This window comes from Myotis yumanensis, unplaced genomic scaffold (assembly GCF_028538775.1).
Source record: "Myotis yumanensis isolate MYYU_CA2020_CCGP unplaced genomic scaffold, mMyoYum1.0.hap1 SCAF_2, whole genome shotgun sequence".
NCBI lineage: Eukaryota > Metazoa > Chordata > Mammalia > Chiroptera > Vespertilionidae > Myotis > Myotis yumanensis.
Window position 1 is genome coordinate 149,954,286 of NW_027223753.1, and position 553,330 is coordinate 150,507,615.

At 40.8% G+C, this 553,330-nt stretch overlaps 9 protein-coding genes and 1 pseudogene across 20 annotated transcripts; 7 read left to right on the forward strand and 3 right to left on the reverse strand.

The window, feature by feature from the left end:
• Window positions 1-3,148: 3,148 nt before the first annotated feature.
• On the forward strand, window positions 3,149-244,051 carry PHLDB2 (pleckstrin homology like domain family B member 2). 7 transcript variants are annotated; one of them, XM_070406164.1, is made up of 22 exons: window positions 3,149-3,358; window positions 129,325-129,439; window positions 158,710-160,061; window positions 180,513-180,896; window positions 186,723-186,866; window positions 188,121-188,258; window positions 199,323-199,451; window positions 204,935-205,090; window positions 206,035-206,145; window positions 207,930-208,019; window positions 211,251-211,394; window positions 212,253-212,438; window positions 214,180-214,320; window positions 215,524-215,623; window positions 219,069-219,083; window positions 220,111-220,131; window positions 224,285-224,492; window positions 234,366-234,456; window positions 235,386-235,532; window positions 237,552-237,771; window positions 241,308-241,393; window positions 242,011-244,051. In XM_070406164.1, the coding sequence occupies exons 2-22, from the start codon at window positions 129,373-129,375 to the stop codon at window positions 242,149-242,151; spliced, it is 4,071 nt and encodes a 1,356-aa protein (XP_070262265.1). In that variant the 5' UTR covers window positions 3,149-3,358; window positions 129,325-129,372; the 3' UTR covers window positions 242,152-244,051. The 7 variants fall into 7 exon arrangements, with proteins under 7 accessions (XP_070262265.1, XP_070262266.1, XP_070262267.1 ...); XM_070406163.1 differs by lacking the exons at window positions 3,149-3,358; window positions 129,325-129,439 and adding exons at window positions 140,687-140,717; window positions 216,818-216,925; XM_070406162.1 differs by lacking the exons at window positions 3,149-3,358; window positions 129,325-129,439 and adding exons at window positions 140,834-141,160; window positions 216,818-216,925.
• Window positions 244,052-247,581: 3,530 nt separating this feature from the next.
• Window positions 247,582-262,474, forward strand: ABHD10 (abhydrolase domain containing 10, depalmitoylase). Its single transcript, XM_070406168.1, has 5 exons — window positions 247,582-247,760; window positions 249,491-249,674; window positions 256,883-256,994; window positions 257,379-257,516; window positions 261,483-262,474. The coding sequence occupies exons 1-5, from the start codon at window positions 247,619-247,621 to the stop codon at window positions 261,825-261,827; spliced, it is 921 nt and encodes a 306-aa protein (XP_070262269.1). The 5' UTR covers window positions 247,582-247,618; the 3' UTR covers window positions 261,828-262,474.
• An 8,730-nt stretch (window positions 262,475-271,204) lies between these two features.
• Window positions 271,205-284,925, forward strand: TAGLN3 (transgelin 3). Its single transcript, XM_070403546.1, has 4 exons — window positions 271,205-271,617; window positions 272,758-272,932; window positions 282,901-283,003; window positions 284,466-284,925. Exons 1-4 carry the CDS (start codon window positions 271,438-271,440, stop codon window positions 284,605-284,607), a joined length of 600 nt encoding a protein of 199 aa, XP_070259647.1. The 5' UTR covers window positions 271,205-271,437; the 3' UTR covers window positions 284,608-284,925.
• A 14,127-nt stretch (window positions 284,926-299,052) lies between these two features.
• TMPRSS7 (transmembrane serine protease 7) lies at window positions 299,053-339,728 on the forward strand. Of its 2 annotated transcripts, XM_070403548.1 has the most exons (19): window positions 299,053-299,100; window positions 301,622-301,665; window positions 301,702-301,865; window positions 305,282-305,412; window positions 308,409-308,476; window positions 309,584-309,777; window positions 310,718-310,756; window positions 311,993-312,221; window positions 313,459-313,589; window positions 315,657-315,769; window positions 320,898-321,004; window positions 325,245-325,381; window positions 327,972-328,079; window positions 331,577-331,687; window positions 332,720-332,836; window positions 333,735-333,906; window positions 335,692-335,960; window positions 337,642-337,778; window positions 339,521-339,728. In XM_070403548.1, exons 1-19 carry the CDS (start codon window positions 299,053-299,055, stop codon window positions 339,686-339,688), a joined length of 2,487 nt encoding a protein of 828 aa, XP_070259649.1. In that variant the 3' UTR covers window positions 339,689-339,728. The 2 variants fall into 2 exon arrangements, with proteins under 2 accessions (XP_070259649.1, XP_070259648.1); XM_070403547.1 differs by having other exon boundaries at window positions 301,622-301,865.
• Window positions 339,729-349,665: 9,937 nt separating this feature from the next.
• Window positions 349,666-381,275, forward strand: CUNH3orf52 (chromosome unknown C3orf52 homolog). Of its 2 annotated transcripts, none has more exons than XM_070406170.1 (6): window positions 349,666-349,890; window positions 358,437-358,566; window positions 365,722-365,849; window positions 369,963-370,033; window positions 374,795-374,976; window positions 379,843-381,275. In XM_070406170.1, exons 1-6 carry the CDS (start codon window positions 349,753-349,755, stop codon window positions 379,845-379,847), a joined length of 654 nt encoding a protein of 217 aa, XP_070262271.1. In that variant the 5' UTR covers window positions 349,666-349,752; the 3' UTR covers window positions 379,848-381,275. The 2 variants fall into 2 exon arrangements, with proteins under 2 accessions (XP_070262271.1, XP_070262270.1); XM_070406169.1 differs by lacking the exon at window positions 379,843-381,275 and adding an exon at window positions 375,392-375,451.
• A 2,417-nt stretch (window positions 381,276-383,692) lies between these two features.
• GCSAM (germinal center associated signaling and motility) lies at window positions 383,693-394,105 on the reverse strand. 3 transcript variants are annotated; one of them, XM_070403551.1, is made up of 7 exons: window positions 393,997-394,105; window positions 392,002-392,070; window positions 389,506-389,550; window positions 388,461-388,507; window positions 386,760-386,788; window positions 385,684-385,900; window positions 383,693-384,123 (listed from the first exon to the last, which is right to left on the reverse strand). In XM_070403551.1, the coding sequence occupies exons 1-7, from the start codon at window positions 394,023-394,025 to the stop codon at window positions 384,101-384,103; spliced, it is 459 nt and encodes a 152-aa protein (XP_070259652.1). In that variant the 5' UTR covers window positions 394,026-394,105; the 3' UTR covers window positions 383,693-384,100. The 3 variants fall into 3 exon arrangements, with proteins under 3 accessions (XP_070259652.1, XP_070259651.1, XP_070259650.1); XM_070403550.1 differs by having other exon boundaries at window positions 383,693-384,126; XM_070403549.1 differs by lacking the exon at window positions 383,693-384,123 and having other exon boundaries at window positions 385,561-385,900.
• Window positions 394,106-398,176: 4,071 nt separating this feature from the next.
• Window positions 398,177-398,656, reverse strand: LOC139002152 (cytochrome c oxidase subunit 7B, mitochondrial-like). Its single transcript, XM_070403552.1, has 2 exons — window positions 398,492-398,656; window positions 398,177-398,378 (listed from the first exon to the last, which is right to left on the reverse strand). Exons 1-2 carry the CDS (start codon window positions 398,654-398,656, stop codon window positions 398,304-398,306), a joined length of 240 nt encoding a protein of 79 aa, XP_070259653.1. The 3' UTR covers window positions 398,177-398,303.
• Window positions 398,657-408,739: 10,083 nt separating this feature from the next.
• Window positions 408,740-501,645, reverse strand: SLC9C1 (solute carrier family 9 member C1). Its single transcript, XM_070403773.1, has 27 exons — window positions 501,501-501,645; window positions 500,091-500,191; window positions 493,915-494,043; window positions 489,059-489,224; window positions 478,579-478,704; window positions 477,160-477,321; window positions 472,709-472,808; window positions 466,831-466,974; window positions 465,224-465,398; window positions 464,031-464,112; window positions 462,016-462,182; window positions 461,246-461,371; window positions 455,363-455,457; window positions 451,426-451,545; window positions 444,532-444,727; window positions 440,850-441,035; window positions 437,141-437,290; window positions 435,744-435,795; window positions 434,417-434,565; window positions 432,958-433,083; window positions 425,158-425,256; window positions 424,451-424,624; window positions 417,468-417,599; window positions 417,146-417,331; window positions 415,217-415,343; window positions 409,819-409,868; window positions 408,740-408,817 (listed from the first exon to the last, which is right to left on the reverse strand). The coding sequence occupies exons 1-27, from the start codon at window positions 501,643-501,645 to the stop codon at window positions 408,740-408,742; spliced, it is 3,543 nt and encodes a 1,180-aa protein (XP_070259874.1).
• On the forward strand, window positions 495,146-496,444 carry LOC139004431 (Y-box-binding protein 1 pseudogene; annotated as a pseudogene).
• A 15,548-nt stretch (window positions 501,646-517,193) lies between the features above and the next one.
• LOC139003831 (OX-2 membrane glycoprotein-like) lies at window positions 517,194-551,110 on the forward strand. Of its 2 annotated transcripts, XR_011470304.1 has the most exons (5): window positions 517,194-517,491; window positions 530,976-531,314; window positions 533,667-533,966; window positions 541,036-541,322; window positions 550,924-551,110. XR_011470304.1 is itself a non-coding variant. In XM_070406171.1 (4 exons), exons 1-4 carry the CDS (start codon window positions 517,428-517,430, stop codon window positions 550,959-550,961), a joined length of 741 nt encoding a protein of 246 aa, XP_070262272.1. In that variant the 5' UTR covers window positions 517,194-517,427; the 3' UTR covers window positions 550,962-551,110. The 2 variants fall into 2 exon arrangements, 1 of the variants encoding a protein (XP_070262272.1); XM_070406171.1 differs by lacking the exon at window positions 541,036-541,322.
• Window positions 551,111-553,330: the final 2,220 nt, after the last annotated feature.

Sequence of the window (553,330 nt, forward strand, 5' to 3'; positions counted from 1 at the left end):
GCTCTTTAAATACATGAACTGCTATTCAGGATAGAAAGTTACCTAGTTTTTCATAAGGGAACTTTCTTCATGTTTCCTGTAGAAGTCCACACTCAGATCATCCTCTCTCCATATCTTCCTGTGTTGCAGTTTAAACAGGGGAAGGGGAAAAAGTTGTGGAGTCACTCAGTCTCATAGACTGTTTTTGAGGTTCCCATAGAATACAGAGAGCAAACCCTGTTTTTTCCACTTGGAAAGTGATTCCTTTTCTGTGAATCCCTGAGGTGAAGATGCCTGAGTATTCTGGATTTTTGTTGTTGCTTTTTTCCCCCAAAGGAATTCTTCTTACTCAGCGGTATGTCTCTTTGTTTACACCTCTGCATATCTGCTCACTGTGACCAGAGGAGTGATATTATTGTAAGACATGAAACCTTTCCTTCTCAGAGAGGGACAGTGGCCAAAGTCCATGTGCCTCAGCCTCACCCAGGATGGCCTGATTGAGTGCCAGTAAAACAGACATGCTAGTCAGCCCAGCGTGTTTGCACAGCTGGGTAGTGTTTGGGGATAGCTTTGGCGGGATGGGGGGGAGGGGGGGTGAGTGGAGAGTGTTAGCCTCTGTCCAGCAGCATCATGCAATCCAGAGAAGCCTTAGGCAAGCAGATGGCTTTAATGTAAGGGTCCTGGTGTCTAAAGAATAGGTTCATTCTATGGAGAAAAGCTCTAAGAAGCAGAGCTCTTGTTGCGAAAAGAGGCCACTGAAAGCTGTTCTTTGTTTAACCTGAGAACTTCTCTGCTTTTTTGGCCTGAATACTCTCCTGCCCTGATCCTCACTGGGTATTTGCCCAATTCAGGGCTCAGGGAATCCTCTCTAGGCCTCCATGAATTATAAGGGGATCTGGACAAAGATAGAGTGCCTTGCTGGATTGCCTTTTGCACAAGCTTCTCCCACCAACAAACTTATGGGTATAGAACTAATTTGCCACACATCATAGGGGTTGGTGGACCATTTCAGGGGGACCAGAATGCTCTGAAATAACACACAACATTTTAGATATATGTGCACTTTTTTTCTGGTAGAGGATCCATAGCTTTCATTAGATTCTCAAAGAAATCTATGATCTTTAAAAGTTGCGAACCACTGCCTTTCAAGTGCCTATGAGAATGACCATTCAGATGTTGGCACATGAGCTAATTTAGACTAGCACCACAATGCCATGGTCCTTCCTGTTACAAGCAAACATTAAATTAAGACATTTATTGACTATAGAGCTCTCTTTTAAGAAGCAAGGTTGGATAGAATAAGATAAAAGGGAACTGACTAAGTAAGTCCAAAGGATCCTAAGGGAGCATGACAAGGGCTCAAGCAAGAGAGGGTGGTAGCAGAGCCAGAGAAACCGGGCACGCTGGTGGCCACGGAGGGATGGCCGGGTCCCATGCACAGATTGCAGAGGAAATTGATACATTGGAGCCTTCTTCCAGAAGGGCAACTAGGAGAATGAAAAGTCCAGAAGTTATATCACATGAGAAACTGGGGATGTTGAGCTTGCAAAAGATTGAGAGAAAAGTGACGGGAATATCTTCAAATATTTTCAAATTGTTACATGACTGAGATTTTAGAATCTTATGATTTTAGATGTGGAAGTGACCAAAGAACATTTGTCCAGGGGCTGTTATAGGAGAGAAAATGGAAAGCCAGACTGTGTGGCAAAATGCAGAGCTGGGACTAGAATTTGGGCTCTGAGTCCATTCCCAGTGTGGGTTTTTTTCTCATCATTTTCCAGCTGCCTCCCGAGTGCCTGATGTGCAGGGGAGAGCTAGAACCCACGAGTTGCCATTACAAAAAGGGGAGCTTGGTTTAATAAAGAGTATTCTTATGTGGAATGGATGCTAAGTGAGAGAGTGAGCTCACCATCACAAAGAATATTTCTGGGAGTGTGTGTATCAGTTTGCTTTTGCTGATATAACAAATTATCATAAATTTTGTTACTTACAATAACACAAATGTATTACCTTTCAAGTCTGGAGTCAGAAGTCTACACTGGGCTGGCACTATGTTCCTTCTGGAGGCTCTAGAAGAACATCCATTTCCTTGCCTTTTCAAGTTCTAGAAGCCACCTTCCTTGGCTCATGGTTCCTTACTCCATCATTAAAGCCAGCAGCGTGACATCTTCAATCTCCCTGTGACTCTGCTTCTCTTATCACATCTTCTTTGACTCTGACCTCTTAAGAGGCCTTTTAGTATACACTGGGCCCACCTGGATAATCCAGGATAGTCTCCCATCTCAAAATCCTTAATTGCATTTGCAAAGTCCCTTTTATGATGTAAAATGACATCTCATGTTCTGGGGATTACGACATGGACATCTTTGGGGACTTCTATGCAGCCAACCACAGAGTGAATCATAGAAAGTGCTTTGACACTGGTACTGATTTTTAAGCAGACTTGAGTTCAAATCCTGGCTTCAGCACCTACTCATTTCATGACCATTATCCATTTGAGCCTCTGTTCCCTTAACCATAAAATAGGAACAAAATCTCAAGGTAATTATGAGAGTTTGTGGTAATCCATATAAAATACCTAACATATATAGTGTCCTATCGATAAATGGCAGCCCTATTTGATCAAGGAACTTTCAGATGATTCTCACATGACAGGAATTCAATAGAAGAAACTCCATTATTAAATGAGAGATTTGATAAAGTGACCTCCAAATTCCCTTCTGATATTGCTAACATTAAAAGGGGTGAAATAGCCCAGCCAGCATGGCTCAGTGGTTGATGAACCAGGAGATAACAGTTTGATCCCCAGTGTGGAGCATGCAGGGGGCAGCCGATCAATGATTCTCTCTCATCATTGATGTTTCTATCTCTCTTCTTCCCTCTTCCTCTCTGAAATCAATAAAAATATTTTTTTTTAAAAGGAGTGAAATAAAAGGTATTTTCTTCCTGTATACTTCACAGATCCAATTGCAAGGAAATTGCTTTTCTGGGCAGTCCGTAGCTAACAGACCCTCCCACAGTTCTGCTATCTATTTTTGTCACCAAGATCTCTGGTCAGGTTTGAGCAGGACTAAGCCTGGCCTGGTGTGTAATGATTGGCCAGACCAGGCAGCTGAGACCAGTACGGCCTCCCTCCTTCACATCTGTCAACATACCTGGCTGCAAGCAAGTTACAGCCCGTGACCACTGTCTGCAGGAGCCAGAGAGAGTGGGGTAGGAAACAGAGGAGAACTCCTCAATTTGGGGGGAAAGTGGAAGCCCAATGCAGGTGCTTCTTCCCAACATCTGAGACTCTTCAGCAAGGATTGGCACAATCGTGGTTATCACTGCAAAGTCAAGAAGGAAGCTGAGAAAAGACTAATTTAATTCCGCAATCAAGGTAGGTGATCTATGGTCACAGCCCCTTCTCTCAAGATCACAGAACAAGCATTTTGCCCAGTCTTGTAGCCAGAGCGTCCCGTGGTGGTCCACTGAGGTTGATGTGGTAGAAGTGGATGTGTTTCCAGAGAATTCAGTCATTTGTTCAAACCTGTCCTGGAAGTGGGTTGTAGTTATCTTCCATCTTCTCTCTCCTTTGAAAATTGTTGTTCCTCTACAAAATTGCTGTTCGAAACTTTGGAAAGTTTTTTATCGTTCTTTATAAAAAAAATCATATTATTTATTTATTGAAATTCTTCCATCATTCAGTTCTGCAAACGTGGTTTTGTTCCAGAATTTTGCTTGTATGAATTCTTTCCAATTTCAATATATACCAGAAATTTTATACATAATTCTGAGGAACGAGCTGTTCCTGCACAGGGCTGTCAACCTCAGATGATAGAATCTCCCAGGAAGGTATGTGCATTTTTCTGCTTTGGAGCCCAGGGAGTTAAAATCTTGAAACTGCTGTAGCAAATCAAGCCTGTTTGCCTAAGCTTATCAGCCAGGGCAGCCGGGTCAATCATTTACTGACGCAGGGCTGTTTCCTACCTTTGATGGAGGACCACTCAAGCCTTGCCTGACAGAGTCTCTCTATAGAACAGACACAAGGCAGCATTGATTGAAGATGCCCTTCTCTGACGCTATAGCTCATATTCTTCTCTGGCCAGAGCACAGTTTTATCTGAGGAGTAGTAAATACCACAGGGCCCTTCCCATCTCCACAATAAACAAACGTGAATGAGACTCAAGCACAAATCAGAGACCTACTATCGCCTCAGGCACAAGAGCTTGTGGCTTAGGAGGAGCTTCCTCTGCCATTGGAAGTCAATGGGAAGAAACGGACTAACTGTAGGATAAGTTACTAAGGGATTTTTGAAGAAGAAAAAGATTAATCATAAAAAAACATGAACTTTCCCCTTCAAGTCTACACTTTCTAAAAATATGTTATTTTTTAAGGAACATGATCCATTCTTCCTTAGGTCTGCATATAACTCTTCTTGAATGGTTGTCACATTGTCACCATGTATATTTGTTGGGTCTAAGCAATGGTTTCTGGCTCGTTTAATGATTAGAGGCCTGGTGGTAGGGAGGCCCTATTTTTCTGAACTCCCTTTAGGGAAGGAGTTGGCCCGTGTATTAGTGGAGGTAAAGTTTGACACTATTTTTGTCAATCATTTATGAAACTGAAGTGCATCCCCTCTGGTGAGGTTTGTGGCAGGAATTTTTATGTGGCTCATGCAGTTAACTAGAGGCAGGAAGTGAGGCCACTGCAGAGTGTGGCGCAGGCACAAACCCCATGCGAGATCTGGAGTGAGTCTGTGGCTAACTCCCAGGAATGTGGTGGAGAATCATGGAAAACTGGTAGATTTCTGTGGAGATATTAAGTCCTGTCTGGCCAGTCTCTAGAGGATGTTTGTAGATAAGGCAAGTGATGGAGCAGTTTTGAAGAGGGGGAAGGGCGCCGGGGCATTCAAATACATTGGCCAGAGTTTCCCACTATATTGCAGGCTGCCTTAGGGACAGACAGACACTCAGGTCTGACCTGGTCATTCAGTGCAGCATCTGGCTCAAGGCCAAAACACGGGTGGCTCCTGAGAATATATCCAGTTTTTCTTCCCATTTCATGCAAAGTGGCTATTAAGTGGGGGAAGGGGAGATTATTTTTTAGTTTGACTAGACTACAGAGATATTATTCCTTTTACTTGTTAGGAGGTTAGAAACCAGAAGTCAATTAATTTGCCCAAGTTTGCAGTTAGAGGCTGAGCCAGGATTTTACTCAGCTCTGCCTCACTCTCATTGCTGCTTTCCCTTGTGGTTATGGAGTTAAGCGCACCCAGGAGCATGCACTGGGGTGGGGATTCTCCACGGGTCCTTGATGTACCGTACCCAGGCTAGCTGGTTACTGCTGTAGACAAAAGGCTAGCATTGGACTAGACTTACCTTCTTTGAGATGAGGTAAGGGGAGGGACCGGTGTAGAACAAAGGGAAAAATTCCTGGTAGTGGCAGTCACTGGAGTCTCCCTAAGTAATTAGGAATATTTTTCTAAGTAAACCCAGGCAATTCTCAGGCTACATCCCTGCCTCTTTATATTCCAGAGACTCAAATCCATGAGCCAAACTAAAGTGCATCTGAACTATTTCCAGGGAAAGAAATGACACCATCCCAAGCCTTATCTGGGAACTCAAGAATTTAATTGCTACGTCCTTTCACTTCAGTTAATACCGACTCCACTAAATCCAAGGGATTTGGGCAGAATGAGGCTTCAAGTATAGGAACCGTCAACAGTCTATCAGATCACAGCTCGCAGTACCTGAAACCCAAAGAGACCCGTGTCAGCTTAGAGTCCAAACGGCTTGTTGGTGCCATCTAAGAGGTAAATGAGTAATGTGCAGAAACAAGCCTTCCTCTGCTCCCCACCCCCATTTCATTTTTGTTCTGATGCATCAAAAAATCCCTGAAATTTCTGGCAGAAATTTCAAAGCAGCCACAATTCCTGAGCATTTACAAAACCAAGATAAAGAAATGCCATCATGAAATGTGGTTGGCTAAACATTTTTGAACAAAGGGTTCCTTTTTTTTTCACTGACATGCCTCATGCATACCTAAGAGTGTGCTAGCAAAGGCGTGATAAATAGGGGTTGCATCACCAAGTCCAAGAGTCCCCTTTTCTAATACTGCTGACCCTGCCAGAACTCGACGCACGTGCTATCCTTTCTGTTGACTAAAACATTAGAATAAAGAGAAAAAAATGAAGCTGAAATACAAGGACTCATAACATCATTCTACCTTTATCCAGTGCTTAGAATGACCAGGAAATGAACCACTGCCTTTTTACCTACATTTTTTTAATTTAACTCCTAGAACAAATGTATACAATTTGCCCAAATCATGAGCTAGTAAGAAGAGGTGAAGTTTGACTTGGAGTCTGTTGGACTCCAAAGCCCATGTTTTTTGCACTCTCTTCTGGGAAAACTTACCACCCAATGGTAGCTATACTATTTGTATTCTAAATGTAAAAGAGTAAGGAGTCCTTTCTAAATTGTTTGCTTGGATCTTGAAAGCATACATTTTTTACCTCCTCTGCAGGTGTTCTTGATCCTGTACCAGCATAAAACTCAACACTAATATTTGTCTCGTCCAGGAAAGGAACCCCAAAACACACACACACACACACACACACACGCATGCATACTCATGCACACATGCACGCACACACTAACAATTCCCCACAAGTCAGTATTTTGATCCCTTTCCGAAGCTATGAGGGAATATTGTTCTTATCTTCTAGTTTATAAACATTGTTTTGTTTATTTGATTTTAATGCAACATAGAAACAAATATCTTATATATTACTAGAGGCCCGATGCACAAAATTCTTGCAAGAGTAGGGCGTTCCTTCCCCCAGCTACTGGCACTGGCTATCCTCCAACACCCCGGACTCAGACTTCCTTCACAGCCCCAGCTTCGTCTGGAAGGTCGTCTGGTCTAATTAGCATATTATGCTTTTATTATTATAGATACCAGGATTTTAAGTTTATTTTTGCTGTCAAATTTCTATCTTTGAGAAGGCTGAATATGCCAAAATGTTTCTGTATGGTTTTATTTAATCTTTATAACAGTCCTGTAAGGAGGGTGTCATTTTCAGATGGTAGTTTTTCAGAACTTGAGACTTGATAAAGCTGAGTGCCCTTCTCAACATCACTCAGCTAACAAGTCCCATATCTTGGGACTCCAAATTATTTTCTCTTTTTTCTAACACATAAGAAGGTCTCTGGATTCCTAAGACTGGGAAATGGTGGATATGGGCACAAAGCAATTTTCAGGAATTAAAATGACAAATGTCTACACAGTCTGTTCTCGGACTACAAAGACTTACTGAAATATTAATTGCTTTGCTTAGGTATTATATCAAGTCATTGTGGGAAATGGTGTTACTCTATTTTCATTGAGTAATGAAAGTGAAGACACTAATTCTTAATAAAAACTACTTAGAAGGCAAAACTCAAACTCATGTGCCCACGAGCTAAGTAAGATATCAAAGGAATTATTGCTGGGAGAATGCTGAGAAACCACTGTCCTCTAATATGTTGCATGCCTGTGGGACAGGATACATGGGTTGGAGTCAAGACACCCATGGAGTCTCTTGATAGACACAAACCCTCTATTGGTTAACTCTATAACCAGATAGATGTCTTGTGGCTCAATCAGTTACCAAATGGTAGAGAACCTAAAGAATTCCTCCTACAGGTTGGGTATCCACCATGGGTATAGGTGCGATCCCTGTAGAAACTAACTAAAGTGACAGGAGGAATTCTTGTGCCCTATGAGTCCCATTTCTGTCCTACAGACAGCACTCTGAGCAGTCACAGAGCCCAGCATCAGCTGTGCCTCTAGAGTGCACTGAGTGTTTTCTTATTCCTAATGCTTCACTGGGAACTGCTCCTGGCTGCCTGGATCTCCATCCACCTGACATTCTTGTTGTCTGCATCCTTACTTTAGGGTGCACCCATTTCTGTGACCTCAGAGGCTCTAAGGATCCTGGTACAGGAGAACCATAAGCATTGGGCAATAAGCAAACAGAGACAAAAAACTGTGCCCCTGCCCCACATCAAATTAAAAATTATTCCCCTTTTCTCTACAGTTCTAAGGTCAAGTTTCCCTTGGGAGCAGTTAAGGAACTGAAGGTCACAAAAAGCTGGCAACTCACTGTGCCTTGGAGGGGTTCCCAGAAGCAAAATGAAAATGAGATTGCTTTTACATAAGACCTCTGAATTTGGAGGACAGGGTTCAAGCAGTCTGAGTTTTCAGTTTCACTGTGGGCTTAGGTAACCTCCATAAAGCTTAGTAATTTATTTTTGTATAATTACAGCAATATCAAAAATACTTCCTGCAGAGAATTCTGGACAACTCTTTTTTGTCATTGTTGCACTGAGGTTTCAAGGTTCATTTCTACAAGAGAAGCCTTGCATAGTGCATCCAGCTAGAGGCCTTATGTATTTCTGTGTAATGATGACTTTCGCCCAGGGAGCCTGCTTTGTGGTGATCTCATTAGATTTCACAAGGTAAGAGGCTGGAAACTTGTAGTTAGTACCTGAGCAGGTTGCAAGAGAAGAGAAAACTCAGAGGCCAACCAGAGATGGTTCAGTGAATGAGCAGGTGGCAGGCTTCTCTGTGACCCAAGGAAAAGCAGTATCTCAATCTGATTCTACCAATTCAAGTATATATATATATATATATATATATATATATATATATACTGACATTCAAGTATATAAATATATATATATTTACCACCCCATCAGTACTTCATTGACACTTCCAAAAATACTGAATATTGAAAACTTCCTAAGCAAATACTTGCAAGGTTTTATTATTATTTGCATAACTAATTCATCTCATTATACTGATGGGGTGATACTAATCTGGCCGGTTATAATAATCTTGCCACTCAATATATATATATCCACAAAAGTTAGCTCTGCTTCCCAGATAGTAATCTTGAGTAGAGGCAAGAACCAATAGCTAGACTTCCCAAAACCTGACTATTCTCTACCAAAATTCATCTCATTTTGTTTCTCTTTGCAAAATGGAAATTCCCCTGATAAGAAATAATGTTATAGCATGTAGTTTTGTTGATAATTTGCAACCCAACAAACAAAACATGAAGCACAGCCCAAAACAGCCATCCTAGTCTTGACTCTGCCATTGTCTTGATCTATGAGTTAGTGGCAATTTTTAAAATTCTTAGTGGTGACTCATTTTCAAGAAAGAATGCATCCTCGCCGTGAATGACCACAAACATTTATCGATGGGTCATCCTCAGTTCTGCATGTTTCTTTCCCAGAAACATGTTAGACACTGTTTTTGAAACAGTGTTAAATAATCTTGAAGGTTTTAAGCTTACTAAGTGAACTAAATCACAGCCTCTTTAGAGTTCCGTGTGTGTGTGTGTGTGCGTACTTTTAATTATTTATGCAATATCCTGAAGATTAAGAGTTCTCAGTAAATATTCACTGGTGGTATTAATTGGTATTTGATATAAATATAGTAGAGAAAGTGATTTTAAAAATTGCCAGGGATGACTAAAGCAACTAGAGGCCTTAACCTGTAATGCAGAAGGAATGGTGCATGAGGGTTACTTGTTCTTCTGCCATCAGTAACAGAATGGCACAGAACGTGTGCAATCCCAGTCATGTTTGATTCTGCTACCATTGCATGTTAACTGTGTAACACTGAGCGAGTCGCTTCTGCTTTCTTGGCCTTAATTTTCTCTTTTTAAAAATGGAGACGAGGTGGCTTTATTATTTTTAAGTTCTACTCTGGTTTTAATATCCTATCTTCCATAAAAAAAAAAAAAAAAAAAAACAACTAGAAAGGTTAAGATCAGGAAGTTCTTTTAAAAATTAAACACAGATGCTGAAACCAGTTTGGCTCAGTGGGTAGAGCGTCGGCCTGCGGACTGAAAGGTCCCAGGTTTGATTCTGGTCAAGGGCATGTACCTTGGTTGGGGGCACATCCCCAGTAGGAGATGTGCAGGAGGCAGCTGATCAATGTTTCTCTCTCATCGATGTTTCTAACTCTCTATCTCTCTCCCTTCCTCTCTGTAAAAAATCAATGAGATATATTTTTAAAAAAATAAACACAGAAATAGTTTTATCTCTGGAGCCATGATCCTTATCTCTTAGGTAAATGACCTTGGGGGAATAGAAAGCTGCTAAGGCGATCTCAGGAATATAACCTCGGATGGTGATAAACTAGAAATGCTGGGCATTGATCTTTTTTAGGGAAGGAGCCCACTCAGCTGGGAAAATGCAGGGAAAACTGCCTCCCAGATTTCTCTCCAGCTGCAGTCCTGCACTGACATTCAGCTTTGCCACACCTGCATGTCACTAATTCGAGCTCCAGTGGGCAGGCAGTCATGACTATTACCCTCCTTTACAAATAAACAGAGCCCTTCGAGGTGACGTGACTTGCCCAAGGTTACAGAAGCATGGCAGTGAGTCAGAGGGAACAGTGTGTGTTTGGAGGAGAGGGGGTGGGTGGGAGGGTTAAGTGGCATAATCAAAAGTGGAAGGATTAGGGACAGATCCGCACTTGCTCTGAAGTTCACACAACAGTGGTCAAGGTCTGTAGACGAGCTTGAAGTGTGTTTTGGATCCTGAGAGCATCCCTGTCCTCCCGCTCTTCCCTAAGCCCCCTCATGTGCCCCACCCAGGGTTACTCACCCAGGCTGCTGCTAATTGGGTGCCTGTTCTCATGTCCTGTCTTGTAAGCTTCATGAAAGCTACTTGTAATGAAGAGGAGGTATAAAGAGGAAGGAGAATGCATCAAGGATCTTCCCTGAGGCCCTGAACTGAAAGGGTAGCTGTCTTTGATTCCCCTGACTGCCCTCTTGTATTCTGCTGAAATGAGTGGTCATCAGGATGACTGACAGAATTATGAAGTTCCATTCCAAGCAGTGAATATATATATATATATATATATATATATATATATATATATATATATTGCCTCTGGAATTATTTTATTCCTCTCTGCTCTACTTCTCCCATAAAGAAAGGAAAGACCAATTCTCACTCACTGCGTATGAAAGAAAGCAGCCCAGAGCAATACTGTTCAAAGGAACCTGTTAGTTGCACCAAGCACCAAGGCATGACTGAAAGGTCTAGTTAGAAGTGTAGCACCATGGCCCACACTGGATTACTTGATCACCCCAGGCCCTTGCCAAGGGAGCTCTAGGGCTCTGAAGAATGACTCTCACAAGTCACTGCAAGGAATCTCTAATCCAACAAGAAAAATACTGAACGAAATTGGGCATAAATGGTCTTCTGTAGCATTCCAACACTGCATCACCTTGCTGCCCACTTTTGTCCCTTTTTAAAGATGAGAGAAAGACAACTAATTTTGTCACCAAGGGGTATCTGGTCATTTTCTGGGTGACAGGGGAACGCCATGCATTCTTTAAGAAGAGGCCTGTTTGGCTCAGTAGATGGAGCATCAGCCCACAGACTGAACGGTCCAGTGTTCTTTTCTGGTCAAGGGCAGGTACCTCGGTTGCAGGCTCTATCCCTGGCCCTGGTCCGGAGAGGCAACCAATTGATGAGTCTCACATCAATGTTTCTCTCTCTGTCTCTCCCCCTCCCTTCCACTCTAACAATCAATGGAAAAATATCCTCGGGTGAGGATTAAAAGCAACAACAAAAGAGGCTGCATTCCTGGCAGGGTCCCCAAGTGACTTTCTGTTGTACTCAACAAAAACATTGCACTTCTCAGTTTTGATTTCCTAATATCTCAAAGACGCATTAGGTAATCTCTTGGAGAGGGATGACAACACAGTAAACAATGCTTAGTTGATACTGTCCACAACTACATTGGCTACACTCCCTTTCTAGAAGCCACAAAACAAAAAAAACAGCAAAAGTCACCCTTGGGTTGCCCATCATATATATTCAGTTAAGGTGGGATAGGATGAGGATAGGCTTATGTTTCAACCACGTAGTGCCTCTTAATGAGACCAGAGAACCAAAATGACCCATGATTCCAACAGTCATTATCAATGTCAAACTTAACTCAAATACAGATCTCAATGTTTGTTTGTTTGATATGACACAATCTCATGCATACTCTAATGCTAATGACCAAATGACCAAGCACCAGTTGCCTCCGTCACGGCTTCTTCTACAGGTTCAGTGAGCACACTGTTGTTTCTTGAGTTAAACTGAATTTCTAATATTAGACTGGATTCTTTAGCTTGCCAGTTTTCTAGCAGGAAAAAGCATTTCAGGGCATGAGGCAAAACTGAAGTCAGTATTTCTACTTTCATAAAGCTATCTGGATATATATATACACCTTCCCATGGTCTTCCCTCTGCCAACTAATAGTAAATGGAGTTGGAGTCCATAAGTATCCCATCTGTGGCCAACAACTGCCAGGCAGTGAAGGTAAGGAGAGGTATATCAGTCCAGGCTTCAGAAGATGCAGGACTGTCCCTGATAAACCTACTTTTTGCTGCCCACTAAGCCAAAGGCAGCATTTGGAACAGAGGAGCTTTTATGCCATAAATCTTCAGGATTTGGGGTGAATGTTTTGCTGTAATTGCAGCAGAAGTAAAATAATTTACAAGCTGTGTGTGTGTGTGTGTGTGTGTGTGTACAATTCATAGAAATAATTTTGATATGAGAAAAGCATTAGATCAATTTTGTTTTAAAACCCACAGTCGGACATCCCTCTCACAAACTGGGACTGCTGGCTCCTAACCTCTCACCTGCATGCCTGCCTGATTGCCCCTAACCACTCTGCCTGCCGGCTGGCTCGCCCCTAACTGCCCCCCTCACCAGCCTGCTCACCGCCAACTGCTCTCCCCTCTTGGTCTGATCGTCCCTAACCACCTCTGGCTCGGCCCCACCACCATGGCTTTGTCTGGAAGGGCGTCCAGAGGTCTCCCAAAAGGTCTCCTGGTCTAATTAGCATATTACCCTTTTATTAGTATAGATAATCTTATCTGTAAGATTAACCAAAGAAATTCGAATAAACTGATCAATGGATACAGAGGCCTGACATTATTTGGTTACATTGTGAGTTTAGCCCACTCTCCAAACTGACTTTTTTCACCTATTCTGCAGACACCCACTCTGACCATATATGGTTATGTTTAATCTTTGGCTATTCTCCTAAGGGGATTATCTGAGAGTCACCATTTTCCTCTTTGAGCTACTATCTGATATGCCTCCAACTGGGACATTACTATTTTTCACATGCATTTATATCAGAAGCTATTAATTCCCACTTGCTTCAAGCCAAAACCATAACGGCATGTTGGAATGAAATATTTTCCATTGTTCTAACAGAAAGCAATAAAAAGACATTTATAGAGCCTCATATATGCTTGACACTGTGCTAAGTGCTACAAAGATGAGTAACTCACAGTTCTGCCCAGAGGAAGACCAACATCTCTAAGAGCAGAAGGACCAGTAAAGGAGCCAAGGCAGCACCGTGTGAGGCTGTAAGGGCAGCGGCGACTGACACAACACAGAAAGTTTCGGATGGACGCTCAGGAAGACTTTCAGAGGAATTGAGATCCAAGTGGTGTTGTTTAAAAAAGGGAATTAGGATTTGCATCCTTCCTTTTTTAAGAATTCAGACTTTGAAGAGAAAGCTGCTTCCTTTTAAGAATGTGTCTGAATATCCTAAGGAGGTGAGAGTACCAGAGAAGAGACAGTAGTGGTAGGCATGGCTGAGAATGATTTGATTGCCTGGAGAAGGCAAGTAACAGAGGAGCCAAAGAGATCCTTCAAGTGAATAGGTAGGAAATAGCTTCCCTGATGTGGCTCTGGTTGAGCATCAGCCTATGAAGGAAGAAGTCACTGATTCGATTCCCAGTCATGGCACATGCCCAGGTTGCAGGCTCAATCCCCAGTGTGTGTGTGTGGGGGGGGGGGGGGGGGGGAGGGGGTGCAGTAGGCAGGCAGCCAATTGATGATTCTCTCTCATTGGTGATTCTTTCTCTCTCTTCTTCTCTGTTCCTCTCTCTGAAATCAATAAAAAATATATATTAAAAAAATTTTTTAAGGTAGAAGAGAAAGAACTAGAACTTTACCCCAAATCAGAACCTGTGCCTAAGTTTAGAGCCATTCTCTGCAGTCCAGGCCTTACAAGCTTTCCCAAACCCTGGTGAAATTTGCCTGGTGGACTTGGCTGCTCAGTTATGAGTTACATTTATCCAGGGAACAACTTTAAACAGAAATAAAGAACAAAGAAGAAAATGCTAAAGAAAAGAATGTAAGGTGTTCTGATGTCAGTACCTGATACCACTGAGGAAATTCAAGGTTAAAGATTAGAGCTGACCTACCTAGCACTCATCCCAACAGCTTCCATTAACATCCAAATCCAACTCTGTCTTTAATGCCACACATTTCAAGTGGGCTGGGAGCCAGAAGGACAAGCTGAATAGCTTTTGACCTAGTATGGTTGGAAATCCTCCTTAAGTTGGTTTAGGTAAATGTTTAGGGTGTAAGTGAATCTGTCACCATCTTAAAAAACTCCCATTTCCTGAAGTTAGGCCTCAAAATTGTTGAACTCATAATGGATTAAGTTTCATATTGGGTTGATATTTTTCATCCACTGAAAGAAAAATTATAGGTGAAAGTGAACTGAATAGATTTGACTACATACATACTTAAAACTTCATTTACAAATATTATAAGCAAAGGTAAAAATAGAAATAGTGACCTGGGAAAGTATATTTTCAACATGAATAATACACAAAATATTATTAGCCTTGGAGAGTATTTACAAATTCATACTCGCTAAAAGCAATACCCCAGGAGAAAGCTGGGCAGAAAATGAGCTGAAAATTCACAAAAGAAGAATATTAAATTACCTATAATCAAATGAAGAGCTGATTAGCCACAATAAAAATAAAAGCAGATTTAAACTGTGAGATAACACTTCATTTTTTTATTTTTCAATTAGTTTGCATTCAATATTATTTTTATTAGTTTCAGGTGTACAGCATAGTGGCTAGATAATCATATACTTTACACAGTGGCCCCCCGATATTTCCAGTGCCCACCTGACCCCATACATAGTTATTACAATTTTATTGACTATATTCCTTATGTTGCACTCTACATCACTATTTTTGTAACTACCAATTTGTACTTAATGTCTTCATCTCTTTCATCCAGCTCCTCAGCCACCTTGCCCCCACCACCTCTCTGGCAACTATCAGTCTGATCTCTGTATCTATTACTTTGCTTCTATTTTGTTTGTTTGTTTGTTTTGTTCTTTAGATTCCATGAAAGCATATAGTATTTATCTTTCTCTGTCAGACTTATTTCACTTCATGTAATATCCTCTAGGTCCTTCCATGGTAAGAATTCATTATTTTATATAGCCAAGAAATATTATATTGTATATATTTACCAGCTCTTTATCCACTCATATATTGATGGACACTTGGGTTGCTTCCATTTCATGGCTGTTGTAAATAATGCTGCAATGAATGAATGTGGGGGTGCATATATTCTTTTGAAATAGTGTTTTGGGTTTCTTCAAATGTAGACCCAAAAGTGGAATCCTGAGGAATAAGGCGGTTCCATTTAAAAATGTTTGAGGAACCGCCATAGAGTTTTCCATACTGTCTGCACCAGCCTGCATTCCCACCAACGGTGCATGAGGATTCCCTTTTCTCCACATCCTTGCCAACAATTGTAGTTTATTTATTTATTTATTGACAATAGTCATTTTGACTAGTATGAGGTAATATCTCATTGTGGTTTCAATGTGCGTTTCTCTAATGATTAGTGATGTTCAGCATCTTTTCATGTCTATTTGCCACTTGTATATTCTCTTTTTGAGAAGTGTCTGTTCCGGTCCTCTGCACATTTTCAATTGGATTATTGATTTTGTTTTGTTTTGTTTTTGATGCTGAGTTGTATGAGTTACTTATAAATTTTGAATATTAACCCCTTATCAGATGTATCATTGGCTAATATGTTCTCCCATTCAATAAGTTGTCTTTTTGTTTTGTTGATGGTTGCCTTTGCTGTGCAAAAAATAAGTTAGCATGCTGTAGTCTCATTTGTTTATTTTCACTTTGGTTTCTTTTGCCCAAAAAGATATATCAGAAAAAAATATTGCTAAGTGAAATGTCAGAAAGTTTACTGCTTATGTTTTCTTCTAGGAGTTTTATGGTTTTAAGTCTTACATTAAATCTTTAATCCATTTTTAGTTTATTCTAGTATATTGTGTAAGAAGATGGTCTAGTTTTGTGTGGTTTTTTTTTCATTTATCTGTCCAATTTTCCCAACACCCTGTATTGAAGAGACTGTCTTTACCATTGTATGTGCTTGCCTATTTATCATATATTAATTGACCATGTAGGCCTTGGTTTATTTCTGGACTCTCTATTCTGTTCCATTGATCTATATGTCTTTTTATCCCAATACCATGCTGTTTTGATTACCATAGCCCAGTAATATCGTTTGATATCAGGAAATGTGATTCCTCCAACTGTTCTTTTTTCTCAAGATTGTTGTGGCTATTTGGCTTGGCGGGGGGGGGGGGGGGGGGGCGGAGTGGCAGGGGAGGGCTTTTGTGGTACAATATACATTTTAGAATTATTTGTTCTAGTTCTGTGAAAAAATGCCATTGGTACTTTGATAGAATTACACTGAATACATAGATTGTTTTAATGTTTTAATGATGTTACGTTTCCCTATTTATGAGCACATACTAGTATATGCTTCTATTCATTTGTATCTTTTTCATATCTTCCTTCAGTGTCCCATCATTTTTCAAGCACAAGTCTTTTACCTCCTTGGTTAAATTTATTTCTAATGATTTCATTTTTTGATGCAATTGTAAATGGGATTGTTTGCTTATTTTTTTTCTCTGATAGTTCATTATCTGCACTAATAAAAGACAAACATACAAATTGACCATACCTTCACTACACCTTAAGCCACGCCCACCAGCCAATCAGAGTGACCATATGCAAATTAACCCAACCAAGATGACCGCTGGCAGCCATGGAGCTAGAGCAAGCAGGAGGCTTGGTTGTCCCAATGATGGAGGAAGCCAAGCTTCCCGCCTTCCGCGGCCCACTCTGAGCTCCACTCAAAGCAACAAAGTTTCAATAATAAAAGATAAATAAACCCCAGATACCTGCTTTCAGCCGGCCGTGGCCATGGAGCTGGAGCGAGCAGGAGGCTGGGTTCCCCCTGGTGATGGAGGAAGCCAAGCTTCCCTCCTGCCCACCCTGGCCAGCTCTGAGCTCCTCTCAAGGCTACAAAGTTTCCATTATAGAAGGTAAATAAATCCCAGAATAAAAATAAATGAAAAAAAGGAGAGGCTGGAAGGTTCCGTTGCCAGGGGGGGTTGGCCAGCCTGAAAATGGCCCTCAGCCCCTCACCCAGACTGGCCAGGTACCCCAGTGGGGACACCCCACCCTAAAAGGGATGTGGCCAGCCTGCAAACAGCCATCAGCCCCTCACTCAGGCTGGCCAGGCACCCTTGTGGGGACCCCCACCCTGAAGGGGGTGTGACCAGCCTACAAACACCCATCAGCTCCTCACCCAGGCTGGCCAGGTACCCCAGTGGGGACACCCCACCCTAAAAGGGATGTGGCCATTCTGAAAACAGCCATCCGCCCCTCACCCAGACTGGCCAACCTCCATGGGGTGAGGGTCCCCTCTGGGGAGGGGGGGGTTGATCAGCCTGCAAACAGCCATCAGCCCCTCACGCAGGCTGGCCAGGCACCCCAGTGGGGACCCCCACCCTGAAGGGGGTGTGACCAGATGCAAACAGCCATCAGCCCCTCACCCAGGCTGGCCAGGCACCCCAGCGGGACCCCCACCTTGATCCGGGACACCCTTCAGGGCAAACCAGCCAGCCCCCACCCATGCACCAGGCCTCCATCCTATATAATAAAAGGGTAATATGCAAACTGACCCTAACAGCAGAACGACTGGGAATGACTGGTCACTATGACACACATGACCACCAGGGGGCAGATGCTCAATGCAGGAGCTGCCCCCTGGTGGTCAGTGTGCTCCCACAGGGGGAGCTCTGCTCAGCCACAAGCCAGACTGACAGCTGCCAGTACAGCAGTGGTGGTGGGAGCCTCTCCCACCTCCTAAGCAGCACTAAGGATGTCCGACTGAAGCTTAGGCCTGCTCCCTGCTGGCAAGTGGACATCCCCTGAGGGCTGCCGGGCTGCCAGAGGGATATCTGACTGCCATCTTGGGCCCGATCCCCCAGGGAGCAGACCTAAGCCAGCAGGTAGACATCCTCTGAGTGGTCCCAGACTGCAAAAGGGCATAGGCTGGGCTGAGGGACCCCCCCCGAGTGCACAAATTTTTGTGCACTGGGCCTCTAGTTGGTGTATAAAAATGCAACTTATTTCTGACTATTAATTTTGTATCTTGCTACTTTACTGAATTCCTTTATCAGTTCTAGTAGTGTTTGGTAGAACCATTGGGGTTCTCTATATACACACAGCATCATGTCATCTGCAAATAATGAAAGTTTTACTTCTTCCTTTCCAATTTGAATGCCTTTTACTTTTTCTTCTTGTCTAATTGGTGTGGCTAGGAATTCCAGTACAATGTTGAATAAAAGTGGTAAAAGTGAACATCTCTGTCTTGTTCCTGATCTTAAGTTAAATACTTTTAATTTTTTACCACTGGGCATGTTAGCTGTGAGTTTGTCATATATGGCCTTTATTATGTTGAAGTATGTTCCCTCTACTCCCACTTTGCTAAGAGTTTTTATCATAAATAGGTGCTAGATTTTGTCAACTGCTTTTTATGTATCTATGATATAATCATATTATTTTTATCCTTCATTTTGTTTCTGTGGTGTATCATGTTAATTGATCTGCAGTTATTGTACCAATCTTGCATCCCAGGAATAATTTCCATTTGATCATGGTGTATGATGTTTTCAATGTTTTTCTAAATTCTGTTTCTAATATTTTGTTGAGGATTTTTGCATGTATGTTAATATGAAATATTGGCCTATAATTTTCTTTCTTTGTAGTGTCTTTATCTGGTTTTGGAATTAGGATAAGGCTAGCCTTGTAAAATGAGCTTGAGAGCTTGGGAGTCTTCCCTCCTCTTGAATTTTTTTTGAATAATTTGAGATGAATAGTTGTTATTTCTTTGAATGTTTAGTAAAACCTATGAAGTTATACAGTGTAGGGCTTTTGCTTGTTGGGAGTATTTTTTATTACTGTTTCAATTTCATTGTTTCTAATCTATCTGTTCAGATTTTCTGTTTTGACTTGATTCAGACAGAAAGATTGTGTGTTTCTAGAAGTTTATCCATTTTTCTATATTGTCCAGTTTGTTGGCATATAGTTTTGTAATATATTCTTATAATCCTTTTTATTTCTGTGGTCAGTTGTTACTTCTCTTTCATTTCTGATTTTACTCATTTGGGTCTATTCTCTTATTTTCTTGATGAATCTGGTTAAAGGTTTGTCAATCTTATTTATCTTTTCAAAGAACCAGCTCTTGGTTTCATTGATTTTAGTATTTTTTTAGATTCTATTTCATTTTTTTTCACTCTGCTTTTTATTATTTCCTTCCTTCTACTCACTTGGGGCTTTGTTTGTTGTTCTTTTTTTAATTTCTTTAGGAGCAAGGTTAGATTGTTTATTTGAGAAGTTTCTTATTTTAGAATTTATCTTTCTTGTTGAAAGTATTACAGATGTCCCCTTCCCCCCATCCCATTGACCCCCTCCTCCCCACTCGTGACCCCTCCCCAGGCCTTCACTACTGTCTGTGTCCATTGGTTATGCATATATGCATATAAATTCTTTGGTTAATCTCTTCCCCGCTCCCCCTACCCCGCTCCCTCTGAGAATCTTCAGTATGTTGCATGCTTCCATGTTTCTGGATCTATTTTGTTTGTCAGTTTATTTTGTTCATTAGATTCCACATATAAGTGAGATCATGTGATACTCGTCTTTCTCTGACTGGATTATTTCACTTAACATAATACTTTCCAGGTCCCTCCATGTTATCTCAAAGGGTAAGAGATCCTACTTTTGTTTATTTGAGAAGTTTCTTTTTTCTTGAGGTAGGCTTGTATTGCTATGAATTTTTTCTGTTAGGACTGTTTTCTCTGTGTTCCATAGATTTAGGGTTGTTGTGTTCCATGAAAATGTTCCATGTGTAAATAGAATATGTATTCTGCTGCTTTGGGGTGAAGTGCTCTGAAGATAGCAATTAAATCCATCTGGTCTAGTGTGTCATTTAAGGCTGCCATTTCCTTGTTGATTTTCTGTCCAGATGATCTATACATTGATGTTAATAGGTTGTTAAAATCTCCTAATATCCCTGTCAATCTTTTCCTTTATATCCATCAGTATTTGCTTTATATATGTAGGTGCTCCTATACTGGATGCATAATAATTTGCAAGCTTTATATTCTCTTATTGGATTGATGTCTTTATCATTTAATGTCCTCTTTTGTCTTATTACAGCCTTTTTTAGAAAAGTCTCTTTTATCTGATATAAGTATTGCTATCCCGTTTCTTTTTCATTTCCATTGTCATGAAATATTTTTTCCATCCCTTTACTTTTTGTCTATGTGTGTATTTTGATCTAAAGTAGGTCTCTTGTAGACAACATACATATGGGTCTTGTTTTCTTACCCATTCAGCTACCTCATATCTTTTGATTAGAGAATTTAATCCATTTACATTTAAAGTGATTATTGCCATTTTGTTATACATATTTATATTCCACTTCTTAAATTTCTTCTTCTTAAAGAAGTTTGTTTAACATTTATTATAATATTGGTTGTGTGGTAATGAACTGCTATAGCTTTTTCTTGTTCAGGAAGCTCTTTATTTCTCCTTCAATTTTAAAATGATAGCCTTGCTGGGTAGAGTAGTCTTGGTTGTAGGTCCTAGATTTTCATCACTTTGAATATTTCATACCAATCTCTTCTGGCCTGAAATGTATCTGTTGAGAAATAAGCTGACAGTCTTAAGGGAGTTCCCTTGTAGGTAACTGTCTCTCTCTTGCTGCTTTTAAAAATCTCTCTTTGTCTTTAACCTTTGCCATTTTAATTATGATGTGTCTTGGTGTGGGCCTCTTTGGGTTCATCTTGTTTGGGACTCTGTACTTTCTGGATTTGTGTGTCTTCTTCCTTCACCAGATTAAGGAAGTTTTCAGTCATTATTCGTTCAAGTATGTTCTCAATTCCTTGCTCTCTCTCTTCTCCATCTGGTACCTGAATGAAGCTGATTGAGAACCTGGAGGGATATATCAAGTACAAAGGTCTCCCATGAAGAGTGGTGGTTCTTAACTTCATGCTGGACTCCAAGCCTGGAACACAAGAATTGGGAGGACGAGTCTACATAACATCAGGCTGTAAAAAAATCAGCACAAATTCCTTTTGTCAGGGAGACATGAGAGTCTGCTAAAAACCCAGGCATCCTCTAAAAGGGCCATTGCACAAAATCATGTTCACAAGCATTCACCCTGGGCTCTGGAAGAGGGACAGTGGCTCAGAGTGGACTAGAGTCATAAGGGAGAGATTGGGTTGTGTGGCTTTGGGGAGATGTCTGGAGGGACAACTGTCAGTGTCTCTGTGCTGAGGCTCTCTCCCCACACCCACAGGTACCATCTTTCCTGGGTCAAGCAGGGCCAGCCCTTACTGCATCTCTGCCCTTCCTACCTATCTCAATGTGGCTTCTTCTGTATGTCTTTAATTATAAGACTTCTGTCCACTTAGTCTTTAATTGGTTATTCAAGGGATTGTCTTACAAATTAGTTATAATTTTGATTTAGTCCAGGGAGGAGGTGAGGGTAACTTCCATCTACTCCACCACCATCTTTGATCCTTGATATCAACATTTCATTTTTATGAGATTGGCAAAAATTAAGTAATAGCAGATATTGGTTTACATATGAGGAATAGGCACTTTTACACACTGTGATGATGGAAACATCAATTGCTGCAACCTCTTTTCTAAAGGCAATTTGTCAAACCATATAAAAATGTTTTATTGTGGGTAACTTTTGACTTAGAAAATCCACTTCTAGGAATTATTTTTAACAATTAAAAGAGTGCATTAAAATTTTCTCATAGTATACAGATATACGAATAAGGTTTGTTTATGGCAGCACATTTTAAAAACAGTCTAAGTGTTCATAAGTGAAGGATTGGATGATGAACACACACACAAACAAGGATACTGTGAAGTTATTTACAATGATGATATCCATCTAGCAGTAGTGGTTCAGAGCTTAAACTCTGTCACCAATATGTCTGTGTTTAAATTTTAGTTTTACATGACTAGCTACGTGATTTGGGGTAAGTCATTTAACCCCTATAAGCCCCAGTTATCTTATCTTTAAAAATGTAATAATACTAGTATCTATGTCTTAAGATTGAGGTTAACTAGATAAGGGTATGAAAGTAAAGCTCTAAGCATACAATCTGACACAAAGAGAGAATAACTAAATAGTTGGGACCTAGCCTTTTGATTCAGTAATGTCAGCTTCTATGAAAAATGGCAAACTAAGCCCAAGATTTTGCCTCTTGATTTTTTAAGGCCTTAGTGAAATAAAAGTATTATTTTAAAAAAGAATGAACTTATAACAGAAAATAGGACACTATAAAAAAGTCTAAATAAGAATGTTTCCCACATGATTAAAATTATTATTGTTATAAAATCGAATAGAAAGTAATCTTGAAGAAACTTTTCAAAATTTAGAGCAAAATGGCATTGGTGCAAATGTAATTTTAGGAGATAATTAAATGTAGTAATAAAAATTAGAATAGCCAACATATACCAGAAAGTACTTCAATATGTGCCAGGTGCTGATTTACATACATTACATGCATTATTTCAATCAGTTTTCCCAGAAAACTTATGAGATAGCTAGTAGTATTTTTTTCCTCTTTACAGTTAGAGAGGTTAAGGCTTTAAGAAATTTTCCTGAGGCCACATGGCCATAGGTGGTAGATTTGGGGTATGCACTCATCCCGTGTGGCTCTGTGCTGGGTTGTCTGTCACTGTGGCATCTCTCCCACACTGAAAGGACAAAAAAGCAGGAACTGCCCCTTTCAGAGTACCCTCCCTCAAGGTTTCGGGTTAAAGCCTAGACATCTGATTTAAAAGATAGAAGAGAAGAGGTCATTATTCTCCAGAATAATGGGGACAGTTCCAGACAGATGCATGGGCAGAGGTGCATGTGAGGTCTGAAGCAGCTTCAAGGTGCACATGTAGGAATCATGCACATTGGGATGGCAGACTGAGCTAGTCAGTAACAGTTGAAGAAACCTCCCAAGGCGTATTCTGTGTATGAAACCACTTCCTACTGAGAACACACAGAAAGGCTTTTATTTTACTACCTCAGACTGATATAGGCTCCAACCATTGAGACCCAATTCAGGAAGTCCCATTTTTCTAATAGGTGTCTCAGAAAAAGCACAGAAAATGGAAGGGAAGAAGTTGTCAAAAAGAACTGGAGCATTCAAAAGGCACAATGTTTAGATTAAAATGGCTAATGTCTAGCCAATTAAATTTAAAAGAAAAACAACTAGTAATCTTATGATATTTTAGAATGCCAAAGATTAAAAGAACATAAGAACTTTCAAAGAGAAAAAAAGGAATCTGTGAAGAAGGTAAATTAAACTGGCTTCTGACTTCTTATCAACATGATTGTATGATGTTAGAAGTTATTGGGAAAACACCTTCAAAGATCTGAGGAGACATGACTTCAACATAGAATTTTATACCCAGCCAAACTATAAGTCATGAATTAGAGCAAAACAGACATTTTCTGGTAGATAAAGGCTCCAAAAATTAACTTCTATGCATAATTTTTAAAAGAACAAAATTGTAGTTCAGTTGATAAACTTTCTGCAGAATGTAAGATGATCTATAACTACTTTAATACGATTTTATTTCCATAAGTATTTAAAATATGTAGCATAGCAAGATTTTACATTCACGTACATTATTTAGAACAAAGGTATTGGAAGTATTTAGGCATAAAAAAGAAATGGAACAGATGTATGTGACTATAGCAAGATTGTGAAGTTAGTATATACATGACTGAAGTCTGGGAAACACTTTGCTGAAGTAAATGATTTAATGTATTTATCTTTCAAAAGAAATGTAAAAGGACACTGCAGAGCCAAATGCAGAAACTCATCGACCACAGCAATGCCTGGGCAGAGGAGCCCAGGGACTGTTTCTTGGTGGCCACACATGAGAATAGTGGAGTTTTCTTTGCTAAGACTCCATATCCAGCATGCCCACCCCCAGCAGAATTCCTGACTGTTTTGGCTTCCGAGGAAGCCTCTCCTTCAGGAAAAAGGATGTGAGGACCCTTGAACTGAGTATTCTCATTTGCCTCCAAGTTCCATTTCTGATTATAAAGTAATACATTTAGTAAACTGTCTTGTGCACCAATACCTTTATTTCCTCCTATTATCCTCTTTTAATTTTCCATTTTGTTGGATTGTATCTTTCTATGTAATCTCAAATCTTATTTGGAGTGAGGAGAATTTTATGTAAATAATATTAGTGACACTAATGTCGACTTCTTGTGAGATGTGCAGCCCCCAGAGCCTGATCACTTGTGAACATGCAGACAACTGGAGATTTTGATCCTAAAGATCTGGGAGTTAAACCTCAGTGTTGTAGTCAGTCAGGGGTTATGGTTCCACAAACAAACACTAGCTCCGAAGCTTTTAGCAGAAAGGAAATTTATTGGATAACTGAAACGGCTGGAGAGAAACACTTCTAAATGAATTTGGACAAAGCGGAGGAGTCTCTCCTGTTAAGTTCTATTGGGACATAAGTTTCAGATCACCTGTGAGCCTTTTTCATTAAAAAAAAAATATATCTATTTGAGGATGAGTTCAAAGAGACTGAGTGTCCTATTGTGATTAACCATGAACAATGTAAGATGCCTATTTCATAAATTCTTGACAGAGATAGTGATAATGCAAAAACACTGATCTTCTAAACTCAAAAATAGGTGTTTCTGGTAAACAAAATAATCTGGGGGAGGGGGAACAAAGACATCAGTAAGAAAGATGATGTAGGTACATGTTTTAAACAATATCAACTGTTGGTTGATGTTCTTTGCATTCAATTATATTCATAAACAAGATTACTATGTTTTATTGGATCTGACTTTACACTGTCCTATTACAATAACTTTTCCATATTTGTTTTAGTCTCCTTTACATTTATAACATCCTGGTGGGTGGTGGTGTTAGATTTAATTTGTCAACCTACGTTTAATTTTATAAGAATCCAGATCAAACTGCTGTGTAAACAGAAACTGCCTTGCAGAGGCTTTTTGGTGATTGGTCTGGAGAAGTCACAGATGAATTAGAAAATATGCTGCCAGGGATATTTTTTTTCATTTTTCCCTTCTATAATTTTAATGGCTCAAATGAAAGAACAATAGTATCCTTGTTACAGTACTTTAAGGAGCTGTTCCACTGCACTGAAACAGTCTAATTAAACCATGAGTATAACAAACATACCAACAGTATCTAAATCCAAAGAATACAGTTCCATCCCATGGTAGAAGTTAAAGGAGAATTTTTCAGTGTGTATTTTGATTTCCAGTTTGGGGCACTAGACATTTCTTTGCAAAAAATGTCAGCAATCTGTGAGACTTATTACAATGAGATATTATTTTCCTCAACAAAGGCTGTTATTGAAACTGCATATTATCAAGACAGCTGTTCGATTAAGTTTTTATAAAGGATTAGGGGTTATTTGAGTACCTAACAGCTGCACCAGCTAGGATAAAACTAAGGTTCCTAAATCGTATGCCTCCTGGTACATGGGATAAAATGATATATTCTCTATCCAGGCAGAAAAATATTAATATTTAAAGGGAAAATTAAATTAGAAACAAAACCTCATTTATCTGAGTTGAAAGCATTGTCTGAGCACAAATGAAGAATAAAAAGAAAGCTATAAAACTTTGCACCTCCTCTCGGGGACTCAGTAGGCATGATGAAAACTTTCAAAACATCACATAAAGTTAAAATTTTAAATAAAAATCTGCAGCATTGAAGAAATTCTGCAAATTTGTGCAGGGTAACTGCTGAATAACGCAGATAGCTGCTTTGGAAGTTCAGGAATCAGGAACACTTCAGAGCCAGGGGTTAAAGAAGAGAGTTGATGTAATTTATCAAGTAAGACCTCTGAGAAAGTCAGCAGGATTGTCTGCAGTGTTCTGGAAGTGACATCGGAGGTCATTCCCTATTCCAGTGTTCCCTAAACTTATCTCTGGAAAAGGATCATATAAGAAACCCCTAAAAATAAAATTCCTCACCCCTTTCTCAGCCCTATTGAATCATATATACCAGGGAATATATGGTCCCTCTTTTATTTATATTTAAATAACTTTCAACTGGCTTAGAGGCCCAAGAAATTATATATTTTTTTTAAATCTCAGGTGATTATTTTCAACTGGGAAGTGTGGGAAAACCTGTTCTGAGTCAACCTTGTGATTTCAGAAAATAAAACATTAAACAAGTACCAAATGTTGAAAAAAAAAAAAGGAAAAAAGAAGATGGAGACAAAGATGTGTATGTGTTGTGTGTTTATGTGTGTGTGTGTGTGTGTGTGTGTGTGTGTGTGTGTGTTAAATAGTAATCACCTGGGGGTACAGCAAGGAGAGAAAACTCAAGCAAGCTCCAGGGCCAAAGAGCTATTGCCGTTATCCTTCACATAACAGACTCTCAAGAAATACCGTGCTGACTGAATTAGAAATAAAGCGAAGAACAATACAAGCTGTAACTCTCGAGCATTTGATGACCTATTTATTATCATCTTATGTTCAATTCATGTTGTAAACCTCTTAAAGACACAAACCATGAATCTTAAAGACTCTCTTGTGGATTGTGTAGCAAGACTGAGTCAAAACACTCAGTGCCTGGAAAAAATTTGAACACCAAGGAGATAAGGAGATTTTGCTGCAGTGAGGTAAAACGCTGAAATTTAAGAAAAGGGGACTCTAAGCTGCTTCTCAGAGATCATATCCAGATGCTTATTAGATTGTGGTAGATTTTGCTAAAGCATGTGATGGAATGAATAGTTCACAAAATAATTTTAAACTGGCTTGGAGGACCTTGAAGAAAATTACTTAAAACTAGCCCACGTCTTCTGCAAACCACAGAAACATAAACTGCCATATGGCATAATCTCACTGTGGCAGGGTGGAACCCATGACCTCATGCGTTTCTGCACCAGCCCCCACCATTCATGCACTGGTTCTCTCTGCATTCCTCCAGTCAGTGGGAGTTTTGAAGTGTGTGTGTGTGTGTGTGTGTTTTCATGTGCATTTTTTATGAAAGAAATGCCTATACTCGTATCCTACTACATTCTAAAATTCTACCATCCTCTTTTCTCACAGACTCCCCACTTTTTTAATATTGAATTTGTGATGCACTTTAATAATAAATTGATTTACAAAACAGGTAGAAATAATAATGTTTTGACCTTAATAGTTTATTTCTTGACTTTTTTCTATATCTATATCTATTTTAAATACCAGAATCAGAGTTCACTAGACACATTAAGTTGTCATTAAAACTGTTCCAAATGGATTTTTTCCCCTTGGGTATAGTTTGAAGAATCCGTGGCTTGACATTGTAGGACTGAATCCATGGGAGAGGTGAGCCAACAACTATGAGGAAACCATGAAAGCGGTTTTATAATCTACTAGACCTGGGACAGAATGATGCGACAAGCTGTATAACAAGTCCTATCATTGTGGAGTCCAGGCCATCTTTACTATGAGCATCACTCGGGATGCCAGGAATCAGTCTGTAGAGTTCTCTGTGGAGTTTAAAGAAAGAAAGAAAAGAGAAAACTTACTGCTTTCTGGAGCTGATTAACGTAAAACGATGTAAATACATACATATATATATATATATATATATATATATATATATATATCCATATATTATATCTCTAATATGGGCAGTGGGGAATATTTGCTGTAGCATGTAAATTTACTGTTTGCACCAGTTGAGTTTTAAGATGGCTCCCAAACACAGTAGTAACAGTTATTAAAATCCAGCATTGGACATTACCCAGATCAGTCTTTATAGCAGCCCTATGGGTTGATTACTTTAATCCCCAATTTATAGGTGAGGGAACAGGTCTTGGAGAGTTTAAATAACTTGTCCAAGGGCACACAGCTAGTAAGAGATAGAGTCAGATTTTGGACTCAGGTTTGTCTCCTTCCAAAATTTCTATTCAAAATTTTACATTGAGATAAAATATGTATTGTTGGCCAGGATCTTTAGGGGCAGAGAACTTGGTGTATCTGTCTAATAGGGAAGGCCAAGTGAAATCCCAGTTTCGTCACGCTCCCTTATTGGATTTAGGCTGTGGCCATGACACTTCTGCAAAGCATCTCAGGAAAGACATTGCTAGACAGAGCCTCCCCTCCTGCTAGGTCAGGGTTCAATACCCACAGCACAACTTGCCTTCACTTTGGTGTTGTCACCCACGCTCATGACTGATACTCTTTCAGTCAGTCTGCAGTGAGTTAAAGACCAGACAGCAACACCAAGTGCTCAGCAAAACTCTCCTGAAAGTCAAAAACAGTTTCCAGCAACAGAAACCACTTTTGCATTTTTGAAATTCTCCTTTTACCTTATTTGGAGATGTAAGTTGCACTCCAGAGACCCCTCAAACCAGAACTTAATGCCAGTGAGTCTGTGTTGAGATGAAAGACAATGTCCTTCTACCCAAGGATGCTAAAGGAGGCTCACATCAATAACCATTGCTTCCATTTTCTGGCAAAGTGAAATAAAATTCCCCACTATTTTCTAATTAAGAAACGCACGCCGCATCTCAGAAGACAGGCTTTTGTAACAAACCAGCAAACCTGGAGTAAATGTTATTGAAAGTGATGTCGGCACGGTTATTAAAAGACAGATTTGTGTTGAAGGGGAACCCACTTTACACGGGTCTCTGGAGAAGGAACTAGACAGAGGGAAGAAAATGTGCGTTGTTTTCATTTTCCTGCTGAGAGACATGTGGGATCAGTGAGCCCGAGATGTGGACAAAGCTCAAGTCAAATCTTATTTTAAAAACTGGAGCAGTGAGCTCTCCATTTTCAGCTTTAGTGGCTTCACCCTCTGTCATGGATTGTAGAGGGAACGGAAGGGGGGAGGGAGACAAGGTGTCTTGCTCCTGCAGAGCTCTGTTCAGAGCCTTTACAACTGAGCCCATTTGTAGCGCTAACCCCAATTCTGCAATTGTTGAATTCAACTTGGAACCACAGTTTTATTAAACCTTGCTTTTCTCTTCTGGCATGAAGGATAACTTGAAGCTAGTCATTCCGACTGGAAAGTGAGCCTGTGGTTCCAAAAACAGAAGTGGGCTCTGCACACACACGGGAGTGGATAAATCCCAACGTCCCTGTGCACATCGATTCAGAAAGGAACGACACTGTTGGTGGAATTTATCACACAGGATGGGTCGCGAGCAAATCCTTCATCCTAAAAAGGACAGAAACCCAGAAAGGAATGACTGGGGTAAATGAGTCACTGGCAGCTGTTAGGAATCATAGCCCTCGATTCCTGATTTAACTCTCTCCTAAGTCTACCCCAGAGCCTATGGTTCTCAAACTTGAGCTGCATCCGGATCAGCTCCAGAGCTGCTTTGAAATAAGGATGGCTGGGCGTCCTCCTGCCCCACCCCCACCCCCAGAGTATCCGATTCAGTCCATCTGAATGGGACCAGAGAACTTGCCTTTCTCCCAAGTTCCCTGGGAGAAATGCTGAGGCTGCTGCTCAGGGATACTGACCTTAGAGACCACTGCTCCAGGTAATACCGGTTTCAGAATTGAGCCTGGGGGACCAAGACCAGTGTATTTACCTGGAAGCTCAGTATTTATTTAAAATAGATGCTTCTATGATAACTGGAAAGGGGCACGGCTAAAAGAGAGGATGAAGGGCCAAAGTAACACATTGTCAGATAAACGATGTCTCCTCTCCCCCACACCAGATTCAGCCCAGGACCAGAGCCGGGTGGGCCAGGATCGGTCTGTCCTTGGGGAGGCAGGGTAAGGTATCAGTTCATGGATGCCAGACCGGACTTAAATTGGAGACCCGAGTCTACCACTTAAGGTTATAAACTTGTGCCAGTCCCTTAGCTTTTCTAAACTGCAGTTCCCTCACATATAAAATCCGAAAAAGAATACCACTGATCTCATCGAGTTGTTGTGAGGATTAAATGAGGTAATGTTTAGAAAGCTTCAAGGCAGTGCCTCATGAATGGTCAGGCTTGAACAAATGCTAGCTATAAGTTTCGTTTAATAATAATCTAACTAGCATTATCATACCATTTTACATAGTCATATGTATGAGATTTTTACTACTCTCAACAAATATTGAGGTGTTTGTCTCATCGTCATATTGGAAACTCAGGTCCCAAGAAGTTAAGGTTCTTGCCAAGGGCATCCTAGGGAGCTCTCTGAGGTTTTGCCCTGTGATGCTGCTATTGTCATCATACTAATCCCAGACGTCTGAGTGATCCGATCCAGACCTCTGGACAGCCCTCCCCAGAACCTGGCTGCACTCCTCGGGATTAAAGGAGGAGGAATTATTTCTTCAGGCCTCCTGGAGTGTCTCTCAGCCTTTTTTGGCTCACTCACTGCTGTATGTATTTTGTGTCTGAAATGGAAAATTTCTGTAACACAATACCCAGCTCTGATCCCCACAGACTCTCAAGTCTCTTTCTCTCTATTTTTCTCTTTTTTGGTTTGGGTTAAAATATGACTTCATGTGCCTCATGAAGCCTCCTTTCCCAGTGCTCTCAGCAAATTCATAAACATTACAGATTCAAATCCCTCAGGTTCCTAAGAAATCCAAAGAATCAATTTCACTTTTCTGAAAAAGGAGAGCAATAGCCAAGAGGTGAGAAGAGAAATGGAAAAATTAAAACTACCTGTCTGTGTGATGCAGGGTGGACATTCCCTTCTCCTGAGCCCCTGCCCAACACTGACTGCTTCCCATGCCCCACAGGCACCTCGAGGAAAGACAGGAAGCACAGCTGCCCTCAGCTTTATGACCCTGCCTGCAGCTGGGTGTTTGGCCAGTCAGGCAATGGAAAACAAGGACTTAGAGGTTCAACTCTTAGGCTCACCAGGATTCTTCTTCCCTAGAGCGTGAATACTTCATAAACTGTGTCAAATGTGGCCGGGACCAGACTGCACAGTACAGTGGGTTTTCAGGCTCCAGAGCCCAGTTGTCTGGTGTTGATTCCCAGTTCCACCTCTTCCTACCTAGCTGGGTGACTTCAGGCCAGTTTCTCAATCTCACCATGCCTTAGTCCCCTCAACCAGAAATGGGGCTCAACCCTTTGGTGTAAGATGTTACAAGGAATAAGTTATTGAAAACATTATAAAGTGTTTGGGACAGTTCCTGGCACATAGTCAAGTCCATGTGCGATGATCATTATTATCACTCCTTCTATTCCAGTGCAGGGAAAGAAGCAGTTAAGGCTATATTTGCTCAAGAAAACATAATGCCATGATAGAAAGGAAGCAGTCCTGGTAAAGTCATGACCTTGAAATCAGACAGATCTGAATTTGACCCTTGACACTGCTATTTAAATTGTGTGACCTTGGGCAAGTTATGAATCTCTTGAAATCCAGTTTTCTGTTTATAGTGATAATAACACTACCTCATAGGGTTACTGGGAGGATCCGATGAAGTCATGCTTGGGGAACACCCAACCCTTGGTGGCAGCCAGGGAATGGTGGTTATTCTATGGTAAAGTGAGCACATGAACAAATAAACCCATTAAACTCCTGAAAGCACTTAACACACACACACACACACACACATTTTCAAAAAGTGAAGAGTTTGTACATTTTTCTGTCTTGCATGCTCAACTTGGTCTGCTGGCTGGATTTATAAAGTACTCAACTCCCTAGCCTACCCAAGCCTCCCTTCTCTATCAATCACATTTCTGTCCCAGCATATGTGTGTTGATATGGCGTTTTGCAGGTTTCCCAAGAGAACTATGATGAAAGTCCTTCCCAGACTTTCAGATGTCAACCTCCAGATGATATGAAATTGTGTGAGGTAAGGAAGGCTGAAGCACTGCTCAGTTTCAGGTGCGCTGTTTCTAACCAATTGTATTAAAACTGCTCTCCACGGTGCCTTTAACAAGGAGTGCAATAGAATGGGCAGTGCAGGGAATGCAGTTGTGTAACAGAATACCTCTGATGCCAAAGCACAGGAAATAAGGCCCACTTACTTAGATTTGGACTCTCACCCCCCTTCTTTTGCATGAGTCAGACTCTGTCTTCCAAGCCTTAATTTGTACTTGCTGAGTGAGAAAGTGCTAATCCCCCCATGATATAATCATGAAGAAAAAATTGCTGAGTCACCAATTCTGAGAGTTGGAAGACCTGCACAGGTCATCCGGCCAACTCTCTCCAGAGCCTTAGGAGCAGCATGTCCAGCAGTTCCGATTTGTCTTTTGTCAACAGCAAAAAATAGCCTTGGGCAAGGAGTGTTAGAGTTCACCAATCTGTCCTCCCAGAGGAGGGGGAGGAAACAGGCAGACAGGAAGCACCCTTTCCTCTCGGCTCACTCCTACAGCACCGATGTTCTAAGTGCAGTAGTGTGACTAGTGGGTTTCCTGATGAGGGGAGAGAAAGGATGATCCTGGCACTCAAGGTGTGACAAAAAAAAACGGGTAAACCCAAACACCAGTGGAGGAAGATCATGGAAAGTAATGACTCCAGGAACCATAACCCACTGGCTGTTCTTTCGCTTTTATACTGTCCCTTTCCCTCACACCACTTTTTTCTTCCACAATATAAAAAGCACTTTAGAGCTAATGCCGTCCACACATTATCTTGTCCTAAGGCCCTTGGGTTTCAGATGAGGAAATGGCTCCCAAATCTTTGTTGCTACCAAGCATCCAAGAAAGACGAGGGATCCAGAAATCAAGTATGTTTTCAACTGCCTTTAAAAAGAGAGAGAAATGTATTCAGGTTAGAGTAAGTGGTATTTGTAACTTTATACAGATAAAGTAAGGTTCAAATAAATGGCAATGCATCTTCTTCCAAGTTCTTATACTACTCTGCTGGGTTGCAAAATCTGTGGAGGGATCAGGGTTTGAGCTGAAAGCAGCTCCCTGAGGATAGAAGCTAATAGGTGGATAAAAGACATGGTCCCATTCTATGCATCTTGAGGAGGATAAAAAGCCAATCACTAATCAGTCACGTAGATGGAAAAAATAAAATAAAATACATTTTTAAAAAGAATCCTCTTTAACATTTCATTGTTGTCATTTCTTCCTCTGCAAACACACACACACACACACACACACACACACACGCACACACTGCAAATGGGAAGAAGAGAAGAACAGAACACCAGGCTTTTTAAAAAAAAACAATTATCTTTCAATAATAGTTGACGTTCAATATTATATTAGTTTCAGATGTACAGCATAATGGTTAGATATTCATATAACTTAAAGATGATCTCCCAATAAATTTAGTACCCTTGACCCCATACATAGTTATTAGAACATTATTGACTACTAGAGGTCTGATGCATGAAATTCGTGCAAGAGTAGGCCTTCCTTCCCTCGGCCGCTGGCACCAGCTTCCCTCTGGCATCCTGGACCCGGGCTTCCCTTGCAGCCCCGGCTTCATCCAGAAGTATGTCCAGTCTAATTAGCATATTGTGCTTTTATTATTATAGATAGTCCCTATGCTGTACTTTACATCCTCATGCCTATTTTGTAACTACCAATTTGTACTTCTTAATCCCTTCACTTTTCTCACCCAGTCCCCCAATACCCTCCCATCTGGCAACTTTCAGCTGTTCTCTGCATCTGTGAGTTTGTTTCAGTTTTGTTAATTTTGTTTCTGATGTTTCACAAATAAGTGAAATCATATGATATTTGTCTTTCTCTGACTGACTCATTTCACTTATACCCTCTATCCATCCATGTTGTTGCAAAAGTACAATTTCATTCTTTTTATGGCTGAGTAATATTCCATTGTGTGTGTATATATATTATATATATATATATATATATATCCACTGTTTTATCCACTTGTCTATTGATGTGCAGTTGGATTGCTTCTATATATTGGCTATTGTAAATAATGCTGTAGTAAATGTGGGGGTGCATGTATCCTTTTAAATTGGTGTTTTGGATTTCTTTGGATTAGTACCCAGAAGTAGGATTGTGAGTTATATGACAATTCTATTTTTAATTTTTTGAGGAACCCCCATACTGTTTCCATAGAAGCTGCACCAATTTACAATCCCACAGGGTTACCTTTTCTCCCCATCCTAACCAACACCTGCTGTTTGTTGGTCTTTTTTATGATAGCCACTCTCACAGGTGTGAGGTGATATCTCATTTGTGGTTTTAATTTGCATTCTCTGATGATTAGTGATATTGAGCATCTTTTCATTGGCCATCTGTATGTCTTCTTTGGAGATATGTCTATTCAGGTCCTCTGTCTATTTTTTAAATCAGATTATCTTTTTGGTGTTAAGTTACATGAGTTCCTTATTTATTTGAATATTAACCCTTTATTGGATGTGTCATTGGCAAATATTTTCTCCCAATTCAGTAGGTGTCTTTTCATTTTGTTGATAGTTTTCCTTTGCTATGCAAATACTATTTAGTACAATGTAGACCTGTTTGTTTATTGTTTATTTTGTTTTGCTTGCCTGAGGAGAAATATCCAAAAATATATTACTAAGAGCAATGTCAGAGTGTTTACTGCCTATGTTTTTTTCTAGGAGACTTACATTTAAGCCTTGAATCAATTTTGAGCTTATTTTTGTATATGGTATAAAAAATTGGTCTAGTTTTATTTTTTTTGCATGTATCTATCTAGTTTCCCCAATACCATTTATTGAATAGATTACCTTTACCCTATTGTCTGTTCTTGTCTCCTTTGTCATAAATTAATTAACCGTATATTCATGGGCTTATTTCTGGTCTCTCTATTTTGTTCTATGTGTTTATTTTTATGCCACTACCCTGTTGTTTTGATTACTATAGACTTGTAGTATAGTTTTTTATTAGGTAGCTTGATACATCCAACTTTGTCCTTTCTCAAGATTGCTTTGGCTATTTGGGGTCTTTCGTGGTTACATATACATTTTTTTAGTTATTTCTTCTAATTCTTTGTTATTTTGATAGGGATTGCATGGAATCTATAGATTGCTTTGGGTAGTATAGACATTTAACAACGTTAATTCTGCTTATCCATGAGCACAGCATATACTTCCATTTATTAGTGTCTCTTCAATTTCTTTATTCAATGTCTTATAAGTTTCCAAGTACAGGTCTTTTACCTCCTTAGTTAAATTTATTCCTAGGTATTTTATGCAATTGTGAATGGGATTGTTTTCTTAGTTTACCATTATCATAGTTCATTATTGGTGTATAAAAATGCAACCGATTTCTGAATATAAATTTTTTACCTTGCTACTTTACTGACTTTATTTATCAGTTCTAATAGTTTTTTGGTGGACTCTTTAGGTTCCTCTCTATATAGTATCATGTCATCTGCAAATAATGACAGTTTCATTTCTTCCTTTCCAACTTGGATGCCTTTCTACTTCTTCCTTTCCAACTTGGATGCCTTTTATTTCTTTTTCTTGTCTGATTGGTGTTTGCCAGGTTATTGGAGACTTAGCTAAGGTGCCAGCCTGCACCTGCTATCTTTGTATGTTGGGGGACAAGGGGCGCTTAAAAAACAAGTAAAATGATAGAGCGAGCTGCTCCTCCAGCCCTTGCCCTGAAGCCAGATGGTTGGCTTCCTTTCTGTATGTCACTGGCACCTTTTGAGCTGTGCCCAGCACTGGAGCTCAGAGCAAGTGCGTCTCTCAGCAGGTAAGGCCCTTTAAGAGGAAAGGCTGGGACTCCAGCAGGCTCATCTCACCTGGCAGAATCCCTGCTGGTTTTCACAGCCCTGTGTTGTGGAGATTCCTCTTCCTGGCAGTAGTAGTCCTGGTTGGGGAGCTGGGTGTGGGGTGGTACCCCTTGCTCCTCAGGGAGGACCTCCACAGCCTAGATACCCCTCCCAATTCTTGACCATCACAGGTGAGTGTGGGACCGGCCCATTTTGTGTCTCCACCCCTCCTAACAGTTTCCATGTGGCTTCTTATGTATATACTTGATTACAAGAGTTCTGCCCGGCTAGTTTTCAGGTGGTTCTCAAGTACGGTTGTTCTATAATTTAGTTGTAATTTTGATCACCAGGCTTTTTTATTTAATACCTGTGCCATCTTTCTCAGTTTCACATGTTGTTCTTCTGTAAATAAGGGATCATCATAATATCTTTCACATAGCGTTGTTGTACAAATCTAACAAAATAATGAAGTGTAGCTGCTCTGTAAACCACAAAAAAGTGATTCTTAAATAATTTGGTTGAATAAACTTCTTAACAATTTGATGAATGCTAAAGATCCTCCCTAGACTCCTCGCATGTGGATATGAAATTTTGCACATAATTTCAAAAGGTTCACACACCTTCTGAAGACCTCAATTTAACACCTGCTCAAAAAGCGCTTCCCAAATGTCGAATATTTCAGCCTGGACAAATGCATAATTTTCATAACTTGGCAAAAATTAGGATGAGTTATTAATTTATTTAATAAACCCTTACTGGGCCCTTAGTAGGTACTGAGAGTTACAGGGGCACAGATAACCTTCAAGTTTTAAAGCAAAGAGTCCCTTGGGTTCTCTCCACTAAGAAGGCCACCAAACTATGGCATCTGGCCTCAAAGTTCCTGTCTGGTTACTCTGATCAGATAGAGGGCAGAGTGGTCACCTCTGATTTGAGACAGGAAACAGGTGTACAAAAAGTGAAGGGACTTTTCCCAAGTCTACAAAGGTATGCTTTCCTCCAGGGCCTCAGACACTGCAGGATGTGGGTGTAGACAAGCAGAGGAAAGCGGTGTTCAGCTTTGGGTGAAGCACAGCTCCTCACAGGCCTGGGCTCTCCCGCTAAGAGCCCCTCATGCCAGTGAAAGGGCATTTGTCATTCTCCTACATTCCACTAAGAAGATCGTGAAGATTGTTGCTGCCAAACTAGGGAATCAAATATTTCTAGTAAAATAAATCAGAATTGGAAAAAAAGATTTTCACTATAAGTAGAGGTGTTTTCTGTGTGTGTATTCTTTTTAATTCCTACAATCCAATATTTAAATTTCTGTGCCCCTTTCTAGTTTGAGAAAGCATAAATGCACATTTTCTTTATCTGAAAATGAGGATAATGTTCATGACATCTGCTTTTAGTTGCTGTGTGATTAAATAAGATATTACATATAAGTGCTCAGAATTGTGCCTGCACTTAGTGAAAACTCAACAAATGGTCACAATTATAATTATCATTGATTCCATTCTCAGCAGCAACATCCTCAGCTATTGTCAGAGGCCCACTGATTTTACCAGCAATAGGAAATGCGTTTTTTGTAGTTGCTATTCTCCAAAATGTCATTTAAAAAATGTTGCTACTAAATTAGTCTGTAGAGATAATGATTTTTATAATGACTTAGACTTGATTTTCTAAGTTCCGATTGAGTAGCATATGAATTGGTTGTATAGGGGAAGCAGGTGGAATTTGGGAGGAGCTAGTGGGATGTGCTAAGGGTGAGGCTTGGAAGATAAATTAGAGAAGAGGAATCAAAAAGTGAGATGATTGATCTTGATTGGGAGCAGCCAAATGAAAATTAGGAAGAGGCAGAGTAGAGAGTAGCAAATGAGTGCCCTCCCCCCTATTAGGGAACTAAATGCGTAGCTAATCTGAGTAATGTTCAGGCCAATTATCTCATTTAGGTTTAATTAATTTTGACTGGAAACTGGGTTGTAGCAATAAAATAAAATTTCTGTATGAAGCAGTATTAGGTAGTGGTGATATATATTCAGAACAATGAACAAAATTTAACATAAAATTTTGTTGATTCAACCTGAGTACCTGGCTGAGTTACCTACATATATATAGTTTGTAACAAACATCTTTCCATTGAAGTAAGGTTATTATTTTCTGTAAACGGCAGACTAAGTTACTGTGCATTTGTAGAAGAAGAGAATGAAAGAAGGCAGTTGTTGAGAGCTATGGTGCTAAAAACATGACCTAAAGGGAACCCTTTCCTCTCTCAGACCAAGCCCTAACCCATGAATGAAAACAATGGAAGTGGTCAGCCACAAGAATTCAGGGACTGCTGGGGAGTTCTGCATGTCCACCCTTCAGCTAGCCAGCCAGTCCCCCACCCACACCCTCTGATTTGGCCACAAATTCATGGATCACTGCCATGGCCATGTCAATAATGGGCCCATGCTGAGTAAAAGTCCATTCACTGCCAGGAATCTAAATGTCTTCTTGCCCACTCTCATCACCCAAAGCCTCTGGTTTCCCAGAGGGGCCTCTGCCTGGCCAGCTCACTTTGCGTTGTCTAGCTGGGCCTATGTGCAGAGGTCTTCTGAGAAAATACTGAGACTCATGTTTGGAATGCTTTAACATGCATACCATTAAAACAACTCCCACTCTCATTTTTTCCCGAGGAAGAGATTCACAAATGCCCAAGGAGCCCTCTGGCCACAGATAAGCAATTTCTTGAGTCTTTACATATGAGCCAATGAAAACAATACCTTTCATGAACTTCTGCCTCCCTTTCACCTCTGACCCGTGGCCAGGCACGTGACTGTGAGTGTTGCCAGATGGACATTGTCAGTGAATAGCTACATTTAATGGAACTTTTATTTATGACCTAAGAGCAGCACTCATCAGTTATGCGTGGGCTGGAGCTGTGCTTAATACATACATAAGTGACCTCAATCTTGTGTGTGAAATCCTGTGTTTGGATGAGGCTCAGACTACAGAAGGGAGAAAAATGTGTCATTTTACCAGGAACCAGGACGATGAGGAAGCCAGTCCAAATTATTAGGGCCTAAAGGTCCGGAAGGGAGCCCAATGCCCAGATAAACATGTTCTCTTGGAACCCTGGCTCAGCAGCACTGTCAGACATCATCCTCTCCCCATATGTTGACATCCCAGAGATTATAAAGACAGGCTCTTTTTATTTCACAAGTCTCTGCCCACTGAGTATTCATCAGCTGCCTTTCCCCAATCTAAATACTTTGTGGCTCTACATCAAGCTTTTGTTGGAGTCTTGTCAATATATTCCTGAATAACGAAGCATAGGACTCGGGTGTTGGTAGCATACATAAGTGTGTTCAACCTCGAGGGAGAGGGATATTAGAGAACTGGGTTTCCTCATCTCCAGGCTGTTCTGTCAAGTCCCTGTGTTTTGTTCCATCTCTAAACTGTATGATCTTTAGCTTCTCTGTTCAGTAAGTGTTTGGGCAGAAGGATACAAATTGATGGGACACATATGGTTTGGATAGAGATTAAGAACCCTCCTGGGTTGGATGCATTTGATGAGTGATTGCCACAAGCGTCTGAGCAGTTTAGAAGATAATGATAATTTAACCCAGAGAATCTATTGTTAAATTTTAGCTTTTTATATAATTTCACAAATTTTACTTTACTTTCCGGTGTTCCTATGCAGTATTTTAGAGGAAGGAGCAGAATCATCAATTCATAAACAGAGACCTGCGGTAATGAGAAAGACAGCCAGAGCCACGCAGCTGAGAACCATCGGCGGCATCCAGAGGCCTGTTTTCCTTCATAGAAGGTGCTTCCTCTGGGAAAAGTTCTCATTACATCATCAGTATATTTTTCCAGATACCAGGCTCCCCTGGGAAATAGAAACTCTGTCTGGGAAACATTTGTCATCCCTAAGCAAGTATTTAGATCTTTGTTCCCTCATTACTTTTTCTCCTATTTTCCTGGTGTGTATATATATACAAGGTGGAGCAGAAGTAGGTTTATAGTTGTTCATTTGGAAAATGATACAATAATTGATAAATAATGATAAAAGAATAAACTCTGTGTTTCATGTACTCACAACTATAACCCTACTTTTGCCCCACCCTGTATGTATGTGTTACCCTTTTTCTTAAAGATTACCAATTCACAAAAGACTTGGTGAATTAAGTTTGACATTTAATTCCTTTGTTACTATTTTTAATGCAAATGTTAAGTGGTGTCCTCTGAGGATCTGTGACTTTTATGCTATTTATTTATTCCAAAACAACAATTCTTTTGGCCCTGGCGCACACACACACACACACACACACACACACACACACCAGGTTATAAGAGTATAGAAACACATTTGAGAAAATTCTTGACAGTATATAAAACACTTTCACTTATGTTATTACAGGAATACTATGAGAGGGCTCATATTACTGAACCATTTCACAAATGGAAAAACTTAGTCAAAGACATGAAGTGATTTGTGTCAATATTGCATGGTTCTTAGATCACAAAAATGGAATTAGAAACCAAAAGTAAGAATCTGACTTCTCAACCCAGGAACTTGCCAATCTATGCTCTAAGGTTCCTCTTGAAAAGTGAGCAAAGGGAGGCAATGATAAAAATCCTAGCCCTTTACATAAAAGTCAATTTTTCCCATTAGATTTTTATTAATTTCTGCATTTTAACAAAAGACCCTTTGAATTTAGTATAGAATACCCTCACCCATCCTTTTATTAAAGTAGCAGGCTACCATCATTATAAGAATTTATTACTTCTCTCTTACTTGAACTACGAACCTCTATGCATTCACATTACAAAGAACAAAAATTTTAAAAAAAAAGGGAAAAAAGAACAAAAATATAGTTATAATTGTTCAAAATCTATTATTATTGTTATTATTAAAAAGAATACCCTGTTCAGAGAAAAATATTTTCCAAAACAATATGAGAAAAATTTTACAATTTGTATGTTCTAAGGATTTAATTTTATATTTCTGGTTTTTTTAATAAATTATTTTTATATTTCTTATAGTAAGAGAAAGATTTAAAAATATTAACAACAGGGAGCAGGAGGAATAAGAGGAAGGAAAAAAGATGAAGAAGAGTACTAGTAAACCCATGAAAGGATGGAGCATAGAAGTGACTAAGGCAACAGGTTTCTGTGACTGTGGGTTCACCCCAAAGATGGGGAGGTTTTTTTATAAGCTCTGTCCACTGTTGAGTCTCTGGACTCAGAAATGCCTGGATCCATCCTGTTCTAGGTAGACACAGGGAATACAACATGCTTCTTATGAAGCAGTTTGTGTCAGGGACATAGCCAAGTGTAAACTCAAATTTTTATTTCCCTTAGAATTTTTGTTGGTTCAAATTCATAGGTAAAAGTAACCACAGAAGAACATTCCTCGGAGCTTATCTGTTTGCCCTGCACGTCCCCATGCCTCAGGGAAAGACAAGATTTCATAAAGAAAACACCTCCCACAGTGCCTCCCTGCAAGCTTTCTTCAGAGGCCTGCAGGCCTGAGGAAGGCTGGGGGAGCTGAGGAATGCAGCTGGGACTTTTTCCGCAGAGATGAGAACCCCTCCTCTAGCCACTCCCACTCACATGCAAATCAGGCACTCTGATTCCCGCACACCTTTCCTGGGTATAAGCATAGAAACACATAACCCCACTAAGTAGACAGTAGCTACTCTTTTGCTCCTAGGATTGAATTTGAAGGAGACAAGCAGGAAATTCAATGCTCTGACAAGAGTTACTCCAAGTGTAGTCTGAGAACCACTTGTAGCAGAATCACCTGAGAAAGCTTGTTCAAAAAAGTGAACGAAGTTTCACAGGCTCTGCTCCAACCAATATCATCAGAAATTCTTGGAGTGGGGACTCGGGAGTCTCGTTGTTATCAAGTTTCCCAGATGTCTCCAATGCACATGAAGATCTGAGAGTCTGCATGACCCAGATGTATGTAGGACAACCAAGGGTTATCAAGGGATATGAGAAATGGATTCCAACATGTACTGGGGGTCCCTTGATGACAGAGAAATTCATTTCCTACCTTTTTGTGATCTCTCCAGAACCTCACATGTCACCTATGCTGTTGGCTTATTGTGATCGATTGGCCTGAATTTTTGTTGCCGGCAGAGACAATGGCTTATATTGTTATGTCTTAGAAAATCCTTTTCCTGGCAGAGTCCTGCTTAATAAACTTGCTGATTAAATAAACATAATTGCTTTACTCAGCAGGAACTTAGCCAAGAGTTTATGCTTGTTCTTAGTTAACTATTGAGACTTATTAAAACACAGGTCACAATTACTACATTGGTTGGAACTTTACCTTTATTCTAACATCCTGCAAACAGTAGAGTTTCATCACAAATGCTGCCACACCATCTCTTGAATTAGAAACTTGTTCTTGCTCCTCATTGGAAAAGCTGTGTTGACTGCAGGGAACAGGAAAGAGGCAAGCTGGCCTAATAGGAGAGAAAGTTGCATATGGTGTTTAGTTGATAGTATATTAAGTACTAAAGTGACCTCTCCATTTAGCCAAAGTCTAGGAACACTTATCAATGGCATGATGAGGGTTCAGCCCTGTGTATATTAGTGTTCCATGTACACAGGACCTACAGGCTCTGCAGAGAAGAGAAAGTCAGGGCCTGGGAGAGCACCTTCATTGTTTTTGTTGTTGCTGTTGTTTTTCTTTAATTATAGTTGACATACAACATTATGTTAATTTCAGGTGTACAACATAGGGATTAGACATTTATATACCTTACAAAATGATAACCATGATAAATGTAGTAACCACTGGTCACCATACATAGTTATTACAGTATCATTGCATTACATCCTGGTAACTAATTTTATAACTGGAAGTTGTACTTTTTTGTTGTTGTTGTTGTTAGTCCTCAACCTAGGATATTTTTTCCATTTATTTTTTAATACATTTTTATTGGATTTTTTACAGAGAGGAAAGGAGGGGGATAGAGAATTAGAAACATTAATGAGAGAGAAACATCGATCAGCTGCCTCCTGCACACCCCCTACAGGGGATCATGCCTGCAACCAAGGTACATGCCCTTGACCAGAATGGAACCTGAGACCCTTCTGTCCGTGGGCCAATACTCTATCCACTGACCCAAACTGGTTAGGGATCCATTGATTTTTAGAGAGAGTGGAAGAAAGGAAGGGAGGGAAATAGAGAGAGAGAGAAACATCAATGTGAAAGAGAGACATCAATTGGTGGCCTCCCGTACACGGATGGAACCTGCAACCCGCAACCCAGGTACATGCCCTTGAATCAAATCTTCAGTGTGTGGGCTGCTGCTCTAATCACTGAGCAACACAAGCCAGGGCTGGAAGTTGTACTCTTTTCACCTAGCTTCCCCCTCCATTTTGCAATCATCATTTTGTTCTTTGGATCTGTAGGTTTCTTTCTGTTTTGTTTTGTTTGTTCATTTTTTTTTTTTTTTTTAGATTCCACATATGAACGAAATCATACAGTATTTGTCTGTCTTTGTCTGACTTGTTTCACTTAGCATAATACCCTTTAGGCCCATCCATGTTGTCTCAAGTGGCAGGATTTCATTTATATGGCTGAATAATATTTCAATGTATATGTATGTATGAGCTCTATATCACATCTTCTTTATCCAGTCGTCCATCAGTGGTCACAGCGCTGCTTCCTTGTTGACTGCCCTCCCTGCGGAGCCCTCAGGTTAGGTCTGTGAGAGGCCATGAGAAGCCTCTGGGCGACGTGCTGCGGCAACATTTCACAGCCTGTATATTTTGGAACTTGTTCTTAGGCTACCGGTCTAGGAACTTGCCCTTTGACCAGTGACCTTTCAGTGATGTTTTAGTGGTTTAGGAAATTAATAAAGTCAGAAAGAAACAAACAAATTTCGTCATAAATCCTGGTGCCTATGAACAATCTGTCTCCAGGAAATAGATGGTGATCAGACAGAAAAATGCTAGGGACGGGAGTCCGAGTGGCTTGGCCCCTCTGGTTTAAGATGTGCTGACTGAAGAGGTGCCAGCACCAGAAATGAGAGAAGATATGCAGGGCCCTGGGAAAGGGCACTGCCGCCTGGGCTTGGGCTGCTTTTCATGTGTGTGTGTTTTCTGTTTTTTGGGGTTTTTTTTTTAAAAAGCTGCAATAGAGCTGACTTCAAATCATTTCAGTCGTGTATATCCTAACTCTGGCACATTCTTTGTCATGTTAACTTCTTTTTATTTCAAAGAACAATGTCAGTTTACTAGGTCCAAACTTCATGGTGTTTTTAATTTACACGGAGGGCTTTGCCAAACCTAGCCCAAAGAGAAATATTTTTATTATCCAGCTCTTTTATCAACTCCACAGCTCGGGTGTGGTTCACTCCTCAGTGCAGCATCCCTCTGTGCTGCTGAGAAACCAAACACAATGGCCATGAAATGTGAGAATACTCTTGATGCATTGGCGGCTGCCTGCATCTGAAATGAGAGACACACCATAGGGAATGAGTGGCAGAAATAGGGGAGCCAAACTAAAATTTATATCACATATAACACTGCTAACACTCCCCAAAACTATTATTAGTATTATCATCATCGTCATTCATAAATAAAACAGAAGAGTAGACAGAGCAAAGGGAGATGACTTGGCTTATCACTTTGCCAGATGCCTGGTGGGTCCACACCCTTAGAAAACAAACCTCAAGATTCCAGTTTTAATCTATTCAGTCGAGATGATTTCCCCTGATAGATTAAAAAGTTGAGTAACCAGGGAAGAACATAACATGGAAGGGCATGTAGATGATAGTTTAGAAAGGCCAGTGAGTTAAGATGCAGAGTATGGGTGCTGAAGGTGGGATGTGAATTTGATTGTAGCCCAGAACACTCCGAAAGCAGAAAATGAGTTAGGAAGGGGGCTTGGAAGCTCTAACAATAGTGGCTACTACAGATTTGTGGCAGCATCTCCCAGACCACCTCCTACTTTTACATTTTTTAAGTGTCATTCAATTTATGTTTATGGATTACAGTTTCTTTTGAAGGTTAAATAAAAATAAGAGTAGAAAGACCAAAGAATCATTATAGAACTGGCAATAATGAAATTTTGGCTTGAAATCTGACCCAAAGAATTATTATTTGAGATATGTTTTCCTCTAGTAAACAAATTAGCAAAATTCTTATATTTTTCTACAATTACATTTATATAAATGGGTTTAGGAACTCATTTATATCTTGTTAAATAAATGAGATCCCAGAATTTTTATTGACTTAATGGAAATGGGCACTCATTTCTCAAATAAGGGGTTTAAATATGCCTCATTGCTTTGCTGTAAAATTAGCCCTGAAGAAGTCTCAGAGCTGTTAGTGCAAGCTTTACAACATATTTTGCTTTTTTTCAGAGATAGTTAGCTCCCTTAGAGCAATGCCAAAGGCAGGAGATACTTACAAATAGTGTTAGAGCAAGCTTCTGAGCTGATGTTTATGAAAAACTAAAAAGAGAAACAGTGATAACTGCTATTTGAGGAGACACTCATGAAAACCAGATCTTACTTATTTTGTTTTAAAATTTTCATTGTTGTGACTTTTTTTGTTTTTATTTTTTTATCTTTATTGTTGAAAGTATTACATAAGTCCTCCTTCCCCTCCCCCCATTAACCTCTTCCAGCCTGCTGCTGTCCTCCTGCCTCCCCTCCCCCATCACAGGCCCTCACCACTCCATTGTCTGTGTCCATGGGTTATGCATATATGCATACAAGGTCATTGGTTGATCTCTCCCCACCCTTCCTCCCCAGTCTTCCCTCTGAAGAACAGACCTAATTTAAATGTGGACTGGGGAATGACCTATATAACTGGAGTATAAATGCATCTGGGCAATAATCCCACTTATTATATGAACTTTTCTGAATTTTACTTTAAGTCCCTCTTTGCCAATTGAGTAGGACTAGTAAAACCTTTCTTTAGTATAGTACATAGGGCAACATTTCAATTTATGGAAAGTCCCTTTCTATTCTTATATTTCCAAAGTATTTATGATTTATGGGCTTTGGTATCTATTTTATAGGCCAAATATTAATTTACTATCTGAGCCCACATTCCTACAATTATGCCTCATCCTTCAAATTAATTCTTTTGGGATGTCCCATAAGCATCCTGGAAAGTCCAGCTTCTTGAGAATAAATCTTTCCCTGCCAAAACACTGAATCATCAACTGTACCCTGTCTTAGAAAACTGGAATATATGAAGGAAGGGACTAATAATGATTTATACACCTGGATGTAGAACTCAAGAATTTAGGCCAGCATAAGAGTATAAAGTATTCACAGTTCACCCTTGATGTTGCCTATAAACACCCCCCCACCTTCCCTGAGTCATGGGAAATTTAATAATATGCATTTCCTTGAGATTTGACAATTGGCCCTGGAGCCAATGGTAATTACTATGCTTGCTCCATTCTAATCTTTCTCAGGTAGAGAACATAGAAATACATTCTGTCCAAAGATTCTTAGGCTGAAGATATTCAAGTATATCGCTAAGCAAATAGAAGGTAGATTCTAGCCTTAAAGAGCTTATGGTCAACTTACAAAAATTTGGAAAGTGTGTGTAGTTTAGGAGCCAAAAGAAGAAAAGCCACCAAACAGCATTAAAAAAAAGAGAGAGAGAAAAAGAGAGAGAAGACAGGAAGGTAAGCCAAGAGGCAGTCACATGCAATGACACAGAAAGCCAAACAGAAGGGCTTTGATGGGAAGGCAGTATCATTTGCCACAGAAAGTTCTGAGAAAATGCATTCTCTCCAAAGATAGTGGTTCTTGTGAGTGAACAATATCTCCACTATATAACAGTAATAAGGAATTAATTATTAAAATTGAACCATTAAAATTTCCTAAATAAGGATTTATGCTTTCTTTTCTTTCTCTTTCCTTCCTTTCTTCTTTTCTTTCTTTCTTTCTTTCTTTCTTTCTTTCTTTCTTTCTTTCTTTCTTTCTTTCTTTCCTTACTTATTTTTTTATTTCTAAAACATACAAAATATAATTTGAAATTAATACCCAGTTCTAAAATTTAGGCTCAGAATTTATGGTATTTATTTTCTCTTGTTTTCTAACAAAGGGACATTTAGTATGGTATCATAAATCAGACCCATCCTCTCTCCGATGTGAATACTTAGAAGGACACAAAGGTCAAAGGCACTTTGGTTCCAGAGTAGTAGAAACAGCTCTTTCATTCTCTGTTCATCTTTATGTAATTTACTTCAATTACGTGCCACATTTTTTTCCTTCAAAAGGACGCTAGCTTGTCGTAACCCTCTTATGCATCATATTCTCAACTTGTTGTTTGATGCCATCTGTTTCACACAATAGAAAAAAATTAGCAGTCCTATCACATCAGCTGAGTTCATCTGATCCCCCTCCAAATACATATATGGCACTATTGTACTGGGCAACTATCATGGGTGCTAAATCCTCCAACTAGTTTCATATTTGAAATGTGTTTTATTCCTATATTGATGTTGCATGTTCTTCTACAGCATTGCCCTCCTTTTGTCCTGGTAAATGGACTGGCTTCTGGCAAACCAGACAACTTGAGAAGCCCTAGAAAAATATTTTTTATAAGCTTAAGAGTCAGCAGAATCCTGTGGAGAGCTCTGGGCTTGCATGCCATTACACAACCATTCTGCTTCCTGAGGGAGTCATATAACTTCTCATTTTGAAAATAGGTATACTGTTACAGGTTGAATTATGTCCTCCCCCTACCCCCAAATTCATATGTTGAAGTCTTAATGCACAGTACTTCTAAATGTGACCTTATTTTAAGGTAGGATTTTAACAAAAGTAACCAAGTTAAAATGAGGTCAATATGACTGACATCCTTATAGAATGGGGAGATTTAAATACAGACATGCCTACAGAGAAAACACCATGTGGACATGAAGATAACCATCTGTGAGCCAAAGGAGATTGAACAGATCCTTCCCTCACAGCCCTAAGAAGGAACCAACTTTTCCAACACCTTGATTTCATACTTATAGCTTCCAGATTCCCAGAATCTATATTCTTAAAGGGCTCTGACCCAGACCCTCTTTTTGCCTTAGCTATGTACTATGAACTATGAGAGAATAAATTTCTGTTATGTAAGCCACCTACTTTGTCACTTTGTTATGGGAGCTCTAGTAAAATAATACAGATCTATTGGAGATGCACCTCACTGGGCTGTATTGAAGAGCACAGAAAATATGTTGTGTCCAGCCCAGAGTCAGGGCTGAAACTGCCCTTCCTAGAACACTGCACTTGTCTACAGTTTCAGTGAATTTGGAAGACAACTCATGCTCTCATGTGAAATGTAATTCAGCTCTCATTGAAGTATCTATGGCCTTACAGTACCTTGTACCAAGCATCTCTATTTATTCCCCAGGGCTCAAGACAGGCCAATTTGGGTCTAAGGAAACTAAGATCCATTCTGACTCCGTAAAGAAGACATGGCAGTGTTGTGTAGACATACCTGGGCAAAAAATTGGAACTGAGGGATCTATGAAGATCATGTTTTCTCTCCAGTTTTCTTCTGTCTTCTGAGCCATTCTCCTCTACCTACAATTTTCTATTGCTCATACAGAGTTCCTTAGTGATGCACTTTAGCTTTCAAATTGTTCATTAGGCCACTAATGCAGTCTTTCTGTCTACTCTTACAGGAGTGGTTCTCAAACTTTAGCAGCATCAGAATTACCTAGAGGGCTTGTAAAATTCAGATTGCTGATCCCTACTCCCAGAGTTTCTAAATTTAGTAGGTCTGGGCGAGTAGTATCAAGTTTCTAGGTGATGCTGTGACTGCTCATTTGGAGAACACACTTTGAGAATCACTGTTATATATATGACATTTCCTCTTCAGTTTTCACTGATTACTGATCTACAACCTTTCCAATTCACAAAATCTATATTTTTAAAGGGCTCTGACCCAGATCCTTTTTTTTGCTTTAGCTATGTAAGTCCCTGACAGTAGCCCAAAATTAGCTGTGGTAATGAAGGATTGGGTTATGTGGGCCCACATTTTGCTACTTGTCACCCAATGCCTTCTGTAGATTTTATAAGTGGAGCCATGAATCAAGAACATTGACATGTGTCTAGTTTACAAAATGTGGGTCAAAAGTTTATTTATGAGTCAGATATTTGTTGCAGTGAGTTCTCAAATGTTAACTTCATATTACACATTATTAAAAAGTGTAACATCTAAGAATCATGTTAAAGAGTGTCATGCTAAGGGGAAAGCACATTTATAGTTCTGACTCAGGTGGCCCAGAAACTCTCATCTCATAGAGATTCTTCAGGTAACATCATGATGGGCCTTGGCAAGCTTGTAGCTTTGATGGCAAGGGAGTGGACCCCATTATAGTAATGGCATTAGAAGTAGAGACAAAATCTAAAAGCGATGTTGAGAGTTGTTTTTATATGTGGGTGTATTGATTGAGTGTTTACCAAGAGTTATCTGTGTGTCTTCACAAGTAGATTGTCTGTTGCTTACAGCATACTGAGTCTTGGGGTTTCCCCCGGGCCAACCAGAGCTATACACATAGTGGATGCTGAGTGTTTGATCAATGAATAAATGGCCATCATCCTTTATATTTGTGTAGTTACTTAGAATATTTCCACTGGCATTATTTCTGTCACCATCATAATGTATAAAACTTTCCCTGAAGTCGTTTTTCAGTTTTTATAATTCAAGTTGACATCCCTGTGGCCCAGTGACAGTAATAACACAATTAAAGAAAAGTTAAATTTATAAAAATATTTCAAAATATAACTTCTTTACTTGCTTCTGAAGAACTATGAAAGAGATATATTGACCATGAAGATCATGTCTTTAAAATTTTCTCCTCTTCCCACCTGATCTTCTCATACTCAAACCTATTTTGAGACTTGCAAAAACTCCTTCCCCACAGCTCTAGCCCACATGCTCTCATCCTTTTGTATTTTTCTCTATTTTCTCCTATTTTAGTAACAAATTCTGCATCAAGGGTCCTCCTAAGGCAAGGTTGCCAGGAAAGTTTGGAATACACACGCTGTGCCTCAGTACTGAGCTTACTTTGAGAGTCTTACCAGGATCTCCCCAATAACAATGACCTCATCCCAAGAGCCCATTCTTTTAGAATCCTTTGCTTCTACTTTCTAAGTATTTTTATCAAATAACAATAGAATCTCTCCTTTGTGTGCATTCATAAAAAGATTGGGCTCAAATAGATGTCAGAAATGATCATTAGTTATCTAAATATGGTTCAATTTTAAAGTAAGAATTTTCTTCAGCCTTCTGCTATGCAGATGCATTCTTTTCTCCCCACACTCTCAACTCTCAAATTCTTAAGCACAAAAGTGGTTGTTTTTTTTAAATCTAGAAAAGAATCCAGAGAACTATGCAAATTTTTCTCAAGTGGTTCAAATATTCCCCTTTGTGAAAATGAAATACAGTCCTCGGTATTTGGAGTATGAGGTAGTAGCTGTAGACAGAAGCAGCATTGCTTCTAGCACCAAAGTACCCAGTCAACCTGCCTATTTTGAATTTATCAAGCAAGGAAAGAATGACTTAGCTCAATATCCCTCAGGCAAAAACTCTGTTTACTCATATAGTATCTCAGGAATGGGACAGGATCCAAAGATGAGAGTCAAGATACGGTGAAAGGATGTGAAGGAAAGAGAAAAACTATAAAAGCAACTGTCACTATTTGAAACAAATGATAATAATAATAGAATGTAATGATAGGCAATACCTGTCCTTGCATTCAGAGAAAATGTTCAGATTTCTACTGAAAATGACCTTAGGTAAATATGGAACTCCTATTCCAAGTTAAATAGTCAGTTTGGGGAAGGACATTAATTTCCCAACAACTAGGTTAAACTTTGAACTTGTTTCATAGCTCATGCTCCCCCCTTGAAAAATGAAAAGTGAGAATGGGAAAGAAGATAGATTCTCTGAGCCTGGCAAACTCCCAGAAATGTTGATGCTCTTTGAGCTCCAGTTTAAGCTTTTATAGTTCATTGATTTTAAATTTTTGTTCCTGTTATTCTTATTATTCTTCAGTCTGGAATGCTCTCCACCCTCCTCTTCACTGTCCCAAATTCTTGCTTATCTTTTTTATTTCAGTGTACACATCATTCATGCCAGACAGCCTGTCCTGACCATCTCTACTTCTCTTTAAATTAGATGAACTCCTGCTAGAGCTTCCTTAGCAATAAGTAGTAGTGATCCCAGCAGACTATTTACCATTCTTCTGTTCCTGCTTAGAGACTGCCTGTCTTTCTAACCAATGGTAAATCCTGTAAAGGCAATGACCCTCTCTACTTCCTGCCCTATTTTGAACAAGTGCTTAGCACATAGGAGGTGCCTTATAGAGCTTTGTTTTTGTTCTCAGCCTATGCAGAAAGAAGAGAAATTTTGAATATTTTTGTACATAGTGTCTATTTTTTAGGGTTATCTATATAATTTTGCATGTTATTGTACGGTTCCAATTAGTCTTTACATACTAATCTTATATCACATAGTATTTTGTCTTACTTCCAGTTTTATTTTGTTTCTCTTCTTAGTCCCCCTCTGTTTTCCCTTCCTCTGTCCCCAGTGGCTACTCCAAGGCAGCACTTTCTAAAATTCCAAACCTCTTTGTGCTTCAACATTTTGAAAAGCCTTACTTTACATTTTTATTTCTATAAACTGTGCTTGCAGGAGCTCTGAGGTCTGTGGCTTCAGCCTCAAGGTCATGAGAAAATCTTTGCTGTTCAGAAGGAGGCTCCAGGAGCCCTCCAGTGAGTCTGTGCAAACCCTCTATTGGGTAATAGTATTACCTTTGCTTAGAATACTTCTCTCTGAAAAGGGTGCCTCAACAGCCAGTTACATCTAAAATATCCACTTTCCTTTGGAATTTACCTCTGTTTTTCTTAGTAGTGATAAGTTCTTTAAATGACTAGACTAGAACCAGCATTGCTAGAAATGAACTGAAGCATGAGCAAGGTTAGGAGATGAGACAAAAATCACTCCTTTAAGTGTATTCAATCTCCAGACTCAGATTATCCAGGTCAGTGAGGGAACTCCCAGAGAGAGGAGCATCTTTGAGAGAAACATGTGTAACTATAAATGTACCTGCACTCCCAAGACATTAATCCCTGATTTCGGGATTAATAAATTCGCTGTTGATCCTTAGCAAGATTCTAGAATTAAACATTAAATAGCCAATTTGTGGGCAGTTGGGTCAGAATATCTTGCCTTCATGCCAAAAAAACTTTGTTAAAATCAAGTTTTGTCAAACTTAAAACAGTATGTCAGATAAATACCAAAAAGGAATTCAATCTTGATTTCAGTAAGTATCTTGACAAAGTTTGTTGTAATACCATTAAGAACCAGATGGTAAACAGCTCAATATGAAAACAGTGGGTATGGATTTCAAGTCATTTAAACAAACATATTAAAGAAAATTGTTTAGTAGATCAATGTCCTTTGGAAGGACTAATGTCTCTACATGTGGTAGTGTTCACCCTACATTTTTTCAAAACTTCCAATAAGCACCAAACTGGGAGAAAAAATAAGCTTAATAAAATCAAGATCAAGATTGAGAAATATTTTAACAGACAATGAATATACTAGCCAACATTCCACCAGTTTATTATTAAGGACACATGTCTTAACAGTAATTTTTATTAATCAAATATTCCATATGTTGATTTAGAAAAAGCAGAAAATATAAACAAACAAATAGGAGAAAAATAAAACTGTCAATGAGGTCATCACTAGGACTGTCTGCAGAAATAGCAGTTTTCCTAACAAGCTCATTGTAAGTTTCCACTTTCTTACTCCCTTTGAAGTGAGACATGGCCTTGTGATTTTTCTTAATGATAAAATAAAAGAAGTGTCATGCAGTGTGTGCAAGTTGTCCCATCCTTTATTCCTGCCTCAGTGATGATGGAAGCTTCTGGAGCCACCATTTATCCATATCTTTGAATGGGCGTAAGGAGAGGCCCCCTCTATCGCAGCCTGCCTTGGGATGTAACAGAAGCAAAAACTAATCTTTTGTTATAATAAGTCACTAAGATTTGTGGATTATTTGTTACTGCAGCAAAACTTAACCTACTTTGACTTATAAAATTAGTATTTCTGAACACAGGGATAAGAAGAAATGTGTTTGTGTAGTGTTAATTCCCAGATTTTTAGTATGTGTGTATCATGTACACATAAATTATTAAAATGTCACCACTATCTTTTGTACATATGGTTCACTTCATTATATTGTGAAGTAAATATATTTTTATATCAATTTTATAAATTCACAATAATAATAGTTAATCATCTATAATAATAAAAGCATGATATGCTAATTAGACCAGATGTCCTTCCAGATGTCCTACTGGACAGCCTTCCAGATGAAGCCAGGGGAGGGATCCAGGCAGCCACTGTGGCTGTGAAGGCCTTTTCTTGCACGAATTTCGTGCATCGGGCCTCTAGTTAGTAATAAATGCAATCTACCAATCCCCTATTGTTGGGAATTTATTGTTCCTATTATAATTACTGCCATGATGACAATTTTTGCACACATCTTTAATATTTTACTTAGGATAAATTTAGAAAAGTGGTATTGTAGAAAGAAATATTATTGCTTTCTTGAGCTTTTATTCCACATATGGACTATTTGATTAATAAACCACAAATAACCTTCACAAATCCCCCCTGACAATATATATATTTCCAAATTATCCTAAAACAAGTAATAGAAATATATATAATCCCATCAGTTGTGTGTGAGAAATCCTGTTTTGCCCAATACTTTTCTACACCATATATTAACTATATTCATTTTTACAAATCTAATTTTGCCAGCACCTTTGGTGACTAGTTTGTTTGAACATTTCATTACATCCTTGTGGACCATTTTATTTATTTGCCACTCAAACATCTATGGCTTTTCCTTTGGTCTATTTTAGTTAATTTACAAGAGCAATTAAACTCTATCACATATTTTGAAAACATGTTTCCCAGTTTTCTATTTTTAAATTTTATGATTTTAATATTATTATTTTTTCCATACTGAAATTCTAAATTTCAATTAACAAAATATATCAGTCTTTCCTTTGTGACATATTTTTGGATGTCATACATAGAGTATCTTCACAAATCTCCAAATAAAATATAATATTTTCCCCTAGTACTCATTTTTTACATATACATTTTAATTTACCTGGAATTTATGTATTTATTTATGAATATTGAATATAATAAGAATCTTTTCTTCCCCCTCAAAGGAAGACCTAGAGTGTTTAGCTGACCTAAAATACAAGAAGCAGCTGTGAGTAGAAAAACATATTAATGCAATTTTAAACTTCCTTAACAAAAATCTAGGACCCATGAAAAAGGAAGTAAATTCTATTGCATTCTTTATTCATTAGACCACATCTAAAATATTTGGTTTTGTGTTTACCTTTAAATTGGGATATTGGTAAGTTAAAGGCTAGTCCAACAAGGGCAACCAAAGTGGTGGTGGTTCTGGAAATCCTATCTTTTGAAGAACAATCCAAGGAATGTTTGCTTGGAGAAGAGATTAATGTTGATGATGAAAATTATATTTAGATTGAGGAACAATTGTCATGATGAAGAACTATATTCATTTTGTGTAGTTCTAGATGTCAGCATTTGGTACATTAAAATGTGTAGTAGTGCTTCTTTCATTTAAATAAAGGAAAGAATTTTGTGTCAACTAGAACTGCTTAAAAATAAGATATTGACAATCCCATTCCTGGAGGAGCTCAAACAAAGACAAAGTGCCATTCTGTCTGGAAGTCTGTACAGGAGATCCTTGTCTGAGTTGGACTGTTGGACCAATGCTCTCCAAGGCCCCTTCCAAAGTCTGAGGTTTTATGATTCAGGACTATGTACGACCTGCCTGAAGAAAATGGCCTAATTAATAACCCTTGTTTCTTCCAAAAATTTAGGCCTGAGAAAAATGGCTTCAGTTAAGAGGATAAGACAGGGCATCAGGCAGGAGCACTAACTTAGGGCCTTAGTACATTAGCCCAGGACCTACCACCCAGTAATAAGCAGTAGAACCTTAGGGAAATCACTTATCTTTCCTGGGCTATAATTTGTTATTCTAAAATGAGAGGAGTGAACTAAAATATTATTATTATAAATAATCTAAGGGTACCACCAAAATCTAAGATACTAATGTTTTGTGTTTAATAAATAGGTGGAATAAACTACATAAGCAGGTTTCTATAAACCCTGATCATTTCAATGCTTTATCTTGTTGAAGCCTCTAGAAGCAAAGCCAGAGGTTAAAAATTTAAGAACCTGTTTTGCACCAGGCACTATGCTAGGTACCAGAGATTCTAAGGTGATGAAAATGAAGTCTGCGCTCTCAAAGATCTCACAGGTTAGTAGTGATGACAGCCTAGCAGACTAACATGATAATTGTATTGAGTGTCTGTACCTGCTGTAGGTTCAGAGACAGGCATCTTCTATTCAAGTCTCAAGTCTCTACACAGTAGGTCAGATGATACCTAAAGACTCTTGCAGCTCTACATCTCGCACATGTTTCTAAATAGAGGAGACTAGCCCACCAGACCCACCTCACCAGGGTTAACCAATAGTTATATAAAGACAAATGCTGAGTAGAGCCCCCAAGGCTCAAGTCAGAGACTCAATCACAACTGCCTGTTTAAGATTAAAGACACCCCTGGAGTCTCAATCAAGCAAACCACAAATAACCTTCACAAATCCCTCCTGACAATTATCTTCTGTGGACTTTTTCCATGGCGCTGGCTCATCTAAGATTTCCTAGTATGTGGTATAAATGAAACTAGGGGAGACAGCCTTCTCATGCTTTAGTAACCTGCTCAATAAAGGCACATTTTGTTTTAGGGAAGGGTCCAATGACACATCTAGATGACTGACAAATGACTATGTTTTAGTGTGTGATTGTAATGGTGTCCTGATCCAAGTGATGGCTGGGAGGTGATTCATCTAGTATCTAAAGTTGGCCTTTGCAGTGTTAGTTATATGATCTGCCTCTTACAGCCTGTAAACTATTGGGGCAGGTTTCTCACATTATACTTTGTATCGCACTAAGCCCTCAGATTCTCACATTATGAAACTCTAGCTTTTATTTCATTAGGAATAACCTGGCAGTACCTTATCAAGAACAGAGGAAAATAAAATACATTAGCTGACAGAACATTTCCACAGGACCCTGACACATGTAATTGTTTCTCCCACTACTAGATTTCAATAAAAACACATCCCCAGGTATACAGCAGCCCAAGAGAGAAAAATATGTCCTAGAATAATGGTCTCAGAATCACCTGGAGGGGCCTGTTAAAACATGGAGTGCTGACCCACACCTCAGAGTTTCTGTTTCATGTAGGTCTGGGGTGGTACCTAAGCATTTGTCTTTCTAGCAAGTTCCCAGGTGATGCTGTTGCTGCTGGTATTGGTACCAAACTTTGAGAACCACTAAAGGTCTCCCTAGAGAGTTCTCTCAGAAATGAAATAAAGAAAAATTTGGAAATAAATATCATTAGGAGTTCACCTGAAGCCAGAAGAAATGATATATAGAGAACACTGACCTCTGAAGTATGGTGTAACTAAATAGCACCAACAGTAGATGGAACCAGTGACCTGATGTGAATAGGCACGGGGAAGACGAGGACACCATCCATCAGGGTATCATACTTCTGACTATGGCTGTTTCTAGCATTCTTCAGGAATATCCTGGTTCTTCTGTGTGTGGGGGGAGGGATTTTTTTTGGCGGGGGGAGTTGCATTTATGATGTCTAGTGGAGCTGAGCTACTTGGCCTTCAGGTGCTCCATACAGAACCTGAGAACATCCAGCTTATAATCCTTATCCTCATGACTTCAAGTTACTCAAGATGAATTTGTTCTCTATTTAAGCAGCTCAATAATTCACCATTTGGGGGTATTCACTGAATTCTCTATAGTGTGCTATGCTATCAGAATTTATTTAGAGAGCAGTTAATTTAAAATCAAATGGTCCTCATAAGTGAAAGATCCTTCTTCCTCTTAGGATATTTTTTCGCACTTGGGTTTCAAAGGCTGGAAGTGAGGGCTCTCTCCATTGTGTCATCTACAGACTTTTTCCCTGACTTTTTCTGATATATGACTGTGGCCAAACACCTGCTACAGATTAGAGGTGCCTATTCCTTTCAAGCCGGAATTGCAGTGCTCGATTTTGCTTCTACCCATTTCCAACGCCATGGCTGGTGGTCCATGCTGACACTGAGCTTTCTCTCTCTTGATCTCTGGGGCTCTGCTTATGACCCTGCCATTTCCCTTCTGCTCCACCTTATGCCAAAGAAGACATAGGCCCCCATGGGAAAAAAGGAGACATTCCACAGCCACAGCCAAAAAGAAAGGACCACCCCAGGGTAGAGCTGCTGGCAGCCCACCCAGGCTATTCTAGGGTGGATCCAACCCTATTGCATATTTCCCTAAAATAAAACAAGTTGAGGATGCACCAAATAGTTTTTTCTACAGTCTTTAAACAAACATAGACATTGTAGGCCCCCTAAAATAAACCTTTGAGAATAAAGCAATATTTTTCCAGTAAATATATTATAAATAGGTGGTAAAGAATCCTTCAATCTGGCAAAGACTAGAATAGGAACATGAATGGGAAATAGGCCAAGACTCTGGGTCACAAATAGACTTCTCACTTTAATCAGTATGATTACCTTATGCATTCTGACCTGAGAAGATCACAAGCTTCTAGGAAGAGAATTGATGGGATATTTCAGCCCTAAATATGGTTAAAGTACAAGAGAAAGGAACGCAGACAAAGGAACTAGCAGGTGAAAAGAATTATTATGCCTTTTTCCTTTAAGATCATTTCAAAGTGGTAATTTGGGTAGGTGTTACTTTGTGTCTTATGAATGCCAGTGGGTATATGGCCATGGTCACCCTCCTCTGACAGAAACTAAGATGGACATGGTGATGGACTCAGTGCAGGTCAGAAGTAAAACCTGGAATTCATGGGCATTGGTCCTGCTATTTAATGTCAAGACCTTCTTCTTCTAAAGGCAGAAAAGTCCAAGAAGGGAATCGATATGCCAATATTACTTTAAATGACATAACTTGAAACTCCCTAAATGAAAAAGCCCCCTCTGAAACATTTCCTTGACTCTTCTTTTATCTACTTCTCCAATCTATGCACCTTTGATTCTTTCTCTCTGAAAAAAAGACTGTGGTGAAGTGGGCAAATTGGAATGGATAAACCTACCACAGAGGGATGCTTTAACGATTAAAAGGGAACTATATGGGAAAGCCCCCAGAAGACACATAGAAGTTGCTCAATAAAGAAATACCTCCTCCTTCTCTTGTTGCCAGAGGGAAAGCCTTGTGACTGGGCAGAGAAGTGTCATTATGAGAGCTACATTAGGTTCTTTCTTTTGTTGGAGTCAAATTGGTAATAAAGGAATAGCAAGGCTCACACCAAATCCCTTCATAACTCTTTCAAACTGAGCTTTATTCTTCCCAATCATCACAGCAGGTTTTGGAACAATGCGCTGGACAAAGTAGTGCTCCTCACATCCAAAGAGGGTTCTGCTAAGCAACAAATTATGCATGTAGTTCAAGGTTCTATCAGACTTCTGGCATCAGATTAGGAGTTCCTTTGAAAAAAGATTGTTGTCTTCAATAGAACTTCTTAGTAGAACCTTTCTTAGAAGGGGTAATAATATACTTTCCATGGGAACTGAGTAGTTATTTTGTCAACCAATAATTAAGGAAACACCATTCATATTTGGCTATACATTTATCATATATCTTCCTGTCTAGATGATATTAGAGGCTATAAGAACAAAAGAGTTTTGTTGTAAGTACATATAATTATATTCTTCATTTAGAAAAGAGAAAGAATCAAATGTTCTGTCATATACCTGGGGGGAGCCAGATATTATAGTGCATGAAAGTATAGCTTTGCGCTCAGATGGTTCTGAGTTCAAGTTTATTTACTAGGTTTCTGGACTTGGAAAATTTAACTTTTCTAAGATATGGTTTTTAGTTTCTATAGTATCTGACCCTATAGGTAATGGATTAATAAACAGTGGTTAATATAGTGGTAATGATTACCAACTGTGCCAAGATTGGCCACGCTATGTGCCTTGAGCATTTTTTGTTGACCCTTATCTTTCAGCCAACTGAACAATGCAAAACAAAGTTCCTAAAGAATCTTGAGCCCTACCTGGTTTGGCTCAATGGATAGAGCATCGACCAGCAGACTAAAGTGTCCCAGGTTTGATTCCGGTCAAGGGCATATGCCAGGTTGTGAGCTTGATCCCCAGTGGGGAGCATGCAGGAGGCAGCCAATCAATGATTCTCTCTCATCATTGATGTTTCTGTCTTTCTCTTCCTCTTCCTTCCTCTCTGAAATTAATAAAAATATATTTTAAAATAAATAAATAAATCTTGGAAGCAGTGACCATATTGTGAAGTACATGATCTGATCAATCAGAGTCTGTCCAAGGCCACCTCAGAACTTTGGAATGGAGTTCCATTACTGGAATGACTGCTTATACTGTTTCCATGAGTTTGAGGCGCTTAATGGGGTGGGAGGTCAGGAGGCTTCAAACTGCCATAGATCTTACCATCATCTCAGGGGTGTTTCAGCTCAATCAGCAACCAGTAGGTGGAAGCCTCCTCTCCTAATAATGTTTGTTCCTACTCAGAATGGGCCATAGCCTTGGTTTTCATGACTCTGATGACCTCACCACATCGCCCCAAATATTTAGCTTCCCTTATGAGAAATAAAGGCCATTCTCCATTCAAAGACTGGCCGGGAGAGAGACTCCTGCTATTGTAGCAATAAGGGGACTCGTTCTGTTGCCCTTTGACTCCAAGGCTCCAAATGCCTCCTTTTTGCCCGCTAAAGCAGATTTACTCAAACTCCTCAGGTAAATGTCTCTCCTCTGATAGGAAACCAAGCTCCAAAGACCCAAAGTTTAGTATTTACCTTCCAGAAGTTTCCAGTTCTATAATTAGTACTCTCTTCACACTCTCTTCACAGCACTTAAGGCATTAGGACTCTCTCAGTAGGTTGCTAAGTGATTGCAATTAAGAAGCCGGACTATGACAGTGAACCAACTAATGTCTGTGGCCACCTACATAGTGTTTTGACAAGGGAGATAATTTTTCATGAATGCAGTGGACATTTTGTTTGGTGAGTTGAGCATAGTGTAGGAAAGCTGCTGTCCAGGCACTCTGGACATAAAATGACACATTACGGGGACAACAATAACAGAACAGCTTCTAGCCAAAATTTATAATCAATAGCATTTGGTTTTCTTCTTTTTACTTGTAAAAAATGCAAAATTATCATAGGGAAGATAATAATATAGGGAAGCAAATTAAAAAGTAAATGTTTCTCAGAAATCCACCATTATCTACTAATGCTGTAAAATGCATCCTTCTAGTCTCTTTTTAATGTGAATATTCATTTTTTAAAACAGTGTCATGATGAGCATACTGATTTGTAATCTGCTTTTTCCTCAACATATTATGAACATTTCCCACAAAGATTCCTCTGTAACAGCATCTTAACTGACTGCCTAATGAGCCATTTATGAATGTACCACCACCATTTAACCAAGCCTGAATTGTCAATATTTGGATACTTTCCAGATTTTTCAGTATTATAAAAATACTTTGATGAATAACAGTAAATAAATGTTTACTTATCTAGTATAATTTCCTTACAATGAATTCCTAGATGATCACGTGAAGATGGTTGCTCTGAACATTCCTACACAGGATTACTTTTGTGCAGATACAACAGTCTCCTGGGAGTGGACTTCCTGAGTTTTGGATATATGACCATATGACTTATTTTTCCCAAGTCAGTCCCAGTAATCCCTACTGACCCAGGAACTCACTCTATTAGTGCTACTTTTTATTCTCAGACATGTCTTGGTTTAGGCCATGTATTGTCATCCTAGTCAGAGGGTAGAGGGATACTCTCCTTTAAGAGATGATGGAAAACAGTTTTCCAAAATTGTTGCACCAACTCAATCTCACCCAGGAATGCATAAGTGATGCTGTGGATCTACAGCCTCTGACACCTGATGTCAGACTCTATTGGGATGTTTGGGTTAAGCCAGCAAAACCTGAACACAGCCTAAGTGCCTATGGAAAGAAGAGAGCATAAACGGGCTGTACTGTATAAAACGTTATATGATTCAGGAGTCAAAGTAAGTGAATCAGAGTAACATGCAACACTATGGGTATCTTAGCAATATATTATTAATTAAAAATATATGTCCATAAAGTTTAAAACAAAATATATTACTAAATAAAAACACAAGTCCATAAAGATTAAAACACACAGCCACATCTATGTGTGTAAATGCATACAGAAAACAAAAATAAAATTTTAGAAATACTAATGTTACAAAAATCTATATTAAATAGAAAGCATGGGGTCATAAATATGAGAGTCAGGTTACCTCAGGTAGGAGGGAATAAGAATGAAATTCAGAGACGTTTATGGTTAGATGTCGGTTATCACCAAGATCTGAGCATTTGTTTTAGGTGGTGAATGTGATATTCTAAGGATTTACTACAAATAAATAAGCAAGCAAGTACAAAAAAAAAAGCCAAACAGATAGAGAAAACCATCTATACTAATAAAAGGGTAATATGCTAATTAGACCGGGTTGATCGGCTATCTTCCAGACGTCGGACTTCCTTCCGGACAAAGCCATGGTGGTGGGGGCTGAGGCAGAGGCAGTTAGGGGTGATCAGACCAGCAGGGGAGGGCAGTTGGGGGCAACCAGGCCAGCAGGGGAGGGCAGTTGGGGGCGATCAGGCAGGCAGGCAGAGGGGTTAGGGGCAATCAGGCAGGCAGGCAGAGGCAGTTAGGGGTGATCAGGCAGGCAGGCAGGTGAGCGGTTAGGAGCCAGCAGACCCAGATTGCAAGAGGGATGTCCCCAATTGGAGAGGGTGCAGGCCAGGTTGAGGGGTTAAGGGAACCCCCCTCCCATGCACAAATTCTGTGCACTGTGCCACTAGTGTGTATATAATGAATCAAAGCTATGATTAATTCATTTCCTATGAGGATAGGGGAGGAAATGCACACTTTAACGTTTTTTATAGATATCACCAGATCTAACTTCAAGAAAGATTGAACAATTTATGAGTTCCTATTTTCCTACATCCTGAATTATTCTGTAAAGTGACTGGATTGGATTTACCTGGGCCATGATATTCAAAATGAAACAGGAACCTTTGTCCCTGATTCATGAATGACAAGGCCATTCTCATCTTTGCTGAAGATCTGCCTGTTTTGGAAGGTGGCTACATAGCATTTGGTTGAGGGTGGAGCCATATGGAATGCCTCTATTACCATTGCTTTTCATAGCTCCCAGATGTGAGGAGAACCACATGCTCTCCAGCTGTTTCCATGTTTACCCCAGCCACAGTCTTCTTTTCAGTAACAGTTTCTCAAAATTTATTTGCCAATGCTATTCTAAAAACTGCCTGCTACCTATCACTGTCATCATGAACAGTAACAACCAATGTCTGCTTTCTGTTTAAGGTGCCATGAGTATCAGGCAAGCATATAAATAAGACTAGCTCCTCGACCCTCACACATCTTCAAGTCTTGGGAAATCCCACTCTCTTTCCCACCCACATCGCCTCCTCCACCCTTGGGGCTCCTCCCCATCTTATCTGGATGATCCTTCAGTGTGCCTCACTGTGCCCTGCTTTTATAAGACCTGTTTTATTGAAGGGAAGTGGAAAAATACCTTTCCACCTTTCCAGAGTTTTCTAAAGTAGTAGACAAAGTAAACTAATATCTTTTTTTAAGATCCCAGAGGTGTTAAGACCTGGTACTTGTGATTCTGCCCTCAAAATATGTTAAAAATCTATCCACTTCTCTCCAGCTCCTTTGCTGTCACTTAATTCAATCTACCACTATCCTCATGTTGACTATTATAATATAGCAAATCTAAACAAATCTCCCCAAATCCACAATTGCTCACTTCTAATGGATTATCCACAGAGCAGCCAGTGGAAGATTTTGAATACACAAATCTGATAGGGTTACATCCCTAACCAGTAAGATTCAAAACATTAAGAAAAATCAGGTATTCAAATTAAAAGTCCTTATCAAGATCCACAAGGCCAACAGCCTCCCAGCTGTATACTCTGCTTCTCTTCTCTGGGTGCTGGCACAACCAGTTTTGTTTGTTTGTTTGCTTGCTTGTTTTTAAACTCTCCCTAGCTTTTCACTTTCTCAAGCTTAGTCTATTGCTCTGCCTAAAATCTTTCCTAACTACCTCCTGCTCATGCATCATGTCTTAGCTACTTCCTCCTCAGAGTTTCATTTATTGATTGTATCATCTAAATGTGTCCCTGTTTTTGTTTCTCATTATACCCTTTATTGTCCTGCTTAGCATTGTCACAATTCATTGTTATCTATGTGTTGGTATGATTATTTATTCAATATCTGTTCCCCTACTGACCACCTATCCCCTACTGCCTAACAAATAGCAGACACTCAAGAAATTAATGAATAAAGAGAAATATATGGAACCTCGAAATGGGTTAAGTTTTATTGAGGCAGATACATATACACGTACAAACACAGGCATGCACAGTAGTCATTGTGGATTATTGAATAGCCCCACTCTTTCCTAATTCTCTGCTCAGACACTGGGTAACTAGAGGCCCAGCCATTGCCACAGCATTTCTGTTTCTTATTATTGTTGACTGCCATACTTGAAAACAATTCAATCCATGTGTAAAGATTCCATGAGACAGTCTATCTTGAGACAAAGGCAAAAATGTATTGGTTCTATATTTGCTAAATCTGTGCCTTTTTATATCCACTTGATATGTGGCATTTTTGATGGTTGGGAGACCTCTTTGAATCTGGCAAATATGTTTATAAGCTGAAATAATAGGAATATATTGCAAGAATAAATATATATTTACTTCTAAGCATAAACTGAGAAATATTTGTTCTTTAATGAATTCTAAGAAGAATTAACCTCCTGAGGAACATCCCATAATCTTTCCTCTTTCATCATGTGTCCTTTGCAACACCTGTAACACCTCTCTACTCTTACCACAACCTTGGGGTCATACCATTTTTAGCACTGAAATGGATATTCAAGGTTATTTTAGCTTTATATAGGACAGAACTAAGGCTCTGCAAGATAAAGTGATTTGCCCAAGGCCATTCAACTCTTATGACACAATTACAGAGGAATGGAAAACAAGGTAACAAGGTGACCTTTTAAAAGCATGGTCTAAATAATTGGCTCCCAACTTTTCTATTTTAAAAAAAAAAAAAGAAGGAGAAGAAGCAAGGAACATTCTAAGTCTGAGAGCATTCTGATTTTTAAAGGATTTTTTAAAGTTAGTTGTTACTATCAAGATCAAGAAATCGCCCTGACCGGTTTGGCTTAGTGGATAGAGCATCAGCCTGCGAACTCAGGGGTCCTGGGTTCGATTCTGGTCGGGGGCACATCCCCAGTGGGGGGCGTGCAGGAGGCAGCTGATCAATGATGTTTCTAACTCTCTACCCCTCTCCCCTCCTCCCTGTAAAAAATCAATAAAATATATATTTTTTTAAAAGATGAAGAAACCAAGGGAGTGAGGTCTGAAAACATTTAAAAATCTAATCATTCTTTGCAGGAAAATCTTCACATGCTCTAGGCTTGTTTGCATTTACTTTTTGTATTGCTTCCTAAGTTAGAGTAGGTAAAAATTACCTGGACCACAACTTTGCAATGAACTCATTAAACATTTATTTATAATATTATATTATATTTATTTAAAATATTATATATATATGAACAATTCTATGATCTGACATTTTTTGTTCCCAATACAAATAATCAATTATAAAACTTTTACTCAATTACTTTTATGCAAAGGAGAGTTTATTGGACCTCATGAGGGTCAGAAAGGTGAGCTAAAGTGGAGTCAGGCCTGAGGGAACTCACTCTCCGTTTGATTAGAGATAATTTATATAGAGAAAACTTACCCCCAAATCAACGATGTTGTCAGCACAATTTGAAAAAGAATTTGTCCTATATAATAAAAGCCTAATATGCTAAGTGTCTAGTCAGCCACTGTTCAACCAATCAAAGAATAATCTACACTAATAAAAGACAAAGATGCTAATTGACCATACCTTTGCTATGCCCCAAGCCACGCCCACCAGCCAATCAGAGCGACTATATGCGAATTAACCCAACCAAGATGGCGGCCTGCAGCCACAGAGCTGGAGCAAGCAGGAGGCTTGGTTGCCCCAGCGATGGAGGAAACCAAGCTTCCCACCTGCCCTGAGCCGGCTGTGGCCTCTGCTCATGGCAACAAAGTTTCAATTATAGAAGACAAATAAATCCCAGATACCTGCTTCCAGCCAGCCTCCACTGGGAGCTTGGGTAGCTGTGGGTCATGGCCAGCCTGCAAAAAGCCATCAGCCCCTCACCCAGGATGGCCACACACTCATGGGGTGAGGGTCCCCGCTGGGGGTCTTAGCCAGCCTGAAAACGGCCCTCAGCCCCTCACCCAGACTGGCCAAGAACCCCAGCAAGACCCCCCACCCTGAAGGGGCTGTGGCCAGCCTGCAAACAGCCATCAGCCCTCACCCAGGCTGGCCAGGCACTCCTATATAATAAAAGGGTAATATGCAAATTGACCCTAACAGCAGAACAACTGGAAATAACTGGTCTCTATGACACACACTGACCACCAGGGGGCAGATGCTTATGCAGGAGCTGCCCCCTGGTGGTCAGTGTGCTCCCACAGGGGGAGCTCTGCTAAGCCGCAAGCCAGGCTGATGGCTGCCAATACAGCGGTGGTTGTGGGAGCTTCTTCAGCCTCCTCAGCAGTGCTAAGGATGTCCAACTGCAGCTTAGGCCTGCTCCCCGCTGACAAGTGGACATCCCCCGAGGGCTGCCGGGCTGCCAGAGGGATGTCTGATTGCCAGGTTAGGCCCAATCTCCCAGGGAGTGGGTCTAAGCCAGCAGGTGGTCATCCCCTGAGGGGTCCCATACTGCAAGAGGGCACAGGCTGGGCAGAGCGACCGCCCCTGGGTGCACAAATTTTTGTGCACCAGGCCTCTAGTTTGCTAATAATATGCTAAGGTCACTTACTTGCTCCCTATGATGTGCACTGACCACCAGAGGGAAGAAGCTCCTACTGGTAGGTGAGCTTGCTGCTAGGGTTTGGCCAATCAGGACTGAGCAAGAAGGGCCAGACATACCCCAGATCCCTCCTATGGTCCCTCCCCAGCTGGCCAACCTCCTATATCTCTCCTTGGCCCAATTGTGCCCCTGCCTGATCATGTGCTGGCTCAATTATGCATCAGTGGGGTCCCTTAGCCTCTCACAATACGGGACCCCTCGGGGGATCTCAGAGAGCCAGTTTCAACCCAATCCCACAGGCCAGGCCAAGGAACCCCACTGGTTCATGAATTCGTGCACTGGGCCTCTAGTATAAATATAAGTAATAGTAGTCTCTGATTTTATATCTGCAAAAAATTATTAAAAATGAACATTAATCCTACTCCAAGTGTTCACATTGGTGAAACAGAAAGTTTTAGTCTGTCGTTTAAAGTATAGACTGATTTTTTAGAAATTATTTTTGGGAGCCAGTAATTACTTTGAAAAATAATGTCACACCAATTGTAAAATCTTTCTAAAAGCAGTTGGAGAACAAGAATAAACAAATATATTTAAAGTTGTCTCTATGTCATTAAGTTGAGTACTGAATTCGTTCTTTCCTTCATACAAATCATAGAAACTTCAAGCAGTTTCATTGCTGGATATATAGTTCGATGTGGAGTTCTTCACTGTGATTTTTTTTATTCTCTCCAAATGGAAAACAGCATTAATATTCCTCAGAAAGGGTTGATTTAATTAACAATGTTCAAGCTGGGTGGTAGAAGAGCATTCATTCCTGAAAAAGAATAAAAGGGATCTATGAGTGCCAACATGGGAGAAGGTCTAAGAAATATTACTAAATTAAAAGGCAAAGAATAAACTATGTGTAAATAGAACGCTATTTTTACAAAAGCAAGACTATATAAATATACTATTCATAAAGCATTTCCAGAAGGACACTCAAGAAACTTATTGGAGAATATCTTTGGGAAATGAGAGTGTGGTTTAGGGTGAAGAGAACTCTTACTTTTTAATTTTATACCCTTCTGTACCTTTTGATTATTTTTTCAACATGAATAGATACTGCTTTTTGTTTATTTAGATTTCTATACTGTTATACATACATCATTTTAAAGCTATAGTGCTTTTAAATTGAAGTTACTTGGGAAAATGTCCTTACTCCTTTTCTCATTGCATGTCTTCAGTTCTATATCCCAGTGACTCTGTTTTGGGCTATGCATTTGCCTTAGGATTGTCCCATCTTTAATAACATCAACCACTGACAACTCTGAATTTTTGTTTCTGCTAATAAACTGTTTAATCTTATTTATTTTAAGAAGCACTTCTCAGTTTCCTCACAGAAGTCTGTTAAAATAGTGTGGTTTAAAGTTTCTGCTAAAACAAAATAGCATTTTGTAAGTTATAAAATACCTGATTTTAGGGAGCATAAACTGCAGTAGGAGAGACAGAAAGCAGTTTTACTCTATACCCAGTTCACACACACAAAAAAAAGCTCTTGTCATGCAAAGGGGACATGCAGACCCAGAAGAAATGTTACTAAGTGAGACTGGATAAAGGAAGGAAGATTTCCAGGAAAACATAACAATTAAGATGAACCTTGAAAAAGAAGAAATAATTGGTACAACAATATTGCCTTCACAAGAACATTTTACATGACCTAGAATTAGAGAATTTTAGACTTGCAAGTGTGTGACCTTAAAGAATATGAAGTCTAATCCTCTTATTTTAAAATTGATTTTTAGAGAGAGGAGAGAGGAGAGAGAGTGAGAGAGAGAGAGAAACATTGATGTGAGAGAGAAACCTCCATTAGCTGCCTCCTGTAGGGCCCCAAACCCACCACCCTTCCATGCATAGGACGAGTTCCAACCAACTGAACCACACAAGCCAGGGCCAATCCTGCAATTTTAAAAATAAAGAAACATTACTCTTTAAAACAAGGCTCTGAGGGGTCAAATGAAGTAGCAGGTAAAGAGTAGACACTGAACAAATGTCTGTTCTCTCCAGGACAAGCTACGTAATTTACAAGACCCCTTTTTCACAAAGTATTAAAAATTTCAAGACAGCTGCAGCAGAGCATTAAACCAAGCATGGGCCTCCGGAGCATGGGGCATGGGGCCCTGTGCAACTACCACAGTCTCTGGCCCATGAAGCAAGCCTCCCTCCTGCCTTCTGCCTAAGTTCCTACAGCTTCCTTGAGGCAGAATCTAAACAAGAACCCAGGATCATTCCTGCAGTACTCAGATTTAGAAGTAACAACCAACAATAATTGGCAATGGCAAAACCATGTATAGAAGCTAACGTTTTTTAATGTTTCCTACATACAATTGTACAATTGTGTTAAGAAACATGTACAAAAATCACATTGTGCCTATTGCTCAAATAGCTGAATAACCCAGGCCTTCAAGCAGTTGGGTGGGTCATGAATTCTGCCTTTCTTTTTTTTAGTTTTGAATAATATGAAAAAAGACAAATTTATAATGACATTTAAAAATGATTATAATTTAAAAGCCCTGCAGAATACAGAAAAGCATGTTTCAAACAAAGCTGGTGGTATACACAGCTCTTCTTTTATCTATACAAAGACTTTTCAAAATTAAAAGTCATAAATAATCCATTAACCTAATTTTTTAACTGAGGGATTTAGAAGATCTCATAATTATTTTTATGTATTTACTAATAAATGTGTGCCTGAATTTATTCATGTAATAAATATGAATCAATGTGTCCCAAGAGCCTAGGACAAGGCTGGTTCATAACAGATGATCAGTGTAAAATGAGTGGATGGATGGAAGGATGGATGGGTGGATGAATGAATGACTAGATATAGAACCACAGCTGAAATATTATTTGGCCATTAAAAGTAATGAAATTTTGCTCTGGCTTAAAAGGTACCAGGTTCTATTCTTAGTCAGGGCACATATCCAGGTTATGGGTTTGATTCCTAGTCAGGGCAGCTGATCAATAATTCTCTCTCACAGGTCTCTCTCTTTCTCTCTCTCTCTCTCTCTCAAATCAATTTTTAAAAAAATAATGAAATTTTGCTACACATCTCAACATGGATGACCTTGAAAACATGTGCTAAGTGATAGAAGCCAGAACATGCATTGCATGTTCCATTTACATGAAATGTCCAGAACAGGCAACTCTGCAGAGCTGCAGAGGCAGAAAGTAAATTAGTGGTTGCCAGAGCCTGGGAGGAGGGAGGAATGCAGAGTGACTACTAGTGGGTATGAGTGTTTTGGTTTTATTCAAGTCATTAAAAGGTTCTGGAATTTGAAAGTGTTGATAGTTGTGCAACTTTTGAATATACTAACAACCATTGAATTATATACTCTGAAGAGGGTGAATATTACAGTATGTGAATTATACCTCCATTTTAAAACCTTTTTCAAATAAGTACACCAAGTTTGAGAGAGTTGAGTAATGTGCAAAAGTTCAAATGTCTAGAGAGTGGAATTTTGAGATCAACACTAAGACTTTTGGTTTCTAGTTAAAGCTTTTTCCAATCTCTCAAGCTACTGCCCAGAAATGTTCAGAGCACCACCAGCTCTCTCTAACGCTTCACAGTGCTCTGTACTTCCACACAGGAAACCACCTGGACGAAAGTGTTAACCCAGCAGTTACAGCACTCTGCCTCCCTAGACTCTGGCCTGCAAGAAGTGAGGCATTAACAGGGGAGAGAGCAAAGGCAGAGCACCTTCCCGGATGTGGCTCATGTTCTCTTTGTTGTCCTACATGCCACCCAAGTGGCCCTTATACCTCAGGTCTTCCTTGAGGATTAAAAATAACTAGCAATCTCCCCACTGAGCCTCTCCGGTATTACATAGTACCTTGGAATATGTATTTCCTGTTTTCTATGTCTAATTTATTTGCAGACTAGCATAGAGCAAGATGACCCATAACCTCTTGTGAAATGCTTGCTATTTGTCCTTCAGGATAGATCTTAGGCCTATTAATTTGGCTAGAAAATAAAATAACAGCCGTTGAGTGTCAACTCAGGAACCAGAAGGTCACCAGTTCTATTCCTGGTCAGGGCACATGCCCGGTTTGCAGGCTCAATCCCCATTAGGGGGCATGCAGGCAGCAGCCTATTGATGATGTTTCTCTCTTATCGATATTTCTACCTCTCTATCCCTCTTCCTTCCTCTCTCTTTAAAAACATACTAAAAAAGAAAAGAACAATCACAGCTGTCCTTGCTTATGAGCGATATGCAAATGTTTCCTGAGGTTTCTTTCATTTTGTGCACACGGGTTTGTCACAGCAGAGCGAGGCAAGCATCATGCATTACATCTCTTTTACAGAAAAAAAAAAAATGAACATGGCACTAAAGCCATTTCCTCTTCTGACTTTGAGCTTAGTATCCTCTCTTCTTCCCTGCCAAGGGACAAGCAGTCTTTCTTGCACTTAATTTTTCTTTGCTTGGAGATTGGGATGAAGTATAAGGGAGAGGGGTGATAGGAACATGTGGTTTTTGTCCTCTCAGGAGAAGTTAAAGGTTAAGGTTCTACTCCCAAAAGTAGATAATCAATCACAGTTACAATGACAACCTGTCTCTGGAAAAGGAAAAGAAAGGCAGAAATAGAAAATAAAGCAGGTATGTAATGTCAGGTAGCACCAAAAGATTAAAGATTTAACTCTAAATGTGTGTATGAGATTTTACACAAAAAGTTTTACAGCCCTGGCCGGTGTGGCTCCGTTGATTGAGCATCATCCCATGCACCGGGAGGTCTTGGGTGCAATTCCCAGTCAGGGCACATAACCAGGTTGTGGACTCGATCCCCAGAAAGGGTGTGCAGGAGGCAGCCCATCAGTGTTTCTCTCTCTCCCTTTTCCTCTCCCTTCTTCTCTCTGTCTCTCTAAAATCAATAAAAAACATATTTTTTAAAAAAATTAAAAGTTGCATACTAATCTCTAGGCATAAAACAAAAAGCAGAAATGTCTGCATGTTCATTTTTTAATTTTGAAATCAGCAGCCATTCCTTGAAGCATAGGTTACTTGGTAGTGAAATATGGGAGATCACGGAGAATAAAAGGTCCACCTTTTGCTGTGAATCAGAGTAAATAGGCAACTAGCCAAAACTGATTCTTCAACTTTTGGTCGGGATTAGAGTGCCCCTCCCTCACCGACCAACATGGATTGGAATGTAAGCTTGTGACTAATGGACACTCTGCGGTCCTGAGATTGGTGCTCTTTTAGCTAAAACTCTTAGTTTCCTGTTAGCTCCAGACTGTTGAGACTCCCGAAGGATTTCCCCAACTCTACTGCACTCCCACCCCAACTCCTCGGATATCTCAGTGACAGCCCCACCCCCACCGGCTAGTCATTCCTGGAATTTGAACTGTGAAAACACATCAAATCTGACTCAGGCACTTGAATCACTTTCCAGTGAACTCAGGGTAATTGAATGGGACACCATCCCACCAACCAACAATCATATCATATGAGGTGGAGGAAACCATGGGTTTTGAAATCAAACAAACCTGGAATCTTATCTCAATTCTACCTTGTATTTTTGTAGAACTGGAAAGTGTTCATACCATTGAGCCTCTGTTCCGTCATTCATAAAAACAGAGATGTCAATATCTTTCTTTGCAAGTGTTGTTTTAGAAGAAAATGAGATGAAGAATGAAAGTTTCAATTTATAAGTATTTCTTAACAAATCTTAGATTTCTTCCTTCCTTTTCCAAAGCTAATGACTTTAGGCCAAGCAGTATCATGAGACTGAGGAGGTTCTGAGGGATCAATCCCAGACTTAATGCATGTAGTGCTTAGCAGACATCTCACTTAAATAGTCACCTGGAACTCTGCAAGGCCTTTCTTGTTCTTTGTCTATTCCAGTATTTCAAAACGCTTTTTCATTATTATACCTCTACAGAGCCTTTAGAGACATTTTTTTCTATCTCCTTTTCCCCCATGAAATTTAATACCACAGATATACTATTAGACATGATTATATAGTGTATGCATATCTGTGCTTTATACATTTTTTAAAAAGACCAAAAATTTTTTGCCCCCTCCCCCAAGAATTAAATTTCACCACTTTGGGAGTGATCTTGCCTCCATTGAGAATGTGTGGTCTATTCTGTAGATGTTGAAAGAATTTATGAGGAGATATGTTTTGAAGGCAGTAGACATTATGGCCTTCTATTTCAGAACATTCTTTCCATCATCATGTCATTACTATTAGAGGTAGAAGAGAGGTAGCCAAGTTTTAATTATTATTTTTTCCTAAGGTCCAGGTCAACATGTCAGGAATAGAGGAAGAAGTTTGGGATGAAGAAATTAAATTACTCTGGCCCCAACACTCAAATGTGTCTTTCCCAACTCAGGACATTATGACATATCATCTGTGGCAGCAATACACAAATAATGAGCCTAACCCTACAAAAAGTAGTCCCATGTCTATTGACTAATTGGTTTCTACCATACTTTATAAAGATGTCCAGATTTTTCCCAATTAAACCTTTATTTCTCACTTAAAATTACAGCTGGTGCCTTTTTCAACTTAGTGCATATAATTGAAATTTTTATGAGAGAATTTTGCTAAATTGCAGTATTTATTTGAATTTTTCATTAACTCTGATGACAATCAATAGGGCTTCACTTGCATAATGAGTTTCAAAAAGTCAGCCATATGTCTTATTACTTTGAGAAAACCTCAAAATTTTGTAGTAACAAATTTCATTGAGAAAAAAACTTTGTTTATATAAATAATAAAATAATATCAGATTATCAGTAATAATATAAAAATAGAATAACACTAAGTAATAATACTAAGTGCTGGGGAGAATGTGGAGCAACCGAAACTTTCATACACTGTTGAAATTGAAATGGTACAACCACTTTGGAAAAGTTTGCCATTTTCTTAACAAGTTAAATATATACTTACCATGTTATCCAGCAAATCCACTCCTAGTTATAGGTATTTGCCCAAGATAATTGAAAACATAAGCCCACAAAATATTTGTACAAAATGTTTATAGCATCATTATTTATAATAGCAAAAGACAAATTGTGATATAGCGATACAATGTAATCCTACTCAGCAATAAAAAGAAGCAATTACTGATCTATACCACAACATAGATGGATCTCAGAAATAATATGCTTAGTGAAAGAAGCCAGACACAAAGAATACACATTGTTTGAATCCATTTTTATGGAACTCTGGTAAAGAGAAATGTAATCTATGGTGACAAAAAGCAGGTCTGCAGCGCCTGGGGTCAGGGACAGTAAGTAGTGGGTTGATTGGGAAGGTTAGGGAACTTTTGGGGTGGTGAAGGTGTCCTATACCTTAATTATAGTGATGGTTACACAGATGTATACATTGTCAATAGTTACCGACTTAAAATGTATGAATAAAAAGCAGTTCAAAATGTTGTTAAAGATGCAACTGGGTAAGTTACTTATTGTGAAAATGCCACAAATAGCCTTTATAGAGTCAATACAGCAATCATCTTATAGTAAAAGTCCCAATACCATTTCTTACAGCTTCATTGAGGTGTAGTTTACAAACCATAAAATTCTCCCATTGCAAGTGTGTAGTCAGATGACTTTTAGTAAATTATACAGTTATGCAACCATCACCACAATTCAGTTAAGAACTCTCCCATCACCCCAGAAAGTTCCCTCGTGCCTATTGCCCAGTCAATCCCCTCACCAACCCTCAGCCTTAGGCAACCACCAAACAACTCTCCATCTCTGTACCTTTGCCTTTTCTAGAAATTTATATAAATGGAATTTTATATAATACAAAATGTAGTTTTCTATCACTAGATTTCTTTACATGTTCTTTTGTGATTTGCTTGTTTGTTTTTCTCTCTCTTCTTTTTTTCTTGAGGTGAAGAAATTCAAGTCCAGTTGGATGTGGGACTTGTCTGAGATCACAGGCTAGTGGCAGAGCCAGGACTAGAGCACAAGAACTGATGCTAGTCCAGGGCTTTCCCACACGCCGTGCTACTGTCAGAATGTGGAAGGCCAGGACAGAAAAACCCGTGGTTCAGGGCATCAGATCTGCTGTCATCTCTGGCTGTGTAGTCGAGGCAACTGCATCAGCTGCCCTGAGGCTAAATTTTCCCTTCTATAAAATGAGGATAACAGTACCTAACGCATAATTCTGTTGTGAGGAATAAATTAAGTGTACAAAATGCATAAGACAGGGCGAGGCTAACATTAGGAATTTCAAAAAGACAGTTATTGTTGACTGGAAAATCATTTAAAGCAGATCCCGTCTTGAGACAAAGGACATAGGGAGGGAGAGTAACACATGTTGGTCATTGAAGACTGGAGTTTAAACATTGACTTATTTAAACTTTTTTAAAATTCCAAAGACAGAGCCAACAAAATTGGGAATAATTGTTAAATGTAATGACTGAGACATTGCTTTTATTTCCTTGGCAGGAAGAACATTTTAGGAAATTTGTTTTTGCTTGATTTTATGCCTAACTCAGTAGTTCTCGGTCTTGGCTGCATACCTGAGGAGTGTTAAAATATTACCAATACCTTGGCCCCAACCCAGAAACTGATTTCATTGGTCTGGGCATTAGGGCTTTCGAAGGTTTCCCTGGCAATGTTAATGTGTAGCCATTGTGAAAAAGTTGTGGCCAAAATAAGAACTTAATTTGTTTCCTGTGTTTTAGGGAATGGCTCCAAATTGATCACTAAACTGTCTTGAGCATATATCGCTTCTGACACCTTAGGAAGAGACAAACCGCAGAGCCCGCCTGTCTCCACCCAGATGTTTCAGACGCAGATGATCTTTTCTCAGTTTTTTAAATAATGTTGAGTGTTTATGCAATCAAGCGTGAGGCTTTGCATGAATGATGTTACCTACTTCTGCTCAGAAAGGGTAGGCTGCCCTCCAGCTGCACATCCTACACTGAAGCTTTTCACTCCTCAGTCAGGATTGGTGTCTAAACCACACTCTTAGGCAATAAGTGCATTTCACCTGAGTAACGATTTTAAGGAGACAAATAAAACCAGCATGGACTATTGCACTAAAGCTTGCAAATACCCAGCAGGCCTGAAGTCTTCTCCCTCTCTGGTCTTCAAAGATTTAATTCATAAAATTAATGGAGTTCATTTTATGAACTCTATGGTATTTTCCAGTTACAAGGATTCAATAGTTATAATTCTCATGACTAATATAATAATGAGCAAATTCTTTATTTAAAGTCCCATTTACAACTCTATTACTAGTACTCAGCAACTCCAAAAGTGAGGGTTTAGATCTCTGTTAAAAACATTAGCACATACACATAAATGATATATTTTATCTTTGAGCAATATATTTAGAGGCCCAGTGCACGAAATTTATGCATGGGGGGGGGGGTTCCCTCAGCCCAGCCTGCACCCACTCCAATCAGCAATCAGGGACCCCTAGGGGGATAATCAGTGGTCGGACGCCCCTCTCACAATCTGGGTCCGCTGGCTCCTAATCACTCATCTGCCTGCCTGCCTTATTACTGCTACCTGCCTCTGCCTGCTGGCCTAATCACCCCTAACCTCTCTGCGTGCCTGCCTGATCACCCCTAACTGCCCTCCCCTGCTGGCCAATTTGGTTCTGATTGGTCAGTTTCTATTCCAGTCAGCGTCAAAAGCTCTGCCTCCTAGGCAGCCATTGGCACCTTACATTCACCCAGATTTGGTTCTGATTGGTCAGTTTCTATGCCAGTCAGCATCTCTGGGCCTATCAACGGGTCTGATCAGAAAGGCAGTGCTGATCAGCAGCCCCGGTGGAGGCCTGGAGAGAAATGGAGGTGCGGCTGTTGGCCAGGCCGGGAGAGAAAGAGAGGGAAGTTCTGACCAACAACTGCCACAGAAGCTATGGATCAGACCCTGCCTCTCTCTCTGCAGGCCTCTCTCCAGGCCTGATCTGCAGCCCCCTAAGCAGTCAGTGCTAGGTCGCCACTGCGGAAACCCAGCACTGACTTCCGGTCTGGTCGAGCCTGTAGTGGTAACAGTCCTTACGACCTTGGCTCTTTATTATATAGACTAGAGGCCCAATGCATGAAATTTGTGCACAGGGGAGGGAGTCCCCTCAGCCCAGCCTGCACTCTCTCCAATCCAGTACCCCTCAGGGGATGTCCAACTTCCAGTTTAGGCCCGATCCTCAGGATCGGGCCTAAACTGGCATTCAGACATCCCTCTCACAATCCAGGACCACTGGCTCCTAACTGCTCATCTGCCTGCCTGCCTGATCGCCCCTAACTGGCCCCCCTTCTGGCCTGGTCACCCCCAACTGCCCCCCCTGCCAGCCTAGTCGCCCCTAACTGCCCCCCCCACCAGTCTGGTTGCCCCTTACTGTCCCCCCTCTGCCGGCCTGGTCGCCTCTAACTGTCTCCCTGCCAGCCTGGTTACCCCTTACTGCACCCCCTGCCAGCCTGGTTGCCCCGAACTGCCCCTCCCCCACACAGGTCTGGTCACCACTAACTGCACCCCCTGCCGGCCTGGTCACTCCCAACTGCCCCCGCTGCAAGTCTGGTTGCCCCATGCAGCCTGCTGCTCAGTCATTTGGTCCCCTCACTAACCCCCCTACTGGCCTGGTCGCCCCATGTAGCCTGTTCGATCATCCATTCGGTTGTGATGGTCACTTAGGCTTTTATATATATAGATTATATTTTCCAAGAAAGGCAATGCCTCCGTCTATAATTTCCAGAAGGAACTAACAAGCTGTCAAGAGGAAAAACTGTATTAATAAATTATAATCCTTTACAGATATGGCAATGACAGAACCCTAATTGGTCAGCTATGGCATCGCCAAGTTGTGGCATGACATTCCCGGTGAAATGGCTGGGAGACTGTGTGTGAGGCTGCGGCTTCCTGGGAAATTCACAAATAAATCCACAGAAACCAGAGGTGCCAGAAGAAAGCTCTGGCTATGGAATTGAAGGAGAGTTTGTTTAGAGAAAGGAAAACAACTCTAAATAGTAAAATAAATATTTTCCTCTGCCTCTGGGTGACCTTATGCTCAACCTCTTCCCTCTGAGAATGCCATCTCCCAGCCTGTGGTTTTGTGGCATGTCAGTAATTCCTGAGAGCCAAGCCTTAGTCTGGCCGTGGTCCGCCTGCTAGTCATATAAGCCTGATATCCTCCTCATTTTTCCACAAAAACCTAAAGAGTCACCAGCTCCCTCGTTTCTTAAGATACATTCTCTTTGTCTCTTTTTTCAATGCCAATTTATAATTATATGTCAGGTCTTTGACCCTGATACATTGTTAATAAAGTTCCTTTTCTTGTTTCTAAGGCATGGCCTGGCAGGTCTACCAGTTACATAGAAGCTCTCCTTTCTAGAGATGCTAAGGTTGGAAGAAAGGCTTTTTGAAAGAGAATATAATAAGGCAGAACTCAGAGCATCATGTCATTGCTGACGGTCCCAAGGACACCTCAGTGGAGTGTCACTGTCCGGTGGAATTGCCTGAGGGACACTGGAGGCTAAAAGGCCAAAGACAGATTCCTCACACAGAGGCCATGCACACTAACCAGAGAGAGGGACTGAGATGGGAAATATGTCCCAGGAAGGCATCTGTCTGGGGCCAGACTACTGTGTGTTTTCATGTACATTTCTGAAACCAGGCTGTCTCTTCATGATTCCCTTAGTCTGCTTGGTCTGCCATAAAAAGCACCATGAACTGGGTGGCTCACACAACAGAAATTCACTTCTCACGGTTCTGGAGGCTCAGCTTGATGTTAGGGTGTCAATATGGCTAGTTTCTGGCAAGAGTCCTCTTTCTACCTTGCGGACAGCTTGCCTCCTTGCTCATATTGCATTTTCACAGTGTATGCACAAGGAGTGTGTGTGTGGGGGGGGGGGGGTGGGGGAGAGGAGGGTGGACAGGGGGGTCTGGCTTTCGTCCTCTTCTTATAAGGCCACCAATCCTATCAGAGTAGGACTCTTACCAATATGGCCTCAGTTAACCTCAATTACCTCTGAAAGCCGTTTTTCCCAATACAGCCACATTAGTGGATAAGGCTTCAGCATACGGATTTAGGGGGAATGCAATTCAGTCCATAACAATGACCCATCAACCAACACACAAAATCCCCAAAGCAGAAGTCAGCTTTACTCTTTAAAACAACATTTTACAAATGCCTTGTTTTTTGGTATTTTTTTAATCCTCATCCAAGGATTACTTTTACTTGATTTTAGAGAGAGAGGAAGGAAGAGAGAGAGTGAAACATCTATGTGGTAAGATAGTCAATATACAGTATGAAAATAAATGAGAGACTAAAGAAATAAATTGGGAGATGAGGTGGGAAAATGTGTTAGTCTGTGTGTGGCAGTGGACCGTTGCTGCTGCACCTGACCAGCTCTATGAGAAAACAGCAGATTTCCAAGGGTTGCCATCCTGGGCCAATGGTTTGAGTACATGCTCCATGCAACCTTCAGAGGAAACATCTTTGCTATCACACAGGAGAATTTGTAAGAGCAGCTGTACCTCGTGGTTACCATGGAACAGAGTGGAGCCAAACACAATCCTGGCTGCAAGAAGAGACTCAACCAAAGGGTGTCTCATCCTGACTCATCGGGGTATTTCTCAGGGCAATTTAAGCAACTGGTCTTACAAGTTAAAGCCCTTTGAAAGAATGTACGCCCTTTAGTATATTACTGATAAAATCAAAGTATTTGTAAAACTGGAAGCCTTTCTAACAGGATTTAATCATCACCATAGAGTAGTACAAGTCTCTTCATCAAAGCACAAAGAAAATGTATTGGACTGGGGTCTGGACAACTCTCTTCACATCCATATTTTGCCACCAGTTTGCTTTACTGGAGGAGTGGCCGTCTCCTCATCAGCGAATGAAAAGGTGAATTAAGCCAGTACGTCTCAAAATTTAATATATGTAAAAATTAGCTGGGCAGCTTATTTAAAATGTAGATTTTCAGACCTGTAGCTTCCCCAAATTTTGATTAAGTTGTTCTATAGCAAGACCCAGGAATTTTCTACTGGCAGCCTGCTAATGTTTACAAGCAGTAAACAGCATACTGCCCCCTCCCCTACATACACATAGGCACTTTAAAAAACATTGATGATCTTTACAGCCCTTCTGCCTTTAAGATTTGGTGTCTATATTTCTCAGATTCACCCAAGTAAAGTGTGATATTAGGCCTATATTCCTGACCTTCTATCTACAGTAGAATTATTAAACAGGAGCATTTTTTGCTTACTCTCAGCACATTGGACTATACCACTATGATCAAGTCCAGGAGAGAGGAAATAAAGATGCCTTAGTAGTATGCATTTTTCTGACCTTCGTCCTGTGTGGCCTGGTGATTTTCCATTTCCAGTTTGCATGTTTAAAATGATGCCCCAAGGTGAGAGACTTGAAATATTCCTTTAGCACTTCATTCCCTTCTTCATGCTGCCACCAACCATGCATGTCCCTGTCAGGTCCCTGAACCTGAATTCTATGACTCAGATAAGAAACTAGAGCCTCCCTGCTGCCTAGTATATCCAACTCCATTTCCAAGGTCACTAATGTCTTCAGGCCAGAGAATGGTGGTGGTGGTGGTGGTGGTGGTGGTGGTGGTTTCTTGTCTTCATTTAGAACCTCATCTGTATGTCCAAGCCATCTTTCAGTGACCACTATTTGTTTTCATGAATGGAACTTAAGACAGCCTAAGTGGGGAGATGCTGTACATGGATTGTGTCTTTATGAAAAGTTAGTGAACACAAAAGCTGGTACTTTGTAAGAACAATGCTCAGGAAGGGGAATGCAGGAGGACAGCATAAAAACACGGTTGTCTGAGTTGTTTAATATGGGGCGCTGCTACAGTGTTATGGCCAGGTTCAAGCCTCAGACTAATGAAAGGACAGGGTCCTCTCATTGCCACATGCAAGTCCCAGCTGGAAGGCAGGGCCCTCCCAGCACAATCATAGCCAACTGCTGTGGTAGTAAGCTTGAACCTATGGTCCAAACATGTAGCCCCACGTGCCTTGTGGTAGAGTTCAGGTGCATATAGTTGAGTGAGGTTGGAACTCATGAGAATGCTGTAAACAACGTGATCACGCCCCTACTTTGCCTAGTGGCATCTGCTATAAAATAAAGACACGGCTTGTGGGCGCTGTCGTTGTCTCCTCATCAGGGAGGCAGCGTCCCACCTAGACCCAGCTGTTATTCTCTTGTCTGTCTTTTCCTTAATCCTTTCACCCCCCCACTCAGTTTACCTTTGGCCGCAACAGTTTAATAAAGTCCATATTTATGCAGTGAAAGATCCAGTGGGAGAAACAGGGAACTGATTATTTTTTTCATAGTCCAAAGTTTAATGATGTAGCTACTCAACTTTGAAAGGAATCAATTAAAGAAGGAAGAATCCTGGCCTCACTAGGTCGTTATTCTCAGTTAGCCTCTTCAACTCCAGGAGGTCATCTTCAGGCTTAGGGTCACTTACTATGGGTCACTCTAGGACAGTCACTTGCTGCCTGATTTCACCTCACTGTTCCAAGCAACTTCCTGGAGACAGGTCCCTGAGGGAGGGATTAGATTGGGGCTCCATCAAATACCACTTGCCTTTGACTTTCTGGAGAGAAAGTTAATGAATGTAGCTTGGAGTTAGACAAATTAATTTTTTACATTTTCTGTTTGTTTTTAAATTTGTTCCGAAAGCTTTGAGCAAAGGAGAACAGTTGGGCAACCTTCACAGCCATAATCCAGGTGAAAAGTAATGTGACCCTAAAAAATAGATAAAGGTGGGAAGAACAATTACAAAGACTGACAGAATGCTTCTCCAATAGCCTGATCACATTGCTTTGTGATGCTTACATATATAACTATCGCTCGTGAGACTGTAGCTTTTCTAAAGGAGAGTTCTAGACTTCAATCATCTGAAATCTCGCAGAATACTTTAGCATATAGTTTTTAGCAGATTTGAGTGAAAGAACACCTGCTGAATGAAACTTTACATTTAAGTATAAAAATAAGTGTACAATACTTTCTTTGGAGTTTTGGTGTCAGAAATTTTTGAAAAGAGAGAAAGGAAGTGGCATATTCAATATATTTGGGTTTCCTGTCATTTTTGTCTTTAGTTAATCTTACACAAATGTAAAATAATTAAGTGAGAGGGAAAATATTTATGGCTAAGACTCAAGCAAACTTATCTGGACTTACGTTTTATATTCTGCCAGAATATAAATGTTTTGATTGAAAGTTCAAAACATAGTATGTTCTACAAAATTGGAAATCATACAAAGATGTGTAAAGAGCAGCTAAAGGAAAGTAAAGTGACAGAGCACCAGAAATTGCTAATAACAATTAAACCAATTGGAAAAACTATAAAGCATATTTGAGGCCCAAACCTGGTTTGGACTTTCTCTTCTTTGCCATCAGCTTCTCAACTGAATAAAGAAGTAATGTATTCTGAAGGCTATGATTCATCATTAAAGTGTGGTATTTAAGCCACATAATTAGGGTAGATATATGTTTTATCATCCAAACTGGGGCGCTGATGCAAGTGAAAGGGGGCACTAAAGCAGGTCTGACTCAGACATCCCAATACATATGTTTGCTCCACTCCACCCACTCAGGGGACTTCTTTTTATTCTGTACATTTTGTTCAAAATTTCCATGTTTTTTCAAAGGGGGATATTAATTAGATTTCTGGAGTGTGCCAGCCTGAAGTGAACATAGTTGCTTCAAACACACTCAATTATCCAATTGCAGCCCAGCAATGAGGACATGGCTCAGACCAGTGCTGATTTGTGCTCAAAAAGGACAAAGGACACTGCACAAAATAGCATCTCATCACAGCAAGGAGAAAGTTGTATTTAAATGCTGAGTTATCTTTATCATCTCTCTAGCAGTTATTAATCTCTCATTGTGACACATAACCAACCCCCAGCTCACGGTCAGGATTTAATGTAACTGAAATCAATAGCATTACTTTGTTTTCATTGCATTTATTTTTAGATGATCTATTTATTGTGATAGGAGTTTTTCATTTATAATGTTATTTTCTTTAAAAATGAATTTAAGCATAAGGAAGAACCAATTAAATAATGCTAGACCTAGATGGTTTTGCTCAGTAGTTAGAACATCATCCAGCAGACTGAAGGTTGGTGGGTTCAATTCCAGTCAGGGACACATACCTGGCATGCAGGCTCAATCCCCCAACCCTGATTGGGGTGAATGTGGGAGCCAATCAATTGATGTATCTCTCTCACATCGATGTTTCTCTCTCTCTCTTTCTCTCTCTCTCTCTCTCTCTCTCTCTCTGGCTCTCTTTCTCTGGCTCTCTCTCTCTGTCTGTCTGTCTCTCCCCCTTCCTCCCTTCCACTCTCTCTAAAAAAAATCAGTGGAAAAAAATATTCTCTGGTGAGGATTAACAAAAATAAATAAATGAATGAATGAATAAATAAATAAATAAATAATATTATAGGTGATATGTCGATATGAGCAAAATAAATCATTTTTAAAAATCTTCAAGACAAAACCCCTAGCCAAAACGGTATAAGAAGTGGGAGTTCTGACACAGCACACATTTGTTCCTGATCCAAGGGATCTGGAGGCCAGGGTGGTACAAGATTTCACCCATGTATAAGGTGTTGTGTTGTTGTTTTTTTGTTCTGAAAACCAAAAACATAAGTTAGGAAGGAATAGTTTCTGGATCCCTAAATGAAAAGGGAAGAGCCTGAGAACTTGTTAAAGTAGGGCACATTGTCTGAATATACCAAGACAATGAACCAAGAAGAAAATTTGGTTAAGAATAAGCAGAGGTTTAAAATCAAGGGAGATTGACCCCCTGGTTTAGCCATATATAGTTAGACCATATGTGAAGCAGAAGGGAAAGGAAAGAGCATTTCTAGCATTCCAAAATCTATGATTAGAAATGAATCACCTCTTGAAGGAGATGCTTAAGGGATGAGCATGAATGGCTTCAGAAACTAAATCCCATTCAACAAGGTTGACTAGGGCAAAATGGGGGCCAAACCTTTGCCACTTACCTTTCCACCCAGATGTTCCCCATCCAACTCACAACTTACAATTACCTAGTGTCCTACCCCTAGTCCTGTGTTAGATAAAGATTAATGTATAAGCAAAGATTCCTATTGAGGAAGTTCAGAGTCCCAATTTGTGACACTTGGGCATGCGAATTATTTTGAGCTAAAGGCAATCAAAACCCTGTGTGTTCATGAGTAACTTTTACGTTTTTCTGAAAGAATTTAAATTAAGGAGCCTGGTCCATAGTAAGAGTTATCATCGGAAATAACTTTTAATGGCCTATCTACAGGGTAGCACAAACTTCTAATTACTGAATTCTGCTCTTTTTAGCATCTTGCTAATGATCTTCCTCACCTCGGAAGCTCCAAGATGCCTTACCTCATCCTTAAATCAGAATGTCATGTATACCTCATTGTCCCTTTCTGACACTGAACCTCTCATATATGTGAAGTCTCTGACTTTCTTATGTATGTGGGGTTCTCATACATGCATATGTAATTAAATTTGGTTATTTCCTCTTGTTAATCTTTCTCATACAAATTTAATTATTATACCAGTAGAAAAAAATTTGAAGGGTAGAGGAAAGTTACTTCCTCCCCCACATTATAAATATCTTTCGATGTTTAAATGTGATAAAAGACATATGAGCTGGAAATGGTGTTTTGGGAACTTGTCACCATATTGGTGATGACTGAAATAATGACAATGGGTAAAAATTACACTCTATGCCTCCCTCACAGATACCATGTCCTTGCTATTTTTGTCTACAAGGGACATTTTCCTCCTATATACCTTCCCTTGGTCTGGCTAACTTTCACTACTCATTGTATAGATCTCAGCTTAAACTCCCTTTCATTTCCAGCCATGCCTTTGGTGTACCAGTATGTTCCCATAGCCTACTCAATCACATAATACCATTGTTATTATTTATTTAATATTTCCTTTTAGACTGTAAACTCCCTGAGGTCAGAAATGGGGTTCTCTGTAATATCACCATCATCTGATTTAGTCTGGTATAACTAGCAGTCAATAAATGAATGAAGAAGAGAATGAATGAATGAATTATGAGAAGCACATTGACCTGGCCTTTGGACAGGCAGGAAGAAGAGGTAAGAACTAGAGAGAATGTCAAATTAACTGCAACTCAGATCAGGAGAAAAGCACAGCAGGATTAAGCACCTCTGAGAACACGTGGAAGAAGGAGGTGAAGTTCAGTTCTTCTGTCCAAAGGGACCCTTAAAATGGTTGGGCTTGGTCATGACTGGTGTAGGAAGTGGGCGAGATGGGCCTCAAGTTCGGAGACATTGCTGCTGAACAGGACAACACAGGGATGCCTGCCCATTTTATTTATAAGAGTTATCAACTCACTTGCTTCTTTATTTCCTGTTTGAAAGCCCATCTATAGCCTGGAGAAAATTGTTAAATCACAACAATGATTTAACATTGGTTGGAAAGTAGTTCATCTCATAACTGAGATGAGAGGAAGCTAAGCTAAGCCTACTTTCCCTGCCCAATTATGCTCCTTCTATTAAAAAATAGAATGATTTATTCAAATGGTTACCTAAATAAGTTAATCACTAAGAAAATGTTTTCTCAGGTAATCATAAAGGGAGGCAGCTATGTAACTTTGGACAAGTTACTTGACCTCTCTGAATCTCAGTTTCCTTACCTATAGAAGTGGAATTGCAGCACTTACCTTTCAAGAAGTATGTGAGGCTCAGATACATAAAGTACCAAACACAAAGATTGTCATTATTCATAGCAATTTATGGTAAAAATTTAAGTAAATACAATACTTCAGCATAAGGTGATAATCCTCTCACTAAACATTAACTCTTTTACTCCAAACCTCAATCTAAACTGTGTTTCCCTTCAGATTTCAGAATATAACCTGAACATTTTTTTTTTATTCTAGAAGCCTTACAGATTGGTAATCATTGATATACAAGTCCCTAGAGGCGCTGCTTTTTAGCCTTATTTCTTCTCACTCTAGTAGGAGAGCATTTTTGAAGCCCACTTAAAAGGCAAGGCTATATTTGTGTAGGACTCCACCTCTTGATTCCTGTTTATTTCTTCCCCTGAGGCATCCCCTTACACTCAGAATGCCAGCTCCAACTCTTCCACCTGACTCTCTCCTCCACCAGCTCCCAAATTGGAATGTACTTTTCCCTTCTCCCAAGGTTTTCAGCATGTCATTCTTCTACCTTTTACATCAGAATCATCAGATGCCTCACTGCATACCTTCCAAATCAGACTCTGTGGGAGTGAAGTTGGGAATTCATGTTTTCACAAGCTTCTTAGATGATTCTTAGGCACACAGCAGCATGAGAATCCTGGTCTTAAACCAGGGGCAGCATTTATGTGGGCAGACACAAGTGCCTGGACCTTTTAGAGCAGGCCTCTACTTTTAATACCTTTCAAGCTCCATTCGAGCATTTATGCCTCTTTTCCCATTGCCTGGAAAATACCCTAACTAGATCAGCTTTAAGCCTGCTTTGCACTTTGAAGGACCTAGTGCGGAAATTGGTACCTAGTCAAGTGTAACTACAGAAATTTGTGATGAATTTATAGCTTAAGTAACTAATACTCCAAGTTAATAGGTAATAGGCTCACATCAATGATTCCCAAAAGTTAACGTGCTCACTGTTAACGGTGGAAGAGATGATTTTAAAAGGCACATCCATGCAGAATGAAATAACAATGAGTCACAAAGTGAGGGCCTTTTCAATTATATTTCCATCTTTCTCATTACTTCAAGGAGTAAGTCACAGAATGGTGCTATATGTCTTCTACCACCTTAATAAAACTTGTTTTATTTTTCAATTATAGTTTATGTTCAATATTATTATGTGTGAATTTCAGGTATACAGTATAGTGTTCAGACAATCATCTAACTTTCAAAGTGGTCCCCTGATATTTCAAGTACCCACCTGGCATCATACATAGTGATTACAATATTATTGACTGTATTCCCTATGCTATCCTTTACATCTCCATGACTTTCTGTAACTACCAATTTGTACTTCTTAATCCCTTTACCTTTTTTACCCATTCACCTCAACTACCCTCCCTTCTGGCAACCATGAGTCTATTTCCTGTTTCTATGAGTCTATTTCAATTTTGTTTGTTTATTTGTTTTGCTCTTTAGATTCCATGTGTAAGTGAAATCATATGGAATTTATCTTTCTCTGACTGACTTATTTTACTTAGCATAATTCCCTCTAGGTTCATCAATTCTGTCACAAATGGTAAGATTGCTTATGGCTGAGTATTATTCTATTGTATATATGTACCACAGCATTTTTTTAAATAGAGAGAATAGGCTTCAGGCTACGACTTTCTCAAGCAACAATATTTAGCTAGAATGGAATAAATAGTGTGATTTTCTATGTATTTATTTTTATTGTTTCCTTCTATTTATTTTATAGTAGTGATATAAAATTTACTTTTATTAATTTATATTAAACAGTGATATTATTTAAAGAAAAATAAATGGTCCAGGTAATAAAGGGTATGGCAAAAGTCATGAAGAGTGCAAATGAATAACAAAAGTTTGGGGAAAACTATCTGGTAGATTAAGGACTACAAGCCTGTTAGAGCAGTCCTCAAAATAAGGTTAGAAAACAGATTTCTGTATTGTAGCCCATGTTAAGTTTTGTATATTGATATCATATGTTATTTTATGCACAAAGGAAACAATTCATTTCACATTTCTTGGATGTGAGATGTGGACAAGGTTCCATACTGGCTGCCTTATCATCCTTTATAATAAAAGGCTAATATGCAAATCGACCAAACAGCAGAACAACCAGTCACTATGACATGCACTGACCACTAGGGACAGATGCTCAATGCAAGAACTGTTCCCTGGTGATCAGTGTGCTCCCACAGGGGGAGCACTGCTCAGACAGAGCATAGCAGTGGTGGTGGGAGCCTCTCCTGCCTCTGCAGCAGTGCTAAGGATGTCTGACTGCCAGCTTAGGCCCAATCCCCGCGAGCCCCCGGAATGCAAGAGGGCACAAGCCAGGCTGAGGGATCCCCTCCCCTCCCCCCCCCCCCCCCGAGTGCACAAATTCATGCACTGGGTCTCTAGCATACATATAGGGGTCAGGGGGCAGAAATCCTCTTCCTCTTTCTATGGATCATATGCAAAATTGCAAAATCCAAGAGTTGTTTATTGGTTAAGGGCACTGCTGATTTTACTGCTTATTAGTTTAGGACAATTATATATATACTAGAGGCCCGGTGGACAAAAATTTGTGCACTCGGGGGGGTGGGGGGTCCCTCAGCCTGGCCTGTGCCCTCTCACAGTCTGGGACCCCTTGGGAGATAACGACCTGCTGGCTTAAGCCTGCTCCCGGGTAGCAAAGGGCAGGCTTAATCCCTAGGTGCAGCCCCTGGTCGGGCTCAGAGCAGGGCTGATTGGGGAGTTGGGGCACAGCCCCCTGTCATGCACAGAGCAGGGCAGATCGGGAGGTTGCGATGCCACCCCTAGTCACGCTCAGGGTAGAGCCGATTAGGGGGTTGGGGCACCGCCCTCTGTCACACTCAAGGCAGGGTCGATGGGGAGGTTGCGGCGCCACCCCCTGTCATGCACAGAGCAGGGCCGATCAGGGGGTTGGGGCGCTGCCCCCTGTCTCACACAGAGTAGGGCTGATAGGGGAGTTGGGGCACCGCCCCCTGTCACACACAGAGCAGGGCGGATCAGGGGGTTGGGGCACCACAACTGTCACACTCAGGGCAGGGCTGATGGGGAGGTTATGGCTCTACCCCGTCACACACAGAGCAGGGCCGATCAGGGGGGCTGCGGCTCCGTACCCTGTCAGGCACAGAGCAGGGTTGATCAGGGGATTTGGGGAGCTCCCCCCTGTCACGCACAGAGCAGGGCCGATCAGGGGGTTGAGGAGCTCCCCCCTGTCTCACACAGAGTAGGGCTGATAGGGGAGTTGGGGCACCGCCCCCTGTCACACACAGAGCAGGGCGGATCAGGGGGTTGGGGCACCACAACTGTCACACTCAGGGCAGGGCTGATGGGGAGGTCATGGCTCTACCCCGTCACACACAGAGCAGGGCCGATCAGGGGGTTAGGGCACTGCACCCTGTCACACACAGAGCCACAGGGAGAACAGGGGGTTGGGGAGCTCCCCCCTATCAGGCACAGAGCAGGGCTGATCAGGGGGTTGGGGCACCTTCCCCTGTCACGAACAGAGCAGGGCCGATAGGGAGGTTTTGGCCCCTCCCCCTGTCACACACAGAGCCGCAGGGCGATCAGGGGGTTTGGTCGCTGCCCCCTGTCATCCTGATCCTGGTGCCGGGAGGCATATTACCCTTTAACTATATAGGATAAAGGCCTGGTGCACAGGTGGGGGCCAGCTGGTTTGCCGTGAAGGGTGTCTTGGATCAGGGTTGGGGTCCCCACTGGGGTGCCTGGCCAGCCTGGATGAGGGGCTGATGGCTGTTTGCAGCTGGTCACACCCCCTTCAGGGTGGGGGTCCCCAGTGGGGTGCCTAGCCAGTCTGGGTGAGGGGCTGAGGGCTGTTTTCAGGCTGGCGGGTGACTGAAGCTCCCAACCGCTCCTTTTTTTCTTTTTTCTTTTTTATTCTGGGCCAGCTTTAGCTCTGAGGCTTGGCTCCAGCTCTGAGACCTCGGCTACTGAAAGCAGGTATCTGGTTTGTTTGGGTTCTATACTCAAAACACTGTTTCAACTCCAGCTCTGAGATCCTGGCTGGCTGAAAGGAGGTTTCTGGGGTTTTGTTTAGCTTCTATATTTGTAACAATGTTTCAAACTGCAAGCTCAGGGGCCGGCTGCCTTAGGCAGGGAACGTTGGCTTTCTCCATCACTGAAGCAAGCAAGCCTCCTGTTAGCTTCAAGCTGCCTGGATGCCGGCAGCCATCTTGGCTGGCAGTTAATTTGCATATCATCCTGATTCGCCAATGGGAAGGGTAGTAGAGGTATGGCTAATTACCATCTTTCTCTTTTATTAGATAGGATTAGAGGCCCGTGCAAGAATTCGTGCATGGTGGGGTCCAGTTGGCCCACCTGGGCTGAGGGGGGGGCAGGGGACATGGAAGGTCAGCCGGTCCCATCCCTGATCGGGGTGGGAGGGGCTGATCAGGGGCAGGGCCAGTTGGGGAAAGGGGCCGAGGGTGGTTGGGAGGGCCAATCAGGGCCTGATCAGGCTGGTTGATCACCACAGTGCACATTATAGCGACAGGTTGTTCTGGCCATTCCGGCATTCCAGCATTCCGTTCACTTTTATATATATAAAAGCCAAGTGACCGGAATGAGCATAGCAGTGGTGGTGGGTACTGTGCTTATTTGTAAACTAAGCACAGTACCTAAAGCATAGAAAGCACTTAATAAAGGCTTAGTATTCCATTGTTATTTAAAGTTAGCACAGCTGCTGCTTTCATCATTTCTTAGTAATAGAAGTGAATCATTATAAGTTTCCTCTCTGAGGACGCCCCATTTAAACCCTTTATAACTCTCAGCTTTTAATTCCTTACTCTAAATTAGGCTGTACAAGAATTTGGATTCCTAACAAAATTATTTTCCCATATTTTCTAGTTTTTTCATTGTATCTTTTCAGACTCTTACCTCATACCCAAGACTATTAGGACTATGGTTTTCCAGGTTAATGTAGCCCAGCATATGAAAAGGGGCTCAGAATGTCTGGACTACAAGGGACCACATGACTTATCAGATATTACAGACACATCTATACTAATAAAAGAGTAATATGCTAATTAGACTGGGAGACCTTCCGGACATCCTTCTAGACCAGGGGTGGGCAAACTTTTTGACTCGAGGGCCACAATGGGTTCTTAAACTGGACCGGAGGGCCGGAACAAAAGCATGGATGGAGTGTTTGTGTGAACTAATATAAATTCAAAGTAAACATCATTACATAAAAGGGTACGGTCTTTTTTTTTTTAGTTTTATTCATTTCAAACGGGCCAGATGCGGCCCGTGGGCCATAGTTTTCCCACGGCTGTTCTAGACAAAGCCATGGTGGCGGGGCTGAGGCAGAGGCAGTTAGGGGTGATCAGGCCAGGAGGGGAGGGCAGTTGGGGGTGATCAGGCTGCCGGGGGGGGGGGGCAGTTGGGGGTGAGCAGACTGGTGGGGAGGCAGTTGGGGGTGATCAGGCCAGCATGGGGGAGGGGCAGTTGGAGTGAGAAGGCTGGCAGGGGGGGCAGTTGAAGGTGATCAGACCAGCAGGCAGAGTGGTTAGGGGTAATCAAGCAGGCAGGAAGGGAGCGGTTAGGAGCCAGCAGTCCTGGATTGTAAGAGGGATGGCCCAGATTGGAAAGGGTGCAGGCCGGGCTGAGGGATACCCCTCATGCATGAATTTCGTACACTGGCCACTAATTAATAATAACAGTGCTTAGCTGACTGAGTTATAAGAATTGCTTCAGAATGAAAAGAAAGGATCTTGAATTTTGTCCACTTTATTAATAATGTATCTCTTGGGAGAGAAGATAGGCTGGCAATAGATTATTTACATTAATAAATACAAGACAAACTAAATTTTGTAGACTATTAGTCCTTTATTTCTACTTGGATGAGTTCTGGTACCTTTTTTTATTTGGTAATGTTCCTGTCATTTCTTTATACACTAATGCTCATTTCTAAGATTAATCTCTTGTAGAAGACTTTGACAGAAAGTTGTGGTGTCTGTTAAATGTAAGTTGACTCATAGAAATGGGTTTGGGGAAGCCAGTCTCACTTAAAAGAAATAACAAAAATTAACTGTGTATATGTTTGTGTTCTATTCAGTAAAGTATCAGAGGGAAATGCAGTGGTCTTGCAGATGGAAATATGGGGCCCTTGTCTGAGACCAGGAGAGTGAGATTTCTTGGAGACAACATGTGGAATGAATGATACAATCTACTTCCTAAACCAGTGATGGCGAACCTATGACAAGCGTGTCAGAGGTGACACGCGAACTCATTTTTTTGGTTGATTTTTCTTTGTTAAATGGCATTTAAATATATAAAATAAATATCAAAAATATAAATCTTTGTTTTACTATGGTTGCAAATATAAAAAAATTTCTATATGTGACACAGCACCAGAGTTAAGTTAGGGTTTTCAAAATGCTGACACGCCGAGCTCAAAAGGTTCACCATCACTGTCCTAAACTGAGTTCAAATATGCTCACAAAATATGGTCCCATAGTTGTTATTTTTCTTTTGTTACTTAATTTACCCTCTCCCCAACATGTGCTATTAGTACTGAGTCCAGTTTCTCCCATTGGGATATACTCTCAAGTCTCCTACTTAACTGCATTAGCCAAGAACTCTAGGAATTGACATTATCCCAAGTGAACTATTCCTGCTTCCACTCTCTATAGTAAGGATCTGATTGGATCATGGTGGCCATGTGTTCTCAACATCACACACTGTCACTATTAAAGATGAGTCCTACAAAGTCTGTCACCTCTTTGCAGTAATGCCTTTTCTGGATTTAGCCTTGCTACAGGTACAGTGGTATCCAGTAGTAAGGCTCCAAAATTGTAGCTTTCTCATGTCATTTTCCAAAAGGCTGACACCAGTCCAGACTAGCTGAATTCTGAGGAAATTATGCATCAGCCATATGCTTTGCCATAATCCTTCCTATACATCTTGAACTCTGGTGACTATTCCTGATGCTTCCTTTGCTCAAAGTTAGTTTTATTTCATAGATCCTGTTGCTTTCCCCTTCTAATATTCAGATCTATTCTAGTTGACAAAGGTACATTTTCTTAACTTTAAAGATGTAGGATTCTAACCAATTTTTTTGCCTGAGTGTCTGTAAAAACAAACAAACAACAACAATCAAACCAACAACCAAGGGAGATAATCCACCTGAATTCAATGCCACTTAGTCTCTTTCATGTTTATTATCTGCAGTGGAAGGCCGATCTGCATCTTCAATACATGGCATAGCCAGGGCTATTCCACTGCAGTGACTACTTCCCACCTGGGGACATTGGGTAGAAGAAAGCTTTATTTTATATTCTTATTTGTTTGTTTGTTTGTTCTTTTTTTTTTGGAGAATTTATATATCAGGGAATTTTGAGAAGATGCTCAAAATGTCAAAAAAAAAACCAAAACCACAAAACAAACAAACAAACAAAAAACAGCAACAACAACAAAGTGTATATCCTAGAAATATCATTAGTACATTCTTTATGGATATACTATATTTCAGAGGAAACAAACCCACTATTTTCTCAACCCTGATGCTGTTTATCCTTTAGAAGATAGATAGCATACCATGGCTCATTCTGATCTTTTTATCTGTATACCCTAAAGATAAACAAACCTCAATGGGGTCTGAAAATTTAGTTCTCAAGATACATCCACATTTATCAAATAAATTTTTGAGCTGGAAAACCTAACAAGATTGGCGAGGGTTGTCAGACCTCTTTTAGCAACCACATCTGGCATGGAATAAAGTGTCTCTTAGGCATTAGTGGTCATAAAAATTCGAAGGAAAGTAGTGTTCAAGTAGAAAGTCTAACCAAAAGGAAACTTGGACTTAGGTCAAACCATCCTTGCCCTAGTGGCTTGAGATTGTTACTCTGTTTTTCTTGAGCTCTTTAGAGAGAGTCTGACCATATTCTTCTGTCTCTAGCTACTACATGTGGAATCAGAGTTGGCAGGGGACTCAGCAATCTGTTAATCTAAACCTTTATTTGAGTCACAAATTCCTTCAATATTATGATTGACACAGATGGTCAAGAGTAAAAATATGCTATGTCTAAACATTTAAAAGTTACAAACAAAGTTAAAAATGGTTAAGTAAATATGTTCTGCCTCCCAACCTTGATAAAAATATCTAAAATATCTTTATAATTATTTGGAAATAAAATTTTAATTTACAATTTTCAGACCCCTTAGATTTTCATTCTAGAACATAGCAATGCAGGGAGAGCTAGCCCTGGCCCAGTTTGAGATTATTCTCTTTTTAATCTCAGATCCACTTAACATGATGTTGTGCCTCACCTATAAATTAACCCACATTACTCACAAACAGTTGTCCCATGGCCACCCCTCCGTCCTGGAGATATATATATATATATATATATATCTTTAAAAGAACAGATCTTACAGGCCATGAACAAACAATTTGGGCATGGAATTCCAAGATCTGTAGTACCTACTTTGTTATCAAAAATGGAAGGAAGAAGAAGAGTAAATCCAAAAGGGAAAGGCTGGAGGGGCATGGCCAGAATGGGGTTCTTTAAAATACTGGGGCCAGAACAGGGGTCTCTTTGCTCAAGTACAAGAATGGATCTATAGTTTACCAGTACCAGCTGTCCAAAATATTAGTTCACTTTAAAATTAAGATAGCAACATAACATTAGAATAAATTCCAGAGTCAGACAAGATTCTGTCTTCAGACCTCAGCAGCCAAAACGTGCTAGTGGAGAGAATACATTTCTGGAACCAGAGTTAGTTCTAAGATAGTCCATTCCCTGGATACTTCAGGAAATGTCTCCTTTTAGATCTCACATGGGTCCCTTTTTAGGATACAAATGATCCTGAGCTTGCAGTGTGAATTCTGACCTGAATTGGCCTGCCTTCGGCAAATCTTTCAAAATAGGATCCAAAGAAACAGATATCTTTCCACCCTGATGGATTTTTCATGCCTTTCCTGAGCCAGACTAGACTTGGTTCTTCTATAACCCATGACACTGGGCCAGGGAGCTCAAGACCTTGGATCTTTTGTGGTTCCAAGGGGAGAGTATATAAAGGCTCTGTATTAGGGGTCTCCAGAGAAATAGAACTTTTGGAGATTTATATATATTCCCAAAAAAATGTATACGGATACTTTGAATAATTATAAAGGCGGTTTTTATTAAAATACATTTCATTTTCAAGATTGAGCTATCAGCTGTCAAAGTGTGTATACATTTGGGGGCGGGGGGACACCCTGTATATGTGTATACATGGGCCACAAGCCTCTCTCTACCCTGCCTCCCAGAATAGCTGGCGTGAGAACACCCACAATAAGGCCCTCTCAGGAAACATGTACTATGAAGAGTCCCTCGGTGAGGAGTGTCACAGGCCCAGAAAGCGGCCCCTTGGACAAGAGGTAGAATTGAGCACCTATGTTACCAATGGCCATGTCACTAGCCAGGTGGGCAGAGTACAATGAAGGAGCAGCCACTGGCTTCAGAGGAGCAGTAGCCAGGCCTCCAGCTCGGAGTTGGCTGATGGGTCATCAGGAAGGGGTTCAACATAAATATATAGGATTTATTAAATATATACATGGTTTATCTTATCACTGCATAAATAAATATATGTGATTTACTTTAAAGAATTGGCTCACATTACTATAGAAGCTGGCAATTTCAGAATCTGCAGGGTAGGCCAGCAGACTGAAGACCCAGGGAAGAATTGATGTTGCAGCTCAAGTTCAAAGGCAATCTACTGGCCAAATTCCCTCTTCTTGGGAGGGAGGTCTTTCTTTTTTCTTTTAAGGCCTCCAACTGTTTGGAGGAGGCCCATGCAGATTATGGAGGGTAAGCTGTTTTACTCAAAGGCCCTCTCTTCTACACGTTACTCTCTTCTAAAAAATACCTTCCCATCAATGTCCAGACTAGTGTTTGACTAAATATCTTGATACTAAAGCCTAAAGTTGACACAAAATTAACCATCACAGGCTCCATGACAGGGAATTTGTCCTTAAGTACAACAGCAATAATGGTGCTAAAAATAAGACTTTGTTTGCCAATTGCTATCACATTTTATAAAGTTGTATTTGAACATGTTCTTCTTACTACTCTCCCTAGAAAAACATCATTAACCAGGAGGTGGAGGTGGGGCAATAGATTGTCTAATGGTTAGGAACTCTAGATTTTATTTCCATTCCAGACTGCTGGCAGGCAAAAGTGTTAGTACTGAAAAGACATACATCTTGAATGGGATAACAGCTTTACTGAGCTGAAGAGTTTGAATTTCAGTTATCAGAGAATCCTATATTTGACAAGTTTTGACAATACATAAAGCCCCATATAAGAGCATTATAGCTATACTGATTACCTTTCCAGTCCTCTTCTTGAAGCCAGAACCTTAGATAGTAAAGTTAGGTATTAGTATATCTTATGAAGTTTTTCTCTATTTCCTTTTTACTTTTCATCAAAGGGGATAAAGGGGGTGGGGGAGAAAAGGGGTGGAGTTGTTCAACCTTGCAGTCTTACCTGTCTCTTTAGGTGACTTGGTCTCAGCTTGGATTACTCACAAAAATGCTCTGTCTTTCAGAGCCCTGTTTCAGCCCCTGTTGATCTCCAAGATGGCATCTGCGTGTAGATGTGTAGTTGAAAGGAGGCATGGCTCTGGGACTCATACTGTGCTGCCTGGGTATTTGTTGGTCCCTTTGTGGAGTGGCTGATCCCAGCTGCTCCCTTGACTGACCATTATGTTGGCATCTACTACTGAAGGCCGCAGCTGGTGTAATTTGAAATTTATGGTCTGTTCTCTCAGCTCATGTGGGCCCAGGAATTTCTCCTGATGACTCAATCCTTCCACAGCCCCCAGTGGTGCTGTGCATCCCACCTGAGGTCTGACTGTTCTGTCCTGGAGGTTACCAGGTCAGGTGTTTGGTTCTATAACCCCCAGTTCTAGAGCCACTTGAACCTTACCTGGTGACCTGCAGCAAACTTTCACCACCCCTCCCCGGGCAAGTGGGAATTTTTGAGTCTGTCTATGCCACTTGGAAACAAACTAAAATCCAGGTCTGTCTTTATCTAAACCATATCACTTTTACTTTCATGTGGCCACCTGCTAAGGGTTGAACTGTGTCCTACAAAAGATATTTGAACTCCTAACCCCTGGGACCTCAGAATGTGACCTTGTTTGGAAATAGGGGCATTGCAGATATAATTAGTTAAGCTAAGATGAGGTCATACAGGACTAGAGTATGCCCTTAATCTAATGTGACTATTGAACTTATAAGAAGAAAACAGACACAGACACACAAACGCATGTGGGGAGAATGTCATGTGACAGGACAGGCAGAGGTTGAAGTTCTGTAGCTGCAAGCCAAAGACCTACAAGAGCCACCAGAAGCTAGAAGAGGTAAGAAAGGATTCTCATTTGTAGGTCTCAGAGGGAGCACGGCCCTGCTGACACCTTGACTTTGGACTTGTGGCCTCCATAATGACACAATAAGTTGCTGTTGTTTTAAGTTTGTAATACTTTGGTGTAGTAGCCCCAGAAACTAATACACCACCCCATGTCCTGTGATGAGACCTCCTTCCAGCATCCCAAGCAGGAAGCATGGCAGACCCTGTGGCTTCTCCTCCATCTAATTCTGCCCTGCCCCAACCCTACCTCCATACCTTGCAACCCATGGAGGTCGGGGCACAAGGCTGGCTGCCTGATTTTCATATGTTTGTCTCCTTCTCCTGGCAATCCAGCAAGACCTACAGGGTGAAGCTTTCCTAGCTTCATTTTTTCTATCTGACTCAGACACCCCTTTTCTAAAACTATGATTAAATTCACCAGGTTTTACCACTTGGTGTATTAAAGGAATTTTTAAAAAAAGAAATTTAGAAATACTTTTCCTCTTTAAAAATATGGCTTTTGAGTCTCTTGCTTTGCTGCAGACACAAATCTCTCATTTGGGATGCCAAAAGCTAGCTCTTGAAGGTCTCATGGTCTTGACAATTCTAAGTCCCATGCACATGGAAGGATCATCACATGTAGCTGTGATGCAAAAAGCTTGGGCACAAAGGATATTTGAGAGTTGAGTGGTCAGTCACAGAATCACTGCTCTGTTAGTTTTCCATTTGCAGATAACTCGTAACCATGCTCTCTGCTCTCCTTGAGAAGTAAAGAAATCCTTAGCCATCCCTTCTCATTCTCCAACCCATTTGCAAGCTTCCCTCTGGCCCTCGGAATCAGGGTAGTACTTCGCCTTATAAATATATCTTTTATCTGATTCATTTGGCAGCTTCCACTGCCCAATCTTCCTGTGTATTGATGGTCATGTTGGTTTTATGCTTACAGTATACCCATGTTCTTCCCAGGAACTCTGGAATGGACGTAACTGGTAGTCTACAGCATTCATTGTCCTTTCCTCCTTTCCAGCAGATCTGTTATATTGTTTAGGTATCCACCCCTTTCTGACACAGCCTATGTCCCTCAATGGCCTGATAGTCAAAGGGTTACCCCATAACTTTTTTCTATGATTGGTTCTGGAGTGGAGCAAGGGCCCAAATCACACTGACAGGGCTCAAAGAGCTTCTGCTAGATATTTCCAGGGGAAAAGCTTTCTTGTCCTTAGGGGATGCAAGTCACCTTTACCCTGAAAGTAGAAGAAAAAAGTAAGTAATTCTGTTTGCAGCTGGCAACTATCTTGCAATTATGAGGAAAACTGTTCTTAGGATGAAGCTTGTGTCCAGTAGAGCTCAGAGATGAAACACATCTGGATCAATGAACTGAGGCCCAGTGAATCCATGACATTCATGATATGACTCAGAGATTTTAATGCAGTTTAAACTGACTTAATGGACTTGTAATTGAGAGTATCCTAACAGATACACATTTTATTGGCCATTTTAGAGTATGTACAATGCTAAAAAAAAAAAAAAGCTGCAGATTAGTTTAGCCTTTTTAGTCATAGATGCATAAAAAATTCATGCTACCTGGGTGTTCTTAAAACCATGGAAGATTTATTCCTTGTATTTCTACTTTTAGACTCTTTACTTTTTTGTAGCATCTCTTGGTAGCCTCATCTACTCATTCTAAGAACATTAGAAATTTATTTAATCTATAAATTCAAAGAATGGCTATTCCATGGTATACTCTCAAGGAGAAGTTTTTAAGCATTATCAATAATGCATAGGTGAGGAAATAGAAATACTGATAAGACTTGCATAAGCCAAATAATTTTCATAATCTAGGTAAGTGACACAAACACAGATCAGTATAGAACAATTCAACAAATATATAGAAGTCTGAGATGTTCTCTGATAAGCTAGATCCAGATCCTTAACTCAGGACATTTCCGCTTGGGTAATATATAAAGATTGTTACACCATCAAAAGGAGACATCTGTAGGAAGACATTAACATTTTAGTTTCAAAATATTCTCATCTTCTTACACTCTTAATGAAGCCAAGTGTAGTGGGAAATGCTTGAAGTAGTGTAAGATAAACAGGCACTTTCCATTGGAAGGATACACAAACCACACTTCCTTTTAAGTAGCTCCTAAGTGCTTCGTTATTATGAAGGTTTATTTCTCTTAAATGTTCTTAATTTTTGCCTCACAAATTATTCATTTGTAAGGGAGCTAAAAAAGGAAAGAAAAGCTGAAATACAATCAAGTAGTGTCTGTTTGGTTCTTTTAAGACACTTCATTTGGGAAATAATTTTCTGGGTTATCTTTAAATTCATCTTTGTCATCTCTCCTTAATATGTTTATTATTATTAATATTAATACAATATAAAACTAAATATTTGATTATCTTATCAAATAATCTTTTAAATAAAGCCTCAAAAATGTGTCAGACAGGTAAAACTTGTTCCATATGGTACTTGCTGGAATTATCCAATTATTCACAAGAATAAACCTGGCACATTGGGGATGAGTTTACCCACATACTATTTATTTATATCTAGAAGGTGTTGTTTCTGAGGCATATGAGTAACATTAAATACTTTCGCCAATTTTAGTTTTCCTTTGTCTAAGCACTGGGGAATCTTGGAAGCTAAAACAAGAATTAAACCCTACAATTACTCTCAAATAAGTAGAGTCAGGAGACAAGAAGACATGAGAACAAAGGGAAAATCCTTAAAGCCCAACAGCCATGCCGTAATGTAGTTCCGTGGCCAAGAAAGGAATGCAGGAACACTGCCCTCCCACACTAGTTTGTCAATTCTGTCCAGAGAGGTATGATCCTATGGTGAGGGGTGTGAGTGGGGCAGGAAGTGAAGATCAGATGAACCAGAACCATCTGGGAGAGAGAGGCTATGTCTATAATTTCTCATGGTAGCACTGATTCCAGCCAGGACTTGCTGTGTGGTTTGGGATCACCCATCATCATTAACTCCTTCACTTAAAACAAGCCCGTCTATGCACTGAGAATGACAATTTGTTCATTATGGCACTTTAGAGTTTCTATTTGTAACTGGAGGTTTGGAATGAGTCATGCTCATACAAACATTGAAGCACTCCCCATGCTGGGTAAATGGATATCCATCTTATTTATCTAAACTAATGTTAAGTCCATGTAAAGCAGCACAGTCCTCTTTACCTTATTAACACAGATGGGAAGGCTAATCTAAAAATTTACAAAAAATAAAAGTAGCAAATTTAAGGTAGTGCAATGATTTAAACTCATCAATTTAATTTATGTCCTTCCTTTGCTTTCTTTCACTGGCATTATTTGTTCTGATAGCCCATATTAAGGACCTCTGTACGATGGAATTGAGCTAGGCTCCTTATGATATAGCAAACCTAAACAAGTTATTGGTTATTGCCTTCCATAGTCTTAGAAAGAATAGTGCATAACACATACTGAATGCCTAGTCGGTATTTGTTGAGTGTTGAATAAATAATCCATAGCAAAAGAAAGACTGCAAGTCACTTATCTTGTTTTATTTTAATTACACTTTAAAGTATAGTTAGTTAATTATTTAAAGTTAACATTAAAATGTATCCTGTATGTATCTGTTTGATGGCAAGGCGAAGACATTAGACTATTAAAATATGGCCAAGAAGGCACTAAACTGATACTTTATGCACAAATAATAAGCAATACATTTTGTGATTTCAAAATGTATCACAAACTATTTTCATGAGCACATGATTCTATTAAATGAGAACAAATAACTCTGTTTAGAATTAATTTAATGTTTACCTAGGATCCTGTTAACACTCTAGTAAGACATTGTGTAAGAAAGTGCTATGAAGATTTTTTACAAAGCACAGTTAGTTATCAGAATGGAAGCTGAAGTCAGACAGGCTGGAGTTTAAGCTCTAGGTCTGCAGTTTGCTGGCTTTATCCCCTTGGGCAAGTTATCTTACCCCTGCAAGCCTTCGTTTTTTCATACATAAAACGGAAAAAGAATACTACTACCTACCTCACGCACGAAACATTTCAGCCTAGTGGCAGTTCATACCAAGAACTCAATAAATGTTAGCCCTCATCTTTTTTTTCTCATCATTATCATCATCACCACAGGTGGGTTTACAAAATGTCAGGATTACCGAGAGAGAAACTTTTATAATCTCTTACCTAGAACAATCAGCTAACTTGTCACCTCAGTCTTGTCCTCTTTGGCTTGATCCTTCAAGTTATCAAAATGACCTGTTTAGGACAGAAACCTGACCATATCATTCCTCTAACCAAGCCGTGGGCAAACGTGAATAAAACTAAAAAAAAAAAAAAGACCGTACCCTTTTATGTAATGATGTTTACTTTGAATTTATATTAGTTCACACAAACACTCCATCCATGCTTTTGTTCCGGCCCTCCGGTCCAGTTTAAGAACCCATTGTGGCCCTCGAGTCAAAAAGTTTGCCCACCCCTGCACCTCTTACCCAGTTACCCAGAGTCTGGAGCCTTTAGTCTGGCTTTTCGGTAGGATCTTTCAGAATTGAGCCCCTGCCTGCCCCGTCAGCCTGCCCTGTGCACCTCAGCTCGATTAGATAGACCAGATTAGTTCGTGACTCAGTTAAGAAAACACCAAAACACTGAACAGCTCGGCTCATAGTCTTTTACCTCCTGGGAAGCTATGTGCTTACTGACTTGTCAAATTGCTTTATAAACATACTACACTGTGAACTTTTTATGGGTAGGGCACCAGCACTTCCCATAATGCCTGGCATATTTTAGGAGCTCAAGAACTATTTCCAAATGAATTGCTAAATGAATAAATGAATGCCAGGATAATCAGATTTAACTATATAGAGTTGCTGGAGCCCAGTTCTCTTATAGGGCTTGAGGCAAACCAAAAATAATAATAATAATAGTAACATTCTTTTCCCAATCCAGTTTGTAAACAATGAAAAGATAGATATGGAAGTTTGGCAGAAGAAGTTAAAAATGTGAACCTCACTACAGATAAAGCTGATAAAAGACAACATGGCTTAGGTGAATGACAACAGTGGATTTCCTAAATCTGCACTTCAGAAGTCGGTAAACTTACCCACAAGTCACTGCACAGCTCCCCACAAAGGGACTTGCTTCTGCACTGCCTGGAGCATGAAGGAGCAGGCCAGCATGTGTAGCTCCTAAGTTCAGCTGGCTTCCAACTAGGCAGAGCCAGTTTATTTCCTGAATGTGCCAATAGGGGAGTCCCCCTTCTCCTCTGGGGCAAAGTGATTCAAGTCGGGGAGAGAGGCCAAAAGGGTTTGAGCAACTGATGTAACGTGGACTTGTAAGCACGGAGCCAGAGGAAGTTGCTTTGCTCCCTTACCCCAATGTCCTCATGTGCGCTGACTGGTTTAGATGTTGATGATATTTACAAATGACAGGTAAAAATGCATCACAACGATACCCCCAATTTATATATCCATCAATAAATTATCTTTTGACTTCCCCTCTCGAATTCCACCTTTTCAGGTGATCTATGAACAAAGATTCAATGACATGCTTCAATAATCTCACCAAGATTTTAAAATTATTTTGGCTTCTAAAAGACTTTATCTCCCTTTTTAATCAGTTAATTCAATGAACCCTGCTTAATATTTATTAAGACTCTGCCAAGTGCCAAACACTGTAGGATATCATAGTGATCCTTGGGAGCTTACAACCCAGTCACCATCTCCTGGATTTGTTTTCTTAGAAAGAGAAAAGGGAACAAGAATACTTGTGAGATCAAAGAGAATAGAGACAAATAGTTACAATGTTTTTTTTCTAATTTTCAAATGTTTTTCTCAGTAGTTGAGTGACTGTTCACCAAAATTTAAGACTTTTGGTTTTTCCTATCACCAGCATTAAACAGAACAAAGATACTAAAAATAAAGGTCATGGAAACCTCTAAAGAAACATTTATCTTTTTCATTTCCATCAGTAAAGAGAGGAACTAGATGAAAAGGTTTGGATGGATTGTTCAAATCTATCACCACACTGAAAAACAATTCAAACTAGCAGATGGATTATTTCACCTCCCTGTATGAAGGCATCATACTTACTCCTCTCCTGTCCTGGATTCCTGGATCATTCACCATTCTTTTGTAAAAATAAATAAAAAATAAAAATCATGCATTTTATATTTCTAATAATTCTATTTGTTTATTATTTAACTAGATTTGGGGAGATTATTCACATTATTTCACTGGATTTTAATCTCACAATTTTGTTTTGTTTTGTTTCACCTCATTTCATCTTATATCTTCTCTTTATGAAACTGATAGAATTATTCAAAAGAAACAAGAGAGTAGATATAATTCTAAATCCTAAGATATTTAGATTTCATGTCTATTCCCAACTTCAACTTTTTAGCCAAACCATTATGAAACTGTTTTGTTCCCCCAACAGTGCTAAAAGATGTACTAACATTTGTAACAGGCTTCCCCGTTCTCAGCGTTGTTCCTGATTGCCAGAAAGGCAGCTTCTCTTCTTCCCCCCACTTCTATTAGATTAATAGCAAAAGTATGAAGTAATTATTTTCACTTTGGAATAGTTTTCCAGCATATACTATATAAGGACAAGCTGAGAAACTGAGGCTGCCATATCTGTTTGGGGAGGAAAAGGAGATTGAGTTGAAGCCATCTAAAAATGCAATATTTCTCCTATTAACTTAGGAGATAACATATGAATTCATAGCAGAGATAAAAGTAAATATATATAGTTTCTGGGTATGTATAAATCCTTTGTTTTTAAATATCATGGATAAAGAAAATGACAAGAAGAGACAACACATCCCAGAGTCTAAAAATATCATTGCTAGCATGAAGGGCTGTGGGATCTTAAGCAACTAACTGTATTTCCATGCCTTTTCCCTAGTTTTGAAAGAAAAAATGAAAAGAAAGGCATCATCATGTGATTTTTTTTGTTGCCCTATATTTGTTCAGAATCTATAGGAGGTAAGGTTAAAAAAGGAAACTAAAGACGGTAGAATTACAAATATTGTGGGGGCCTCAGCAAATCACTTTTCATATGCATATTTTAACATTTCCTGTATCATTTAATATTTATCCAATGCAATGTGTATTAAATATTGAACAGATTTTAAAAGAGACTTTTCATGTGTTAAAAAAAATCATCACCGGGTTTGGAGACAGTATTTGCTTCGTAGTACACAGTGTTGCTTTTGCCTAAAGCATTTTATTTATTTATTTATTTATTTATTTATTTATTTATATTTATTGTCTAAAGTTTTACATATGTCTCCTTTTTCTCCAATTGACCTCCCCCCCAGCCATTCCCACCCTGGGCAAGCCCCCACTACCCCAGTGTCTATGTCCATTGGTTATGCTAATATGCATGCCTAAAGCATTTTGAAGCCAGGAAGGGAAAAAGGAACCTCCCAGGATCTGTGATGAGCACATTTCTAAGGTCAATATGCTAGAAGAGGGCCCTTTGCAAAAATTTTCTTAGAGCCATCAATTTAAACCCATCTGAAGGAATGATCAGATTTATTAAGACTCTGCCAATTCATAGTGAATGTGAATGTGCCAATGTAATAAAACCTTGGCTCCATAGCATGCCACTATAATACCCCCTGTGAAATTCATTTTTATAATATGTTTAATCTGTGTTTAATATGTCCCAATACTCAGTATTGTTAAAGGCTAAATGTGAATAAATGCTAATTGTTTCATATGAGAATATGCAAACAGGGGTATCTATCTTTATCTGTCCATCTATCTAGATCTACATATAGATGACATAGATGCCATGAATATAGATATAAATATAGATATATGTATATCCCAGGTTAAAAATATACATAAGTTCAAGGCAGGGACAGATAAATTTATGAAGACTAGTTCCACTAGTAGTGTGTTATACTACCTACCAATGATTGCATAGGTTGGGAGGCCCAGAATTAATTATTAGGGAACCACATACGTGACATGAGCTATCTGAGGGTAAACAGGCTGCGTCAGAGAGAGTTATTTCCCCAATCCTAGGACCAGGCAGAAGTAGAAAAGATCTGTGATGCTGCTTCCCAGAGGCTGGCCCAGGAGTCTTGCCTTTGACCTTGTAGTGTTAGCTGCAGGCTTTACCCAGATGGGCCATATCTCTTCTGAACCTACCTGCCCAGAACCTATAAGGCCTTCCCGGACACATGCCGCCAACAGCTACCACGTGCCACCACAATTCAACCGTTTATACAAATACATATTGACATTGAAGCATCATCTTTTCCCTGAATTCAATGATCTTTTCAGACTTTACTGCTTCTGTTTCAGACCATGCTTGTAATGGTACGAAATGTGCAAACTTAAAATGTTTTATTAAAGAAAAACAAACACCAAAAGGTCAAATTATTCAAATTATTCAACATAAGTATTATATTGAATACACTCATCAGAGAAAAGCAGCATTAATTTTAGTGTCTTTCTTTTCTGACACTTAAGCTTTCCTTGGCTTTTAACTAAAATGAGGTGATGTTATATATTTGACAATCTAAGGGAAAAGAGGTCAGTGCCCTTGACTAAATAGTCAGGTATTACATATTTTAAAAATTCTTGAGGTACACTGATGTGCCACAGCACACCAGCTGAAAATTGCTGCTATGGACTAAGTCTGAACACTTGGCTTTAATGTCTGTAATAACTGTGCATTTTCTTAGATTTATCTACTTAACCTCTGTTCATCAGTATTCAGTTATAACATTTTTTATAATAATAAAACCCACTAAGAGGATATACAAATGGCCAAAAGACATGAAAAAATGTTCAAAGTCACTAATCATCAGAGAAATGCAAATTAAAACCACAATGAGATATCACCTCACACCTGTCAGAATGTCTATCATTAAAAAATCAACAAACAAGTGCTGGTGAGGATGCAGAAAAAAGGGAACACTAGTTCACTGCTGGTGGGAATAAAGATTGGTGCAGCCACTATTGCAAACAGTATGGAGTTTCCTCAAAAAATTAAAAATGGAACTTCTGTTTGAACCAGTTATCGCACTACTGGGAATAAAACCTAAAAACCCTGAAACACTATCAGAAAGAATATATGCACTCCTATGTTCATAGCAACATTATTTACAACTAGAGTCCTGGTGCACAAAATTTGTGCACTGGAGGGGGGTTGTCCCTCAGCCCAGCCTGAACCCTCTCCAATCTGGGACCCCTCGGGGGATGTCCAACTGCCAGCTGGACATCCCTCTCACAATCCGGGACTGCTGGCTCCCAACTGCTCGCCTGCCTGCTTGCCCCTAACTGCTTCTTCCTGCCAGCCTAATCACCCCCTAACCACTCCCCTGCCAGCCTGATCAACACCTAACTGCTCCCCTGCCGGCCCGATCGCCCCTAACTGCCCTCCCCTGCTGGCCTGGTTGCCCCCAACTGCCCTCCCTTGCCGGCCATCTTGTGGCTGTGGGCACCACCATCTTTGAGGATGGTGCAGTCAATTAGCATATTCCGTCCTTATTGGCTGTAGGCGCCACCATCTTTGAGGGTGGGGCAGTCAATTAGCATATTCCCTCCTTATTGGCTGTGGGCGCCACCATCTTTGCGATGGTGTGAGGGTCAATTAGCATATCCCCTATTTATTAGATAGGATAGCTAAGTGTCTATCAGTAGATGAGTGGATAAAAAAGCTGTGGGACATTTACACCATGGAATACTATGTAGCTGAAAAAAAGAGGAATCTCTTACCCTTTAGGATAGCATGGATGGACCTGGAGACTATTATGCTAAATGAAATAAGCCAATCTGAGAAAGAAAATTATCACATGACCTCACTTATTTATGGAATCTAGTGAACAGAATACATTGACCAACAAAATAAGACCTGAAGCATGGAGGCATGGAACAGACTGACATACCTTGGTGTGGGAATTGGGAAGACAAGAAGAGATAAACTAAAGAACTTATATACTTACTAAAGGCCCAGTGCATGTATTCATGCACCAGTGGGGTCCCTTGGCCTGGCCTTCGAGGATTGGGCCAAAACCGATTTTCCAACATCCCAGAGTGGTTCTGGATTGTGAGAGGATGGTTCTTAGGGGACATGCCCTGGAATCGGGCTCCCTTCTCTCTGGTTCTGGGTGTGTCACCAGAGAACTGCAGCTGCCAAGTCACTGCAGCTTGGCATCTCCTATGTTAGGCATCTGTTCCCTGGTGGTCAGTGAGCATCATAGCTACTGGTCGGAGCATCTGCCCCCTGGTGGTCATCGCATGTGATAGCTACTGTTCAGACAGTGGAACAGCTTAGGCTTTTATATATATAGATATGCATAGCCCATGGACAGGGCAATAGTGGGGTGAAGACCTGGGGGGGGGGTGGGTAGGGGCTGGATAAGGGAGGGGAAATGGGAGACATCTGTAATACTATCAACAATAAAAAATATATTTTAAAAAAAGTAATAATAATAATAAAACTACTTAGAGGACCATGAGTTAATGCCTTCAAAGTACTTAGAAGAGAGCCTGGCTCATAGTAAGCAACCAGTGCGTACAAATTACACAACTATTGTCAGAATTTTTAACATCTAATATTTAGGAGTAAGCAGAGGAAGAGCCAAAGAATAATATTGGGCACAAAGGCCTTATGAAACCTGTGTAATTGTCCTGATGAATAGCTGTGGTTATGTTCATTACTGAGTTAACAAACATTAAAGAGTTGCTGACTCTGTTAATGAAGTGGAGTGACAGGGGAAGTCATATTTTCTAAGCCAATACTTCACAAAGTCTGTGTTTTGGGGTGTGCAATAGTAATATGTGTTTTGTCAACAACAAAAAAAGGTATGTGTTATACACAAATAAATTTGGGAAATGCTAGATTATACAGAATTAAATAGATGTTTCCATAAAAGCTTTCAAAGAAGGGGACATAGACAGCATCATTTCCAAAGCTTTTTTAAGTTAGTTTTTAGTGATTATTCTGCTAAATATACAGGGAGAACACAGCTTCTCAGTGCTAGTCAAGGAAGAATCACTTGGGAAACTTCTTAAAAATACATGTTATTGGATCCTCCTCCAAAGATTCTGATTAGAACGTCTGGAGTGAGGTTAAGGAATCTGTATTTTAAAAAGCTCCCTCCTGTGCCTTGTCTCCAGGTAACCCAGAAGTGAAATTTGATCCTTCCCATAATCCCTCTCTCTCTTAACCAACCTGTTCTGAGAAAAATGATTCCTGAAAATAAAGGTAGAAAAAAAGGGAATGGGGTGGGAGGAGGGGAGAGAGCGAGATGGTGATTATTCTGCCACCAAAGAGGTGACTAGAAAATAGAATGTCTACATTCATAAACTCTTTTCCATTGAGTGGGCTTCAAGAAGCATGGATCCCTGGTGTTCAAGGAAATCTAGAATTTGCTGTTAAAAAACTTGGAAGTCTCAATGTGATCATTTAAACTGGTTCAAGAAAGCTGTCTTGGCTCTTGGAATAAGGAATATCCAGTAATGTGCCTAGGTAGGATTCCTAGAAAACACAATGAGGACAGATATTTATCACCAAAGAAGCACAGCATGAGTTACCTATGTATGTACCTGTTATGCTTTTAAAACCTTTTGGATAGTCAACATGGGTGAAAGGTAATGATTTGATTATCATAAAAGTATAGTGAGGGGAAAGACATTCAGATTACTGCCCCATGGAATTAGTGGTAATCTGAAAGATTTTTGAGAATTCCCAACAGTACTTTGAGGCAGAGTCAAATGAGTTTTTATTTACTTACTTAGAACTCTCATCTAACACAATGGGAATGGTTGTGCTCTTTGTGTGTTGATTTAAAACTTCGCCTAAGAACAGGCTCCTTAACTGAGAGTTACTTGGAAACAATCAGACTGGATCATATACTTATCTAACAGATGTACTGTTAAATCTAAAGTAAGAGAGACTGTCTTAAAACTTTTTGGAAATGAGGCAATTTTCTCTTGTGAACATTCTATCCAGGAAGAATTCAGTAAAGAATGAATGGCTTAACATATTTCTATTTTTACTGGCTGCTTTAAAACTTTTATGATAAAAATAAAAGATAAAAGCATGACATCATTTCCAGGCTTCTCTCGACACACTCAAGCAATTATTCATTTTAGATGTCTGGCAGGATGGGTTTTGGTTGAGGTTAATCTCTGCCTTTTCCATCACCCCTGGTACAGAGGGGGTGGGAGTGAGGGTAAATTAGTCTTTGAGATGCCACCCACACTGCACTCTTCCAGATTGAAAAAAGACCAAAGAGACATTATCCTAGCTAATCTATATATATAAAAGCCTAATATGCTAATTGTCCCTCTGAGCGTTCTTTCGACTGTTCGACCAGTTGCTATGACACGCATTGATCACCAGGAGCAGACACTCTGACTGGTAGGTTAGCTTGCTCTTGAGGTCTGGCCAATCGGGACTGGGTGAGATAGGCTGGACAAGCCCTGCAGCCAATCTCCTGCAGTCCCTCCCCGGCCTCTAAAATATTTCTTCTAATTAATTTCCTTTCAATGTGCACAAATCTGTGCACCATGCCTCTAGTATCCTATAAAAAATGTTATTGGGATAATTGTTGAAACTTGAAAGGAGAAAGTGAATTCCATGTTAGTAAGTGTCAATGATAACTTCCTGATTTTGGTCCTTATATTTTGGTTATCTAGGGAATGTCCTTGTCTGAAGGGTTACATACTAACCCAGCCGTGGGCAAACTACAGCCCGCGGGCCGGATCCGGCCCGTTTGAAATGAATAAAACTAAAAAAAAAAAAGACCGTACCCTTTTATGTAATGATGTTTACTTTGAATTTATATTAGTTCACACAAACATTCCATCCATGCTTTTGTTCTGGCCCTCCGGTCCAGTTTAAGAACCCATTGTGGCCCTCGAGTCAAAAAGTTTGCCCACCCCTGCACTAACCTATTCAGGGATGATGGGCACCATGTTCAAAACTTACTCTCAAATTATTTCAGAAAAAAAAAAAAAGTTCTTTGTTCTATTCATGAAGCTTTACTGAAGTTTTTTATTATTTTAAAATTAACATTATCTTTAGCACTTAAAAGTAAATATTTATTTTATTGTTTGTATTGATTTTCTCAGGTTCTCTAGGTAAACTCTCATGCCATCTCAAAATAGCTTTATATCTTTTCCAATTTCCGTGTCTCTTATTTTTTCTCTGTTTTAAATGGCACTGACTAATCACTCTAGAATAAGGTTCAAAAGTAGCAGATATAGTGAGCATTCTTGTATCTCCTAATCTTAGTAGAACTGTCCCATTTCCCCAGTAAGCACAATGCTGTCTTAGGGACTGAGGTATTCTGTTTAGGAAATATACATCAACTCCTATTTTCTTGAGTATTCTGATTAGGATGCTTTAAAATAAAGCTTTGTTTTATTTTCTTTTATTATTTTTTGCATCCAAAGGATAATCATATGATTATTTCCCTTATATCTGGTGTTTATACTAATAGATTTCCAAATACTGAATCATCCTTGCATTCCAGAAACGAATCCCACTTGCTCATGGTATATTTTCTTAATATGGTATTGGGTTCTGTTTTTTAATATTGAATCTAGTATTTTTGCATTGATACTGGGTGATTGCTGAACATATATTTACATGTTAGAATCACATTCTTTGTACTGTGTTTAGAAGAACAACCTCCAAAAGGAGCTTGGTAACAAAAAAGGAAGCAGTGTAGTGGGCACATGGAGAGACCTGACCTTAGAGTCATATAGACCTCCTGGAGATGGCTGGCTCCTCCCCTACTGACTGAGTGACCTCAGTGATGTTATTCCTCCTCTTCACCCTCTATTTTCGCACCTGCCAGAGAAGAGGACCTACCACAATAGGTTGTGTAAGGGTTTAATGTTAAACATTTCTATAAAGACTTCAGTACAATATCTGGCACAACATAAACACAATGTACAATGTTTGGCACATAAATATTGGGATATTTTATTATAAAGAAGTATGTTTCTTCTGCTGCTGTATTTGGTCTCTTCTTTTACAGTCACCCCATTCTAGACTAGAGGTTTCAATAGAGAGAGTAAGCTCTGTGCCAAGTGGCGATAGGAGGAGGGAATTTGAAAGGAATGGAAAGGGAAGATAAAATTTATTGATACTTACTGCATGCCAGGAACTAATTTAGGAATTTCTACAGTTAGAACCATCTTGAAAGGGGGGTGGATGTGAAGATTTTTTTCTCAACTATCTAATAGTTGAGATTAGCTGTTGTTCTTTTGTTCTCACCTCATAACGTCTTCAAATAGGGGAGAATGAAGGGATGTGTTGTCTCTGGTTGAGGTCCTGGCTACTTTATCTCGTAGTGTTCAGAACTTCGGGAAATCACTGTACACCCAGTAGTGCTGCTAGGACTCCTGAGTGTGGAGGAGGTAAGGAGAGTGCTCATTTACTGATGGATTTATTCTACAACTCTTCATGGTTGATATATTTATTCTATTGCCCTTATTAGGACTGCAGAGATGCCAGTTTACCACTCCATTAACCAAGAAAATGCCATTTACCACTGCGAGATTGGTAGACACACAACATTGCAGGAGTGCTGGCGGAAAGAGATTGGCTTAAAGATGTTGATTATTTGTGATGAACCTAGAAAGTTGGAGTTAAAAGCAAAACTCATGGGAGGCAGTACAGGGAAGGTATTAAGAAACACGCTCCACACTGACATAGGCATACATCTATAGTTTGTCTATCTCTTTCTTGCTGTTGAACTTGGACAAGTTCTTTATGTTTTGTGAGCTTTTGTTGTATTGCCTGTGAAATTATTTGGATTTTTGGTTTGAAGATTATAGGAGAAAATGTTTGTAAAACATTCAGCACAGTGCTTGGCATATGACTCCTCAGAGATAATGGCTATTATTATTATTACTAGAGGCCCAGTGCACAAAAATTTGTGCACTCATGGGGGAAAAGGGGTCTCTCAGCCCGGCCTGTGCCCTCTTGCAGTCTGGGACCGCTCGGGAGATAATGACCTGCTGGCTTAGGCCTGCTCCCGGGTGGCAGAGGGCAGGCCCAATCCCTAGGTACAGACCCTGGTCGGGCTCAGAATAGGGTCGATTGGGAAGTTGGGGCGCCGCCCCCAGTCACACTCAAGGCAGGGTCAATGGGGAGGTTGTGGCGCCACCCCCTGTCATGCACAGAGCAGGGCCGATCAGGGGGGTTGGGGCTCTGTACCCTGTCACGCACAGAGCAGGGCCGATCAGGGGGTTGAGGAGCTCCCCCCTGTCACTCACAGAGTAGGGCCGATAGGGGAGTTGGGGCACTGCCCCCTGTCACACACAGAGCAGGGCGGATCAGGGGTTTGGGGTGCCTCCACTGTCACACTCAGGGAAGGGCCAATGGGGGGGGGGGTTGGGGCGCCGCACCCTGTCACACACAGAGCCGCAGGGCGATCAGGGAGTTGGGGAGCTCCCCCCTGTTACACACAGAGCAGGGCCGATAAGGGGGTTGAGGGGCTCCCCCCCTGTCACGAACAGAGCAGGGCGGATAGGGAGGTTGTGGCCCCGCCCCGTCACACACAGAGCCGCAGGGCGATCAGAGGGTTTGGTCGCTGCCCCCTGTCATGCTGATCCCGGTGCCGGGAGGCCTCGCTGCTCTGCTGATTCCGGTGCTGGGAGGCATATTACCCTTTTACTATATAGGATAGAAGCCTGGTGCACGGGTGGGGGCCAGCTGGTTTGCCCTGAAGGGTGTCCTGGATCAGGGTGGAGGTCCCTCTTGGGTGCCTGGCCAGCCTGGATGAGGGGATGATGGCTGTTTGCAGCTGGTCACACACCCTTCAGGGTGGAGGTCCCCACTGGGGTGCCTGGCCAGCCTAGGTGAGGGGCTGAGGGCTGTTTTCAGGCTCGTAGGTGACTGAAGCTCCCAACCTGTCCTTTTTTCCTTTTTTTTTTATTCTGGGCCAGCTTTAGCTCTGAGGCTTGGCTCCAGCTATGAGACCTCCGCTGCTGAAAGCAGGTTTCTGGCCTTTGTTTACCTTCTGTATTTGAAACAATGTTGCGGTCCTGCTGGCTGAAGCCTGGGGTTTTGTTTAGCTTCTATATTTGTTACAATGTTGCTTAGAGTGCAGCTGAGAGGCCGGCAAGGCAGGCGGGGAAGCTTGGCTTCCTCCGTCACTGAAGCAAGCAAGCCTCCCTGTTCGCATCAGCTGCCTGGCTGCTGGCCGCCATCTTGGTTGGCAGTTAATTTGCATATCTCACTGATTAGCCAATGGGAAGGGTAGCGGTTGTATGGCTAATTACCATGTTTCTCTTTTATTAGATAGGATATGGTCTTTAGCAGCGTTCTTTAGTTCTTGCCTCTGTCAATAATCTTTGCCTCAGTCCTCAAGCTTCTTTTTTTAAAACAGCTTACTGAGGTATAGTTCCAATACCATACAATTTATCCATTTAAAGGATATAGCTTAATGGTTAACATAGGCACAGAGTTCTCTGCAATCCAATTTTAGGGCATTTTTATCAACTCCAAAAAAGAAATCCAATACATATTAGCAGTTACTTTCTATCTCTCCTCCACCACTGCCCCACAACCAGCACTAACTAGCCACCAATCTACTTTGTCTCTAAATACTTCCTTATTCTAGGTATTTCATATAAATGGAATGATGCAATATGTGAGCTTTTGTAATTGGCTTATTTTACCTAGCACTAAGTTTTTAAGGTTCATCTATGATGGAGAATGTGTTAGAACTTCCTTTATTTTATGGCCAAATAATATCCATTGTATAGATATATAACATTTTATTTATCCTTTTACCTGTTTAAGGATATCTGAGTTGTTTCCACTTTTTGACTATTATGAATAACTAGAGCCCTGGTGCACGACATTTGTGCACTGGGGAAGGGGGGTCCCTCAGCCCAGTCTGCACCCTCTCACAGTCCACAGTCCAGGACCCCTCAGGGGATGTCTGCCTGCCGAGTTAGGCCCACTCCCTGTGGCAGTGGGACATCCCCCGAGAGGTCCTTAGCGCTGCAGCGGAGGTGGGAGAGGCCATCGCTGCTGTGCTCACCAACCGTGAGCCCAGCTTCTGGCTGAGTGGCGCTCCACCTGTAAAAGCACACTGACAATCAGGGGGCAGCTCCTGTGTTGGGCATCTACACCCTGGTGGTCAGTGCACATCATAGCGACCAGTCATTCCACTGTTCGGTCAATTTGCATATTAAGGTTTTATCATATAGGATGATAATAAGAAAATGTGTTTTAAAGTTATGTGTGAATATATGTTTTCATTACTTTTGGATATACACCTACTAGTGGAATTGCTGAGTTTCATGGCAGCTCTATGTTTAATCTTTTGAGAAACATTCAGATTGTCTTCCAAAGTGTTAGTTTACATTTCCACAAGCACCATATGAGTGTCCTCTCCATTATTATCTGTCTTTTTCATTATAACCATCCTAGTGGGTGGAAAGTGGTATCACATTGCGATATTGATGTGCTTTTCCCTAATGCCTAACAGCATTTTCACCTGTTTATTGGTCATTTGTACATCTTTTTTGGAGAAATATCTATTCAGATCCTGTAATCATTTTCAGGTTGGAGAAATGTCTATTCAGATCCCATGATCATTGTGGGGTTTTTTTCATGTTTCAAAAGTTGTCTTTTTTAATTTTACTTTTTAATTAGAATATTTCAGGTATACAACATATGGGCCAATCATATACTTTACAAAGTGATTCCCTTGATATTTAAGGTTCCCACCTGGCACCATAAATAGTTATTGCAATATTATAAACTGTATTCCATATTCTGGGCTTTTCTATCCCCCTGACTATTTTTTAACTGCCAATTGGTACTTCTGAATCCCTTCATCTTTTTCACCTAGCCCCCCAACCTCCCTCCCCTCTGGAAACCATCAGTGTGAACTCCGTATTTATGAAACTGTTTCTATTTTGTTTATGAATTTATTTAATTCTTTAGATTACACTTATAAGTAAAATCATATGGTATTTGTCTTTGTCTGAGTTATTTCACTTAGCATAATACCCTCTAGGTCCATCCATTCCCTTGCAAATGGTAAGAGTTCTCTTTCTATAGCCAAGTAATATTTCAATGTATATATGTACCATCTCTTCTATATCCACTCATCTATTGTTGGGCATTTGGGCTGCTTCCATATCTTGGCTATCTTACCTAATAATAGACAAACATGCAAATCGACCGTACCTTTGCTATCCCTTAAGCCACGCCCATCACCAGCCCATCAGAGCGACTATATGCAAATTAACCCAACCAAGATGGCAGCCAGCAGACATGGAGCTGGAGCGAGCAGGAGGCTTGGTTGCCCCAATGATGGAGGAAGCCAAGCTTCCTGGCTGGCTCTGAGCTCCACTCAAAGCAACAAAGTTTCAATTATAGAAGATAAATAAACCCTAGATACCTGCTTCCAGCCGGCCACAAGCAGGAGGCTTGGTTGCCCTGGCGATGGAAGAAGCCAAGCTTCCGGGCAGGCTGCTGCCTCCTCTCAAGGCAACAAAGTTTCAATTATAGAAGGTAAATAAACCCCAGATACCTGCTTCCAGTCCCATGGCCATGGAGCTGGAGCGAATAAAAAAAAAACACAAAAAAAAGGAAAGGCTGAGAGCTTTGGTCTCCAGAAGGCTTGGTCAGTCTGAAAACAGCCATCAGCCCCTCACCCAGGCTGGCCAGGCACCCCAGTGGGGACCCCCACCCTAAAGGGGGTGTGGGCAGCCTGAAAACAACCCTCAGCCCCTCACCCAGGCTGGCCAGGCACCCCAGTGGAGACCCCCACCCTGAAGGGGGTTTGGGCAGCCTGAAAACAGCCATCAGCCCCTCACCCAGGCTGGCCAAACCCCCATGGAGTGTGGGTCCCCACTGGGGGGCTTAACCAGCCTACAAACAGCCATCAGCCCCTCACCCAGGCTGGCCAGGCACCCCAGCAGGACCCTCACCCTGATTTAGAACACCCTTCAGGGCAAACCAGTCGGCCCCGCCCATGCACCAGGCCTCTATCCTATATAATAAAAGGATAATATGCAAACTGACCCTAACAACAGAAAGACTGGGAATGACTGGTCACTATGACACACACTGACCACCAGGGGGCAGATGCTCAATGCAGGAGCTGTCCCCTGGTGGTCAGTGCATTCCCACAGGGGGAGCTCTGCTCAGCCACAAGCCAGGCTAATGGCTGCCAGCACAACGGTGGTGGCGGGAGCCTCTCCTGCCTCCTCAGCAGCACTAATGATGTCTGACTGCAGCTTAGGTCTGCTCCCTGCTGGCAAGTGGACATCCCCCGAGGGCTGCCACGCTGCCAGAGGGATGTCTGACTGCCAGCTTGGGCCCGATCCCCCAGGGAGTGGGCCTAAGCCAGCAGGTGGACATCCTCCAAGGGGTCCCAGACTGCAAGAGAGCATAGACCGGGTTGAGGTACCCCCTCCCACCCCCCAGTGCACAAATTTTTGTGCACCGGGCCTCTTGTTGTAAATAATGCTACAATCAACATAGGGGTACATATATCTTTTTGAATTAATGTTTGGATTTCTTTGAATATATACTTAGAGGTGGAATCACTGAGTCATAAGGCAGTTCCATTTTTAATTTTTTAAGTAACATCAATATTGTTTTTTATAATGGCTACATCAATCTGCATTCCCACCAACAGTACACAAGGGTTCCCTTTCCCCACAATCTCACCAATTGTTGGCTATTGATTTATTAATGATAGCCATCTGACAGGTGTGAGGTGATAACTCATTGTGGTTTTAATTTGCATTTCTCTGATGATTGGTGACACTGAGCATCTTTTCATATGTCTATTGGCCATGTGTATGCCCTCTTTAAAGAAGTGTCTATTCAGATCCTCTGCCCATTTTTCAATTGAATTGTTTCTTTGTTTGGTGTTGAGTTGTATGTGTTCTTTATAAATTTCAGGTATTAACCCCTTGTTGATTGGCTGCATCGGTAATGAATATCTTCTTCCATTTAGTAGATTGTCTTTTGGTTTTGTTGATTGATTCCCTTGCTGTGCAAAAACATTTTAGTTTGATGTGGTTTCATTTGTTTACTTTTTCTATTGTTTCCCTTACCCAAGGAGATATATCAGAAAAACATATTGCTAAGAGAAATGTCAGAGAGTTTACTGCCTACATTTTCTTCCAGGAGTTTTATGGTTTCAAGTCTTACATTTTAAGTCTTTAATTTATTTTGAATTTATTATTGTATACTAGAGGCCTGGTGCATGAAATTGTGTACTTAAGGGGTGGGGGGTGTCCCTCAGCCCAGATTGCGAGAGGGCTCAGTCCAGGACAAGGGACCCCACTGGTGCACAATCGGGGCTAGGGAGGGTCACAGGAGGTTGGCCAGCTGGGAAGGGACTGCAGGAGGGCTCCATGGCGTGTCAGGCCCATCACATTCCGTCTCAATTGGCTGGACCCCAGCAGCAAGCTAACCTATCGATCGGAGTGTCTACCCCCTGATGGTCAGTGCACGTCATAGCAACTGGTCGACCAGTTGACTGTCTGCCCCCTGGTGGTCAATGCACATCATAGCGAGCAGTTGAGCAGCCTAGCATATCGTTAGCATATTACACTTTGATTGGTTGAATGGACAACTGGACTACCGGACACATAGCATATTAGGCTTTTATTATATAGGATGGTGCAAGAAGGTGGTATACTTTTATTTATTTATTTTTGCATGTATCTGTCCAATTTTTCCAAACCATTTATTAAATAGACTGTCTTTATCCCATTGTATGCTCTTGCATCCTTTGTCAAATAATTGACCATGTAGGTGTGGGTTTATTTCTGGGCCCTCTATTCTTTTCCATTGATCTATGTGTCTGTTTCTATGGCAGTACCATGCTGTTTTGATTCTATAGCTTTGTGGTATAGTTTGATATTAGGTAGTGTGATACCTCCAACTTTGTTCTTTCTCAAGATTGCTTGGCTATTCGGGGCCTTTTGTGGTCCCATATAAATTTTTTGGATCCTTTGTTTTGCTGTCTAATCTGCTGTTGATTCCTTCTAGTGTGTTTTTCATTTCATTATTGTATTCATTATTTTTTACTCATTCTTATTTATGGTTTCTATATTCCTTTTGTGCTTTTGAAGTTCTCACTAATGCCAAGTTCCTTGAGCATTCGTATAACCATTGTTTTGAACTTTATATATGGTCGATTACTTGCCACCTTATCAGTTAGTTCTTTTTCTGGAAATTTCTCCTATTCTTTCACTCGGGGCATGCTTCTTCGTCTCCCCATTTTGTCTGCCTCTCTGTTGTTCCTATGTATTACATAAATCTGCTATGTCTCCCAGTCTTGGTAGGATGGCCTTATGCAATACATGTCCTGTGGGGCCCAGTGGCGCAGTCTCCCTGTTTACCTGAGGTGGGTGCTCCAGTGATGTCCTTTCTGGGGATCCTGAGCGCCCTCCTGTTGAAAGTGAGTTTTGATTGTTTTTGGTATGTCTGTGGATGAGATTGACTCTCAGGCTAACTGGGCTATGAGGATTGGCCATGACCACAGTGTATGTGTTGGGGATGACCCCTTAAAATGGGTTTTGCCCCAGCTGCGTGTGGTGCCTGCCAAGACTACCCTTTGGATGTGCTGCTTGTGGAGCTAATTAGGTTGTGCTCTGATGTGATCTGAATCCAGCCACCACAATCCAATTGTGTTGGTTCTGGGGCCTGTTGGGAGGGATCCTTATGCATGTCAATGTCAGACACTGCCTGTGACTGGTTCTGGGCTATCTGTTAGGAGCCACAAAGTAATTCATGTTTGGTAGCTGCCCATGCTGGGCCTAGGAATATGTGGGAGCAGTCAAGCTGTGTACCAAGGCCAGCTGCCACCAGTGGCCTGAGGTAGGTCAGCGAAAGGCCCAAGGTACCCTGAGACCCAATGCCATCTTCTGGCTGCTTATAAGGTGCAGCCACTGAACAAACCTCAGGTGATACACAAGTTGCATGAGTTAGGTTCTCTGGGAGTCACTAGGTAAGAGCAAGTGGTATTCACCAGATTAATGTAGGTTCAAGCTCAGTGCCAGTGATGGTCTTAGGCACTCAGCACATGCCTCAGGGTACACTGAGGCCACCTGCCACCCACCTTTGGCCTTTGGACCTTTGTGTCGGTGCAGGGTGTCTGGGAGTCATCAGGGTAGAGCAGTGGTTCTCAATCTTTCTAATGCCGCGACCCTTTAATACAGTTCTTGATGTTGTGGTGATCCCCAACCATAAAATTATTTTCATTGCTACTTCATAAGTGTAATTTTGCTACTGTTATGAATCATAATGTAAATATCTGATATACAGGATGTATTTTCATTGTTATAAATTGAACATAATTAAAGCATAGTGATTAATCACAAAACAATATGTAATTATATATGTGTTTTCTGATGGTCTTAGGCGACCCCTGTGAAAGGGTCATTCAACCCCCAAAGGGGTTGCGACCCATAGGTTGAGAACCGCTGGGGTAGAGCCAGTAAAGTTCATAAGGCTAGAGCACATTAAGCTTTGGCCATTGGAGGGAGAGCTCTGCACAGGAACAGTGGTACCCATAGGGCTTGAAAGAAGCTGGTATTCACCCTATACACACGGAACTAGTCTCTCCCTTTGCATCTCCAGCACCACCTTTAGCCCACTTGGAATTCTCCTAGAGTTTTTAAGAAAGGCAACGATTTGAGTGAAGATTGGTTGCCACCAGCAAAACCCACAGCTATGGGAGAACTGCTTAGGGTGGGACCTCAGGAAGACTTCATCATGGAGCTAGTGTAGCTCCCAAAGTTAATGTCATGTGGGGAGAGGGCTTCACACAGGATCAGTGGTGCATGTTGGGTGTTTGAGGAAAAGGGACCTTACTCTAAAGCCACACAACTCATTCTCTGCCTGTGTGTCTCTGGCACTCTCAAACTTGCCCGGAATTCCTCAAGAGTTTTTTAAGAAAGATTGAGATGCAGGCTTGGGTTGGCTGCTGCCAGCAGAGCCCACAGCCATGAACAAACTGGTTATGGCAGGGCCTCAGGGAGACTCCAGAGTGGATCCCAGGCCAATGGCTTGTTGGGTGAGTGGCAGACCAGTAAAGATGGTGTCAGCAGGTGGTGTTGGAAAGGGACTCGATATAGAGACACTGGTGGCATCTCTCCAGCTCTCTGAAGCCATACAATTCAGTCTCTCCCTATATGACTCCAGCACCAAGCCATCTTCTCTCTGTCCAGGGTGAGTGCCTTCGAGTAAGATTTTGTGTGCAGTCCCTGGGTTCCCATCAGCCTTCTGTCTTACAGCAGATATTATGTGGGCTCCTCTTTCCAGCACTGGTGCTCTGGGCTGGACAGCCCAGCTTAGGGTTGAGAGCCCTTGCTCCTCTGCAGCTGAAATATCCCTCCAGATTCTTAACCAAGGCACATGGGTGCAGAGCCAGCTAATTTCATACCTCTGCCCCTCCTACCAATCTCATCGTTGCTTCTTCTGCATATCCTTAGTCATAGGACTTCTGATTAGCTACTCTTCACATGGTTCTCTGTGTTGGTTTTTCTATAATTTAATTGTAATTTTTATGTGATTATGGGAGGAGGTGAGTCCAACTTCCACCTACTCCACCATCTTGGATTTTTAGAAGTTGTTTGTTTCAAATTTCTCAGCCTTCACAACACAGCTACTTCTCTTCTTTAGCACACTGCTCTTACATGAAGAACATATAAACCACTAACTTTGTCTTTATTTTCTGAGCATCAACCACAGGTTTAAATAAAACATTTAGTTCCTGGCATTCTTCTTCTCCTCAATGTATGTTGTGCCAGAGGAAATAGCTATACTGCCACTCCAGAAAAGCCCCATTTTCCATTTTAAGAGTTCTTCTTCTAGTTTAGATACAAGTCTTATCAGATATGTGATTTGCAATATTTTCTGACATTCTGTGAGTTGTCTTTTCACTTTCTTTTTTTTTTTTTTTTTTTTTTTTTTTTTTTTTTTTTTTAATGATGTTTACTTTGAATTTATATTAGTTCGCACAAACACTCCATCCATGCTTTTGTTCCGGCCCTCCGGTCCAGTTTAAGAACCCATTGTGGCCCTCGAGTCAAAAAGTTTGCCCACCCCTGGTATAGGCAGTAGTTCTCCAGTAGTTTCTTTTTTTTTTTTTTTTTTTTTTTTTTTTTTTTTTTTTTTTTTTTTTTTTTTTTTTTTTTTTTTTTTTTTTTTTTTTTCACTTAAAGTATTACAAAGGGTATTACATAAGTGTCCTTTTTTCCCCCCCCCGCCCTTGACAAACCCCTACGTTCCCTTACCCCCCAGTGTCTTATGTCCATTAGTTATGCTTATATGCATGCATACAAGTCCTTCGGTTGATCTCTTACTCCCCTCCCTCCTGCCCCCCAACTCTCTCTGGCCTTCCCACTGCAGTTTGACAATCAGTTTGAGGCAGCTCTGCCTCTGTATCTATTATTGTTCAAAAGTTTGTAATGGTCTTTATTATCCATGAATGAGTGAGATCATGTGGTATTTTTCCTTCATTGACTGGCTTGTTTCACTTAGCATTATGCTCTCCAGTTCCATCCATGATGTTGCAAATGGTAGGAGTTCCTTCTTTTTAACAGCAGCATAGTATTCCATCGTGTAGATGTACCACAGTTTTCTAATCCATTCATCTACTGATGGGCACTTAGGCTGTTTCCAGATCTTAGCTATGGTGAATTGTGCTGCTATGAACATCTGGTTACATATATCCTTTCTGATTGGTGTTTCTGGTTTCTTGGGATATATTCCTAGTAGTGGGATCACAGGGTCAAATGGGAGTTCCATTTCCAATTTTTTGAGGAACCTCCATACTGCCTTCCATAGTGGCTGCACCAGTCTGCATTCCCACCAGCAGTGCACAAGTGTTCCTTTTTCTCCACATCCTCTCCAGCACTTGTCGTTTGTTGATTTGTTGATGATGGCCATTCTGACAGGTGTGAGATGGTACCTCATTGTTGTTTTGATTTGCATCTCTCGGATGATTAGTGACTTTGAGCATGTTTTCATATGCCTCTTGGCTTTCTGAATGTCCTCTTTTGAAAGGTGTCTATTTAGATCCTTTGCCCATTTTTTGATTGGATTGTTTATCTTCTTTTTGTTAAGTTGTATGAGTTCCCTATAAATTTTGGAGATTAAGCCCTTATCAGATATGACGTTGGCAAATATGTTTTCCCAAGAGGTGGGTTTTCTTGTTGTTTTGTTGATGGTTTCTTTTGCTGTGCAGAAGCTTTTTATTTTGATGTAGTCCCATTTGTTCAGTTTCTCTTTAGTTTCAACTGCCCTAGGAGCTGTATCAGTGAAGAAATTGTTTTGGCATAAGTCTGAGATTTTGTTGCCTTTGTATTCTTCTAGACTTTTTATGGTTTCCTGTCGTACATTTAAGTCCTTTATCCATTTTGAGTTTATTCTTGTGTATGGTGTAAGTTGGTGGTCTAGTTTCATTTTCTTGCATATATCTATCCAATTTTCCCAACACCATTTATTGAAGAGACTATCTTGGCTCCATTGTATGTTCATGCCTCCTTTGTCAAAAATTAATTGAGCATATTGGTTCGGGCTAATTTCTGGACTCTCTATTCTATTCCACTGGTCTATATGTCTGTTCTTGTGCCAGTACCAGGCAGTTTTGAGAACAGTGGCTTTGTAATACAGTTTGATATCTGGCATTGAGATCCCACCTACTTTGTTCTTTCTCAGGATCGCTGCAGCTATTCGGGGTCTTTTTTTATTCCAGATGAATTTTTGGAGAGTTCGTTCTAGATCTTTGAAGAAGGCCATTGGTATTTTAATGGGAAGTGCGTTGAATGTATAGATTGCTTTGGGTAGTATGGACATTTTAATGATGTTGATTCTACCAATCCAAGAACATGGTATGTTCTTCCATCTGTTTATGTCTTCCTCTATCTCTTTTTTCAACGTCCTGTAGTTTTCTGAGTAGAGGTCTTTAACCTCTTTAGTTAAGTTTATTCCTAGGTATCTTAATTTTTTTGGTGCGGTGGTAAATGGGATTGTTTTTCTAATCTCTCTTTCTGAAAGTTCACTATTGGTGTATAGAAATGCCTCAGATTTCTTGGGGTTAATTTTGTATCCTGCTACATTGCCAAATTCATGTATTAAGTCTAGTAGCTTTTTGATGGAGTCTCTAGGGTTTTGTATGTATAATATCATGTCATCTGCAAATAAGGACAGTTTTACTTCCTCTTTTCCAATTTGGATGCCTTTTATTTCTTCTTCTTGCCTAATTGCAATGGCTAATACTTCCAGTACTATGTTGAACAGGAGTGGTGAGAGTGGGCATCCCTGTCTTGTTCCTGTTCTTAGGGGAAATGGTGTTAGTTTTTGTCCATTGAGTATGATGTTGGCTGTGGGCTTGTCATATATGGCTTTTATTATGTTGAGGTATGATCCTTCTATTCCCACCTTTCTGAGAGTTTTTATCAAAAATGGGTGTTGGATTTTGTCGAATGCTTTTTCTGCATCAATTGATATGACCATGTGGTTTTTTTCTTTCAATTTGTTTATGTGATGTATCACATTTATTGATTTACGGATGTTGTACCATCCTTGCATCTCTGGGATAAATCCTACTTGGTCATGGTGTATGATCCTTCTGATGTACTGCTGGATCCGATTTGCTAAGATTTTGTTGAGGATTTTGGCATCTATGTTCATGAGGGATATTGGCCTGTAATTCTCTTTCATTGTGATGTCTTTACCTGGTTTTGGTATTAGGGTGATGCTGGCTTCATAGAATGAGCTTGGAAGTGTTCCTTCCTCTTGAATTTTTTGTAGTAGTCTGAGGAGGGTAGGTTTTAGTTCTTCCTTGAATGTTTGGTAGAACTCCCCTGTGAAGCCGTCTGGCCCTGGGCTTTTGTTTGCTGGAAGCTTTCTGATGACTGCTTCAATTTCTTCCATAGTTATTGGCCTATTGAGGTTTTTAGATTCTTCCTGATTGAGTTTTGGAATGTTGTATTTTTCTAGGAATTTGTCCATTTCCTCCAGGTTGTCTAATTTGTTGGAGTAGAGTTGCCCGTAGTATTGTTTAACAATCATTTGTATTTCTGTGGGGTCTGTTGTTATTTCGCCTCTATCATTTCTGATTTGGTTTATTTGGGACCTTTCTCTTTGCTTCTTGGTGAGCCTGGCGAGGGGTTTGTCAATCTTGTTTATCCTTTCAAAGAACCAGCTCTTGGTTTCATTGATTTTCTGTATTGTTTTTTTGGTCTCTATGTCATTGATTTCTGCTCTAATCTTTATTATCTCCTTCCTTCTGCTCACTCTGGGGTTTTCTTGTTGCTCTCTTTCTAATTCTTTGAGTTGTAGAGTTAGATGATTAACTACCATTTTTTCTTGTTTTTTGAGATAGGCCTGTAGAGCTATAAACTTTCCTCTCAGGACTGCTTTCATTGTGTCCCAGAGGTTTTGGATTGTTGTGTTTTCATTGTCATTAGTGTCCAGGATGTTTTTAATTTCTTCTTTGATGTCATCGGTAACCCAATCAATATTTAATAACATGCTATTCAGCTTCCAAGTGTTTGAGTATTTTGGGTTGTTTTTTTTGTAGTTTATTTCTAACATTATGCCATCGTGGTCTGAGAAGATGCTTTTTATGATCTCAATCTTCTTGAATTTGTGGAGACTTTGCTTGTGACCCAATATGTGGTCTATTTTTGAATATGTCCCATGAGCACCTGAGAGGAATGTATATTCCGCAGCTGTGGGGTGTAGAGTTCTGAAGATGTCAATTAAGTCCATCTGATCTAGTGAGTCATTTAGGATTGCTGTTTCTTTGCTGATTGTTTGTCTAGCGGATTTATCCAGTGATGTCAGTGGTGTATTAAAGTCCCCTACTATGATTGTGTTATTGTCGATATCTCCCCTGATATCTTCCAGAAGTTTTCTTATGTATGTGGGTGCTCCTGCATTGGGTGCATATATGTTTACCAGGGTTATATCTTCTTGTTGTATTGATCCCTTTAGTATTATGAAGTGGCCTTCCTTATCTCTGGTTATGGCCTTCACTTTGAGATGTATTTTGTCAGATATAAGTATTGCTACCCCAGCTTTCTTTTCCTTTCCATTTGCGTGAAAGATATTTTTCCATCCCTTCACTTTCAGTCTGTGTGAGTCCTTTCCAATGAGGTGGGTCTCTTGTAGACAGCAGATGTATGGGTCATGTTTTTTTATCCATTCAGCCACTCGATGTCTTTTATTTGGAGCATTTAGTCCATTTACATTTAAAGTTATTATTGAAAGGTACTTGTTTGTAGCCATTTCTTTTTTTGTGTGTGTGTGTGGCTGATTTCTTTCTGAGCTTGATATTTCTTCTTTTACACCAGTCCCTTTAGCATTTCTTGCATGGCTGGCTTGGTGGTGATAAACTCCCTTAGCCCTTTTTTGTCTGTGAAGCTTCTTATTTCCCCTTCAATTTTGAATGATAGCCTTGCTGGATAGAGTATTCTTGGATTCAGTCCTTTGCTTTGCATCACTTTGTAGATTTCCGTCCATTCTTTTCTGGCCTGATGTGTTTCTGTTGAGAAATCATTTGATAATCGAATGGGAGATCCCTTGTATGTTACTTTCCGCCTCTCTCTTGCAGCCTGTAAGATTCTCTCTTTATCCTGAACATTTGCCATGGTAATTATGATGTGTCTTGGTGTGGGTCTTTTCGGGTTCACCTTGTTTGGGACTCTCTGGGCTTGTGTGACTTTTTTCTTCCCCACCTCAGGGAAGTTTTCTGATATTATTTCTTCGAATAGGTTTTCTAATCCATGTTCATCTTTCTGTTGTTCTGGCACCCCTATTATTCGTATGTTGCTTCGTTTCATGTTGTCCCAAAGTTCCCTTAGGCTCTCCTCCTGTCTTTTAATTTTTTTCTCCATTTGCAGTACAGTTTGAGTGTGTTTTGCTTCCTTGTCTTCTAATTCACTGATTCGGTCCTCCGCTTCTCCCAGTCTACTGTTGATACTTTCAATGGTGTTTTTTATTGCAGCTATGTCGCTCTTCATTTCTTCTTGGGACTTACTTAAGTTGTTGATTTTTTCATCTGTTTCTTCTAGCTTCTTGCATACGTAGTTGAGTTTTTCATCTGTTTCTTCTTGCTTCTTGAACATCCGGTGCATGTACTCTAGGAACCTTATTCTGAATTCTTTTTCCGTCATGTTGCATATCTCTGTCTCACTTAGCTGCTTTTCTGGCGAGTCCTCCTTTTCTTTCCTTTGGGGGTTTCTTTGTCTACCCATGTTTGATCTCACTGACATTACTTGTTGTTGAATCGTTCAGTGGCTGGACCCTGGGTGGCAGTGGCTGCTCCCTGGGTGGCAGTGGCTCCTCGGTCTGTGGTTGCTCCTTGGGCGGTTGTGGTAGCAGCGGCTCCTCTGTTGATAGCAGAGCCTCTGATGGGTGCTGTTCACAGTTGTGGTGGCTCTTCTGGCTGGTGGAGGGTGGCTTCAGACGCAGCAACTGTTCCCCAGGCAGAGCGTGTGGTGATCAGGAGGCCGCTGTTGCTTGAATCTGTTGCGTTGATTTAGAGGCACAAAATACAACACAACAAGGCACAACGTACCAGGCACTGAACACTATTGTATTTACGATATTACTAACCCCAAATAAAGGTGGCCACCCGAGCTAAGAGAGTTGGGAGGTAAGGGGGAAAGAAGAGAAAAAGATAGAAGAGAAAAAAGCAAGAAAGAAAAAAAGGAGTGCAAAAATGAGATTGGAAAAGGGAGGGGGAAAAAAAAAGAAAAAAAAAAAAAAAAAAAAAAAAAAAAAAAAAAAAAGAAGAGAGAAAAGAGAGTGAAGTGTAAAAGGGGGAGAGACTATTTATGTGAGGAGGAAACTCCTATAGGACCGCCACTAATACCAACAAATTGCAGCAACAGATTCCTGGAGATGAATACAAACTACAAACAACCAATAATATCAAGCGACGCAAGGGGACAGAGAAGCGCAGAAATAACCGGGGGGGGGGGGGGGGGGGGGCGGGGAGAGGGAGGGGCAGGAAAACAAAAAGAATAAGCAGTCTAACCTTACAAACAATCAAAAAAAGAAGAAGAAAAAAGAAAAAAAAAGAAAAACAATATACTCGTCAATCAGGCAAACAACGATAAAACAATAGAGAGAGAAAAGAAGAAGAAGAGAGAGAAAAAAAAATGGATAGTGAAGGAAGATAAGGGAAAGGTGTGTAAGGGTTTAGAACAGGGGATTGGACGTAGGATATTTAAGCAGGGTTAAATTTTGACAGAGGGTAAAAAGAATAGGGAAGATCTAAAGCTGGAGTAGGGTAAGAGAAACAGGACAGCAAAAGGGAAAAAGTGGGGAAGATTGTTTAGCACAGAGGCAAATTGAGGTAGAGAAAAATGTTGCTAAAGGAACGATGAAAATAGAATGGAGAACATTAGTCCCAAAATAAAATAAAGACAAGATAAGATGACACTTTAAAAACTGGTAAAATGGTAGCGGTAATAATACTAGTTAAAAATAAAAATGTAGTAGCTGAAAGGGCAAAATCAGGTGATGGAGAAAAAGAAAACTGAAAAAAAAAAAAAAAAAAAAAAAAGAAAAATGTTTTCTTAGTTAAAAGGAGAAAAAGTAATTTAAAAAAATAAAAATAAAAATTAGCATTAATGCAGGTGCTTCAGATCTTCTACTCTTCTTATTGGCACGCCCGGAATTCAGGAGAATGTTGACTTTCTCTCTGATACACTGCTCCTCCTTGTTGCAAGCCACAGTCCTTATTGCCTTATCTGTATTTACAGAGGAGTCAGTTCGTGGCTCTGCCTCTGGGTGGCAGTGTGTCTGGGTTGACCTCCGAGGTTATAATTTCTCTCCGAACAGTTCTCTATTGTACCTGAACCAGCTCCGCCCAGAGGTGGTTCCCTCGGCGCCACTCCCAGCTCTGTTTCCCAGGCTCCCCAAAAACAATCTTCCCCTACAAGCTCTGCTAGTGACCCCAACTGGGCACTCACATGCACTGGGCTCAACAATCAAACTCACAGAAGTAAGAGGAAGTGTGCAAACTAGAGCCTGGGAAGCTGTTCGAACTCGCAGGGTTCCACCCTCCAGAACCGCGCGGAGTGTCTGCGCGCGCTCAAGCCCCTGGCATCAACAAGTAGCCGGTTATCAGGGAAACTCTGAGGCAGCCCTCATGCATCCAGTCCAACTATGGGCTCATTTATAGTGTTACCTTCTGGCAGCAGCCCTGCGGGAGCCCTCCCCCTTTGCGAGACACGCTGGCCTCTATAGGCACGGATTTTGGAGAGCGCGGATTTTGGCGGACGCAGATTTCCCCCTGCGCCTGTGCGCGAGTTCCTCGCTCCAACCTGAACTGCGAACCGCACTTTTGAGGTAAGTCTAACCTTTCCGTGGAGGGGTGCAGGTCTCCCCTTGGCTCTTGCAGTCGCGCTGTTTGCGAATCGTTGCCTCCGGGTCAGTAGCCGATCTCTGGATGCCGGTGAACGCTGCCTGAGATGGCGCGGTCTCGCCGCTGCGCTGGCGCCCAGAGGGAGGTTTCAGCCTCAATCTCTAACCATCCGCATTTTTTAGGAGTTTTCTGTCTTTCCTGGCTGCAGACTCTCTCTCAGCTGAACCTCCCCAGCTTGATCGGGCCGATTGTTACCCGCTTCAGCTGCTCGCCCCTATCTGGTCCGGGACAAAGCACCAACACGTCTGTCTAAGCCTCCGCCATTTTTCAACCTCCGTCTTTTCACTTTCTTGATGGTAGTATTTGCAGCACAAAAGTTTTTCAAGCTTCTATTTAATATAACAATGCAAGTCTATATTTCAGCATTTTATTCTAAAATAATATTGACGTTGGTACTTTCAATGGAGGAGTTGGCCTTATAATTCATTGACAAAAGTGAGGCCCTCAGTATGGAATTCCTCTACTCTCAACCTCTCCTAACACACAGCTATTGATCTACATGGGCATCTATTCACATCTCCTTTCCCCAACCTATTCTCTTAGAATGAGGAGCACTTCATCTAGTCAAGGACAACCCTCCACTGGGTTCTTGACCCTATCCTCTCTTTCTTCTCCCACGATCTTCTTCAATCACTTGGTCCCCCTTTCTCCTAGATCTTTACCATTTACCTCTGTATCTTCATTCATATTATGAACCAGTTAGCTCACTGCCTCTCATTTTGAAGAAAAGCAAAACTTCTCACTATCTACATCTTCCAAATACATATCTTCAGCCATGATTTCTAACTTCACTTGGATGTTTTATGGATGTATTCTAATTCAACATGTCTAAAATTGAATTCCCCTTATAATTCCACATCTGCTCCACTCTCTATATCCATTCTTAAATAATAGCACCATCATCTACTACTTTACCCATATTTACACCATACTCTCCCCAGTACCCACCTCCCAGTACCAATAAATCATCTTGGCCTGATGACTTTTACCTCCCATATGTATCACAGTCTGGACCTTTTATCTTAAACAAATGCTTTAAATTAATTTCTTAGCATCTGTCCCCTCAAATATTGTAGATAGACCCATAACTGGTCTTTGTGCCTCTAGTTCTGCCACCATTAAAATCCATTCTCCTTAATACATCAAGAGTAATCTAAAATTGAATAGGGAATGGGCATTGTTATTTTACAAAGAGTTACAATACTGGTTATGTGACCTTTGATAACTTGTTTCTTTTTCTGGGCATGAGGGTTCTTATCTGTACAATGGAAATGATAGCACTTATTCTTAGAGTTATTGTGAAAATCAAATACACAGCAGGAACACAGCAAATAGGAGTCCTTGCATGACAGTGAGATCATATTATCGTGTAGGGCATCCCCTAGTCTGCATCCCTGAGTCTGCAGAAAAACAAAACAAAAACAAAAAAATTGGACATATAAGACCTGTAAGAAGCCTGACAAGTCAAGAGCTCCTTGGAGAGCTCTTTAGAACAAAGACATTAGCTAAACCTTTTCTATAATATGAAATTTTGTAAAAAGAAATAATAAATACAAAGTACCTAATAGGATACCTGGTAAATAAGCATGGGATGAAAAATTAGAAAATAAGCAACAATAAACCCCAAGTAGAAACAACTATGCTGATAAATGGACTCTTCTTACTGGCTAAGTGTTCTTCACTGCTTGTTTGCTGGCATATTTTGTTGCTGGTTTTGTGTGTTTTTTTCAAACCTTAATTATTCTATTCAAAAGTGCGCTTTCATTGATAATGATTGGTGGTGATGGTGTTTAAGTTTTGTCCTTCTAAAGGCTAGTCAGCAGTGAGATTATAGGATGACCCAGAATGTCTGTTTTTCAAAATCAAAGTAATTAGTGTTCCTCAGATGTTAATTCTGTTGACCGTCAGTTGTCAGAGATCACCGTGGCTTTCAGCTTCCCAATCATGATATTTCTCTTTTCTTGCTGCGTACAGGCTGGCACCCATCCCAGTTCCTCCTCTGAGATTCAGCAGAAGATCCCGATGGAGGAAGATAATACCCAGAAAGAGGAGCCCCAGGAGGATGGAGCTAGTGATGAGCAACACTTAGGTGAGAACTCCCTGGGTGTGCACTTCATGCTCAGAGATTTTCAGTAATGACTTTCGAGTATTTCCTGTCTTCCATACATATGGAATAACTGAGCATTGTTTAGCTAGCATAAACCTAGGAGCCCAGCAAGCAGCAGGAAGGCAGCCTAAGGTTGACTGCCCTCACTGAAGACATGCTGAGTTTGAACCAGATGCTGAATGGCATTCAGGCCAAAGCAGCTGGCATGGCAATATCCTTTCCAGGAACTCATCAGTCATTAAAAAAAATCAAAGCTCACACATAAAAAGAGTAGATGGAACAAACAGAGAAAGGCATCATGGTTTTCATCTCTCTAGAAGAGAAGCTGATCCTGCAGTCTCCTTTCAGAAGGGACGAGGCTGCAACCCAATCACTCCCAATTCACAGGGCTTGTGCTGGTTGAGTCTTTATAATGTGTTTCCAGCATTCAAAACTGAATAAATAGGCTCATAAAATTTATATTTTCCTCATTATTTTTTATTATGCCTCAGATGGTCAAGTAATCGGGGTTGGGGCGGAGGTGCTCAGGGATATGCTGGGAACCTGGTGTCAGGTAACCTCATTAGTATTTCCCTAAAACCAGCGCCTTGTCTCTGCACTGCAAAGTCCTCTTTATTAAGGGAGAATGATTTCAAGCTAGATTAAAATTTTTACTTAATTATTGTGCTAGGTTCTAGACACAGAAACAAAAATAGTTAAAATAGAAATCTCCTGTATTAGTATTAGTAAGGGTTCTCCAGAGAAACAGAATCAATAGAATACACACACACACACACACACACACTGAATGGGGCAAAAGTAGGTCTACAGTTGTTTGTATGGAAAATAGTACAATAATTCATAAATGTTAATAAAGAATAAGCTGTTTCATGCACTCACAATCCTAAACCTACTTTTGCCCCACCTGGAAGGAGAGAGATGAAGATTTATTCTAAGGCATTAAACGATTGTCTCACATGGTTGTCAGGGCTGGAAATCTGAAATCTGTAGGGTAGGCCCCCAGGCTGGAAGTTCAAGTAAGAGTCAATGTTGCAGTCTTGACTATGGATTCTGCAAGGCAGCAGACTGGAAATTCAAGGAGCATTTCTATGTGGTAGTGATGATTCCCTCTTTGTAAAACTTTAGTCTTTGCTTTTAAGGCCTAACTATTGGATGAGGACCACTCACATGATAGAAGGTAATTCACTTTTCTCAAAATCTACTGATTTAAATGTTAATCACATCTAAAAAATATCTTCACAAGAACTTCTAGACTGGTGTTTGACCAAACAGCTGGGCACCATAGCCTAAGAAAGTTGACACAAATTAACCATCATAGCTCCCTTACCTAAGGGAGTTTATGTCTTGAGCAGAGATGGAAGACAAAATAGAAAAATTTGCAATCCAGTAATATGAAATATTTTGGCACTTAACCAAGACTGGGGTTGAAATAGGGAAAAGCTTTCTGGAGAGCATGACTCCTGAACTGACTGCTGCTGGTTATGAGGGGAGAAGTGAATGAACATGATACAATAACTACAAGAAGTGTATCATGATTGACACTTCCCCTCCTTTCAGGAAGAGGAGAGAGGAAATGGTAAGCCACTAGGTAGAAACATAACCTGGAGAAACCAAATGATTTATTTTTTGTTTATTTGTTAACTAGAGGTCTGGTGCACGAAATTTGTACAATTTGTACATGGATGGGGTCCCTTGGCCTGGCCAGCGATCAGGGCAGATCAGTTTTCCTGCCTCCCCGCCTCCTCCTTCCCTTGTGGCCTGCACGCTGCCACCACGCAGTTCCCTGCCTCCCCACCTCCTCCCTTCCTCCTTTCCTTGCTGCCCGCATCCACCACCACCCACCCCCAGTCCCTGTCCTAGCCTGGGGCCCAGCCCCGATCAGGTGATTGAGACCTGCCGGCCAGGAGGAGGGACTCAGGAGTTTGGCTCCCAGCCCAGAGGAGGGAGCCAGCTCTCAAATCCCCTGGAAAAGGGGCCATGTTCGCTGACACCCACCCCCGGTTCCCCATTTCAGCCCGAGGGCCCGGCCCCGATTGGGCGATCAGGGCCTGCTGGTCGTGGGGAGGCACCGGGAGGTTGGCTGGCAGGCCCCATCAGTGATCAAAGCCTGCAGGCTAGGGGCAGCTCCTGCATTGAGTGTCTACTCCCTGGTGGCCAGTGTGTGTCATAGCCACTGGACATTCCAGTCGTTCTGGTCGTTCCGTGATAATGGTTAATGGTCGCTTAGGCTTTTATATATATATATATATATATATATATAGATGCTAAACTGAGGATTCTGGATTTATATCATCCTGAAGTCATGGAAGAGTCACTGAAGAATTCTTAAGATTGAAGTGACAAGATTAAATTTTCAATATTCAAGACCAATTCACATATTCAACAAATATTTTATAGTATCTGCCATGTATGAAAATCTGTGGGAGGCTCTGGGGATATAATGGTCCCTGACCTCACAAAGCTTAGAACTTAGTGGGGAGATAAGAAAAAAAAGACAAATATAATAATTACAAACTTTAATTAGTGCTATTGAGACACAGACCTAATTTAGAAGCTTTATAATTCCAGTGTCTACCTACTGCTGACCTACTGGCCATCACATCCCTACCATAAGTGCAAGCTTCAAATACTGAGTAATCACTCAGCAACTGCCCAAACCCCATTACCCTGTGGGCCAAATACACAGGGTCTTAGATTTGATACTCCTTGACTCTCTTTCATGAAAGTGTGAATCTTACCTTTCCCTTTAGGCCCTTCCATCTTCCATTGCCTTGAGTGAGCCTTGCCTATCACACACCCAGTGTTCCTTCAGCCCCAGGCCTAGTGAAACTTCATCTCCCCCGACACCCAGGCTTGGTCCAGGCCCTCTCTAGGAGTGGGAATTAAGAATACAACCAGGTGATAAATGAAGGTAAAGGGGATGGAGAGAAGAGTACTATTGACAGGTGTTTAAGAGGTAAAAATGATATGATTTGGGGACGGATTAGTAATAGAGGTTGAGAAAAAATAAGAGACTGAGGACCTTTTCCAAATTGGAGGGTTGGAAGACTAAATATAAGAAGTGACCTTTATTTAGTTATGGAATATAACAAAGAAGGAGGGTTAAGAGGTTCCAGTGGGGGAAGATGATGATTTGGATTTGCTTGATCTGTGGTGCCCAGGAGCCATCCCTGTGAAGGTGCACAGTATGTAACCACCTTCTTCCATCTGTACCTCTCAACACTCCTTCTTTGTTATACTGAGGATTGTGGCAGTTGTAATTAAAGACAAGAGATTGATATTTCCAATAGGATCAAAACATTAAACTATTTACAAAGTTATAGAGAATTTAACATGACATTCTAATAGCCCATGAGAGATGAAACTTTCTTTGGATGACAAATTACCACTGAATTATTCATTAAGAGTAATGTTGCCCTCCAACCATTTGCGTCCTTCAAAATTGCCTGTGTAAGAAATTTTCCACCTGCAGGGTCACTTTGATAAACTTCAGGAATCAGATAGGATAAGAGCTTGTGCAACAGGAAAATAATCAAACACATCAGGAATTGTCTTGATTGCATTGTCTATCAATGTTCAACAGACCAGAGGAATGAAAAGCAGTGAGGTGATCCCCCACCCCTACCATAGCACTCCAGTTGTTAGAGGTCCTCGACTTCACCTGGGCTTTTTGGAGAGGAAACAGGAGGAGAGCCACAGAAAGCTCTGCTAGCAGGCATCAGGGGGCGGGAGGGAAACACACCCTTTCACCATACCCACATTTGCCTTCCTATCTCGCAAATTCATTCAATATAGGTAACTCCCCCCTTGTGCATTGTTGGGTTGCTAAGCTAAGCCTTTTGTAACACTAACTTTAGTATTAACATTAAAGGTGTGGGATATCCATACATCTACCCGTGTTGAAGTTCTGGAAGTTCTTATATCAATCTCATAATTATAATACAAATATCCTGGGCAGCAACCTCTTTAAATGAACAAGAGGAGGACCTTTTAAATAGACTTTCTTTTTGTTCCTTTTGGAGAAACACAGTGAATGAATTGCAATCATCTTCTTTAGGCATGTTTTTAATTCACAGAAACTCTCCTGGTTCCTGAGAACAGCCAGAAATTCCAATGAGTCTAAAAGAACTATACTACTTATAAATATCACTCTCTGTATCTCAGAAACGAGTGCTGCAGACAATCATTGAGGACCTCGTGAGTGCTGATAAATCTCTAGTCAGAGCTGGGTGCTATATAATAATTTTTTATTAGCTCTCTTAACAACTTCCCTGAGAGAAACAATGCACTTAATATCCCCATAATGTGAAACATCAAAGGGGTCAAGCAAGTAGCTCCCAGCACCTAGTGACACAGCCAGTACATTGGAATTTTAAGTCACTGAATTTCTAGTCCAACACATGACTCAACAGCCAAAAGGTACCTGTTTCATGCTTATTTAAATGAGAACCTTTGGATCTGTGACTATGGCATCATCATAAGGTGAAAAAAAGGACAGCAGTTAAGAATTGACAGGGAGATTTGGGATCTTAACTGGGACCTTATATAATTCAGTTGAGCCCCTTGACTTGCATGGATACTTTTGTCTAACATACAGTATTAGGAAATAGAATTCATGGTGCTTTTTTGGAGTTAACTCTAAACTCAGTTGCTGGAGCTCATCTTTCTCTTTCTTCCTAGCCCTATATAATCAATTTCCACTTCCTACACAGCTGTTGCCTTTTCCTGTATTAGTCAGGCAAGGGGGAGCCAGTGCAAGTGTAGAGCAAGGAAATGACATAATTAAAATGGTATTAGACATGAAATCTTAAATTCAAAGCCCCATCACTCCCCTGCCCCCAAATCTGGTCCTGACTCCCTGGGTTCCATCTCCCACGCCCCACTCCATGCACTGTGGACTCAGGCCAGCTGCTTTAGTCCCTAGCCTTCCTTGGCTTTACTGTGGCCCTGCCTTGTTCATGTTATCTCCTCTGCAAAGACTCATTGGCCATAGATACCTTTTTTTACAGTATCCTATATAATAAAAGCATAATATGCAAATCGACCAAACGGCAGAACGACCAGTCACTATGACGCACACTGACCACCATGGGGCAAACTCTCAATGCAGGAGATGCCACCTGGTGGTCAGTGTGCTCCCACAGAGGGAGCACCACTCAGCCAGAAGCTGGGTTGACAGCTGGTGAGCACAGCGGCGGTGGTGGGAGCCTCTCCTACTTGCAGTGGTAAGAAGTGAGGGATCCCAGACAGCAAGAACCTTGGACTGTGAGCGGGATGTCAGACTGCCGGCTTAGGCCCGATCTCCTTGGGCCTAAGCCAGCAGGTGGACATCTCCCAAGTGGTCTTGGACTGCGAGAGGGTGCAGGCTGGGCTGAGGGACTCACCCCAGTGCATGAATCTCATGCACCGGGCCTCTAGTAATTTTTTACATTACACTAGAGGCCTGGTGCACAAATTTGTGTATGGGTGGGGTCCCTTGGCCTGGTCAGCAATTGAGGCCTATCAGGGGACCGGCTGGCCAGAGGGAGGGACCCCGGGAGGTTGGCTGGTTGGTTGGGGGCTGGCCAGCTTGGGGTAGGGACCACGGCAGGTTGGCCTGCTGGCCCCCCCCCTGATTGGGGCCCGGGGAAGGGACCGTGGAGGCTGGCCAGCCAGAGGAAGGTGATGTGGGAGATTGGCTGTGGGAGCACACTGACCACCAGGGGGCAGCTCCTGCATTGAGCGTCTTCCCCCTGGTGGTCAGTGCATGTCATGGTGACTGGTCGACCAGCCATTCTGGTCGTTTTGGTAGTTTGGTTGTAATGGTTGCTTAGGCTTTTATATATATAGATTACAGTTATATGCTAGCCAGTAAATTCCTTATTAGAGATACATTACAAATGTCTTATTTTATCTTCATCTCCCATCCATCTAGGCACACCATATGGAACAGAAGCCTAATAAATTTGCCTTTGTATTTAACATTCCCCATGTTATGAATCCTGCTCCCTGCTCTGAGTTGTCAGACGTCTCTATTGCAGTGAGGTCTGCTTATATTTGGCACATCCATTAGTGCACTTATCCCTGCCCAATGTGGCTAAAAAAAATATACGTATATTATATTAAAGGAGAATTTGAAATTAAGGTATGAAACAAATTGTAGGGATGGTGAAAGTCATATGGGAACAAAATAATGAAAAGCAACAGAGAGGAGAAGCTGAGTTTCTTACAATATCAAGGAGTACTACTGAGAGAGTACTGTTTCTGTGATGAACAGATAAGCTACAAAGAAAACTCCTTGTTTTAAGTCTGCCATGCAGGAAAAGTAGACCAATTCAGGGTCCTCAAGTGATTGAAAAGTGGGCCACACAAATGCAGCCAGGATAGGTTAATCCAAAGGGGACACACACACACACACACACACACACATCACTGAATCCTTTTCCTGCCTGATTCCAATACAGACTAACAGAAAAGGTTGGGGGCTGGGCAAAAAGAAACATTTTGATGCAGAAATTTTAATCACATGTCCCAAATATATTTAGATTATTCTCATAACTGAAGAACTAATCTCTTAATATTGTGAATATAAATCAGCATTTAGGGTAAATTTTCACTTTAATTTTGGTTAATTTTCTGGTGTTAATTTGAAGAGCTAATGTTTTATGTATATTTATTTCATATTTTTAAATATATATTTGAGAACATATAGTAAAATTCAAATATCTATTAAGGTTTTTGGAATAAAGATGCATAGAAGACATAAACAAAAAAAAGGAATAGAAAGCAAAATCTTTATTACCAAAGTACAACAATTTAACAGTAAATTTCACACTGAGCTTCCTGGCAACCAGGATACGATGGGAAACATTGGTTTACATAGTTCTTCTTAATAATGATTGCATATCTAGTGTGAAAATACATGAAGATACCTTTTATAATTAATTAAAGTACACTGATTTTGTAAAAGAGAAAATTCTAAAAGTACTAAATTCTAAAAGGTGTTTATGATGAGGAACTAAATTTATATAGGACAGTCCAACACAATGATTTATATCATTGACAACAGCTCCAAAGAAAAAGAGCAGGTGTGGCTGGAAACTACTCTTTTGATGCCCTGTGAAATAAGCCAGATACAGAACAACAACAACAAAAACTGCATGATCTCACTTAGATGTGGAATTTAAAAAAATCAAATACATGGAAGCGGAGAGTAGAAAGTTGATCAGCAGATGCAGTGAGGTGGGGGAAATGGGAAGATGTTGGTTAAAGGGTATAGAGTTGCAGTTAGGTAAGATAAATAAGTCTAGAGAGCTAATGTACAGAATGACGACTATAGTTAACAATACTGCACTGAACATTGGAATTTGGATAAGAGAGTAGATTTCAGGTGTTTTCATCATACACACACACACACACACAGAGGTAATAATGTGAGATATGTTAAATCATTTGAATGTAGTAATAATTTCACTATATGTATGTCCATCATCAAATCATGTTTTGCCCCTTAAATATATGTCATATTTATTTTTTTATTTAAAAAAACTACATCGGGAGTGCTCCCAGTGTGCTATAGTGCCCCTGTCCAAAGCATGGTGCCTATATTATCAAATTGGTTCATAAAAATATGAGTTTGAGGTTATTAGTCCCAATTTTCAAAATAGAAGTTTACTTCTCAGTGAAGGTAAATAATGTTCAAATTACTTGGCTAGTAAAGGGGCTGAATTAGGGTTTAAATTCAGGTCCACCTGACTCCAAAATCATGATCTTTTCATTGCACTCTGTAAATGAAAACTTCTTGATTCTCTGCTAGGCTATCATTGCAAACACAGAAAAAATGTACAGAGTTAGGACATAAGAGATAATCAAGTCCAACCAGTCTTTGCTAATGAAAGGGTACAACAGCAAAATTAATTCCAAGTGAAATAATTCATATATCACTGTGTGCAGCACTTCACCTTTCCTCAACTGAGAGGGTGAGGATACAGAAAAGTAAGATCAGGCACTTCAATCTTTGCAGATCCTGGAGAAAGGAAAAGGGAAGCAATTTCTGCTGTGTAGTTTACCACACAATATGCCCAAGTGCACAAAAGGAAATGGCAGACAGAGGGAGGTGTAGCTCTGGTCTGTGATTAAATAGGGGACTTTGTTTTAAAGAACCCAGGAAATGGAAAATGTAGAAGGAAAGAGCTCATTTCTTTTTTCTTTCTATTTTTAAAAATGTCACAATTAAGCCCTGGCTGGTTGGCTCAGTTGGTTGGGCATCATCCCCAGCACCAAAAGATTGCCAGTTTGATTGCTGGTCAGGTCACACGCCTGGGTTGTGGGCTCAGTGGTAGGAGGCATCAATGTTGCACTCTCACATCAATGTTTTTCTCTCTCCCGTTCCTTTCCTCTCTCTCTAATAATCAATAAAAATATAAAAAAATTTAAATGTCACAACTAAAAGAAAGTCTAGTAATAATGATTATTACAAAAACAATAGCTGTTAAATTTTGAGTGCATTCTACACATTTTAAGATGCTGGGATCTGCGCTTCACATTTAATTTAACTTTTATTTATTTATCCTATATTCTGGTCACTATGGCATTATGAAAGCTATTGAAGACCCATACTAACTCATCGGGAGTTAGATGGTTCACTGAATTTAGTCATTTAAAAAAGTTCCATTAAATCAATACCCTTTGAGCCCTTTCCATGTATCTATCAAGTCTTGGATATGGTTTACACAAACATGAAAAATGATCCATCTAGCTTTCAAGGAGCTTGGCTACAGTAAAAGAGACAGAGATATCAACAGATTTTCTTTTTAAAAGGCAGTGCGGGGAGGCTGATAAGGATTGTTTTTTGTATAGTGGTTCGGAATTATTTATTATGCAGAAATTTCCCCTGTCATCCCTACTTAAAGAAGAGGTGGAGGAGAGCATCCAAGAGGCATGTAATCTAGAATCATGTTGTCTGTGTTCAAATTCTGCCTCTATAGATTTATTAACTGAATGATCATGGACTTCTCTGTGCCTCATTTTTACTTAGAAAATGGGGATAATAACAGTATTTACCTCATAAGGTTGCTATAAGGATTAAACTAATTAATATAGAAATATATTTGGAAAAGTGCCTGGAGCTGAGTGAGTAAAGTGAGAGAAACCAGAGCTGAAGTTAGAGAATGACAGAGCATGTGTTGTCCTTCTGAGCCACTCTGTGGACTCTGGCTTTTGCTCTGATTGAGATGGGGACCATTGCAAGGTTTTGAGAGGGGAGTCATGAGATGCCTGAAAGGTTTTACAAGGATCTTTTGGGCTGCTGTGTTGAGAACAGCCCACAAGGGGGGCAAAAGTATGAAAGAGAACAAGGGTATTCAAAGTCAAGATGTGGTGAGATTAGATCTGGGTGGCAATAACAGTCGAGGTAGTAAGTGGTTGCATTTTAAATTTACAGTGTTTTAAAAGTACAACCGAAAAGATTTTCTGATGGATTAAATTTGAAATGTAAGAAAAATAGAAGTCAAGGATGACACCAAGGTTTTAGGCCTGATCAGAGAAAGACTTCAGTTATGACAGGGTCTTTGGAAGCTGGAAGGAGGAATTTCAGGATATCAGTGTTGAAAAAAATTAAGTGGGAGAAGCCTAGTAGACATCCGAATAGGCAGCTGCACAGCACCTACAGGTCCGGGGAGATGCCCAGGCTGGAGGTAAAATTTGAGTGTTGTCATCACATAGATGGTATTTAGTGCCATGAGACAAGATGAGGTCACTAAGGGAGGGAGCACAGATAGAAGACAGAGGTCCAAAGTCTGAAGTTGGGGCACTTACCACTCCTCAGTCTGGGAGAAGAGAAGGGATCCGCAAAGGAGTCAGGGGTAGGACAAACAACATGAAAACATGGTGTCATGAAAGTAAAACAAAATCAGTTTTAGGAGAAGAAAAGTGTTAATTGTTACTTATAGTTTAAGTGAGATGAGGAGTGAGAAACCTTCGGCTGGAGTAGTTTCATCTTGCGAAGATGAATTCTAGGGACATGGGAGAAGCACAAGCCTGGTTGGAGTAAATGGAAAGAGAGAACGTGGAGAAGAGCTTTTCTTAATAACTCTTTAAAGGAGTTTTGCTGTGGATGAGAGGTAAGAAAAAAGAGGGGGAGGGAGACAAGTGCCTGGAGGAGGAAGTGGAATTGAGAGTTTTTTTGTTTATAAGATGGGGAAAATAACAGGATTTTATGATCATGGTGATGATGCAATACGCGGGGAAACATGATGTGGGAGAGAAGAGCGAGATGCTAGAGCACTAAGTGTTGGAATGATCCATGTATGTTTCTGTGGGCCAAGAAGAGCGGCAAGCGGGGTGTGGGGGGGTGGGGGTGGGACTCGTCCTATAAAACACCAAGCTGTCTATAGGTAAACCTCTCCTCAAAATTAGAAGCCAGACTTATACGTGCACAAATGAAGAGTTCATTAAATAAGCTATTTGTTGAGTGCCCAGGAGTGCCACTCACGGTGTCAGGTACATTAGGTACTTTATCCAGGAGCTTACAAACCACCCTGCAGCATCAGGGCCATTATTACTGCACTATAGATGGAGACACTGTTGCGGGAGCTAAAACTACTTGCCCTGAGCCATACTTACCTTAAGTTAGTGTGCGCTTCATTGTGCTCTTAAAAAAAAAAAAAAAAAATCCTCACAGGAGGAAGTTTGATTTTGGAGAGGGAGGAAAGAAGGGAGGGAGAGGAGGAGGAGGAGGCAGATTGAGAGAGGGAGGGAGGGGAAGGGAGAGAGAGAGAGAGAGAGAGAGAGAGAGAGAGAGAGATCAATGGGCTGCCTCCCTTAGATGCCCTGACCTGTGATCTAACCGACAGCCTAGGTATGTTCCCTGACCTGAATCCAACCGTACCTGCAACCTTTTGGTGTGTGGAGGACACCCTAACTGAACCACGGGCCAGGGCATTGTGCTCTCTCTCGCCGCTGTGAGCTCCTAAGGGCCCACGGCCTTTATCTTTGTAAACCCAGAGACTGGCTCAGAACTTGGCAGAGGCTCACATTCCCGCGGACCACAGTCAGGGCCACCCTGGGTCCAATCGGTTGCCTTCCTCAGAAGCACCCATTGGAGGACATTCACATCAGCGCTGTTCTCATTGGTTACAGCAACTCAGAAAAATATGTTGGCAAAGATAGAAACTTTCTGGGGAAATAAATGAAAGGACATTTGCATGCATTTAAAAATCCTAGGCCCTGAGCTAAGGCCGTCCCCCAACGACTTGGCAAAGCTGTTTTTCTGACGCATCAGGTACCTGCTGGCGGGCGAATTATGGGGAGGAGGTGTGGCAACTTGGAGTTCCCAGTAGAAACTTCACCTTAGGGTGGGGAAATCGTCACCCAAGGATGAGTACCCTCCCGTCTTTCTTACAGCTCATTTAAAAAAAAAAAAAAAAAAAGCCTGCCACAAAAGTCTCCTGCGCTGCTGTGGGAAGCGCAGCTTTGTGAAGCCTGTGGATGGGGCGCGCAGCCAGGTCCCGCCAGCCGCAGTAGAGCCCCAACTGCAAACTGCCCGGGAGCTTCTTTGCTCCAAGTCCCTCGGGTGCGCAGCGGTGGTGCGAGGGGCCGGGGGCGCGGGACAGAGCGGCGCGGAGCCCACCACCGCAGCCCGAGGGGGACCGCCCCGAGCTGCTGGGCGCACGGAGCGCGCCTCCGCTCCCCCGGCGCCGGCACCCGGCAGCCCCGGCGCCCCAGGTGAGGAGGGGGCGGCGGCCAGCCGGGAGGAAGGGGCCGCGCCGCCTCCGCGCGTCCGGGCCGCTCCCCCGGGGCGTTGCCTCCCCCGCCCGGAGTTGGTCGCCGCCGGCTGTGCCGCGCAGGGTTGGGGGAGGAGGGGAGGCAGTGGCCGCCCGGGCCGGGAGGGGCGCGCTGACTGCGCTCCGCCAGTTCGGAGTAGCCGGGCGGCCGCTGCGGGAGCGGCGGCGGGGCCGGAGCCCAGGGCCGCGGGGCGGGAGAGCGGGGCTGGGGCCAGGCGAGCGGACGGCGGGCGGGTGGAGAGAGGCGGCTCGGAGGAAAGATGAGGCGGTGAGTGGCGCCGGGACCGGCTTCTTTGCTTCTCTTGCCGACTGTAGGGACAAAAGCGCAGGCTGGGGGTGAGCGGAGCCTGGGCTGCTCTGCTCTGGGCGGTTTCTCGGGGGTCGGGTGGACCTCCTGTTGTGAGGATCCTGGGAAGGGACTGTCGGGGTAGAGGAGATGTTCACAGAGCGATTGTAGGGGACAGGCGGGATTTGGGGGGACCTGAGGCAACTTTTGCCGAGAACTCTGGGATACCCCAGGAGAGAGCGATCAGGGTCTTGGGGATATGTGGGCAGAGGAAGGAGAAGGTCCACGGCTGGGTGGCGTGGGGCGCGGGATTCAGAGACGACACCCCCGCCCACCCCAAATATCTGGCTGGTTCCACTTTGTTTCAAGAGTGGGGCTCAGGAGTTTGAAACCTCCAAGAACCTCAGATTCTGATTTGGACTTGGATTTCCCCAAAAGTTTATGGTATGGCGGTCTCCGCACCCCTCAAGCGGCTGGAGGTGATGGGGAATTTTTGAGCCCCTTTCCCGCGTGCCCCGCGCGGCGGAGGCGCAAGGTTGGCTGGTAGGTTTAATAACAGCCCCGGCAGTCATCATTTATTAAAGCGCCCAGGACCTGGCTGACTCCCGCCACCGCCAGGAAATTAAAAGGCTGACAGGCTGTCCCCTTCCTGCGCTGGGGCTTCCCGTTTGAAAGAGTTTGGGAAGTCGAACTTACTTCCCGCGCCTCCCCCATCCACCTTTCGCAACTAAAGAGAGAGCTGCTCCCGCAGCCTTGCAAGTTGGTAGACTTGCCCGGGGCTGGATATCCTCCGGGCTGGCCCTGCCCTCATCCCTAGAAGTCTTTCCTCTGCAGCTCCGAGGTAGCTCTCAAAGAGTTCTAGAGTGCACAGCGAGTCACAGCCAGACACCGCTGGGAGTGGAGCAAGGAGAAGAGGCAGAAAAATGCGGAGTCCTTTTAGTGTAAATATTTGTCAGCTACATTTCCCTTCATTGTACGAGTGGGTATTTTTCAAGTATTGGACTTGTAACTTTGAGCTTCCCACTTTGGCTTTCTTTAGGCGTTTGACATATGTCTCTGAGATGCAAACATTATCCAAATTCAGCTGAAGTTCACAGTTTCGGAGGGTTAACCTTTTGCCCCTAAAGCCCGAGGGAGACCGCCCCGAGCTGCTGGGACCGCGCCCCCGGCCCCTCCGCACCACTTGAATTTTTAGTTCCTGGTAGGATAGCAACAGAGTAGTTGAATTTAGGATAAATAAACCTTTAGAGTTGCCCAGTATTTTAACAGAATGGCTACCTCCCTGATACCCTTGCCCTCCATTGTGTAAATATTTGTTTGAATAAAGAGCTAAGGTTCTTTGAAAAGTGTCTGTTCATGATTCTCTTTTAATATCTTGGCCTTAGTTACTTAAAAGGCTTTGGGTTGATTGTGTGTTGTTGTTGTTTGCCTTACATATTTAATGTGGGAACTAAAGCATGTACTTAAACTATAAAGTCCCCAAAACGTTTATAACTGGCGTTTCCTTTAAAAGCAAGGGGGCGTTGAGTTTTTGCTCTTAGTTAACCAGCTTAGCCTTTACCTCCTGAGACCCGGAGGTTTGCAAATCCCAGCCTTTCTCACAAATGGAAAAATGAGATGTTTGGTTAAGAGTAGCCATCATTTCAGTCAGTTTGCAGGCTTCAATCAGTTTCATGCAGCTGGCAGCTGCTGCTCTTTTGCGTTGTCTCTTGATCCCTGTTTGAAGGGGGGGGGGGGGGGGGAGATACTCCCGCAAAGTGGGCTAAGAGCTTGCTACCTCCTATCTTAAAGAACCCAAACCAAAGCTGGAACTCTAGCAATCTTTTCAGAAACATTTTATTTGCGGGCTTTTGTACAAGAGAGAGAAGAAGAAGAAAAGCCAAGTAATTAAACCAACCACTGGTTCTCGATATTTTCTTCAAAGCCCTATTTTGAGGTCTGTAAGCAAGGGCTGATTCTGGAGTGCACTGGTAAATTACTGTGAAAATTGTGATTCCTTTTAAATACTTTTAAAGAGCAGTTGTGATTATGACTTTGTATGTTAATTCTTAATCCTTTACAGAGAGGCTGTGCTTGGGAAGTCTGTGGTTTTGTACTAATACATCTTCCAAGAGCAAAGCAAGGTCTTTATAAATAGGATGACTGTCTGTTAGGTCTTGGTATAATCTTGGTATAATTAACTGTGTAAATGTCACCCATTTGAAACAAACAAACATGTTAAGTGATGTGCTTTATTTTAAAGCGCTGGTATACATTATAGGAGTGGTTCTCAGTGGGGAGAGGGAGGGATTTTGCCTCCCCTCCCCCCCTCCGCCCCCGCCCCACCTCCCCAGGGGGTATTGGCTAATGTGTGGAGACATTTTTTGTTCTCCCAGCTGGGAGCAGGGAACAACCCCAACTGACCACTGGGGCTGGTGTCTAGTGGGACAAGGCCTCCGATGCTGTGTGATATCCTGCAATGCACAGGACACACAATGAATTATCCAGCCCCCAACTCTTCACTGGAATATTGCCTCCTGGGCATTTGTTAACAAGTTTAGGGATCTTAATCTCATTTGGATCCTCAAGAAGCCAATTGTGTTCTTGCTCAACAAAGAGACCATGTCATAGAAGCCATATTGTCTGCAGCAGGTTGGTTCTTTTGCCCTTGGCATTAAGGGGCTTAATATACCATAGATTGGAAGGAACTTCTTGTGTTCACTGAGGACTTAAAATCACAGAATTTGGGAGTGTTAGCATGTAAGGTCATTTATAGGTGTAAGAGTTGCTCAGAGTTTAATGACCCAAGTAGCAGGCGTAGTTCTAGGAATAATCCAGGATTAGAGATTTTAGAAGCTGATATTCAAGCAAATGTAACTTTTTAAAAAGTGGATCTGACCTTTTGTGAGGCTTTAGAGGTACCTTCTCCATGAGGAAATAAATAAACTCTTTGATGGGGGAGAGTGGCATTAGCCATTGTGACTGTGGAGCATATGCCTGGGTGTGTCAGCCCCAAGATGGGGATGATTCCATTGTGTGACCTGTGACACTCTACGTCTCATGCCTGCACCATCCTTCCCATGGCAAAGGGGGCAACAGATGGTTTCACAGACATAGCAGATGCTGCTTTTGAATCCAGGTACAAAGCAGGACATTGGAGATTTTCTCTCTCTCCTTGCCTTGTGGGTTAAGAGCAGAGTGCATGAATGGATAGGGTTGTCTTGGACAGAAGGGAGAATGAGAGAGGCCCCCTGGGTGTGGAGTCTAAAAGGACACCTGGTGTGGGTACTTGAAATATCGGGGTGGGGGTGGGGGACTACTCTTTAAAGTATATGATTGTCTAACAACTGTGTTGTACACCTGAAAGTAATACAAAATAATATTGAATGTAAATCATAATAGAAAAACATTTTTCTTTGGGGGAAAAAAAAAGACAATCAAGGAAATAAGGAAATAAGTGTGCATTAGGGCAGTTGTAGGGGAAATTCATACGTTGATGAGTGGATATCTAAGATAAATGTGATAGCAAGGAACTTGGGACAGGAATCTAAAGACACTTCAAGCTTAGCTATTCTTTGGGCGAGTAAGACAAAATAAATCTGGGGGTAAAAGGAACCTCAAAAGTCCTCTTCTATGAATTTTTTGGCCACAATCCACCCAATTGGATGGACAGTGCAGAATCTGCAAGCCCACTCTTCTGAATCCGGTTCTATTATAGTTCCTCTTATACCCCATGGTCTCCACCATTCCATCAGTTTGCCTTGCGGGGAAGAAAATGATAGTAATATAAAGTTTTTGTTAATTTCCTAGGAGAGTTTAACCAGCATGGTATCTGTGCATGGCTCTGTTTATAGAAAGCAATTATCTCAATGAGTTTTTGATTATCAGAAAAGTTGTGCACATGTGGCCTGATCACGTATGAACATATGTATTCCCACATTTACATTACTCTCCGATCAGCCACGGGGCCTGTGATTATGGATGCTAGTTCTATGTGCTAAGTGGTCCTGCCGCAGTAGTTAGAATCCTCAAATCTGGGAGGCTCTCACAATATAGGAGAAGTTGTCACTATGCCTTTGTTGGGAGAGGTCAGAGCTCTACCCTGTGCGGAGGTAGGTTCTTATCATTTTGACACCTAGCCAATGGGTGCACCTCAAAGCCAAGTACATAGTAGTATATTTAGAAACGATTATCAAGTGATGACTCTTTGAAGGGGACTGGTCCCTTTGGATGCTGCAATAAAAGAGGCAGTAGCCTTTTCATAATCACCTTTTGTCTAGTCATTCTTGTTACCTTTATTTTTTAAATGATAGGAGAGAAGACATGAATCGATTAAAAAGCAAAAACTGTTGGCTGAACATATTTATTGGCACTTGATTAATGTGACTCTTATCTCTTGAAAGTGAAAAATAACGAAAAGGGTAGCCCAAGGTTTTCAAATCCCTTTAAAATAAATATCTAATGAGGCAGAGCTTGTCTCTGTCACCCAGGAATTCAAATCTTCTAGGGGTTAATTTGCACACAGTTGTTTGCATGATATTTAGGGATGTTTCTTAGATGTTGAAAGGCACCTTTGTGCCATATCTGCTTTAATGGCAAGATAGTTATCTGTAACAGAAGTAAGAGAAACCGAAGTATAAAAATCATTTTATTGAGGTGCAGTAGGAAAGGTACGGATTGGAGAAACTTTCTATACAAAGAAACAGACAAATAAACTAGAGAGTAACAGGCTAAATTACATGGATAAATTTTTATAAGCGATAGTTTGTTTTGTATAGTGTGTATAGGTTGATTTATCAGATGAGCTGCTTTCCTTTACATTACAAATTAAGGGGAAGAAAAAGTTTGCCAATACGTAATATTGTTAACCTCAAGCAGCAGGTCAGTCTTTTCTAAGACTTAAAATCTAGAAATCAAGGTTCATCATCTTAGAATATTTTATCGGCACATTGCATGTGCTTCTCTAGATGGCACATGCTTATGGAATTAGCATCAGGGATAGAAAAAAAACTGAAGGTTACAGATTTCCCCCAGATTTGTTTCTTGACCACTTTATGGCTAAAACAAGGGCAGGTAAGAGTGAAGGACAGCCAGCTCTTACATTTTTTGGACCAGTTCAGACTGAATAGTGCTTCATAGCAAGCAGATATTCAGAAGAGACTAGAAAATGATATTTGGCTGCCACACCGCTTATATCATTGCAGAAGTAGGTTTCAAACACAGCTTAAGATTTATGAAGGAAATTGCAAGCCATGGGGATCCAGACAAAATATTTCTTGCTGAATCAAATACCCATATTGAATTGCATTATCATGGCTGTGACCAGGCCTTTTTCCCACTCTGATATGCTGGAACAATTTACCATGCCCTTGGAATGTCATGGGCAACAGCGCCGGTGAAATCTTTTCCCAATTAGGTAGCTGCCACCTTATCACTACAACATGTTTCTGTTCTGTGGTCATTTCCTGCATTGTATAACTGGCACTCCCCTTTATTTAACCAGTATCTATGGGAGTCTAGAAAGTTGGAGCAGAAAGAACATCCAGTTTACTCTCACCTTTTTAAATATGTGGAAACCTCAGCTAAAACAAGGTGAAGACAGGTGAAGTGACTTGCTCCAGCTTTTACGTCTGCTTTATTTTGGCAGAACCAGGCCCATCCAGGTCTCCTGACTCATGTTCCCAGCAGCCTGTCCAGTGTTTTTTGCACTAGAATGTCCATTACAATAAAAATAACATCCTCATGTAACCATTTCCTTTATCAGGTCTTTGGGCCAGATATAAAAAACCAACATTGATTAAACTTAATTTAATCAGTTGTTAATTGATCTTGCTGATTCATTCCCTTTTCCTTTTTCTCCCAAGCAAAAGAAATGGTTACAAAGTAGGTAGCAGGAGAAGGAAAAATTAAGTGTCTTATAGCATCCGCCTTGCATAATCAACCATTAAGTAATGGAGAGATGGTATCATTATTGCTTTGTTTTGTTTATTGTGTAGTATTTTTGAAACCCATACACTCAATTTTTGAGTTAAAGGGAAGAACATGATCATGGAAGATGTGGCCAAATTGTGTTTGTTTCATCTCTCTTGAGCCTACTCATGCCTGACTATTTCCAGCTTACAAATATTGGGTAAGGGAATGGGGAACGTAGCTTGTTTGGGGAATGTTACTTTAATAAAAGATGGTTTTTAAGAGGGTGTATTTTGATCAGTAATGTGAGGTGGGGCAGGATGGTGGAAAGACCAGAGCTTGCTCCTATGAACTCGGCTTTCAATTCAAGCCAGGAGCGGTGGTCTCAGTGTCAAGAGGGAGCATCTTTATCCCCATGTGATCGCAGGGTCAGTATTTTTCTTTCTTGAGATTGGCTTTGAGCTTGAAAGACACTACTTCCTTCTGCTTCGGAAGTGCATCTAAGTACAGGGCACACAGACCAAGACCTCCACCTTAGCGATTCCAGACTCACCTTCTATGGCTTCATCTTCACTGTGGTCACCACTTAATAGAGGGGCTTCTTCCAGGTCTTCAGTCAGAATCACTTTAACCCAATGGTGAATTAGGCCAATAGTCAGGAATAAGAAATATCTTGGAACATTTGATTTATTTGGGAACATTTTAGAAATCTTTATCTTGAACTCCAACTCTTTTAGGATTCTATAAAGAACCCTGAAAATAAGGGTCTGTAATTTCTTGCCTAAAGAACTTTCCCACTTTGAGAGAAGCACTAATGTAATGTAAGAATTTACAAAATATATCAGTCTCCGTCTTAACGTAAACATGTAAGAAGTGTGTGTATGTTTTAACGTTTTTTTGAGGCTGCATTTCTTCACGATATGGGCAGGGAATTTGAATGACCCAGATGTTTTTGAGGTCACTTCTGCTTTCTGTCCTCCCTTCCCTGCCTTCCTCATTGGCCGAAGAGAGTTATCGCAGAAAACATGCAGCCAAATTCCTTGGCTAGTCTAAAGTTCATGCAGACAAGTTATGTTCAAGGGACTAGCACACATTTTTTTTTAAAATCCTATAATTGATGTTTTACCTTCTTCACTATGAGTCCTCTAAGATTCTTAAGAATTCGTAATATAAGACAATCTAGACTTATTTAAAAGTAGCTCCTCATTTAATGTGTTGTACACCTAAAACTAATACAAAATAGTGTTGAATGTCAACTGTACTTGAAAAAGAAAAACATTTTAAAAGGTGACAAAATATAAAAATGTACAAATTTCAAAGAAGCTTAATTCATTTTTTTAAAATAATTTATAAAACTGAAAATGAAAGATCCTCATTCTTTGTTTGAAGTATGGCTATTGATTGTGACTACTTTAGGAACCTTTCAATACCATCTGGAGTATTTTTATTTTTTTTTAACAAAGCTTAGACTTCAGTGCAGCTAGAGATGAAAGAAGTGAATGGTGGTGTGGAGTTCGACTCCTTTATTGTGATAGGCACAAGCTGAAACTTTATTTTTTGTCCTCACTTCTTCCATCTACATTAAATGTTCTCATTATTCCCCATCACTCCTCACTCCCTTCTGTGCTGCTTTCCTCCCTGTAGCATCATCTGATACCTTTGTTCTTTCTTTAAGGGTTCCCCTTACCTCTTCTTTCACTTGTTTTCAGAATGTAATAAAGTAGAAATTCAAAAACAAAAGAAAATGAAGAAACTCGTGTAATCAGTGTCCTGAGATATCATGTCAACATTATAGCGGTCCTCACCTTTCTCCCCGCCCTGCTCTGCATCACCTCCACACACCTGGGGGATTCTGGGGATGCCTCAAATTGCCGAGGTCCTCAAGAGCAGTCCCCTCTGGCAGGCACAAAAAGCCCTTGTGCATTTCAGACCACTATGTGGGCAGCCTGTGTCTGTCTCTGTGTGTCTGTCTGTAAGCATGTATGTGCGTGTCTACACACAGTAAGATTTATAACCTCCTGTTGTAATAGGCTCAATCTGCAAGAATAAAACAGCCATTATTCTGCCATTAAAATACACTTATTTCTGTGGAACAGCTTTTTGGGGAACTTTGAGAGATGAAAATATCCTCCTTGGAGATTGTCAACCTACGTAAGAGTCTCTAGTGGATAATAATTATTTTGTTCGAATGGGCAGATCTTTAAATAACCAAGAACATGGTACAAAGGAAGAGGAGTGGAATCCATTTGCTGCTGTTTATTTGCCAAAAGAACAAGAAGAGTACAATGTCTACTAACAGAACTTTTTTTTTTTTAATCTTCTCTGCACTGGGATATGCAATCTTGAGTGTGGAGGAAGCGTTAAAGGACCAGAGTTTGGGAATCTGGATGAGTGAGTAGGAGATGAGGAAGTTCTGTAGAGATGGAGGCTGAGACAATGGGAAGGTCCAGGTTTAGGGATGCTTGAGAAACTGTGGGAGCTGAGATTTGAAGGAGAGAGGATCTGGAAATACTTGCCTGGGGAAGGTGTTTGCCAATGGTTGTGGGGCTTTGTGGAGAGGGGAGGCTTGTTTGCTGAAATGGAGGAGGCAGAGGAGGATTTAGTGGTGAAAGGAAATATTTGTGAAAAAGGAAAGTATGTTTAAGGAAAGTATGTTTGCAAAGGGAGCGGTGGGAGGGCTGGGGTTTATATGGATGCTGTTTGGATAATGGAGGATGGGGACAATAAGCTACTTTCAGATTTCTGAAGTGAGACTGTCGCTAGAGAAGGAAGCGGCTGTTCCTGAAGCTTCTGATTAGCCCCTTGTTCGTCATGTTTTCATGTTGGGATTAGTGGGAAGAGGGAGGTTTTTGTGTTCATTGTTCTCCATGCTTAAGCTTGAAGTTTGGGGCTGAAACAGATTTCTCCATTTTTCCCTTTTAGTCCTCTAAAAGCTTCCCCTCAGGCCCCATCTGCTGCCATTGGTCTCCACAGAAATGCCCACTAGCATTTATGTAAAGAATGGCACTGCTTCTGAGGGACCGTTCTAAGTTGGTGTCTGAATTCAATTACATGTCATCAGGACATGCTTTATTTGAAACATTGCCTAGCGTAAACATCAGTGTGAAAGAGCCAGCCTGTGGACCACCAGTGTTCTGGGAGAGCTTTGCACACTAGGCAGCAGTCGGCACCAAATACACTTCCTAGAGCCAGCCCCTCAGCTCCGAGGGCCCTTCTTTAGGACACAGGTAGGAAGCAAACTCTGCCATAAAGTGGAAACTTGAACCTATCACTTTCTGATATTTTTTGTAGATTATATTTTTCCAAATTTGCTTCTGTCATCTACATCCCTGCCTTTCCCCAGCAATATAAAATGATTTCCACTTTTCTATCACTTGTTGCAGTCTCCCTGTCCTTAATTCCTGCTATATTAGGTGATCTAAGAAGTGTCTCTATACTGCAACATACGACAATTAATATGTTGCATAATTCGGGGCTCTCCAAGCTATCTTGGTATAAATTACCTGGAAAACTGCATTTATATTGACCAGACTTGGAGTCTCTCGCCTCCAACACAATACAGGACAACACAGCAAACACTTCATTTTATACTATCTTTTTTAACTTTGCTCTTGGGCCTGCTCCTGCTCTTGGGACACCAGGATCACTGTACTGTTGGTGACTTGTAGTTTGCGTGGGATCAGCTTCACTGCCTTGTTATTTGGTATACACAGAACTGGAAAACTATGTATTTTAAAAAGAATTGCACCAAGGAGTAAAGAATCTACCAAGACACTTTCATTTTATTTTTAAAATGTTTTTATTGATTTCAGAAAGAGGAAGAGAGAGGGAGAGAGGGATAGAAATATCAATGATGAGAGAGAATCATTAATCAGCTGCCTCCTGCACGCCCTCTTCTGGGGATGGAGCCCACAACCCAGGCATGTGCCCTGACTGGGAATGGAACCATAGGGTTGACTCAACCACTGAGCCACACTGGACAGGCCCAAGGCACTTGAAATTAGTTTATCAAGTAGTTTTCTTCCCTAGGGAAAAAGTACTAGGACTTTGTATGGTATCTTTCTGGTTGTCTTCCTGACTCCTGGCGATTTCTAGATGACCATGAGATGATAATATACTTCAGGTGATAGAATAACAAGACCTTGGGAGGAGGGGGGGGTGGATTAAATTTACTATTGGAAAGTAAGTCCAAACGTTTCAGCACTTCAACTTCTTTCCTGTTTAGACTTCCCAGTGTTGTCTTTTCTCTCACGTGGGCACCAGATGCCTCTGCGGGCCCATTCTGTGGGTGAGCATCCAATATCCGTAGCCACGAAAGCCCCTGGGACTGTTATGCTTCCACAGTAACATAATGCAATGATTTTATCATTTCCTGAGACTTTTTTGTTTACATAAAATGTACAGGGAACCCAAAATAAACACACCAGTATAGAAACAGTGGAGTCTTCTCGCCTCCTCTCTTACACGTGTTAACAGAGGCCTCTCCTGCACTGGCCCCCTCTTGGTTGTCACTTGGGCAACACCTCTTGCAGTGTTCTTCTCACCTCCCACCATCGAGCTCCTCCTCCTCTTTTTCCATACTCAGCTGCAGTCTCCCATGCATCCTGTCTGCAGAGCTCCCTCCTTGCTGGAGTTACACCCAATCTCTTCCATTGTATGGTGCACCTCCTGCCTCCCCTCTCCCCGCCACACCTTCATCCTCACTCAAGGTAGGTTACGTGGTTGTCCACGTGAGAGTGTCCAAACCTGTAGAGAATTTTTATAAAAATTTACTTGATCCAAACAGAGGATTCACCTGGAAGCAAAACCTCAACAGACTGGTGGGGAAATGCTCCCTAGAATGGCAGTTTGCAGCTTCTCTTATGCATTTGTAATAAGCAGGGAATGTAAGGAGCATTACATGAAGGTGGGAGGAAGCAAGGCAGGGGTTGGAATACAGAGTAGTTAAGATTATATGCCCTCTGCCCAGCCAGGATGGTTCAGTGGTTGAGCATCGACCTATAAATCAGGAGGCCACGATTCGATTCCCAGTCAGGGGACGTGCCAGGGTTGTGGGCTCGATCCCCAGTAGAGGGTGTGCAGGAGACAGCCGATCAATGATTTTCTCTCAGTATTGATGTTTCCATCTCTCTCTCTCCCTCTCCCTTCCTCTCTGAAATCAATAAAATAAAATAAAATAAAATAAAATAAAATAAAATAAAATAAAATAAAATAAAGATTATATATTCTTTTGAGGGTGATTTTGCTTCTGAGGCTTGGAAAAAAGGCATTTCAAAGGTGTGTTAACCTAGATGTACAGAAATGTTGGACAGGGCTTGCTGAAGGTAAAGATAAACCTTTTACTGAAGAGGTTATATTCCTGGAATTTAAGATAGGAATTTATGACCAGTTCACCTGTAAGGTTACTTTCCATAAAACCCCTTTTTTTGTCCACACTGTTCTACATTCTCCTATACTTTTCCCCTTTTCAGACATCCACTCTTCTGATCTCACTGGCAATGAAAAGAAGAGGGGAAGGAGAGAGGTATCAACAGCCATTATTGTCACTTCTAGGGTCAGAAATTCCACCTGTGTGGCAGATTCTCCACCTTTTGAGTTGAGTTGACTTGTGGGATTAAGATATAGCAAATTGAGACAAGTATACATGCACTTAGCTCTGGCAAGTCCACTAAGCTTTAGGAAAATGAATCAATGTCAGGTTTGATGATAAACCTTTAAATGTACAACTTTTCACACATCCTTAACAGACCCAATAAGGTTGAACTGAAAACCTGGGGTGTCAAACATGTATATTCCTTTAAATATTCTCTGGAATGTCCTTCCATCCAAATCATCTGTAACTTTCTTCTACAAGTATGTATGGTGGAGAAATGGTGCATGGCTGTTTCTCAGATGTGGTTTATTATTTGCAAATGTCCCGCTTGTCTCTCCCTAGAGACTGTAAAGCAGATCTTCTTCCAGCCAATTTTATTTTGAATATTTGGGTATTATATTTTGATTGGCCAACCAAACTGCTTCAGTAATTAAGTACCTTTTATTTTTTTATAAGAGTGTATGTGAGGTGGAGAGGAGAACCGAGTGTTGCCACCCTGTAGGGTAGTAAGAACATGTAGTGGTTTGATACTCTACAGTTTTATTGGACCAAAATAAAGAGGGAACAGAGTTTGATAATATTTAATTTGGGTGATTAAGTAGCATTTGCAACTGCAAACAGGTTGAAATATATTAACACGGTTTTGTCATCTTAAATGACATCATGCCTAGCCAATATGGCTCTGTTGGTTGAGCATTGTCCTGTGCACTGAAAGGTTGCCAGTTCGATTCCTGGTCAGGAAACATACCTGGGTTGTGGGTTTGACCCCCAGTTGGAAGGCAACCGATCAATGTATCTCTCTCACATTGATGTTTCTCTCTCACTTCTCTCTCTTTCCTTCCTCTCTCGAAGCATGTTCTCAGGCAAGGATTTAAAAAAATGACATCATTATCTTATATTTCTGAGTCAAAAATTAAACTTACATATCCATTTTGACATGAGGTGCTAAACCTTTCAACTCTACTGTTAGAGTAAATATTTATAATGCAGTTTGGGCTTCATGCTTAGCTTTGACTTCTATTTCATAACATCTGCTCTGCCTTGCTTTCTGGATTGCTGTCTCTGCACATTGTGGAAATACCTTTTCTCTCTAACTTAGGTCTGTTTCCCATTTTGTATACATTATCTTAAAACCAAAGTCTTCCCCACTAACCGGCTTCAATTATTTTCTTGTGTATTCTAACACCTTATTATGGATTTCCTTTTCTATCCTTGTCTAAAATATCCTAAATGGTTAGAGGATGCTGTCTAATTTAAATCACCCTTAGGCCAGGCATATGCCTTAGATCCCAGACAGCTTGTCTTATACAGTGGTGGAGATGCGAAAGGATTAACTAGGAGAGGGAAATACATGGCTATTAAATACTGTTTTTCCCAAGAGTGTTATATCCTAGATTTTTAAGGACTGTGATATAAAAAATAACTGTTGCTGTTTTCCAACACAATTTTTGTTCTGTCAGAGACATGATGTTGCTGGATGTACCAGTAGTCTGGCCCCAAATGGGCTTGGGATTTAGTGTATATCCTTAAAATCACAGCATTTTAGGTGTGGATGTGGCTTTTTGCTACCATTGGATAATGGCCCTCAGAATTCCCTTCTTCCTACAGGACTTAACATCATTGTCATTTCTTTTTATTGAAACTTCCCCAGACTACCCCTCTCTCTTGGGTTAGCTTCCCTCCATGCCCCTTTGCCAATCTGTCAATCACTCCTCTATTGACGTATGTATCACACTGTTCCAGCATTTGTTTATATGTGTGTCTTCCCCCTTGGACTGTACGCTGTGTAAAGGCGGGAAAGGGTGTCTTTGACCGCATACTTTCCATGCCTAACTCAAAGCCTGGTTTATGGTAGGCACTTAATGAAGATTAACACCTTCCTAGTAACAACTCCCAAATCTCTGTGGCTTAAGACAGTCTAGGGTTGGCAAGGGCCCTGTTCTATGGTGTCCTTGTTGTAGAGGGTAGGCTAGTGAATCCTCCACAAACTTGAATGCATGCTAGTCATCTTAGCAGTAAGATGAAAATGATGAATCTTGCTCTGGCCCTTGACAGTTCAACTTGTAATTGACATGTCACTTTATCTCATATTTAATTGCTCTAAGCAAGGGACATAGCCATACCTAATGTCACAGGAACGAGGAAGAGCAACATCGCTATGTTTCTGGAAGAAGGAGAACAAGAATATTAGTGGACTACACTAATGCCTGCTAATCCAAAGTCTGATATGTGGTTGGCACTTAATACCTACTTAATGAAATATTTACAAATACCTATTGAGATTTAAATTTTTTTCTATACAGTAAGCAGAACCACTTGAAATCATGAAATATCCTACTAACTACATTTTTTAAAAAATGAAGATGCTAATATTATTGTCTAAGCTATGTTCCACAAACATCTGGAGACTTTTTAAAATAACACTTTGTTCACTTTATTCATATTAGGGAAGGTATTATATTTGATTTTGTAGTTTTTCAGATGCATAAAATATGAAGTGGGTACATTTTCATAATTAACACTTTGCCTGAGTCATTTAGAAGAGTTCAGAAAAAGAAGAGTCTTGTAGAAGTCTTCAAATATTTTTGTATTAAGTTAGTCTAATAAAAAGTACTTTAAAATAAACATTTTTTGGAAGAGCTAATATCTGGCTCAAAAATTGGTCAGGAGCCTAAGAAAAATGGGTCTAATTAACTTGAAAACAAAGTTTAACTATAGATTGTATTCTAGTATTTTATACTAAGTGAGTTTTTTTCTAATTTATAAAGTAACCCGAATGCATTGTTTAAAATGTGAAAAATAAAAACTTCTATGAGAAAGATGAATTAAAAATCACCACCCAGATAAACCACTGCTAACTTTTTGTTGTGATTCTGTCTATGGTTATTCTTGTTGCAGGAGAAGAAGCATATAGACAAGGCAATCCTATATAATAAAAGGGTAATATGCAAATTGTCCCTCCACCAGTAGTTTGACCGGAGGCGGGGCCAGCCTACCAACTGCCCAGGGCCCCTCCCCCTGGCCAGCCCCACCCCTGATGGGCCTCCCCACCCCAATCAGGAGCAGGGCCGGTCGGCCAACCTCCTGCATGTCCTCCCCCCAGCTGGCCCTGCCCAATCTGCCCTGATTGGGGTGGTCTGATCAGACCCCACTTGTGCATGATTTTGTGCACCGGGCCTCTAGTAGAAGATACTGGCTTGCAATAGGGAGGTAGCAGTGGGAATGGTAAGAAATGATCAGATTAGAATATGTTTGAAGAACAATGTTGGTAGGATTTGTTGATGGATAAAATGAGGAGGGAGATGATAGATAAGTGATAGAGGACACAGGAGATGGTGAAGGAGAAAGTCTCTCCCCCATACCCCAATAATATACTCAGTATCCCAACTATTTTCTGGTGTCCTCAATTATAAAATATCTAACTTGAGGGAATTGGCCAAGGTTTGCTGGAATTTCAATGTGGCAAACCAACCAGAGATGAAACCAGTTGGGAACAGAAGGGGCCAAGCCTAGAGGTCATCTTGGTTTCAGTCCTCCAAGGAGGCATAGTGAGATATGTCTCAGACCAGGCTGCTGTTGCTTTTAAGGTCAGAATGATGGGAGACAGTTGCTGAGAGGGACATAGGGACTTTTTTCTTGGGGGCAGAGATGGCACTGTTCCTGAGAAACAAAAGACCGGGCAAGAACCACAGGGCAGGGCCAGATTCCAGCTGGGTGGCAATTCTAAAGGAGAATTCCAATTTTATTTACTTTTGTGAGGATACTTCAAAAGCTAGTCATCTGTTTATACATCAGGGTAGGGCTTTTGGTTGGAAGATAAGGAATCCAAGGCAGAGCTTGTTGGGGAAAGCTACAGCTTTATAGGCAGATGGATGCTAAGCCCATCACTAGGATTTAAGCAGCCAGACTGTTTGTTGGCCCAGCTCTGTGGATAAAAGCAATTCCTTATTAGGCTGCCTGAACTTGCCTAGGAAGTCTGTGACGCTGAGCAGGCAAGACGAAGTTCCTTCAGTCTGTGGCTGGGAGGGAGTGGGCAAGGCTGTGATGAAATTAAAAACATGTTCATCGAGTGTCTCACCCATGGAACAGTGGGAGTCAGGAGAGGGTGGAGATAAGATAGAAGTACGAGACTTATCCCTCTTCCTTAATCTTGTGGCCTAGTGACAGAAACAAGCACATTATGAAACTGATTACCAACCATAAGCAACACTGTTTAAATAGAGACCAGAGATATAATAACTAGGGTTGAGATGCCTGAGGAGTTAGTTGGAGGACTATCTTAACAGTGCATGAGTTCAGTGAGAATGTCTGTGTGTCCACTTTGATGATGATCTGAAGATAATTTTTTTTATCAATTAGATGTATAAACCTTCTCACTTGCAGTTATAATTTTTATTTTTAAAAATTTTAAAATTTTTATTTATGTATTTATTTATGTATTTATTTATTTATTTTAAAAACAGCATTTATCAAGGATTTAACCTTTATTGATTTTAATTTTTTTTGTTAATCCTCACCTGAGGATATTTTTCCATTGTTTTTTAGAGAAAGTAGAAGGGAGGGGGAGAGACAGAGAAAGAGAAACATCGATGTGAGAGAGATACATCGATTGGTTGCCTACTGCATGCAACCCAACCAGGGCCAGGGATAGAACCTGCAACCAAGGTATCTCTGCCCTTGACCAGAATCGAACTCAGGACCCTCCAGTCTGCAGACTGACGTTCTATCCATTGAGCCAAACAAGCTAGGGCTGCAGTGATAATTTTTAATTAAGATATAGTTTTATAGACTGAAACTTTAGTTTCTTAAGTTAATATTGTTCAAGCTAACATCCAAATATGTCCATATGGTTGCATACATTTCAAAAAAATTGTAAGCATGGAAGATAGAATCCTAATCTGAGTCTTGAGGAATGGGTGGGTTCAAAAAGGTGCAAAAGAGGGAGAAAGGTGTTTCTGAAAGAGGAGGGAGTTTGAGATGAAGGATGAGCATGGTGCATTTGGGGTCCCCGGAGCTTGAAAGAAAAGTCAGTTTCAGGTTTTTAAGAATTCTGTCCACCCTTTTCTTGAATACTATGGTAATTTGGGAAACACTCTGTTTCTTCTATTACTTGCCTTTTCCTGGTGGGTACAGGAGCTGTATTAAGTCTCTTTGTTGAGGTTTGTTGAAACCCCTCTTAAAGAACCATCTTCTTACCTTGATGGTTTTTTTTGTCAGCGTCTAAAATATAAAATGTTCTTTCTCAGCCAAAATGTGAATTTTGTTTTCTCAGGACCTTATTTCTGAGCAGTTAATGATTCTAGCAGAGACATGTAAAGGAGGGCCCATTGCATCCTCCCTTTGGGTGTTTGCTAGGTGCTCAGGAAGCAGGTGGTCTGCGCGGGACCGGAACCCTGACGGGAGGAAGGGAGATGGGCTTTTTTTTATGTACCAGCCTAATCCTTCACCTGCATTTAGGGATTTGTTCCTCTCAAATATCACTGATATCCTTTTGAGTTTCTTTTTTTTTTTTCTTTTGAACAATCAACATCCCAGATCAGTGGTCCTTATTCTCCTTCATTTTGCAGTACACGTTTGTTAGGTTTATTACTAAAACAGAGATTGTGTTTGTTAATTACATGAGGTCAGGCCGCAAGGCTATTTGTTCAGATGTGGGTTGATAAGAACTTGGTCTTTTTAAACCTTCTTTAAGTAAAACTTTCTCTTCTTTTTTCCTTTACAGATCCCAGCAACATTATGGCAGAGCATAGCCATGTGCAACAACAGCTGGATTTACAGAATGGTAGTTTAGAGGCACGCTTTGCAGCGAATTCCCTTGAGAACGATCCCCAAAACATGATGGAGAGCCTGAGCCCGAAGAAGTATTCTTCCAGCCTGAGATTTAAAGCCAACGGAGACTATTCTGGTTCCTACCTGACCCTCTCACAACCTGTGCCTGCGAAGAGAAGCCCTTCCCCTTTGGGAACCAGTGTCAGAAGTAGCCCCTCCTTGGCCAAAATCCAGGGAAGCAAGACATTCTCTTGTGATGGAACTGACAAGAATATTTCCATGAAACCTCCTCCCACTCCTTTACGCAGCACTTCACCCTCCGTCGGTGGATATCCACGTGGAAGAACGGACTTTGATCATTATACTGGCCGGGACAGTGAAAGGTCCTTGAGGCTTTCGGAGAAGCCTCCCTATTCCAAACATAGCTCCAGAAACAAATCCCATGACAATGTCTACTTTCTCGGAGGGCTGGAAAGCCGCAAGGCATCTGGCTCCCTCCTGGCCATGTGGAATGGGAGCTCCCTGAGCGACACCAGCCCCTCTCCCATCAGCAGATCAGGGGCGGCGAGCATGCCCTCAAGCCCAAAGCAAGCCAGAAAAATGAGCATCCAGGACAGCCTGACACTGCAGCCCAAATTGACCAGACACAAGGAGCCGGCATCTGAGAACATCGGTGTAAGAACTAGGAAGTATTCGGGCAGCAGCCTGAGTCACATGGGAGCCTACAGCCGATCGCTGCCCAGGTTGCACAGGGCCACAGAGAACCAGCTGACGCCTCTCACGTTGCCTCCGAGAAACTCTCTGGGCAATTCCAAACGAGCCAAGCCGGGGGACAAGGACCTACCTCATAGCATCATCGACAACGACAATTACCTGAATTTTTCTTCTTTGAGCTCAGGCGCTTTACCCTATAAAACCTCTGTGGCCGAGGGCAGTCCTTATGTAAGCTCCACCCTCAGTGTCCCCGGCAGCCCTCGCCTGGCGCGGAAGATGCTCCTGGCCTCCACCTCCTCCTGTACCTCTGATGACCTCGATAAGGCTTCCTACTCGGGGACCAGCTCCAATCATTCGTTTCCTCCTGGAGAGCCAGACAGAGTGTTCGCGGCCAGGAGGAACTTCTCTTGTGGGTCTGTGGAGTTGGATGATGCAGATTTGGAGAGCCTCAGACAGGCCTCAGGAACGCCCCAGCCTGTCCTTCGGGAACGGAAAAGCAGCATCAGTTCCATTTCAGGACGAGACGACCTGATGGATTACCACCGGCGGCAAAGGGAGGAGAGACTCAGGGAGCAGGAGATGGAGCGATTGGTAATCACCTGACTTGTTCTCACTGTTTCATTGAACAGCTTCTTGGAGAAAAACTCCAAGGTTTTATGTGGGCACGTAGAATTTCCATGTGCACCAGTCACTGCTGTGCCTTCCTAGAATTTCTCCCACTATCTCTACTTCTCCTCTTTCCAGGTCACTGTTATTAGTTACCTGTAGGTATTTAGAAGGCCCATATGTTCCTAATATTATGTTAAGTTGCTCTGCAGAGTTCTCGCAGGTATAAATTCCTGAGACACCTAACAAAGGTAGCTGTGAATTTTACTGAGTTTCTTATGTCTTACAAAATTTTTCTTTAAGACTGTCAGGAAACATGAATTTATCTTATGTATATCGTCAAATTTGTGTATACTTGGTATCATAGAAATAATCAGTGAAACTAGAACGCATCAGAGTTTAGGCAGGATTCTGTATAGTAAGTTGTCTGGAAAATAGAAAGTTGCCAAAATGGTGCTCAACCTTTTTTCTGCACTGTTCACCCACACACATACCTCACACTCCCTTCAGCCATGTCTCTTAGTATATATAGTGACTCCCGACTACATATAATCAAATGTTTTTGGCTTGTCCTTTTCTATTTAAAATGGATTTATGCTTATTTGGGAAAATATTAAAAATAATGAGAAAGGAATGGACATTCCTTGAGAAGTCCATAATGAATGAGGACAAATTACTGCATTTTTAAATTCTTTTTTCTTTTAAGCATACTTTTTTTTTTTTGCTTGGTTTGTTTTTGTTTATGGAATGAATCGCTGTCACAGATTAGGTTAATTCATTAATGATGAATTCTGTATTTCTTTAATGAAGGAAGCAGCAGGATGGTAAAGCTGGTTTACAAAAGTATAGGAGTATCAAAAGTGTGTTAGTTACTGAAAGGAAGTATGCTGGAATAAGATTTCTGAGTTATATACCAAACATGTTAATGCCCTATAGGACAATACAAATGTAACCTTTGTGTTGATTATAATGGGCAGAAATCATTGGCATCTATACAGGACAAAATTTGTTTAACATTTTAGCAAAAGAATAATTTGCATTACTCATAGATTTGATCATTTAATGTCTACTGTTGCAGTGTTTTAAAATATCCTAATATGTAATAGTAAGAATACAAATGTGTGTATCCTCAGGGAGTTAGATATTCCTCAGGTGTGTCTGTTGGATGATGCTCCAATATGACAGTTTCCTTTGTCATCATAATCTCCAGAGGTTTTTCATGGTCAGAAAAAGGCATTGTATTTGGGCTTGATTCATTGGCTTAAGTTAGAAGAAGTTCTAATTAACATATGAAAGCCGTATTGTATATGGATAGCAAACCTACTACTCTACCGTGTTGAACAACTGTTATTAATGGAGTAGGAGAGTTGACATCTATCTAATTTATTAAGAAATCTAGGAGAGCACTTCAGCGCTTTCCATCGCTCCAAAGATCTTCCTCAAATGCTCTTATTTACTCTTGTGTTCCAAGGATAGGAAAGCAAACTCAAAATTCATTTCCACTGGCTTTCATCTTTAGCACTTATAAGTGTTGGTGAGTTTATCTTTCCTCTAGTGTCCCCACATCTGCTGAGGCTCCTGGCAATCCCAAGTGACCTTCCTTACTGCCTGTAAACCTGATGCCTTGTAAGCCACCAGTAGGTCCCAGTTCAACTTCTTGGAAGAGCTTTGTGGCTCCAAATATAAAGTTACAACTCTTTTCCTTTAATAATGGGCTTGTCATAGCTGATGAAATGATGCTTATTTTTAAATATGACAGTCTAGGTTTGGATTCTGTTGCATAGAATATTTGTCTGATTACATCCTAGTAAAACCGAGGACAGATTCTATTGAGCCTCTGCAAGTAATGTTACTGCCATTAAAAAGTAAAGAGTCTTAGAAAAAATATTGGTTCCTGATTTCTGAGGGACCAAGCAGAACAAGCTACCATTAAGAGAATGTTTTATTTAGTTTACAAAATCATAGTCAGCTAAATTGAAGGTTAGAGATAGGACAAGATGAATGCTAAAGGGTCTTCCTATCAGAAAATAGAACATTGAAAATAATACCAGTAATTTTCCAAAACACATATTTACATTTAGAAATTAGATTTCCTGTATCAGTTCCATCATTTCTATGTAATTTATTCTTATTCCTGTGCATCTTGGGTCATTGCTAACATGAAGTCATCTATTTCTGGACTAAAATAAGTCCTGAAAATCTGAAGCAGCTGCCTAGCCTGTCTTGGACTTGTCTACGTAATGTCAGCTGAGAAGCTTCTACCCATAAGTCTATTCTTTAAACTCTCAAGAGTGAAGAGTACCTGGCAAACTTCTTCCAATGAGGCTCTGAGACTGTCTTTTTTTGTTAAGGCACATTCTAGCCTATAACTTAAGCAGATTCTTTAGGTAAACATGAGAGAAAAGCAGAGACTAATGATGAGGTTAAGAGTAAATGGCCATGGTTAATCTATGGTTAATGTAATAAACAGTGTCAGCAAAAAGGAGAGCTAAAATCTATTGGGGCATAAGGCATTGGTCTTATTTAATCAGTATTTCCTCTGAAGGTAAGAATGTATCACAGATAATGAGGACATTGATATATGGTATATCCAGAGCCTTTCTATAAGTATGCATCTCTGATCTTTATTTGTATTATAACTAGAGGCCCAATGCACAAAATCCATGCAAGAGCAGGCCTTCCTTCCCCTGGCTGCTGGCACCAGCCACTGGCAGGAACCCGGGACCCGGGCTTCTCTCGCAGCCCCAGCTTCATCCGGAAGGTCATTCGGAAGGATGTCCGGAAGGATGTCTGGTCTAATTAGCATATTACGCTTTTATTATTATAGATATTTTACCTGTACAAAATTAGCCTGGGAAAGGCAAACTTCTCATTTGATTTGACAAGTTTTCCTATGCGATTCTTGATAGTTTTGACCTATTTATAAATAAGGGGCCTACAAAACAAACCGAATTGTTTCTAGCTTTTTTTTTTTTTGGTAGGATTAAGGAAAAAATCTTATGATTGCTCAGGGGTCCTCTGGGAAAATTTAAAAATTGTTCAGGTATAAAAGATATCGTGGAATTTTTTTTTTCTCTAAATTTAGGGTCTGATCTCGGTAAGGCAAAATCAAATATTCACCAGAAATTTTATCACTTGAATAATATAGGATTGTCCATGTCTTTGAACAACAAGTGTTCGCAGTTTGGTTCCATAATAATTAAGTGACAATAGGTTATTTTATAATAAACAAGAAATCTTAAATCATTTAGAAATGAGGAAGATTTTTGTCATTTTATTTTATTATTTTTTAAATATATTTTATTGATTTTTTTACAGAGAGGAAGGGAAAGGGATAGAGAGTTAGAAACATCGATGAGAGAGAAACATCGATCAACTGCCTCCTACACACTTCCTACTGGGGATGTGCCCGTAACAAAGGTACATGCCCTTAACTGGAATCGAACCTGGGACCTTTCAGTCTGCAGGCAGACGCTCTATCCACCAAGCCAACCCAGTTAGGGTGATTTTTGTCATTTTAAAAATGCAAGGATATATCCCAGTTAGCATAGGTACACAAAGTTCCTCTTGTGAGATACCGAAACTGCTTTCTGGGCAGATTACACAAAAAAATAAATTTTTCCTGCCTTTCATAAGCATAGGCTGATTTCTCCAAGACCAATGTTCCATTTCAGTAAAGATAACTGCATTGTAGTTTTACATTAATAGGGTACTTGTCATGCATTACATTTAACAAAAATAAGTACTTCACAAATAAACCTTCGTAAGCTCTGCCAGAATTTTAACATCTTATTATGTCTTTATAGACTTAACTCTTTGCAGGTGTTACAAACCAAGTCAAATAAAGCTCCATTTCTGCAGACCTACAATTTTAAAATTTTCATCAACTTATTTTCTTTGCGGTTTTCTTTAATTCTGGAACAACCAGACACTTTAAGACAAAGGTACTTAAAGATATTGGAAATTAGGTTTAAGCTGACATATCACAGAACATACTTATTATTGATTTTAAAGGGTTGGTTACCCATATAATTTTGTTTAGTTGAGCACAAATTTTATATTTTTCATAATCTTAAGCATCATATGAAAGTAACTTAGCTTATCTTTGAAGTAAACTAATGTATGACATTTAAGAAGTTCAGATAAACTAATCTCTTTATGATAAACCAAATCCAAACTATTTAAAAATGAAATTATACTTGAATTATACTATATACTGATTTAAAAAGGAAAAGGCATAGAGCTGTTTTTAAAATAAGATTATCAAGTCAGTCTGACTTATATAAGCATTCACTTTCATCATGGAAACTTATTTCCTAAGGGGGAAAAAATACTTTATGAAGTCAGCAGTTTTGGTGAGAAAGGTCTTTTTCTCAAAAAGAAACACATCAAAATTCTTAAAATTTTATTTTCTAGAATTTGGGAAATGTGAGATTTATTTAAATGCTATTACTCTCTATAAACTAATCAGAAGCAAAGGTCCTTATATTTTAATTTATTATTGTCCTCAGGAGGTAGGAAAATATTTCATCCACACAAGTGATCCCCCCCCCCCCACACCCCCCACCTCAGGTACAGAGCACAGACAAATAAAGAACTTAGAGCATAAGTTCAATGGCCTCTGCTACAGATCAAAAGTAAACACTGGAGCAAGACTAATGGCTTTTCCACTGGGCACAAAATATTGTCCTGATTTGAACTCACAAATAGAAAAGCAGCAAACAAGTTAAAACCAACAACAAACAAATGTCCAGTCATCTTTCACCTGAGCAAGACTAGATTCCAGTTCTACCAGACAGATCACCAAGTGGTCAGACCACAGAACCAGATTCCCAGTCATTGCTGCCACCAATGGGGATAATAACTACAGGTTGTTTGCAAACCAAAACCCCAATCAAACTTGGCTGAGAATCAGAAACAAAAACAAAAGCACAGGGTAGGAAAACAAAACCTTCAGAGAATATCCAGGCAGTGAAGGTCAAGATCTACTGCCATTTGGGATTTGCTCCAGGAGCCAAGGCAAGCTGTGCCTGGGCTTCCAGCCCATGAGGTATATACTTCCTGAGCGATGCAGTCCACTTGGACTTTTCACTGGGACTTCCAGATTGTCAAAGTATAATTTTCAAAAAATAAACACAACTCTTACACAGATCAGAATGAATAGATGCCAAAGATTTATTGAACTCATTAATGAGGAAACCAAAGAGCCAGTTCATGAATCTAATTTCAGCATTTTTTGGCTTAGCTTTGATTATAGCAGTGTTTCATCTGTGTGTTTTTTCTTTACTTTTAATTCTCTATTTGAAAATTCAAGGTAATTACATTGAGTCTTAAAGATTGAACCCTAATTATGAACCTCTGAGGACCTATTAATGAGGCATAATAAATTTCTTGGACTCTATAGTAAGCAGCTTCCAACTGCTGTGCTATTTGAGATGTTTACCTTTTTATAATTTTTCTTCTTTCTTGCTCTCAGCTGCCAAACCTTGCTTTTATTATGCCAGCTTTTTCTCTTTTTTTATGATTTTAGAAATCAGATATCAAGCCTTATTTTAAAATATTCCAAATGAAGCACGTTACTAGAATAAGTGAGGTCTTGATTGGGTCCAATGTGCATGAAGTGTGTGCATTTCAGTTCTCACACCTCATGGTGTCCTTTAGGGCTGGTCAGTGGTCGTTTAAACTTCCTACTTCTGCATTATTTTCCAATTAGGAGTAATGCCTAAGGATCTCTAGTGGGCTGGGATGCTGATCCTTTGACAAACGGATGTTCCAGAGGCTAGAGAAATCATAAACAGGATATTCTTTTATTCACCAGCAATTCAGAGATAGTGATGGCTATCTTGTACTTCTTCTGGTCTGGGGCAGTTAGGTAATTTTAAAAAGAAAAAAAGGAAAATAATCTGAAGGAAAACCCTGCTGCGGCTAAGAAGATTCACTTGGTTCCATTACCAAAGCATCTGTGTGCTATTGTGGAGAACCGATGTACTCCCACAAATTGCTTTGTAGAGCAATCCAATGTCTTCTGTCTGGTTGACGGCAGTCCTCTGCGGTGCCCTGATAAACAGCATTGTCGCTGTTTAGAACTATGTAAGACCAGACTTGTATTCATTTCTCAAACATGTTGTAATCTGATGCCGGCTCTCATCAGGCATCATGGAATACAGTTTTCTAACTTTTTACATGCTCTGCCATATTGAAGATAAAGGTTGGCTTTCTTTCAAGTGCATGTTAATATCTCCATGGTAGTTATTATTTGAACAGGTGAAATGTCTGAGACAATTCTCCATAGTTTGGAAGGTGTTTTGCATAGCTCCTCTGAAAGCAGTTTATGACTAAAAAATTTTAAGTTGCCAGAGGGAGGGGCTATGTCTGTCTTACTCATTGCTGTACACCCAACCCTAGACGAGGGTAATGGGAAGCATTGCATACATGCTTTTGAGAAGAGTAAATGAACGTTTCTGACTCATTCATGACACTTATTGTGACTTTCCTTATTCCAGCGGTTCTCAACCTGTGGGTCGAGACCCCTTTGGCAGTCGAACAACCCTTTCACAGGAGTCACCTAAGACCATCCTGCATATCAGATATTTACATTATGATTCATAACAGTAGCAACATTACAGTTATGAAGTAGCAATGAAAATAATTTTATGGTTGGGTCACAACATGAGGAACTGTATTTAAAGGGCCAGAAGGTTGAGAACCACTGCCTTATTCTGTGCTACAGGCTGTACCCTTAGTTCCCAGACATTTCAACCTTAAGTTTGTACACTAAGTTCCAGGTAATAGTGAAGCTCTATGCAAAAGATGCAACTAAATTAGCACAAATGCATACATTTTATTTCCAGGAATGGAGAAATTCCCTTCCCGTTTTCAATTAAAAATGAAAATGTAAAAATGAGGGTTTTTTTCTTTATTTTGAAAATTTTATATCAGTCTTTAGAAGAATTGGTGCTCTCCAGGATCACACAAAAACCAAGGCTGTGTACTATTGAGTAGACCATTGATCTCTAATGTTTCTAAAATTAAGTAAAAGTGTAATTGAGCATATTTAAGGAGTTAGGGAATTTTATAACATCAATGTATATGTTGTTTAATCTTAAGGTAATAAGACACAGGTACAATTTTAAAGACCAGAGAGGAAACAGGTGAAAGTTACTCTACCTATAGCTGTGTGTTGCTTTCCTACCTGCTTCCTGCTTCATCCACTTCAGTGGCTCCTGGCCCCAGAAGAAATATTGGGGCATTCAGATCTTTCTGTATTGCAAATTTGACAGCATTTCTTGGTTGGGTGCAGGATGGACAATGTTAAGAGAATGACTATCGTTGCCTAGCCATAGTATTCATCTTTTTTTTTTTCTTAAGTAGAATGTGTTTGGAATGTGAAGGCAAGCTTAGGTATGAAAACTCTTTTGTCCTCTAGTCTGACTTGAAAGGCATCTCCTTCCTGATGTGGCCCTTCCTCTTGCTACATCCTGACTGTAGTTTTAATTTTTAAATAATGTTTGCACTAGTGGGAAGTGAGCCAGTTAAACTGCAAATAGGGCGAGAGGTTGGTTTTTCTAACCAAATAAACCTGGTGGCTCAAACTTTTTAAAGGGATATTAAGGTACTATGAATCTCTTCCTGTATTCTGAGTCAGAATGTCCATGATTACATCACATGATTTAATCACCAAATTTAGCAACGCCGGCCTTGTTTCTGTGGAGTCTTGCTTTACTTAGCTCTGATGTTTAAAACAGCCAGACAATTCTTTGTGATTCCCTGCCTTCTTTCACTTTTATGCCTCGTTTGGATGGTTTATAAAGTCTAGCTCAGAAATATAATGTGAGCCATAAATGTGAACCACATAATCTAAAATTTTCTTATGTTAAGAAAAATGGGAAAAAAGTGAAATTAGTGAGGATATATTGCACATCACAGGCTTAAATTGGTGATGCTATTTACTGCATAACTAAGTCATCCATTCTCTAAGCCGACTTCTTTAATTTCTAATAAAATACGAGTAAATATATAACTGTGGGTAATATAAAAAAGACTGTTATCTCTGGTCAGATCACCTTGAGTCACTAGAGAATAAAGACTTTATTTTTTAAATAGAAAATTGTTGGCATATATGTAGATGTTCAGTAAGTATTGAAACAATCATGAGCAAATTAGGATTATCAACTGTCCCCAGTTAACCTAGAATAAAAAATTACCACACTTTTTTTTTCACTTGGAGGGCTGGGAGGGGGATAGAAAGGGAAAAAGTAATGTTTAGCAACAATTTAGTGACTCCACATTGGGGAAACAGAGGGCTGAAATCTTAGTGTAATTCTGTGGTACAGGAGTTTGTGACAGTTACTATTAAAAGTAAGTTCTTCTGTATTTGAAAGCAAACCCTACCTAGGTTCTTATTACAGTGGCAGTGCAAACTATTGCCTCTTGATGGTGCCACACATTTAGAAATCCCTGCTCAGAACTGAGGGACCTGTATTGTGAATAGTACTTAACATAGGTTAGCATTCTCAGGTTAAATGCTGAAATATAAAAGGTAATTTAGATGAAAAAGAGGCCCTATACGCCATGAATATGGAAAAAGTCTCATTCTTTTTAAAACTTGATAAGCCAATATACACAAGGACTTGTTGTTAAATGAGAAATAAAGCTCAAATTTTATAGAAAAATGTACAAACTAGATGAAATTCAAAATATAGTATATCATCAGGTACATAGGAATGGGGTGATGAGGGAGTGCTATTGATATTTTCTAGGAAAAGTGATCTCCATATTTGTTTTTCAAATTACTTAATATCTCTAAATTAAAAGCCATTTATTATCTACCTTTTTAAAATTTCTCATCAAATAAATTTATGACTGCTAGCTAATTCTGACAATGAAAAATTTTCTTCCTCAATTCTAGAAAAGTTCATGGGAATATTTGCTATGAAGGATATTTTTAAAGTTTGAGCTTTATTTTTAGTTTAAAACAAGTATTACAATGCAAATATATTCACCACTTTTTCAACAGAATAATTTTGATTCCACCATCTCAAAGTACAGGTTAAGACCTATTAGAAGGCATGTTTTTCCCCCCCAAAAGTTAATCTTTTTAGGAAATTGTAGATTCAAGTGCAATTATAAGAAATAATTTGTAGATCTGTGTATTTTTACCCAGTTTCATCCAGTGGTAACATGTTGCAAACTATAGTACAATATCACAACCAGGATATTGAACTTGATACAGTCAAGATACAGAGCAGTTCTAACACCACAGGGGTTTGTCCTGTTGCCCTTTTATAGCCACTCCCACTTTCTCCTACCCTCATCTCCTACTTGATCCCTGGCTCATCTGTTCTTCATTTCAAGAATAGTACATAAATACAAGCTTATGCTGTGTAACCTTTTGATTTCGGCTTTATTCACTCCGCATAATTCCCTGCAGATTGAGCAAGGGTGTTGCATGCTGTTGCCTCTCTTTAGCTCACAATCTGGGATGTATGTAGACTAGGAAATCCCAGGGGACTCATTTCTGTGTTTTTCCTCAGATCCTAGTTCCTAGCTTATCTGCTGCCTTTCTCCATGTTTCATAGTCTTCTTATGTTTGTCTTATGTACTATAAAATGTCCAGGGTTCCTCGTTGTACTTAGTACTTCTTCCCAGAAGCAGAAGCCAATGAAATGATTAGTGTTTCCAAGTTCAAACATGCAAGAATTTTGCTCTGTTGAAGTCTAAGTGACCACAAGGAGCAAACCTTTCTGTTGGGACATGTTTGGTTGAAGAATTTTGGTTTGGAAGAATTGATGTTTCTCACTCAAAATTGCTAAAACCATATCCCAGTTCTGGGTTTGTCTTTTAGACTTCAGGAAAGGACAATTTTGAAAAAATGCTAAGTAGAATTAAAAGGAATAAGAATAATTCACTAAACCCAAGTATTTTATAACAGTAAAACTTTTCATAAACCTCAGGTCTACCACTTGATTTTTAAAAATTTATTTTTCAGTTACATTGACATACAATATTATATTAGTTTCAAGTATTCAACCCAGTGATTAGATATTTATATAACTTACAAAGTGATTACCCTGATAAATCTAGTACCCATCTGACATACATAGTTATTACAATATTATTGACTATACTTCCTGTGCTGTACTTTACATCCCCATGATTATTCTGTAACTACCATGCCAGTAGATTTTAAATGGCAAAATGATGTAAACAGCATCAGGAAAAGGACTAAAGTACAGAAGATCCTAGTTAGGTGATCATTGTGTTACAGATTAACTTGTCTGCCTAACAAAAGCAAATAAAATAGCAAATTGAGAAAAACATTCTTGAGTTAAAAAGCAACAGGATTAATTAAATCAAGTGATAATATTTTAAGACATGTTTGATGGAATGAAAATAAAAATATTACATCAGCATATGTATCTACACTAATAAAAGAGAAACATGGTAATTGGCGTACGACGGCTACCCTTCCCATTGGCTAATCAGCGTATCCTTATGCAAATTAACTGTCAGCCAAGATGGCGGCCAGCAGCCAGGCAGCTGGAAGCTAACAGGAGGCTTGCTTGCTGTGGACTCCAACGTTCCCCACCGGCCTCTGAGCTTCAGTTGGAAACATAGTAACATTTATAGAAAATAAACAAAACTCCAGAAACCTCCTGTCAGTCAGCCGGGATCTCAGAGCTGGAGTCGCAACATTGTTTCGAATACAGAAAACAAAGGCCAGAAACCTGCTTTCAGCCGAGCCTCAGAGAGAAAGCTGGCTCTCAGCTCCAGTGACAGCCATAGAAGGTAAATAAATGCCAGAATAAAAAGAAAAAAGAAAAAAAGGAGAGGTTTGGAGCTCCAGTCGCCCACCAGCCTGAAAGCAGCCCTCAGCCCCTCACCCAGACTGGCCAGGCACCCCAGTGGGGACCCCCACCCTGAAGCAACAAGATGGCGGCTAATTTGCATACTGAAGGCAGGCGGCAGCAGGCAAGGCTGTCTGCGGTCTGGGACCCGGATCTGTGACCCTGCCGGGCGGGATCAGCGGAGCCTCGAGGCCTCCCGGCACCGGGATCAGCGTGACAAGGGGCAATGTCCAAACGCCCTGATTGCCCTGCGGCTCTGTGTGTGACAGGGGGCAGCGCCCCAACCCCCTGATCGGCCCTGCTCTGTGCATGGCAGGGGGTGGCGCCGCAACTTCCCTATCGACCCTGCCTTGAGTGTGACAGAGGGTGGTGCCCCAACCCCCCAATCGGCCCTACCCTGAGCATGACTAGGGGTGGCATCGCAACCTCCCCATCCGCCCTGCTCTGTGCATGACAGGGGGCGGCGCCCCAACTCCCCAATCGGCCATGCTCTGAGCCCGACCAGGGGCTGCACCTAGGGATTGGGTCTGCCCTCTGCCACCCAGGAGCAGGCCTAAGCCAGCAGGTCATTATCTCCTGAGGGGTCCCAGACTTCGAGAGGGCACAGGCAGGGCTGAGGGGCCCCCTCTCCCCTCAAGTGCACAAATTTTTGTGCACTGGGCCTCTAGTGTATATATAAAAAAACCTATTAATTATATGACATATTACATATTAAAGTATTACATCTATTTTTTTTAAATCTTTATTGTTGAAAGTGTTACATATGTCCCTCATTGTCTCCCATTGACCCCTTCTAGTTCGCCCCCGACCCCTTGTCTCCCTAATCCCCCCTCCCCTCCCAGGTCTTCACCACTCTATTATCTGTGTCCATGGGTTATATATATATATATATATATATATATATATATATATGTATATATTTGGTTGCTTACTTCCCACCATTAATAATAATTAAATGTACTTAGTAAATGTGCTATAATTAAATATATACTTATTTTATATTCATATATATATATTAAAGTGCAGGGTATTTCTAAAATAGAGACACAGCTAGAAATAGTAGAAGGTAAGGATTTAAGGAAGATGTTGACACTGGTGAGTAATAATAATTTTTTAGAAAATGGTCAGGAACGTGAGGAATTGATTTGTGAAGTGAGACTGAAAGAGCTGAGTATCTGTCCGAGTACGAGCAGAGGCAGGATATGATGAGGTCCTCAGGTATTTGAGTGCTGCACCCCTAGGGCAGGGACCCTGATGGTCTCTGGTGTTTAAGGTGGAGCCACAGGCAGTGTGAAGTAGAAACCTAAGTTTTATGTCAGGGCTGAAGTGTGTGCACTGGATAGGAGAATGGATTTTTGGAGGGTAGTTATGTCTAGAAGCTACTCTGCTGGACTTAATGTGCTGTAGGGAATATACAGGGTGGCCCAAAAGTAGGTTTACAGAGTTTACTCTTGTCTTAATTATTGTGTTTTCTGTACATAAAATTGTTAACTTACTTTGCCCCATCCTGATGCTGCCCTGTATTGGCGGGAATTGAGAGACCAAATGGCGGTGAGGGCTGGAAGTTTCCTTCGTCCCTGGGCTGCTGTGGCGACTGGGCAGAGTTCTATTGCCGGGGTGCAGGTGCCTGCCCACCATGCAGAAAGAATTGGGGCAGCGAAGGATTTGTTTTTCTCCTTCCAGAATGGCAGAGGAATCCTGTTAATTTGTGCATTTTTTCCGAGAAACATTTTCCCTGCATTTCCTTTGCCTGAACAAGATTGGGTTTGGTCTTAAGGTTTGCTTGTTAACCAATATTAGAGATGGTTCCCCAGGACCCACAAGACAATGATCTATTTCACTTCAAGTTTTTATGGAAACCACCTCTAATTGTGGTTAACGAACACTGAGCACCTGGTATGTGACAGGCACAGACTTTAGACTATTTAGTATAAAGTATATAAAACATTCTACATTGAATTCTCCCAAGAACTCTAGGGTAGGCACTTATCTCTGTTTTACAGACCAGGTAACAGAGAGGTTGAACTTGATCATAACTTTCTGTGTTAGAGGCTTGATAAGTGCCAGAACTTCAAATCCAAATCCATGTTCTTTCCATGTAATCAATCTTAGACACAGAGATTCTGCCCTGAGTGTCCAGTGGTTCTGTGGGGGAGAGAGGTCAGTTTACCCCACAATCATTAAAATACTAGAGGCCCGGTGCACAAAAATTTGTGCACTCGGGGGGAGAGGGGGTCCCTCAGCCCTGCCTGTGCCCTCTCGCAGTCTGGGACCCCTCAGGAGATAACGACCTGCTGGCTTAGGCCTGCTCCCGGGCGGCAGAGGGCAGGCCCAATCCCTAGGTGCAGCCCCTGATCGGGCTCAGACCATGGCCGATTGGGGAGTTGGGGCGCCGCCCCCTGTCATGCACAGAGCAGGGCGGATGGGGAGGTTGCGACGCCACCCCTAGTCACGCTCAGGGTAGGGCCGATTGGGGGGTTGGGGCACCGCCCTCTGTCACACTCAAGGTAGGGTCGATAGGGAAGTTGCGGCGCCACCCCCTGCCATGCACAGAACAGGGCCGATCAGGGGGTTGGGGCTCCGTACCCTGTCACACACAGAGCAGGGCCCATCAGGGGTTTGGGGAGCTCCCCCTTGTCATGCACAGGGCAGGGTCAATCAGGGGTTTTGGGAGCTCCCCCCTGTCATGCACAGAGCAGGGCCGATCAGGGGGTTGAGGAGCTGCCCCCTGTCACACACAGAGCCGCAGGGCAACCAGGGGGTTTGGGCGCTGCCCCCAGTCACGCTGATCCCGGTGCCGGGAGGCCTCGAGGCTCCGCTGATCCCGCCCGGCAGGGTCACAGATCCGGGTCCCAGACCGCAGACAGCCTTGCCCGCTGCCGCCTGCCTTCAGTATGCAAATTAGCCGCCATCTTGTTGCTTCAGGGTGGGGGTCCCCACTGGGGTGCCTGGCCAGTCTGGGTGAGGGGCTGAGGGCCGTTTTCAGGCTGGTGGGTGACTGGAGCTCCAAACCTCTCCTTTTTTTCTTTTTTTTTTTATTCTGGCTTCTATGGCTGTCACTGGAGCTGAGAGCCGGCTTTCTCTCTGAGGCTCGGCTGAAAGCAGCTTTCTGGCCTTTGTTTTCTGTATTCGAAACAATGTTGCGACTCCAGCTCTGAGATCCCGGCTGACTGACAGGAGCTTTCTGGAGTTTTGTTTATCTTCTGTAAATGTTACTATGTTTCCAACTGAAGCTCAGAGGCCGGTGGGGAACGTTGGAGTCCACAGCAAGCAAGCCTCCTGTTAGCTTCCAGCTGCCTGGCTGCTGGCCGCCATCTTGGCTGACAGTTAATTTGCATAAGGATACGCTGATTAGCCAATGGGAAGGGTAGCCGTTGTACGCCAATTACCATGTTTCTCTTTTATTAGTGTAGATAAGATCACACAGAGTGGCTTCCTTCATAAAAAGTCCTGATGCCTTTATTTCAAAGCACTTCTCCTATTTCTGGTCACTTCACTCCTGATTCTCCTGGAGAAGTGGAGGTGCCCCTTCTCTTACAGGCAGAATACATTGTTCTAGATTGCAAAGGGCTGGGAATGAGGGGGAATGAAGTTTAAGCCCTAGCAACTTCTTTGTGATTGGAGTTGTAGAGGTGGAGGGGTCTGAAGGAAAGTAGAAGAGTAGATGTAATGAGTAATATGATAAAAATCATTCTTTATTTTTCAGACAGAGGGGATGCAGTCACAGAGGAAAAATGATTGTCGGAGAGGGAATCACTGAGATATCCCACAAGGACAGTGAGAGGGCATATGGTGCAATGGCGCGGGCAGAGGGCTCAGCCTGGGGACTCCCCTTAGATAACAGTGTGTGTTCACTTTGTCCCAGGCAGCATTCTAAGTGCCAGCCATATATTATATTATGCATTTTAATACTTTTGACCATCCTATAAGGTAGATACCTCAGTAATCCTCTGTTTCTTACATGAAGAATGAAGTCCGGGAGAAGCTGAATGGCTTTCCCAGGGCCACACAAGTAGCAACAGAACCAGGAGGCAAACCCAAGAAGTCTGGCTCCAGAGTTCATGCTCTTAGCCACTGTGTGCAATGGAGGAAGGAGGACCAGATACATAGAGATAGTGACAGGAGGGAACTTCAGGGAGCTCAGACAGGATGGCCTTGATCTCCCCTCAGTGTGTTTGTGTATTGAGGGCACTGAGTATATTTTAGAAGCAGGTACTGAAAAACCACTGAGTGGTAAATGTTGTCCTAGTTGCTTGCATATGTCTTACCCTCCCTCAGTATACAGTTATCCATTCCTATGGGTGGAGAATAGGGGTATATGATGCAAAATCCTCGTACTAATCTGCACATAACACATGTTTACCAATCAATCAATAGCTATCATGTTATTAGTAATTCTCCAAATAACTTGCAGTCCCCTCCAGAACAGATACGGTCACACAAAGCCATTACTATCTCATGCATCAGTTGGGCCTCTTTCCAGCTCAGCCTTTCCGATGAGGCACACATGCACATCTGTTTAAACTAAGGGTAAAGAATAAAGCGTTTTCCTGACCGCAAGTCTGAATGTGGATTTGCCAGACAGACTATAAAACGAAATATTCTAGCTAGATATTAAAGTGACTTCCATGAGGATAATTTGTAAAACCAAACAATAAAAACTCCTTACTTATAGATATAATTTCTTAATCAGATCATTTTTTCTAAACTGATCAAAAAAACAATCCTAAGGCAATGTTTGGGTAAGTGTGCAAACCAATGAAAGGGCACTGTCTCTACACTGGACACCAATTGCAAGTTCAGGGAGTTCCCCAACACCTCCTTCGTGTTTAATAATTTGCTGGAAAGACTTACAGAACCCACTGAAAGGTGTTCTAGTCACAGTTATCGTTTATTATAGGGAAAGGCTACAGATAAAGATCAGCCAAAAGAAAAAAAAAATGCTTAAGGCAGAGTCAGGAGGTTTCATATGTGAAGCTTCCACTCACCTCTCCCTGTGGAGTCAGGGAGCATTACCCCACCCACCTTGCTGTGTGATGAAACACCGTGTGTCCAGCACGGAGTGCATGAAGCCTCCGCTCCACATTTCCTCGCTCAGGGTTCAGGCGGCTGGAGCCAGCACCCTCTGTCGCTCCGCCATGGCAAGCAAGGTGTGCAATGAATCATACACTGGCTGTTCACAGAGGTGACACACATTGCTTCTCACATTTCATTGGCCCAGGCAAGTTTGATAGTCACATCTGATTTGGGGTAGGGAAGAGAAGAACCATTTCACTGTGTCCAGAACGAGAACTGATCTTAGGAGCCTTAGTTACTATCCCAAAGCATTTATCTCTAAAAACAAGTAGACTCACATAAAAGACTTACTGCTACTGTTTTTCCTCCTGATTGTCCCCCCTCTAATGAAGACATGAGAATTTGCTCGTGGAGTCCAGGAAATAATGCTGTCAGCCCAGCTCTTCTCGTTCTGCCACCCACTTTCAGACCAGGGTCTATGAATTTATTTCAAAAGTTTGTTTAGGGCTATTGGGATCTCTTGAGTCCTGATATAAAGAGGAAGAAAAGTTGGCCTATTTCTATGTATGCACTTCATCCCTCTTCCTATGAAGAGTCCCATCTCCCTAGCTACACAGTAGTTGCTGATTGCTGGCATATTGGGATATTCCACCACTCTATGCCTTTGATGATATGGTTCCTTTACAGAAATGTCCTGCCCACCCTACTGTTCAATAGGTCACACAGACTCATTTATTCTTGAGAACTCAACTCAAATTTGTTTTTCTGTAATTTTTCTTCTCTATCTGTGAATTCATAAATTTTCTGTAAACCTCTGTTATCACTGTTTTCTTTAATTGATTACCCATTTGTGCCTTCTGTTGAAGTTTTTAGGCTAGAAACGTTGTCTTTTTTTCAACTTGGTATCACCAGCATATTACTGGGCATTGAGTAACTTAAAATATCTGTTGAATTGAAGATTAGGGAGATACTGAATCTCTAGGGTTAACAGTAGAGAGAAGTAAAGTCATATTTATCAGTTATAAAGGTTCCTCTTAAGAAAAAACAATCTCCTTTCAAGTAAATTATATCCAACCATTAAAGATTGACCTTACGTTTCATGTAATGACTCAATATATTTAATTATAACAGAAGGATTAAAATTTTTTTTTTACCTATGCTTAGTTTTCTGCTTAATTTATTTCTGCATTATATTTAGAGTCCTATGGCCTAGACTAGCTGTAGTTGATCCCAAGAAGACTGGATGGTTTGAGGAGATGGATGAGCACTGTGAACTGAGGGCTGGGAACTGCAGTGGGGCAATGCCAGACACATTCCCCTGAAAAGGAAAGAACACTTTGTTTATTTTTTTTAAACCCAAGGGAAAGTATTGCATACAATTTTCTTCAGGTATATTTTGTAAGATCTTGTGTCTCCTTCAAAGCTTTCTTTGGCCCTGACCTGTTTGGCTCAGTGGATATAGCGTCGGCCTGCGGACCAAGGGGTCCCTGGTTCGATTCTGGTCAAGGGCATGTACCTTGGTTGCAGGCGCATACCCAGTGGGGAGTGTGCAGGAGGTAGCTGAATCAATGTTTCTCTCTCATTGATGTTTCTGACTCTCTATCCCTCTCCCTTCCTCTCTGTAAAAAATCAATTATATATATATATATATATATATATATATATATATTTAAAAAAAGCTTTCTTTGATTTGATGCATGTGGTACACAGGGATGGAGAAAAGGGGAAATGGAGAGGAAGAAAAAATAAAAATGTATTTGAAATCATTTGTTTTGAAGTGACCTGCTTTCTCAACCCTAGCAGCATGGACCATGTGGATATTTGGGTTCTGTACTGGTGGCTTTTCAGGAGAATGTGCAGCAAATTGCTGGTTTGGAAGGGAGGTAGGACGTAAAGATCTCCAAGAGGGTGGCTTCCCAACTCGGCATATCACCAGGTGAAATGCCAAAGGAAATCGAACTTAAGGGAGTTTGCCAATCCCAGTTTGCACTTGATGTTCCAGCATAATCATTAATAGTGCCCTATTGGATTCTGAGTGTCCTGGTCTGGAGCAGTCACCCTGGTTTTAGGTCATGCAGAGCGGAGAATATTGGTGTGATGAATGGGAAGGAACAAAACTCCAGAGGGAAGCGGACTCAAGGGAGAATTATTGTCTGAGGGGAAATTCTGTTCAGGGTTTTCCTTAAAAGGCTTCTTGTAGTGCTTTCCGAAATGCCGTGCAGACTTTATTCTGACGCACTTTTCATCATCAGTTTATTTTTCTTTGGTGCCACTTTTATGGGGCCAATGTGCCACAGTGTGGCCTGAATTTGTTATAGACTCGTGGGCAGCAGTGGTGTGTGTGTGTGTGTGTGTGTGTGTGTGTGTGTGTGTGTGATTCACGCCTAGACAGATTGGCTTGTGAATGGGGTGATAAGAATAGAGAAGCACATACCAGTAGACCAAACTTCCTGTGTACAAGCCGTTGAATGCTGCGTTTCACTCTCTGAAATAGCATTCATCTTCGGGCTGGGATCATTTATTCCTTCGGGAATTAAGAGCACTGGCAGCAAAAGAAACTATTTTGGGAAGGAGATGTGGGAGGAATTTTGCTGTATTATAGGCCAGGCAGAAGTACCTTTTATGCTTTTGAAGGCCACGTGTCCTGAGAGCCCTGATAAATGGAAATTGACAATTTCCAAAAAAATCCCAACTGTAATGTCCAGGCTTATATATACACGCTATAATCTCTCTAGATCATAGATGCTCCAACTTAATTTACCTAAAGGGTAGAAAGAACACTTTTCTTTGGAGATTAGCCTCTAAGGTAGATGCTATTGAGAAGAGTAAAATGTAACATCTCATTCCTGTCCCCTTCCTCACACATCCCCTTGCAGGTTCTTTTTGCATATTCCGGATGGTTGGAGAGGTTTAAAATAAGGCAATGAATGCTGAGTCCACCGCCCTCCTAGCCCTCCCCATAGAGCTGAGGTGGGTAGGGCTTGGCAGCTGGTGGCAGCTGTGGAGATAAATAAGGACCGGGCTTCTGGATGGACAGGGTGCAGCGTTCCCGGGATGCGGGTGTGTGGCTCTGAGTGCCTGCAGTGGGAAGAGGCCATGAGGACGGAGCTGCAGCTGGAGTCCAGAAGTTCAGACAGTGAAAGGGAGGTGGGGGCTTATAGCAACCAGTTTAATAGTCCTTTTGATCAAGCTATTGCATTTGGGGGGTTGGGGGCGTGTTTAGAAGCCAGATAAAAGTCAGATACAACTCAAATGACTTCTATTTTGTCATTTAATGAATGTATTTGATGGAAACCAGGGAACTATGTTGCTTTGTACCTACTTGACTTTTCTACTTGACACTCCTTTGACTAATAAAAAGCAAACTGCCTTCGGGATTTTGTCCTTATAGATTTGCTGCAATTAGAAATTGAAAATAGCAGCCCAGTGCTATTTAAAAGGTTTCTATTTTGTAACTGACGACCGGTTTGGAAAATGCTTTTCTTTAGAAGGCTTTGAATTCTCTTTTCAGTGTGGTAGATTTAATCACAACAGATGTTTTTTGTTTATTTTTTTTCTTTCCCCTTAGACATTAAAATTAAGGTGAAGATGTTGAGATTCCCCAACCCAAACAGTGCTGTCTAGGCTTATGATAAGCGTTTTGTAAATTATACCCTGTTGTTCATGAATATTTAGTAAATTTATTTAAAGTCAAGAATCATATCTATCTACTTGTTTTGCATGGGAAATGAGGGGGTGTCAGTTAGTGGTACCATTATAGACATCAATGGCCTATATATTACTTTTTTAAAAACAAATGAACAATCATCTTATTTTTCAGTTAAATGAATCAAAGATTTAATGTTCTCAGAATCAGAACTACATTGTTGTCTTTCTGTCTGGACATGACATCAGATAGTCTTCATTTTCATGCAACATTCCCACCTTTTTATCATTTCAATTACTCATGTGAGAAATTGGTGGAAAATACCTTCACATGGTGATGAAACATAAAAAGGAGCCGAAATTTTTGAATCATTTCAAGAAATAAAGTGATGACCTAGATATGCCTATTAAATTAAAAAATTCTTAAATTTGCATTTTTCTTTTTGTGTGTCTAACAGTAGAATGATATTTCTATAGGAAGTTAGAGAACTTATTTTAAGGACAAATACTAAATCTATAGTGATAAAGGAGCTAGATATTGTTGAAGGTAGATAGGTGCAAGGAGTAAGGGGGAGGGTGAAGATTTTTTAAAACAGAGATTTAAAAACTCTTTCAAGTGTTTGGAAAATTGTTAAATCAAGAAAAGGCTTACTGATTGCTTCTATGGGCTAGGACCAGCACTGGTATGTACAGGTAAAGGAGACAGCCCAGAATATAGGTTGGGAGGAATACCAGACATTGTTCACCTTGGTGTCATCTGGATCCTTGTATGTGTCCATCAGAGAAGATGGAAGTCATCCCCAGCCAAGTGTCTGTGGGTTCGTGTGTGGGACAAAATCACCAGTGGTCCCAGCCTCTTCATTCTTTCTATTTGGAGTTGTCTCCGTTCTCACAGACTCACTGACCTTCTCCTCCCCTTGTGTTTTAGGAGAGACAGCGTCTGGAGACCATCCTCAGCCTCTGTGCTGAATACACGAAGCCTGACAGTCGCTTGTCCCTTGGCACCACCGTGGCAGATGTGCAGAAAATCAATAAGGAGCTTGAGAAACTGCAGATCTCTGATGAGGATTCTGTGTTTGAAGAAGCCCTGGCGAACCCCGATGTCAGATACAGGTGCCACCAGAAAGGCGCTGGCCACGAGGCGGACTTGGCAGTCTTTGGGAGCCTGAGTCAGAGCAGTGCCAGCTTCCTTTCCCCCAGGAGCGCCATGAACGAGGAGCTGCTCAGGGACCTCGCCAGGACTCCCCCGCCGCCCCCCTCTGCCTTTCTGAAAGCTTCCAACGAGTCCTCTTACCTAAGTATCCTGCCAAAGGTAAAGGAGACAGAGCACAGAGACTGGGATTGAGGGCCCACGACTGGGCATCTGCATTGGCGTAGAGACTAGAGGCTTTATAATGCTTGTTTGCTAAATGTGATCAGTGAAGCTTCAGTTTAAGAGGTATTAGCAAGGTGTAGCAAATTAGTGTTTATTATAAAGCAGTAAGCTTGCACTGTAAAAAATATAGCAGCTCAGAAAATTAGAAAGAAAGGTCTCCTCCATTCTGTCCCTTCTGAGTTGTACACCTGAGAGATAAACACAAAGTGTTTTACATGCTTTCCTAATATTTCTGTGCATACACGGCCATATATTATAGGCATAGACATATACATAGTGTTCTGCATTTTTCCCCTCCCTAAATGTCTTGAGCATCTTTGCATATTAGTATACACAGCTTTACCTCATTCATTTCAATGGCTGACTAGTGTTCTATGTTTGGGAATACTATTTAAGTTGTTTCCAGTTTTTGACTAGTAAAATCTACATGCAGCAAATTTTCTAGGATATATATATATTGTGCAAATATTATCTCTGAGATCGCTTACTAAAAGTGGAACACTAGGTCAACGAGTTTGTATATTTTTTATTTTAATCAATATTTCCAAATTATACTCTCAAAAGAGTTACACTTTCAACAGTTTATTTTATGAGAACACCTGGTTCTCCATACACTTCGTAAGGCTGTTTATTATCAGAATTTCTCAATTTGCTAAGCTAATAGGTGTAATTAGCTTGTCTTTAATATGCATGAAAGTGGGCATATTTTTACTGTTTTAGTTGTTAATTTATATTCAAATATATTTATTTATGTTCCTCACCCAATTTTTGGAAAATGCCTTGTTTTTACTGAGGAATAACTATTTTGGTAATGAAATTAGTCTTTTATCATGAATGGTAACTTTGACTTTTGGCTTTTTTGTGAAAGTTTTTGGACATATAAAAGTTTGAGGTTTATATGTCATCATAGTTATTATTTAGTTTTCTGGTCGTTTGCTGATTTTAAAATGTCTTTCAAATTTGAGGATTTTTAAAATGGAGTTCAAGGAAAAATTTTTGGTGCTATTTTTTCACACATGTTAAGAATTTTTTTTCTATAAAATTTTTAAAAATTCTCCTACCTGTTCTCTAGAAAGGATTTAAGAGCATTTTATAATAAAATATATTAGAAGATAAGTATTTTATTACAATAAAATTAGAACACCAAGATAGTAAAAAACAGGAAAAAGAGTCTGGGAAAGCAAGTACCATAATCAAAAGAATTTATTTATTTAAGAATAAATAGGACTAGTTAATTTATTTATTTAAGTAGCTCTGACCATTAAGTTAGACTCTGAGATTCTTGGCAGTAATGGCCAAAGAATCAAATATAAAAAAGATACGTTAGTTATTTTGTTGTTGTTGTTGTTTTAAGAGAAGGACACTTACTGATTCTTTACGAGAAATATGTCATCATGGTACTAAATTCTGGAGGTAATTTTTTATCACAATCAGTACTATTCAGGAGAGTTTATGAATTTGTTTTTATTTTTGTTTGTTTGGCTGCAACAAGATTTTTCTTGTTAAAAAAGTTGAATGCTCCTGGTCAGAAGTCACCTACCTTGAGTTCTCCCATTGTATACATCATGACCATCAAGACTCTAGACCAGTGGTGGCGAACCTTTTGAGCTCAGCGTGTCAGCATTTTGAAAAACCCTAACTTAACTCTGGTCCTCTGTCACATATAGAAATTTTTTGATATTTGCAACCATAATAAAACAAAGATTTATATTTTTGATATTTATTTTATATATTTAAATGCCATTTAACAAAGAAAAATCAACCAAAAAAATGAGTTCGCGTGTCACCTCTGAGACGCGTGTCATAGGTTCGTCATCACTGCTCTAGACTGTCCAATTCCTTCTTCCTTCTTTTTTTTTTAATATATTTTATTGATTTTTTACAGAGAGGAAGGGAGAGAGATAGAGAGTTAGAAACATCGATAAGAGAGAAACATCGATCAGCTGCCTCCTGCACATCTCCTACTGGGGATGTGCCCACAACCCAGGTACATGCCCTTGACCGGAATCGAACCTGGGACCCTTCAGTCCGCAGGCCGACGCTCTATCCACTAAGCCAAACCAGTTTCGGCTCCTTCTTCCTTCTAATGACCACATCTACCTTTCTAATTCTCAGTGGAGAGGAACTTCAAATAGGACATCTGTCTGTATTGCCAGAAAGATGCAACTGTTAAAAAAACTAGGATCTGGAAGGAAACTCAAGAGTTGTCTTTCAGGCACAGTGAATGATCCATCATTTGATAGTTTGACCTGTGATCACATTGTGTTTTCTCAGAAATCCTTTGCTACCTTTTTATCCTAAGTCCTTTCACATGTCTTCTCTTATGGAGATCTGCTAGATTTTGTTTTGATGCTAAGCTGTGAGCTCTCCCTAAGGATCATCCTTTTGGAGGCAGGTTTCCTCCTGAAGAGGACTGTGACAAGAAAGCTGTTGGTATGTAAGTGAGCAGAGCAGGACAGATGTTTTCCATTGCTCAAATGTGCTTTGTGGGCTAGGAGGCCTCTGAGGCTTGGAGCAGCATCTGACTGTGCCTCCTGGGAGACAGGAAACGTCAGGGGCTCCTGTGGTTGCACACAGCGGCGTAGACAGTGCCAGTGAGAGGGCGACGGGTTCCCGGGAATGCATTTTTCATTTATTACGTTTTGAAGACAGACATATGTTACCTCAAGACAGGAGACAGAATCTTATTAAAAAGTTCTGGCCATTTGTCCTTGGTGTGCTTCCTCTTGGAGTGATCTGCTCACTGGATTATTTTAAAAGTACAGTGTTTGTTATTAATCAATCTAAGGATTAGTGTAGAGAGGAAAGTGAAAAAAACTCTAAGCCGATTTAATAAAACAAAGATTTTAATGATATTTAGGCACCTGGAGATAACCATTCTGGAACTTGCTTTACCAAACACTTAAAGGCACAGATAACTTTGGAAATAAGCTAATTTTAATGAGCTTTTGTCAACCTGTCTGCCACCACCTGAGGTGAAAGTTAAGAGTACCTCACTCTTCTCCTTTTTCTTGCCATTTTATTGAGATATAATTGACATACCACAGCATATAAGTTTAAGGTATACAGTACAATGGCTTGACTAACATATATTGCAAAACAATTCCCACAATAAATTTTGTTAACATTCATCACCTCATATAGTTACCAAAAAAATGTTTTCTTCTTTGTGGTGAGTACTTTTCACTCTTCTCCTTTTGAGTAATCACTTTGTCTACAGTGGAAAACCCTCACACTTGCATCCTTGTCTGGTTGCAAGATGTTTCTAAGAAGAGATCTACAAAAAAAAAAAAAGCAGATGCAAAGTTCCTATCCTCTCTCCCCTTTCTCTGTGTCTATCTATTACTGTAGAGATGGCATACTTGGGGATGCACATACATGTGTAATGGGCTTATTAAATAATGTCACTCCCAGTGGAATCCTATCCATTACAATAAAAATATCCCAGAGAGATTAAAATTAAAGCTTTCTCTTTCCCTGTGAAGCTAAAGATATTTAGTGGCCACCACACCCATGGTTCTCTATTGGTTTTCTTTATTTTGATATAAATGAGGTCTACATCCACACCCCATTCTATCACAAACTAGAGTTTTAGAATTCCTTTTAAAGATTTTGCTTTTTATAAATAAACACACAGTAATTTTCTAGATGGTATGTATTGCTATAAACAGCCTCTCCAGTTATTATTAAATATACCTATTGTGAAACTTTGAGTTATACAGATTCTTATAATTGCCACTATTACCTATCTTTATGGTTTTGAAGGTTGTTTGGTTTTTGTTTTCTCTTAATGCTTTGCTTCCACCAGTGGGAGAGATATTTTTAAACCATGTTGGAAGTTGAAATCTAATATGAAATGTTGACCCAACAGGATGCCGGCCTTCTTGAGGCTTTCCTGCTAGGATTACATGTCAGTGATTTCGGAATGCCATGCACTGTTACAGGAATTCCTCAGGCCCTACCACAAGCACCTGAGTACTAGGACAATGCCATTCATTGTCTGTGGTAAAAAGGTCACAGTTGTTTTATTAGTCAATAAGATACAGATTTCAGGTGGCAATTAGAAAGCTAAATGTCACAGCTTGGAAGGGCTGCATCCTTGTTCTGGTCAACCTGAGATACGTGTCACTTCTCAATCATTTAGTCTCCTTAAGGAGCAAGCAGCAAGTGGGGTATAGAGTAAAGAATATTAATAAAAGAACACAATATGATGCCTATCTTCTTAAAGTTATTTTCAGGATTTTTAAATAAATTAAATGAACTTAATGAGGTACAATAAATTTTAATAGTTTTTCATTTGAATATTTCTTTTAATGATTAGTGAATAATCTTAAATAATTTACTTATCTGACCTGCTTTTAATTTCTAATTGTGAAATTGTAGAGTCATTGACTTACTGATGAAAAAATTACAACTTTTTTTAAAGAGTAATGAAACTTCAATATACCAGCATTCCTTGACATACAGTAAGACTGGTCTCTACTTGGTGATACACAAGATAATTAACCTGAATTCTTGAAATTTGCTATTTGCAATTCACTATATTTTTTTCTTAAAATAACAAGCAGTGATATTTTGGCTGTGTGTATGATCAACATTCCCTTTTCCCTGGGCATTTATATATATAAAAGCCTAATATGCAAAGTGTCCCCTCAGGAGTTCAACCAGAGACGGGGAGTTTCATTGCTCACTATGACGTTCACTGACCACTAGGGGGAGGCATGGAATGAAAGAAGGCCCCAGCCGGCAGCCAGGGAAGGGAGGCCCCAGCTGGCAGCCAAAAGGAAGGCCCCCGATTGGCCCTGATCACCGGCCAGGTTTAGGGACCCTACCCATGCACAAATGTCATGCACTGGGCTTCTAGTTTGGCATAATTGTTCAGGGGAGTGAGTATGCCTTCTCTCAATTTCTTTCTTGACTTTCTCGTTTCTTGCTTAGGAACTCATTTTTTTATGACATAATTTTATGAATGATGGCCAGAGCCTTGTTTCATTTCACTAAAGGCTATTTTCCAGATAGTGTCTTAAACATTATATAGAAAGAAGATCCTATAAGATGTAAGTAGTGTGCTAACACAAAAAGCAAAATGTGAATTAACTTAATATTAGGTGTCTCATTTTAAATCACTGGAGGAGGGGATCATAGAAGTAATTAAGCCTGTTTTGTTCTGATAATTAACTTTGTGGGACATTTAGTGAGATTGGGCCACATGTGATGTGCCCTTGCTTTTTTCTACCTTGTGTTGGAAATAAAGAAATAAGCATGAAAGCTCACTTGCAGATGACCCTAGCAGGAACTCTGCATTTCCCCAATAGTATGGTAGGACCCAATAGTATGGTAGAGATTCCAGAGACAGTTGTAGATGTTTTCACTCGGAGATGGGAGAGATATGGAGTTTGTAATGAAAGGCAGCAGCATGCCCAAGAGATCCCCGAGGAAGAGGTCAAAGTCTTGCCTAGGTTCTAGGTCTCTGCCTTATAAAGAAGTAACTACAATCTCTGTGGACCACAGTTTCCTCATCTGTATAACCTTAGTTATTTCATTTTTAAAATGTATGAATTTATAAATTCTGTGAGCTAGTCTAAGAACCCAACTGCTGAGATTCTGTGGGGAAATGCAGAGTTCCTACTAAACTATCAAAAGGCTGCTGTTAGAATCCAGATAGGACTGGAGGCGGAAACATTAGACCTGGGGCTGGTTTATGAACTGGGAAATTCTGGAATTCAAGTGTGAACATCTCTTTTCTGTGTCGATTGATTGCAGACCCCAGAGGGCATAAGTGAGGAACAAAGGATTCAGGAGCTGGCTGCAATGGAGGAGACCCGGATAACAATTCTGAACAACCTCGAGGAACTTGAACAAAAAATCAAAGATATAAATGACCAGATGGATGAATCTTCCAGAGAGGTATAAGCCATGAGTTCATTTTTTACTCTCTCCCTTCCTTTCTTTCTTTTGTTTTTAGCTTTAAAATATTGTTGCCCGTTAGGACACAGGCATTGGAATACGGAGAAGTCAACAGGAGCAAACATTTGTTCAGTGGGTATATATGCAGGATAAAAATGCCTTTTTTGTTTTACATTTCTCTTTTCCTTCTTTTTTTAATAAACAGAGGTAAACATATTCAGCCATTTTTCATTTACTTTATGTATAACTGAATTTATCTTAATTAGTACAGCAGGTTCTCAAATAACTTATTTTGTTCAACTTTGTTACGTTCTAACGTTAATGAGATACTGTAGGAACTTAACTCTTGTTTATATCAACTGGCCTATAGTAAAATTCGGTTTCATTATACATCGTTTCACCACAACTACAAGAACCTTTCGATGATGTTAAGTGAGGACTTACTGCATATGCTTTCTAACTTGCTACAAGACTGTGACTCAAGGTACCATAAATTAGTTGTTCAAGTTCAAACCCAATAAATATTTTTGGTGCATGCTTACTGTGAGATGGATATCATGTTGATACTCCAGCAGGGATTTACATATGAATTGAACATGGACTTAGCTTCCTAGAGGTTTGCAAACCAAGGGGGAGATAGACACAGACAGACTGTAATTCTGGTTATAGAATTAAAACTATAACTGAAGAGATGGAAAATTTTTATATTTCCTCTATGGAGTGAGAAAGAGCAACTAATTCTGCCTAGGCAGGATCTGCATGTTTGCACTCACAGATGATGCAGACAGCCCCATCGTGGAAGGGGACTGCTCACCTGTCAGCTTGCGCACAAACCCTGGAAGCCCCTCCTGCTGGCATTGCTAAGGAATGCAGTGCATGCATGCTGGCTGAGTGCAATTTTTGCTTCCCATGCTCTAGGGACAAACAAAGAAAGGCATGGTCGCTCCCTAGATGGTTCATGGTGGAGCCTGAAACTAAGCAGATAGGCAAAATATTCGGAGAAATAAGCAGAAAAAGGGTCATCATAGAAAAATTAAATAACTAGTTTTCTTATATTCTAGGAAGATAGGATATATTTCTGTAGGACTCCTAAGGCTCTCATGGGCTCTCTGAAATAGTCTCTAGGCCCCACAATCTGGCTGATACAGTAGTTACTTCTTGGAATTTGTAGCTGTTAAAGATGAACCTCTAAAGTGGGCAGCTGAGAGTTCCCCTAAAGGTGAAACACCTCTGGGCTTTGTTTTGTGTCCGCAGTTGGATATGGAATGTGCTCTTTTGGAAGGGGAGCAGAAATCTGAAACAACTGAACTGATGAAAGAGAAGGAGATTTTGGATCACATAAACCGGAAGATAGCAGAACTGGAAAAGAACATTGTTGGTGAAAAGACCAAGGTAAAAGAAAATGCTAATTTGAATGCAATTTTCATGGGAAAAATGGTGGTCCCATTTGGTTGAATCTAAATGTTGTATGAATTACCATGGTTTTCCACCAGTCTTTCTCCTCTTCTGATTCCACTGTTTTTTTTTAGAGAATTATTTTATTATACTGACCTTCTTTACCACTGGTGCCCTATAGAAATGGCTTACGCATATTCAAATATGATTGCCTCATTTCTTTTTATTTTTCTGTTTATTAAAAAGATGAATGGGAGCCATTCATCTCCCCTGTCTTGCCTTGCCATGCTCTTCAATGCAAGTGCACTGCTCCCTGAAAGACACATTGCAGTTTTCAGAAGATCCTCACACACTACCCAGGGAATCCTGTCTGTGAAACACAGGTGACACTTATCCTGGAAAAGGTCTTGCTTATACTTTTGAGGCCATGACCTAAAAGTTTGCTTACATTTACTAGGGAAAGTATGAAAAGTTGTAGTTTTTAGAATCCCAGGTGGTAGTTGTGTTTTCTGTTTGTTTATTTGTTTATTTTTCTCTGGGAAATAGTTTATTTACTCTCCTCTCACATTCTGAGTTAGTGACAGCTGACCTAAGCCTAAACTGAAAATTAAAATTCTAGTTTGAGAAAGAAAAAGCAGAACGAGCTTTAACATATTCTTTCTTGCTCTCCATGTTCTCCACTAAGTTGAGAAAAAGAAAAAATGTTCAGTTTGAGTACGTTCTACTGGTAATATGTGGAAAGGATTTTCTGCTGAATGTGGCTTCCTTTTTATAGGTTCTTCTTTGTTCGAGACCTATAAATAAGGGCATTTGATCTTGGTGCCAGAAAATAAGCTCAAAAAGATATTGTCAGAAATTGAAGTCAGATTAAAAGCTACACATCAATATCTTGGTTTCCTGCTTGTCAAGATTAAACTGCACAGCTTTTTCGTATTAAATTTTATGTGTGTTTCATCTAGCCCCAGACTTTGAAATAATAAAGAACCCATTTGGGTAATAGGTATATTTTTCTTTCAAAGCTCAAAACCAAGTCAAAGGGTTGATTGTCTAGTTGTGCAGTATGAGAGGATAATGCTTTTCAAAGATCCTGCACTGAGATAGCAAGAAACTTTCGTTGGAGGCATCAGATGTCTGGGTTTTGGGACTTACTACTATTTTATCATTTATGTCATTTCGGAAAACTTATGGGACATAGGAATAGGTATCAAGTTCCTAGTGAACCTTTCTGCCTTCCCATCCATGTAGTTACTTATCTTTGTATAGCCCATGCATGGCAAGGCCTACAAGTTCTATTTGTCTCTGTCATTAGCATCAGATCCTACACAAAAGTGAAGTAAGTTGAGTCAGTGCTGAATCTCACTTCCACTGAAAGATGTGTTATGTTCTGCAGACCTAAAGTAATGTGGAACTCCAGGAACATGAGCAGGAGCAAGCAAGGGGGTGCCCTCCATCCTTCCTATTATTGTTTTGGTGGCTTATAGAGGCTATGCATACAAGTGGGAGCCTGAAGTATAGGATCAGCTCATGCAGCTGTTAAGGGATTAGTTGGTCTTAGAAGGTGGGATTATTATCTGTCATCACATGGTGTGAAAAATGGCAGAAACTAGCTTTGGGTGAGGGATTCCAGAGGAGGTTGAGGGAAGTGAAAACCTACTGGGCTAGATGATGCTACTACATATTCTTGAGAACCAAACTCAAATGGAGACCCCGTTTGCTTGGTGGCATTACTGTGTTTCTCAAACAAACTTATTCCACCATTTTATAGTATGCAATTTTGTACCTTTGCTTTGTTCAAACTTTTGGTCCCCTTTCCTCCCTCTGGCTTTGAGATGATCTAATTACCCACTGCACTGAGAAATGAGAAGCATCCCATCTATTCCCAGCTAAGGAAGATTCTTTCTTCCCTTCAAAGATCAGAGCCTTTGTATATGCTATGGGCCTCATGCCATTCACCTCCACATCTTCAGTCCTATATCCCTCTTCACCATCTTCTTTCTCTTTACTGGGCCTTTACTGTCAGCATGCCAACATCAGTATTTTAAAAAGTTATTACTTAAAACTAAACATTCTCTTAGCTAATACCTCATTTCACTTTCTTTATCATAGGCAAACTTCTTTCGTTGTTCTAGCACGCTGTGTGTCCTCTTCCCGCTTAACCATTCCTCTCATTCCAGTTGGCTGAGGCTCCCACTACTCCATCAGATTTGCTCCTGTTACAACTACTGAAGACCTAGGTGCTGCCCAGCTCACAGGGTGCTTTTCAGTCCTCTTGTGATTAGACTCCTGAGGAGCATTCAAGACAGGGGTCAACTTTTTCTTGGCACTTCCCTTCTCTCCCACCCCTTTGCTTCCCATATCATGTTCTTCTGGTTTTCATTTTTATCTCTTACTCATCTTTCTGACTTTTCCATCTCAGTTTCCTTTGCTTGCTCCTCTGTCTCTATCTAACCAGGTGTTAAGAGTATTTGTCTCTGATCTGAACCCTTTTTTTTTGTATCCTCACATTATTTTATAGCCATGGCTTCCAAAAACCTGTATGTGCTGGTTACTGTCTCATGTTTGTCTTTAGTCTACCATCCCTTTCTGAACTTCTGACTCATATCCTGTGGCCCACCTGACATCTACACTCAGATATTGTCAACTGGACACCCTGTAACTGAACTCTTGATTTTATCCTTCCCCTTGCCTTCCACATCCTCTCCCTTTCCAATCCTATTCTTCCTCCGGTTTTCCCAGCCCAGGAAATGGCATCTCTGTCCACCCCGATGTTTATACGGAAACCTGGAAGTAGATCTGACACTTCTTCTCCATCACTCCAACATTGTTGATTATGAACACATCTCTCAATTACTTCAACTTCTCTGCATCTCAACTAACAGTATTTTCTTCTGAGTCTTCAAAATATCTTCCTTGGACCCATTCCCGTTTGCTTTCCTTTAGCCCATTCTTTTCACAGCATCCAGAGTGACTCCTAAAAATATATATAAATTAGCTCATATCGCTCAGGTTTGTGTTCCACTGCATTTTATATAAATCTGAATGCCTTACTTGTCATGTGCCTTTCTGTCACCACCCTCCCCTTCTTCACACCACTCTCACGGTGGTCTTCTTTCTATTTGTTTAAAGATCTATTCCCCTACCCACCCCCACAAAAGGTCCCTTGTGGATCAGTTTGCCCCGCCTAGATTCCCTTCCTCATATTCCATGTCTGTTGTTTACATCTTTCAGGGCTTAGGTTCAGTGTTAGTATTTCCAAAAAGCCCTTAAAGACCTCGCCAGTTCAGATTATGTTCTCCCTGTTGTTGTTTTAGTCCTTTTATGAATCACACATGATCATTTACATTCGTTCTGGGCTTGTTAGATATTTATTTTCCTCTCTGGCCTGTGAAATAGAGGAAGGCAGTGTTTTAGACTGTTCACTGAGCTTGTAGTGAGTGCCAGCATACCACCCAGTATTCTTTGAGAATTGTTCATGGATCTCCTGCTAAGGACAAGTCTAGGTTGGGCCTTTCCAGAAGCACTGAGCCAAACACCTGCCCACGAGCAAAGCGGCCAAGTGTCAGGACAGCTGGGACAGGCGGCCCAACTGCACATGCCAATGGGCTTGTAATCACACTGCCAGTCGAACCGGAGCGTAAGACAGAAGGAGGAAGTGGCCTTTGCTCTTTTGAATTCTCATTTCCTTTTCCATACACCTGTTGCTGCTATCAGATATAAACTGTGGAATGAGTAAACCAAAACCTGAAAACATATCCCTGTTGGGCAAGCTCTGATTCAGATGTTGATAGCACATCCTGTAGGCCTGGCTCTAGGAAGAAGGTTTAACAACACCTCAGAGTTCAAATCCCGCTGTGAAATTATTGACCCAGTCTCCTTGGCTCTCAAGACCAGTCTTTAGTATTATTTCTTCTAACTGATTTGGGAACTGTCATTTAATTTGATATATTTAGTATAAATTAATATAGATGATTATTATTTATTAAATGTTACCATATAAAATATAAACATAAATGTAACATAAAATGTAGACGATGTATTCAGTTATATACGTATTGAACATCTGCTCAGTGGCTCTCTGGGCCAACCTTTCACTGCCCTTCTGGGTACCACTGTCAAGAGCATCAGTAAGCTTGTTTCCATGTCACTCTGAACTAATGCCACCTGCCTGCTGTGTTCTCAGACAGCGGTCCCATCACAGATAGAGTCTCTATGAGTCAGAAAAACCCTGAGCAGATATAAGTATCCGACTCACACATCAACTCAGAGGGGATGTTTAGTTGACGAAGGAGTAAGCAAAGAGGCCATCATGTTTTGGGGGGATGGGTGAAAGGAGAGAGGATTGTTCATCTCTGCTCTAGTAAACTGCTTTAGTTTCCTGGGCTTGGTGACCGAGAGTGGGGAGGCCACCAGACTGTGGGAGCTCAGTTTGGGCAAAAGCCTTGTGCGGAGCCGGCTTCCCTTCCTTCCACTGCCTTCAGCCAAGGCCAAGTCCCATTTTGGGCAGCTGCTGAGAAGGTATGGGCATATATGTTTGTTTAAGAAGATTTTTCTTCTGTGTTTTCTTAATGATCCACACTCAGGTAGATTATGATATTCTGTAGCCATCCAGACCTGCACATTTTATAGCCAAATAATCTTAAAGTTGTGAACTGAAGCTTAAATCACTCTATGCCATACAACATGCTCCTGAGTGAAATCTTAAATTAACGGACTGATTTTTCTACAATAAGCATATGTCACTGTATTTCAAATGGTTAAATTTTATTGCCCATTATTATCTTGCCAAAGTACCTGTTACTTCCTCCCCATCCTTCCTGCAGAGCCAGGGGAAGACCATGAGCCAGGCCCCGAATTCCTTAGCAAAGTGTTAATGCCTCTTGAGTGCAGAGCATTGGCCAAATCGCAGTCCATGCTCAGAGGGACCCAGCGCTTCCCGTGCTTTTTTCTTACATTTCAAAGTTAGCTCCCTGGTTAGAGGATGTGGAAATATATCAAGGATTTTTGGATTAAATCAACAGGATTCCAGATTAGGGTATTTTTTTCTGGTGGTTGTTTGATTACATAAATTCCTAGTGTTTTAGTTTTCCAAGTTTTTTACACTAGATATCCATTAATTTTGTAATTAAAATGTCAAAGCCAAGGGAAAAACATCCTAAAATGAAATATAGGAAAGTGCTTCAGAGGCAGACAGAGACTGGGTTCTCGATCATCTCCATTTGTTGACATAGGTTTATATCATTCCTCTGCAACTCAAAAATCTGAAAAGTTTTATGGGGGGAAAAAGTCCTTTAGTAAGGTTGGCACCAAAATTTAGTTGGTCGCAAAACCTGACTTTGACTAATATTCACTTGGTGTGAATATTCTTAAGTACATGTAGTAATGGTAATATGTTTGAGTAAAGGTATCTTCCCAACCTCACTGGAAATGCCATATAATATATGCTATATGAACTGTGTAACCCCTCTAAAATTAAGAATATTCTGAAATCTGGAACACTTGTGGCCTTAAGAATTTCAGATAAGTGGTTTTGGGCTTAAAACAGTTGCCTAATCCATGAACCAAGGAGGATGCCTGCCTGGTAGACAACCCCACAGTGTTTAGAAAATGTTAAGGAAAGGGATTCTAGGGTGTACAGAGAGGATTTTGGATGGACCACCCTTAAAAATTATGGCTTAGGGACTATGAATTTTAACCGATCATTGTACCCATTCAAAATCTGACCAATGTTTCATGTTCCTATTACCTAGTGTGTGCTGGATTCTGTGCTAAACAGTTTGGAAGTTACAAAGATGGATCTTAATTTTCAAGAAAACCTTATCAAACTAATGAGGTTGTCGGATTTGCCCCCCTCCAAATATATATATGCTCAGTTACATTTGCATTTCCAATACACAGAAAATAACTTTTTCTTTTGGGCCGGAATAACCATCCTTCAGTAATTCGCCAAAATGACTAACACAAAGGGAAAGAAGAGAGGCACCCACTATGTGTTTTCTGGGCCTTTTAAAAAACGTGGAATTGTTCTTTTGGCCACATACATGCAAATCTACAAAAAAGATGATGTAGGCATCAAGGGAAGTACAGTGTTCACAAATGTTCCCATAGCAAAACTGGAAGAGTCTGCATGTCATCCAACATGTGGTGGACATTGTTGTGAACAAACAAGTTAAGGGCAAGATCTGGCCAACAGAATAAATGTGTGTACTGAGCGTATTAAACACTCTAAGAGCTGAAACGTGGGAAGGAAAGTGATCAGAAGAGGAAGGGAGCCACAGAGAAAGGAACCTGGGTTCAGCTGAAGCGCCAGCCTGTTCCACCCAGAGAGGCACACTGTGAGAACCAATGGAAAGGAGCCTGAGCTGCGGGAGCCCATTCCCTATGGGTTCATAGCACGACAGTGTGAAAAATAAAAGACATTTTTGTTATAATTATGTCTCATGCATTATTTGGGACATACTTACATTAAAAGGTAATTTATTGTTTACCTGAAGTTAAAATTTAACTGAGTGTCCTCTGTTTTAACTAGCAGCCATACAAGCTAAAAAAGTAAGAATCTGACCTAACTGGTTTGGCTCAGTGGATAGAGCGTCAGCCTGCGGACTCAAGGGTCTCGGGTTCGATTCCGGTCAAGGGCATGTACCTTGGTTGCAGGCACATCCCCAGTGGGGGGTGTGCAGGAGGCAGCTGATCGATGTTTCTCTCTCATCGATGTTTCTAACTCTCTATCCCTCTCCCTTCCTCTCTGTAAAAAATCAATAAAATATATTTTTTAAAAGTAAGAATCTTTTCAGAATAATCTTGACCCATCTGCTTAACAAGTATTGCACACTCAGATATGCTAAAATGATTTTTTTCATTGGTATTCAAGAATTTCTGTGTGGTATTGAAATTCAGATAGAACCAACAGGTTAACTCTCAGTTCAAGAATACAGCTTAAAAGAGAGAAAACTTATGTTACTGTCTTCTAACCACAGATCTAGCAACATAAGTGGTCCTATGACAATCCTTGGACTATTACGTTCATTCAAGATTATTGGCAATTCTTTTGTGCAAATTCCAATTATTTAGGATAACTTTATAACCACTCTTGACCATTTGTCTATTAGAAGAGAATCATTTTGCACCTGAATTTGAAATGCACCATTTCTCTCTGAATGCATATTGGATATTGAAATCTCTCACAGTCCAATTTTTTGTTTAGTTTACTTGAGGCATTTAATATGAATGTAAAAATTTGGGACAAAAACAACTGGGATGTTACTTGTAAGAGAAGCCTTTTATATTATGAAACAAAGGTACTAAGACCAAATATTTAAGAACAATTTCTGGTGTACCCTGTGGTAGCATCTTAACTTTTGCCTTTCACATCATCCTGGGTGGCTAAATCAGTGATTGTCATCCTGGCTGCATATTAGAAAAGTTGGAGATATTTTTGTTGTTGTTTTGTTTGTTTTTATTCTCACCCGAGGACAAGCTTAGAGAGAGGAAGGGAGAGAGAAACATCGATGTGAGAGAGGAACATTGATCTGTTGCCTTCCTTACGTGCCCTGCCAGGGGTCGAATCCACAGTTTAGGCATATGCCCTGACTGGGAATTGAACCGGCAACCTTTCAGCGCACAGGACAACACTCAACCAACTGAGCCACTCCTGCTGGGCTGGCAAAATTTTTTAGAGGCTCATTCCTTAGCCTTTCTGACTAAGTGGAGGCCTGGAAATAACATATTGAAAAGCTCACAGAAGGTATTCTAATACGCAGTCTGGGCTAAGAACCACAGAGCTGAATAGCCTGTACTTCATGAGAAGTGATCAAGTTCCCTTTCTTCTCTACCTCTTGCCCCTTGCAAGTATTTATTGAGTGAGTGAATGAACAACTCACTATGGAAATAACTACAAGCCTGGTTTATGTACTGATTTCTACTTTCATTTGCCTGCGAATAATTTACTTTTGGCTAAATATACACCTCGGGAACATCAGTCTTAAATACACAAAACAGGCACCATCTGGCAATGAATTGGTGATGAGGACAAGTCAATGCAAGAACAGTGCTGATGGAAGCAGCTGTGTCTCTAGGGAATCTTGGTCTGTTCTTGGTTTTGTAAATGGCCCCTATACACCTGAGTTTTCCTGGTGTGTCCCAATTCCTTGAAATTTATTTTGTCAACAAAGTTAAATTTGTTAAAATATTAAAAATTTATCTTAATTCATGTATTTCCTGAAAATCAATTCTATGAATCTTTAAAAAAGTTATACTCTTTCCCAATTTTATGTTTGGAAAATATCACTGTGCTATGGTCATTGGTATAGGTGAGTTTTAAATCTGGAGGCAGAGAGTAACACCCTCTTTTTATATTTTACATGTAAAAAGCAAGAATCCCTGTAAAAAGCAATTATAACACAATAATTGTAAAAAGCAATTATAACGCAATAATTGTAGAAAGCAATTATAATGCAATAACTGTAAGAAGCAATTAGAACGCCGTCTAATTTGTCCATCTATTTTACCTTCGCTGTATTAGGTGATACTTTCAGCTCCAATTAACTACTGTTTGGAGCTAATTTCCCTCTGAAAACTTCCTGGGCAGTAAATAGGAGAGAGGAATATTAATTTCTTTCTGACTCAGAGTTGGTCTACTTCTGGCTCTGGCAGGACTGTTGTCACCTCTGTGGTCCTCTGTGATTTATGGCCAGGCACACCTGCCACTAGTCCTTCTTTCATCCTTCCCCTTTACTTCCTTTGCCCTATCCTTGGCCCCACTGAGCTTTTGCTCTGAGACCTAGGTAGTGGTCACAGCCTTACTGGTAAATCGCAGAGAAGCTGCAGAAGGTTCTGATGGTGCCTGCTTGCATAATTCTTCTCACCGCCCCCTTGTATGGAATTGCGAAACGTTTTGAGCACCTCAGGAGAAAGGCACTATGTAAACAGAAGGTATTTGTTATTAGCTGTTCATTTGTGATCTATTATTAACAATTTTTTTAAAATGAGGATATCGGAGCAATTGTTTCTTTGTTTGGATTGAGACCTGTGTTTTAGGCCAGCACCTTTTCATATTATCAAATATTGTATCAGTGTTTTTTATCAAATATAACTTTAAATTTGGGGGCTTTGAACTTATGGTATTTAATTGGAATAAATGGTTTTCTTATTTGCTTAACTTTCTGTTTGGAACTAGATTTACTGCAAAATTTGGTGATGTAATATCTAGAAATAGAATTGTTTTTGGATAACATTGTTTGCTTTTTAAAGAGGGCCATCTTTGATTCACACACAGAGGAAATACATTTTATTGGCCAAAAGACAATGGGTACTCTGTATTGCTGTTTTATTAAGGGGAAAATGATTGATTCTAAAAGTAAAGACTAAATCCAACTGATCTGCCAGTATTTTCAGTTTTACTATGAATCAGCACTTGAGAATCCTTTTTTTTTTTTTTCTGTGAACAGTGTCATTACTTTCTCCAGTTCCTGCTCAATGTATGTGCCCAATGAGCAAAATTGCCATTAAAGGCAAGAACACTGTACTTACAATCTGCTGAGATATAAGTTGCAGAATCATCTTTAGGTTGATGTATGAAGTAGGATTTTAGTTTTATGATTTCTGGATTTAATCATTATGAGAAAAGAATGCATTTCTAAATCAAAACATACATTTCTAAAATGCTCTTGACACTTTAAAATTTAAGCCAAAAATAGAGACTCAAGTGAACTGGCATAGGTATTGATGTCATACAGTTTTAGACTTTAAAAAAACAACAACAAAAACCCATAACATCTTTTATAAAGAATCTAAATATATGTTTACACAGGAAATCATGGCCTTTTGGATGAAGAAGTTATAGTAAGTATAATTTCATAGGACTACTTCAGAGCTTCATCTTTAAAAATATACTTCTGTAATATACTTAGAAACCAGTTTTATTTCTGCCAATTCACACGGAATGAATGAAGGAAAGGAAGGAAGGACATGGTATTTTGCTTACTGAGGATGAAACTGCGGTCATGCTTCATAAATTGCTTTTGTGTAGTCCGAGAGGGTTCCGCAAGGAGAGAATCAGGTCTGAAGTTTACGTCAAGGGTTCAGAGTATCATAAAGGGAACACAGGTTGGGAAGACCAGCACTAAACAGGTTGAAGTTTTGTTTGTTTACCAAGTGGCATTGGAAGGCCTGATAATCACTGTATTACAGATTCACCTATTATACTCTGGAAAGTGTCCGGGACACTTTGGAGTGTGTGACTTAGGGGGGATTTAGTGCTATCTTCTCTTTTCTCTTATATTCTTTGACTCCTGGGTGTTCTCCTCTTCTCTTTTTTCACAGTCCATGTTGCACTTATTTTTTCAGTCAGTCCTTGTAGGGGTAGTTCTTATCTCCACAGTAAATGTCACACATTCAGTGTCTCTTATATACCTTCCTCTCACTGCTTGGTCAAGTCTTTTTTTTTTACTAACTCTCTCAGCCTCTGAATTAGATGTTCTCCTTGGAATCAGATCCTCTCATTGCTTAAGCACTGAGGTTTACCAGATAGCTAGAACTGTTTCGGATGCTGGGGTATTACCTAAAGTGCCTAATGTGCTTCCAACATGGGAATAAAATTTCAATGATTTTCAAAGCTTGCCTAAGAAATTTCTTGAGCAAATTGGACTCCCACAGCACTTGAGGTAAATGCTTTTCATTGTCTGGCTCTCTACCAAGTGACTCTGCAAGGCTGTCTTATGAATTCAGTTGGCATTGCTTTTGTTCTTTGTTGACCATTGACCAACATTACCATTGCTTCCCCGGCTTTTGTAACGTGGTGGCATGAAGGAAGGAAGGAAGGATGGGGGTCATTGCCAATACTCCAGGATGTAGATTGTGTTTTGAGAATACAGATATGGGTCCCTTGTTTCTACTTCCACTTATACCCCCTTTCCCTAGTCACTAACCTATGTTTCTACGTTCATAGGATACCTAGAGTTTGCGTATACTGTACTGTATGTGTGATCCTTGGGAAATGTTCACTAACGCCTGCTTAGGTGTGAAGGTAATTTCTATTCTTCTATTTTTCTGATTTCTGAACTTCAGGAGAAGGTAAAGCTTGATGCTGAAAGGGAAAAACTAGAGAGGCTTCAGGAGCTTTACTCCGAGCAGAAGACCCAGCTGGACACTTGCCCTGAGTCCATGCGGGAACAGTTACAGCAGCAGCTGAAGAGGGTCAGTAGCAAACAGGAATGTGCCCATTGTTTTTTGCTTTTTTTTTTTTTTTTTTTCAGTTAAATTCCACTTATTCTGACTTCCTTTTTCTCATACCATGAATTTTCATAAGTTCTGGTCATTAGATACTTTTTAAACAGAAATATGCATGCTGACAGTATATATTATTTCATGCTAATCAGTTAAAAGTTACCTTGTTAGAATCCTTCACCTAACTGATAATGTAAAAACATTCTTTGTTTTTGGGTGCTTTTTTGTTTGTTTGTTTTCTGTTGTAGTTTTTTAAAGAGAGCAATTCCTGACATGTAATGGTCACCTAGACTGTAGCATTTAAATCAACTGACATCTTCACCCCATTCTGTGCTACATTGTGAATACTATTTGCCCTTGAATATTTTTTAGCTTGATTTTATCTTCTTGTCCAAGAAGCATCCTATTCTCCTATTTGCTCCCCACCGCCGCTTAGTGTGTGGTTTTTCTTTCTACTTCTCAGTGACGTTGAACTCACAAGCACGATCACAGCAATCAGACAAGCAGCCTCGAGATGCAGGGCAGTACTAACGGCCTCAACATCTTCTATGTGGATTTCATGACTTTTAAAGACTTAGTGCAGCACAGACCTGCTAGTTGAACTTCATCAGGTTATTCACTGATCCATGATGCTGGCAGGGCTGAACACGGCCACGCTCTGCAAACACGACTACGGGGATGGTTTCAGAATCACTGGTAAAGGCCACTTCTTAGTTCAGAGACAACAGGGCTGTTTCCTCGAAACAGAAGCCCAAATAAAGTATGACCCTGGGGAAGCAGTCATTAAGAGCCTTGGACTTTCAAATAAATCACATAATAGTAATTAGTTTTGAGTGACTGACAATTTATGATTCCACATGAGTAGAAAAGGCTAGTTTCATTCATACCATTATGTCTGTACCTTCTTGAGCTTTCCCAACTTGAAAAATAAGATAGCCTACCCTTGAAAATGTTTAAGATGACCTTCAATACAAAAATATTTGATGCCTTGAGAATCACTAGGTTATGAAAAATTAGCTAAAACTTTTCTATATATTGCAGAGGTGGAAAGCATCTTAATAAAGAATGCCGAATGCAGACAAGTTAAACTGCAGCATAACAGTTTTAATATTTGTTATTTCTTACAATGTTGGATCAAAGAAAGTTCCAACAGTGTTTCTTCCTCATCACTCATTTTATCAGGTGCAGCTAAATTTGCTGTATGAAGAGAAAACTCCTAATCCCGCAATGGCACCATTCTCTGGAAATCTTGTGGTATCGATGATTAGGAAAAGAATAATCGTATTTATAAAATCATTTTAGTTTGTCCTTTGTTTGTTTTTATGCCAGTTCACAAAAGAGGTCGAGAAACTGATTTTTATAGTTGTTTCATATTTTTTAACTCTCCGTATTATTAAAGTTTTCACATAGCTGGAACACTATGAGTCAGCAACATAGCTACATATTTTGTTCTTTCTTTCCTCTGCAGTTATTGTTTGCATTCTTTATAAACATCACTTCAAATAAAAATTGGTAGATTCTCTTAATAAACTGAACCTAGGTTGATATAATTGCTTTTTGCTTAATCTAGCTTCTATAAGATAACTCATAAATTTGTATATGTTCTAAGGATTTTTAGTACAAAAGAGGAAAGGAAATTATGCAGAAAGCATATTTCACTAATTAAAGGCCAAGACTCTTTCCTCTTTCTCCCCAAGCAGAGTGTAATATACTTACCACAAACCCCCTTTTTTAGGAGAGAAACTGGCTTGTGATAGCTTTTGTTCTCTTGATATCAAGAGGTCTACTAATTCTATTTTTCAGGAATAATGACCATAGTAACTTTTCACCCATCCCTTGGCTTAATCAGTAAAAAGTTCACTTATTTTGTGAGAAGTGAAACTTTCCTGTGTTATCACAACTCATTTCCCTTCAGACCTCAAACATTTCAGATTACCATTTCAACACAAAGTTTTCCCCAAGGCATTTTAACTAGATTCAATAAAGTTGATTTTATTACAACAAATTTCATTAGGTGGCAAGTTATACAAAATAAAATCATAAAGGAATAGGAAGAACATCATTTTCTTAAACTGTATGTTGTCTCAAATACTTAAGCTGAAATTGTAGGTTGATTTTGTGTATTCAACCCTATGGATTTATGACTGCGCTTCTTACCTCTGAAGCATTGCTTTAAGAGTCAGATTACTGTTTTCATCTGTATTGTTCCATGGCCTGAAATAGTATGTAGTGGATATGGGCTCACCAATCAAATTGCTCCCCGGGGTATGAGTAGTGTGGGAAAGAAAGCTGAAATTAAATGAGTCTTTCATTTGCCAGGAAAGGTTCCACTATTAAATGCAGGCAACACCTGGCTAGGACAGTTTCTTGTGCTTTGGATATTTACTCAGCTGCCTAGTTGAGATTAGGCTCCTGGTTTTTAAAAAATTTTATTCATATATATATATATATATTTTTTTTTTTTTTTTTAAATTGACTTCAGAGAGGAAGGGAGAGGGAGAGAGAAATAGAAACATCAATGATGAGAGAGAATCATTGATTGGTTGCCTCCTGCAGGCCCCACACTGGGGATCGAGCTACAACCTGGGCATGTGCCCCTACCAGGAATCGAACCATGACCTCCTGGTTCAGAGGTCGATGCTCAACCACTGAGCCACACTAGCGAGGCACCATAATATCTACAATTGGGAGACCTTGTCAGTGACTCTACAGTCAGTTTATAATTTAATCTTGCACAATTCATTCAATCTCCATGGGCCTCAATATCCTCCTGTATAAAATGCAGAGTTTGTACTAGATGTACCATTGTACCATTATCTTTCCAAATTCCAAAAGTATGCAGTTAAAGTGTTTGACTATAGAACATAAGATGCAGGAATGTTTACAAACCTTGAGCCCCATTTAAATTTTCTTTCAGACTTGGTCTTGAGCTGTCATGAAATCATTACTTTAATATCTCCTGGCTTTATCACATCTATTCTCTTCTTCCCCTACAAGGCAAAGAAAACATAAACATCTACATATAAACTCGCCATATAAATTCTCAAAAGTTATTGGAAAGAAAAAAAAGAAATTGCACTGAATTTTCTTTAGTGAACTGTTTCAGGGCCTTTCACGCCTGGCCTTTAAGCTTGCCAGTGGTAGAGATCTATAATGTTCTTCTAGTAGTGAGGTGGAGTTCAGCTTTTCATTCAACTCATCATATACTTACTGGAGCTTCCTGCCTATATTGTTCTGTGCTCGATGAAACTGCTTTTGCCCCCAATTTTCATCCCCTAAATTTGTATTATCTAATATCTTTTAAATGTTTTTTTGCCCTCCCAAGTTGTTTTCCTTTCACAGTGTAAGTTTATAGACACACATTTTGATAGTTTAGATAACTTGGTAAGATGATTACACCACGGAATCTGAGTGCTGAGTTTAGCTTTAGTTTTCCAGTTTCCTTCCTAGTGTGCTATTATTGTCATGCAGTGGTTTAAATATTTACTATAAATTAATTAGTGACTCTCTGACCTTCGTGCAGTTAAAATAACATATTGCATGTTAACCAGATGTGGATTGAGGGACTGACTAGCATAGTGTATATATTGTGAGCCATATATCCACTTTGAATGTAGATTATCTATAAACTAAAAAAAGGGTTTGTTAAATTTTTATCTTAATAACATTTAGACACAAACCAAGTTTAATGGAAAGACTTTTAAAATGAGTGGGTACAGCTGTATGAATAAATATATCAGCTAATGTATTGCTGCAAGACTATAGGACTTAATACTTGTTTCAAGACATAATACTTGAGTTATCTCTTAATTTCTTCAGTAGAGACTAGATTTGGTCTGAGTTTATTCATTTCTTTAGAAATTATAAACATGAAATGTCTGAGAAACTTCAAATGTCAGACAATAACTTGAAACCAAAGCCATTTTAGTCTGGCCAATTAAAGTGTAAAGAAGTTTTAAATGATAAATTTTCAAATTGTTTTTTCTGCTCTTAAGCTTTGAGAATACACTTCTGTTGCTGTAGTGTTGGTTTTAATCACAGGGGTTACATGGTAGCTAATATCTCTTCTGTGAATCATTCTCAGAATAAAATTATTCCATAAAATAGAAATACATTCCATTTGATTAAAAGACTTAATTTATTATCACTTACATAAAAACTAGGAGGTGAATGGAGTAAAATGCTGATGCAGATCTAATTTATGATATATTTATTTTTTCAACTCTTTTTGATGTTTTGATTGGAAAAAAAGTCTTGGCTGTTTTGCCTATGAAGAGCTGTAATCCATATAGTTCAGCTGCCTCTTCTTTTTTTGCCATAGATTATTTATAAATTATATATTTTTAAAAATCTATACATACCACATTTATAGTTCTGTGAAACTCTCCAAAAGTAAAGGGTGGATTTTTTTAAAAAGTAAATTGGAGAATAACTTATACAACACGGGTCGATTTTTGCACAGATACAGATTCATTCTTGTCTTCAGGCATCTTATGAGTTGGAGAATGCCTGTTCTAGATCATCTGATTTTTATGATTTCAGATCTTTCTTAAGTGTCCTCAAGATTACCCTGAGTACTGTATGTAATCTTTAAGTCTCTCTTTGTGCCTGATGAGAGCTAAGGTCCCTTCTTTCCACTAAAAAGTTTTATAAACAATTTTTTAAGAACCCCAATCTCCAAATATGTTTGATTACACCTCTCTTCAATAAAATTATGTGAGCATGCATGCCTATGTTATGTTGATCATATATATACTTATGCATGCTCAAAAATATATATTTATATTAAATAATGTATATATGCTACTTACTTGTATGTAGATTAAAGAACATTTATTGAGGAATTATAAAAGGGAAGGAAAAACTAAAATTAAGTATAAAGGAGCTCTAATATTTTCTCTTCACATCTTAGTGGATTGTGTGGTGTGCCATTTGGGACATATTATCCCTCTTAGAGACCTCTGGTCTGTTATGTATGACAACTTTTCTTTTCTTTTTTACAGTCAACAACTTTGAAATCTTGAATTTAATCACTAAACTAAAGTCTCATTTTATTTGACCATTTGTGGAAAATGGGAATTTTCTCAAGAGACTATGTCACACCTTTGGTCTGCAGATAATATTTAGGTTATTCACTGAATTCTTTGTATACTTTGCGATCCATTTTAAAGCCACCCAGTAGATTTAAAGCAAGAATTTCTCTGTCCACAAAGTAGTCTAAAATCGATGGTGAAATAAATGTGTCCCCATCCCCTACTCCCAAGTCCTTTTCAATTCTAATAACAGTCTCTGCGCTGGGGGTTAATTCCAAAAGGAAGGATTACCATATTATAACCCTGTTTGATGTTGTAATTGAAAAGATATTTTGGACTGTTTGCTTTTAAAATTTTTTTCACATTAAAAAGGCTATAGCCATTCTAGTGTGTCTTGTTTTCATTTGCTTTTTTCCAAAGGATGCTGACCTGTTGGATGTTGAGAGCAAACACTTTGAGGACCTAGAATTCCAGCAGCTAGAGCATGAGAGCCGTCTGGATGAGGAAAAGGAGAACCTGACCCAACAGCTCTTGCGTGAGGTGGCTGAATACCAACGGAACATTGTTACTAGAAAGGTACTTTTGCCGGGTGTCATTCAAGACAAAAATCATAATATACCCCTCACTGTGTGACAATAATAATCAATAATATAGCTATAGCATGTGTCTGTCTGCCTATCTTTACATCTGAATGTCTTTGACTGTTTAATCACATGTCACATTTGGCAGATTATGGAGCCTGCCACCTATATGCCAAAAGGTGCTTTAAACTAGATAAACATTACATGTTACAGTCATTGTTACTTAATGTTGTAGATGCATTTATAAATAATATCTTTTTTTTTTCTCATGTGAAAACCGAGTTAGAGAAAATCAGAAATTTCAATATTTGTTTTCAATTACTTCATTTTGCAATCATAGTAACTAGATTCAGAATAATTGTATGAACAAAATCTATTTGGAAACTTTCTCTGTCCATTGCTCAATAGTTCGCAAAGCTGGCTGATAGCTTGTCACCATTAGAAATAGCCCCATGAATGCCATGCACATTACTGACTCCTCCCAACCCCTAGCACCCAGATGTCCAGCCCAGAAATCAGCTCTTGTTCCAGAATTTAGAATCACACCCAGCACTCTGGACTAAACCCAAAAAATTGAGCAAAGGGAAGATGGAGAAGGTGACATCTTATGCTCTCAGTTTAAATAAGAAATTCCATTGTTTTTCCCATAAGGCGTCTCCCAAGATGATGCCAAAAATTCATTTATAGTCTAAAACAAGATTTCCTGTTGACTTCTGGGTTCTTCAAATAGATTTCAAATCGCTCAAACTGTGTTGGCTTTTGGTCAGGAAAAGCCGCGAGCTTGGCCGTCTAGGAAACTGCCTCTGGGTAGCAATTGGCCAACCGTCAATGAGAATATTATTCCAGCTATAAACACCTCTTCTCTTGTTTCCAGGACAGACTGGCAAACCTTTGTATGTCTAATTTGCATCTTTCTATGATCATCTTCTTTTCCGCCAGGAAAAAATTTCTGCATTGAAAAAGCAAGCCAACCACATTGTCCAGCAGGCTCAGAGAGAACAAGACCACTTTGTGAAAGAAAAGAATAATTTAATAATGATGCTGCAAAGAGTACGTATTTCCTTTTCAGCCCTGGACATTTGGGGAAAGTCATTTCCTTCAAAGCAAGTGCCTTTTAATAGTGAGCAGTGGATTGCAATTTAAGAATGACTTTCAAAGGAACCATGTCCACACCCCAGTCCCTAAAGTGGCTACATGGAAAGGGATTCCTCAACAACCAGATTTCCTGATATGGCCATAGTCTAATTTCATGAATAAGGCACCAGAAATTTGAGTTGATGGGCCTAGTCTCCCAGCTGAGCCTTGCATGCAGGCCAGTACATAGGAAGGTGACTTTTGGGATCATATGAGATGGACCCAGAATGGTGTGCAGGAAAAAAACAAACCCCAGATGATACATTAAAATATGAGGCTGTACCATGACCCCACCTAGAAGAAATGTACCTGGAGTGTTCCCTTTTTAGCTATTTTTTGTTTGAGAATAGAGAGTAAAATCAGTGTTTTTTATAGAATTATAAGTTCACTCAAAGTGCCTCTGTAGCCCATACCAATCCCCGGCAGCACCTCTCCTCTTGCTTCTTCAGCACCTACAAGCCCCTGAATGGAGCTGTAGTTGCCATTCCTTTCTGCTGCTCTAGGGATGAACTCTGCTTCAGCACCATTAGCCTCCCCACCACCATTTTACCCTTTCACATAACAGTCAAGGGCACAGATTAAATTATATAATATAATATGTAAGCGGTTTCTGAAATTTTAGCTGAAAAGGAAAAAGTTTCTTAGGGATAAATTTTTATAAATGGATAAACACCCTCACAGAAATACTGTTTCCTTATTAAAAATACATGAAACATAATTCTATTGTAAAAATTATGGTTCATAAGTATTAAAATTACTTTCCCAAATTGATCTATAGATGCAGCTCAATCCCAATAAAAATCCCAACAGACATTTTGTAGAGATTGGCAGGTTGATGCTGAAATTTAGTTGATCATCATTTACAGAAACACATAAAATAAAGTTATGTGTATTTGCTGATTGATCAATACAGAGGCTCACAGTAATCCAACCCTGTCATTCCTTTAGGGACACTGGTTCTGCATTCACTAATTCAGTGTTCATGGCAACGTAATGGAACATTAACTCTGCAAAACATGAGAATTGCCTGTATATGAAACTGTAAACAGTATAGTATAGCCAAAACAGCTTTGAACAAGAGCACAGTTGGAGAACTTATACTATTTGACTTCAAGGCTGACTATAAAGCTGCAGGATTTAAGACTACTTGTGTGTGTGGTGCTAGCATGCAAATAGATATATAGATCAGTGGAAACAAACAGAGTCCAGAACTAGACCCGCACATATGCTGTCTAATTCATTTTTTACAAAGGCTCCAAGAAATCTAGTAGAGAAAGGAAAGTATTTACAACAGGTAGTGCTGGATCAACTGGGTAAACAAGGAAGAAAAGGAACCTCAACACCATCCATTCTCACACCATACATATAAATTAATTTGAGGGTGATCATAGTCCTAAACTTAAAACTTGAAGTGATGAAGTTTCCAGAAGAAATTATAGGAGTGCAAGTGCCCTGGGTAAGGAAAGAAATTTTTTAAAGAGGAAATGGCAAAGAACTTGTGTCCAGAATATATTAAAAACTCCTATGACTCAATAATAATACTTAAACACCCAGTAAATAATTTTTTTAAAAGCAGGCAAAAGACTTAAATATAAACACTTTACAAAAGATATATGAAGTCATCTGAAAAAATATTAAAGAGCATTAGTCATCAGGGAAATCAAGGTTGATTAAACTTAATAGATTTTGTGTTCTTTCAGGAAAAGGAAAATCTTTGTAATCTGGAAAAGAAATACTCCAGCCTCTCTGGGGGGAAAGGGTTTCCTGTCAACCCAAATACTCTAAAAGAGGTGAGCTGTGATTTTCATGTCCACTCATATCACCTTAGACATCGAGACGTGCACCTCAGTCTTCTGCGATTAGCGGAACAGGAAAAACATGAGATTAAATGACTTAAGAAAGCACTCCATGTGTTGATAGCCTTCCTGCCTTTCATTATTTATGCTTTGAGAATTTAAGGGATTATTTTTGTGTCTTATGCAAATTCCCTGTGTGTATGTGTTTGTGTGTGTGTGTGTGTGTGTGTGTGCGCGCGCGCGCGCGCGCGCGCGCGCGCGCGCGTGCATACTTTGCTTGACAATGACATTATGAGTTAACTCAGAGTTTCAAAAAATTTAGGTTCCAGAAGAAAACTAGTCTTAAATTCTCTTCTTTCCTTCCTGCAGTTTCCTTTCTCAGTTTTTCCTCTGTTTTATTTTACTTCTAAGTCTCCTAAAACATAAAAATTCCCCATTATATTTGAGAAGATAATCTGATTTCTTTCTTTTCTCTCTCTCTTTTTTCTCCCAAAGTCATTTCTGCTATTTTCCATCTAAATTGAAAAATCCTATCTATATTAAACTATATACACTCTTTATCTCAAACATCCATGTTCTCCCAGACCCTGACACTCTCCTTTCCTAAATATCTTTTTATAGAGCTACACTGCTACAATGGTGACTGTTTTAACTCTAATTTGGAAAAGTATAACCTTGACTAAGAAAGAAAACTTTTTATACTTATATTCTACAAAAAGCTAAAGAAAAAGCTTGCTTCTACCTAAAAATTTGCATAATAACAACCCCTTTATTTATAAATTGCTTTTAAAAAGACATCAGAGTTAAGAATTCCTGCATAGAAAGTATTTTTTTTGGGGGGAAGGGTATGTGAAGTAAATGTTCATCACATAACAGGTGTGCTTAATGTGCCCACCTACGCAATTAGTGAACTATTTCCACAAAAGCTTTATTAGATGATTCAGTTTCATAGTTTCTCTCCCATAATTCAGAACCAGGAACTGGCAGATTCAGTGGACAAAGGGTGGTTGTGAATGCAGGATAGCCAAATATAGAATGTTAGCAAGGTGGGCAGGGGCTAGGTCTTGTGAGCCATGTTAAAGAAACATGGTTTATTTTCTATGGATGGGAAGCCCCTGAGTGGTTTTAAACTGGAAGGTGACATCACTTGATATCCATTTGTTAAACATCACTCTGGGCTGCTCTACTGGATTAGGAGGAGGAGCAGGAGATGCCAGGAAGCCAAGTGGTGGTGATTGCAATAGTATAGGCTGGAGATGTGGGGCTCAGATTCAAGCAATGGCACAGAAATGGAGAGAATTAGCTGGATGCAGATATAGTATCTTGGAACCAGAGGTGACAGTTCTTGTTGATAGACTGGATGTGGGGATGAAGTAAATTAAGGAAGGTGTCAGGAGTCATGTCATTATTCCAGTTTGAATAATGAGATGGATACTGAGTACATTTTCCTAAGATAGGGAGGACTCAGATAAGAATAGGTTCAAGAGGGAAGATAAGCAGTTTGACTCTGGACACAGTGAGTCTGAAAGGCTTATAGCATCCAAGGAATTAAGTAGGCTCCAAGGTCTCTTTACCTCTTAGTAGAAGAATAAAATCTTTCCTTTTCTATTAATGAGTTGTTCTTTGTCTCTGCAGACTTCCTGGTTTCAAAAGGCTATTTGGATTTTTTATTATTTTTGTGTGTCTGCAACTCTTTTGAGTAGCTATGTGTTCTCTTTCATGGACCAAATCAACTTGACTCACAAGTTGTTTTGGTTTTCTTTCTTTCTGACTTTACTCTCTCTTTCTCTTTCTCACTCTCTCTCTCTCTGTTTTTAAGGAGTGGTAAATTTATATCTAACTTTTAAACAAGTCCCACTTTTGACAAGCTTCATACATTTTTGAATAAATTAATTTGGTTTTGTGGTCCATGAAACATTCTACTATCAACTGAGAAAAAGAATAACTCAAAAGTTGTTACTCTTCATTTCTGATTCATTATCAAAGATAAAATGAAATTTGGACAACCCAGTTTTCTACTGCCTTTTTTCCATTTAATTTTATAAAACTTTACATAGTATTCATTGCCTCTATCTGAAGTGCAAGACTAATTCAGCAGCATTTTGATACCTCCAATTTATAAACAGTCAATTCCCACTTTCTCATAATTATAATTCTAGGTAAAGCCTTGCTTTCTAACCTGGAATTTTTGCTTCATTAGCATAATGTTATTTTGCCTTTCTTTGAGCCATTTTTTGAAAAGATTGATGGGCTAATAGAAGAACCTAAGTGTTAAATTTAACACTATTTTACCTTTGAAAGAGATACTATTCTCTACTCTCTATTCTTTTTTCATACTGCTTTATTGGTGTGGTGAAAATCATGATTGGTCTGTACAATTACTTTCCATGAAAATTTGCAAGTGCCTTTTCCTCAAATATAAATTCAGGAGTTTGAAGATGATAGACTTTGACTTATGGGTATTTATGCTGAAGCCAAAATTGAATCATTGAATTTAAAGTAACTGGAAATTCTCTGTCTTAGGGGTAGAGTGGGAGTTGGGGGAGCTGCCTTGAATTGAAACATCCTCAAGTTGCAGCTCCACCTTAGGGTGTGTGTGTGTGTGTGTGTGTGTGTGTGTGTGTGTGTGTTCATGTGTCTTGCTAGGAGAAGCTCCCTAGAGGACAGTGTACTTCTTATTCTCATTTAATTGAGATGCCTAAAAGTTGGATTCCATTACAAATAAATTATTGTTTTATAGATGACTTAGAGCAAAAACCAGTAGCCCTCAGCCCACATTCACTCACACTTTAATTTATCAGGAAACAGGAGAAGAGAGAAAAATCTAAAAATAATGTGGAAAAGGCTCTTGAAATAGAGAGTGAATGATTACATTGTCAATTTATATCTCTGATTTGTGTGTGATTATTTTAAATGTTGTGTAATGACAACCTCATTCAGTCAACAGAATGAAAGGTGATACCTCCAGGTATTTTAAAATCGATGATGTTGGGTTATTTATAATTTCAACGGGAAATTGTTTTTAATGTTTGGAATATCATTTTTCATGATTAAGCACTGTAAATCCATTTTAATTGCTGTTAACTTCCTGATGAACCATTTGATAATACCACAGATATCTGGCTGTGCCGCTCTAAGCTAACTCCATTATATTAGAGCATTAATACTCTCGCATGCCTCAGCTTTTGCTTTCTTTGTGTTTAATTTCTAAATTCCTCCTTTTAGGGCTATATCAGTGTAAATGAAATTAATGAGCCATGTGGCAATTCCACGAATCTATCCCCTTCCACTCAGTTCCCTGCTGACGCTGATGCTGTTGCCACTGGGCCTACCACAGCTGTACTGGTGAGCCAGCCACAAAATAAAGAGGTGTGTTGGCATGACATTTCATTCATTCACTGCTTTCCTCATGTCAAAAATTAACCCTGGTTGACTGAAAATGAGGGCACTTGTGACAAATACACGTCTGGTTGACCAGAGGGTCAAAGTGATATTGAGTTTGAAAAACATACCAATTTGGGGGTACTGCCCTACCAATTGTAATACAAGAAACCATGAAATATATGGGACAGAGTGGACTACTAGAAGTAAGTTCAAAATCATAAACTCTATATCTGAGTACTCTAACCTGATCTAGCTTTCTTAAAAATCAAAAGTCTTTCTAAAATTGTTGGTTTGAATCACCTTTCCAGTTTGATTTTGTTTTCTTTCTTTTTTTTTAATCCTCACCTGAGGATATTCTTTCATTGATTTTAGAGAGAGAGAAATATCGATGTGAGAGAAACACATTGATTGGTTGCCTCCTGCATGAGCCCTGACCAGGGCCCGGGCCAGGGAGGGGTCTGCAGCCAAGGTATGTGCCCTTAATCAGAATCAAACCAGGACCCTTTGGTCCACAGGCCGACGCTCTGTCCACTGAGCCAAACCGGCTAGGGCAATTTTGTTTTCTGTTACATTTTGCAGTATGGATTTTTTTTAATGTTATGTCTTTTTAAAACATCTGGAAAGGGGCAAATAATAATAAGTGAAAATACCGTCTGTTGATCTAAGTTGCTTGCAGGTTGGGGTTTTCACTAGAGGCTAAATGGAAAGATACAGCCTATCATTTGTGATTTCTTGATTAAAATATAAGAAAAAGAGAACAGTGAGATTATTTATTTCATTTCTTTGTCATTATTCTTTCATTTTATATGGACACATGTATACTTTTTTTTTTTCTCCATAAAGCAAAGATCACCTGTCTGTCCTGGATTTATGTTTCCTTCTACCCTTTCTCCTCATCCTGTCACTCAACCTCCATCAGCCCCTTGGCCTGAAGTCATGGCTCCGTCTGTCAATCCCTTCCCTTTAAATGACACACCTCCTCCTCTGCCAGCTAAGAAACACAGAAGGCAGCAGCAGCAGGAGCAACAGGTAATTAGGAACTGGTGTTCAGAGCTTGGAAATCTTTCCTTCAGCTTTTGCAAAGAAATTTCTTAAAAAGACAAGGTGCATACTTCTTTGCTGATTTTCTTTTTAAAGGACATTTAGTGAGGTCTGAGGGTGTGGGGAGTGTTATAACTTTGGGACCTTGACTGTCCTCTCCTAAGTTTTGATATATTTAAGCTAATTTTATATCCTCATACATTAGTTTTCACTCAACCAAAATATTGCAACTTATCTTGGGTATTTTCAAAATAATAATTATTCTTTCCATAAAATCCATGGTATAAAAGTTGCTGTGTCAACAAACATTTTTATACATTATTGAAACCATAATAGACGTCATTCCTTTACTCTGTGTCAAAATTTCCTAAATTTTACAAATAAACTTCTCATTTCTCCCTTTAAATATCCCATGAAATATGAATTAACTGCATATTGACATTTAGGGAACTGAGGCTCAGTATAGTAGATAGCTTGTCCATTGTCACCCAAGTAGTGTTTTGGGGCCATAGAACAACAGTTTATATTGACCAGATTAAAATATATATTTTTGTAATTCTTAATGTTGCCCTCCTTTTACTACATTCAGTGCATATGTATGCTTGTGTTTAAAAAATCTGTTATGAGCCTCCTTTAAATTATAATCAAATTCCTATGTGAATTGGCCCCCAGAAGATCATAAGGAAGCATAGACACTAGATTCCCCAAAATAGGCAAGCCCTGCTGTGCCGTGCCAGCCCTTACATTTCTTGGAGGTATCTTTACTCTCTGTTAAAGGACTATATCTCCCCAGTACTTTTAGGTTAGTAAGTATTAGCTACTATAAGTAGATAATGTTAAAGTAAACATGCAGATATGTTTCATAATTGGCACGTGTAAATAAGAAGAAGGAATTTGGTAACTCAAATTTGCAATAATTTTTACATATTTCAAAAGCCCAAGTTGAGGATAACAATGATCAAACCTGAAGAAGCTTTAACTAGGAAATAACTTCACTATTGAAGACTTTTTTTTTTTTTTTGAGAGGCCAAGAAAATTTTGGATAAATGTCAATTTGGCAAATTTTTGCCTTAGGAATCTGAAAGGGGAAAAAAAGAAATAGTCAACAGGAGGGTTTTGTTTTTTATGTGAGGGATTATTCTAGGGGCTTCTTGGCCAAGATCTTTTGTAAATAAAAGAGTAACCTAGAAGGATGCCTTTTATGGAAACGTTATGCCGATGTGGAGTGTGTTTATGTGATTGAAATATTATTCCAACTTTAAAACAACTCCCCTGTTTACTTGCTCTTTCTCTCCATCTTCTTCCTTCTCCCTTTTCTTGTTCTCCTCACACTGGGATCTGTGCCACCACACAGAACTGTCCAGACAGACAAGGGGAGAAACTGCTTACTTGCTTTGTCCACTGGCTGTTCCGCCATCCACATGGCGACCATCATAATCATTTGTAAGTTGTCCTGAGGCCCCAAGGCAGCAGGCACTAACTATGAGACTGAAAGGTGGATTTTTTTTCCCTTTTGTTTCTAGGTTCAGTAAAAAATTCTTCTACTGCCTGTGCATCTTACCGAATGCTAGCTAGCCCAAGTCTGTTAGTGAACACAAGTATGAGTTGGATTTTTTAAAATTTTGTTAAAATTCCCAAACTTCTTGGTAAATGCATACTTCTTAATTTCTTCAGTGACCTGTTGCAATTAGTCAAGTTTTGCTATTCTGCTTTACGTTTGCATTTAAAGCACTTTAGAAGTCTGGAAGAAAGGAAAAAACAGCATAAAGAAGGCCTCTATCTGAGTGACACTTTGCCTCGAAAGAAAAGCACTCCTTCCATATCCCCACACTTCAGCAGTGCTACTATGGGGAGAAGCACCGCCCCGAAGGTAGGACATGGGGAGAACTGTGGGCTTCACATTCAGGGAGTCTTCTCGTCCTTATGTTAACAGATGCTCGAAGGTCCTTAAAGAAAATGCTAAATAATAAATCATAAAGTTTGCTTGTTGGGCAGACATTGTGACTAAATTGCATTTCCTGTCTTATTCAGAAGACATTTGGAATTGTATGCTCTGGGACCAAAGAACCTGGTCCAGGGTATTTTCTGCCACCACCACATAAATGGTAGGTGGCATTCATGTGGCAGACTCCTGTGGCTGCTTCCCACAGCTGGAAATTGGAAGATACAAGCTCTGGATTATAGGAATAATAGGACCAGATTTTTATTGAGTCATTTCTGAACCTGACACTGGGCTAAGTGCTTTATCTGGATTGTCTTATTTGAAAATCCAGCAAGACTATTCAGTAGAGATACTAATTGCTATCCTCATTGTACACATGGATAAACTGAGGTATAAAGAAGCTAAGTGACTAGCCCAAGTGCCCTTAGTTGGTGAGTCATGAAGCTGGAATATGAACCATGTGGTCTGATGCCTAAACCCTCATTTATGTTCTGCTGATATGCCTGAGGGGTCATTGCAGGAAGAGGAGGAAAGGGAGGTGACAAAGAGGCTCTGAGGGGACAGGCTTTGGGGCTCTTCCTTTGACCTTAGTCAGAATAACGTTGTTTTAAACTGGTGTTCTGTTTTATAAACTGGTGTTCCAAGAATATTTTACGTAAAGGATTTTGCTATTAAAGAGAGTTCTAGAACCACTGGAGGAGTTTATAGATTTCTCCAGGTTTCAGCCCATTAGATAACTGGGGGAGGTAGAAATTGGCGCCCGTGTCACAGGGTAGGTCTGCTCTGTCCTGGTGCATGCCCTGCATGTTCCTGCCCCTGCCTCTGCCCTCTGCTCCTTATGCATGCAGAACTTTGAGTTGCTCTCAATGGTGGTTTTGGAGAACAAGTGTTTTCCCTGTCTTTTGGAATTGCTGCCACTGAAGGAACTGCTGTGATGTGGAGACTTCCATGGAGCTCCTTGGGAGGGACAGCAACTGGTCTTTATCATTGAGCATCCACAAACGGGTTGGAAGACCTTCCTGTCTTGCCCTCTGTGCTTAGATAGGCACCGTGGAAACAGGGAATGTGGCCATGTCCTGAAGGACCACTGGGCTGCAATTTGCCTGAAGTGTTTCCTCTCGGTTCTCGCAGGCTCACTTGCCCCTAGGACAGAGCAACAGCTGTGGCAGCGTGCTCCCTCACTCGCTGGCAACCATGACCAAAGACTCAGAATCTCGGAGGATGCTCAGAGGTATGTCACTTTAAAAATCAAATGGGATGCCTTTTGTTAAGCATAAGAATTCTTCAGAGAGAGGGAGGGAGAGCAAGGTTGAGGATCATTAAAAGGGCAGCAAGCAAAGTCCTTGATTTCACTCTTAATGTGTCCCCTTTGGGGAAGGAATAGATGATAGATAGATAGATAGATAGATAGATAGATAGATAGATAGATAGATAGATAGATAGATGATAGATATGTTATTGTTGTACTAAGGTAACTTTTCCTATATACACATATCACTGGTATGTTTCAAATTTTGCACTTCATAAATTTATTAGTAATAGTATTCTCAAACCAGAAATGCCCCTAGAGAATTGCTAACCTTTGCATTTTATAGGTAGAAAGAAAAGAGAGATCCTAAGTCACTCACCTGGTTTGTGGCTGAGCCACTGTGTTGAAACATGTGTTAAAGATTCATTGAACTGACACAGTAAATGGGGCACCAGTGGCCCAGGACAGAACTCCCATAGGCCTTTTAATGTGGTTTGAGCCTTTCTTCTAATGTGGTTGTTAGGTTTCAGGTAGACTTTGATTCTCAGGGTATTTTATTTCTTTGTAAAAATGCATTGCATTTACAACGGGGTTCTCAAATACTCTTTCTGGGCTAGAAGAAATAACTGCAATACAGTTCCAACTGTGAGAGTCTTGTTGAGATTGGATTTATTGTGTTAACACAGTTGCTTAGGTCAACAACTTCTATTGGCCCTCACTTTTTTTTACTGTTTTTATTGATTTCAGAGGGAGGAAGAGAGAGGGAGAGAGGGATAGAAACATCAATGATGAGAGAGAATCATTGATTGGCTGCCTCCTGTACACACCCTATTGGGGATTAAGCCAGGGCATGCATGTGCCCTGACCCAGAATTGAACCGTGATCTCCTGGTTCATGGGTCAATGCTCAACCACTGAGCCACACTGGCCTTGCTGGCTCTCATTTTTTAATAGTCAGGGTGCTAGAGACCAAGAATGCAAATGAATGACATGATTCTTGCCCTTGAAATGCTTATAGTCTAGTGAGAGAAAAAGACACATAACAGGTAATTTCAGTAAAATGTGGTAAATGTGATGGAGGTGTGAAAGGATGTAAATGCGGAGGCTGATAGAGTGGTGAGCATGTGGCCCCTAAATGTATTCATGTTCCAGTGGGATTGAATCTCTTCCCTCCAAGCAGGCTGGGATTCCATCCTGACTGCTCAGCCTTTCTGCCAATGGTATCAGGGGATAATCACCGGTTTTCTATCAGACAAAAAAAAAGGAAAAAAATATATACATTTTGGTATGTATATATATGTATGTATGTGTGATGTGTATATGTATGTGTATAACTTTTGTATATACATATATATCACTTGAATGAGGTTTGTTTGTTTTTTCTTTTCTTTCCTTATTTTTAATATATTTTATTGATTTTTTTTACAGAGAGGAAGGGAGAGGATAGAGAGTTAGAAACATCGATGAGAGAGAAGCATCGATCAGCTGCCTTCTGCACATCCCCTACTGGGGATGTGCCTGCAACCAAGGTACATGCCCTTGACCAGAATCGAACCTGGGACTCTTCATTCCCCAGGCCAACGCTCTAACCAGTGAGCCAAACCGGCTACGGCTTTCCTTTTTTGTTGTTGTTGTCAATCCTCATCAGAGGATATTTTTTCCATTGATTTTTAGAGAGAGCGGAAGGGAGGGGAAGAGACAGTGAGAGAGAGAAACAGCGAAGTGAGAAAGACACATCGATTGGTTGCCTCCTGCACTCGCCCTGACCCAGAGTAGGGGATCAAGCCTGCAACCGAGGCCCATGCCCTTGACCAGAATCGAACCTGTAACCCTTCAGTCTAAGGGCCGGTGCTCTAACCATTGAGCGAACGAGCTAAGGCTTGAGTGAGGTTTTTGAATCATTATTAGAAATTAATTAATAGTTAGTAGAGTCTGTAGTAGTCAGAAGAGAGGTTTATAATGTATGATAGGTTTATGTTACATTTAAATAAAGTACATTTGATTGAATTTCTATGTTTTCTTTTTTAAGTCTTATTTATTGATTTTTAGAAAGAGATGTCAATTTGTTGTTCCACTTATTTATCTTATGTATGTATTCATTGGTTGATTCTTGTATGTGCCCTGACCAGGGGTCAAACCTGCCACCTATGCATATTGGGATGATGCTCTAACCAACTGAGCTGCCCAGCCAGGGCCTTTTTTTTTTTTTTTACAATAATTTCTGAAGCTAAAAATAGCTATGATTTATAAATAATAAACATAAAAGTACCTTTTAGCTCTCATTTATTACTGTTCATTTGAGTCAAGACTGTGTTTTATTGAAGCATTTTTCTGCAATATTTATAGACTTCTTTTTAAATGTATTTTTTCTTAGTGGCTGAAGACATCAAAGCTTGGATTGGCCCCAATACCATACTTTATTTTAAAAACATTTTCTTAAAATAGAGAGTAAGGAAAACGAGACCTTTATACTACATGGATTTGTAAAAATAAGAGCTATTAACATTATCATGTAAGATGACCCTCGTGAGAATATGGTGAAACGAAGGGATGTTTCATCTCTAATATTCTAGTCTCTGTTTTGTCTTCAAATAATGGGCATCCCTAAGCTACATTCATACAGGAAAATTGATCTGATTCTCTTAGGCCACCTTAGGGAAGTGCCCTCTGTAAAATATACTGTCTTTGATCTTTTTGCTCTGGTTCTTCGCTGGTAGGTCTTTGGTACACCCGAGAAGACTGCCGCTTCAGTCTTCCTACTGCAGCTAAAGTGGTGTTCCTTAAAGCGTTTCTGTGGTGCTGATGAGACGGCTTCTGAGGAAATGGAGAAGCATCCTGTGTGTTGGTCCAATTGCATGAGATGTGTCTTGTGAGGCCAGCCTGTCCCCCGTGGCTCCCCCACGTGGAGGACGAGGGGTTGGGGGCCGCAGTTCTTAGAGCCATAGCAGATCTTAAATTTGGCAGGATTTCCTGTTGAGCCCATACTGGTGGCCCAGTGACCTGGAGGGTTGAGTCATCATTTCATTTAGAATTGTTTCACGAGCACTAAAATACAAGTAAAATTTCATGGTTTTGAAAAAGTTTGGATCTAACACATTTTCATCAACTCAAATGTAATAGATCTTACCATTTTTGTTGACTTACACAGTTAACTTAAATGAACTATTTTTTTGCTGTTTGTGCATCACGGATACATCAAGGACCATGGTGTAAGTATAAGCCATCCCGCAATCAACATTGTTTTAATGGAACCAACAATGTGAATCATGCAGACAAAGGTTCCTGAGGGCAGAGTTGAAAGCAGACAGCCCAGGAACTCCGCTCTTAAAGTTGTAATGGTTATTGGCTTTTGTACAACTTGTGAACTATTGCTTTGTGAGCTTTAGAATGAATGAAATCTTTGTCCTTTTGTCTTTTGTTTAATGCAGGAAAGTCCAAGAAAGGTATGACAACCTCCTTGTGTGGTGTTTTTGTTTCCAGCTAATAGTGAAAGGTCAATGTGAAGTCATCTTTAAGAAATGATCAGAATTAAAACTGTAAAAGGCAGATTTTTAGTCTGATGATTATTCCTCTTACACAATGGAGAAAAATTGTCGCACCCTTGCAGGGTGCAGCTGCCATTCATTCACAGGCAGCTGCATGACCTTCTTTGTTTTGCTTTTTTTATGACAAGGACAGACCATGCAGGAAGCATGGGTGCTTTGGAAGCATTGTTGTAAGACTCAGGATCTAGATAAAGGAAAGAGTGGGTCTTGTGGTATATATAGATAGGCTAAATGTAAAACATGAGGTTACTCCTTTATAAAGACCGGGTATAAATAAAGCAGGCTGCGTGGGAAGATGGAAAGATTTAAAGGGCTCCTACTTAATCATTCCATGTAAGACTATTTCATGTGAAAGACTTAGTGGAGAGTGAAGAACAGTTTAACCATCTGGCCTGAATCAATAAGATGTAATTACTGTGGCTAACTGATAGAGATGAAGGATATTAGAGAACTGAGTTACACAATTTGATGGACACGGCTTCAAATAATTGAATGACATTTTACAAACCTTCGCTCTTAAAAACAATTTATTACTGTCTGCATGGGAAAAAATGAACTGTTTTATAGCTGTAATCATGTTTTTATTCTCCCTATTTTCTGGTTGACTGATGTGTGTGAAAGATTTTTTTTTTCCTTAAGAAATCTTTTTTGACTGTGTGCATGTATTATAAGCTTATTGTTTGTGTTTTTTTTTAGCATCTTGAGTTCTTCTCTATAAACTCAGATTTAATCTAAAGATGTGAACATCTTGCCTTGTCATTCTGCTATCATCACTAACACCGACAATGCCTGCATGTTGAAGTGTTGTATATTTTTCCTGTCCTCTGGTCATCCTTTTTGATCTTGTATCTTTTTCCTTCTCTATCATTCTCTTCATTCCTGACTTGTCCTGTGCCTTCATCTTCCGGCTGTGGAATATGGTTAGGAAGAATGAATTTCTCAGCAGGTGAGCTATGAAAAGGCTGAATTGCCAGACGTATGGATTGATTTTATCCTCTTAAACTCAGGTTATAATTTTAAGCCATTTCTATATTAAGGCCTAGATAGGCACTTAAAGTATATACCACACATTTGGAAGATTTGAGCAAGACTGTGTATCTCATAGTGGTCAGCTCGCACAGGACTTCTCAGGTCCAATTACCCAGAATTCACAGAGGCTGGCACTAAAACTAATAATAAGTGGACCTTGCATGTGCAGAATATTGGCTCTTCTTGGGCAGTGAAGAGAGTTGAGTTGTTTGGGGTCCTTGTATGTGCCATGCTTAGCGACTGGTCTCAGATGTCAGGTCTCACTTTATAAACCCTATAAAATGCCCTTTCCAATAGCTTTTTTCTGTCGGATTTGAAGCATCTAAAGGCCCTTTTTACTTTTTAGATTCTGTCCACTGCTGCATGTTATTCTTGCTGCATAACTTAAAACAGTCCCGGGGGTTGGAAAAGCCTCGTTTTTCCCAATCCACTTACTTAATTTGGAAAGTAAACGCATTCCACTTCTTTACTTAGCCACTAATTTGGTTGCCATTTATAGATGAGAACATGAATTCATTGAGTGATTCTTTATTTCGTGACATCCATATGCTAACTAAATGGGGAATCTGTGATGAACAGGACATAGGTATGTCCTCTGTGCTACCTCACTGCACCAGCACCACTCAGGCCTCCTACCAGGGTGCCCTCCCCCTCTAATGAAAGCACCTACACCTTTGGATGGCCAAACCTGAGCCTGAATCCCAAAACCAGCTCTTTGGAATCACCCTGGCACGATTCCGGAGCCACAGAGGAGAGCTCCATGGCCTTATTTGTAATAGCAAGGGCAACTTGGTGTGGGTTTTTTTTTTAATTGTTCAGGAGGGAGGAGGCTAAGCCAGGTGACAGTTGAGTTCATCGTGGTCAATAAAATGTTGCCTGTTGGGAGAAATGAGAAGCTTCGTAAGGTAGAACATTTCCATTCACATTGGGTCCACAGGAAACAAAGTCCTGCATTGTGAAAGACATGCTCATTGGCAGCTGGCTTTTTCATTTAAGTAGCCATGAAAATGTAAGGCTTATTTTACCACCTGAATGGTGGAAGGTTCTCTAAGACATAGAGCCAAACCTCAACAAATAATGGGTGATCTGGGAAATTTACGTGCGCAATCCTTAGCACAGTACACCTTCTCACATAGCTTTTCCTCATGCTTGTATCTGAAAATTTTGAATGATTTTAGCCTCACCTGAAGATACTAAGTTCATTTGCTTATTCTGTGATACTTTTGGTGGGGGTTGGGGGTGGGGACAGGACTCCTGGAAGATCTGAGGAACAGGGCATGCATTGTTTTAAGAAAAAATATACTCACCTTCCGTTCTGCTCTTCTAAGGAAGTGTTATTGCATCATAGGGATTGACTTTTCCTCATTATGAAAAACTGGAGGCAAAGGGGAAGTTGAGGCATGGCACATGTCATTGCCAAGCAGATAATTCTTGAATGTTTTCAATTACATGGTTGCCTTTTAGGGATTTGTTTTTCATACTAAAACAAGGAAATGTCATCCATGTAGTTGGTGTCACTGTGGAACTTTTCTTTGACAACAAACCTTTTGAAAGCATAGGCAAGATACATGTATGACCTTTTAAAATAATTTCTAGTGAGTTTTTTGTCCTCCTCCTTTTCCTAATGAATAATTTTAAAAAATTTTTAAAGGAGCAATTAGTAATTCTAAAAGTTCAAATATCAAAGGTAAATATTTGAGTAATGAATTGTTTGCCTTATTTTTTTTAAAGGCACATGCTCCTCTCTCATGACTATACTTGCTTCATTTAATGCTTTATGCATTAATCACTACAAGTAATGGCAATCTGCCTAAAATCTCATGGTGTGCATTTATATTTTTCATATTGCCTTACTGATATTTAGCTTTTACATGTTTGTGTGTGTGTGTGTGTGTGTGTGTGTGCGTGCGTGTTGGTATTTATAATTTACTAGAGGCCTGATGCACTTCATGCAAGAGTAGGCCTTCCTTCCCCTGGCTGCCTGCACCAGCTTCCCTCTGGCACCCGGGACCCAGGCTTCCCTTACAGCCCCAGCTTTATCAGGAAGGTCGTCTGGAAGGACATCCTGGAGGATGTCCAGTCTAATTACCATATTACACTTTTATTATATAGGACTAGAGGCCTGGTGCATGAAAATTTGTGCCCTCTCTCAGTCCAAGACCCCTCAGGGGATGTCCACCTGCCAGCTTAGGCCTGCTTCCCAGGGGATTGGGCCTAAGCTGGCAGTTAGACATCCCTCTGGCAGCCCAGGAGCCCTTGGGGGATGTCCAACTGCAGCTTAGGCCCACTCCCTGCCTAAACTGCAGTCGGACATTCGTAGCATTGTCATGGAGGCTCCCGCCACTGCCACTGCACTTGCAGCTGTCAGCCTGACTTGTGGCTGAGCGAAGCTCCCCCTGTGGGAGCACACTGACCTGCATTGGGCATCTGCCCCCTGGTGGTCAGTGCATGTCATAGTGACCAGTCGTTCCTGGTCATTCCGCTGTTAGGGTCAATTTGCATATTACCCTTTTATAATTATGCTTTTATTATATAGGATAATTATAATTTATATTACAAAAACTTTTTTTCCAGAAAAGGCCTTATCTTCACTTAGATACCTAAAACTGGCCATATTTTCACTTAGATACCAAATTTTAATGCGTGAAAACTCATAGAACTGAAGTCACTCTATAGTAGCCTTTGGTGTGTGATGCTTTGCATCATGCATGTAGCTCTGGTTTTAAATTGAAACATTTCATCAACAGTGGAGGAAACTGTTTGAAATCACTTGCCTTCTCTCACTCTCTTGCCTGCTTTTGGACATTTCATTGCCAATTCAAAACCTCAGTGAAAGATAAGCAGAGCACAAGGAAAGAGGCAAAATTCAAATGGGCCAATTGTAAGCTCTTGATAGGTCTGATAGTCAGTTTACTCAGAGAGAAAGAGATTGCAAACTACAGTACTGGCTAAAGCAATGAATGAATAGAAGAAATTGTTTATCAGTATGACCCCTGCTTCCTGAATGTATGGTACATAGAGAATTGAAAGGAAAGAAAAACTCGATTTATGATGCCCCAAATCAGCTACTACAGAACAAGCTGTAGCAATAATGCAAAGTAAAGCTAATGACCCCATGCACAGCTGACCAGGCACCAGGGTAAGGAGAACACCTCTTAGTAATGGTACCTTTGCTGCTATTGATGTAGCTCCTACATTGTCATGTGGTCAATATCACCAACTGACAGATGGCTGGTGGTTCATATGGAAAAAGAAGACAGCTATATCTACAGGTCCTCAAATAATGATGTTTTGTTATAGCATTGATGAGATGCCATAGAAACTTAACTCTTGCTTATATCAAGTAGCCTGTGAGAAAACTGGTTTTCGTATGATCGTTTCACCACAGTTTCAAGAATCTATCAATGATGTTAGGACATACTGTATGTACAGTAATTGGGCAAAGTACAACCATTGGAAGGATTGCTGACTCTAAATATTTTAAATAAGTAATAGCAAATAAGGAAATATTTTAAAAAAGAATGAGAAAAATGTACAGTTTGTCTCTTAACCAGATTGAAAGTGTTAGTGATGATAAGTGTCTCAAATCCTACACCTCAATGATTCACCTGCTCTTTTATGACCAGATCGAGTATCCCTTAGATATGAATATCATTGAAAAGGTGACTTCCCTAAGACCCTACTGTTGCCTATCACTAGGAGTCATTTTGCCCTAACGTTAACCCAGCTATTTTGAAAGGATTCAGGGCCTTTCACTGTGTTTCTGTTTTGGTTTTCTTGTGTTTCTGTGTGTGCTGATAATATTAGTCTCACTTGTACAGAGATGTGGGAATGGCATAGGAAAGTGTCAAGTGATCCACTGACCAAAAAAAGATCACTCACAAGACCACTTCTTTGAATTTGGTGCTTGTACTGAGCGTGATGCTATTTCTTTGATCTTCTTGGCTTCAAAACAAAGTAGACCAAGGGCCAAGTTTCATAGGCAGATGTTTTGGGTTGCTAGTTTGAGTCTTATAAGATCTAAGACTGAAAAATGAGGCACAGTAACATATTTATGGCTCTTTCCTCAGGGTATAATCACCAACAGATGAGTGAAGGACAAAGGCAGAAATCTTCGGAGTTTTACAACCGCACAGCATCTGAATCAAATGTCTACTTGAACAGTTTCCACTACCCAGATCACGGCTACAAGGACCAGGCCTTTGATACTTTGAGCCTAGACAGCTCTGATAGCATGGAGACCAGCATCTCTGCTTGCTCACCTGACAATATTTCTAGGTAAGATTTCTTTGTAGGTAAGGTGTCTGGTTGGGAGAAGGACCTGCTGGTTTCAGAAAGTAAAGACATCAATTTGGGGCAATGTATGTATATGTACAAACCCAAATTTCTGAGACATAGAGTCTGTAATGCAGAAAGAGTTTGGGTGTCATGGTGGCCTTCAAAGTAATTTCTTTGTATCCTGTGTGACTCAGCCAGTCAGACATCATATAGTTCATCTTTCTTCATTATTTACATTTGCGTTCACATGTATACTGTGCTTCAAAATCATTTTGCTTCTGTTGGTTGACTCTAAGCTTCATTAGGACTGCTTCTGATTAAATAAAGAAATAATTTCCAACAATGGAGTAAGAACTTTGAAGGATTTCTTATCCTTGTGTTTCATTAAAAGGGAGGCTTTAGCTGTTCTGCATATTGAAATTTTTGTAAGGATTTAACCATTCACATTTGTGTTTATACTCTGAGGCAAAACAACGTTGTTTTCATGGAATTATGGCTAAAGGCACATCTAAGACATAGATCTAGTCATGGTACCCTTTCTCTTCAAAAACTTTGATGATGCCCTGCTACCTTTTGAATAAAGTCAGACCCCAGAACATGGCATTCTATATTCAGCCCAACTCCCCATTCATTCCCTTCTCCCGATGCACCTCACAGAGCTTGGTATTAATTGACATGGTGATGAATTCTCAGATCTCTGTGCCTTTAACCATCTTGGCCCTTGCCCTGGAATTGTGTAGTTTGTTCATTCATTCATTTATAGGCTCCTTCATTCCACAAACACATATGGATTGCTGTTCAGTCAGCAGTGGGCTAGAGTCGGCTCATACTGGCTGGCAAGTGTCAGATGTGCACATCTCCTCCTAAACTCTGCGATCAGTGATGTCATGTTGGGAGTTTGAGATTGGCCGTGGTGGGAATATACATTCCACATAAATCAGCAATTGCTACACATCAGGGTTTTTGTTTTCCTCCAGAGAGCTGGAACACCAGCACACCACTGCTTGTAGTCAGCTCATGCTTTCATTTGTTTTATTCACTCAACCTGTACCTACTGAGCACTGATCTTGTCTGGCCTTACAAAATACCTATTCCATCATCATTGCCCCACTCCCATCTGACCAGGAGAAATTCTCCTCATCCTTCAAGTTCAAACTTAATTTGGAAACTCATGAAAAGTTTTCCTCCAGAGCTTTTTCTTCTGTATTTCCATTGCACTAGCTATTTTTCTTCTACTATATCACTGATCCCATTGCACTATAAATTTTTTCTTCAATAAATAATGGATGAAATCCTCAATGTCAAGGAACATCTGTAATCATCTTTCAATTTCCACACCTGGTAGAGATATTGCTGTATAGTAGGTATTCTATAAGTGTTAGCTAAATAAGTACCTCGGGATGTAATAAAATGGACATATTTTCGATGTTGACATTTTTCTGTGTTTGATCTAGTTAATTGGCTGAGAAGCATTATGATTTAAACCAAAAGAAATCCTATATTCAATAAACAGTAATTGAGCATTTTTGTGTCTCAAAAGAAAATGTCTAGTTGGATAGCTGCCAACAAACAAGTTTTCCTATATTGGAATGAAGTCTCAGGTTGGGAACAGGAGTACTTGTGCCACTTAAAGGAGACCTCAGACTTCTCTTAGCCCTGATTTGCTATTCTGTGAAATGGAAGGATTGTTTCTTGAATACAAGGGGAGGACGGCTTTTTAAATATTTTGATGGAAAATTTCCATCATCGGAATATAATTTCATTCTTTACAAAGGTTTCAATAATTTACTCTCCCCCCCCCCCCAAAAATAGTATAAAAATAAAAAAGAGTGACAAAGGCAGAAGGAAAGACTATTAGCAAGTCATACTTAGTTGTTTGGGTTAGTTAGTGTTTCATAAATGAAAAGAATATGAGAGACCCAAATGTAACCAGACATTGTAGCCAGGAAATTTGGGGGGAGAGGGGAAAGAAGGGAAGGACAGATACTATAGTCTTAATAAATAGAGTATAGTGTATTTTAATCCTGGCATTAATGGGAAAAAATATTAATATTATTGGATACTAGAGGCCCGGTGCACAAAAATTTGTGCACTGGGGGGGGGGGGGGGTCCCCCAGCCCGGCCTGTGCCCTCTCACAGTCTGGGACCCCTCGGGAGATAACGACCTGCTGGCTTAGACCTGCTCCCGGGTGGCAGAGGGCAGGCCCAATCCCTAAGTGCAGCCCCTGGTCATGCACAGAGCAGGGCGGATCGGGAGGTTGCAATGCCACCCTCAGTCATGCTCAGGGTAGACTGATTGGGGGGTTGGGGCACCGCCCCCTGTTACACTCAAGGCAGGGTCGATGGGGAGGTTGCGGTGCCACCCCCGTCACGCACAGAGCAGGGCCAATCAGAGGGTTGGGGTGCTGCTCCCTGTCACTCACAGAGCAGGGCCGATCAGGGGGTTGGGGAGCTCCCCCCTGTCACGCACAGAGCAGGGCCCGTCAGGGGGTTGAGGAGCTCCACCCTGTCACACACAGAGTAGGGCCGATAGGGGAGTTGGGGCACCGCCCCCTGTCACACACAGAGCAGGGCGGATCAGGGGGTTGGGGCGCTGTACCCTGTCACACTCAGGGCAGGGCCAATGGGGAGGTTATGGCTCTACCCTGTCACACACAGAGCAAGGCCCGTGGAGGGGGGTTGGGGCGCCACCCTCTATCACCCACAGAGCAGGGCCAATCAGGGGGTTGGGGCGCCGCCACTGTCACACTCAGGGCAAGGCCGATGGAGAGGTTATGGTTCTACCCTGTCACACACAGAGCAGGGCCAATCAGGGGGTTGGTGCACTGCACCCTGTCACACACAGAGCCGCAGGGCAATCGGGGGATTGGGGAGCTCCCCCCCATCAGGCACAGAGCAGGGCTGATCAGGGGGTTTGGGTGCTGCCCCCTGTCACGCTGATCCCGGTGCCGGGAGCCTCGCTGCTCCACTGATCCCGGTGCCGGGAGGCATATCACCCTTTTACTATATAGGATAGAGGCCTGGTGCACAGGTGGGGGCCGGCTGGTTTGCCCTGAAGGGTGTCCTGGATCAGGGTGGGGGTCCCCACTGGGGTGCCTGGCCAGCCTGGGTGAGGGGCTGAGGGCTGTTTTCCCGCTGGCAGTTGACTAAAAGCTCCCAACCGCTCCTTGTTTTCTGGGCCAGCTTTAGCTCTGAGGCCTCGCTGCTGAAAACATGGATACAATGTTGCGGTCTGGGGCTGACTGAAAGCTGGTTTTGTTTAGCTTCTTATTTGCAACATAGTAATAGTTGCTTAGAGTTGCAGCTGAGAGGCCGGCAAGTGAGGCGGGGAACGTTGGAGTCTGCAGTTCCTGGAGGAAGCAAGCCTCCCTGCTCGCTTCAGTGCATGGCTGCCGGCTGCCATCTTGGCTGACAGTTAATTTGCATAAGGATATGCTGATTAGCCAATGGGAAGGGTAACGGTCGTACGCCAATTACCATGTTTCTCTTTTATTAGTGTAGATATCTTATCAGGAAAAAAAAAAGCATTCCTGGGAAAAACATAAAAGCAACCATAATTGTATTACTGCTTGTCACATGGAAATGACCCAAATTTAAGAAGGGAATTATGTAATAATAATAATAATGAATAAAGATGTTATTTTTGCTGCCATTATTATTTAATGTTAGAAGGTTTAGTATTTCATTTTATTCAATACTAGAGGCCCAGTGCACGGATTCATGCATCGGTGGGGTTCCTCGGCCTGGCCTGTGGGGATTGGGCCAAAACTGGCTCTCCGACATCCCCCGAGGATGGGAGAGGGAACAGGCCAGGCTGAGGGACCCCACCAGTGCATGAATCTTTGCTCCAGGCCTCTAGTATGCCTATAAGATATTTGGTTAATCTCTTCCTGTCCTCCCCCCTACCCCCTTTCTCCCTTCCCTCTGAGATTTATCAGTCTGTTCCATGTTTCCATGCTTGTGGTTTCCACTCCTGCATTGAGTGTCTGCCCTCTGGTGGTCAGTGTGTGCCATAGGTATCAGTTGGCTGGTCAGCCAGTCGTCTGGTTGCTTAGGCTTTTATATATAGACTAGTGGTCGGGTGCATGAAATTCACGCACGGGGGGGGGGGGGGGGGTGTCCCTCAGCCTGGCCTGCACCCTCTCCAATCTGGGACACCTTGGGGGATGTCCAACTGCCAGTGTAGGCCTGATTGGGCCAAAGCCAGCAATCAGACATCCCTCTTGCAAACCGGGACCACTGGCTCCTAACCGCTCACCTGTCTGCCTGCCTGATCGTCCCTAACCACTCTGCCTGCCAGCCTGTTCACCTCCAACTGCCCCCCCCACCCCCGCCAGCCTGATCGCCCCCAACTGCTCCCCCTGCTGGCCTGCCCGCCTCCAACTGCCCTCCCCCGCCAGCCTGCTTGCCCCCAACTGCACCTCCGCCAGCCTGATCACATCCAACTGCCCTCCCCTCCTGGCCTGATTGCCCCTAACCGCCTCTGCCTCGGCCCTGCCACCATGGCTTTTTGTCTGCAAGGATGTCCGGAAGGTCTCCCGATGTAATTAGCATATTACCCTTTTATTAGTATAGATTAGAAGATGCAGTATTTCCCTTAAAAACATATATAACATGACTATTTTGAGGAAGACACGTGAGTGTGTGGAACGTTGGGCATCAAACCATCTCTCACCTGAAGGTACTTGGTAGTCCCTGTGGTCCTGGTGAGGGTGTTGGAGCCATGTTAGCGGGAGCTGACATTCTCAGCACAGAAATCCTAGAGCTTTGAGTAGTTATTCATAAATGACTGTTGTCCAATGTAAACTGACCAATTCGATGTGGTATTTTTGAATAACAGGGCCCAAACAAAAGTCAGTAACTCAGAAACTATTATATAATGATGATAGGGGGATAAAAGTTGGACGTTAAAACAGAGAATACAAAATGCAGCACTTCAGTTTCCCAATGTAGTAATCATAGAGGGACTGCCCACGTTTCTTTGGCACATTGTACTTAGTTGTTATTTTGAAAACATCAGACTACTCTCCCCTCTTCCCTAATAATTGTGAACATGTTATAACAATATTCATATGATGAATTCTTGAAAGCTTGACCTTTTTTTTCTTTTTGAGCCATCTTTTTAAAAAAATATATACATATATTTTTATTGATTTCAGAGAGGAAGGGAGTGGAAAGAGAGAGATAGAAACATCAATGATGAGAATCATTGATCAGCTGCCTCCTGCACACCCCCTACTAGGGATCGAGCCCACAACCCAGGCATGTGCCCTTGACCTTAATCGAACCCAGGACCCTTCGGTCTGCAGGCCAACGCTCTATCCACTGGGCCAAACCAGCTAGGGCTGAGCCATCTTTAATAAATAAATACACTCTAAAGGTTTTCCTATCTTGATGTTTTATTCTTCTTCTGTTTTCTACTCCCCCTCTTCTTCCCCTTCAAAATTAGAAGTAAATATGCATCCTTCCAGATCATCACTCCCCAGCCCATCTCCCATATTTAATGGAGGTCAACAACTGCGGCTCAGCAGTGAGTGCAGGAGATGACCTGGAAAGGGACCACTTCAGTTATATTTACCAAGCATTACAAGTTCAGATCTGAACACTTAAGTACCAGCAAAACCTTAATTTATTTTTATTTGCTCATTTGGTTGCTTTTTCTGAGAATGGTTTCCTAGGGTTGAAAACAAGAATGTTCCCACTGCACATGCCACATTAAGAAAATAGCGTCATTGCAGAGTGACCATGCCTGGCAGGTAGTTACCTGTGGCCACCGTCATTTTCCATAGTTCCTGCACACAGAGCTGACCTGGTAGTGCTAGCAGTTGTGGGCAACCAGGCACTACAGTCAGTAATTACTACCAGCGTTTATTTAATTTTTCTGTCAGATCCTCTGAAGGTCAAAAAATTGAAGCCAAAATAGAAAATGCCTATAAAAGGTCTAGCAGGCAAGGAAGAGAAAAACAAGCATGTCTCTTCTGCGCCACCATCTACCTTTAAAAAAAAATCCATGCTACCCTAGGGTAAGCTCACACCCTTTGTTATGGTGGAAAATAAAGAGTAAACATCAGGAAAGTGGGTAATAGGAACTAATGTTTGGAATGTGTGTTTCAACAGGACTTCCTTAATGGGAACTCTGTGAAGATAGGTAGAAAGAAGAATAAAGGACTAAAATTTTTTAAAAATTATGTATTAAAATATCCTGAAATATACATATTTTAAAAAGGTAATTGCATGCTGAAATTCTAGTGACATAAACTTAGTCTTGTGGTTTATTATGTCACAAAAAGCCATTTGTAGAATTACAGAATTCCTCAGACTTGTGGGTACATTTGCCCTTCAGTTTTTGTTGAGACATCATTTTTGCATCTACCAGAAAGTTACTTGAGTCAGACAATGTTTTTGCTTTTTCAGCATTCTTACTACACTGTAAACAAACATGGAGCTAAGAAAGCAAGTCTTGGTCTTAGAAAACAGTAACTGAGAATTGATTCTGCATAAAATCTCTATTCTGCTAGAATTACTGATTGTCTTATAGAATGTAGTGTTCTAAATACCACCTATAGTAATACTTTATTATTACTATTTCCATTGTTAACTTTCTAAGTTCTGACCCTATGCTCATATTTTTTAGACAATGTTGGGGAAGCTGATTGCTCATGATAGCTTAAATACCAGCAGTGTTATGTGAGAGAAAGAAAGAAGATTGGGAACTGGATTGAGAGCAATCCATGGCTGAACTTGGTTTTAAAAGATGCTTTAACCAGAATTTGAGGTGCTTCTAATCTCTTCGTTTTAGGCTAAGGTTTATAGTCTGCTTTCTATCTTGGATAGTGTTAACCAAAGAAGAGGTTCAGGCCCCATAAAGAACAAAAAGTATTTATTTGATCAAAAAGGTTTGCAACCCAGGAGGCCCAGATTCAGGCAGCGACCTCAATTGTGCTCAGAAGAGAAAAGAGAAAGGCAGGGTTTTATAGGGGTGAAACTTACAAGTTGGTTCCCATTCTGGTCCTCCATGAAAATGAAGGAATCTGGCTAACTTAACAGGGATTGGGCAGTTCCAATATGCAAATGAGGGAGTCAGAAATTAGGAGGAGGCAGTAACGTCCATACATGTGTGTTCAGCAGTTGTCCCAGGATGTTTAAGGCTCAGCTTTGAGCTGAGTGTAGCAACTTCATAGCAGCTCTGAGAACTGAGGCAGGAGATGTGCACAGGCCTCACATCTTCAGTGGCCTCCTGTCTCTTTCTTTAAAGTGAATCTCATCAAAGGGTGGCAACATGATATCATAAAGCAGCAGAAGTTTTGCTGAATAAAAGTGGCTTAATGTCAAGGAAATATCCAAGTGAACAGTAACAAAAATGTGGCTGTGGAGAAAAATTAAGTGTCTATGGATAAAAATTAATTTATATATATATATATATTTAATATATTTTATTGATTTTCTACAGAGAGGAAGGGAGAGAGACAGAGAGCCAGAAACATCGATGAGAGAGAAACATCGATCAGCTGCCTCCTGCACATCTCCTACTGGGGATGTGCCCGCAACCCAGGTACATGCCCTTGACTGGAATCGAACCCGGGACCCTTCAGTCCGCAGGCCGACGCTCTATCCACTGAGCCAAACCGGTTTTGGCTAATTTATATTTTTAATAAAATAACTAAGTATCTTTTTAAAGTGTATCCAGCATAGTTAAAAAAGTTAACTTTAGGTGCCTAAAATAATGAAGACATGGTCAGTGTTAACATGTACTTTCTTCTATCAAGTGTTTTCATAAAATTCAGCTCATTTGGCACAAAAATTAAGACATTTATGAGAACATTGCCAAATAAATAGATTGGATATAATTAGCATAAAATTAATTAGAACTATTATCAAATAAATAGAAAACACTCCAAAAATTTCTTTTAAAAAAATGAACAGAAATATTGCAAGTTGGGTAAATGTTTGAAAACTTATCCCCAAGATAAACCCAAATTGCAAATATATGAAAAACCATGGGCTGAAAATATTTGTGTCTGACCAAGTTACTTGCAACCAATTCATCTGGGTAGGTTTCAAGTGGCTTCAGGGTCCTACTTAGGCCAGTGAATGGAAGCTGTAGGAATATTCAACATGAGAATCATCATTCTAACAATGCTGTCCAAAGAAGGAGTGGATACAGTGACTTTTCTGTAACAATGTTCAGGGCACAAGCTAGGTGGTAAGTAGGAATGTTGGATGAACCACGGTCTATTTATTCTTTACCTACTGAAGGACGTCTTGGTTGCTTCCAAATTTTGGCAAATATGAATAAAACTGCTAAAAACATCTGTGTTCACAGTGCTGTTTTTAAGATAAACCACATGTCCTGTGTTACTGCGGTCATTTATATCTTCAGAACAACCTATGTTTGAGATGATCCAAAACCTGATTTTGGAAGACCTCAGTAATAATTATCTTATATATCTTATATGAATTCACTTTTATATGAATGTCTTACAAACACAAATTCCTACTGTGTGCCGGGTGCTATGCTATGGGGGATAGAGGCACAAAAGCCTCTCTCTCCTCAAGAGAGTCTGGAAAAGAAGACAAATAAGTAAGTGATTATACATGCGTACATGCATAAGAAACAACTTCGGTTCTCTGCAGCTGCAACATCAGAGTAAATACATTTTGACCTCAGCTACGATTTCCCTTTTCCAAACTAGTGAAATAAAATGTAAGCACGTGAAAAATAGAAATTTTTGTTTAGTGTTAAACATTTCCAAGTTCTTCTCTTTCTCATTTAGTTACCCTTAACTTTTCTTGTCCTCTGTTGTTTTTTTCCTTTACTTGTTTGTGTGATGTCTTTCCCAGGTTGCATTTCTTTTGAAGCTCTTGGATCCCTTTATGCAGGTTGTTCACTTCCAAGTTCTTCTCTTTTTCATTTGGTTACCCCTAACTCTTCTGCAGTGTTCATTTCCTCTGTTTTTTGGTTTTTTCCTTTACTTGTTTGTGTGATGTCTTTTCCAAGATGCATTTCTTTCAAAACTCTTGGATCCCTTTATGCAGTTTGTTCGTTGGTATGGCGGGTGGGTATTGTTGACAAAACTGGCCACCACCCTCCCATTGCACCTATAAGAAGTCATTTTTTGCCGAAACCGGTTTGGCTCAGTAGATAGAGCGTCGGCCTGCGGACTGAAAGGTCCCAGGTTCAATTCCGGTCAAGGGCATGTACCTGGGTTGTGGGCACATCCCCAGTAGGAGATGTGCAGGAGGCAGCTGATCGATGTTTCTCTCTCATCGATGTTTCTAACTCTCTATCTCTCTCCCTTCCTCTCTGTAAAAAATCAATAAAATATATTTTTAAAAAAAGAAAAAAAAAAGAAGTCATTTTTTAATTGACATTATCATGTAAGAAATAAAATGCCCACGGATGTGAAGGCACGACAAAAAAAGCAGCTAATGACACATATTCCGAAACCAAATAAAGGTGCTTCAAACCATAGGTGTCATTTACCTAGAACTTTAGTGTTAGTCCTGTTAGTCTGTCGACTCTGAATAATTCAGCTAATGGGAAGGCCTCCCACAGGCCAAACTTTTTAGGCTTTGCAAGAAGCTTTTTGAAAACATTCTTTGTAAAATTTGTTTTTGGTTTGTTTATGAGTAAAGCACGTTGGCATTATTTTGCTTGCCTGTATTTTGTCTCCTACACTGAGGTAAGTCAGTATCACCTACAATTTTCAGAGTTAAATTGACTTGCCCCTTCAGACCTTTAAATTTCATTGGGTTTTGCCCTACACCTTTGTGAACCCGTGTGTGTGTGTGTGTGTGTGTGTGTGTGTGTGTGTGTGTGTAGAGATCTCATTCCAAAACAATATTCTTGAAAGGCTTTTGTGTTTTATTTAGCGCCAGCACTTCAAATATTGCCAGAATAGAAGAGATGGAGAGACTTCTGAAGCAGGCTCATGCAGAGAAGACACGGCTGCTGGAATCCAGGGTAGGTCTCAGATCATGATGCTGGAGGGCAGAGATGTGGGGGTTCAAGGTGCTCTGCACTTGACACCAGGAAGCTGTCCTAGGGCCTCACTCAGTGGTGTGGTCGTGGAGTGGTCACTCAACCTTTCTCGGCTTCATCTTCTTATCTGAAAACTAAGGGTGTTAGATGATTTCGAAGGCTCTTTACTGCACTACAATCTTTCATAATTGAAAATAGACATAGTGTTGACGTAGACTGAAATGAATGCTTTGTATTATGTTTTCCTTTTGGTGGGTGCTTTGTTTGCCTGCCAAAGAATGAGGAGGGATGTCTTGTCTTTATGTAGTCTCCATTCCTTGTCAGCTTGCATTAACTACTCTATTGTAACATTAAAAATCCCTCGTTATTGTGACTGTATTTCAAGCAGAATCTGAACTTCCTTAGGAATCCCCCAGAATGCCTTCGCATCCTGCCCAGGGCCACCTCCTTTCCTCTTCTAACTTCCCCACGTGCTTCCTCTGCAACCTTTGGCCAGGAAGCTGCAGAGCAACAACAGGAATTGGAAGGACCCATGCATGACCTTCAGTTAGAAGAAGGCAACTGAAAGAAAAGCTAAATCTCATGACCAGCGTTGGCTGACAATTTGAGAGGCTTTTTATTGGCAATGGGGGAGCCGTGGTCATCAGTATGAAATGACTAAATGTACGGATCACCGGCTGGATTTTCACTTAAATTCAGTTGTTAGTTCAAGTTACTGGTTGCCTTTTTGCATAGGATGATTTTGTAAGCCATGTGAGAGGTGATAACGAGTGTTTTAGTCGAGGTTACATATTATAAGGGACTAGGTTATAAACCAGAATTTCTAGTGAGAATTTTCTTTTTGATATTAATTGGACTCATTCAAATATAACCAGTATGTCTTAAAATGTGTTCTGCCTAATGCGATTTAGGAACGGGAAATGGAAGCCAAAAAACGAGCTCTGGAAGAAGAGAAACGACGCCGAGAACTCCTGGAAAAACGATTGCAGGAAGAAACTAGCCAGAGGCAGAAGTTGATTGAAAAGGAAGTGAAAATAAGGGAGAAACAGAGGGCACAGGTTGGTGTATCAATGTGGATACATAAGAGTATGTTGCCCCCTAGTGGCTGTTCTGTAACGGAAAGTAATGCTGTGTCAGGATGCCTTCCAGGAATTAGCTCTTGACATGTAATGGCTAAGGGGAAAACGCAAGTTAGTGGGCAAAAAATACCAAACATGTTGATTTCTAAACTTATCAGAGCCTACCAATCAAATGATGCTTTTCCCTGCTCGTGCATGGAACATTTGATGGGAAAGACACTTTGTCTTCTACCCATTTTTGGGACTACATTTAAAAGGAGAATTTTTTTGAGGAGCTTTGAAAAGTGCAGCTGGATTTACTACTGAAAGCAAATACAACACCCAAACTAAAACCTTTGGCTGAGGAAGAGAAGATAGCCTATTAAGGCATCTTTTGGAAGCAAATACTCCAGAAGAGGGTAATCTTACCAGACCTATTTCTTGGTGGTAGTGTTAGTGTTCTGGTTTGTTGTTGTTTCCTAACCACTAAACTGTCACACGTGTCCCCATTACTACACCAGTCCACACACATGTGCATGAAATTACTGAACTTGAACAAAACTTGGGGAAACCACCCATTCTGTTTAACTTCCTATCTTTGTCATCTTAGAGTTTGAATTTCTGGTATTGTCACTAGAGCTGCTTACGTAATGTATGTTTTCTGAGAAACTCAAATAAAATTTTGTTAAGTCCAAGTAATTTGAAGTTCAAATCAGTTTTACCAAAGTTTACTAGACTTAAAGGTAAAAGGTCCCATTTCCCTGATTCTTTGTAGTTGCTGGCAGTTGGATAGTACAGCAGTGAGACACTTTCTGTAAGGCAGTGATGCACCGTAAGTCTGTAACATCTGTTTACAAAATATCACAGACTCAAAGGCAAAGTATCGAAGGAGAACTGCAAAGTGAAACATGTTCATTTTATTTTATTAAGCCAAACCTCTGCCAAATTTTGATTCACCGTTAAGGTATCTGAAAACCAAACCAAAAAGCACAATTCTATTTTAATCCTATAAGGTTTAACCAAGTATATGATGAGGTCATTTTCCCCAGGGTAAAGGAGTGGGTTAATTTAACAGGATAAAATAAAGCATTATTTTAGAAGCATTGCCCATGGTGATCTGTGCTTCCTAGGTTAGACAAACCTCTACTCCAGCCACAGTAAAATAAAGGACATCTACGTCTATCTCTTCGGTGTCTGGTCCTGAACAGCATTTTGACTCCACTTCTTACCTTAATTTAGGTTCACTTTGCAAAGCATACATCTCTGCCTTAGGTTTCTGTGGAAGCCAATGTGTATAGATAAGGGGAACCTTGTTGGGTTTGTACTTACTAAAGAATGTTCCATCAGTCATGTCTGAAATTATTTAAGAGCTACTGTGAGGTGGTGGTGGGGAGAACTGGAAACTTTACAGTGGAGGAGTCCTCATCTGTAGGAAGCCGTCCAGGTAACTTCATGCTTCATTTCCCTGTGTTTTTAAGTGCTAAGTACCTTTTTGAACGCTAAGATAAATGACATTTTTCCATTTTCTCATCTGTCCATTTCTAAACATAGAATCTATTGGCCTGGGTTTACCCCCTAGTTCCCACCTCACCCCCCACAATATTGTAGCATCCTTCTTAAAGTACTACCCACTTTTTAGACCCCATGTGATGAATTTTAAGTGCTGCCCTAACCGGTTTGGCTCAGTGGATAGAGCGTCGGCCTGTGGACTGAAGGGTCCCAAGTTCGATTCCGGTCAAGGGCATGTACCTTGGTTGGGGGCACATCCCCAGTAGGAGGTGTGCAGGAGGCAGCTGATCGATGTTTCTCTCTCATCGATGTTTCTAACTCTCTGTCCCTCTCCCTTCCTTTCTGTAAAAAATCAATAAAATATATTTTTTTTTTAAAAAGAATTTTAAGTGCTCATAATCACATGGGCATTTTAATGCTTAGGCTTTTCAGTTGTTTTCTGCTTCTACCCCTCTGGTCTAAATGAAGCAAATAACTAGTTTCAGATGCAATGGGTTTGCCCTTTTCCAGGCTCGACCTTTGACACGCTATCTGCCTGTCCGGAAGGAAGACTTCGATTTGCGGAGCCACGTGGAGACTGCTGGCCACAATATCGACACCTGTTATCATGTATCAATCACAGAGAAGACCTGCCGAGGATTCCTCATCAAAATGGGTGGAAAAATTAAAACTTGGAAAAAACGTTGGTTTGTTTTTGATCGGAACAAGCGCACATTCTCTTATTATGCAGGTGGGTGATGGAAAAAATCTAAACAATGTATTCAAATTAGGAACCCTCTGTTAAAGAGTAAAAACAATAAAATTCAGTATAAATAGTGAATTGGTAAATAATAGAAATAATGACAATATTAACTTTGTAAATGTATAATTATTTTATGTTCAGATTATATGGTCCACGTGATATGAATTTCCTCTTAGAAATAATAAAAATCATGTTTTCTAAAAGTGTGAAATAATCTATTCTAGTTCTTAAATAAGCTCAAGTCCAAATATATATTAAATGGAATATATTTTCGAGACCAAATTTTCTCTTTTTAAACCATGAAGCCAGAAAAAAAAGGTTTCTATTTATTTATTTATTTATTTATCTATCTATTTATTGTCATATTTAAGTCATATTTAAGTCATATTGACATATTTAAGTCATAGGCAACCGTAGCTGACATTCAGCTATAGTTTATAAACTGGAATGGTCTTTTTATCTCAGAGAGTAAAGCTTATCAGTGAACTAGTGAATAAGTACTTATTAAGTGACTGAAATCTTTTGAATGCTCTAAATGATGGATTATGAGAAACACACCCTACGTCATTCTCCCATAAATACAGGAATATTAGTGTGACTGGCATACTTATCAACACGCCTCTTATTTACTCTTGATCCATATGAAACATGTCCATTTCCACCACAGTAAACTCTGGCCTCCTTTCAGCTCTGAAGAAGAGGGGAGCATCCTAGAGGTTATGAAAAGACTCTTTTTGTGACAACTATATCAGCATTTATAAGCCTTGTCAGGAATTGTTTTTAAAAAGTATGCATGTGATAAGTAAATAACAGTTCAGCCATTTAATCTTTAGTGTGAGGTCAGGATATGTTTATGAAGAGAGGTATCAAAACCAAGAAGCATGTGAAAGAAATGAAATACTGGCTGTGGAGCCCCAGAATTGGGTGAGGAGAGGGTGGGGGTACGTGCCTTTCATAGGAGGAGCTCTTTGAGTGGGGTTCCAGTTACTACAGTGGCTAGTGGCCTGACCCGAATGGCCTAACCTTACAGGTCCCCCGTTTTGCCTCTCTGGGGCTTTATGACCTTGAATTTTATAGAAATCCAAAGACATTCTCTCTAGTTAGTATGATAGAAAAGATGCCTACTTAATAAGAAATGCTAATTTAGTGTCTGCAAAATGCATTTTTTAAAAAAAAGCAAACTTTGCTGTGTGCTAATCTCCACAAGCAACCTCACCCAGAATTTTTCAAAAGTAAAATTTTGAAATAATTTCAGACAAACAGTTTCATTCTTCTTTTCTCTAGGATCCTTACTTCATTTTATCTGTCAGGTGGGTGGTTCAGTGGCCCTTCCTTCTGACCCATGGAAGTGAGTTTTTCAAAATTTAAACTTCTTAGTGACTGGTTTTCAATTTTTTATAAACCTCTTTGACATATGGAAAATTACTCAGAATCCTAGTGCATAAAACAGACAGCATCATATTTAATTCAGCTTTTTAATATTTATATATTCTATAACTGACCGGTGGGACCTAGTTTGGCGAATGCTGCCCAGTTGGCTCTGTTTGCAGCCATCATCAGCTTTGACTGCTCCTGCCACTTCCACCCACACTCGTTCCCAAACAGCACCAAGTTCAGGAACAGATCAGTCCACAGGAAGTCATACAGATTGCAGTTCAGGCTGGACTTGATCCCACGTTAGCCATGCCCCGTTAGCTTATCAGTGAGGTCGATGACCATGGTATGCATGAAGGATCTGTAAAGGTGAGTGCTGAAAGCTAGAGTCTTTGATCTCTCTTGTTGGCCTTGAACCGGGCTCTGTCCTTGGCCTCCACATATTAACTGGGTAACTTTGGAAGAATCTCTAGAAAACTGAGGCACAGAAAAAAATGTCCGTAAGTTGATAGGATAATGCTACTGAAACAAAATGAGTAGCATTACCTCATCAGCTTACCAAAAGCATTGTTGATTCTCTTAGTTCATAGTGTCCTTGTGAGGCCTATGTTTTTCAGAGTTCTGTCTCATATATGAAGTGCCTAACAGAAGTTTCATTCCACAGTTTTCTGCCTGCTTGAAACACTAACAAGATTTGCTTTTATCTTCAGATTTTATTTTGCATCTGTTTTCAGAGAACAAAGTATTATTGTATTCCCAATACTCTTTCCAGCAAATGTTTGAGAGATACACTGGGTTAAATACAATTAAACAGCTTTATTTTCTACTGAACTTCCTAGGGGATACTGTTTTTCATACTAGGATTTTATTGTTGTTGTTGGGGGAAGAAAGGGATATTCATTAGTAAAACAATAAAAATAAAATTCAACAAAAAATGTCTATAAAGAAATTGCCTCTTTTCCATCACAAAGTCCTAACCTTTTCCCACTATTACATCTGAAATATCCTTTTAGATTTTCTCTATTCATTTATATCTCAATCTCAGTATGTTACATGTGTTCTTTCTTCTTTAATACAGTTGGGACAAAATTACACTCTGTTCATAACTTTTTTCACATAACAGTATTTCAAGATTTTTCTCTACTGGGCACATACAAGTCTACCTCCATCGTTTCAGTGGCTGTTAGATTCCATTTTATGGCTGGTCTGTTATTGAATCAGTTTCCTGCTAAAGCTCAAGCAGACTTTGGCAGCCTTCTGCTATAACAAACACAAATCTGTGTGCATGCCCATCAGGAGCTTTTATACAAAAAGTTTTAGAATAGAATTGCTAAGAGGGTGGTTTTGCATTTTTAATTGTGTTTATTTTACAAATTGCCTTCCAAAAAAGGCTTTTTTTATTTGCACTTCCACCAACAAAGTATGATAGAGTCTCTTTCTCTGTATCTTCATCATGCTGTAAAAACTTTTAATATGCTCATGTGTTATGATTCTTGATGAATTTAAGTTATATTTCAGGAACTTATTAGATTACAGAGTGATGTTGTTTATTTGGTTGGTGGTTTGGGTGTTTGTTTTTTAAATGTTTTGTTTGCCTTTTATGGAAAATCTGATGAAATCTTAGAAACAGTTTGGAAAATGCTGCATTGAAGGGACATTAAATTATTGATGTTATGCTCTATTGGGAACAGGCAAATAAATCAAGCATGCTGGACAAGAAATTGATAGAAAAGATATATAAGTAGCATATTATTTTTAAAATATAAGTCGAAAAACACAATTGTTATAAATTTCATTACAACAACTCTGCATATTCATAGTTCCAGTCTAATGTCTTAGAGAATGTGGAGAAATGATTTATATCCATGTCAATGGTGTTTATTCTTTGTGTGTTAATCTGACAGAAGTTCTGGGTTATCATTTGACTGCTAGTTTGCTGGAAAATCTTGGGCAGTCACTTAGTCCCTTCAGTTTGGGCTGATAATTTCATCTTTTTTCAATATAGAACCAGGCTAATGCACTAACCTGAAATACCTGAAACTTAGATAATTTTAATATTAGATAAATATTTTAATGATGACTGTAATGAATTATAATTTTTCCTGTCCATTGGTGGTGATAACGTATTTAACATTCATCTATTGTTGCAGACAAGCATGAAACAAAATTAAAAGGAGTAATATACTTTCAAGCCATTGAAGAAGTGTACTATGATCACCTCAAGAATGCTAATAAGGTACACATTGATCTTCAGGTTCCTACCATTTTAATGCATACCTAAATTGGCAAAATATGTGTGTGTTTTTTTATTTGAAGCAATTTAGATTCATTGTTCTGACATAGCAGATAGATATGATCAGAATGGTGTAGAAAAATAACCATAGAAGTGATTAGTATAGCTGATCTTTTTGTGGGGGAAAAAACATCATGGCACAGTGAGGAAATGTTCTGGACATATCGGTTTGGAGAGACCCTGCCAAGTGACTCTTTGCTAGGGTTCTAGAACATACTACCTGCTTATGAGGAAGGATCTGAGCAGGGCTGAGACTAACAGCCATTATGTGTTGAGCACCCACCATCAGCTGGGTACACTCCTAGAGCTTTACAGAAGGAACTGCTAAGAGGGTTGGTGAGCTCTCTGTGAAAACTCTTGTGCAGAAAGGCCAGAAAGATAGTCAGTCTTGAGAAAGGTGTTGGGACTGGGGTATAGGTTAGACTAGAGCAAAAGTAATGCCTATGTAGATTCGCATAAATTGGAACTTTTAAAGAGGAAGAAGCCCTGGTGTTGTTTTATGTTAACATTTCAAGATACGTGTGTTACATTTTTGTTTCCTTTTTTTTTTTTATTTTTAGAGTCCTAACCCATTACTCACCTTTAGCGTCAAGACACATGACAGAATCTACTACATGGTGGCCCCCTCACCAGAAGCCATGCGGATCTGGATGGATGTCATAGTTACTGGGGCAGAAGGCTACACTCACTTCATGTTGTAGTGAACCGGAGCGACGGTCCACTTGAGGGCAGACGGCAATAATTTCTTACAAGAATGAAGCCATATTGTATCCCAGATGGAAAGGCCCTACAGACCCATCCCTTTAACTGTGCATACTCATAACTCTTCATATTAAGAGGAAGCCATTTGTAAATGAGAAAGAAGGGATTTTAATTCAAAGCTTGATCATAAATAGCAAAAAAATCAAGCACCTGTGAGAAAGAAAATACTATTTTGGTAAATAGCATCACTTGGAGGAGCATTTCTCATAAACTATTTTTTATCAATTGTTGATCTTGGTGAACTAAACAGTTTACAAAATGTACATACTTGGAAATATGTAAATTACTCTAGTCCCCAAATCATTGGTATTGACATTATTGGTATTACCTGGCTTTTTAAAAACAAGAGCATTTTGCTGAAGGTTATTATAAATATGAGCACACAGGGCCTTGGGGAAGAATATATTACAGGAGGAACTTTTGCCCTAATTTTTAAGTATTGCACCAAACCAAAGACTTGACATGACCTCTGTTTAATGGTAGTAGTTTCAAGTGATGAACTGCATTTCGTGTTATTCAACACTTTAAAATGATGCTTTGATGCCATCAAGTGCCCAGGCAGTTGACTTTGAAGAGTTGCCACCAGCATAAGCTACTGTATATGTATAGCAAACCATTTTTTTGTAAAAGAAGAACAGAAAGCTGTGTATTTTAGAAAAAAAACAGTCTTGGACAGATATTTTGTCACATTGGGAAATTAAAGAGACTATTTAATATTAGGAGCTTGTTTTCCTGAAGATTTCTCCATTCCTAGCGCTGAAAATACAGGTAACAGTAGCCAATTCCTTAGATTGTTGGCTTTTCCTTTGTTACAGAGCACACCTGTTAATTGCAGCCTCACATGACATAACTATGAAGTCAGAGTTGTGGGTTTTTTTAACCAAAGAACAGACCAATTAAAATACTTATTTACAGAATGCTGTAGTTTTATAAAATATCAAATGAAGTTCAATCATGTTCTCTGAAATGTACTATTTTATTATGTATCTCTTTACAATAAGCCTTTGTTTCTTAGAGTTAAATTAATTTTTGGTTGAATTAAATGACTTCAGGCAAGTCTCTTTCATAACAGTTTTTTAAATGCCATTTATCATGGTTTGTTATGTTGTGTGTTTGTAAGTATGAATGTACTTTCCTAAAAGGTGGCAAATGAATAGAAGTAGAAAATAATGACATTACTTACTAGTGAAGGTGAAATGATTAGAAGTGTCTATGAAATGTTTGTCAGGCCTGACTGGGTACAATTTTTTACATTTGCAGTGTGCTTTGTGTATATGTATACATACTGCCAATAATAAGATTTTGCAACTGGATGACACATGATTTTACTTGAACAAAAGAGGACAAAATCACGATTGCAGGAGACATTTTTATTATCTGGGTTTGTTTGTTTCTTCAGAGATCACCCTTAAATCTTGTAATGATCTAAAAAAGTGAATATAATCGCTTAAATTTTCTTGGTTTAATGTAAAGATACAACTTTTTTTGTACTGTACTCTCTGCATAGGATTGTAAAGATATTCTAATCAACTTTATATCTTGCATGATGTAGTAAACCTTTTAAAAATGTGTGTTAAAATATGTTTGGATTAAAATGTTGATCAGATTTCAGTCTGAAGATAAACTCATCTCTCATTAGGAAGTTGCCTATTGGTAACATGACAGATGTGGCTGGGTGGATTAATCAGCCAAAGTCCATTGTAGACTCTACATAAAGGATGTTGTGTGCTAACAATATGATTTGTGGTTTAAAAACAAGTAATTTTTTTTTAAATTACCAGAAGTATCTCTGGTCACATTCCTGTTGTTAACAAAATGAAGTACCCCTGAAAACCCTGACATCTTAGTATCTTTTTTCACAGATGCATTTAGTACTGGGGATTACAAGGACTGTGTTTACTTATACTTCTATATGACAAGGAATCAATCACACAGGTGTGAAGTAAAGCTCTAGGGCTCTATTCCATGGGGACCTCATCTGTCCCCCTGAACAAAGAGAGCAGGTTTCAGAGAGAGAAACTGCCCTCACCAATACGCCCTTTCATCCCGGTTAATGAAGGCAACATTTACAGTAGGTCAACGGAAACAAATTTGCCTACTTCAAACACATCACTGTCAGTAAAAGTACCTTTACTAGACAGTAGCCCCAATTTTTTTCTGATTTGTTAGACCGATAAGGGTATACAGAGGAAATGATCAATGGATTGTGTGCAGTGTTTTTTCCCACTATAAGGACAAATCAGGTTTTTTTTGTTTGTTTTTTCCATTTTGCTGCACATCAAATGCAAGACCTGCAAAAATATAGGAAGAGAATAGGGACAGGAATGATTGAGAATCTGTGCAATTATCCGAAAACTTTGAGGATAAGTATGTATTGTTACGATATGAGGGATGGTGAAATGGCATGCACTGGGCATCGCCATATTAACTTAGTCCCTCTGTAGTCTACAACAGGCCTAATGGAGAACTAGCAAATAACTTAGCAACTTTCAAAGTTTGTCCTGAAGTCAAGAGGCTGTCCTTGCACTCTGTTTCTGGCCTTACATTTCTCAAGAAAAATACCTGTTCAGTTTCTATTTAGCTAACTTTTCCAGCTAAGTTTTCTTTGGTTCTCAAGACTCCAAAGATAGGCTGTTTCACTTTTTCTAACCTTTGCCTTTAATTCTAACTCTGAATCATTGCTCCAATATTTATGACCAAGACATTAAAGTAGCTTTACTCAAAGTATATCAACCACAGTGACTTTTTAAGTAATGGAAAATAAGATAAGGCCTTACTTGCTGATGCTTGAGACCCTCCAGAATTACATTATAGTGTCAGAGCTGGAATCCAGAAATCCTTGTACCACAATTTATTTAACCACTAGAGGCCTGGTGCATGAAATCTGTGCACTTGGGTGGGGGGAGGGTCCCTCAGCCTGGCCTGCGCCCTCTCGCAGTCCAGGAACCCTCAGGGATTGTCCAACTGATGGCTTAGGTACGGCAGTAGGACATCCTTTGCGCAATTGGGGCAGGAGAGGGACACGGGAGGTTGGCCAGCCAGGGAGGGATCGTGGGAGGGGTCCAGGGCATGTCCGGCCCATCTTGCTCAGTCCCGATTGGTTGGACCCCAGCAGCAAGCTAACCTACCAGTTGGAGCGTCTGCCCCCTGGTGTTCAGTGCACATCATAGCGAGCGGTTGAGTGGCCTTAGCATATCATTAGCATATTAGGCTTTGATTGGTTGAACGGGTCACTGAACAACTGGACACTTAGCATATTAGGCTTTTATTATATAGGATTTTTCTATTATTGGCCATTTCATTTTTTTCTTCTGTTTGCTTCTAAAACTGATGCTGTAGTTGCCCTAGCCAGTTTGGCTAGTGGATAGAATGTCAGCCTGCAGACTGAAGGGTCCAGAGTTTGATTCTGGTCAAGGGCACGTACCTCAGTTGCAGGCTCTTCCCCGGCCAGGCCCTGGTCAGTGCTCCTGCAGGAGGCAACTAATCAATGTTTCTCTCACATCAATATTTCTCTCTGTTTTTCCCTCTCTCTTCTACTCTTTCTAAAAAAATCAATGGAAAAATATCCTTGGGTGAGGATTAAAAAAAAAACAACAAAAAACTAGTGCTGTAGTAATAATATGAATCCGTATGTGTTAATATTGTTTTCTATAGGATAGTCACAAAATGGGACTACTGGATCAGGGGTGTTGAAAATGGTACGTATTTTAAATTATAAATATGTGATCATATTAGTTGACAAGAGTTTAGTAATTCACATTCCCACCAGCCATATATTGGTACCAGTTTCCCAGGATTATTGACAATAATAGCTGTTTTTAATTTTTGCCAATCTGATGGGTGGGGAAAGATGGCATGTTATTTTTTTTAATTCACATTTTCCAATAGTGAGGTTGGACATCATGTTTACACATATGAACTGCCTATTCATAGCCACTGACCAATTTTATTGGAATTACATTTTTTATCATTTCTAGAAGCAGATTAAATAGAAGTATTCATGTTCTGTTGTGCTGTAAAATAAATTTTTCTGGACTCTCATTTGACTAGAGGCACCTTTTACCATTCAAAATGTTTAGGCCTGGCTGACATGGCTCAATGGTTGAGCCTCGACCTATGAACCAGGAGGTCCTGGATTCGATTCTGGTCAAGGGCACATGCCCGGGGTTGTGGGTCCCATCCCCAGTGGTGGGGGGAGGGGGGCAGGAGGCAGCTGATCAATGATTCTCTCTCATCATTGATATTTCAATGACTTTCTCCTCCTTTCCTCTCTGAAATTAATAAAAATACATTAAAAATGTTTAAATCTGTATATAGTCAAATGTTTTTATTCTTTATGATTTGGGAATTTCAGGTTTTAAGATTAAGTTCTTTCTACCCTAACCAGTTTGGCTCATTGGATAGAGCGTTGGCCTGCGGCCTGAAAGGTCCCAGTTCGATTCCAGTCAAGGGCATGTACCTTGGTTGTGGGCACATCCCCAGTAGGAGGTGTGCAGGAGGCAGCTGATCGATGTTTCTCTCATTGATGCTTCTCTCTCATCGATGTTTCTGGCTCTCTATCCCTCTCCCTTCCTTTCTGTGAAAAATCAATTAAAAATATATTTTAAAAATATTCTCCTAAATGTACTTATTTCTTCTATTGAGATTTTTAAAAATCCTCACCTATAAATATGTTTTTATTGATTTTAAAGAGGAAGACGAGAGAGAGAGAGAGAGAGAGTGTTGTTTTTTTTTTAATCTACTGGGACTTATTTTTGCATATAACGTGAGGCAAGGGTCAGACTGACTCAGTAGTCAGGCAGAGGAAGAGCAAGAGCAAGAACAAAATCGAATTTAGAAAGGGGAGGAGGATGAATGTTCTGTTCCACTCTTTAAACAAGTATGTTTAAGGTCAGATTGTGGAAGCCTCTCCAGTACAGGTTAGAACTGTCAGGGGGTTGGAGGTGGAGGAGATATAGGGAGGATAAATGGTGATGGAGAAAAAAAAATCAAGTTTAAAAATAAAAATGCAAAAAAAAAACTCAAGAGGGTGAGAGCGACTTGTACTGCATCAAGCTTAGCTTTTATGCTTCCACTCCCTAGAGTCCTCAGGTCGATGAGACAGCGGGTTTCCAAGCTAAGAACCTTGGAAAGGTTCCTCGCTGCTTCCTGCCCTGCAATCCTGCAATACCTACCTGCCCGCTGAGTCAGTAGCTACCCGCAGGCCCCAGAGGGAACCAACTGCCCCAAAGCGAAAGCGGGCCAGAGCGACGCCGCTTTGCGCATGCGCGCTTCCGAGCGCGGCGAGTCTTCCGGGCGCTCTTTAGCCAATCCGGTCTTCCAGCCGGGGCGCATGCGCAGCCTCGCTTCCTCTGCGCCCTGCGGCGTTTCCGTAGGTCAGCGCGGGGCGCGGGGGGCGCTGGGAAGATGGCTGGAGTGGGCATGGCGGCTGCGGCGGCCACGGGTCCTTGTCGGAGGTGGGGCTGCACGGCCGTCTCCTTCGGCTTCCACCGTGGCCTCTGCACGTTACTCGTTCGGAAGCCCGAGAAGGCGCCACGGTGGTTCCCAGGTTAGTGCCCGAAAGACGGGAACAGAAAGCGTTCTTTCGGACATCCCGGTTTCACCCGTTCCTGTCTGTGCGTTTTTGGCGCCCCGTTCAAAAATGTCCTTGTCCCGTTCAGTACCCCAGTCGTAGGCGGCTTCGGCAGCTCTGGCGAAGGCTGTGCGAGAGCAGCGCGGCGGCCCGGGGCGTCCTGGACCCGGGGCCCGGCCTCTGCGAGCGGGTGACGCTCCGCCAGGGTCCCGCTCTCCGCCCGCCTCCCCTGCGCTCATCGCCGAAGAGGGAAGTTAACGAGCATTTACCGCGTTTGCTTATTAGTTGATTTTTCTTTCTTTTTTCTCTGCGGGTTGTAGGGTTTTTTTCAGATCGTGACTCTGTGAAGGGACGTAGACCTCCCCTCCTTGGACCTAAGGGGATTTACTGTTGGAACAGTCTCGTTGTAAAAGTGTATAAAGATCGAGCCTTCTTTCTCATTTTGTCTTCTCGATGCTCCCGCTCCGTGAAAACCATCATCATTCCTTGATAAAGAACACTGTCATTTAAACCAGAAATCAGAGCCCTTTACTATTTTCTTTATCTTGTGCTTGGTTCCTCCCTCTTCCTATTCCAGCCCCACCCTCCCATCTATAGGGTGTCTCCCCCTCCATCCCCCCCCCCCCCCAAAGTATATACACCTAACAGCTGAGCTCCATTGATGTTTCTTTTCAGACTTAACCCATTGGAATTAATAATTATTCAAAGTGTATATACAATCTTGGGGGACACCTATATATAGTCTGTCTTTCTGAAGTTTGCCTTTTTATCTTTTGGTTTTGTTTTGTCCACACCTTGGGCACTCAGATGCATGATTGTTTGGAATGGGAATTGTCATTGCAGATACTCATTGTTTTGAGTTAAAATTTTTAAATGTTTATAATCAGTCTAACTTGCATTTAATTGTACACAATCAAAAGACGTGTTACATGTTTCTCTAGTGTAGTGTGTCATTTCATTAACCGTTACATTTCATTAAAGAAGTTCCAGTTCATCTATTGAGCACTGAAGCACCAGGCTTTGAACTAATTCTTATTGTACAAAGATCCTTTATGGATATAATGTTAACCTGTCCACTTAAAACTTACGGAGGTTAAATCAATGATTGTCTCACGGAGACATTCTTGTCTTGGGAAGTAACCTTAAGAGGATAGGGAGGATTTTTGAGTGCTGACCGAGGGAAACGGAAAATGAACATTTCTGCTTATACAATCTGCCAACCAACGTAACTGGCTCCTTCTAGCCCTGCTTTTCACTGAAAGTTTTAAATTTGGAATACTTCACTATACATGGAAACTTTGAAACAAGCTTACATGTAAAAGTAATAGTTTTAAGGTCTCCAATTTAATTTTTTAAAATCAACTTCTTAAATCCAGAATGAGGTAAACTTTATCAGTTCACATGGAAGAGACTGACAAGTTTTTGTAGCCACAGTAAAGGAGTGGAAGGTTTCATACGTGTTTGAAGAAGCAAGATTGGACCTTACTCAAAGAAGGTACTGATTTTGAAATGAAGATATGCACACACTTGTCATAGAATATGCATAGACGAATAGAATACATCAATGTTTTGTGTTTTCTATTAAGTGGAAGTAGTATTTGACATCAGTTTGACAAGTTAAAGTTAAGATTGAAAAAATATATATATATGGTTTTCCAAAAACTGTATTTGCAAACTATGGTTTATGTTTTGTGTACTTTGTTTAGCTTGCAGACAAAAGGCATCAGTCTCTTTCCTTAGTCGTCCAGACCTTCCAAAACTGGCTTATAAGAAACTAAAAGGCAAAAGTCCAGGAATTATCTTCCTCCCTGGCTATATTTCTAATATGACTGGTACAAAAGCATTGGCGATTGAGGAGTTTTGCAAATCTCTAGGTCACGCCTATATAAGGTAGGAACAACACCTTTCAGAGAAAATATTACTACCGTTTAGCATGGCAGGGGAGAATTACTTCTGCTCTAACCAATTGAAGCAAGTGCCAGCATTTTTATAGATTAATTTATTTTAATGGTTGTAAACTTTCTTGTGACTTAGGGTGCTTGTAAATGCAACCTTTAAAGGACCTTTTTAAAAAGTCTTTGTGCCACATTGAATGCTGGCAGGAAAGGAAACTAATGATAACTAAGCTCTTTAGCTACAATAACCTAATAAGACAACAAACCAATATACTATAGTTGGCTTTCTTGTGATTATATTGTGGTTTTCCATTTGGGGCTTAAGGACTTTTACTTCCCACTGTTTATTACTTACTTTTTAAAATATGTATTTAAAAATAATATATATGCATTTAAAAGTACAGTAAGTCATCAGTTAATGTCATTGATAAGTTCTGCAACTTTAAGTGAAATGACATATAAACAAGCCAGTTTTACCATAGACTAATTGATATAAATAAGAGTTAAATGCCTGTGGCATCTCATCAACATTATAATGGAACAGCCTTGAACAAAACATTGGAGGGCCCCCTGTATTGTAAAATTAGTATTATATAATTCACATTTCCTGTGTTTTCTTTCTCCTCACTGCTGTAATTTGAATATATAAGTATAAATAGGGATATATGGTGTTTAACTAAAACTTGATTTCACAATTTGTAATATTTTATCCTGATAATTATTTTAGTAAAATAACATGTTTATGTTGCTGTTACTAGGTTTGTTTACCTATAACAATTATTTATTTAGTGCTTAATTTGCCAGAAGAGATAGTATAGTTTAATAGAAAGAGTACTGGCCTGGATTCAAGAAACATGGGTCGTAGAATCAATTCTAGCAATAACTGTGACAGATAAGTCAGTTAATAAACACAATCTATTTTCATCATAAAAAAATGAGTTTTGATTAAGGTAATTTCTGAATTATTTTCAGAACAGCCTAGAAAAAGGTAGTTCCACTAACATTTGCTCAGTAGATCTAGAAAATACAGCTTTTAGGAATAAAATAATAAAAACTTTTAGACTTTACTAGTATCTGTTTATCATAATAGTAAAAATTATATCAATTATATAGCATTTAGTCTTAGTTCTTTTATCAGATTAAATAATGGTTTCATTTTCATTCTCAGAACTCTTAAAAAATCTATTAACTTGTTCTGAAGACTGGTGTATCTTTTGCAAGTAGACTTTCTAGCACTGTATTGGATACTGTGAAATATAAAACACTAGGCCAGTGATGGCGAACCTATGAACTCATTTTTTTGGTTGATTTTTCTTTGTTAAATGGCATTTAAATATATAAAATAAATATCAAAAATATAAGTCTTTGTTTTACTATGGTTTGCAAATATCAGAAAATTTCTATATGTGACATGGCACCAGAGTTAAGTGAGGGTTTTTCAAAATGCTGACACGCCAAGCTCAAAAGGTTCCCCATCACTGCACTAGGCAGTGGTTCTCAACCTTCCTAATACCACGATCCTTTAATATAGTTCCTTATGTTGTGGTGACCCCAATCATAAAATTATTTTCGTTGCTACTTCATAACTAATTTTGCTACTGTTATGAATCGTAATGTAAATATCTGACATGCTATCTGTGTTTTCCGACGGTCGCAACTCACAGGTTGAGAACCGCCGAGGCCCGGTGCATGAATTCGTGCACCAGCGGAGTCCTTCAGCCTGGCCTATGGGATCGGGCTGAAACTGGCTCACCGACATCCCCCGAGGGGTCCCGGATTGTGAGAGGGCGCAGGCCAGGCCAAGAGACCCCAATGTGCACTATCATGGCCGAGGAGGGACACGGGAAGTTGGCCAGTCGGCTAGGGCATGTCTGGCCCTTCTCGCTCAGTCCCGATCGGCCAGACCCCAGCAACAAGTTAACCAACTGGTTGGAGCGTCTGCCTCCTGGTGGTTAGTGCATGTTATAGCGACTGGTCGACCAGTCAACTGTCTGCCTCCTGGTGGTCAGTGCACATCATAGCAAACAGTTGAGCGGTCTTAGTATAGCATTAGCATATTACACTTTGATTGGTTGAACGGACGACCAACTGGACACTTAGTATATTAGACTTTTATTATATAGGATGGTCATTACCCTTAAAGAACCTTTTATAAGGCTGGGAAACAGGAGAAAATGCATATGAGTAATTTGGGGAAAATACTCATCAGAAAGTGATAGTGTCAAAAGAGCAGTATCCTTTATTGTATCAGGTGAGAGAAAGAAAACTGGGGATTTAAGTGGATAGAAAAGTCTTTATAAAGGAACATTGAAGAATAGTTAGGTTTGAGATAAGAAGGAAGAGCTATCTAGGAAGGGGACTAGCCTCAGCAAAATATCATAACAGAAATATTGTCATCATTCTCCCTCTTTGTCCCTAAAATATTTTGAATCAAGAAATCACCTTTTTTCCAGTTCTTAAATTTAAATTGAGGCTGGGAGAGCTATCCATTTCTATCTCCCTATAAGACATATGTAGGTTTTCTGCATTTTGGATATATGTAAAATACACTTTAAAGGTATATTAAGTAATCATAATAAAATTATAATGTTTGTAGACTATTAAGTGGTATGGTGTTAAAATGCAGTCTATGTATCCTATGTAATAAAAGCCCAATATGCTAAGTATCCAGTTGTCCATTCAACCAATCAAAGCGTAATATGCTAATGATATGCTAAGGCCGCTCAGTCGCTCATTATGAAGTGCACTGACCACTGGGGAGCAGACAGTCGACCAGTTGCTATGACGTGCATTGACCACTAGGAGGCAGATGCTCCAACTGGTAGATTAGCTTGCTGCTGGGGTCCGGCCAATTGGGACTGAGCAAGACAGGCCAGACATGCCCTGTAGCCCTCCTGAGATTCCTCCCTGGCTGGCCAACCTCCTGTGTCCCTTCCTGGCCCTGATCATGCACCGTTGGGGTCCCTAGGCCTGGCCTGCGCCCTCTCACAATCTGGGACCCCTCGGGATGTTGAAGAGCCAGTTTCAGCCCAATCCCATAGGCCTGGCCGAGGGACCCCACTGGTGTAAGAATTTGTGCACCAGGCCTCTAGTATCTTTATACTACTAAACCTTTAAAAAGGATAGCCTTTCACTACAAATTTTTAATTTGATCAAGTCTGTTATTTGCTTTTATCAAAAGTCCATTACAGTCTAATCACCATTACCTATTGCATTTAGCTTGTTATAAGAGATTTTATCTTCTATTTATACTTCAGTTTCTCAGTTTACTTTTGTTGTGATTGTTGGCTGTAAAATTTAGATCTTGAGGAAATGGTTAGTTTTATGTATTATACAACAAGTAGTACATCTGTGTATATGAAAATGTATTCGTAATGTCCTGTCACCATGCCTAAAATAAAATTGAGTCAGAGCTAAGGACTATAACATCTTGTTTTAGGGCTGGTATTCTAGCATAATTATTCCTAATAGAATATTTAATTCTAGATTTGGGAATATGTCCTAGAGTATTGAGGCTACTAGGACAGACTTTTTTTTTAATATGTTTTTATTGAGTTCAGAGAGAGGAAATGAGAGGGGGAGAGAGGGAAGAGGGAGGAGGAGAGATGGAGAAAGGGGGGAAGAGAGAGAGAGAGAGAGAGAGAGAGAGAGAGAAACATCGATGAGAAAGAAATATTAATTGGCTGCTTCCTGCACTATTCTTCAGTGTTCTTTTATAAAGACTTTTCTATCCACTTAAATCCCCAATTTTCTTTCTCACCTGATACTCGGGATTGACACCAGGACATGTGCCCTGACTGGGAATAGAACCAACAACCTCTTGGTGCATGGGGACATTGCTCAGCCAACTAAGCCTTTCTGGCCCGGCTAGGACAGATTTTGTTCCTGTGTTTAAAAGTCCTAAAACTGCTGAATATATTTGAATTATCTTTAACTTTTGGTTAGGGTTTTTACTTGCAACCTATTAGTCTCACTAAATGGTTATAATTTCCTTTATGAAGTGTCTTTATATGTATTCTGCATCTTTACCATATATTTGGAAGGAAAATATAAAAAATGCAGCAAGGAGAAATACCCAATTGCCTATCAAGGAGAAGAAAAGGAGGACTAGTTGGGGCCTTTCTCTCCTCTTTTCCTTGGTCTCCTATGTATCCTGGACTGAGAGGAAATAATTACTGTGATTTAGACTTCAGCAGCTGCCTTGTTGCCCAATTTCCTAAGGGTCATTTCACTAGACACCTAAAGAAAATTTTAATTTATTTCTTCTCCATCATCACTTACAAATCCCTTATCTGTAAGGAAATAAATATGTATTATATATTACATATATACTCTTACATGTATACTAAACATTGGAATTTATTAGTTTTTACAAGATTTTAAGAATCAGAAAAAAAATGAAAGCTTAAATTTGAATAAAATAATTCTTTTTACTTTTACCTTCCATTTCTATTCATTTAGAATGTATTATGATACTCACTGTGAGGTTTACATACCTAGTCACTATGGAGAATGCAAAGACAGTCTCGGGGATAAGACATACATATGAACACAAACTGTCTTATAAAGCAGGTTTTGATTGTGATTGATAATAATGAATTCTGTAGAAATTTCATTAGCTAGAGATTTTTTTTTCTTCAATTTTTCTGCAAAGTCTTTCCAGAAAAAAAAGGTTCATTTGTACGAAGTTCTGAGAGAGGAGATCAGTAATGAAGGTGATGGGGAAAGGTATTTCAGGTGAAGGAAATAGTATGACTCATGCAACAGAGAAAGAAAACAGAGCTTACTTTAGGAGCAGCAAGTTGATCAATTTGGCCAAAGCAGTAGTTTCCTTTGATGAAATAATAAAGGTCAGTCTGGGGTGACCAGAATATAATGGCCTAAAAATACAGGCTAAAGTATTAATTTTTTATGTTGTATGTCACAGGGAGCCATTGAAATAAATGCCATATCAATATAATTTTAGGAAAAACCTGTCAGTTATAAAGTGGATCCATCCAAAGAGAGAATAGAGTCATAGAGCACAGTTAGCAGGTTACTGTGATATGGTGGTTTTGAGATGACAAAGCTGCACCAAGATATTGGTGTTACCAAATTGCAGAGAATGGAAAGAATGTAAGGGGGGGAAAATGCAAGTGAGGATGGATGGTACAGGGCAGGCAGTTTTGAATAAGACAGTACAACCTTGGAGACCTGACATTCTAGTCAGAGAGAGACAAATACAGTGGGGCCTTAAGAGTTTAATTCATTCCGTGACGGAGCTCGTAACTCAAATTACTCGTATGTCAAATCATTACAGTGAATGAGTGAGACATGTGATGCTGGGCTGATGTTGTGGCATTCACTGTGACGTTTGCTGCGCCAACTAGTGGTGGGGTATCTGAAGCTGGCTCGTAACCTGAATTTTAGCTCGCAACTCAAAGCGAAAAATCGACTGAGAGACAGCTTGTATCTTGAAAGACTCGTTAGTCGGGACACTCCTAAGTCAAGGCCCCACTGTATTCAAAACCTGATTACAACACACAGTATGAAAAGTGTTAATTGAGTACATACATAAGACGGTGGCTGGTTCTAAACAGGGCATATGTTTCAAAGAAAGTTCCTCAAAGGAGGTGACACAATTAGGAATTTGGGTAGGAAAGGAGGGTCTTGTAGGCAGTAGGAAACCATACAAAGACAAAGTTATGAATGGGCTTAGAATTGTGGGTAGTTCAATATAACTAGGGTTTATGGTAATCTACAGGAGTGGTAGATTTATTGAATTGAGACCTTGAGGAGAGGTGAAATTCACACAAAGATCAGGCAGACTTTGAGCCAGGAGAACTAAGAAGTTGGAAGGAGAAGAAACTAAGTGGATGGGCTGGTGATTAATTTGATTCTGATCTCTTTCCTTTCCACTAATAATTCAGTAAGTATATACTAAGCACTTACCATGTGCAAGGCACTGACCGAGGCACTGGGAAAGCAGTGGTGAACAAAACAATGCCTGTGCTCATATGGAGCTTCCATTCTAGTGTGGGAGACAGAGCACACACAAAATAATCAAATGTCACGTATAATGTCAAGTAGCAATGTTTGCTATCCTATATAATAAAAGGCTAATATGCAAATTGTCCCCTCGGGAGTTCGACCCAGAGACCAGGAGTTCGATTGCTCGCTATAACATGCGCAGACCACCATGGGGCAGGGCGCTGAGGGAGTGAAGGAAGGGGTAGGCGGGGAGGCCAGGAGGCGGGGAACCTGATTGGCCCTGATCGATGGCCAGGCCTAGGGACCCTACCCATGAACAAATTCCATGCACCTGGCCTCTAGTGAAGAAAATAAAGCAGGGTAAGGGAGTGGAGAATGATGGAAGGAGTGCCATTTTAGAATGAATGGTCAGAGGAGACTTCTGAGGATGTAACATTTGAGCCAAAGGCCTGAGTCAAGTGAGGGAGCCATCTAAGTGGATATCTGGAAGTAGAGTATTCCACGTGGAGAGAAAAGCAGATGTAAAACTTCTGGGGCAGGAACATGGGTAGTGTTTTCCATTAACTTCAAGAAAGAGGGACAATGTGGTTGTGAGGGAGAGAGAGCAGTAAGGAATGAGATCAGAGAGGTAGTTGGGGGCCAGAGTGTAGTAAGGACCTTGGATTTTATTTAAAGAGTAGAGGCCCAGTGCATGAAATTCATGCATGGATAGGGTCCTTAGGCCTGGCCAGCAATCAGGGCCAGTCGGGGCCTTCCTTCCCCCTGCTGCCAGCTGCCATCCAGGGTCTTCCTTCCATGCTGCCCTCTGGTGGTCAGTGCACGTCATAGCAAGCGGTTGAACTCCCAGTCATTTGAACTCCCGAGGGGACAATTTGCATATTCACCTTTTATTATATAGGATTATAGAAAGCCTTTGGTGGGTTTGTATAAGACATGATTTTTGTTTTAAAAAGATCACTGACTACAATGTGGGGAATAGACTATGAGGGTGGAAATTGGAAAGGGAGACTCTTAGATCAGTCAAGAGAGGATAGTGATGTGGACCCCACTGCCAGCAGTGGAGGAGATCAGAAAGTGAATGGCTCTTGGGGCTATTTGATGGTTAAGCCAATAGGATTTAATACATTTTAGGCATTGTATAATGATGAATGTGCTATATTCCTTAAAAATCAGAGAAACAAATATGTAGTTAGATAGATATCTGGATATAGATATGTATTTTCCCTTTTTCAGGTTTGATTACTCAGGAGTTGGACAATCAGAAGGTAACTTAGAAGAGTCTACAGTAGGAAAATGGAGAAAAGATGTTCTTTCTATAATTGATGACTTAGCTGAAGGACCACAGGTGACTATTTTTGTTAAATATGATATCATTGTTGATGATACCCTCATGATATTTGAGCTGTTTCTTTGATATGAAAATTTATTTAAATTTTAACAACCAATTTTGGTATTTGACTTAAAATTGTTCTGTCATTTTAACTTCCTCATAAAATGTAAGTACCATTTTACTTATTTTACCTATTTTATTGTCATAATTCTCCATTGTAGACCAAATACTTTAACAAAAAGTAATCATAATTTTAATTCTACTTTGTATCAACTATTAAAAGTCTGGGAGCCAAAGGATATAAAAGAAAAAAAGTATATAAATTCTATTAAATTACTCACTGCCTTTATAGAAAAGAAAAAAATTGCTCTTTAAAACTACACATATTTTCAATTTTAGATACTAGTTGGATCTAGCCTCGGCGGATGGCTTATGCTTCACGCTGCAATTGCACGGCCAGAAAAGGTTGTAGCCCTTATTGGTGTAGCTGCAGCTGTAGATGGCCTAGTGACAGAGTTTAATCAGCTTCCTGTTGAGGTAAGTCATAGGCATACCTCCTATCATCCTTCTGCTTCCTCTTTCTTTGAATATTTGTTCATGTGTCATCATTCCTGTGATTTACTATATTGGCCCATCTTTTGTCTTGTTTAAGGTTTCCTTTTCTTCAGTCTCTTCAACTCATTCTGGCAAATGTTGGAGCCATATTAATGAAATAACACTTTAAATGTCTTTTTTTAGCAACATTTTCTTTATTAATTGCATTTACTTATTTTGATCATGCATCATGATCTCTTCTTTTCCTCTTTGTGGCATGTGAGAAATAGTACCTATTCTTATGACCACATTAAACTTGACTAATCAATTATGACTTCTTTTTTTTTTAGCCTGTAAACAGCCTCAGATCCTCTCAGCAGAGCTCTCCAAGAATTAGCTCACAGGAGATGGGATAGCCAGTTTTGTCTTAGATATTTAGTTGACATTCTTTTTTTACTCCTACTTCTCATCTTCAAAGAGAATACTTTTTCATTATTAGTATATTCCTCAGCAAAATATGGTAGAATGAGGTTTCTGAAATAACTGGGAAGGTAATTAGTTTATTATACTTTATTATTGGACATATGTTTAAGCACTTCATTTGTCTGCAAGGGTAAAGAAATAGTGGGTAATAGTTGTTTATTTTTGTATATGTTATTTACTTATTACAATCTATTGAGTTTTCCTTGGGCATTTTTTCTTAGGGATCTAAATTTTACCTGTGGTACTAAGATCCTGGCAAGCCTGTGGCCCGGAAAATTAGAGAAAGGAAAATAGTCTAGAGCAGGGGCTCAAAAAGTATAGTCCCTAGGCCAGCAGCCTCAGCACCTGAGAACTTCTTAGAAAGGCATATTCTTATGGTTCTTGTCCGTTTTCATTTGACTTATTTCATTTAACATGACACTCTCAAAATTCAAATGTTGTTGCAAATGGCATTTTTTTTTATGGCTGAGTAGAACTCCATTGCAAATATGTACCACATCTTCTTCATCTAGTCATCCATTGAAAGATACTTGTTTCCGTATCTTGGCTACTGTGAATAGTGCTGCAGTGAACAGTGGACATAGGGGTGCCATGTAATTTCACTCATATCTAATCTAATAAAAGACAAACATGCAAATTGACCATACCTTCACTATGCCTTAAGCCATGCCCACCAACCAATCAGAGCAACTATATGCAAATTAACCCAACCAAGATGGCGGCCGGCAGCCATGGAGCTGGACCAAGAAGGAGGCTTGGTTGCTCCAGTGGTGGAGGAAGCCAAGCTTCCCGCCTGCCGCGGCCGGCTCTGAGCTCCACTGAAGGCAACAAAGTTTCAATTTTAGAAGGTAAATAAATCCCAGAATAAAAAAGAAAGAAAGAAAGGAGAGGCTGGGAGCTTCTGTCACCGGGGGGCTTGGCCAGCCTGAAAACGGCCCTCAGCCCCTCATCCAGACTGGCCAGGCACCCCAGTGGGGACCCCCACCCTGAAGGGGGTATGACCAGCCTGCAAACAGCCATCAACCCCTCACCCAGGCTGGCCAGACACCTCAGCGGGACCCCCACCCTGATCCGGGACACCCTTCAGGGCCAACCAGCCAGCCCCCACCCGTGCACCAGGCCTCTATCCTATATAATAAAAGGGTAATATGCAAACTGACCCTAACAGCAGAACAACTGGGAATGGGTGGTCAGTGTGCTCCCACAGGGGGAGCTCTGCTCAGCTACAAGCCAGGCTGATGGCTGCCAGTACAGTGGTGGTGGTGGGAGCCTCTCCCACCTCCTCAGCAGCACTAGGGATGTCAGACTGCAGTTTAGGCTTGCTCCCTGCTGGCAAGTGGACATCCCCCGAGGGCTCCCGGGCTGCCAGAGGGATGTCTGATTGCCAGCTTAGGCCCAATCCCCCCAGGGAGCAGGCCTAAGCCAGCAGGTGGTCATCCCCCGAGGCTTCCCAGACTGCAAGAGGACACAGGCTGGGCTGAGGGACGCCCCCCCCAAGTGCACAAGTTTTTGTGCACCAGGCCTCTAGTGTGGGATATAAAACAGACAGCAACAAAGTAAACAAACTCATACAGTCAACAGTATGGCAGTTACCAGAGGAAAGGGCGAGGGGGCAAAAAGGGTAAAGGGGAAAATATGGTGACTGAAGGAGACTAGATTTTGGGGGATGAGCATACAGGTAATGTATCACATAATTGTACACTTGAAACTTAGGGATCTATATAATGTATTAACCAATGTCACTGCATTAAATTTAATTCAGTAAAAAAAATCAAAAAGCGTATTCTTGAGCTTCACCTGAGACCTACTAAATCAGAAACTGGGAGTGTGGCCTCATAAGCTGTTTTAACAAGTCTTTCAGGTGAAGTTTGAGAACCCTGCTCTAGAGAGTGAAGGAGCAGAAGGAAAAAGAGAAATAAAAATAAGAAAAAATAGCATATGTAGTGTTAAATGTCTCAAGTTCTGCATTGAACCCAGTGCCATACATTATGTTTTAAGTTTATTCTTAGCTTACTTGTTCCCGTCTCCTTAAGAAATGGCATTGTCTGCAGTCAGGTTCTTTATGATTTCCTATCAGGTCTAAAATTGTGAGGTCGGTTTTCCTTGCACTTATCTCCTATTTCTGAGTTTTTTTCACTTTCTTGGTTATTTGTAATACATAGTTGCTCAGTATCCTCATGCTGCTCAATTTTCCTACCATTGCATCTTTCTGCATCTAAACCTTGGACCTCTTGACTGCATCCTCTAGCTCGCTAATATAATGCTGCTCATGGTAAGAAATTATTTTAAGACTGTGGCAGAGTGGAATGGAGTTGATTTAATAGGGTGGTTTCTTTTATTCATTATTGAGAAATGACAAGATCTAAGGTACATTTCTATTTGTGTGTGTATGTTCACATCACTCAAAGGGAGGATTATGGTATATGGTAGATACCCCCTGAGTGACTGAGAAGATCTATATTCTGCCAATCAGCACATTTTTGCTAATCCTAAATCAGACCAGGAAACAGTTAACAGAAACATGTTGAGCCCTTGTTAACTTAAAAGCATGTGTAAGGAAAGAGCAGGGACACTAGGACCACTATTTTTTTTTTTTTTCTATACAAACAGCTAGCCCAAAAATGTTCAGGGAGCAGAAATGGGGAGTGTTACTATTTTTTCTAGCTTTGAAGTGTTAAAACCCAGCATTTCTCACTGTGTAGGAACTTGATGTACCTCTCTACTGACGCTAATCATCGTCTCCTTCTGTGGACACTAGAGGGCGTCAGACAGGATGTACAGCTGTTTGGAAACCAAGCTTCTCAACCACATTGCCTTGATACCGTTTCTTGGTGTAGAACTCATGCATATTGCACATTTTCTTTGGTTAACACTATTTTTGCTATTTCTGAACTTTTTTTTTTTTTTAAGGATTCAGGACATAAAACATTCTGTGAAGTTTGTTCTTCAGATGAACAGCATTCATTCAATTCAGTGGCAGATAACAGCTATTTGAGTAGGGATGTTTAAAATGCAACCATTATTGTGTCTCAATAATTAGCATAGTTTTCACTTTATTTAATAACCAGTGAAACTAAGTTTTAATTACTGAAATTACAAATTCAAGAGCAATCCGGAATAGCTTAAAGACAACTTAGTATCATTTTTGCTTTAAATATTTGGTTCACATGTTTTTTAATGCAGAAAACCCCATGATAATACTATAGTTTCATACATTTTATATTTTTTGAATTTGTTGTTTTCAAATCATTTGAGACATATTTAGAAGTATAACTTTTAGATATACAGCTTTTCACTGAAATCAGTGGATTTTAGCCACTCAATTTCACTGAATCAAATCTTTCTGGTATTAAAAAAGACATTAAAATGCCTAAATATATATATTATATTGTACATATTTTTCTATTTAAATTCTTATATTGTTTAATACTATTGCATGTGTTAGTATTTCATAAATACTTCTATTTTCCTAATTTTTTTCAATAGGCACAAAAGGAAATAGAGATGAAAGGCGTGTGGAGCATGCCATCAAAATACAATGAAGAAGGAGTTTATCACATTCAGCATAGTTTCATTAAAGAAGCTGAACACCATTGCTTATTACATAGCCCTATTCCTGTGAACTGCCCTATAAGATTGCTCCATTGCATGAAGGATGATGTTGTATCTTGGCACACGTCCATACAGATTGCTGACCGAGTAGTCAGCACAGATGTAGATGTCATCCTTCGGAAACATGGTGATCACCGAATGAAAGAAAAAGCAGACATTCATCTTCTTGTTTGCACTATTGATGACTTAATTGATAGGCTTTCAACTGTAGTTACCTAGAATCACTTTTGTAATCGGTATGTAAACTAGTGGATCCAGAAGATCCTGATATTAGGTTTTTTTCCTCTTACCATTATTTTGTAGATATCACATGAGGTTTTATTTAATGATGTCTTTGCACTTAAGTGATATAAATTGTGAAGAAAGTACAGTTGTTCCTCTGTACCCTCTAGGGATTGGTTCCACGACACCCTCCACCTCTTGGATACCAGATTCTGAGGATGCTCAAGTCCATTATAGAAAAATGGCGTGGTATTTACGTCTAACCTGCACACATCCTACTGTACACTTTAAATCAGCTCTAGATTGTTTGTACTACCTACTCCAATGCAGATGCTTTGTAAATAGTTATCATACTGTATTGTTTTAGGAATCAACCTTCTGGAGTTTTTCTTTTTTTAAGTATTTTTGACCCATGGTTGGTTAAATCCAGAGATATAGAACCTGCAGAATCAGAGGGCGGAATATACCAGCTGCTAGAAAATTGGAAAATTTTCTTCCTTCAGTCCCTGATTTTTTTTTCATTATTATATTTCCTATATTTTTATTCAAGAGATGTTTAACTCCTAATGCTTTTGTTAACTGTGTCAGCTTTTAATTGTGTTCTGGTCTCCTTAGAATTATTAATAAAGCTTAAAATTTTCGTATTTTGTTTGGTATCATTGTATATGGAGACTTGTAAAATTCTGATTTTAAAATCAATTCACAAAATATAGGAAAATAAACTTAAAATGATTAGAGAAACATCTGAAGCATAATAAAGTTAAAAAAATAAAGACTATTCTGCATGTTATATTTAAACTTAAAATTAAGGCTCAAAGCTATAATACAGGGGTTATATCATTTCTAAGTTTTGGCTTATATGTAATATATTTAAATGGGGAAATTTTAATGATATATTTCATATTCTAAAGAGGGAATTATTACATAGTATTGCCTACCTGCAGAAACATTTCTTTATTATCAATATGTGCCTTAGATTTCAATAGGCAAGTACTTGCCATCTAAGTTAGAGGACTGTCAGAAGTGCAAATATAGTAAAGAAATATTAAATACAAATACAAGGTTTTTTTGTTGTTTTTTTTTAAATAACTGCAGTAGTCAGTCTCTACTATTGAGTTGGTGTATTTTAGATTTAGGTTTGGTTAGATTTTATTTAGCTTGCTAGAGTTATGTCTGTCAAAATAAAACAAAGTTGACAACATGAAGAAAGAATGCTGGGATAAAATTCTTGTGCCAAAAAGGGTTAACATAGCAGCAGCCTGACAACTTATCCTCAGAGACCTGCATACCAGATTGGCCCTTGGCTGGCATCTGGGAACTTGAATTTTAGGAGGGCTCCCAGTACTGATAAAAGTGGCTCACTGTGCATAAACTGTCTGTGCAAACAATGTGGTTTGTGCTGAAGACCTGCTTGCCTCTGGGAGTCTGGAATTTTGTCTGGCATAGGTGCCAGGCAGAGATTGCCTAAGTGGCCAGCTCCCAGTAAAAACTCTGGGCTGTCACACACGACTGGGATTAAGTTCATCCAGTGTGACTCCACTGGGAGAGGATTCTTTGATGCTTCTTGCCCAGTTTTTCCAGATTTCACCTCAGGTTCTTTGCCCTTTGTGGATTTTGCTTTGTATCCTTTTGCTGTCTAAATTGTAGCGGTGAGTACAGTTATATGCCGAGTCCTAACAAATCAAACCTAGAAGTGGTCTTCAGGAAGCCTGACACAGATATGAAACAGGTTAATGTCCTACAAGGCAATAAAACTGCAGACTGAGTTATCTTTTATACCAAACAAAAATCACAAATAAATTTGTGAATTGTTTGTGCCACAGTGCCTGGTGCTAGAAGGAGTTGATAGTGGATGGCAGAAGAGCTATTCCAGTCACTGCCAGGCACAAGGATTACAAAGATGAGGAAAGGGCCCGAGCCATGTTACATAACTACAATAAAATGTAATAAATACGATTACAGATTCATAGTACATCTGTGGAGGAAGAATAGTATGTATAATGGTTACTGACAGACTAGAGTGGATTTCAATCCTGGCCCACCATTTACTAGCCCTGTGATACAATATACTTACCCTCCCTGAGGTTTCTTCATCTGTAAAATGACAATATAAACCTAGATGATAAAGTGTAGGAATTAAGTACAGCACAAATGGAAGGAAACATAGGAGTCACTACCTTTTTGCTTTTAGTATACACAGAGCACAGTCCTGTGAGGAATTGATGAATGCAATCCATGGGGATTTAGGAAGAAAAGTAGAGGCAAAGTAGTAGTTACCCTTTACTAACTTCCTGTGGTGATCTGGAGCATGTGTGGTGTGATATCCTTTCAAATGTTCAATGGTTAAAGAAAGGGGGAGGGGGAAATCAATACCTAAAGATAGAAACAATTTTAAAATTTAATCTAGCTTTGCAGAGGGTAGCATCAAAAATTCAATAGGAGTTTGAATCAGTGGGATTTAGTGTATTCTAGTAAATTATTAATTTCTTCAGTGTTCCTTTTTTATTTTTCCCCAAAGCTCTTTTTCCCCTGAGCTAAAACCACTCCATGCCATATATTCAGTGACATGGAAAATGCTCCAGCAACCAGCAGCCCCTGAGTGCCTTATGCTGTTGATCTCCTGCGTTACTCAAAAAGCGACTCTAAACAACCTCAGCATGTTAATGGAAAGGCAGCTCAGTGAGGCCACATGATACACTGTACTTGCTTCTGCTGCATCTGCTGCTCAGAGGCACTTCCAGCCAAATCTAAACAGTGTGCTGTCCTCTGAGGAACCAATAGAAAGGCCTGTGCAGAGGAGAGGAGGAAAAGCGCTTTGGGCAGGGCTGAGTTTTATAAAGGAGATAGAAAGCAAGGAGAACATTACCCACCACATAGCCATTTCCAGGGCAGCACCCAAAAGGAATATGTCACATTAAATTTGGGACGGTTTACAAAAGAAAACGAAAGAACTGCTATTTTCCAGAGGAAGATGGTTAGAATTATATACATTTTAAGATCCCCTTTACATACAAATCTAAAGTAACTTTAGAACATACTCATATATGCATAACTTGGTTCAAGGGGAAAATGTGATGATTTGCTGCTTAGGGAATATACCTAGAAAAAGACAGCCAGGTTTATTTTAAACCAAATGAATCTTCAGAGGAAATTAAACTTGCCCATTTGGGCTCTCTCTTGTCTTGGGCTTCCAGCGTTTTGCTGACAGATCAAAGGAGCTCCTCATCCCTCTCTCTTTAAAACTTGACCCAGTGGGTCAAGTTTGTCGCTGGGTCCTCTGTGCTCTCTCATGAAAAGCAAGCACCCTCCTCATGCCCTTTGATAGAACTTACTCCTTTGAGATTCTCAGTTTATATGCCAGCCTCCCTCTCTCAAAGGACCATTGAGGTCAGAGGCATTGCCATTGTTTATCCCCAGGTGTCTCTGACCATGCTACATCAACCCATTTTGCTGGCTCTCCTCCTTGCTCACCTTGTAATATTAATATGCCCTTTTCATTCTGACCTTGTTACTTACTTATGTACCTTGAGCAACCATACCCATGCTCCGTGTTTTAAGTGCTACCTGCATACAGATCATTCAAGTACATTCCTCCATTACAAGCTTTTCTCCTGAGCTCCAAGTACATAAAGCCACTGCCTAATGATCTGGGATGAACCATGGACCTCCCAAACCCAGTGAGTACAAACCTTATTATCCTCCCCCTTTAGATGCCTTCCTACCTTTAAGTCCCCTTACAATAAATGGCACCACCATTACCCCTGTATACAGGTCAAACTTCTTAGTCATCTGGCTCTCTCCCTTTCTTTCATTCAAATCAGAACTGCTGGTTCTCTTTCCCGATGAAAACACACACATACACACACACACACACACACACACACACACACCTCTTTTGCATGATATGTAAGTATAAATGTCCAGGGCATTTGAGGGGGGGCACCTTGATTCGTAGAGTTTACCAACATCTATGTCATAAATACTCTTGTCTTGGCTGCTTTCATGCTACCACTGTGACGTCACTGCATATGAGGAAGCTGGGAAGAAGTGGCCAGTAGCACACTGTTATGAAGAATATACACTATCTAGATCAGTGATGGTGAACTTGAGCTCTGCGTGTCAGCATTTTGAAAAACCCTAACTTAACTCTGGTGCCATGTCACATATAGAAATTTTTTGATATTTGCAACCATAGTAAAACAAAGACATATTTTTGATATTTATTTTATATATTTAAATGCCATTTAACAAAGAAAATCAACCAAAAAAATGAGTTCGCGTCTCACCTTTGACACGCGTGTCGTAGGTTCGCTATCACTGATCTAGATGAAAAATGGGCCACATACTAAATGTGATAAGCTCAGGGGAGGCCTGCATGGTGGGTCTTACAAACTCAGAGACAGGGTGGTCTGAAGATATCAATTCCTATCTAAAAGTGTGTCATGAGGGCTACGTGGGCCTGTAGCTTCTTTGACAAAGGTCAATCTTTACCTTTGAAATTGTCTATTGTCTTTGTGCATCAAAGAAAATATACCTTTGAAATAGCAGAGGACTATTCTTTCCCAGAACCAGATTTGCTTTGCTTTCTCCCACCTTCCTCATCTACCTCCATGGATTTCATGTAACCCTCCCTGGTTCCTCCCTGGATGCTAATCTATATATATAAAAGGCTAAGTGACTGACATACATCCGTGTGACCATCTGACCGATAGCCAGTACATATGATGTGCACTGGAAATCTATATATATAAAAGGCTAATATGCTAAGTGTCTGTCCGGGTAATGACATCACGTAGCAACACCCAGCTTCCTCTCCCTAGCGACTAGCCTCCTTGCAGTTTCTTCAGCCCAGGAACACAACTTGCTTCATAGCCAGGTGGAAACATTTCACACTAACCAAATGTCTGTGAAGTGTTTTCCCATGCCTCATTTGATCCTCGCAGAAGTCCTGGTAGGTAGATAGGAGACTCGGTGGAATCCTATTTTCTTTTCATTAGCCAGAAAACAGAGATTTAGAAAGCTTAGAAACTTGATCCAACTGAAAAGAAGTAAGAAATGGTGGAACTTGAAAATGACTTCAGGTTTTCTCACTGTGCAGAATATAGTCCAACACTGCTGCAGTTAAATATTTTACCTTTGTTCTCCCTGTGTGACCTACAATAATAATCTGCTTTGTGTTGATATTTACTGCTGTGTTGCTGACAATTACCTGAAAGAGAAGTTGGGGTGCTTCACTTCATATCTACACTAATAAAAGACAAACATGCAAATTGACTGTACCTTTGCTATGCCTTAAACCATGCCCACCAGCCAATCAGAGCAACTATATGAAAATTAACCCAACCAAGATGGCGGCCAGCAGCCACGGAGCTGGAGCAAGCATAAGGCTTGGTTGCCCCAATGATGGAGGAAGCCAAGCTTCCCAGCCTGCCGAGGCCACGGAGCTGGAGTGAGCAGGAGGCTTTCCTCTGCCCGCCCTGGCTGGCTCTGAGCTCCTCTCAAGGCTACAAAGTTTCAATTATAGAAGGTAAATAAATCCCAGAATAAAAAAAGAAAAAAAAAAAGGAGAGGCTGGGAGCTTCCGTTGCCGGGGGGCTTGGCCAGCCTGAAAACAGCCCTCAGCCCCTCACCCAGACTGGCCAGGCACCCCAGTGGGGACCCCCCATCCTAAAGGGGGTGAGGCCAGCCTGAAAACAGCCATCACCCCCTCACCCAGACTGACCAAACCTCCATGGGGTGAGGGTCCCCACTGGGGAGGGGGGCTTGACCAGCCTGCAAACTGCCATCAGCCCCTCACCCAGGCTGGCCAGGCACCCCAGTGGGGACCTCCACCCTGAAAGGGGTGTGACCAGCCTGCAAACCCCCATCAGCCCCTCACCCAGGCTGGCCAGGCACCCCAGTGGGGACCCCCACCCTGACCTGGGACACCCTTCAGGGCAAATCAGCCGGCCCCCAACTGTGCACCAGGCCTCTATCATCTATAATAAAAGGGTAATATACAAACTGACCCTAACAGCAGAACGACTGGGAATGACTGGTCACTATGACACACATGACCACCAGGGGGCAGATGCTCAATGCAGGAGCTGCCCCCTGGTGGTCAGTACGCTCCCACATGGGGAGCTCTGCTCAGCCACAAGCCAGGCTGACGACTGCCAGTACAGCGGTGGTGGTGGGAGCCTCTCCCGCCTCCTCATCAGTGCTAAGTATGTCCGACTGCAGCTTAGGCCTGCTCCCTGCTGGCAAGTGGACATCCCCCGAGGGCTGCTGGGCTGCCAGAGGGATGTCTGACTGCCAGCTTGGGCCCGATCCCCCAGGGAGCAGGCCTAAGCCAGCAGGTGGACATCCTATGAGAGGTCCCAAACTGCAAGAGGGCATAGGCCAGGCTGAGGGACCCCCCTGAATGCACAAATTTTTGTGCACCAGGCCTCTAATATATATATATATATGGCTAAGTTGACTTGTGCATCCACAATACATATAAAGTTCTTGCTGGTGCAAATCGCACAGATGTGTTTCAATCTGTCATTGTCGATCATGAATTTGGTTGACACTTCTATTATAGAGAAAGGGCGAATAGCGATATTAAAATGTTCTAATTAATTTTCTTTCAACGTGCACGAATCCGTCCACTAATGTATAAAATAAGCTGTAAAACTGCCATTCTCCAGAGCGTTTTTCTCAGTCTGTTGAGATTTTGCTTCCTGGTCATTGTCATCAGTTTGGCTCAACTAAACTCTTATAAGACTTTTTCTTAGGCTGAACATTCTTTCATGGACAACTATATAGAGACAATAAATATAAATATCCTCAAAAACAAAGGTAATATTAAAACATAGCAAAATAACTTTGTGATCTGTTTTGAGTATTTGACTTTGGTTTGTAATATAATTTATTTAAGTGTAAGTTTATATAATTTAATTGTTTGTAATGGCTGAATTTAAACATTGGCCCTCACAATTCCTAGAAATTTAACCATGGGCATTTGCAACCACACTATTGCATGATCTGGTGCCTGCCTGACATGCCAGACTAATTTTTCTTACTGTGTGTCTCTTCCCTTTAACCCTTTGCTTTGTGGATATTAGAACATTTTCACCTTAACTAAGCTGCTTTTGCCACTAACATTTCCCCCTTGCCTTCACCCATCCACCTAGCAAATACCTTGCCCCATTCATCGGGCAAACACATACTCATCTTTTAAGACTTAAAGTCATTTCACTTATAAACCTTTTCCATAATTCCCTACCCTCTTCCTCTAGGTATAATTGTACCTTTGTATCTTGTGTATAGTTTTAGCATGATACCTGGCTGGCACATATTGTTTACAAGTTTAGCTTGGCTACTAAACCATGTTGCCATGCCTCATTCATTTTTTTAAATCTCAATACATGGGCCCTAAAAACTATGTTGAAAAATTAACTATACTAGTAGGCACTCAGTAAATACAGGGTTGAACCAATTTTCACTGTCACTCCTCCAGGGAATCAAGCTTCTTTTCTGTAATAACTTCCTGTGAATTTCTGGACACATCTAACCTATACCTTGCTGGCACCGTATCCTCTCCAGAACCTTGAGCTCAAGCATTCACTTAAAGCACCCAGTTATTTTGATACAATGGGAAGAAAACTTCAGGTATAAAAGATCTGCAAAGCATAGCCTGAAAAAATATAAAATGGGGGCAAATGCACCTCTTTCAGAATTGTTTCTATCTTTATTAACAAATCAACATCTTCCTTAAAGTAATTCCAGATGCAGAGAAAGTGACATACCTTCTCCCTGGGCCTCCCTTTCCTTAGTCTGAGGTTGCAATTGCCCTTATTGCTGCCACCCATGATGCAACTCAGTGACGTTCAAAATTCTGCTGACAGTTTTCTCTCCCTTTCCCTAAGCTTGAAGTCTCTGTTGTCTGTAGAACTTCTCCAACTGAGGATTCCATGCAGCATCAAGACCTTCATTATTCAGTCAGCCCTTCTCATGCTGTTTTTTAAACTGGCTGCTCTCCTCAAAACTCCTGAATCTCCCACAACTCTTAGTTTTTCAGAATTCTCTTCCCTGAGCCTTCAACTACTGACCACTAAGTCTTTTCTCAGGCACACCCACCACTTATGCACTAAGTAATTAAATTTTCACTAGTCCAGGCTCCAGCCAGCAGTTTATTTTTTTTGCAATACATGTATTATTTGAGGAGTCATTTCCTGCACAGCTTCGAATCAATTTCCCACAGAAACAAAGATCACCACCCCATGTACTAGAATTGCTTTAACTAATGTGCCTGAGTCAAATGATCAATCGTTCCTGAGGCAAGAATTATACTCTATTCCTCTCAAGCACAGTATTTGAAACAGTGAAGTGCTCAAAAACTATTTGTTGAATGAACCAGAGAACAATTTTTGGCTGTTTCTCTCACGATAAGTACCCAGAGACTTAGACAAAACCAGTAAGACTTAATCTTTACTCCCAGACTAGGAAGATAAACTGCCAAACCCTTTAACAGTTATAAAAAAAAATTTCAAGTCAACATAAGTCTGATGATTTCTTCTGAAGTCTATCTTGTTTGCAAACATAGTTACCACTGATAATACATTAGTTGTCCTCTACTGTTCCTTAATGAAAATAAAATCTTTACACCCTATCCAAATCTTTTATTCCAAGAGTTCTTAGCAGATTGAGCTCTTTTTAATTTATAAAACATGCTCTCGGTGTCTTTCTAGTAAAAACAGCATTAAAAAGCTGCAGTCCTTGAATAAGTCAACCTGAGGCACAACAGTTTCCCACAGGATGGAAGTTTCTGGATGAAATCGGGCTGGCAACAGAGCCAGTTAATGGCTGCAGCTCTCAGCCCCTCCTGTCCCATCCTGCCAGACAACTGTTCCCTCAGGCAGGGGGGAGTGGCTTGGCAACCCCTGACAGATGGACAGCTGACTGCATGGACCCTCTCCCAGGCCCCATCCCCTGTGCAGCTGTGCGCTGGCCTGGGATCCGAGGGGCCGCGTCCCCCAGAGGAGGGGCAAGAATCCTGCAGCTGAGAAAGAAGCTCTCAGCGGGAGGGAGGCGGCGGGCTTGACTGACAACAGGAGAGGGCTGGCTTTTTGGAGGGCTCTTAGCAACGGCCCTTGGGTGACCTCCCTCAGCCTGGAGAAAATCGAATCAGTGCACCATTCTAGCAAAAGCCATGCAGCACAGGCAGCTGACTGTCAAGGCGGCCGTCCTCTCTGCCTGTTAATCACCTGCTCCATCCCATCTCAGGGTCCCTGCCCCTGCAAAGTGCTACTGGAAGGAGTGAGAAACGACCACCCAGCTCCCTTGCTGCCTGTGAATGTGAGTCCCCGCGCATCATCTCCTCGGGCTGATAGGCGGGACCGAGAGGCGGGTTCCAGCGCCCCCCTCCCCCCGGACCCGCAGGGGCTTTATTCTAGAGTCGCTGGCGCGTGGCTGCGCTTTTCTTTCTTGTTTGTAGGTGAAATCCCCGTGGCTTCATTGGCTCCTTGATTTAAACCACGCCCGGTTTTCTGCCCGCTGTGCTGCCGCGGGGCCAGGCGGCCCGGCCACCTCCAGCCCCGCGCTATTGTGTGGATGCCGCGCGTGTCCTCTCTTCTTTGCAGCGATGGCTAACCGGGGCCCGAGCTACGGCTTAAGCCGAGAGGTGCAGGAGAAGATCGAGCAGAAGTACGACGCGGACCTGGAGAACAAGCTGGTGGACTGGATCATCCTGCAGTGCGCCGAGGACATCGAGCACCCGCCCCCCGGCAGGGCCCATTTTCAGCAGTGGTTGATGGACGGGACGGTAAGGACGGCGGGATCGGTGGGCAGGGCAGCCTCCGGGGCCTTCCTTCTCTTTTCAGGTGAGGCTGCGGGGGGAGCAGCTGCTGCCCGCTGGGGGTCCCCTGGGAGGGCATGGAAATGCCTTGACTTTTACTCGGGGTTGGAAGATCTGCGCACCCCCCCCCCCCCCCCCCCCCGCCCTCTTCCCCAGCTAGCTCAGGGGATTCTCCACCCATCCAACACAGCAGCTGCCTTCTGAGCTGTTAGCAAATCCGAAGCCCTTTTGCTCCTCTAGTGAGAATAGAGGTAAATATTTCCTTGAGATCGCTCCAGCCTTTTTGGTGCATCAGCTCATCTGGGGCCATCCCTTCCCCAGGGGAATAGTTGGTTACATAGTAAAACAAAGGAGCGGGGAGACTCACCACCTTCCTTCCAGAGCCATGCCCCCCTGGGGTGCTCCATGTCTGTCTGGTGAATGGAGGGGCTCTCAGGGAACTGAAGGGAATGCTTATTTGATAACTGCTTTTCTGAACAGATGCTCCTGTGTTTGGGGAATCGGGGACCGCAGGCTCTGCCGATTCAAACAAGCCCATCTTTTCCCGTCAGGGTGTGACTGACTGTTGTTACATAACTGTTGTCCCAGGCTTCTGTTGGGCTGCCCAGCACTTGGGTGATAGGTACCTGGGAGGAGGGTACCCTGTTCCGTTTGTGTATACATCATTAGCATATATGGGATGAGTTACTGAAGGCTGATTCGGATCTGCCTTTTGATAGCAGAAATAATCTTAGATGCTATCATCTGACCACCCTGGGCGCCACCACTAGCTCATCCCTGCATTGAAATCATGGCCTCGTCCCTGCACATCATTTCCTATCTGTAAACATTCTTACCCTCACCCGGAAAAAGGAAGGGAGGAGCAAGGATGGAAGGATTCCTGGGCTACTGGGCTCGCTGAGGTCAGCAGCAGCCCTGGGATGGGGTTGCCTGGGTCTTTGGGGTTTGGTATGGGAGCTTGGCCACCCAGCCTAGAGCCCATGCCTGCCTGGGGCCCAAGACTTGGCTGTGTCAAACCTCTCAGCTGTGTCCGGTGGGGGCCAGGGTTCACTTTGCATTAGTGGTGGGTAAATATTGAAGGGAAAATTGATGCCTTTTCCCCTTCAGGTCCTGTGCAAGCTGATAAACAGTTTATACCCACCTGGACAAGAGCCCATTGCCAAGATCTCAGAGTCCAAGATGGCTTTTAAGCAGATGGAGCAGATCTCCCAGTTCCTAAAAGCTGCAGAGACCTACGGCGTCAGGACCACTGACATTTTTCAAACAGTGGATTTATGGGAAGGTAAACAGTCCTATGCCTTTGGGGATTGTTCTCCCCTCCCCCTCCCCTTGCCCATCTCTTTGTGAAATCTGCTCACAGTGTTCTTCCCTGTGCCTGTGTGTGTGTGTGTGTGTGTGAATGTGTTTGTGTGCGTGAAGAGGGGGTGTGTTACCAGCTGTCACCCAGGGGTGTTGTTAGCCTCCCCTTTATGATGTTCCATTGAAAGGGGTACCCTCCTTGAAGGAAATGCACACCCCATTTCACAGCAGGGACCTCAAAACACTAAGGAATAAACAGAGAGGAAGCTAAAATCGTTATATGGGTGCCATTCACTCCTGCTATCCCTCCCACATCATACCCTTTCTGAACAAAAAGCTACTGGGAGAGAGTGGGGTGTGTGTGAGTGTGTGTGTGTGTGTGTGTGTGTGTGTGTGTGTGGTGGTGGTGGTGGTGTGTTCTGACTCACCAGCAGTGGGACTCCGATAAAGCCACCTGGTGCAATTTTGTCATTCAGTCTCAGAAATAAATAGCACCTCAACCGTTTATTAAACTAGGAGCTTGGTGACTATACCTTCCAGATATGTATTCTCTCAGAGAGTCTGATAAATGGTTTCTTCTTTCACATTTGTGAATTGACTTAAGAAACCTTAAGAGGCATAAAAATCATATCACATTTCGGGACATATAACAATCCACCATTATTGGGGGAAATGAGGGGCGTGGAGACACTGCCAGAGAATTTGGGACCTATGGTCATAGTGCTGTGTCCCCCTGAGACCAAATGTAGACGCCCATCCATGCAACTGTTCACACTAGACCTGCCTGGGCACAGGGAGATGCAGACCAATCTCAGCAGGGTTTCCAGGTTGACTCTGCTCTGTCCTGCTCATTGTCACTGGCTGTCATCAGTGACCCAACCAATAGGATGCTCATGGCATCGACCAAATGGTTCTGCTGGCGGTGAGAATGGGGTAACTTTCCTGTGATCAATAGACAATGAGATTTTAAGGGACAGTCAGATGATGGTTGAAATATATTTCTAGCAGAACATTATTCTTCTAAACAAATTATAAAGAAACTGTTGCCTCCTTAATCCTCTCACCCTCCTCTATGTTAGACAGAGAGCTGGCATTTCCTGTTTCACTCACAGACAAGTAGTTAAAATCCTAAGATGCCTACCAGTTTTCCTTGTGTTTGCCACTACTTGGAAAATTGGGTATCCAGACATTCAGGCCAGGCCACTGACTTCATGGGCACATGCCTCCAGATCCCTGTGGAATGCCACACTTGATACTTTCTTTTTAGATCAAAACTATGATGAGTTTCCCCAGCTAATGAAGATAGCTACTGCTTATTGATATTTTTCCCATGCACTAGGCAAGGTTCAAGTACTTTACTACATACTGCCAATCAATTCTCCTACAGTTCTATGAAGTAAAAGTTATTAATTTGCCCATGTCATAAATGACAAAACTGGAGCTTGCCCATGATTGCATGTGTTCATCATTTGGCTGGCTGGTAATTAGCAGAGCTCAGGACTCAAACTCAATCTTTCTGATGCCAAACAATAAGGCCTTAACTAGTCTGCCATGCCACGCTTCGGCCAGTAGGCTGTTGCCTTCACCTAATCTATGAGTGAGCTGTTGAATCATAATGATGATGGATGAGGCTGAAAAGGAGGAGGATGAGTCAGAGCTGTGTGGGACAAAAGGCTAGAGCCCCTGCACTAACTAGGGGGTTTGTGTAAATGGAAGGGGCCCCATGAGCTCCCCCCACCCAGTACAGGAAATGTAGGAGGATGAAGAACCTGGAAGGTGTGTGAGAGGTGTGTCTCCCTAGGGTGCTTTTCTGACTTGCCATTACTGAGAATGCTTTGCTCACCTTCCCCCCTTTTCCAAAGACTCTACAGATGAACTTTTGCACCCAGGAGGTGCTGACAGTGATGGGGGAGTGAGAGCAGGTATTGATCTACACCACCTCCCCAGCCCTGTGTGTTAGATACCTCTTAGGGAAGAGGGAGGTTGAGAGGCATGAGATAGGGCAGTGGACAGGTGGACTCCAGGACAGGTTAATGCTCCTAGAAAAAGCAAACAAGGCAGACACTGAGGGGTCTCAACCGCAGGCAGAAGAAGGATGGAGCTTTCAAGGAATTAAGGGAGGAAACCCACTCCCGAGGTGCTGTGGCTGGCCTGCTACAGGTAAGGTCATGCAGGAGGTAGGGAGAGCTGGCCACAGGAAAGCAGTGTGTAGGAGTGTCCAGATGGCCTCTAGAGCCCCCAGGGTGTGGTGGCCCTCTCCATGGAGGGGTAACTGAGAACTGAATTTCAGGGAGACTCATTCTAAACCTTAGAGGAGATACTTGACATCCCCCAAGATCACTGTCTAAAGCTCAGGCCAGAGCTGGTTTCTATGCAATGGAGCAAGAGGTGGGAAGGTGGGTTGCTCTTTGAGCAGAGAAAGGGGGAGGGGCAGTGGCCCTAGAAAACCCAGCAGTGAGCCCACAGATTGCACATGGACTGGGCAACTGAGGCTGGGTCCTTTCTGTAAGAGCTGGTTGTTATTCTTGAGTTTGGGGATGAATATGCAGGCCTTAGAGGGATGCTGTGAGGCACGGTTATTGTGTCTATGTGTGTATGAGCGTGTACGTGTTTGTATACAGAGCTATTGGACCAGCCATTTGCTTAGCTTAGTGCCACATTTCCCTGCTATTCTACACCCTGACTGTGGTTTTCAGTTTACTCACATTCACTCCTGATTCTGCTCACGTGGCCCTGGCTCTTGCAGGTCCAGCCTTCCTTGCCTGAGTCCTTCTCTTCCTCCTCTACATGCATGTTATGCTCTACACCTCTCAGCTCCCCTTCCCCTCTGCCCGGCATCACTCCAAGGAGAGCTCATCCTGCCCATAGCTGCCCAGTGACTCTGTGCTGTTATGTTGCAGACATACAGAGCCTGGAGTCCAGGCTTGCCAAATGCCTTCTACTTAGGCTTCAGTTATCTAGACAGGCAGAGGCTCCAGATGTACCCACTATCCTGAAAACACTTTTATATACAACGTGAAATGTTTGGAATGGAATGGGGACACCAGAATGAAAGGTTCTGGACTTCAAAAAGGAACCCAGGGCTGAATGGTCCAGAAAACAACCCATTCACGGGGATGTTATAGACAAAACTAGTAAAGTTCCCTGGGAGGGAGCTGGTGATGCAGAAGGAAGAAGGGCACTTAGAGCATGGGAGGGGACTGGGCAAGTCTCTCTTCAATGAGAGAAGCTGAGTGCCTGGTTGGTGACTTTCAGGTAGGGCCACTGGAAAGGGTAGGGGTAGGGCAGGGGTGGGGCTGACTCAGCTGTCTGTGCTCAGAGGAGAGTGAACTGGAGGTTAGATTTCAGCATCTTCAGAGGGAAAGGGGGAAGGAGAGAAAGGGATGAGCAAGAAAAGTGTGTGTGTGTGTGTGTGTGTGTGTGTGTGTCTATAAAAGAGAGAGAACATGTGAGAGTTAGTGAGTATGCTGGTCAGACAGACCCAAAGAACACTTATCCTGGAAGGTAGTCCAGTGAGTCAGAAATTAGACTGTGGTTCAAAGCTCTGCTCCATCTCGTATCAATTAACTTTTCTAAGCTTCTATTTCCTCAGCTGTAAATGGGAATAATCATATCTATTTCACAGGGTTGACATGGGGAGTAAGTGAGATAATGCGTGAGCAGTGCTTAGCATAGTGCCTGGCAATAACAGAGCATAATAAATGTAAAAATTACTGTTGTGATTGGTCTGGCCTTTTTTTTTTTTTAAGACTAATACAAAATGAGAGCACAGGAGCAAGGCTGGACAGGCACAAATTTTGTCTTGTAACAAATGGATTCCATTAATAGCTTCACACAGAAGCTGGTAGGGTTACCTGGATGACCTTTGCCCTCATTAGGGAGGGGCGGGCTTTACACTTTTTCCCACCTCCTGGCCATTACCCTCCTTTTTTAAAAAAAATATTTTTATTGATTTTAAAGAGGAAGGGAGAGGGGGAGAGAGAGAGAAACATCAATGATGAGAGAGAATCATTGAGTGGCTGCCTCCTGCACGCCCCCTAATGGCGATGGAGCCGGCAACCCGGGGATGTGCCCTTGACCGGAATCGAACACAGGACCCTTCAGTCCACAGGCCGATGTTCTATCCACTGAGCCAAAACAGCTAGGGCCTGGTCATTATCCTCTTGATGTCTTTCCCCAATTTCAGACCCAGAAGATGTCAGCACAGTGGAAAGAGCATGACTCTGGGAGCCAGGTAGATGGGCTGAAACCCTTTAACTCCATCCTAGTTGTGTGACCTTGTTTGAATTGCTTAGCTTCTCAGAGCCTCAGTTCCCTTCTCTATAAACAGGTCTAGCGCCTTCCTCAGAGGGTTCCTGTAACGATTAAATGTGTAAAATGCCTAGCACAATGCTGGCTTCTTTCCCTTACTCGGAGCCCCTTGACGACTAACCTTTGCATAACCATATGGTGAACATTACACATGTAGAATTCTAGAATGTCAGAGCAGGCAAGACTCAAAGATCAGTCAAATCTGATTACTCTTCTCAGTGATTTTACTGACGATGAACCAGACACATGGGTTTGTCATGCCTCCCTATTCCCCCTCCTGGATGGCTGGCAGTTAGGGGGGAGGTGGGTTTTACATCCGGAGATGGAGTGCCTGGAAAGTCCAAATATATTCTCTGAGGAGGTGTCACTGCATGTGTCATTCCTCAACAGCAGAGCCAAGAGACATTTCACCCAATTTGAGAGATATTTTGGGATACTGTGAGGTGTCTGTAGTGACTTGAGACATCACAGATGCCTCCTGCTTGAAGCCTCCTTTTCTATCCGAGCAGCCTTCACAGCATTTTTTACAAGTGCTGCTCCCAATTGTGTTTGGCTGTTGTTTTCTCTAGCAGGGGTTCTCAAACTCCAGCATGCATCAGAATCATCTTGTTAAAACAGATTGCTGGGCCCAGCCCCAGAGTTTCTGAACTATTATGTGTGGGGTAGGGCCTAGGAATTTGCATCTCTTACCAATTCACAGGTGACTGCTTCTGCTGGTCTGGGAACCACTGCCCTAGAGAGTTTCTCCAGGGAGACAAGCAACAAAAATTAATTAAATTCACAGTGCAAGCCCTGCCTCCCCTCTGACGTTTCTCCATTGACTATAGCAAGCTTTCCTCCACCTTGAAAGGAGAATTGGGGCCTATGCCTAAGTTACTACTCAGGGAAATAAGAAATGACTCCTTCCACCGATTGCTTTCTCTCTAAGTCCCAGAAAGATGAAAAAAGTCAATAATCCAGGAGTAGCAAAGGATGAGTCAAAACTGATGTAATATGGAAGAAGCTTTGGAGCAGAATTTTGACCATAACATTGAGTTTTAGTATTGAAAGTAGAATGTCCAACTCAACTTTCTCTACCAACATGACGTTTCTCTGGCCATTTCTTTTTCTTTTTACTGTTCTCTTTATATTTTTCTTTTCAGAGACATGCATAAGCTATCATGAAAGTAATAAAAAAGATCTTTGTTCTAGTATCTTTAGGGTAATGGACCTCGAACTTTTTGGGCATTAAGAATCCCTGAGGTTGGGCCAGGGGGGCCTTATAATGCAGAACCTCGGCCCCGATCCCCAGAGATTACCATTTGGTAGTTTGGACTAGAAGAAAAACCACACTTAGAGAAACACTGTTTTGTGATGATGCAGTAACAGGGGGCACTCTTGTGTCAAGTGAAAGTGGCAGTCACTATCTGAGACTCAGAAAAGTTTTGTTGGTGAGACAGGGAAGCTACTGGGCCACCATCTTTGGTCACAACTTCAAGTTCTAATTAGCTTCCCCTGTGATAGGGGGCTAGAGGTAGCCTGATTAAAACTCCGAGCTGTTAGTATACACTTGGCCACTCTGCTTTCATGTGTCTGTACCCTTCTTTGTCCAGTGGTCTCATTCTTCTTTTTATTTTTGTTAATTCTCACCCAAGAATGTTTTTTCCCAATGATTTTTTTTTTAAAGAGAGAGTGAGAGGGAGGGGAGCGGAGAGAGAGGAAGAAAGAGAAACATCCATGTGAGAGACCAAGGCTGGGAAATGAACCTGGGACCCTTTGGTGCTCGGGCCAGTGCTCTATCCATTGAGCACACTGGTCAGAGCAGAGGCCTCATTTTTAGATCACCATTAGGATTCAGTCTCATTTCTGCTCTCCAGCATCTAGAAAATTCCCAGCACTTAGTTGGTACTATTCTTCCCCGCCCCCCGCTTGGGAGAATAGCCTTGAGTAGTGGTTTTCAAATGGTCTTGCCACAGTATCTAGGGGTAGCTTTCAGGGAGCAAGGAGATTCCAAGCTCCCAGGCCTCTGAGCTGGCTCACAGCTTGGAGCAGAGCCCTTCTAATTATTGACTTTACTATTTGACTTTGAAGAAGGTATCTCTGAAGGAAGGAGTTATTGCTTAACAAATATTACTTACTAGAGGCCTGGTGCATGAAATTCATGCACTGGGGAGGGGGAGTCCCCCTCAGCCCAGCCTGTGCCCTCTCACAGTCCGGGACCCTTCGCTCCTTACAGCCTGCCTTCAGCAGAGGCAGGAGAGGCTCCTGCCACCGCTGCTGCGCTTGCCAACCGTGAGCCTGGCTTCTGGTTGAATGGTGCTCCCTCTATGGTCAGTGCACGTCATAGTGACCTGTCATTCCACCGGTCATTCTGCTGTTTGCTTGATTTGCATATTAGGGTTTTATTATATAGGATAGTATTTACCACATGCCAGACATTTTGATTTTTTAAGAAATTAAAAACCAAAGAACTGGAGCTTGCCTATCCAACCTGGCTGCATCGGAATCGCCTCAGGAGATTGTCCCAGAATCTGCATTTTTAAGATTCGCAGGTAATTCTGATGATCAGTCTCATTTGGGAGCCACCAGATGAAACCCGAGTTCCTCAAACTTGCCTCATGGATTTTATTAAAAATACAAACTGCTAAGCCCCACTCTAGGCCTGTCGAATCAGTCTCCCCAGGGAATGACCTCAAAATTCATATTTTTAAAGAGACCCCTGCACCGTCCCATAAATCATCCAAGAAGCTCTTGCCCTGAAGCAGGCTGTGTTCTCAGCAGATGTTGCACTTGGCGGTGACACAGCAGTTTAGCTTTCCTTGCCTTCTACCTGGCACACTTCACAGATACAGCTTCATCTCGCCACTCCTTTAGACATTCAAATGTTTGATCCCAGTGACAGGTATCAGCCTCCACAAGGCCCCTTTCCACCCATAGCCCTTGATCTGGGCTTCGGAGCTGGTCAGGGAAGTACGGCCTGAGTGCTGGAAATCTTCCCAGGAGCATCTACCAGAAACAGAACCACACATGACAAGAAACAGGCTAGACACCAACTAGTTACAGACACAGATTTCTGTTCATGGCGTTATTTAGAATCTGGACAATAATAGACTTGAATTGCCTTTTCTCGCTTCAATCTTATTTGAGTTGAGACCTGGAGAAATGATTTCAGACAAAAACACTCCAGGACTTACCGCCATTCGCGGCTGGTGCCTTTGGTCTTGTGGGGTCCAAGAACTGTGGCCAGTTTTCTCATCCCAGTGCGTTCGCTCTGGCCTGGCACTGAAGCAGCCACTGCCAGACCTTCGGCTCATCCCTGGTCACCCAGGCAGCTGCCTCAGCCGCCTCTGATGGGGACCCATGTCAGGTGGCTTAATGGATGGTTTGTATGCTTTATTTTCAGAAACCAGAGCTAAAGCCAGGCCCTGGTTTACTTGGTGGGTGAATCAAGTTAGTTAATATCTCTAGATTCGTTTTTCTATCAATACATTGGGAGGAATAACACCAATTCTATGGGGTCAATGTCGCGTATGGTAAAGTGTTTGGCCTATAATTTACATCAAATCTTTTGTCTTAGAAACTCTCTTAAGGAAAACCTTTCTATGTTGTTCCTATCTAATGCCTCCTTCCCTAGCTTCTTTTGCCCCAATCGTGTAGTTGCTTCCTTTTCCATTCTCTGGGATAAAGGTGGGTGGTCTTTATAGTTCTAGATATCTTCCTTTTACCCCCAACTTAGTTCCCTCCATCCTTTCTGGGTTCATGTAGTATATACTTTAGCCAGCTACACGAAGGAGGCTTGGGTCTACGGTTAACAGAACTTGCTTCTGCACCCATGGCTCCAGGAGAGTGTCTGTGGCTGAGTTGCTGGCTGTCAAGCTCCACAGATTCCCAGAACCTGGACATACCAACCACCGGAAACATCCCTAGTACGCTCGTTGTACAGAGTGGAGATGTGTGATTCACCCTAACCTTCGTAAGCCTCCCTGTGCTTATCATTTCTCTAGGTTCTTTTTAATGACTCACTACTTAACAACAGACCCTCTCCCTCTCTCTTCCCAGAGTGGTCCTTCAGAACAGCATCACTGAGGTTCTATTTTTTTTTTTAATATCCAAGTATCCTGCTATTCAGTGACAATTACAGAAACGTTTTTCATCTGCAGAAGAGAAAAATCATGCTAATAACCACATCTCTGTTTCCTCTTTCTCAATTCTCAGTGTTCCTTGTGCTCTCTTCCTTCCCTCTGCTGCCCAGATTCTCCATTCTCCACCATCCCAGCTGTCCCTTGCGTCTTGGGGACTCTACATTAAGAGCATTTTATCCCTGTATCCATTAACCAGTCCCACAAGGCCTCAGGATCCAGGAAACTGCCCCTGGTTAATGGGACGGAGGAGAGAGGCGAGGAGAGGAGGATCTGCTGTCTCTCTCATCTTTGAATAAATGAACATCCTGAACTGGACTTCCTCTGTAGGCCTTAATTGCTTATTTTATTAGAGTTGTACTCCATTCTCACTTCCCGTCTGCCTTTCCCCCAGAACCCTGTATTTCCCGTGACTGCGCAGCAGCAGCTGGGCTGGAGAGCCCACAGATGGCTCACTCAGCCTGAAGGGAGCCTTTTAATCATTATCCTTCAACTTCCCCCACTCCCCAGCAGGCTGAATGCTGCCTTCCTTTCTAACCCTGTGCCTTTAGCTTTTGCATTCCAAACTGGTTCGTATGGACCTTGGATCTGGTTCTAAATTGCAGGGCTAATCACATAGCAGCATCTTTCTCAGTCCAGGACATGTTAGTCAACTGGAAGGGAGAAAGGGAGGAAAGATGGGAGGAGCAGGCTGACCTGGAGGGTCTAACTGCCTTCTCCGTGGGTTAGGGGTCCCTGGCCATCTCAGCTAACAGTGCTTCACCTCCCATCTCTCTCTCTCTCTCTCTCTCTCTCTCTCTCTCTCTCTCTCTCTCTCATGCACGCCTGCCTACCACTTATTTATTGTCTCCATTAACTCCTTCAAGCAGCACAAAATAAAGGGTCTGTCATCTGTGTCACTTGAGTGCTTCCGTGTTGATTTGTTTTTCTTCATTTGCCAGGCCTCCAGCCCAAACAGCCATGTGAATACTCAATTTGATGCACATGGGTGATTTTAGATCCTTTTAACCCAGATAAAGTGAAAGAGAGAAGCCACCTGGGGTTTGGTGCAGTTAATCCATCCAACCAGTTTCTTTCCAGTCTCCTTTTTTCTTTCCCGTCCTGAGGAAAATCCTCTTCCGTAATCCACCACCAGTCTGCCCACAGGACTTCTCCGCACCACAGCCAGCTGGACCCACCCAGGCCAGGGCCTCTGCTCAGAGTGGGGACATACCTAGATCTGAGCTGCTAAGTGTTTGGAGTGTCTGATTCATACAGCAACTCTGAACGGGTTAGAAACTGGCATCTCTGGCATGCATCATATAGAACCGAATGAGCAGGTGATTTTTTTGTTTGTTTCTTTCTGAGAGGTTGGGCTCTGCTTGTCTGCAGGCCACTTTGAGAAGTATTTGCTATCCCTGCCCCCTGAATGTGATTGCCTGCAGCCCCTTATCAGAACTCCCTTCCCGAAGGCCCAGCCCCCTCTTTCCAGATTCCTTGGCCCTGACACATGCTTGGCTTGAATCTCTTCGTTGGTTTCCAGGGAAGGACATGGCAGCTGTGCAGAGGACCCTGATGGCTTTAGGCAGCGTTGCAGTCACCAAGGATGACGGCTGCTACCGGGGAGAGCCATCCTGGTTTCACAGGTAAAAGCCTTTCTCGGCCCTGCTGGAGCAGAGGTTGACTGGAATGAAAGGGAGCATCTGAAGCCTTGTAGTTCCCGGAGGCTATTTCAACACCAAGTCCCTAGGGACAAGCACTCCTGGCCCCACAACTGAGTCCCCCAGAGCAAGAGAAGATGCTGATGTTCAGGCTATCATCCCCCCGGGCAGAAATGGCCAGGCCTTTGCTACCATTGCTTCCAGGTTCTGTTCCTTCTGAGATTGAGCAGGACTAAATTGCTTTTCTCAGAGGTGGCTTGATGTCTGAACTTGGTTTTATCATGACCCAAGTAGCCCTGAATCAAACTAATATCTTTCTCTCTCTCTCTCTCTCTCTCTCTCTCTCTCTCCTTCTCTCTCTCATCTCTCTCTCTCTCCATATCTATCTATCTATCTATCTATCTATCATCTATCTACCTACCTACCTATCTACATAATGAAGGGAAAATATGTCCTATTTGCCTGAGACAGTGGTTAATACTTGTTGTCCTGGTGCATTTATTAATAGCACTCTCAGAAGTGGCCTGGTCTGAATTGAATAATAAATTATACAGTCACATCAGTAAAGGGCCTTTTCCTATGGAGTTTTGTTTTTTTCAGGAGTTGGGGGTAGTAAGGGAGCTGAAACTCAACCCAATAATTCAGTGGGAGATGAAGAAAAAAGAACATGTTGTACCAGTTAACTGACTCTTCATTTCCCTAACCCCCTTTTCTTCTTTTTGACAGTTATAAAAAGGTACAAGTCTGTGTTATTTTAAAAGAACTTGGTCTGAAAATCACCTAAATATTGGCCAGTTGAAATCCTGGTTTCAGTCCTAGTTTTATTAATGACCTGCCATGGTCTCTATGGCCCCCACAGCCAAAATTAGTTACTATCTGGCCCTTTACTGAAGTTTGCTGACTTCTTGTCTAGAGTAAGAAATTTCCCCTTTATAACTTCTAGGTCCTTCAGCTCTAAAATGGAACTTTAACCGTTGGCCTTTACAGGGAAGGGTGGAATGGGATTAATGACATGCTTTGTAAGAAGAGCTGGTTTTAATTTTCATAAGGGTTTGAAGTAACTGTGAGAAAGAGGGTGACAGAAAAGTTATCCAAGAGTGAAGTCCCCAGAGAGGCAGCTACTGATCTTGGCTGGAAATTCTAGAAAAACATCTGGGCTTCCAAGGAGTAAGAGCTCATGCATTACAGCAGGGCTTGCATGTGGTAGAACCATCGCTCAGGGTAGGGCCATAGCTCAGGGTAAAACTATAGCTTAGGATAGAACCATAGCTCAGGGTAGGGTCATAGTCCAGGGTAGGGCCATAGTTCATGGCCAGACTGTAGCCTAAGATAGGGCCTGCTCTTCTATCTGGTGACCGCCCCCACCAAAGCCTGTCTAACTACCTATCTTGGGAAGGTTTTGAAAATCGTCAGGATGACATTATTCCATCTCCCTCCCTCTGCCCAGGAAAGCCCAGCAAAATCGGAGAGGATTTTCAGAGGAGCAGCTTCGCCAAGGACAGAATGTGATAGGCCTGCAGATGGGCAGCAACAAGGGCGCCTCCCAGGCCGGCATGACGGGGTACGGGATGCCCAGGCAGATCCTGTGAGACGCTACATCCGTCCCCAGTAGAGAGGACGGATGTTCCACACCACGGGTCTCTATGACAAAGAAATAGTTAGTCACCTTCTGACCTTTCTCAAAGCCTCCTGTCCCTGGTTTTTGCAAGTGCTGCATTTCTGCTGAGAACCCGCGTTGCCTACTGCTGCCACCTCCTGTTCGTTTAGAACTATGCAAAGACTCCGCTTCCTCCCCCTCAGCTCCTTCTTTTCCCTCAAGTCTTGTTTGTCTGATTATTTATTTATTTATTTCCCCAAATTTTCCCTTCTCCACTTACAGAACACACCAAATAAACAAATTAGTCTTATGTCTTAAAGTGTAATGTTCATTTTTTTTGCCTTAGGGACTTTGCAGGTAGGACTGATTCCTATTTCACTCAAGTGGACACTAGGATAGGATTAAGCTGTAGCTGTAACTGTGGAAATAGAGCTTAGCTTTGCGGAAGCTCTTATAAGGTTGTAATGTTTATCTCTGAAATTGCAGTAGACAAATGAGAGTTTTGCCCACTCTGAGAGCCCAATGTCATGAGTTCAAGAATAAGGTCTTTGACCCCCACATATTTTTTGAGTACCTACCTTGTTCTTATTATTCTAGACTCTGTGGGGAATGAGCAAGCCAAAACCCCAGTTCTCATGGTACTCTCTATAGATGCCCAGGGAATATCTGACGGGTGGGTGGTTTTATCAAAGGAATGGGTGATGAGCAGCTGAAGGAGTGAGCAGTTTTCACTTCTCTAGCAATAATCTTTTCCCTGCAGGCCAGGCCCTGGGTCTGATGATGACATCTATACAGTTTTTTCATCAGCCAGGAGTGATAGGCAATGCAAATTGCTTGTTTCTAGTTATAGGGTCTAAGCCCCTAAACTACTGCCTAAGACTGAGATCTAGCATGGATGGGATAGGATTTAAAGATTCTCTCCTCCACAGAAAAATTAAGAAGGCAAATTAGTCTGGGGACCACCAATTCATCTCATTTTTGCTACCAGTAGAAATGGGGGGGGCGGGGGGCGGGGGGGGGGGGGGAGTAAAGCAATGCATTTAAGTAATAAAATAAGTAAGGTCTTTTATCCACAATCTGAATTGTTAATAAATAAAAAAAGGTAAAAATAAAAAATAAATGAAATTATAAACATTACCAAACTCTGTTTAGGTGGTGGTTTTTCAGACTGAGTTCTTTGCAGTTCTAAGCTTCCCTAGAGATTTCTCTGGGATCCACATGGCAGGGGAGGGCAGAGCTACTGAGGAGGCAGGATCCTGGGTCCGAAGTCCTTCTTCAATCAGGCATCACTGATCTTACCTATTTTATACACTAAGACTCAGCAGAAGATTTTTAACAGATTTTCTGCTAATTCTCTCTTAGTGACTTGTCCTAAGACATTATTAGCTAATGTCTTAATGTAACATTCTTTTTTCATTTATTTATTCAAAACTGTCCTATCCTGGTAATCAGCAAAAGCCATCTATGTGCTGAAGATATGAAAATGAATAGAAAACCATCCCTGTCAATCAGTCAGTCAGCAGAGTTTGAGTCCTTAATATAGGGTGTCCCAAAAAAATGTATACACACTAACAGCTGGTAACTCAATTGATGTTTCTTTCTTTTCAGATTTAACCCATTGAAATTAATAATTATTCAAAATGTGTATACATTTTTGGGGGGGACACCCTGTATATTTAAGGAATTGTGTTAGGTACTAGGACAGTGATGGCGAACCTATGACACGCGTGTCAGAGGTGACATGCGAACTCATTTTTTTGGGTTGATTTTTCTTTGTTAAATGGCATTTAAATATATAAAAATAAATATCAAAATATAAATCTTTGTTTTATTATGGTTGCAAATATCAAAAAATTTCTATATGTGACACGGCACCAGAGTTAAGTTAGGGTTTTTCAAAATGCTGACACGCCGAGCTCAAAAGGTTCGCCATCACTGCCCTAGGAGATACAAAGAAATACGGACATGGCTCTTAATTGAATGAATTTGTAGTTTATTTGAGCGGACAGAATGTAACCTACCATTCCTTGTATCTTTAGTTGGTTATTTAAGTGTAGGGGCCAAAAGAGAGCAGAGTTCACCTGGACCCTCTGAAGGAAGTTCTCTGGCCTGGCATAGCTGGGAACGCTTGCTAGGCAAGACCATTGCTAGACGAATGCTTGCTTAGGACCTTCTGCTTTGTGCCATCCTGGGAATACATTGTGGGCTTCTACCACTTGTCCCAATAGACTGAAAACAAGGAAGAAGAGGCTTGGATTTTAAGACAGCTGCTTCCTGGGTGGACTTGATTAAGGGCCGTAGTGATTGGAACAATAAATACCTATGCTCCCATGCTGGGGAGTCTTGTCCCATTTTGGACCTCTAAGGAGCAGGGTTGAAAGTCAAGACCTTAAGGTCATGAAATTTGTTTGTTTTCAAGTTACATTTTAAAAGGCCAGATTCCATCAGCTTAGTTAGAGCTCGCCTTGATGTGAAAGGTACAAGTTATTCCATGGGATGGTTGCAGGTCTCAGCTTCACAGATCTGTCACCTCAACCCAAGAGCCAAGGTCAAGGCTCCTGCTGATCACAGGGACAAAAGGGTTTGCTAATGGCCAGTGCCATCTGCAGGGCTGAACCAGGCTGCAGTGTGAATGCATGTTCCGTTCTTTGGTTCTCAAATATGTCAAAGACAGAAGATGATTTAAGAAAATGTGACTCCAGTCAGAGCAGGCCAGAGTTCTCTACTTCCCATGTCACCCTTCCCCCCAAACACTGGGACTAAAGCTGGGTCTTATGTCAATGGAAACACAAAGCTCACTGTTTTAAAAGGTCTTATTTTTTATTTCCAGGCATGCTGCCATTTCAGGCATTTACAGAAAGCCCTAATGACATCATGCATAGATGGCAGCACTGCTGTTGATAGTAAATGTAATTGCCAAAACTGCTCCTTTTACCAGTCATTGAAATCGAAATAATCCTGTTGACTATGAATCTTTCACAGTGATGATAACCGTCAAGCACAAAGGTAAAATTTTAAATTACGATAGCATTATTGACAGAAAAGAGCACGTCATTCTTGCAAGTTGTTTTGCGTGCTTAGTTCCCTTGGACATTTTGAAGGCTAAATTTCCTCACTTAAATAGGCCACGGTCAGCTTCGTGAATGATGTGGATTCAAGGCCATCTTTCACATGGCCTTGGCCTTGGTAATGTCCTCAGTTGTGCAGATAATGAATAAGCTTAAGGCCACTATATCCCCTGAGTAAGATAAGATTCTCTGCTCCCAAGCATTGTTTAAGAACCATTTCATCATTGACATGGACAACAAACAGTGTGGTGATTGCTCTGGTGAGGGAGAGGGGGTGGTGGAGGAGGAAGAGGGTATGGGGGGGGATAAGAGGTGAAGGAAAAAAAAGAACTACATCACATGGTAGGTGCCAGTCCTTGATAATTTATTTTCCCATTTCAGCTTCATAAAATAATCTAATGGTTGAGAGAGCAAAGTCCTTAAAATAAACACACACACATACACACACACACACACACACACACACACACACACACATACCCAACCTTTTTCTTCTCTTAAATTATAGATCTACTTAAGCATGCTATGTATTCTTTTTAATTACAAGCAGAAGTGATTGAGAGAGAATAAAGGCTGCATAGTCATTATTCAAACCCTGTGACTCAGGGACACCACTGAGCCTTTAGAACTGGCTTGGGGGCCACTCAGCAGCATTCTTCTAGGCATCTGGCACTTAGCGTTTCTCTGTGTGATATTGACATGCTGTAAATTATAGAAATGACAATTTTCACTTCAAAACAGTCCTTCTTTGCCATCATGTGCACGCAGCAAACAATAGAAAGAGAACAGAATCTTTTTTAACATTTATACTTTCTGCAATACATGATTAAGTCAAAATTGCCTTGAATTGCCAGTGACTGCTATGACATAATCCATACTAGATGAGCTCTGAAACCACGCTCCTTGGAAGCACGCAGTGACTCAGATGTTGGTTTGTAGCTATGTTATTATCTTGCTACTGCTTTGTTAATAACATGGGTTTTTGTGTTTAGCGTGCTTAATGTATTAACTATCACTCTAGCTTCAAGGTAGTTGTGCATTGGGTGGGCTTGGTAGCATTTTCTTTTATATTTCAAAACAGATTCCGCCCGCCCCCGGCTAAAACATTGTAAAATATTCAGGCAATTCAGGGAACACGAAAGACCCTTTATGATCCTACTGCCCACAGTTTAGTGCCTATGATTGTAGAATCCTACAATGCATGTGTAGAAAGTCTACATCTCTATTATCCCTTGGCCATAACCTAGGTTCTCTTTGCTAACACCTGTCCACCACTGAAGCTTCTTAGAAAGAGGAAGAGCAGCTATCTTATCCCAGGAGGATGTGACCCACAGGATGTCTCAACAAAGTGAAAAGAGGGAGCTGGTTCTTTCTACCTAAAAAGCTCTTCTACATGAAAAAAACTGATTTTCCCCCCGGAAAATTCATTGAATGGATGTATCACGTTTCATTTGATTAATCCTTTATTGTTGAATTTTAGAGTTTTCCAAATTTCAACATTGAAATTAATGCTCTGAAACATTCTTGTACATATATCTTTACACTAATTTTCTTAGGAAAATTTCCTAGAGGCCAAACATCCATTTTTGAATAATAGTCTCAAATTACCATCCACAGCACCAGTTTACAGTCTTACCTGCAAAGTTGAAGTGTGACCATTTCTCTACACTCACATCAATTTAAAACTATGTTTGTGAATATTTTGAAGGACATCATCTGCATAGTAGGGTGCTGGTGGAACTTGGTGTTCTTCCTGGGCAGCTGCAAATGAATTTTATGATTGCTGGGTTCTTGCCCAAAATCTTAGAATTTTTCATTTCTGCCAAAGAGCACACTAAATCCATGAACTGTTCATGCTTGTTAGTGACTCTGCAAAGCACACAGGATTGGTGGACAAACGGGTCAACTGGTAAAAATCATATCACAAAATATGGGACCAAAACATAAATTATTAGTTCCAGAATTTAACTTGAATGTCTTAGACAAGCAACTACAGCAAAATGTGGTTAATTGATTTTCCACTCAGCTAAATAAAAAATTTGATGTGGTTATGAGCCTATTATATATTTTCAAAATAAATATGTCAACTTTTATGGACCTAAGCTAAGAATGTAAAGCTATTTTGAAGGGCAAGGATAAATCTCACTATGGTTCAAATGAATTTAGGGTAAATATTACCCTACTGACCTTTATTTTAGTGAAACACACATAATGGCCTTCTATTAGCTAAAGTGAAAGATCCATTCTGGTTCCACATTCTTGGGTTAATAGTTCTTTGGGAGAGCATTGCATCAGTCTTAAGATGGGATGAGCTTGGCTCACATAGATTACAAAATGAGACATGCTGCCTGAGAAGAAATCTTGCTTCAGAACAATTGAAGGGAAAAAATAATGACCTAAGAGAATTTCACTTGCAAGATAAGCACCTACTAAGTATCAAGTGCTATATACATCTCCTTTAGTGCTTATAATAATCCTGTAAAGTATTTACAAAGATTTCCAGATGAGGAAAGTGAGGATTAAAGAATTGCCCAAGCTTGCACAGTTAGTAAGAGGGGGAACTGGAGTTTGAACTCTAAACATTATGGTTCCAAAGTTTTATGAATTCCACTATGCAACACTGCCTTCTAGATCCTAAACTCAGTATTAGGCCCTTGGGGATGCCCAGGGGAAGAAGGGGTCCCTGCCCTCAAGGAGCACTAAATCTTTCCCCAGCAGGAGAACACGGGGAAGAGCTGCCTGAAATTTAGGACAAGGACCGACAGGAATGATTTTCTGGATGCAGCACAAATGATGTGTTTAATTCCTTTCTGAGTTCAGAGCACCCTGTGCACGTAAGTAGCAATACTTAAGGTAGCTTGTTTTACTTTTAATTCCTGACCTGAAATATTCCTGCAAAACTGTGTCAGTGTTGTGCCAATCTTTCTTTTTATTTGGAATCCTTTCATTGGGCCCAGGATCTGGATAAAATGAGCAAGGCACTCTCCTTGAGCATGAAATTTAATTTTGAGAAGCAAAGCAATCTGCAATACTCTCTTCTGTAAAAGTAATAAGGATGGATAGGCTAGGTCTTTAGCAGTGCTGTATCCATTAATTCATAGAAATTAGTAGATGCTATTAATTGGTACTTAATTAGTACATTAGCCAAGATTTACTGAGCACTTGCTATATGCCAGGCCCTATGCTGCCCTCAGGGGTTTGGTAAGGAACAAATTCCCTCAGCTATGTGGACTTATCATAAGAGAAGCCAGGAACCAGAGCCCCTACCTGTGCAGTCCTGCCTCATGGCTCCAGATTACTGTGGAGAACAATGACCCTCGCAGTCTGATACCAGCCCAGTGGGCAGATTCTAGCCTTTGCTAGCTAGCTGAGACACTACAGCGTTTTATCAGTGAGGCTGAAGGGCCTGAATCCTGAGAAAGGGGATTTGGCAGCTGTGGGTAAGTGTGAGTTGGTGCTATCAAGGGCTTACTTCTAGTGACATTCAACTTGTGAAAGAAGTGCAAAAGTACCATTTAAGATAAAACTTCCAGCCCACTGGAGCAAATTGATGCACTGAATGATCACTTAGCAGAGACATCCGCTCATATATCCTTCATGCTTGACGAGAAAGTGAGACGATGGCAGCAAACACCCTCAGTAAGCCAGATGCACTTAGCTTGTTGAGGAAAGGCAATAAGATTCCACTGGAGGTCTTTGCATCCTGGCAGTAGGCCCATGAGCATTCCTAACCATGGTTGAGAACTCTCCAATGAGATCAATGACAACATGACAACCAGGAGACCTGGCAAATAAACAACCATCTCAGATACCCTAAGATTTTGGGGAAGCTTTGATCAAAGAGAGGTGCTGGTAGGAACGAATAATAAATAAATTAGTTGCTAATGCTACATAAATCACACAGACGTCGTATGTATTGCCTGGGACAAAACCTGAACCTACAGTTGGTTTGTAATTGAAAAAACAACAACACACACACAGGAAAATTAAAACCCTGCTTCATTACCATATAACTTCCCTCAAGTAGGGGAGGAAATGTTGGAGATTCAAACAACTCTTGAGAGAAAGGGTCTAATTTAATTCTAAGATAGTTTTTTTTTCTTCTGGGGGCGGGGAGGGGCTAGAGAAGGGCAGAATTTTTGCTTTTATTTGGATGTTAGCTGTGCTCCCAAATGTTTCACCTTTAACAGAAATGACCAATATTGAGGCATTTCTTTTTTTAAAATATGTTTTTTTAATTGTTTAGAAAGAGAAGAAGGGGAAGGGAGAGAGAGAGAAAAACATCAATGATGAAAGAGAATCATTGATCAGCTGCCTCCTGCATGCTTGAAACCTGGGCATGAAACCAGTGACCCCTTGGTTCATGGGTCAGTGTTCAACCACTGAGTCACACCAGCCAGGCTACTGAGGCATTTCTCCTTTGCCATTTGTAAATTACATCAAGGCCACTGGGATCTCTAGTTGGGACTGAGTTGGGATAATGAGCAAATAGTTGAATGGGATTTATTTCAGTTTCCAGAATATGCACATAGCCTATGGGAAAGTTGGTATAACAAGGTGCTAAACTCCAAAGAAGCTTGGAGCATGGAGCAGCATGACAGAAATGACATGGGTAGAGAAGCTAACTCTGCAGAGCAGGGCAAGACTGGACTCTGCTAAGAAGTGAGATGCTCTCCAGGGCCATGTAAGCAATGGGGTGCACATTTAAAATGACTCAATTGTTCCTGTCACTTTGTGTTCTCCTCCTCTTGTTTTTATTTCTGCTTTTCCTTCATGCCTCCCTTTGCCAAGTTCATTTGATTTTTCTGTTTTATTTTATTCTATCATTATTATTCTCATTCTTCATTATTCAGTCATTTCCCCAATCCTACCCTTTCCATCTGATTAATCTGATGTTCAGCTGGTTTTAAAAAGCATCCCTTTGTTATGCAGTGACCTTCACATAATTTCCAAAGTCAATGCTTTTTAGTACAGCAGATTCATTCCTCCATCAAACATTGAGCTGACTCATCTCCTACAGTGAGCCAGATGCTTTGCAAACTCAATATGTTGATAGTTTTCTGTGTGAGTGCTGGGCCTCTAGGGTTTCTTTGGTTAGGGATGTATTGTAGAATGTCTTCTGATCTAGTTCACCCAAGTGCCCCTTAGCTCAACCATATATTTATATTGAATTGTGCAGTCTTTTCACCAGGCACCTAAATAGGGGAAAGAGGTCTTTTTAATGTGTTAACTGAACCAGAAAGAAAAGAGGCATAAGCAATTACCCTCTTGTTTCCACATTTTCTGGTCTAGGGCAGGACAATCTCTGACCATTTGCCCTTGGTATTGACATGGCTGACCACGGTGATCTACTAATGTCTCCTCCTGGACCATGACTCAGTCATACTGCGCCATCCTTCCCGCTCTTCCCTATGGAGGGAAAAAGAGTCAGAAGAATATAGTGGGGTTTAGGATAACAGCTAGCCAATATGGTTAGAATGCCACCTGCAGCTGCCCCAGACTGTGACCAGGCTATAGAATTTCTGCAGTGCTCTTAGAAGCAAGTCTACTCAGTTGAAAGAGACAATTCTCTAATAGTCTCTCCCACTCCTATAGACCTTGCAGGGTGCTATGGACTTAACTGTGTCCCCCAAAATATATGTTGACATCCTAACGCCCACTACCTCATAATATGACCTTTATTGGAAATAGGGTCATTGCAAATATAATTGGTTAAGATGAGGTCATACCAGAGTAGGGTGGGCCTTTAATCCAATAGGACTGGTGTCCTTATAAGGAGAGAAAAGACAGGGACATATTAGTGGAGGATCCTATGTATAACTGAAGAGAGGTAGAGACTGAAGTGTGATAGCTTAAAGCCAAGGAGCTCCAAGCAGCACCAGCTACCTCCAGAAGCTAAGAAGAGGCAAGGCAGGATTCTTCCCTACCGATTTCACACATGGCCTTCTAGCCTCCAGAACTGTGAGACAATCAGTTTCTGTCATTTTAAACCCCACACTTTGTGGTACTTTGTTATGGCAGCCTCAGGACACGGATGTGCTATGTATGCCGAGAATGTAATGTCCTGATGGCTATTTCTGCTATTTTTTCTGGGTACGTTTTCAGGGAGTAACTTGAAGGATGAGTGAATATCTTAGTCAATGGGAAGGCTTATTTATAGCTTGCTATAAAAAAGGCAGATTCCCCAAGCTCAGCATTCCTCAGCTATGACATAAACTGCAACCGTCTGAACTATATTGTGTCACCCCTGTGGAACGTAAGGGAAATAGGGAACCAATGCAAACAGGCACACTCAGGCTGTTTGCTGAGCCATCAGTCTTGTGTCTTCTACCACCATCCATGTACCAGGCTAACTTATTAGCTTAAAATAAGGTGGTGCCAGTCCCAGATGCAACCAATTCCTGAAGAGACTCTCAGCCCCAGCTCCTCAAGGCTATTACATCAAAGAGGCTAGTACAGGAGGGACCTGGTCTTCAAGGCTTTTGGAGATAGGCTATACACATGACAAAACTAAATAACCAAGACAACATGAGGGATATCACAAAGTGGTATTTGATTAATTATTATAACATTTAATTCTCATGCACTGGTATATACAATAAAACTTTTAAGTAAAGAAGAGAGCGCTGCTGGCTGGGATGGAAAAGCTTGCAGGAGAGCTGCAGATACGGTGGTGACAGTGTTAGGGGCACATGATTTCGAGGAGAGGGCTGCTAATATTGGCCTCCACGATTCTGTGGCATCTTGTCGACACCTCTTTGAGAGCACTTCTCACATAATATTGTCATCAGTAGTTTGCATGACTGCTTCCTAGATTGAGAGCTTTTTTAAAGGTAGTGATATATTTAACTCATTTTTAAAATATTTGGCACCTGTCACATAGTAGGCATGCAATAAATGTTGAGTAAATAGATGTATAACCATGGATGAATAAAGATCAAAAATGCATAATTTGAAAGAGCAAATTTAGTAGATATGACAGGAAGACACAGGAAATAGCCTAGTGTCACACCGAGGAAGATCTTAATGTCAGGCGAGGGGGACTGAGCAAAAGGAGATTGGACTGTTATTTCAGGAAGATTTGGTCAGTGGTCATATACACCTGTGAGAGATGAGCCTAGAGGAGGAGATTACAATAGTCCTGATCTAAAGGTTCTCTAAGAAGCCCTCCTATCATTTCATTTTTTCAAAAAGACCCATGGGATGTGACCCACAGGATGCTCCCTGTGAGTCAGCAGGGAAAGGGAAGTCATGATCACTGCCATGTCGTTTCATTGCAGGACACTGAGGGTGAGAGTGTTAAATGGCTGGCTGGCTTTCCCTTGTGATTCCTGAGGACTCATTCCCCCTCTGCAGAGAGCTGGGTGGTGACTGGAGATCAGATGACACCTCCAGTGGCCATTTATCATAATAGAGAGAAGTGGGTCCTAAGTAGCAGAAACAAATTTTATCAGTTATGGGAGAGCTGGCCTCTCCTCTAGTTAGACAAGGATGGAGGTGTCACCCCCACTGCTAACAGCCTTCTATTCCAGGGGCTTAGAACCTTGCTCAGGTTGGATTGATGTCTTGGCCTTACCTCTGGGCCTTCAGATGCACTGGGCTTGCCTTTGGGACAGAAGGTTGAAATATTTAGAGTGTTTATGTGTTGAATTGATTTATCGGATAAGTGATGGACTCCCAGTGACCACTGCTGAATGCAATGGTGAAGTATTTCTCCTCCAATGCAGGTCACTGCACAGCATCTGCTTGGCTGGCCAGCACATAGACACCTTCCCTGCTTCCCTCAGCACAGGAGCCTTTGCTCCTGGAAAAGGAATAAAAACCTCTTCACTGTCTTTCAAACCATTTATGAAGGGAAGCACCGACCCACATCTGACTATTGTGACTGTCTTTGTCATATTTTTGGGGATTGAAGGAGCCCTGTGCCAGAATGTTCATGTGAGAGAAAGCAACACATAGATGGATGCATGCTCACTTACCAAGACTCTATCTTGTACCTCAGCTTTTATTGCTGCTCAAAACCAGTGGCTTATCTGGAATATTTGACTCCTGGAGGTGATAATCCCCCGAGCCCCCCAGCACTTTATAAGAAAAGTTTTGCCCTGGCCAGTGTTGCTCAGTTGATTGGAGTATCGACCGTACACTGAAAGATTGTGGGTTTGATTCCTAACCATGGCATATACCCAGTTGGAATACATATAGGAGGCAACCGATTGATGTTTTTCTCTCATCGATATGTTTTTTTCTCTCTCTCTTTCCCTTCCTCTCTTTCTCAAATCAATTTTAAAGAAAAACTTTAAAAAATAAAAGTTTCAAACATATAATTGAAAGAATTCCATAGTGCAAATGCATATACCCATACCTAAAGTCTACCATTAACATTTGCTATACATGCTTTATTATATATTTGTCCATGTAGAGTCAATCATTTTTAATAACCCTTGTTCCTATACAATGAAAACATTTTCAGTAATAATTATAAAATAAAATAAATTATAATAATGGCTAGAAAAACACGGTAAACAATTTACTCAACTTTGTATAACTACATTAGTAAAAACAAATTAACAAAATAGATACTGCATACAAAATATTACATATAAAAATGTCACACCATACATTACAGTTCAAGCTTTGTATACATCTACATGACATTTATTACTTATTTTAAAATGAGTAATAAAAATATGGTTATTTGAAGCTTACATATATTATTAAAACTTAGTTGTAATAGCAACAATTGTTTAAAACTTAAATCAGTCAGAGATTTTCTTTTCAGAGAGGAGTATTTTATCACTGGCATTATTTATAACTAGAGCCCCGATGCATGAAATTTGTGCAAGAGTAGGCCTTCCTTCCCCCGGCTGCAGGCACCAGCTTCCCTCTGGCACCTGGGACCTGGGCTTCCCTCGCAGCCCCGGCTTCTTCCAGAAGGTCGTCCAGAAGGAAGTCCGCTCTAATTAGCATATTATGCTTTTATTGTTATAGATTGCTGGAAAATAGTGCTAATAATAAAAAATAAAAAGCCTGTAGCACGCAGGTTTTATGATTGCATTTATGTATGTATGTATGTATGTATTTATTTATTAATCTTCACCTGAGGATATTTCTTTTTATAGAGATTGGAAGGTGGGGGGAGAGGAAGAGAGAGAGAGAGAGAGAGAGAGAGAAACATCACATTCATTGGTTGTCTCCTGCAAATGCCAGGGATTGAGCCTGCAACCAAGGTATGTGCCCTTGACCAGAATCAAACCCAAGCCCCTTCAGTCCAGTGGCTGATGTTCTATGCACTGAGTCAAACAGGCTAAGGCTATGATTGAGTTTAAATTCTGTACATATAATGCAGCCTCTTAGGATTTGCTGCCCCTTCTTATTCTTGGTGATGTCAAACAAAAACAGCAAGACACTAGCGAGAGGCAGTAAAGACAGGTTTTACTCACTGCTCTTGCAATACAGGAAAGAGACTTCATGGTAGGACAGAGCTCAATTTCAAATACAGTTAAGATAACCTTTGATTTATGACCAATAAACAGAATGAGGGGCCAGTGGATGGAAACCTACTAAGGGGAGATCTCGAAAGTAGGGGGATTCTTGATAAAGTCAGGCCAAGGATTTATACATCAACTTGGGGGATGAGGAACTTGATCAAATATCAAGATGGAGATGCTCACGAAACTGACATCAGGATTCTTGCTACAACTGGGCTAGGAAGGGGAGGACAAGTCTCAAGGATGAGGCCCATTCAAAGAGAGGGCTCAGAGGAGCCTGCCTAATGTTTGAACGTAAGGAGAGTCTGTGTCAGTGGCCACTGCCCAGGGCCATATAGTTAACTTATATTGGTGAAATAAGCAGGTCTAGAAAGAAGGAAAATAATGCAGAAAGAATGGGCAATTAAAGAGGACTTCATTTTCAAATATCCCAGTCTTATAATTAGGAAGCCTAAAGCATTATTAGTCATTTTTCCAGTGCTATTAATAAACAAAAAAAGCCCGGAAGCGAACGTGTACAACGTGATATACTTTTTGCCACTCTGTTTTACTCACTAATCTTTCGCCACTTGCAGCAGGCAGTTTCTCACTTGCTTTCTTAGGACCAGCCCTTTGTGTCTAGGTCAGCAGAGTAGTGTTTCTTCTTTAAAGGGCAATTGGTTAGCTCTGGCCAGTTTGTTGGAGTGTCCTCTCCTGCACCAAAGGGACATGGGTTTGATTCCCAGTCAGGGTACACACCCAGGTTTCAAATTTGGTCCCACATCAATGTCTCTCCCTCTCCCTCCTTCCCCTTCTGTAAAATCAATAAAAACATATCGTTGGATAAGGATTAAAAAAGGGGTGGGGCGTGGGTGGCCAGTGTACTCAGTGGTAGAACATCAACCCGTGAACCAAGAGGTCTCTGGTTTGATACTCAGTCAGGTAACATGTCCAGATTTCAAACTCAATCCCCAGTAGGGGGCGTGTAGGAGACAGCAGATCAATGATGTTTCTCTCATGGATGTTTCTATCACTCTATCCCTCTCCCTTCCTCTTTCTCTAAAATCAATAAAAAACATTTTTTTTTTTAGAAAAAAGGGCAATCGATTAGTTTTTCATTGACACCCAGAGCCCCCAGGGAAGCATGTTCTTGTCACAAGGACAAGGTGTGTAACGTATGAGCAATCCCAGCCTTTACCTTCCCTGCCTCCCAAGGAAAATTCTGACAATGCCCCTCACCACTTCCTTCCTCTCCTCAGCTTGAACCTAACTCAGGTTGACTTGGGAAGAATGGGAGAGATGGGAACAGGAGACTTTTATCAGAAAGAGCCTGGGTTTACTGAGTATTGCCAGAGGAGGGGAAGAAAAAGGAAAACAAACAAACACACAAACAAACAAACAAACCTCTTAGCTAGGGCTTTTCAGAGAGGGTAGCTGGAAAATTGAGAGCTAAGTTGGAGAGTGAAGCTTCCGAAGCAAGAGCAATGGGATGTGGGGAATTGTAAGTAGTGGAGCCGAAGGTTATACATGAGATATTTTAATATGCTTTAGTAGAGGCTGGCAAAAATTTAAATGATTTGTAAATATTTGGGGGTTGTTGGACTGTATCCGTGTGAGGCGACCTTGCCCGGAGGCTCAGTCCTGGGGGTCCTGACTCATATTAGAGTTACATGAAGAAAGCTTTAGTTTGGGGTGCAACGGTGACTGCTTGGTCCCTTTAACATTCGCTATATAGCAATGAGGCAGCTTCAGTTTCTGAACTGGACCCGGGGAAGGTAAATTGATTCCTTTCCTCTGAAAGCTAGCTTGAATGCGGCCACCAGTTCTTCTCGAGAGAGAATGTAAGGGGCTGAAAACTGGCTTTGAGACACCTTTGGATGTTCACATGTGGAACACTGAAAAATGGACAAAGAAAACAGCGATGTTTCATCCAAACCTGCTGATGTGAATGTAAGTACAGCGTGGGAAGCTTTCTCTGTTGCTTGAGTGCCACTTATTGTTGACCTTGCTAGTAAAATGAGACCATTGCTGCTTTATAAAAATAAAGGGAATAAAAATGAAATACTTTATCCTCCTCTGGTACTTAATGGATTTTACAAATGTGGGCTTGTTTTGAAGTGCTGTACTTGGCAATTGATTTGCAGCTGTTTTTGTAAAACTCCAGGGAAATTGTACTGATCTCTGCACAAATTCCATTTTAAAATTTAATCAGTGCTAACTGAGACTGCCTATAATGTGTTCCTGCGCTCAAAGACCCAACCCTGGCCTTGTCAGTGCTACATGCACTAGCATTTCTGTGTGTTTTTCTTTTTCATTTCTTTGGGGGAATATTTGAAAATAGCGTGACACTATAATCAGCTCATGGAACGTTTTTCTCTTTAGAAACATCATCCTAAAACCTGCAGGACATCACATGAAATGAGGTCTGGTCTAGTTCAATTTCACCAGGAGGAATATAAGCTACATTTCACTCCAGGAGTTGACAAGGGTGTTTGGCAAAAAAGAATGAGGGAGCCATGAATAATTGAGAATGTCCTTGGCCACATATTATCCCATGAATTGGTAGGATTAAAGACGGGAAGACAGGTGCTTTGAAGGGAAGAGTAAGGGAGAGTAACAGAATGAAAGAACTCTTAGGGGAGCCCAGAAGAGAGATTATTTCTTTGGAGTTGGTGTTCTAGATGGTTGCCTTTAAGAGAATGTGTGGTTAAAAGTCATTTCATCACTGGAGTTTAGTTACCCTGACATGTATAAATCTCTCCTTCAAAGAAGCTAAACTCTCACATACATTATTAAGGAATTCACAGGATCAAATGGCAGAGGATAGAGGAGAAAAAAAAAGGAAGGGAAATAGGTAAATAATGTATTTTTCCTCCAGTATATAACACTTTGCACACAAATACAATAAAACCAATATCCTCTCTGAGTCCTCTATTTCATTCTTTATTTTTAAATCATTCTTTTGCCTGTGATTGGGAAATGGATCAGGGCAGCGGCTGGCATAAAAGTGCATACGTGTGCGGCAATGGTGAAACCAGCACTTTGGTCCTTTCCTATATACAGCCCCCACAAACATCATCCTTCATGCCTTTCTCCTACCACTCAGTCCTGAAGCCACAATTAAGAAATGGTTTCTCTAAGGAACTTATACTCTTATTTTAATCCTGTTTCAGCCCAGAAGAAATTGGTCATGGGAGAAAAGCTATATAATACAAACATTTAAACACAAACACACATCCTCACAGCCGTGTGCACAGGAATCGACTGCTGACCTTCCAGTCCTCTAGTCTACACTCCATGAAATTCAGGCCTATCCTCTGCAGCATCTATTAGCCAAAAGGGGGAGTTGAGGAGAGAACCTGGGAACCATTTCACTGGAGTTCACATAATGTCTATTTTTTTTCTGATTTTAATTGTGCGATTCAAATGCAAGCAAATTTATTATGCTTATGTAAATCATTTGACTGACACATTTAGGCATTTTAGCACCAAAGTCTCTTTGCTGAGTGATAGCATTTAAGCACCAGACCAAGCATGTCAAACTCAAAAGCTAACACGGGCCAAATAAGCAAGGTTTAAGTTTATGTGGGCCGCAAAATAACAAAAGCTTCAATTTTCATAGAAATGAAGGTTTATTTTGATAGAGACAGGCTGAATACAAAGGGCTAAAATAAATGAGTAATCGTTAACATAAAAAAATGGAACATTTTAATAAAATTAATATTTTTTCTTGAACATTAACTTACCAGACACTGAATAACCGCACAAATTAATAAGCGTAACGCAAATAAACCTATTTTTCTTGTTCTCTGAAAGCAAAATATTTCCTGTTGCACACACCAAAAAAGTCAGTCCAAGACTAATGATGTGGCAATCAGCTGCTAAAATATTCACTGCTAGTATTAGTGGAGAGAAATGGTGCACCTGCAGGTAAGGCGAGTAAGGAAAATGATTTCAATACTATTATAGTAATCAGTCATTAGTGAACGTTGTAGTTATTAATAACTAGAGGCCCGGTGCATGAAATTCATGCATGGGTAGGGTCCCTAGGCCTGGCTGGTGATCAGGGCTGATCTGTGAGGCAACTAGTGGGGCGATTGGTGGCCCCTGCTCACACCCACCTTCTGTGCCAGCCTCGCCCTCTGCTGCCACCGCTGGTCAGGGCCTGCGGGCAGCTCCTGCATTGAGTGTCTGCCCTCTGGTGGTCAGTGTACATCATAGCGACCAGTTGTTTACTGGTCATACCGCCGTTTGGTCGATTTGCAGATTAGGGTTTTATATAGATAGATTATGTATAACAGGATATTGTAAAAATTAAGTTATGAAATTTTTATTAAAATGTTTCTTACATACCATTATATTGGCTGGGCCACAAAAATATTCGTTGTGGGCTGCATGCGGCCCGTGGGCCGTGAGTTTGAAATGTTTGCTCCAGACTATTTCTAATTGATAACACATCTTTTATTTTTAGATATCTAATATCTCAGTTCAGGTGGTGAGTGCCCCCGGGAAGCTGCCAGCGAGACCAGGGAGACCAGGCAGACCAGGGAGACCAGGGAGACGGCCACCAAGAAAACCCATCAACAAAGCCCAACTCAAGAAGCAACCCAAGAAGAAAGCTCCCTTTTGGAATGTCCAGAATAAAATCATTCTTTTCACAGTGTTTTTATTCATCCTGGCAGTCATAGCCTGGACCCTTCTGTGGCTCTACATCAGTGAGTTAAAACCTACTTTCCTTTGGAGTTAGGGCTTACCCAGTGAAGTCAGGAGGAGAAATGTAGGCCCAATCTGCCCCTGGGTGTTTCTGATAGTTTTTTTCTTATTTCTTAGACTAATAACCATTTCTGAAACTGTTGAGGTTTTTCGAGGAAGAAACCAGAATTGCTTTCCCCTTTCTCCTTTTCCTACTACTGCTCTCTTCCCACAGGTGAACAAGAGGAGCAGAGATGGGGATAGGATAAGAGCGGAGGAGGATGCTCAGGAGCAAATGTTGACTAGCTCAGAAATGTAATCCATTTAGTTCATTTTGAACTTTAAAAATGAATGGAATGCTAAACTGTTTTATTTCCTCATTCCACCCACTGCCTGTTTCTAGGCAACCTGATATTCCAACTCTCTGAGCTTCATTGTACTCATGAGCCTTTCTCTCCTCTGTTTTTATGTTTTTGTCGATCTGATTGATTGGACAGGAGTCATAACTAAGTTCTTCCTTAGAGAATACTAACCCAATGCAGTGCAGCAATTGTATAGCCTTTGTTGACTTATGCTCATCTTCCCACTCTATACATCTTAATATGTTTAATACAAGATATGTGTTCTATCAAGGATATTAAAATGTGGTTGGAAAATGAGCCTTATAGGCAAAGAATTAACAAATATTATCTTGAACAGTTCAGGTCACCTATAATTTGTGTGGCATAATGCAAGACATCAGGCATCCCACGATACATCTCCTACCTTCAAAAAGCTCACATAGAGATTTTGTACTTTCAAAAAACAGTTTAGTGCTGAAAGGGAGGGTGAGTTTATTTTTGTTTTGTTTTTTGTTTAATCAATCACTTTATAATCACAGAAGAGAGGCAGCCAACCTGCCCAAGGATAGAATTCAAAGAAAGCTTCAAGAACTGGCTTCTGAAAATTCATTTGACACATCTTGGAGTACCCACAATGAGCTGGGCTCTGTGATAGGCTTGGGGACAGAGTGGTAGACAGGAAGACTATCTGTCTTTATATATCAGTGAGAGAAGTCAAGTCAATGGGCAATTAAGTCAAACACAAAAGACATACAACCCCAACCCTGAACAAACCAACTTCTTCCCCATCAGTTCTCTTCTGGCCCTCAACTGAGCCTTCTCATTGCCCTAGCATTTTTGTATGAAGTTTTGGAAGATCATTGTGTAGAAGTAATTTGTTGGCTGTGTTAAAGTCAGAGAAGATCCTTTCAGGAAGACAGACCAGTAGGAGCAAAGGGAAAATGGTATGGATAGCGAGAACCGTTCAACAAATAACAGAGGTGGTTAGTTTCAATACATGAAACTTGGGTGTGGTGAATGGCCTTGAGAAATGAAGTGTACAGCTCATCAACAGACCAACCAGGGTCTTGTGTGTTGGGCTGTGCTAAAGAGTTTGGTCATTGTAATCATTTCAAGGCCTAATTGATCTCCCTTACATTGTTGTTACTCTTCCTCTTGAGTACTTACGGATGCCAGAGGATATGTGAACTTCTAGATAGAAGTCACAGCTCTCATTCAAATTTTAAAAAGTCTGCAAGGGGGCAAAAAAATAGTCACAGAATCACTTACCTGGTAAAATCAGCAACAAAACAAACCTTTGTTTTATATGAGAGGCCTAGTGAGGCAAATTGATCATTCCAAAGTCACTCAACTTGAAAGAACAAATCTAAGACCTCAGGCCTCCTGCCGCCTATCTGTGCCCCCCTCCCCACCCCACTGCCTCACTACAACATTTGGAACTAGTGGGACCCTGGGTTGGCTATACAACAGAGGCTGCTTCTTATCACTCAGCCAAGTTGTACCTTCTTTTTTAAAAATTAAATTTAATGGAGAAACATATGTTAATAACATTGTATAAGTTTCAGATGTACAATTCTATATCACCTCCATATTCCACTAAGTGTTCCATCCAAGGTCTGGCCCCCTTCCATCACCATAGAATTGACCCTCTTTACTCTTTTCAACCTTCTTCACACCCTTCTCCTCTGGTAACCACCATACTGTTCTCTGTCTATGAGTTTGCTTGTTTGGTCATTTGTTGCTTTTTTGTTTTATGTCACACATATGAGTAAAATCATATGGTTTTGTTCTTTTTTCATCTAACTTATTTCAGTTCACATAATATTCATGCACCATCTTTTTAATAACTATCAGTTATTTAGCATTTCCTTGTGCTCTTCCTCTAGCCCCCTTCTTCTTTCCCTTCCTTCCCACAAATATTTATTGAGCTTCAAAGCTAAGTCAGGCACTGGCTACTCTCTATTAGGGCTTGAAGAACAAAAAGAAGGCCCTGTTCCTCTAGAACAGTGGTTCTTAACTTTCTGGCCTTTTAAATACAGTTCCTCATGTTGTGACCCAATCATAAAATTATTTTCGTTGCTACTTCATAACTGTAATGTTGCTACTGTTATGAATCATAATGTAAATATCTGATATGCAGGATGGTCTTAAGCGACCCCTGTGAAAGAGTCGTTCGACAGCCAAAGGGGTCGCGACCCACAGGTTGAGAACCGCTGCTCTAGAGGGACAGCCATCCAGACTGAAGTTGTGATACAGTGGGGCTGGTACCACAGGAAAGAGATTACCATTGCCAGGAGGGTCTGGGGGATGGTGCCACATCACAGGAAGTCCTTGGTAAAAACAAAAAGAAAAGGCAGAAAGAAAGCCCTAATTTCCCCAGGCTCTTCTCAAACAACAGCAGTGTCTTTACCTGTTGTCTGAAGACAACTCAGACACAGTTATATCTTTGCCTGTTTCTGGGCAGGCCTGATGCCCAAAGCCATGGACCTCACAGGCAAAGCATTTGAGAAAAAGTGATCTAACACTGGGATGAGGACCACAGTGGCTTATCAGAAGGATGAGTTCTCCCTGCACTGCACAGAACTGAGGACGGGCCAGCAGCCTGGGGATCAGCCAAAGTCAGACAGAGGATGAGAGGCCAGGGGCTCAGTGAAGGACCACTGGGCGGGGGGGCGGGGGGGCATCCCCTCTTCTCCCGCTACACTCACTTCTCCTCAGAGCTTGACTGTACACATTTCTTACCTCCTTACCTTCTACAGACTTGGGATCCATAAAAATTGTATATATTCTCTTTGGCCCCTTAGTGACTCTATGACATGTAGACTGTCTAAGAGGTATATCTTTTACCTTTTAATCTTGTTCTTAAGTACTTGTCAGAAGCTGATAGAGAGAATAGAGTATCCTAAGGGATATGGTGATTTACTGCTGATGGAAGAGATGTTATTAACTACATTTAGAACTCCCAAGCTGCAGAACCAGTAGAATACATAGTTGTCTAAAATTAAATAATTTCAGGAGCCTGATACTGGCATAGATCAGGCGATGCCTCATTACCACACATATGGGAAAGCCCTACCTGCCTTTCTCTTATCTTACAGGCAAGACAGAAAGCAAAGATGCTTTTTACTTTGTTGGAATGTTTCGCATCACCAACATTGAGTTTCTTCCTGAATACCGACAGAAGGAGTCCAGGGAATTTCTGTCAGTGACACGGACTGTACAACAAGTGGTGAGGTGATGGGCAGGGAGGGGGTGAGAGGCTGGGCATGGTGGGGTCAGGGGGTGAAAGGTAGAGTGGAAGGGTCACAGTGTGCGGGGTCGGCAGAGGAAATAGTCAGGAAACATGGGATTTAGCTCACTTCAGCTGTAAGATAGAATTGCTTATTTGATAGAATTGCTTCTTTCTTTCTTTCTGCTGAAAGTAAAAGAAATGGCTCTATGAGCTTCAGTTTCAGTTCTTCTCATCTGTGAAATAAAGGGATTGAACCAGGTGATCTTTAAAACGTCTTTTCGTACTGATGTGACATGTGTGCTGATTGACTCTGTGATCAGCATACATTTATTTCAACTTCCATGCACTGACATCTCTTCACTTAAAAAGAACGTTCTCATTAAATAACTAATACATATTTATTACAACAATTTAGAAAAGTCCAAAAATGTAAAAGAGGTATAAAATAAGTATCTAAAAGTGTAAAGTAGCCGAAGCCGGTTTGGCTCAGTGGATGGAGCGTTGGCCTGTGGACTGAGGGGTCCCGGGTTCGATTCCGGTCGGGGGCATGTACCTGGGTTGCGGGCACATCCCCAGTGGGGAGTGTGCAGGAGGCAGCTGATCGATGTTTCTCTCTCATCGATGTTTCTGACTCTCTATCTCTCTCCCTTCCTCTCTGTGAAGAATCAATAAAATATATTTTAAAAAAAATAAAATAAAAATAAAAGTGTAAAGTATAAATTTAAAAAGTATAAATAAAATATGTAAAGTGTAAAACCCATAAAAGTATAAAAATACTTCAAAATCTTATTTAACATCACCAAAGATAGAGCCCTGTTTTATTCTGGACCACACAGACATAGGGGAATAGCTCAATATTGAGGTGTTAATAGATATTCAGTCTTATAATCTGATCTTTAACTTTTACCATTAGGTTGTATTTTTCTAGGCAGGTAAATGTTCTTTAAAAAATAAGTTTTAACCCTAGCCAGTTTTACTCAGTAGATAGAGCATCTGCCTGCGGACTGAAGGGTCCTGAGTTCAATTCTGGTCAAGGGCACGTGCCCGAGCAGCCGATCAATGATTCTCTCATCATTGATATTTCTCTCTCTCTCTCTCTCTTCCTCTCTGAAATTAATAAAAAGATATATTTTTAAAAAAACAAAAGAAAATAAGTTTTAATACTACAAAGTTAGAAAATTCCTTTTTATTGGGTATTTAAGTTGTTTCCAGCTTTTGCTACTATTGATAATGCTACAATAAATTATTTACGTTACTTGTCTGTATCTCTAATTACTTCCTTGGGGTGATTTTCTAAAAATTATTACTGGTTAAATAGAAAAATATTGATTCATCAATTTTGGTACATAGTATTAACTAGAAAGTTTCTGCCAAATTGTGTCTGCATATTAATGGCAAGGGTGGCCTGCACAGTGGTGACTCCACTACACTTTGGTGTAGAGTCTACATACACTGTAGACTGAGGAAGAGCTGCGAGAGTGAGCAAGCAAAAACAAGAGTAGGCGCAGTGGCTCTTGTTTATTGAGGGCTTTCTATATACTGGGTATGTTGCTAAACACTTTATTTTTTAATATATATTCTTTTATTGATTTCAGAAAGGAAGGGAGAGAGAGAGAAAGATAGAAATATCAATGATGAGAGAGAATCATTGATTGGCTGTCTCCTGCATGCCCCACACTGGGGATAGAGCCTGCAACCCGGGCATGTGCCCTTGACCGGAAATTAACCATGATCTCAGGTTCATAGGTCGATACTCAACCAATGAGCCACACCGGCCTTTATTTTTAATATTTATCAATTATTCCTCAAATTATCCCAAAGAGGTAGGCATTTTGAAAACCATTTTACAGACTGGAAGAAAGAAAAAAAGAAAGGAAAGAGAAAAGGAGAGGTGGGGGAGAAAAGCACAATGGAGGCTCAGCAGGTATAGGTAACGTGTTCTGTGTTGCATAGTGAATTTAAACTTCACAGCTCATATTTTCCCCCACTATACTATATTATTTCTAAGGTGATTCCCCAGCCCACTCCCCCTTCTGGGCAATTAGGTGGGTAAATTGTTGCTACTGTGTAGAAAGGGGAATTCAAGAGAAGATTTGACAAATGAGTCAGTTTGGTTTTAGAAATGCTAAGTAGGGAGAAAAAAGATAAATTGATTGAAATGTCTCTCTTTTGAGATGCAATTAACGGAGTTTTAAAAGGGCTGGGTGTTTCCCTAGAGACTGGTGAGTTGGGAAAGGGGTGGTTGTCCTGGTTGTGGGCACCACTCGCCCCCTAGTGGCTAATATAGCAATGTGTCCTTAAGAATTTAATTTTTCCATGCCATTTAATTAATAGAAAAGAGGTTGGGTCAAGCACTTTTTAAATGTGCTTAAAGGCGTTTGATTTATTAATTGTGGAGCAAATTAACTTTAGGCAGAACACAGAAGTTAAGCTTGATTAAGGTGAATAAAGACAGAAATAAATGAAGGTAACAAATTATTCTTCAGAGAAAGCAGAATGAAGGTTAAAAAACCCAAGACTGCTACAGGAAGTAAAAATTTATTTGAATTCAAGGAATAGCCCTGGCCTGTATGTTCAGTGGTTAGAGCATCAGCCTGCACACCAAAGGGTCTTGGGTTTGATTCCCGGTCAAGGACATGTACCTGGGTTGCAGATTTTATCCCTGGCCTGGCCGGAGCACATGCAGGAGGAAACCAATTGATGTGTCTCTCTCATACCAATGTTTCTCTCCCCCCATCTCTCTCTTCCCTCCCTCCCTGCCTCCCTTCTACTCTCTCTAAAAAACAAGTAAATAAATAAATGGGAAAAATCCTCTGGTGAGGATTAACTACCCTCTCCCTCCCAAAAAAAGGAATTCAAGGAATAATGTCTGGGTTTGGAGTTAGAGGTCTTCATTTGAGTCTTGTTTATCTCCTTGGTAGCTAATCAGAGCTTGGTACAGTGAGAGGAAGCCAGAGTGAAAGACTTCAGACACCTCGGTTTTTCTTTTTCAGGTAAACCTGGTATATACAACATCCGCCTTCTCCAAATTTTACAAGCAGTCTGTCATTGCAGATGTCAGGTATTGGGGGTCCCTTGCTTTGGGATTTCTGTGTTCACTGCTGTAAATTCCTCTCAAAGCCCTGAAAAGGCCAAGGTATCACCATTCTCTAGTAACTTCTTAGGGGCGGTTGTGGATTAATTCCCTTTTAGCACAATAGTGACCGATTCTTTGCTATGCTCTCATGCTGAGTTTTTCTTTTTATCTACCAAAGCCTGCCCTCTCCCCATAGCTGGGACCCAGGACTCTGTACTAATGCCAGTGGGCAAAATGGCCATTAACATGGCTGCTGTATCGGGTGGGGCAAAAATAAAACACAGACCAGTATTTCTCAAAATATGTTCAGTAAAAACTGACCACTAGAGGTCTCTTGAGAAAAAAAAGTATTCCATGGTCAAATCATTTTTAGGAAAAATCACGTGCCCTGTACTGTATCCCACCTTCCCCCACCCCCAATACATCTACAGATTCACAATCCACTTCGGCATTAAAGTCTTAGAATAAAGCAACTTGTTTACTTTCCTTCACTTTTATTACCCAAATTATGTACTACAGAACATTATCTTGTGTGGCTTTTTTTTTTTTTTTTCATAAATCATGATAATATTTGAGCAGTTAGCAGTCCCTTCTCCAGGGTCAGACTGAAACCAAAATGGGATGGATTCCTGGTTTTGCTACTTCCTAGCTGTGTGGTTTTGAGTTGTAGTTGGTTTTAATTTTCTCATCTGTAAAACTGGAATAATAACCAACCTTTCTGATACCATTAAATGGGATAAAGCAGATTTAGCACTGTGTATAGACACCATGAGGTATGAAAAACTATAACTTGCTATTTGTATTAGCAGTGAATACTGATTGACAGCCACAGAAATAGTGTGTTCTCCATGGAGGTGCAACTGTACACTAATGGTTCTAGATCTGAACCCAACACAAGAATACACATACCATGATGCTGTCCCTTTCCAGTCCCTGTACTAGGAGGCGATGAATTCCTAAAGAAGGAAGTCATGCTTAGTTGAAAGTTGTGCTCAAGGGCCTTACCTTGAAATTACCAGTTGGGCCACTGGCTTCCTGTAAAAGTCTCCTTCCTAAGAGCTATCTCTGAACATCTTTCTCCGTTCTCTACAGCAGTAACAACAAAGGTGGCCTCCTGGTCCACTTTTGGATTGTGTTTGTCATGCCACATGCCAAGGGCCATATCTTCTGTGAGGACTGTGTGGCCGCCATCCTGAAGGACTCCATCCAGACGAGCATCATAAACCGGACCTCTGTGGGAAGCTTGCAGGGTCTGGCTGTGGACATGGACTCCGTGGTCCTAAATGGTGATTGTTGGGTAATTCTCCTTTAAGCATTCCTTCCCGCAGCACTCCTGATACTGTCAGTATTGCAGTCACTGTGGTGATGAAGTATTCTCTCAGCAGTCCCAGTGGAACAGGATTAGTTGAAGATATGGGAGCTATGTTGATAAAGGAAGTTACTAAAGGTTACATACATTGATTGGACAATTGAACTGGGGACAAAATATATATGAAATTGAATTTATTAAAATGCACCCCTCCCTATACTTGATTTGGTTTATTCAAACTAAGGCTCCAAGGTACAAAGTCCTGCAGAAGGAAAATTTTTCTGAGCTTTGTCTTGTCTCTTTCCTCATCCAGACAAAACTGAACCTATGTTATGTAGTACTGACCAGTGTTCCAAACGGCCTGTCCCATAGCCTTGTCAAATGTAAATTTCATCATTTGTCTTGACAGTATAATGGTTTAATTTTTGCGTAATACAAAATTTATGCAGCTTTTTCTTTTGATTTCAATTATATATATGCTAGGCAGATAGTAGGAAGCTGATACACATTTGTTAAATAAATGAAAATTCTGTACCACATATACTATTTCAGATATAATTAATATGACTAATTATTATTATATTTGTTGTTTCCTTTTTTACCTTTAAAAATGTTTAAAGCTTGTTACTCTGGATGACTTCAAGCATACAAAAGGAAAGAGAATAGAAAAATGAACTCTAGTATACCCTTACCTTTACTCAGTTCCAAAAACCATCAGCTCACATCTGTCCTATTTGATCTGTAAATACCTAAACAACCTCCCTTCCCCTCACTGGATTATTTTAAAACAAACCCCAGATATGTTGGATTGCTTTTAAAGGACTGAAAATATTTTTTTCTAGGCAAAATTCTAACAGGATGAAATGACAAGATTGATGGTCTTTTTTCTATGTGTGTTTGTTTGTTTTTCAATGCAGCTGGGCTTCGGTCAGATTACTCTTCAACCATAGGACCTGGTAAATTATGTCATGTGGCTTCTTCCCTCCCCCTACCCTATCCTCCACCCCCCACTGCCTCCAAATCGGTATATTTTGGGCTGTAGTTTTCTTTTTCAATTGATGGTATTTGTGAGTGCTCTCTCAGTTACAAGTGACAGAAATATATTCAAACTGGTTTACGCATAAAAGAAATTTGATTGACTCATATGAATGGGGCTCCCCTGGGGTGGGGGTAGGGGTGGGGGGAGGCTTCAGGTTCGGTTGGGCCAGGTTCTAAGACAACATATCATCAGGACTCTGCTGTTGGTGCTCTTGTCCCAGCATCAAGAAGGGTTCAGGAATCTGGAGAAGGTTGTGGGTAGATGTTAAATAACAGTCCAGAGACTAATAAAGAGTCTGGAGACGAGATATAATTTTGTAAGGCATTTGGGGGTCAGAGGAGCTTAGCTAAAGGAGCTAAGTTCTAAGGTCTTAAGTCTAAGGCCTTAGGTTCTCCTCATCCCCAGGACCCCATACTTTTTATTAACACAACTTTTCCTGAGGCGAGGCAGAGATATACACTTCAAAGGGTCAGGGTTTGGTACAGAGTCCATTGTCAGAATGGCAGAATTAGCCTACAGCAGTTCAGGTGTTTGGCCAATAGGAGGTAATACATGTAGATTAAGATGCCTTTTAGCTGTCTGGCAGGAAGAAATCAATTTAATGTATCCTATTCAGGTTTGGGGAAATGCCTTCAGCCATTCCCAGATGCAGCCCTGCTGTCATGCTGGAATTGGTCTCCGGCACTCTGCATCTCTGCTTTCCTCTGTTGAGGCCCCATCAAGTGTATTTGTCCAATGTGGTGGCATAAATGGCCACCTGCAGATCCAGGCTTATAATTTATCAGTTTAGTAACCATAGTGGGAAAAAAACCCGCATAGATTTCCTGATAGTCCCTGCAGAAGTGCTGGGACTGGGTCTCATTGTCTCTGGTTGGCTGACATGCCCACTCCTGACCCAGCTTATCTGATTCTCTGATTGGCCAGTCTGAGTCACGTGCCCACTTCTGCACCTAGGGGTGAGGTAACCCCGATCAAACCATATAGACTTGATAAGGAGAGTTCCTCAAAGTGAAATCCAGGTGCTGTGATCAGGAGAGAGGGGAATGGACTGGCAAAGGCAGCAGATGGCCTCCACGGGACCTCATGTGCTCTTTTCTAACAAGATTTCTAGAAAAGTCATTCCTAAAACAACACAAGAGCGCTGTCTCCACAGACAACGGCTGCTCTCAGTACTTGTATGCAGATCATCTGTCCGTTCGCTACCCTCTGGAGATTTCTGCAACCTCCGGGAGGCTGATGTGCCACTTCAAGCTGGTGGCCATCGTGGGCTATCTGATTCGCCTGTCGATAGAGTCCGTCCAGATCGAAGCCGACAACTGCGTCACCGACTCCCTGACCATTTACGACTCCCTCTTGCCCATCCGGAGCACCGTCCTGTACAGGTATCAGGCAGGCACTCTGGTTGTGGGTGAAAAGGCTTTTTGTACCATGTCTCTCTTTCGTAGCATCTGGGTTCCCCTTGGGTTTTTTGTGAGCCACTTCTGCGTATACTCAGGTCAATGACTGACCCGTGCTCTGTATTAGCCTCTCAGATACAACGTTTATTTTTCTTTTGTAGCATAAGAGAGTCGAAATCGGTATAGCAGGACCTTCCGCCAATATTTCTGAAATCTAACAGATTTTTAAAAAATTTTTACTTTGATTGCAATCATAGTGAACTACACTTTCAATAAAGTGTGAGAAATATTCTGTGATGATTGTATAACATCAATAAAACAATTAAATGTTGTTCCTTATTTTAAAATAATACAATGTTCATTGTGAAAGTGAGGTCAGAGAAAACAGTATCAACTATTTCACAAGCCCATTACCCAGAACAAATATCTGTTGTATTTTTGCATAATTTTTTTCACTTACATATGTATATTTCACTTATATATGTATATTTACTTTATGAGTGCTTAGTATTTTGTTAACCTAATGTCAGTTGACCTTTAGTCAGAATTATTATTTGTGATTCACTGTGCTAAAAATGTACATGAATTATTTTACTTTGAATAGTATTAACCTATCTATGCAACAGTGTTTTCTGTATGTATTTTTTTTTTTTTTTTTTGTATTTCTGGGATGCATGTGTGTGTCAAAAGTCCATACAGTATATAGAGATATGCAGGGAATGGTAAAATTGTCACTGGCTCTCACTGCTCAATCATTGTTGTTGAGTTTTTTTCATCCTTCCAGACATATTTAGTTATTTTCTTATTTAAGCCTCACCACAGTGCTGTGAGGAGTAAACCGTTATTACTCCCTCCATTCGAGGTAGGGGACGTGGCATTTATGCAGACTTAGTACCTGATTGCCCAGTTTTTCAGCCAGTTAAGTGATGGACCTGAGTTTTGAACCCGGTTTTGTTAGCCACGAAGTACCCCTTTCTACCTTGTTTGCCCTCAAGGAGGGTTCAGTGATGGCCATCCAGGGGGATTCTTTGAGTTTTCTCTTCCTGTAGCAGCTCCTTTCCATGTGTTGTGCCCTGTAGTCACTGGGGGAGGAAGACCTGGCTGGTGGAGTTTGATGAACAAGAACTGTGGCTGACCCAGAAAATGTGTGGAATTAGTGTTGGATGTAGGCCCACTCCTCAGTAACCTGCTGTTCACATATTGTTTTGTTATCTGGTTTCAGAATGTGTGAACCTACAAGAACATTAATGTCATTTGTTTCTACAAATAATCTCATGTTGGTGACATTTAAATCTCCTCAGATACGGAGGCTATCAGGAATCCGGGCATATTTTGAAGTCATTCCAGAACAAAGTAAGTCTTCCGCCCCCCGAAGTCACCTGTAGAAATATTTGTTATGCGGCTCCTGTCTGATCTCTCCTGAGGCTGTATTATAACACTACAGTGGGGCCTTGACTTACTAGTGTCCTGACTAACGAGTTTTTTGAGATACTAGCTGTCTCTCCCCCGATTTTTAGCATTGAGTTGATAGAGTAATTTGAGTTAACGAGCTCCTTAACGAGCCCCTTAACGAGCTCGATCTCAGAACGAATTAAACTCTAAGTCAAGGCCCCACTGTAGTTGTGTAGGTCAGGGACCCTGACTCAGGGTGCAGTCAGAAGATAAATATCGTATCAGTTATTCTAGTAGAGAAAATTTAATTTAAAAAACTGGTAACTCAATATAAAGGTGTTACCTACGTAACTCAAAAGGCAAAAAGAAAACTGAATTTTCTTTGTATCATGTAGAAAGCAACAGATGTAAGAAGCAAATGGGGGAATGGAGCTTGGAGGAGGGATTTGTGAAATGAAACTCCATTTGAGGAAGCAAAAACCTTGAGGATTTGCCTGTGAAGCAAAAACCTTGAGGATTTAGTGGGTTTTACTAGGCAACAGTGAGCAAAAATGACGCCCCTCATTCTTCTCTTTTGGACTTGGGTTAATGAAGTAAAGCAAAACAATAAGAAACTCTAGTCTCTTTGTGATACGGGTTGCAACTGATCGGATCTTACAGGTCATGTCTTGGTAACTTGTTAAAATAATTTATCTTTATTGTTGAAAGTATTACAAATGCCCCCCCTCTTCTCCTTGGCAACTTCTTTATGAGCATCAGTAAAGCCAAAGGGATCAGAGTGGGAGATAAGGGTGAGGAGGGAAGAGGATTTGGCTTAAGTAGATAGTGATAGCTGTAGATAGTTTCATCTACATTTTAAGGCATTGGCTTATTTTGGTAGTTTTTCTGCTTCAAATTATTACAAAACTAAATGTAAAATGGATTTATTGGACTAGATATTTGAGATAGTATTGGGTTGAAAATTATCTCTAACTTCAAAGGTTAAGAATGTGATTACCTCAGAAACATTGTAATGGACTTTGTCTATTCACTCAACAAATAGTTATAACAACAATTAGTTATATCTTTATATGCCAGGAATGGCTGTAGGTGTTAAAGAAATAGCAGTAAACAAAATAGAGGTAAAACAATACTCTCAAGAAACTTACATTCTAGCAGAAGGGTTACCATATCAGCAAGAATAGACATTTAGAGTGTCTTAAACAGAACATGTTATGTAAACTGGGTATATTTCAACAACAAAGATGCACTTAGTTGAACAAAAGAAGTTCAGAAGCTTTTAAAAATTTATTTAAACTGTGAGTTTTTAAAAATATATATATATTTATTAATTTCAGAGATAAAGGGGGAGAGAGAGAGAGAATTCAATGATGAGAGAGAATCATTGATTGGATGCATCCTGCACGCCCCCCACTGGGGATCAAGCCTGCAACCCTGGCATGTGCCCAGACCATGCCTGACTGGGAATCGAACTGTGACCTCCTGGTTCATAGGTCGATGCTCAACAACTAAACCATGCTGGCCAGGCTTAACTGTGTTTTTTATGAAAAAATAGCATCCTGTAAATGTGTAACCAAAATACATTATTTGAAAACAAATATAGAATTTGAACAAACAGTTTAGCTATACCTATGTAGGGTACTATTTATTTTTTAAAATATATTTTATTGATTTTTTTTTTACAGAGAGAAAGGGAGAGAGATAGAGAGTTAGAAACATCGATGAGAGAGAAACATCGATCAGCTGCCTCCTACACAGCCCCTACTGGGGATGTGCCTGAAACCAAGGTACATGCCCTTGACCAGAATCGAACCTGAAACCCTTCAGTCTGCAGGCTGATGCTCTATTCACTCAGCCAAACTGGTTAGGGCAGGGTACTATTTCTTTTGTAAAAAATTAGTTTAAATTCATATATACATGCTTGTTGATTAAGAAACTGTGCATTTATAGTGAAAGAAATATATATAGTGTCACTCCCATAATGTCACAACTGCAAATTATTGTGTGTTACTGAATTTTTTTTTCCAGAGTGTGAAAACACAGTGTTGGTCAAAGAAATCACTGGCTTTGAAGGGAAAATTTCAAGTCCATATTATCCAAGCTACTATCCTCCGAAATGCAAGTGTACCTGGAAATTTCAGGTAGCCTAGTTTTACCACTACCTTAAAAAATATTGTTATACTACTTTTAGTAGCAATTTATTTTTGAATTAAATTACCTCTATTATAAAATTTAATTACAAAAACTTAGTTTTATAACACATAAATATTTTTGAAATTCTAGAACATGAAAGTTTTTGCATGCCTACAAATTAACTGCCCTCTGCAGGCTGGGGCTTATTTTCCCATTTATTATTTTGTATTTTTGTATTAAAAATACATTTTTATGGGATCAAAGAATTTACTCTTTTATTATGACAGAGCTCATTTATTAATTTTTAATTACTTCACCATCAGAATAATAATAGGAATAATAAATAAATAATAAATTGGATTAGGCCAGTGATGGCGAACCTATGACACACGTGTCAGAGGTGACACGCAAACTTATTTTTTTGGTTGATTTTTCTTTGTTAAATGGCATTTAAATATATAAAATAAATATCAAAAATATAAGTCTTTGTTTTACTATGGTTGCAAATATCAAAAAATTTCTATATGTGACACAGCACCAGAGTTAAGTTAGGGTTTTTCAAAATGCTGACATGCCATGATCAAAAGGTTCACCATCACTGGATTAGGCAATATATATTTCAGTTGTATAAGAAAACCATAATATAAATTTATAGAATCCTAGAGGCCCAGTGCACAAAATTTGTGTGTGGTTATGGTCCCTAGGCCTGGCTTGCGATCAGGACCATCTTCCCCAGCTGCCCACAGCCAGCTCCGCCCCCTGCCACCACCCACCCCTGGTTCCCCATTCGCCATCGGGTGATCGGTGCCTGACATAGTGACTGGTCCAGCAGTCGTTCTGGTCATTCTGCTGTTAGGGTCAATTTGCATATTACTCTTTTATTATATAGGACTAGAGGCCCGGTGCACAAAAATTTGTGCACTCGGGGGGGAAGGAGGGGATCCCTCAGCCCGGCCTGTGCCCTCTAGCAGTCTGGGACCCCTCGGGAGATAACCACTTGCTGGCTTAGGCCTGCTCCTGGGTGGCAGAGGGCAGGCCCAATCCCTAAGTGCAGCCCCTGGTCGGGCTCAGAGCAGGGCTGATTGGGAGGTTGCGATGCCACCCTCAGTCACGCTCAGGGTAGGGCCAATTGGGGGGTTGGGGCACTGCCCCCTGTCACACTCAAGGCAGGGTCGATGGGGAGGTTGCGGTGCCACCCCCTGTCATGCACAGAGCAGGGCCCATCAGGGGGGTCGGGGCTCCGTACCCTGTCACTCACAGAGCAGGGCCGATCAGGGGGTTGAGGAGCTCCCCCCTGTCACTCACAGAGTAGGGCCGATAGGGGAGTTGGGGCACCGCCCCCTGTCACACACACAGCAGGGCGGATCAGGGGGTTGGGGCGCCGCCACTGTCACACTCAGGGCAGGGCCAATGGGGAGGTTATGGCTCTACCCCATCACACACAGAGCAGGGCCTTTGGGAGGGTGGGGGGTTGGGGCACCTTCCCCGTCACACACAGAGCAGGGCCGATCAGGGGGTTGGGACGCCGCACCCTGTCACACACAGAGTCGCAGGGCGATCAGGGGGTTTGGGCGCTGCCCCCTGTCACGCTGATCCGGTGCCAGGAGGCCTCGAGGCTCCGCTGATCCCGGTGCTGGGCGGCATATTACCCTTTTACTATATAGGATAGAGGCCTGGGGGCCGGCTGGTTTGCCCTGAAGGGTGTCCTGGATCAGGGTGGGGGTCCCCACTGGGGTGCCTGGCCAGTCTGGGTGAGAGGCTGAGGGCTGCTTTCAGGCTGGCGGTTGTTGACTGAAGCTCCCAACCGCTCCTTTTTTTTTCTCTTTTTTTATTTTATTCTGGGCCAGCTTTAACTCTGGCTCTAGCTCTGAGGCTTCTGCTGGTTTGTTTGCGTTCTATAATCGAAACAATGTATAACTCCAGCTCTGAGATCCCGGGGTTTTCTTTAGCTTCTATATTTGTTACAAAGTTTCAAACTGCCAGCTCAGAGGCCGGCAGCACAGGCGGGGAACGTTGGAGTCCTCCTTCACTGAAGCAAGCAAGCCTCATGTTCGCTTCCAGCTGCCTGGCTGCCGGCCGCCATCTTGGCTGACAGTTAATCTGCATATACTCACTGATTAGCCAATGGGAAGGGTAGCGGTCGTACGCTAATTACCATGTTTCTCTTTTATTAGTGTAGATAGAGGCCTGGTGCACAGATGGGGGCCAGCTGGCCTGCACTGAAGGGGGCCCCGGATTGGGGTGGGGGGGTCCTTGATGGGGGGCGGGGCCGACCTGGGTGAGGGGCTGTGGGTGGTTTTCAGGCCAGCCATGCCCTTGGCTTTGTCAGGAAGGACGTCTGGAATAATGTCTGGAGGACGTCCGGTATATCCAGTCTAATTAGCATATTACCCTCTTATTAGTATAGATGTACATCTCCTATTGGTGTTAGACAGGGTGTTCCTGCTTTTTTTTTTTTATCTTAGTCTGTAAACTATTTTTCGTTCTCCAACTGTAATATCATGTGGAGGGAGATAGGGCAAGATGTCATCTTTGCTCTTTCAGTATATATGTATAAAATCATTATAGTGTGACATAGCAATTAGATATAAGCAGCAAGCAATATACAGTTTGCATTCATTCAATATGTCATTACTAAAGGCCAACTACATGTTATGCAGTATGCTAAACACTGGGATCCATAAAACTACACAAATACACACACACACACATAAACACAAACTCTGCTCTCATGGAATTTACCATACAGTAGGGGAGAGAGGCAACAAACGAGCAATTAAAATACGTATACAGTATGTTGTATGGATGTACAGTGCTATGGAGAACATTAAAGCAGGGAGGGGGGCTGTAGCTGAGAGAGTGGTGGTTAATTGGGGGAGGAAGTCAAGAATTAGCTATCTTAAGTAAGATAGTCAGGGTAAACCTCACTGACAAGGGAACATTTGCACAGAAATAAAATCTGAAAGACATGCGGGAACTAACCTTGTGGGCAAAGGGTGCTGCAGGCAAAGGGAACAGCTGAGGCAAAGGCCCTGAGGCAGGAGCATGCTGGCTGCATATTATTTGTGCAAGTCAGTTAAATATTTATTAAATTTATAATTTAATAATATTTAGAAAATGTATACTTTTATCATACCTAAATCTGTACTTAGTGGTAATGTCCTGATGGCATACATCCTTAAATTATTTTTATTGTTATCTCGAACATTTACAAAATAATTAAAACATTAAGGTGCTGGACTCTTGCTCACTGCCAGAGTCTTAAGGCCTCAGGGCTGCAGAATCTTAGAGCCTCAGATGACTATCAAGTCTGAAGGTTGGGGAGAGAATGAGGGCAAGAGAAGATGAAAGGAGGGGATGGGAAAGGAAAAGGGCAAGACAGAAGGACAGATATATTATGATCTTACTTATGTGCAGAATCTAAAAAAATAAACTGAACTCACAGATATAGACAAGAGATGGGTGGTTGCTAGAGGTGGGAGTTCGGCAAAATGAGTGGAGGTGGTCAAAATGCACAAACTTCCAGTTATAAAATAAATAACTCATAGGGATGTAATGTACAGCATGACTATAGGTAAAAATAATATAGTTAATTATACTGTATTGTATATTTGCAAGTTGCTAAGAGAATAAACCTTAAAAGTTCTTATTAAAATAAAATAATTTTAACTATATGGTGATGGATTTTTGACTAGACATACTATGGTCAGCATTTGCAATATATGCACATGTCAAATCATTCTGTTGTACACCTGAAACTCATATAATGTTTATGTCAATATATCTCAATACAACAACAACAAAAAAGATAGAGACTAGGATTGAATCACAAAGTATTACTACAAACTTAATTGTACAATATGTTGTTTTCAAAAGACAAAATGAATAAAAAGTGATTTAATAAAGCTGAAAATAAATGATGAGCAATATCATACTAGGCAAATGTAAACAGAAAGAAAGCATGGAACACAACTATGTCATTTTATCATTGACATCCAGTGCCAGCCAATGATGAAATCAGGGCAACAACCTTCAGTGATAAAAGGAAGGCAACCTATAATTACATATAGCATGAATACTTATAGATAAAAATCTATAGGACATATGAAGAAGAAGAAACAATGCTTAAATAAGAGATGTTAATTTCTTTCTCTTGGTTCATAACAGAGAGTGGGAAATAAAAAATTAGGTAAAGAAAGGTATTCAACCATAGAAATAATGAGGATATTATACACACAAACACACGTGCACAGAGAGAAAGAAATTACCTTTTTAAAATGATCTTGGAGCATTCATAAATATGATCACAACAGTCCTTAATAAATTAAAAAATTAAAAGAAGTATAGGCAATAAATAATCTTTTATGTAATTAAGATAGGATTAGAGAACTTGAAAATGGATAAACCAAAATTCTACTCCTTGCAAATGAAAGAAGTCTCAAATAATTCTTGGTTCAAATGAAAATTAAAACTAAAATTGTGGCATATTAGGCATAATGTATATGCATGTCACACAATGCCATAAAAAGTCAGTTGTGTGTGTGTGTGTGTGTGTGTGTGTATGTGTGTGTGGGTGCGCACATGCATACACACTCATATGTACTTGTATTATATAGGCAGCTCCCTCTCTTGTGTAGTCTCTTCTGTGAAGATCTAGGGGTGACTCAGTAACTGCCTTTAGGAATAACCAGGTTTCATGTGAAGAGGATGCTGACTCACGTCTCCTTTATCTAAAAAGTCTGAATAGTGCTTTACATAAACTATGTCATTTTATCATTGAAAGAGGACAATGTCTACACTCATTAATAAGTGGGTGTTTTCAGAGTTAGGCTCATTTAGTGGGAGGAAACTGAAACCTACATATGATCTAATATCACTTAGCTCACTCAGAGTGGGACCTACTGGCTGCTCCCTGAGCACCGGGCTGCCCTCTTCCCTCTCCATCGTGTTCTCCTCCTCATCCGAGTTTGCTCAGAGTTAGTGGTCTACCCCACCACAGGCCACAGGGCACAAAGAATAAAATGGCCGTAAAACAGCAAGCCAAGGAAATGGGTTCTGAGTAAGAAAACCTTAGCCTGAAATATGTCCTTTAATTGAATAATATATATATTTTTTACCTATGCTTGTTTTTCACAGACTCCTGTATCAACTCTTGGCATAGCACTGAAATTCCATAACTATTCAATAACCAAGAAGAGTGTGAAAGGCTGTGACCACGGATGGTGGGAAATTAATGAGCACATGTAAGTGGTTTCCATGTGTGAGGAATCCGATGAAGGGCCCTGCTCAGAGGTTCAAAGCCTTGGTTTTCTTGTCCCCAAAGAGTACACTTTACTATTTACTGATAGGGAAACTGCGAAATACAGGAGTTAATACTTGCTCAAGGCCACTCAGCTCTTAAGTGATTAAGAGATTAAGACAGGATTCAAATCCATGCTTTATGGCTCCTAAGTCCTTGCTCTATGCTGCTGGGCTGTGAATGTGCACCCTACACTTTACAAAAATAGTTTGGCAGATAAAGTCTTTCAAACTATGGAGTCATGGAGGAAAATAATAAATAGGAGTCCTGGTGGTATAAAAGTTAGAAACCCTTAGCCAATTCTGTGCAGTACAACAGGCCCAATTGGCCTGGTTATATCCTGAGTCTGGGACATGGGTTGAGGTTGATCAGAGAAAGGCTGAGAGAAATCTAGGTGCCTGCGCATCCCAAACCAACATAGTAGGTCCTCATTCTCGTTCTTAGTTTGTCCTTTCCTTATTGTTATTATTTATTTGCTCCTAAAGTTATAATAGGTCTTGTATTTTAAACTGTAGGATGCCCTGTCTTGGCAGCAGAATGGCTTCTCTGTTTACTTTGCGATAAGAATCCTTTTATCCTTTTGAAGGTAGCCTAAGGGATTTTCCTTGCTAATTCTTTGTTCATTGTTATTCCATGAATGAATATATATAACTGACTTTTAGAGAGAGAGGAAGGGAGAGGGAGAAAGAGAAACGTTGACATGAGAGTGGAACATTGATCGGCTGCCTCCTGCACACCCCCCTACTCGGGACCAAGCTAGCAGCAGGCATGTGCCCTGACCAGGAATTGAACCAGAAATCGTTTGGTATATGGGAAGACATCCAACCAATGAGCCACAACAACCAGGGCAAAACCTTTTCTTTCATAAGGATTTTCCTGAACAACCACTTTTACTTTCTTGAGACTTTTAGATTTCTTGCTAAATAGTCATTGGTCCTGTCATCATTGGAACAGATTCTACCTGATTTAAACCATTCTTGGCTCCATTATTAAGATGTGCTTTGTACTCTTTTGGGAGTGTCTTTGAGTTGAGGGTCTATTATAGCACAAGCAGAAGACCTGGGTTCAAATTCCAGCCCTGTCTTTTAGTAGCTTGATTAACTAGGACATGTTATTTAACCTCTTTGACCTTTAGTTTATAAAATGAGATAATAATTCCTAGTTAATAAGGTGTTTTTGGGGATCAACATTCAATGAAATAATGCATATTGCACACCAAAAAAATTAGCTATTTTTATGATTCATAAGATTGTGTTTGAAATGACATTGAATGGACAAATACTATAGAATGTGTTCCAAGGCTTTAAGGATTCTGCATTTTAGTATTCTAATTGAAGTCTATAAAACAAATCCTTAGATATCTCTTGTAAAGTTGTATGCCTAAAATAGAGCCGTTTTGAAAATGAGATACTCCCCCCAACCAAGTAGCAATTCCTACCACCCCAGTTTCCATATGTGTGGAATCCAATGGAAGGCCTTACCAGAGGAAAGGTTGGCCTAACCCAAATATGTTGCTGTTAAAGTATGAGGGGAGACTCCTTCCAAACATTACTAGGAAAGCCTTCTGGCCTAAGTACTTTCCCTGAAGGGCCAGCTCTTCATTTTGTCCTGTGGGCTAACTAAGATCCTATCACATTATCTTGATGCAGCTGAACCCTGGGATTCAAAATGCCAGCTCTTCCCATTATCAGTCCTTTTCATCTCCTAAGGAGAGGCTCTAATTAAACTAATTTCTGATGGCTTGCTGAGGGTAGCCTAGGGGTGTTGGATTTGTCATGGGAAGGAGGAAAAGGTCATTCTGACACCAGAAAGCCTACAGATCTTGAGTTGAGAGAGCATGGGAAGGGGTGTGTGTGCTCAGGGCAGCTTGAATGCAGTAGATGAACCCTAAGAAAATGAAAGGCCTTCCTACAAAAAGTAGAGTTCCTGAGGGGAAGGCTGTTGCTGTGCTGAAAGTGCCAGGGTTTAATATCAGGCAGTGTTGTGTCTAAACCCTGCTTCTACTTGCTTGCATATAAACTTTAACGCATTACTTCACCTCCTTACATCTCAGTTTTTTTTACCCATTATATGCCTGTACATGTAAACTCAATTTTGCTGAGTTCCTCCTACCTTTTATTTTTTTAAAAAATTTTTGTTTCATTAGCCACTGACATGACTCATTACTGACTGTTCCTCTCTAAACTTCACCCCAAGCATGTATTCAAAGATACTTTTCCTCCTGACTTCTGATTATTTGAGTGAGGCTCATCTTTGCAAGATAAGCCTAGTATATGTTAATAGAGAACATGTATAAAATCACTATGACACAGATAACAATCATTATGTTTTCAGAACACAGTTTGTATTCTTTTTTAAAAATTTAATTTTTAAATTACAGTTAACATTCAATATTATGCTGTATTAGTTTCAGGTGTACACCATAGTGGTTAGACAATCATATATTTTACCAACTGTTCCCCCTGATATTTCAAGTACCTACCTGGCAGCACACATGGTTATTACAATATTATTGACTGTATTCCCTATGCTGTACTTTCCATCCTTTTGATTATTTTGTAACTATCAATTTGTACTTTTTAATCCCTTCACCTTTTTCACCTAGTCCCCTAACCCCCACCCTTCCTCTCTGGTAACCATTAATCTATTGTCTGTATCTATGGATCTATTTCTATTTTGTTTGTTCATTTATTTTGCTCTTTAGATTCCATGTATAAGTTTGTATTCTAATCCCAAGATATCAACTAGAATAGTCTCTGGCCTCAAAAGCTTCACTTGGCTTTCAGATGCTTCTCAGACACTGGCTTCCACTTGGCCAGGTGGCCGAGGGCAGCTATTATCTCTTCCTCTTTTTTTTAATAAACCTTTTTAAAAAATTTATCTTCATATATACATATATATATATACACACACACACACACATATATATATATATATACATATATATATATATACACATATAAATATATGTATATATATATGTTGATTTTTTACAGAGAGGTAGGGAGAGGGATAGAGAGTTAGAAACATCGATGAGAGAGAAACATCAACCAGCTGCCTCCTGCACACCTCCTACTGGGGATGTGCCCACAAACAAGGTACATGCTCTTGACCGGAATTGAACCTGGGACCTTGCAGTCCACAGGCCGACGCTCTATCCACTGAGCCAAACCGGTTTGGCTATCTCTTCCTTTTATCACAGGAGCTGGTTTGTTAGTCCATCAAGTCCTGAACATCAGCCAATTGCAAAAGTTTCTTTCTGAAATGCACATGAATGCTTTCCTCTTTCAAATGCTGAAATCATAGGTTAACTCTCTGCCCCTCCCACTGAATACCTGTGTGTGTTCCTGGAACACACGTGCTTCCCAAGTGCTTTGGGGACCTGAAGTGATTGACAGTCACAGATTCCAGTGGAGGACATTCCCCCTCAAGCCTTGTGTCTTCTATTTCCTTTTGAGACCCTGCAGGTTTCACCCTGGGAAGAGCCTTACCTACACAGGGCAAATGCTTAACTTATCATGGGCCCCTGTGTAATAAGACTTCATGTTTCACTAACCACAGGGCTCATATAATAGGAATTACTAGCAGGAGGGACATTGTCTATTAGGTGATGACAAGTAAGAAAAATTGAGATAGAAAAATATTGTAGATAGACATTACTCCTTTGAAATTTTGCCAAGGACAAGCTCTGAAGTGTGCATCTGATTTTAATTTAGTTTGAAACAGTATTGTTCTCTTTTGCTTTAAGTGTTGCTGGGGTTCTTTGTATATTTTCAATCTGAGCTCATGTATTCCACTCTGCTCTATTGAGAGGTTTGTAGACAGAAGCAGGCAATATTGCGCCGTGATTTACACAGCAAAATGAGTGGGGACCAGGAGAATGAAACCCATATTTCTTCTGAGTATAAGTGTTGGTGAGGAAAGCAAGGGGCGAGGTGACAGACAGGCAATGGTACTGCTCTTGTTTTATTTAGCAGAGGACAACATCTAGGGGGCAGACGTTACTCAATCATAGACACTTAGCTTAGAAAGGATAACTATAAGCTTCACCCTAAGAAATGCTTATAAAAAAAAGAAAGAAATGCTAACAATGCCCAAGTGACCAAAGCATTAATGAATTCATGGTCAATAGGAATGCAGTTGAAAGACCTCAGACCCTGTATCTTCGATTCTTGTCTCCTCAGGTACTGTGGCTCCTACATGGATCACCAGACCATTTTCCGAGTGCCCAGCCCTCTTGTTCACATTCAGCTTCAATGCAGTTCCAAGCTCTCGGACAAGCCACTTCTGGTGGAATATGGCAGTTACAACATCAGTCAACGTAAGCCTGGAATCAGCACCTTAGGAAACCTTAAGAAATTGGTGAAAAGGAGGCTAATACTTAATAACTCTAAACTTGGAGAATTTAAAGGAATGAAAACTGTTTTATTTCTGCTGTTTTTTATTACATTTTTATTTTTATAATAAATACTACATAAATAAATATATATTTAACAAATATATATAATGTAAACTAAATATATAATAGATAATACACAAAATTACATATTTTTTACTGCTATAGTTTAATTTATGAACAAATAATATAATTATTTATTATTGATTTATAAACATATTTGTAAAATAACATCTCACATTACTCCTAAAGTATAGACCAAGCCCATTTCTTTATAGGTCTTTTGCTAGCCAGAATTCTTTGTAAATGCGATGTGTACACCAACATTTGGTGGATTGGAGACCAACAGTTGTGACTCTCTTTGGCCTCATGTACAGGGAGAGCTGGTCAGTCAAGGAGCGCTCAGCTACCAGTGGTCAGAATGTCAAGCTTCACAGTGAGAACCACTGGAACAGTGACCAGGAAGTGGTCAATAGACAAAGCAATGTTTGAGGAAAGTCATTAGAGCTGGAGGGAGTAGATACTGACTTTCTCAGGAAATTCTTGATGTGTTAAAAGAGGGAGAGGCAGGGTTAATCACTTAGGACTCCATGAGGATAAGACGTGAGAGAAGGCTCCTTTAGAGCACATTTTTTTTTGTGTGTTTTTTTTTTTTGTTTGTTTGCTAATGCCCTATTTCTGGATTTAGAATAGTCCACTTCTGAATATGGGAATATTAGCATTTCCAGCACGGAACAGGTACATAGTAAGCCATCTTCTTTTTCAGGAACTCATCCTCTCCACTGTGAGCCATTGAGATAGTGGGGTCCTGACCATTTACTCTCCCCAACTCCTCTGTACAGAGAGTGTCTGAGTCTATTCAGGCTGCTGTAACAAAATACTGCAGACCAGGCAGCTTGTAAGGAACAGAAATTTATTTCTCACATTTCTTGGGACTGGAAGTCTAAGATGAGGGTGTTAGTGTGGTTAGGTGAGGGTCCTTTTCTGCATCACAGATTTCTCCTTGAATCCTCTCATGGTGAAAAGGGCTAGAGAACTCTGTGGGGCCTCATTTATAAGAGCACTAAGCCCATTCTTGCCCTCATGACCCAATCACCTCCAAGGGCACCACCTCCTAATACCATCATATTGGGCATTAGTATTTTATTTTTTTAAAATATTTTATTGATTTTTACAGAGAGGAAGGGAGAGGGATAGAGAGTTAGAAACATCAATGAGAGAGAAACATTGATCAGCTGCTCCTGCACACCTCCTACTGGGGATGTGCCTGCAACCAAGGTACATGCTCTTGACCGGAATCAAATCTGGGACCCTTGAATTTGCAGGCCAACACTCTGTCCACTGAGCCAAACCAGTTAGGACAGGCATTAGTATTTTAACATATGAATTTGGGGAGAGTGTACAAATATTCAGACCATAGCAAGGGAGGAAGGATTTATTATCCTATATCATAAAAGCCTAATATGCTAACTGTCTGGTCGTCAGGCCATCTGTTTAACCAATCAAAGCATAATATGCTATTGATATGCTAAAGCTGCTCAACTGCTTGCTATGACATGCACTGACCACCAGGAGGGCAGATGCTCTGACTGATAGGTTAGCCTGCTGCTGGGTTCCAGCTGATTGGGACTGAGTGAGACGGGCTGGACATGCCCTGGAGCCTTCCCACAGTCCCTCCCTGGCCAGCCAACCTCCCGAGTCCTTCCCTGGTCCTGATCGTGCACTGGTGGGATCCCTCAGCCTGGCCTGTGCCCTCTTGCAATACGGGACCCTTTGGGGAATGTCAGAGAGTGGGTTTCAGCCCGATCCTGCAGGCCAGGCTGAGGGACCCCACTGGTGTATGAATTCGTGCTCCAGGCCTCTAGTTTCTAATATATGTAGCTATTAGCCAGGATTCATGAATCAAGACCAGGAATGGAATCTTTAACTTGCAATCTGATTGAAGTGAAAAAAATTATGGACTGAGGAGGAGGCAGGAGTCCTGAGTTTCGAGGCTAGTCACTAATTACTCTAGGTCCAACTTTCTAAGATCTGTGGTTACTCATGTATTTTTGAGACAGAGATTAATTGAAAATATAACTAAAGACTCCTCAGAAGAATGCATCTGATCATAGAGGATTCATACCCCAGAGTCCATTCATATCCCCCTGGGGTGTCTAAAACCGCACACTAAGAATGCTGGGCTCTCTCGGGTACTCTTCAGCTTTCACTTTCTTTGAGTCTTGCCAGAGAGCTGAGGCAAGAATGGAGGAAGTAGAAGTTTGACTGTACATGTGACCTGGCTGCAATGTTGACTGTGTTTTGGTGAATTTATTTGCTTTCTTTGCTCTCCTAAATTCTGCTTTTTTTGTTTTTCAATTATCACCTGTAACTTAGATTTGATGAAGAACTTATGTAATTACTACTGTTACATTGTCAACTCCTTAATCACTAATCACTTCATATTTCTTTATTAATGTGCTCCAGTGATTTCTAGGGACCCACACAATATTTTCTATTTTTTAATTTTCTGCAGCCTGTCCTGTTGGATCTTTTAGATGCTCCTCAGGCCTGTGTGTCCCTCAGGCCCAGCGGTGTGATGGAGTTAATGACTGCTTTGATGAAAGTGATGAACTTTTCTGTGGTGGGTAATCAAACTTTTATTATGACTTTCATATGAATAAATAACTTGTCAGGGCCATTGTTGCTCCTGCTGCATATCCTGGGTCTTCGCAGATGCTACCTATTGCTTCATGACAAACAACCCCCAAACTCAGGGATTTACAACATTCACTCATTCTGGTTGTCTGGGATGTGACTGATCTAAACTGGGCTCATTGGGTGGCTTTGCTTCAAGCACTGGGTCCTCTTGAGTTTGGTCCTTTGCAGGTTGGGGTCAGGTTTACTCCTCATGGCTCTTTTCCTCATTGACCTAGGGTGCTAGCCTGGGCAGTGACGAGAGCAAAGAAGGAGTCAGCAACATCACATGGTCCCTCTTAAATTGTGGGCTTGGAACTGACATACCATCTCTTGTGTCATATTCCATCAGTTAAAGCAAGTCAGGTAGCTATGGCCATAGTCAAGGGACAGGGAGATTTATTCTGCACAATGTGGGGTCATGGCAAGGGATAGGGGTGCATAATATACCACAGGAAGTGGTGATCTGTGGCTAATAATTTAGTCAACCACAATCTTAAATATAACAATTCCATTTTATTTATTTATTTATTTAAACAATCTTTTTTTTTTTTTTTAAAATATATTTTATTGATTTTTTACAGAGAGGAAGGGAGAGAGATAGAGAGTTAGAAACATCGATGAGAGAGAAACATCGATCAGCTGCCCCCTGCACATCCCCCACTGGGGATGTGCCCGCAACCCAGGTACATGTCCTTGACCGGAATCGAACCCGGGACCTTTCAGTCCGCAGGTCGACGCTCTATCCACTGAGCCAAACGGGTTTCGGCAAAACAATGTATTTTTTTAAAAAATTTAAAATTATCTTTATTGTTGAAAGTAATACAGATGTACCCTCTCCCTGCATTGACCCCTTCTAGCCTGCCTCTGTCCCCCACCAGGCCTGCATCATACTATTGTCTGTGTCTATGGGTTATGCATATATGCATACAAGTTCTTTGGTTGATCTCTTCTCACTGCCCGCCCCCCCATCTTCCCTCTGAGATTCTTCCATGCTTCTATGTCTCTGGATCTATTTTGTTTATCCGTTTGTTGTTGTTGTTGTTTTTTTTTTGTTTATTAGATTCCACATGTGAGTGAGATCATATAATACTTATCTTTCTCTGACTGACTTATTTAGCTTAGCATAATGCTCTCCAGGTCCCTCCATGCTGTCTCAAGGGGTAAGAGATCCTTCTTTTTTACTGCTGCATAATATTCCATGGTGTAAATGTACCACAGTTTTTTTATCCACTCATGTACTGATAGGCACTTGAGCTGTTTCCAAATCTTAGCTATTGTAAATCATGCTGCTATAAACATAGTGGTGCATACTGGTATATCCTTTCTGATTGGTGTTTTGGATTTCTTAGGATATATTCCTAGAAGTGGGATCACTGGGCCAAATGGTAGTTCCACATTGCAGCCATTATGGCAAATGTTATGCAGTTTCCTCAAAAAATTAAATATGGAACAATCCTATATTAAAGCACAGTTCTTTCAGCTAGAGAGAATCTGCAGTGAGGTATGGAGCACAGGTTTTGTGAATGAAAGAACTGTTATTATTTTTTACTTATATAGTTTGCATTAATATCACATCGGTGATGACTAAGGGGTGGGGTATTGGATATTCCTATTTTGGGCGGAGAATATCTGTTGGTTTTCCATTACTCTTTGCACGTCATTTCTGAATCTATCTTCAGTTTCAGGGAGCAATATGGGGATGAAAGTTCACCGGATCATATGACACTATTGGTAACACTTTCTCCTGAGGATCCAGAGTTTAATTCAAATAATTGCGATGGTGAAGCTATTGAATCTTATTTATATTTTTGGAGAAATATTGTAGTTAATATAACTAATTGTGGTAAATTATATTCATAAAAATAACCTTAGACTCTACACTCCTTTTTTAATTGACAAAACAGAATAAAACTTTTTAAAAAATATATTTTATTGATTTTTTACAGAGAAGAAGGGAGAGGGATAGTTAGAAACATCGATCAGCTGCCTCCTGCACGTCCCTCACTGGGGATGTGCCCGCAACTAAGGTACATGTTCTTGACCAGAATCAAACCTGGGACCCTTCAGTCCTCAGGCTGATGCTCTATCCACTGAGCCACACCAGTTAGGGCCAGAATGAAACTTTTTTAAACTTATAGTGCATTGAGCTTTTGAATCTATGGGGTCTTCTATTTACTAAGGAAACTGATGATTATAGCAATTGAGATTGCTTTTGTTTTTAATTATTATTATTCCTTGCTCAAAACAAAGTAATTATTGTTATTTTAGAATAAGGACTGTTTTTTTGTGTATGTGTATTTTGTTTGTTTGTTTTGGTGTGTGTGTGTGTGTGTGTGTGTGTTTTGTTTTGTTTTGGTAATCATTATTTCTCATCATGCCATTTTGAGAGCTATTTTCTAGGCGTCAACTAGGTATCTTGGAGACTTAAGGAACTATTTTAGAGCAGCAATGTCCTTTCCTGCCCCTCACAAGAGGTACCTCTGAAAAAAATACAATCAGATAACAAAAATTATAACTTTCACAGAACCAGAAATGTCTAAGAAATCATACCTTCTAAGAATGCCTGCTAATATACTGTGCCTGTCACTTGTAAAAAGGCAATTTTTAAAAATACTCCAAAAAATTGTGATCGATTTACACTGGTATTTTCTAATTCAGGATATGAATCTCTCTAGGTAAAATAATTTTAAAGAGAGTTTTCCTTACATATAGACTACAAGTCTATTATCCTCTAAGATTTCACATTCATAATTCATTCAACAAACCTTTCTTTTTTAATTCCTCAACTGAGGATATGTTTCTATTAATTTTAGAGAGGGAAGGGGGAGAAAGAGAGAAACATGGATATGAGAGAGAAACATTGATTGGTTGCCTCCCAAATGTGCCCCAGTGGAATCAAACCTGTAAACTGGGTATGTGTCCTGACTAGGAATCAAACCCACAACCTTTAGGTGTAGGAGCAACACTCCAACCAACTGAGCCACCGGGTCAGAGCTCATTCAACAAGCCTTTAATGAGCACCTACTATTTGGACAGAGGCTTGAGGTACAGAGAAGAATAAGACAAAATCCCCAATCTCAGGACCCTCCCACTTTGTTTAGGAAGGTAGATAAGTTCAATTTAAATAATACCTGATGCTTTTTTTCTTAAAATAAAAATCTTACAATGCATTTAATTGTAATTAAATAAACAACCCACCAGAGTTCAACACATTTACACAAAAGCAAAAACTCAGATCTGACAAACTCAAAGTGCTAGGAATTACAACGAAGTTTAAACATTTGCTTTTCTCCCTGAATATGTCCATTTTGAGGAGAACACACTTTTCATTGCATTTAAGTCATCGTAACCCTTTGAGCCTACCTGTAGAGGGGCCCTGCTCGTCATCAGAGTCCAGTTGATGTCTCAGGCTCAGGATTGTTCTGTCTGTTCTCATTCTAGTGACTCTTAAACCTGCCTGCAACGCCAGCTCCTTCAGGCAGCCGGGCCCTCTGGTCTGCGATGGCTTCAGGGACTGTGAGGACGGCCAGGACGAGCAGAACTGCACTCAGAGTAAGGGTTCTGGCACTCTGCTGTTCTCCCTAGAAAACGCATATATATATTAATCCTCACCCAGGGATATTTTCCCATTGATTTTTAGAGAGTGAAACAGAGGTGGGGAGAGTGAGAGAGAGAGAGAGAAATCAATGGGAGAGAGATATATTGACTGGTTGCCTCCCATATGCACCCCAACCAGGGCCAGGGATCGAGCCTGCAACACAGGTACATACCCTTGACCAGGACTCAAACCTGGGACCTTTCAGTCTGCAGGCCAATGCTCTAATCACTGAGAAACCCAGCCAGGGCTATACAATTCTTTTAAATCAGAATCTAAACACCTTTGTTGGATTAGCATAATCAACTTATCAACTTGTCTCTTTTCCCAGGACTTTCTCAGTTTTCATACTGAAAATCTCATATCCCGGGAATCCTCTCTGTCTTAGACAGAATGGGATTGTTGGTCACTAACTGGGGTGGAGTGTTATGTGTGGGTGTGTGAATACTGGGAGATTTTCATTGCTTACTTGCTTTTAATGCCGCTCCAGACTGAAGGACACGGAGGGAACTTGCTAAAAACCATGCCCCTGCAGAGACACACACACTGTGAACAAATGTGCTATAATTCAGTCTGTCCATCTCTCCCCCACCCCCACCGCCCAATCGTATAAAAAGACTGAGTATGTTGATGATTTTTGCTCCAAAATTTTCTTGGAAAACAAGATAATAGCAGAGAGGTCATGACCTAAAGTCAATGATATGGCCAACTGCTTTGCAGCTCTTCTGCAGTGGAAGAAAGGTGAGGCCCTTGGATTGATTCTCAGCAGATGCGCCAGCCCGCTTGCCCGCCTGCCTGCCTTCCAAGGGCTCTGCTGAGGTGAAGGGGAAGGTCAATGAGGGACATTGCTTCATTTCCCTCTGCTGTTTCCCAGAGCAGCAAATTCCCAACCTGTGCTTAAGCCATCGTTTGCAGAGTTCAGTGTCATTTACTCAGATCTGTTTTTGGCTAAAACAAACAAACCTCTGTCTTCTTTTGTTCATTTTTAGGCATTCCATGTAATAACAGAACTTTTAAGTGTGGCAATGATATCTGCTTCAGGAAACAAAATGCAAAGTGTGATGGGACTGTGGATTGTCCAGATGGAAGCGATGAAGAAGGCTGCAGTGAGTAGCTAGAGTTCAGATTTCCTCTTCAGTTTTTCATTTCATCCCCTTCTTGGTGTAATTCCCCTGGCAGAGGTTGCCTCAGGCCCAGAGAAGAATACTGGTGAACTGAATATGAAATAATTCCTCAGTTTTAAAAATGCTAGAATAGATTCTATTTTCTTTCTTGATAACAAGCACTAATGTACAGATGTTTATAAGGAGAACTTCACTTTCTAATAACTCTGATCAAGGGACAAGTTCTTAAATAAAAAACCTATGAGAAAGAAATGCATACTGGCACACAGTGGATGACTTTGCTAATTATGCTTTACCTTAGATCAAATTTAAGTCCTGGTTCTTGCTTTATCTATGGTTTGAAAACTAACTTGCCATATGGTATTGTTACTTGTGTGGCCTCTATTGGCTATGTGGCAACATGTTAACTCTCTGACCTTATCAATACTATTTACACTGGAAAAGAATTGCTCTGATAACGAGTGTTTCTTAATAGGTTTTCATTAGTCTTGGACTTTCAAATTGTTTCCCAAATGCTTTTCTCAAATCAGCACAACTCCAAAGACAGTCTCAATTCTATTGCATTTGGAATGAAATCTTTTCCTTTTTACTAACAACCCAAGCCCCAGGGATGCTGTTCCTATTAGAGCAACTGCTACTAACAGGTCCCCTCCTCCTCTCACATTATTGTGGGAGACTCAGGTGCCAGCCTGCTTTCAGGAGGGAGGGAGTGGTTTGTTGGTGCTGGTTTCAGAAAGATCCACACATTGCCTCCTATCTAGATAAGCAGATTTCAATTGCTTACCTGGTTAATCAGTCACAAACTCTGCACTAAACAGGACTTCATTCCAATTTGTTTCCAAGTCTGCCTTTAAATCACATGACCTTTCCTCTCCCAAAGGCTGCAGTGGGAGTGCCTCCAGCCTCCACCGCATCATTGGGGGCACCGACACCCTGGAAGGGGGGTGGCCCTGGCAAGTGAGCCTCCATTTCATTGGATCTGCCTACTGTGGAGCCTCGGTCATCTCCAGGGAGTGGCTTCTCTCTGCGGCCCACTGTTTCCATGGAAACAGGTAGGGCATCTCAATCTGTACTGTGAAGTGGCACATTCAGACTACAGATGATGCATATGCCTTCATGTTGTGGGAAAGAGCTTCCTGTTGGTGGCGTTCACTCATAATTGGTAGTTTGTGGGGGTTTTTTGTGTGTGTTTTTGACACCAATTGTGTGCCAAACATTTCTTCTAGGAATTATTGACATTTAGAAAAAAGAACAACACAAAAGAACATCAAGAATGAATAGGTTTTCACTAAACTGAAGAACTAGGATAGGACTTTCAAGTCAGAGACAGGTTTGAGTGGTATATGAGCGTTTATTCCAACAACAACAGCAGTATAGAAGAGCAGCAGGTCATCCACAAAAATCTGCTCTGCAGCCCCCCCTCCCCCTGCCCCCCATAAACCAGCTGCTTATATAGGGCAGGACAAAGTTTACATGGGGAAGTAGGGATTACAGGCATGGGGAAGGAGGCAATGCATGCTGGGGCAGGAGTCCATTGTTTGAGCAACTTGTTAATCTTTCCATGATAGGCAGTTCTTGAATGAGAATGGACCGAATTCTAGGGTTGACTGCCAGGTCCAAGGTTGACTGCCAGGTCCAAGGTTGACTGGAGTAGCGGGAGCATAAAACTCCCAGCTATGTTAAAATGTCCTATCTTTAATCAGAACAAGGCAATCACAAGGTTAACAGAGCATGATTCATATTTCTTATAACTATAGTTAGTCCCCAATATTCTATTTTTGCCCCTAACAAAAGAAAAGCTTAGAAAATAACTTCACTTAAAATGTAACCTTATTTGGAATCTACTGGATCTTAGATACAAAAATATTATTACCTTCTTATTCAAAAAATTTTAAGTGGATGGGATATTTCAACAAAGTTATACAATTAGAGTGTTTGCTTCTCCCAGAAATTACAGGATTCTTGTTAATGACTAAAACAGCTTTTATGTGACCATTAGTCTTTAATGCTATGAAACTGCTCCAAGTTATATGTTAACCTTCATACCCTTCTGGGTCTCCAGTACCACTGATGAGATGTCAGCTAAGCAAATTAGGGGTCACACTCTTTGAGTTCTGTCCTTATTTTACTTCCAAAGCTTCCACATTCTCTTCACCCCACCAGAGTAAGCCTCCTGTACTGGTGGAGATGAAAACCTCACATAGAGATGACAAGACCCTTCTTGATTTTTGTGGGAGGCCACGGGGGTTAGGATTAGAGTTCTGGAAGGACCAAGAAGGAGTGGGGCCCCTGGGAATGGCTATGCCTGAGCAGTTAGAGCAGTGATCCTTAAATCTTCCAGCACACAATAATTTCATTAAATCCCTGCTTATAGCACTTTGAGTTCTAATCTATCTTGTTATTTATATCATTGGAATTTGGCAAAAGGATTCCCAGACCACTGTCTTACTGGCCCTGGCTGCCTCCATCGAAGACTATTGTTAGTATCACTAGGAAGAGTATAACATTCATTCTAGTCACTAACGATCTTGACCTGTGTGTGGATTATGAAATACCAGTGGCAAGAAAATTTCCAACATTTCCTTAGGATGTTGCTGGTGCATACTAGGAGCTATCATTCACCACCCTCACTACACCTTCCTCTAGCTCTGGTTTTAATATGGAGACCAGAGAGCCTCAGAGAAGTTGTGCTTCTTGCCATGTCTGTGGACAGAGCCAGCGACTGTGATAGTGAATGAAAGTCAGACCTCCCTTTGCTCATCTCTCCGTGGAATGCTTGTTTCACCATGTCTGGTTCATTAAGCCACTGACTTCGTGCCTGGTTCCTTTTCTACCAGGCTGTCAGACCCGACGCCATGGACCGCTCACCTGGGCATGTATGTGCAGGGGAATGCCAAGTTTGTCTCCCCCGTAAGAAGAATTGTGGTCCACGAGTACTATAACAGCCAGACCTTCGACTATGATATTGCCTTGCTACAGCTCAGTGTCGCCTGGCCTGAGACCCTGAAACAGCTCATTCAGCCAATATGCATCCCTCCCGCTGGCCAGAAAGTGCGCAGTGGGGAAAAGTGCTGGGTGACTGGCTGGGGGCGAAGGCACGAAGCAGGTGTGTGTATGGGTGAACGGCCATGCTCTTCCCTCCAGATAAGAATAACTTGTGCTGATCTAGTGCTTAGGGGTTCATAGAGGGGGTTCTTGTAGATGGTCTCCTTTGAGCCTCCTAATAACTCTGAGAGGTAGAATGGAGGAAGGTATTATTATTCCTGTTTTATGATGCTTTCCATGTATCCCCAAAAGAAACAGGTGCAAGGCAAGATTGAAAAGATAGCCTTTCAGACTCTCAGGGGTTTGCAAATTTTCCACTAAAAATAGGAATAAATTCCTCCTTCTTTCTAGGTTCCCTTTTCATCCAAAGAAGTGATTCCTCTTCATAAAGGAGAAATAACACACACACACACACACACACACCCTACTGTGTCAACTCCTAGACAACTGTTTGGAGGATTACACAAGTATGTCTTGCACAGGGACATCTGGCTGAGGTACTGAGAGTGAGGGCTGAAATCCAGCCTGCCCTTAGCTCTCCAGACTGCACATTCAGGCCTGGGGATGGCTTTTCACATTTCCTTTACCCAGGAGGGGCATCTTTTTCATTACTCACAAAAGTGAGTATATGAGGGTAGCCATACATCTAACCTGCCAAGGTTTGTCATGGTCTAGGAGTCATGGTCGGTTCTAAATATACTAATATAGTGAAGAGAAAAGTCCATAACTTAAGGTGAACACCTCTCCAAGGATTAGTGCTAATACTTTCCCTTGAGCTCCCAACCATCTCAGATTCCCTTGCAGGCGTTCCCAAGGGTTTAGGACAGTGGTCGGCAGACTGTGGCTCACGAGACACATGCGGCTCTTTGGCCCCTTGAGTGTGGCTTTTCCACAAAATACCATGTGCAGGCGCCCATGTACAGTGTGATTGAAACTTCGTGGCCCATGCGCAGAAGTCGGTATTTTGTGGAAGAGCCACACTCAAGGGGCCAAAGAGCCGCATGTGGCTCAAGAGCCGCAGTTTGCCGACCACTGGGACATTCTCTAAAGATTCACTGGGCAGCTTCTCAAGTGCTCACTGCCTTCATTTACTTATTGAAGTTATGATGTTCACCACCAGTTTGGGCCTGCTGAGGTCTCAGTAGATTCAACGGGGAAGTCGGCTAACTGCTTGAACACTTAGAACCTCTCAGGACTTTAATGTATTACCCTAAAGCACAAGAGGAAAGAATCTACTCAACCAACTTATCAGGAGACAGTTTCTGCACAAGCATGAGTGTATATGTGTATTTTTCTGAGTCATCTTAGCCAGATAGGTTAGAAAGAAAGTGGAAAGGCTATATCCAAAATGTTATGTTTTTACGGTTTCTAAGAAACTCCCATATATCAGTTACGCTGCTCCACTTGGCTAGTAAGTGTTGGTGATGACGGTTGCTGACTCACAGTCCTACTGAAAGCAGGAGGACATGGTGAAGGAGTATAGCAGTAGCTCAGGTGAGCGAGTCAGACCTTGGGTTTGAATCCTGCTCTGTTACTTGCTAGTTGTGTGCCACTGGGCAAGTCCTTTAACCTCCTAAGCCTCCCAGTCTTCATTAGGAACATGGGGATCATAATAGAATGTATCTAAAAAATTGTTATTGAGGTTATTGAGCATAAAAGGAGTTAATGTGAGTACATTGTTTAATAAAAACCTGATTAAGTATAGTAATTTCCATGATTTCTGCCTCCAACGTGTTTTTCAGACAATAAAGGCTCCCCTGTTTTGCAACAAGCAGAGGTAGAGCTCATTGACCAAACCCTCTGTGTTTCCACCTATGGGATCATTACTTCGAGGATGCTCTGTGCGGGCGTCATGTCTGGCAAGAGAGATGCTTGCAGAGTAAGTCATCTTACCGTTCCCTTGCTTAACATGTCATACTTTCCATAAATGCTTTCACATTTGGTCTACACAACACTGGGAAATGCATAACTAGGGCTGGTGCTTCACTTAATTCAGATGTTAATTATAATCAATGGTCTAATATCACAGAAAGATGATTATATAATTGGGTCTATAAAACTCAGTTTTCTAGTCCCAATGTAGTTTCCTTCAACATTAAGAGAACAAGGTCAGCATTTAGCATTCTTCCATGATTTTCTTAAAACCAAAAACTACAAAACAAAGCAATATGCACACACACACACACACACACTATTAGAATTGCTACTGATTTCCTTAGCAGCAACCATTTATCTTCTGAAAACAAGGGTTTTATTCACTTACTCCTTTGACACAGGTTGTGGGAAATGAAAGAGGAGTGGGAGAGGTGACAGAGGACACTCATTTGTTTGCCTCTGTCACTTCTTGACAGTGGTAAGGTTGGAGGTAACTTTTGGGGGACAATGCTCTGAGCCTCAGATTCTAATCTCTGCAGTTATCTAAATGATTTCCAAAAAGTGAACAGGTGATTTAGACCCACATCTTTCCACAACCTTAGCCACCATGCCATAACAACTCATCATAATAGTGATTTCTATCTTCTGAGCTCCTATTTTGTGGCAAGCCCTATGCTAGGTCCTTGGTATAGAATAATTCAAATAAAGCTTTTATCCTCATTTTACAGAAGAGGAAACGGGCACAGAGAGGGTAAATAAATTACCCAAGATCACACAGCTAGTCAGTAAATACTGGCCTGGGATTTGAACCCTTATTTCTCTAATGCTAAAACTATTGTATTCTGGGTGCTTACTGCAGCTAGTCAATTATATTGTCCTGTTCCACCTAACCACCAGGGTTTACAGACGTGGCAACAATTTAAAAAATTTTCTGACTCAACTAGTCAGAATTTACCTAAATCAGGTTTAGAATTATGGGGATGGGATACAGGAGAAAATTTGAACTACTTTTTTTTTTTATCTTTGCTTCTGAGTAAGTTATAGTTTTTCTTATTCTCCAAAATGAGAAAATAAATATCCAAACATTATAATTTAAATGATGAATACTGTAGGAATTATTTTAAACTTTGTATTACTTCAGTCTTTGCTTTATGGAGTTGAGATATCAGAAGGGACCCTCAAGTGAGGGCGATTTGTTTCTGAGAGCTGCCAGCCAGTGATCCTTAGGGCTACCTCATTGGACCTGGCTAACTAAATAGGGTCTCTTGTACTTTCTTCCTTGGGACTATGAGCCAGCCACGGAAGGTACATGGCCTAGAGGTAGAGGTTAACCTTCCAAGGTAACTATGCCTCATAAGGATATTGTGAAGATTAAATGACCCAAAACAGAGCTTAGCACATAGCTCACATTAAATGTTAGCTATTATTAGTATCATTATTACTATTGTCGTTCATTATTTGTTTGGTGGTTGATGAGAGTTGTTTCCCCTGTAAGAATATTCTAATGTTACTTCTGGCCTGAAGAATCAAATTTCTTGTGATGAATACAGAATTTTGATTATAAGGAAAATAATTCTAAAATGATATTGGGAGTTTCACATTATTTCTTGACACTTGTCCAAACTGCATAATAATTAGTACAGCAAAAACCTGTCAGAATGGGAGCGTGGAATACAGTCTATTAGATACATTAGTGACAAAGTTAATGGCAAATGTACTTCATACTCACATTATCTTCTTGTATAGGGAGATTCGGGTGGACCATTGTCTTGTCGAAGAAAAAGTGATGGAAAATGGATTTTGACTGGCATTGTTAGCTGGGGACATGGATGCGGAAGACCAAACTTTCCTGGTGTTTACACGAGGGTGTCAAACTTTGTTTCCTGGATTCATAAATACGTCCCTCTTTTGTAATAGCACAAGTTGGATTTTTGACTGTAATTTATATGATAGGTTATTTTAAAAAGAATGGAGTAATTACAAATAAAATTATACAACCAATTTTTTTCTTGAGCAAGCTTCAGATTGCATACATTTGTTATTTATTAAAAAGCAGAGAGATGTATTTTATTCCCTAATAAATTGCCTCAAGTATGTATGTTCATGCCTCCTTTGTCGAATATTAATTGAGAAGAGTGGTTTGGGTCGATTTCTGGGTTCTCTATTCTATTCCATTGATCTATATGTCTGTTCTTGTGCCAGTACCAGGCAGTGTTGAGAACAGTGGCTTTGTAATACAGCTTGATATCTGGTATTGAGATCCCACCTACTTTGTTCTTCTTTCTTAGGATTGCTGCAGCTATTCGGGGTCTTTATTTTTTCCCAGATAAATTTTTGGAAAGTTTGTTCTAGGTCTGTAAAATATGCCATTGGTATTTTAATGGGGAGTGCATTGAATCTATAGATTGCTTTGGGTAGTATGGACATTTTGATGATGTTGATTCTACCAATCCATGAACACGGTATGTTTTTCCATCTGTTTATGTCTTCCTCTATCTCTTTTTTCAGTGTCCTGTAGTTTTCTGCATATAGGTCTGTTACCTCCTTAGTTAAGTTTATTCCTAGGTATCTTAATTTTCTTTGGTGCGATGGTAAATGGGGCTGCTTTTTTAGTCTCTCTTTCTGTAAGTTCATTATTGGTGTATAGAAATGCCATAGATTTCTTGGCTTTAATTTTGTATCCTGCTACATTGCCGAATTCATTTATTAAGTCTAATAATTTTTTGATGGAGTCTTTAGGGTTTTCTATGTATAGTATCATGTCACCTTCGAATAAGGACATTTTTACTTCTTCTTTTCCAATTTGGATGCCTTTTATTTCTTCTTATTGTCTGATTGCAATAGCTAGTACTTCCAGTACTATATAGAACAGGAGTGGTGAGAGTGGGCATCCCTGTCTTGTTCCTGTTCTTAAGGGAAATGGTTTCAGTTTTTGCCCATTGAGTATGATGTTGGCTGTGGGTTTGTCATATATGGCTTTTATTATGTTGAGGTGTGATCCCTCTATTCCCACTTTTCTGAGAGTTTTTATCAAGAAAGCATGTTGGATTTTGTCAAGTGCTTTTTCTGCATCGATTGATATGATCATGTGATTTTTGTCTCTCAATTTGTTTATGTGATGTATCACATTTATTGATTTGTGGATATTATACTATCCTTGCATTCCCAGAATAAATTCCACTTGGTCATGGTATATGATCTTTCTAATATAATGTTGAATCCGATTTGCTAGAATTATGTTGTGGATTTTAGCATCTATGTTCATCAGGGATACTGGCCTGTAGTTTTCTTCTTTTGCAGTGTCTTTATCTGGTTTTGGAATTAGGGTAATGCTGGCTTCATAGGAAGAGCTTGGAAGAGTGCCTTCCTCTTGAATTTTTTGAAATAGTCTGAGGAGGATAGGTTTTAGTTCTTCTTTGAATGCTTGGTAGAACTCCCCTGTAAAGTCATCTGGAGCAGGGTTTTTGTTTGCTGGAAGATTTTTGATTACTGTTTCAATTTCATTAGTAGTTATCAGCCTATTCAGGTTATTTTATTCTTGATTGAGTTTTGGGAGCTTATATTTTTCTAAGAATATGTCCATTTCATGTAGGTTGTCCATTTTGTTGGAATAGAGTTGTTCATAGTATTTTTTCATAATCGTTTGTATTTCTGTGGGATTGGTTGTTACTTCACCTCTTTCATTTCTAATTTTGTTTATTTGGGTCCTCTCTTTTTTCTTGATTAGCCTGGCTAGAGGTTCATCAATCTTATTTATCCTTTCAAAGAACCAGCTGTTGGTTTTGTTGATCTTCTGTATTTCTTTTTTTGTCTCTATGTCATTTATTTCTGCCCTGATTTTTATTATTTCCTTCCTTCTGCTTCTGCTGGGCTTTTCTTGTTGCTCTCTTTCTAACTCTTTGAGTTGTAGGGTTAGATAATTTATTACCATTTTTTCTTGCTTTTTGAAGTAAGCCTGTAGAACTATGAACTTCCCTCTCAAGACTGCTTTCCCTGTGCCCCATAAATTTTGGATTGTTGTGTTTTCATTTTCGTTTGTTGCCATGATGCTTTTTATTTCTTCTTTGATCTCTTTGGTAACCTAATAATTATTTAATAGCATGCTATTTAGCCTCCAGGTGTTTGATTTTTTTCCATTGTTTTTATTGTAGTTGATTACTAATATTCTGACATTGTGATCTGAGAAGATGCTTGATATGATTTCTATCTTCTTGAATTTGAAGAGACTTTGCCTGTGTCCCAATATGTGGTCTATCTTTGAAAATGACCCATGTGCACTTGAGAAGAATGTATATTCTGTGGCTTTGGGGTGAAATGTTCTGAAGATGTCAATTAATTCCATCTGATCTAGTGAGTCATTTAGGATTGATGTTTCTTTGCTGATTTTTTTGTCTAGTGGATTTATCTAGTGGTGTTAGTGGGTTATTAAAGTCCCCTACTATGACTGTATTGCTGTCAATGTCTCCCTTGATATCTTCTATAAGGTTTTTTTTTAATGTATTTGGGTGCTCCTGTATTGGGTGCATATATGTTTACCAGAGTTATATCTTCTTGTTGGATTGCTCCCATTAGTATTATGAAGTGGCCTTCCTTATCTCTTATTATGGCCTTCACTTTGAGGTCTAATTTGTCAGATATAAGTATTGCTATTCCAGCTTTTGTTTCATTTCCATTTGCCCGATAAACCTTTTCCCATCCCTTCACCATCAGTCTGTGTGAGTCCTTTGTTCTGAGATGGGTCTCCTGTAGACAGCAGATATATAGGTCATGTTTTCTTATCCACTCAGCTACCCTATATCTTTTGATTGGGGCATTTAATCCATTTACATTTAAAGTTATTATTGATAGGTACCTGTTTGTCACCATTTTTATTCTTTATGCCTGTTTTCCTTCTTCCCTTCCTATTTCTTCTTTTTACAGCAGACCCTTTAGCATTTCTTGCATTGCTGGTTTGGTGGTAATAAACTCCCTTAGTCCTTTTTTGTCTGTGAAGCTCCTGATTTCACCCTCAACTTTGATTGATAACCTTGCTGGGTACAGTATTCTTGGATTCAGACCATTTCTTTGCATGACTTTGTATATTTCATTCCATTCCCTTCTGGCCTGATGTGTTTCTGTTGAGAAATCAATTGATAGTTTGATGGGAGATCCCTTGTAGGTAACTTTCTGTCTCTCTCTGGCAGCCTTTAAGATTCTTATTTTGTCGTTGGTGTTTGCCAATTTAATTATAATGTGTCTTGGTGTTAGTCTTTTTGGGTTCATCTTGTTTGGGACTCTGTGAGCTTCTTGGACTTGTGTGAGTTCTTTCTGCTTCCCAATATCAGGGAAGTTTTCTGTCATTATTTCTTCAAACAGTTTTTCTATTCCTTGCTCAGTTTTTTCTCCTTCTGGGACCCCTATTATGCAGATGTTGTTTCTTTTCGTATTGTTCCAAAGTTCCCTTAGGCTCTCCTCCTGTTTTTTTTTTTTTTTTAAATATATTGATTTTTTAGAGAGAGGAAGGGAGAAGTATAGAGAATTAGAAACATCAATGAGAGAGAAACATTGATCAGCTGCCTCCTGCACACCTCCTACTGGGGATGTGCCCACAACCAAGGTACATGCCGTTGACCAGAATTGAACCCGGGACCTTTCAGTCCTCAGCCTGATGCTCTATCCACTGAGCCAAACCAGTTAGGGTTCTCCTCCTGTTTTTTAAGTTTTTTTTTCCAGTTGCTGCTCTACTTGGGTATTTTTTCCTACCTTGTCTTCTAGCTCACTGATGCAGTCCTCTGCTTCTTCTAGTCTTCTGTTGATGCTTTCTGTTGTGTTCTTTATTGCAGTGATGTCATTTTTCATCTCTTCTTGGGTCTTCATTTCCTCTTGGTTCTTACACATATTGTTGAATTTGTCTTCCATCCTTTCAGTGTCCTTATGACCATTGCTCTGAATTCTTCCTCTGACATATTGCTTGCTTCCATTTTGTTTACTTCCTTTTCTGGTGATACCTCCTTTTCTTTCATATGGGGGCTGTTTCTTTGTCTCTCCATGTTCGATCCTCTCAGGGTGTCTGGTTATGTAGCTTTCTCTCTCCTGCATTGACTTAAAGGCACAAAATACAACACGATAAGACACAATGCACAGGGCACCAAACACAAATGTATTCACGATACCAATAACCCCAAATAAAGGTTACCGCCAGAGAAAAGAGTACAAAAATGATATTGAGAAAAGGAAAAAATGTAAGAAAGAAAAGAAAGAGAATAAAAAAGGAGAGGGAAAAAATATGTATATGGGGAGAAAACTCCAAAAAACCAACAGCTAATCCAAAAAATGCCAACAACAAACACCCAAACAACAAACACCCAGATGAATCTGAGAAGGCAGAGCTCTCTCTAGGTCAGTGGTTCTCAACCTTGGCTGCCACATTAGAATCACCTGGGAATCTTTTTAAAATCCTGATTTCTGGGCCTCATCCTCCAGAAATTCTGTTTCTTTGTTATGGGGTGGGGCCACAACGTTAGTAACAAAGAAACAGAATTTCTGGAGGATGAGGCCCAGAAATCAGAATTTTAAAAAGATTCCCAGGTTATTCTAATGTGCAGCCAAGGTTGAGAACCACTGCTCTAGGTGATCTTTGACTTTTCCATCCACAGATTGCCTCACCAGCTGTATTTAATTCAACAATTATGGGTGGATGTTGTTTGATTCAGCTGTTCCTTCTATCTGCTCTGTGAGAAGGCACAGGGCCCGTCCACATATTTGGCGCCACTTTGTCTCCCCCTGGAAAAACTTTATAGGTGCCCGCGGCCAGGGAGGCTGGGGTCTCGGTGATTATGGGTTCGCAGCTGAGGCAACTGGTCCCTGGGGATGTATCTGAGGTCCCTGGGGATGTATCTGAGGTCTTCCAGGTTGAAGGTAAGGCTGGGCTTCTGATCATAGCCACTCTCCCCTTCAAGATGGCACGGTCTCTGCAGCAGAGCCGGCTACTCCAGGAGAGATTTCAGCAGTAGTAGAGGCTGCCTGGCCAGGGGAGCCTGGTCCGCCAGTCCCCAACAGTCCTGTGGAATATAGCTGTCCCTCATTCACAAATACAGACACTCCCCGCACAGCCACACACTCTCCCTTCACTCTCTCACTCACACACTATCTTGCAGTCTGCTGTCCCATTGGCTGCCATCTTGGATCCTCCCCCATTGGTGAATTTTTTAATGTTATTTACATTTGACTCCTTGAGCAAACTAAGAAATTGAATCAGTAATAATTTGAATATATTAAACATAACTATTTTTTAAGAGCAGGACATTTTTAAAAGGCATTTAAAGACGTATTCATGAAAGAACAATTCTTTTAAAAAGCAAACCCCCATAGAAATAGATTTTGAAGAAATTGCACAAATAAATCCAGGTAGTGTGCTGCGCCAGCACAGCCAAGGGTTTGGTGAGCCTGAGGAGGGGCCCGGTAAAGGATTAAAGAAAAGACAGACAAGAGAATATAGTTGGTGCTCGGCGGATCTCCCATGCCTGGATGAGAACACAGAAAGATCCAACCTGCAAGCCAAGGCTTTATTTTATAGTGAGATCAAAACAAGGGTAGTGGTCAACATGTTTACAATGTTCTTGTTAGTTTTACCTTGTTTTAGCAGCACTTGCTGCACCTCCCACAGGCCATTAGCTACCTAGGAAGGAACTAGGGAGGGCTATAAGGTTAAACTTAATTATGCCAAGAGGGCTCTGCCCTCCAAGCTAGGACTTGTTTGTGGCCCTGCCACAGGTCAGTCCAAGGCTTAACCCTATAGCCACTCCCTACAAGGTAGAATTTGGTTACTCATTCACTAATCCTTAACTTTCACTGAGAATTGTTTAATTTAAACTCAGTTCTACCTCCAGGGAAAAATATTTCTTTCAAACTCATTCTGAATTCTTAGTTTGGAGCCAGACTAGTAGGATGAAAAACTCAAGTTGAGGTTTGGACACTAATCTACATTCTAGGTCAGCTGTATGGAAATTGAGAAATTTGCAGTTAGGAGAAATCAGGAACAGGTTGTAAGTAAGAATTTAAGTGGTTTGAGCAACATTGGGAGGTGTCACAAGTGTCAGTGATCAAGAAAATATGGCAGGATAGGAACACAAATCAATATTGAAAGAAAATATGTTAAATCAAAGGATGTTGCTGGGTACTAAAGGTCAGGGGTAGGTATGAGTTACAGAGATACTTATGATCATGGAAAGTAAAGGAATATTTACTGAGTCTCTGCTATTTGTCAAGCACAATAATAAGTGCCTTGCTCTAATTGCTTCACTTAATCCTCCTAACTCTACTGGGTAGGAATTATTTTGCAATGAGGAAAGAATCTCACATTGAACACCTTGTCCAAGAACATCTATTGTGAGAGTTCTAACTCTGCTTGTCTTCGAAACCTCTACTGTCACACGGATGCCAACCTTGTACAGGGCTTAGGCTTATGGGATTCTGGAAATGTAGTCTAGATTACAGACTACATAAATCTTACTTTACAATAAATGCTCAGAAGACATGAAGAGATCCAGTTTGGAGTGTGTTTGTGACAGGAAACTAGCTTTTTTATCCTTTGGGGCAGTGAAGAAGACATTTAAAGGAGAAAAGATAGCTTGGAAGATAGCTACAATCCATCTGACATGACAGAGGGCTTTCCCATTGAGACTGAGATCCTGCAATCATCGAGTTCAACAACACTTACAGAGAGCACTGTGCTGGATGCAGAGATAAGTACAGTACTGGGAATACAGACACCTCAAGACACTTAAACAATAAAGAAGACAGGCAAGAAAAATATTACTGTTCATACTCCACTTAAGCCATTCTGGCCTCTTTCCTGATTCTCAGAAAGTAAAAGTCACACAGGCTCCAGTATCAGGTCTTTTGTCCTGGAGGTCCTTCTTCTTTCCGAAATCTGCACAGCTAGCTCCCTTACCACCTTTAACTCTGCGTTCAAGTTTCACCTTTTCTTTTGAAATTAAGGCATATTTGATATATAACATTATATTGGTCTCAGGTGTACAACATAATTAGTTGATATTTGTATACAATGATCACCACAGTAAGTCTAGTTAACATGTCACCTTACATAGTTACAATTTTTTCCTCATGATAACATTTTTAAGATCTACTCTCTTAGCAATTTTCAAATATGCAATACAGTATTATTATTTTTAAAAATACTTTTATTGATTTCAGAGAGGAAGGGAGAGGGAGAGAGAGATAGAAACATCAATGATGAGTGAGAATCATTTGATTGGCTGCCTCCTGCACGCCCCCACCGGGGATCCAGCCCACAGCCCTGAGCTTGTGCCCTGACCGGGAATGGAACCATGACCTCCTGGTTCATAGGTAGGTGCTCAACCTCTGAACCACACCAGCCAGGCTGCAATACAGTATTATTAATGATAGTCAATATGATGTGCATTACTTTCCCAGGACGTATTTATTTCACCTTCTCAGTAAGGTAACTTGATCATATTTATAGTTGCAACTCTTTCCCTTCCCCCAACCTTCACCCTTCAGCACTCCAGCCTCCCATACTCCGATTTACCTTTTTGTCTATAGCAGACATTACCTTCCCATATTCTAGCAATATTATTTATTATGTTTGGTTCCCCTCATGAAATGTGAGCTTCACAATGGCAGTGATTTTGTTTTATTTACCTGTCTCTTCATACCTATCTCAAGCATCCAGAAGAATGCTTGACACATAGCAAGCACTCAATACTGCTGGTTAAATTACATTGGACTAAATATGTGACATATTAAGCACAAGTGCACTGAGTATTGGTAGCAGGGAAGATTGTGGATAACTTTTGGTAGAAGAGGGGAGTCAGGGAAGGTTTAGTGGGAAAAAATGTTTCAGCTGGGATTTAATGGGTGTTGTCAATGCAGAAAGTGGGCTGGAGTGGGAGGAAAACATTCCTAGCAGAGCAAACAGCATTTACAAAGAAGTGGGGATGGAAATAGAATGGGCTAGGCAAGGGCCTTCCAGGAAGAGGAATGTGGTCAGAGCAGAGGAGTCTGCTGACTATTGAATATTAGAGAGGGAAGACTAGATGCCAGTTATTGCAGGGAAAGGTACAGCCAGATTCTTCTCTCTTTTGCACCCCAGATTCATTTCTCTGCTCTGAGCTCTGGGAGGCTGATGTCCAATTTCCATCACCAGTTTCCAAGAGGAGTCTCAGGCAGGAGACTGGCAGTGTGGGGAGAGGTGAGAATAGCTATTCCTCCCTGCTGGGCTGCAGATCTGAGGGTGGCTGCAACTTTTTTTTTGACTACAGATCCTATCAGGAGGGCCCTTCTCTGTGGTCCAGTAGGTCTCAGGGTGCTGATGGTTTTCTGCTGTAGCTAGTTGTTAGCTGCCTGGACATCCCCTCTTGGTTCCCTTAGACCTGCTCCTCCATAAAAACATTCTCAGCTGAGAATGTAATGGATTTTTGCAGGACCTGCCTCTAACAGAGAAAAGCAGAGACGGCAGAAGTCAGTGCAGGCCAGCAGCTGAGTGGCTGCGGTCAGCACGACCCATCAGCAGGCAGATGGAGTCCAAAGTGCAGATGATCTGAGAGCAGGTAGAGACCCAATATCTAGGCAGTGTCTGAACAATAGGCATTGAGGGTGCCAGACTTCTGAACACAAGTCAACATCTTCTGAAGTAGAATCCATCTATATGTGTCCTGCCCACACTTCAAACTGCTCCCAATATGTGCGTGTGTTGGGGGCAGGGGTGAGAAGTAGGGAGGCAAGCCTGCTCTGAACAGAAGCTCCAGAGGATCCACAGGCCCCAAGCTTAGCCAACATAATCCCAGGCTCAGGAAACCAGAAGTTTTGAACTATGGATTGTGTGTTGTGTGTGTGTGTGTGTGTGTGTATACTTTTCCCTCAGGTATGTATGTGGTGCTGGTGTGTGTGTGTGTTGGGGTGGGGAGGGGGGGAGTGTGTGTGTCTGTGACTCCTCTTCCTAAAGGTAGATAATAATAGCCAAGGTTTTAGTTTGTTTTTCAATACATTTTTATTGATTTCAGAGAAAAAGGGAGAGGGAGAGAGAGAGAGAGAGAGAGAGAGAGAGAGATAGAAGCATCAATGATGAGAGAGAATAATTGATTGGCTGCCTCCTGCATGCCCCCTACTGGGGGATCCAGCCCACAACCCAGGCATTTGCCCTGACCAGAGATCAAACTGTGACCTCCTGGCTCATGGGTCACACTCAGCCACACCAGCTGGGCATAATAGCCAATGTTTATGAATATCTGCTGTCAGTCACTGTTCTGAGTATTTTTCTGACATCCACTCTCTTAACCAGAGCAACCACTTCATTCGGTGGGCACTGATGTTATGCCAACTTTCCAGGTGAGGAAACTGGCACCGAGAGGTGATGCCCCAGGTCTCACAGAGAGGAGCCTGTGAGAGGGGTTGACTGGGGCAGTCTGGCCCCAAAGCCAGCTGTCCCCTCCCTCCACCACTGATGCTGCCTCTGCCGGCCCCTGGGCTTGTGGAAGGAAGCAGCTATTCCTGTGTGCTGCTATCCATCTTCATCTGATCAGAACCTGGCACGATGCGGGCAGCAAGAGCTGCTTCAGATTATTTGTTGATGAAATGAACTTTTGCTAGGCGGTGAAAGCTGGGTCAAATCCCAGAAACAGACAGCTCCTGGGGGCGAAAACCCAACTTTCTCCCATTGCACAGCGCTGCCAGGCCATCCCTGCCCATCCCTGCCACAGTGGCCAGCCAGCTAGGCCCTCCTGTTTCGTGTCTGCACGAACAGGGAAAGGAGCGCAGGCAGCGCCCTGAACAAACCAGAAAAACAGCCTTCCCCTGCCCTCGGCCCCGCCCGCCGCCCGAGGTCTCCCTCTCCCCGCCCCGCCCCCCACCCACGGGGGTGCAGAGGGAGCCACCCGGGAGGCAGCTTTGGACTCTGCACCCTGGGGTGGGGTGTGTGCCGCCTGCTTCCCGGCGGGCTTAGTCCTCCTCTGCCGTCCATGGAAGGGGCCAGGCCCCCATCGCCCGGAGACCAGCTGGAGCTCTCGGTGCTCGAGGGGCAGCCGGACGAGCAGACGCCTCTCAATGGAGCCGCTCAGGTCGTCCCTTTTTCGGCCGAGGAGCCCCGTCCAGCCCCGGTAAGGCCTCCTTGGCGCCCGAGACATCGCCCGAGCGCGCTGGGATCCGGGCTCCCCGCCGGGACCGGAGCCGGGCTCCTCTGAGTCGGGTTTCCAGCCCGCTCTCCGGCGCCACCGACGATGGGTGCGGGGGGTGCGCGATGGGAAGCCCTCAGTGGGGTGGACCCCGGAATGCGCTCCAGCCCGAGCCCCAGGCCCCTCGCAGCCCCCTGGTCCCCACGCATCTTTGAAGAATCCCACCTAGGAGGTGTGTGGCTCCTCTCTTCCGAGAGAGAATCCCCAGAGAAAGAGATGGTTTTCAAAAAAGTCCTGTAACTTTTAGGTGTTGTTGTTTTGCTTTTTTTTCTCAAATAGAACTAGAGCGATAGATGGCGTCTTTTCCTTTTCTCCAGAACCTCCTTGATTCCCTCGTTACTACCTTGCTGCTTCCTCCCACTTCCTCTTACCCACTGCCCACTGTCCACCCAGCCTGGCCCACAGCCCCTAGAAACACACTTGCTAGCCTTCCTCAGTGTGGCCACTTGATTTCACAGCAAGAGAGATGGGGAGAGTGGAAAAAACATCAAGAACAAGAAGGGCTAGGTGGTGGAGGTGGGGTATAAACTTGCCCTGCTCGGTAGAAGGAAAATAATTTAAAAGGTTTTGTCCTAAAGAATTAGACTGCGCCTCATTTGCTTCGGCTTTGTTTCAATCTCCAAGAAAGTCCTTGGTAATGTTTTGGCTGAACAACCCTGATTCAGCCCTCGCTGCGGGGGGGAACATTATTCATTGCTCATCAAATGCTTGTAAAACAGCAGAGCCTTGGGATTCCCAGCCATGTACCTTGTGATTAACCTTAAGACTCGCTTGAGTTTTACTGGCTACGTGGAACTCCCCATACGTATGGTTCCAACCTGGTATTTCTACTCTGCTCCTCCACTCCCACTCTGGCTGCCCAACTGTAGATTTCAGGGATAAGCAGGACATTCAAACGGTGAAAGCATTGTTTTTGCTTCCACACTGCTTCCTGGAGATACTGTAAAGTCTGCTTTCACAGTTGCCTATAGGTACCTGGGAGAGTATTGGGTACCTTATGTTTGAGCACCACTGGAGAAGGGAAGTTGGAGGAAGATGGTCTAATCCTGTGCGCGTGGCCACAGCGGTGGGCGTGCTGGGTCAGTCCAAGGAAGTGTCAGGAATGGGAACTGGGAATACTTGCCTCATGTTAGATAGATAGACCCAGGACAACCCGAAGACTTCATGGTTTGGGACTGAGTCCAGAGATCTGAGTTCTGGCGACTGCTTCACAGCTAAAGGATGTGTCCTGGGGCGAGGCGCTGAGCTCTGTTTTCCCAGCTCTCCCGGTATGGTAATGTAATGTGGCTAACCCGGCTTCTCCCCAGGCCTGGCCGTGACTTGGTGAAAACAGTGAGTGGAAGAAAATGCCAAACATATGTAGGGTACGCTGTATCGGTATTTTAGCATTGTTTAGCACCTCCTAATACAGATTGCGCTTTCATGTTGTAATTCAGTAATTTTCAACCCTTTTCATCTCATGACACACATACTAGTTACTAAGATTCTATAGCACACCAAAAAATATATATTTTGCCGATCTAACAAAAAAAAGTATAATTTTAATTCATTCACACCAGATGGCTATTGTGTTGGCTATTGTCAATTTTTAATTTGACCATCTAAGGGAAAAGAGGTGAGTGCCCCTGACTAAATAATCAGATATTGCATGTTTTCAAAATTTTTGCAGCACACCAGTGTGCCTGCTGCAGCACACAGGTTGAAATAGCTGTACTACTAACTTCCTCTGGACTCAGGTATATATACAGATAGCCTAGACTTCCTTGTGAATTTACTTTGTAGGTCACCAAATGGGAAACTAGTGGTGAGTGACATAATGGCATGAAGGTGAGGGGTTACATGAGCACTGGGAGGACATTCTAGAAATGCATGAATGGGGAAAAAATTTTTATAAAGGGAAAAAATAGAAAAAAACCTTATCTAACCTTTCTCTTTGGTTCTATAGAATAAGGTTGAAGTGTATTTTAAATGGAAAAATCAATTAATATAGAGTTCTTTAAAGTGTTGGGTAGCACAAGAACAAGATTCAGACTTGTAAGAATTTTGTGTGTGGTCTCCTTAAACTATATGTTAAGATTTCTAATTTTTAAAAAATATATTTTTATTGATTTCAGAGAGGAAGGAGAAAGACAGAGAGAGAGAGAGAGAGAGAGAGAGAGAGAGAGAGAGAAACTCAATGATGAGAATCATTGATTGGTTGCCTACTGCATGCCCCACACCAGAGATCAAGCCCACATCTGGAGCGTGACCCTCACTGGGAATTGAATTGTGACCTTCTAGTTTATAGATTGATGCTCAAACATTGACACACTGGCCAGGCTCCAATTTTTTAAATGTAAACTCAAGTCCATGTATTTTTATTAACCATATGTTTTGTACCTATCATGTGCCAAATACTTATCATACATAAATGTGTTTAATTATCACAACAAACTTAAGAGGCAAGTGGAGTATGCCTTTTGCTTTGACAGATGAAGGAACTGAGTGAAGAACTTGAGACTCAGGTTCACTCAGTGGTGGCTCTGAGATTTGAACTCAGGTTTTTTAGGTCCCAAACCTATGTGGTTTTTTTAAAAATTTGTTTTACACAGCTAGATATATACCAACATATAATTTAAATATGTAAATATAATATATGACTTATACTCACTTATGTGTAACAACTTAAGTTACATATTACTAATTTCAGTCAGTTCATAAATTTACAGAGGTTTATTTAAGAATTAGGTAGCATATTTGGAATGATGGAATTGCAGGTGGATGGACAGAGGGGTGAGAAGTAGGGAACAGTTTTAGATAATTGGGAAGAAGCCATTCCACTTCATGGATATTTTTCTAGGTTGAGCTGAGAGAGTATCAAAGGTGGTGGAGAGAACGTATTTCCCTTTCTTGTTCTGGGTTTGGGGCTATAAGGGAAAGGAATATAAGTCATGAATTTCACTTTGCCTGCCAGCACTATAAATATGGCAATATGGTTGGGTCAAAAATGAAAAAGAAATTATGGGTAATGGAGTGAGACCGGTTTTCTTTTATGGCTCATTACACAAGCTCTGACCTGTTTCCAAATACAAGTACCAGAGACATTTTAAGAAATAAAAACATCATCATCATCATAATAAAAATCCAGTACATTGATCGTTTTGAGGCAGGCAAGACTTTATATAAATAGGCTAGCTGAAGATTAGCCCCATTGCAATGAGTGGTTCAGAATTTAGGACAAGAATCAACTGGCTCCTTTGTGCTTGGATCAGCAAGTGGATTAAATCCCACAATGAAAATCATAAAATTCAGTTTCCTGCATGCTAGATGTCCCTAGATCTATGTAATATCTGCCTCTGACTCAGCCAGAGAAGAAAAGCTTTTTGTACCAAAGCGATAGGTAGCCTAGCCATTATTGAAAGACTCTGTGTCATGTATTTGGATTCTTTTATCTGGAGAGGGATGTGACTGCCTGGGGAATGTTCAGAGGAAAACCACACACATTCTTGAGCCATTTAGTGCCATCATAGAATGTAAGGTGCAGTTTGCAAAAATTTCCAAGGCACCTTGCAGAAGAACTTGCCTGTGGCCTCTCCTCAAGCCTAACATTTGGACAAGAGAGGATGAGGAAGCCAGTGAAGGAGGCAGTGCATCTCCATGATCGGGTTTTGAGGGGAGACTCGGATAGCACAGGTAGTGCGCACCTCCTACATCAGAGACTGTCCACCCTCAGGGCACAGTGGGCTCTCCTGGGGACACTTCCGAAAAATACTAATTCCTGGGTTGGTTCTAAAGAACAGACAGCTGGGAAGCACTGCACTCTAGTTTTGGGTCAGGAGTGGCTAACAGGCTGTTTTACATGGACTTTAAGTCTGTGAAGATTAGTCATGCAGGGGGTAGTGGGCTCTGCTGCGGGGCTGATGACAGACAGGTTTGGGGGCCAGGCTGAGGGATGGAAGCTTTGGGCTGGACAGGAGAGGCATTTCTTATAGATGAGGGCTGTGTAATTCTGAGCTGATTTCTCCCAGGAAGTCACAGAACTGTGGTCTCAAACCACCAGGGATCTAGGTTTACCACCTCCAAGGGACAGCACAAGTGAAGGGGCAAGAAATCAAGGCGGTGCACTGATGTGCATTTTGTGACTCACTTGAGACTCGGGACCATTCTGCACTCATCTTTATGGTCCCAGCTGCCCCTCGTCTCAGCATTAAAATGGTTCGTGTCTGGGGGGCTCTGTAAACAGGAAGATATGTTTCTGTGTCCTGAACAGTTAAAGGTTCCTTGTACTGGGACTTCCCCCCAGTGCAAGGCCCTTATTGAGCCCTTGCCTTTGGTGACTTTGGAGCAGTTCTCTGCTGTCAGTTGGAGATGAGATGTGGCTTTGTCCCTGGACTCCAGAGACACCCCGAGAGGGCTTTCATCTGTTCAGATAGTCTCAGGGCATCTATTGCTCCCTCACCCTTGATCCGTAGAGCCAGCGTGGAGTGCACTTGGGTGCTCCAAAGTGTGACCTTCACTCTAGAATTTCTCAAGGTACATCCTTAACAGTTTTGGAGCCCTCTGTAACTCGGCAACACATTATGAAGTGCCTGTTACCTGTATGAGGCACAAGAGTGGGACGCAGCTCCTATTTTCCCCATTTTTAGGGACCCTCAGCTCTAGTAATGTTGCTACAGGTGCATTAGACCGGCCTCTGAAAGGCTGTAACGGCTGATGTTGCAGCCGCCGCCACCGTTCTGCTGCGGGACCTGGCCTAGGCTAATACTCGGTGATGTCTGGGGCTCATCAGAGGTAATCGGGAGTTTGGCCAGGGTGAGAACGCCATGAACCCGCTGTTCTGAGTAGTGGTCCCTACATTATAGGCCTCAAAAGGGGTGCAGCCCCTAGGGACATCCCGCCCTGCACCCACCCAAAAATCCCTTAAGAACCAGCTACCAATTTTCACCAACACGTTCTGACTTCTTGGGGTCTCGGGACAAAGGAATAGTTACCTTTTTTGTTGTTGTTATAATAAAATTGTGACAAAACCCTAAATCCTTATTTTTTAGGAGATATTTTCATTGATTTCAGGGAGGAAGGGAGAGAGAGAAACACCAATGATGAGAATCATTGATTGGTTGCTTCCTGCACGCCTCAACACTCGCATGCTCTCTGAAGGGGAATCCAAACGTGACCCTTCTGGTTCATAGGTCAACACTCAACCACTGAGCCACACTGGTGGGGGCAAAACCCTGAATCCTTACAGCTGCCAGTTATGTTCAGGCTAGTGGCTAATTCTGAAGTTACTTGCATTTGAAGTACAATTGATCTGTGCTTCCCCTCTAGTTCTTTTTTGTGTGGTATCATAGTAACACATCCACTAAAGACTCAGTTCCTAAGGACTTTTTAAAAGATGTTTTTATTGATTTCAGAGAGAGGAAGGGAGAGAGAGGATAGAAACATCAATGAGAGAGAGAAACATCCATGGGCTACCTAATGCAAGCCCCCTATTGGGGATTGTTCCTGCAGCTGGGGCATAGGAATCCAACTGGTGACCTCCTGGTGCATGGTAGGATGCTTAACCAACTTCGCCACACCCAGGGCAAGCCTTTCAGTAGCAGCCTCTTGCTGCTTAGTCACTCTATATAGCAAATAAATGGAAACCGTTTCATTTCGTTAGAATCGCCTAAAATCCACTTTTGGTTTTACACATTGCATTTGCCAGACACCAACTCTACAAATACAGATTTAACTTTTTTTTTTTTTTTACCATCCACCAAAAAAAGACATTGCACCATAAATACTTGGGATACACAAGTTGGAAATGTTCCACATAAAAGAGCAATTCCTTAAGTATTTGTACTTTTTTCAAAAAAAATCTGCTGTATCTTCCCTTGGTGTATATAGATGTTGGATACAGAGTATAGGAGAGAGGCTTAGTTGAATAAGCCTTTATTTAGGTGAATAAAATATGGATTTTCTCCAGGCAATGCCATGAATTTATACATATTTTTTCAGATTTATCAAATTATGGAAAAAATTAGTCTGTCTCAGGGATTCTAGCAAGAAAATAGAAGTTCTGGTACCAGACACATCGGGTCCATTACTGCCTCTTGCCACTAAGCCAATAAGTAGAGACAAGGTTGAATTTTTTATGAGTGTTTATTTGAATTACCAGCAATAGGAGAGAGCAGTGTGCTTGGTACCTTGAAAAACCTCTCTAACATCTCCTGCCAGTTGGCTGCTTATATAGGGGTAAGAAAGAAAAGCAAGGTACAGTGGGGAGGGTATAGCAGGATAAGGGCTGTAGGGTATGTGATCAGTGTGTCTGCTTCTGGTATCTTAGAGTCAATAACAGGATAGTTAATCTTTTTACGATGTCAAACCAGCTTAGCCCTAGCTGGTTTAGCTCAATGGATAGAGCAGTGGTCGGCAAACTCATTAGTCAACAGAGCCAAATATCAACAGTACAATGATTGAAATTTCGTTTGAGAGCCAAATTTTTAAAACTATATTGGTAGGTACATTGTTATTAACTTAATTAGGGTACTCCTAAGCTGGCCTTTGCTAAAAACGTCCTCAATCTGATTGAGGTACATTCACTGAGGTCGACCCCTTCCAACTCTCCCATCCACACTCGTCTTGTATACTTGTTTCGTCTATCTCCTTTCCAAAAACCGACTTCTGTGCATGGGCCACAAAGTTTCAATCGCACTGCACGTGCGCGCCTGCACGTAACAAAAAAAAAAAAAAAAAAAAAAAAAAAAGAGTGGGACGCAAAAACAGGGAAGTTGAAGAGCCACCCTTCCCTCGATGTGGTTTCATTTTACTTAGGAAGATAAGGCCAGTATCTGTTTATATTTGAACATGTAACCAGAAAGGGCAGTGGCAGGTGAGCTGCGTGGACAGGTGAGCTTCTTGGACTGGGGCATCTCTCCATGGATGCGGTGGTGGGGAGGCCTCCACCAGGAGAGATCTGGCCTGGCCCCTGAGGAGTGGGGGCGGCTTCAGACCAGTGCTCTCAACCCTGGCAAAACAATTGGTTCACTTTGGGAGGGTGAAAATCATAAGCTGGGCCATGTCCCCACCTCCCTACACCCTGGTCCCCTAGGTCCGGGTAGGGCCTAGGTCTGTGTAGTTTAAATTCCTCATCAGGTGATTCTGATGTGCCGCCAGGCTTGGGAACCGCTCATTGAGAACGTGTGAACTATAGTGGACACACAGTTTCCTTTTCTGGTGGCCACCACCAAAATCCTGATGGGGGAGATCTGAACAAGGTGTCAGTCAATTTGAGAGCGAGCCTCTGGAGGTGCTGCAGCTGCTTGTGGGGCAGCGGGACACACAGTCATGATTACGCCCATGTGTTCGGGTCCTAATGTTTGTTAGCAAGTGCTTCATGCACATGATTTCTAGTTTTTACAGCAGCCCCTAAACATAGATTTATTACTTATGTTTTACAGTTGAGGACATTGGGGCTGGGAGTTTTAGTAGCTTGCTGATGGTCACCGGACTTTAAGTGGTGTAACTGGGATTCCGATACAGAAACATACTTTCCCCGTCATATTCCATTGTTTCCCATGCTGCCCATGTGGGGATTACTGATGGCCCAGTGGGAGAAGAGTCAGAGGACCTTTTAGGGGCAGGTGGCAGTGCTGGGAGTGGAGGAGTCTGGCTCGCTCATAACCTGGAGCTCTGCACAGTGACACAGGCCGGCTGTGGACGAAAGGGAGAGCACATCAGCTGTGCAGTGACACACAGAGGGGTTCGTCCTGACCAATCTCTCTGACCTGCACCTTTGAAGTGGGCTAAAGCCTCCCTTGCAGGGCCGTCAGGATGAAGAGAAATGGTATTGGCTGTAATTATTTTACTTGACCCCACACTGCCTCACTATGTCCATTACAGCTTTATTTCCTGGTGTCTCTTCCATCCTTCCCTTCATTTCCCTTCTCAGGTCCTTATTACCTAGAGTCAGGGTCACAGCAGTAGCCTTTTAGTTTTTTTTTTGGTGTGTCCACTCTAAACTATACATCACCTTTTTTGAATCTTTCATTCAGCTTTGTGTTCCAGAATCTGCAACAGGTCCCCAGTACACCCCAATTAAGTACAAACTGCTCTGGCCGCATTCAGAACCCTCTCAAATATTCTTCAGCCTTTCACTCTTTCTAATTTTAACTCTCATTACCCGCCCCCGAAACCCAGAAGTCAATCAGCTGAGGCTCTTGGCCATTTCCATTATGAATGAACACCAGGGATTACTCTTTTGTGGCTTTGAAATACTTTTCTGTCCACCCTTCAACATCCTGCCGGTTGCCCCCCTTGGAGCCCCTAGGGCATTCTTGCTAACTTTTCTGTGAAGTTCCATTCCACCCCTTTGTCAACTTGACTCAGTAGATTGTAGCCCTGTGAGGTCAGAATCCCGCTGACTTCACTTCTGTATCACTGGCCCATGCTAAGTATTCAAACATGCTTGTTGAAACCAAAGGACTAACTCATAGTCTCCCTCTGCTTTCCAGGTTGAACCGAAAAGCCCTTGGAGCTCTTGTAATAGGACTTTGTTTGGAAAGTGTAAACTGTGGATGGCCATCGCCTTTATTTTCGTAGGTTTCATTGTAGTGATCATCATAAGCTTATGTCTTCTTGGAGGTAAGAGGACTTACACATGACTAAATTGACACATTTTAAGAAAACTTGTTTAATGCTTATGACTTACACTGAAATGGTATATGTACTCGTTGCTATTTCATTATTTATAATTTGAATTTAAAACCGGTGTGGAATGTGTTATACAGGTGGGAGAAATACATGATTCTTGTTTTGTTGTTTATTTTATAAGCTCCAGAAGTAGTATGGAAACCACTGTTTTACTCTGCCCATTGGATCTTGAAGATTTCTTACATTTTTAACATATTGTATCTCTAAACCTATTTGGTTGACTTTTTTCTTATAGTTTTGTTTAGTAAAAATAATTATTGTACTCCGCCTTATATAGTTGGTATATGATTATCATGATAACATAATGAGTAGTGTATTTGAAAGTTTTAAGAACTTGATAGAACCGGGTACCTGTAAGCTGTCATTATTTGAGCATATTTTGGACATAATTGTATTGTATTTATGTTGAATGTATGTACAAAACAAAACATGATGCTAACTGTAAATTATATTATTTTAAAATTATTTATCATGAATATAAAAAATAATGTGAGATCAGATTTTTGATTGTAGTCTTGTGGCCTACCCTTTAGGATTCTAATTATTTTGAGATCATTTTTCCAATTTATTAAAAATTATTTATGAACATTAAAAAAACGTTTAAGTTAAGGTATAATTGACATATCACATCTATTAGTTTCAGGTGTACAACATCGTGATTCAGTATTTATATACATTGTGAAATGATTACCACAATAAGTTTAGAAGCCTCTTTTTTTAAATGACTGCATCGGTAGTCTTCCACACCATTTAAAGTCTTGTAGGTAGTTTCCAATTTTTTATGATTATTAGTATTAAGGTTTTTATGATGCATAAAAATAGCACCCTCCAGTGGGCAATCATTTCAATTCAAAACAGGAGAGAAGAAAACTGTTTTTAGTTGTATATGTGAGCGATTGTAGGAGGAGGGAACTCTCTGGAGCTGGGATACTCTTGAGGGTGATTCGGTCCCATGAGGACTGGGGTTGAGTCAGGCTCTCCACAGCAAACCTGGTCAGAGGATGAGCGCGAGAGGGGAACCCCTGGGTCTCTCTGGAAGGCGTCCTGGGAATTCTCCTCAGGAACTGCATTTGCCATTCACCTCCAGCTCTTCCCCCTCCCAATCCTTTCAGATCCTTTCCCAAAGTTGTATGGCCCCTGAAGGAATAGGAAAACATTGATAGCATGTGCCAACCTCACCTTGACAACAGTGTCAATGTGAGGCACCATGTTCACTCACTTAGGACGTTGTTGAGGTGGGATAGATCATTCTTTGAGGCAATAGGCTGGTTTTGAGGTGGGGAGAAGTTAATAAGAGGTGTTACACCTCTTCCATCATGCTGAGGACAATTGTTTTTGTGTGAGCATTGATACTCCCTCTTCCCATCAACTCCCACGTGTGGATGTGGAAACTGTAGTTGAGTCACACAGCCTTGTCCTATCGCAATTAGCTGATGCCATCCTAAAAGTCGACAGATTTGTCTGTTGGCATCTGGGGCCCAAAACAAAGGATGATGCAACAGAGCTAGATGTTTAACATCCGGGATTCTGTAGTGCAAGACTCAAGAGCTGTCTTCCAGTCCCAAAAGTTATCTGGTCCTTTCAGCCCATAAAGAGCAATCTGCAGAGGAAGGGGTTCTATTTCCCTCAGCAGCTTCTCAGGGGACAGCCAAGTTCATAGGATGGTATTCAAGGAAGAACTTTTTAACACTGTAGTGCAAACTTAATTTCCTATTTTAGAAAATTGTATTCTTAAAATGTTAATGCTGTAAGAGATTTTCAAGCTTTTACTATTTTTTTTAAATCAGAGAAATACTTTTATTTTACTTGGCACGTCAGGGGGTTGGTCCTGTGGGAGATAGACAGTGGAGTTGCAATAGGTGCAAAGGGGTGGGACAGGGCTCCCCTTTGTGAGTCTCAGCCTCACCCTCAGCAGCTCTGCAGGCACTCTGGGATGACAATCTGCAAAGATCAGCATTGCCTAATTGCCAAGCCCATTGATAGGAATCAAATACTTGTAGAATTTCTGAGCACTCTACGGAAGATGCTGCTGTCTGGGGAAAGGGCATTGTCTAGAGCAGGCGTCCTCAAACTACGGCCCGCGGGCCACATGCAAATACAAATATTGTATTTGTTCCCGTCTTGTTTTTTTTACTTCAAAATAAGATATGTGCACTGTGCATAGGAAATTGTTCATAGTTTTTTTTTAAACTATAGTCTGGCCCTCCAATGGTCTGAGGGACAGTGAACTGGCCCCCTGTTTAAAAAGTTTGAGGACCCCTGGTCTAGAGAGTCAAGGGCTGTACCCGTGCCATCCAGGTTCACTAAGAAGTGAGGTTCATCAGGAACTACATTTGCTCTTCTCCTCTCTCTTCCCTTCCTCTCAGCTCCATAATCTCAAGTCTTAGGGCTCTGTAGTTCTCAGAGTGAGGCTCTGTGGCAGAGGTGTCAGTAACTATGGAGTTGGAGTGGACACAGCAAAGGGTAACTAGTTGGGGGAAGAGACAATGGAGTGCCGAGGTTGAGGCACTGGGTGGGGAGGTGGATCTTGTCACTGACATTGTTAAGAATCTCAGCAGAGCAGCCTATGGTCGTTTTATTATTGATTCTCTGAAAATTGTGCACCCCTTATTGTCTGCACCTGGGGTGGGCTCTTCCTGACACTCTACCTGTGGCACGCCATTGAAGTAATTGTAAATTCAGGGTCATGGCTCAGCCTAAGACGCTGAGCTGGGGCTGCGTGCACCCTGCAAAAGAGAAGACAGCGCTCTCACAGGCTCACTGTAGACAATGAGATCATTTTAAATGAAAAGTGTTATGAGCAGGGCCCAGGGAATCCTATTGAATTCACAGATCTATAGGGAAAAGGTCAGTAATGGATTCTCTCCTCCCTAAGGAATGAGCAATTCCTTGGTGTGAAGAGTAAAGGGGGAATAAAACCTTCCCCGCTCTCGAAGTCATCTTTTTGGATAATTTGGAGAATCAGTTAAGCATTCTCAAGGGTTCTACTTTCTCTGCTAATTTGCCCCAACCAGGGAGAAGAGAGATGGGAGTAACACCTTTCTAATGAAACTTCTTGGTTTGGGCAAAATATTTAAAATGTTATGAAAACCAAACTGTGACAAATAAATGGATGCTTAGAAATATGATTTAAAGGTGATAAGATTTAATACTCTAGGGATCCTTATGTGATACCCCACAGCATTATGGATTTCTGTCTGACCCCTGTGCTCTCTAACATCCAGGCTTTTCAGTGAGTAGGGACACTATGGTACCAACATATAAGCAGGGACTTTCCAAGTTATGCTGTATTGAGTGGGTTTATTTTACCTGTGAGTTGGGAAAAAGAGCTCCATTTTATGATATTACAAGGTCTTGACAATGCTTCCTGGTGTTGGATGAGTCACGGGAAAATCCCAGGAGACAGCATTAGGAAACTTCAAGTACCAAGGTCCTTAGGGGTAGGAACATAATAGCAGGCCTAGTACTTTGAAATTTCTTAGCATTTTCACCTGTTCCTCTTTCCTTCAAGTTGCATATATTTATCCACCTTTCCAAGACTGACCCTTTCACCTGTGTTCTCCATAGAATCCTTGCCAGCTGGTTCTGACCTGTGGACCTTCAGAATGATCCTTTTCTCTCTAAGCTTCCTCAGGCTCTTCTCAACTTGGGCCTCTTCAAATGTGCTAGCACCATCTCTCCTTCAAAGCAATCTTCGGCCAGAATCTTGTCACTTCACTTGGGTGTTTTTTCTCTTTTTATTCTTTCATTGGCAGACTTCTAGAAAGAGTGGTCTCTTTTTAGAAGATTTGCCTCCTGTGCATTCCTAAACCACTTGTATCCTTTGGCCCCAAATTGTTCTTCCCAAGGTCACCACAGTTGTTTGATCATGAAACCCAACGAATGGCCTCCCTCCCATCCCCTGACCTATTTGCAGCCTTCAGCTCTGTTAGCTGTGTTGTACTCTTCTGGGTCTACAGAACTCCTGGACTTTAGGTCTCTTGGTCTTCCTGCCTTTGGCCTTCACATGTGGTGCCTGAGGCTTGTTTTCAGCTGTCTTACTTTTCACGTTCTTCATTCTTTCCCTTGAGGAGCCCATCATGCATTTGTCTAAATTTAGGCTAATTCTTCAACCCACTAGGCCTCAGTTTCCACATGGGTAAAATATAAGTGATTCTGAATCTGAGTCTGCAAATGTACTCAACCCTACTATTTACTAGCTCAGTTGTCCTGAACAAATTATGCTTTTTCTCTAAACCTCAATGTTTTTATTTTAATTTTTTTATTAATCCTCACCCTAGGATATTTTCCCCATTGAATTTTAGAGAGAGTGGAAGGAATGGAGGGAGAGAGAGAGAGACAGACATTGATGTGGGAGAGACACATGGATTGGTCTCCCTCCCTCCCTCCTTCCTTCCCTCCCTCCCTTCCTTCCTTCCTTCCTTCCTTCCTTCCTTCCTTCCTTCCTTCCTTCCTTCCGTCCTTCCTTCCTTCCTCCCTTCCTTCCTTTTTTCCTCCCTTCCTTGCACTTCCCACTGCTGTCAATCAAAATCTCTCTTTCCCAAACTACTGGCCTCTCTGCCTCCATTCTCTCTTGGTTCTCTTTCATCTGATCCATCATCACGTGATTTACCTCCACCTCCTTCCTGGGAGACATTTAACAAGCTCCATTACCTCCTGCAGACACCTTTCAGCTGCTTTATTTCTAATATTCCAACCAAAGAGCTGGTTTTGTGTACCTGCAATTGTACTTTATATGTTTTAAGCTTTTTTTAAAAAAAAACCCCCACATAGTTTTCTCTTTATGGAAAGTGCTGCCCAGATGAAGTCTCATTAATAACGTACAAGCTTTGCTGACTGGGTAAAACCATTGCTATTGTTGTTATTTTAACAAACATCTATTTAGCCAGGGGACAGATTCATTATTCGATGATACAAGTAAATATATGTCATTAGAACTATTATTATTGGAGATGTCTTTTCAGATGGCATCTCTTCTCAGGGCCCTTGAGTTCAACAGTTATATGAATTCTGTATCCACCCCCTGGTACCCCCTTTCCTTTCCCAGGCACTGATATCTACTTTGGAAATGTGCACGGTGGGTGTAGAGCTCAAAGATATCCACTGCAGCATTATTTATAGCGGTGGAAATCTGAAAATGCTAAAAGATGTAAGAAAATGAGCAAGCCAGTTATGAACATTATGCAGCTATTAAAATAATCTTTGCAAGGAATTTCAAACACATGGGGAATGGCTTTTAATATGTTAACAGCAACAACAACAAAAGAATGAAGACCAATAACCAATGACAGTAGCAAACAACATAAGGAGGATACAAATGACCTTTTCACTGAGATCCCAACATATAATATAAAATATGGGGAAAACCCCTTTTTATTACAGAATTTATCAAAATCTTACTTTGCGACAGATTCCTGTACATTGCAAGTTTTCTGCTATTGTCAGACAAAATAACGTAATGAGTGACTTACAACAAATAAAGATGCATGGGTAATTTCCTGTGTTTGGGGTCCCCAAGATCTGCCACCAGATTCAGTGAGTGCTGGGAGGACTCACAGACTCAGCACGTAGTTGTGGAGATGACTATGATTTATTACAGCAAAAGGATATAAAGTGAAATGCAGGAGAAGCAAGTGTCCAAGAGTCCTCTCCTGGTGCAGTCCCATAGGACACACTTCATTCCTCTAACAATGAGTGTGTCAACAAGCTGTGAAATCTTTCCACTAGGGAAGTGCATTTGAGACTCAGTGCCCAGGGTTTTATTGGGGTTGGTCACATAGGCAGCCTCTGTCTGGGCCTATTAACATTCCAGACTCTCCAAAGGAAAGATATTCATGGTAAGCCGCGTTGTTTGTACAAAGAGTTGAGGCATAGTGAGCCACACTTATCAGGGAATGGTGGGAACTTTTCTGAAACCTAAGTTCCCAGAGGCCAGCACACCAGACTTGAGTAGCTGGGCCTTTCTAAGCTGGCAGTCTCAGCTGCTCTGTCAGCTCTTCTCTGCACATTCCCTTGCTCCTCATATCTCACCTTCCCAGACTGTCTCAGGGAGTAAGTTCCAGAATTCTTCCTCCTTTTCACCCACCCTCCCATCAGAAACACTGAATTGGTTCCACTGGGGTCTTTCCAAAGTCTGGTTACAGAGGCTGATTATGTTATTTTTAAAGCTTGGAAATTGAGAAAAAAGTCTATGGCAAGTTCCACCCACCTACACCTTTCTCAGGGTCAGAGCGGGGGTCTGTGCGTGGGCTCAGATGGTGAGGCTGAGGCAGAATTAGGAGCATAATTAGTACCATGAGTCCTACTTCTAGCTCCTGGCTCCTCACTTTGTGTGTTTTTCCTTTAGCTCTGACTGCATAAAAATCAGTTAGCTCAGTTATTAGAGCACAAGCAGCCACACAGAACTCATTGTCCTGTACACCCCGGGGCTCTGAGTGCAGTTTGGTTTTCCCTCTGCAAACAGAGTGTGTCAACATTCCTATCCTGTGAGACGTATTCATGAGTGATGACTTCATGCCCATGTCTCCCTGGGAGATTTCAAGACATGGGCTCACATGAGTGATGACTTCATGCCCATGTCTCCCTGGGAGATTTCAAGACATGGGCTCACACGCTCATATTCGAATCCCCCTCTGTTCTGGTGTATGATGATTCCTGGCCACTCCCTGTCCCAATCACTCATTCTTTGTCCCCCTGTCCTGACTGTCCCCCGGCATCTGCCTTGTCACCTGTGTACATAGCTAAGCTGCAGGTTCAGTTTAACAAAAAAATTCGAGTTCTTCCCACTCCATCCCCCTCTTTGGCTCTTCTCTCAGTCTGTATTCAATGGAAGCTGAGACCCCTATGGCATAAAACAAAGAAATAACATGTTTATCATGATGGAGGGAAGACCCTGTCTTTATTCAGTTTTACCAAGAGGGGAAAGCATTTCTGTTCATACTTGCTCACTCTTGCCAGGCTTTATCCTTGATGAGTGCTCATTGTTTTGTTTTGTTTGTCTTGAAAGTGTAGCAGCCAATGAATAAGTTTATTACTTTATGCATATGTGTTTTTTTACCTTTTATTTCCATCTTCCACTCTTTTTAGTAACTTACATCGATGAAGATGAAAATGAAATACTTGAGTTATCATCAAATAAAACATTCTTGGTCATGCTAAAGATTCCAGAGGAGTGTGTTACTGAAGAGGAATTGCCTCACCTGCTCACGAAAAGGGTAATGGGACTTTATGCATTGTTTACTGAGTTCAAACAATTAGAATGTGGATTCTGCTACAAGAGTAGCCATAGAGCCACAGAGTAAGTAGCTTCAAGCTTGGATATTTTTGGTCTGAATTTTGGTAGAAACAGACACTTGTAAATGGACTTTCTGTCGTGCAAAACCAGAGGGAAGAGCCTTGGCCTCCAGCTAGAGGGAGGATAAAGGTTTGTTTCTTCACTCTGCTCTATACATTTGATTTGATTGTAGCTTCATTGAGGGTCTGTGATGTGCTAGACCATATGCCAAGTGCCAGGGCCACAACCTGTGTGCTGTTAGTGGGGGCTCACAGCCCAAGTAGAGGAAGCAACTAAATAGATAATACAAAATGGTGTGATATATTCTATTGTTGAGATGCATATAGGATGTTTTATGGCCATAAAGTGAGGGGGGGGGGGCATCTAAACTACTGAGGTGGAGATGGAGACTTGGAAGGCCTCCTGAAGGAGGAGATTCTTGGGATGAAGGTCTGCATAGCAGTGTACTATGGCCTCCATATGCTGTGGTGAGGACTTGCAGAGGTGAAGCTTAACAGGAAGGGCGGTTTTCCTACTCTTGGGTAAAGCACTAAAAGATTTTAATCTGCAGGTTGACAGGGTAACTTTCATTTTCACCTTTCTGGGTAATGGTGAAAAAACACTGCAGTGGAGTATAGTGAGAAGCATTGCGGTAGGCTAGATGAAACAGGGAGCCTTGAACTAGGTGATGTCAGGGGGAAGAAGGAAGATTTAAGTGAGATTTAAGAGGTCTTCTGACTCAATAAGGCCTCAGAATCAGAGTGAGGGAGACTGTGAATGTGGCCCTGTGGGTGACTGTGGCATGATTTATGGAGTGGGAAGTTGAGGAGAATGAGCCCTCTGTGAAATACAGGTGCTCTGCAGCCAGACCAGGAGGGTTAGTTGGGGCAATCCTGGTCATCCTGTCAAAGACAGGGTGGTTCACAGCCAGACCCAAATGTTTTGATAGGAAAATCCAAGCAAGGCCAGCCTGCTGTCCCTTACACTCTTCTTTGCAGCGGTAGGTCGAATGCGGCGAGTCCTTTTCATTTGGCTTCCATTTGCCTCCAACCACAGCTCCTAAAGGAGGCGCTTCCAGCTCAGTCACCCTTGAGTCAGCTCTGAGTCCCCAGGGGTTAACCTCGATTGCCTCTTTGATCACAGGAGTTTGTGCTCTGGGAAGATTATCCTGGGTTTCCCTTCCTCCTTCTTTTCCTTGCTTATATCTCCTCTGCAGTGCCCTTTTCCTCCCGTCCTTCCAGCTGCTTCCGGAGCAAGCTGCAGACTAAAGAGCCTCTTGCTGCTTTCCTCGTGGTTGCTTTTTAAATTGAGGGTTTGCATTTGATGAGCAAACATGAAATGAATCAGCAACCATACATGTCACCTATTACAGGCTGCACTCTCTATGTCAAAGGGAAATGGATGTTAATCATTCACCTGAGACCCATATCTCTCACTCTATGGGTGTTTTCAGCAGATCACTGTGTAGTGGCAAAGGAACTGAGGGTGCTTTCTCAGCCAAGGTCACAGGCCTCTGAGCCGGTTTCTTCTCTAATCAATGAGAATCACTGAGTTCTCCCTGTATACCCACAGGTGCATATGAGATGCATAGAAAGAACCTTGTAAAATATTTTTAAAAAACTATCTGACTTGCAGATGATAAAAGGTGCAGTGAAGTGAAAAGATTCCTGTTCCCCACCTCCATCCCCCTCAATACGGCTTCCCAATCAAATATGTTCAGGATTAAAAATGAGGAACTTGGGGAAATCACTTTTATTGTCAGGTCGAGAATCTCCCTTTCTCCCATTAGGCCAGCTTCCAAAAGTTTCTGGAGAAGGAAGGTAAGTGGGAGTGTATATTGGAATGCTATGTCCTCTCTTTTGCTTTATTGTCTTGCGTTTGTGAACACAGCTTTTCTAGCCCCTCTCATATTTCACCGCCCGAGTGCTGTCTTAGGGTTGGGGCCATTCCTCTGCTAAAGTCAGCCCATTAGCTATGTGCATGTGCTGGATGCAGGAGTTAGCATGGCACCTATGATAACCTAGGAGAAGGTATTTCTCTTATTCTGGAAGCTGTTTTCTATTTAGCCAATAAGCCTGACTCTGATAATCAGCTCACTAGGCTCCTAGCTCAGTCTGCACCCAGCCTCATAGGCCAAGTATGGGAGGCACCAGAACAAGGGGTGAGGAGCACCACCCCCATTTTTCTGGGTTTTTTTTTAGCCTAAAGTAGATTGTGTGGTTAACAGCTCCCAAATATATAAATATGTCCTAATTATAGCAGGGGACTATGCCACCTAAAAGAACCTTCCAGTGGACACTAAAAGTGATCTAGTGTACCACTCCATCTCTTAAAATTTTAACTTGAATTTTTTCTGAAAGCCTACTATGTACAAAACACTGTGCTAGGTCTTTAGGATTAACAAAGGAAGGGAGGAAGAGAGGGAGGGAGGGAATAGAAAGGTTGGAAGGAAGGTGTCAACATGAGAAAGTCCAAATCTGTAGAAAATTTTTATGAGTTTATTTGAGCAAACTGACACAAAATCTCAAATGCTCTCAAGAATGACTGTTTTGTGGTTTCTTTTATACCATGGGAATTAAGGAGGGAACATAAGGAAGATTACATGAAGGTGTGAGAAAGCAAGGCAGGGAAATCTCTGTGATTGAATTAAAGAATAGTTAACAAGATTATATGCTCCCTTGTGGATCTGAAAAAGAGGAATACTTCTGGCATTTCGAAGGTATGTTAACCAAGATGCCTAGATGCACAAAAGCAATGGATAAAATTTGCTTACGGCAAATTAAAACAATGTAAAGTACAATGTTATAATCTTCAAACTGGCAAAAAATCTAAAAATATGGTAACACTAAGTACCAGCAGGGCTGTGGGAAATGGATCATTTCTACCTTCCTAGGAGAAGAGTAAGATGAAGAGCAATTTGGCAAGATTTAGTTCCTTTGGTGATGTGCCTAATCATGGACCCACCAAGTCCATTTCTTGGCCTTTCTTCTCATATGTGTAAGAAACTCTTACACACATGAGAAAAGAGGCACAGAGATATTCAAGGGTGATAACTTCAGTATAGTTTGTACATAAATGGGAAAGTTGGTCCAACCATTTAGTGAAATCTATGCAGGAGTTAGGAGTTAGAGTGAAAGGCCTTCATATTCTAGATGTACCATTATGGGTGAATCCCAAACATAATTTCGAGTGAAAAGAAAAACGAAGTCATAGAAGATTGTGTAGACTATGGTGCATATTTTATTTTAATAAAACACAGATTAAATTATGTAGCGCTGATTGCACCAGGATGTATTACATTTATAAAAAACATGCATGAGAAGGAGTCATACCCTCTTTAGGACAATGGCTAGCACTAGGTGAGAGAGGAATTGTGTGTAAGAAGAGTAGCTTAGTTTGTTCTGTCTCTTAGAGTGAAAGGGTGAACTAGATGTGGTAAAATGTGAAGCAAAGAAACGTGGGTAGTGGGAACACAGGTGTCATTTTTTTGGGATGGCAATATTTCATGCATAAAATAAGAACTTCATTATCTTTGTAATTATACACCAGCCCCACTTGGTCCCATTTTTCAGGAAAAGTGCCTTACCTGTGGCTTAGCGTGGCTATTTCTTCTTACAATGAAGCTCTCAAGAAAGGAGGGAAAGCCCTTGTCCAGTGATGCACCAGGCCCTGAGTGGCCTGTTCTGCCGTCTTCCCAGCCACTGCCCTGTTCCCTCCTGCCCGAGTTCCTTGGGGTCTGGGTGGACACAGGCTGCAGACCCCTCTCTTCATTAAGGCCACAAAGTGTCAGTGCAATACATAAGAGATGTTGAAAATCCCAGCTTGGTCACATGATCCTTATCAAATGAGATTCTTTTACATGAGTGTGAACTTGATTTTTCGTTGGTGCTAGGCCCTCCTCTGTCTGCTTCTTGATCCAGAGTCTCTGGATAAGTTAGTTTCTAGCTAGTGTTGAATCCCCTTTGTCTAGGAGTACTTTTGCTTTGTCAGGTGATATGCAATAAGATCCAGCAGTCATGTGTGTGGTTATTTTACTTGTTCCTGTTTGTTTCAGCTCACAGATGTGTACAGCTCATCCCCATCTCTGAATCGTTATTTTACTTCAGTGAAAATAATGGACTTCAGGTAAGAATGTGGAGAATCTGGGAAGCAACACCATCATTTACCTAGAAGGACCTCCCAAGTCTCAAAGCACAAAGGGAACCAACAATAGAATTGTAGCTTGTCAGTGCTGGGCTCAACTCCCTTATTTTACAAAGGAGAAAAGTGAAGTCCAGATTAATTAGATAACTTAACAAGGTCACACCAAAGAGAGGAAAAGCCAGTCCCAGGCACACCATTCCTGTTTAACAGAGAATGCGTAAATGTGCTAAGGGTAGAAAAAGAAAGAGATCTCAGATAGTGATGTGATGGAAAAGATAGAAGCCATGTTTGACTTGTGATTTTGAGGAACCCAAGTAATATAGGAGTCCATGTTCCTTGCGTAATATTAAAAATATAAAGATATATACTACAGGGAAAGTAAAGGGCATATGTATATAGAGGAATCATTTGATTATCCTTTTGTATTGTAGGATAAAATTTACCTGACAAAGCTTTATCATCTACTATTCCTAAGATATCCTTGGAATGTGATCATCAAAGGCAATATTCCATTGAGGCCCCCCTCTCTGACCATGCATTTCCAAAGCCATAATATGAATAGACCTGGGAGGGGAAGCACGTAAAGCAGGTGGTAGCACAATGGGGACAAATGAAAATGCATCTGATGTCTGAAAACGCATATAGTGGCAGGTTGCCTTGGCAACACTGTTTCTCCTTCTTTATGGATTTCCTATGTACATGTGACCTTATGATGACTTTTGTTTTCTTTTAAACTTTATTTCTCAATTACAGTTTACATGCAATATTATTTTGTACTAGAGGCCGGTGCACGAAATTCATGCAAGGGGCTCAGCACTCGCAGCTGCCGTGGCTGCCTTGGCCCTTGCAGCCCCGGCTTCATCCGGAAGCTTGTCCGGAAGGTCGTTTGGCTGTCTGGTCTAATTAGCACACTACCCTTTTTTTATTATAGATTAGTTTCAGATGTACAGCCTAGTAGTTAGACAATCATATACTTTACAAAATGCTTCCCCTGATATTTTCAGTACCCATCTGACACCATATATCAGTGGTTCTCAACCTTCTGACCCTTTAAATACAGTTCCTCATGTTGTGACCCAACCATAAAATTATTTTCGTTGCTACTTCATAACTGTAATGTTGCTACTGTTATGAATTGTAATGTAAATATCTGATACGCAGGATGGTCTCAGGCGACCCCATAGGTTGAGAACCGCTGCTATATATAGTTATTATAATATTATTGACTATGAATCGAGTGTTATTTTTCTGAGCGGGATGCAAGGGTGGTTTCTTTCCTGGATTCTTGTCCAGGTTAGATTTGAAGAATGAAGCCACGATCAAAGGTAGTAGATGAAAAGGTGGAAATTTATTGGAAACAGGTACAGACTCCCACGTGGGGAGGGGGTCCCAAAGGGAGTAGCCCACTAGGATCCTTTTCCCTAAGGTTTATAAAGGCTGCAGTTCTTTGTCTCTTGATGCTTCCTTCTTATTGGTAAAATATCAACTTTAAAACTCAAACCCCTCGTGGTGTCCCCTTCTCTTTCTCCCCCTTCAGTGGTAGAATTCTCTCTATCTCCTGTGAAAATCTGTTTTCCTCTTTCTCCCATTTGTCAGCATTTCTCTATTCTCTGTGAAAGTTTGTTTCCTCTTTCTCCCCATATCCTGTGGCTTGTCCCTGTCTTCTTCGAATGGATGTCTTCTCTTTCCCCTTATTCTGTGGCACCTTTTGTTCCTCTGTGAATGAATGCCTTTTGGCAATTCCAAGCCCCTGACCAACTATGCCTTCCTCCCCCATGGACCCCCTAATTCCTAAAACTACCTAAACCTGCATATTTTACCCCTAAAAACTCTTTTCAACTGTATGACCCTATGTTGTACTTTACATCCCATGACTATTTTGTAACTACCAATCTTTACTTCTCAATCCCTTCACCTTTTTCACCCAGTCCCCCAACCCTCCTCCCATCTGACAATCATCAGTCTATTCTCTGTATATATGAATCTATTTCAATATTGCTTGTTTACTTTGTTCTTTAGATTCCACATACAAGTGAAATAATATAGTATTTGTCTTTCTCTGACTTATTTCACTTAGCATAATACCTTAGGTCAGTGGTCGGCAAACTCATTAGTCAGCAGAGCCAAATATCAACAGTACAAAGATTGAAATTTCTTTTGAGAGCCAAATTTTTTAAACTTAAACTATATAGGTAGGTACATTGTTATTAACTTAATTAGGGTGCTCCTAAGGCTTAGGAAGAGCCACACTCAAGAGGCCAAAAAGCCGCATGTGGCTCTCGAGCCGCAGTTTGCCGACCACGGCCCTAGGTCCATTCATGCTGTCACAAATAAGATCTCATCATTTCTATGGCCAAGTAAGGTGACTTCTTTGACATTGCTCATTTTAATCATAAGCCTTTGGTATTAAAACACCAATAGAAAATGGAGAAATGCATAATTAGACCCAACATGCTTTCCTCCGTGCACTTGCCCCAATTTGCAACTCAAAGATTGAGCCAAAGTTGAGAGCCACCTAGACTGAAGGGCTTTTCCAAGAACCCAGTCTCCTATTATGGCTTAGAGGACATGGGATTGTGTAATGGTTTGGGGTTGACACTGGGAAAAGCTGATCAGAAAAAGGAGTGAAACATGACTCAAAGTCTGAACACTTACTGTTACAGAATCTGCTTTTAAAAGTTATTGAAAAGGAAAACCCAAGGGTTTTAGTATTTTAGACAAAGAACTTTGTCTGGGAACATTTTTAAAAATCTAGGCAGAGTTTCAACTGAGGAACAAAAGCCATTGCCTCCAAAGCCGCCATTGCTGCCTGTGAGCAGGAGACAGCCACAGGCCTGTGGACATTTGTGTAGACACAAATCCTGACCTCAGTCCCAGCCCCGCTCAATAAAAACCTGGGAAATGCCCTTTGGTTCATCCGCTGCTGGACCCACTCAGGTGGTGGGCAGATGAGGCAAAGCCCACAGAGTTCTCTGCTTCTCTGAAAATCCCTCTTCTCTCCCAGGATTCAGCCTTGAGTACATTCACCCCAACACTCACTTGGTAGAATGACAATGGGTTGGCCAGGCTGCGTTAGACAGAGCAAACCTCTCATTCAGCATCTGGTCTGGCCTTATGAAAGTCAGCCTCTAGTCCTTTCCATAAGCCAGGGGTCCTCAAACTTTTTAAACAGGGGGCCAGTTCACTGTCCCTCAGACTGTTGGAGGGCCGGACTATAGTTTAAAAAAAAAAAACTATGAACAAATTCCTATGCACACTGCACATATCTTATTTTGAAGTAAAAAAACAAAACGGGAACAAATACAATATTTGTATTTGCATGTGGCCCGCGGGCCGTAGTTTGAGGACCCCTGCCATAAGCCAACCCTTTGCCCATGGGAGCATAAGGTGGCTGTGAGTCAAGATGTGACCATCCTTAGCGCTAATTAGAAGGTAAAACACAGGGAGCACCTGTACACTAGAGTTGCTGGCTTAGAGTTTGAAAGCAGTTTTCAGCCTGCCTGTAGTGGCGTCCTTGAAACTGTTTCCCCAGGGTCTGACTCTCATTCATTCTAAACCACAGGGTTTGGCACATTTCTTGGCTGTCTTTGTATAAACTTGTCAGCCACGTTAATGTTAAGGTGACCTCTGGCCACAAGAGGGAGCTCTTTGCTTGTCCTTAATAAGGGCAGCGCTTACTACCGGGACTAGCCTATTTATAAAACGCCCTAGGGCTAGGCAGCCGTGGGCAAACTACGGCCGGATCCGGCCAGTTTGAAATGAATAAAACTAAAAAAAAAAAAAAGACGGTACCCTTTTATGTAATGATGTTTACTTTGAATTTATATTAGTTCACACAAACATTCCATCCCTGCTTTTGTTCGGCCTCCTGTCCAGTTTAAGAGCCCATTGTGGCCCTCGAGCCAAAAAGTTTGCCCACCCCTGGGCTAGAGTCTCAGATGTGGCTACCTCTTAATTATTTTATTTCTTGCTCTTAATCTGGGTCATCTTGAAAGTAATAGGATAATTGTGGAAAACTTAAATGTTGATGTAGCATTTAACAGATAGTATCATCTACTCATTAACTGAGAATAGCCCTATGATTATTTTTATTTTGATAATGGGAAAAATTCCTTAGGTCTCCTTCTTGAGAGCACATTGCTGGGAGCCTCGGGAGTGGAAATGAGACAGAACAAGTTTCTTAGTTTGGGGACAAAGCAGGGAGGTGTGATTTGCTGCTGGTACACGGGGCGAGCGGTGGGAGACCAGGAGTTCTGCACCCCTGAAGGCAGGGAGCTTTGGGCCCTACCGTAAACACTAATGAACTGGCTAAAGCAATTTACTCTGACTAACCTGCACTTATTGGGGCAGGGAAAGGGGTGTTGTGTGAGCGAATGCAGAAGGGAACACAGGAGGAGAACAAGGCTTTCCTGGCCTGCCTGGGTGGTCAAAGGCTGGAGCTGGGGCAGACAGTGGGCCCTGGGCTCTTCCTTGACAATCGCTGGTCCATCTCTCCCTTCAGTGTCTTCTCTCAGTGGACTCCCAGGGGCTGTGTTCTAAGGGGGAGGAGGCGGTGAGGGTCACCGGAATATTCTGTGCTGGACCCGTGGAAGAGGATTCTTCCAGGGCAGCACACCTTTTGCTATTTTGTACTTGGAAGAACACGAGGAACTAAAAAAAAGAAATGTTATTGCTAAAACTAGTTTCCAGACTTGCAGTGCGATTCTGTTTCGTTTGACTTTCTCTGTTTAATTTGCCTTTTAGAGAGGAAAATGCCACAATAACCTACCACCTGCAGTTTGGGGTTCCATCGGAAGATGACAGTTTTATGAAGTATATGATGAGTGAGGAGTTGGTGCTGGGCATTTTGCTACAGGATTTCCATGACCAGAACCTGTCTGGCTGTGAGACTCTGGGGCTTGATCCGGAGTCCCTGTTGCTCTACGGTAAGTTGAGCACGTCCAAAAGTCAGAGTTGGGATGGTATACAAGTGAACCAGACTGGGGACAGAGGGTTCGGGTTGATTTCTGTGCAGGTGATGTTCCATGTTCTGTGGAGGTTACACAGTCTCTGTCCTCCAGACTGAGTAGTTGGGGGAAAATCATGGAAAAAGTAATTAAACTATAAAGATGAGGATTGCTGAAAGTTTTCTTGTTGTAGTTCACCCACATGCTAAGCCCCATACTCTACTTCATAATGTCATTAGTACAGGCATATCTCATTTCATTGTGCTTTATTGTGCTTCATGGATGTTGCATTTTTTTTTTTTAACAAATCAAAGGCAAGACCCTTCACTAGCAAAAAGATTTTTATTTGCTTTATTGTGATTCTCTCTTTATTATGGTGGTCTGGAACCCAAAGCACAATATCTTTGAAGTGTGACTATACTCTTCATGGAAACACCATGGTTTCATGAGAGAAGTAAGTGTTAAAGAGTTTGCAATAAACAATATAGCTAAATCATTGAAGTATTATCTCACTTGACAACTTATCTCTTCTTCTGTTGAAGGCCACTGAGTTCATTAAGAAATTAATAGAGAGATATAAAAAGGCAAATTGACCTATTTCCTTAGAAAAGTATAATAAATCTACTCATCTACTTTTAAAACTAAGAACAAAACAGGGAAAGTGATATGTTGTTAATACGCATAGAATATACCCCGCTTATCAGGAGAACTTTCCTGACAAGACTTGACAGAATGAAGGCGGGGAGGTGGAATGGCCACAGCGTTGACATGTCTTTCCATGTGTCTACTGAAGCTCTGGCCTTTCTCTGCATCTCTCCTCACTTCCTTCTGAGTCCTCCCTTAGAGATGCACTAGCTCTCCTTAGCCCCACAGGCCAACCATCTTGGGTGTCTCATTTTCTTGTGGACCCCCCATCAGAAACACTCTCCGCACATTAGCAGTAAATACCAGTGGAATGAATGAAAAAGGCAAATAGAAGGAGAAGTGTAGCACCAGGCACGGTGCCAGCAGCCCAGCTTCAGGAGAGTGGAACAGAGAGGTTATAAAGCACTCGTGGGACTTCAGCATGAGAGCGGGCGCTGATCATGATGGCTGAAGGTGAAGTAGATTAATCTCGGCCTAAGAACGCAGAAAGTTTTAGCAAGGAGTTCTTAAAGCTTTTTATACACACACAATACAACCCCCCCCCCCCCCCCCCCCCCGCCCCACACACACACTAAACAGAAATGATGACATTCAGAAGGCCAAATTTCAGTTCACTGGGAAAGTCTCATAAAGGAATAGTTTCCTCACAGAGCATCTGGATAAATAAAGTGTGTCTGTGGGCCAGGCAGACAGCATACATGTGTGGAATGGAGGGGTTATGCAACCTCCACAAGAATTTTAGAAAGAAAGAAACCTGAGGGGCCCCTCCTGTGTAGAGGTGAGAGGGGGAAATCTACCCTGCATGAGATGCGGTGGCCGCCTGCTGTGGTGACTGGCCTTGATTTTCCGAGCCCCATCTGCACATGTTGTGGTTACCGGCTCTTTCCAAATGTAGGCGAGGGACGGGGGAGGACTGTGAGAAAGGCTTCGGAGGATTGTGAGGTTGGGAGTATGATAAAGGGGGTGTTGCTTTAGAGGCCAGAGGACAGCTCAGCCGAAAAGCCTCAGAGACATTTCCCAGTCGGGCTCTGCCTCCGGCCCCAGGGATGCCACGTGAGTCAGCCGGTTGCTGCTCCCCAGGAGATTGTACTTTTCCTCTCAATCATTTCTTCTGGGGAACCCTGTGACCCCACATCCATTTTCCATAGCATGCCTGAGCAGCATTTCAGCCATTAAATATTTTCAGGACTATGGCTATCAGGCCCCTCTCAAATGGGTGGGTAGACAGTGACCATTTGGGAAGTGAGGAAGGAAAAAGACAAGAGAAGGCAGGCAGGGCAAGTGAGAGGTAAACTCCAATGAAAGAGAAGAGATGGCTGTGGCAGGGATAGGCTAGGCCCCTGGGAGGGACCCAGTGAACCCTGTGGGTGCTTAGGCCAGTTCCCCATGCTCACATGCTCTGAGGGCTTGCTGGGTTACCACCATGCCTGTGATGAGCTGGGCAGCTAGTTTTTCATAAAGATAATGTTCTAATTCTTCAAAGAGCAGAGATTCTTAACATTGTGGGGTTCGTATACTCCTTAGAGCAGTGGTTCTCAACCTTCTGGCCCTTTAAAACAGTTCCTCATGTTGTGACCCCCCAACCATAAAATTATTTTCTTTGCAACTTCATAACTGTAATTTTGCTACTGTTATGAATCGTAATGTAAATATCTGCTATGCAGGATGGTCTTAGCGATCCCTGTGTGAGGGTCATTCGACTGCCAAAGGGGTCGCGACCCACAGGTTGAGAACCGCTGCCTTAGAGGATGAGGACAACCAAGTACCTTCTCTCCAGAATAATAGGCACACAACTCCTCCCCCTACACAAAATTTTACAATTTCAGGGATTCCAAGGAGTCTCTGAGGCCAGTCTGAGGTTCTTTTGGGGTTCATATGTGTGTGTACTTTAGAGTCAGAACTTTAAGTTCGGCTCTAAGTTGGGTTCCTGGGGTATTTTGTGCGTATTTCTCATTTTCTCATTGTATTTCTGATTTGGAAATACAATGACTATTTGACCTAGCTGCAGGCATATTGTAATGCCCTTATAAAAATAAAAACTTTCCTTACTATAATAATCAAAAAGGATTTTAAAAAATATTGAGATATATAATTTTATTATAATTGACTTGAGATAGAATTGACTTGACACATATTTCCTAATGATTGCCACAATAAGTTCAGTTTATACCTGTCATCTCATATGGTTACTGTTAACGAACAAGAATGCAACTGAGTAAACTTAGAGATCTGAATGGCTTTATTGGATGATTCATGGATCTGGAAGCAGCCCATCTAGTAAACAGAGAGGTGCTCAGAGCAATTGTAAAAAATAGAAGGTTTTTATAAGCAGAAAAAGGGCGGGGCAAGGAAATGAAAAGAAAGGACTTCTGGCAAGGTGACCTTCCCTTGCTGGGAAGACAGGGGGTTTTATCAGGTAGGTGACCTCACTCTTACTGACCAGGAAATTCCAGGCTGATGCGTTTTCAGCCTTTTTCTGAGGCAGTAAGTCTTGGTGGGGCTTTGCAAAAGTGACTTCATTTTGAGTCTGTTGCTTTCTTTTTAACAATGAGAAATTTTTTTCCTTGTGGTGAGAACTTTTAGGATCTACCCTCTTAGAACTTTCAAATGTACCATACAGCAGTGTGAACTACGTCATCATGCTGTACATACACTCCAGTACTTACTTATAACAGGAAGTTTGTCCTTTTTAACCACTTTCACCCAAATTATCTCCCACCGAACTGATAATCTGCTTTCTTTCGCTATGAGTTTCTTTTTCTTTCTTTCTTTCTTTTTTTTTTTTTTTTATTAAATTTAGATTCCACATACAAGCGAGGCCATAAAATATTTGTCTGACTTATTTCACTTAAGCATAATACCCTCAAGGGTAAGGCATTTGTTTTTTTTAATGGATCAACCCTTCCCTCCCCTGTCTTTGAGCTTGTTCACATTCTGTATGGGTGGGGTCCCAGTCTGAGGAGTAGAAGTCTGTTTTGCAAATGTAAAACAGTGGCTTCCTTGGGACTTCAGGATCTATTTTGGATCTGGGTTAGTTATTTTGCACAGGTTTCTCATAAGTGAAGAAGTCAGCTGGCAGACTGAGGGCAATAAAGGCAAACCCGGGTTTCTGTGAGAACGGAGAGGACCGGGCTCCAGGCAGTGAGGACAGTGAATCGTGTTTGCAGATTTTGGGGTGTAAACTGATGAGCTGGTTCCTAGCAGAGAAGCCAGAGTGAATTCTATTCTTGGGGCATCAAGGGAAACCATTTTGGCTGTTCATCAATTCTCCAGAAAACTGGAAGAGTTTAGCCAAAGAACACTAATCCTCACTGAGGGCAGTTCTGCACCCCCCTCTCCCTCCAGGGATATTTGGCAATGGCTGGAGACATTTTTATTTTATTTTTTTTAAAAGAATAGTTTATTGATTTTTAGAGAGAAAGGAGGGGAGAGGGCAAGAGAAACATCGATGTGAGAGCACAACATTGAGTATCGACTGCCTCCTGCATACTTCCTACCGGGGAGCAAACCCACAATCTGGGCATGTGCCCTGACTGAGAATCCAATCAGCAACCGTTGGGTGCATGGACGACTCCTAACCAACTGAGCCACACCAGCCAGGGCTGTCTGGAGACATTTTTAGTTGTCACTATTGAGATTGTATGTTGGATACTAATATCTAGTGGTGAGGTCAGGGATTCTTCTTCTTACAGTGCTCTCTAGAACTACCCAGCCCCCAACGTCAACTGTGAGAACCCTGTGGCAGAGCATGAAGGGCTCTCTATGTAGTGTCCCAGGGCCTTGCGTGGGCACCACTCCCTTAGCCAGACTGGCTCACACCATTTCCCTCATCTGGATTTCTCATGACACATTGTGCACCTTTAAAAAAAAACCCTGAACATTTAGAGGTATTTTTATACTGAGATCATGAAAAAAGACTGAATGTTAAAATGTCCTCAGTATCCAAAAGGCCTCATCAAATGTTATTTTTCATGAATTATACCCAAACCAATGAGCGGACAATGTGATATTTGCCTTTTGGAAAGGATTCAGAGTTTGTGTTTGTGTGTGTGTTGACTGAAGAGGAAATTTTCTGTTAGAACTTTACAATATTCCAATTTTATACGAGTATATATTCAAACCAAATAAAGTCAAATGAAACTATGGGTGTTTAAATTAATCATAATTCTTAAACGTCTTTTGTTTGTGTTTTTTTTTCAGAGTGAAGTGGTAGAGGCCGGTCTGTGTCTGAAGCAGTGTTCCCTGAGCTGTGGGATGAAGATAACTCATTCTTTTTTACAGAAAAGATACTGTGAATTAACTGGAAGGATTTGAAATGACAAGAGGGCTAGGCACGGTCCTTTTTCTCCTGATTGTGCACAGTAGGACATCCAGCAAAACAGCAAGAGCTGCCCTGGTCCCACTGGTGGTAGAGGCAGGAAGCCAGATGGGACAGGGGTGACCGAGTAGCAGGGTGAACCTTCCAGTGTGAAGTCACTGCTATTCTTGAAGCGCTACCTGTCCCCACTGCCATGTGGACACTTTCTCTTTAGTGCTGGGGGTAGACTTTCGGGCAAGATCCTGCCAGCCTGTGCTGTTGGAGAGGCGACAGCAGGTGAGGGAGAATTGAGCCAGTGGCTCACTGAAATCCCCCTCCCGCTCAACATTATATTTAATCTACCTCTAAGCAAGCCTGTGAGGATAGGGAGGGCATTTAAGCCCAGAGAAGCATTGTTATGTGTCTACCTTCATAACCTGTAGCTGCATTTCTTAGCAAACCAGCTGTAAGCACATCATCCAATGTCACTGTGTTATCAATAGCTACAGAAAGGAAATGTACATTTAAAAATTATTTTGCATCTCCTCATTGTTCCTATGATTCCTGAACACCTCTCTTAAAGACATAATTCCCTGTGAGTTTTGAACACTTTGCTCTCATTTTGGATAGTTTTTCCATGTATATTTTCACAACCTTCCATCAGGGAATCGTTAAGAACCCTAACCATCTGCTAGAACTATTACACAAGTGCTTTTCATGGTCCAGTGTTATGGCCTTCTAGTAGGACTCAGTATCTTCAGGCATTGATCATAGATCTGATGAAAGATAGTTTTGAAACAGGAAGAACTGCTCTCTGAAACAGTTATAAGCTTAATGACAGTTCACTTACAGGGTGGGAGAATATTGGTAACTGGCTAGGTCATTTGCCTGTCATGAGGGATCAGAATTATTTGTTTTCTCAGGGAAATTGCTGGGAATTTTCCAGGAGAAAGAGTTTGTGGTCCTATAATGAGAGCTCTTTAGCCTAATATCTCAGTTAGGTTGACCTTAGGTGGAAGTTAGTATGGGGGCAGCTGTGTATGGGGGTATGTCTGAGTCTTGTCTCAGGTAGATTTGCCTTAAGCTCTTTAGGACCCAGGACTCTGGATAATGTGAAAACTTTCCTTATTATTAAACTAGAAGTTGCATTCATTGTAACACTGTCTCATTTTGAGGATAGTTCCTCAAACTAGCAAAACAGGTGAATTATCCTTCTTCCTCTTTATTTTTTATATGTCAAGTGTAAGCTTTAATGTATTTGTACTTTTTAGAGAATAATGAAGACTTTTCATGGAAAAGGATTTAAAAATATTTACAATAAATTATTTTTGCCCTCTGCGCTGTCCCATTTCCCTTTGCTTCATTGGTGGCGACTCTCCAGGGCCATGATTTGGGTTGGTGTTTTCTTGCAGTAAATGATGTTGGAAGTGATCTTTTCATTTCCCTGAGGGCAGCTTCCCCTTCTGAGGGAGTGAGATTGAACTGGCTGAGTCCTCCTCTCTGTTTCAGTGAGTGAAGGGTGGGTGCTTTGATCCCTTCCACTTCCTCCCAGAGCCCTCTCTGGCAGGGCCAGGTGTCTGAAGGGCCTGGGATTGGAAGGAAAGGTTGGTTCATATCTGGGATCAAGACAGGGTTGGTTTTCATCTTCCCTTCTCCTTTGGAAAGCACCAAGATGCAAATACCTTGTCCTGGGTTTTGACCACTTACAAGTCATAGAATTTTCCATAGAGTGCACTCTTTAGCCCACGTGGTGTGGAAAGACCTGAACTTTGTGATGAAAGCATTTGGAGGGTTTGGAAAAAACGGCACTTACATATACACTCCTCTGTTATCAGAGGTGGATAATGGGCATCACACATTTTAATGACGAGCATAACGCCTGGTGCATAATAAGGTTTTAACAAATACCTGTGAAATAATTGAACAATTTGAGACTGGTCTTTTGTGCAAGTCTTTTAGATATGGACCGAAAGGATACAGCCAGATCAGAGGAACCTGTCACCCCACTATTCCAACAAAAATTCTATCCACGTGTTCAATTCTTTTTTGCCTCACAATGTAACTTAGTCCTATAGATGTTTTAATAATGAGTTTTGCAGAAGACTATAGAAGACACCAGTGTAGAAGAAGACAATAAGAAGGAAGGAAACTTCTGGTCTTACAGGGATTCAGGCTCTGTATAGGTAAAACAAGAAACATCAAGGGGTGCGGGGGGAGTCAGGTGTTAAAATTAAATAAAGATAAAATATAGAGCTGTGGGTGGTCTGAGGAAAGAGTATCCAGTATAGTATAATTGGAAAAATATTTGCCTGGGAAGTAGGACATAAACTAACCCTGAAGCAGTGGTGGGATTTGAATAAAGAGGTTTGCCTTTCTTTACTTAAGTGCGTGTCTTACTAGGGTCAGGTGCACAGTCTCTCCTTGCCCCATTCAAAATCTGACCAGTGCTGAGAAAAATGGGAGTTATCTCTCTAAATCTTCCTCCTCTGCTCCCATTACTGTAAATTAAGGTAATTCACACTATTACTGCATTGCTGGCAGCTGCATGCAGACACATCCTTTAATACTTTATGATTAGAAAAGTATCCTTTTAGTGTTAGAAGGCAGTCCCCTCTTTTTATGGTTAAGAAACTGAGGCCTGGACAGGTGGGAGGACAAGCCCATAGCTCCCCAGTTTGGGGGAGCACAGCTCAGCCCACTAGGCAACCACACACCATCAAGGAGCATGAGTAGAGAGAGGACAGGGATGAGTTGAGAAGTGTGATCATCAGGCTGTAGAAGACTCTGGGATTATGATGATGCTCAATCCTTCCCCAAGTGCCTTGCAAAAGACCTCCTTGTGGGAAAGGGGGAGGGACTGAGAGCTGGGGCATGCTCAGATCCAGTGGCTTTCAAGTTGCTTTTTGAACGCAAGACGCTGACTTAGAAGAGAACAGAATCACAGAAATTTAAACAGAATCTCCTATTCTCTGAAGACTTCTGTGGAGTCCTGGGGCACACCTTTTTCATTCTGCCTATGCCCTTCCACCCCTGAGAATAGCTGTAGCCCTCGTTACCCAAGGTTGTCCTAATAATGTCCACATTTGAATTTATTTGTTGTCAACGGTCGATTTTCCTCACCTATCTTTGCCCTTTTCTTGTACCTCTCTTATGTTCTAAATAAGAATTCGTTCACTGACTCAGGGATTATTTATAGGCACTAGTATGAATGTAAAACAGAAACCACAGAGCCCACAGTAGCTGCATTAAATGTGCCTCCGTGAACTTTGGCTGCGTACAGTTGAGACCAACATGGGGGAGGGGAATTTTCTGATATATTTGTGACTTAAGGATAAAATTTAAATCTTCAGCCTCATTTTTTTAAAAATCAAGAACAGGAATTTTTTAACTAAGGGGTTGCATCCTCAACCTTTACAACTGTATACAAATATTGTGTGTGTGAGTGTGTGTGTGTGTGTGCATGTTCTGTGATAAGGATATATAGCTTCCATCAGAAATCCTGAAATCCATAAAAAGGATCAGCAATATATACAGACATTGTAGGTATTTCAAAGGACTCTTCTACTCAAAAATAATTTCCTCTCATAATCCCTCAAATTTCATTATAAGAACAACTTTCTTTGGTTAAGCACTTATAATTAATATGTTCCTGATAAAAGGCATATAATGTTTCAAACAGGTAATACTTTCACATAATAAGACTCAAACAAATATAACTTATCATGTTAAGTTGAGAAAATTTGAACCCATCAGCTTCCACAACAGTTCAATATCCAAGTGAAAATTTCCAGCATAAAATGCAGAATTCTGGGTTTCTGCCTTGCTAGAGGACTGATGGGTACCCTGGATTGCCAGGTACATCCACCAGTGGTTTCTCTGTACATCATGAAGTTCTTTGTTTCCCTTTGCTCCATGTTTTCAGGATCTGTATTAAATAGTTTACATACATTAGATGTAATCTTCCTGTTTCTGGGTGAAAAGTTAAGCCTCCAAGTTCCATGCTCAAGGTCATGGAGAGAGGAAGATATAGAACCAGGATTTAAATAATCAATTATTTGACTCTGAATTCCACACACTGTCCCCTACACCATGTTAATGTCTTGTACAGTATTGCCTGCCACCACCTTTTGAACTTGAGTCAGTCTTGGCCGAGTGTCAAAGTTATGGTTCCATGTGAAAGAATTCTGCTAAAAACAAGAAGTTAACGGAGGATAAGATACTAGGATGTGATTGACTTCACAAATCTCTTACTATTTTAAAATCCCTAAAATTAAGACAATGCATGGGTTAAAACAGGAAGTTGAAAACACAGGTGCGAATATAGAAATAGTCTAATTTGTTAATTGTTGTTGGGCTCACTCATCTAATTTGTGGTTTAACATTTCCATACCATTGTATTGGTACCTGCTCTTATGAGTTACATCAATACCCAAACACATTTCTGTTTAGTTTATCTCAATTCTGATTGTTTAGGGGAAGGGCCTACAAACTAATCTCCTGTGGTACCTCAGACATTACATAAACAAATGACTATGGCTGTATTATTCCAATAAGATTTTATTTACAAAAAAAAGGCAGTTGGCCAGATTTGGCCCATGAGCCACAGGTTGATGCCCTCTCTTTTAGGGGCATACATAATTCTAGGAACCCTGAAGAAAAGATGAGGCAAAATAAATAATCAAAGCATATGAAGAAGTACTCATTTGAGAAGGGATGTGTGTATATGTTATTTTCCCCACATAGACATTTTATGCATATTTTCTACAGGACATATTACTTAATACTCAGGCATACCATAGAGTAGAATATATTGGAAGTACATTGGAAGAACACTAAATTGGAAGCCAGGAAATCAGATTCCAGATAAGGTTATGTCTCTAACTTGCAACATTACTTTGGGCTAATGAGCCAAAAAAAGATAGTGGGAGTAGGATCTCCAAAGATCTTTCTATTCTATCATTGTTTGATGCTATGATTTCTTTTACTAAGATTTAAATGCCAAGTTAAAAAAATATATGGACTCAAATCATATAAAAATTACATAAAATTTTTGGCCTGAGACATACTGATTCAACCCATGGCCTGAGACATACTGATTCAACCCATAAAATTTTTGGCCTGAGACATACTGATCCAACTAAGCCACCAGAGCCAGAAAGTGAAAGGACACTAATGCAAAGGACCCATTTAGAGGCATGGAGTGAGCAGAACATACAGGCGCCCACCTGGAAGGCTAGGAGTGAGGAGGTGGGCCCACAGACACGTGTGGAATGAATGAATTCCTTGTGACTTCAAAGGACAACCGTGTGGGCATTTTATAAGAACCTGGACAGAGGAGCAAAAACCATTGTGACCAGGGAGCCCCACCTGCCTCTGAGCACAGCAGCCATTTCCAAAGCCATTTGGAGCCAAATATGGTCCTTCCCTTCTCAAAGAGCGGTTTAAGGATCATTGGTCGGTTTTGGGATGTTGAATATTGAGTAGGATCTAAGAAGCCCCGTGGTTTACACACCATGCTCTGCAGAAATCCCTGTAGAAAGGGCTGTTGTGTGCAGGTGGCGGTGAGGGTGGGAGAGTTCAGCAGAGCTCCCCACCCCCAGCTGTTATGTGCTGGTGTGGAACACACGTGGGTGCACTGCTTCATTATGGAGGGGAAACTCAGCCTCAGAGGGGCGTGTATGTGGACGTGGCTTTTGCAGGGCATGAGAGGAGATTCTACTGGACACTGAGAAGCTCATATTCACCTTCCGGGGCAGGTGGATGCCTAGGGGTGGGAGGCACATGGAGAAGTGAGTACTCAGTCTCGGTTCCTCTCAGCGACTCTCTGGGCCTCCGGACCTGGCGGGGAACGTTCTCATAGTACTCCTCTGCAGAGTTCCCTGATGGCCTCCTGCCAAGGACCCTGTGATCGATGAGGGTGTAGCACAGCTCCTCTGCAGAGTTCTGGTCAGCGTTGTCCTGCTGGTCAGAGAGCCGTCATCAAGACTTGGTCTCTTGTCATTCTCTTTACGCTTCAGTCTCAACATATGCTCGACCCTGGGCAAAGCCTGGCTTCCACAAACCACGTCCCCTCCATCTCTTGGAACTTTTTTTCCTGAATAGCTGCCCCCCCCGCCCCCACACCTAGCCCAGGTAGCCAGAATGCTCATAGTGCCTGGAGTATTCAGCCTTCCCGGGCCCATGCTCTCTGCCCCTGTTTCGGCGGGACTCCTGGCCATTCCATGTAATTCCCAGTCCCAGGACCCTGAGAACAGCCCCTTCTTACAAAAGAGAACACTCTCATGACACCTAAATATGACTGGGTTATGATATTTAACCACCCAGGCCAGATAATATAAAGGGAGATGATGGAAGAGAAGGTCTCATTCAATGAAGCCTCAAAATACACAGGAAAGAGCAGGGATTTGGGGGTGAAGCTTGGTTCTGAAGCAGGCCCCTGCCATCTCGAAAGCTGTCTGGCTTTGGGGAATTTCACTTAATCTCTCAGTTTTCTCATCTGTAAAAAGGGGAGGGGGCGTACCAATCTTACAGGGTTGTGCTGACAGTTATGTGAGATGATGCACGCAAAGGGCTCAGCACACTGCCTGGCATGAACTAAGTGCTCAGTAAATGTTAGTTTATTTCAATAAATAGTACAACAGAGGTGCTGCTGCTTCTGCCATCAGGCCTGCATACATCTCTGGGCTTAGAAGCATGAGCACCTAATGGCTTTCTTTCATGTCTAGGTCAGATGGGGTCTTGCAGACCAACTTCTCCTGCCATTTGGAGTGTCTACATTTTTACCATCAACTCAGAAAAGGCTTAGAGATGCTCATATTACCTGCTGGGTAGCAGTGGATGTTCCTCCACCTGAGAAAGAAAATACACTCAATGAATTTCAGGTCATGGGGAGGTTTGAGGGGGGCGGGGGGGGACTGGGATACAAGCAACCAGAGAGCCAAGGAACAGCTGGGACAGCCCTTATCAGGGCTACAGCTCATCCCTGGGGAATGGCAAGGCCATCGAAACAAGACACGTCCGGAGCTGTGCTCAGGCTGAGATGAGTGGAGGGAGACTTATTCGGTGGGTTTTCAGTTAAGAAATCACACTTCCCTACCACCTGCCCTCTCATCTCTTCCTTTTTACACAAAATTCATTGCATGCCTGCTCAGCACCAGGCCTTGAGGAGACAAATAACCAGACACTGTCCCTGTACTTAAGGGGCTCACAGGCTAGAACAGGCAAGGGCCTATGAGAGATCCACCACACAGGGGAGGGCTGTAGTTTTTACTGTAGGTGACGGGGAAGGGTGGTAGCGTGGAGGCCGGTGCTCAAGGAAAGCTTTGCAGAGGAGAAATACTCTTAAGCTGAACATTCCCACTCCGGAACCTGCTGCAGATAAAAACAGAAGCAGGCCAATTTTGCAAAAGCAGTTGGCCCTGGCCATTCAACCAAGAAGCAAATGGACACACTTGCTACCCCTTGCAAACACACCAGCACAATAAGCAAATCCGAGCTTTCACATAGAAGCCTCATGATACCACCCTGCCAGGGAGGTGGGTGTGCCCATGTTAGCCACCTGATCGTACGTGTTTGGATTTATTCTTCCTCCCTACCGACACTCAGGAGGCTCATCGCTCCATGAAGTCCCATGGCCCTGCTGGGCTCCCCTAGTTATCCCACAGAAAAAGGGTGTGTGAGTTTCAGCAGAACTGGCCCTGTTTCTACCATGTTTTGCTCTGATGCAGATTAGGGTTTCCTAGGAACCACAATTCCCCTGGGTAAAAGGGCCAGGGGTGGGAGGGCTGTATTATTCACTCACACACCTTACAGGGTTCATTTCTAAGATTCAGAATGAATAAGCTAGGCTCTCCTCTTTAAGCCCAGAAGGCAAAGGCAAACGTTGTGTTTCTTCTTTAGAAATGCAGTGGCCTGTCCCCAGGCCTATACTTTCTTATTTTCTTTCTTACTTGTGATAACCACTCACCACTCTCTCCTTCTCAAATCCTTTTGTCTCCTTAACTTCAGCCCTGTTCTGTCGCCAGAGACCATTGCATAAACTCCTAGGTGGTCTTCCAGCACCTGCTTTTACCATTCCTGACCACAATTTGTGCTCCGCACAGCAACCTGGGTGATGTCTTAAATGCCCCTTGTTCAAAGCCCTGCAGTTCTCAAGACAGAAGCCCCATTCCTAAATGTGAGCACCAGGCCCTGCCCCTCCTCTGTGTTCTCTGTGCCCAAGCTGGCCTCCTGGCTGCTCCTTCTGAGTGCCTCAGACCTCCACCTTTTGCATTTACTGTTCCCAGTTAACTCCTTCAAACCTAGGGACTAACTGAAGCATATGGAGATTAATAGGCCAATCCCTGCTTCAATGAGCTCACAGTCTAATGGAGAAACAGAGCCATACAGGTGGATAAATTGCAGCAAAAATGTGTAAGTTTTGTACAGAAATATGCCCACGGAGCTCTGGGAACACAGAGAAGGGGCAGTTTGAAAGTGTAAGTCTATCAAAAGTGAAAATGATGTGAAAGCAATAACTTACCTTCCTTTGGGAAATCTTGCCTGGTTTTAAAAATGTGCATCTTTTTCCTGCAAAAGAGAAGGAAAGTAAATTGCTTGTTTCAAAATTCAGAAACTCTCAAAGGAAATTATACCTTCTATAAAAGTTTATTTTTAACTTTTTCATTTGTTAAAGTTATAGGCCTTTTTTATTACCTTCTTCAGCATAGAGAAATAAGAGGATAGAAAAAAAAAGGAAAAAGGAAGGAGACCACGTAGAATCTAATATTTTTGTATTTTTATCTCCTCCTCCCTTTTTTAAGGCTGATATGAAATGGATTTAGAGGTGAAGAATTATGGTGATGTTATAGTAGTATTTTTGGAGATTTTTTTGACAAAATATTAATTTCTCTCATATCATATGAGTTAAGAAGCCATCGATATTTCAAATCCCAGCCTTCATCCCAATCCATGATCTCTAAACAAACAACTGAACAAAACAGATATGTCTAATCTGAGCACAGAGGTAACCACACTGTATAGATGACCCCCTGGAAAACACACAATATAAATATAATAGAAGCCCTATCATCTCAGGAATCAAGGATGGCATCTGCTCTAAGGAGAATGACCATATGTCCTGGTTTGCTATGACAGTCTAGTTAAATGTTGTTACCAACTATTTTTAGCATCCCTGTCACTCTCAAAAGTTTCCCAGTCTGGATAATGAATTATATGATCACTCTGGTTATAAATTTTCTGTGCAAGGGACAGAAATGCGTGCTGTACACAGAGACTCTGGGATTTGCCGTGTGGGAAAGGGGTCTTTCTCTGCACTGGCAGCCAGTTTCATCCTTGCTTCCAAGGCTTTCCCATTTGAGGAGCATGTACCACCCATGAGACTCTTGTTCCTGTTTTTTAAGCAAACTTGAAACATCACTTTCCTGACTAAGTCAGATGATCGTCAGGGCTAGTGACAGGCTTCCGCTGTGGCCACAGACAGCAGGGAGTTCACAGGTAACTTACAGCAAATACCACACTCACACCACACGTAGGGAAATAACTCCTGAAAACAATACTCCACTCACCATGGGAGGCAGAAACACCCTTCAGCCATGTGGCGGTCCCAGCACCTAAAATACCGGAGAGATGACACAGATCACAAGGTTGGTTTCTACAGCTTTGTCAAGGTCACTCTCTTCCCTGTGACATTTCTGTGAAAATCTTGTTTCTCTCTCCAAGAGAGCATTCATTCTTGGTGACTTGGACACATCTATCATGCTAGGATGCCTTGGTCCTTTCAGGACATCAACTGCCCTTTGGAAATATGAAGATGACACTAACCACTCCTAATTAGGGAAGAAGCCTTCTTCTGTGTCCTCAGAAAAGGAAAAGAGCTTTCATTCTCACTTCCAGCTAGTTACTTGGTCCCTGGTGATGATGGACACACAGAGTTATCTCCAGAAAATCAAGGCATAAGTGTGCGTAGATTTTAGAAATTGCTTCCAGGTACGGGTTAGTTAATAGTTACACAGGATTCCACTGCACTCTGAATTTCCTCGGGACACACTATACTATAATTGCCTGCTCGCTTATCTTTATCCCACACTAGACTGTGAGCTTCATAAATGTGGGGACCATGCTTAACATCATGGTATATATCACCAACATATGCCACAGTACCTGGCACACAGAAAATATATTTTCAATAAATATTTGATAAATGATTAAGGAGCTAAGAACAGAGCAACGCTAACTGGCTCAGGAGATCATCAAATCTGCCTTGTTACATTCTTTACGGTAGAAAGGCCAGATCTCCCTGCAGGCAGACATCTAGGCTGAAGTCTAAAGTGTCCTCTGGGCATCTTTCTGAAGATGAGGTGCAGTCAAAGTCCACATTAACATTGTGTGTTCCAGGAAAACTGTGTAAAGACTTTTGGAAAACACCACCCAACAATATCTTCCCCAGTGAGCTTTCCCAGGAAGTTCCCCAGAAAGGGAAGTGGAGGTGAGGCTGCTGCATGTGACCTTGGCTATGGGCACTAGGGTGGCTGAGTGTTCTAGGGTCAATGTATCATCAGAGCTTTTGGGGCTGAGAGTCATGGCTATAGTGTTTCCTTCTCTTCAGGCTATATTCAGAGTACTGTAAAACAGTTGTTTATATCTCCTGTTTCTGTGGCTAAAGACACACCAGAAGAAAACTATCAAATCATACCAAAGCTAAGAAATCAGATTCACGGGAGTGGGATGAAAGGAGACTATTGATTTTGAGTTACTGGCTCAATATCTCTGGCCTTCTTGAACCAAAGTTTCTTAATCTATAACAGTGATGGCGAACCTTTTGAGCTCGGCGTGTCAGCATTTTGAAAAACCCTAACTTAACTCTGGTGCCGTGTCACATATAGAAATTTTTTGATATTTGCAACCATAGTAAAACAAAGACTTATATTTTTGATATTTATTTTATATATTTAAATGCCATTTAACAAAGAAAAATCAACCAAAAAAATGAGTTTGCGTGTCACCTCTGACATGCGTGTTATAGGTTCGCCATCACTGATATATAACATGAGGATACTTACACTGCTTACCTCATGGAGGTCAAGTAAAGTTAAATATAAGCTAAAGCTATTTTTAAACCAGCTATTTCCCCCACTCAACGTTTCTGCAATATGCTCCTGCATTTTAATTAAGATGTTTTGGTTTGGGGTGGGTTCAGATAACCCCTGTGAAGGAGGCCAGACGAATGTCTATGACACAAGGCTCTGGGCCAGCAGTTCCAGGTTCCCATCTCTTGCACAAAGCTTGCCTGGCTCCCCAGTCTACCCGATATCTCCCTTGTTATAATGTCCATGGCCCTCTGTCCTGTTCCATCATTTGGAGTGCATGAATTAACATATGTCTTTAGCTTACAGTGAAGAAATGCATACTGTTGGGGGGAATCTCTGGGACCCTAACTCCTAACCCAAGATTTGGCTTAGTGGTTGCTTTTTAATTGATATTCTTTTAAAACCTTGTCTTGAAATCATGGGAAAAGTGCAGATGACTCTACAGGCCTCAGAACAATTGGCTTTGGCACCCTTTGGGATTCTTGGGCTCAGGGACACTATTTCCATACATTAGTGATTCCTGGCATTCAGAGGACCTGGTTAGAGAGGACTGATGAGGACGTCTTGGTTTAACAGCATCCAGGTAATCACACACATTTTGCTCCACAAACCTTCCAACAATTGTAGTGATGAGGGGGATAGGGCCATTTCAGAAATAGAATCTTAGAGCTTAAAAATGAAATGTCTGGGATGGAACTTGAACACAAAGGTACTTGAGGTAGACAAGCAAAGAGACAATAGAAAATAGGGGTCTTCTAGTTGTTACCAGTTACACTAAGCTTCTAGCAAAATGGCACATCTCTTGTCCAAAGGTTCACAATGATGTCTTTTGTCTTGTCTCCTCGTTTACTATCACTACAACTGCGGTTGGGTCTAAGCAGATCCTCTATGGTGGGGTAAGTGATGTCCAGGATCTGACCGACTTCACTCTTCGTGGGCAAAGGCTGGGAGAGGTTCTGCTGGGTTTGCTCTGACCTGGATGTTCTCTGCTTGAGGTTTTGATTTTTCAGATCCCAGGGTATCTCTTGAGTGTTCTGTTGCCACCTAAAACTCAACATACCAGGACTGAGTTAAGTATTTCCAAGCTTCCAACCTCTCTTCATAGTTTTTCCAACTTTCCTTATTTCTGCTATTTGTGTTGTAACCCCAGACCACCTCAGCTTCCCCCTTTTGCCTTCACTTATGCCTTCCTAAAGCATACACCGTGATCTTTGATCTGACCTTCTCTCCATTACCATAACAAGAGCCTGTCAATGTTTTCTATGCACAACCAAGCCCAAATAATTTGTTCCCAAATGTCTGGAATTCTGATGATGACCCTGAGACTATCAGTATTTAGAAAGGCTTATCTGCTTGATGCAGTTTTAGGGATTATACACAGGAATGGGGGAGGACACTGGTTTTGTTTCATGTAAATTGCCTTCTTTCACAGAAAGTACCAAGACAGAGAGAATAGGATAAAAGGGGGGGGAGGTAAATTAAGAAAACAAAAACAAAACAATAAAACCCCCCACACACTAGCCAATTTGGCTCAGTGGATAGAGTGCTGGTCTGCAGACTGAAGGGTCATGGGTTTGATTCTGGTCAAGGGCATGCATTTCGGTTGCAGGCTCAATCCCTGGCCCAAGTTGGGGTCCCTATCCCTTCCACTCTCTTTAGAAATCAATGGAGAAATAGCCTCTGATGAGGGTTAACAAAAACAACAATAAAAAAAACCCACCAATAAATTGTTTTATTGTTTGGATTGGGTTTTTGTACAACCATCTTTTCATTTGCTGGAGGTATAGATAAAAAGAAACTAATAATTAGACACTACTTACTATATGTTAGCTACTTACTATATGCTTTATACATATATACATATACACATTATAAATACTAGTTATTATACTATACATGCTTACTAGATATACTATACATACTATGTATACTACTAATAAAGGTATATAATGTATATAACACATATGCTTTCTATTTAATCCCAGAATAAATCCATGATATATAAATATATTATGATTATTTTTTTACTAATGAGAAAACTGAGGCCAAAAGTTTGGCACCTTGTCTGAAGACCCCCCAACCAGTAAGTGTAAAGGATGAATTTGCTTTTGGCTAATTCCTGTTTTGATTTTAATGAAGATGATGGTCAAGAAAACTACCTTCTAATTATTGAACCCTCCTATGTATCAGGAACTATGCCAGCATCACACACATTAGAACCCTCCAAGGTAGATATTGTATTACTATTGCCATTTGAAATGAGGAAACTGAGGTCCAGAAAAGTTAAGGTAAGTTTTCTACCAATGTCAATGACCCCTGTTTACCTGTTGCAGGAAGTGTGGCAGACATGACCTCATAATGTCAGGAAGCTTGCTATTTATTTTGAATTTAAATAGTGATTAAAATGGTGGCAGTGTTGCCTGACCGGGGTGGCCCAGTAGTTGATTGTGGACCTATGAACCAGAAGGTCATGGGTCAAACTCCAGTCAGGGCACATGCCCAGGTTGTGGGCTTAACCTTCAGTGTGTGGTGTGCAGGAGGCAGCTGATGGATGATTCTCTCTCATCATTGATGTTTCTATCTCTCTTACCCTCTCTATTCCTCTCTGGAGTCAATAAAAATATATTAAAAAAAGAAAAAGGTGGTAGTGTCTTAAGCTTCTTGTGGTGCATTAAGAGCTCAGGAGAGCATCCCTTCCCAGGCCTTGGAAAGTTGTTCTACTGCAGAGACCTCCCTTGATAAAGTCCTCTCCTTTCAGCTGTTTTTGCCAGTTGCTCACCATGATTTTCAGGAGAAGGCCAAATCTATAAGGAATTGAAATTTGTGTCTGATACATAGTAGGTACTTCACGCTTCTCAGTTCTTACTCAATTCCCTTCCTCCCTCTTCTAAAAAGAGACCTCTTTCTCTATTTCTGACTACATTGCCCTGACCCATCTCCTCTGGTCTTTTGTAGGGAGTCTGCACTCACCTGTTCTCCCTCAGCAGAGAGTTGCCCATCCTCTCAATCCTCCGGTGCCTTCCCCTCAGCCTGCCTTGCTCTCTGACAGGGCAGCTCCTGACAGAGATAGGCTGCGTTGTTCTGGCCACCAGTGCAGAGCGAGCTAAAAGGAGAAGACTATCTCTCTGCAGAGGGGAGGAGCCCGAGGAGAAAGTCAGAGGTGCACACGTGCACAACTTCCTAAAATGTCAGAGCCTGAAAGAACCAGCCTATTGTTCTTAACAGAAGTGTTGGTCAGTGAGAGCTCTGAGCCCCTGGGGAAGCCCCATTTGCAATTACAGACCAGCCATGCAGTTTTCCCATCAGACACCTAAATTTATTAAACCCTTTTGAAGCCTTCGAAAAATGAAAAGGGGGGATTTGGTTTTAAGACAAGAGAAGTTTAAAGCAAATTAAAGTGAAGCTACAGACCAATATAAAATAATAGCAAGACATACATCACATAAAAAAAGATTTTTATTCAGAATATATAAAGAACTTTCAAAACTAAGAAGAAATCAGACACCCAATAAGAAAATGGGAAAAAATATTTGAACAGACTCTTCATCAAAGGAAATATACTGATGGCAAATAAATACATGAAAAGATGCTTAACACTATGGTCATTAGGAGAGGTAAATCAAAACCACAGTGCAGTACATTACATGCCATTAGAATGGCTAACAGTGAAAACAAAAACAAAAGCCGATAATACCAAGTGTTAGCAAGGAATGTAGGGCATCTGGAAGTCTTATGCATTGCCCATGGCAAAACAATGTGGCAGTTTCTTAAGAAGTTAAGCATAGCCTTGCCATACAATTTAGCAATCCCACTCCTAGATGTCTATCCAAGTGAAATCTACACTAATAAGAGAGAAATATGCTAATTGACTGTACCTTTGCTATGCCCTAAGTCACGCCCATCAGCCAATCAGAGTGACTATATGCAAATTAACCCAACCAAGATGGCGGCTGGCAGCCACGAAGCTGGAGCAAGCAGGAGGCTTGGTTGCCCAGGCAATGGAGGAAGCCAAGCTTCCTGCCTGCCCTGAGCTGGCTGTGGCCTCCACTCATGGCAACAAAGTTTCAATTATAGAAGACAAATAAATCCCAGATACCTGCTTCCAGCCAGCCTCCACTGGGAGCTTGGGTGGCTGGGGGTTGTGGCCAGCTTGCAAACAGCCATCAGCCCCTCACCCAGGCTGGCCACACCCTCATGGGGTGAGGGTCCCTGCTGGGGGGCTTAGCCAGCCTGAAAACGGCCCTCAGCCCCTCACCCAGGATGGCCAGGCACCTCAGTGGGGACCCCCACACTGAAGGGGCTGTGGTGAGCCTGCAAACAGCTACCAGCCCCTCACCCAGGCTGTCCAGGCACTCCAGCAGGGATCCCCACCCTGAAGGGGCTGTGGCCAGCCTGCAAACAGCCATCAGCAACTCATCCAGGCTGGCCACACCCTCATGGGGTGAGGGTCCCTGCTGAGGGGTTTGGCCAGCCTGCAAACAGCCATCAGCCACTCACCCAGACTGGCCACACCCTCATGGGGTGAGGGTTCCCGCTGGGGGGCTTGGCCAGCCCGAAAACTGCCATCAGCAACTCACCCAGACTGGCCAGGCACCCCAGCAGGACCCCCCCCACCCTGAAGGGGGTGTGGCCAGCCTGAAAATGGCCCTCAGCCCCTTACTCAGGCTGGCCAGGCACCCCAGGGGGGATCCTCACCCTGAAGGGGCTGTGGCCAGCCTGCAAACAGCCATCAGTCCCTCACCCAGGCTGGCCAGGCACTCCTATATAATAAAAGGGTAATATGCAAATTGACCCTAACAGCAGAACGACTGGGAATGACTGGTCACTATGACACACACTGACCACCAGGGGGCAGACGCTTAATGCAGGAGCTGCCCCCTGGTGGTCAGTGCTCTGCCACAAGGGGAGCTCTGCTCAGGCACAAGCCAGGCTGACGGCTGCCAGTACAGCGGTGGTGGTGGGAGTATCTCCCACCTCAGCAGGACCCCCAACCCTGAAGGGGCTGTGGCCAGACTGCAAATGGCCCTCAGCCCCTCACCCAGGATGGCCAGACACTGAGCAGTGCTAAGGATGTCCGACTGAAGCTTAGGTGTTGGGGGCCAGATGTAAGCTGGCAAGGTCCTTGCACCTGAAGGGGCTAGCAAGGCTGGGACCCTTACCCACACAGTTTTCCCAGACTTGTTTGGATGGTGATTATCAGTCGAATGAGAACAGCCTTTCATTGCTTACCAAGAAGTCTGTAACTATTTACTGAGATATGCTGTACTGAGAACTTGTCCTTCTGCTGTCTCTCTCCCTTAGAGATTAAGAGGAACAAAGAATACATTTTTCTTGACAGACCTCCTATTCAGTGTGTTGTGTATAAATAGGATTGTATAGCTAATAATCTTGCTTCAGTTCCTCGAGTGCTGGAGTCCTCCTGACCCCGCTTTCCTGTCTTTCTTTCTTTTCTCAATTCCCACCTCCCTGCCTCAGCCTGGCTCAACCTGTCAGGCTGGCCCTGACACGTAGGCCTGCTCCCTGCTGGCAAGTGGACATCCCCTGAGGGCTTCTGGGCTACCAGAGGGATGTCTGACTGCCAGCTTAGGCCCAATCCCCCAGGGAGCTGGCCTAAGCCAGCAGGTGGTCATCCCCGGAGGGGTCTCAGACTGCGAGAGGGAACAGGAAGGGCTGAGGGACCCCACCGAGTGCACACATTTTTGTGCACCAGGCCTCTAATAAAATATAAAGACCTCCAGGGAACCTGCATGCAATGTTTATAGCTGCATTACTTTAATTCAACGGTTCTCAACCTGTGTGTCGCGACCCCTTTGGGGGTCAAATGACCCTTTCTCAGGGGTCACCTAAGACCATCGGAAGACACATATATAATTACATATTGTTTTTGTGATTAATCACTATGCTTTAATTATGTTCAATTTGTAACAATGAAAATACATCCTGCATATCAGATATTTACATTACGATTCATAACAGTAGTAAAATTACAGTTATGAAGTAGCAATGAAAATAATTTTATGGTTGGGGGTCACCACAACATGAGGAATTGTATTAAAGGGTCGTGGCATTAGGAAGGTTGAGAACCACTGCTTTAATTTCTTCACAAAAAATCATGGCTCAAGTGTTGCATCCACACAAAGGAATACTGCCCAGCAATAAAAAAGATTGGACTACTGATGTATGAAGCAACATGGCTGAATCTCAAATTATGCTAAATGATGCTAAGTGAAGGAAGCCAGACTTAAAGTCTACTTTTTGTGATATTCAGGTCAGGACAAGGCAAAACTGTAGGGACAGAAAACATATCAGTGGTGGCCAGGAGAAGAGGTGTGGGAGGGGTTGACTTTCAAGAGGCAGGAAGAAATTTGTTCTTGTTGTTCTTCTGGATTTTGTGGTAGTAGTTACATGACTGCATGCATTTCTCATAATTCAGAGAGCTGTATAGCAAAAAGGTTGCATTTTTACTGTATATGTCTCAGTAGAAAAATGAGGTTAAAAAAAGAAATAAACTAGGAGATAAGAATCATATATTTTTTATTATATTTATATTTGATAGCTGGTTCCAGTTTGGTCACTCACTCGTTCTTCTATTCCTTCAACAAATCAATTTTGAGCACGTACTGTATTCTGGGCATCGTGGGTTCAATGGTGAGCAGAGCAGATACCAGCCTGCCCTCATGGAACTCCTTGAAATAAAATAAAAGGAAACACAAAATGCTTTATTGCTTGTCCTGGAGTAATATAGAGGTCATACCTACAACAGTCAGGAGCAGCGTTGGGGAGGGAGCTTAGCAAAAACAGTGTTGGAGAAACTGGGGTACTAGCTGTGCCATACCGGACTCATCACGCATCACTCTTGCCCCTGTAGCTGCTGTTTCTGTGGGGGATTTCCTCAGTTTCTTTCTGCACTACCTGGAGGTCAGCGGCAGGGAACAGACTTTCTCAGCATCGTGGAGGAAAGACAAAATGGACATGGGAGCTTAGCCAGTGAGTAGGACTGTTGTCGACTCCTCACCAGTGAGAATTAGTCTGTCCCAACCCCTGGGTATGGCAGCTTGAGCAAACAGCATATACCCTGCCCCATAGGTGGTTCAATTAGTTCCAAGATTGAGCAAAAGTTTGTGTGTGTGTGTGTGTGTGTGTGTGTGTGTGAAGGTTTCAAATATACTTTATTTCTCCAATCATGCCATATTTTAATGGGTACACAGTGCTTTCACTTGCCATCACTTATGAGTTGGTTTTGAAACAATTCATTATCACACCAACTGGGGTGATTACTAGTCTCTCCATTTCTTTGGGGTGACTCTGCCAACAGGGGACAGGTCCCATTCTATTCCAATGTGCGTTGCTGTCAGGTGCAGCTTGATCCCAGGCCCTGGTTGGGGCGCATGCAGAAAGCAACCAATCCATGTCTCTCTCACATCATTGCTTCTCTCTGTGTCTCTCCCCCTCCTTTCCAGTCTCTATATGTCCATGTAGCAACACAGAAAGTGGCTCCAATAGCTAAAATAGCATTGCCATCCTTGTCATGGAAATAAGGTGTCCTTTTCTGGTGGACCTGCCTTGCCATTGTTTGCTGAATGCTTCGAACTGGGAGAAGATTTAGCGCGCTTTTGGCCAACGGAAACATCAAGAAGCTGAAGACACTGCGGCAACTGCAGCTGCTGGTTGTTGGAACTTGGAATCAAATAACCTTGCGGAGAAACCTCTGAGCAAAGGTTTTGTTTGTTTGTTTGTTTTTGTGTTTTTTTTTGGGGGGGGGGGGGCAGAGAGTCAAGCCATAGGGGTAAGTTGTCTGAAATTAATCTGCTTTATAATGTAAGGATAGGCTAGGAATTGCTCTCTAATTTTCAAACTTCAGTTATACTCAGGCCACTAGGTGGAGAAGCTGAGCTATGGAAGTGTTAGCTATTAATCACGAAAATTTCCTGATTGTGTAAGGTGGCAGGAAAGAGCAGGGCATTTATATTATACACTAGAGGCCCAGTGCACAAAAATTTGTGCACTCGGGGGGGAGAGGGGGTCCCTCAGCCCGTCCTGTGCCCTCTTGCAGTCTGGGACCCCTTGGGAGATAACGACCTGCTGGCTTAGGCCTGCTCCCGGGTGGCAGAGGGCAGGCCCAATCCCTAAGTGTAGCCCCTGGTCGGGCTTAGAGCAGGGCTGATTGGGGAGTTGGGGTGCCGCCCCCTGTCATGCACAGAGCAGGGCGGATGGGGAGGTTGCGATGCCACCCCTAGTCACGCTCAGGGTAGGGCTGATTTGGGGGGTTGGGGCACCGCCCTCTGTCACACTCAAGGCAGGGTCGATAGGGAAGTTGCGGCGCCACCCCCTGCCACGCACAGAGCAGGGCCGATCAGGGGATTGGGGTGCTGCACCCTGTCATGCACAGAGCAGGGCCGATCAGGGGGTTGGGGCGCTGCCCCCTGTCACACACAGAGCAGGGACCATCACGGGGGTTGGGGCTCCGTACTCTGTCACACACAGAGCAGGGCCCATCAGGGGTTTGGGGAGCTCCCCCTTGTCATGCACAGAGCAGGGTCAATAGGGTTTTGGGAGCTCCCCCCTGTCATGCACAGAGCAGGGCCAATCAGGGGGTTGGGGAGCTGTCCCCTGTCACACACAGAGCAGGGCCAATCAGGGGGTTGGGGCGCTGCCCGATGTCACACACAGAGCAGGGACCATCGGGGGTTGGGGCTCCGTACTCTGTCACACACAGAGCAGGGCCCATCAGGGGGTTGAGGAGCTCCCCCCTGTCACGCACAGAGTAGGGCCAATAGGGGAGCTGGGGCACCGCCCCCTGTCACATACAGAGCAGGGCCCGTGGGGTGGGGGGGGGTAGTTGAGGCGCCACACCCTGTCACACTCAGGGCAGGGCTGATGGGGAGGTATGGCTCTACCCCGTCTCACATAGAGCAGGGCCCGTGGGGGGGTTAGGGCGCCGCCACTGTCACACACAGAGCCGCAGGGCAATCGGGGTTGGGGCGCCGCCCTCTATCACACACAGAGCCGCAGGGCTGATCAGGGGGTTGGGGTGCTGCCCCCTGTCACACACAGAGCCGCAGGGCAATCAGGGCGTTTGGGCGTTGCCCCCTGTCACGCTGATCCCAGTGCCGGAAGGCCTCACAGCTCTGCTGATCCCGCCCGGCAGGGTCACAGATCCGGGCCCCAGACCGCAGACAGCCTTGCCTGCTGCCACCTGCCTTCAGTATGCAAATTAGCCGCCATCTTGTTGCTTCAGGGTGGGGGTCCCCACTGGGGTGCCTGGCCAGTCTGGGTGAGGGGCTGAGGGCCGTTTTCAGGCTGGAGGGCGACTGAAGCTCCAAACCTCTCCTTTTTTTCTTTTTTTTTATTCTGGCATTTATTTACCTTCTATGGCTGTCACTGGAGCTGAGAGCCGGCTTTCTCTCTGAGGCTCGGCTGAAAGCAGGTTTCTGGCCTTTGTTTTCTGTATTCGAAACAATGTTGCGACTCCAGCTCTGAGATCCCCGCTGACTGACAGGAGCTTTCTGGAGTTTTGTTTATCTTCTGTAAATGTTACTGTGTTTCCAACTGAAGCTCAGAGGCCGGCGGGGAACGTTGGAATCCACAGCAAGCAAGCCTCCTGTTAGCTTCCAGCTGCCTGGCTGCCGGCCGCCATCTTGGCTGACAGTTAATTTGCATAAGGATACGCTGATTAGCCAATGGGAAGGGTAGCGGTCGTACGCCAATTACCATGTTTCTCTTTTATTAGTGTAGATATTGATCACTGAGAAACCAACTCTGGACTAGATAATCTACCTCCTCTCCACAAATAAAAGTATAGCAACACATACATCCCACACAAAGAAGCCAAAATAACAAATCTTTGAATATTACAGTCTTTCTTTATTCTCCTCAGTGCATACGCATACCCCAGTGCCTAACACTTAGGAGAACCTATATAAATTGAATTGGAAATAAAAGCCTGGATATTTGCAAGCTGATGATGGTGAAATTAGAGGAAGGTTGAGCTGGAATTTTTAAATTTACTTAAATTTACAAATTTTAAATTTCCTATCCTTTTAAATTTACTTTCCCACCCATTACCGTAGAGAATCAATGGTCACTGCAAATTCTGTTTTGCTATATCTCCAAGGTTGAAGGATAATACATATAATCAGAATAACCATTTGCTGAGAGCTTTCTATAATCCATATACTATGTTAAATGCTTTGGATATTTATTGTCCTGCTAGGAAGATAAGCTTGGCTTTGAACTCTGATCGATATCACTCCAATGTGTCTGGAAAGGCTAAAACATTTGCATGATTGGAGTGTGTCATGGTTTTCCAGATCTTGAGTGGTTTTCAAACTCCCAGCTGGCTTCAGCTGCTGAGACAGGTTAGTTGCGTGATTATTTGAGCCCCTTCAGGCTCAAAGGACTGGACAGTATGAATCTAGCTCTAGCCTATTCCTTTTCAGATTTTTGTGGTTAGCGAAGGAAGCTGGGAGAGCTACTCACGCATAAGGATGAAGCTGTTGGGACATTTAATGGTAGGAAAGGGACTGGTTTATTTAAGAGTTCTTGTAGGGTGAGGAATCCAGTCACTTAGCTAAGACTTCGCTATTCCGCTTCCCTCCAGAAAGTACATTGAGACGGGAAGCCTGCAGGGTGGATAATGTTGAGAGATCTCCTGAGTGTGTTTTTCTGTTTATTCCTGGTGCAGAGTATGAGCTGATGAGGAGTCTTGGCTCATTTCAGAGAGTCCTGACACCAGACTGTAATATTCAAAGATTTGTTATTTTGGCTTCTTTGTGTGGGATGTATGTGTTGCTATGTTCAATTTGTAACAATGAAATTTGGGGGTCACCACAACATGAGGAACTGTATTAAAGGGTCACGGCATTAGGAAGGTTGAGAACCACTGCTCTAAGTGAACTCTGGGGCTGGGATTTTGTCTCCTGATGGAGGAATGTTAGCATATAGCTCCACCGACTTGCCAGGAGCAGGAATGACATTGAGGGCTACTTCATGACAAGGGAACTTTTTGGAAACAAAATGGGACTTTGTTTAGCTCACTGACAGGGCTTCTCCAGATGGAACTGGCAGATGGATGCTCCAGCACTTCCCCGTCATTGTTTGGGCCATGAACAACCTTTGGAAAGAATGTCTCTTCCTTTGTAAAGTTTCCTGTTTCTTATCAGTAAGACTAACAGGATATAGAAGATTAAATATCTGGAGGGAAATGAAAACCAGGTTTAATCACTGTAAAAGTTAAAAGCTAAATTATATTTAAAAAATCTCAAGGACTAAAGGACTAAAGAAAATCTTTTATCTAAAAATTTAAAGGCAGACAGTGCTCTGGGCTTTGTGATGGAGTAGTTTCCTCAGAAGAGTCAATGGAAGTGAGATCAGTGCCCTCCTCAGGCCAAAGTCTGTGCATCACATTCTTTCAGATGAGGGAGAACCCTGGGCACAAAGGTATCCTGCTGACGAGGGCAGGTAACCACCAGGCATGCTGCTGATTACCTCGAAACTCTGCCTTGTTCAGGGGTCTTTTTCCACATGAATATGTTTACATTCCAGGACCTGAACCTAGTCAGGCACTGACTGGGGTGATGATCATTTGTAGTGTGCGGCCTCCTCCTCTCCAGTGGCTTACATTTCCAAAATAAAATCTGGAGAACTTAAAAAGCATTGCAAATTGCATTGAATGTGCTTAGAGGATTTGAGTCCCAGTGTCATCACATCTGAACTCCCTAAGCTCTAAGGCTTTCTCTGGGGAATGGGGCAATGACAGCACTCACCTCCTGAAAGGTCATGGGGTGACTGGCCCAGTTAAGGAAAGCAAAACCCTCAGGAGAGAGTCCGTGCATGCTGAGCTCTGTGAGTGGCAGCTCCCTCAGTGGAAAGAACTACTCCCTCCTGGTGTCTTGTTCTGGATTCAGGGCTCCACTCTCCATGGCCCTAACCCTCCTGGCCTGACACCACCTCCTCCTCCATTCTGCTGAGGTGGAGTGGCTGACCAGGTTGATGAATTTGGAAGCAGAATTCTTTGTCCAACCTTTCTTCCCGGTTTCTTTTTGAAGAGGAACTGCCCTTGGAAGTTTTGTATTTTCTACTGTTCTCAGCTATGTAGTAAGTTTAATGATAAATGCCTACTGAGGTCAACGTGTCTGATTCTGGAGGTCAGAAGGCAACCACATTCTCTCTGTCAGCTCAGCCACTAATAAAGGTGTGTGTGTGTGTGTGTGTGTGTGTGTGTGTGTGTGTGGTGAGGGGGAGGGTTGGGTGCGTGGGTGTGTGTTTTAGTCTCCAGCTGTCTTCATCCTGTGTCTTAATTTTCAGTTGGTTCAGAACTCAGGAGAGGAAGAGTGCTCATCGAGGGGATCCCTCCAACACTGAAAGAGCTGCTAGCTGCTGTGTAATTATCTCTGGGGAAAAAATGGTTGAGGTTAGTTTTGGAGAGAAATGATAGCAGTTTGATTTGGCTTTCCCAAAAAAACAAACCAAATAATCTACTCCACAAGGACATCTCATAAGTGGAGCCTCCACACTGGGCTCTGAAAATGTGCCTCCCACCTGTTGCAGCAAAAACAAAGTTTGGAATAACACTCAGATTTCCCAAACTGCATGCAGGGATGATCCTGAAGATATATATTAATTCTTTAGATATTTATTTAGTACTTATCACATTGGGAGGATATGTGATATAATAGCTAATCACAAGCTTGTTGACAAATCCATGCTCTGCCTCTGTGTAGCTGTGAGGTTTGGGGCAAATTATGCTCCTCGCTCTTTCAGTTTGCTCTTTTGTTAATTGGGAATAATAGTACCTACTTTATGTGGTTGCTATGAAGATTATATAAGCTCATAACTGTATAGTATTTGTTCTACATCTAACATATGGAAAGCACATAATAATTCTTAACTATTAAGAGTTTTTGTTATTGTTGTTCATCTTCACCCAAGGATATTTTTTCCCATTGATTTTTTAGAGAGAGGGGGGAAGGGAGAGAGAGAGAAATAATGATTGGTTCTGCTCACACGCACCACGGCTGGGGATCAAACTTGCAACCCAGGTCCGTACCCTTATGGGAAATCAAACCCGGGACCCTTTGGTTTGAGGGCCAATGCTCTAACCACTGAGTAAAATGGTCTGGGGCTGTTAAGACTATTTTAAAAATTACATACCAATTATTGTGCTCATTGTTGTAACTATAATGATGAACACTGGAAGTTTCATTAAGGTCTGAGTCCTATGGTTTGGTCTAAATAAGTTTCCATTCTTTGTTATTTCAACTCACTGAACACTCCCAAGATAGGTGAAGTATAATGAATGACAAAGCTCAAAAGTTGGTTCATGAGCAACATTTCAACTACATTTTAATAAATAATATTTTATTTTTCATAAAGTGAATTAATACATTTTTGCTTTAAGAGCAATGGGCAAACTAAGTGGCATAAGCTTGTTTCCTGGCTCTAAAATTAAAGCTAACTCTAAATTTTCTGAGGTGTTTTAGATATTTAAAGTAACAGATATTTTAAATTGAGGAGATTTTGCAAAAAATATACATATATTTAAAGGAATGGTTGGAAGGTCCAAAGTTCCTTCCACGTGGCACCAAAAACATCCACACAGGATCCAACTTGAAGCTGCTCACTCTTGATGTAGGGACTTGTGTTTCAGAAACAGGCGGCATCTCTCGACAGCAGTGAAAGCTAGCATCAGTCTTCAAAACATTCTTGTCAACCATTCCTAACAGAAGTGGGAAGAAAAAACAAATAAACCCCAAAGACCTTGGAATCTACCAACATTGACCTACAACCCAGAATAGGATGTATTAGAGGTTCAGTTTCATTCTCACATAAACATCTCCTAGTCATTATGCTGACACCAAGAAAAGAAGTTGGGCAAATAATTCACAAACCAGAAGTAGGGCAGCATGATTTAAACTGGGAGTCAGGGAACTAGACAGGGAGGAGAGTTTTCCATGTGGGAGACACTGACCAAATTCATTCTCACTCACTGAGCTTTACTCTGGCTAATTCCATTCATAGCACTGTGACTGCTAAGCGTAAAGGGTGGTAGAATGGAAGAGACCATAGCACTGTGATTGCTGAGTATAAACAGGTAGGATGGAAGACAAATTTCAAGTAATTTATATTTGAACAAGAGGCCTGGCGCACAAAATTTTGTGCACTCGGGAGGTACCTCAGCCAGGCCTATGCTCTCTTGCAGTCTGGGACCCCTCAGAGGATGTTCACCTGCTGGCTTAGGCCCGCTCCCTGGGGGATCAGGCCCAAGCTGACAGTCAGACATCCCTCTGGCAGCCCGGCAGCCCTTGGGGGATGTCCACTTACCAGCAGGGAGCAGACCTAAGCTGCAGTCGGACATCCTTAGTGCTGCTGAGGAGGCAGGAGAGGCTCCCGCCACCACCGCTGTGCTGGCAGCCATCAGCCTGGCTTGTGGCTGAGCAGAGCTTCCCCTGTGGGAGCACACTGACCACCAGGGGACAGCTCCTGCATTGAGCATCTGCTCTCTGGTGGTCAGTGTGTGTCATAGTGACCAGTCATTCCCAGTCATTCTGCTGTTAGGGTCAATTTGCATATTACCCTTTTATTATATAGGATAATGCTTAATCATTTTATAATCATTTTTTTTTATTAAAAGGGTAATATAAACTCATAAAATAAGAGAAGCGAACAAAACCATGTGTACTCTCACCTTTCTAAACACCTAATTGAATCATTGAGTCATTTGGATTAATCTTTTCTCGTCTTTTTTATGTTAAAAATGTATATCTGTTTTGCCTTCTCTTTTTATATTTTTCATTGGACAGCACAACCAATCTTTGTAATGGTTGTATGATATTTCCTTATATAGATGATATTCTGTAGTGAAATTCTATACTTTCTTATTGTTGGACACTGAGCTCTTTTTATTTTTTTTGTCATTAAAAATAGTGGTGCACTGGACATTTGGTACAGATATCTAATGTAGTACTTTGGATTATCCCTTTGGATTGATTCCTAGATGCAAAATCACTGAGTCAATTGTGTGAGCATTTTTATGATTTTTGTTACAAATTCCTTTTACTCAGAAAATGTGAGAAAACAGCATCACTCTATTTTCATTGATTTCAAATAAAATGATGTTAGCATTGAATGAAAATTGTTAATTAAAAAAGCAAATGTTAATATTCTATTGTTATTTAATTTTGCATTTCTAATTTTCTCCATATTTTGGGTATTGTCTCTTCCCTGATTGGCTGTCATAACTTTGCCTACCAGAATCATAGTGTTTTCCTTATTATTTTTTTACAGTTTTTCCATGTAAAAGATATTGACCATATTACAAATAATTCTTGAAAATACCTTTTCATAGTGCATTGCTAGTCTTTAAATCTATTTTTAAGTATGGTCTTTGTCATAGAAAGTGGCATTCAAGAGTTAACATTTTTTTAAAATGAAGATCAAACTATTTATCTGAAGGTTATTTTTTAACCCAGTGATATGTTCTTTGTAACATAAGTCTTAGAAAGCACTCATATATACAAATATTTCCCCACAGATGCCACATTTGAACAATCAGCAGCCAGACTGGTCTATTCATTGTTCCCCTGAAGTCCTGTGTCCTCTATTCTGAACATCCTTTTCCTTTCTCCATAAAGACTTTGCTGATACTCAATAGGCAGCTAATTCTTTTTTGAATTCCTATAACTTCAGTTGGCACTATCCATAGTGTATCTTGTATTGTTATGTAATTGTCTTCTAATATGTTTTGTCTCCTCAAAATCATAATTATTGCCTGTTTATATCTTCCACAGTACATGACAGCTTGGAAAATGAACTGCTGAATTGGGAACAGCCAATTTGAGATTTAGTAGAATATAGAGGGGAAACTGTAAGTCTATAAAGTTTTCAGAAATCTAGATTAAGAAATCTTATTTAAGAGTTAATTTTCTAAATGAGAATTTAGAAAGTGTGTCATTAGAAGAAGCAACTGGCTAGTGAAAATGGATATATTGCAAATAATGACTAGTGGAAAGTGGTATAAAATTCACACTACTACACAAAGCACAAAGGAACTTCTGGCTTCAATCGGTATCTGTCTCCAGGAACAGGGGTGCTCCTGATCATGCTGAGGAAACCCGAAGCTTACCAGATTCTCATCCAGGTTTATTCTAGGTGTTCTTAATGGTTTTTCTCCTCCTTGGATTCATCAGGTATTTCTGTAGGCTGCTGAGTCTAGAAATTAAGACAGGAGATAACAGTCACATTTTGAGACTGTTAATAAGAGTCAGATCTATAAAGCAGTGCTGGTTGATGTTGTGACAGGCCTTTTTATTATGTAAAGGTAAAGACACAATGGGGGGGGGGCAGGGTAAGGGTTTAAGGCAGTGATTCTCAACCTTCCTAATGCCATGACCCTTTAATACAGTTCCTCATGTTGTGGTGACCCCAAATTTCATTGTTACAAATTGAACATAATTAATGCATAGGGATTAATCGCAAAACAATATGTAATCATATAGTGTTTTCCGATGGTCTTAGGTGACCCCTGTGAAAGGGTCGTTTGACCCCCAAAGGGGTCGCGACCCACAGGTTGAGAAACGCTGGTTTAAGGGGAAATGGGAAGGGAGCTGTCTCAGAAACATAGCCAGGATCCAACATCAGGGAGAAAAAGCATCCTATAAAATAAAGGCTAATATGCAAATTGTCCCCTCCGAAGTTTGACATGTGCTATGACATGTGCTGACCACCAGGGGGTGGCACGGAATGAAGGAAGGCTCTGGCCAGCAGCCAGCAGCTAGGGAAGGAAAGTCCCAATTGGCCCTAATCGTGGGCCAGGCCTAGGGACCCTACCCATGCACAAATTTCGTGCACTGGGCCTCTAGTCTACTAAATCACCCAATTTGATAATTTCTGTATGTCTCACTAACTGATGCTTCTAATATTTAATGGACTGTCTCTCTCTTTCACACTACTTCCTCTGTATCAATAACCATTGTGCAATCAATTTTTTTAATTATGAAAAAGCAGCAAAATGGGAGCATATGTACAGGAAGATCATTAGCATCCCTGATTCTCTCTTCCATTCCACAAAATATGCTGTTAAGCTAACCCTACAAACTTGGCAACTGGTCAGGACTAAGGAGAAAGAAGGCCTAATCAGTGGGCTCTAGAAGCCATAATATTTTATCTTAACTCTCCTCCTCCTCACTTTAAAAAAAATGTAATTTCCCTTTGTTATATTCTTGTCTTCAGCAGCAACTGTGTTGGAAGAATTAGAGGAGGTTACTGTACCCATATTTTCAAGAGACATATTATGAGGAGAACAAAAGAAGTTTGAAGAAGTAGTTTACAAAGTTCAGAAGGGATTTACAGAGAATAGTGGAAGTTAAGTGTTTGGATTGTTTGCTATGCATCAGACACTTTCCATTTAATCTCCATAGCAGCACTATGAGATAGGTATTGCTATTATCTTATTCTTATAGATGGGGAAAGTGATGCTTAGGCAGGTTAAGAAATTTGTCCAAGGTCACATGTCTAATAAGTGACGGAACCAGGAGACAAACTCAGGAATTTCATGCCAGTATCCACATCCTCAGTCCCCAGGCTATTGGATTGGGAGATCCAGGTAATAAGCAACACCCAGGAGGAGTTTTGAGGAAAAGCTTCCCCAGGAAGACTACAAAATACTTCAGGATGGAGTGAACCTCCTTCTATTATGCAGGATGGGAACTTGGTATTAAAGAGCGTTGGCCTCTTGAAGGCCAGGGAACTTGGATACATTTGAATCAAAGACACCTTCACTGTCCCCATAGAACTATTAGGATAGTATAACCACCTTTCATTCAACATACACTTGTGAGGAGAGATTGGGGGGAGGGGGAGACGAGCATGCATTTTCAGAATTTTATGCCTAGTGCTAACCAAGCAAGTGGACTTCATTGATGTACAATGTATTTTTAAACAACCAAATACATAATTTTCTGGCTTGTGTATTTGTAGCAAACACTCTTCAGACTCTGGATATTATAAGTCGCATCTCCTGGAGTAATACAACCAGCTTGACAGAGACTGGAATTGAAAGTAAACTACCTAAGATCCAGCCTACCTGTAGGAGGTTACTGTACCCATATTTTTAAGAAACATAATATGAGGAGAACAAATAGATATTGTGAGGGACTTTCACTCTACTTCTCTTTGCCCCAATTTCATTTCCAGGGGCCTATAGGGTTTATTGAGTTGGGATCTTTGTGCAAAGTAGTGGAGGGTTTTGAAAATCCCAAGATCTCCAAGTAACCTATTCAATTTCATCATGGACCTTTAAATTAACCGGTCTTTGTCAGCCTTTCTGAATAACTTCGGTTAACCTAGTTATAGTACAGCATTTATTATTGAGCTTTTGCTTTGTGACAGGCACTGTGAAAACAGGGGCAAGCTGCCTTCAGGTTGGAAGATCCCCAGTGCACAGCTGAGGGGAATTTAAGCCTTCAGTCAGAGTTTCAGTGCAAGGTGGAGGAGTGGGAGGGCCATGCACACTACAACTGCAGCCATTCGGTAGTGCCTGGTTGCTTATGTGATTCAAGAGGAATATATTGGCATCTCCTGAACTTTGTTTTTCATTTCTGTAATATTTACTTCAAAATAGAAATACAATTTCCATTGTATCTTGTGCTAAGAGTAAGTGCTCATCTCAAAGTCTACAAAATGATTAGCAGGTGAAATCATTCAGAATGAAAGAAACACATTGGTAGTTTTAATAAATGCAAAAATCTCTTTTATCCAAAATACAACTTTAAAAAAATAATACTTTAAATTTACCTTGGTAGGTTTTTCAAACTGAAGGTCTTCTTCATATAGTGTGCTTGAAGCTGGTTAAAAAAAACAAAAAAAAACCCACTTTGTTAGTTCAAGCACTGAAACAAAGGATTGTTTAATCTCTCACAGTGAGGGCCTGTGATCTGAAATTGGTGGTAATCCCAATTGGTGGGAAGAAGAGTCACTTTTTAAAAATAGGATTAACAGTGTTTTATTATAAAGATTATGTAACAAATATGCAGAAAGTTTGGAAAATAGAGAAACAGAATCATCTATTGTCCCACCATCATCACACAAACACACAAGCACACACACACACACACACACACACACATATATATATATATGAAAGTATTACATATGTCCCCCAGGTATTCACCACACTATTGTCTGTGACCATGGGTTTTGCATGTATGCATACAAGTCCTTTGGTTGATCTCTTCCCAATCATCCCCACCTTCCCTTTGAAATTCAACAGTCTGTTCTATGTATCAAAAGCACCAGGTCCATTGGTAAGCAGCAGGATACATAAGAAAGTAAATAAGTTACATTCCATGCTTTCTTGTGGTTTATATTCTAATGGAGACAGACCATCAAACGTACAAATAAAAAATACAATATGAAAAAATAGTACTGCATGCAATAAAGGGCTATAGGAGCACACGGGAGAATGAAATTTTGTGAATTTGAGATGTTATCAGTGATGGCTCCATGAAGAAGCTGAAATTTAAAGGCTAAGAAGAGATTAGCTTCAGGGAATGGGGAGATGTGAGGAGGGGGATACTTAGAGAGGTCCGAACAGGAGTATGCTAAGGTATAGGAATGAGAGACCACCAGCTCTCATTACCATGTTGATGTGGCTCAGTTTTAGAGTGAGAAGGGGAAATGGCTGATAAATGGGCAGATGGTGAAGGTTCCAATATCACATCCTGCTTATACTTAATCTAAAACCCTTCAAATGATAACAGTATTGTGTGTCCATATGGATTCAGTTTTATAACTGTAACATAAAAAAATAAAATATATTTAAAATAAGCAACATAATGTTACATACATCATTACTATTTTTACTTGGCATATGTCATTGGTCTTTTTCAAATTACAATGTGGGAAATCAATTGTTGATTGATATGATAATTTAATCAATTGTATTTATCATTAGACATTTGATTACTTCTAATATTTGTTTTTATAAATAATGCTCAAATTACCATTTTTTACTGGTTTTGCTTTATTTTTTCAGAGTAAATGTCTAGAAATTATATTATTATTAATTTAGCTTTTTATTGAAGTATAATGACATAAATAGATATTTTATTTATTACTTAAACAAAAGATGTAGATGCATTTCATAGCTTTGGGAATCTTGTGATAAGTTTATCAATTTAACTGATATCAAGAAAGTAAGAATATATATTAGATTCACTACATTTTTTTTGGTCAATAGGCTTCATAATTATTTTTTAAATCTCACTAATTAAATAAATGAAACAAATTCTATTTCTTTAAATATTAGCATTTTTAAAAACACTCAAAACATTTAAACACATGAAGGCTAAATAAAATGCTATTAAACAATGAATGGATCACCAGTGATATCAAGAAAGAAATAAAAAAATTTTCTGGAAACAAATGAAAATGAACACACAACAACCTAAAATCTATGGGTTACAGCAAAAGCAGTCCTGAGAGAGAAGTTATGCATAACAGGCCTACCTCAAAAAACAAGAAAAACTTTTCATAAGTTATCTAACCCTACAACTTAAAGAATTAGAAAGAGAACAACAAGAAAAGCCTTGAGTAAGTAGAAGGAAGGAAATGATAAAGATTAGAGGAGCAATAAATGACATGGAGGCAAAAAAAAAAAAAAAAAAAAAAAAAACCAGTACAAAAAATCAATGAAACCAAGAGCTGGTTCTTTGAAAAGATAAACAAGATTGATGAACCATTAGCCAGACTCATCAAGAAACAGAGAGAACACAAATAAATAAAATCAGAAACAAAAGTGGTGAAGTAACAGCTGATGCTACAGAAATACAAAGGAAAGAAAAAGAAAAGACTTTGAACAACTACATGCCAACAAACTGGACAACCTGGGTGAAATGGACAAATTCCTAAAAAAATATAATCTTCCAAAACTGATTCAGGAGGAATCAGAAAACCTGAGTAGGCCAATAGCAATGATGAAATTGAAGCAGTAATAATAATAATAAAAATTCCCAGCAAACAAAAGCCCTGGTCCAGATGGTTTCAGAGGGCAGTTTCACCAAACCTTCAAAGAAGAGCTAACACCTATCCTCCTCAAACTATTCAAAAAAATCCAAGAGGAAAGAACACTTCCAAGCTCTATTTATGAGGCTAGCATTAGCATAATTCCAAAACCAGATAAAGACACTACAAAGAAAGAGAATTACAGGCCAATATTCCTGAAGAACATAGATGCTAAAATCCTCAATAAAATGTTAGCAAATCAGATCCAGCAATGTATTAAAAAGATCATACATCATGACTAAGTGGGATTTATTCTGGGGATGCAAAGCTGGTACAATATTTGCAAATTAATAAATGTATTACATCACCTAAACAAATTGGAAGACAAAAATCACATGATCATATCAATTGACACACAAAACATTTGATAATATCCAACACACTTTTTTGATAAAAACTCTCAATAAAGTGGGAATAAAGGATTCATATCTCAACATAATAAAGGCCATATCTGATAAACCTACAGCAAACATCATACTCAATGGGCAAAAACTAAAACCATTTCCCCTAAGAACAGGAACAAGACAGGGATGTAACTTTCACCACTATTATTCAACACAGTAATGGAAGCTCCAGCTTCAGTGATCAGACAAGAAGAAAAAATAAAAGGCATCGAAATTGGATAGAAGGAAGTTAAACTCTCATTATTTGCAGATGACATGATATTGTACATAGAAAACCAGAAAGACTCCATCAACAAAACTACTAGATTTAATAAATGAATTTGACAACATTGCAGGATACAAAATTAACACCCAGAAATTGATAGCATTTGTATACCATCTACCATTGCAACAACAAAAAAATTTAAGATACTTAGGAATAAACTTAACTAAAGAGGTAACTGACTTACACTCTGAAAGCTACAGGATGTTGAAAAAAAGAGAGGGAGAAAGATATAAACAAGTGTAAGAATATAGAGTGTTCGTGGCTTGGTAAAATTAAAATGTCCACTCTACCCAAAGCAACTACAGATTCAATGCAATCCTTGTTAAAATATAAATGGCATATTTCACAGATATAGAACAAATACTCCAAAAATTTATATGGAATTAAAAATGACCTCGAATAACTGTAGCAATCTTGAAAAAGAAGAACAAAGTAGGAGGAATCACAATACCAGATATCAAGTTATACTATAAAGCCACTCTAATCAAAGCAGCCTGGCACTAGCACAAGAACAGTCATATAGATCAATGGAACAAAATGAACAGCCCAGAAATCAACCCAAGCCATTACATTCAAATAATCTTTGTCAAAGGAGACAAAAACATACAATAGTGTCAAGACAGCCTTTTCAATAAATAGCGTTGGAAATTTGAATAGGTACATGCAGAAAAACAAAACTAGACCACCAACTTATAGCATACACAAGAATAAACTCAAAATGGATAAGGCTTAAATGTAAGTCATGAAACCATAAATACCCTAGAAGAAACCATAGGCAGCAAAATATCAGACATCTCTCCTAGCAATACCTTTGCAGATATATCTCCTAGGGCAAAGGAAACTAAGGAGACATAAAGAAATAGGACTACATCAAAATGAAAAAGCTTCTGCACTGCAAAAGAAACCATCAACCAAACAAAAAGGGAGATGACTGTAGGGGAGGACATATTTGGCAATGATACATCTGATAAAGATTTAGTATCCAAAACATATAAGGAACTGATACAACTTAACAAAAGAAAAACAAACAATCCAATTAAAAAAATGAGCAAAGACCTAAATAGGCACTTCTCCAAAGTGGACTCACAGAAGGTCAAGAGATATATGAACAAATGCTCAAAGTCACTGATCATCGGAGATATGCAAATTAAAACGACAATGAGGTATCACTTCACACCCGTCAGATTGGCTCCCATCAACAAATCAACAAATGACAAGTGCTGGTGAGGATGTGGAGAAAAGGGAATCCTAGTACATTACTGATGGGAATGCAGATTGGTGCAGTCATTATGGAAAACAGTATGGAGTTTCCTCAAAAAATTAAATACGGAACTGCCATTTGACTCAGTGATCCCACTTCTATGAATATATCCTAAGAGATCCTAAACACCAATCAGAAAGAAGGTATGCATCCCTATGTTCATAGCAGCACAATTTACAATAGCTAATATCTGGAAACAGCCCAAGTGCCCATCAGTAGATGAGTGGATAAAAAAGCTGTGGTACTTTCACACCATGAAATATTATGCAGTAGCAAAAAATATTTTGAGACAGCATGGAGGGACCTGGAGAGTATTATGCTAAACAAAGTAAGCCAGTCAGAGAAAGACAAGTATCACATAATCTCACTCATATGTAGAATCTAATGAACAAAATAAACCGATGAACAAAATAGATCCAGAGACATAGAAGCATGGAACAGACTGTGGAATCTCAGAGGAAAGACGGAGGTGGGTTGGTGGGAGGGAAGAGATTAAGCAAATAACTTGTATGCATATATATGACCCATAGACATAGATAATAGGGTGGTGAAGGCCTGGGGCAGGGTGTGTAGGCAGGTTAGAAAAGATCAATGTGGGGGAAAGGGGATGTATGTAATACTTTCAACAATAAAGTTTTGAATATATATATATATATATATATATATATATTAGCAGTGTTAAACATTTTTTCACATTTTATTTTCAATGTAAATTCCCTCTGAATTATCTTTTACTGATCTACCTAAAACTTATTTTCACAGCTTTAATCAATGGCATAATAGCAGATATTAAATAATAATTTAATGTTTATCATGAGAAATTTGTATGAAGTTTATTAAATAGATATTCATTCAGTTCCAGTGATTTATATCTCTGTTGCTCAGACAGTATGACACTATTATTAGTATTATTATTATATAATATATTTTAATTTTGGGGAAGAGCTACAAGTTCCCTCACTGATAATTTTTTTCATATTATATTTATAATTGTACATGTTTAATTCTTATAGATGAAATATAGAATAGTTTATACCTATAACAAACATTTTTAGTACCACAAATATTTTAATGCATCCATTAAAAATGTAAAAGAATTCCTCAGTACTCTAGACAGGATGAATACAATTTCCAAATATGTATATAGCTATTTTATAAATGGAAAGTAAGTTCTCAATTGCTCAAGGAAACCTAACTCACATTCTTGTTCTCCTGGAACAGATGATTTAAGTGAAGGTACAAACTTTTTAGTTTTCCATCTGAATTTTTTCGTATCAATCGAAGTCTGAACAATCATTACCTTTGTGAAATTTTCAGTGCCTTGTATCTGAAAGTTGACAGACTATAAGTTAATTTCTGAATAAATATCATACCATTAAATGTTCCTCTTGTAAGCTCCTATCCCAAGCCCTCTCTAAATATCTGTGCCTGAAAATTGAAAACATCATTAGATATTAGAAGATATCTTAAAATCTCTGGACATGCTGGTTTTATGAAAGTCAGTATTCCATATACTTTCACTGATTTTTAAATATTTTGCTCATTTCTCTTAAAGTAAGAAAAATGATCAAGAGTTAATTTTCAACGGCCCCTTAAAATATCACCCAAAGAGTTTTTTTGGGGGGATTGTTTTTTTATTTTTCACATGGCAGAAAGCAAGTTTAAAATACCGTGGCATTCCAGGCATGTAATTCAGCATAGAGAATATAGTCAATAATATTGTAATAACTATGTGCCAGTGGGTACTTGAATTATCAGGGTGGGGGGATCACTTAATAAATTACGTAATTGTCTAAACACTATGCTAAACACCTGAAACTAATATAAAATAATAATGAATGTCAACAGTAATTAAAAAATTACGGGAGTTCCAGAAATCCAACTGTGTGTTGTGGCTGTTTTCAGTGTGCTCTGAATGACATCGGTCCCCAGATCCACAGTGAGCAGGGCTTTATCCCTAGGGGAGTGGACAGAGTTGGGCAGGCTTTGGTCTGCCATGAGATTCTCCTGTTAGGCCTTCTACATTCCCAGCTAGCACCCACACCAATGTTCTGTTATTATGTATTCAAGACTAGAGGTTGAGAGCACCATAGTGAAGAATAACGTTTAGCTTCCTGTCAGTGGACATCACATTGGTATTGGTGGCGTTCTACTTAGAAAATTTTCTTATAACCATTTCTCACCTCAGGATTTCTTTTAGTCCCACCTCGTGTTTCTTTTGGGTTCCAGATTTAGCCTGTACGTACTTTTATCAAAGCTATAAATGTTTTATTTAGTGTATTTTTTGCTTCTTTCCACTTGGCTGAGAGCTTTTTTGAGGGAAAGGTGCAAGTTTCATTTGTCTTGATCACTTTAGCATCTAGCACTGTTTCTGAACACACAATGCAGTATACACATGATGTGTTGTGGAATTGTACATCTGAACCTGTACAATTTTGTTAACCAGTGTCATGCCAATAAATTCAATAAAATGAATAAAAATTCAAAAATTAAAATATATACCTGATTTAATTGGTTCTAGGCTCCCTTTCCATTTACTTTCTGTATTTTATATGTCCACTGATTTCTCCCGACACATGCCCACTTATTCTACCCCAACATACATACACGCACACATGATGCCTGTGTGTGCACACAGTCTTCTTTCTTTCCTTCTTCAAATGGCATAGCTTCTCATTTTTATTGGAAGAAAACTTGGCAGCTTGAAAATGAGATGTTCTTCACTTTTACATCCATTGCAGTGTAGCTGGGGAAGTACCACTGGTACTCAGTTCAGCATGGGCCCAGAAGAATGTTTTTAGGGTAGTATTGATACAGCACAGAGAGTGTGGTCCTTTTGCAATGTCTAAATGAGCTTAATAGGCCCTCTTTTGCTATTTACCACTGGAAAATTTAACTGTGGCCAAAATGTACAGCTTTGCCTGCTTCATTGACATTGAGCAGGCATTGCTTGGTGTTTGGGCCACTCAGTGCCAAAGCAATCAATGGACTTGGGACAGGTGTGTGTTTATGGAGTGAGATGGGAAAGGAAGAGAATAGGAAAGGGGAAAGGTGACAATTTTTCTAACATTAATACATTGTTGGACATATAGCATACAAACCTTGAAACATGAATCAATATTTCTTTACCTGATGGCATGTTAAAGGAATTGAGGAAGGTGCTTTATAAGCTTTTCGCAAATGACAATCTTCTACAGCTCCATGTATAAGGATGACATAAATAACATGTTCATCATAGATGTCACATTTGGTGCTCTTTGGTATATCTTTTACATAAACATTAGAGAGCTTTAATTGCATCTTGTAGGTCCAATCCTAGAGGGAAAATTTTTTTTGTAGTCCACTTTTTGTTTATAAAGTTTAATATAAATTCCTTAATAGTTAATTTCTAACAGTACTTAAATGTAATTCCACTCAGAGAAAAGGATATATTTACATAAACAGCTCTTACCTCATAGGATAAATGTTCCCTGATTTTTTGGGCAGTAATAGAAAGTCCAAGTTTTAGCCACATTTTATATTCAATGTCAGGAGACAAGTATTCAAAAGCATCGTACAAGTGACTTTTGGGAATAAAACATGTCTGGAAAAAGCGAGATATAAATTTAATATTTTATTCTGTTCACTTATAGTTTAAGGAAATAAGCTTTACTCATTTATCTATAATATTAAACCTAAAAAATCTAATCTAATAAAAGAGAAACATGCAAATTGACTGCACCTCTGCTATGCTCCAAGCCACGCCCACCAGCCAATCAGAGCGACTATATGAAAATTAACCCAACCACAGAGCTGGAGCAAGCAGGAGGCTTGGTTGCCCCGGCAATGGAGGAAATCAAGCTTCTTGCCTGCCCTGGCTGGCTGTGGCCTCCATTCAAGGCAACAAAGTTTCAATTATAGAAGACAAATAAATCCCAGATACCTGCTTCCAGCCAGCCTCCACTGGGAGCTTGGGTGGCTGGGGGCAGTGGCCAGCCTGCAAACATCCATCAGCCCCTCACCTAGGCTGGCCAGGCACCCCAGGGGGGACCCCCACCCTGAAGGGGCTGTGGCCAGCTTACAAACAGCCATCAGCCCCTCACCTAGGCTGGCCAGGCACCCTAGAGTGCAAATTTTTGTGTACCGGGCCTCTAGGTAAATTATATAAGATTCATGTTACTGCCTAGAAACCTAATAAAATGTTTATATTAGTAAATATTTGTGTGATCTTGTTATGCTCTAAGTAGTAAAAGACTACATGATCCAATGAAAGGTTCTTTATTATTTTTACAGATTCTGAAAAAATAAAGAAAGAAAACAAAGGCCCAGAATCATTTAACTTTTTAAAGTAAAGATGTAAATATTTCTACAAATACATTATTTGAGGGGAACAGCATTTTAGGCAACAATAAAATGCTGATGCTAATAACAAAATAAGACTATTCTTTAAAAAAAAGACTATTCTTATTCCATTAGGAATGATATTATGAATGTACAAGACATTGTGTATGTTGGTTTTTATTTCTCTTATGTATCTGTAAGTGAGATTGTTGGTTTTTATTTCTTTTATGTATCTATAAGTGAGATTGCTGGATAAGATGAAGTGAGATTTCTAACTTCATAAGAAACTGCCAAACTATTTTCATAAGGAGTTGTAACATTTTACACTCTTTTCAGCCATGTCTTTGCATCCTCGCCAGTACTTGGTATTCAGTCTTTTAAAAATTTTTAGTCATTATAGTTGGTATAACCTCATCATACTTTTAATTTGAATTTTTCTGAGAGCTGATGATATTGAGCATCTTCTTCATGTGTTTATTGGCCACTTGTACATTCCTTTGTGAAGTGTCTGTTCAAATCCTTTGTCCAATTTTTAATTTGGTAACTTGTCTTATTTCTGAGTTATAAGAATCCTTTAAATGTTCCTTTGTCCTTTGCCAAGGCCTTTTTTAGTTAAAGGTGTTGTGAAAAGCAGCCCCTCCCCCTCAGTCCATTGCCCTTTTCATATTTTTTATGGTGTCTTTCTAAAGAGCAGAAGATTTTTAATTTTAGTGACATCAAGTTTATCAATATTTCCTTATGTGGTTGGTGCTGTTTATGTCCTAGCTAAGAAATCGTTGCTTATTTCAAGATCTCTTGTGTTTTCTTCTGGATTGTTTTATCGTTGTAGTTTTTATGTGTAGGCCCATGGTCATTCCCAATTAATTTCTGTGCAGTCTACCATTGCTTCCACAGAGACATCTAGTTGGTCAGGATCATTTGGTGAAAATGTCGAAAATCAATTGACTATGCATATGTGGACTTATTTCTTAATTCTCTCTTCTGTTTCATGGATCTATATTGCCTTAACCTTAGGCCAATACCATACCATCAATCAATACCATCTTGGTTATTATATATTTACAATGTCATATGATTCTTTATCAAATTTGTTTTATCTATTCTAGGTCCTTTGAATTTTCATATGCATTTTACAAGTAGCTTGTACATTTCTATAAGATTTCACTGAGGTTGCATTAAATCTATAAATCAATTTTGGAAGAATGGATATCTATATCCTAATATATATAAAGAGCTAGGTGCCCATCACAACTGAACGGGCGACCAGTCACCATGAAGTGCATGGAGCACCTCTCGGTCCTCCCCTCCCCTGGCCCCCGAGCAGCTCACTATGAGGGGGCGGGCTGGTGTTGGGGTAGGCCTGGGGACTGTTGAGTGGTGGTGGTGGGCTGCATCGCGGGGTGGCCGTGAGTTTAGCGGAGCAGTCACCCAGGCAACAGTGAGTTTCGTGAAGCAGTCCTGGGGCGGGGGAGTTATGCAGAGCAGTCACAGGGCAGAGGGAGGGAGGAGTATCACAGAGCGTCCAGTGGTGAGCTTCGTGGGGTGGCAGCAAGCTTTGTGGAGCAGTCGAGGGACAGGGAGAGCCTTGCGGAGTGTCCTGGGGTGGGGAGCTTCACATAGTGTCGCAGGGCAGCACAGGCCATGCGACAGAAGCCATGCGACAGAGGCCATGCTAGGCCTAGGGACCCTAACCACATGCTGGGCTTCTAGTCTATATATATATAAAGAGCCAAGGGCCATCACATCTGAAACAACAGAATGGATGACCAAACAGGCTGAGTGGGGTGACAAGGCCAGAATGGGAGTTAGTGAGGGACAACCAAATGACTGAGCAGCAGGCTGTGTGGGGTGACCAGGCTGGCAGGGGGGGCAGTGAGGGGCGATTGGGCCAGCAGAGGGGGCCAGTGAGGGGTAACCAGGGTGACAAGGGGGCAGTTGGGGGCAACCAGGCTGGCAGGGGGGCAGTTAGGGGTGACCAGGCTGGCAGAGGGGAGGCTGTTGGGGGCCACCAGGCCAGCAGGAGGAGTAGTAAGGGGCTACCATGCTGGTGGAGGGTGCAGTTAGGAGTGATCAGGTCGGCAATCAGAGGTGATTAGGGGTGATCAGGTTGGCAGGCAGGTGAGTAGTTGGGAGCCAGCGGTCCTGGATTGTGAGTGTGATGTCTGACTGCTGGTTTAGGCCCCATCCTGTCCAGTCAGACATCCTCCGAGGGGTCCCGGATTGGAGAGGGTGCAGGTTGGGCTGAGGGGACCGCCCCCTGGGCACAAATTTCATGCACTGGGCCTCTGGTGTATATATTAAAGCCTAAGCAACCGAACAACTGAATGACCGAATGACTAGTCGCTATGATGCACACTGACCACTAGGGGGCAGAGGCTAAACACAGGAGCTTCCCTCTGGTGGTCAGTGTGCTCCCACAATGGGAACCTCTTCTGCCTTCACAGCAGCGCTAATGAGCAGCAGCAGTGGCAGGTGCAGTGGGGCCAGAATGAGCAGGAGCAGTGAAGCACCTGGCCCGGGCTCGGGCTACTTCCCGGCCACCTGCCACTTTTCACACTACTCCATCCCTCAGGGGATGTCAGACTGCTGGTTTTGGTCCACAGGATTGGGCCAAAACCGGCAGTCCAAAATCCCCTGAGGGGTCCCAGATTGCGAGACAGTGCAGGCCATGCTGAGGGACCCCACCGGTACAGGAATCTTTGCACCGGGCCTCTAGTCTTAAATGAAATTATGGCTTCCAAACTATGAAGATGTTCTACCTCTTTATTTACTTAAAGCTTCTATAAATTCTCAAGAAAATGTTTTTTAGTTTTCATTGTACAAAAGGGCTTGCACATCTTTTGTTAACTTATTCTTATCCACTTACCTAGTACAATAGGGTTAGAAAAAGAAATAACTGACATAAGAATTATAAAGAACACATTAAAATTGTCTCTGTAGATGACATGATATCTACATTTCAAAAATTCTAAAGAATCTACCAAAACTAACTAGGATTTATAGCAAATTTAGCAATGTAGCAAGATACAACTTCAAATTCCAAACAACTGGAAACAAATTTAGTTTTGTCTCATCCTGTGCATGTGTAGCTCACCCCTCAACTAGCGACTTACAGAGAACCATCACACAGACTCCTCAGCCCCTTCCAGGTAACTCCTTGCAGGCCTGGCTCTGCAGATTCCTGCCAGGTTAGCTGCCCCAACTTCCAATCTTCCCCTTCTTAGATCACCTTCCATTTTGGTTATTGTTGCTTGTGGTTGGAAATGGTCCTACGCAGAAGGTCAAGAAGGATGTGGAGCTTATATTGTGAGTGTCTCTTCTCTCAAGGTTTCTAGACAGACACTGCCTCTTTTCCAATGGCTAAAAACATTTGCCTCATATATTTTGTTAAGTTCTATGATTGTTTCTGATGTGTGCTAATATGCTACCAGTAGCTTCATTATAGTCAGAAGTTGAAGGATAGGGTATTTTTATGCAACCCCAAGTGTTGTATAATTCTACTTGTATATATTCTAATATGTACTGCTGAATGATAGAAACATTTTAAAATTTTCCTTTGCCTTCTTCCTCTTCCCCACCCACTTTTAAGGCAATTAGGTCATTTGGCCTGAAGGGCCTCCCACATTCTAGATTTATCTAACTATTTTCTCCTGGTGTTAATTAATTTGTTTCTCTCCTTCCTGCCTTTTCTGTAAACCTGGTAGATCTAGAGGCTTCAGGTTTTGTCTTTCATTGTATAAGAAGACTTTCTGGGTGATACCAGTACTTCTACTACATCGTATCATGAGGTATATGATATTAAGTTGTCCCACTTTTAATGATGTTAAGATTGTCCTTAAGGTGGTGTCAGCCTGGTACTTGCATCATAAACTTTTCCATTAAAATACTCCACATCAGTTGATGATTGAAGCTTAGTTCCATTATTTCATAGAGATGGCAAGATGGAGATTCTAATTCTCTCATTCTATATTTGTAAGCTGAAATTCTTTATAGAAAAATTTTTCCTCATCATTTTTTGTTGTTGTTGTTGTTACCTTGGAAGAATTCATAGTGAATAGGCAGGATAAATGTTTAGTTCTTTTTATTGATATCCCAGAAACTGTATCTAATAAAAGAGTAATATGCAAATTAACCGCCACTCCCTAACTCTGTCACTCCCTCACTCCATTACAAAGATGGCGGCGGCCACCGAGCTGGAACAAGCAGGAGGCTTGGGTTGCCCCAGCGATGGAGGAAGCCAAGCTTCCCGTCTTCCCTGGCCAGCCCTGAGCTCCACTCAAGGCTAAAAAGTTTCAATTATAGAAGATAAATACATCCCAGATACCTGCTTCCAGCTGGCGTGGCCTCCGCTCAAGGAGGGGCTGGGAACATGGGTTGCCAGGGGCAACCCAGGCTTTGAGCTGGACCAAGGCAACAAAGTTTCAATTATAGAAGTTAAATAAATCCAAGATACCTGCTTCCAGCCAGCCTCCACTGAAAGCATTTGTGGCTGGGGGTTGTGGCCAGCCTGCAAACAGCCATCAGCCCCTCGACCAGGCTAGCCAGGCACTCCAGTGGGAACCCCTACCCTCAAGGGTGTGTGACCAGCATGAAAACAGCCTCAGCCCCTCAACCAGGCTGGCCACATCCCCATGGGGTGAGGGTCCACACTGGGGGGCTTGAGAGCCTGCAAACAGCCATCAGCCCCTCACCCAGGCTGGCCAGGCACCCCATGGGGACCCCCACCATGAAGAGGGTGTTGCTAGGCTGAAAACGGCCCTCAGCCCCTCACCCAGGCTGGCCAGGCACCCCAGCAGGACACCCACCCTGATCTGGGTCACCTTAAGGGCAAACCAGCCGGCCCCCACCAGTGTACCAGGCCTCTATCCTATATAATAAAAGGCTAATATGCAAATTGATCCTAACAGCAGAATGACTGGGAATGACTGGTCACTATGATACACATGACCACCAGGAGGCAGACACTGAATGCAGGAGATGCCCCCTGGTGGTCAGTGCGCTCCCACAGGGGGAGCTCTGCTCAGCCACAAGCCAGGTTGATGGCTGCCAGCACAGCGGTGGTGGCAGGAGCCTCTCCTGCCTCCTCAGCAGCTCTAAGGATGTCCAACCGCAGCTTAGGCCTGCTCCCTGCTGACAAGTGGACATCTCCTGAGGGTTCCCGGGCTGCCAGAGGGATGTCTGACTGCCAGCTTAGGCCCGTTCCCCCGGGGAGCAGGCCTAAGCCAGCAGGTGGACATCCCCTGAGGGGTCCCAAACTGCAAGAGGGCACAGGCTGGGCTGAGGACCCCCCCCACCCTGAGTACACAAATTTTTGTGCACTGGGCCTCTAGTTGAAAATAAAAATTTGGTGTCATTATGACTTATATTCTTTTATGTATTTATGGGGTTCAATTTTTGCTGCTATTGTTCTTTGTGTGTTCAAATTAGGGCAGTGGGAGCCTCTGTTGCTTTGAGGACTTTGTTTTCAATCTCGTCTAGGGAAACTTCCATCCACTTTACTCAATTTTTCTATTAACAAATCTTAGCTGTCTCAGTTTTCCCCCTTTTGACCCCCCAGATTTTGTATTCATAGTTAACACATCCCACCTAATTTCCTCATCGGAGATCTCATATGATTGGTTTTTCTGATTAAATGCTTCTTTCAATAGTGTAGGTTAACTTTTATTTATTTATTTTTAGTCCTTACCTGAGGATATTTTTCCCATTGCTTTTCAGAAAGGAGGGAGAGAGAGAGAGACAAAGAAAGAGACAGAGACAGAGATATCTGACTGGTTGCCTCCCATATGCACCTGGACTAGGGGCCAGGAGCAAACACGCAACCCAGGTACCTGCTCTTGACCAAGAATTGAACGTGCAATCCTTCTGTGCCCAGGTGGACACTCAAACCACAGAGCAACACTGGCCAGGGCATTGTAGGTTAACTTTTGCAAGGTATTTTGTCAGGATGTTATACTGGATAAGTACAATTATGTTAACAAATTCTGTTCCTTTGCCATTTTTTTAAATTCCCACTAGATGGTAAGCATATACAGTACTAAGTACAAAGATAATCTTAAATTTGATACTAGATATTTAACAAGATACAACAGTAAGACATGGGTGATGTTTTCTGACCTCCACTACAGTTTTGCAGATGGCAGAATATTTCATGGGTTCATTAGTTAAACAGTTCAGCTCTCCTATTGTTTCCCCACTGATCACATAGTCTGTGAAAATTATCTGATGATCTTTTTCCTCTGATTCAGAGAGTAATTGGTCAGCCATCAAACCTGATTTTGATCTTTGAAGCTGTTTAGGGACAAAAAAAGAGAAAAATATGTATGCCAGATAATATACCAAAACTATCTAATTTATGGTTTTCTTTACTGTTGGTTTTAATAATTTTAATATGTGCATATTATTTTGAAAATATTTATTACTTGTATTTTTAAGCATATTTATTAAATTAGTAATGACTTAGAAACAAAGCATTCTTAAATACTTCAATCTTTCTGATTCCTCCTACTCAGTCAACCTATACCTGCCTTAAATGGCTTAATGCTCAACTCAGACAAATGCAAGATGAATAACAATTTATATTATATTTTTTTATCTTAAATATGATCCTTTTATTTTTTTTGTTATCTATGGGAAAGTACAGCTTCAAAGGTGGTGGGTGGCGTTATCCATTGTGTTTGAACAAGAAGAATTGCTGTTCAGATGGTAGCTGATAACTTAAAAAAGAAACAGTGTAGTCCTTAACAGAGAAAACTACTAATTCTCAATTTTATAAAGTTTTTAACTAATGCTCACAAGTGAATTTATAAATAACTCTTCCTTACCTTTATCATACCTGAAATAATTACATAAATTCCTAAGGTCTCATCACCTTCTTCAAATATAGTATTTCCACAATCAAAAGTTATAAGTTTGGCTTTTTCCTAGAATATAATCACCAAATACATGCTATAAACAATATTTTAGCAGTGGTTGGGGATGTTTAAGTTTACACTTTAATACTGTTTTTACAATTTTAAAGTAAATATCACTCAGTAAGATTTGAGGCATTGCATTAGTAATAAATTTGTAAGAGAAAATAGAAATTATGAATAGCAAAGAGGAAAAGGTGAACATTCATACATATATCTGGTGGGGAATTTACACATGGGTTAAGAAGAAATAATCTAACCCAGGAATAAAAATGTAATGGAAGAATGAAAATATTTTGTCTGGATGAAAAATAATAACAGATGCAGGCTAATGGCAAATACATGTTTCATATATACTTATGCTCTTAAACATCAGATGAATAAAAATGTATTTATTCTAAATATTTTAATCAGGTGGACAAATATAACTGGTCTTTTGGCACCAAGTAGATGTAGAGAAAGAATCTATATATATAAAAGCCTAAGTGATTGGCTGACTGGCTGACCAGCCAAATAACCAGTAGCTATGATGGACACTGACCACCAGGGGGCAGAAGCTCAACACAGGAGCTGCTGAACTGCATTCACTGGCAGCTGTGGTTCTTGGGTGACACACTGGAACCAGAGAGGAGCGAGCCCGATTCCCAGGGTGTGCCACGAAGAACTGCCTTCTCGCAATCCAAGACCCCTCAGGGGATGTCAGAGAGCCGGTTTTGGCCTGATCCCCGTAGGCCAGGCCAAGGGACCACACTGGTGCACGAATCCATGCATCAGGCCTCCAGTGTTATTAGAACAATATAGGCCCATTTATTTGTTTATTCCATAAACACTTACTGAGCAACCCTATTCAATAAGCGAAGTGTCAGAGGATGAATAGTCACAAGAAAAATGAGTTAAAAAATATAGTTCACAGAGAAAAATGGCGACCAGCAGGAAGGCAGAGAGGGAGAGAGTGTGAGAGCACAAGGAAGTGATAGAGGAGTGTGTGGACGTGTGTGGTGTGTGTGTGTATGAGCTAGGGACAGTTAGATTCTGCAGGTCTTCTAAGGGGCTGCTAAACCAGGCAGCCTTAGGCGGCTGAGCCTTGCTCCCTGTGCGGACACTCCTGGGTGGCCAGCACGGGCACAGCGACCATGCCATTTTGGGAATCAGAGCTGCTTGAGACTAGGATCCTGGCCTCAGCACCACCCACTCTGATCTCAGACGCATACCAGGAGCCTGCAGCCACTGAGGACAGAGACATGTGACCACAGCTACAGACCTGCGGACACCAAAAGTTCAGAAATCCCTGCGGCAGATCAGTGAGTAACAGAGCCCATCCCCCTCCCTGCAGGCGCACAGGCAGCGCCATAGTAACTGATAGACCCACCCCTTTCCGGGGCCTCAGTGCTGTCACAGGAACTTTAGCTTGGAAGTGCTTGAGCACCTTGGAACTGGTCCCACGTAGTGCCCGCTCCAGGAGCCCTGGGCTGGGAGCAATCACAGGAACACCAAAAATTTGTCCCGTGTAGCGTGGGACCCAGGTACCCCAATTCTCTGGGCAGGAGGCAGCACCAAGTACCAGTGTCTTGACTGTGTTTCTTATCACCTGTGCCTGAGATCCCTGACTCCCTGTGCATTCATACTGAGAGCCAGTGACTCCAATTCTTGGTGCAAGGGTACACAGGGACCCTGATTCTCAATGCGAGGTCGAGCGAAGCAACAGAGACTCTGATACTGGATTCTTGGGGAACTCTGACTCCTGGCGCATGCTAGGGGGCGCTGACTTTCAACACACTCCAGGGAGGTCTCTGTTTCAGCATGGTGCAGGCAGGGTCCCTGATTCTAAGGGCCCGCACAAGGCCACATTGAGCGCTGGCAACACTGACTCTGAGCAAGCCTGGTTCAAACCAACCCACAACAACCACACATCTTAGTGTCAGAGCTCTTCAGTGACACTAAGGTGGTGGGAGGCTCCCACTTCACACGGCCCAGGCCCACACAACTCGACGTTTGAACCATCAGGAGATAATCAGAATGAAGAGACGACACAACACCCAGAGGAAAGACAATGAGGAGTCACCAAGAAAGGAAATTAATGAAGTTGAAGCATGCAACATGACAGAAAAAGAATTCAGAATAATGGTTGTACAATTCATTCACCAGATGGATGAGAAAATCAACAACCTATGCAAGAATCAGGAAGAAATGAAAAGTGATATAGCTACAATCAAAAACACCATGGAAAGTTTCAACAGCAGACTAGAAGAAGCAGAGGATCGAATTAGTGAGTTAGAAGATAAGGCAGAGAAACAAGCTCAATCTGAACAGCAACTGGAGAAAAAAATTAAAAAGCAAGAGGAAAGCCTAAGGGAGCTTTGGCACAACATGAAAGGAAGTAACATACACATAATAGGGCTGCAAGAAGGACAAGAAGAGCAGCAAGGATTAGAAAATCTATTTGAAGAAATAATGTCAGAAAACTTCCCAGATATGGGGAAGGAAAAAGTTACACAAGTACAGAGAGTCCCAAGCAAGATGAACCCCAAAAGACCCACACCAAGACACGTCGTAATAGTGATGGCAAATGTGCAAGACAAAGAGAGAATCTTAAAGGCTGCAAGAGAGAAACAGAGAGTTACCTACAAAGGATCCCCCATCAGATTATCAAATGATTTCTCAACAGAAACACATCAAGCTAGAAGGGAATTGAAGGAGGTATACAAAGTGTTGCAAAGCAAAAGACTGAATCCAAGAATACTATATCCAGCAAGATTATCAATCAAAATTGAAGGGAAAATCAGGAGCTTTGCAGACAAAAAAAGGGTAAGGGAGTTTATCACTACCAAGCCAGCACTGCAAGAAATGCTAAAAGGAATGCTGTAAAAAGAAGAAATATAAAGGTATGAAAATAGAAATGACTCCAAGCATGTACCTTTCAATAATAACTTTAAATGTAAACAGACTAAACGCTCCAATCAAAAGACATCAAGTGGCTGAATGGATAAAAAGACATGACCCATATATATGCAGTCTACAAGAGACCCACCTCACAAAAAGGGACTCACACAGGCTGAAAGTGAAGGGATGGAAAAATGTCTTTCAGGAAAATGGAAATGAAAAAAAAGCTGGGGTAGCAATACTTATATCTAACAAAATAGACCTCAAAGTGAAGGCCATAACAAGAGATAAGGAAGGCCACTTCATAATATTAAAGGGATCGATACAACAAGAGGATATAACCCTTATAAACATATATGCACCCAATGCAGGAGCACTCAAATACATAAAAAGCCTCCTGGAAAATAACAAGGGAGAGATCAACAACAACACAATCATAGTAGGGGACTTAAACACACCACTGACATCACTGGATAAATCCTCTAGACAAAAAATCAGCAAAGAAACAGCAATCCTAAATGACTCACTAGATCAGATGGACTTAATTGACATCTTCAGAACGTTTCATCCCAAAGCCACAGAATATACGTTCTTCTCAAGTGCACATGGGACATCTTCAAAAATAGACCACATATTGGGTCACAAGCAAAGTCTCCCCAAATACAAGAAGATTGAAATCATACCAAGCATCTTCTCAGATCACAAGGGCATAATATTAGAAATAAACCACAATAAAAACATACAAAAAACTCAAACACTTGGAGCTGAATAGCATGTTACTAAATAATGATTGGGTTACCAGTGAGATCAAAGTAGAAATGAAAAACACCCTTGAAACTAATGACAATAACAGTACAACAACCCAAAATCCATGGGACACAATGAAAGCAGTCCTGAGAGGGAAGTTTATAGCACTACAGGCCTACCTCAAAAAACAAGAAAAAATGGTAGTAAATCATTTACCTCTACAACTCAAAGAATTAGAAAAAGAACAACAACAACAAAAAATCCCAGAGTGAACAGAAGAAAGGAAATAATAAAGATCAGAGCAGAAATAAATGACATAGAGACCAAAAAACAAACAAACAAACAAAAAAAAAAAACAATAGAAAAGATCAATGAAAGCAAGAGCTGTTTCTTTGAAAGGATAAACAAGATTGATGAGGCTCTAGCCAGGCTCACAAAGCAAAGAGAGAGGACTCAAATAAACAAAATCAGAAATGAAAGAGGTGAAATAACGACAGATCCCTCAGAAATTCAAAGAATTGTTAACAAACACTATGAACAACTCTGCTCTAACAAACTAGACAACCTGGAGGAAATGGACATATTCCTAGAAAAATACAATCTTCCAAAACTCAATCCAGAGGATTCTAAAAATCTCAACAGCCCAATAATGATGGAAGAAATTGAAGCAGTCATCAAAAAGCTCCCAGCAAACAAAAGCCCAGGGTCAGACAGCTTCACAGGGGAGTTTTACCAAACATTCAAGGAAGAACTAAAACCTATCCTTCTCAGACTATTCCAAAAAATTCAAGAAGGAACACATCCCAGCTCATTCTATGAAGCCAGCATCACCCTAATACCAAAACCAGATAGAGACAACACAATGAAAGAGAATTATAGGCCAATATCCCTCATGAACATAGTTGCCAAAATACTCAACAAAATTCTAGCAAATCGGATCCAGCAGTACATCAGAAAGATCATACATCATGACCAAATAGGATTTATCCCAGGGATGCAAGGATGGTACAATATCCGCAAATCAATAAATGTGATTAATCACATAAACAAATTGAGAGATAAAAACCACATAGTCATATCAATTGATGCAGAAAAAGCATTTGACAAAATTCAACATCCTTTCCTGATAAAAACTCTCAGCAAGGTAGGAATAGAAGGATCATACCTCAACATAATAAAAGCCATATATGACAAACCCACAGCCAACATCATAATCAATGGGCAAAAACTAAAACCATTTCCCCTGAGAACAAGAACAAGACAGGAATGCCCACTCTCACCACTCCTGTTCATCATAGTACTGGAAGTACTAGCCATTGTGATCAGACAAGAAGAAGAAATAAAAGGCATCCAAATTGAAAAAGAAGAAGTAAAACTGTCCTTATTTGCAGATGACATGATACTGTACATAGAAAACCTAAAGACTCCATCAAACAATTATTAGAGTTAATAAATGAATTTGGCAATGTAGCAGGATACAAAATTAATGCCAAGAAATCTAAGGCATTTCTTTACACCAATAGTGAACTTACAGAAAGGGAGACTAAAAAAGCAATCCCATTTACCATCACACCAAAAAAATTAAGATACCTAGGAATAAACTTAACTAAGGAGGTAAAAGACTTATATGCGAAAAACTACAGGACACTGAAAAAAGAGATAGAGGAAGACATAAACAGATGGAAGAACATACCGTGTTCATGGATTGGTACAATCAACATCGTCAAAATGTCCATACTACCCAAAGCAATCTATAGATTCAATGCACTCCCCATTAAAATACCAATGGCATATTTCAGAGATCTAGAACAAACGTTCCAAAAATTCACCTGGAATAAAAAAAGACCTCGAATAGCTGCAGCAATCCTGAGAAAGAAGAACAAAGCAGGTGGGATCTCAATACCAGATATAAAACTGTATTACAAAGCCAGTGTTCTTAAAACAGCTTGGTACTGGCACAAGAACAGACATATAGATCAATGGAATAGAATAGAAAACCCAGAAATTGACCCAAAGCACCATGTCCAATTAATATTCGACAAAGGAGGCAAGAGCATACAATGGAGTCAAGACAGTCTCTTCAATAAATGGTGTTGGGAAAATTGGACAGATCCATGCAAAAAGATGAAACGAAACCACCAACTCACACCATACTCAAAAATAAACTCAAAATGGATAAAAGACTTAAATGTAAGACGGGAAACCATAAAAATACTAGAGGAATCCATAGGCAGCGAAATAGCAAACATATGTCGAAGGAATTTCTTCTCTGATAATGCTCCTAGGGCAATGGAAACTAAAGAGAAAATAAACAAATGGGACTACATTAAAATAAAAAGCTTTTGCACAGCAAAGGAAACCATCAACAAAACAACAAGAAGACCCACTGCATGGGAGAACATATTTGCCAATGATATCACCGAAAAGGGTTTAATCTCCAACATTTACAAGGAACTCATGAAACTTAATAATAGGAAGATAAACAATTCAATCAAAAAGTGGGCAATGGACCTAGATAGACACTTTTCAAAAGAGGACATACAGAAGGCTGAAAGACATATGAAAACATGTTCAAAGTCACTAATTATACGAGAGATGCAAATCAAAACGACAATGCGTTATCATCTCACACCTGTCAGAATGGCTATCATCAACAAATCAACAAACAACAAGTGTTGGAGAGGATGTGGAGAAAAAGGAAACCTGGGAATGCAGACTGGTGTAGCCTAAGTGCCCATCATCAGATGAGTGGATTAAAAAACTGTGGTACATCTACACAATGGAATACTATGCTGCGGTAAAAAAGAAGGAACTCTTGCCTTTTGCAACAGCTTGGATGGAACTGGAGAGCATTATGCTAAGTGAAATAAGCCAGTCAGAGAAAGATAAGTACCACATGATCTCACTCATTTGTGGACTATAGAGAACAACATAGACTGATGAACAGGGACAGATCCAAAGACAGAGAAACAGCAATCAGATTTTTATTCCCCAGAGGGAAAGTAGGGGAGGGCGGGGGTAAGGGGAAGAGATCAACCAAAGGACTTATATGCATGCATATAAGCCAAACCAATGGACATGGACAACAGGAGGATGAGAGCATGAGTGGGGGCGGGGGCGGGGGAGGAGGGAGAGGGTTAATGGGGGGGAGAATAAGGACACATTTTTAATTCCTTAACTAATAAAGAATTTAAAGATAAAAAAATATATAGTTCATGAGGGAGATATAAAGATGATTGTAATGTATATACTTAATGTTATAATAAAGATATATAATGAGTACAATGGCAACCCCTTTGGTCCTTCAAACTGGGGATGGACCACACAGGATGATCTATTGGTAGATCATCTGCTTTGGGTGTTTGACCCCAAAGCCTACTTTTCTGTGTACCCTCTGCAGGAATGTTTTCAGAGCATCAATAATCAGGGAAAGTTCGGGAAAAAAAAGGTGAGAAAAAAGGGCATTTCAAGAAAAGTAAATAATACCCACAGAGGAATAGAATTAGAAAACAGTACAAAATGTTTGAAGCACCATGAATGGTTTAGTATAGAATATAGAGTATAAGATGAATGAGCAACAGAAGATGAAGATGGAAAGATAGGCAGGAAGCAGTCTGTAGAAGACTTTGCATGCCATTCAAAGGGATTTTGATTTTATCCTATAGGCAATAAAGGACATTTAAGGAATTTTAACCTGGCCCTAGTTGATTTGGCTCAGTGGATAGAGCATCAGCTTTCAGACTAAAGGGTCCTGGGTTTGATTCCAGTCAAGGGCATATACCTTGGTTGCAGTCTCCTCCTTGACCCAGGCCCTGGTTGGGCTCATGCAGGAGGCAACCAATTGATGTGTTTCTCTCACATCGATTCTCTCTTCCACTCTCCCTAAAAAATCAAGGAAAAATATCCTCAGGTGAGGATTAACAACAACAACAAAACAAAAACAAAAAACAAAAAAAAAGAAAGAAAAAGAATTTTAACCTGGAGAATATCATGGTTAAATCATTATTTTTTAAAAAAGATAATTTGTTGGTACATTAAAGATGATATTTCATTAAAGAAGACATTAGTAGGAAATAAAAATATTACCTGAATAAAGTTTATATGGTCACTGTTTTTATCTAACCATGGAATATGGTATAGTGCTTCAGTAAAAGTAAGTGACTTGACAATGGGTTCAAAATCAAGCAATTCTCTTTTTTTGTCCATTATTAACTAAAATAAAAAGATTTAAGAAAGAAGATGAACAAAACTAGTGTTCACAGAATGTTTAAAACAATTATGGGTTTGCACCATTTCTTTTTTTCTCTTTTTCTTTTTCTTTTCCTTTTTTTTTTGCTTTTCTGAGACTTTGGTTTTTCCATAGAAACTTCCAACCTCTCTCTTCTTACAGCATTTTTCTGCTATCATATTCTAAAGTCATAGATTAAGCTTTTCAAAGTAAACCTTTTTACTAAAGTGCAGCAGATAGGCCAAAAAAGCACAGACCATATAAGTTCATTCAAAGAACATTTACAATGTGAAAACATCTGGGTAGCCAGCATCCAGATTAAGAAATAAAACATTTTCTGTATCCTAAAATCCTTCCTTATGTTATCTACTTGTCATTCCTCCTATACAAAGATAATCATTCTTCTATCACCCAAATCTAGCTTTGTCTGGGTTTCAGCTTTATTTGCATAAAATCAGAGATTATATACTTGTTTTTGTCTGCTTTCATTTGCTCAACATTATGTTTCTGAGATTCATCTACAATGTGCAGGGAGCAAAAATGCACTCATGTTATTTTCATTGTTGTATATGCTTATGTTGTATAATTATACCACAGCTTTGTCTACTATTGATTAATACTTTAGGTGCTCCAGTTTGGGGCTTTGTAATGCTTCTATGAGTGTTTTCTATACATATGTACATATTTCTGTTGAATATATAGTTATATCATCTAATTGTTGTGTCATAAGATATATGGTCAAATTTACTAGATTTTGCCAAATGATTTTCTAAAGTGATTGCATCAAGTTACACACCCACTCTAATGTTCCAGTTGTTCCATTATTTGCCTACACTTGGTATTGTCAGTTTAAAAAAAATTAAAAAATTCTGGTAGTTGTGTATTGGTCATTAATTTTAGTTTTTATTTGTATTAAGCTTATGAAATGCTATTTGGCACCTTTTGTTATCTGTATTGGCTGTTTGAATACCTTCTGTTGTGGAATGCCTATTCAAATCTTTTGCCCATCTTTTGAAAAATGGGTTTTCTGTCTTATTCTTATTGATTTGTAAGAGATTTTTACATATGGTGTTAGGGAAGGGTCCAATCCTAGAAAGAAGTGATCCCTCACTATGGCAAGAGAGGAAAGAGAAATTGACCACTGGAGCTGCGGGAAGAAAATGCTCTGTGGTGTGTGCTTTGTTCTAGAGAACTATTTTAAGTTAGACATTCATATCTCAGGGATGACCTATATTGGAAAGAGCCCAAAGTAGGTTTGAAGATCATAAATGACTATATAGAAAATAAGTATAATTGCTTGAAGATATTCTAGCTTACCTTGTTAATCTCATTAGCTTCAATTTTATGAAGAATTCCTCTTAACCTGAAAACCCTAACAATTTCTCTGGCCAAACTGAGCATGACATTAATCTCCTCCTTTGTTTTCATAGTGACAGCAATTTCTGGGTGATCATACTCTAAGTAACCTGAAAAATAACAAAAATTAAATGTTTAAATATTTCATTTGGACAAGAAACTAATATTTCTGCTCTAAATACATGAAATACAACCCTCAAAACAGGAAGACGTCTCTCTTCCTAAGGAGGCCTCTGCAATCAACCATTATTTGCCAGTACTTGCAGAGGTCTGCCTGCCATTTTTTTTTTTTGTCTTCAGCTCATTCTTGTGCTGTGAAGGAGGACAGATAGCCTCAGTCTCAGGACTAACCATTCTGATAATACAACTGGACACATGAACGGCTCTTCTAAGCTCTAAGTCTGAAGTTCGTGACTTAACTTTTTTATTCTGTTGACTATAGACTGGAGGCTTAGATATGGCTTTTGATTAAGTCTTTCCACTCACCCTGTCTGTGCATGGACATGCCGCATCCATCTATACTCTCTGCCTGTCTAGTCTGGATTCCCAGAGGCCCATGAGAATTTCATCCTCCTAGACTGTACATTTGGGCTTTTCCTTGGTCATGACTTCTTGTGTGGCTTGACAAGTATCTGCCATGTAAGTTCTCTCAAGCATGGCCTCATTCCCAGGCTTGCTGTGTCCTTTTGTACCCACCATCTGGTACCCAAATCCCTTCTCCTCACACAGGAATGTTATGCTATAGGAGTGTGTCTGTCTTACTCCTGGGATTTGTTCAGCAGCAGGAGTATGACCTGGCATGATTCAGAGAATAGGCTGTTGCCATGTTTGGGCACTGAGCCACAACAGAGGTCTGTGAGGCTCTGTTCTGATTTTAATTCTTTCTAAAGCCTAAGTCCTCAGATGGCAGCTCTGTGGCAAGTGGGAGATAAAAATAACTTCTTTCCTTTGATTGTTCAGGAAGGTATGCACATGTCTGGTTTGAGAAAAAACAGAATTTATAAGGTGATAATAACATGTGTAATCATGCCATGCAAATGTGTTTTCTTTAAACAGAAGTTAAAAGGCCTGCATTGTGGCATAAGGCAGATAGAACAAGTTTGGAGAGATAATATACAATTTGGTCCAGCCCAAAATGTGATCCTATAGATTGTTGAGGTTATCCACTTTATTAGTAGTAGTAAGTAGTAATTTATTATCAAAGATCAAGTTACTTATCAAAACCATTGCCTCTCTGCAGTAGTGATGATAAGAGATGATCATGAATCCTTAGGTGAGAGGTACCTACCTAGCTCTTTCAGAGCATGCACTGTATTCCTAGTTATTCTCTTTAATAACACCTACGAAACAAAAGAAACATCCCCATTGGAAAACAAACTATAATAACATGTCTTAACATTTGCAACGGATATATTTTTAAGCTAAATTAATAACTAGAGGAAAATATGAAAAGCTTTTCAGGGATTGGACTTGAATTTTGTGCACTGGATTCTATTTTGTTCCAGCAAGGTTGATGGAGAGGATAGGAAGTGGCATCATCAAGGTTGGTTTTGAGAAGCCTGAAGATGAGTCATATATTTTTCTTTAAAGCAACTTGTTTTAGGATCCTACTGATCCAGAAAAGTGTGGGCATGGTAGGTACTTTCCATTCAACTTTATGACAGCCTCCAAATGTGAGACATAGAGGCGGCTTTCGAGTTAGAAAGTTTGCCAAGATGTGTGAGAGCAAAAATGAGGCTTAAAAGTGGACAGCACCCTAAAGAGGCAAGTCCTTTTCTATTTTCTATGGTCTATCATCAAATCGCTGTGCTAAATATGAGTGGTTAGGAAACGAAACAAAATTTAGGGAAATAGTTTTAAAGTGATGGGTGTTGAAGGGAGGAAAGACACTGCTTTTTGTGTTCTACTAATAGTATTTAATATTTAATTTTCTCAAGTACTAAGTTTTGGCATATAACACATAGCATTCAAATGTTCTAAATTGCCTCAAGAAGTAAATATTTAATTTCTGATGTAGCTGATAAACTTTGATGCCCATGTCAGTGTGAATCTGACTCAATTGAGAAAATAAAATATAAAAGCTACAACTTAGGCCCTAGAATTCTCTTTGCTGCTTATGTGTTTGGGAGGCATAAACTCTCTTGGCTTCATTTTTCTCCTCTGCATAAGGAGGGAACTAGACAAGGTTTCCCTTTAGATGAGTTATTGTTACTTCTTTCCATTTGCCAGATCCCCATCCTTTAATTCTTTTACTATTTACTGTGGGAAAATAGGGGATAAAGAGAAACAGAAGGAACCTTTGTGAATGACGAAGAAGCTTTATGTGCCCCACACTGCCACCACTCACCATCCTCCAGTGTTTCCTGTTTAATGTATCTGTAGCCTGATCTATCCTGGAACTTGCATTGGGAAGGAATGGACCACTGTGCATGGGGGTCATGATTGCGTCTGCAAGGACTGCAAGGTATGTTCCAAGAGCTTTGTAACTTGTTAATATGGCACAGACATTTTAGTAAGAATGCTTTTCAGTAATAAAATGTACACTAGTTTAAGTTTTTACAAAAATTACCTAGCAAACCAGGGATCTAAGAACACATTTACATATATAGATAGAGAACATGATGGGTGAGTGCAACTGAACGGTAGGGAAAATAAACCCTTTTCTTAGTCTTTAGTTTTCCTCACCTGTTTAACCTGCTTAGAACTTGCAATCTGATCAATTATAGTCATTATGTCTGCTTCACCTTGGACATATCCTTTTAGGATAGCATATTTATAGGACAGCTGATGACTCATCCTCTTATCTATAAATTGCAGCAACTTTGGTGTTATGAGCTGAAAAAGGAGGACTGCTATTTAATATAAATTGTAAAAATTTTAGTTGATTATACATTGATTTGTTTAACTAAAATAGATAATATTAAGAAATGACATGTTCATAACAGTAACGATAGTAATTTGTCAAGGCTCTTATTATTGTATTCATGATACCTTTATAACTTCATGGGTAGAGCTACTTCCCTGTAACTAATAATGTTGGCCACCTGTGTAAAATGATGGCTTTATTTTTTCCTTATTTTCCTTATGGAGAATTGTATGCTATTTTCAACTGGTTTAAGTTCTTGGAAAACAATGCAATCAATCTTTTCTGGGCTTAATAGAAAATGGCTGTCTATAAAATACTGCCACTTTTACCTGCTAAATCTTCTGCTAAACCAGTGGTTCTCAACCTTGGCTGCACATTAGAATCACCTGGGAATCTTTTTAAAATCCTGATTTCTGGGCCCCATCCTCTGGAAATTCTGTTTCTTTGTTACTAATGTTGTGGCCCCACTCCATAACAAAGAAACAGAATTTCTGGAGGATCAGGCCCAGAAATCAGGATTTTAAAAAGATTCCCAGGTGATTCTAATGTGCAGCCAAGGTTGAGAACCACTGTGCTAAACTTTTTGTTAGTTGGTTCATTTGGGTTAGAACATACCACAACTACACTGAGTGGCCAGATTATTATGACGTTTGTAGGTAAATTAGCCATACACTGCATCGTATGGGATATAGAAGCCAAAGGCCTGTTTGAACATCTTTGCTGTCTGCAGATAAAAAGATAAAACGTCTCCAATTCGCACAGGAACACAAGGATTGGACAGTTGAGCATTGGAAAAAAGAGTCATGTGGTCCGATGAATCACGTTTCCAGTTGCATCATGCAGATGGCAGAGTGAAAATTTGGCAGAAACAGCGTGAAAGCATGCACCCCACATGCATGAGTACAACCTTCAAGCTGGTGGGGGCAGTGTTATGGTTTAAGGCATGTTTTCCTGGCATGATTTGGGCCCTTTAATTCATGTGGAACAATGTCTGAATAGCAAAACATACCTAAGAATCGTTGCTGGTCAATTTCATCCTATCATGTTGATGGCGTATCACAATGGAGATGGCTTCTTCCAACAAGACAATGTGTCATGCCACGGTGCTGGTATTGTGCGGGAGTGGTTTCAAGAACATGAGGGAGACTTTACCTTGCTTATGTGGTCTCCACAATCACCAGATCTCAATCCAATTGAGCATTTGTGGGACAAAGTTAAAAGAGCCATCAGGCAGTTGGTTCTACAACCATCAAATCTCACAGAACTGCAACATGCTTTTCATCAGGCATGGTGTCAGAGTCCTCTCATCACCTTTCAGCATCTCGTAGAGTCAATGCCAAGAAGAATTGCTACAGTATTGAAGGCAAAATGTGGCCCAATGAAGTACTGATGGGGTGGTCATAATAATCTGGCCACTCACGTTCAAATATATCCCATGTTCAAAGGCTGTTAAATTGTGTTGTTTACCCATATCTTCAGAAAAAAATCATTTCTACTGTCATCGTAAACAAACTGCTTCCCTATTTATAATGGTCTGGCCCTCTAGCAACTTCAGCATGAAATTATAGCTAATTTGCCTACAAATGTCAGGTGGTCATAATAATCTGGCCACTCAGTGTATAATCCCTCTTGGACCCCACAATTAACTTCTCACTGTCTTGTTGCTGAGGGTGTAAATCTCCAGGTTATCTCTCACCATTGTGCAGTCCTCTAACTTCAACAGAGTTGGCTGCTCCTTATATTCCTGGCTGTGCTCCATAATCTTCATACTCTGCCCTCCAACCACCTGCCATTAATCCTCAAGGAGCTCATATGCATGCATCCTTCAAGATTCAGTTCAAGTGTCAACTAGTAAAGAAAGTCTTTTATGTCTCACTAGTATTCTGTGCATACTACTGTTTTGTACTTACCCAACTCTTCTTCAATAAACTGTCTGGGGGCAGAAACTATATCTAATTTGTCTTCATATTTCAAGGGCCCACTATTTGACATAAGATAAAGGTTAATAATTTTCTGGATATATAAACAAGCTTTTCTTATGTGGCTCATCAATTTCTTCACTTAAAGTATTTGGTTAACTTTGTATATCTTCTATCAAAAAGAATCAACTAGTCACTGGAATACACAAGCCTTGCCTTCCTCATGTCAAAATGCAAATTAGCATTACTTATGGTTTCATATAATACTAAAAAGGAAAATGCTACTAGTTGCATACTTTTATACCTGGATGGCGTATGCCTCTCAATAGCAAAAGTATTTTTAAATGTGTAAGAAAGCTCTAAATATAAAGATTCTAATCTGTTAGCTTTATATGTAGATGAAATATATCTTATTTAGCTTTGTATCTCCCACAGTGCTTATATGTGTATGTGTCTTGTTTGTGTATGAATAGAGAAAAAGGCAGAAAGAGAGAGAGAGAAGAGGATATCTGTGTATATATATTTATTTATATATCTGTGTATATAAATAAAATATATTTCTAACACTTTGTGATAGAGGGAGTGTTATATAATTGAAATAATCATACAGAAAATAACTACCCATCATACTTGTTACAGAAAGATATATTAGACAATCAAAAGTAATTTTTGATGCTCTGATTCTATAATACTATAAATTTATATAACACAAAATCTATATTTTTTTGGTTTCTTGATTTTTATTTGTTTTGTCACCATGAATGATTTGCATGGTTATATTTTGTTGTTGTTGTCATAAAAGATGGGAATCTTTTATCCCTGCCTCTATAATAATAAACATTACTTGGGTGTTAATTTGTACTTATATTAATACTAGTGACCCAGTGCACGGATTTGTGCACATTGAAAGGAAATTAATTAGAAGGTGGCCAGTGGGGCAGGACTGGGCAAGACGGGCCGGACAGGCTCTGGAATCAACCTCCTACAGTCCCTTCCTGGCTGGCCACACCTGGGGCAGCACCACAGCTCAAAGTTCGTCTGTGGAGTGAATGGGGTCCCTCTGGCAGGTAGGATCCCTTGGCCTGGCCTGCGGGGATCGGGCTGAAACTGGCTCTCCAACATCCCCTGAGGGGTCCCGGATTGTGAGGGGGCGGTTCTTAGGTGATGCACCCCAGAATCAGGCTCCCTCCTCTTTGGTTCTGGGTGCATCACTCTAGAACCTCCACTGCCAAGTTACTGTAGCTCGAGAGCTCCTGCATTGAGAATCTGCCCCCTGGTGGTCAGTGCACATCATAGCTACCAGTTGGACAGTTGAACAGTTGGATGGTCACTTAAGGCTTTTATATAGAGAGATGGAATTTTTCATGTACTCTCTATTCAAAGAAAAAGCTATGTTGAGTATTTCTATACTTCCATGTACTAAATGAATTTCTAATATAATTTGAATATTTATGTTATAAAACTTAATTTGTCAAAGGAATCTAAAATTTGAAACATACACATCAGCCCAACAGAAGTGGAAGCCATACAACTCATCAACTTGTTTTAGTTTACATTTTATAAAACTATGAGAAGAAATTTGAAATTGCATAATTTAATAGTTCTTTACCTTCAAAATGCGTAGTATGCGAAGAAGTCGAATAGCTTTAAAAAACACCACTATTTCATCCAAATCAAAAATGTTATAAATGGACTCTGCCTCAACAATTATTACATCTATGATGCCAATTAATGCAATTACTAATTCAAATAGGTTCCAGGCGTGCAAAAAATATTCTTTCCTCATTGCTGCTATCTGTTGATTTTAAAAGGAATTATATTATTTGTTTGTGATTTCACTATATCCTTTTTCTACAATAGCTGAAACATCACTAGTTAAGTTTTTTCTCTGACCTACCTTAAGACTACTTTTCTAAAATACTAATACACTATCATATTTTAAAATAACAATTTGAAATTAAATGTTTCAAATGTCAAAGTCTATTCCAAAGGAGTAAATATTCAAAATAACTACTATTTTATGATAGCTTATCAACTCATTCCTTCTTTATTAAAAAAACCCTTTTATTGAAAATTACTATATCTAAGAGACTGGGAGGTGTCAAAAATATTGTGTATTTCAGCCGGGGAAATTGGGTTTCCTGTGGAATTTTAAAGAAAGAGTAAGTTTGCAGAAAATATATCTGTATTGAATATGCTGTTTGCAATGTCTGCACAGTATTTTGCTGGAGAAATCCAGTCAGCTCTTGTCTATGAGGCTCTAGATACAACCTGAGCTGAAGACATAAATATAGGAGTCATTAGACTATGGATGGTAAGAATTAACTAGGCACTGGAATGCACAAGCCTATGGATTCATTAGACTATGGATTAGACTATGGATAGTAAATGCCAGGGAAGTGAAGAGATAGCATGGCCTATGAGGCCCTTTACTGTTAATTCATGGCTGTGTCTCCTGTCTCAATTTCTATATCCTCTACACAAAGTTATCATCTCTCCAATGTCCACCTTGACCATCCCACCCCTAAGCTCCAGTCATTGGGAATGATGTCTCTTGTTGTGTCACAATGTTGCCTCTAAGTTTTACCTTGTTCTTGTCCATTATGCTGTGTGCTCATGGTACTCGTTTCCTACTTTGGCTCTTATTCATTATTCAAACTCCAACTCAAGTATCTACTACCCTTGAAGGTCTTTCTTTTCTGACCCTTTTATTCTGAATAAGAAAATCCTGTTGTTGTTTTCCCCCCATAGCTCCTGTGTAGTCCTTTATTATAATACTTAAGATACTGATTTGTAATTTGGATGAATTTGTTTTCTTTTAGCAGCCTTATGCCCCTACTCACCATGATTCAAAGGAAGTGTAGGAGGCAGACATAATCATGTCCCAGGGAAAACATATGCTTTATTACTAATTAAGAAATTGCTATGCTATTTATAAACAGATTCCTGTGTGTTTGGTGCTAGAGTAGTTTCCCTTGAGTCCGCTCACATCTGGCCAGGCTGAGGAAATTCAGTGTCTGAATCTATAAAGCAGAAGACCAGATTCTGGTCTTATGAGGTCCTGCCCACATCACCATTTAGCCTCCATAGATGTCTCATTTCCTTCTTATTGAAACAGGTATAAGTTGGATCATTCTCTCAGGAACTTGAAAAAATTAGTATAAAGACTGTATCCAAATTCCAAGTATTTCAAAATGTGAAGAAGTTATCTCCAGGTCACTAGAATACAGCCACAGGAGAGGAAGAGCCTGGTGTGGAAGGTAGGTATGGACTTCAAAGAAATAGGGGTTTGTTGAATGTAAGTTTGTCAAAGAATGTTTAGAAGTTCAGGTAATGTTCGCAGATGAAGAAAAGGAATTACTACCCTTCCTTTAAGAAAGATTCTAGAGGCCATCTCTAATAGGTTGAAGAGTGTTTGGGAAAATGTTGAAAATATAGGAAGGAAAAAATTTAAGGCAGCATTGTTTATTAAAAAGAACAATACCTATGAAGGGTTGGATTCCAATTCTACTATTAATTAGCTATGTGATTCCAGATTAGTAACACAATTTATCGGACACTCAGGTCCCTCATCTATAAAATTCACATGGTATATATAAGAGTACAGGGTGTCCCCAAAAATGTATACACACTTTAACAGCTGATAGCTCAATTGATGTTTCTTTCTTTTCAGATTTAACCTGTTGGAATGAATAATTATTCAGTGTGTATACATTTTTGGGGACTGTATGTGTGTGTGTGTGCGTGTGTGTGTGTGTTAAAAGGTCAATTTAAGGATTTGAAATGTTATAATAAAAAATGACTGGTACTTTATAGGTGATCATTTATTATTATTGTTGATAGCATAATGGATATTTTAAAAGGCATAGTATAAAGGAGGAGAACTGAATTAAACAGAAAAGGGGGTAGAGGAAATGTTAGATGAAGGCAAGTTTGAAAACTGGGCAGTGAGGACACATTTTGTGTGAAGTAGATGGGAGACAGGAACAGGGTTGCACAGGCTTGGGAGTATCATCTCAGCTATGATGGTTGACCATATCTCTACAGTCCAGTGCTGCTGTCATAAGTGCAGCGGTTCTCAACCTGTGGGTCGCGACCCCCTTGGCCATCAAACTACCCTTTCACAGGGGTTGCCTAAGACCATCCTGCATATCAGATATTTACATTATGATTCATAACAGTAGCAACATTACAGTTAAGAAGTAGCAATGAAAATAATCATGGTTGGGTCACAACATGAGGAACTGTATTTAAAGGGCCAGAAGGTGAGAACCACTGTATAAGTGGACCTGATTGGATGAAGCTATTGCTATTCGTGGCTATGACAGCAGATTCAATGTGGCAGAGTACAAAGAATAACAGAGCTAGAGGAATCTTCATTGATTATTTAGACCAACCCTGACTTTTAAAGAAGAAAAAAATTGAAATTGGGAGAAATTCAGTGATCTTGTGAACAGTTTGTCATAGAAAACTAAAATCAGAACCATTTTACTAAATTCCAGCTCTGGGCTCTTTCCACTATAGTACATGTTACAGTAAAAGATATTACATATTTTAGGAAACTCTTCATTCTCACCCTCACCCTGTAACTAACCCTAACATTAATTGCTTTATTTTTAAAAAAATATATGAAATGTCCTATGATCATTCCAACTAGCTTGGAATTTATCACATGTAATGTGATGGGTTGTGAGTCTATCCCCTCTGCAATAGTATCACTCTGCAGTAGCATTTTAATTTCCCATTAAAAATTTGAGACTCATTAATTTTATCCAAATATCAGATATACTTATTTTATTTAAACTTTCTGGCTAAAATATATTACAACTTGTTGATCCATATGACACAATATTGTTATCAATTTGTGGGTGTATATTTCCATTATTTGACAACTACCTTTATATTGGATTTAAAAATCAAATTATGATATCATTTTGTATAAATGAGTATCTATCCATCTATTTATCCATTTATTTATCTAGTTAGTGTAAAAATAGTAAAACCAACATCCATGTCTTTACTACCTTGCTAAGTTTAAGAACATTTCCAATACCTGTGAAACTCATTCTGGGTCCCTTTGACACACACTAATCCTTAAGTATGGATATGTTATATTGAGTCACCCTAAAATTATCTTTAAGAACTGAAGTTTATTTGTGTGAGAAGTGGAAGAGAATTTTATATACTCCTAGAAAACTGTAGCTAGTGTTGAAAAATGAAGTTAGGAAATCTCCCTCTTGAATATTACACACACACACACACACACACACACACACACACACATTGATTACCTTAACTAGGCACTCCAGGATGTAAAATCCCATAAATACGTAGTTAGATTGTCTTAATTCATCGTCATAGGTGTAATATATTGTGGGCATCCAAGAAATTATAATAGGGAACGTATTCATTAGTATCACAAGGTATCCGACATATTCAAATTCATCAGTAAATACTATTTTATGGAATACATTAAGAAAGCAATATCTGTAAAAAAAGAGGAAGTTTTATCTGATAAAAGAATTACATGGAATTATTTTCATTATATCTCCAGCTCTATTCTAATCATCAATAACTATGGAGTCCAGCTTAGTTCTGGGAGGTGGCCATCAGGAGCTAACACCTTCTGGCATCCTACTTCAGATAGTGTCCTTTTAATTTCCTCTTCTGGAAATGACTGATGCTGCTTTCCCTCTTTCTTTCTCACCTTCCTCACCTCTCACTCATTTTTACTGTACTTTTTAAAAATCCTCATCTGATTATATGTTGTTTTTTTAGGTTATTTTTAGAGAGAGAAGGAAGAGAAAGAGAGAAATATCAATGTGGGAGAGAAACATTGATAGGTTGCTTCCCTTATGTGCCCTGACCAGGGACCTAACCCGAAACCTAGGTATGTGCCTCAACTGGAATCTAACTGCATTTTCTTTCTCTTTTTTTTTGTGTGTATGGAATTACGCTCCAAAAAACTGAGCCACCCCTCCAGGCTTCACTGTACTTTTAATAGAAATACTTTTGTTTATAAGACAGGGACAATTTTTTAAAAATATATCTTATTGATTTTTTTACAGAGAGAAAATGAGGGGGATAGAGAATTAGAAACATTGATGAGAGAGAAACATCGATCAGCTGCCTCCTTCACACCTCCCACTGGGGATGTGCCTGCAACCAAGGTACATGCACCTGACTGGAATCGAACCATTGAGCCAAACCAGTTAGAGCAAGTCAGGGACAATTTAAACTGGAAATATTTTTAAAAACAAACAAAGGAAATCCTTTCCACCTTCCAATAATTCCACTTCTCAGAGATAACTACTATTAACAATTTAAATATTGTTCTGATCCTTTTGTTATATAATCACTGTCTATAAACACAAAAGGAATATCATACATACTGTCCTGTAACCTGATTTTTTTCTCTCTTAATAATGTATTATGAGCATCTTTCTTTGTCAAAGCATAAAATTAAGACCAAATCCCAGGATGTGTGTGGTGGAACAGTTTGGGTCCACATTTTAATAAAAAAAAATTTTAAAGTTATGTGTATGCTGTGGAAAATATTTCCCATACTAAGTATTCTAGAAAGTGGAATTGGGGATGAGGATTTACTTTATGTATTTTTAATTTTATTTTTTAATTATTCAAATGGTATAATGCATTTTCATTGTTAAAACTCTTATTGATTAATTAATTACTGATTGAAAAGTGGTTTAAGTACTGGATCACTTCCCTATTTGCAGAGGTCAATCTGTGTTACACAGGAATTGAAACTTTTACAATTTGAGGTTCTATTTAAGAAAAGAACATAAAACATGAACACAAATATAATCCTGGCATTAAATTGGTAGGGCCCTCCAGGCCTTCAGGCAGTGATTTTGATTTAAATTTTTTTATTTCTTCCAGCAATAAAATAATATCTGGTAAAGTATTGCACTTGAGGTTACCTTTTGCCTGTTTATAATGACTTGTTTATGCCACAAAGATGAATTGAAAAAATATGATGCAGCTAATTCATAATACCTTTAAATCTTTCATGTTCATGTTAACTTCTTAATCCTGAAATGCTATATTGCTTCTTATTACTATTTTGGCCATGGGTTCCACTTGATTACCTGGTCCTTCCTGCCATAATGAGCCTTGATTGGTATGTCAGTTAGATAATGTGAGTGTTTGGCTAGATACTAAGTATGTTTGTCTCAATTATACACTCAAAGCCTTGGGGAAATAACCACACAGTGGACCTGCTAGACTTCTATGAGACAGATTGAGTCAGAAACTTGATCAGCCTAAAAGCTCCCACTTTAAATTGAGGACTATGATAGGATTTTAAGCTTTTTGTATCAGTATTATTTTAAACTAGAGGCCCGGTGCACAAAAATTTGTGCATTTAGTGGGGGGGGGGGGGTTCCCTCAGCCTGCCCTGTGCCCTCTCGCAGTCTGGGACCCCTCAGGGGATGACCTCTTGCTGGCTTAGGTCTGCTCCCAGGGGATTGGGCCTAAGATGGCAGACATCCCTCTGGCAGCCCGGCAGCCCTCCTGGGATGTCCACTTGCCAGTGGGGAGGAGACCTAAGCTGCAGTCGGACATCCTTAGCGCTGCTGAGGAGGCAGGAGAGGCTCCCACCACCACTGCTGTACTGGCAGCCATCAGCCTGGCTTGTGCCTGAGCAGAGCTCCCCCTGTGGGAGTGCACAGACCACCAGAGGGCAGCTCCTGCATTAAGTCTCTGCCCCCTGGTGGTCAGTGTGTGTCATATTGACCAGTGATTCCCAGTCACTCTGCTGCTAGGGTCAGTTTGCATATTACCCTTTTACTATATAGGATAGAGGCCCGGCCCCCATCTTGGTTGGAAGTTAATTTGCATATCTCCCTGATTAGCCAATGGGAAGCTGAGCGGAGGTATGGTTAATTACCCTATTTGTCTATTATTAGATAGGATGCCATATCCCCAAAGTACAAAAGTCCAGGTATTTTTCTAGTTGTATCTCCCGAATCAGGGTGGGGGTCCCGCTGGGGTGCTTGGCCAGCCTGAGTGAGGGACTGATGGCTGTTTGCAGCTGGTCACACCCCCTTTAGGGTGGGGGTCCCCACTGGGGTGCCTGGCCAGTATGAGTGAGGGGCTGAGGGCCGTTTTCAGGCTGGCGGGCAACTGAAGCTCCCATCCTCTTTTTTTTCCTTTTTATTTTTATTCTGGGATTTATTTACCTTCTATAGCTGTCACTGGAGCTGAGAGCCGGCTCCAGCTCTGAGGTCTGGCTCCAGCTCTGAGGCCGCGGCTGCTGAAAGCAGGTATCTGGGGTTTGTTTGGCTTCTGTAATTGAAACATTGTTGTTTTTGGAGCTGTTGCTTCAGGAGCTCAGAGCCGGGCTGCGGCAGGCAGGGAATCTTGGCTTCCTCCATCACTGGAGCAAGCAAGCCTCATGTTCACTTCAGCTGAGTGGCTGCCGGCCCCCATCTTGGTTGGAAGTTAATTTGCATATCTCCCTGATTAGCCAATGGGAAGCTGAGCAGAGGTATGGTTAATTACCCTATTTGTCTATTATTAGATAGGATGCCATATCACCAAAGTACAAAAGTCAAGGTATTTTTCTTTTCCCAATGCATAGTAACTCTGGTAAAGTGCCTAAAGGTCCATTTGGAAAAAATATATATTGAGAGAATATTTCTCCTGTATACTTGTGGCATTGTTGCCATCCTTTCTCAAGAGCTCTGGATCTGAGAACTGACATGTCTGGAAGAAAGGTGAGGGATCATAATTTTCTGTTGCAGTACGTGATCTCACCCCTTTGCCCACCAGCTCTCTATCTTTAGAAATAAAGTAATAGTGAATTAACTGTCTATATTTCCCTTTGACTTACATTATTTGTTAGCCATTCTCTGATTTGCTGCTCACAAAATAAAGTATGCTCATCCTTTCTCTGACATTTAAGTACTGCCATTTGTCTTCTGCCATTCATTCTGCCAAGGAATGGCAGGAGGCAAGGAATTGAAGCACCAATTCTATTGTTTCAAATATTGTCAACTATATCCTGCAGAAGACATCTATCATTGAGTTTATCACTGTTGCCTTGGTGAAGGGAAATGTTCTGCAGGTCTTCCCAGAGGTCATGTGGTTGGTTCTTCATTCCCACATAATTAATATCATTAAATATTATAATTTTTTTTTATCATCTGCACCTCATTTACTGTAGGGTTTTGTCCTAGTCAAGCTTCAAAACCCATTTCAGGCATGTAATAATACCAATTCCAAGTCTCGTTGACCACATGTTGAACCTTGGCTCATCATGGATAAGACCATCATGCCAAGAAATTATTCATAATCTGGCTTCATGTTGCAATCTTCTCAAGATCCATTCTCTTGTATGTTCTACTAGTGTTCTCTGATATTGGTTAGGTCTTTTTTTAAATATATTTTATTGATTTTTTACAGAGAGGAAGGGAGAGAGATAGAGAGTTAGAAACATCAATGAGAGAGAAACATTGATCAGCTGCCTCCTGCACACTCCCTACTGGGTTTGTGCTCGCAACCAAGGTACATGCCCTTGACTGGAATCGAACCTGGGACCCTTGAGTCTGCAGGCCGATGCTCTATCCACCAAGCCAAACCGGTCAGGGCTGGTTAGGTCTTGTGAGTTCTTCAGTTGATAAGTTGTAGAATCCTCTTGCTGTGTTAAGATCTGACCTTGCTAATTACCTTGGAAATAATAAAAGGTGGTAGAGACTGACCCTGAAACAATGACAAGCTTTATCTTGTGATGTGTCTGCAGCCTGTGAAGGTGCTGGGAGGCTATCATCCTCCAGCAAGGTAGAGGCAGCTGCTTCTGTCAGGCCAGAGTGTTCATGAGAATATGGGGGTTTAGCCTCCTCAAATTTGTCTGCCCAAGTGTTAGCACTTCAAATCTCAGGGTCCTGATATTTTTCTATTTATTCTTATTTGCTCAACTCTAGTTGTATCTCTCTAAATTAGATATATCATGTTGATTTTGTATTCAATTCTGAATAATTCAAGTTGAATTTTTAATTTTAAGAATTATAAGTATTTTTTCATTTTTCTGTTCAGTTTCTTTTGGTGATTGACTTGTTCATGTTTGTGAGTCCATCACTTATTAATTTTAACATTTCAGTTATGAAGTCATAGGGATATAAGTCTGCTGTTATTTCTGCTGTTTTTTTTTTTCATGGTTATTTGTTTCCTTTCATATTTGTTGCTCTTTTTTAAATGCCATATCCCCATATTTATGACTTTATCCATTAGCTAAAGAACTTAATTTTCAATGGAATGTTACTCAGCACTTAGTAATAAATATTAATATTTGTTAAATGACTACCCAGTGCTAATCCCTAGACTTCTACACACACTATATAATAATGATCCCATCAAGCAGAGGAGAACCTAACTATTATATTTTAGCATCTACTATTTGCCAGATGCTTTACATAAATCAGTTAGCTTCCAGAATATAACAAAAATATTATTATACCTATTTTTCAAATAAGGAAACTGAGACCTGAAAAACTCATTTAGCTAATAAATGATGGAGAAGGGGATTCTAAATATAGCATTTAACTCCAGAATCTGTATTACCTACTGAGATGAATGGCATTTTGGAGATAGTCTAACGGATAAATTGACTATCAATTACAGTTTTCAAATTTCTCTTTCTTTAAGTTACAGCAACAACAAAAATTACTCAGAAGGTTGTAGCTTAATTTAGTATTAAAGGCTTTAAAATAATTATAGCACAGATGTCCTTTTGTTGTTTATTGAGTGTGGTGGATTAGACACTCAATCTTTGATACTCTTATTGAGTTGAAGAAAAGACATAAGAGCCATCCAAGTTGGAAAGAAAGAAGTAAAATTACCTCTATTCATAGATGACAGGATCTTATATGCAGAAAATCCTAGAGAATTTCCCCAAACTGAGAACTAATAAGTGAATTCAGCAAAGCTTCAGGATATAGAATCAATAAATAAAAATCAGCTGACCTGCCCTAACCGGTTTGGCTCAGTGGATAGAGCATCGGCCTGCGGACTCAAGGGTCCCAGGTTCGATTCCGGTCAAGGGCATGTACCTTGGTTGTGGGCACATCCCCAGTGGGGAGTGTGCAGGAGGCAGCTGATCGATGTTTCTCTCTCATCGATGTTTCTAACTCTCTATCTCTCTCCCTTCCTCTCTGTAAAAAATCAATAAAATATATTTTAAAAAAATCAGTTGACCAGTGTGGTTCACTGTTTGAGCATTGACCCATGAACCAGGAAGTCACAGTTTGATTCCTGGTCAGGGCAAATGCTGGATTTTGGGATCCATCCCAGTGTGTGTGTACAGGAGGCAGCCGATCAATGATTCTCTCTGATCACTGATGTTTCTACCTCGTTATCCTTCTCCCTTCCTCTCTGAAATCAATTAAAAAAACATATTAAAGGAAAACTTTAAAATATATATTAAAAATCAGTTGTATTTCTATATACTAGGAATAAATAATCCAAAAATACAATTGAAAAAATTAACTTATGAAGGCATTAAAAAAGGAAAAAAAATATTTAAGATTAAATTTAACTGAAGAAAAGGTAAAAAAAATAAATTTAATTAAAATTTGTACAATGAAAATGGTAAGACATTTCTGAGAGAAATTAGAAATGTTAGTAAATGAAAAGTCATTCCATATTCACAAATTGGAAAGCTTAATGTTGCTAAGATGACAATTCTACCCAAAGCTGTCAACATATTCCATGCAATTCCTATGAATATCTCAATGGCATTTTCCCCCCAGATAGAAACAAGCTAATTAAAAATATTTGTATATATCCCTGGCCGGTGTGGCTCAGTTGATGGGAGCATCGTCCCATACACCAAAAGGTTGAGGGTTCGATTCCTTATCAGGGCACATACCCAGGTTTCAGGGAGATTGGAGCACATATGGGAAGCAACCAATTGATGTTTTCTTCTCTCCATCTCCCTCTTAACCCTCCCCCCTCTGTCTAAAAATTAGTGAAAATATCCTCAGGTGAGGATTTTAAAAATTCATATACAATTGCAAGTAACCCCAAATAGCTGCACCAATCTTGAAAAAGAAAAGTTAATGGACTCATACTTCCTGATTTCAAAATTGTCTACAGCTGTGAAAAACAATTTCTTATGTTAAAGAAATTAAACAAAATTATCATTATGATCCAGAAATTTCTCTTACCTTGATGGGATCCCTTTTTCCTTTTTAGTATTATATACCCAATTGAGCAATACTTTTCTAACAAAGGTAAGAATTGTTTTGCTTTCAGAATAAATCTTTATTGTTTCAAGACTCATATACCTAAAAAAAGAGAAATCTTTAAATATACTTTTAAATTTGGGGATAAGTTGAATGCAGTATTGGCAGAAAGCAAAAATACTATTTTGCCCTGTGATGACTGCAAATGAGACATTTTCATGGGCATAGTTTCAAGTCTCAAAGTTATAGATACAATAGACATATAATTATGAATTTTAATATGTGGGGCTCACTTATTAAATAGAGAGTATAAAAATCTGGAGATACATGGTTTAAAATGGTAGAGAGGTCAAGGTTCAGGAATAGAAAGCATACCTTAGTTCAAATATTTGGGATTCAACTACATATGGGTTTTCATGTTGTGAACCCCATTATCTGGTTTGGCAATGAACAAATTACCTCATTAACCTGTTTGCTCTGTAAAATGGAGGTAAAAATACCTCTGTTAGCCTGGGATAATTAAATGAGAAAGTATTATGAGACATCCAGCCGATCTTACATATCCTCTCATCTCCTTTCTTTCACCTTTTGGGCAAGTAGCCAAGGAATTTATGGGGAAAATACAAGTGGTAGATTAAGAGTTAAAATGGTTTCTTGGAGAATTCAGTGGTAATAAAACCCCAAAAGATACTTTGGTGGCACTTGTCTGTAGTTTTCTTCTGACTTTTCTATTGAGACAGCTTAGATCTGTGTGCTATGATTTGGTCTTGTTTGGTTTTATGAGGAACTTACCTGTTGCTGTCCAGATACTTTCATTGTCTTCCATAGAAGGAGGATAGAGTTTTGTCCTTGGGTCTGAGGTCCTACATTAAAAAATGGCTTAATGGAAGGTCATTGGTGACTTAAGTTCAAAGGCGGACCTTGTCCTTCCTATCTATATATATAAAAGCCTAAGCGACCGGTCAACCACTCGACCAGCCAGCCGGTCGGCTGGTAGCTATGATGCGCACTGACTACTAGGGGGAAGATGCTCAATGCAGGAGCTGCCCCCTGGTGGTCAGTGCGCTCCCACAGTGGAGCACTGTTCAGTCAGAAGCTGGGCTCATGGCTGGTGAGCGAAGCAGCCCTGGAGTGAGCCTCTCCTGCCTCCGTGGCAGTGCTACCAGGCAGCAGTAGCAGATGCAGTGGGACCAGAATGAGCAGGAACGGCATGGCGCCTGGCCCCTGCTCGGGCTCCTCCCTGGCCGTCTGCTGCTTTGTGCACTACTACATCCTTTGGGGGATGTCAGCCTGGCCTGTGGGGATCGGGCCGAAACCAGCAGTTCAACATCCCCTGAGGGACCCCGGATTGCAAGAGGATACAGGCCAGCCTGAGGGACCCCACAAGTGCATGAATCCGTGCACCAGGCCTCTAGCTGATTATAATGTTCACTCTCTGAAAATTGGGCAATTTATCTGCTATAGGAAAACTGATGTAATTGAGAAAAAAATAAAATCATTCAATTCTCTATGATTCAATATAATAACATGGGAATTACATTTAAAAAATCACTAATGTGTATATGATTTGATTCATTCCTAATTTTTAAATTATTTATTGGACACCTATTTTGGTTGCTAAATGCTGGGGATAAACCATAAGCCACAAACAAATACTGGTTTCTGTCCTCAAGGATTTAGCAGAGTAGTGAAGTAAAACACGCAAAAACAATTGCAGTAAAGTGTAGTAAATGTTGCTATGGAGAAAATCTGTAAGAGGACAAGCCAGACCCACAAAGGGGGCACATTTATTTTCTTTTGTGGGGAGGCACATTGAATAGAGTCATGGGGAATCAGGAAACCTTCCTGAAGGAGTTAATATCTAAGGTATGATAATTTTCAAACTTCTAATGAATCCTAAAATTCTGTAATATCAGTAAGTACATGACATTTTACAGCCTAAATTAAGTAATTCAGGCTCCTGCATTCTTATTTTTATATCAACTGTTCACTGTTTGACCCATATTAGGAAGAGAGTATGATCTTTTTAACTGGATAGTAAGACAACTTAGCTTCAAATCTAATAAGCTCTGTAATTTATTAGACAAATAATATTGGGTAAATTATTTAATCTCACTGGGACTCACTTTCCTCATTTGCAAAATGAGGATAATAACAATGGCATTCACCTCATAGGATTTTAGACATAAAATTGGTAATATATGTTAAATGTTTAAGACTGTATCTGAAACAAAACTTAATAAAAGCTCTTTATTCAATATATTATTTCTTAGGTAATTACACAGGCACTTAGCACAGGTCTTGGTACTCCTTTTTAAACTTGATACTCTTTCTCTCCTTAGATTTTTTTTTCTTGCCACAAGACACCCACACATGGGGTTACTGGTAAGAATCATCAGCAAATGGCAAAATCAACTCCAAGACAGCCCAGCAAATGAGCAAGTACTCATTACAAGTGTAATTAATAGAAAGTCTCTGGAGATTGGAACACCATTTCACTAATCTTGATATTCCCCACAGTGCCTGGCATATAATTCTGTGTATATTAGTATTCAATATTTACTAGTATCTCTTACATGTGTGAATAAAAATGTAATATATTCCAAAATTTGCCTTCATTGTCTACTATGAATTTTTTCACCTCTTTAACCCCCTTCTCCCACTGTTGACATCTTCTTTGTGTCCATTTATTCATAGACTTATGCTGCTTCTACCTTCTTGGAGGATTTTAAAGAGGAAAAATCAAGGCAGTGGGCTGAGCTGCTCTGTATTATTGTTTGTTTGTTTTGTTTTGTTTTGTTTTGTTTTAATTAACCTTTCATGGACAATGAAGTGATAATGCTTTCAGCATGTCATTTATTCACTCTTTGAAAAGTATACATCATATTGTTTTAAATTGACTACGTTTGCCCAGCCCTCTTCCTGAACAACCCTAACACCACTCAGGTCTCCTAAGCATTTGAAGGGCTTGGAGCAATAGCGCAAATGGAGAGCCTTGCACTATATGTGAAATATTTAAACATTATTAACCAAGAAACCAACATTTTAAATAAGATATTTTATCTTTCTATCTTGACAAATATAATGTCATATGATTTGCATGGCTAGGCTTGAATTAAAACTCATAGACTCTGAAAATTTGTACTTGAACTCTAGCAAGAACATGCTCCAGTGTCTGGCTGCTTCACATCCCACACTGTCTTCATCTCTCACGGTACCACAAACCAGTGGTACTGTGAGTGGACACCAGGCTGCCACACCTCTTAGGTTTATACACTAAAGGCCCAGTTTGCTTTTAAGGTGATGGCTCATGGGAAAAGGTCCAAGAATACAACCCCATAAATAAACTTAGATTCATTTGAACAGGGAATTTTGGTGTCCTTAGTACCAGGAGTATAGACCAGAACAAAGGTGTATCTGGGCTTTGTTGCCTTCATGCCCCCACAGGGGGTAACTTTAGGGTAATCCCTAAAACCCTGACTTTGAGGAACTCACTACTTACTGTGGAGACTTAATCTAAAGAAATCATTACAAGTGTATGCTGAATATTCAGAGAGGGTGTGTTGTGGGTAGATGGGCCTATAGGGATCAAGAAAGTCTTTGACTTAGTGAGACATTTGATTAGTGAGAGAGAGAGAGAGCAGTTTATTATAGTTTAGCTTTTTAGGAAGCAAATAGAAAGGGCAGAGCATCTTAGTAAGAAGGAGTAGCTTTTTCATATGTGCAGAGGTCTGAACGAGTAGAGCAAGTCAAGAAAACTGAGTGTAGGTTATCTGGCCTGGTTGTGGGGCGTAGAGTAGACATGGGCTTCCACACATAACACTGGATGATCCCAACTTATCAGAGAAAAGCAAGAAAAAAATCTTGCACAATTTCTAACATTAAGAGTATAGAAATTTTCTCCTGACAATGTACTTACTCTCCCTTCTCACCAAAGCTTCCTGCTGCGCCCACCAGCATCTGGACCGCACTCTGGGACAGACTCTCATTTCTGTATTGTCTCTGGTAGCTTGCCTGAAAGTAGAGTCACATAATGATACAGTGTGAATAACAATTGCAACTTATTTATTCACTTTAATGGAAAAGTAATCTGTGAGAAAGAAGTCAAAATCCCCAAAGAATTTATCCTATCTAATACTAGAGAAACGTGGTAATTAACTATAACTTCGCTACCCTTCCCATTGGCTAATCAGCAAGGTATGCAAATTAACTGCCAGCCAAGATGGTGGCTGGCAGCCAGGCCCCTGAAGCAAACAGGAGGCTTGCTTGCTCCAGTGACGGAGGAAGCCAACGTTCTCCACCTGCTGCAGCCCAGCTCTGAGCTGCTCTCTAAAAAACAATGTTGCAAATATAGAAGCTAAACAAAACCCAGAAACCTGCTTTCAGTCAGCCAGGATCTCAGAGCTGGAGTTGCAACAAAGTTTCAAATACAGAAGGTAAACAAAGCCCAGAAACCTGCTTTCAGCAGCCGAGGTCTCAGAGCTGGAGCCGAGCCTTAGAGCTAAAGCCGGCTCTCAGCTCCAGTGACAGCCACAGAAGGTAAATAAATCCCAGAATAAAAAAAAAAAAGAACAAAAGGAGAGGTTGGGAGCTTCAGTCACCTGCCAGCCTGAAAACAGCCCTCAGCCCCTCACCCAGACTGGCCAGGCACCCCAGTGGGGACCCCCAGCCTAAAGGGGGTATAACTAGCTGCAAACAACCCTCATCCCCTCATCCAGGCTGGTCAGGCACCCCAGTGGGGACCCCCACCCTGAAGGGGGTGTGACCAGCTGCAAACAGCCATCAGCTCCTCATCCAGGCTGGCCAGGGACCCCCACACTGATCCGGGACACCCTTCAGGGCAAACCAGCTGGCCCCCACACATGCACCAGGCCTCTATCCTATATAGTAAAAGGGTAATATGCCTCCCAGCACCAGGATCAGCGGAGCCATGAGGCCTCCCAAACCCGGGATCAGCAGAGCCACAAGGCTTCCCAAACCCAGGATCAGCAGAGCGGCGAGGCCTCCCAGCACTGGGATCAGCAGAGCCACGAGGCCTCCTGGCACTGGGATCAGTGGAGCCGCGAGGCCTCACTGCCCCTGTGTCAAGTGGAGCCGCGAGCCCTTCCAGCACTGGGATCAGTGGAGCAGCAAGGGCTCCTAGCACTGGGATCAGCGGAGCCGTGAGGCCTCTTGGCCCCTGGAGCAGTGTGACAGGGGGCAGCGCCCCAACCCCCTGATCAGCCCTGCTCTGTGTGTGACATGGGGTGGCGCCGCAACCTCCCCATCGACCCTGCCTTGAGTGTGACAGGGGGCAGCGCCCCAACCCCCCAATCGACCCTACCCTGAGCGTGACTAGGGGTGGCATCACAACCTCCCGATCCACCCTGCTCTGGGCATGACAGGGGGCAGCGCCCCAACTCCCCAATCGGCCCTTCTCTGAGCCCGACCAGGGGCTGCACCTAGGGATTGGGCCTGCCCTCTGACACCCGGGAGCGGGCCTAAGCCAGCAGGTCATTATCTCCTGAGGGGTCCCACACTGTGAGAGGGCACAAGTGGGGCTGAGGGACACCCCCCCCACCCACCAGTCCACAAATTTTTGTGCACCGGGCCTCTAGTATCTTTATAAAAAGAAGCTGTCTTACAGAGTACAGACCATGAGATAGGTCTGGATAGCTCATGAGTGTAAAAGTTAGGTCTGAGCAGTGGGTAGAACCCAACTGGTTCTGTAGGAAACCAGGGTCCTTCTAGATGTTAATTACACTTGCCAAAATAAATGGAGTTCTGTGGCCAGATAACTATGGGAACTACTGAAAGCCGCATTCCTATCTTAAAAGTTTGTAATGGATATTAGATTATTAAAAGCTCTGAGGAATTGTACAGTGAAGGATCCTGATACACACATTTTGACAACAGAACTCTGTGGTGTCCAGTCTATTATTAGCATTAAATGAACTGCTACTATCTTGCAGAACACATTCATTCATACATTCAGTCCATATATTGAGAGTCCACTCTGCTTCAGGCTCGTGCTGGGGAAACCCCTGTCTGACATTGCTGCTGGTCTCAGTATGTTGAAAATAATTGTGTAGACCAACTTCCAAAATTGGAATCTTTACTATAACTAAAGATTCCTGAGTTCCATCAAATACATTCTATCTGCACAATCATTTATGGATATTAAAACATGGTTTTGATTCTAGTGCATGCTAGGAAGAAATAGAACTGATTTGAAGATGAGGGAATTCAATAGCATAGCATTTTTCTCCTCAAATTTAATTAAAATACTTATAAAGTAATGTGAGATGTAAATACATTCTGTATTCTCAAAGATTAACACTGTAGCTTATGGAAAAATAAGGAAGCTGAAAATGATATGAACTCATGAAAGCAACACAAATAATAAAGCAGTTACTAGAAAAATGTTAATTCTTAAAATATCATTCACACCAAAATGTAGGAAGAATTTAGAGAATGGTTGATTCCTAAAAATAACTGCCATTTATTGAGCTGTCTACTATACTATTGAATTAACGGATCTCTCTCTCTCTCTCTCTCTCTCTCTCTCCATTTATTTTCAAATTTATCTTTATTGTTAAAAGTATTACAGATGTCCCCTTTGTTTTTTGTTGTTGCTTATCTGTTTTCCCCATTGACCCACCTCCTTCCTGCACCTGCCCCTCCCAAGCCTTTGCCACACTATTGTTTGTGTCCATGGGCTATGCACGTGCCCATATAAATTCCCGAGGTAATCTCTCCTCCCCAACCCCCCACCTCCACCTTTCCCCTGAAATTCATCAGTCTGTTCATGGTTCTATCTCTCTGGATCTATTTTGTTCATCAGTTTATGTTGTTCATTAGAGTCCACATATGAGTGAGTTCATGTGATACCTTTCTCTGACTGGCTTATTTTGCTTAGCATAATAATAAAAAGCTTCTGCAAAGCAAAAGAAACCATCAGCAAAGTGAAAAGAGAGTCCACTGCCTGGGAGAACACATTTGCCAATGATGCATCCAATAAGAGGTTAATATCCAAAATTTATGGTGAACTCATACAACTTAACAAAAGAAAGACAAACTATCCAATTAGTAAATGGGCAAAGGACCTAAATAGCCACTTCTCCAAAGGGGACATACAGAAGCCCAAGTGATATGAAAAAATGCTCAGTCACTAAGCATCAGAAAGATGCAAATCAAAACAAAATGAGGTACCACCTCACACTTGTCTGTCAGAATGGCTACTATCAACAAATCAACAAACCATAAATGTTGGCAAGGATGTAGAGAAAAGGGAACTCTAGTACACTGCTGGTGGTAATGCAGACGAGTGCAGCCACTGTGGAAAACAGTTCGGAGTTTCCTCAAAAAATTAAATATGGAATTCCCATTTGACCCAGTGATCCCACTTCTGGCAATATATCCTAAAAACCTTAAAGTATCAATCAGAAATAATACATGCACCCCTATGTTCATAGCAGTATGAGTTATAATAGCTAAGGTATAGAAACAGCCCAAGTGCCCATCAGCAGATGAATGGATAAAAGAAACTGTGGTATATTTACGGAATGGATTACTATGCAGCTGTAAAAGAGAAGGGACTCTTACCATTTGCAACAGCTTGGATGGACCTGGAGAGTATTGTGCTAGTGATCTATATGTGTTTTAAATAAACATTTAATTCTTGCAACAAGTCTGTGAGGAAGGTATTCGAATATGTGTTTTATAGATGAGAATGCTGAGGCTCAGGGAGTTAAGTAGATTTCCCAAAATCACATTAGCAAATCAGTTTTCTCTGAATATAAGCCTGTCTCCTGTTGAGCCCCTATGGCATATTGTTCCTCCTATACCAAGCTTTGTCATGCTGTGCTGCTTCTTCTAATGAACAATAGTAGAGAAGATATTGCCTCAGTTAACAAGGGCTGGCTGAGATTTAAACAGACATTCCCAAAGCTTTGAAAACTTTAATAGACTAATAAATATTATGGTTAAGAGCAGTGAACATTAGAATTGATATTGCAGGAACCAAGTTGACAAACTGAGATAAACATGAAAATATATCTAGAAGAAAGAAGAACTAAAAAGATGTGAAGTGAGATGAAAATCTAGAGCAGAGAGATCCAACCTACTTTGGAAAAATAGTATTTCCTGGTTAAAAACCATACATAGCACTAAATCAACAAGATATAATAGTAGAAAACAAGTGTTTAAGGCAAAAAATCAAGAGGGTACATGGAGTGTATATTGCAAAAACAAAGGATTTCACAAGCAGAAAGAATATCAGGTTATTTAGTTAGCTTAAGTTTTCTCTTTTACAGATAGGAAGAATAAAGACTGACGTGAGGAAGTCCTGAGTCACGCATCAAATTAACAATGAAAGTGAGATTCAAAATGGAATCTCCTGCATTGCTTTAAGGGTTCCTGAATACTATATTTTCCTGAAATAAATTAAAAATCTGGAAGAGATTCAAAGACATGATTTCATAAAACCTGCTGGTGAAACATGGCACCATCTGGGCATAAGTTCATCCTTCATGGCACCCCCTCACTTGCTTAAAGAAAGTATTTAGGTCCTCGGAAAAGCTGCCTTTCAGACTCAACTTGTCTCCCAGGGTGACTGCCGGGAGAAAGTAGAATGTGTGGAATCCTGTATGACTGGAACAGCTGAGAGATGCCTGACAATTCCATGTGCAATGTGGAAGGCCCACCAGGAACATTTCTAGAGGATGAGTAATGGCAACTGGTCAATATTCTGCCCTGAATAGAAAATGGTAACTAGGCTGCTAGCAGTTTCCCACAGAATCCTGCATGCTGCTGTGTTACACAATTTCTCTAAATTTTACTCAAGATTTTATATAAAAACACTAGAGGCCCGGTGCATGAATTCTTGCATGGGTGGGGTCCAGCAGGCCCACCCCAGTGGGGGCCAATTGGGTTGGGCTGGCCACGGGAAGAGGATTCAGGAGGTTGGCTGGCTGGTCCTGCTCCCAATCAGGGGAGGGGGAGCTGATTGGGGGCCAGGCCAGCTGGGGGGAGGGACCACAGGAGGTTTGGGACCTCAATGTGATCGGGACCTCAATCGGGCCATTTGGCCACCACAGTGTGCGTCATAGTGACTGGTCATTCCAGTCGTACCGGTCACTTGGCTTTTATATATATAGATAGTACCTTATACTTGCAGTTGTTAGTGAACTTGGTGGTATCCTCTCATGAAAAACTGGTTTGGACCCAGAGATAGCCAGTGATTGGAACTGACTGCATAACACATCTGAAGGTTGAGCTCAGCTATGTTTCCTGCCGTTGGGACCTGTGAAACTGCCAGTTTCTCATAATAAAACACCTTTTACTTAAGCCAGTGGTTCTCAAACTTCTGGCCCTTTAAATACAGTTCCTCATGCTGTGACCCAATTATTTTCGTTGCTACTTCATAACTGTAATGTTGCTACTCTTATGAATCGTACTGTAAATATCTGATATGCAGGATGGTCTTAGGCGACCCCTGTGAAAGGGTCATTTGACCACTAAAGGGGTCGAGACACACAGGTTGAGCCGCTGACTTAAGCTAATTTAAGTGGATTATTTCTCTCTCTCTCTCTCTCTCTCTCTCTTTCTCTTCCTCCCTCCCTCCCTCCCTCCCTCCCTCCATCCCTCTAATTTTTTTGTAGTCAAGCAGATTCCTAAGACAATGTCAAATTTCCCTTTGCCTTTGTAAACAATATATTAAGCTATGCAGGTGAGTATAATCAAGATTATCTTCAGTAAGGGAGAAGTTTTCAGTATAATGTTAGGTCAAAAATACTTTTAGAAGTGTTTAATAAGTACTAACTATTTGTGCTGACAGAATACGCCTGTTGGCCAGTTCCATTGCTTCAATGTTAAGGGTCTCATTTATTTCTGTTTTACAGTTTGGACAGTTCACCTTTTGATGTTCTGTTGTTTCTCCTTGGCTTAACTAAGTAAAACACAAATAAAAACCAAATAAATAATACATGAATATTAACATAGTTTAGCATAAACCTTGAGCAAGTCATACACCAGTTTTGTTTGAAAAATTATAGAAAATTTTCTAGATACAGAAAAATGTTCAAGATTACTTTCACAGTTATCTAGACATAAAATGATTGCCAGTTTGGGGAGGAAAGAGTTATAGCATATCTTTATCTTTACTTGGCATTGTTAACAGTTTATAAAAGCTACTGCATATATAATCACACTTTAAGCCAGTGGTTCTGAAAGTATGCTTCCCCAGTAGCATCTGCATCACCTGGGAATTGTTAGAAATGAACATTTTTAGATCCGTTCACAGACCTACTGAATCCGAACCTCTGGGGAATGCGGCAACACTGCTCCTTGTTTTGAATTTACAACATATATTTTGTGTGTACTTAAAGAGGTTGTCACTTCTACTTTGCCCCACAGTGATCACAAAATTCCCTAAGATCCCCTCCTAACTATTGTGGTAAATAAGGAGTTACCAATACAACGTTTCTGTCAATTGTAAGTATTAAAATTGTGAATTAATATTTGTAACATTTTTTCTACTTAAGGACAATCATACTACTCTGAAGGGATAAGTTAAAGATATCACTTGCTTACTGCATATGGGTTTTGAAATATAATCGCTTTCTCAACCATGTTCCAATCTGCATTAGCAAGATCTTTATCAAATTTGAGTGCGGAGGCTGCAGATTTGGTTATCTCTTGAAAGTGTTGAAATGTATAATAAAGTGACTTATATTTTGTTGATGTGACATCACGCAGACCTTCGATACAAAGAGCACATTTATAAATAGAAGGAACATCACCCTTTTAATCTGAATTATAAAGCTTCCTTTTGTTTTTACTGTATGTACTGAATAGTTTTTTTTAATTAAACACTCAACATAAATTGTTTAATAATAAGAACACTAACAATTTCAAAATTTTCTACTTTCATACTCCTCCTAATAACTAATATTTATTGAGTGCTTATCATATGCTCTTTGCACGTATTAAGTTTTGTTTCTATCATCTTGATCACCTTTTGAGGTGAGTCCCTTTTCCCAGTTTAATAGATGAGGAGACAGGGGATTAAACTGGCAGACTGAGTAAAGCAGATTGCCTTTCTCAATGTGGTCAGGCCTCATCCAGTTTGTTGGAGGCCTGAATAGAACAAAAGGCCGAGCAAAATAAAATTCACTCTCTCTGACTGATGGTCTTCAAGGTGGGAAATTGATCCTTCCCTGCCTTCGGATTTGGACTGCAATTTATATCATTGCCTTTCCTGGTTCTCAGGCCTTTGAACAGCATATCCATCGTCTATATCTACATGCCATATAGGTATAGGTTTATACATAAATATATGTAAATAATGTACACAGATACACACACATATACAGAGTATGTGTACATATATATCCTATCTATATGTAAAATCATATATATGATATGTATGATATATATTTATCCCTATATATATCTCCAGACCTCATTAAGGTTTGAAGTACTCTTGCTATCAGATATAATTTCCTTTTTTGAGCCATAGAAGCTTGTTTGGAAAGCAATAATGTTTCATGAGCAAATGTTCACTGCTCTCAGTGCAAATAAACAGATGCTCCACACTAAGAATTTTAGGTTTATCTAGCTACTAAATAGAACAGCAAATACTTTTTGAAAAATGTTATCTCTTTAATCTGTTCTTCCCATTTTATCATGCTAAGGCTCACATAATTTAGGGGGGAGGGGAAGAAAAGGAAAAAGATTTTGTTCCAAATATGAGAAAGGAAGGGAGATTGGGTAGTATTATCCATAAAGATGAAATTTCAGATTGAAAAAAAAATGTCATTAGAGTGAAACTCCATGTATCATAAAAGGGTAATAGAACAGTTAAGAATATAATGGATTAAAAGCATCAAGGCAATATGTTTCTAGTTCTTAACTGCCATTACCTAGTAGTATAACCTTGGGCAAGGACTTTCAACTCTCTAAATCTCATTCTCTCAATTGTTAAAAAAGTAGAAGTTTAAAACAGGCACATTATATTATGCAGACGTCCTCCTAAAATTATTATTTCTACTTCCATTCTCCTTACCACCCCCCTCTTCCCAATCAGTTATCCACAGAACTAGAGTGGCCTTTTTAAGACCTTAATCATATATTAATTAAACATATGGCTTCCTCAGTAATCTACTTACCTTTTGTGTTTTTTAATGTATTTACATATGGTTTGTTTACTTTGATATTACCTTATTTGACTTCTTTACTGACTGTTTACTTATCTCCAATGTAAGCTCTATCAACTCAGAAATCCGATCAGTCTTCATAATGTATCACTGTCAGTTAAAATTGTTCCTGGCATATAGAAGGCTCTTGATACAAGTTTGTCAGATAACTGAATAAATTTACTGTATTATGTTACTTAAACTGGACTAATGTAAGTAAGTAATTTAAAAAAATAAATAAAAAGGTTGTTGGCCTAAACCTTTCATATGACTTTACATAGAGGACCAATTTCCGCTTCAATAAGACATTGTTGATTTGCATTTATATAGCTTCTTTCTTCATTTTTACCAATTCTTTAGCATATTTAGAATACTTCTCTCTTCATTCAGAATACTAATTAGTAGACTTACCTAGTTTACTAACTACCATTGGCAAAATAATTCTATTGACAATCAGAGTGATTAAGGATACTGACACTCCATGAAATAATACCTAGAATTGAAAAATACAAAGTATTGATGACAATTTCATATAATACCTTTTGTATTTACCAGTGTAAATTAAGCTAGGTTACACTGTGATAATAGATGCTCATGGAGGGGAGAATTTGGCTATCAGACGTGATGAAAGTACTCTGGGGATTCTCTATCTTCCCGCATATATTTCATCCACGCTTTTGGAACCAAACTAAAATCAGGACACATGGTTTGACATAAGTGTATACTTACTTATACAGACATTAGGAGTAAGTAAAAATAAAAACATTTATTGAGTACATACTTTATATCATATATTATCATTTTTAATATATTTTTATTGATTTCAGAGAGAAAGGGGGGAAGAGAGAGAGACAGAAACATTAATTATGAGAGGGAATCATTGATTGACTGCCCCCTGCACACCCCCTATTGGGGTTCGAGCCTGCAACCTAGGAATGTGCCCTTGACTGGAATTGAACCCGGGACTCTTCAGTCCACAGGCCGATGCTCTATCCACTGAGCCAAACTGACTAGGGCATCATATATTATTTTTTGAGAGGAAGGGAGAAGGAAAAAGAGATAGAGACATCAATGATGAGAGAGAATCATTGATTGGCTGCCTCCTGCAAGCCCCCTACTGGGTACCAAGCTCACCACCTGAACATGTGCCCTGACCAGGAGTTGAATCATGATCTCCTGATTCATAGGTTGATGCCCAACCTCTGAGCTATACCAGCCAGGCTCAGATACTATTTTAAATGATTTATATGTTTTTTATTCCTTCAACCTTCATAATAAACTCTTCTTTAGGAGTGTGAAGAAGGGACTTAGGGATCCCCAAGGTAGAATGGGGAAGAGGGAAGTTGCCAGTTGTTCCTCCTCTGCCCATTCTTGCCATCATAGTTAAATCACTCCCACGGTCCAAGTGGGGTTAAGCTACCTCACTACAAAAGCATATTTTAGCCTTGGGTGGGGGACAGGGGCAGGCTAGGAGGTGTCAATGGGAGAAAATAAAGGGGCATATGTGATACTTTCCACAATAAAGTTTTTTTAAAAGCACATTTTAGTATACAACAACAGTTTTAATTAAGTTTTCAAATAAATAAGAACATATGTTCTTTTACTTGCGATTTTTCCCTCTCAGTTCCAACAGAAAGGTCAGAGTAGGCAAGCAGAAGGGCCATCGTTACATTAGGCAAACCTCTCATTTCACTCCAGACCATTATGAATGCCCAGCGCCAGCTGAACCCATCACCAAGTCGAGACAGAAGAGGGCTCAATAATAGAAAGACCAGAAGTCTAAAAGACAAAACAAATTTTTAAAAGTTATTCTTATAATAGAAAGTTCTTTTCATTTCACCCTACTCTATTTCTTCCCCATCTATTCCCTGTGGAATTGCCAACTCTGAGACAAATGAGACATCTTTCATGTACATAGTATCAAAGGAAGGCCAAAGGGCATTCCAGAGAGAGACATGCCAAGAAAATGCCATTCATCTTTGTTTCTTCCTGTAGGGTCAGCAATAGGAAAATTTCACATCACTTTTAGTGGTGCTTTTTCAAACAGAAAAGAAAAAGGTTGAGATGTTTTGTACATTATTTATATACTAGAGGCCTGGTGTACAAAATTCATGCACTCGGTGGGTTGGGTCCCTTAGCCCAGCCTGTGCCCCTCTTGTAGTCCTGGAGCCCTCAGGAGTGGGCCTAAGTCAGCAGTCCCACATCCCCCCTGTGGGAGGGCATTGACCACCAGGGGGCAGCTCCTGCATTAAGCGTCTGCCCCCTGGTGGTCAGTGCATGTCATAGCGACAGGTCGTTCCGCCATTTGGTCAATTTGCATATTAGCCTTTTATTATATAGGATATTCTGTTCTAGGATCCCAAAAGAAATAAAAGTAAATTAAATGAATAAGTAGGGACAAAAGTTCTCTTTTTTTTTTCTTTGTAAACTTAAATCTTACTGAATCTGTACAATATTGGTCAACTCGTTTATCTTTCTTCTTTCACTTATATATCATTCCTATATTTTATACTAATTGTATCTGATAATTTGGGACTATTTTCATTTACTTGGCACTAGCCAACTTGATATCAACTCCCAACTGATTTTCCTAAATGGAAGTAGAATGTTAATAGTTTGAATGATGGGGCTCTAGTTATACTGTTTTTTTTCTCTCTCTGTCATCTCCTTTTCACCTACATAGGCAGACTTTTTTCCTCCTCTTCATACTGGGAAAGGACCAACAAAAATTATTTGAGCAAAAAGGACATTTACAAAAAGAACTTCCTTATGATTTTAAAAACCTCTTTCCAACTATGATTACTAGGAAATTATTTGTTATGAAATATTAAGCAAATAAAGTAAGAACATCCTTTTTTAAAAATTTATGATAGGTGTTTAACTTCATGAACCCTCAAAGAAAAAGAAAAACTAGTGGATGAAATGAAACAAATGTTAATAGGGTTGCCTCGAGGTAGCAAAATTATACTTTTTTTCTTTTTTCTAATCTTAAAAAATCTTACAGAGGTCTTGCATTGCTTTAAAATGAAGTTAAAAACTAAAAACAAAACAAACAGAAAAACACAGCTAAGCACTAATTTGCTGATGATTCTTTGGAAAGTTTATGAATAAAATTTTCATTCTAAGGAATGAAACATTTTTGTTATTTAAAAGAATATCTTCAGGTTTATTCAGTGTTTTATAAACAGAAGACTTTAAATGATGTTCTTACCTTAAAACAATAAGTGTGAAGTAGATATTTAATGAATAGTATATATCAGAAAATGATACATATAAATACGTATGTGCAGGAATTAGAAGTCCAATAAAAGTAAACACCATAAGAAAAGCAACAAATGCTAGACAATTCCAGAATCTGCATTTTCAGAAAAAATTAAATACAGTTAATTATGGTGAAATAACATATTTCTTTCAAGGCTCATATGTGAGTGAGACATTGTGTTAGGCATTATCAAGAAAGTAAAGATAAAGTATTTATAAACACTCAAGGAGCTTATAATTTAACTGGGGAGAAAGTTGCACTAAGGCAAGTAAACAAACAATTCTAAAGCAATTTTGATCAGTTTACACTGAATGTAAATTAGTGTGTGTGGTTTTTTTTGTGTGGTTTTTTTTTGTTTTGGATTGACTTCAAAAGACATGTTTAGGTTGTAATTATGCTCAAAGATACTAACTGTGACATCCTTGTATCAAACAGGAAGTACTAAAATCATTGCTCTTGAAAGGGAATCCTGAGCTGTTAGTCTGATTTACATAGTGAGAGAATGAAACCTTTGCCTAAAATCTAGAAAGCACTTAGAAGATGTGAATGAATCTTTTATAGCCATGAATGCCCTTTGTAGATTTTCCTTTTGAGGTTTGTGAGCATGTGTTTATTCAGGTGCTCCTGAGCCCAGGAGAACTCTGTCATTCCCAAAGCTCCTGTTCTCATCAACGGCATGCAGAGCAGCTTGGGAAAGCACACTCAAATCCAGTATGTTGTCAGACTCTGCCCCTGAAACCCTTTAAAGATCATTTTTACCTCTTCTCCAGGAATACTTTTTTTGCTTAAAAATAAATTCAACACTAAAAGTAAATCTTCTTCTGTTACATTAATAAGAAATCTCTGTTTCTAAGAGGTAAAAGTACCTAGGCATTATCAGAGAAAATTTTCATATAAAACCTTCTAGCCTGGGAAATTTTAAGGCAAATTATTCAAAATACTAGAGGCCTGGTTCCCTCAGCCTGGCCTGTGCCCTTTTGCAGTCCAGGATCCCTTGGCGAATGTCCAACTGATGGCTTAGGCCCACTGCCTGTGGGCCTAAGCCGGCAGTTGGACATCCATAGTGCTGCCGCGGAGGCAGGAGAGGCTCCCGCCACCACCGCTGCTCTTGCCAGCGGTGAGCCCGGCTCAGGGCTTCTGGCTGAGTGGCACTCCCCCTGTGGGAGCACACTGACCACCAGGGGACAGCTCCTGCATTGAGTGTCTTCCCCTTGGTGGTCAGTGCGCATCATAGTGGCCTGTCGTTCCATCATTCAGTTAACTTGCATGTTAGCCTTTTATTATATAGCACTAGTGGCCCAGTGCACAAAATTCATGCACAGGGGGGTGGTCTCCCTCAGCCCAGACTGCACCCTCTCCAATCTGGGATCCTCGGGGAATGTCCGACTGCCGGTTTAGGCCCAATCCTACAGGCAGTCGGACATCCCTCTCACAATCTGGGACTGCTGGCTCCTAACTGCTCACCTGCCTGCCTGCCTGCCTGATCGTCCCTAACCACTTTGCCTGTCAGCCTGATCTTCCCAACTGCCACCCTTCAGGTCTGATCACCTCTAACTGCCTCCCCCCCCCCCCGCCCGCTGACCTGATCACCCCCAAATACTCCCCCTGCCAGCCTGATTGCCTCCAACTCCCCCCCCCCCCCCGCCAGCCTGATCACCCCAACGGCCCCTCCACCAGCCTGCTTGCCCCCAACTTCCCCCCCTGCTAGCCTGATTGCCCCCAACTGCCTGCCCCACTGGCCTGCTTGCCCTCAACTGCCCCACCCACTGGCCTGATCACCCCCAACTGGCCCCCCACCAGCCTACTCACTCCCAACAGTCACCCCTGCCAGCCTCCTTGCACCCAACTGACCACCCCTGCCAGCCTGATTGCCCCCAACTGACCCCACCTGCCGGCCTGCTTGCCCCCAACTCCTCCAACTGGCCCCTGCCAGCCTGATTGCCCCCAACTTCCCCCTCCATACTGGCCTGCTTTCCCCCAACTGCCCCTTCCCTGCCAGCCTGATCACTCCCAACTGCCCCCCCCCCAGCCTTATTGCCCCCAACTTCCCCTCCTGCTGGCCTGCTCACCCCAAACCGCCCCCCCCACTGGCCTGCTCACCCCAACTGCCTTCCCCTCCTGGCCTGATCGCCCCTGACCACCTCTGCCTCAGCCTTGCCACCATGGCTTTGTCTGGAAGGTCTCCCAGAAGGTTTCCTGGTCTAATTAGCATATTACTCTTTTATTAGTATAGATTTTTCTATGATAAATTTAGGCTTATTATTCTACTAAAAGCCCGTTGCATGAAGATTCGCGGAATAGGCCTTCCTTCCCCTGGCTGCTGGCACCGGTTTTCCTCCGGCAGCCAGGACCCAGGCCTTTGGTCCAGCAGCAGCAGAGAAGCCAAGCCTCTTTAGTCTTCAGTCTTCACTCTGGCCAGAGCCTTCAGTCTTTGCTCTGCGCCTGTGTATGCAAATTAACCACCATATTTGTTGGGTTAATTTGCATTGTTGCTCTGATTGGCTGGTGGGTGTAGTGGAGTGATACCAATTTGCATGTTTCTCTTTTATTAGTGTAGATACAGAGAGCTATCATCTCTTTCTTGTATATGTGTGGCCATATTTTAAATTCCATTACCTTCTGGATTTAAATATTGCATCCAACATTAACTTGGAGGAAAACACACTAAGATATATTTTATGACAATTGTGTTTAGACTTCCCTATCAAAAACAAATCCAATTGTTGCACCATAAACATAGTCACTCCCCAAAAGAGTTTCTCAAAGCATTACATCCACCTACCCATACGTTTAAGGCAATCACTTGTAAATATTGCTTAGGATAATTTAGTCAAGGAAGTGATAGATATGAATCAGTCATACTTTACTACTCATTTAATGATTACATAATTTAAAAATTAACTTTAATATTGTAGAAAAATGTCATCAAATACCGAAGATTAGTCTTAATTAACATAAAATGTAATAAAATCAATGAAGCTATAAATATTGAGAAGCTGTCAAGACCTTTTATATGTGGTAGAAGTTAATGAGAGAAACCTGATGTGTGTGTGTGTGTGTGTGTGTGTGTGTGTGTGTGTGCAGTAAGTCAGACACATACAAAAAAGAGCTTCTAAATATTTTTTAAGTCCCTTTCTTTCATTTGGGGATCGTGCGTTATGCTAATATATCTAGATCTTTTATGGTAGCAAAGGGCCACATTTTTATCTGTATGTAACTTTTATCTGGAGAGAGATTTGTTTATTTAAAAATATTTTTATTGATTTCAGAGAGGAAGGGAGAGGGAGAGATATATAGAAACATCAATGATGAGAAACTTTGATCAGCTGCCTCCTGCACACCTCCCCTGGGGATCAAAATCACAACCCGGGCATGTGCCTTGACTGGGAATCAAATCATAACCTCCTGGTTCATAGGTCAATGCTCAATCACTGAGCCACACTGGTCGGGCTGGAGAGAGGTTTTAAAAATTAGAAGTGCTATGCTCTCACCCTCATAGGTTTTGACTCTATAAATCTAGGCATCTGTATTATTTTTATTGCCCAACATTGCACTGCCACTAGCTTAGGAGAATGATAAGAACGTATGGACTGGATCTTTTAGGGACATCAATTTGCTTAGAATAAAAGATTATACATGATGGTAAGGAAGTAGCTCCTACTCGGAGAACTTCTTTCTAACAAAGTGATGTATTAACAGAAGCATGAACGAAATGAGGCAGCTACTTCTGCCCCTATGTAGGGGGAGTATGCAATATGCACATTCCAAGAGCAGACACACAAGGACACAAGCCTGGATAGTAACATATTTGGCATGTTTGAGAAACAGCAAAGTGATCAGTGTGGCTAGAACAGGGTGGGTGAGGGTGAGAGTGGTAAAAGAATCATAGAGTTAATGAAGGGACATATCAAAGGACTTTGTTTGCCATTAAAATAACTTTGACTTATAGCCAAATGAGATGAGAAATTAGATTATTTTAAACAAAAGAAATGATCTGAGAAAGGGGTAAGTGAGGTGGGTAAGAATCAGTAAAAGATAATAAAATCAATGCATTATAGTCGAAGCATGTTTGCAGAATTGTTAGAATTGTGGTACTGGGGGCGAACATTGAAAAGATAGGAGATGGTGTGCCTCTACTCTAAAAGAGTAGTATGCACCTGCTGTAGATTATTATAGGATGTAATAGGATTTAACATTATCATCTTAGGTTTCAACTCTTTTGGAGAGTAGAAAATTAGTACATATCATATTTTAGACACTAAGATTCTTGAAATTGAGATTATGAAGTGGTTATTTGTATGACCATATAAGTGGGTGGCTGAAGCAGGGTGTGGTGGACATGCTCTTAGGTGGAGAGAGGTTCAAGAACCGAAAGGTGAGGAGTAAAGGATCAATCGTGTGTACACTGACTGACATCACTAGGAATGGTGATGAGTAATGGAGAGAAGTCACAGTGAATGCAGAGGAGGGAGAATCTTCTCCGGGCTCTAGGGATAACTACAACCAAGAAGGTGGCAGATGGTATAATCTGATGTCATGAGCTTCAAAATTAAGTTGCACTCGGGAAGAAGGAGAAACCATTATATAGAAATGACTAAGGTACAGAGTCTACCTCAATGCTAGGCTCAATAGTACCAGGGAAGCAGGTGAGAAAGATACCATGACTTTTAAGGAATGCAAAGGAACTAATGCCTTCAGGGAAGATCCAGCTTTCTCTTTCATTTAGAGCAAGAAGGTGAAGGGAGCCTTCATAATCACTTCCCATAGATACAGTTGAATATTAGTGTAACATTTTGAATTATTCCTACAACTGTGGCCCAATTAATTATGCCTAGCTGCTAGGACAACCAGCTTTCATTGTAATTGATAAAAAAATTTTAGTGAAGTGCTCCAAAATCTTATAAGATCCTATACTTTTAAGCTTCTGACTTCTAAATTTGTTCTATCTTCTATAATATTCTTCCAAACTCTAAAACTCATCATGTTCAGGGCTTCCTTTAACACATATGTTGCCATTGTGTTTTGTGGGTCCTCTGTACTGGAGCCTTGCAGAATGCACCCTTATTTGAGGCCGACACAGATTCCATACATCCTCAGGTGGGTGCCCTTGAGCACATTGGTATATTTCTACTAAAATTAAGTCTTGCTTTTAGTTTGCCATACTTTCTTTTTTTATAACACGACTTACTTTTAGTTTGGTCATACTTTCTTTTATGAAACCGTTAACCCTCTTCAAATGCCCTAGCTTGACCTTTTAATTTGCTTTGTGTGGCATCCCTATATGGTCTTTAAAAATTATGGTCTTTAAAATATTGGTCTTTCACTCTAGTGTCAGTGTCATGCTGAGCCCCACTGGAGCCTGAGGCAAAAGGAACTATCCGTAATATTGATATCTTTATTTAACATTTTAATATTTTCATCGTTGATTTTTTTGCATTAGTTTGCCCCAAAATATTGCATTAAACACATTATTTATGTTGATTATTGAGGTTTTTTGGCACCCTCTAAAATTGTGTGCCTAAAATGAGTGTCTCCCTTGCCTTCCCTTATTCCTAACCTTGTCTAGTGGTTTAGATTGAAAATTACTGAGTATATGGTAAAGGAATTCATGGGGGAATAGAGCCAACATGAACTTAAGGTGAACTTAAAAGTTTTGCCTAAAGTTAAAAGAGTAGAAGACACAGGCAACAGAGTCTATAGGAAGTGTTTTCAGTTGGGTAGTTCTGATTAGTATCTTACTTTGACCATGTAGTTGCAGGTGCAGTTATTATTACAATATTATGGCTTCTAATGTATGAAACAAAATGAAAATATGCTGGCCACTCACTCAAGTAGTAGTGACTCAACTCCTGGTTTAAGACTTGTAGAATTTAAGAAAAGTCCCATAATGGCCAGTGTAAATACTCCAGACATTCCAACTAGCTCACCTATTTTTGAAAATAAATAAAAATAAAGTATTAATTTTATCAGGGATGAAAATAACTTGATAGTACAGTGACTGTACAGAGAGGCTATCAGACATGGTTTCAATTGCATAATACTAAAAATTGCTACCACCACCCATCATCCTTCTTCCTCCTCAGATGCACACACAATTGTGTAGTAACCTGTGTATGTGCCCTCACCTGGAATCGAACTCATGACCCTTTGGTGCGTGGGAGGACACTCTAACCACTGATCCACACCAACCAGGGCCTGGAGGTACAATGAGTTCCCTCAGGGGGAGTGCTACTCATCCAGAAGCCAGGCTCATGGCTGGTGAGTGCAGCGGAGGTGGCAGGAACCTCCGTGGCAGCACTGAGGAGCAGTAAGCCGAGTGGTAGGGAGCAGCAAGCAGGCAGGCAATAAGGAGCAAGGGGTCCCAGACTGTGAGAGGGCACAGGCCTGGCTGAGGGATTCCCCCTACCCCCAGTGCACGAATTTCGTGCACTGGGCCTCTAGTGTATATATATATATACACACACACACACACACACACACACATATATATATAGTTATATATATATAACTATAATGGGATTTTACAGTAATGTGGTTCTGTATTTGGGCTTCTTTTTTTAACTTAATGTTTAGCAGACGCTGTTCTGGTTAATAAAAAAGACTGATTTTTGTTTTAATATTGAAGAACATTGTGGATATGTCACTTTTATCTTATTGCCATATTTATCCAATTGCTATATGTGTACCTTCTGTTTCTTTGGTTTACTTTGTATTCCTTCATTACAACAGTTGTATTTTAATAACTGTAGGCTTATAAAGTGTTTAATACCTACCTAGTAGGGAAAGATCTCCACTTATAATTATGTTTTTCCAACTCTCACTGTTAATATTTCCTGATAACCTCTTTAAATTGTTTTGTATAATTTCAAAACCAAAAAAGTGAAAATATGCTAGCCACCACATATTTCTGTCATTGTTTGATTCTGATACATTTTAATTCATTAAATCAGTATTATTCTTACTTTAGAGGTAGAAAATTATAAGCTTTATAATTCTTTATTTATTTTTTGGTTCATTTTAGTTTTCATTTTCTTTATTTTGGCCTTGGAAATAGTAATCTTTTACACAGAAAATATCAATAATCTCTTAAACCTAGTCTGCCCAGACACCTGAGCCCCTTCACATTTCTGCCTCCATGTGCCCATGTGTATCCTCTATTCCCAAACACTCAATGCCTTTTTTTAAAATCAAATCTTTATTGTTCAGATGATTACACTGGTTCCTTTTTTTTCCCACCATAACTCCCCTCCACCCAGTTCCCACCCCACCCACCGCCCTCACTCCCCACCCACTGTCCTCATCCATAGGTGCACAATTATTGTCTAATCTCTCCACTCACCCCCACACCACTTTCCCCCCTCAAGAATAGTCAGTCCATTCCCTTTCTATGTCCCTGATTCTATTACAATCACCAGTTCATACTGTTCATCAGATTATTTATTCACTTGATTTTTAGATTCACTTGTTGATAGATGTGTATTTGTTGTTCATAATTTGTATCTTTACCTTTTTCTTCTTCTTCCTTTTCTTAAAGGATACCTTTCAGCATTTCATATAATACTGGTTTGGTGGTGATGAACTCCTTTAGCTTTTCCTTATCTGTGAAGCTCTTTATCTGACCTTCACTTCTGAATGATAGCTTTGCTGGATAAAGTAATCTTGGTTGTAGGTTCTTGGTATTCATCACTTTGAATATTTCTTGCCATTCCCTTCTGGCCTGCAAAGTTTCTGTTGAGAAATCCGCTGACAGTCGTATGGGTATTCCCTTGTAGGTAACTGATTTTCTTTCTCTTGCTGCTTTTAAGATTCTCTCTTTGTCTTTTGCTCTTGGCATTTTAATTATGATGTGTCTTGGTGTGGTCCTCTTTGGATTCCTTTTGTTTGGGGTTCTCTGCGCTTCCTGGACTTGGAAGTCTATTTCTTTCACCAGGTAGGGGAAATTTTCTGTCATTATTTCTTCAAAGAGGTTTTCAATATCTTGCTCTCTCTCTTCTTCTGGCACCCCTATAATTCGGATGTTGGTACACTTGAAGCTGTCCCAGAGGCTCCTTACACTATCTTCGTATTTTTGGATTCTTTTTCCATTTTGCTTTTCTGGTTGGGTGTTTTTTGCTTCTTCGTATTTCAAATCTTTGTCTTGATTCTTGTGATCCTCTGGTCTGCTGTTGGGAGTCTGTATAATATTCTTTATTTCAGTCAGTGTATGCTTAATTTCTAGTTGGTCCTTTATCACAACATCGAGGGTCTCACTAGATTTCTTGAGGATCTCACTACATTTATCGGTGGTTTCTAGAAAATTCTTTAAAAACCTAAAAAGTGTGGTTTTGAACTCTATATCCTGTAGTTTGCTTTCCTCCATTTCTGTCATTTGTGTCCTGTTTCTTTGTCTCGGCATTTTTTATGGTTCGCTGTGTCGATAGAGTGGCTTTCTGTGTCTAATTCTTTATTTTAGTTCTGGCTAGAAATGGTACCTAAGCCATAAAATAACATATTAGTCATTTTTGAATCCTGAAAAAAGAGGGATCTGTGGACATAGGTGCTTTAAGGCTCTCAAGTCTTGAACTAGTCATTGTAACTTATTATGCAATAGTAAAATTTGGAAAATATTTATGATGGCTACCTTGAAGATACTAAAAATATAAACATTAAGCCAGGACAGAGTGAAAGTCCTTTTACATTAGATTTATATTCACTCTATCTTGTTTTCATACATTTTTTCCCTAGAATTGCTCTTTCTACAATGTTTAGTAAGAGACATTTTGACTCAATATTTATTATTTCCTGGGGGTATAACCCTTAATATTGAGGTTATGCTTGCTTACTAAATGGTGTTAGAGGAAATTATATTTGCTGGGATATATTTTTGCAAGAAATTAGGTATGCAAAATTTAAGTAGTATATGATAAAGGACTTGTACAGATTGATCATATTCTCATAATTAATTTATTAACTTGATCCTGTAACATCAATAGATTATAATTGGCTTTAATTCACTGATCAATTAGGAAAACTCAAAATCCTACATTCTGCCTTTCTTTCCTCATACATGAAAATAATAAATCCTGTTACATTAGCACTTCTAAAGTTTTTTCCTGTCTCAATTAATTCAAATGTTATACTCTCAGTAAACTTTTATAGTTTTCTGTTTAGTTCTAAATTTCTTGTAAGTTTATTCCTTGGTATTCTATAAATATTTTGCCAATGTAAAGAGAATCAAATTTTCATTATATTTTCAAACTAGTTACTGCTGACTTATAAGGACAGTACTAATTTTTTATATTAACTTCATACTACCTATTAAAAAGCATCATTGGCTTATTTTCTTTAAATTTCTATATAATCTAAAATTTTGCAAATACTATAACCATTTCTCCTTCAAAATATGTATAAATTGTATTCTTTTTATTTTATTTTATTAGCTAGAGCTTTCAGAATAACTTTTAATCTTGGATATGAGAATAGGCAACATTGTCTTATTCTTAAATGCAATGGAAGTACATAGTATATTAAGTTGTAAGTTGTTGTCTAGGTATTGTCACATATGCCAACTTCAAATCATTTGTAGGGCCATCTGAAGAACTGTGTTGAACATGATTCTGAGGCTGTATCAGCAAATAGTGATATAGCTAATTACCAATACCTGCCATACTTCTATGAGAAGAAAGTGGTGATAAATGGATTAATAATAAATTTTATAATATGTAGTCTTACTTGATCTTTTTGATCTTTGAGATACCAAGAAAAGTATATTTAATGTTAGGCAGTTAGAATAATTAAGACCTTCCTTTTGTAGTTAGTATTTAATTGCATTGTGGATTTAGAATTTTATTGAAATGTTCTGTAGTCTAGTTTATTTCTGTAAATGGTCTACAGGTATATGTAAAGGATATGCATTATGTTTTAGAAAGGAAAACTCTACATATCTTATGAACCCCACATTTAAGTTTTTATTTAAAATTTTTTATAGCATACTATTTTTTTCCAATTGGCTATGAAATTATCTGGGAAAGTCATGTTAGAATATCTCATCGTAATTAGGAGTTTTGTCAAATTCTCCTGCTTAATAATGGTATTGCCTTTATATATTTTGGCATATTGTTTTCTGTTGTATAGACACTAACATTTTTATCTCTTTTGATAGATTATTTTAACAAAGAGATTCCTTCTAGATCAGTTAAATTGTTTTAAACTAACTTTTACTTGGCATGCCTATTATGAATTTTTGATATCTTTAATTTTTCTATGTGATTTAATTTTAGGGGTAGATTTCTCACTTACAAATAAAAAAGATGAGGTACATAATTGAAAAGTTGAGACTTATATGGTTGATATCATCACCAAACACAGTAGACATCCACAAATGAATCAGTTTTGCACTTAGAATTCCAAACAAGAAACTTGATAGATAATATGACAATATTGGACTCACGATGCTACGTGCTGCAAGAAAGGGGAGAAAATTAAAAAATAGTTAATAGAACTTACTCAATTTTGAGTGATGATATGACTGAAGTAGCTTTTCTTTTTGTCATTATCTTTAAAATAGCTCATTCATATCATGTAGGGTGTTTTCATATTTCTGTTCTCAAATTCTGAAAGCCACACAAGCTTACAAAAGTCAGTCAGTTTAGTGTAAGAACTTCTTTCAGTCTCCGTTAAGCAATAAACATTTATTCAGTGCCAAACAGTACAATAAATTTTGTAGATGTGGTAATGTACAAGAGGTAGAAAGTCACTAAATTCATGTCATTTATATTCTAGATCCAACATAAGACACTGAGGAAATGCAGAATGAATTGCCTCCATTGTTCTCGCCTGCCAACTTATTGGTTCCTTACTGTTGGACATTTAATGTTTTCCAGTTTTTCCCCTCATACATAATGCTGCAATGTATATTTCTGTACATAATTTAGTTTTACTTTTCTGATTACTTCCTTAGGCCCCAGAAGTGCAGTTATGCACTAAAGGATAGTTACATCTTTAATATTGCTATGTTTTGCCAAAAGACTTTGTATAGTCATTATGATGCCCTCTCCTGAAAATTAGGAAGCCTAAGACTTTGACTTCCCTATTCCCTGGGGGAAGGGGGAGTGTTTATTTCTATTTTGACTCATCATGCTTTATTTATTCATAATCAATGCCTAAAACTCAGAATTGAAGACTATTTTTCCCCAAGAAGGCCCATTTAGGGGACCATCATCCTCTCATGTCTTCTTCAAGGGGTCGGGTCCACATGGTGGACAATTATCCTACTTGGTCAAATGAAGCACTCATCTTTAGTTTTTCTCTGTATCCAATTAGTTTACCCGGGCCATGGCAGCCTGGAATATCTGTGGTGAACCTAAAACCTCAATTCAGCACAAGAAGGTACACCCTCTAAGATGCTAAGCGAAATAAGCCAGTCAGATAAAGACAAGTATCACATAATATCACTTATATGTGGAATCCAATGAACAAAATAAACTGACAGAGACATGGAAGCATGCAACAGACTGACAATTCTCAGAGGAAAGGGGTGAGGGGCAGGAAGAGATTAACCAAAGTATTTATATGTATAATCCACGGACACAGACAATAGTGCAGTGAAGGCTTGGGGTTGGGGGGTAGAGAGAAGGGATGAGGAGGTCAATGAGGGAACAAAAAGGGACATCTGTAATACTTTCAACAATAAAGATAAATTAAAAAATAGGTCCTTACCTAAGGAATGGTTCATACTTTTCTGGTCAGTGTTAAAATCCATGATACTAGCAAACATATTATAAGACATTATAGAGGTTACCAGACTTTCTCCATTAATTAAGTTGATGAGGCCTCTAGAAAGACCTATGGAAGGAAAAAATATTTTAGGTGAAAAAAAATAAAATTTTAGCAAGTAGAAAAATATTCTTAGCTATGGATATACATCGCATACTTTTCCTACATACTTAAACTTTAGTCATGTTTGAAAACTCTCTTCAAGAAAATGCAATGATATATTAACTGTAAGTTAAGTCTAGACCATCATAAGTACCAAATTAACTGTGCTTGATTATGGTTGATGTAATTGAGATAATCAACCAGGGCTCTCATTCCTTCTTTCAAAGTAGATGGAAATATGAAATTCATTATTTTTTTAATTCAGTGATTTGGCCTATATAAATATTTACATCATGTATTTATGGCAACATAAAAAAACAATGACAAGATAAAATAAATTCATAAACCAAGACTTTATAACACTGTACCTAGTGAAGAGTTAAGGCAATTGCCCAGATACTCTCACTTTAACACAAACTGTCTGATTTTCCTATACATCCTCTTTAGTGGTTTTAGAAATCAAACTCCATGAATGGAGAGCACCTTGATATTATCTATTTTGATCCAAATTTTCCTTCATTTATTATTATATTCTAAGTTTAGATAGCCATTAATTATCATCTTTCTGTGCTATTGAATGTGTCTATGGTGACAAAACTATTACTTGGGGCAACTTTGATGATTTTCCAAATTCCCACAGGAAGGAAACATTACATGGTAAAAGCCCTTCCTGTAGACCAACCACGCTATAGCTGTGATCACAACCTAATACAGTAAGTATGTTGTTGGAAGAGAATAAAAGCAAGGTAGTCTGGTCTTGTGGAAGCTCAATTGCTTTGATGGCTCACGTCTTCACCTATCCCTGCATTGACACCCTTTGCTGTAAGATTTTGCAGTTTTTCTCTTATAATAGACTGAAGGGATCTAGTCTGTTCGGTCATGTAATGATACAAGCAGAGGCTTGAGAAATATTTCTGCTTCCTCTCTTTTGGACTCTGTCACCTTCATGGCAGCATTTCCTGGCTACACTACTAGAGGGATGTGAGAAATACTTGGAGGAAATGCAGATCACTCAGTGTCCAGATGACCCTCCAGCTGACAGTAGATTTATTATGAGCCTAGCTAAGATCAGCAGAGCCCAGCCAATATCATCAGAACTGCCAGACTCATGAGAAATAATAGATAATTATTGTTTTAAGCCACGCTGTTTTGGAGTTGTTTATTACTCAGAAAAACTTGATAGTCTTGTATAATTATTTTATTTTATAGTTTTGAGCCTCTCAATAAATGTTAGCTATGTAAAGTTAAGAGTCTCATTTATATTTTATAATAAAGTATGGACTTCCTTATTTTTTAAAATTTACCTCCTTGCCATAAGTAAAAAAAACCTAAGGAAAGAAACATTTGCCTTTGGAGCTGTTATCTGTAGAGAGTGCTCCTCATCCCCACTGGTTGCTGGTGGGAGTGGGCTTCTTGCGATATCACACAAAAAATAATTTTCTGAGACTCCCATAGGAGAACCAGTGATTTTTATTTGCATGGAATTAAATCCCTGAGTTTCCAAGCTCCCATTTCCCTTTGTCTCATCATTGAAGAAGTGTAGGTATGGCTTCAGCAGAGCTAGGATTAAAACCATTGCCCAAAGTTTCCATTCAATGTCTGCACAGTCTAATCCAGCACCAGGCTACCTTAGCTTGTGTTCCCAGCTGCAGCCATCAGTCCATTGCGTGTGGAGTCCACAGGGCTACATGGCTATAATGGGAACACGGGCGAATGCAAGAAAACAGGAGCAAAACCAATGGAACCAGAGAGTCAAAAGAGCCAAGAGTTAAGAGAATTCCTTTGTCTGCAGATTAATATCCCCAAATTTTTGCGAGCTTGCTGTGGCCTCACCTCCTCTGGCCAATGATCTTTGTTCCCAGGTTTGATTGACAGCAAGTACCTTTTCTATGTCACCCCAACTTCACTGCACATGTCTCCATCCTTCCCTTTTGTCCAGCCCTTTCCCTCGGGGTTTTCCAGGGAATGGACTTGTGGTTCCCTGGGGAGTATAAAGTTGCACCTTCCTGGTGAAGCTGCCCAAATGACATGCCTATAATGTCTGGTTTCCTCCTTTGCTCCTTTCCTATTATTAATAACTAGCTAATTTCAATGGCATCAAATCTGCTATGACCGTAATCACATCAGGAGTGTAATTGCTGCAGATCCTTAGAAATCTGGAAACATTTGTCTCTTTCTTCCTAATTCTATTTAGGGCCATCAGGTGACTTATACCCTAGAAAGAACACACATATTATAGTTTAACATCATATAGATTATTGTGAATTAGTTTCATTTTCCAAATACTAGGTTTTAAGTCCTTCATACAGAAAATCATTAGTTATTGATATTCTTTGACAGCATTGAATTAGATGCCAAGGTACATTTAAAATACTTGAAACTATCAGAAATATCTTGAAAAATTAGTATTTGTAATCCAGTAGAGAATTTTACAGAACAAAGGAACTTACTTATTTCCCAGGTTTAATTTATTTTTACTACAAGCCTTTGGAGGGTGGGAGGGAGTAGGAGAGGAAGAGGAAAGTTCCTTTCTGCTCTTTCCATCCCTTAATGCCTGTTCAATATACTCTTGAAGTCCATTCTCATCCTCAGCTATCCCATAGTCTCACTCCTCTTCACTTTACACAAAAGCTTTTCAACAATATCCTTCCTCTCCCTCCTTATCTAATTACTCCCTCCCCTAATCCATCACAAGATATCACCTCTTCATCACAAACAACTACTCAATGAATTGTTATTGCCTCTAAGAAATAGTTTACCTTCTCTGCCCTACATTTAAGACCACATATAATTCAACCTGTCCAACTCTGTCTTCCTCACTTAACTCTAATTAGAGTGGTCTTTCAATGACTGTCAAATATTCTATAGTTGACTCTATTCCAAGTCTGGTTTATATAATAAATTCTTTCCCAACCAAAATATCCTTCCCTATGAACTAAATTCCACCTACCCTTTATGCCCACATAAGTTCCATAACCAGCATGAGTTTATTGTATATAGCAGAGGCCTTGGAGAGTTCCATACCTGAGTTTGAGGTCTGGCTCCATTATTTACTTCAATATTAACCTAGAGAAATTACCTAACTTCTGAAACTTCAGTTGCTATCATCTATTAAATGACTAAAATAATGTTACCTCCCTCAGAGTGGTGCTTTGAGAATTAAGTGGGATAATTTAATAAAGGAATTTACACAATTTCTAGTAAATAATATTTGCTATTATAGATAAATTTCTTTGATCATACTCATACCTCCTCTAAATTCATATTTGACCAAAATTGAACATTCATTATTATCACAATCAGGTAAAAAAAAATCAGCTATTTAAAAGAAAAATTGCAAAGACATGCCCTGAATGAATGATATTTTTCATTTTATCTAATTCTACATATTTTCAAAACTTATGCATTTGAAATGCCTTATTGTAATCATTGAAATATTTCTTTAAAAATGTTTAAATTAAAAAGACAATGAGTGCTAGCATGGGTGTGTAGATATTAGAACTCTCATGCATTGTTGGTGGGAATGTATACTATAGGAAAATAGTTGGGAAGTTTTTTAAAATGTTGAATCTGGAGTTATCCCATGATCCAGCAGTTCCACTCCTAGGTATCTACTTCAAGTGAAATGAAAATATATGTCCACACAGGACTTGTACATAAATATTCATAGCAGCATTATTCATAAAAGCCAAAAAGTGAAAACCAACAAATGTTCATCAACTGATTTAATAGATGAATCAACAGTAGTTTATCTATATAACTATATAACAGCTGTTTAGAAAAGATTTTGTTTTTCCCATTAGAACTGTCAGCTGACTTCTCAATAGAAATACTTCAGGCCAGAGGGAACCTACTCAAAGTAATGAAAAGCAAGACTACTGTATCTAAGACTACTGTATCCAGCAAGGCTATCATTTAAAATTGAAGGTGAAATAAACAGCTTTCTAGACCAATAAAAGAAAGGTTAAAGACTTCAAAACAAAGACCATAACAAGAAACAAAGAAGGCCTCTACATAATACTAAAGGGAATGATTTAACAAGAAAATATAACCCCTGTAAACATGTGTGCACCCAATATAGGAACACCCAAATATATTTTTAAAAACCCTTGATGGACTTTAAGGGAGAGATTAACAGTAACACAGTCATATTAGGGGACTTTCACACCCCAGTGACATCACTGGATAGATCTTCCAGACAAAAAAAATCAACAAGGAAACAGAGGCCTTAAATGATACACTAGATCAGATGGATCTAACTGATATTTACAGAACATTTCACCCCAAAAGGAGAGAATATACATTCTTCTCAAGTGCACATGGAACAATGTCAAAGATAGACCACATGTTAGGACACAAAACAAGTCTATACAAATTCAGGAAGATTGAAATCATATCAGACACCTTCTCTGATCATAATGGTATGACACTAGAAATCATAAGAAAAAACTGAAAAACACAGAAATACATAGAAGCTAAACAATGAATGGGTTAACAATGACATCAATGATGAAAACAGAAAATATCTTGAAATTAATGCAAATGAGAGCACAACAACCTCAAATCTATGGGATGCAATGAAAGCAGTCCAAAGAGGGAAATTCATAGCATTACAGGCCTACCTGAAGAAACATGAAAAAAATTCTAACTTTACACTTAAAGGTACTAGAAAAAGAATGATAAAGAAAGCCCAGCCCAGCCAGTGTGGCTCCATGGTTGAGTGTTGACCTATGAACCAAGAGATAATGGTTCAATTTTCAGTAGGGGCACATGCCTGGGTTGTGGCTCGATCCCCAGTATGGGGCATGCAAGAGGCAGCAATCAATGATTCTCGCTCATAATTCCTGTATCTATCTCTCTATCCCTCTCTCTTCCTCTCTGAAATCAATAAAAATATATTTTTAAAAAAGAAAAGATTTTGTTTTAATTTTATAAGCAATGGGAAACCACTTAAGATTTATAAATGAAGAAAAACTATTGAAAAAGTTGCCAGTAAAGAATTATTCAGATTAAAATCTAAAACTAAACAATGTCCTTGAGCATCTCCAGGAAGGCCTGCGGGGATGGCGCCTCCACATTCTGGAAGGTGTCCTGGACTCTGCCGTACCAGAAGAAGTATTTCTCCTCCAGCCAGATGAACCCGAAGTGGTCCTCACTGAACAGGATGAAGACTCCAGGGCAGCAGTGCCTGGGGTAGGCGAAGGGATCCATGTCCACGCCATAGAAACACATCCTGCAGGTCCCGGGGTAGTTCTGGTCACTTGAGCGCACGCCCACAGGCAGAACAAACCGGACAGGCTGCTCCTCCGAAGCTGCAGCCCCGGACTCCCCGGCGCTGGGCTGGGCAGGGTTCTGCCAGCCATGGCCCTGGCTTTCCTCAGTCCTGTCTTCTTGCTGCTGCTGCTGCTGCTGCTCCCACGTCACCTGCTCGTCAATCTCCTGGACCATGCGGGAGAGCTCATTGAAGTTGCGGAAGATCTCGCCATCTCGCAGCTGGATGCTGCGCATGAGGTGGATCTCTAACGCCTTCGTGCCTATCCCCATGAGCCTCGTCACCCTGGCATACTTCCCATGGAAGCTGAGCATGACAGTCGTTGGGCCGAAGGCACTGAATTTGCCGTGGAAGAGGCCTGGCCTGGTGAGGTCATCCGGGTGGCGTGGCGGGAGGTAGAGGCGGCGGTAGGTCAGGCAGTCATACCGCAGTCTGTCCTCCTGCACCCGCCCCCGCCCCCGTTCTCCCCCAAGCCGCGTTGGTGAATCCGATCGGTGGTCTGTCCTCTTGCACTGGATGGTGAGCCTGTCCTCCTGAATCTGCATGTGGCCGTCGTGGGGCCTGCCGAGGAGGCCTGCCATGCACTCCACCGCGGCTGATGTCCTCTCCGTCAGGCGAATTCTGAACGCGGGCTTGAAATGTATTGGGCCACGCACATGGGTATTAAGGGAAGGCTTGTACGCCCAGCCAGTAATGCATGAGCCGTCCACCGCGACATTCAGCAGTGTTCTATAGCTATAATTTAGCTGCCACAATCCCAAAATGTGTCTGTATGGGAACAGCTTCGCATAGACTTCTCGGGAGGCTTACCGATCATCTCCAGGTTCTGCAACTTTTCACAAATGCCAAACTCCTCGCTGCAGCGCCGTCTCCAGATGCTGTCGATGTGCAGGATGTGGTGGAATTTGGTGCAGGCCTGGGCCAGGCTGGGCAGGTCGGTGCCCGGGAGCGAGGCGAAGATCTTCACCAGCATCTCCAACGGCAAGTCCTGCAGCGAGCAGTGCGGGGGCGGCGGGGGCAGCATGGGGCTCGCGATTCCTCCACTCCCCGCACAGCACCGAGCTGGAGCTGCGGTGTCTGCCTGGACTTGCTTTTCTGTGGGGGACCGCTTGCTGTGGGCCGCTGCCTTCTCAGCTGGGCGCTGGCGCTTCTGATGACACCAATGTCCCCGCGAAGAGCCCACGGCGCAGATGGAAACGCACTCCTCCATGCCTCCACGTGTAACCGCCACCACAGCCTGGGCCTCTGCTCCTCAGCCGGGCTTTAAAACTGGCTCAATCCGCCCTAGAGTCCAGCCACGCCCCCATGGCCTAGCCACGCCCCCTCAGAGAAGAGCCAACTGTAGGACTGTAGCAACACTTCCAAAGAAACCCACACTGCCCTGACTGGTTTGGCTTGGTGGATAGAGCATTGGCCTGCGGTCTGAAGGGTCCCAGGTTCAAATCCAGTCAAAGGTATGTACCTTGGTTGCCGGCTCATCCCCAGTAGGGGATGTGCAGGAGGCAGCTGATTGATGTTTCTGACTTTCTATCCCTCTCCCTCCATCTCTGCAAAAAAATCAATAAAATATATTTTTTTTAAAAAAAGAAGCCCATACCCATTAACAGTGCCCCCTCCCTGTCCTCCCTCCCTGGCCTCCCTCCCTAGCCCCAGGCAGTTACTAATCTGCTTTCTGTATGGATATGCCTCCAGGGATATGCCTATGGGCAGGGGGACATTTCACATAAATGCAGTCAGAATATCTGGTCTTTTGTGACTGGCTTCTTTCACTTAGCGTAACATTTTAAAATTTTAAGTACGCTATATTCTAGTGTATGGCTATACCACAATTTGGTTACCCATTCATCAGTTGATGAGTATTTGGGTTGTTTCGGGTTTGAGGCTCTTATGAATAATGCCCCTATGAACATTGTGTACAAGTTTTTTTGTGTGAACATGTTTCCATTTCTTTTGAGCATGTACCTAGAAGTGGAACTTCTGGGTCATCTGGTAACTCTATGCTTAGCATGTTGAGGAACTGCAAAAAAAGTTTTCCAACATGGCCCCGCTATTTTACATTTCCACCAGCATTGTACGAGGGGTCCAATTTTTAAACATTCTCATGAATGCTTTTTAAAAAAATATATCATAACCATCCAAAATAAAATAAAATAAAGTAAAATAAAATAGTAAAACCATATTAAAACTTCACATCTTCATTTTGAAGCCATATCACTTATTTTTGAACTATAATTTTTGAGTATTAACTGTGGGACAGTGTCTACACCAGCTACATTAGCCTAATTATGCCAACAACACAGTGAGATAAATAGAGGGAATAAAGAGCTTGGCCAACAAGGTCACAGAGCTAGCAAGTGGCTAAGTAAGGATGGAAACCCTGGTCTGTCTGATTATAAAGCCCACATTCATTCCAAGCCTTTTAACCACCTTGCAGTGTAGCCTCATTCTCTCTACCCCCTCTTGTCTCCTTCATTTGACTAACAGAATAACCAGGCCAACGCTTGATCCTACCACAGTCACACCCTAAATTAGGGTAGAAGCTTCCACAGGCCTTTTAATATTGCTTCTGCTGCAACATGGATGGACCTTGAGAACATTATGCAAAGTGAAATAAATCAGACAGAAAAAGCTAAGAACTATATGATTTCACTCATATCCTATAAAATAAAAGCCTAATATGCTAATCCAATTGTCTGGTGGTCTTTTCAACCAATCAAAGTGTAATATGCTAATGATAAGCTAAGGCAACTCAACTGCTCGCCATGACGTGCACTGACCACCAGGGGCCAGATAGTCGACTGATCAACCAGTCGCTATGACATGCACTGACCACCAGGAGGCAGACAGTTGACCAGTCAACCACTTGCTTTGACATGCACTGACCACCAAGGGGCAGACACTCTGACTGGTAGGTTAGCTTGCTGCTGGGGTCCGGCTGATTGGGATCGGGACTGAGGGAGATGGGCCAAACATGCCCTAGAGCCCTCCCACAGTTCCCCCCTGGCTGGCCAACCTCCTGTGTCCCTCCCTGGCCCTGATCATGCACCGGTAGGGTCCCTCGACCTGGCGGGCACCCTCTCGCAATCTGGGACCCCTCAGAGAATGTCCGAGAGCTGGTTTCTGCCTGATCCCACTCAACACAGGAGCTGCCCCTCTGGTGGTCAGTGTGCTCCCACAGGGGGAGTGCCGCTCAGCCACAAGCCAGGTCTAAGCCAGCAGTCGGACATCCCCTGAGGGCTCCCAGACTGCAAGAGGGAGAAGGCCTGGTTGAGAGACCACACCAGTCACCCTCTCCCCCTTCCCCCCTCCCCCGAGTGCACGAATGTCATGCAGGCTTCTAGTGTGGAATATAAAACTGAAACTTATGAATACAAATAGCAGTGTTATGGTTGCCAGAGGGAGGAGGGTGCGGGGAGAAAGGGGTCCTAATATGAGGAAACAGGTGATTTGACTTTGGGTGGTGGGCACATGGCCCTATACTATACAGATTTTATAAATTAGTAATTCATACATGAAACCTATATGTCCATGATGACTAATGTCACCCCAATAAAATTTAATTTAAAAAAAGAAAATAGAACTATAACAAAATGTGAATATTTGGAAATAAATAATAGACTTGGGGGCATAAGAGGAGTCAACAGACCAGAAAAAGCTCAAGACAATGTGAATGTACTCATGTGCTCTACTCATAAACCTGGACAGATTTTCTTTTTTTAAAGAATAAAATTTAAAAATGTAAAAGTCTTGCTTTTAAAATTCAGGCAAAAATATTTTCAAGAGAAAAATTATTTATTTTTTAAGAGGTATAATGTGAAGAGAAAAACAAAGTTCCAATAGTAATGGCAAGAAGGCTAAAATTTACAAAAATAACCCTGCAAATTAACCCAAAGAAATATTTTAAATTCAACAATGGTAGGCCAGGAAACTAGTGGAATTATCAGATTATCAGATTACAAAGTTAAGGGAAGTATGGAATGCTCTCAGGTAGAAAAGAACTCCCCCCAAATCTTTTGAGTAGAAAGAGGCTGGCACTGACAGAGTGACATAGAGGCAAGGATAGTTTATAATGCTGGCACTTCCTTCTTGAGTCTACCTCACACTATTAATCTCCTTGTTTTGAAGACTTGGCTTCCTTTTATTCATATAGATACACTTGATGTGTCTCCCCTACTCTATTTCTCCCTGCCTCAGATAGCTCTTTCCCCTTTAACTGGCCATAACATAAAAGAATAAGCGTGTGTGTGTGTGTGCGTGCGCGTGTGCGCGTGTGCGCACATGTACAACATATGTGTCTGCATGCACACATGCATGTGTGTGCCACATAAAAATTCTTTTTTAAAACAAATGCTCTAATTCTCATTATTAAAAAATGGTGGGGGAAAAACAAATTAGGTTTTTGTTTTTCTTGAATAAGGCTCTCAGATTTTCAATGGGTTACATTGATTTGGTATTTTACTTTTAAATATATATGTGTTCTCCAAAATAGTACACACTAAAATACTGTATGATTAGTGATTTTGTTGTTTTGTACTTCTCAGGCTTTTGGTTCAAATGATGACATTGACGCAAAAGGCATTTTTTTTTTTTTTTTGTAATCGGCATTATCTTAATGACAGTGTTTTCAAAGGAAAAAAGGTGTTGGGCAATACAAATGTCACCAAAATATATATGCAATATTGGAAAGCCCCCAGAACTGTTCTGTTGGTACAAGGTAGAAGCGAGTACAAAGTCAAGGGTTCCAAATAATCCCCTGATCTATTCCATAATTGAATATAAGACTTTAAACCATATGTAATAAGTAAGCCCATCACTTGCATTTTACGGCTTAGGCCCAGCCCGGGAGAGCGCAACGTCACCACATCGATCGATCGGTCGTCACTTGCATTTCATTCTGTTTTAAGCATCATCACCCAAATTTCTACGCTCAGTCCCAAGGCCCCAGGACACACTTCACATCATGAAAAGCAGTGAACAGATCTTAAAAATAGACAACTTAAATATAGAATATGATATTTTAAATATAGGAAAGGAGAAAAATATACCTACCAAGGTCTCTTACAGCAGCTGCAGTCAGCATGGGATCTGAACTCATAAGGATACATGCAAATAACAACCATGGGGTGGTTTTCAAACGTAATTTATTCATAGATGTCAGATACCAAAGAATTAAGGTATAATTGATAAAACATCCAGGAATTGTAATTAAAATGATCTGTAAATAAATTTTACATATAGAAAAATTAGATTGACTTTTAAAAAGCAGACCAACAGGATTATTAAAGATGTACAATCACACGCAACTCATCAACAGAAAATTTAAGTTATCTTATTTAACAACTATGTGCTTACGACTCTGGAAATAAAAGGCATATATTGCAATGAGATTCTTAGGACCTAGGAAATACTGTATTGTAATTTAAAAAGAAACTTAATTTTCTTGATAAAGCTATTAAATATAGCTATGTATGTGTGAGGTATATACAAACATACCCTAAATACATGCATACATATACATGCATACACATTTGACTATGCATAAAAACTGAAACATAGTCTATAACATAAAAAATGAAAACAAGTTAAAACAAGGTGTCAAAAAAGAAAAAGAGAGAGAAAATATGATAACAGAAAAAATGTAGAGAAATAGCAGAGGTCTATAGACTATAGACAATTTGGAAAGAAAAATTCTGTTATTTTAGGGCTGAAAAACCTACCTACCTTCTGACTTCCCACCATCATCTTTTACTTTCCTATATTCTACCTGTGATGTCTACTTATCAACTTTACTCCCAAATGGACTTGGGAAAATGTGATTGTCCTGAAATTATGTATAAGAATTTAGAACTGCACTCCATGTCCATTGAAGTATTATTTACAATACCCAAGACATGGAAGCAGCTTTAAATGTCCATCAATGGATGAATGTGAATGCCTAAAGAAAATATGATATATATATATATATATCACAATGAAGTATTATTTAGCCTTAACAAAAAGAAGGAAATCTTGCCATTTGTGACAATATGGATAGACCTTTAGGACATTATGCTAAGTAAAATAAGTCAGACAAAGAAACACAAATACCTTGCCAAAACCGGTTTGGCTCAGTGGATAGAGCGTCGGCCTGCGGACTCAAGGGTCCCAGGTTCGATTCCGGTCAAGGGCATATACCTGGGTTGCAGGCACATCCCCAGTGGGAGATGTGCAGGAGGCAGCTGATCGATGTTTCTTTCTCATTGATGTTTCTAACTCTCTATCTCTCTCCCTTCCTCTCTGTAAAAAATCAATAAAATACATTTAAAAAATAAATAAATTAATTAATTAATTAAAAAAAAAAAAAGAAAAGAAACACAAATACCATATGAACTCACTCATATGTGGACTCTAAAAGAAAAAAACAACAACTCATGGATATAGAGAACAGATGGATGGTTGTCAGAGGCTGAGGGAGGGGGCGTTGATGAAATGGGTGAAGTGTTCAAAAAGTACAAACTTCCAATTATAAAATAAATAAATCATGGGGATGCAATATACAGTATGGTGGCTATAGTTAATACTGCCACATCGCATATTTATATGCTAATTAGACTTATTTTGATATGAAATCATTATATTATATACCTGAAACTAATATAATGTTACATACATGTCAATTATCTCACTTAAAAATAATAAAATAAAAGAGCAATTATAATGATTTCATAATAATGTCGTGAAATGCTCTTACTGCCTTCTGATTACTTAGCTCTCTCACTTGTACAGAGACACTCATACAGAGTCAATTGGGAAGTGAGCATCGAACTATAGCACAGGAGGCCTGGTGCGGGTGCTAGTGCTGAGTGATTTGGGTTAAGTCAGTTGATCATACATCTTTAACCCAATTTTAGAAGTGGCAGAACCATAATAGACTGTTTATGTGGCAGTACTGAGAGGAGTCTTCTCTGGATAAAGCTTGATGATAGCATCAGGATAGTGAGAGAAAATAAAGGCTCTGTAGAACAGTTACTTCTAGGGTGGGTAAGTTCTCATTTCCTAGGTTTTAGTGGCCAGAATTGTTATATTACTAACTCCTGTTTGGAGGAATACATTAAAGTAGGCTCTGAGACAAGAGGACTGAGGCCCAAATCCTTGTCCTTCCACATAGCTGTTGTTGATACCTCAATAAATCACATGGCATGTTGTTTGCTAAAATGGCAGCAGCACTTCTGCTTCCTGAAGCCACACCCTTGCGTGGTTATCTCTCACTCTGACTTTGAGTCAGTCGTGTGATTCATTTTGGCTAAAAGGAGTAAGAGCACACATGATGCAAGGAGAAACTTGAAAAGCACTAGCAAATTCCAGCTTTCCCTCTCCTGTTGATTGATATCTGAGACTCTGCACCCACTGTGAAGAATCTATAATAATAAAAATGTAATATGCCAATTAGACTGGACAGCCAAACAGCCTTCTGGACGTCATTCTGGACATCCTTCCAAATGAAGCCGTGGAGGTGGAGGTGGGAGCTGAGGCAGAGGCAGTTAGGGGTGATCAGGCAGGCAGGCGAGCAGTTAGGGGTAATCAGGCAGGCAGGCAGGCAGGCAGAATGGTTAGGGGTGATCAGGCAGGCAGGCAAGTAGTTAGAGGTGATAAGGCAGGCAGGTGAGTGGTTAGTGGCAATCAGGCAGGCAGGTAGAGGGGTTAGGGGCAATCAGGCAGGCAGGCAAGTGGTTAGGGGCCAGTGGTCCCAGATTGCGAGAGGGATGTCTGATTGCCAGTTTAGGCCCGATTGGACATCCTCCAAGGGGCCCTGGATTGGGAGAGGGTACAGGCTCAGCTGTGGATACCCCACCACCTGTGCATGAATTTTGTGCCCCGGGCCTCTGGTCCTGAAATAACCTCCTAGATCAGTGATGGCGAACCTTTTTGAGCTCAGCATGTCAGCATTTTGAAAAACCCTAACTTAACTCTGGTGCCATGTCACATATAGAAATTTTTTGATATTTTCAACCACAGTAAAACAAAGACTTACATTTTTGATATTTATTTTATATATTTAAATGCCATTTAACAACAAAAAAATCAACCAAAAAAATGAGTTCTCGTGTCACCTCTGACACACATGTCATAGGTTCACCATCACTGTCCTAGATGATGAGATAATGTGTGGCAGTGACTCCTATTGCCTAAATCCAACACTACTAGTACCAACCAACAGACACATGAGCAGGGCTCTTCAACGATCTAGCTAATCCTCCTGCCTCAGCTGACCTCCAGAGTTGAACAGACTCAGGAGACAGATAGGCAGAAATCACCAGACCAAACTACTTTTATATCTCTACTAGAGGCCAGTGCATGGATTCATGCACTGGTTGGGGGAATGGCCTGTGGGGATTGCCTGTTGTGGGAGTGCCTCTCATCTGGTCAGCCAAGCGGCTGTGGACCTGCCTTCTGAGCAGCTGCTCCCACTGTGGGAGAACCGCTCATCCTAGTCAGCCAAGCAGTACTCCCACTGTGGGAACACACTGACCACCAGGGAGCGTCTTCCCCCTGGTGGTCAGTACACATCACAGCGACTGGTTGACCGGTCATTCTGGTAATTCCACTGTTCAGTTGCTGGATATATATATATATATATATATATATATATATATATTAGAGGCCCAGTGCATGAAATTTGTGCACTCGGCGGGGGGGGGGGGGGGGGGGGGGTCCCTCAACCAAGCCTGAGCTTTCTTGCAGTCTGGGAGCCCTCAGGGGAAGTTTGACTGATGGCCACCAGTCAGACATCCTTAGTGCTGCCACGGAGACGGGAGAGGTTCCCATCACCGCCACTGTGCTCACCCTCCATGAGGCTGGCTTCTGGCTGAGTGGTGCTCCCCCTGTGGGAGCACACTGACCACCAGGGAGCAGCTCCTGCATTGAGTGTCTACCCCCTGGTGGTCAGTACACGTCATATCACCTATCATTCTGCCGTTTGGTTGATTTGCATATTAGCCTTTTATTATATCAGAAGATATTCTTTTTAATTTCATTTTTTTGGGTCATTTGTATAACCTCCATTTTCTAGACGCTTTCAAGTATACATTGTTTTAATAGTTTTGTTTCTAATATAGTTTAGGTAATGGCCTTATATTTACAAAATTGTTTCTTTTTAATTTTATTTCTTACAGAGAGGAAGGGATAGGGATAGAGAGTTAGAAACATCGATGAGAGAGAAACATCGATCAGCTGCCTCCTGCACACCTCCTACTGGGGATGTGCCCGCAACCAAGGTACATGCCCTTGACCGGAATCAAACCTGGGACCTTTTAGTCCGCAGGCCGACGCTCTATCCACTGAGCCAAACCGGTTAGGGCCAAAATTGTTTTTGTTAATTTGAAAGAAATGCACCTCTGCTTTAAGATCTGTAGTGTTTTACCTCAAAGTCTTTTCTTGATGAGGTCAAAATCTCACATAATTAGAAAAAAATCACAACAGTTTATAAATTAGAGTTATAGTTGTTTCTGTAAATATTCTTCTTTGTCTTTTTCTTCTCCATGTGGGTGTGGGAAGTTTTAGAAGGAGAGTATTTAAAACATCACTTTTATTAATAAATTTCTTTCACTAGACCTAATAGATTTCACAATAGCTCTCTTATAGCATGACAGAGTTAAAATCATAACTGGTGTTAAGTTCTATCACTCATATTTTCAGGATTGTTTTTTCTTCCATAATTTTTTTCCCGAGTCTTCAGTAGACTAGCCATTTGTCAAGATATAGCATATTCACTAAAATATAAAGTTTATTTTACTTCTTTTACACCTTGCACTTTCCCCCTTTCTTCTTTGTTTCCTAATTTTGAGGAAAACTTTTAAAAATCTAAACATAGATAAAATGTGGTGGTTCATTAGTGAATGATATTATTGGAAAAGAATACTTTTTACCTGCCAAAATAACTTCTGGAACATGTAAACATCCATGTCAAATGCAACATTAAAGATAATTACTGGTGTAAATAAATAATAAAATAATTGTGAATCCATCCATTGTATGGCATGAGCATATCTTAGGACCTAATAATATAAAAATATGTCATTTTCTTATTTATCTATCCTTCTATTAGCATAGACTACATGTTAGATAATCTTATCTCCAACAAAAGAGGAAAACATACATCATAATGTAATAAGTGCTAATGTCTTAACTCTGTCAGATTTTTATAATTTTCCATCAGATTAATGTCAATTACAGTGGAAAGTTACTGCACATATCAATGCACATTTTGTTTTTTTAACTAGGAAGTACATTACATGGTCCCTAGAAGTATCTAGGAGATTTTCAGGCATACAAGAGGGAGGAAGACATTTCAGACAGATGGATTATCATACATAAAACCCACAAAGGAGTAAGCAATCATATCAAATTCTAGAAACTACAAATAGCTAGCCATGGCTTAAACAGAAAGTTGTGTGTGGAAGAATAGCAATGTGTGGAAAGTTAATGGAGCTCATGAAATAACTAATTTGTGTTGTTTATCACAAAATATTTAGTTGATATTTATGAATTTTATTCTGAGCATCCATTCGCCATCCATTCCATAAGGAAATACTGAGCACCTACTGAGTTGGGTGAGATCTATGCATGTGGGAGCTGATTCTCGTTGTTTCTTGTGCTTCTTGGGTCTTATGAGTGGAGGCATTGGTTGGACATCCAATGCTTTTCATCCAGACTATCTTTTCCAGAATGTTTGAGTGAATAAAAAGTTTGGAAGATAGAGCAAGGGCCACATTTACTATATTGTTCAGTGCACTAAAGATAATAACTCTTTAGGACAGGTGAGCTAACTGTGCATCAGAAACTATCCAAGTTCTCTAAGCTCAGTTTCTTCTCCTGTAATTCAACCCATTGTGTGTGCAGGTTTTGTCTGGCCCTCTTAGTTCTCTCTCTGAGAGCTGGGACTCATGGAACAGGCACAAGAAAACGCTGACATTCTGGCTTCTGCAATTGCCCTGAGTGATAGAGTTCTTTTTAGCTGGTCCAGGAGTCGTATGGTTTTTTACCAGGATCATGAAACTGTGGTAGGCTAACGTATTAGCTTGCATGAAGAGTAAAGAATTATTGTCAAATAGTAAAGTTTATAGAAGTACTTAAGATTGAGTTTGATCAGTAGTGGGGATGGAGAATGGACTCCAGAGAGCCCTGTCCAGCCCTGCTAGCTTAGTTTCCATCACATCAGTAGAAGAGCAGCAGCTGCCCAGCTATACAGCTGGCCCAGGTCACCATCACAGCAACCAAGAGCAGAGGAGTCGGGACCCAGCAGCTCCCCACTGCCCCCACCCCCTCAGCACTGCTGACACCAAGTCTGACACCACAGGGCAGTGGGGCAGGGAGCCCTGACCTGCACGGCCTCACAACAGTGGTGCCCGAGGGTGGGGACAAGAAGGTCTTCACAGGGAAGATTTGGGAACAGTGAAATGGTTTAATGTAAAAAATGGATATGGTTTCATCTAAAGGAATGACCTCAAGGAAGACGTATTTGTACATCAGACTGCCATAAAGAAGAATAACCCCAGGAAGTACCTTTGCAGTATAGGAGATGGAAAGACTGTGGAGTATGATGTTGTTGAAGGAGAAAAGGATACGGGGCGGCAAATGCTACAGGCCCTGGTGGAGGAGTTCCAGTGCAAGGCCGTAAATATGCAGCAGACTGGAACCATTACAGACGCTACCCACATGGTAATTACCAGCAGAATTACCAGAAAAGTGAGAGTGGGGAAAAGAATGAGGGATGAGACAAGCTGGCAAGGCTCAGTGGTTGAGCATCAACCTATGAACCAGGAGGTCACGGTTCAATTCCCGGTCGGGCATATGCCTGGGTTTCCGGCTCCATCCCCAGTGTGGGGCATGTAGGAGTCAGCTGATCAATGATTCTCTCCCATCATTGATGTTTCTCTCTCTCCTTTCTTCTCTGAAATCAATAAAAATATATTTTTAAAAAAAGAATGAGGGATGAGAGAGTGATCCTGAAGGCCAGGCCCAACAGTGCCCGCCCTCCCACTGGCCAGGGTTCCCAGCTTATTCCCTGAGGAGACTCTATGGGTGTTGACTACAGTATTCCAACCCTCCTGTCCAGGGAGAAGTGATGGAGGGTGCTGACAACCAGGGTGTAGGGGAACAAGATAGACCAGTGAGACAGAATATGTATTGGGGCTATAGACCATGATTCCACAGGGACCCTCCTCACCAAAGACAGCCGAGAGAGGATGGCAATGAAGAAGATAAGGAAAATCAAGGAGATGAGACCCAAGGTCAACAGCCACCTGAATGCCTCAATGTCGGAACTGACACAACTTCAATTACTGATGCAGAGGCCCAGAAAACTCTAAACCACAAGATGGCAAAGAGATAAAAGCAGCTGATCCACCAGCTGAGAATTCGTCCCCTCTGGAGGCTGAGCAGGACCAGGCTGAGTAAATGCAGGCTTATCATCTCTTCCAGACTATTTTTTCCAGAATATTTGAGTGAAATATTATAAAGTTTAGTCATCCAACAAGAAGAAATGAATATGAAATTCCAGCAGTAAGAAATGAACAAAAGATTGGAGCTGAAGACCTTAAGTGCTTGCCTTTTGCCATTGAACAGATAACTAGAACTATCTGCATTATCTATGCAGCATGGGGTTTTTATTATTTTTTTCCTAAAGATGTCTCTTTTTGATGATGACAACATGTGATTTTTGTTGTTGTTTTTAATCCTGTTTTTTCTCTTTAAATGTTTTTAAATTGTCTCATATCTGGTCAGGTTGAGTTTTAAGAACCTCATTTTTAATTTGTAATAAAGGTTTACAACTTGATCTTTTCAAAAAGTCAACAAACTTCCATAAAGGTCATAAATAATTGCACTTAAAATTGCTTTTGTATCAAAATTACATGGTTATAAAACCTATTCATGACAAATAAAGTAGTGATCTGCTTTTGTTCTTCCATGAATATATGTTTTTCATAATTTTTTTTTTTTTACATCGCTGGTTAAATTTGTTTGGGAAAGTCAATCATTTTCACACACATTCTCATTCATATTCTGACTGACTGAAGTAGGTGTTGGCAAAATATTGTCCCTAAGTCAAAATTTCTCAATGCCTGTTTTGTAAATAAAATCTTATTGGAACACAGTCATGCCAATTTACTTGCACATTATCTACTGGGAGTATAGCTGCCTTTGAACTACAATGACAGGTTTGAGGAGTTGTGACAGAGATTATATGGCCTGCATAATCTAAAATATTTACTATAGAAGAAATTAAATTGTCATTATTTGCAGATGACATGATATTGTACATAGAAAACCCTAAAGACTCCATCAAAAAACTAATAGACTTAATAAATAAATTTGGCAATGTAGCAGGATACAAAGTTAACACCCAGAAGACTATGGCTTTTTTATACATCAACAATGAACTCACAGAAAGAGGAACTAAAAACACAATACCATTTAAGATACCTAGGAATAAATTTTACCAAGGAGGTAAAGGACCTGTACTCAGAAAACTATAGGACGCTGAAAAAAGAGATAGAGGAAGACAAACAAATGGAAGAATATACCGTGTTCATGGATTGATAGAATTAAAATATTCATACTAACCAAAGCGAATTTATAAATTCAGTGCAATCTCCATTAAAATACCAATGGCATACTTCAAAGACCTAGAACAAACTCTCCAAAAATTAATCTGGAATAAAAAAAGATCCCGAATAGCTGCAGTGATCTTGAGAAAGAAGAACAAAGTTGGAGGGATCACAATACCAGATATCAAGCTATACTGCAAAGCCACTGTTCTCAAAACTGCCTGGTACTGGCACAAGAACAGACACAGAGACCAATGTAACTGAACAGAGAACCCAGAAATCGACCCAAGCCATTATGCTCAATTAATATTTGACAAAGGAGGCAAGAGCATACAATGAAGTCAAGATAGTATCTTCAATAATGGTGTTGGGAAAATTGGACAGATACATGCAAAAAAAAAAATGAAACTAGACCACCAACTTGCACCATACACAAAAATAAACTCAAAATGGACAAAGGACTCAAACATAAGATGGGAAACCATAATAATCTTAGAAGAAGCCATAGTCAGCAAAATAGCAGACATTTGTCATAGCAATGTATTTACCAACACAACTCCTAAGGCAATGGAAACTGAGAAAAAAACAAATGGGCCTACATCAAAACAAAAAGCTTCTGCACAGCAAAAGAAACCATCAACAAAACAACAAGAAAGCCTACTGCATGGGAGAACATATTTGGCAATGTTATCTCTGACAAGCATTTAATCTCCAAAATTGATAGGAAACTCATACAACTTAACAAAAGATAAACAGCCCAATAAAAAAATGGGCAAAGGACCTAAATAGACACTTTTTCCAAAGAGGACATACAGAAGGCCAGGAGACATATGAAAACATACTCAAAGTCACTAATAATCCGAGAGATGCAAATCAATACAACAATGAGATACCATCTCACACCTGCCAGAATGGCTATCATCAACAAATCAACAAATGACAAGTGCTGGAGAGGATGCAGAGAAAAAGGAACCCTCCTGCACTGCTGGTGGAAATGCAGACTGGTGCAGCCACTGTGGAAAACAGTATGGCGTTTCCTCAAAAAACTAAAAATGGAACTTCCATTTGACCCAGTGATCCCACTTCTAGGAATATATCCGAAGAAACCAGAAACACCAATCAGAAAGGATATATGCACCCCTATGTTCATAGCAGCACAATTTACCATGGCTAAGATTTGGAAACAGCCTAAATGCCCATCAGCAGATGAGTGGATTAGAAAACTGGTACATTGTTGCTGTAAGAAAGAAGGAATTATTACCATTTTACATAGCATGGATGGAACTGAAGAGCATTATGCTAAGCGAAATAAGCCAGTCAGAGAAAGATAAATATCACATGATCTCACTCATTTGTGGAATATATGAACATCATTAACTAATAAGCAAAAACAGATACAAAGAAGCATCGAACAGACTTTCAAACTACAGACGAAAGGCAGGGGAGAGTTGGGGGTGGGGCGTAAGAGATCAATTGAAAGACTTGTATGCTTGCATATATGCATAACCAATGGACACAGACACTAGGGGGGTGAGGGTATGTGCTGGGGGTTGGGGGAGGCAATGGGGAGGTCAATGGGGAAAAAAGGAGACGTATGTACTACTATTTGTAATACTTTAAACAATAAAAAATAAAATAAATAAAAAAGCTCAAAAAAATAAAATATTTACTATATTTATTTTTACAGAAAAAGATTGCCACTAACCATTGGGTTAGATGACTACTGTGTTAATAATGCATTCTATATCCTTTTTTTAAAAAAATATATATATTTCTTTGTTGATTTCAGAGAGGAAGGAAGAGGGAGCGAGACATAGAAGCATCAATGATGAGAGAGAATCATTGATCGGCTGCCTCCTGCACTCCCCACACTGGGGATCGAGCCCGCAACCCAGGCATGTGCCCTTGGCCAGAATCGAACCTGGGACCCTTCAGTCCGCAGGCCGATGCTCTATTCACTGAGCCAAACTGGCTAGGGCAACATTCTATATCCTTTATAGTAAGTATATTCTCTCTCCTCTGACTCCAGCTCTTCCCAACTATGTGGTAATACTAGAGTTGTCTGGACTATATCTATGGTTTGCCTTGCTCCTTTCTTCCAATGTCAGACAGAAGGTTCTGTGTATATTTCTTGATACATTCCAAGCCAGGCACACTTAGAGACTAGCCTCTATTCTAATGGAAATGCGATTGAAACATTCCTAATGGAGGCAATACATTGGTTTGTTTTTTTGTCAGAATTCTCTTGCTATGAGACTTCTGTAATAGCAGCTCTAAGTCACTCTAGGCTTCTATCTCGTTAACCAATTCTTGTCTAAGCTTAGCTTTTACACACCTGGTTTCTTGTCCTACACATCTGATGTTATCCACATCCTAAGCATCTATCTGATGGCAGAACAGTGAAGAGACAAGTATTTTAACAATCCTCTTAAGCCATCTTTGTGTTTATATGAATCTTAGCTATAGTAAAAAATACTCATATTTACTATACACACCTGGTCAGATGCAAAACTGAGTATTTCAAAACTGCATCCAATTAAAAATAGTATCACAGGGAGAGGAATTATAAAATCTTTCAAGTGTAGGTTCAAAATTGCTGCAAAAAAGTAATCATTAAAAAGCAGTAAAATATTACATTTTAAAAACTTTAATTTAGTATGATTTCTTAACACTGAGGACAATGAAATACTAATCCACTACTCCCTTCCTATATTCCTGTATTTGAAACCCTCCTTCACACTTAAGCACAAGAATCAGTGTAGTTACTAATCCATTCCCGCTTGACCTGTTCGATGAAGTATATCATTTCTTTAGAATCATTGGTTCTTGGGTTACTACTAAAATATCTATAGCAGTTTGTCCACACGCTACAGATCAGGTAGCTTCTTTGGCAATCCTGCAATAAGGTTAATAAAAACTAAACTTGAGTGAAATCTGACTGATTACTAAATAATAATGAGGAACTAACTGTAATAATTATGCCGATGAGAAAAAACTACCTACTTATTACTAGTTAGCTACTACATAATAGAAAGCATGAATATTTAACTTTGTTAATCATTATTATAAAGTGCAATAAGCAATATTACAGTATTTTCTTCAGTTTAATGTCTTCTGCTTCTTTTAAATACAATTCTTACATCAAAGCATGTAGAAAGGTGCATCCTTTTGATATCTACAGTGTTCTTTTCTTGTCATAAGAGATAGGAATAATTTATAATTTGCACAAAACCAATGGGACACCATACCCAGTGGTTAAAAAGTAACTGAACAATTCAGACCTATCACTTTGAAATTCTTTGTCCAAGTAAAGAAAACAGTGGAACAGCTAATTTTAAAATATGAATGAAACTGTATCAGGGGTCCTCAAACTTTTTAAACAGGGGGCCAGTTCACTGTCCCTCAGACCATTGGAGGGCCAGACTATAGTTTAAAAAAACTATGAAAAAATTCCTATGCACACTGCACATATCTTATTTTGAAGTAAAAACATGAAACGGGAACAAATACAATATTTGTATTTGCATGTGGCCCGCGGGCCATAGTTTGAGGACCCCTGCGTGTAGTTTATGATAACACAGATTAAAAAATCCCCCAACCCTTGATTTTCTACTTATCTGTTTCAATTCTCCCCACCACTTAAATCTACTCAGAACCTAGTAAACTAAGAAAGTATGAATATTTTTTTTAACACAATAGAGATGAAGAATAAAGATTAGATTTTACAGGTTTCTTCTCAGGGGCAGGTTTTTGTTGGATTCATTTAGTTGAAAATCAGGGAACAAATGTATGAATTTAGGACCAAAATTCTGATTTCCTACTGCTGCTACTTTTAAAAAATTCTATATGGTGGCATTTACAAATCCATCCATAGAATAAACTAAAATAAAGAGAGTTGCACCTACCTCCAATTGTGCAGATCAAAGCCAGTATTAGAATGATTTCAGGGAGGTCCTGAGGATAAGTGTTGAACTTATTCTTGACAAATTCCACCCAACTGCCACTAAATCCTTTGTTATGGAAAGTGTAATTAGTAGTACTCAAATTCATGCTCATCCTGTTGGTTCTCACAGACCATCTGTATCCAACTCTTTCGACGCTCTGCAAAACTCACACAGGATCAAAGGAAAATAAGACTTGCCTTCTTGGTGGCTTTCTAATGCTTTTCTTTCATGATAATAATTTAAAAACAACCCTTATTTCTCCTTGATTCTAGTGATATCTTAGGGTCTGCCAAAATTAGGGATGCCTCCCATTCCCATCATGCTTTAAATTTAGCTGAGATAAAAAAGGTACAAACCCAAGTGGTGGAGATTAGCCAGTGTCACCCCATGCTCACTCAGCATTATTCACCGGGCATCTCTCCAACTCTGACAAGATTTTTTCACCTAACTTGCAGCCAGGACCACAAGTTGGTGCATATCACTTAGCTCTGGGGATGGACAACTGAGGGGTTTGTCCTCAGCTTCCCTAAGCCTCTGGAAGTATGTTCATGGCAGCTATTCCAAAGTGGGTAGCAGGATGGGAGAAGGATCTCTTTTGTTGTTCTATTCAGACAGAAATTAATAGATTATGATGATACTCAATCATAGCCTTATTTTTACCATTTGGAACACTAATGGGTCAAGTTTCCTCCAACTTTTATATATCCATACAGCAATCAAGAACATAATAAAAATATTGAAACCAAAAGGATTTAAAACAGGGGGGTTGTTACATGTTCTGTCTCATTGTTACTTCTTAGATGAGGAATAACAAGGGTTATTTTGTGCCTTGGTTTGAAGGAATAGATAGTAGCCGCAGTTTGCAATCCCACCTGCTTCCGCGGTAAGGAAAGTTTTACATCGGTGCTCTCAAACTTCCTGAGGGATATTCTTCCAATTCTTTCTCTCCTAACAGTGGCTTAACATTTTCTACTGTCCACTATTAGCATCTGATCTGGCTGCCTTGAAAAGTAATCAATTAGTTTTACTAAACTTCTCTTTTTTTAGTTTCAACTATATATATATATATATATATATATATATATATTACTAGTAATATGTATATATTACTAGTACATGCTCTTTTCTGATCAAAATCAATATTTCAAAGAGAAAATTAAATGAATATGTGCTTATTATAAAAACTTTTGACATAATTATATAAACAAACATTTCAAAAACAGAAAGCCATCCAGTTATGGCATCTAGTGGCTCTTATATGTTTTATTTACATAGTTGGGTTCATCCTTATATAATCATACTTTATGCTCCTTCCCACTTGGTATCCTATCAGCTGCCTCAAAGAGCCTTGTAAAGAGCATTAACCAATTTTGTAGCGTGTTAACACCAATATAAAAGTGCCTACTCTAGTCAGACGGCCTGCATGCAAAGGCCTGATGAGTTGCTCCTTATAGGGTGAAAGACTGAGCAACTTACTTCAATGCTGTTGGCCTCAGTTTTCCAACCTGTATAGCTTCTAGTCTGTGTCTTCTATTTCTCTTCCTAGATTTGTTATTTTTTATTTGGAATCACCTGGGGAACTATAATAATAGTGGTGCCTGGGTCTTATCCCTAGGGATTCCTATTGCAATCAGTCTTGAATTGCAGTCTGTGCTCCCCAGGCAATTTTAATAAATAGCCAAGGTTAGGGACCACTGTGATTCACCCAATGAAAAGGCAACACTGCTCAGTTTTTCAATATAACTGAGTCAGTTTTTCTGAGAAAGGGTATCAATGACTTTCAGTCAAAGATGACTGGAAACACATCTGTCATTGACAAGTTTGGGTTATTTATTTATTTAGTCTCAGTGAGGGAGACTGTTCACCCTGGGGAACTGCGGGCTATTTCAGTGAAAGGATGTAGGAAAGAACTTATTGTGGATATGGGCCGTGGGCTGGGTAATTTTGAAGAGGTTTTAAGGAAGTGAGGGGTTATAATAGGTGGGTTTTGTCAGAAAGTAAGGACAATTCTGTGATTGGGCATCTCAATAAATCTTTTCTAGAAGGAGCTGTAATGGGTATGGATGCAGCAGTCATTCATTTTAGCAGGGGGTGGGGATGTTTGATAATTGTATGGGTTGCACAGTGACTTTGTTTTTTCTCACTTTATTACGGTCTCTGAATGACCTCATCGGATGTTGATATTCTTTGCGATTGTTTATGTCCAACTGGAGAGCGAAACGGACTAGCTGTAAGCATCTGACTGACTTGTAGTAACTCTGAATAAGACCTAATTCCACTAGTAAGCATCACACTGGTTTACTGCTGTCAGCAGCTGATTTTTTATTTGTTTGTTTGATTGATTTTTGTTTTACCTGAAAAAAATCTGTTTCTTATCCTCACTTTAACATGTAAAGAGCTGGAGGTAGACCAGAACAAGCTCAGCTATCCCTCTAAGAGAGAGATTCTTAACCTTGGCTACACATTGAAGTCACTTAGAGAGCTGTAAAACTACAGGTGCCTGGGTAGCATCCCTGGAGTCAATTTAATTGGACTGAGTATTGGGAACTTTGAATGTTTCCCAGTGATTTAAGGAGCAGCCATTATTTAGAAGCACTGCTCTAGGAGAAGCCCATGCCATTGTGATAGTTGCTCTTGTTTAGCTAACAGTACACTATTTAGGACACTTATTAACTTTTCCACTGTTACTCCAGGACTAAACATCCTGGGCCCGAACAAAAAGAAAAAGCATTTTCTGCATGCTTTCGGAATTTAATACAGTAGTTAAGTAGACTATTGTTTCCTAAACTAAAAGTGGGGATCCGCATTCCCATAAACACTTTCTCATTTCTAAATTTTTTATTTGAAAACTTTAATAAGAGTTTACATAGTCAATCCTAATAAGTCATTTTTAGAAACGAATAAAACTACTCAAGTCTTTTCTGTAAATATGTGGCAAATACTCAGTTTGGCTGCTTCAACCTCTACTTCAAATTCTCCTAACAAATCTTTTTCCCAAGAAATGATCTCACCATAAATTAGCATATAAATGCTAATGTTACTCTAGTTTAGTAATTTAAAAGACTTATTTTCCATGTAATTAAAACTTCTTCAGCTTAAATTGATTTTTGGCAACTTTGGATAAGTTTATGAATCTCTATCTCATTTAAAAAAAAATACTGATTTGTCTTGAAATTACCATGTAGGTTTCCAATAAATTAGATAATGGCTAAATTCTCTTTGTGTGGAGTTAATTAATGACTGCCCTCTCAGAAATGCCATGTAGATTTGTCCTCAACAGTCAGTCTTTTGAAATTCTTTCTCATGGAGTAGAAGTGATACTAATTCACCCTGTCTCTGAAAATGGGAGTTCTTTTTTCCTTTAAAAAATGTTTTTAGCCCTAACCGGTTTGGCTCAGTGGATAGAGCGTCAGCCTGTGGACTCAAGGGTCCCAGGTTCGATTCCAGTCAAGGACATGTACCTTGGTTGCGGGCACATACCCAGTGGGGAATGTGCAGGAGGCAGCTGATCGATGTTTCTAGCTCTCTATCCCTCTCCCTTCCTCTCTGTAAAAAAACAATAAAATATATTTTTAAAATGTTTTTATTGATTTTAGAGAGGAAAGAAGAGGGAAAGAGAGAAACATCCATGGGCTCCTCCTGCATGCCGCCTCCTGGAGTTGGGGCCCGAAACCATGAATCCAACAATGACCTCTTGGTGAATGGAATAAAGCTCAACCAAGTGAACCACACCAGCCAGAGGTCTTTCTTCCTCTTAATCAGTACATTTTGCAGGATTAAGGTGACAAAGTATCCTACCCAAACATCCCAGTAATCTTCACAAGCTGCCAAGCTCTTGCTTAACGGTTTATGGCAGATAAACTGGGATTAGTTTATCTTCTCAGTAAACTCTCCTACCACAGAACACGGCAGCGTCTTACTCACAGACTCTGAAGGTGGGTGGTCTGTTGCCCTGCTAATTTGGCTTCACTCATTCCTCCCTCAGCTCCAGCTCAGCTCCCGGCACCTGAGGAGATTCACCGCAGCATCAGTGTGCTTTCCTCCCAGTACCTCGTTAAAAAAAGGGAAGGAACACGAGCCAAGTGAATAATTAGGAAAGTTGATAGAGGAAGTTACTGGAGCATGGGGCAGGGGGTAAGGGACAGACATTCCAACTGAGAGACTGGTTGATCTTTGGGGAAGTCCTTGATCAGCTGCCAAAGGAAAGGTGGGAACTCCAAGAGGTAAGAGGTGGCTGAGTCCGTAGCTGGAATACATTTGTTCATCTCAGAGGGAAGCTGAAAAAGAAAGTACCAGAGTGGAAGGACAACTTCCAGAAGGGGAAGCTAGGAATGGCTCACCATCCAAAGCTTCAGGAGGAATAACCTGTGGTATGTAAATGAGAGTAGAGGTTAGCTATTCCGTTCACCCCAAAGCAGTCACAACCAACCGCACAACCTCGCTGACAGTTATTTGCCCCAAGCCCCGCCCCCTGCTCTGCACTCATTGGCTTTGAGTGTATAACCCCAGATTTGATTGGATGATGAAATAGAGTCCTCAAAGGTGTTAGCGTTAGTCTCCGTGTACACTTAAGGCAACCTTTGAATATTTAAAGCGTGTTGCTATATTTCTTAAATAAATCAACAGTGAAAATGGACCTCCAGAAATTTTATTGCTGTGTTAATTTAAAGCTTCGGTATAGTGAATTTCTAACAAAAAGCCCGTGGACACGGTTTTCCCGAAATTCTAGTAGCAGTGAGTTTTCTGAATAAGAAGACAGGATGGTAGAGATTTTGAAATGTGAAAATGCAGGTTACCATTAGGAAGAAAAAAAAAAGCTATTCTGGGCATGTAGGAAATGTTTGGGTCATTTATTGGGGAAATTTTTAGTAATGATGATATACTCATTTCTTTTTTCTAAGCATAATATGTAAAGGTTTTTTTTAATTGAAATGACTAATATTATCAGAGAGCCAAATTACATTATCCCACCCTCATCATAAAATATTATGATGTCTGTGTCTTCTATCTCTCTTCCTATATGAAAATTTTTTTTGCATTGATTTTGAAATCTAGATACTTCTTTGGCTTGTGTAAAACCTTTTTATAATTTTACTCACACAAAGCCTTTGTGAAGCTATTTTGATCCTTATGAGGGAAAAATGTGCAGAGAAGAGAGGTCAAAGAATGGGAAAGTGGGAGGTGAACCCACCAAAGAGGTAAATGCTAAAGAATTGCTGATTAAATCATCTTCCCGGCTCACAAAGAAGCATTCACAGCCTTCATATGTGGCCTGTGGTGGCCACAAAGCATTAGATTTTGTTAAAGGAAACTCTCTTCATAATGTTAACAATGTAAATCCATGTGGGGAGTGGTCAGTCAAGGAAACCAGGAAAGATTTTTAAAACTGATAGAGTGCACATGTTTCAATGAAATAAAAGTTGAGATTGCTTATGAGTAACTCATTAGATGAAAATAGAAGGATCACATGCAAGATCTTTTGTTAGATCTAGAATTAGATTAGCAATGAAACAGTCACTATATACACCTGTGAGAAAGACATAAATTTTGGAGGCACACCAACATGTAGTCCCTAACATGTATCATTTCATTTCAGCCTGAAGGTGTCCTTTTAGTATTTTTGTAAGGCATATCTGCTATTAACACATTCTATCAGGTTTTTTTGTTTTTGTTTTTTTAACCTGGGAATGCTTAATTTTTCCTTCATTTTTGGTGAATAGCTGCACCAAATATTAAGTCCTTTGTTGATTTATTTTCTATTAGCACTTTCAATATGCCTTCTTACCTCCAAAGTTCCTGGTGAAAAACCAGCATTAATGTTACTGAAAATCATTTGTGCATATGAGTTGCTCTCTCTTGCTGCTTTCAAGATTCTTTAATTGTCTTTTATAGCTAAATTATGATGTTTCTATCTGTGGGCCTCTATGTTTATTCTACATAGTTTGCTGATCTTTTTGGATACATAGGCTAGTATTTTTCATCAAATATGGGAAGTTTTCAGCCATCATTTCTCCAAATATTTCTACCCCCCTGTCTGCCTCCCCTCTTCTGGGACTCTCATTATGAGTATGGTGGTATATGGATAGTGTCCCACAGGTCTCTGAGGTTCTGTTCATTCTTCTTCAATGCTTTTGCTGTTGTTCCTCAAACTGGATAATCTCAATTGACCTATTTTCAAGTTTACTGATTTGATTTCCTGCCTGCTCAAATTGTCGTTGAGCCCCTCTAGTACACATTTAAAAAAAATTATTGTACCTTTCGAGTCCAGAATTTTTTTACATATATTTTTTGTTGCTTTCAGAGAGGAAGGGAATCAAACCGTGACCTCCTGGTTCACAGGTCGATGCTCAACTACTGAGACACACTGGCCAGGCTAGTCCAGGATTTTTATTCATTCCTTTTTATGGTTTCTATTTCTTTATTGATATTTTATATTTGATGAGACATTATTCTCACACTTTCCTTTAATTCTTTAGACATAATTTCCTTAGAACACTGTGCTGGAATCCCAGTCATTTATTAAAGTTATAATGCTGTGTTTACATCTTTATTACTCACAAGAAAAGAATCAAAGACTGAGTCGACCTCAATAGACTCTTCTGTTTCCCAACCTAATGGCAGTGCTACTCACTGATTAGGCACCTAATCCCAACACCTCTTTATTCACAATGCACCTTCCTCTCTCTCAGGAATGGCTCCCAGCACTAGAGGTAGTAGATTCATAGTTTCCTTTCCCTTGGGAACTGAGTTTTTTTCTGCCTCATTAACCAAAACAACAGTTCTCACATGGGTAGTGAACTTAGAGTGTGGGCTTAGAGGCTGAAATTTAAATAGAGGAAAGGTTTGTTTTAAGATAGAGAAGAAAGACCTCCAACACCTAGTGTCATAGGAATACTGGTGAGGGGTGGGGGGTGGGGCTGCAATCATCCATGCCAAGGGAGAAACTTGTTTCTTCTGAGGCAGAAGCAGAGGGAAAAGTTATGAGAGGGGAAGGTAATTTTGTATAGGGATTCGTGAGTGACAAAGGGGAAAAGAGAAGGCTATTACACCAAATGTGCCCTGTGTGTGCTCACATTATTTTTTTTGTGTGCTTGTGAGTATGTATGTGTGTGTGTGGTGGTGGGGGGGGGGGGGGGGCGGGGAGGGCAGGTGTATTATGGATATATGATTGTGAAATGAAGGCTGTTTAATGATCTTACTCCAGAGAAGGCAAACCCAACCTTGCTTCTCTGAAGACAGTATTAGCTCCAAATCCCAGCCCTGGGTTTAATCCCCACCCCTGGGCTGTTTGGCTAATTAAGTGTAAGTCTGAGATTCTGTTTAAAGATCACTACCCTTCCTTATAAGACAGAACATACATTCCAGAGATCACTGATCTTTATACCAGGAATAACAGATGTGCAAGCGGAATAAAATCTTTACTTTCAAATGGATTGGTCAGGTAAAGTACACTCTGAACTTTAATGAATGAGACTGTTGAAATGAATGGGCACTGTCGTTCAGAATCTCAGCAGGAGGTAGACATGCTGGGGAGGCTGGTATGAGTCTGTGTGCATGAAATACCAACAGGCAAATGGCTGGGTTAAAATTTAAAGGAGAAAAAATAGAAATCAAAAGCACCAGGAAAGGAGGGCTTTCTCTATTTAAAGTAGTGTGTAGGAGGAGGAAGCAAGATGGCGGCGATATAGGCAGACGCGTCCCAGGTCTTGTCCCGGAGCAAACGGAGTAAGCAGCTGAAACTAATAACACCCACCCCGAATTGGCAAATTTACTCAGCTGGTGAGACGGCTTGCAGCCTGGAAGGGCAGACCTCCCCTGGAAAGGTTAAAAACCAGGGATCTGGGCAGGAAAGTTTGCCAGACCTGAGCCCAGAGGGTCGGAGGGAGACCGCATGGCAGACAGCCGCGTCTCTTGGGACAGACACAGACCCTGACCAGGGTAAGGAGTTCCGCGGGTTTGCTGGCGCCAGGAGATTTGAGATTTGGATTTTGTGATTGCGGAGAACTGAGACTAAAGGGGGCATCCTGAGGAACTGATCAGACCATGCAGTGCCCATAAGAGAGGAGCGTTTCCCAGACCATGCAGTGCTGGTAAGAGGAGCGTTTCCCAGACCGGTAAGAGAGGAGCGTTTCCGCGGCCGGCCGGCGTTTGTCTGTTTCTTTGTTTTCACTGAACCCTGCTCATAGGACAGTTCGGATACAGACACTCACCTGTGCTGAAGAGAGGGTGAAGGTGCAGACGAGGGGAATCTGGGGAGAGGCTGAGGAAAGAGGGGGAGCCGGAGGAGGTGGCAGCGAATTGAGTGCTGAGACACCCCTGGGCCCAGGACTGGGGCAGCCATTCCTCCAGAGGGTGGAACTCCTCCCCCCAGCCCCCCAGGCAAGGAGCACAGCCACACCCAGATTCCACCCTGTATGAGATAAAGGACTAAAACAAGCTGATTAGTCCCTGGGAGTTACCAGGGTCTGGCCTATAGAGGGATTTTCAGTCCCACCAACAACACAGAGCAGGGTAAGGATTAAAAAAGGATAGAGAAGCTGTATAGCCTCAGAGGCCAACCCAAAAACACTGCCACCCAGAGGTTGAGCCACAAACTGACTCTTAGGGGAATACAAATTAAGGCAGACTGGATCACAAATACGGCCTGCTTTAAAATCAGGACTGTGATTTACAACACGGAGGAACAGTGTAATGCAGGCAAACTCAACACTCTCCTAAATACCTGGCAGGACTAAGGCGAACCAGGCTGAAGAGTAGAAGAACCGAAAGACCATCACTACTGCAAATTTTTTCTTTTTCTTTTTCTTTTTAATTTTTTCACCTTTTTACTAAGAAACCAATTTTTTTTTCTCTTTTTCTTCTTTTTCCATCACCTGATTTTACCCTTTCAATTACCACATTTTTATTTTTAACCAGTATTATTACTCCTACCATTTTACCATTTTTTAAAGTGCCATTTTATTTTCTCTTTATTTTCTTTTGGGATTAGTGTTCTCCATTCTATTTTCATCGTTCCTTTAGCATTAATTTTCCCTATCTCAATTCCACCTCTTTGCTAAAACCCTCTTCCTTACTTTTCCCCTTTTGGTGTCCTGTTTCTCTTACCCTATTCCTGCTCCAGACTTTCCCAATTCCCTCTTTTTACCCCCTGTCTAATTCCACCCTACTTATATATCCTATTTCCAATCTACTGCTCTAAATCCTTATACACCTATTCTTTATCCTTCTTCACTTTCCAACCATTTTTTTTCTCTCTTATCTTTCTATTGTTTTCTTGATTGTTGAATATATTGGGCTTTTTTTTTTTTTTTTTTTTTTTTTTTTAATTTGTTTGTTTGTTTTGTTTTGTGTTTTTTCTTCTTTTTTAGGACTGGTTGTGAGGTTGTTTTTCTTTTTCTTTTTCTTTTTCTTTTTTTTTTCTGCTGGTTTTTCCCTTCCCTCCCCCACCCCACCCCAGTTATTTTTGTGCTTCTGTTTTCCCTTACCCCTCTGGATATTATTGGTGGTTTGTAGTTTGCATTCATCTCCAGGGATCTGTTGCTGGAATTTGTTGAGATTAGTGGCAGTTCTATTGGAGTTTGCTCCTCATACGGGGAGTCTCTTCCCCACTTCTACTTCATTCTCTTTTTTCGCTCTCTTTTTTTCCCCCCTCTTTTTTCCCAATTCTATTTTTGCACTCCTTTTTTGTTTGTTTTTTTCTTATTTTTCTTTTCTGTTCTCTCTTTTATCTTCTTCTCTTCTTTCTCCCTTATCCCCTAATTCTCTTAATTCGGGTGGTCACCTTTATTTGGAGTTATTAATATTGTGAATATACTTGTGTTCAGTGCCTGGTACGTTGTGCCTTGCTCTGTTGTATTTTGTGCCTTTAAATCAACGCAGCAGATCCAAGCAACAGCAGCCCCCTGATCACCGCAGCCTCCTGATCACCGCAGCCTCCTGATCACCACACCCTCTGTCTGTGGAACAGCAACTGTACGTGAAGCCTCCCCCCACCAGCCAGAAGAGCCAACACAGCTGTGAACAACACCCACCAGAGGAGCTGCTGCCAACTGGAAAGCAGCTGCTACCGCAACCGTCTGAGCAGCAACCACAACCCAAGGAGCCCCTGCCACCCAGGGAGCAGCCACTGAACACCTCAACATCTACATATGTCAGCGAGATCAAACATGGGTAGGCAAAGAAACCCCCAAAGGAAAGAAAAGGAGGACTCGCCAGAAAAGCAGCTAAGTGAGACAGAGATATGCAACATGACGGAAAAAGAATTCAGAATAAGGTTCCTAGAGTACATGCACCACATGTTCAAGAAGCAAGAAGAAACAGATGAAAAACTCAACTACTTATGCAAGAAGCTAGAAGAAACAGATGAAAAAATCAACAACTTAAGTAAGTCCCAAGAAGAAATGAAGAGTGACATAGCTTCAATAAAAAACTCCATTGAAAGTATCAACAGTAGACTGGGAGAAGCGGAGGACCGAATTAGTGAATTAGAAGACAAGGAAGCAAAACACACTCAAACTGTACGGCAAATGGAGAAAAAAATTAAAAGACAGGAGGAGAGCCTAAGGGAGCTTTGGGACAACATGAAACGAAACAACATACGAATAATAGGGGTGCCAGAACAACAGAAAGATGAACATGGATTAGAAAACCTATTCGAAGAAATAATATCAGAAAACTTCCCTGAGGTGGGGAAGAAAAAAGTCACACAAGCCCAGAGAGTCCCAAACAAGGTGAACCCGAAAAGACCCACACCAAGACACATCATAATTACCATGGCAAATGTTCAGGATAAAGAGAGAATCTTACAGGCTGCAAGAGAGAGACGGAAAGTAACATACAAGGGATCTCCCATTAGATTATCAAATGATTTCTCAACAGAAACACATCAGGCCAGAAAAGAATGGACGGAAATCTACAAAGTGATGCAAAGCAAAGGACTGAATCCAAGAATACTCTATCCAGCAAGGCTATCATTCAAAATTGAAGGGGAAATAAGAAGCTTCACAGACAAAAAAGGGCTAAGGGAGTTTATCACCACCAAGCCAGCCATGCAAGAAATGCTAAAGGGACTGGTGTAAAAAGAAGAAATATCAAGCTCAGAAAGAAAACAGCCACACACACACACACAAAAAGAAATGGCTACAAACAAATACCTTTCAATAATAACTTTAAATGTAAATGGACTAAATGCTCCAACCAAAAGACATCGAGTGGCTGAATGGATAAAAAAACATGACCCATACATCTGCTGTCTACAAGAGACCCACCTCATTAGAAGGGACTCACACAGACTGAAAGTGAAGGGATGGAAAAATATCTTTCACGCAAATGGAAAGGAAAAGAAAGCTGGGGTAGCAATACTTATATCTGACAAAGTACATCTCAAAGTGAAGGCCATAACCAGAGATAAGGAAGGCCACTTCATAATACTAAAGGGATCAATACAACAAGAAGATATAACCCTGGTAAACATATATGCACCCAATGCAGGAGCACCCACATACATAAGAAAACTTCTGGAAGATATCAGGGGAGAGATCGACAACAATACAATCATAGTAGGGGACTTTAATACACCACTGACATCACTGGATAAATCCGCTAGACAAAAAGTCAGCAAAGAAACAGCAATCCTAAATGACTCACTAGATCAGATGGACTTAATTGACATCTTCAGAACACTTCACCCCACAGCTGCGGAATATACATTCCTCTCAGGTGCTCATGGGACATATTCAAAAATAGACCACATATTGGGTCACAAGCAAAGTCTCCACAAATTCAAGAAGATTGAAATCATAAAAAGCTTCTTCACAGACCACGATGGCATAATGTTAGAAATAAACTACAATAAAAACAACCCAAAATACTCAAACACTTGGAAGCTGAATAGCATGTTATTAAATATTGATTGGGTTACCGATGACATCAAAGAAGAAATTAAAAACATCCTGGACACTAATGACAATGAAAACACAACAATCCAAAACCTCTGGGACACAATGAAAGCAGTCCTGAGAGGGAAGTTTATAGCTCTACAGGCCTATCTCAAAAAACAAGAAAAAATGGTAGTCAATCATCTAACTCTACAACTCAAAGAATTAGAAAGAGAGCAACAAGAAAACCCCAGAGTGAGCAGAAGGAAGGAGATAATAAAGATTAGAGCAGAAATCAATGAAATAGAGACCAAAAAAACAATACAGAAAATCAATGAAACCAAGAGCTGGTTCTTTGAAAGGATAAACAAGATTGACAAACCCCTAGCCAGGCTCACCAAGAAGCAAAGAGAGAGGTCCCAAATAAACCAAATCAGAAATGATAGAGGCGAAATAACAACAGACCCCACAGAAATACAAATGATTGTTAAACAATACTACGAGCAACTCTACTCCAACAAACTGGACAACCTGGAGGAAATGGACAAATTCCTAGAAAAATACAACATTCCAAAACTCAATCAGGAAGAATCTAAAAACCTCAATAGGCCAATAACTATGGAAGAAATTGAAGCAGTCATCAGAAAGCTTCCAGCAAACAAAAGCCCAGGGCCAGACGGCTTCACAGGGGAGTTCTACCAAACATTCAAGGAAGAACTAAAACCTACCCTCCTCAGACTACTACAAAAAATTCAAGAGGAAGGAACGCTTCCAAGCTCATTCTATGAAGCCAGCATCACCCTAATACCAAAACCAGGTAAAGACATCACAATGAAAGAGAATTACAGGCCAATATCCCTCATGAACATAGATGCCAAAATCCTCAACAAAATCTTAGCAAATCGGATCCAGCAGTACATCAGAAGGATCATACACCATGACCAAGTAGGATTCATCCCAGAGATGCAAGGATGGTACAACATCCGTAAATCAATAAATGTGATACATCACATAAACAAATTGAAAGAAAAAAACCACATGGTCATATCAATTGATGCAGAAAAAGCATTCGACAAAATCCAACACCCATTTTTGATAAAAACTCTCAGAAAGGTGGGAATAGAAGGATCATACCTCAACATAATAAAAGCCATATATGACAGGCCCACAGCCAACATCATACTCAATGGACAAAAACTAACACCATTTCCCCTAAGAACAGGAACAAGACAGGGATGCCCACTCTCACCACTCCTGTTCAACATAGTACTGGAAGTATTAGCCATTGCAATTAGGCAAGAAGAAGGAATAAAAGGCATCCAAATTGGAAAAGAGGAAGTAAAACTGTCCTTATTTGCAGATGACATGATATTATACATACAAAACCCTAGAGACTCCATCAAAAAGCTACTAGACTTAATACATGAATTTGGCAATGTAGCAGGATACAAAATTAACCCCAAGAAATCTGAGGCATTTCTATACACCAACAGTGAACTTTCAGAAAGGGAGATCAGAAAAACAATCCCATTTACCATCGCACCAAAAAAATTAAGATACCTAGGAATAAACTTAACTAAAGAGGTTAAAGACCTCTACTCAGAAAACTACAGGACGTTGAAAAAAGAGATAGAGGAAGACATAAACAGATGGAAGAACATACCATGTTCTTGGATTGGTAGAATCAACATCATTAAAATGTCCATACTACCCAAAGCAATCTATACATTCAACGCACTTCCCATTAAAATACCAATGGCCTTCTTCAAAGATCTAGAACGAACTCTCCAAAAATTCATCTGGAATAAAAAAAGACCCCGAATAGCTGCAACGATCCTGAGAAAGAACAAAGTAGGTGGGATCTCAATGCCAGATATCAAGCTGTATTACAAAGCCACTGTTCTCAAAACTGCCTGGTACTGGCACAAGAACAGACATATAGATCAGTGGAATAGAATAGAGAGTCCAGAAATTAGCCCGAACCAATATGCTCAATTAATTTTTGACAAAGGAGGCATGAACATACAATGGAGCCAAGATAGTCTCTTCAATAAATGGTGTTGGGAAAATTGGACAGACATATGCAAGAAAATGAAACTAGACCACCAACTTACACCATACACAAGAATAAACTCAAAATGGATAAAGGACTTAAATGTACGACAGGAAACCATAAAAATTCTAGAAGAATACAAAGGCAACAAAATCTCAGACATATGCCAAAACAATTTCTTCACTGATACAGCTCCTAGGGCAGTTGAAACTAAAGAGAAACTGAACAAATGGGACTACATCAAAATAAAAAGCTTCTGCACAGCAAAAGAAACCATCAACAAAACAACAAGAAAACCCACCTCGTGGGAAAACATATTTGCCAACGTCATATCTGATAAGGGCTTAATCTCCAAAATTTATAGGGAACTCATACAACTTAACAAAAAGAAGATAAACAATCCAATCAAAAAATGGGCAAAGGATCTAAATAGACACCTTTCAAAAGAGGACATTCAGAAAGCCAAGAGACATATGAAAACATGCTCAAAGTCACTAATCATCCGAGAGATGCAAATCAAAACAACAATGAGGTACCATCTCACACCTGTCAGAATGGCCATCATCAACAAATCAACAAACGACAAGTGCTGGAGAGGATGTGGAGAAAAAGGAACACTTGTGCACTGCTGGTGGGAATGCAGACTGGTGCAGCCACTATGGAAGGCAGTATGGAGGTTCCTCAAAAAATTGGAAATGGAACTCCCATTTGACCCTGTGATCCCACTACTAGGAATATATCCCAAGAAACCAGAAACACCTATCAGAAAGGATATATGCACCCAGATGTTCATAGCAGCACAATTCACCATAGCTAAGATCTGGAAACAGCCTAAGTGCCCATCAGTAGATGAATGGATTAGAAAACTGTGGTACATCTACACGATGGAATACTATGCTGCTGTTAAAAAGAAGGAACTCCTACCATTTGCAACATCATGGATGGAACTGGAGAGCATTATGCTAAGTGAAACAAGCCAGTCAATGAAGGAAAAATACCACATGATCTCACTCATTCATGGATAATAAAGACCATTACAAACTTTTGAACAATAATAGATACAGAGGCAGAGCTGCCTCAAACTGATTGTCAAACTGCAGTGGGAAGGCCAGAGAGAGTTGGGGGGCAGGAGGGAGGGGAGTAAGAGATCAACCGAAGGACTTGTATGCATGCATATAAGCATAACTAATGGACATAAGACACTGGGGGGTAAGGGAGGGTAGTGGTTTGTCAAGGGCGGGGGGGGGGGGGGAAGGATACTTATGTAATACCCTTTGTAATACTTTAAGAGGAAAATAAAAATAAAAAAAAATAAAAAAAAAAATAAAGTAGTGTGTAGAGAGAGGAGTTTATAAGATGAAAGTAATGTGTCTGTGTTTATTTTTTTCACTTTAATGTGTAAATAGTATTTAATTTGAAACTTACTTTTTTAAATTTTCTACTTCAGTTGTTTAAGAGGTAGATTGTAGGAATTTAGATGCCAAGAGAAATGATTTTTAGAAACTTAGTATACCTCTGTGTAGAGCAGCCTTATCACTTAATCTTACTCATTGTGGAAAAACTAGTTTGATACCTGTTATGTACACAAATAATAGAACACAAAAGAATGGGAAAGGTTAGTAGCACACCCAAAAGAAAAGCTAATTAAATTTTCTTTCAAGCCAGCAGGTGAGATTTTAGAATCTGTGTACTAATGACATGACAGCTACAAAATAGCAAGCAGATATGTTTAAGAAAATTATATGCATAGACCTAAGATTTTGAGTAACATTGTAGATTAGTCAGACAAGGAAGTTCTAAATTGAGGGTGACGTAATTTTTACCGAACTTTCAGAGCAAGTTAATGAGTAACACATTTTGGTAGAATACCAAAAGACCTGAAAATTTCATTTCAGTGCTAGATTTCAGTTAGAAAAGAAAGTATTCCAAGTGTTAGAGAAGATTTTCTCATCAAATTTAATGAACTCCCCACTCCATCCCATCCTCCAGCTCCTCGTGCTTCCCATCTTGGTACAAGGATCAGGTAACTCTTCATTTTTTTCTCTCTCAAATGCATTCATTTTGGAATCAATGGTGAATAAACACCAGGCTGTACGGTCTTTTTTACTTTTATATAGTTAGGTGACCAGAACAGTATGTTCGGCTCTATGTGTCAATCAGATGTCCAAGTTGTTAGCAACTAGCAAACTGTTTAAGTTGAGCATAATTAAAGCAGCGACTTAGCAAACAGAGAATGAAATAAGGAAATAAGCACTGATTCTGAAGTGAGCCCAAGGAGCTTGAACTAGAGAGGAGACCACAAACCTGCTGGGGGCAAATGAGCTCTTTGCAGGTTAGTTAGTTAGTTAGTTAGTTAGCTAGTTAGCTCTGTGTTACTTCTTGCAGCCCATTTGCCTTTTAAGTTAAGTGTCTGACTTGTTTTTGTGGCTATTTGTGGTCATTAAGAATTTTTTTTATGTTGTCAATTTTGTTATTTCCTTGGTGTGTTTGCTTATCAGTACAAATTGAGGTACTCTTGAGACACATTAAAGACTTAATAAATATTCAGTTATTTTCTAGTCATTTAAAATTATTTGATTAAAGATATTCAACTCAAAACCATGTAAAGTCAGTTTGGTCCATGGTAAAGGCAATGATAAATGTTATGTAGGAATTCAGCAGAGAGAAAGAAATCGTGATAACTTCTGGTTAAGGAGTTTTTCCTGGGGGAAATATCATTTGAATTCAATTAGATGGTTTAATCAAAGGTTGGATGAGGGGTGACATATGATGAGGACAAAAGGAGTGTGACAAGTAGAGGAAACCAGTATGCTCATGTTACTTATCTTTAATTTACTTCAGCACATAAAATGCAAAATGGAGAAGCCTGGTTTTGTCTTCAAGTAACTCAGCCGCTAGTGGGGAAGACAAGAATGTGAACAAATAATGATGAAGTGCATTTTGCAGAGGGTAGATGTAGTCCATTCAATGTGATTGCTGTATAACAGCAGTTTTCAACTGGTGTGCCACAGGAATTTTTAAAACATGCAATACCTGATTATTTAGTCAGGGACACTGACCTCTCTTCCCTTAGATTGTCAAATAAAAATATAACAACAGCCAATAAAATAATAGCCATCTAGTGGGAATGAATCAAAATTGTATCTGTTTCTTTTGTCAGATGGGCAATTTTTAGTACTTGGTTTATGTGTGCCAGTTTATTGAGATTTTCTGAGTTTTTACCTAATATGTTTTTCTATTTAAGGATCCCTTTCAGGATACCACATTATCTTTATTTGACACTAGAGGCCTGGTGCACAAAAATTTGTGCACTCAGGGGGGTCCCTCAGCCCAGCCTGTACCCTCTCTCAGTCTGGGACTCCTTGGGGGATGTCCACCTGCTGGCTTAGGCCTGCCGCTCCCTGGGGGATTGGGCCTAAGCTGGCAGTCAGATATCCCTTTGGCATTCTCTTGGGGGATGTCCACTTGCCAGTGGGGAGCAGGCCTAAGCTGCAGTAGGACATCCTTAGTGCTGCTGAGGAGGCGGGAGAGGCTCCTGCCACCACCTCTGTGCTGGCAGCCATCAACCTGGCTTGTGGCTGAGCAGAGGTCCCCCTGTGGGAGTGCACTGACAACCAGGGGGCAGCTCTTGCATTGAGCATCTGCCCTCTGGTGGTCAGTGTGTGTCATAGTGACCAGTCATTCCCAGTAGTTCTGCTGTTAGAGTCAATTTGCATATCTACACTAATAAAAGAGAAACATGGTAATTAGCATATGACCGCTACCCTTTTCATTGGCTAATCAGTGAGTATATACAAATTAACTGTCAGCCAAGATGGCGGCCGGCAGCCATGCACTGAAGCGAGCAGGGAGGCTCGCTTGCTCCAGTGACTGCAGACTCCAACGTTCCCCGCCTAACTTGCCGGCCTCTCAGCTGCAACTCTAAGCAACTATGTACTATGTTGCAAATAAGAAGCCAAACAAAACCCCAGAAACCGGCTTTCATTCAGCTGGGATTCATCCAGCCAGACCGCAACATTGTATCGATGTTTTCAGCAGTGAGGCCTCAGAGCTAAAACTGGCCCAGAATAAAAAAAAAAAGAAAAGAAAACAAGGAGCGGTTGGGAGCTTCAGTCACTTGCTTCAGGAAAACAGCCCTCAGCCCCTCACCCAGACTGGCCAGGCACCCCAGTGGGGACCCCCACCCTGATCCAGGACAACCTTCAGGGCAAACCAGCCAGCCCCCACCCATGCACCAGGCCACTATTCTATATAGTAAAAGGGTAATATGCCTCCTGGCACCGGGATCAGCGGAGCAGCGAGGCTCCCAGCACCGGGATCAGCGTGACGTGACGGGGGTAGCGCCCAAACCCCCTGATCGCCCTGCGGCTCTGTGAGTGACAGGGGGCGGGGCCACAACCTCCCTATCTGCCCTGCTCTGTTCATGACAGGGGAAGGCACCCCAACCCCCTGATCAGCCCTGCTCTGTGCCTGATAGGGGGGAGCTCCCCAATCCCCTGATTGCCCTGCGGCTCTGTGTTTGACAGGGTGCAGCGCACCAACCCCCTGATCGGCCCTGCTCTGTGTGTGACAGGGTGTGGCGCCCCAACCCCCCTCCCCCAACAGGCCCTGCTCTGTGTGTGACAGGGTAGAGCCATAACCTCTCCATCTGCCCTGCCCCGAGTGTGACAGTGGCGGCGCCCCAACCCCCTGATAGGCCCTGCTCTGTGGGTGACAGGGGGTGGTGCCCCAACTCCCCTATCGGCCCTACTCTGTGAGTGACAGGGGGGAGCTCCTCAACCCCCTGATTGGCCCTGCTCTGAGAGTGACAGGGGGGAGCTCCCCAACCCCCCTGATCGGCCCTGCTCTGTGAGTGACAGGGGGCAGTGCCCCAACCCCCTGATTGGCCCTGCTCTGTGTGTGACAGGGAGCAGCGCCCCAACCCCCTGATTGGCCCTGCTCTGTGCATGACAGGGGTCAGAGCCCAACCCCCTGATCGGCCCTGCTCTGTGGGTGACAGGGGGTGGCACCGCAACCTCCCCATGGACCCTGCCTTGAGTGTGACAGGGGGCGGTGCCCCAACCACCCAATCAGCCCTACCCTGAGCATGACTGAGGGTGGCATCACAACCTCCCAATCCGCCCTGCTCTGTGCATGACGGGGCAGCGCCCCAACTCCCCAATCGGCCCTGCTCTTAGCCCAACCAGGGGCTGCACCTAGGGATTGGGCCTGCCCTCTGCCACCCAGGAGCAGGCCTAAGCCAGCAGGTCGTTATCTCCCGAGGGGGCCCTGACTGAGAGAGGGCACAGGCTGGGCTGGGAGACCCCCCTCCCCACCCAGTGCACAAATTTTTGTGCACCTGGCCTCTAGTCTTTTATTATATAGAATGTCTCCTTAGGCTCCACTTGACTGTGACAGTTTCTCAGAATTTCCCTGTTATTGATGACTGACTGTTTTGAGAGGCACTGGTCAAGTATTTTGTAGAATTACCCTCTATTAGAATTTGTCTGATGCTTGTTTGTTTGATGATTAGACTAGGGTTATGGATTTGGGGGAGGAAGACCAGCACAGGTAAGATGCCATTTTAATTGCATCCTATAAAGTGTACAGACTATCAACTTTTATGTTTCCATAGGAGTTTCAAGTTGCAGTCTTCACTCCTTGGGATTCCCATTCTCTTAAATGAGTTTTTAAAAATAATTAAGGTTCACTTTATGTATTGTAAAGCTCTATACATTTTGACAAATGCATAATGTCACTTATTGGCCATTACAGTTTCATACAGAATTGTTTCATTGTCCTAAAAATCCCCTGTGGTTCACCTTCTCAACCCTACTCCCTGCCTCTGAACCCCTGGGTACCACTGATATTTTTTTGTCTCTATATTTTTACCTTTTCCAGAATGGCATATAATTGGAATCAGAGGGTATGTAGACCTTTTAGACTGGCTTTTTTCACTTAGCAATATGCATTTAAGATTTACCCATGTCTCTTTGTGGTTTGGTAACTCCTTTCTTTTTATGTCTGAATAATATTCTGTTGTACAGACATGCAGTTTGTTTACTCATTCACCTATTGAAGGCATCTTGGTTGCATTCATTTTTTGGTGTGTGGAGGAGAGACTGTTCCAGGGCAGTCTGACTTGCAAGCTGGACCTGGATTAAAAGGAACTCCTTTGAAGACTGTTTTGATATTAATCACTTGTGTTCTAACACAAACCAGCATCCCTCTCCTGCCTTCTGGTACAGGCTGATCCAGAAAACAATCTGGTTGTTCTGACCTGGTCAAGCATGCAAAGCAATTTCCTGTACCTGGTAGCGGTTACAAGCTAGTACACTATTCTCTCCCTGCCCCTTATATAATTCCCTGGTGTCTGCTTAACATCTTCAGAATCCATTTCATCTTGCAGCCACCCAAGATGTGCCCCATAAGTAAGTTGTCCTCTATTAATTACCAGACTGGAGTGGCCCGCCTTTGTTCGGTCTTTCCCTGCCCTCTGCTTAGGAGGTAGATTTTCAGTTTGGGATCTTTCCCTGGGTGACCGTGTACTAACCATTGGTGAGCCAGGCAAGAGACTGAAGAAATGGGCCTTGGAAAAGAGGCATCTGTGGGGGAAATCGTGGGTTGGCCACCCACTTTTATGTGGGGAAGAGTGGCCCATATGTTAGACGTGTGTCGACCACAGTGAGAGTATAGGGCCACCCCCAAAACACCAGCTGGCCTCATGTATTTGTTTGAAGAACTACACATTGCACTATGCAAGCAAGAAAGGAAAGCATATGGCCGCAGCTGTAGTCTAGCCCGTCTATTGGGTGGATTGATTGACTACCCATGCCCAGCTAAAGGCAGAAGTCAGGGTTAGGAAATTGGAGGCAGATCTAGGGGAAACACACCAGTCTCCAGAGAACATCCAAGCTATGGGAAGGACTTGGAACTCAGACAGAGTGAAAGAAAAGGGGGAAATGGGAGAGAGTGCCCAATTTGCAGAACCAGGGGAAATTTTCTGACCATTACACACTAGCTTCCATGGCCATTGATAGCACTGAGGGGGCCAGAGAATTTCTGAGGATTACCATGCATTAGAGTACATTCAGCACCAGTGTCAACTCAACCAAAGTAGTTACCCTGTGTTTATTTCTGGTGTGTTTCCCTTAGATCTGCCTCCAATTTCCTAACCCTGGCTTCTGCCTTTAACTGGGCATCGGCAGTCAATCAACCCACCCATGAGACGGGCTAGCCTATAGCTGCAGCCATGTGCTTTCCTTTCTTGCTACAGAGTGCAATGTGTAGTTCTTCAAACAAATACATGAGGCCAGCTGGTTTTTTCGGGGTGGCCCTATACTCTCACTGTGGTCGACACATGTCTAACATATGGGCCACTCCTCCCCACATAGAAATAGATGGCCAACCCATCTACTTTGTCAGCAGGGAAGAAAGGTCCTGTGAGAATAACCTGAAAGCAAATCTGGCACCATCTTGTTGCCACAGGCACCCCGAAAGGACTTATTGACTGTCAGCCTAATGCAGTGCTAGTGGGGTTATGGAAAGCTTTAAAACCATTGATACCATTGGCTCCCCCAGAAGACACCTCAACAGATTTAGAGGAGCCTTCTGAGATTTCATTTTACATTGATTGGATGCCTCATTGTATTCCATAGGATACATTTATAATACACTTAGATTTTCAAGTTTCAGTCTTCATTCCTTGGGATCCAGTCTCTTAAATGGCTTTTTAAAATTTTGTACAACTAAGGTTCACTGTATGTATTGTAAAACTCTATACATTTTGACAAATGCATAATGTCACTTATTGGCTATTACCCTTTCATACAGAATTGTTTCATTGTCCTAAAAATCCCCTGTGGCTCACCTTCTCAACCCTACTTCTGCTCCTGAACCCCTGGCCCCCGTCCAGTATAGGATGAAGGCTAAGATTGTCCTCAGGTGGAGGCCACGGTGGGCAATCAGAGGCCTCATGAGGAACTCATCATCCATTGGTTCCCCCAGAAATGAACACAGGGTAACTAGTTTGGTTGAGTTGACACTGGTGCTGAATGTACTCTAATATATGGAAATCCTCAGCAATTCCCTGGCCCCTCAGTGCTATCAATGGCTATGGAAGCTAGTATGTAATGGTCAAAAAATTTCCCCTGGTTCTGCAAACTGGGTACTCTCCCCCATTGGCAGTATGTCTTCATCTCCCCAATTCTGGAAAACATATTCAGCATCAATATCTTGCAAGGCCAGACTTTATAAACCTGTATTGGGGATTCTGCCTATGACTAGAATTAATTACATCAGAGAGCAATGCCAATTGGGAGGCAGTTCGTTTGCCACCAGAGGGAAAAGTGGTGACAGTTAAACATGATCACCTGGAACACATAAGGAAATAGGGAAAACTATCCAAGAACTCCCCCAAGTGAGGCATTGTGCATCCTGCACACAGGGCCTTTAACAGCCCAAGGGGCTCTTGAAAAATGACAATAAATTACAAGGAGCTCAATAGGGTAGTGCCCCTTATTCATGTGGCTGTGCCTAATATTGCCACTATAGTAGGTGGTCCTAGGAACATATCATGCTGTGCGGGACCTAGCCAATGCTTTTTTTTTTTCCATACCCCCAGCTGTTGGGCCCCAATATCAATTTGCCTTTACCTGGGAGGAGCAATGATGGGCTTTCCTCACCACATCCTGTGAGGTGGTGGCTGGGGATTTGTCATTGTTTTCTTTCCCAGCCCCAGTGAAATGGGCCCATTACATTGATGATATAAAACCCTGCAGGCCTTGCTGGACCACCTACAGGAGAGGGGCTGGGCAGTGAATCTGGAAAAAACCCAAGGATCAGGAACTGTAGTAAAGTTCTTGGGAGTCATTCAGTTGGGTGAGATCCAGGTTGTGCTTGAGGCTAAAATAGATAAAGTATGAGCCTACCTCATACCAAAAAATGTGAGAAAGGTACAAGCTTCTGTGGGATTTGGTGATACTGGTGAACATTTACACCTCATTTATCACAATAGCTTTATCCTTTATACCCTTTAGTTACAAAGAGAGAGACATTCATGGGACCGGGGTCAGAACAGCATACCACCTTCAAGAAAAAAACAAACACAAAAACAAACCTGGTCAAACAGATCAAAGCCCTTGGAATCTCACACATGGATTACCATTTCAATTAGGTTTGGTTACCCCAGGAGACATGAGATGGACATTATAGAAAATAGTGCCCTTTGGGTTCTGATCCCAACTATGGAAAGGGGAAGAGAACAGAAATATCTCCGCAGAACAGCAACATCTGGCAGTTTACACAGCGCTCCTGCAGGTGGAGCCACTTACCAGGGAACTGTTGGTTACATTAAGAATGTGCCTTTCCATCAAGAGCTGGGTCATGTCCCACCAGGCTGGCTCTGCCAGGGGAGACTCCCACACAGACTACATGGCAGGCCTGTTTGCAGCAGAGGAGTGCTCTGTCAAATAGTATTCTATCTTTAGAGATGAAGCAACTGCTAAGTCCTCTTGAATATGTAGAGCCTCCAAATGCTACTGCTCTTATCCCTGTGCCCCTCCTTTCAACTTGTAAAGAAGGAATAGGGGGAATTCTGCTGGATCCTGGTACACTGATGGCTCTGTTTGCCCGATGTCAGTTGCCAATTAACCGTCCCCTGATACTATCTGGATGGAAACATGGACAAACCACAGTAGCCATTGGGCTGAATTAAGAGCTGTCTGATTAGTCCCTTACACACGAACCCGGGTTTTGTACACTGACCGCTGGGCTGTGTTAAATAGAGTGACCCTGTGGGTCGGGTGATGTTAGACAGAGAAGGGGTGGATGATTATGAACAAACCTTTATGGGGACAAGAGATGTGGGAAAATATTTGGGCTGCCCACAAGAGCCTGAGGGAGGCAGATCTCATTGTTTTCTATGACCTTCCTCGGAGGGCATCCACACCCCCAGAAAGTGCATGCTTTGGCAAAAATAGGTGCGTTAGCTACTGACCTGTCAGTTGACATGACAGATTCGGAAGAATAGGCATTGGAGTGCCTGAGTGAGATGGTACATGACTAAGGAAGCAGGGCTGCCTTTAAAATGCAGTGATCTGGTTAATGCAGTTGCATCCTGTCCTGTCTGTTCCAAACAGTGCCCTATCAGTGGTTGGCAAACTGCGGCTCTGCAAACCATGGCTCGTGAGCCACATGCGGCTCTTTGGCCCCTTCAGTGTGGCTCTTCCACAAAATACCGGCTCTTCCACAAAATACCAACTTCTGCTCATGGGCCACGAAGTTTCAATCACACTGTACGTGCGCACCCGCACGTGGTATTTTGTGGAAGAGCCACACTCAAGGGGCCAAAGAGCCGCATGTGGCTCGCAAGCCGTGGTTTGCCGACCACGGCCCTAGATGACTGCCACGGGGATCCAGGGCCACCCACTGAAGTGCCCAACTGGTAAGGGGTGAGCAAAAGGACATAGCCTTCTTCAACTGAGGCTCCAAATGTGCTCTGGTGTGTGCCGACAAAGCCTCCGGTTTAACACAAGCCTTTCCATGTAAGCCAACTGATCAAGCTGCTGCTACAAAGGGACTAGAACAATTAAGTGCTATGTATGGGTACCCCTGTCAAATAGATAGCGACTGGGGGGGGGGGGGGGGGTCACACTTCAAAGGGCATGATGCATAGGAATGGGCAAAAGAACATGTTTTTAAATGGAAATTCCACCTCTCACATAACCCACAGACAGCTGAGTTGATGGAACAGGAAAATGGTATTCTAACAACAGGTAAAAATTACTAACTGGAAAAATTACTAACACCCGGTAGACAAAGATACTTTCCCAGGCGTGTACACATTTAAATAATCAACTGATGGGGCCTATTGCCCTATATGCCAGATTAGGAACTCAGGCTGAGACACCCAATACGGTCAAGATATGGAAAACAAAGGACACAGCAAAAGTCCAGACACTGGCACTGGATGAATGATCTCTGATACTGAGCATGCCAAGCCCTACTGTCCCTGGAAAGGGGACTGTTTTCTGGAATCTGTAATAGGACATCTCACTAGGATGCATCGTTTGCTTCACGCCCATGGTGGGGAGGAACTGCTCAGTCTCTGGTGGGATCCTGTCATTCTAATGTAATCAGGACCTGTGGAAACATGGGATAGGTGGACTTGGATATGCACCACTGGAAGAGAGAAGGTAGGGGTCCTAGTCTAGCATATTCCCCTGCCTATTCACCTCTTAGGCTCAATAGTGCCACCTCCCCTCGCCAACATAACATGGTTTACACAGCCTGGCCAGATTCCTAAAGCTCGGGCCACATTAACATCTGAAGACCAGGCTACAAGTGTAATTCTTATAGAAGGAGAAAATCTCCCATTCAAGTCCCTACAAGTATTTGTCTTTCCAACCTTAGACTGGCGTGACTGTGGTATCTCATTACGGATGGGGAATTTGATGGAAACGTCTTCTTGCAATGGGCTCATTCTTGGAAGATGCAATCATCCCCATAGGAACCCTGACTAAGTTTACTCAACAAACTCTCAGTGATAGTCCACAGTCCGTCCTTGTGAAATACTGAAATGTCACTGAGAAAAGCTGTTCTACAAAGTAGGATGGTGTGGGGGAAGCACAGGACTTGGTTGGAATGTCCATAAGGAGGATTCTCTGAAAGGTCGGTGTGTGTGTGGGGGGGGGCGGGGGGGGGGGGCGGGCTCTGCAGGGACTTGCTGAAGGCAGCAGCCCCTACCTTGACTTTTCCAAACAAGTCTGATCCCCCAGGGGTGTTTTGCTAGAATCTCTGTGTAGTCTTTAAAGATCCGACCTTGAGGAAGCATATCCTTTCCCAAGGATACTTACCTTGCTGATTGTACCTAGAGGTTAATTTTAGTTCAAGCTGTTATGACAATAAAAACTTAAGGAGGCAGGCGAACAGGTTTACTTGGTGGCAATAGCCAAGTAGTGCCTTAGCCCTCTCTTTTACAGAAATGTGTGTTAGAGTAATCTGTTCCTCCATTGCTCAGGGTCTGCCAGTCAGCCCCGGCAGGATGGCCTTAGGTATCGTTACAGATTCACAAGGGGGCTCCTGTGCCATCATCCAAACTAAATGTTGTTTTTACACCAGATGAATGCACTCATAGCTCTTCTTTGTTTACACATGAAAACCCAAGTAAATGCCGTAAGTGACCCAACCCCCAAGCCAAGCTGACTACTAAACACACAGGTTTGGGTCTTTGGGAACATGGTAAAAAAAATCATTACTAATACTTGGACTGCTCCTCTCAATTTGTCTATTTTCTTGCATGTGTCTGTATTTCTGGGGCCAAATATGTCTCCAATGCAGTCAACTGGCAACACAGCAAGCTGTCTCCCTGCTACTGAAGCCCCTGCTGACTGCTTAGGGTACCTGACAAAGGAGGGGGCATGTGAAATTCTAAGAGCTGGTCAAGAGGGGTGGGGTGCGAAGGAAGTCTGCTTGGGTCCCACAAGCTGGACCCAGTCAAAAGGGACAATGTTCATCATGAAACTCACTTGAAGACTGTTTTGATCTTAATCACCACGTATTTTGACACAAACCAGCGCCCGTCTTCTGCCTCCTGGTACAAGCTTGATCTGGAAACATTCTCATTGCCCTGAGCTGGCCAAGCATGTAAAGCAATTTCCCGCACCTGATATCAGTCACATACTTGTACACATGACTATCCCTATACTTCCCCAATATGATTCTCTGGTGCATGCTAAGTGGTTCAAGGAGCCATTTCACTTTGCAGCCTCCCTTAATAAACTCTATTAATTATTACCAGGCTGGAGTGGCCAGCTTCTTTCTTTTGTATTTCCCTGTCATCCACTCATGGAAGTACATTTTCAGTGCCAGGATCTTCCCCTGGGTCTGCAGGCACTAACAAGGTGATTATTAATAAGGCTGCTATAAACATTTGTATGTAGGTATGTTTTATCCCTCTGCCCATTTTTTATAATTTTTAATTTTTTTGTTGTTGTCAGTATTACAGATGTCCCAATTTCCCTATTTTATACCCCTCCACCCAACTCCCACCCCACCCCAGACCTTCTCCACACTATTATCTGTGTCCATTGGTTATGCAATTCTATATAATAAAAGCCTAATATGCTAAGTGTCTGACCGTTAGTTTGACCATTTGACCAGTTGCTATAATGTGCACTGATCACCAGGGGGCAGACACTCTGACTGGTAGGTTAGCTTGCTGCTTGGGTCCAGCCTATTGAAACTGGATGAGATGGCCCCAATCGGCACTGATGGCCCCATCAGGACTGGGTGAGATCCCTGCAGGCCAGGCCGAGGGACTCCAGAGGTGCATGAATCCATGCACCGGGCCTCTAGTATGCATATATGATCTTTGGTTAATCTCTTCCTGTCCTATCCCCACACCCCACAATGAGATCTGTTATTCTGTTCAATACATCCATGCCTCTGGACCTATTTTGTTCATCAGTTTATTTTGTTTATTAGATTCCACATATAAGTGAAATCATGTGATACTTGTCTTTCTCTAACTTGCTTATTTCACTTAGCATAATAGTCTCCAAGTCCATCTATGCTGTCCCAAATGGTAAGAGCTTCTTTTTACTGCTGTATAGTATTCCATGGTATAAATGCATCACAGCTTTTTTTTATCCATTTACCTATTGATGGGCATGTAGGCTGTTTCCAGATCCTAACTATTGTAAATAACACTGCTATGAACATAGGGGTACATATATTCTTTCTGATTGGTATATGGGGGTTCTTAGAATATATTACCAGAAGTGGGATTGCTGAGTGGGTACATAGGGTTTTTGTGTGAATATAAGTTTTTAAATCAGTTGAATAAATGCCTAAGAGTACAATTGCTGAATCATATGGTAAGAGTATGTTTAGTTTTTTAAGAAACTGCCAAACTGCCTAACTGCCATGGCTCAGTGGTTGAGTGTCAACCTATGAACCAAGAGGTCATGGTTCAATTCCTGGTCAAGGCACATTCCTGGGTTGTGGGCTCCATTCCCAGTGAGGGGCATGCAGGAGGCAGCCGGTCAATGATTCTCTCTTATCATTGATGTTTCTCTCTCTCTCTCCCTCTCCTTTCTTCTCTGAAATTAATAAAAATATATTTTTTTAAAAAAGAAAGTGCCATTTAAACTGTCATTTAAAGTGGCTGTACCATTTTTCATTCCTATCAGCAATAAATGAGAGTTTCTGTGTTTGTCCAAATCCTCACCAGCATTTGGTATTGTAATTTAAAATTTTTTTTAAGCTTTTCTAAAAGGTATATAGTGGGCCCACATTATTGTTTTAATTTGCAATTTCCTAATGACAAAAGATTTGGGGCATCTTTTCATATGGTTATTTGTCATTTGTATATATATTTTGGTGAGTTATCTTCAGATTTTTTTTGCCAGTTTTTAAATGATTTATTTAGTTAGTTTTAAATTTTTCTGTTACAGTTGATATTCACTATCCTATATAATAAAAGGCCAATATGCAAATTGACTGAACAGCAGAACAACCACCGGGAGCAGACACTCAACACAGGAGCTGTCCCCTGGTTGTCAGTGCGCTCCCACATGGGGAGTGCTGCTCAGCCAGAAGCTGGACTCATGGCTGGCAGTGCAGTGGCAGTGGCGGCAGCCTTAAGGATGTCCAACTGCTGGCTTAAGCCATTAGTCAGATATCCCTCAAGGACTCCCGGACTGTGAGAGGGCACAGGCCAGGCTGAGGGACCCCGCCCCCCTTGAGTGCACAAATTTTGTGCACCAGGCCTTTAGTTATTTTATATTAGTTTCAGGTGTAGAGCTTAGTAGTTAGACAATTACATAATTTACAAAGTGATTCCCTTTTCAATAATTCAAATACCCACCTGACATCATGCATAGTTATTACAATACTAGAGGCTTGGTGCACAAAATTCATGCACTCTGGGAGGGGGGTCCCTCAGCCTGGCCTGCGTCCTCTTGCATCAGGAACCCTTGGGGGATGTCCGACTGATAGCTTAGGCCTGCTCCCCTAAGCTGGCAGTTGGACATCCTTAGTGCTGCCTCGGAGTTGGGAGAGAGGTTCCCACCACTGCCACTGAGCTCGCCAGACATGAGTCTGGCTACTGGCTGAGCGGCGCTCCCCCTGTGGGAGTGCACTGACCACCAGGGAGCAGCTTCTGCATTGAGCGTCTGCTCCCTGGTGCTCAATGTGCATCATAGTGACTGGTTTTCCACCACTCAGTCAATTTGCATATTAGCCTTTTATTATATAGGATTATTGACTATATTTTCTATGCTGTATTATACATCCACATAACTATTTTGTAGCTAAAAAATTTGTACTTCTTAATCCTTTCACCTTTTTCACCCAGTCCCCCATTTCTCCTCCCTTTTGTCAACCATCAGTTTGTTTTCTGTATCTATGACTCTGTTTCTGTTTTGTTTATTTTGTTCTTTAGATTACACATGTAGGTGAAATCATATGGTATTTGTCTTTCTCTGACTGACGTACTTAGCATAACACACTGGCTTTTATTTGTAGGTACTCCACACAGGATAAAGCACAAAAATAAGGAGACAGCTGTATTAGGAGGAAATGTGACAATTTTCTGCAATCTAACAACTCCAGCAGATGTCGTACAAATTACCTGGCAAAAGGTCCAAGATTCTTTGCCACAAAATATTGGCACATATAGCAGTAAATATGGAGAAAAGATTTTTCCACCATACAGAAATCGACTGCACTGCAAGGTCATCGAACCCAATTCCTCATTCATCACTATTCGCGAAGTGACATTTGAAGATGAAGCCTGCTACAAATGTCTATTTAATGTGTTCCCTCATGGCAGTCAGGAAGGACAAATCTGCCTTACCATTATAAGTATACAATTTTTTATGTAGAGTAAAAATCATGCGGATGTGGTCTTTGAAGGTTAAGGTCCAGAGAAAGAATGTTTATTATTATTATTACTAGAGGCCTGGTGCACAAAAATTTGTGCACTGGGGGGGGGGGGGGGGCGGGGTCCCTCAGCCCAGCCTGTGCCCTCTCGCAGTCTGGGACCCCTCGGGAGATAACGACCTGCTGCCTTAGGCCTGCTCCTGGGTGGCAGAGGGCAGGCCCAATCCCTAGGTGCAGCCCCTGGTCAGGCTCAGAGTAGGGCTGATTGGGGAGTTGGGGCGCCACCCCCTGTCATGCACAGAGCAGGGCCCATTAGGGGGGTTGGGGCTCTGTACCCTGTCACCCACAGAGCAGGGCCAATCAGGGGGTTTAGGAGCTCCCCCCTGTCATGCACAGAGCAGGGCCGATCAGGGGGTTTAGGAGCTCCCCCCTGTCACTCACAGAGTAGGGCCGATAGGGGAGTTAGGGCACCATCCCCTGTCACACACACAGCAGGGCGGATCAGGGGGTTGGGGCGCCACCACTGTCACACTCAGGGCAGGGCTGATGGGGAGGTTATGGCTCTACCCCATCACACACAGATCCGGCCCCATGTAGGGGGGGGTTGGGGCGCCACCCTCTATCACCCACAGAGCAGGGCCGATCAGGGGGTTGGGGCACCGCCACTCTCACACTCAGGGCAGGGCCGATGGGGAGGTTATGGCTCTACCCTGTCACACACAGAGCAGGGCCTGGTGGTGGTGGTGGTGGGGGGGGGGGGTTGGGATGCCGCACCCTGTCACACACAGAGCCGCAGGGCGATCAGGGGGTTTGAGCGCTGCCCCCTGTCACGCTGATCCAGTGCCAGGAGGCCTCGAGGCTCCGCTGATCCCAGTGCTGGGAGGCATATTACCCTTTTACTATATAGGGTAGAGGCCTGGGGGGCGGCTGGTTTGCCCTGAAGGGTGTCCTGGATCAGGGTGGGGATCCCCACTGGGGTGCCTGGTCAGTCTGGGTGAGGAGCTGAGGGCTGCTTTCAGGCTGGCAATTGACTGAAGCTCCCAACCATTACTTTTTTTCTTTTTTTAAATTCTGGGCCAGCTTTAGCTCTGGCTCTAGCTCTGAGGCTTCCGCTGCTATAATCGAAACAATGTATAACTCTAGCTCTGAGATCCTGGCTGGCTGAAAGCTTTTTTCTGGGGTTTTGTTTAGCTTCTATATTTGCAACATAGTTTCTTAGAGTTGTAGCTCAGAGGCCGGCAAGGCAGGCGGGGAACATTGGCGTCTGCAGTCCCTGGAGCAAGCAAGCCTCATGTTCGCTTCCAGCTGCCTGGCTGCCGGCCGCCATCTTGGCTGACAGTTAATTTGCATAAGGATATGCTGATTAGCCAATGGGAAGGGTAGCGGTCGTACGCTAATTACCATGTTTCTCTTTTATTAGTGTAGATTATTATTATTATTATACAGAAGAAAAAAATGGAAGTTAATAATGGTTACATAAGTTGCCCATTTTCACATAGTGCAGAACCAGGCATAGCATTTATTCTGCCCTCTATGTAACTTTTATGCACTGACTTTAATCCAGTGGGTGAAATTCATGAACCACATCAAGATTTTCATTAGGGAAAGAAAGGAAAAGGAAAAGAAATAGTAGAGAAGGAGGAAGAGGGAAAAAGAAGACTCTAAGAGAGTAACAATTTCCCAATTTTCATATTAACAAAATGTTGAAGGGATAGCGATAGTGTTATAGTGTCACCTCATTATGCTGCTATACATTTAAAATAGTGGGGTTTATATAATGTAATTTTAAGGTTTAGTGAATGTGGAGAAACCAATTGTTCTTAAATTGGATGATAGTAGATATAAGAAAAGGAATGATGAGATTTGTTTTTTAATTGTGTTGAGAGGTATCTGAGAGGGACATGTTTTTAACATTTGGGTTTTATATACAAACTAGAGGCCTGGTGCATGGGTTCATGCACCGGTGGGGTTTCTCGGCCTGGCCTGCACCCTCTCGCAATCCAGGACCCCTTGGGGGATGTTGGACTGCCAGTTGCAGATCACCGGGCCTCTAATATGCATATAAGATCTTTGGTTAATCTCTACTCACCCTCTTCCCTCCCCACTTCCCTCTGAGATTCATCAGTCTGTTCCATGTTTTCATGCCTGTGCATTGAGTGTCTTCCCCCTGGTGGTCAGTGCATGTCATAGTTACTGGTCGAATGGTTGAATGGTCATTTAGGCTTTTATAGAGAGAGATTTGGGAAGTTGCCATCATAGGAATCTGGTATGACATATTTTTATATTTAATTTTGTTTCTTCTCTTTCTTTTGTTTTTTTTTCTTTGTGCCTCAGCTGTATCTGAATTAAAATCTGAACTCCAGTTCAATCTTGGCTCTGAAGATTTTCTTAAATATACTTACTCAGCTGTGGGAAAGCCTGTTCCTCAAATATCTCTCTTTCCATCACAAGTCTTAATTAATCCACCAAAAGAATACCTTGCACAGAACCCAGATGGCACGGTGACTATCACTAAAATGTACAACGTCTCCTTGGAGACTGTGAGATCCCTGGGACTCCAACACCTGATTGTGCACATGGATCATCCTCTAAGGAATGAAGAGAAGATTGTTCCTTTGTCTTTCACACAAGAATGTAAGTAGAAGTAATAATCAACAAGGAAAAATATTTATCTTTAAAATTCACTACCAAAAGTGTTTGTGTAGTCATCTACTTTTAAACATGTAAATCAATGTAATACACCTGCATGGCTAAAGAAATAAATACTGAAGATGTTCTCTAACCCAGCACTGCTTCCAGGGGTAATGGCTCTTAATGGAGCATTTTTAATTGTTCTCCCCTGCATGCTTTCCCTGAATTTCTGCCAGTCAATGAAGATTAGGCCATTTATACCTCCTTCAACTTTTCTGCTTCCCAATGTAATTGGTTTGCTTCCAATATGGTTATTTTGCTCCTTACCTCTGCAACTTTCAACAACATGATTAAACCTGTTCATTGTTTCATCTGCATATAAAGTCTCTCTTCGCTGCTCATTTTTGCTTGTCCACTTTCCCCTCAAGCTCTGTCAACCATCCATATCTTCTGTTTCAGAGCCATAATTAAGCAAGGTATGATTTCCCTAAGAAATTTAAATAATAATTTAAATAAATTTAAGTAATTTATAAATATATTTGTATATTTAAATAATATAATTCCTTATAGAATTTAAATAACTTTTTTTATATTCCACCTAATAATCTTTTATTTATTTTTTTAAATCTTTAATGTTGAAAGTATTACTTATGTCCTCTTTTTTCCCTATTGACCTCCTCCAGCCTACCCCATCCCAGGCCCTCACCACCCTACTATCTATGTCTATGTGTTATGCATATATTCATACAAGGTCTTTGGTTGATTACCTCCTACCCACCCCACCTTCCCTCCAAGAATCTGCACTCTATTTCATGCTTCCATGTCTTTGGATCCACTCTCTTCTCTCTGTTATTTTGTTGAATTAGATTCCACATATGAGTGAGATCATGTGATGCTTATCTTTCTCTGACTTATTTCACTTAGCATGACACTCTCCAGGTCCCTCCATGCTAGCTCAAAGGGTAAGAGATCCTTCTTTTTCATTACTACATAGTATTCCATGGTATAAATGTACCACTATTTTTTTTATCCCCTCATCTCCTGATGGGCACTTGGGTTCTTTCCAAATCTTAGCTATTGTAAATTGTGCTGCTATGAACATAGGTGTGCATACACTTTTTCTGATTGGTGTTTCGGGTTTCATAGGATATATTCCTAGAAGTGGGATTACTGGGTCAAATGGCAGTTCCCTATTTAATTTTTTGAGGAAATTCCATACTGTTTTCCATAATGGCTGCACCAGTCTGCATTCCCACCAGCAGTGTACTAGGATTCCCTTTTCTCCACATCCTTGCCAGCACTTATCATTTGTTGATTTGTTGATGGGAGCTATTCTGACAGGTGTGAGGTGATACCTCATTGTCATTTTAATTTGCATTTCTCTGATGATCAGTGACTTAGAGCATTTTTTTTTCATATGTCTCTTGGCCGTCCACTCTGGAAAAGTGTCTATTTAGGTCTTTTGCCCATTTTTAAATTGTATTGTTTGTCTTCCTTTTGTTAAGTTTTATGAGTTCCTTATATATTTTGGATATTAAGCCTTTATAAGATGTATCATTGCCAAATATGTACTCCCATAGAGTGGGCTCTCTTTTCATTTTGTTAATGGTTTCTTTTGCTGTGAGAAGCTTTTTATTTTGATGTAGTCCCATTTGTTTATTTTCTCCTTGGTTTCCTTTGCCCTAGGAGATGTATTGGTAAACATATTGCTATGAGAGATGTCTGAGATTTTGCTGCCTATGGTTTCTTTTAGGATTTTTATGGTTTTCCAACTTACATTTAGGCCTTTTATCCATTTTGAGTTTGTTCTTGTGTATGGTGTAAATTGGTGATCTAGTTTCATTTTTTTGCATGTATCTGTCCAATTTTCCCAAATTTATATATTTAAATAATATACTTTCTTATGGAATTTAAATTACATTTTTATATTCCACCTAATAATCTTTCAAAACTAAATAAAGCATTTTGCCTCTCTAAATATTTCATGTAAATACTGATATATTTGGGTTTTTAATCTTCCATCTTACTATTTATTTTGTAGTATCTGACCTGTTTCATGTCTCTTTCTCTCTCTTTCTGAATTCTTTTAATTATTTATTTTTATTTTATCTCCCCCCACCCAATTAGTTTGTTAACTATACATTTCTCTACCCTTCTTTAAGTGGTTATTTTGGGGAATATTGACTTGTTAAAACCTAATAGAATTTAGAACTTTTGCAACTTCCCAGATAATGCAATTGAGCATATATCAATTCTCATCCTTTGTGCCATTGTTTGGGGGTATTTTAATTGTTCATATGTTTAAATACCAAAATGTATCATTGTTGTTTCTGTTATTTGTAGTAATGTTTTTTTTAACTTACCCTTTCTGTTGACTTTCATTTCTTTATCCATTTTCAAACTTTCATTTTTCTTCTCCCTAACAAAATTTCTCCTAGTGTAGGTGTACAGATGGTCAGTTCTTTTAAATTGTTTTGGTCATAAAATATTTTAATTTTTGAAGAACATTTTTGCGGTATTCCAAATTCCAGTTTGGTGGGTTTTCCCTTCATCACTTTGACAGTAGCAATCTTTGACAGTGGCTTTTGACTTTCATTATTTCTGCTGAAAAGACATGTGTCAATTTTATCAGTGGTTCTTTGAAAGAAACACATCTCCTCCCTTTACCTCTGCTGCTGTTAAGATTTCTTCCTTCTATAGCAGTTTTATTATTATGTGCCTTGGTGTTGCAATTTTGTTTTTGTCGTCTTGTATTTTCCCAGGAGTCTTGAATCTGTGGATTAATGCTCTTCATCACTTTTGGAAAATTTTTGGCCATCATCTCTTCAAGTATTGAGGTCCCATTCCCTCTCATCTTTTTTTCTCAGTCTCTAATTACAAGTATATTAGATGTTTAACATAATCAAATTAGATGTATCTTAAATTCTGTATCTGATAATTCCAAAACTTGGATTTTTCTGGGTCTCTTTCTATTATCTTTTTTTCTGTCATAGTTTCGAGCCATTTTATAGTTATTTTTTAATGAATGTTAAACTTTGTATATGAAATATTGCAGAGATGATTAAAGCTCTGACTATTTTCTTTGCTATAGCTTCATTTATTTTATTTTATTATTCTTTTTGTTAATCCTCACCCGAGGATATTTTCCCCATTGAGTTTTAGAAAGAGTAGAGAGAGAGAAACATCCATGTGAGGGAGACAGGTTGCCTTCCACATAAGCCTGACTGGGGACATGGATCAAACCTGCAACCCAGGTACATGCCCTTGACTGGGAATAGAACCCATGACCCTTTGGTGCGCAAGCCAAACACTCTAACCACTGAGAATACCGGCCAGGGTGCAGTAGCTTTATTGTAATATAATTCACATACTATGCCATTCACCCATTTAAAATGTGTGATGATTTTTAGTATATTCACAAAGTTTATGTAGCCATTAAAAAATCAAAAGTGTATCGAAGTGTCAGGCTTAATCCTCTTTACTTTCAACTTTTACTGGATCTTGGTCCTACACATTCTAATGACTTAGTAGCTCTTTGATGTCTTTAAAAATTTTTAACAATAATTGTGCAAATTTTCTTCAGGTTCTCAGAAACCACCTAGATCATTGCTAGAATCAAAACCTCTTATTATCCAATTTTATACTATCACCTTCTCATTTTTTACAACTGTATTTCCAAATCCTCTTTGTCATCAACACTCTTGTCAAATAGCCTGAAATTAATGTGCTTTGACCCCAAAGTGCAAGAAAGCACAATTCCCCACCCTCATCATATAGCCTTAGATGTTTTCTATAGAAATAGAGAAGAGATACTGACTTATCTGTCAACTAGAGTTCCTATCTCTTTTTCCAGAAGATATATTTCTCCTGAAGAAAAGTAGAAATTCTATTCCTATTCTAGAATTTCCCCACATTTTCTTGATCCTTTTATGTTTGGGTAAATACTACAGAATAAGCTTTGGATATTAGTGATAGTGAGGGAATCCTACTTACCTCTTAATCTACGATAATACCACATCATCTATCACAGCTAACGGTATAAGTTATCCAATGGTATTAGTTATATATTAATAGTCTGTTTTTTATGTTTCATAGGCAATAAAATAATATTTCTCCTTGAGCTTATTATTGCCTTTTACCCTATTTAATTAGTCTCAAGGCTCATTAGTCTGTGTTACATTAGTTTATCTCTTTTGATATTAACAACCATAACTGTCACTGTATGTGGCACTGTCAGCATCTGTTTAATTTAGCAGGTAATCATTGAAGGCAACCATTAAGAGTTCTTTCAATAAGCCTCGCATATAATATTATATTGAACCATATAATGTTGATAACATTCAATATTTTTATCTATCAAATAAGTAATTTTATAAGGTTAAACCTAGTATAAATATACTAGGTTAAATTTAATATGAGTGAGGAAATATAATTTGAACATTATCAAGACAAGATTAACAAAGCTTCCAATCATGAAACTTCAATTCAGAAGATGATTCTTTCTTGCTTAACTATGTAACAAATTTTGGAGATATAAATCCCTAAATCTGCTGAAATCTTGACTAGAGCTTTATTTCCCCATGTTTTATTATTTTTGAATTCAGGGCTCTATTCACATTTTAGTGCCAAATTCTTCCCATTCAGCTTCCTCCATCCATTTTGAGTGAGCTATATAGTATCTCTTTGAAAAAGAACATAGTTAAAACTAGAAACTGAGATAAAGTGATTGCTAAATAGTCAAAAATAAATGGCACAAAAATCCCCATTTAAAACACATGCACTTTCAAAGAGTATCTCAGGAAAGAAGCATTTGCTATGAGAATTTCTGTTTTCCATCAATGGTTAAAGAAAATTCAAAGCAGCAAATGAAGAGGGGATGAGAGGTTACAATGAACAGAGAAATGACATCAGAAATAGGAAAAAAAACAAAAACCTGTCATGATCAGTCCTAAGGATGAAAAATACACAATAGTTCATGCCATTTAATAAAACTGCACATTTTCTTAAGGTTCATCTACAATATATAGGCCTAGTTTTTATATTATATCCAAGAACTATCATTGCTAATCATAACCTTTTGTTAAACTTAAATTGCAATGGAAAAATGTAAAATGTATTCAGAGGCTATACAGAAAGAAGTGAGTTCATACAGTAGTCCCCCCTTATCCTTAGGATATACATCCTCAGAATCCCTGTGGATGCCTGAAACAACAAATAGTACTGAACCCTACATATACTGTTTTTTTTCCTATGCATATACACCTATAATATGGTTTAATTTATAAATTAAGCATAGCAAGAGATTAACAACAGTAAATAATAATAAAATAGAACAGTTATAACAATGTACTGTAATAAAAGTTATGCGAATGTGATCTCTCTCAAAATGTCTAAGCACTTATCACATACTTGGCTGTAACTGTTGTCCTTTGAGGTGTGACAGCAAAACTAGCACAACATTTTTTTCTTCTTCTTCACAATTTCATGAATAGAAGGGTTATTCTTACCATAGACCTTAGCGACCTCAGAATATGATTTCTTTTTCTTTCCTTATTGAGAACGTTCCATGTTAGGGTTGCTGAAGGTGGTATGCATGAGGCCAAAAGTGGTAAAGAATTATACATTTATTAGATCATCTGTAAATGGGCTGAGCCCCAAAATGGCACCAGCACCCAAGGACGGGGACTCAGAGATTTTAAAGGACTCTAGGTGAGCTTTTTCAGCTGGAAATTCTCTGGGTGGGTCTGGATCCTGGGCAAGTCTGGAGGGGAAAGTTACTGGTCTTAGCAAATGGAATGTGTAAGCGAAAGAGAATGTCGGTTGTGAAATTATCTAAAGTTCAGTTTCCCAGGGGAGGGGGTATTGATTCCATTATTTAATCAGACTTAACAATTCCTTTGTACTTAAATAAAGCACCTTATAGTTTATCTTTGGCATATTCTAGTTGCCAGCATCACTACGCTTGCATGTGGGGCCATTATAAAGTAAAATAAGGGTTACTTGAACACAAACACTAAGAAACCTTGAGTGTGGATATGATAGCTGAGATGGCTCCTAAGTGACCAGTGGACAGGTAGGTAGCACTGGGCAAAGGGATGATTCACATTCTTGCCAGGGAGGAGTGGGATGGAGCAAACAACGTGAAACAGCTTGAGATTTCATCATGCTACTCAAAACAACACACAATTTAAAACATATAAACTGTTTACTTCTGAAATTTTTCATGTAATATTTTCAGACTGTTGTTAACCTCTGGTAACTGAGATTGCAGATAAAGGAGGGACTACTGCAATACAATTTAGAAACTCTGTAATCAAAATAGCTACAGTAAAAAGTGTTGATACTTACAATTTTATAATTTGTTTTTTCTTAAGAGTACAGGCTCTGAAGTCAGAACTGAATTTGCTTTTCAGTTTTGCCACTTTCTATCTTAGGGAAATTTTTTTTGACATCTCAGAGCTTTCATTTTCCCATTAGTATCTGATAACTGAATTCTCCTAGTTGATGTAAATAATCCTTATGAAATGCTTATTACATTGCTTAGAATGTTAATCTCAAATACTAATAATTATGATTACAAATGTATTTTAGAGGATATTAAAGAGTTTTTGGGAAATTTCATTTAGTAATTGGGCAATTTTTCTTCAAGTGACCATATTATATTTACTTTGTTTAAAATTTTTTTTAGATACCTAAATCTAGGTGAATATTTAGGTGGTTATATCTTTTTTTATTCTTGAGAGTAATAGTATAATATTAAGTATTATCTGTCTTCAATTTGAATATGCAATTGTATATTCTTTTATAAAGTGGGATATAGCAAATAATTTCATAACATCAATTTGAATGTCAAAAAAAGCAACAACAATCGTGTATCAAAAGAGCATTAGAGATTAAAGGTGCCAAAATGGCAGCACAGTATATAGGAAAGAAGGATAGTCATAAAGAACATGTTTTGGGCAACCCATTTGGGTCCCCTCCCTGCAGCAGGGAGCTTTTCTGTAGTAAAACTTTGTTTTCACTCAAAACAAAAACAAAAACAAAAACCATGTTTCTGGTTTGTGTTTTTCAGGTACTTCTGGCTTTCCCTATATGTGGCTGGCTACAGTTTTACTTGTAATTTTTCTCTGTATTATCATTCTTTATATTGTTCAGAGAAAGAAAAAATAAGTTGTATTACTACTTATCTGTGATAGAGAGTAGTAAAATATGGACATTTTCAAATCTGGAAAATATTTCAAAGGGCTCTAGCAAAATATGTCATGGAAAGAATCATCATGGAAAAATCTTCTCCATATGCTTGGTAATTCTTGCAGTCAAAGGCTTATCTTTGATATTCTAATTGAGAATGATTTAAAGGTAAGCGGCTAGTAATTATTACTGTTTATGGTGAATTGAGTTTAAGATTCTTTCTTGAAGACAGATTTTTAACAGGAGAGAACATGAACTTTTGACAACTGCGGGGAGGGGATCACTAAGTTGTGAAGCTTGAAAAAAGCCACAAAAAGATGAAAGTGATGCTACTTTACAGGATTAACATAGTAATTTATCAACTCACTTATTCAACAAATACTTCTAGAGTGTCTGCACTATGCACTGTTCTCAGTGTCAGAGATACAGGCACAACTAAAACAGACAGGTTCTTTGCCTTCAGAAGCTTACATCTCAGTGGGGACAGGTAGTCGATGAAAAGATATAAAACAGAGATTCCAAGATGCCAGAGGATTAAGTGGAAGCTACATTGACATTCTCCCAGAATCAACCTGGAATTACAACAAAAATATAGAAATATCATCTTGAGTAACCAACTGAAGACTGCTGGAGAGAACCATTAAGGCCAAGGACATAAAGAGGAGGCCACAGCAATACTAGAAGGAAGTGCAGAGGTGTGAGAGGGCTGGCTGGGTTTCCACAGGCAGCAGCTGAAGTTCCAGAGGGATATCTCAGTTGCGGGGATTCTCCCTGAAAAGTCTGAGGTTTAAACCCAAACTAGGCTCCAAGCCCAAAGGACCAGAACTTGGAAAGATGCCCATATAACATCTGGCTGTGAAAGCAATGGAGTTGCTGTCTGCCAGAGATAGACAGCTGGAAATGCAGGCACCCCATTAAAGGGTCAATGCACAAAATCTCGTGTGCAGCTACTCACCTTGGGCTCCAGCAGAAAGAGGGCAGAGTGGACTAGAGTTGTGTGAGGAGGATCTGGGGATAGAGCTCAGAGGACAACCACCTGGATCCCTATGCTGAATCATTCCCCCAAACTACAGAGGACATCTTTCTCAAGCTAACCTTTATCATCATGCAGCTTTTGCCTGGGGGGAAGCAATTACCACACCAACTAGAAAATCTCTCACCCTACCATATGGAATTTACACCCTGCTGTGTAACAATCATCCTGTAGGCAGAATCAGATCTCTGGATGCTTTTAGTCTTTGTCTGATCTGCTTCTAGACCCAGGCTAGGAAAAGCAGACTTTGGTGTGCATCTTGGTCTTTTCCAAATGCACACAACCCCAGCAGAGTGAGCCACAGCTATAGATCGCTTGATAACTCCAAACAGAAAGCTATAGACAAGTGGAAGAATATACCGTGTTTGTGGATTGGTAGAATTAACATCATTAAAATGTCCATACTGCCCAAAGCAATTTATAGATTCAAAGCAGTACCTATTAAAATACCAATAGCATATTTAACAGATCTAGAACAAACACTTGAAAAATTTATATGGAACCAAAAAAGACCCTGATTAGCTGCATCAATCTTGAGAAAGTTGGAGGGATCACAATCTACACTAATAAAAGAGAAACATGGTAATTAGCGCACTACCGCTAACCTTCCCATTGGCTAATCAGCATATCCTTATGCAAATTAACAGTCAGCCAAGATGGCGGCCGGCAGCCAGGCAGCTGGAAGCGAACATGAGGCTTGCTTGCTCCAGTGATGGCAGACTCCAACGTTCCCCGCCTGACTTGCCGGCCTCTGAGCTGCAACTCTAGGAAACATTGTAACAAATATAGAAGCTAAACAAAACCCCAGAAACCAGCTTTCAGAGCTGTAGTTATACATTGTTTCGATTATAGAATGCAGACAAACCAGATACCTGCTTTCAGCAGCGGAAGCCTCAGAGCTAGAGCCAGAGCTAAAGCTGGCCCAGAATAAAAAAAAAAAAGAAAAAAAGGAGCGGTTGGCAGCTTCAGTCAACTGCCAGCCTGAAAGCAGCCCTCAGCTCCTCACCCAGACTGGCCAGGCACCCCAGTGGGGACCCCCACCCTGATCCAGGACACCCTTCAGGGCAAACCAGCCGGCCCACACCCATGCACCAGGCCTCTATCCTATATAGTAAAAGGGTAATATGCCTCCCAGCACCGGGATCAGTGAAGCCGCGAGGCCTCCTGGCACCGGATCAGCGTGACAGGAGGCAGCGCCCAAACCCCCTGATCGCCCTGCGGCTCTGTGTGTGACAGGGGAAGGCACCCCAACCCCCCCCCCCCCCCCCACAGGCCCTGCTCTGTGTGTGACAGAGTAGAGCCATAACCTCCCCATCGGCCCTGCCCTGAGTGTGACAGTGGCGGCACCCCAACCCCCTGATCGGCCCTGCTCTGTGGGTGATAGAGGGTGGCGCCCCAACCCCCTGATCCGCCCTGCTGTGTGTGTGACAGGGGGCGGTGCCCTAACTCCCCTATCGGCCCTACTCTGTGAGTGACAGGGGGGAGCTCCTCAACCCCCTGATCGGCCCTGCTCTGTGGGTCACAGGGGGTGGCGCCGCAACCTCCCCATCGACCCTGCCTTGAATGTGATAGGGGGCGGTGCCCCAACCCACCAATCAGCCCTACCCTGAGCGTGACTGAGGGTGGCATCGCAACCTCCCAATCCCCCCTGCTCTGTGCATGACAGGGGGCAGTGCCCTAACTCCCCAATCAGCCCTGCTCTGAGCCTGACCAGGGGCTGCACCTAGGGATTGGGCCTGCCCTCTGCCACCCAGGAGCAGGCCTAAGCCAGCAGGTCGTTATCTCCCGAGGGGTCCCAGACTGCGAGAGGGCACAGGCCAGGCTGAGGGATCCCCCCTCCCCACCGAGTGCACAAATTTTTGTGCAAAGGGCCTCTAGTATATATATATATCAAGTTATACTACAAATCCACTGTAATTAAAACAACCTGGTACTGGCAAAAGAACACTCATATAGCTCAATGGAACAGAACAGGGAATCCAGAAATTGACCCAAGCCATTATGTAAAATTAATATTTGATGAAGGAGGCAAGAGCAAACAATGGAGTTAAGACAGTCTCTCCATTAAATAGTGTTGGGAAAATTGAACAGGTACATGCAAAAAAATGAAACTAGACCACCAACTTACACCAAAGACAAAAATAAACTCAAAAAAGATACAGGACTTAAATGTAAATCTTGAAATCATAAAAATCCTAGAAGAAAATGTAGGCAGCAAAATATCAGACATGTCATGTAGCAGAATTTTCACTGATACAATGCATAGGGCAAGAGAAACAAGAAAAAGTAAACAAACGAGATTACATCAAAATAAAAAGCTTCTGCACAGCAAAAGAAAACAGCATCAAAATGGAAAGGGAGCCGAGACCGGTTTGGCTCAGTGGATGGAGCGTCGGCCTGCGGACTGGGGGGTCCCGGGTTCGGTTCCGGTCGGGGGCGTGTGCCTGGGTTGCGGGCACATCCCCACTGGGAGATGTGCAGGAGGCAGCTGATCGGTGTTTCTCTCTCATCGATGTTTCTAGCTCTCTGTCTCTCTCCCTTCCTCTCTGTGGAAAATCAATAAAATATATTTAAAAAAAAAAAAAAGGAAAGGGAATTCATTGTATAGGAGAACATATTTGCCAATGATACATCTGATAAGGTGTTAATTTCCAAAATATATAAAGTACTCATACAACTCAAAAGGAAGACTAACAACACAATTAAGAAATGGGCAGAGCACCTGAATAGACACTTCTCCAAAGAGGACATACAAATTTCCAAGAGACATGAAAAAAATTCTCAACATTACTAATCATCAGAGAGATGCAAATTAAAAGGCCAGTAAGGTATCATCTCACACATGCAAGAATGGCTATCATCAATAAATCAACAAACAACAAGTACTGGAGAAGATGTGGAGAAAAAGGAATGCTAATACACTGCTGGTGGGAATGCAGACTGGTGCAGCCATTATGGAAAATAGTATGGAGTTTCCTCAAAATATTAAATATGGAACTGCCATTTGACCCAGTGATCCCACTTCTAGGAATATATCCTAAGAAGCCTGAAATGCCAATCAAAAGAATATATGCACTGCTATGTTAATAGCAGTGTGATTTACAACAGCCCAAGTACTCATCAGTAGATGAGTGGATAAGAAAGCTGTGGTGCATTTACACAATGGAATACTATTCAGCTATAAAAAAGAGATCTCTTACCTTTGGAGACAGTATGGAGGGGCCTGAATAGTATTATGCTAAGTGAAATAAGCCAGTCAGAGAAAGACAAATGTCACATAATCCATCTTCCATGTGGACCCTAATGAACAAAATAAATTGACAAACAAAATAGATCCAGCGACATGGAACCATGCAACAGTCTAAGAATTCTCAGAGGGAAGAGGGTGAGTTGGGTAAGAGAATTTATGTACATATATGCATAACCCATGGACACAGACAATTGTGTGGGGAAAGCCTGAGGGGGATGGTATGGATGGGATTAATGGGGCACATCTGTAATACTTTCAACCATAAAAATACATTTAAATAAAAGAATGATCTTTGTCTTTCATGTAAAGACACAGGGAGAAGGTGACTATTGTAAACCAGGAAGAGGATTCTCACAAATTTAAACATGTGGGTACTTTGATCCAGCACTTCCAATCTCCTGAACTGTGAGAAATAAATGTGTGTGTTATTATATTACAAAATACAGCTGGAGGAGAGATTCCAAAATGGTGGTGGAGTAAATGGAAGCCTGACACTCTCCCAGGACCAAATTGGAATTACAACTAATATAAAACCATCCTGAACAATCAAATGAAGACTAGATGGAGAGAACCCTGATAACCAAGGGTGGTAAGTGGAGACCACATAGAGATTGGTAGGAAATATAGAAGCATGAAAGGGCTGGTCATGCTCCCACAGATAGCAACTGAAATTCCAGAGGGATATCTCAATTGTAGGGGGTTCACACTGAGAATGTTGGGTTCTAAAACCCAAGCTGGGCTTCCCAGTCCAGAGCACCAGAACTGAGAAAGTTGCCCACATAACAGCTGGCTGTGAAAAGTAGCAAGATTGCTGTCTGCCAGGGAAAGATGGCTGGAAATGCAGGCATCCTCTTAAGATCCAATGCACAAATTTTTATGTGCAGCTACTCATCTTGGACTCTGGATGAGTGAGCAGAAGCCAGGTTTGGGGCTCTAGGTTTACACTGCCAAGAGCAGACATCCCAATTTCCTGTGCTGAGTCATTCCCTCACAGTATGGAGGACATCTTTCTCCAGCAGACCTTTGATATCTAGGTGGTTTCTGTCTGGGGGAAAGGCAGTTGCCCCACCCTATTGGAAAACCCCTTGCCCTACCCTGTGGAGTTTCTGAGGCCCATTAAAAGACTGAGAATAGCAATCACCTGTGGGCAGAAGCAATTGCCCCACCCTATTGGAAAATCTCTAGTGGTCTATTGCCTGGCACTAATAAAGACTGAATACAATAAGACTGCTAGCAGAGTGGAGTCTCTAGAAGCTTTGAGTTTTTGCCTGATTTAATCTGAGGCCTGGGGCTAGGAAAGAAAACACTGATGCACATCCTGGTCCTTTCCAAAGGCACCCAGGCCCAGCAGAGAAAGCTATAAGCTGTGGATTGCTGATAGATCCAAACACGGTACTCAGAGCCCAGTCAGAAACAGTGTCTGGAACTGTCCTGCATAGCATATTGGGAGGCATAACAGATCTACCTAATACATAGACACAAACCCAAACAGGCAGCCAAAATGGAAAGACTAAAAAACAAGCCACAAATAAAAGAACAAGATAATTCTCCACAAGAAGAGCTAAATGAAATGGAGATAAGAAATTTATTAGACACAGAGTTCAGAATAATGATGGCAAAGACGCTCACTGGCATGAGAAAAGACATAGTAACTAAGAAGAATGACATAGCACTAATAAAGAAGCCAGTGGAAGAAATATACAGAAGATTAGTGGAAGCCAAGCATTGCATCAATGAATTAAAAGATAGTGAATCAGATAACTAAAGAGAAAAAAACACATAATTAAAATACTGTTGCCTGCACAAGCCGGTTTGGCTCATTGAATAGGACGTTGCTCTGCTCACTGAAGGGTCCCAGGTTCAATTCTGGTCAAGGGCACATACCTCAGTTGCAGGCTCAATCTCTGGCCCTGGTCAGGGTGCATGCTGAAGGCAACCAATCAATGTGTCTCTCTAACATTGATGTTTCTCTCTGTGTGTCTTTGTCCCTCCCTTCCACTCTTTTTAAAGGCAATGAAAAAATATCCTCAGGAGAGGATTAACAAAAAAGAAACAAATAAAAAAACTGGCAGACAGCTTAAGGGAATTGTGGGACAACATGAAATGTAACAACATTCGCATCATAGGAGTACCACAAGGGGAAGAATGTGAGAAAGGGATCGAGAACCTGTTTGAAGAAACAATGGCAGGAAACTTCCTTAAGCTGGTGAAGAAAAAGTCACACAAGGTCAGGAGGCACAGAGAGTTCCAAGCAAGAAGAATCCAAACAGGCTCACACCCAGACACATCATAATTAAAATGCCTAAAATTGAAGACAAAGAGAGGCCCAGCTGGCGTGGCTCAGTGGTTGAGCATTGACCTATGAACCAGAAAGTCACAGTTCGATTCTCGGACAGGGCATATGTCTGGGTTGCAGGCTCGATCCCCAGTAGGGTGCATGCAGGAGGCAGCCAATCAATGATTCTCTCTCATCATTGATGTTTCTATCTCTCTCTCCCTCTTCCTGTCTGAAATCAATAATATATATATATATATATATATATATATATATATATATTTAAAAAAAGACAAAGAGAAAAATCTTAAAGGCAGCAAGAGAAAAGCAATTTGTTAGCTACAATGGAGCTCTGAGAAGCTGATTTTTCATTAGAACCTCTATAGGCAAGAAGAGAATGACATGAAATATTCAAAGTAATAAAAAGCAAGGATCTGACATCAAGATTATTTTATCTAACAAGGCTATCATTTAAAATAGATAGTGAAATAAAACATTTCCCAGACATAAAAAGGCTAAAGGATTTTATCACCATCAAACAAACATTGGAAAAAATGCTAAAGGAACTACTGTTATGCGAAGAGAGAGAGAGAGAGAGAGAGAGAGAGAGAGAGAGAGAGAAACATAGGCATAAAGAATTAAAATGGCAATGAATAAGTACTTATCAATAATAATCTTAAATGTAAATGGATTAAATGCTGCAATCAAAAGACATAGTGTAGCTGAATGGATATGAAAACATAAACCAAATATATGCAATCTACAGGGACCCACTTCAGAACAAAAAAGCTCACATACAATGAGAATGAAGGGATAGGAAAAAATGTCCATGCAGATGGAAAAGAAACAAAAGCTGGAGTAACAATATTCATACCTGACAAAATAGACTTCAAAATGAAGGCCATCACAAGAGACAATAAAGGTCTCTACATAATACTAATGGGATGGATCCCACAAGAGGATATAACCCTAATAAACATATATGCACCCAATATAGGAGCACCTAAGTATATTAACAAAACTTCTGGAGGACTTTAAGGGAGAGATTGACTGCAATACAGTCATAGTAGGGGATTTTAACTCCAAAGTCACATAGCGGGACTTTATCCCACTGATTTCACTGGATAGATCTTCCAGACAAAAATTAATACGTAAAAGTGACTAAATGACACACTGAATCAGATGGATTTAATTGACATTTTTAGAACATTTCACCCCAAAGCTCCAGAATATCATTCTTCTCAAGTGCTTATGGGTCACTCACAAAGATAAAACACATGTTAAGACACAAAACAAGTCTACGAATTCAAGAAGATTTAAATCATACCAACCATCTTCTTAGATCACAATGGAATGAAAGTAGAAATCAACTACAGTAAAAACACTCAAAAACATTCAAACACATGGAGGCTAACTAGCATGTTATTACCAGGGGTGGGCAAACTTTTTGACTCAAGGGCCACAATGGGTTCCTAAACTGGACCGGAGGGCAGGAACAAAAGCATGGATGGAGTGTTTGTGTGAACTAATATAAATTCAAAGTAAACATCATTACATAAAAGGGTACGGTCTTTTTTTTTTTTAGTTTTATTCATTTCAAACGGGCCAGATCCAGCCTGCGGGCCGTAGTTTGCCCACGGCTGTATTAAATAAAGAAATAAATAAAAATCTTTCTGGAAACAAATGAAAATGAACACACAACAACTCCAAATTTCTGGGACACAGTGAACACAGTCCTGAGAGGGAAGTTCATAGCATTACAGACCTAACTAAAAAACAAACAAACAAACAAAAAGCAAGAAAAATTAGTAATAAACTACTTAACTCTTCAATTAAAGAATTAGAAAGAGAAAAACAAGAAAAGCCTGGAGTAAGTAGAAGGAAGGAAATAATAAAGATTAGAGCAGAAATAAATGACATAGAGACTAAAAAAAAAAAAAAAAAAAAATACAAAATATCAATGACCAAGAGCTGGTTCTTTGAAAAGATAAACAAGATTGATGAACCTTTAGCCAGACTCATCAAGAAACAAAGAGAGAGGACCCAAATAATTAAAATAAAAAACAAAAGGTAAGTGAAATAAACCTGTCAGAAAAAGACAAATATCACATGACCTCACTCATATGTGGAATCTAACAAACAAAATAAACATTTGAAGAAAATAGATTTAGAGACATTGAAACATGGAACTGACTGTAGAATCTTAGAGGGGAAGGGGTGGGTGGGTTGGTGGGTGGGAGGCGATCAACCAAAGAACTTGTAGGCATATAGGCATAATCCATGGACACAGACAATAGGGGAGTGAAGGCCTGAGGCAGGGGGCAGGGATGGGCTATAAGCGATCAATGGAAGAAGAAATAGGACATATATGTAATAGACATATGTATTACTTTCAACAATAAATGTTAAAAATAAATAAATTAATAAAATAAAATATATACTGCTGGAATTTTTATTAGTCTTACATTGAATTTGTAATTTAATTTTGCAAGCATTGATATCTTTAGAGTAATTTGCTCCACCCATATATTTGTTCTCCACTTATACAAGTCTTTCTGAATGTCATTTAAGAAAGTTTTTAAATGTCCTCTCTTGAGGTTTCATGTAATTTTTACAAAGTCAATTCCTTGGTATTTGTTCATTATAATAATGAATGGTTTCTTCTTTTTTTATTAAAAATGTATAGCTGTTATTAATGGTTTAGGAAAAGTTCTGATTTTGTAAATTAACCTGTATTTGGAAACTTTGATAAACTCTATTAATTCAAAGTTTTTCTGTTGATCTAATGGTTTTCCATGTAGATGATCATCTTTTTTTTTGCACATAATAACATTTTTTGCTTCTTTACAATCCTTATACCTTTTTAATATAAAATATCATAAACAACAGTTATATTTGCCTTGTTTCTGAATTTAAAGACCATGTCTAAAATTTCTCCAAGTATGATATTTTGCCATTAAGCATATTATCAAGTTTAAAAAATGTTTTACTATTTCTATTTTCTATGGCTTTATCATATATAGATTGTTGAACTTGTTGAGCTAGTCATATGGATTTTCTATAGTAGATCACTAATATGATAAGTTAGATTGACATATTTTCTAATGTTAAACCATTCTGGGAAGTTTATTTATAAGTTAAGCTAGAGTATAACTTTATTTTTTAAATTTTTTTCTGACTTTGAAACAATGTTTTATTTTTAATTTTTTAGATGGAAAGGAAGAAAAAGAGAGAGAAACATGGATGTGAGAGAGAAACATCGATCAACTGCCTTCTGCATGTGCTGCATTCAGGGATCAAACACACAACCTGTGCATAAGACTCCACCAGGATGGAACAAAAGATCTTTAAGTTCATGAGATGATGCTAAACCAACTGAACTACACCATCCAGAGCCTGAAATTAAGATTTTAATAAAAAATTTTGAAATTAATACTGGCCTCAAAAAAAGTTTATTCATTTAATATTTCTTCTTTTAGAAACATATATAATAGAGAGATTTCTATTCCTTAACAATCCTCTGAGTCTATAGATTTTTTTTGAAAGAAAATTTTCTCAATTAAACTTGGTGGCTTTCAAAGGTATTGGCTTTTCTATTTTAAAATATTTATGCTGATTTTCTTTCATTCTGTATGTTGCCCTTTCACTCTATTGTTTCCTCTGTTGTGCAGAAGCTTTTCAGCTTAATAGAGTCCCACTTGTTTATTTTGCTTTTGTTAACTGTGCTTTGGGTGTCACAGCCATGAAATCATTGCCAAACCTATATCATGAAGCTTTTCCTCTATGTGTTCTTCTAGGAGTTTTACAGTTTTAGGTATTGTATTTAAATTTTTAATCTATTTGAATTGACTTTTCTGTATGGTGTACAGTATGGGCCCAATTTCATTCTTTTGCATGTGGATATACTATTTCCCCAACATCATTTGTTTAAGAGATTATCCTTTTCCTATTGTATTTTTCTTGGCACCCTTGTCAAAGAGCAATTGAACATATATGTGTGGATTCATTTCTGAATTCTCTATTAGTCCAAATGCCTGTCTTTTGCAGTTGCCATACTGTGTTGATTACTGTAGCTTTGTACTACATTTTGAAATCAGAAAGTAGGATGCCTCCAGCTTTATTCTTTCTTTCTCAAGATTGATTTGGCTATTCATGGTCTTTTCTCTTTCATATGAATTGTGGAATTGTATTTTCTATTTCTGTTAAAAATGTTTTGGGGATTTTGATAAAGTTTGCATAAAAAACCTAATGAATGTTTAAGGAGCAAGGAAAAGAAGAAAAAAACGGAGTCCAAAGTTAGCAGAAGGAAGAAAGCAACAAAGATTAGAGTATAAATAAAGTAGAAAACAGGAAAATAATAGAGAAAAATCAACAAAACTTAAAGTTTGTTTTTTTGAAAATATAAACAGAATTGAGAAACCATTAGCTAGAGTCTAAAAAATAAATAAATGAAGTTAAATAATGAAGGAAGAGACATTTTGACTTATGCCACAGAAATTTAAAAAAATCATATTTACTACTGCAAAAAATTATATGCCAACAAACTGGATAATCTAGAAGAAGTTGATAAATTCCTAGAAACATACAACATATGGAGATTAAATCATGAAAAAGTAGAAAGTCTGGATATACATCCAAAGAAACCTGAAACACTAAATTTAAAAAATATATGCATCTTACATTTATTGCAACAGCCAAAAATATGGAGGAAACTCAAGTGCCCATTAATAGTTGAGTGGATAAAAAAGTGATGCTACATATATATGTACTAGAGGCCCAGTGCATAAAATTCATGATAGGGTCCCTAGCAGCTGCCAGTTGGGGCCTCCCTCCCTTCCCCTGGTCAGCCCCACCCCCTGGTCCAACTTACAGAGGAACCCCGGTCAAGGGGACAATTTGCATACTACGCTTTTATTATATAGCATTACTTGGCCAAAAGAAGAATGAAATCTTATCATTTGTGACAGCATGGATGAACTTAGGGGGTGTTATGCTGAGTGAAATAAGTCAGACAAAGAAAGACAAATACCATGTGATTTTACTTATACTAGAGGCCCGATGCAGATGCACAAAATTCATGCAAGGGGCTCTGCCACAGTCCCCGCCCGCTGAGGCTTTATCCAGAAGGAAGGACGTCCAGTCTAATTAGCAAATTACCCTGTTATTATTATAGATGTGGAATCTAATGAACAAAATAAACTGATGAACAAAATAGAAACAGACTTATTGTTGCCAGAGGGGAGAGGGTTTGAGGGATCGGGTGAAAAGGTGAAAGGACTAAAAAACACAAATTGGCAGTTACAAAATAGTCACAAGGATCTAAAATACAGCATAGGGAATGTAAGTCAATAATTTTGTAGTAATTATGTATGGTGGATACTAGACTTATCAAGGGGGTCATTTCTTAAGTTACATAAATGTCTAATCACTATGCTTTACACCTGAAGCTAATATAATATTGAATGCCAACTGTGACTGAAAAATAAAAGAAAATACGCCTCTGTAGCCATATTTATAAAAGACAAAGTGGAATTCAAAGTTATTTTTTTCCAACACTTTGACAATTTAACTCATGGCCTTCTTGCATACAGCACTGCCTTGTGACCTTTAATATCACT

Coding starts and splice junctions, on each gene's coding strand:
- TAGLN3 (XM_070403546.1), top strand. CDS start 271,438: ATGGCTAACCGGGGCCCGAGCTACGGCTTAAGCCGAGAGGTGCAGGAG. Junction 271,618..272,757: donor AGTGGTTGATGGACGGGACG/GTAAGGACGGCG, acceptor TTTCCCCTTCAG/GTCCTGTGCAAGCTGATAAA. Junction 272,933..282,900: donor AACAGTGGATTTATGGGAAG/GTAAACAGTCCT, acceptor GTTGGTTTCCAG/GGAAGGACATGGCAGCTGTG.
- CUNH3orf52 (XM_070406169.1), top strand. CDS start 349,753: ATGGAAGGGGCCAGGCCCCCATCGCCCGGAGACCAGCTGGAGCTCTCG. Junction 358,567..365,721: donor AAGCTTATGTCTTCTTGGAG/GTAAGAGGACTT, acceptor CACTCTTTTTAG/TAACTTACATCGATGAAGAT. Junction 365,850..369,962: donor CTCACCTGCTCACGAAAAGG/GTAATGGGACTT, acceptor TGTTTGTTTCAG/CTCACAGATGTGTACAGCTC.
- GCSAM (XM_070403549.1), bottom strand. CDS start 394,025: ATGGGCAACTCTCTGCTGAGGGAGAACAG. Junction 392,071..393,996: donor TCTCTGCTGAGGGAGAACAG/GTGAGTGCAGAC, acceptor GTTGAGTTTTAG/GTGGCAACAGAACACTCAAG. Junction 389,551..392,001: donor CTCAAGCAGAGAACATCCAG/GTCAGAGCAAAC, acceptor CCGGTATTTTAG/GTGCTGGGACCGCCACATGG.
- ABHD10 (XM_070406168.1), top strand. CDS start 247,619: ATGGCTGGAGTGGGCATGGCGGCTGCGGCGGCCACGGGTCCTTGTCGG. Junction 249,675..256,882: donor CTAGGTCACGCCTATATAAG/GTAGGAACAACA, acceptor TCCCTTTTTCAG/GTTTGATTACTCAGGAGTTG. Junction 257,517..261,482: donor TTAATCAGCTTCCTGTTGAG/GTAAGTCATAGG, acceptor TTTTTTCAATAG/GCACAAAAGGAAATAGAGAT.
- PHLDB2 (XM_070406163.1), top strand. CDS start 158,724: ATGGCAGAGCATAGCCATGTGCAACAACAGCTGGATTTACAGAATGGT. Junction 220,132..224,284: donor AAGAATGAATTTCTCAGCAG/GTGAGCTATGAA, acceptor CTCTTTCCTCAG/GGTATAATCACCAACAGATG. Junction 241,394..242,010: donor ACCTCAAGAATGCTAATAAG/GTACACATTGAT, acceptor TTTTATTTTTAG/AGTCCTAACCCATTACTCAC.
- TMPRSS7 (XM_070403547.1), top strand. CDS start 299,053: ATGGACAAAGAAAACAGCGATGTTTCATCCAAACCTGCTGATGTGAAT. Junction 301,866..305,281: donor CCTTCTGTGGCTCTACATCA/GTGAGTTAAAAC, acceptor CTTATCTTACAG/GCAAGACAGAAAGCAAAGAT. Junction 328,080..331,576: donor AAGTGATGAACTTTTCTGTG/GTGGGTAATCAA, acceptor TTCTCATTCTAG/TGACTCTTAAACCTGCCTGC.
- LOC139002152 (XM_070403552.1), bottom strand. CDS start 398,656: ATGTTTCCGTTGGCCAAAAGCGCGCTAAATCTTCTCCCAGTTCGAAGC. Junction 398,379..398,491: donor GTGTTGCTACATGGACATAT/AGAGACTGGAAA, acceptor AAGCTGCACCTG/ACAGCAACGCACATTGGAAT.
- LOC139003831 (XM_070406171.1), top strand. CDS start 517,428: ATGAACTCCCCACTCCATCCCATCCTCCAGCTCCTCGTGCTTCCCATC. Junction 531,315..533,666: donor AATCTGCCTTACCATTATAA/GTATACAATTTT, acceptor TTTGTGCCTCAG/CTGTATCTGAATTAAAATCT. Junction 533,967..550,923: donor TTTGTCTTTCACACAAGAAT/GTAAGTAGAAGT, acceptor TTAATTTTTTAG/ATGGAAAGGAAGAAAAAGAG.
- SLC9C1 (XM_070403773.1), bottom strand. CDS start 501,645: ATGAATTTGAGTACTACTAATTACACTTTCCATAACAAAGGATTTAGT. Junction 472,809..477,159: donor GTACCTCATCTTTTTTATTT/GTAAGTGAGAAA, acceptor TTTCAAAAATAG/GTGAGCTAGTTGGAATGTCT. Junction 417,600..424,450: donor TCTGCAAAACTGTAGTGGAG/GTCAGAAAACAT, acceptor CGCTTTTTCCAG/ACATGTTTTATTCCCAAAAG.